The sequence below is a fragment of the Rhinolophus ferrumequinum genome, chromosome 10 (assembly GCF_004115265.2).
Source record: "Rhinolophus ferrumequinum isolate MPI-CBG mRhiFer1 chromosome 10, mRhiFer1_v1.p, whole genome shotgun sequence".
Lineage (NCBI taxonomy): Eukaryota > Metazoa > Chordata > Mammalia > Chiroptera > Rhinolophidae > Rhinolophus > Rhinolophus ferrumequinum.
Window position 1 is genome coordinate 91,850,640 of NC_046293.1, and position 576,716 is coordinate 92,427,355.

General features: G+C 41.6%; 9 protein-coding genes, 1 non-coding gene and 3 pseudogenes across 21 annotated transcripts; 9 read left to right on the forward strand and 4 right to left on the reverse strand.

The window, feature by feature from the left end:
* Nucleotides 1–22,653: 22,653 nt before the first annotated feature.
* On the forward strand, nucleotides 22,654–43,215 carry LOC117028878 (cryptic protein-like). Its single transcript, XM_033117704.1, has 7 exons — nucleotides 22,654–22,777; nucleotides 23,089–23,138; nucleotides 23,230–23,387; nucleotides 24,142–24,269; nucleotides 24,377–24,486; nucleotides 33,397–33,530; nucleotides 43,120–43,215. The coding sequence occupies exons 1-7, from the start codon at nucleotides 22,716–22,718 to the stop codon at nucleotides 43,213–43,215; spliced, it is 738 nt and encodes a 245-aa protein (XP_032973595.1). The 5' UTR covers nucleotides 22,654–22,715.
* Nucleotides 43,216–45,139: 1,924 nt separating this feature from the next.
* LOC117028122 (protein FAM162A-like) lies at nucleotides 45,140–45,830 on the reverse strand (annotated as a pseudogene).
* A 20,511-nt stretch (nucleotides 45,831–66,341) lies between these two features.
* GPR148 (G protein-coupled receptor 148) lies at nucleotides 66,342–67,468 on the forward strand. The gene is given in 9 exon segments (XM_033117705.1): nucleotides 66,342–66,480; nucleotides 66,483–66,673; nucleotides 66,675–66,720; nucleotides 66,723–66,761; nucleotides 66,764–66,880; nucleotides 66,883–67,029; nucleotides 67,032–67,100; nucleotides 67,103–67,268; nucleotides 67,270–67,468. Coding segments are annotated over 9 exon segments (1,113 nt in total).
* A 21,147-nt stretch (nucleotides 67,469–88,615) lies between these two features.
* AMER3 (APC membrane recruitment protein 3) lies at nucleotides 88,616–100,618 on the forward strand. 3 transcript variants are annotated; one of them, XM_033116052.1, is made up of 2 exons: nucleotides 88,616–88,858; nucleotides 94,736–100,618. In XM_033116052.1, exon 2 carries the CDS (start codon nucleotides 94,756–94,758, stop codon nucleotides 97,189–97,191), a length of 2,436 nt encoding a protein of 811 aa, XP_032971943.1. In that variant the 5' UTR covers nucleotides 88,616–88,858; nucleotides 94,736–94,755; the 3' UTR covers nucleotides 97,192–100,618. The 3 variants fall into 3 exon arrangements, with proteins under 3 accessions (XP_032971943.1, XP_032971942.1, XP_032971944.1); XM_033116051.1 differs by lacking the exon at nucleotides 88,616–88,858 and adding an exon at nucleotides 89,083–89,487; XM_033116053.1 differs by lacking the exon at nucleotides 88,616–88,858 and adding an exon at nucleotides 89,083–89,487 and having other exon boundaries at nucleotides 94,739–100,618.
* A 6,170-nt stretch (nucleotides 100,619–106,788) lies between these two features.
* Nucleotides 106,789–106,895, forward strand: LOC117029518 (U6 spliceosomal RNA). Its single transcript, XR_004424255.1, has one exon. It is a non-coding gene; the product is annotated as a U6 spliceosomal RNA (small nuclear RNA).
* An 80,531-nt stretch (nucleotides 106,896–187,426) lies between these two features.
* LOC117028880 (dirigent protein 10-like) lies at nucleotides 187,427–303,121 on the reverse strand. The gene is made up of 4 exons (XM_033117706.1): nucleotides 302,871–303,121; nucleotides 302,514–302,652; nucleotides 226,741–226,898; nucleotides 187,427–187,534 (listed from the first exon to the last, which is right to left on the reverse strand). Exons 1-4 carry the CDS (start codon nucleotides 303,119–303,121, stop codon nucleotides 187,468–187,470), a joined length of 615 nt encoding a protein of 204 aa, XP_032973597.1. The 3' UTR covers nucleotides 187,427–187,467.
* On the forward strand, nucleotides 303,060–415,338 carry ARHGEF4 (Rho guanine nucleotide exchange factor 4). Of its 3 annotated transcripts, none has more exons than XM_033118369.1 (11): nucleotides 303,060–303,327; nucleotides 395,442–395,581; nucleotides 406,698–406,877; nucleotides 407,917–408,084; nucleotides 408,157–408,336; nucleotides 409,668–409,900; nucleotides 410,155–410,284; nucleotides 411,629–411,760; nucleotides 412,511–412,732; nucleotides 413,482–413,559; nucleotides 414,105–414,241. In XM_033118369.1, exons 1-10 carry the CDS (start codon nucleotides 303,120–303,122, stop codon nucleotides 413,521–413,523), a joined length of 1,635 nt encoding a protein of 544 aa, XP_032974260.1. In that variant the 5' UTR covers nucleotides 303,060–303,119; the 3' UTR covers nucleotides 413,524–413,559; nucleotides 414,105–414,241. The 3 variants fall into 3 exon arrangements, with proteins under 3 accessions (XP_032974260.1, XP_032974259.1, XP_032974261.1); XM_033118368.1 differs by having other exon boundaries at nucleotides 303,062–303,327; nucleotides 412,511–412,754; nucleotides 414,105–415,338; XM_033118370.1 differs by lacking the exons at nucleotides 303,060–303,327; nucleotides 395,442–395,581 and adding an exon at nucleotides 402,461–402,640 and having other exon boundaries at nucleotides 412,511–412,754; nucleotides 414,105–415,332.
* LOC117029244 (zinc finger CCCH domain-containing protein 15-like) lies at nucleotides 379,887–381,883 on the forward strand. The gene has a single exon (XM_033118372.1). The coding sequence runs from the start codon at nucleotides 379,977–379,979 to the stop codon at nucleotides 381,255–381,257; it is 1,281 nt and encodes a 426-aa protein (XP_032974263.1). The 5' UTR covers nucleotides 379,887–379,976; the 3' UTR covers nucleotides 381,258–381,883.
* A 2,970-nt stretch (nucleotides 415,339–418,308) lies between the features above and the next one.
* FAM168B (family with sequence similarity 168 member B) lies at nucleotides 418,309–453,085 on the reverse strand. Of its 2 annotated transcripts, XM_033118373.1 has the most exons (7): nucleotides 452,860–453,082; nucleotides 447,451–447,531; nucleotides 440,297–440,380; nucleotides 423,103–423,245; nucleotides 422,802–422,979; nucleotides 420,903–421,027; nucleotides 418,309–420,475 (listed from the first exon to the last, which is right to left on the reverse strand). In XM_033118373.1, the coding sequence occupies exons 2-6, from the start codon at nucleotides 447,518–447,520 to the stop codon at nucleotides 420,915–420,917; spliced, it is 588 nt and encodes a 195-aa protein (XP_032974264.1). In that variant the 5' UTR covers nucleotides 447,521–447,531; nucleotides 452,860–453,082; the 3' UTR covers nucleotides 418,309–420,475; nucleotides 420,903–420,914. The 2 variants fall into 2 exon arrangements, with proteins under 2 accessions (XP_032974264.1, XP_032974265.1); XM_033118374.1 differs by lacking the exon at nucleotides 440,297–440,380 and having other exon boundaries at nucleotides 452,860–453,085.
* An 11,534-nt stretch (nucleotides 453,086–464,619) lies between these two features.
* Nucleotides 464,620–466,407, reverse strand: LOC117029471 (mortality factor 4-like protein 2). The gene is given in 2 exon segments (XM_033118768.1): nucleotides 464,620–465,967; nucleotides 465,969–466,407. Coding segments are annotated over 2 exon segments (867 nt in total). The 5' UTR covers nucleotides 466,146–466,407; the 3' UTR covers nucleotides 464,620–465,277.
* Nucleotides 466,408–495,166: 28,759 nt separating this feature from the next.
* Nucleotides 495,167–540,208, forward strand: PLEKHB2 (pleckstrin homology domain containing B2). 7 transcript variants are annotated; one of them, XM_033117342.1, is made up of 10 exons: nucleotides 495,177–495,282; nucleotides 502,252–502,347; nucleotides 505,474–505,518; nucleotides 508,410–508,548; nucleotides 508,660–508,812; nucleotides 509,860–509,962; nucleotides 514,688–514,727; nucleotides 515,977–516,066; nucleotides 533,384–533,492; nucleotides 537,520–540,208. In XM_033117342.1, the coding sequence occupies exons 4-10, from the start codon at nucleotides 508,521–508,523 to the stop codon at nucleotides 537,654–537,656; spliced, it is 660 nt and encodes a 219-aa protein (XP_032973233.1). In that variant the 5' UTR covers nucleotides 495,177–495,282; nucleotides 502,252–502,347; nucleotides 505,474–505,518; nucleotides 508,410–508,520; the 3' UTR covers nucleotides 537,657–540,208. The 7 variants fall into 7 exon arrangements, with proteins under 7 accessions (XP_032973228.1, XP_032973229.1, XP_032973233.1 ...); XM_033117340.1 differs by lacking the exon at nucleotides 508,410–508,548; XM_033117341.1 differs by lacking the exons at nucleotides 495,177–495,282; nucleotides 508,410–508,548 and adding an exon at nucleotides 495,723–495,742.
* Nucleotides 519,519–520,466, forward strand: LOC117028266 (60S ribosomal protein L6-like; annotated as a pseudogene).
* Nucleotides 540,209–544,903: 4,695 nt separating the features above from the next.
* On the forward strand, nucleotides 544,904–569,143 carry LOC117028881 (60S ribosomal protein L36-like; annotated as a pseudogene).
* The last annotated feature ends 7,573 nt before the right edge of the window (nucleotides 569,144–576,716 follow it).

The following is a 576,716-nucleotide window of genomic DNA, read 5'->3' on the forward strand; positions in this document are numbered from 1 at the left end:
ATTGTGAGAGCATGTAGGACCAGCATATTGTTGTAGTCACTTAGAAAATACTACCTGCTACTCAAACTTTTCAAGCCTTTCATTTAATCCTGAATTCTATCTACAACCATCATTAACTCTGCCTACCTACCACCGTAGCTTTTGACTGTGATCCAAGACAAAAGCTCTGGTTAACCTTGAGCAAGATTCATGTTTTCAAGGCTCAAGCTTGAGTTGTGTTGTGAGCTGTTGATGACAAGTTGGTGACTCTGGTCAGGTTGTTTTGCAATTTTGTTCTTGGTGCTAGTTTATAAACCAAAATAAACAAATGAGAGAAAATCATTTTAGCTCATTGTCACTATTTTTAGTACTTCAACAAAAGAAGAAATTTAAAGAAAAAAATATACAGGCATAAGAGGTTGGAATCATTTCCCATCTATGTTCTTTCAATGGCAGACCATTGAGGGCAGACCTGGTAAGTATTCTTTAATAACTGGTAAATGGGCTGTAGAAAAACAGAAGAGACCAAAAGTACCAATGGAATATGGATTTTTTAATGTGCAACAGGATAACACTGAAAAGCATGTAAAGCTTTGGTTTAACATTTTATGTGAGCAGTTGTCAAGGCAGTCCTGAATAGGTTACTATTAATGAATATTATTATTCAGTTCCATTTTCTTAAATTAAGTCACCAATATGGGGTGAATATGAAAATTCATTAAACTCTTCACAGAACCATTTCTACAGGTGTCTTGGTGGAGAGGCCCAGAGATAAAGGGGAAGCAAAAACAGACTTAAGTGCAGCCCTCCTGGGCACTCATTAATGAAGGGGCTGTTTGATCATCTTCCCCACAGTTACCTCTGCCCAAAAGTCAGGAGCACTGTGATTCATGGACAGGAAGCGAGGGTGCCTGTCTCTGCCCTGGCCCATGGTCATAAATCACAAGTATGACAATGATGCAGAAGTGTGCAATTTTCCCTGACTTCAGTTGGAGCTTTCGCATGACCTCAGATCCAAGAATGCTGTTCTTTATCTTTTTTATAAAATATGAAATAGTAAGTTTCACTTAAGTGGACAAAATTCTATATAATGCTTATAAAAACGGAGAAGCTCAGAAAATGACTCGTATTACAAACGAGTGCTTTAGGCTTTACAAAAAGATTAACCTTTGGTTCTTTCAAATGGTAAACAAGCTCTTCTAGAGTATTTCATTTTGCTTTATTTCATTTTTAACATTTACTACTATTTACTGACAAAATCCAGAATGCCTAAGTTATATGCTTGTTTCTTATCGTTTATTAAGGGGAAACCATAATTAATGTCCACTAGATAATAGGAATATCTGTGGAACCATCTCTGTCCCTAAAAATCTCTTTAGGCAAAAACATAAGTCTCCACATTCCTAAATGAGAGCCATCAGTTGATGCTACACCTTTCAAAATATACATCCTATGTGCCCCTACCTCCAATTCTTGGGTTTCTCAAGGCATTTCAGCAAAGCCTCTTTCTCTGAGTCTAGATACACTTTTCCTGGGTTGTAAGTGTTGTAAATAAAAGATCAAAGGTAAACCAGGGGAAAATATACCATCAGTTGGCATAGATGCAGGGACTTCAATGTGAATCTTTGAAGTTGTATATATTTTTATTTATGGCAGTATTTGTTTAACTTTGTGTCATTTAAAATCATAGAATTGCAGACTTAGAAAGAATAAACATCTTGAAACATTAAATTTGATTTTACATGAAACCTATTTATACCACACAGCCATTAACTTTGGTTGTTTTGTTTTTATACATACAGGCTTTTACATAAAATTTATTGGTACAAAACAACCTTTTATTATGCTCAAAGAATTTAGATAGAGCACAGCAGAGATGACTCCACAATGTCCAGGGTCTTGCTAGGGGATGGAATCATATGGAGGCATGTTCATTTATGTCTGGTGGAAGGTGCTGGCTGGAGGCTGGAGGCCTCAGCCCTTCTCTCTGTAGCGGCTTTTTTTAGACACAACAATAATTATCTAAAAATGAAAATCACAGCATATAATTGTGTTTTGGAAAATTGCTTCCATTGGGACAATTGATTTTGTGAGCAATTAACATAATTTTTTATATTATTGATTTAGGTCATTTACATTTAGAGTAATTATTGCTTTATTAGGGCCTGTCTTCCATTTTGGCCCGATGTCTGGCACTGGCACCAAATCTGAGTCTGCATTAAACTGGTGGACACCTGACACATTACCCTGATGATTCCCTGAAACCACCCCACCCAACACATGCACCGCCAGAGGCTCACTCTTTCAGCAGCAGGCAGCCAGCCTTGGCCTGCGTTGCATTCTTTCTTAAAAGATCTCAAAGGGCTGCAGGTCCCAGGCAAGCAGTGGCTAGCCTTGATGTTCCCTGTGCCTTTTGCTTAGTGGCCCCAAGCTCGACACTGGCACCAAATCTGAATCTACACTGACCTGATGAACAATACTCACCCAACTCTGGTGACTCCATGAGACCCAGACTCACCCAAACCATATGCTGCCCAAAGCTCTTTCAGTGACTGTTCCTTACGGGCAGCCAGCAGATGACAGCAGGCCTTGGGTTGTAGTGTGGCCTTTTCCACATGCCACCAGGTCTAACACAGGCAGCTACCTATCCTGGATTGTTTTGTAGGTCCTACAAGTAGCCCCAGGCTGGTCACAGGAAATTTCTGAACTTGATCTGCACCCGAGCCCCTCCTCAAAAGCCCCAGAACCAACTCACCTGGTAGCTGGTGTCAGACCACAATTAAGCACCATCTGAATAGCCCTACAAGGGTGGTGTGAGCAGGCACCAAAGCCCACTCGAGAAAATCTCACTCCATGGGATCAGCCCTGCCATTGCAGGTTGTACACTGTGGCCATGGCCATTCCTCACAGCTAGTAAGCCTGAAGGTCAATACCACCCACTGGTGTGAAAACAGCAATCAAGTCTCAACTACAACAGGAGAGCACACACAACCCACACAAGGGACATGTCTGGAGCACCTGGCTCAGGTGATCAGGGAGACTGCACCACTGCACCCCATAGGACACCTACTACATAAGACTACCCTGCAAAGACTGGGAGACATAGCAGATCGACCTAATACATGCAAACAAACACAGAGAAGCATAAAAAATGAGGAGACAAAGAAACATGTCCCAAATGAAATAGCAGGAGTAAGCTCCAGAAAAGGAACAAAATGAAATGGAGACAAAAAAAATCTACCAATTACAGAGTTCAAAACACTGGTTAGGATGTTCTGAAAAGGATGTTCAAAAAATTTACTGAGAGCTTCAAAAAAGAGACAGTATGCATAAAGAAGGACATAGAAACCATAAAAAAAGAACCAGTCAGAAATAAAGAATATAAAAACTGAAATGAAGAATATACTAGAAGGAATCAACTGCAGACTAAATAAACCAGAGGGTCGAATCAGATTTGGAAGACAAGGTAGCAGAAAACACCCAATCAGAATAGGAAAAAAGAATTGAAAAATGAGAATAGTTTAAGGAACCTTTGGGATAACATCAAACATAACATTCACATCATAGGGGTACCTGAAGAAGAGAGAGAAAAATATTGAGAGCCTATTTGAAGAAGTAGTGACTGAAAACTTTCCTAACATGGTGAATGAAATTGACATACAATTTCAGGAATGCAGAGAGTCCCAAACAAGATGAAACCAAAGAAACACACACCAAGATACATCATATTTAAGTGCCAAAGGATAAAGACAAAAAGTGAATCTTAAAAGCAGCAGAAAAAAAGCAGTTAGTTACCTGCAAGAGAGCTCCCATAAAACTGTCAGCTGTTTTATTAACAGAAATTTTGCAGGCCAGAAGACAGTGGTACAAAACATTCAAAGTGATGAAAAGCGAGAACCTACAACCAAGATTACTATACCCAGTAGGCTATTATTTAAAATTGCAGGAAAGAAAAACAGCTTCCAAGACAAGAAAAACCTAAAGGAGTTCATCAACATCAACCAGTATTACAAGAAATGTTAAAGGGACATTATTAAGAAGAAGGAGGAGGAAAGAAGAACATAAATATGAAAAATAAAATGGCCATAACTCTGTACCTATCAATAATCACTTTAATTGTAAAGAAATTTGGTGCTCCAATCAAAAGACATAGGACGGCTGAATGAATAAGAAAACAAGACCCATACATACAGTGCTTACAAGAGACCCACTTCAGATGGAAAGATACACTCAGACTGAAAGTACAGGGATGGAAAAAGATATTTCATGTGAATGGAAACAAACAAACAAAACTGGGGTAGCAATATTTATATCAAACAAAATGCACTTTAAAACAAAGGGAGAAAGAAAGATATAACATAATGATAAAGAAAAAAATCCAACAAGAAAATATAACCCTTGTAAACATTCATGCACCCAACATAGAAGGACCTAAATATATAAAACAAATATTGACAGATATAAAGGGAGAGATCAACAGTAATACAGTCATAGAAGGGGACTTTAAAACCCTATGACATCAATGGATAGATTTTCCAGACAAAAAAATCAACAAAGAAACAGCAATTTTAAATGGCATATTAGTCCCGGTGAATTTAATTGATATTTTTACAGCATTTCATCCCAAAGCAGCAGAATACATTCTTTTCAAGTGCACATGAAACATTTTCCAAGCTAGACCACATCTTAAGTCACAAAACAAGTCTTAATAAATTTAAGATTGAAAATATATCAAGCATTTTCTCTGACTACAATGGTATAACACTAGGGTCAATTTTAAAAAAAAACAAACCCACAAACACATGGAAGCTAAATAACATTGCTATTAAATAATGAATGGGTCAACAAGATCAATGAAGAAATCAACAGATACCTTGAGACAAATGAAAATGAAAACACAATGGATGAAAACCTATGGGACACAGTGAGAGCAGTTGTAAGAGGAAAATTCATAGCAATTGTAGGAAAGATGTTGAGAAAAATTTGTCTTCATTTGTTGATGTGAGCTTTTGTCTATTAGCTTTTGTCTGTTACTACATGTGAGGTGATGGCTAGCTTAGGGTTAAAAGATTTCTGTGCTGTGATTAGAGGTTGAGTAAATTCCCCCTTTGGTTTCATTCTCCCGAGCAGGGGAGATATGAGATGAGGTTGCTTTTCTGTCTGTGCTGTGATTAGGGGTTGAGTAAATTTTCCCTTTGGTTTCATTCTCTCAAGTAGGGGAGATACGAGATAATGTTGCTTTCTGTCTGTTTCGCCCACATCAGCAGATGAAGTGAAGAAGTAACTAAGTTATATCAGGATGACATGACAGGCATATTGCCAGGCTTTGGAAGACCTTGAGCCAGTGGCCCCAAGCAGGAACAGTAGATGTTACTTGTCTGGATGAATTAGCCCGTCAGCCGGATAAGCAATATTTTTATTATTGACTACTGGACCCTCCTGGAACTGGCCATTCTCAGAGGGGGAGCCAGGAACAAGACATCTGAGAAAATATATAAGACAGACCTCAGCTGGCAGTGCAATTTTGTCATTTGGTTATTTGTCATTGGTGATTCTTCACCATTCTAACATTTTGAAGACTTCCAACAAAATGCAGCTTACAACCCCAGGGGATGTCCTAACTTACAGCCGCGAACCTGGTGAGGCCTGGCTGGTTCCCAGCCTCTCCAGTGTTGTTCCCCACGGTTAGCCTTCTTGAGAAGTTATTAGCATCTTGAAAACTTGTATGCAGCTTGCAGCTTACAGCATCAGAAGACGTCCTAACTTCCAACAACAACAACGACAATGGCAACAGCGGCAGCATCTTGGGAACTTGTAAGCAGCGGTGTGGGAGACTCCTGAGTTTCTCTCAGCTACAAACCTGACAAGGTTTTGATTTATGACTTTTTCAGTGCTGTTCTCCCCCAGTTTGGTGAGCTTTTGACATCTACTGTTAATAGTTACTATCCTACAAAGCTTATTACTGCTTTTGGATACTCCTTACTGATGTTATTTGTGTATTTAGCCAAGTGATTTTTGATCAATAGTAAACATGTGTTGGGATCTCTTAAATTTATATGTATGTGTACTCCTTTGAGATGACATTGTTATCAATGTATGTAGTTTAGTCTTAACCACCTTTACTGTCTGTCATTAGCATATTCTTTTTTTGATGCCCTGGTTTTTCGTTGTTCTTTAATTTTTATTGGGGAATATTGGGGAACAGTGTGTTTCTCCAGGGCCCATCAGCTCCAAGTCATTGTCCTTCAATCTAGTTGTGGAGGGCACAGCTCAGCTCCAAGTCCACTTGCCGTTTTCAATCTTTAATTGCAGGGGGCCCAGCCCACTATTCCATGCGGGAATTGAACCGGCAACCTTGTTGTTGAGCACTCATGCTCTAACCAACGGAGCCATCCGGCCGCCCTAGTATATTCTTTTAAGTGCCTTTGTCTTTTGCTATTGCATATTACTAAATAAATTGATTAGATATTGCTAAATAAATTGATGAGATATAAATAAATTAACACCCCTCTTTAGTGTGCTCCTCTTTAGTGTGCTCCTCCTCCTCCTTCGCCCCTGCCCCTCCACCCCCTGCTCATCATCACAGCAATACAGGCCAACATCAAGAAATAAGAAAAATCTCAAATAAACAATCTAACCTTACACCTAATGGAACTAGAAAAAGAAGAATAAACAAAGCCCAAAGTGAGTAGAAGGAAGGAAATAATAAATGTCAGAGCAGAAATACAATAGAGTCTATAAAAACTACAAAAGGTTAATGAAACCAAGAGCTGGTTCCTTGAAAAGATAAACAAAACTGATAAACCTTTAATGAGACTCATTAAGAAAAAAAGAGAGAGGACCCAAATAAATAAAATCAGAAGTGAAAAAGTGACAACTGACACCACAGAAATACAAAGGATTATAAGAAAATACTATGAACATTATATGTCAACAAATTAGACAATCTGGAAAAAATGAATAAATTCCTAGAAACATACAATCTTCCAAGACTGAGTCAAGAAGAAACAGAAAATCTGAACTGAATGATACTTACTAACAAAATTGAATCAGTAATCAAAATGATTCCCCAAAAAACAAAGTCCTGGACTGGATGGTTTCACAGGTGAATTTTGCCAAACACTCAAACAATTAGCACCTATCCTTCTCAAACTATTCAAAAAAATTCAAGATGAAGAAAGGCTCCCAAGATCATTTTACAGGGTGAGCATTACCCTGATTTCAAAACCAAACACATTACAAAAAAAAAAAAAAAAAAAATTATAGGCCAGTATTCTGATGAACATAGATGCAAAAGTCCTCAACAAAATATTAGCAAGCCAAAATCATTACAACACAATCTAGTGGGATTAATTTCTGGGATGCAAGGTTGGTTCGATATCCCAAAATCAATTAACGTGATATATCATAGAAACAAAATAAAGGATTAAAAAAACATATGATTATATCAATAGATGCAGAAAAAAGCATTTATCTGAATCCAGCATTTATTTATCATAAAAACTCTTGGCAAAGTGGGAATATACCTCAACATAATAAAGGCCACATATGTCAAACCCACACCTAACATCATACTCAATGGGAAAAAACTAAAAGTATTTTCCTTAAGATCAGGAAGAAGACAAGGATGCCCACTTTCACCACTTTTATTCAACATAGTACAGGAAGTTCTAGCCATAGCAATCAGACAACAAAAAGAAATAAAAGGCATCCAAATTGGAAAGGAAGAAGTAAAACTGTCATTATTTGAAGATGACATGATACTATACATAGGGAACCCCAAATATTAGACCAAAAATTATTAGAACTGATAAATGAATTCAGTAAGGGAACAGGATATGAACTTAATAATCAGAAATTGGTTGCATTTTTATACACCAATAAATTATCCTAAAAGAAAATAAGAAATAAAACAAAACCAACAAAAGAACAAGACAAAAAAATGAGAAACAAAGACTCATAGACACAGACAATAGTTTAGTGGTCACCAGAGGGTAAGAGGGGTTGGGGGTGGGAGATGAGGGTAAGGGGGATCAAATATATGGTGATGGAAGGACAACTGACTCTGGGTGGTGAACACACAATGGGATTTATAGATGATGGAATACAGAATTGTACACCTGAAATCTATGTAATTTTACTAACAATTGTCACCTCAATGAATTTAAAAAAAGAAAAAAGAAAAGAAAAAAAATCCCATTTACAATTGCATTAAAAAAAAAATACCTAGGAATAAATTTAACCAAGGAGGTAAAAGACTTGTACTTGGAAAATTATAAGACATTGACAAACGAAGTCGAAGATACAAATAAATGGATGTATATAACATACTCATGGACAGGAAGAATTAACATCATTAAAATGTCCATACTACTCAAAGCAATCTATAGATTCAATGTAATCCCTATCAAAATACCAATCACATTTTTTACAGAACCAGAACAAATAATAAAATTTATATGGAACCACAAAAGACCCCGAATAGCCAAATCACACTACCTGATATCAAACTGTATTAGGAGGCCTAGTAATCAGAACAGCATGGTACTGGCATAAAAATAGACACAGAGATCAATGGAACACAATCAAGAGCCCAGAAATAAACCCATGCCCATATGGTCATTTAATCTATGACAAAGGAGGCAAGAACATACAATGGCGTAAAGACAGTCTCTTCAATAAATAGTGTTGGAAAAACTGGATACATGCAAAAAAATGAAACTACACCACTTTCTTACAACATATACAAGAATAAAGTCAAAATGGATTAAAGTCTTAAATGTAAGACCCAAAAACATAAAACTCCTAGAAGAAAACATAGGAAGTAACTCTCTGACATTTCTCTTAGTAATATTTTTGTGGATATATTTCCTCAAAAAACGGAAGGAAAAGAAAAAACTAAACAAATGAGACTACATCAAACTAAAAAGATTTTGCACAGAAAAAAAAAATCAACAAAACAAAAAGACAACCTATCGAATTGTAGAAGACATTTGCCAGTGATACATCAGATAACTTCCAAAAATTATAAAGAACTCAAACAGGTTAACAGAAAAAAACCCCAACAATCTGATTTAAAAATGGGCAGAGGACCTGAATAGATATTTCTCCAAAGAGGACATACAGATGACCAATACACATATGATAAGATTCTCAATGTCACTAATTATCAGAAAAACACAAATTAAAACCATGATGAGATATCACCTGATACCTGTCAAAATGGCTACCATCAATAAATCAAAACAAGAAGTATTGGCAGAGATATGGAGAAAAGGGAACCCTTGGGCACTATTGGTGGGATTGCACATTGGTTCGGCAATTGATGGAAACATTTTGAAGGTCCCTCAAAAAATTAAAAACAGAACTACCTTATGAACTAGTAAACCCCACTTCTGGATATTTAGCTGAAAAAATTCAAAACATTAATTAAAAAAGGTATATGCATGCCTATGTACATTACAACATTATTTACAATAGCAAAGATATAGAAACAAGCTCTGTCCAATGATAGAAGATTAGATAAAGAATATGGGCGCCAGATGGATCAGTTGGTTAGCGCGCAGGCCCTCAACAAACAAGGTTGCTTGTTCAATTCCCGCATGGGATGGTGGGCTGCGCCCCCTGCAACTAAAGATTGGAAACGGTGACTGGACTTGGAGCTGAGCTGCACCCTCCACAACTAGATTGAAGGACAACGACTTGGAGCTGATGGGCCTTGGAGAAACATACTGTACCCCAATATTCCCCAATTAAAAAAAATTATATCATTAAAAAAAAGAATAATGGTACATATATGCAACGGAATATTACGTGGCCATAACAAAGAATAAAATCTTACAATTTTCAACAACATGGATGGTCCTAGAGGGTATTATGCTAAGTGATATATATCAGACAGAAAAAACAGATACCATGTGATTTTACTTATACGTGGAATCTAAAAAAAAACAAAAACAAAATAAATGAACAAATAATTAATAATTGTATTAAAAAAAAAACAGAAACAGACTCATGAATACGGAGAACAAACTGATGGTTGCCAGATGGGAGGGCTGTTAGGAAGCTGGGTTAAAATGGTGAAAGTAGACCGGACATCATCAAAATGGCAGCATGAGGTGAGCCTCTGTAAATCTTCCCTGGAATTTACAACTAATCGAACAACAACAACTCCACAAAGGACTCCCTGCACAGCAGACAGGCAAGACGAAGAGGCCCACTACCGAATTCACCTAAAGGTGGGCGAATCGCGCGAGCAGGGGAGGAGGGAAGGGGGAAGTGCTGAGACGGAGCTGGGTGGGCGGGTGCAGGACGAACACCTAGCTCAGTGCTCCGAGCTCGCTGCATCCTGGAACTACTGCAGCTGCGGGAGAGGGAAGAACTCGGACTGCTAGGGTTCCGCTTATGGCTCACAGGGCTGAGGGGGCAGCATATAACACAGCTGAACCCAACGCTCACGGCAGAGACCTTGGAGAAAAGACTGAGGGAAGAAGGCTGAAAATGGTGGTTTAAGCCCTCACTGCCGAGCAGAGAACGGAAGCCTTAGTCACTGAGACTGGCCGCCCCCTCCCTACCCTCCCAGATCCTGCCCCACCCCCACCTGCCCGGTGCTAGAAGCAGAACAGTGGCAGTGTCAGATCAAAAGAACAGAATATTTGCTGTTCTGAGAACTGTGGACCGCAAACATAGATTCACAGCCCAACTAGTTCTGGCAAAGAGGAGGGTAGCCATGGAAGCAGGACGGGCTGTGGTGGTGGTTGCTGCCATTGCTCTGGGCCACCTCTCAAAACTCACCCTGCCCCTGGCCCCAGCTATCTGGGCGGATCCCTGCAGGAGTAAACAGAACTGCTGAAACATACGGGCTCTGAATCTGGTGCAGAAAGAGCTTTGGAACTTCAAAAGCTCTCCGCATACCCACATGGACACTGCATCCTGTGACCCAGGCGAACTATTAACAGAGGAGAAGCCCTTCTCCCAGGAAATACCCCCATTGTGTGAGAAGCTGGAATAGTGCAGAGAAAACATAGCACTACCGTGTGAGAGAGAAAAAAAAAGGCTGCAGTTGGAGAGAAAATAAAACATTCTACCAACAAGTACTGGAAAACAAAAGAAAGACCTCTTCCTATCAACATGTTGCAGAAGCCACTCCTGTAGATGTCTAGGAAAAGAAATAATAAATCATTAATTGCCATAAATAACCAAGACAACAAGACAGCTCAGAAGGAAAATGAAAAAGTCTCCAGAAAAGGAACTTAAAGATATGGAAATATATGACTTAAATGACAGAAAATTCAAGATTGCAGTTCTGAAAAAACTCAACGAGATGCAAGAAAACACAGAAAAGCAGTTTAATGAACTCAGAAACACAATCAAAGAACAACACGAACATTTTACCAAAGGGATTGAAATTTTAAAAAAGAACCAAATAGAATTTCTGGAGATGAAGAACTTAATAGAAGAAATCAAGAATGAAATAGCCAGCTTAGGTAGTAGAGTTGACCAGATGGAGGAAAGAATCAATGACATTGAAGATAGATACCTGGAAATCACAAGGATGGAAGAAAAAAGACTTGAGACTTAAAAAAGATGAAAGAACTCTTCAAGAACTTTCTGACTCCATCAGAAAGAGCAACATTAGAATAATGGGCATACCAGAAGGAGAAGAAAGAGAGAAAGGAACAGAGAATATATTCAAACAAATTGTTCATGAGAACTTCCCAAACTTGTGGACAGAACTGCATCCTCGAATCCAAGAAGCAAATAGAACACCTAATTACCTCAATCCCAACAGGCCTTCTCCAAGGCACATTGTATTGAAGCTGTCTAAAATCAATGACAAAGAAAGAATCCTCAAGGCAACCAGGGAAAAGAAGACGGTAACCTACAAAGGAAAGCCCATTAAATTATCATCAGATTTTTCAGCAGAAACTCTAAAAGCCAGGAGGGAGTGGAACCAAATATTCAAACTATTGAAAGAGAGAAATTATGAGCCAAGAATAATGTATCCAGCAAAGATATCCTTTAGATATGAAGGAGGAATAAAGACCTTTCCAGACATACAGAAGCTGAGGGAATTTTCTAATACACGACCTGCACTACAAGAAATACTAAAGGAGGATATTTGACCACCATCAACAGGGACAATTTGTGTCAACCAAAATATAAAGAGGGGGAGAGTAAAGGCCTGAACCGGAATATGAGAATGGAGAAAGTAGGCATGCTGAAGAAAATGGAATGCTCTAAATATCAAATTTTCTTTTACATAAACTTAAGGGTAACCACTCAAAAAAAAAATCCAGAACTGAAATATATACTGTAATAAAAGAAGAAATAGAGGGAAATAATCATAGAATACCACCACACAGAAATAACAGACAACAACAAAAAGGCAAAGAAACAATGGAGACACAGTATTACCAGAAAACTAAAGATAGAATGACAGGAAATCCTCACATATCAATAATCACCCTAAATGTAAATGGACTGAACTCACCAATAAAAAGGCACAGAGTAGCAGATTGGATCAAAAAACTAAACCCAACCATATGCTGTCTCCAAGAGACGCATCTCAGCTACAAGGACAAGCATAGACTCAAAGTGAAGGGTGGAAATTGACACTCCAACAGGTGGTATGCAGAAAAAATCAGGTGTATACTGATATCAGATGAAACAGACTTCAGGGTGAAAAAGGTAAGAAGAGACAAAGATGGACATTTCATAATGGTAAAGGGGACTATACAACAAGAAGACACAACAGTCGTCAATATTTATGCCCCCAACCAGGGAGCACTGAAATATACCAAGCGACTACTAACAGAACTAAAGGGAGAAATTGACCAAAACACAATTATACTAGGGACCTAAATATGTCATTGACAGCTATGGATAGATCATCCAAACAGAAAATAAATAATGAAATAGCAGCCCTAAATGACACATTGGATGAAATAGACATAATTGATGTTTATAGAACACTTCATCCTAAAACATCAGACTATACATTTTTTGCTGCTGTACATGGAACATTCTCAAGGATAGACCATATATGGGACATAAACTAACCTCAGCAAATTTAAGAAGATTGAAATCATAACAAACATATTCTCTTATCACAAGGCTTTGAAATTGGATATCAACTGCAAAAAGAAAGCAGGAAAAACTACAAATAAATGGAGGTTAAAAAAAATACTTTTAAAGAACGACCGGGTCAAAGAAGAAATTGGAGGAGAGATCAAAAGATACGTAGAAACAAATGACAATGAAAATACATCCTACCAAAATTATTTCGGATGTAGCGAAAGCAGTTTTAAGAGGGAAATTTATGTCATTACAGGCCTATCTCAAGAAACAAGAGAAATCCCAAATAAAAAAAACCTCACGTTACACCTTAAAGAACTAGAAAAAGAACAAATAAAACCCAAGGTCAGCAGAAGAAAGGAAATAATAAAAATCAGAGCAGAACTAAATGAAATAGAGTACAAAAAGACGATAGAAAAAAATTAATGTGACAAAGAGCTGGTTTTTTGAAAAGATTAACAAAATTGACAAACCCACGGCTAGGCTGACTAACATAAAAAGAGAGAGGACACTAATAAACAAAATCAGAAATGTAAAAGGGGAAGTTATCACGGGTGCCACAGAAATACAAAGGATCATCCAAGAATACTATGAAGGACTATATGCCACCAAATTCAATAACCTAGAAGAAATGGACAAGTCCTTAGAAACATAAAGCCTTCCTAGGCTGAACCCTGAAGATCTGGAAAATCTAAACAGACCGATCACCAGTAAGGAAATTGAATCAGTCATCCAAAACCTTCCCAAAAGCAAAAGTCCTGGACCAGATGGCTTCACTAGTGAATTCTACCGAACCTTCAAAGAGGATCTAATATACCAATCCTGCTCAAACTCTTCCAAAAAATTGAAGAAGAGACAGTACTCCCTAAGTCATTTTATGAGGCCAACATTGCCCTGGTACCAAAACCTGGTGAGGGCAACACAAAAAAAGAGAACTACAGACCAATATCTCTGATGAATACAGATGCAAAAATCCTAAACAAAATTCTAGCAAATCGAATGCAACAATGCATTAAAAAGATTATTCATCACGACCAAGTGGGGTTCATCCCAGGGGCACAAGGATGATTCAACATCTGCAAATCCATCAATGTGTTACATAAACACATAAACAAAATAAAGGCCAAAAATCATATGATTCTATCAATTGATGCAGAAAAAGCATTTGACAAAACACAACATCCATTTATGATTAAAACGCTTAATAAAATAGGTAGAGAAGGAAAATACCTTAACATAATAAAGGCCATATATATAACAAACCCTCAGCTAATCTCATAATTAATGGTGAAAAACTGAAGCCCTTTGATCTACGTTCAGGAACACGACAGGGCTGTCCCGTATCACCTCTGCTTTTCAACACAGTGTTGGAAGTCCTTGCCAGAGCAATCAGGCAAGAGAAAGAAATAAAAGTTATCCAAATTGGCAATGAAGAAGTTAAATTGTCCCTATTTGCAGATGACATGATTCTATATGTAGAAAACCCTAAAGACTCCATCAAAAGCTATTAGAAACAATCAACGAATACAGTAAAGTTGCCGGCTACAAAATCAACGTACAAAAGTTTATTGCATTCCTATATACTAACAATGAAATCTCAGGAAAAGAAGTGAAAAAAACAATTCCTTTTGCATTTGCAGAAAAAAGAATAAAATACCTAGGAATAAACTTAACCAAGGTGTGAAAGACCTGTATGTTGAAAACTACAAGACATTTTTAAAAGAAATTGAAGAAGACAAAGAAATGGAAAGACATTCCACGCTCATGGATTGGAAGAATCAACATAGTTAAAATGGCCATATTACCCAAAGCAATATACAGATTTAATGCAATCCCCATCAAAATCCTAATGGCATTTTTTAAAGAAATAGAACAAAAAATTATCAGATTTGTTTGGAACCACAAAAGACCCCGAATAGCTAAAGCAATCTTAAGAAAAAAGAACAATACTGGAGGTATCACACTCCCTGACTTTAGCTTGTATTACACGGGCAGGGCAACAATAATCCAAACAGCATGGTATTGGCAGAAAAACAGACATGTAGACCAATGGAATAGAATTGAGAACTCAGAAATAAAACCACATAAATATGGAGAGATAATTTTTGACCAAGAAACAAAAAACATACAATGGAGAAAAGACAGCCTCTTCAATAAATGGTGCTGGGAGAATTGGGAAGCCACATGCAAAAGAATGAAACTGGACTGCTATCTGTCACCATGTACCAAAATTAATTCAAAATGGATCAAAGACTTAAGCATAAGACTTGAAACAATAAACTGCATAGAAGAAAACATAGGTACTAAACTTATGGAGCTTGGGTTCAAAGAGCGTTTTATGAATTTGATTCCAAAGGCACGGGAAGTAAAAGCTAAAATAAATGAATGGGACTATATCAAACTTAAATCTTCTGCATAGGAAAAGACACGATCGACAAAATAAAAAGGCAACCAACTGAATGGGAGAAGATTTTTGCAAACAGTGCCTCTGATAAAGGGCAAATATCCAAAATATACAAGGAACTCACGCAACTCAACAACAACAACAAAAACAACCCAACTGAAAAATGGGCAGAGGACCTGAAGAGACATTTTTCCAAAGAGGACATACAAATGGCAAGTAGACATATGAAAAAATGCTCAACATCACTAATCAACAGAGAAATGCAAATAAAAACCACAAATAAATATCAACTCACCCCAGTTAGAATGGCTATCATCAAGACAAATAGTAAGAAGTGTTGGAGAGGCTGTGGAGAAAAAGGAACCTTTATACACTGTTGGTGGGGATGCAGACTGGTGCAGCCGCTATGGAAGACAGTGTGGAGGTTCCTCAAGAAATTACGAATAGAATTACCATATGACCCAGCAATCCCTCTCCTGGGCATCTACCCAAAAAATCTGAAAACACTTATCATAAAGACATGTGTGCCCCAATGTTCATTGCAGCTTTGTTTACGGTGGTCAAGACATGGAAACAACCAAAATGTCCTTCAATAGATAAATGGATAAAGAAGTTGTGTATATATACACAATGGAATACTATTTGGCAGTAATAAAAGATGAAATAGGAGCATTTGTGATAACATGGATGGATCTTGAGATTATAATGAGACAGGAAAAGCAGAGAACCATATGATTTCACTAATATGTGGTATATAAACCAAAAACAACAAAAGAACAAGACAAACAAATGAGAAACTAAAACTCATAGACACAGACAATAGTTTAGTGGTTACCAGAGGGTAAGGGGAGAGCGGGGTGGTAGATGAGGGTAAAGGGGATCAAATATATGGTGATGGAAGGAGAACTGACTCTGAGTGGTGAACACAAAATGGGATTGACAGATAATGTAATACAGAATTGCACACCTGAAATCTATGTAACTTTACTAACAATTTCCACCTCAATAAACTTTATTTAAAAAAATAAATACATAAAAATAAAAAAATAAAAATGCAAAAAGAAAACCACAAATAAAACCACCCCACCACAATGAGATTCTCACATGTGTTAGAATGGCTGTTATCAATAAAACAAGAAACAACAAGTGTTGGCAAGGCTGTGAGGAAAAGGAACCCTCATATACTGCTGGTGGGAATGTAAACTGGTACAGCCACTATGGAAAATAGTGTGGAGGTTCCTCAAAAAATTAAGAATAGAGCTGCCATATGACCCAGCAATTCTTCTAGGTATCTACCTGAAAATGTTGAAAACATTTATTCATCAAGATATAAATTCTCCTATGCTCATGGCAGCATTTTTCATGGTAGTCAATACATGGAAGCAACTCATGTGTCCATCTATGGATGGTGGCATAAAGAAGATGTGGTACATATATACAATAGGATACTACTTAGCCATAAGAAAAGATGAAATACTTCCATTTGCGACAACATGGATGGATATTGAGAGTATCATGTGGAGTGAAATAAATCAGATGGAAAAAGACAAGAATCATGATTTTACTCATATGTGGGATATAAAACAGAAAGCAACACATGAACAAAGAAAACAACAAAAAACTCATTGACACAGAACAAAACAGTATGGTAGGTTACCAGAGGGAAGAGGGTGGGGGGGGTGGGTTGAAAAGGGTAAAGTGGTCAAATATATGCGTATGGTGATGGAAGGAGACTAAACTTTGGGCGGTGAGCACACAAGGCAATATACTGGTGATGTGTTATAATATTGTACGCCTGAAACTTATATAATCTTATTTACCAATGTCACCCCAATTAATTTAATAGAAAATACAGAAATTAATATCTAAGTCATAAGGATGTTATAATAGAATAAAACAATCTGTGTAACTCGGTGAGTATAGTATGCCTAATCTTTTAAAGCAACCTGAATGAAACAGAGTTTAGATCAGGTGAACCTGGGTTCAAGTCTCCACACAACTATTGTTAGTCATTGTGGAGGTGCAGAATGAGTCACCCCCAAGATGTGCCTCTGTGGAATGCAGATTATTTTAAGTTTAAAGCAACATTAGCTGCAGCTCAAGAGAAACTTCTGCCCCTCTCTTAAACTACCCCGAAGAACTTGAATTAGGGGCCTTGCCCATAGTAAACCATTATCAGAGATAACTTCTTTGACCTATATGGCAGGACAAACTTCTATTATACTTACTAAGCATCTGCTCTTCTGTCGTGCAGGGGACCCTGCTCACTGCGCCATGTGTCATGCAAGGTGTCCAGCGGGGTCTCAGCTCCCATTCCCCACATAAGAACACAGGACATGGTGAGGCCAGAAAGGAACACCCACGGAGCCATAGGTAGGGGAGTCACACCACTATACTCTCACTGGCGGCTGGGTTGGAGACACAGGAAACAGGAGCCACACAATTCTCACCCCTCACTGCGCCGCTTGCAGGCTCAGCCACCATCTTCTTGCTAGCCCCCATTTTCTGCTAGCCTAGCCACAGCAGTTATATTAGTGCCCAATGGCTCACTGGTTATAGCTGACGGCCAACTAGCCACAGCTGATGGCCATTTGATCACAGTCGATGGCCATTTACTACCTGAGCCAGCACCTTTCTATGTGAGGCTGAGAGCCTGGAAACTGCTTTTTGGGGCTCTGTCCCCACACTGCGTACCGCAGCAGTGAGCTACTCCCTTAGAGAATGGGTGCCCTGGTTGTGGGCCAACCTATGGCAGTTCTGTAACCTTTGTCACAGGGATGGTTGCACTGTCACAAAGGCTAGCTTTTCCATCTCGCCTGGGGAGCAGAGAATGTTGTCTGCTCCCTCATCCCATAAACGTAGTAGCCAAGCCGAGACTGGCTCTCCAGGGCTCTGTCTGTACCGCCTCCCCAGCTCCTGCAACTCAGTGGGAGTGGAAGGGGTGTAGGTCGTGAACTCAGTCACAGCTGGGTTGCCGGCAGCAACGTCCCCGGGGCCCAAAGGTTGCTCACGTTTTACTCTTTGCTTCAAGATCGGCCGGGCTTGGGGGTTGGGAGCTACATTGTCTCCACTCGCTTCCTCCGCCTCTGCCTCAGAGTCTCCACTGTGGGGCCCCTCTTCTAACAGGCGGACCCGAGCTTCCAGCGCTTCCAACTGGGACACCTGGTCCGGCACCTGGGCCATTTCATTAAGTGCATTTTCCGTGTTGAGACTCAAGGCCGTGAGGAACATCCAGCTCAGGTGGCTGGCTGTGGCCTTCTCCTCCAGCAACCGCTCAGCCAGAGCCTGCAGGGCCCTCTCCACACTGGCCAGAGAGCCATCCATGTCCTCCCACCCCTCCTTGGGGGTCCAACTCCTGAGAATAGTGGCCACCGGACACCACACACTGTGTGGGGGACACACATCCTCCTGCTCAGAGTCAGACTCCATTCCTACCTGGTCGGAATCCTGCTCACCATGCCAGGTGTCTGAGTGGGTGGAGGCCTCCGTGTAAGATGTCCACAACCCTCGGAGCCGAAGGCCGCAGCAGATCACCAAAATGAAGGCAACGCCGTCCACCGCCAAGAAGGTGGTGTGCCAGCTGGAGGCTTGAGTCTCTCAGGCGGACCGCGCCTCCCGTTCCTGGTGTCGCTCCTCACGGGCCTCCCGAAGCTGGGCTCTCACACGCACAAACTGCTGCACCATGCTTTTGTAGGTGTTGGCCGGCACCACACCCTGCTTATGAAACTGAGCTTTTATACATGTAAACTGCTCCAGTACATTCCGGAGAGTTTCGGCCAACACCACACCCTGCTCGCTGTGCCATTTGTCGTGCAGGGGACCCTGCTCGCTGGGCCATTTGTCATGCGGGAGACCCTGCTCGCTGCGCCATGTGTCATGCAGGGTGGCATGAGGGGTCTCTGGTCCCACTCCCCACACAAGAATGCAGGATATGGCTAGGCCAAAAAGGAACACCCATGGAGCCATATGTAGGGGAGTCATACCACTATGGTCTCACTGGAGGCTGGGTTTCCACGACGTGCAACCTGCTGTCCTCTTTGCTGCCAACGGACCGACTCTCCTCGACTTCCCTCCGTAGCCGCAGCAGTTATATTAGTGGCCAATGGCTCAATGGTTACAGCTGACAGCCAACCAGCCACAGCTGATGGCCATCTACTACCCGAGCCAGCACCTTTCCACGTGAGGCTGAGAGCCTGGAAACTGCTCTCTGGGGCTCTGTCCCCACATCTTCTTATCATCCTGCAATGACCCTTCGAAGTCCTTAAGGCACCTTACCTCATCCCTAGCTCAGAATGTCTTGTATACCTTTGTTCCCTTTCTATCTCTGAACATGTGCATGTGGGGTCTCAGACTCTCTCATGTATCCGGGGTTCCCATACATATGTATGTATTAAGTTGGTTATTTTCTCATGTCTGTTGATTATTAGACCAGCCAGGAGAACCTTGAGGGTAGGGAAGTTTGTTCCTCCTTCATCATATATCCCCAAGCCAGTTTCCTCTTAGATCTCACTGTCCTCACTGAAAAGTGGGTGTAAGTATGACAATCCATTATTCTTCTTTTCATACAAACAACACTTTACTGTCTGGCACTACCATGCATCAGGCACTGTGCTGCGAGGTAGGCATGCAAAAGTATGAAAGGGGCGTGCCCATCCTCAGAAGCGTACAGCCAGGAAAACATGGCCGCAGAATCACAGTTTTGGCTGCACACCAGAGTCACCTGGGCTGGTAAAAAAAAAAAAAAAAAAAATTCCTGATGCTGTTCTCTGCCCTGCCCCGGAGTTTCTGAGGGAAGGACTGAGGTGTGGCCTAAGGGAGACCCCAGTGAGCAGCACACAGTGACTAACATTACTCAGAAAACTCCTTCACATCTAATTTGTTGTGGAGCATTTTCCTCAGTGATTGATGTACTGAGGACACAGGGGTAGTCTCCAATCCTGAGACAGGGTGTCCAATTCCCACACACTTTATGGCAGCTCAGAAGGAGTCAGAAGTTCCACTGGAGGTCTGATGCGTGAGTTGGCTCCAGTCTTATCAGTTTATAGCTGATAACAAGAAAAAGGACCTTTCCCAGAGCTGGGGGTCCACCTCCCCACCACTTGGCCTCCAGCTGCTCCCAAGCAACTCCTTCCAGCTGGGCCTTGTTAACCAAGTAAACCTGGGCTCCTCTGCAGTGAAATGCAAAACTCTTTTTATAAGACCTTTAAGTAAATGAGAGCAAGTGACAGGACGCTGAAAAATAGGTTACAGCAGCTTTATCACCCCTAGGCCATCAGCCCTTTCCCTCCTTAGAGCTGACTTTAGATCTTAAGCCAACAGCTAGAGGTGGGACATTCCATGGCTATTTCTAGCCTCTTGATCCTGTCTTTCTAGCAAGACATTTTTTCCTTTTTCTAGCATTTCCATTTATAAAATGCATACTTTCAAAACCTACTTGATGGGAAATATCCTGATGTGTGAGTTTTGCTTTAAAAACTTCAAGAAAAAAATATGGGGGGAAATACATGAGATAAGTTTGGCAAAGTTTGATATTTAATTGGTGAACCCAGGTTTATGAGATCATTGTTCTAGCTTTTGCGTATGTTTAAAAATGTCCACAATACAAATTTAATTTTTAAAAACGTTGGGGAAAAGTTAGATTTTTAGATACTACTTTTAAAAACTTTGATATTATCAGAAAGGTTTGGATTCAGTATCATCCTGTAAACTGAACAGTTTTAAACTTCTTATTCAATAGAAATATAATACTTTAGCTTATACATGGTTTCATTTTAGTGTATAACCCATCCGAGATCATATAGAAGTTTCTATTGATTTAAAGTCATAAAATGTAAAATGTTACTTTTACATGTAACTAAATTGTGGAATTAACAAGTAGTAGTCATTAAGTTTAAAAGTGTGTTTGTCCTGATTCCAGTTACATATGTTTCATGAAGGCAACAGTATCATCCTCCACATGTCTTGCCCACTCAGGTCTGCTGGTCCTCACCTAGTCCTGGCAGCTCACAGAACCAGTGGCTGGGAGGCCTCCTGGTAGCAAGGCTCACCAATTCCCTACTGGTTTATTTAACAACCTCTTTAATAAACCTCACATTTAAACGTTTAACAAATTAAATCAGTAACAAAGACAATTTCATCCTTAGAGGAAGCATGCTATCTTTAGAAAGCAGTTTTTTAATATTAAAATCACAGAACAATTTGCACCAGAGTTGCATGGTGTCCTCTTTAGTGATGATAAAAGGGCCCCACATCCCTATTTTGGCAATTAGAAAAATTGAGATTCAAAAAGTCCTAGAATAGGCCCCCAAATCACTCCCTTCTTGGATTGGGAGAAGGCTTATCATCAAACAGCAGTGGGCAGCAGTTACCCCTGCATCCCCACGCCTTTGGGAACTGAGCACTCTGCAGACTTCTTAGACTAGCGTGCATTTCATGTCTTTTCAAAGATCTAACTGCCACAAGGATTTAAATTCTAAGCCTTAGTTACTTCATATTTTACGTGGGGGATTAATAATACTGGCTCTCCAGAGGGGTACTATATGAAATGAGTAATGCATATAACATATTTACCACCATGCTGGGCACAGGGAAAAGGCTGCCAGCGGAACTATTGACTCATCCTTAGAAGCAGGTGCTGAAATGTTACCCTTTATATTCATGCTCCCCATTCAAGACTTTTGCAACCGAAGCCTGCTGGTTATGTCCCACACAGCATCTCCCTTTTCTAGCTGGGCTCCTCCCATCTCCGGGTATGAAGGGTTAGCAATGTAAAATCTCCATTTTCCTATGAAAACGTCTTTCTTCATGTTTAATTGTCTCACCCCCCCACACCCCCCCCACCCCCGCCGGCCGCCGCACTGAGAGAAAGGCTTGTTGCCTTGGTCACCAATGTTTTACATCAGGGATTGACCACTCCTGCTGTTGTCAGCACTGTAAACACTGTTGGGGAAAGAATTAGCCATGTCTCCACCCACTCCTCGCCCCCAGCTGCATCTCACTGAGGGGACAGTCCTTGAGGCTCTGTAGGGCCCTGCCTGTCACAACAGGCCATTGCCTAACGGGTTTCCACAGCAGACCTCAGAGATCTCATTGTTTCCTGTGGCCTACAGTAGGCGGAGGGTAGGAAATACCTGTGTCTTCCATACTCATCCATCTTGTATCCTCATGCAGTTACTCCAGGACCCGGAGTAAAGACACCTTCAAGTACAAACATCGTCAGACTCAGCTTCCTTGGAAATTGATCTTCAATGTATTGATGAGAGGAGACTCTCATACCAGACGTGTCAGTGGGAAAATGAGCTGGAGCCATCCTGTCAGGTAAGGACAGAGGCCATCCAGGTCTTAGAGCCCAGAGGGGCATTTAAAAGCCTCCAGAATAAACTGCAATGCATGCACGATTGTTCCTTCTCATTAAGAGGCATGTATACTTTCTTGGTCTCACAGTCTTTGAAAGCGATGACACATTAATCCAAATCTACAAGTTATAAAATGATTGCATAATATGTATTATACATTAAATACTGTATATACCTTTATACTCGTTATTGTATTACATTTTATACACATGTAAATTTCTGTTCATGCTTTTTTGTATGTTAAGCTTCAATACTTTTCTTTAAATATTCTAGGCTTCTGTTTATGATCAGTGTGACATTACAGATCATCCATTTGGGAAACAGTAAGAAGCATTTTATTTACAGTCTTTTAGTTTTTATTGTGTATTTGTTTCTCAATCATTATCAGTCTCATATTTTCAATGTTTTTAAAAGGCTATCAAAGAGAGAAACATAAAGCTGGTAGAGAAGAAATCAACACCACAGCTCAGAAGCTCCAGCAGGAAATATTCACCTGGACTTGGAATAATTTTAGGGAGGTGAATGGGAGCGTGGAGGGCTGGAGGTCGCAGGACTCCCTTCCCCACTTCCGGGTTCTCCAAGAGCGTAAGTCGCGACGCTGCCTTAGCGCTTTTTTGGTCATCTCAGGCACCAGATGCCGAGTTTAGGGTTTGATAAAAACTTGGGGTAAATTAAGGATAAAACGTGAAACCCAATAGAGAACATTTTATCATCTTCAATGATGATACAGTATAAAGTAAAAATATCTCCTAGTGAGGTGTTCTTTTACCCTGAAAACAACGTTTTACTATTTCATTGGTAAAAAGTTGCATTTGCTCTTAAGTGGGTATTTTTCTCCGGTCCAGAGAACTGATTTAAATGTATTTAAAACAAATATCCCAACCCAAGATAACAGCGGACTCTTGCTTGGCTTTTTGCAGACTTTCAGGCTCCAATCCCCAGGTCCACAGGGGGCCTTCTCGCAGAGGGTGTGTGTGTAGGGGTGGGGTGGCGTCATTGCGCCCGTGGGTGGTCACTGCCCGGGAGGCCTGTGTTTAATCACTGACACGGGAAGTCTCAGCCTGAATTTAACATATGAAAGGAAGGAAGAAAGAAAACCCGACTTGTTGGGGGCAGGATTTCACGTCTTGTCATCTGGCCCGTTTCTTACCCACTGGCACCCCAGGTAGTTTGTTTTACATCCTTCAATTAACAAGCAGGATTTACCTGAGCAAACACACTTAGCGGGGAGCTAATTTTATTGCCTCCCCAGAGCAATCTTGTCCTGGCCTTTCCCGGTGGGTCTAACGCAGAGGGCGGCTCGCTAAGCGCCGAGCTGAAGCCCAGGCGACCCCCACAGGTGCGACCCCGCGCCCGCGCTGCTGCAAGAACGGCGGTACCTGCGTGCTGGGCAGTTTCTGCGTGTGCCCCGCTCACTTCACTGGCCGCTACTGCGAACATGACCAGAGGCACAGGTGCGCGCAGGGAAGAGCAGGAGGGCGGGGCGGGAGTGGGCGCGCGGGGTGGGGCGCGGTAGCGCGCGCTGGTCGCACTAACTTCGGGTCTCGCTCGGCCTTCTCAGCGAGTGCGGCGCCCTGGTGCACGGAGCCTGGACCTTCCGCGCCTGCCGGCTCTGCAGGTGCGTCTTCGCGGCGCTCTACTGCCTCCCACGCCAGACACCCGGCCGCTGCGGTAAGGGGACCTGTGCTCACATCCCACACATGCATGCAGTTGCTCCTTCTTACACACCGATCCGTAGCGATCCACCTGTGCCAGTCGACACAGAAATGAGCACACTGGGTCAGTTCATCACTCAGAAAAGTCCAATTGTAGTGAGTCACATAGTGTATTATCATTTTTAAATTTATTCCTAAATTTCCCATTTCCTGATCGCTGGGTTTAAACGTGATTTCCAAGCAGTATCCTTAAATGTCCTTTACAGTGAGCGGAATTTTGGGAGCGCACAAGCTGGGAAGCAGAGCCGAGCCTGGCAGACATGTTACCTGACTAAATCTCTAGTGATTTCCCTGCACTGCGACCACACTGAGCGCACTGTCTCAGCTGTGCAACGAGGAGGGCACTGGAGTGGGACGTAACAGGCCTGGATGGCCAGATGCTGCCCTTCGGGGCCAACCAGTCAGTGCCCCCAGAAAGGAAGGTGTCTTGTAACCACAGGGCAGGCCTGCCACACATACCCTGTTTTTCCAAAAATAAGACCGGGTCTTATATTAAGTTATGCACCAAAAGACACGTTAGGGCTTATGTTCAGGGGATGTCATCCTGAAAAATCATGCTAGGGCTTATTTTCCGGTTAGGTTTTATTTTGGGGGAAACACGGTATTAAAAGCCAGCAAGGTGTGGAGAACACACAGGGGTGAACACTCATATACAAAGATTCTGAACAGTCACCAACTCAAAGCAAATGTTCCACTTGTAAAACCCAGTAAGGAACATGAATTCCCAGCTCAGAAAACAGATGTAACACTCTGCGCTGAATCACCACCTTGGGCAGGGCCCAGGAGCCCAGGAAATAAGGCCCAGCAGTTCAGTCTCACATCCTGTGCCCCTTCCCTCTTCAGCAGGCTCTGTCTGGATGGCGTGAGGAGCACAGTTGAGGAAGGGCTGCCCCCTGCTCTTCAGCCCTTTTTGTCAGCCCTGAGGGTGGGAACAGGGGCGCTTGGCTGTGCAGTGTGAAGTGAAAGCTCCTAAGCCCACTTTCCTGTTCGACCTCACCCCCCACCTCAGTCAACGCTGGGCAAATTCCACAGTTGAAGGGCATACTTCATGGTAGCACAGCCCTTTAACCCCACTCCTTTGTCCGCTGTCAGGACTGCCGGTGGTGGTGCAGCACGGGGGTTGGAGAGTGTGGGAGGTGTGCGGGGGTGGGGGGGGTGGGGGAGGTGGAGGTGGAGGGGTGGGGGGCGGTAGGGAGGCCACAGCCCTGCAAGCCTACTTCCTGCCTCTACCCTCTTTGTGGGGCCGGTAGTGGAAGAATACACTTAATGGATGCTCAGCTTTAAACCCATTTTCTTGGCTCTCCCTCCCTCCCTCTGCAACCTTGGGTAGCATTAGCAAACAAGGGTACACTCTTAATGAAGGTGCAGCGGTTCACTCTGTCTTCCCGCCCCTGGTTTCTCAGCCAGCTCTACAGGGTGCTAGCAGTCTGTGGCATTCTTCCCTCCCTCCCTCTAGCCGACCACATTTTTCAAAGCCCTCCCTCTCTTATGGGCTCTCCATTTGCTGGGCTTATGCCTGATTCACACTAGCTGTTCCCTCTATGCCCCAGGGAAAGGAGGACACAAATTAGGGAACAGGCATCAGAATCGCAGGTGGTGACTGAGTGTTCCTACAGGTGAAATCATTTCCCACCGGCCATCGGTGCACCAAGCAGTAATGTGGGGAAGGGGCTAGCTGTGATCATTTTCATTCTCCTACGCAAAGACAGCTGGAGTTGAGAAGCAGCAGGGTAGGAACTGGGTTCGGGGATATTTGCTGACTGTTTTACATACTTGGAAATATCCAAAGCTGGGACTGCCTCTGCCAAGGACAGTGACAGAATTGTGGCTGTAAAAATGTGGCTTCTTCTCGTCAAAGTTGAACAAAGTAGTTCAGAGTAATTTGAAATTTGAAGTAGTTTCAGAGTCATTTGCCAGGTGCAGAAAGGGCAGTAGTACCTTTGTACTCTGACTCACCGATCCTGCTTCAAGGCAGTGACAGTGGTGGTGGCTGTGCTGGCAGTGATTATGATGACATGATGAAGGCTGTGCCGATGAAGGTTTACGATGATGACATGAGGATGACAGTCATCCTGAGGATAACTGTCTGTCAGCTTTCAGCATATTTCATGTATTTAAACACTTTATCCCATTCGATTCTCATAATGTCAACCAATGGTCTTGGTGCCAATTCAATGCCAACAGGAATCCCCAGTTTGGGGTGCGGTGAAGAAGGAAACTTTACTCAGTGCAAACAGCTTAATTGTGATACAGCTCGGCTGTGAGAACAGCATGGCTGTGGAATAGCTCAGTAGTAGTACAGCTCAATTATGAAACAATACAACTGTGAGATGGCCCTGGGGCGAGGCGGCCTGCGGGTGAGTCCTCTAGGGCTAGACACCTTTGCTCTGCTCTGCTCTGCTCTATTCTGGTCCTGCAAGACATCTTTGGTGTCTTTCATCTTTGGTGTTTCCATTCTAACTGGAGAAATGCAGTCTTCTGTCTTGGGGAGACTGCACTTCCCAAGCCACAGTGGACCTGTCTTACATAGAGGGAAGGCCTGCTCCAGTCTGTTATTAGTCTATACTCATGCAAATGAGGGCTTTGATCCTCAAAGTTTGATTGGTCCAAAAGGCACTGTCCCAGTTGGTCATAATGGAGCCACTCCATTGGTCTGTGAAGAGTTTGATGGTGACAGAGCAGTGCAGCTCTGATTGGATGAGGAGAGTTTCAGTCCTATTGGTGGAAATACAATTACAGAAACTTCTGTATAAGTGTTGGCTCAGCTGGCAAGAACACAATGCAGGCAGGCAGTTCAGTGTGGGAGGCAGTTCAGTGCAGGCTTCATCCTGAAGTGAGGTTTGTGAGAGAAGCCCCTGTTTATAAACGGCTGCTAGGCTCTGCTTTTAAATTTGAGCCCATTTAGCCACAGGAGTCCTTGGTAGGTGTCTTCTTTCTCCATAATTACAAGCCTAGGAAATAGGTATTATTACACCTTTTATATTTCAGGAAACTGAGGCTTAGAGTGGTTATCTCCAACAGTCAGTAAAAAGTGTCTGATTTCTTTTTTTTCTTGAGAGAGCATTACAAGAGGCTAGCTAATTTAGAAACAAAATAATATTTTAAAATAACATTTAAGTTATTTAAAAATATTGTAAATTAACATACCATAGCATATTGATATAGACTGATAATTGATATGTAATGATAATTAATGTATAGTTAATATGAGTCTGTGAATAAAATTGCTACCATTCATGAAGTACGTAAGCACATCCCTGACCTATGTCACATTTTAAAAAATGAGATATAATTGCCATATAACGTTATATTAGTTTCAAGTGTACAGCATGATTCGATTTTATGAAATGATAGCACAATAAGTCTAGTTAACATCCGTTACCCCACATAGTTACAGATTTTTTTTTTCTTGCAATGAGAACTTTTAAGATCTACTCTCCTAGCAACTTTCAAATATATAATACAGTATTACATATTATAATGGCCATGCTGTACATTACATCCCCATGAATTATTTTATAACTGGGAGTTTGTACCTTTTGACCACCTTCACCCATTTCACTCCCCCCACCCCCAGCTTTGGCACCCACCAATCTGTTGTCTGTATCGATGACCTTGGTTTTTTTTTTTTAAGATTCTATATATAAGTGACATCATATGGTATTTGTCTTTCTCTGTCTGACTTAGTTCACTTGGCATAATGCCTTTAAGGTCCATCTGTGTTGTCAAAATTGGCAAGATTTCCCTTTTTAATGGCTGAATAAATAATATTCTACTGTATATATATCCATTCAGCCATCAGTGTACACTTGGGTGCTTCTATATCTTGGCTATTTGTAAATAATGTACAATGAACACAGGGGTGCATACATTTTATCAAGTTCATGCTTTTATTTCCTTTGGATAAATACCCAGAAGTGGGATTACTAGAGAATATGGTAGTTCTATTTTTAATTTTTTGAGGAGACTTCATCTGGTTTCTATAGTGGCTGTACCAATTTACATTCCAACAGTGTACAAGGATTCAGGGTCTGATTCTCAACCACTGTGCCACTTCTGTACGTTACCTATAAGAAAATTATCAATATAAAATAAAGAAGAATATTTTTTATAGTGGTATTTAGAATATTGAAAAATTGGCCATGTTCTAAATCCAACAACAGAGGTAAGTTAAATGTTTTAAATCTTTCAATAGGGTATTACGATTTTGAAGAGAATATGGAAGATACAATGGAAAACTCTGTTGACAATGTAATTATAATGATGTGAAAAGATACATATAGATGGGGGATCACAAATAGATAACAACATCCTCTGAAATCATGGTCCTCTCCCTCCTCCAGGGACCTGAAGGCTGAAGGATCTCCAAGGGCTCTACTTGTTCTGATGCTCTGTGGGTCCAATAATGACGACAAGCTTTCTTAATCTCAAATACAATACCTTTTCAAAGTCATGGTTTTCCATTCTGATACAGAAGGACATTATTACTCAATTTCCTCGTGTAAAATTAGGATAACCTACCCTCCACTCTCACACATACGTTGAAGGATAAAATTTATGCAAAATAATCTTGTTTGTTGGTATGAGCTATTTTGTAATTTTTTTGCTCATGACCTAAAATAATGCTTTGTGCATAGTAATTCTAAATAAATGTAGAATGGATAACCTTTGACCTCTTAGTTTCAAATGCAACTCCAAAGAAGAAACACCATATAAGCCATTACCTATTATTTTATTACAATTCAAAGAATCAATATTTAGTGTTCTAAAAACAGTATGTTTTAGATAGGTAACTGTCATTTTACCATTTTCTTCATTTACATTTAACTTTGCATTTAAAGAGACAATGTGGCATAGTAGAAAAAGCATAGGAAATCCCCCAAATACTTGTTTAAATCCCCCAAAATACCTGTTATAATGTTTATGATCTTTATGAAAGGTTAAATGACTTGTGCTTCAGACTCCACAACTGCAAAATTGGAGCTGAATATTTACCCATTGTTTGTCAAGATGAAAAGGCATTGTACCTGTTATATAAAAAGTTATTTTATTAACATCACCATCAAAATATTCAAATCAATACAGTGAGGTTAGAAAGAATTACTTCATAATTAGCATTTATATGCAAATTTACTGAAATACATTTTTTAGGTTGTAAACAATACTCACTAATTCTTGATGGGCATTAGTTAATTAGGGTTTAAAAATTAAAGAATGATAAGCTTCAAGCTAGCAGGGCCTTTGCTCAGTCTTTGAATCAGCCCAAGATCTAATTATGCTAAGAAGGTGGATCTTCCTGCACCTAGTCCCACCCAAAGAATAATTTCATTAGCATCAAAAAAAATTTAATGCTCTAAAAGTTAGAGACAAAATAATGACACAGTGAAATAGCAAACTCAAATGCCTTCAAACAGAAACAGGTAATATAAACGTCAGATTGAGGTCAGGTCTTCCTTCAAACTCACCTCTTGCTGCAAACTCAATTTTTAAAAATACATTTCTGGCACAACCAACCAACCAACCAAGAAACAAACATCTGTGGGCTATAGCCTGTGGACCTGGGGGCTATGGGCCTGTGGGGGTGTGGGGCTCTGGGCCTGAGGGCCTGCGGAGCTGTGGGTCTATGGGCCTATGTGGAGACACCCCACACAGGTCCTAGCCTCAGCTGTCTCTCAACCAAGGGCATGCTGTCTGAAAAAGAGCGAATCCTTTGTCAAGCCCTCCTGGGACGTTCTCCCATGATAGGTGTATTGCAGTGGGTAGCTTCTCTGGGTGTCACAGCAGGAGAGGAAGCCATTTGGCTCCCAGGGGCATCTCGGGGTATCTGCAAATTGGAGAGTTTCAGGAATGCTGTTTCTGGACCTCACATTGAAATATATTATTTTTACGCAGACTGGCCTCCTAATGTTTTTTTAGATCTCCCATTCCACCGGTAAAAATATCTGAGCATATTCCCTATTCAGTGGTGGTGACGACTGCCACAAACTTGATTTCACTTCTTTCTTTCTTTTTACATATGCACAAGACTAATACACATGATAAAAGTCTCTGATATGTGTAAGTTTAAAAAACGCTTTTTGTAAGTATATAATAAAAATCCCATATTTTAGAAAGTTATCCATCAGTAGCTGAGTTTTTTTTTTTTTTTTTTTTTGGTATGACATAAAATATGGTAGGCTGTAGAACCATTGATTTCATGATTCTAATATACACAGTAAGTAATAAAGCTTTTCATATAAATATATACTGGTGTTACAGGAAAAGAAGGTCGTTTGTTTCGTGCAGGAAATAATTCAATCATGAGCCAGTATAAAGTTTAAAGTGAAAATAAGTTCATTAGCAGAGTGAGAAAAGAAAGGAAAGGCCACCCCACAGACTAGAGTGGTGGTCTCTAATCGCTAGTGGAAGAGAGACCTCCTCCATCTGCCGGTTTAGGGTTTATATGTGTTTCTTATTTCCATGGAACACTTTTTCGAATGGGGAACTTTTGCAGGGTGCAAGAAGAATGCGGGTAGGTTTACCTTTAACTTTTGTAAGGTACAGGGGGAATGGACATAATGGAATCTCTTTGTTCAGTAGGCTTCAGATGGTCTGTTCTGTGATTAATGTCTGCCCGAGTGTGTATCTGGCAGTACACAGGCTGCAGGCTTGGAATCCAACCTCCTAGTTCCCTCTTCTGTAAAAACAATCCTTATGCCCATTTCCTGTATTACTGGAAGTTGTAATATTTTTCTCTCCCAGCTCAATAGGTGACCTTGGGCCCTCTGGGAGGGACACTGCATGGTGCTCACAGCCCCAGTCCCTGTCATGCTGGGACTCAGCTCCTGCTCCCTGCACAAGAACGCAGGATTTGGTGAGGCCAAACAGGAACACCATGAGAGCCATAGATAGGGAAGTCATACCACTATATTCTCGATGGCAGCTGGTCGAGACACAAAAGCAAACATCCTCCAGTACCCCAACAAGGGGTCTCCCTGCACCCGAGTCTCGCTAGTGGCTGGGCGAGACACAGGAAGTAGGATCCACACGATTCGCAATCTACCATCCGCTTCTCTGCCAACCAACCCACTTGCTAGCTGCAATTTGCCGTCTGCTTCTCTGCCAACCAACCAACCAACCCCCTAGTGTAACCACGGCAGTTATATTAGTGGCTAATGGCTAACCAGTAACAGCTGATGGCCACCCAGCCACAGTGGATGGCCATTTGATTACAGCTGATGGCCATTTAGTAACCGAGCCAGTATCTTTTCACGTGAGGCTGAGAGCCTGGAAACTACTCTCTGGGACTCTTTCCCCACAGGACCTCTGCTTGAAGGGCTGCCTGTCTAACCAAGTCCACAAAGCTGACTAGGGCAATGACTTTTGAGTTTACATACAAGGAAAGATTTTCAGCTTGTTCCTTCTCTCAGGGGAAAATCAACATGAAGCTCAGTACGTGCTCACCCCTTTCTCACCTGAATAGCGTCTAATGCTGTGAGCACCTGTCTTATCATCAGCTATTCTGGAGCCTCCTCTGGGCCCAGAGGTTAGGGTTCCTGTATTGTGGGTTCTAGGACCCTGGAACAACAGTCTCCTGAGGTGGGGAAGGTGCCCAAGTCGGACCTTGTTCCCATCCTGAGTCTAGCCTCCTAGACTTGCCCAACCTTAGCCCACCTGTAAGCAGGTGCAGAGTGAGTCCCTGCTGCTGCTGCTTGTCTTCATCATTACTTGTTCATTCTATTGTCTCATGCTCCCCACAGGCTCCCACATCCAGAGGGCATCTCCTGCAGGTATCCTAGAGGGCAGGGCTGGCTGGCCTGCCTGGGGGGTGGGGTGGGGCAGGCTGGCCTCTGCAGGACTGCCCCAGGGAGAAGTGCCAGTAGTAGGGCCCTGCCTCAGCTTGTGCTTCCCTGCCCAGACAACCCCACATCCAGCCCCAGATTTGCTTGTGAGAATGTTTTGGTGGAGCTGGCTGGCGTCCCTGTGGGGCTCGCCAGCTTCCCAAGGTAATCACTCGTCGCTAGGGACTTTAGCCAAGACCCCTGTTTGGCCCTAGTGTCCCAGACTAGTGAGTAGGTTGACAGTGATTCCTGCTCAGGCCGGGTCCCAGTGATACAGAAAACCCTGTACTCACAGGCCCTTGCTGTGGAGGAGCCACGTTTGGACACGTGGGGAAGTGAGCTCTGTGGGGTGTGGTGCCCGCCCCCGCAGTGCTGGGGAGCTGTTCCTGGCTGTGACTTCCCTATGGGACTGCTGGCATTGCTTTAGTGGTGGCGGCTTTCCTCCTGTTTAATAAAATGTTCCTAGTCAAAGAAATAGTGTTGGGACTAATGTGGGGGAAGTTGGGGCTTCCTTGACCAGATAGATGCAAGCTATTATTGGATTGTATTTTAAATTGGATCTCTTTGTCCCCATTGCTAAATGACTTGGTGTGGAATGCTGGAAGACCACCTTGGTCAGCTCATGCTAAATGAGAGAGGCTGCAGGGTAATTTCTTTGTTAGCCTTTAAAACAATCAACAAATATCCTTCAGCTTCAGGTTCCACAGAAATCCCATTGTTGCTGGCCGCAGGGAAAGGAATATGAGGTATGAAAGCCAAGGCAAGCACACCTTCCTTGGGCTGCGCCCCACAGCCCACACCCCGCGCCCCCGCCCCCCATGCCGACTTCCGCCAGTGCGGAGCCTTCTGTCACTGTGGGTGCCAGGTGAGCGGCCGTGGGCTCAGCTTCATGCCCATCTGCCCTGATGCAGAGCCTGCTGGGCAGAGCCTGCTGAGAAGGCCAAGGCAGAAAAGGACCTCAGCAGAGCAGTTGCAAACATCTCTGTTTCACTCCCTTGAAGCAAGTCTGCAGCAGAGTGTCTTACACACTCTTGCATTTTTTTCAGACCTCAAAGACTTTCTCGCCTCACACTCGAATGGACTAAGCTGTAAGTGTCTGCTGAGTTTTCTCACTCTCCTGCCCTGCTTCCTCCTGCAATGCCTCCTCAAGGAAGGGGAGACTGTTGATTGGCCTGCACGGGTAACCCTCAGTCCACACTCGCAGGACCTCGGGGTCCCTGGCTCCCAGGAAAGCCAGGAGTCTCTATGTAGTAATAGATTTGTTTAATTTCCTGTAAACTGAGCATGAGATGAATATTTTTATTAAACGTTTTCATGAAAGAGCCTTTCTTGCTTCCTTAAGCCTTATTTCAAGGTAACGACTGCATCCCTACATCATCTCTAGTGATTTCAGAGGGGAGAGCACGTGGGCACTGGATAAGAGCGCCTCTTCCAGCACTCCCAGCCCCGTGCACAGATGCCCCAGTGGTACCTTTTGTTTGTTCACTGTCAGTCTCCCCACTAGTTCTTAGGGGACAGCTACAGCACTGCATGTGTGTCCCCAAAACTGCTGTTCTCTGTGTCTAGCCAGGAGCAGCTGCCTAAAAACTGCTTCATAGAGAAAGGAAGGCAAGAAGGAGGAGGGGGCTAAGCCTTTTCTCGGTTCCTTCTACTAGCTGCTCCTTTGTGACACGCTTTCCAGGACAATTAGAGTTCTTTTACCACCACCGTAAAAGGGGAAGATTCTACACGGCAGAACCCATTGTAAAGGCAAAGCAGGGAGAGAATTCAGCCAAAGACGTCATACAGTCTGGGTCCCCAGGCCAGCCCTCCTCTCTAGGACTGTCATCACCTGACAGGCTCTCAGGAGGCAATAAACCAGGTTTACACACAGCAGGCCAGCCACCCAATCTGAACTCTAGTCTGAAACTAAATACCTCTAAAGAATTCTGGGAAAAACAAAGGGGACTAATGGGCCGGCCTTCCTGCCAATCACACAGTACTTGGGAGTTAGGCATTTCTAAGCTGGGTCTGTCAGGTGTAGTCGCTCTCCACTGATTAGTCATGGCCCTGGTTGGACTGAAACCATGACTAGAAACCAGAGGAATGAAGATAAGAATATTACAAATTATTCAGGTAAACAAATAAATAAGAGTAAAATACGAGAGAGAAAAGTCCTCTGAAATAGACACTGCAGTCTGAATCAATAAATCAATTCATCAAAATATTGAAATTTCATAAACCTTAAAGGATTTCATTTAAAATGTTCAAAGATGAATTCAATGGAAGCGCCATTACAGGATTTATTGCCTATGTGATATAAAGCTACATGTACTGGAGAGGTTTGTGGGCAGAAAAGTGTTTTTCAGTCAACATTGGAACCTGAGACAGTTGTCCCAGTGCTCAACTGTGGAAACACTGCCAAGGAGGGTGGCTTTGAGTCTGCATGGATGCTGGAGCACTACACATATAGGAGAAGAGAGTGCTGAGCACCGGAGGTGGGAAGACATGCTGAATTAAACGAGCTGCTTAGTGCTCTGCATAGTGTGTCCGCACACACATACATGTGTGCACAGGTGCACACGCGTACACATACACACACCAATTTAACGAATACATTTTGAGGCCCACTGTCAGCTGGGCTCGGTGGCACAGCCCTTCAAGCCGGGAATCAGAGAGGGAAGTGAAACAGTGTAAGAGTTGTCAGTGATTTGAAGTCCGTCAGCATGTGGTGGGGTGGCAGGCTACACACCACAGGTGTGAAGACAAAGACCCATGTGTGAAAAGCTGTGCTGTCCTGATGTCCACTTTGAGGGCACACAATTCAAATAGATGATATTCTCACTGAGTTTTTCAGCTTTCTAAATCCACTTTAGTTCATAAGCCTATGTAACACAATTATTTTAAAAATCTATATTGTAAAATAGCTCATTGGCATTTTAACCTTTTTAATCATTGACTATGAAAATATGAATTCAAGGTATTATTCAAATGAGTGTTAAAGAGAAAAGAAGGTAGGATTTAGTAAAGGGTTGACTTGGACTATGGTTCATGGAAAAAAATTATTCAAGTTTTGTGACAAATATCTCTAGGCAATAATGACTTTTGATAACGTCTTTAAATAGTTTCAAGTGCATTCTGAGCAGTACCTTCTATTGCAGCTTAATTATTTTAGAAACAAATAACTGATGGACTCTGTAAATTTATCCTAAGAACTTGATAAGTATGTTTATGCTCTCTATGTAGAATGTTTATAAAATGCATATTTTCTATACTTTTATACCAATATGAAGTATGTTGAAAAACAGAGGTGGACAAAAAGGTACATGATCTTGTTTTCAATAACTGCATTTAGGAAACTGAACTCAGAGGGCTGTTCCACATTTGAGAGGCTACAGTCGTCGTGAAAAGGGAAACGAAGACATGTTCGTTCATTTGTATGAATATCTAGGACATAAACATTCATTTACGTTTTAAGTAGAAAATTATGAACCAGGATTATAAATCCTCCTAATAGAATAATTCCTGATTATAAATAAGAAAAACAAATTAACCATTGCATCTATCTATCTATCTATCTATCTATCTATCTATCTATCTATCTACCTACCTACCTAGTAACTAAGAAACCTTTAGCTACCTAGTTCTGAAAAGAACATAAAATCTCATCCAAGAACTGTGAAAAGTATGCTGCCAGCTTTTTCCTGCAGTGCTTGGAGAATTTGAAGATAAAAGACATTTCCCTGTAAATGGCACCCCAGGTGTCTAGAGAGACCATTCAAAAGTAGAAACTTCCCAGGAGACAAAAGGGGTCCCTGGGCTCATGTTGACACCTTTGCATAAATGTGTCCCAAATCTTATCTGTCTCCTGCTGTTGAGGGCAGGTAGAGACCCTTGCTTGGCCACTATCTCAGAGTTGCCATGTCCCGGACCCTCCTTACTGCCCTGGTTTTGCTCACTCTGACAGAGAGTGAGGGAACTTCCCTTTGGAGAAAGTCATTACAAGCTCTCTCCATTCTGGATTGTTTATGGAAGCCACTCTTTCTTTGCTCGTTTTTGTTCTCACTCAGTCTACCCTAGAAAAGCAGGGTCTGTCACCACAAGTCCATGTGTGCTCTCGCTAAGGAAACCACACAGGGACACAGAGAAGGAGCAGGGACAGCCACAGGATTTATTCCAGACACATGGCTTCAACTCCTTGACTGTTCAGACCTTTCAACCCATTTATACGTTAGAGCTTCCTCCAGGGACAAAGCAAATGCCTGCTATGTGAGGAGCCCTCTTGAACCTTCCAACAGCATCACAATTTCCCCTTTTTAGCCTGGCCATCAACTTTTTTTGGCTGGCAGCATTCAAAAGCAACCTCTGAATGTATTTCCATTTTCTGCTGTCTGCAGAAGCCTCTCTGGCACATGTAGCTTTACATCGCACAGGCAATACTATCTTGATACTGAATTCAGCTTTGCATATTTAAAATTAGTTCCATAAACTTTACATGCATAGGCTTTTCACATTTAATCTGGATTGTCTGCTATTGGGAAAAGAAAACGAGGGGCTATGTCTTCCACTTAGCACTGCTCGGCACTTCGCTCATCTCCTGACCAGCAACTGGGCCCTTACAGGGCCCCAACTAGACATTGTGAAAGTTTGTAGCCACAGAGATGGCAGAATCTCCAGCAGTTGAACTAACAGGACAAGTGAGGGTGCTGTGCTTGGAAACGTCTGCAGCACTCCACTGGGGTCGAATCACTGGTGTGCAGGTAAATGTTTAATCACCAGCTCCCCAGCAAAATTATATACATAATAAATAAAGTATATACAGTTTATTATATATAAAGTATATATAAGCACAGAATTCACAAGTAAATGCAATTATAATACTCTATGTTGTAAATGCAATATAGTCAATAAGCTTTTGTTGATTTTTACCAAATTTTACATCCATACTCAACCTATGGTTGTATTTCAATCATAATTTGACAAATGGTGCTGCCTCCTAATTCACTGACTTTCTCCAATAAATTTATTGTCATTAAATCTGGTATGTGATCTGTGAAACTGTTTCTAATCTTTATACAAGTTACGTTATTTAACTGAAATCTCTTTGGCCTTTGGTACTACATACGCATATGTGAGACCTTCACTTGTTTGTCAACATGAGTGACTTTGCTGTTTTAAAATGTACCTGGGATTTGTCTTAGTAGGTCTGGTAAAACACGTAGACACAGAAATGACTGTCAAGAAGGAAGAAGTTTATACTCACAAAACCCTAGCATGGAACCCAAACAGGGCTACACAGGAAAGCAGCAGGGTCAGTCGGGAGACAGAGGAAGCAGGAGGAAAATGTAGGCAAAAGCCTTAACTGTGGTTTCCATGGGGAAGAATAGGCGAGGAGGGTAAGAAGGTTTAGAATTTGTTAGTTTGAATCATTTCAGCAAGCTCTTGGCATAAAGACTATCCTTATTTGCCTGGTACATTTTCCTCTCACTCTCTCTGCCTCAATCCACGCTGGTGCTTCTCCATGTGGCCCTGCATGACATGGTGTGCCCTGTCCTCTGGAGATGATTATAATAAACTGTCTTATGTGGCCTTACCATACCTAAATAATAATAAAACCTACATTTTAAAACAAATAGGCAAGAGCCGTTCATCCACTTAGAACTATGATGGACTAAAGAACCATGTCAGCAGTGGTGCTGGGCCATCCCTGCTAAAGCTCCTGCAAATGCGGGTGTGATAACGTCAGAGCTGGTGCTGACTGAGCTTCCCACAAAGGCTGGTCCCCCTAGGTGTGGCCCAGAGGTCTGCACAGGAGGAAGAATCATGAGCTTCCACTTGGACGGACTCCAAGCATTGTCTCGATAGCAGCTTGGTGTTGCTTGGGCCTCTGGCGTTTGTTGTGTGCCAAAGGATAACTCAGTACACCCCAGAGAAAAGCCCATCAGCCCTCAAGAAAATGTGTACAGTGTTATAAATGGACAAAATCATTTTTCAGAATTCGTGTAACTGAGGAAATGATAACTTCATCTAATCATAAACCTTGCATAAATGTAAGAGCGGGCTTTTACATTTCCCTTGTGGCAGTTCATTTATCACGATAAAAGAATGCCACCATAACTGTCTTTGTTCGACATCTGAGGAAACGTAGGTCTTGAGGAGGTGGACAGACTAAGCAGGTCATACAACCCACAAATGGGAAACTGCGCCGCAGTTGTGGTACCTCGATTCCAAAGCCCAGGCACTTTCTGTCAAATCTCTATTGCCTGGAAGAGACTGTACATTTCTATTATGAGTTTGGCATCAATTATGGTTTTAATCCTCGTTCCAGAGCCTCCCCTATGGGGCACTTGCCAGGCCTGAGACTGCAGTAATCTAACTCCTGCTCCCTCAGATAGTTGAGCATCAAATGGATATTTCCCCCACTGATGCTTAACTCCTGCCCCTTCTCTCAGTCCCAAACCCTTTTGACTACAGGCATCTTCAGAGTTACTCCTCCCATAATCTGAAAAGCTTGGAGTGTTGGGCAGGGCTCCTTCCTTTTGCAGGTGGCCCCTGGGAGAGCCACAATGCCACACCAGCTGTGGTAGGAATCTGAGGCAGGAGGACCCTCCAGGCAGAGTGGGGGGAATTCACTGCAAATTTCACCAATTGGGGTCTAATATTTCACTTCATACAATGTTCCAATAGTATGAAATGCCATTACCTTGTGGAAAATCTGTCTCCCTCACTTGTGCCCATCCTGGATTCTGTATGGTAAGCAAGAAACACTATAAAATAAAAAGAGAAGCAAGAGAAATTTTCTAGGGACCGAGCTTGAGGTTGGGCACTTGGGTTCCTTCCCAGAGGACAAAATACTAGGCCATGTATTGCAAGGAGGAGGAAGAAAAGTTGGGCACTGGGAGAGGAAAAGTGCCAATCATGTTACTGTTGAAATGACTTTAAAATAGCTCTGTTTTAAAAATTTATTGGGGTGACAATTGTTAGTAAAATTACATAGATTTCAGGTGTGCAATTCTGTATTACATCATCTATAAATCCCATTGTGTGTTCACCACCCAGAGTCAGTTCTCCTTCCATCACCATATATTTGATCCCGTTTACCCTCATCTCCCACCCCCCACCCCCCTTACCCTCTGGTAACCACTAAACTATTGTCTGTGTCTGTGAGTTTTTGTTTCTCATTTATTTGTCTTGTTCTTTTGTTGTTTTTGGTTCATATACCACAAATCAATGAAATCATATGGTTCTCTGCTTTTTCTGTCTGACTTATTTCGCTTAGCATTATAATCTCAAGATCCATCCATGTTGTCACAAATGTTCCTATTTCATCTTTTCTTACTGCCGAATAGTATTCCATTGTGTATATATACCACAACTTATTTATCCATTCGTTTATTGAAGGACATTTTGGTTGTTTCCATGTCTTGGCCACCGTAAATAAAGCTGCAATGAACATTGGAGCACACGTGTCTTTATGGATAAATGTTTTCAGATTTTTGGGTAGATACCCAGGAGAGGGATTACTGGGTCATACAGTAATTCTATTTGTAGTTTTTTTTGAGGAACCTCCACACTGCCTTCCATAGCGGCTGCACCAGTCTGCATTCCCACCAACAGTGTATGAGGGTCCCTTTTTCTCCACAGCCTCTCCAACACTTGTTACTATTTGTCTTGTTGATGATAGCCATTCTGACTGGGGCGAGGTGATATCACATTGTGGTTTTTATTTGCATTTCTCTGATGATTAGTGATGTTGAGCATTTTTTCATATGTCTATTTGCCATTTGTATGTCCTCTTTGGAGAAATGTCTCTTCAGGTCCTCTGCCCATTTTTTAATTGGATTGTTTATCTTTTTGTTGTTGAATTGCATGTGTTCCTTATGTATTTTGGATATTAGCCCCTATCAGGGGCATTATTTGTAAATATTGTCTCCCATCCGGTTGGATGCCTCTTGCAGAAACACATTTCAACTGAAGGGCAGTTGAAAGGGCCAGGACAGTTACTGCAACATGCTCGTTGCAGTGGGAGAGGGAGGGCATGGGCTTCAGTGCAGGGCGGGCTCATCAGGCAAATGGGAGGAGATCCCAGAGTTCAGGTGGTCCTTGCTGCTCCCTTTATGGCCTGCAGGACATCAGTTTCTGTTTCTCTGCAAGGATCCTGGAATTCTCAGGCCCGGACTCCCTGTCTAGGACCTCCCACTTGTGGGGACAGAAATCCTGGCCATGGGCAAACCCTGCAAAGGCAGCAACTGTGTTGTGCATGTGGTTCCTCCCCGCGGCGCTCAGCCCTGGGCAACATCTGATGAATACACCCCTGGACTGGGATCTCCTTCCGGTAAGGGAAGAATGCCTCCTCAGCTTGTTCAGGTCTGTTGGGCCCCAGACGAAGCAGCTGCCAGCTCAGGCTGTCATCTAGAGTCAGGGTGATAAGGCTTTGCCTCTGAAGACACTCAGGGGTTCTCCTCCCCTCTGCTCTTGCTGCTTTGATTGTATCTAGCACAGGCTTTGCCGGGCCATGCTCTTCACTCTGTTTTCCAGCGGGTCTCTGCTGGGAAGTCCTCTAGGACCTGGATGTTGGCCTGACTCTTTTGGTGTCCCCAGGGCCTCACAGAGCCCCTGACACTTGTGTATGTGCTCTGGCCAGTGAACGACTCTGCAAGGAAAACGAGAGGAGGAAGGGATGCCTTGCTCATCATTAGAGCTCTAGAGTATGGTACCCACTAGCTAGATGAACCTGCTTACATTTCAATGAATTAAACTTCGGTCCCTCAGTCACACTAGCCCCTTTCAAGTGCCCATCAACTCTAGTCCACCATGTTGGACAGGGCAGAGAGAGCTTTCCACCTTCACAGATGCTCTTCTGGGCAGCTGCTCTGAGCCCAGCACAGGGTCACTGCCCTGCAGTTCACATGATCTGAAGATTCAGAAACAGAGAGTAGCAGCCTGCATGTGAATTATTTCTTGTTTCGGTCTCTTTTTAATTCTCTCTCTTCTTCATGAGTTCCTCTTTGTAGCTCTCTACCATTCCCTCTTTTACGAGTCTCATCCTGAAAGAACAGGTCTCATTCAGGCAGTAGAGACCACTGGATCTTCAGTGCCTATAAACCCTCCCTCCTGCCCACCTCACCACTTCCTTAGCATTGCCTGGTTTCTGACAGCATGCAGAGCAGTCCTGATGCTGCGGGAGCTGGGTCCATCCTGCTGGAGGGGCCCCACTGGGTCCTGGTTCTGCCCTAAGCAAACTCCCCCAACCCCGAAACACAGTGAGATTCCTGCCTCGGGTGGCTTGGGACACACATGATTGTTTCCTTCCTTCCAGCTGTCAACTCTACTCCAGCAGGAGTCTGGTTCCAGAAATTCTCTTTTCACAGGATTGAGAGCAGGGATTGAGGAAGTCAAAGCAGATGACAAGGCCGAGGAAATGTGCATGTGGGCGGGAGGACGGAGAGGGGAAGACAGATAAGTTTGCATGTACTTTGTTGTTTTCCTGATGTTGTTTCAGGAAAACCAGCAAAATCAAGGGGGGCACTGGGCTGGCCACCATGGGTGACCATGCAGGGGAGACAGAGGAGGATGGTAAGAGTCAGTGCCCAAAGTGAAGCATGTCCTGAGCACAAGCTCCCAGGGGACAGATGTTCCATAGAAGACCTGAGGTTGCTTGGCCTAACCCTCTAATTAGGAGGAGAGGTTGTAGGTACGTTAGGGCCACCATCATTCATTTCATTCCCGTGAAGAGTGCTGCTATCCCTGCAGGACCAACCCACCCTCCTAATCCCATAAGGTCAACAAGGAAGGAGTATCCTCGGTTAAGCGCTGGGTCAGCCCTGACCTGGGAAAAGGGTGAGGAGCACACAGGCACCCCAGACTCCCTCCCATGTAAGCAGGGAAGCCCACCTGGTCCAGCTTTGTAGGATATAAAGCTTGGGCATGGCCCAGGCCCGGGAGTCACACAGCCTCTGTGGAGCCCTGTCCAGGCCCTGGGCTTACCATGTGACACCATTTCTTAAAATCCGAAGTTCTATAGATTTTTTTTTCGTAGGTATGTAAAAATCAAACAAAACATAAAAACCTGATGGAAAGTCAGTCAGTACAATGATAATTCCGGATATATTTAAAGGGTAGGAATACAAATTACTTACGTTCCTTTCATATATTTCCAATTTTGTAAATAAATAAAATAAATATAACAATATTTTACATTTTAAAAAGCAGCGTCTTCTGTAACATTTTCACATTGGAATATACTAAAGCCATAGCACTTATGTTTTTATCACCACAGCATAATCCTTTTTTCTTTTAATTGAAAGGCACAGGTAAGGTTTGGTAGTTGTGCTAGAAAGAAAACTGCTGATTTGGGGAAAGGGAAACAGTCCAGCAAGGTACCAAAGCGCAAATCTCATGGCAGGAGCATGGTAAGTGGAGGGATCGGGGAAGGAAAGGGTCACCTGTCCCACTCCTGTGCCCTGAGGCCTGAGCCACCTGCTCCTCACTCCTTAGGTGTGTGGGACTGAGAACTTCCATCCCTGAGACCTAGTGTCTTCTCTTCCTCTGTATTATTTCACCATCGGGGGCCAGGTGCCTGAAAGCTGCCCTGTCTGTCAGCCAGGTTGAACTGCTCTGTGTCCCGAGATCACAGCTTCAGCACAGAGCAGAAAACAGGCCTCAGTACCCTTTCATCTGACCCATGGGGATGCGCGGCCAAGGTCACCTCCTAGAGCCTGAGGAAACTCCTGGTCTCGCACGCTTACCCCGGGGAGCCTCTCTTCATCCATTGCTGTGCCTCCCTACAGATTCCAGCAGCTGTGTTTGTGGGACAGATTCTGAGGCTGCCATTTGTGAAGGTGACCAATGGCCTTGGCCTGGGCCACAGAGAGGCTGGAGCTTGAGTAGTGTGGGGGCGTCAGTCGGCCACGAGGTCACAGCAGGAGCCCCTCATGGCTTCTCTCTGAAGACCCTTTTCCCCAGGTCAGCTGATGAGATGCCAGTTAGTTATTGTATGGATTTAGAATTAGTTTGGGTGATATTCTTTACATTTAATGTTGGAACATTTTGCATTAAACAGTATTTATCACCAGCTGTTTTAAAAATATTTTTACATAAATATAAAAAGCGTCCAAAACAAATTATGAAGCAATTATACTAGTGACTGGCACAGAGGTCATACTCTGTCTCATACACTCTTAGTTGACCTAAGTCATTGAAGATTTAGTATTTACCATTTGTCCTTATGTCCTTTCTAGGTATTTCAGTGTCCTATGATCACTTCGATCATTTGTCTTTAAGGGATCATGGGAACAATATTCCCTGAGGTCTTACATGAGACTTGGATGTTTTAGACAAACTCAAATATATCACAACGTCATAAGTGTTGTTAAAAGTATACCAGTGACATTCTGTGGAGGTGACTAACTCTTCCTAGGGCAGCTGATGTGTGTAAGAGGTGACATTGAACTCTCCAAAAAAAGAAGAAAAGGAAGAACATTTGATGCATGTGCAAACTCTAAAGCTTATCATTTTATTTATTTCAGAGGGATTTGGTTTTTATTATGGCAATTTACTTTTAGTTTTTAAGTGATTGTTTAAAACGTCTAGTTCTTTAGATTCCTAGTCATGTCGGGTTAGAATCATGTGTAACGAGGCCGACAACTTTATCAGCAAATGGTGTTTGCTATTATCACACACAGATACCAGGCTCCCTCCTGGGAAAAAGAAAGCACTCTTAATTTTCTTTACTTTAAAAAAAAAAAAAAACAAACAATTTAAGTACACCTAAAAAACATGTCAGCCACATGATATCATGAATCTGATTACTGAGCATCTTGAAAATATTCACCTAAGCTAGAATCATGTGGCTCAAAACACAAAAATGTTGGTGTCCTCTAGGTGAATGGGTTCGTGTTCCTGGATGTTAGAAATGCAGTCACAGGCATGGCGTGCCCAGGGATCTGTGCCACTCACTGCTAGTGGACTCTGAGTGCTCGAGTTGTTGAGCCAGTGTCCCAGCTGCACTGAAACGCCTTTTCATGGCATCTCTCTTCACCAAAGACAAGAGTTACATCCCATGAGACCCTTCAAGATCTGATCCCCAGAGCACTGTCCCAGAATCTTCCAGTAAAGGTTGACTTAATTCATGAATCACAATGTGTGACACAGTAGATGAGCATTGGGCCAGGGTGATTATGTCCTATGGGCAACTGTGAGCATATTTTTCACCTCTCTGGGTCTGGACAGAGCTCACTGGTAAAACCTGTGGTCTGACGAGAAATTGTGTAATTAGGCCATGGGCTTCTCCGGCACTTGCTTTTCAAATGGTGGACAGAAGGCCTTGTTTGCCCAAGGGTAAGAAGAACCAGAGAACAGATCAAATTCTTGGCTTTTCTGTGGAGAGAGAGAACGTGGGAGAAGAGATAGGAGCAAGAGATTTGCCGCCAGTGAAGTGTGGGACCCAGGGCAGTGATGGTGGAGGTCCCACCCAGGCAGAGTCCTGAGCAGTGGCAAGAGAAGGACTGTGGCACATACTGCTGCCTTGTAATGTACCGTCCAGGAACCAGGACCAGGGGCTTTCCTTGTTATTGAAGAAGGCAGCAAGACGGGCAGTGGGCAGGCCCAGCTTCACAGGCATGTACGCAGTACTTATTTTCTTTAAGAAAATGTATTTGTACCTCTGGAGCAGAAGTAGGGAAATGCCATGTTTGTACAAAACATGCTTTTATGAAATGGATCGTCATACCACATTCTTTTTAATACAGGCTTGTTGCTGCAACATTATTCCCAGATTTTCAAAATCCATCCCAATGGATTCTCTGCTCCTCAGGCCTTCAGAGCTGCTTCCTCTCTCAGACAAGCTTTCTTTTCTAAGTTCAGGCTTGTTAAAAACTTATTTCTTTTTGGCAGCTTCCTTGCCCTCAATAACCATCAAGATGCATCCTGCCACTGTAAGGGCAATCAATCATTCCAGAGCTGATCTTGCCCGGAATCTTGTTCTTTGCAGCATGGAGCATCTCAGACGACACAGTCTGTGGAATCTCATATTCCTGTTCTTTCCTTTTCTTTTTTTTCTTTTCTTTTCTTTTTTTTTCTTTTCTTTTTCTCTTCTCTTTTCTTTCTCTTTCAGTGCCATTAAGTCTGTTTATTGAATGGATATGTTAAATGTAATTTAATAGGAAGGACATTTTTTCTCCCTCAACATAAATATTTTTAAAAATTGTATACTAATCACATTGCTCTTTAATTGTAATTGCATATTGTAAATCATCTTCCTTTTCCAAGCGACCTGACCGTGCCAGGACCTCCCTCCGCCAGTCTGTAGGCCTGTGTAGCAGCACTCTGTGGCTGTGTAAGTGGGGCATGGAGCTTTTGCACTTTCTGGTGGTTTGGTGCAAAATCCATATATTCTCTTCAGATGAGAGTTTCTGGTAAGCCTTAATGATGAGGAAGCATCTCTCTTACATAACCTAAACCAATTTCCCGCTGCCAGGCGCAGACCCTGGAGGTCCCTCATGGCTGCCTACTCCTAGACCAGCACAGTGCCTACAGGTGGCGGCAGGGCGGTGCCCTCAATGTCACCGAGTGCCACAGTGTGGCACAGTCGTTTTTATCTTTGAACTGTCTTTTGTAACAGAGCCTGTGCACAGGTGGGTACACAGTGTGCCATGGGGAATGTGCCCCGGAGCAGATGGCCTGATCGATCTGATTCAGGCTCCTTTGTAGGGATGGTGTTTGAAGTCAATGTTTGAGATTTGTTCTGATCCCAGAATGGCTCTTCTTAGTTGTTTCTTTCCCTGGTTCTCTTTGGTAAACAAGCTGGCAGTTTGACTTTTGTCTCTAATAATCTCCCAGTCTCCTCTTAACTGCTTTTACCACAAGCTCCATTATTTTTGAGGGAGCTCTTGGGCTGGAACTTACCATATTCTGTTTTAAATAAAGTCGGTTCCTTTGGGAAAAGCTTCAGTTCTCATGAGACTTATCATATGACCTGCTTCTGTCCCTGGGCAAAATCTGAGCCAGAGCTCTGGAGCCCACAGCGGGGACAGGCACACTTCTCTGTCACGCCCCTTTAGGAGCTGGATGCTCCCTGCTACGCAGGAGGGAGGGTGGTAGCCTCAGGTGCTCTTCGCCTGCCAATCCTACCACCGACACTGGTGGGACCAGAACAGCGGGGGCGCCAGTATTTTCAGTGCACCACACCCAAGGAAAAGGCTTCATCCAGAGCAGGGGCTGGTGGAAGAAAGAGCTCCAATCTCTTGTCCACATTTGCCCAGAACTTTGCTTCTGCAACAGGTAGCTGGGGGCAGAATGAGAAATGCTGACATCTGCCTCTCCCCAAAGGATGCTGTAAGCCTCTGGCTGTAACGCAGTGTCCTTGGTGCAGCCATCTGGAGTGGGCTTTCTGTTATGCTGAACTGGAAAGGGGAGGGAGGAAACAGTTTGTGGTTCAAGGGCCACAGACACTTGCTTTTCTTACTAAGTTTTCGTCGGTTTTCTTCACTTGCTATATGCCCACAGGACCATTTCTAGAGACTTTAATTTTTTGAAAATAATATTCACCAATTTTAGTGGGGAGTTGGTCAACAGAGCCATGCTGGAAGACTCGTAGCCAATAGTTTTGAGGTAATTTGTTATTCAGTGAATGGAACTCAGACATAAAGATATTTCTAACAATTTACTTACAAGTTCTTTCAGTGAAAGGAATTCATACACATTCTGTAATGCATGTAGTAAAGTCTTTGACAAGACTTGAAATACAATTTTTCTTATCAACTTCTTGCAAACTGCATCAGCACGGTGTTCTTTCAGGAATGGACCTTCTGACAGGAGGGGTCATACCATGCCAGTTTGGTTGGGAGACGGAAGCAGGAGTCAGGGGACACCATGGCTCAGAGCCGGTATTGTGGTTTCCATGGAAAAAGCAAGGCAGGGCAGGGGAAACAGCTAGGACTTGCTAGTTTGAATAATGTCACCAGGCTCTAGGCTATAGAGGTGGTCTCTGGTTGTCTGGTATCTAGCCCCGTGGTGATTTAGGGCAGGGGAATATTGGTTAGGTGTGTGAGATAAAGGAGGTGGTTTGGGGGTATAGTTCAGGGTAAAGCATTGGTTGGTTTGCATATGATAGGTATATTCACAGTTCATTATTATCTCTAGGAATGGGGCAACCTCTTCCTGGCTAGCAAGCATCCCCAAGATATAAATCATCATACCATATAGTAAATAAAAAATATGATTAATATGGACTTGAATTGCAACATTGGCTCTTCCTGGTCTCTAGCCTGCCAGCACACACTGCAGATTTTGGATTTATAGTCTCCATAATCACATGAGCCAATTCCTTAAAATAAACCTGTCTATATATCATCTATATCTATCTATCTATCTATCTATCTATCTATCTATCTATCTATCTAGCTATCATTTATCAATCAAGTTTTTTCTTTTCAATTACAGTTGACATTTAATGTTATATTAATTCCAGGTGTACAGCATAGTGGTTAGACGTGTATATAATTTATGCAGTGATTACCTCTGTAAGTCTAATACCCACCTGGCACCATACATAGTTATTACAACATTATTGACTATATTTCTTACGCTGTACTTTACATCCCCATGACTATTTTGTAACCGCCATTCTGCACTTCTTAACTCCTTCACCTCTTTCACCAAGCCCCCCAATCCCCCTCCCATCTGACAACCATCTATTTTTTCTATGTGGATATCCAACTAATTCTCTGTAGAACCCTGACGAATACAGCTTCTTTTGTATTGCTTCTATAGATGTCTGCCGAAGCCCAGTCATGAGCTATAAGAATACCCTCACAGCAGAAACAACTTTGGGTCTCAGATATTCTGATTATACTCAGAATTGACCTGACAGATCCCCACTCTCTTTCTACCTCTTCAATGGCTTTATGAAGATTTTTAAAAAAAATGAATTAATCATAACTTTTAGTTTATTTTTTTAAGCAGGAGAGTTGATCCAAATAATCAAGACCACCTGGAACAGTTACCTCCCATTTGTCCCCCCAGGGCACTCTCTGCCCCTTCCCAATCCTTCTGTGGTGTGGAAGTGGGAAGTGGGAAGGCATCAACAGGCTGCTATGTCCTCTGGCTGCAGTGGGGTTCAGCCAAAGAAGCCCCAGCTGAAGATGTGAGGAAATGAATAAAGTGGTCAGGGTATTTATTTCCATGAAATAAATGAAAACACTTTCTGTCGTTCTCCTCAGCTAGCCGTGTCCCTCAGCTGCAGGTACCTATTCCTTTCAAGGCAGCCTTCTCTCCATGGCTCACCCTCCTCTGTCTCTTAGGACCTAGGGGTGGTAAAAGCTCTGTGACTGCTGCTTGTGCCAGGCTCCTGCACTATGTCTTCCTTTTTCTTCCACCCCAACCATCGATCTGGACCCTGATAGGCTTTGGGTCCAGATCTGTGGAGAGATCAAACCTAGATGAAAATACTAAGCATTGGGGCTGGTTCCGGGTAATTGGGAAGTGGGCTGGAGTACCGCTGTGATTTGGCAGATCTGCAGGGTGGACAGGAAATGTATTTGCATCCACTGAGTTAGGGGGAGCCCAAGGAAATTTACGGAGCACAAGCAATCACATCACTCCAGGTTCCACATAGAAACATGGCTGTTGATGGACAAGCAGAAATCACCATGGGAGAGAAATCCGGCACAGCCAGTATGAGGGCTACCACAGGTTGAAGGAAACTGGCTGTTCTGGGGACAGTGGGTAGCTAATGCTCTAAATCTGAACTGATCCCCACCCCACACACACACACTCAGGAACCAGCACCCTGCTGTGGCGCCCCATAACTCTGGCCACTGTCAGGGAAGGAATGCTTTTCTTTTCACTTCTAGACACTGCTGAGCTGGGAAAGAAATCTTTGCAGGAGGGACAGCGGGCTTAGAGCCTAAAAGATTCTGGTGACCGTGTGCATGTGACTTTACTCATTCTCACCTAGTGGTGAGGGTCTGGACTATTTGGGTGACAACAGGATTGGAAATAATTTACAGAGAACACCTGATGGTAATTTGGATGCAGGGACTTGCAACGACTGGGACCGCTCCCAGATCATCAAGGGTTCAGGTTGGGGGCCTGCATTTGTAAGGCCCTTGTGAGAGTTCTATTAACTATTAAGATTCTGTGACCTAGACGTGTTCTCAGGGGACAGCTTGGGACATGGCTTAGGGGTTTTGTGCTGGCCTAGCAAGTACTGGGTCAGCTAAGCTTCAAGCACCGCAGGCTATGGCAAGTCCACAGCGGGTGGTGGGCCAGGCCCCTGGAGCCTGGGGAAGGACAAGGCTGTGGGTATTGGGGGATAGGCTGAGAGCTATTCCCTGGAGCAGAGCTCTGAGGATGGCTGGCCTAAGGCTTTGGACCTCAGCCTAGTGACCAGGGCCCTTCACAGTCTACTTCAAGTAAAGCCTTTCAAGCAGAGCCTCTGTGACCTGTGACCCTGGAAGATCCTTAATCCCAGCACAGGGCAAATTGTCCATCTCCAGGAGGACCCAGTCCCTATTACACTGACCATCAGTGCCCCTCAGGCCCTAGGGCATGCACTTCCTCCACATGGTGAGGCCCTGGTCCCTCAGCCTGCCAGCCCTTCTGGAAGATGCCCTGAGGACAGTGAATCATCTCCAAATGGCTAGCTAGCCTTTGGTGTTCCTGTCCTTCTCTACCCCAGCCCAGGGAGGAGGGAGACCTTCTTGTACTGAGGAACTTAGAGCCTGGTGTGTTGGAGTCGGGGGTGCCCTGACAGGTCAGAAATAGGAACAGGAAGCTTGTTCAATTATTTTTATTTTGTCAGGCTGGGAGCAGGCCTGAGATGGGCAGAACTCAGAGATGGACACATTTAAGGAGAATGCTGAACCCATTGGCACCAATGCAGTCAGGCTTGTGGGGTGAGGACCAGGAGGGGCACCATAGGGTCTGTCACAGAGCTCTGAGGGAAATCAGCAGCAGGAGGAAGCTCTGTGAAAACACCAAGGTTGTGCATGTCCTAGGCTTGTGGGCGGGGCCCAGAGAAATACAGTCACTCAAAGCCGGAGGTTTTCCCTGAGGAGGAGCAGAAGAAGGATCAGGACTGGGTGAGGCTCTCTGCTTCTCACTGATCCAGTTGGAGAAGTAGGTGAGTCTGGTGAAGATGCTGGGGCTTATGGGCTCACGGCACGCCAGGCTCCAGCTGGAGAGCCCCATGAGAAACCAGGTACTGTTCAGCTTGCAGACAAGGGGACCCCCAGAATCTCCCTGAGGAAAAAGATGGCATAAGTTATGGGAAGTAGGACAGAGGGGGACACAGTGTTTAGTCAGTGTGAAGAGGCTACCCCTGTCCTCTACCAGAGTGGAGTTTAGGAGGCCTCGTGTCAAGGTGGGGTTGTAAGTAAGTTGTTCTTATCAGGACCACCTGGGTGATTTGAAAAATTCAGACACGGGGAATAAGAAGGTCCAAGATGGCAGAATAGGTAAACGCTATGCCTGCTGCCTCTCAGTATCACATCGAAATCACAACTAAATTATAGAACAGTCAACTTCAAGAATCATCTGAAAAATAACTGAACAGAACCCCTATAACTAAGAATCTAAAGAAGAGGACACATTGACACTGGTAGAATGGGCAGAGATGTGAAATGGGTTGACTCCAAACCCACAGGGAGTAGTTAAGCACTGGAGGCACACCTCAGTGGTGGAGGTCCCACCTCAAGAAGGAGGGGTCCCAGCCCAACACAAGGCTCCCAGCCTAGGGGTCCTGAACTAGGAAGAGGAGTCCCAACAGTGAAAATCAGTGAAATCTGTCAGTGAAAATCAGTGAGGACTGTCCGTCAGTCCCAGTGAGGTGGAAGGAAGCTGGAAACCTAGACATCCTCTTAAAGGGCCCACACACATAGACTCACTCACTTGCAAACACTCATCTGGTCTCTGGTGGAGGAGTGGCAACTTGAGAGGCACCAGAGACATATAGGGAAAGACTGAGCTGTGTGGCTTTAGGGTGAGGGCTGCAAGGACAGCTACCATTGTCCCTGTGTGGTGACTGATTCATGTGTAGACTACAGGAAGGTGCCAACTTTTCTATGTTGAACCCTTCTCCCAAGGGCCAAATCTGAGACCGCACTGGTCCAGTAAAATCTATGCATGTGTACCACTTTGGTGAAGCCCTGGGTCTCTACCACACCCAGCTAGTGCTGCATCACTGGGGGCACTCTTGGCTCCTGGGAGGCCAACCCTGCCCCACAAGCTACAGAAGCCTTTTATAACAGCAAACATCCCACAGAGGTGTAGAGAACTTTTGGTGGTGAGCAGTCAGCCACAGGTTACAAAAGTACACTACTTTCTGCAGCCACTCTTGGTCGGCTCTCAGGTCCAGCACAGGCAGCAACCAACTGTATATAGCTTTGTAGCTACCACCAGGAAGCCTTGGGCTGGTCACAGGCAAGGCTGAAATTGACTTGCACAGGAGCCCCTACCAAGAGACACCAGAAACAACACACCCAGAGGCTGGCTTCAGACCACACCAGAGCACTACCTGATTAGTCCCACAAGTGGCACACCCAAAGGGTGGCCTCAAAAGGTACAAGAGCCCACTGGGGTGAATCTCCTCCTGAGGTATCATCCCACACACAGCAGTTCATACACTGTAGGCATAGCCAATCCTCACAACGAGTCAGCCTGAGAGTCAATCCCACCTACTAATGTGCAAACAGCAATCAAGGCTCAACTATAACAGGAGAAAACACAGTACACACAAGGGACACTCCTGGAACACATGCATAGGTGATCATGGAGACTGCACCACTGGACCACACAGGACACATAAGGCCACCTGGCAAAGACTGATAGACATAGGAGATCTACCTTATGCATGGGAGGAAACACAGAGAAGCAGCCAGAATGAGGAAACAAAGAAACAACAACAAAAGAATATGTCCAAAATTAAGAATGGGAGAAAACTCCAGAAATGGAACTAAATGAAATGGCAGCAACCAACCTACCAGAGAGTTTAAAACACTGGTTATAGGAATGCTTAAGGAACTTAGTGAGAACTTCAACAAAGAGATAGTAAGCATAAAGAAGGACATAGAAACCATAAAAAAGAACCATAAAAAAGAAATAAAGAATTCAATAAATGAGCTGAAGAGTACATTAGAAAAAAATCAACAATGGATTAGATGAAGCAGAGGATTGAATCAGTGATTTAAAAGACAAGGTAGCATAAAACTCCCAATGGGAACAACAACAACAACAAAAAACCAAAGTTATTTAAGAGACCTGTTGGACAACCTCAAGCATAACGACATCCACATCATAGGGGTACCAAAAGGAGAAGAGAGAAGTCAAGGGATTGAGAACCTATTTGAAGAAATAATGACTGAAAACTTCCATAACCTGGCAAAGGAGATAGACATACAAACCCAGGAAGTACAGAGAGTCCCAAACAGGATGAACCCAAACAGGCCCACACTACCACGTATCATAATTAAAATGGCAGAGGTTAAAGGCAAAGAGAATTGGAAAAGCAGCAAGAGAAAGGCAACTAGTTACTCACAGGGGAGCTCCCATAAGACTATCAACTTATTTCTCAACAGCAACTTTGCAAGTCAGAAGGGATTGGCAGGAAATATTCAAAGTGATGAAAAACAAGGGCCTACAACCAAGACTACACTACCCAGCAAGGGTATCATTTAAAATTGAAGGACAGATAAAGAGTTTCCCAGACAAGAAAAAGCTAAAGGAATTCATTACTACCAAGCCAGTATTACAAGAAAATTTAAAAGGACTTCTTTATGAAGAAGAAGGGGGGAAACAAACTAACAAGCAAAATAAAATAAAAAATTTTTCAATAATAAAATGGCTTTAACTATGTACCTATCAATAATCACTTTAAATGTAAATGAATTAAATGCTCCAATCAAAGAAAACAAGACCCATGCATATGCTATCTACAAGACACCCACCTCAGATTGAAAGACACACATAGACTGAAAGTAGAGGGATGGAAAAAGATATTTCATACAAATGGAAACAAGAAAAAAAAAACTGGTGTAGCAATACTTCTATTGGACAAAATAGATTTTAAAAAGAAAACTATAATAAGAGACAAAGAAGGACATTACATTATGATAAAGGGATCAATCCAGCAAGAGGACATCACCCTCGTAAACATTTATGCACCCAATATAGGGAGCACCTAAATATAGAAAACAAATGTTGGCCAACATAAAGGGAGAGATTGACAGTAACACAATCATAATAGGGGTATTTAACACCCCACTAACACCAATGGACAAATCTTCCAGACAGGAAATCAACACAGAAACAGTGGCTTTAAATGACACACTTGGATTTAATTTATATTTTTACAGCATTTCACCCCAAAGCAGCAGAATATACATTCTTTTCAAGTGCATATGGAACATTTTCCAGGATAGACCACATGTTAGGCCACAAAAAAAGTCTCAATAAATTTAAAGGGCTTGCAAACTGGGATTGCAAATTGGAAACAGTATGGAGGTTCCTCAAAAAATTAAAAATACAGCTACCTATGATCCAGTGATTCCACTTCTGGGTATTTATCCAAAGAAATCTAAACATTAATTTGAAAAGATTTATGCACCCCTATGTTCACTGCAGCACTATTTACAATAGCCAAGATATGTAAACAGCCAAAATGCCCATCAATAGACAATTGGATAAAGAAGGTGTACATTTATACAATAGAGTATTAAAAAAATTACTCTGTCATAAAAAAATAAATGAAATCTTACCTTTTGCAACAACATGGATGGACCTAGAGGATATTATGCTATGTGAAATAAGTCAGACTGAGAAAGTCAAATACCATATAATCTCACTTATATGTGGAATCTAAAGAACAAAATAAACGAACAAACAAAACAGAAATAGACTCATAGAGAACAAACGGATGGTTACTAGATGGGTGGGGTTTTTTGGGGGGGCTGGGTGAGAAAGGTGAGGGATTAAGAAGTTCAGATTTGTAGTTACAAAATAGTGACAGAGATGTAAAGTACAGTATGGGGAATATAACCAATAATATTGTAAAAACTATGTCTAGTGTCAAATGTGTACTAGAATTACCAGGAGGACCACTTCATAAATTATGTAAATGTCTAACCACTATACCTGTAACTAATATAGAATAATGTCACCTATAATTAAAAAAAAATACTTATGGGATATAAAATATAACAGAGGGAATGTAATAAATAATATTGCAATAATTATGTACAATGTCAGGTGGGTAATAGACTTACTGGGGTTATCACTTTATGATATATAAATGTCTAATCACTATGTTGATTTGTACATCTGAAGCTAATAATAATAAAAAAAAGAAAAATATAGACACAGTGTCCCACTGCAGACCTCCTGGGTCAAAATCTCAAGGGTCCTCGAACCCATTCCATAAAGCTTTAGAGGGGACCCTGAGCAGCCCTGTAACTGGCCATAGTGGACCTACAAGAATACACATGGGGACCCCAGGGGCTGGGTGACAGCCCTCTGCCCTCCTAACCTTATGTGGGAAAAGGTACCACCTGAGGTCCCACAGAGCAGTTTGTGGCAGGCCTCTGGCTAAATCCTCAGTCCAGTGCTGCATCCCACCTCGGTCTTTGTTTTTGATTTATGAAGGTCTCTAGTTTTACCTCAATTTTGGTTGAACTTCTTTAGAAAATGCCACACTGCTAGATATGCTCAGAATAAAAGAGGTGATGCCCATGCCCAGGCTGGTGCAGTGATTGGAATTGCAGGGCAGCTCAAGGGGTTCCCAGAAGAATGTTGGGGGCTTTGAGTGCAGGACACCAAGGCAGGTAGGCACCTCCCACCATGGGATGTAATCCTTCCATCTCATAGGCCAAAATGTGGTTACCAAAGAAGCACAGTATCCCACCAGCCTGCTGTTGAATAAACATGACTGAGCACCCTGTGTGTGCAAGACACACTGAGATGACATGCAACATAGACACAGACAGCATATCACACATATCTACAGATGCAAGATGTGGAACAGAAGTGCCCAAAAGGTGAGAAGTGATTGGGAAAGGCTGCTGTAACCGGGCCATCAGAGAGCTTCTCTGAGCCAAGATTGGAGGGATGAGCAAAGCCTGACTCTGGAAGGTGCAGGCAGAGGTGGCTAGCACGCTTGGCATGGGTGTGGCCAAAGGGTGGAAGAGTCAGCCCTCATCAGTGGTGTGTGTGTGTGTGTGTGTGTGTGTGTGTGTGTGTGTGTGTGTGTACCCTGACGGACACTCAGCAGGGAAGTGATGTTACCTGATACAGATTCTAAAAGGATGGTAGGATGGTTCTGGGGGTGGGTGGAGCACAGCCAGTAGCCCGTCCTGAATTGGCACAGGGAGACCAGTCAGGACACAACTGCAGCAGAAAGGGTTACAGAGACAGGCAAGAAATGGTGAGGCCCAGGATTTGCAATGTCTGACCTGGTCTGCCCATCTAAGGGGAAAATGGAGCAAGGCAAAAAAAGCAGAATGAGAGCTGCATGTGGGTCCTTGGTGTGTGGTCAGAAGGAGGAAGAGAGCCGGGCACAGGAAGGGCTGCCCTGGGGGTGTGATGGAGTCCCTGCAGGGGGTGCTGCTGAGGTAAGACAGCAGCCCTGGGAGAGGGGTCTCTGGTTATCTAGATAAGAGCGCTCTGGAGGAATGGCAGGCATAACAGCCTGATAGAGTGGGCTGAGGCAAGAAAGAGAAGTGAGGAAGCAAGAGAGGGCAAGTGCAGACAGCCCTGGGGTGACCCTTGCTGAGAAGGCGGGCTGAGAATCAATGTGGTAGGCAGGGGTTTGGGAAGGAGAGAAGATGCATGTAGGGTGTTTTAAGATGGGAGACAGGGCAGTATGTTTAGGAACTGTTTAGGGATGGCCAGGGAGAGAGAGAAAGAGCTAGAAAGAAGGTACAGGGGAAGAAGAGGAGGCTATAGGAGGAAGCCTGTGGTGGCCACAGCTCCGGGGAGGGCTTGGCTTCTCCAAGTTTGACTATGGACTCACTACCTCACTTTGGGCTATCCACTTCCCTCTCGGGACCTCCACAATAAAATAGAAGGAGTGGGAGGAGATAGTGGGAGGAGACATTCATAATACATACATCCATGTATTGGTACTCATAACCAATTCAATAGGAAAGACAGACAACCCCATAGAAATAATGGCAGAAACCTTGAATAGACACTTTACAAAAAAGTTAACACTCATGTAAAAAGTGTTTATCTTCATTATTCACCAGAGAAATGCAAATTAAAAATCCCATGCATGGTTAAAGTCAAAATGGTGGACAATATGAAGTGCTGGAGGCAACGTGGAGCAACCTGAACTTTCACCTGCTGCTATGGAGCTCTAGAGACACAAGCAGGTTGGAAAGCTGCCCTCTGGTATCTATGAGAGCAACATGTGCATCTACATGACATAGTAATTCTATTCCCAGGGTTAAACCCAATGCAAGTGCGAGCCCATGTGCACCAAAACAGTGCATGAGGACGGTCACATCAGTGCTATTTGCAGTGGTCTCAAGTGGAAACTACCCAAATGCTACCAACACTAGGATGGATAAAAACAGTGATAGCGGAATACTATTCAGCAATAAGATAAACAACATAAAGCACAAACGAGGTGGATAAATCTCATAAACACAATGTTGGCCGCAAGAGACCAGATGAAAGTGCATGCAGTATGATCCCATTTATAGAAGTGACGATACTAACCCACAGTGCTTTAGAAGACAGTCCAGGGCTACTCTGGAGGAGTTAATGATAGGAAGTGGGTATAACGAGGGTCCATTGGGAGCTGGTTACACCGGTGTGTCAATTTCTAAAATGCATCATGATGGCACATTTGTAAATGACGACCTTTCCTATGGACGCTATATTTCAACAAAGTTGTCAAAAGATGAAGAAAATGGAGTGGACTCTTTGGGGACTTCTGTCCTTTGACTCTGACACTTCAGGCTGGGGTGGGCTTAGGAAGAGGAAGTTAGAGGCTGAGGCAGGGTCCAGACAAGACACAGAGGGAGAGGGGTTCCCAATTGGAGACATGGAGTGGGCTCACTTACTCTGCAGATGGACTTTCCTGTTAGGAGGTCCCCAGCGCACAACATATCCTCATGTACAGAAAATTGACTGCTGTTGGAGTCCGGTGACTGGAAATACATGTTACAGATGTTGCTGTCTATGATGCCGACCTCTCCCTCCTGCAGCTGTAAGGGCGCAGCCAGGAACTCTGCAAGGGACGGTTGTGGGTCAGATGTGGGATGGAGAGGATCCAGCTCCCTCCCTAACTTGTCTGTTAAAGGAGATGCCACCAATTCTAGATGACAGGATTGAGCAAGGCTCTGAGAGGATGTGCAAAGATGAGGGGAAAAGACATTCAGGGCAGATGAGAGCAAAAGTAAGGGATACACAATGGGAAGGACCAAGAGACAGGTCGGTGTGGCTGCAAGGGGGTGGAAGTAGGGGGTGAAAAGATGAGGCAAAGTTATAGAAGGGCCCAGAGCAAGCAAGGGCCTCCTTACCAGGACGTGGAGTCTGAATTTCATTCTAAGAACACAGGGAAACACTGAAGGGTCTACTTATGTTTTAAGAACAATTAATCTGGCTGCTATGTGAAGACAGAAGTAGAGGCACAGAGGGGGAAGCTGGGAATCCTGGCCTGGCCAAGGTGTGGCAGTGATGTACCTAACAGATGCCAGGTGGGCTTAGGTGATGTGACAAATAAGACATGGCCTTGCCTCAAAGAGCATCTGGTGTGTGGACACATTCCATGTAGGTTCTATCTCCAGACACAGCTCACAGGTCTGTCCTGGTATCCTCACATGGTAGCACAGTGGACTGTGACAGTGCATTCCTGTAGAGTGCTTGCTGTATATGGCTCTCGTATGTCTTCAGGGGCAGCCTAGGTCCAACAACTGCAGCCAGGAGAGGGAGTGGAGGGAGAAGGACAGCTGCAGGCTGAATCTCTCTTTGGTGGCAGCTGCTCTCTGTCCTGGTGGCTTTTTTAGTCCATAACTTCCCTTCATGCCCCAACTCCTACTCTCTGATCCATCTTGGAGAATCCTCCTTGCTCTGACAGTGTTTCTTAGTGAGTGAAAGTGCATTCCAGGAGGGTGTCTTTGGAAATGTTGGAGAGTTGGCTGTTCTCAAGATTGGGCAGTGTGACTGACATTTGGTGGTCAGAAGCAGGGAGGGTGGCACTGGCCTTCATAGCAAAGAAAGTCCTGCCCCAAAGGCCTCCACCAAGATACTCTGCCAGATCATGGCACTACAAATCATGCCAAATTTACATTCTATGTTTTCACTCAATGTTATACTTTCATAAATCAAAAGCATTTTACCCTTGTGCAAAAATCTTTGCCCAACATTTCTCCTCTCTTAGTCTAAAAATACACAAGTCCAGCCAGCTGGCAGGATGGGCAAGTTTTACTTGAGTTAGGGACAAGAGAAGGGAGGTTCACAGGGTAAATGTCCGTAAGCCATAAACGCCTCATTTTCACCTCCCAGGCTGAGAGCAGGCCTGCTTCACTTCCTTACTGCTGCCCCACTCACCTTCCATGGCAATGGGAGCTCAAGGTGTTTGGAAGAGGGAGCTCTGAAGGGGCCTGACCCAGGCAGGACCTGGGAGTCAGGGGGAATCCTGAATGGCTCGGAGCCAAGGACCCCAAGTTCCTGATTCCAAAAGTTAGAGATGCTCAGATTATTTGAACTGGGAATGAAGGAAACTTGAAGCTTTAGAAGACACGCTGTCAGGGCTGGAAGGGCCCACAGTGGCCACTGCACCCCTCCCCTCGGCCTCCCCATCCTCATCTGCCCTGCCTGCGCACCTTGCTCAGTGACCATTCCCCAGCCAGTTATCCAGCAGGAAGTATGAGAGAGCAGCTCCACATTAGGTCCTGGGAGGCAGGCGGGAAGGACATGGGAAGTAAAGTTCACAGACAGATGCAGCTGCAACAACGCAATGTCGCTCCCCATGAAGTAGTGCTTGTTAAAGTCACTGTGGACAATGATTCGGTTCACGGTCATGCATAGGCTGTGCTCTGTGGGATGTTGTAGCTGATGGTACCCTAGCAGGATCTGGTAGTCAGATGGCTCATGGGACCTGTTGTGGGGAAGCTGCGTTATCACCCATCTCTCAAGTGTGGGCCAGGACCCTCACTCTGTCTGCCTATTCTCCCCACAACCCCCAGTGCCCCACCCAAGGTTAGCAACCAACCCCCACCCCGTCATTACAGGTTGCTCCCTTCTCCCATTCTAATGTTCTCTTGAGGTGGGTTTGACTGCTGTCCATAGCCTCAGCACATTTGTCCTTTGGAAATTTCTGACGGCTTTCCCAGCATGCCCCAGCATCCAGAGAGCAGAGAATCTCAGTGCTGGTAAGAAATGCTGGGGATGCAGTATACTGTACCCCCTCATTTTACAGGGGAGGAGACTTGGCTCATTCCCAGCTCTGACCAGATGGTCCCATGGCCTGGAGTGATTCTCAAAGACCCTATTTCCCAGCCCAGAATGATCCATCCCCATCCTTCCTTGTCCTCACACGCTAATTTCTCTAAAGGCTGGTCCCCCATCTGGTGATAGACACTTAACAATTCTCTGTGGAGAGAGGGGTGTATGGAACTGTTCCCTGTTTCTGGCACATGAGCAACTTTTCAGCCCACAGGTCCTGCTTGTGCTGTTCCTTACCCAGACTTCTCATGCCCACATCCTTCTCCAACAAGACCCCTCAGCACCTCTCCTGACACCGGCTCAGGGTCTATTCCTTGGACATTCTTGTCTCTCTGTCCTGCATCACAGCAAGTGGACTGTGTCTCACTTTCCAGATAGGATGAGAAGTTTCAAAGTGGGTCTTGCATCTCCACAGCCTCCACAATGGGCTTCTCATGGGACCTGGCACCCGTGGGTCTTGAGTAAATGAACAGAACCCAAATGGGGTCTCAAAGCCAGCTGACGCCAGCAGCTCTAGCCTCCTGGTGTGGAGCATGATGTTTTCCCCACTATCTCTGGACACACAGGAAGCCCAGGGCACACCCGAGGAGCAGCCCACTGTCCTGACTGTGCCCATCTACCAGGACAGAGGCCATCTGCCTCATGCCTCACTCTGGTCTGTGGGGACAGTGGTGACCAGAGCTCTTCCTAGGCACATAGTTCTACAGATGTGAAGGAAGAGCCGAGTACTGGTCAGAATATGAAGTCCCAGTGCACCTCCAGAGAGGAGTGTGCCGAGTGTGTAGGTGCTCAGGGAGCCTCTGGCAGTTGTGCTTGAGATGGCCTTCGGACAGCCTGGCCGTCCACAGTGGGCCTCGGCTGATGTTCTCCTCCCCCAACCTTAGGAAGTGGGAGCCCTGGGACTATCACTCTGACTTACAGCCTGAAGCCTGTGCCAGGCGTGTGGCAAGGGATACTACACACCCACTATTATTTGCACAAGAGGAAACTGCCCCACCGGGATCTTGTGGGACTGTCTAGAGCTGGGCCTCATGCAGAAAGGAACCAGAGTCTCCCCAAGTAGGAACATGGCTGAGATTCCTAAAGTTTAGGTAAAATACAGAGTGGACTGGAGGCAATTACTTTGGAACTAAAGTCTGTTTTCCAGTATTTACTGATAAACTACATTTCCATTTAGTTATTTAAAAGTAATGTACATGCAGCTGAGACACCACAGCATCTTGGTAAGTGCGACCACGGTGTGAGGAGCGGGGAGAGAACACCACTGGCCACCCCGCAGAGGACAGATGAGGTAGCTGCCTCTCCTGGCAGATGTGACTCAGACCGCTGGGAGATTGGAGTCAGGTGGTTAGCAGGCATGGCATTCCAGGTAGAGGGGACCGCTTCCTGGGCAGGGACAACAGCACACAGAGATACCTGGTGTTCTACAGATGTGAACAACAAACTACCCCGGAACAAACTACCCCGGAACAAAGCCTAGGAAAAAGGCTGCGACCCCCTTCACCCCTTTCGGTTCTGCCCGTCTTGTCTCCCTTTCCCATGCCCTCCACCCCCATTAGCTGGGCCCCTGTGGGAAGACGCACTTTTGGAAGCAGTGGGCAGCTGAGATCACCCAGAAGGCATCGATGAGGGTCGCTCCGCAGATGTGCCTGCCGAGGTATAGCAGGCTGGCCTGCCATGGCCACCGCTGGTCAGGTGAGTTCTTGCCTCCAAAGATTTTCCCAGTCACTGTGGGTCTCCCACACACTGTGGAGACAACCAGCCATGAGGCACCTGTGTGATGGGCACCAGTCTTGCTGCCTCCAAATGTCAGCATCAACAGGACCTGGGGCCACCAGGGCCCCTCCTCTCCTTCACAGCTGGGGAACCCAAGGCCCAGCGTGAGGTGACATGGAACAAAGGGCCACACTGGTTGTAGCAGTGCTAAGGAAGTACCTTGGGCATCGGGAGGACGGTGAGGTAAGCCAGGGAGCCGGGGTGCTACCCCAGGCCCTTCCCCACACCTATTTCTCTTAACTATGTAATGCACCACTGTCTGCAGCCCCAGAAACTGAGGGCTCTCAAAGGGGTGCTGTTTGCTCAGGGCCACTGAGGATGACATGGTCTCACTCCTCCCCCTTCAGCCCAAATTCTAGGGAGCCTGATAGCAAATGGAGCAACACACTTTGCTTGACAACTCCCTCCTTCATTCTTGAATGAAGCACTTCATTCTTTTTTTTTTGTCACTTTTTACATTTTTTTCTTTCATTACGCATTGTTTTTATAGTAAAAATAAACATACGTATGACAATTAAGTTCGCGAACTCATTCTAGAAAAAGTGCTACATACCTCATTGCTGAATATCACTATGGTCACCTTCAAAGTCCTCCCCTTGGGAAGCTATGCACTGATGCCAGTCTAGTCCACCCTTTAAAGCAATTTTGGAACTCTTTTTCTGGAACAGCCATCAGAGCTGTTGTCGTATTACCCTTGACGTTCTGAATGTCATCAAAATGTCTTCCTTTTAATATTTCCTTTATCTTCTGGTAAAGAAAGAGGTCATTGGGGGCCAGATCAAGTAGGGAGGATGTTCCAATACAGTTATTTGTTTACTGGCTGAAAACTCCCTCACAGACAGCACCATGTGAGCTGGTGCATTGTCATGATGCAAGAGCCATGAATTGTTGGCGAAAAGTTCAGGTTGTTTTCGTCTAACTTTTCCACACAGGCTTTTCAGCAATTCCAAATAGTAAATGTGGTTAACTGCTTGTCCAGTTGGTACAAATTCATAATGAATAATCCCTCTGATATCAAAAAAGGTTAGCAACATCGTTGCAACAAGTTCGCGAACTTAATTTTCAGACCTCGTATTCTAGAGACCACTTAATTATTTTTAAATTAATAAAATTAAAATTAATGCAATTAGTAAGACTCCTTTCTGGGTTCAGTGTTTACCAATACGGTTAACCTGAGTATTAGTCCTTCACATTTCTCTTCCCCACTTATTTCCCTCTCCATGTACATCCTGACATTCAAATGGCCCTAAGATCCTGCCTCTGGCACTCTTTGGTTGCTGTATCTCTCTCTTCAACTATGACCTGTGTGAGAAGCACCCACAAATCTTCATCTTTATGCCTAATCTCTTGTAAATGCCTGATAGACCTTTACATCTGGAGTATCTGATCGGACACTGTGTCACTAGGAGAGCTTTTCTCTCTAACCACCGATCCTTCCTGTCATTTGAAGTAACTTCTCATTCTTACCAATCCCTTTGCTAGTGATGGATTCTACATCCATCAAGTCTTTCCTCAGTGGCCCTGCTTTCTCGTCCCCTGGCCACCATCTACTAGTGGGGGAGGGGCAGTGCCGCACAAAGAGCCTGGGACATGGAATCAAAGGAAGTTTGGCTTTCTTTGACTCCAAGCCAAGCACTTCCCATTCTTGAGATGAGGAGGATGTGGGGCCTACAGAGTCCCTAATACAGGAACTTTGGCCCCTGGATTAGGAGGCTGATATCCAGTAGGAAAGAACGTAGGGAAGAGGGGGCACTCTGATTTCCCAGCCTCTGCCCTCCCTGGGCCCACCTCCTATGCCCCCAGCAACCCAGGGACCCTACAGCCTGACCCCGCCAGGTAGAGGTCCTCCTGGCATCTGTTGAGGGCGGGGTGAGGGAGGGATATGCTAGAAGTGGGCGACTTGGGCTCTCTAGTCCCGGCTGCTACTCACCGTCCATGGTGGCCCCGGTGGGCTCCACATGCAGCAGTAGCAGGCACAGCCAGAGCAAGGTCGCTGCCAGTGCACAGGATGCCCGCCAGCCTGGGCCTGGGCCCCCCACCCCAGCACTCGCCATAGAATGCAACGGACAGCACCGCGTGGCCCCGCGGAGGCAGGCGGGAAACCGCCTCTTGGGGGTCAGGGGAGTGCTGTGACCTGGACCCTTACTGCCCCACAGAAGCTGCAGAGGTGAATGCCAGGTCCATAGCGGGCAGTCAGTACTGGGAGCCCTCAGGCTGAGGTGGGAAGCCGAGGGCACATAGGGTCCCTCTGTATAGGGACCCCAGTTTGATGACAGAGACATCAGGGAAGTTACGGTATATGTCCAGGAATATACACTCCTGTTTATACAATATCACCAAATATTGTCAACTTGCTTTCAAGATTCGATGCACTTATCTATACCGCCTCCTGAGATAAGTCAGGCCTACCAAGGGTAATCTCTCTTAAACTCACACAGCACAGAGTGACATAATCAAGGAGTGGGTATCTCGTCATGCTCACAGGCGCTCCCCCGCCTCAGCGGGAGGAAATTATACCTGAATATGGGTAATGGAGGCGGGTTCTAACCTCTGTCCTTTAATGACTGCTGTCTTTCCGAAACACAGATTATTCATTACTTCCCAAATTTCTCGAGTGTCCTCCCTTTACGGGATCAACTCAAGATTCAAAGCCTCATCTGTTGGAGGAGGTCATTGATAGGACATCACTGCCAGTTGACCCCTGAGCTGGACCCCGGCAATTGGAGGTTCCTCACCCCTCTCCTCTCTTTGGAATGTAAACTGCCCAGTTCCCACAGTGGGAGCTGTTCCAAGGACACAGCATTAAGAGAGGAAGGTGTTGAGACCCTCTGGATGGTATACATGACTGAACCCAGGGAGGGGCTCTCTATGGATTCTGGCAAGATCTATTTGTTTTCTGGCCACCCAAGACAAACCTCATACGGCAGTTCCCTTGTTGATGAAACCTGCCGCCTACCTCTTTCTTCCATCTCTCCCTGCCCTCCACGTACAGGGACCAGTGTGTGAGCTCATGTCATCTTCTAAATCTAAATATCGTTATCTCATCATCTAACTGCTCTAAGCCAGGTGAGCACGAGGGTCCTAGCTGTAACCAATTGAATACAGCTCTTGAGCACAATTCTTCCCCATCTGTGAACCCATGAAACTACTCACCCAACGTTCCCCGCACACATGGTGACTGTTACAGACATTTCCACTCAAAAAGGGGAGGACGGCAGGGTGAAAAGGAGTTACTGGTTCATAGGTAGAGATGTAGATGTGAACAAAACCAACTCCAATTGTGTCTCAGATTTCATTTCATTTTTAAGTTTCCTGCTGTGCCCTTTAACCAACTTCACAGTCCTTAGCAAACATATCAAAGTCCATTAGTTGATGATTATTTGTGTTCCTTAAAATGTAACCATAAGTATTTTTGTTAGCAACAGCTGGAATGACATGAAAACCAAGATAAATATCAAACTGGTAAGAGTATCGATTAAAAACAATCATCCATCACAAGACCACCAGGAGGTGTGACCCCTGGTGCTTCTGCATTCTTTGTCCCTTTGTCTTGTCAATCATTAGTACGCAAGTTATATTATTAAAAAAAGTACTGTAACAGGGGTCTGGTAATGGGGAATAATTTGTGAAAAACTGCTGGGATGTCTGTGTGTAGGGAGAATGCAAGGGGACATGCTGGGGTGTGCAGGCGTGGCAGAGAGGACAGAGAGACAGGGTCAGCCTTCTGCATTTTGGTTTCTCCGGAGGAGACAGACGTATTTTCTCAGAACAGCCCAGAGAGTCTTTACCGCATGCTGGCATCAGGACATGGGCACTGTCGTCCTCCCGCATGTGCTGTAACTGACCCTCAAGGTGGGGCACGGTCCCTGGGATGGGGTTGGTGAGGGTGCTATCTGGGGAGCAGGATATTTGACTGGCTCTGAAGAAAAGAATGATGTTCATGCTCAAGAAAGGACCTCGTGGGTGAGAGGCATGAGTCTGGGTGCAGCCCCCTGGGTTACCATGACAGCTGTCCTAGCTCTACTCTGATGGCCTAGGGCTGCTCATACTCTCTGTGCCTTATCACTTCACCTGCACTCCAGACACATGAAGGTGGAAAGGCTTAGGCTATGGGCACACTTAGGAAAGAGGCTGCCTGAGTATGGCAGCTGTGTAACCGCTGCAGGCCCCCAGGACAGAGGTGCCATCATCACGCACCCCAGATGGAGCCGCGGCGGCTCAGAGAGGCAAAGTAATTCAACCAAGACCACACAGTTAACAACAAAAGGCAGAGTCAGGGCTCCTCTGAAGTCTTCAGACTATTTCAGACTATACACCACTGAGAGAGAGAAGGGAGGCGGCAGGCAGTGACCCGTGTGGTCAGAAAGCCGGTGGCTGAGGGACAGGCAGGTATGTCACTCCTGGTTCTGCTCTAGGCGGCATTCCTACCATGAGGCTGGGCCTCTCATGGCTCAGTGTCTGAAATTCCTGTCTCCCTGTGATCCTAGTAACTATGCCTGTGCTGAGGAAAGCACCAGCTCCACAGCTGCTCCCTTCCCAGGTGAGGCCTGGTGTCAGCAGGGCCTCGGGGGCTGGGCGGGGGCACAGCAGGCAGCATGGGGCAGGAGCTGTGCACGAATGCAAGAAGCTGTGTGCAAGGACAGTTTTGCATTGTGGTTTTTATTTTTGTTTCATAATCATTCTTAAGGCCTGCCCAAACCCAGCATATTGCAGATGGGTGGCATCATCAAAACCCCTGCAAGTGAGAACCAATCACCTGTGACAAAGCCTGCCACTCCTGCCAAGAAGCATGGGCGGTCAGTTGGCGCCCTGACTCCTGGGTACAGCAGCCTGGCCAGTTTCTGACAAGCTCATCAGCGAGCCCCCCTGCATGTCCCAGGCAGCCAGCAACACCTCTCTTAGCCTCAGGGCCTTCAGGGTTCCTGTCTCCTCCTGCGCTGGCTCTTCTTTCCCCGAGTCTCCTGGCTGTGGCCTCGCCTGCTCTGAGCTCCTGTGACTCTGACCATCCTGTGGAGCCAGAGGCTGTGGTAAGTGTTCCACCACCAGCAGTTGGCTAACATCCTGCTCTCAGATCTGTCCTACATTTTCTTCCACGTGCTCATCTCCTCTAGCGACGTGGGACAGCTGGGCCCTGGGCCATGTCACCTGCGGTGTTCTCACGGACTCCATCTCAGCACCGTCCTGTCCCTCATGGCTACTGTGCTGCATACTCCCTGGCAGTCACTCATCCTCTATACTACCTCTCCTTCATGTCCTGTGAGACTGCCCTGAAGGTGCTGGTCCTCATCTGGTTGCTGGCCTGCTTCTTCCTCACACTTCTCATTTGGCTCAGCAGGATGCCAGATTGGAGGAACAAGGGGCCTCAGGCATCCAGTAGCTGAGCCTGGGCACCAAGTCAGGCGGCTATTACCCCCTTGTCACTGTCACCCACAGCTGAATCTTGTACACTCTCTTTCTATGAACAGCTCTATTGCCTACTACTTCTGGAGGATCTATGCAGAGACCAGGATTTTAGGCATCTGGGTGCAGGGCTGTTCCTGGGATAGGGGCAGCTGCTTATCCACTCGGTGCTAATAACACTGTATGTTAACCCCATGGTGGTATTTCCCCTGGACAAGTACCACCACATTGGAGCCAGGACTTACATGTGGCTCACAGCAGCCAGCGAGGACCTCATGGTGCTTCCCTAGGCTGTGCTCCCATGACTGTACACTCTGCCACTGGGGGCTGTTGGGGATGGTCTGGGGCCACTTCTCATCCAGGAGGCACAGTGATATTGTCACCGTTTCTCAGATTACAGACTTCACCCTCTGGCAGGCTGAGGTTAAAGAGTATATAGTGGGTGCATCAGCATCTAGTTATGGCCAGCTCCTCAAAACTGTGAAATGCAATTGTGCAACAAGAACTTTAAGATGAACTCAGCTGAATGTTTTCAACATTTCAACGGTTTTTAAGTAGAGAAAGCTGTATTTTAATGACGCTGTAACCCTACTTGAAAATAGAAGCAAGCGAAGGTGACTCAGAAGAACTCTGGTCAAAGTGGGATAAGGCTCCAATCTGTATCCTTCTAGTGGCTTCTTCCACACCCTCCACTGATGAAGCATAGTTGCTGACAAACACACAGAAAGCAAAACATTACTGAAAGTTGGAACCTAGAAAGTAAGCATGTGGATCTGGTGAATCTGGGGCCATGTGCTCCCATTTTGGCAGCTGCTTAGGATGTGGGGGTGGGTGGAGGAAGAAAGCAAATCCAGGACACACTTACTGGGAGGAATGTCATGGAGACCTATGAAGTGGAAACCACAGGAGATTACAGTCTCAGAACCAGAACAAGTGACACTAAGGGAACAGCAGAGAACTGCCTGCTTGCTATTGGTGCCATGCAGAAGAGGAAGAAAATTCCTTGAAAATTCTTAAGTAGAAGCCACCCTTCAGACAAGATTAAAGCTAGTTTTCAAATTATTTTGGTGGTCAAGAAAACCTCACTCTGTTGTTGGTGTGGTTCGTCTGGAGTATCTGAGCTTCAACTCATGCCTCAGAGAACTTCTATAGTAAAAGAACCTCAAAGAAAATGAGTTGCACTTAGCACAAAACTGCATAGGGAAATAAAACACTATGAATGGAAGTGAGAAGAAACAGTAAGAGAGCAGCATTGTATTTCATCTCTTTGAATTATCAGACACTTAGTTAATATAAAAATGTTCAACATGTTTTAAGACATGAAAATATGAGGAACAACACATTTTTAAAATAACCAAGTAGATTAGGAAAAGAATTAGATAGAACTTCTAGAAATAAAATATAATAATTAGAATTACAAAATATGGGTTAGATTTAATATAGGTTAAACAGTATATTAGACACAACTGGAGATATATTTTGCAGACTGGATGGCAGGTTAAAATAAATATCTAAAATTGAGCTTGGGACAAAAAGATGAAAAATACAAAGGAGAGATTAAGCTACATTGAGGTTATAATAGATAAAACTAACTTACGCCTAATTTGGGAATATAATTAAGAAAATGTGGAAGGGGAAATATTTGAAGAGATAATAGATGATAATTTTTCAGAATTGTTGAATGATATGAAACCTCAGATCCAAAAACTTCAACCAGTTACACATAAGATAAATGACAAAAAAATCCACCTGAAGCACATCATGTGAAACTGCATGAGAGACTGTAGGTCACACATTTTATTAATTATTTTGTTTGGAACTCAGGATCCCCCTAGGCCTTTTGCCATCTGCCAGCTGCCTGTAAGTCTCAGCCATTGAAAGAGCCCCCTTAGGTGCGTGGAGTGGGCTGGTTGACCCAGTGTTGAGAGTGCCTTCAGTGATACAGCACTAGAGGGGCAGATTGCGGTTCCAGGAAGTTACGGAGTGTGGGCTTGGTTTTTACAAAGTTAATGCAGTTTTGGTTCTTGCATCAGTGCTGGGCCTGCAACCATTTTGCAAAAACATCTTGAGGACGCCATGGCTAACCACTGCTCGCCTCAGGCCTGTATGTCCCTGAGAGCGGTTTAAGAGAGCCTGCATTGCAAAGCGTAGCTTTCTGCTCACAACCAAAAGTTGTTCAAATCACTGCGGTCCATATGCTGCTGTAAAAGGCTTCCACAGTCGGTGGGGGTGGGACTGGCTGCTAGGTAGCCAAGGGTGCCCACAGCAATGCAGTACTAGCTGTGTGGGGGCAGGGACCCAGGACGTCAGCAAAGTCTTGCACATGCATGGATTTTACCAGACCAATCCTGTCTTAGATTTGGTCCTTTAAGGGTGGGTTCAACATAGAAAATATGCCACTTTCCTGTAGGCTACACATGAGACAGGCTCCACATAGGTACAATGGAAACTGGTCCCTCCAGCCCTTGTCCCAAAACCACACAACTAAGTCTTTCCCTGTATATCTCTGGTGCTTCTCGAGTTGCTGCCCCTTCATTAGAGATAAGGTGAGGGTCTGCAAGTGAATGAGTCTATGTGCAGTCTGTGTTTCCAGCCACCTTCCATCTCACCTGGATGGATAGAGTCCTCACTGATTCTCACTGCCAGATGTTGTGGGGACTCCTCTTCCCAGCACAGGACTCCTGGGCTGGGGAGCCTGGTGTAGGGCTGGGACCCCTCTTTATTTTCGGAGGGACCCCCAACAAGGAGGTGTCCCTCTTGGTGTTCAAATACTATCTGTAGGGTTGGGGTCAGCCTATCTCACATCTCTGAACCTCCTACCAGTCTTGATATGGCCTCTTCTTTAGATCCTTTATTATTGGGGTCTGTTCAGCTGATCTTCACCTGATTTTGAGGTTGATTGTTCTATGATTTATTTGTAATTTTGGTGTGATACTGGAAGGCAGTAGGCATGGCATTTACCTAAGCCATCATCTTAGACCTTCCTCTCAAAAGACAGAATTTTTAAGTCAGCAAAAAAAAAAAAAAAAAAAAAAAAAAAAAAAAAAAAAAAAAAAAAAAGAAAGAAAGAAAGAAAAACAAAACAGACAAACAAACAGAAACAACGAAATTCTTCACATATAAGGGAACCCACATAAGGCTGTCAGAAGATGTCTCACCAGAAACCTTGCAGAAAGTAGAATGATATATTTAAATTGCTGAAAGAAAAAAAAAACCCTGCCAACCAAGAATACTTTACCCAGCAAAGTTGTCTTTCCAAAATGAAAGAGATAAAGACTACCAAATAAACATAACCTAAGGGACTTCATTACAACAGACCTACCTTGCATAATGCTGAAAGGAGTTCTTCAGGTAGAAATGAAAAGATGTTCACTAGTAACCTGAAAAAATATGAAAACATGTAACACCCTGCTAATGGTAACTACATAGTCAAATTCAAAATACACTGATAATATAATATGGTGGTGTGTTAATCACTTAACTCTAGCAGAAAGCTTATAGGACAAAAGTTTAAAAAAATAATTGTAGCTACAATAATTTGTTACTGCTACAATATGTAAAAGATGTAATTTGTGACATCAAAAACATAAGATCTCTGTGTGTGTGTGTGTGTGTATAAAAGAGTAGAGTTTTCACATGAAATTCAAAGTAAGTTGTTATCAACATAAAATTACAACTTAACTTCAACGCTATATCTATAAGATGTCTTACGTAAACCCCATGGTAACCATGAAGCAAAAACCTACAAAACATAAAGAGAAGAAATTCAGTGCATACCATTATGGAAAAATCATCAGTTGTCTAAGAAAGGCAGCAAGAAAAGAAGCAAGAGAACTATAAAAAAGCCAGAAAACAATAATATGGTATTAGTAAGTACTTATGTATCAATAATTACTTTAAATAATAAATTGTTTAAATTCTCTAATCAAAAGGCATGGAGTGTCATGGTGGATTAAAAACCAACACTAAACTACATGCTGCCTACAAAAGACATTCTTCAGCTTTAAGGACACACATAGGCTCAAAGTGAAGGGATGAAAAAAGATATTCCATGCAAAGGAAAACCAAAAGACAACAGGAAATAGTTATACTTATATCAGACAAAATAGACTTTATGCCAAAAATGGTAACGAGACAAAGAAGGTCACTATATAATGATAAAAGGTCAGTTCATTGAGAAGATAAAACAGTCATAAATATATATATACCCAGCATCAGAGCACCTAAGAATATAAAGCAAATATTAACAGGAGAAACAGACAACAATAATAGTAGGGAGTTCAATACCCTACTTTCAACAATGGAAGGTCATCTTGAAAGAAAATAAAAAAGGAAACATTGAGCTTGAACTTTAGACCAAATAAACCTAACAGACATATTCAGAATATTCCATCCAACAGCAGCAGGATACATATTCTTCTCAAGCACACACAGAACATTCTCCCAGATAAGTCATGTGATAGGATATCTCCTGGATACGTCATGGAAAACTTAAGATTAAAATCATGCCAAGTATCTTTTCTGATGACAATGGTAAGAAACTAGAAATCAATAACTGAAGGAAAATTGGAAAATTCCCAAATGTGTATAAATTAACAAGGTGCTCAATAATCAACAGGTCAAAGAAGAAATCAAAAGGGAAATAAACATATTTTGAAAGAAATGAAAATAGAAACAACACATCAAAACCTATGTCATGATGCAAAAGCAGTTCTAAGAGGGAAGGTTATAGTGATAAATGCCTACATTAAGAAAAAAGAAAGATCTCAAATAAGTAACCTAACTCTACGACTAAAGGAACTACAGAAAGAACAAACTAAACCCAAAATTAGCAAAAAGGAAATGACAAACATCAGAGCAAAAATAAATAAAATAGAGACCAGCAAAAACACTAGAAAAGATTAATAAAACTATGAGCTGATTTTTGAAAAGATAAACAAAATTTGTAAGTCTTTAGTTAGACTAAACCAAAAACAAAAGTCTCAAATAAAATCAGATATGAAAGAGGAGAAATTACAACTGACACAACAGGAACACAAAGGATCATAACAGAGTACTATGTATAACTACATGCCAACAAATTGGATAACTTAGGAAAAAATGGATAAATTCCCAGGATCATACAATGTACCAAGACTGAATCATGAAGAAATACAAAGTCTGACCAGACCAGTAACAGGTAAGGGAATTTAATCAGTAATAAAAAACCTCTCAGCCAAGGAAAGCCTAAAACAAGATGATTTCACTATTGAATTCTACCATACATTTAAATAAGAACTAACAACATTTCTTCTCAAATCCTTTCCCCAAACTGAAGAGGAAACTCATTTTATAAGGGCAGCATTACTCTGATACCAAAGACAGATAATGGCACCACAAGAAAATAAAACTACAGACCAATCTCTCTGAGGAATATAGATACAGAAACTAACAAAATATTAGAAAATTGAATTCAATAGCACATTAAAGTGCATATACCATGATTAAGTGGGATTTATCTCTGGGATACAAAGATGATTCATAGGCAAATCAATAGATGTAATACACCACATTAATAGAGTAAAAGATAAGGTGATTATACAATCACCTCAATAAATGCGAAAAAAAAGCGCATTTGACCAAATTCAACATTTTTTCATTAAAAAAATCTCTCAACAAATTGGGTATAGAAGGAACATACCTCAACATAATAAACTCCATATATGACAAGCCCACAGCTAACATCATATTCAACAGGGAAAGCTTGAAAGCTTTTCCTCTAAGATCAGGAACAAGGCAAGGGTGATCACTCTCACCACTTTTATTCAATATAGTACTGGAAGTCTTGCCAGAGCAATCAGATATGAAAAAATAAAGAAATAAAAGTCACCTGAATCAGAAAGGAAGAAGTAAAATTGTCTTTACTTGCAGATGATATGATCTTTTTTAAATTTATAGATGTACATTGTTCATCCACTAGTTTATGAAATATCTTTTATTAAATTTATTAGGGGGGACATTGGTTAATAAAGTTATATGTTTCAAGTGTACAGTCTGTAATACATCATCTGTATATTGCATTGTGTGCTCACCATTCAAAGTCCAGTTCTCTTCCATCACCATATATTTGATCTCTTTACCCTCTCTAACCTGTTCCCACCCCCTTCTCTGGTAACCATCATACTGTTTTCTGTGTCTGTGAGTTTTTTTCTTTGTTTTGTTGGTTTGTGTGTTGTTTTCTATTTTATATCCCACATATGAGTGACATCATATGGTTCTTGTCCTTTTCCGTCAGACTTATTTTGCTTCGCATGATACTCTCAAGATCTATCCATGTTGTCACATATGCCAGTATTTCATTTTTGGTTGTTTGTTTGGCTGACTAGTATTCATATATAAAACATCTTCTTAATGCCATCATCCACTGAAGGACACTTAGGTTGTTTCCACATTTTGGCCACCATGAATAATGCTACAATGAACATAAGGGTCCATATATCTTTATGAATAAATATTTTCAAAAATTTCAGGGAGATACCCAGAAGAGGAATTGCTGGATCATATAGTAGTTCTATTCTTAATTTTTTGAGGATCCTCCATGCTATTTCCCATAGTGGATGTACAAATTTACATTCCCACCAGCAGGGTATGAAAGTTCCTGTTTCTCCACATCCTATCCAACACATGTTGTTTCTTGTCTTATTGAAAACAGCCATTCTAATAAGTGTGAGGTGGCATCTCATTGTGGTTTTTATTTGCATTTTTCTTAGAGCTAGTGAAGTTGAACATCTTTTCATATATCTGTTGGCCATTTGTATGCCTTCTTGGGAAAAGTACCTATTCAGGTTCTCTGCCCATTTTTCAATTAGATTATTTGTTTTGTTGTTGTTGAGTTGTATGAGTTCTTTATATAGTTAGATTGTTGTAACCCCTTATCAGAGGTATTGTTTACAAATATCTTCTCCCATTCAATTGGTTGCCTTTTTGTTTTGTTGATAGCTTCTTTTTGTTGTCCAGAAGCTTTTTAGTTTAATGTAATGCCATTTATTTATTTTTGCTTTTACTTCCCTTGCCTTTGGGATCAAATTCATAAAATCCTCTCTGAGATCAAGGTCCATAAGTTTAGTATTTATATTTTATCTACGTATTTAATTGTTTCAGTCCTTATATTTATGAGGTCTTTCATCCATTTGGAAGTAATTTTTGGGTATGGCTGCAAATATTACTCTAGTTTCATTCTTTTACATGTGGCTTTCCAATTTTCCCAGCACCATTTATTGAAGAGATTTGCTTTAAAATCCATGTTTTGGGCTCCTTTTGAAAATTAGTTGTCTTTATACATGTGGTTTTATTTCTGGGCTCTCAATTCTATTTCATTGGTTGGTATATCTGTTTTTTACCCAGTACCATACTGTTTTGATCATTGTAGCTTTATAATATAATTTGAAGTCAGGGAGCATAATACCTCCAGCTGTGTTATTTTTTTCTCAGGATTGCTTTGGCTATTTGAAGTATTTTGTGGTTCCATACAAATTTGATGATTTTTTTGTTCTATTCCTTTGAAAAATGCCATTGAAATTTTGATGAAGATTGCATTAAATCTGTACATTGTTTTAGGTAATATGGGCATTTTAATTATATTGATTCTTTCCAATTTCTTTGTGTCTTGTTCAATTTCTTTCAACAATGTCTTGTAGTTTTCAGTGTATGTATCCTTCACATCCTTTAAGTTTATTCCTAAGTCTTTTATTCTTTTTGTTGCAATTGAAAATGGGATTTATTTTATTTCTCTTTCTGAAATTTTATTGTTAATACATAGGAACACACAGATTTTTGTACATTGATTTTGTATCCTGCAACTTTATTTATTTATTATTTATAATAGTTTGTTTTTGGCAGAGTTTTAAGGGTTTTAGGGATGTAAAAAAATCATGTCATATGAGAGAAAGAGAAAGGCACATTAATTCTATCTTGTCAATGCTTACTATATATGTATGTTCATGGTGATATCACAGCAGCTTCACAGTTTCAAGGAATCCATAGACCAAACTTTTTAAGTGTTGATTTATTGTGTCCTAGCTCCCTAAAAGGTCTAATTTTCATTATTTCCTTTCTTTTACTGACTTTGGGCTTCATTCTTTCTTTTTTTCCCTAGTTCTTTAAGGTGCAGTGTTAGGTTGTTTATTTGAGATTTTTCTTGTTCCTTGAGGTAGACCTGTAATAATATAAACTTCCCTCTCATTACCACTTTTTTGCTGCATCTCCAAAATTTTGATATGTTTTATTGTCATTCTCATTTATATCTATGTATCTTTTGATCTTTTATTTCTTCTTGGACCCAGTCATTGCCCAGCAGCATGTTGTTTAATTTCCACATACTTGTGGTTTTTCCAGCTTTCTATAATATTTGCAGTTGATTTCCAATTTCAAAGCATTGTGGTCAGAGAATGTACTTGGTATGATTTCAGTCTTAAATTTGTTGAGGCTAGTTTTGTGTCCCAACGTATGTTCTATCCTTGAGAATATTCCATGTGCACAAGAGAAGAATGTATATTCTGGTGTTCTGCAATGAAAAGTTCTGTAGATGTTGATTATATACATTTGGTCTAATGTGTCATTTAAGGCAGATATTTCCTTACTGATTTTCCAGTTTGATTATCTATTCATTGCCATCAGTGTGATAGTTAGGTCCCCTACTATAATTGCGGGGTGGTTTTTTTTGTCAGTTTTTCTTTTTAGTTTTGTTAGTAGTTGCTTTATTTATTTTGGTGCTCTCAGGTTGGGTGCATATATGTAATGTGTTATGTCTTCTTGTTGTATTGTCCCCTTTACCATTATGAAACATCCATCTTTGTCTCTCGTTACCTTTTTGTTTTAAAATCTGGTTTGTCACATACAATTATGAATATATCTGCTTTTCTCTGGATGTCTTTTGCTTGGAGTATTGTTTTCCTCCTATAGACTTCACTTTGAGTCTATGTTTGTCCTTGCACTGAGATGTGTCTCCATATGGCAGCATATAGTTGGGTACTGTGTTTTGTTTTGTTTTGTTTTGTTTTGTTTTTATCAAACCTCTACTCTGTGCTTTTTTCATTGGTGGGTTCAGTCCATTTATTTTAAGGGTGATTATTGATATAAGAAGACTTCCTATAGACATTTCATCTTTTGTCTTCTGGTAGCTTTGTGTTCCCATTTCTTCATTTTCCCTGTGTTTCTGTCTGTTGTTTTAGTTTGGTACTATTTTATGATTTTTCCTGTTTCTTCTTTTATATATATATATATATATATATATATATATATATATATATATATATATATATATATTATGTGTCTCAGTTCTAGAGTTTTGTTTTGTGGTTTCCATTAGGTTTATTTAAAAGAAAGTTTCATATACACAGTAGTCCTTTTTCTCCTGATTGCATCTTATATCCATTCACCTGTTAAAGTTCAATCCTTTGCTCCCTCCCCTTTTATGTTTTTTTTTTGTCATAAATTATCCCTTTTTTTTTGTGCTGTGATTTTATTTCCAAATTGCAGCAGCTATTGTCTTATTCTTCTAAAAACATTGTTTCTACCTCCTTTAAACTTTATGTTATATTTACATGTTTAGTACCCTATTCTGTACAAGGGCTGCTATTTTCTGCTTCTATCTATCTGTTAGTCATCTTATTCATAGTTTTCTAATCTTTTCTCTTTTTGTTTCAGATACAAGTGCATCCTTCAGTATTCAGGTCTTGTGGTGGTAAATTGAGTCAGCTTCTGTATGTCTGGAAAAGCCTTTATATCTCCTTCAGATCTAAAGGATAACTTTGCTGGATATATTATTTTTGGCTGGTAATTTCTCTCTTTCAATAATTTGAATATTTGATTCCACTTTCTCCTAGCTTGTAGGGTTTCTGCTTAAAAATCTGATTATGTAATGGGGTTTCATTTATATGTTGCTGTCTTCTTTTCCCTGGATGCCTTGAGAATTCTTTCTTTGTTTTGTTAATTTTTGACAGTTTTAATGTAATGTGTCTTGAAGAAGGACTTTTTGGATTGAGATAATTAGGTGTTCTGTTAGTTCTTGGATTTGATTGTCCAGTTACTTCCACAGATTTGGGAAATTCTCTTTGATTATTTGTTTGGATAGGCTCTCTGTTCCCTTCTCTTGCTCTTCTCCTTCTGGTGCACGCATTATTTTTACATTGCTCTGCTAATGGAGTTAGATTGTTCTTTTAGAATTCCTTCTTTTTTATTTACTCTTGATTCTCTCTCTTCTTCCACCTGAGTCATTTCTATATTTTTGTCTTCTATGTGCATCACTCATTCTTGCCTCCATCTGGTCTGCTCTATTTCCTAAGTTCACTAGTTCATTCTTCATCTATTTTATCAAGTTCTTCAGCTCCAGAATTTATGTTTGGTTCCTTTTTATAGTTTCAATCTGTTTGGTAAAATACTCCCTTTGTTCATTGATTTTATTTTGGAGTTCATTGAGTTGCTTTTGTGAGTTTTCTCATATCATACTGATTTTTTTCAGAACTGAAATTTTGAATTATCTGTCATTTAAATAATATTCTTTCATGTCTTTATGATTATTTTGTGGAGTTTTTTCATTGTCTTTCTGAATTCACTTTTTACCTTGGTTATTCATTGTGCTTGATGGATTATTTCTCTCTCTGGGAATTTGTGGAAATGAAGTCTGCTTTTTAAAAGTATTTGACCCTTCCCTGTTTAGCAAGTTGATAAGTAGAGGTATTTCTTTTGTTTTCCAGTAGGTTTTGCTGAAGTGCAAGTTTTTATTTTCTTTTACCTGCACTGTTGGGGTTTCCAGGATCTCTGTGGGGCAGTGTCACCTTGACTGTGGAAAATGCCCTATGATTCCAAGAACAGGGACATGTCATTTGTGACCCAGTTGCTTCAGTCTTGGGTCACTACTTCTGTGAATTGCAAGTAGTGGGCCAGGCATCTCCTGGTCTGTATGTTCCTATTGCCCCCTCCTTGTAGCCAGAAGCTGCCAGAAGGGCTGCTCTGTCTGAGTTTACCTAGCTGACTATCAGGCTGTGCCTTGATGGGTGGTCAGGGGGAAGCATGGTCACAAGTCTGTTTTTCTGTTGTTCCTCATGGATTTAGCTACAATGAGTACAGATCATGTAAGCTGGAAAGCTTTTTTTTAAATAGCCCTTTCATGATTGGCTGAGTAAGGAATTTACAGCCCAGTAGGCCTTGGCTGAGTGGGTTCAGCAGGTTCCTGTATATTCAGAATCCTTAGTCTGGTGCTGGCAGGCTGTGGAATACTGAGACTGTTTGCACCACTTCTCTATCCCTCACCCCAGGACCAGACTCAATGTTTGTCAACCACCCAGGCCCAATTGCTGTCTTTGCATCTCTGCTTTACCCAGTGGGGGTTGTACCCCAGCCCTTCACTGTTATCTGCCACTTGGGCTGTGGCGACTGTGGGACACCACCCAGCCTCTGTCTTGTATATAGAAATTCTTAACAATCCACCAAAAACAACTTTTAGAACTACTCAATGAATTTGGTAAAGTTTCAGGATATAAAAATAAAAATACAAAAATCGGTTACATTTCTATACACTAACAATGAAACATCTGAAAAAGAAATAAAGAAAACAATTCCATTCACAATAGCATCAATCAACAAACTACTTAGACACAGACAATAGTTTAGTGGTTACCAGAGGGTAAGGGGGGGAGGGGGTGGTAGGTGAGGGTAAAGTGGATCAAATATATGGTGATGGAAGGAGAACTGACTCTCAGTGGGGAACACACAATGGGATTTACAGATGATGTAATACAGAATTGTACACCTGAAATCTATGTAACTTTACTAACAATTGTCACCCCAATAAACTTTAATTAAAAAAAGAGAAAGAAATTTAACCAAGGAAAGATTTGTACAACAAAAAATTTGAGACATTGATCCAAGAAATTGAAGAAGACACAAACAAATGGAAAGCTATCCCATGTTCATGGATGAGAAGAATTAAATTGTTAAACTGTCTGTGCTACCCAAAGCCATATACAGATTCAATGTAATCCCTATCAAAATCCCAATAGTTTTTCTCAAAGAAATAGAAAAAAAATCTTCAAATTTTATGGAACCACAAAAGATCCCAAATATCCAAAACAATCCTGAGAAAGAAGAACAAAACTGAAGGCATCACACATCCGGATTTCAAACTGTACTACAGAGCTATAGGAAGCAAAACAGTAGGCTACTGGCATAAAAATAGACATAGGCAAATGTATCAGAACTGAGAGCCCAGAAATAATCTGTTGCATATACAGTCAACTAATACTTGAAAAGGGAGCCAAAAACATCCAATGGGTAAAGGTTAATCTCTTCAACAAATGGTGCTGGGAAAACTGGATCAGCACATGCAAAAGAACAGACCCCATCTTATAACACTCATAAAAATTAAATGAATTAAAAACTTAAATGGAAGATCTGAAACCATAAAATTCCTAAGAAAAAAACATAGGGAAAAGGCTTCTGATACTGGTCTTGGCAATTATTGTTTTGGATATGACACCAAAATCACCAGCAACAAAAGCAAAAATTAATAAGTGGGACTATGTCATATTAAAAAGCTTCTGCACAGCAAAAGAAATAGTCAGCAAAATGCAAAGGAAACTTATGAAATGGGGAAAATAGTTAGAAATAATATATCTGATAAGGGGTTAATATCTAAAATATATAGATTCACACAGCTCAATAGCACAAAACAAAATAATCTAATTTTAAAATGGTCAAACAATTTGAGTGGAAATTTTTCCAAAGAAGACATCCAAATGGCCAACAGATACATGAAAAAGTGCTCAACATCACTAATCATCAGGGAAATGCAAATCAAAACCACAATATCACCTCATACTTGTTAGAACAGTTATCGTTAAAAAAGAAAAGTGATAACAAGTGTTGGTGAGGATGTGGAGAAAAGGGAACCCTTGTGCAATGTTGGTAGAAATGTAAATTGATACAGACACTATGGAAAACAGTATAGTTTCCTCAAAAAATGAAACTACCAGATGATCCAGTAATCAACTTCTGTGTATGTATCCAATGGAAGTGAAATAGGGTCTCCAAGGGATATCTGCACTCCATGCACCTTGCAGCATTATTACAATAGCCAAGATGCACATACAACCTAAGTGTTTGTCAATGGATGAGTGGATAAAGAGGTGTTGCATACTCACATATACAACAGAAAGTTATTCAGCCATGAGAAGGAAGGACATCCTACCATTTGTGACAACATGGATAAACCCTGAAGGTATTACACTAAGTGAAATGGGTCAGACATAGAAAGACAAATACTGTATGATTTCACTCATATGTGGACTCTAAAAAAGTCAAACTACTGAAAACAGAAAGTAAAATGGCGGTTACCTGGTATTTGGGGTTGGTGAAAATGGGGAGATGTTGGTGAAAGGTACAACATTCTAGCTATAAAATGAATACATTCTTGGGACCTAATGTGCAGCGCTATGATTAGAGTTAATAACACTATTATGTATTTCAAAATTGCTAAGAGATTGGATTTTAAATATTCTCACCATAACAAATAAATGGTAATTATGTAACGTGCTGGGGGTGTTAGCTAATAGCTATGGTGGTAGTCATTTTGCAATATATAAGTCTATCAAATCAACACACTGTACTCCTTAAAGTTATACAGTGTTATATGCCAATTGTACCTCAATAAAGCTGGAAAAAGAGAATTATTAGTAACAAATAAAAAAACAAGAAAGAAAGGAAGGAAGGAAGAAAGGAAGGAAGGGAGGGAGGAAGGAAGGAAAGAAGGAAGGAAGGAAAGAAGGAAGGAAGGAAGAATGAAAGGGAATAAAATGTAAATACCATTCTTAGCTTGTGGGCCACACAAGCTAAGATCGGTTTGTTAATCCAAGAGCTGTCTGAGTCCTTCTGCTTAAGGTTCTGACTTGGAGGTCCAGGTGAGGTGGAGGCATCTTGACTCCTAATCAGCTCCATGAGGATACCAGTGCAGCTGGCCCAAATCTGAGCATCCAAAGTCACTATGGCTGGGGAGAGACTCACTGAACATTTCTATTGAGGAGAGTGATCCTGTTGAGAATGTCTCCCAAGCTGAATTATGGAGGGTGGACTGAAGGAGGCTGAACCAGAGGCAGGGACAACACAAGAGGGTCCAGGGACAATACACGAGTCTTGAAGCACAGTGGTGCTGGAAAAACAGCAGAGGCGGGGGTGGGATAGGAGATAAGTGTTTCAGAGGAAGAATTGCTAGAACTTCTCTGGCTATAACAACTCGGACAGACAGGGAAGGTCTACAATGATTTGTGATTGGGGAGATGAAAACAGTAGAAAGAACAGGTCTGAAGTTAAGATGATGAGCTCAGATTAGGATGTGTGGAACTTGGAGGTGCCTGTGGGATAGCCTGTGATCAGAGGTTTTGAGAGCCATGAAGAAAAAGTTGAGGTTGACCTCAGTGGTAATAGGGAGCCATTGAAAGTTCTTGATCTAGGGGAGCAAATGGAGAACTTAGAGTTTAAAAAAGGTTATATGGTTGTGGAAATTGCTCAGTTGATGAGTACATAGGAGAGAGGTCAAACACTCAGCAGGTGATGGTGCTTGTCCAGGTGGGAAGTGGTGGGGACTCAAAATGGGGAATGGAAGGGTGCAGCTAAGAGCTACCTCTATGGGAGTTTTAACAAAATTTGTGTGCTCCTTTTGGTGAAAAAAAAATGCCCTTATTAATTCATCTGGATTGCAAATCTATTCATATACACTTGAAATATTCTTAAAGTGGGGATACTTTGTGTCTGGCCAGGTGTCATGCAGGGTGTCACGTGGGGTCTCAGCTCCTGCTCCCCACATAAGAATGCAGGATATGGTGAGGCCAAAAAGGAACACCCACGGAGCCATAGATAGGGAAGTCATACCACTATATTCTCCCTGGCGGCCAGGTGAGACACATGAAGTAGGATCCACATGATCCGCAATCCGCCATCCACTTTTCTGCCTGCCAACCAGCCAACCAACCAACACAGTCACAGCAGTTACATCAGCAGCCAATTGGCCAACCGGCTACAGCCAACCACCAACCACCACCCGAGCCAGTACCCCTCCACCCCCCACGTGAGGCCGAGAGCCTGGAAACTGCTCTCTGGGCCTCTGTCCACACACCAGGACAGGGCAGCCATGCAGGAAAATGTCTACTGGTTCCACCTTGTATCTCCTGGAAGTTGGTTAAGAGACGGTGCTTATCTCCTCATGAGTTCAATACTTCTTTGCTTTTTGCTCAACAGTTCCATTCTTAGCCTGGCTTCCTAGTTTGGCTTCCCTAGGAATGATGGCCACAGGAAACCAGAGCCTGACCCTATATCTATGGCTGGGCTGGCCCACAGTGCATGTAAGTTTTCATGCCTTTGGGTCACATCCATCCTTCTCCCATATGGCTGCCACATTAGGGAACAAGCTGGGTGACACATATCTGCTTATTGCAGGCTCCACATAATAGCCTAGTTTGAAGAAACCTCTTTCTGTTTGGTTAATGAGATAAATAAAACTAAAAAAATCAACATGGTATATAGGCTTTGAGTGAGGCTGAGTTAATGAAAACCATCTAAATTGTTTGGAACCAAGTCTGGTTTAACTAAGTCTTACTACTTAAGATACTAATCAAGCTGGGTAGAGCTGTTAAAATGCTGGAGGAATAGAAAATTATAAGCCCAAAATACTGTGATTCTTGGTGAAAATTATAGTGAAAGCCACAGGTCACAATAATATCTACAGAGAAAACCTAAGAGAGGGAAAGAATGATTGACAACTTGAGTGTTTTTAGGAATGCCAATTGTCTCAGTCTGCTCGGGCACCATAACAAAACACCATAGATTGGGTGGCTGAAAAAACAGAATTTTTTCCTCACACTTCTTGACACTAAAAGCCTAAAATCAAGATGCCAACAGGTTTGTTTTCTCCTGAGGCCTCTGTCCTCAGCTTGTGTGTGGCCATGTTCTTCCTGTGTCCTCATGTGGCCTTCTGTCTGTGCCACCCTGGTGTCTCTTCTTCTTCTGAGGACACCCTAATAACCTCATTTTACCTTAATTATCTCTCTAAAGACCCTATCTCCAACACAGTCATGACTGAACTTCAACATATGAATTTTGGGAGGACACAATTCAGTCCTTTGAAATAGAATAAGGTTGGGAAATATTTACTAGTTACTATTAAGGCACAAGGGATAAAAAGCTAATCCTTTAAATATTTTATTTTCTTATTCATCTTATTTAACAAACTCTTTTATAGTATTTATTATAAGTAAGGCACTGTTTCAACAAATTTACAAATATTAACTCATAGGCTGAAGGACCTATTAAGGTCAATTTTAATGTTTTGTCCATCTTGTCATCATAAAGTTGATATACAGGCTGGATGGTTTTCTGCAAAGGACAAAGGAGTCCCAGTATTAATAATGATTATTACATCTATATTCAGCTCCCATGACCTGTAACTTATATTCTTGGGACCCTGTATGATGTTATAGGAAAGTTAATTTCTCAGAATATTTGCTGTGGAAAGTTGCATCAGTGCACTCCAAGTTATAAACTATGTCTCAGGAAATTGAGTTTGCTCACTAACCTTAGTATAATTAAGCCACTGTTACCTCACTGTTCTTGTTATAATTTCCTTCCTCTTAGTATAAATTGTGCAAATACTAGTTTGTTAGAAAAAATACTTCTAGGCTTTTCTCCCCTGGCCCCTTTAAGTAACAATCAATTAGCTACTTTACAGATTTATTTTAAAAATGCAATGCTCCATCTCATTCTCTGTCATGCATAGAAACACAAATGCTAACAAAATGCAAACACGCATGTGAGCCTCCAACAGATGCCACTTTAGAAAAGAGCCTTATTCTGTCTCTTTGCTTCAGGGTCCGTAGAGCCTCCAGGCTCCTGGTTCTGCTCATCCTTTCCTGCCACCTGTGTCTCCTCTGCACTGTGGCACCGCATGTCCTCCCATGGCTCTGGCCTGGACCCGAGCCTCCACACGCCTGCTCATGTGGTTCTTCACCTTTGGCCTCCTTCTCCACCTTGAGCCTCATCTGGCTTTTTTTTCTTTTGCCCTCTCTTGCCTTATTGATTACCAGCTGGGGACCCCCAACCTTTTGCCTTGACCTGAGGGGTGCTAACCAGTACAAATCTGTGTGAGGCACAGCAGGGGTCCCACTCTTCATTCTGGTAGCCCCAGCTTCTTAATTTCCACATGTTTCTATTTTAAAAGTAGTCTGCCCTAAAATGCCTATGACAGAGAAATCAATAAAAAGACAGAACTAGGCAGGTCCAAGATGGTGGTGTAGGAGGACACAGAGCTCATCCCCTCCCCAAAACACATAAAATGTGCACATATTTAAAGCAATTCCTCCTAAGAGACAAATGAAAGCTGGCTGAACAGCTTCTGCACAAAAAATGAGAGAGAGAGAGAGAGAGAGAGAGAGAGAGAGAGAGAGAGAGCGCATAAAGAAAGTTGAGGACCGCAAGAGCTTTCTGGGAGGAGAGGAAATTATCCAGTTCTGGCAGAACTAGTGAGCACCATTGTTTACAGCTCCCATGCACTTGGAGAGTGGGCAGGAGCTCTACCCAGGTGCTCTGGCTGACCTGCAGGGCCAATGCAACATGTCCCCAGCCACCCCTCATGGCCACAGCATGTGTAAACAGGGCCTCTTATCTGGAGGTTGGTACAGCAGGTATGACAGGGAGCTGCTGTATGCACATACTGGGCTGCAGACATGCAGGGCACACCCACTCGGAGACAGTTCGGGAGGAGGAAAGTGTTGTGGTACCCACATGCAAAGCTGCCCTGTGTGGAGTTAGTGGGGCACTACAAAAACAGTGTGGAGATCACTCAAAAAACTAAAAATAGATCTACCCAGCAATTCCACTTCTGGGTATTTACCCAAAGAAAATGGAAACATTAATTCAAAAAGATATCTGCACCTCTATTGCAGCATTATTTACAATGGTCAAGATATGGAAGCAACCTAGGTGTCCATCGATAGATAAATGGATATGGAAGATACACACACACACACACACAGAGGGTGCCAAAAAATGTTTAAATGTATACACATTTTAAGAAAGGAAAGAAATTGTATTAAAATTGTAATAATGTATACTGATAACAAAAGATGAATACAAGACACGTTTGACTTCTGCAATTACAAGAGGTGCTCAAAATGGTTACCATCACCTTAATTTTAATTCAGTTTTTTCCTTTCCTAAAACGTGTATACATTTTTGTGGCATCCTCTGTGTGTGTGTGTGTGTGTGTGTGTGTGTGTGTTTGTGTATAAAATGGAATATTACCCAACAATAAAAAAGATTGAAATCTTGCCATTTCTGACAACATGGTTGGACCTAGAGGGTATTATGCTAAGTGAAATAAATCAGAGGAAAGGCAAATGCCATATGGTGTTACTTATATGTACAATCTACAAAACCAAAACAGATGAACAAACCAAAACAAAAACAGACTCATAGAAACAGAGATCAAAGGGATGGTTGCCAGAGGAGAGGGAGGTGGGGGGTGGGCCAAAAAGGTGAAGGGGAGTATAGTCAATAATACTGTGATAAGTTTGCACAGTAACAGATGATTACTAGAATTAGTGAGGTGATTAATCGTAAGGTATAAAAATGTCGCAACACTGTATTGTACACCTGAAACTAATGTCACTAATATAAAAATATATACCAAGTATACTTAAACAAAAAATAAAAGAAATAAAACATAATTTTAAAAGAACAAGAAACCATCCAGTCAGAGCAGTAGGCTAATGCACGGGATAGTGTCCCCTAATACTGATTTGTTTGCGATCAGAGTGGACATCCTTCCACAGGGGAGCCAGCCTGAGTCCTGGAGGGCCTCTGGCCATGCCCATCTTTGAAGCCATCGTCCTTCCTCCTTCCCAGCCATCTCCTCCAAATTGTGTCCACCCGAAGCCTGTGTTTGTCCAAGTTGACAGTCCCACTCCTGCCAGCCTTCCTCGAAGGTATGGGTCCCTGTTTCCTCACGTCCCAGTCCTCTCAGATGTGGGTCTCACAAGGAATTCGGTTCTCTGGCTGTAAACCTGGATTTTTGCAACCCCGCTGGGGTTGTACTCAGAGTCAAGTGCCCAGAGTCAAGTGAAATCCTTTGGGTCTGTCAGGAGAGCAAGGGCTGTGGCCAGAAGCTCTGAGACCCTCGTTATGAATCCAATGTTAATCAAATGACCAAGAGTAAGGTCAGAGACTCCTAAGGGCCTGTTCCAGGAAGGAAAAGGTAAAACAAAGTCAGAGTATTATAAAAAGAATATAATGTAAGTTTACATTAGGACAATATTAAAGAAAAATAATTTAGTAATATCTGAACTAGGTAATTTTGATGTGGAAGATCTTTCCAGAGGTTGTCTGTCGTCTTGGAAAGAATATATATATACATGTATATATATATATATATATATAATATATGCCAAAAAATGTATACAAGTAGACACAATGTATACAAGCGGATACTTTGGTCAACACTGCTCAAGCAATAGTTCGCCATAATCAGAAATGTCTGGACGCTGATGGTAACCACTTTGAGCACCTCTTGTAATTGCAGAAGTCAAACATGATGTATTCATCTTTTGTTATTGGTATATATTGAGTATTACAAGTTTAATATAGTTTTTTCCTTTCTTAAAATGTGTATACCTTTTTTGGCTCTCTTTCTCTCTCTCTCTCTCTCTCTCTCACTATACACACACACACACATATGTGTATGACGTGTGATTAAAACATATGGTGACTTTAAATAAAAAAAATGTATTACAGTAAAAGACACATTGCCATTAACCTCCCTCAAAATACTCCCCCTCACTTTGAATACACTTATCCCATCTTTCTTGCCACTTTCTAAAGCAGTTCTGGAACTCCTCTTTCGTGAGTGTCTTTAGTTGTGCTGTAATGGCTGCCTACATGTCCTGAATTGACTCAAAACATTTACCTTTCATGATGATTTTGACTTTGGGGAGGTGCCAGAAGTCGCATGGTACCAGATCTGGTGAATAAGGTGTATGAGGACACACCGTTATGTTTTTATTTTACAGAAATTGCCATGCCAGAAGCGATGTGTGACATGGAACCTTTCCGTTATGATCACAAAATACAGTGAATGCTGCTGCCGAGTGCCATCCAACGGAAGAGCAGGGATCTTCAATATGGGAAACGGCGCATCAAACCTTAGTAACAGTGTGCGACAAGTTTCAACTTGTTCCGTGCAGTCAGTCAGGTGTGAGCTACGGTTGAGAGAAAGTGTGTTTTAAAGTGTGCCGTAAATCATCTTCCATCATGACAACGCTCCGTGTCACACATTGTTTTTGGTATGGAGATATATATATATATATATATAAAATGTTTGTTCTGTTTTGTTTTTGTTTTTGTTACCCAAAAGTAGGGACGTTTTAAAATTCTCTGAAAGGACAAAATGACTGGCTCAGAATAGCTGTCATTTACCAAAGGTTGACAAGCTGAGCATGGAAAAGAGCAATTATCACTAACTAGAAGTTTGAGGATAGAGCCCATAACTATCCTCAAAAAGAGAAAAGTTGAAGAAATATGAAGAGTCCTAATCCGGAAGAGAGGAGAACATACTACTGTGTTTCCCCGAAAATAAAACCTAGCCGGACAATCGGCTCTAATGCGTCTTTTGGAGCAGAAATTGACATAAGACCCGGTCTTATGTTATGTTATGTTATATTATATTATGTTATACTGACCCGGTCTTATATTACTGGGTCTTATATTAATTTTTGCTCCAAATTACGCATTACAGCTGATTGTCCGACTAGGTCTTATTTTTGGGGAAACAGGGTAGGAAAGGCTAATGTTTATGAACTTTAATTAGAAAGGACTGTGGAATCTGTGTGCATCCTGTCCTTGATTTGGGGTATGTGGCAATGAGGCATAGGCCTGCTTTTGTTCTACGCAACAGGGGAAGAATTGATTCAGGGAACTCTGATGGCTGGAAACTGCCTAAAAGGTAAGGACTGCACCACCAACACGGGAGGAGGAAGGACAACTGAGGTCACGCTGAGTCAGTCACCAGGTAGAAAAATAGTTCAACTGCAAGACATGCAAGAAGGTGGGCTCATCTAAAGGTGGTGGGTGATGCTTGCCGGAGGAGGGGCCTGCAGTGGAGTGGCCTCAAGGTGGCTAATTATAAAGAAGGCACACAGATGGGTTATGACAAAGCCAATCCAAACCAAAGTGGATATCTTGTGTGTCCAGGTTTTTTGTTTGTTTGTTTGTTTGTTTTTTTGGAGATGGGCACAGGGAGCAAGCCCATGAGGCTCAAAGAAAGGCATGGCCTTTGTCATTTGCCGGAGACTGCACCTCCTTTAGGCCTCAGCTCAACAAGCCTGGACTGGGTGAACCCTTCTTCCTTTCTCCCACCCCTCACTGCCTGCATTCACCTCTGCTGTATGGGATCAGCCTGCTCACCTGCCACACGGCCCGCCCCCCTCTCACGGGGTCAGATGCCTCAGTAGCACCAGATGTGCACTCTTGCCCCTCCACCCACACCCCTCCCCCATGCTCCTGGCACTGCTCCCTGCGCAATCCTGGAGTTACTTAATCCGCACTTTATTCTTGCCTCCCAGTGTGCAGACCCTCTGTCCTCGGCTCAGCAGCCAGAGTCCCCACAACACTTCTGCTCCTCCCCCAAGACTGCTGCAGCGCACAGCACCATCAGACCTCACGCCGGGAGTACACATAAGGGAACAGCCTCCTTCGTGCCCATTAATAATAATAATAATAATGGTGTCCAAGAAAGGCACTCTGTAAAGAAGTTTCTGGAAGACTCTGCCCTGCATCTGGAGATTGGCCTGCCCCTTCTTTCAAGCCCGCCCCGAATCTTGGATAAGACAGGTAACTAGGCCGCGTGTGCCCTATCCCTTCCGAGAGGGTTGGGGTTAAACCTGCCCCTGCGCTAAGGGGTGCGAGAGTAAGGACACCCCCACCTGTGAGCTCTAAGGAGCTCGGACCTTGGCGCGGGAGTGCGGTGGGCGGCGAGAGGAGGCGACCCGGCGGCTGTGGGTCCCAGCAGCGCCAGCAGCTGGGCCTGAGGCATGCAGAACCGCAGCCCTGCGCGGAGGCAGAGACACACAGAGGCCGAGACCGGGAGAAACAAAGCTAGGCCGAGCGGGGTCCAGGCGGCGGCGGCGCACTGGGGCGGTAGCCTCCGGAGCAGCCTCCATCCTGGCCCCACGCGTGTCACCTCTCCCACCACTGCGCGGGGCGCCTCCAACCGCTTGGTTCCCGGCTGGGTCCAGCCCCGCCCCATCGCCCTCCCGCGACTTAACCCTCGCCTGCCCGCCTGCGGCTGCGACTGCCCAGCGGGGCCAGGGGCGGCGAGCCGACGCTGGTCCTGGTCTCGTCCCACTCGGCGGGGGCGCGCGACGCCAGGAGCTGGCCGTGGTGCTGAGCGCGCGCCTCGCATTGGGGCGCGGCTCCCTGCCCTGTTAAAGCCGCGTCTTGCGACACCCTGAGCTCCAGCGGTAAGTCGCCAAGGCCCCGAGGATGTAGGCTTGGGGGGAGGAGGTGATCTGGCATTTTTGTGCATTCTTTCGCGTGATGGAAGGGCTGAGTGATGGAATTAAGATCTGCCCTCTCTCCACCCCGTTGTACCTGGCACGGATGGTTGGGGTCTGGAGTCTGGGGGTGAGGACTCTTGCAGGTCCGGAATAGGGAAGGGAAGAAACCTTATGCCTGCGGTTGCGGGGCTTAGGAAAGATCGGATAAGACTGGAAACCCATCTTTTCTCGGTTGGGCAGACCAGGAATACCCAGGGCTGCCTTACAGGAGGTGGGCCAGAACCTTCGCTCCCCAAAGGACCCTTTGTCTCCCCCAACGTGGGGGTTGGGTGAATTGGTGATGCTTGCTGCAGATTCTATTTCTTGCTGCAGATGCTACTTACCCCACACCCACTCCAGAACACAGAGGCTTTCCCACTGCACAATGGCCTTCCTTTCATCCATCGGAGGGTTTTAGCTTAGACAAGGCAGCCTATGACAGAAACAAACTCTTGCCCTGTGCATAGCTTCCCACACCCACACCAATATCCAGGAAACTCCTGAGCAGGTCTCCCCTAAGAGGCCTCTGCTTTCTTATCACCACCATCCCCTTTGTATTTCACTGCTTGTGATTTTCCTGGGTGTTGGGGGCGGGGCAGGGGGCGGCACAGAAAATATCAAAACTATTAGTCAAAATTTTTATATCTCCAAACCATTTCTGTAGCATATCTGTATGTTGAGGTTTTTATTTTGTTCCATGAAACACCCAGTCACTTTCATATTAAAAAGGGAAAGAAAACCACAAAAATTACCTTACAAAGGGAGAAGAGAATCCTAGGCAGTTGAGATAAAGTCAGTCATCATGTAGAAAAGCAGCCAGTAAAATTACTTCATCTGCTTAATTTACGATAAGTCTATATGCACGTGCATACTCTGTGTAAGGCACTGAGAAGGAAGGTGTACACACGTGGAACGTCTCTGCCATCACTTTCTCTCCATTGGACCCTGCTCTGGCTCCTAACCTGAAATCTTGCCTCCACTCTTGTCCTTATTTTCCATTCTCATCTACAACTGGAGTAATCTGTTAAAATTGAACATCGGCCCGTGTCACTCACCTTTGATGGCTGGTTCCCCATGGCACATAGGATACAGGCCAAGACCTTCCCTGTGACCGTGGTCAGGTGTGATCTGCCCCACCCACCTCCCTGTGTAATGCTACTGGCTTGCTGCTCTGCCTACCTGGGCCTGCTTTTAGATCTTTAAATATTCTCCCTCCCTTGCTCCTGAAGGTCTTTTCACAGGATGTTCCCTATGCTTGGAATATGCTTCCCACATCTTTTATGCCTGCTTGTCTTCAGCTGTCTTTTAGGTCTTGATTTAAATGCCACATCCTTGAATCCGAGTTGATTAAATGAATACATGGTGTGGTCCCTGTTCTGACGGAATATGCAAGTTCATTTTAGAGATGAAAGACTCAGTCCAGGGTCCAGGCATCACTGGGACTCATTTTAGAAAATGATGTGCATGAACTGTGAATTAAGAAAATCCAGAGCAACATCCTGTTTAGGAAACTTAGATGTAAATATATGGCTAAGATTTCTCAAAGCATAGATATTTCATTTATATAAGTAGTAGCTCATGTCTGCTATAGTTGGAATCCTGAACCTTAGAGAAATTTTCAACCTCATTGGGGAGCAAGAAGACCAAGTAAGCACCAGAGTGAGCAGCTAGTGATCACTGAGTGCTACAGACAAGAAGGCACCACACCCAGGGAGGCACAGGTCTGCTTTGTCCTTGAGGGAGGGATGTGGCACATCATTTCATGCTGGGCTCCACTGAGGGAGTGTTTAGCCACAGGATTGCAGTGCAGATCGTACATTTTTGAAGCTGAGAACCTGGACATATTTGGTCTCTGCCCACAGGCAGTGACCGTGCCAGCAGCTGGCTGTCCAGATAAATCCCACTCTATGCCTAAAAGTATCATGGAAAGTCACTGCTCAGTCTGTCTCCATTTGGGCAATGGGCCCTCTGCCCCCTCAGGAAATTCCCACCCATGTTACATATGGGCCCACCTTTCCAAAGAGTCAGGCTCTGATAAAATATTTTAATGTGGAAACTGGACTGAATACACACTGGATTTCGTATGCTTCAGTATTTTGCAAGTCTCTCCTCTGGTTCATTTTTCTGGACCTTAGTGCTTATTGTCCCATTGTGCAAAGTATTAAGTGAACTTAGCAAACAGGGTTGACAATATTAGGGACACTGAATCCAGCCACTTATAGAAATGACAGCTATTTTGAAGGATCATTTTACAAATTCAGAGTGTGGTGAAATTTCCAACTGTTCATGATTTTAACTGTTCCATAAATTAAGAAACCAGTAGTTTTATTTACAAAGATCAATATCAAATAAACCATCTTTGTTCTTGTGGGCGCAATATTCTGTACCCAGTGAAATAATCCTTATCATGCCTGGTTGAAGTTATTTCCAAGAATATGGTAATAAAAACATTTTTCTGAAACAGAAAATACGATACAGATCTCATAATGAATCTCTCCAAAATTTCTTGCCATAGAAATTACATTGCCTTCAATTACAATTTTTCTAAATTAGTGTGAGCTAAATTTGCTTTTGTCTTTCATTTTCATTATGTTTTCCAAAATTCATCATGAAAACACATTTGTTGCTTGATTTTTAAATTTCCCATGAAGGGGAGTTTGAGATACTGCTTTATAGAATATCTAGCACGGTTAAGAGCATAGGCTCAGAATCAGACAGGCATGGGTTCTTATCCTATCTCTGTTATTTACCACCTGTGTGGCTTGAGTCAGTCCATTGACTTTTCTAGATCTTAATTTCTCTTTTATAAAATGGGGGTTTTAATAATATGCCTTTTATAAAGTTATGGGCCAAGCACTCAGCGTGATTATGTAGATGTAACCAAGACTCAAATCTGGGTCCTTTGACGCCAAAACCCATAGAGTAGCTGCTATTCTCTGTGCAGCAAAACCCACCAGGGCTGGGGGAGAACTTATCTAGGCCACAAAGGATTGTGGGGAGTGGAAATGGGGTCTGTAGATGCAGAGTGGGAAAGTTTGGGCCCATGCCACCTGGCAGGAAGCAGAGAGCAGCTTGAGGCACTGTCCTACTCTCCAGGATGCTGCCAGCAAGAGCTAAGCTGCAGACAGAGCCAAGGCTTGGTTCTGTGGGTTTCCCTGGCACAGTGCCTGCTCCTTTCCTTATCCTCCAGTTAAAAGTCCCAGGTGTCCCACTGCAGGGGCAGAAGCCCTGCTTATGGGTGGAGACTGGTCAGCTTACCCCTGTGAGCCTCTGCAATGCCAGCTTTGTCGCCTCTTCTCATACTGTTTGGCTTTAATGATGCCTCCTGCGTTGTAAGGCAGCCCCTCTGCTTGCCTCCGAGTCCTCATGTTGAAGCATTTTGCTGACTCTGGTCAGCTGGTGGTTGTCAAGCAGCTCTCTGGAGGTAGCTGTGAGGCTTCCTTGGTGTGAAAGACAAGACGTGTGAGCTGACAGAGCCTCAGGCTTTCACACCTGCTCCATTCCTCCCTCACAAGCTGTGGACTGAAGGGTAGTGATTTCAGGTGCTCCCTGTGGTGCAGTCCTCATGGAGAGTCAAAGAAACCAGCCCAAACTCTTCTCTAATCTCCTTGGCCAGACTGACAGAGGACCAACCTGTAGGTCACTCACTGCCAAGGAGAGGAAGACACTGGGATGGACTGAGCATGTGAGCTGGGTGCCTGTGAGGACACAGCAAGGGAGAGTCGGGCAGTTGTTCTCAGGCTGCCTTCTTTTGGTGCGGTTTTGTGGGCCTCCAAACTCACCCCCAAGGCAAAATGTTTAAAGCTTGACCCTTTCTTCTCTCCCTCAAAGCAACTTTTAGCACAGGCCCCTTGCTTGTCTTCTGTCAACTCTCCACTTTCTTGTCTTATCCCACTTCTCATTGTTCCCCTCTCCTGGCATGAATCCAGGCCTCAAGGTTTATGACTTGTGGCCTTCTGCAGATGCTTCTCTTTCTGTAGTCAGCTGCTGAATCCTGGTATTTCTTCCTTTGAAAGACCCTATAACTTGACACCTCTTTCACACTTATGACTGCAGCCTCCATCTAGACCTTATCTCTACACACACAGCCCAGCCCATTTTAGTTGCCTCTTTTGAGTCCTCTCTGCTCAGAGCTCTCTCCTGATTTATTCCATCCTCCACTCAGATGTCAGATGAATGGTCTTAGATGACCAACTTCTTTTTACCACTACTTCCACCCACCCGCTCACTCAGAAGACTTCCATAGCTCTTCATTAATCACTCAGGTAAGGCCAAACTTCTCAGCTGTGCAAGGATGATTCAGCTGTTAACTCTCCACCACCTTTTCAGTCCCACACCCAGGACAGACATCAATACGGATCTCAGAACACTTTTCATTGAACTCAGACTGGGCATCAGAAACCTTCTCTGGATGGCACTCTAGGCATGAATACCTTTCAGTTAGGTTGTGCACAAAAGGTGACAACTGCCTGCTCTTCCAGTCCATGATGCGCTGTGTCTGTCCAATCTGCCTAATCCTGGCCTCCTCTCTTGGGTCTCCTACCATAGTACTCTCTCTCGTCTCAGTGCTCAAGCTCTGCATGCTTGGCTGTGCCTTGACTGATGGCCTGTGTGTAATTGAGTTTTGCCTCCCTGAACGGATGCAACAGCCCTGGAGGGCAGTAGATATGTCTTCCCCTTCTACTGAGGACCAAATGTATCCAGCCCAGGAGGCAGGCTTGGGTTTTTCATTTAGCTTTGTCTCTTAGATGAAGGCAGCAACTTATTTATTGAATTCTTTGCTCTGTCCATTTAGAAGAGCCATGATACTTCCCCATAAGTATGTGTAGAGTGCCTAGGCAAAATGGGAGTCTGACTTGGCCAGACAAGCTCTGAGAGGATGCTTGGGTGAGTCAGGAGACCACAGATACAGGAGCACCACACCCCAGTCTGCTCTCATGTTGGCGCCTACTCCTGCCTTTAGTCATGTGACTTAACTTCTCTGGGCATCAGTTGTCTGTGCAAGCTGGAGGCGTGAGCATGGCTGAGGCTGTTCCCATCTTCTCCACGGTGAATCCCAGTTTAGATGTCAGAGCTCAGCTCCAGCACGACAGTGTGAGCAGGCGCTGCAACAGTCTTCGAGAACCATAGGCCTCTACCTTGGATACTAAGTGTCTCCTGCTTTTCTCCACAGCAGCTAAGGGCACTGGCAGCATGGAGTTGAAGAGAGGAAAGACTTTCATCAAATCCAGCCCGCACATTTCCCATGAGAAACCCCCAGGGCCAGCAGCCACTGCCTCAGCCAAGGAGGATGTAGCCCCCTGGTCAGTCTCGCTGGGAGGGCAGCAGCCGCCCCACAGTGAGAGGGGCCCCCAAGTCACTCCCAGCACCCAAGGATATAACAAATGCTCCAATAAGGGGGTGCAGCCAGAGCCTGAGGAGGGTGCCACAGCCCTCTGTGGGGCCACCTTCAAACTAGCACGAAAGAGTAAGACCCACAACAACATGCCCGGGACTGACAGGGTGGCTGCAGCTGCAGGAAAACTGGTGGGCAGCGTGAGCTTTCCAGGGCCCTCTGGCAGCCAGCACATGATCGATTACCGCCACTTTGTGCCCCAGATGCCCTTCGTGCCCGCCGTGGCCAAGAGCATCCCAAGGAAGAGGATTTCCCTGAAAAGACCAAAGAAGTGCTTTCGGAACCTATTCCACATTCGCAGAAACAAAGCTGAGAACTTGGCTTCGCTGGCGACCGATGGGAAGAGCCTGTCCTCCCCCAGGAGCCCCTCAGAGGCTGCAGGGCAGCTGGGCAAAGCCTTTTTCCCTTTGGGCGAGGGACCAGGGCTGGACGGCTTGTGCCAGGACCTATCTGATAGCGAGCTCCTTCCCGACTCTTCCTTTGACCTCTGCAGGGCCCTGTGTGAGGACGTGGCCTCGCTCAAGAGCTTTGACTCACTCACAGGCTGTGGGGAGATTTTTGCAGATGAGAGCTCAGTGCCATCCTTGGAGCTGAATGAGGGCGTGGAGAGCCCAGCCCGGGCATCGCAGGCCCTTGAGAGCAAGGTTCGCTCCTCCCAGGACAGCGCAGAGCAGCTGGTGTCTCCTGCCCAGAATGAAATGTCTGACTTTGCCAGGTTCTGGGACAGTGTGAATCAGTCTGTGAGGCAACAGCAGCGCGCCCTACTGGGCCCATGGGTGGGGGGTCCTCAGGGAACACACACAGCCCAGCCCAGGCTGGATTCAGCTGGGCTTGCTGAGCTCCCTCTGTGCCCCTGCAGGGACCCTCCCTGCGGCTCCAAAGCCAGCTCCATAGACACAGGCACCCCCAAGAGTGAGCAGCCGGAGTCTGTGTCCACGAGTGATGAGGGCTACTATGATGCCTTCTCACCTGGCCTTGAGGAGGACAGGAAGGAGGCCCTGAGCCCAGGCACCCCGGCAGCCTCCTTCCCTCGTGACAGCTATAGTGGAGATGCCCTCTATGAGCTTTTCTACGACCCTGGTGAGGGCCCTGTTGGCCCAGACCTGGATGATGATCTGTGCGTGTCTGAGAGTCTGTCAGGGCCAGCACTGGGGGCACCACTGTCCATGTGCAGTTTCCATGTGGGGGCAGAGGAGAACTTGGCTTCAGCACCAGGCCCTGACCTGCTCAGCCAGGGCTTCTTGCAGAGCTCCTGGAAAGGCAAGGACTGTTTGCTGAAGCTCTGTGACACGGAGCTTGCTGTCACCATGGGTGTTATCAACTGGCTCCGCCGAGGCCCTGAGCTCCGAGCCCCGCCCGCCCCAGTCCCTGGGGAGCCTACAACCTCACCCAGAGGACTGGTGGAGAAGCTGGGAGCTGGCTCTGAGCAGAAATGCCCTGGTCCAGGGAAGCTAGAGGGCAGGGGAGCCCAGACCTCAGATGCAGGTGGGATCACAGTGGGCTCAGCACCCAGCAGGCAGGAGTTGCGGGTGCGTTCAGGTACCAAGGGTCTGCTTGCTGGAGAGAGTGAGGTCCTAGCAGGGGCCAAGCAGGGGACCAGCTCTCTGCCCAAGGACCCATCTCTGAAGAGTATGCAGGTCTCTGGGGAAGAAGGGACACGAAACTGCCATGAAGGCTTGTTCTCCTTGGTGGGGTCTGCAGCCTCTGTGATGACAGACACTTTCAGCAAAAACAAGGCCCCAAACCCCTCTGCATGGCCTCACGCCCAGGAACCCAGGCCACCTGGAAACGTGGAGTGTCTCCAAGATCCCTGGAGACCAAGTCTTAGGGGGAGCGCCCTGGATGCAGAGTCCTCCCTGACTAGCTCTGTGGCCCAGGTTGCAGCCCTGCCAATCCACCCAGACGGCCAGCCCCACGCTGCACAGCCCTTCAGGCAGGACACAGGCAGCAGGCTCTGCAAGCAACCTCAGGCCAGGGGCCTTGATATTCTGCAGCAGAAACAGCCTAACAGCTTCTCTAGAGTGGCTGCCATCTGCGGCCTGCCCTCCTTGGCCAGGCCATTCCACAGCCCACAGGATCAGCGGTGCCCAGGCCTTGTCCTGGACCTGAGCCGGCTCAGGGTGGAGTCCACCAGGCTGGATGCCCAGGTCTGTGCCTCCGTAGAGAACCAGCCTCCGCAGCTCAGCTCAAGGGCCAGGGAGCAGGCGGCACTCAGGGATCAGCTGGACTTGTAGTACCCTTCAGCCCTGCTGCTCAGCTGATCCCCTGCGGCCACCTGCCAGGAATCGTGGGCCTCATTTCTAACAGCCAGTGTGAGGAGGTCCCCTCTGCAAGTGCCCCAGAAAGCTGCTGCAGGTTCCTGGTCCATGAGGGCTTCGTCTGCAACCAGCCAGAAGTGGGGTGGGGAGCTCCCAGGCCAACCAGGGCAGAGCCGCCCCACCTGTAGGATGGGCTTGCACTCCCCAAGAGCTGCTCTTTGTGGCGATGTTCAGGAGAAGCTAAGACCCACATCTCCGTGTGTGTCCCTGAGGTGAGGACTGTGTTGGGGTGGGCAGGGGGCAGCAGAACCCAGGCACGTGGGGCAGGGCGTTTCACTGCGGGGGCATCCACGCCTGAACCCATGAGCGCAGCCAGACCAGGTACCGATGGCCTAAGCCCAAGGACAACTGGGAAGCTCCAGTACTCTCAAAGAGTGCCTCACTGATTTCCCCACAAGGAAATCAAGAGTCTGGTCCCAGTGTTGGCTGTGAAGTGGCCACACCTGGGTGCTCCTCGTACAGCATGCCAGAGAGGAGCTCAACCTCGACACTGATGGGAAGGAAACAGTACATATTGTAAACAGGAAAGCGAGTGAGCCAATAAGTCTACATAGGGGTTGAGAATAACGAAAGTGTGAGTGTGGCGTCCAAGGCTCAGGGGTGAGACACTGAGAGTGGGTGACAGATTGGATGGGGAGCTGCAGGTGAGCTTAGAAGGGTTTGTTGGCCCCACCGCCACCTGTGCTCCACCCCCAGAACAAGCAGCAACGATGTACTGGGAGCCCCAAAGGGCTTCCCCACAGGAATAAGAAGCAGGACCAGCCCCATCTCAGCAAAAGCCTTGAATCAGCAGAGGCCATGTGTTACTGTGCAACCCGCTCCTGGCCGACAGATGTTGGTGAATTCTCTGTCATAAATCATCCCCTGCAAACAATAATTCCCCCAATTTACACTCTAACGGAGCCATGGACAGCAAAATGTTCTTTGGGAAGAACTGACTGATTCTGCTATTCGCACCCTCTATACTGTCAGCATCCCTGCCTCCCCCTTCAAGAAAACTTACCTTGAAGGGGCTGGTCTCATCCCTCCATAGCCACAACACATGCGCAGCACCAAACATTCAGAATTGTGATGGGAAAAAGTGGCCCATACCCTCAGGAAGGGCAAGCATCCATTCTGGCCAGTGTCGGGACAGGAGGTGGAGCAACAGACTGCCTGTCAAGGTCCTCTGTGATGACACACTACAGTGAGACGTGAAGGCTGGGATGCCACAGGCAGCCTATGAAACTCTCTCTACAGGAAAGGTCAGCAGCAAAGGGGTAGGTGAGGGGACGGGAAGGGGACTGCACACTGAGGGATGCCGCCTGACAGCTGGGCCCAGCCTGGTGTCTCTCCTGCCTGTCTCAGGCGCTGTTTCAGGTGAGAAAATGCTCCACAGCCCCGAGTTACAACTGCTTGCTGGGGTCGACTGTGTGCATGACACAGGTAGCCCCTGTAGGTGCAAAAGCTTGTGGCAAGGCCCCTGAGCAGGCCCGTCCAAACCTGGACACAGAAGAAAGTCAGGGCCAGCCTTCCTGGGAAGCTACACTTGATCCCTCCTCTCAGGCCCGCCACAGATGACTCCTGCAGTTTGCTGAGCACAGCTGGGGGCAGGTGGCACACAGCATTTCTCGCCTCATCCCTGCACCAGCCTGAGTGCAGCTGTCACCCTCATTGCTCAGATGTAGAGATTGAGGACAGTGCTGATGTGACTTGCCCCGGGATGCCCATGGTGAGTGAGGGGGGTCGATGGGGTTTGAGACCCACCCGTGACTCCACAGGCTCAGCACTGCACCAGGCTCTAGCATTTCTTTTGCTGACTTCCTGCAGTGAACACTTCCCCCAAAACCTTCATTGCCCCCTTCTTCAAGGGCACAGATGTCTGAGCACCCTCTGGGTGCCAACCTTGTTTCTACCTGAAAGCAGGCTTAAAACCCCCGGGGGTAAGGGGCACCCCTCACTTGATCACAGACCTGTAACTTTGTACTGCAACTGAGCAGAGCGGATATTCAGTAAATACTCGTTGAATGAATGAAATATCAAAAGGTTGTGCATGGTTTTCTGGCTTCTTATCGACGGTGAACCTTGTGTCTAGAGAATGTCAGAGTGAAGGTCTCCCCTTGGCAGAAGTTCCAATGGCGTTTTCTTGATGTGACACTGACTGGTGATGATGGGGAAGAATCCAGCCAGGGCAAGAGCACTGCGGAGGGCAGGAGCCAAGGTGGCCCAGGCACGATCTGGAGGGGCCTAGGGTCAGGAAGGCAGGACAAAAGGGGACCCAGGACCATGGCAAGGCACGGTCTGCAGTGACCCATAGCAGGTACCTACCTGGGAAGAACTGCTGGCCCAGAGGCTCGCAATCTGGGGAGCATCTTAGGCAATCCTGGCACCCTGGGGATTAACATTCTTAGCAGTTTGGGGGGGAGGTTCCAGCAATGGCCTGCTAGGCACCTTGTTGGGAGAATGGAGGAAGGCAGTGCGACCTTCCTCTTGTTTTTAGTGGGTCTGAGGCTCCTTCAGCCCATCTCTCTCTCCAAAACCCTCCCCTCAAGATATCCTCCTCTGCAAGAGGGGTCCAGGCAGTGCCAGTCTGACTGGGCTTTGCAGTCCTCAAGGACATCCTCAAAGGGAACTGTGGAGCCAGCTCCTGGGACAGGCTCTTAGCCCAGTGCTGGTAGTGGAGGAGGCCTGTCTAGGGCATTTTCATAACTCTGGTCATTTCTAACCCTCTCATTCACACATGGTAGAAGTTATAGGTTTTGTACTGTGTAAAGTGAATCCTGTGAAGTAGGTCGAGTTGTCCTCAGCTCACAGCTGTCCCACAGAGCCTAAGTGGGTACCACAGTGGTAAGTTGGGGGCTGTGGTTCACCCTGGAGCCTTTGTGTTACGTGCCTTCCAACCTTCCAGGGTTGTGCTGGGAACTAGGAGATGCTGGGTGGGAGCCGGGCAGCCCCCAGCCTGCTCTACATGGTGGGGCAGCCCTGGGCCCTAAAGCAGGGTGGCTGTGGGCGGGCCAGGAGCATGAGGAAGACAGCGTAAGGGAGGTACCGAAAAAGGGGTGAGGCCAGACATGCTGGGGAAGAGAGTATGAACCACATTGGGGGGTGCTGCTTACCTTACCTGGTTTCTTATTTTATTTATCTATTATATTTTTTAATGGACTAGAGATGCAAAACTCAAAAGGCACAGAAAGGAAAACAATGAAAACTGAGTCTCCTTTCCTCCTTCACCCCCTGTTGTTTTGATGATAAAATTAATATCCATTTTGTACCACCAATCCCAACACTGTGAGGGGCTCAGCTTTTCCTCCTTGTCCTTGAGTACTGGATGTGCCCTCCGACCCTTCCTATGTTTCTGACACAGACATACCCGAACTTGACCTATCTAACTGCACAGCATATTGCAGACATCTGCTTGGCAGGCGGCAGAGGGCAGTTTCTCTATTCTCTTGAACAGCTGCACAGCAGTCTCCTTCATAGCAATTAATTTAAACACTCTCCGGTTGATGGATATTCAAGTTATTAGCTTGTGCAAAAGTAATTGTGGTTTTAGTAATTATTTTTAACCTTTTAAACCGCAATTACTTTTGCGTCAACCTAGTATTTCCCATTTGGCTGTTATAAACAATACTGTTCTCATTCTTTTATTCTCTTAAATGTTCTGTTTTAAAGTCCTCTTCAAAAATATAAAATGACACTTACCTCAACAATGGAAAGATGCATTTTTTAAAATGCATCCTGAACAGTGTGTCCTGCTTCTATGTTCCTACCTTACTACCCCGCTGTCTTCAGGCCCTGCTGCTAATGTCCTGGGATCCAGGCTGATACAGATATAGCACACACCCAAATATTTGGGAGAGGAAAGGTGTCTTTTGTTGTTGCTGTTGTTATATGTAAGACCTTAGATGTTGTCATTTCCATCCTTACAATAAGAAAAGCTAGACAAACTGAAAATCTATGACTTTTCTTGACTCATCAGAGAACTGAGGCTGCAGGGCAAACAACTTCGCTGAAACATGGAGAGACAGCTGCATCCTGAGAAATACAACAATCAAGACCTGGGCCAGAAGTTGCAAGATGCCCAAAATTAGTAGGAACAGTTAAAGAGTAATTTTGACAAATTGTTTCAGGTTAAGTAAGAATCTGGGGGGCTGCATAGTAAGAGGGGGTCCTACACTTTTGTAGGCTTTTCCTCCAGGAGCCATACTATGTTTTCAGGGTGAGGATAGAAAAAGATCCCCTTGTGGGCCTGGCAGAGGGAGAGCAAGAACAACCATTGTGAAACCCTCCAGACCTTTCTTCCTAACGGATCTACCTCACAGGGGAGGGACTTCTCTAGAGGGCTATTCTAAAGCCAACTGAAGGAAGGGAACGCAACCCCACTCCAGTCCTCTCAAGCCTTCATGTCTCACGTAAGGTAATAAATAAATAAATAAATAAATATGCAAGAGATATAAGTCAATTAGGAGAGGACTTGAAGAAAACAAATTGGAAATGGTAGGCCAGAAGGGACTAGGGCTTCTGAAGGTTTAACCCTACCCCTCAGGCACAGGCTTACAAAACACTGAAACCTAATTAGAATCTTAGAAGATAAGGGGACAACCCTCTCCTCCTTAGCCCACCCACTCCCCTGTCACCACACTAATAAGCCTCTAGTAATAACAGTGGATTACAATGGAAAGAGAAAAAGAGTCTCTCTATGGATCAGAACAAAAGAAAGCCACAAGAAGGGAGGAAAAACTAAACCCACTACAGTAATATCAAGCCTCTGGTGCCTATATCGATGACAAATATTAAAACAGCCCAACTGTTAGCCAGATTAACATAAATCCTTACACTAAAAACCTATTTACCTCAGTATCTATTACCCTATATAACATTTCTGGATTTCAACTGAAAATTATAAAGCCTGCTAAAAGCAAGAAGAAACAAAGTCTGAAGGATAAAGCTATCATCACAACTAGACTCACAGATGTTGGAATTATCAGATAAAAATTATAAAATAAGTATGATTAATATGTTTAGAGCTTTATTTAAAAAATTAGATAACATGCAAGAAAAGGTGTTAATACAAGTTGACAGGAAGGATTCTAGGAAAGAAATCAAATGAAAATGCTAGAAATTAAAAATATTGTGACAGAAATGAAGAATTCTTTTCATGGGGTTATCAGTAGATTCAACATGGCTCAGTAACTAGAAAATACCTGGAGACAGATGAAAATGAAACTCAACATACAAAAACATATGGGATGTAAGAAGGAAATTTATATCTGTAATGCATACATTAAAAAAGAAGGAACACAGTTTCTTAATCCAGTCGTCCACCGATAAGCATTTCGGTTGTTTCGATGTCTTGGCTAGACATCGAAACAGTCTCAGAGACTTGGCTAAACAGTCTCAGAGACATAGAAGAAAAACTGAGGGTTGCTAGACAGGAGGGGGAGTGGGGATAAAGAGGAGGGCGAGGGGATTAGAAAGCACAATTGGTAACTAGAAGATTGCCACGGGGTACAGAAATCAGTTTGGGTACAGAAGTCAGTTTGGGGAATGTAAGCCAAGTCTCTGAGACTTGGCTTGTATATGTATATATACACATATACATATATATATATATATATATATATATATAGTTACAAGACGCGGAGTACAGCATTAGGAATAGAGGCAGTGGAAGTGTAATGGCTGTGTGCCATGTCAGAGGGATAGCGGATGGGGGCTGGGGGGGTGTCACTGTGTAAGGGACATAAATGATAATTGTTTAACTATTACATTGTTTTGTGCACCTGAAACTAATTTAAAAAAATAATAAATAAATAGATAGAAGGAACATGTCAAATTGATAACCTAATTTTATACCTTAAGGAACTAGAAAAAGAAGAGAAAACTAACCCAAAGCCAGAACAAGGAAGAAAAATAAATAAATAAAAGCTTAGTGTGGAAATAAATAAAATGGAAACTGGAAAAACAATATGAAAAAGTCAACAAAACCAAAAGTTGGTTCTTTGGAAAGATCAACTAAATTGAAAAATCTTTGACTATATTAACTGAGAACAAAAGAGACAAAACTCAAAGTACTAAAATCAGAAACAAAAATGGGGATATTGCTACCAATTTTACACACAAAAAAAAAGATTATAGAGAATGCTGTGAATATTTATATGTCAACAAATTGGATAACCTAGATGAAATGGGCACATTCCTAGAAACATATATTTACCAAACTGGGTCATGAAGAAACATAAAAGCTGACTAGAAGAACTAGTAAGGAGATTGAGTCAGTAATTTTGGATTACACAACAAAGATTAGCCCCAAACAAGATGACTTCATTGGTGAATGCAACCAAACATTTAAAGAAGATTTATTTGACCCTGTTTACCCTTATGTACCACCCTCCTCCCCCCTTGCCCTCTGGTAACTACTAAACTATTGTCTGTATCTATGAGTTTTTGTTTCTTTATTTGTTTGTCTTATTCCTTTGTTGCTTTCAGAACTGACTCCGGGTGGTGAGCACACAATGTGATATGTAGATAATGTATTATAGAATTGTACACTTGAAACCTATGTAATTTTCCTAATCATTTTCACCCCAATAAATTTTCATTTAAAAAAAAGATTTAACCCTAATTCTTTTCAAACTTTTCCCAAAAAATTGAAGAGGCAAGAAGCATTCCTAACTCATTCCATGAGGCCAGCACTGCCTTAATACCAAAGCCAAAAAAAAGGGTTACAAGAAAACTACACATGGGGCCAGCCCAGTGGCTCAGGTGGTTACAGCGCCAGGCTGCTGTGTGCTGCTGTGGGCTGCTGCGAGCGGCTGACCGATGACTGGCGACGACTGCTTCAGCCCGGGGGAGCACAAGGCTCATAATACCAGCACGGGCCAGGGAGCTGCATCCTACACAACTAGACTGAGAAACAACGGCTTGAACCAGGAGTGGGGGGCGGGGGAGGACGCAGAAGAAAAGGAGGAGAAAAAAAGGAAAAAGAAAACTACACACCAGTATTCTTTATAAATATATAGATACAAAAATTCTCAATAAAATACTAGCAAACTGAACTCAGCAGCATATTAAAAGAATTACATACAAAGACCAAGTGGGTTTTTCTTCTTGGTGATTTAACATACAAAAATCAAACAGTGTAATGCATCACATTAATACGATGAAGGGAATAAAAGCACATGATTATCTTAATCAATGCAGGAAAAACACTTGACAAAATCCAACATTCTTTCATGATAAAAAATACTCAGTAAACTAGAAGGAAAATTCCTTAACATGATAAAACGAATTTATTAAAAACTCATAGCTAACATCATTCTCAATGGTAAAAGACTGCCTATGAGCCTATGACCAGGCACAAGACAAAGATGCCCGTTTTCACCCCTTCCTTTCAATGTAGTATTAGAAGTTTTAGCCAGAGCAATTAGGTATAAAAAGAAAAATAGAATGTATCCAAATTGGAAAAAAGTTGAAATTATTTCTGTTCACGGATGACATGATTTTATACATAGGAAATTCTAAAGACCCAAAAGAAAACAGTTCAATCTAATAAATTAATTCAGCAAAGTTGCAGGATACAAAATCAGCACATGAATATCATTTCAATTTTTATACACTAACAATGAACAGTCCAAAAAAATAATAAAACAATTTCATTTGCAAAGCATATGATGATGGAAGGAGAACTGACTATGGGTGGTGAACATGTATAGATAATATAGCATTGTACACTTGAAACCTATGTAATTATGTTGACCATTGTCACCGCAATAAATTTTAATAAAAAATTACTTAGGAATAAGTTTAACCAAGGAGGCAAACAAATTGTACACTGAAAACTACAATACATTGATGAGAAAAAATTTAAAATAAGTAAAAATACAAATAAATAAATTAGTTTTTACAAACCTGTTTTTACAAATAAGTAAATAAGTTTTTACAAATTTGTTTTTACAAATAAGTAAAAACACATCCCATGTCCATGGATTGGAAGACTTAATATTGTTAACATGACAATGCTGCCTAAAGCAATCTGCAGATTCAATACAATCCTTATGAATATCTCAATAGCTTTTTTTTTGTTTTGGGAGAAATGAAAAAAAAAATCCTAAAATTTTATATGGTCTCAATGGACATAAATAGTCAAACAATCTTGAGAGAATAAAACTGGAGAATTCACACTTCTTGATTTAGAAACTTACTATTATACAATGCTACAGTAATCAAAACTGGGTGCTACTGGCTTAAGGACAGATGTATAGAACAACAGAGAGCCAAGAAATAAACCCTTACATATTTCGTTCTCCTTGACAAGGGTTCCAAAACCATTTAATGGAGAAAGGATTGTTTTTTTCAACTAATGATTTTGGGAAAATTAGATATTCACATACAAAAGTATAAAGTTGGATCCTTACCTTATCCCCAAAACAAACATTAACTCAAAATGGATCAAAGTTTTAAATATATGAACTAAAACTATAAATATATTAGAAAAAGACATAAGGGAAAGTCTTTATGACATTGGATTTGGCCATAATTGTGTATATGTGACACCAAAAAGCACAGGAAACAATAGAAAAAAATTGAGAATGTAGACTTCATTAAAATTATAAACTTTTGTGCATTGAAGAACACTACCAAGAAAGTGCAAAGACAACATGTAGGATGGGAGAAAATACTGTGAAATCATGTCCAGTAATGGATTAAAATTCATAATATATAAAGAACTGCAACTCAGCAAGGAAAAGATAAACAAATCAATTTTGAAATAAGGCAAATGACTCAGACATTTCTCCAAAGAAAATATACAAATGGCAAACACACAAAAAAGATTCCTGACATCACTAATCATTAGGGCAATGCAAATCAAAATCACACTGTGATATTACTTTACAACCATTAGGTGGCTAATACATACATATACATATATATATATATATATATATATATATATATATATATATATATATATATATATATATAAACCCCTTATAATACAATGTGGTATAAACATACAATGGAATACTATTCCACTTTAAAAAGAAATAATTCTAATATATATCACAATATGGATGAACTTTGAAAACATTATGCTAAGTGAAATAAGGCAGACACAAAATAACAAATATTGTACAGTTCCACTAACATGATGCAACTAGAGTAGGAAACTTCATAGAGACAGAAAGTAGAATAGAGGTAACCAGAGACTGATGATGGTGGGGAGGGAAGAATGGTGTGTTATTGTTTAATGGTACAGTCTCTATTTGGAATGATAAAAAAATATCCTGGAAATATATAGTGCAATGATTTAACAACATTGTGAATGTACTTGATGACACTCAAGTGTATGCTACAAATGGCTAAAATGGTAAATTTCATGTTATGTATATTTTACCACAATAAAAAAAGAAAGCAAAAGTAAAGAATCAGTGAGTTTGAAGATAAGTAATTGAAACTTCCCAATTTGAAACATAAAGAGAAAACGAACTGGAAAAAAACCCAGAATAGAACATTTAAGAACTGTGAGACATTGTGCTCGCTTCGGCAGCACATGTATTAAAATTGGAACGATACAGAGAATATTAGCATGGCCCCTGTGCAAGGATGACATGCAAATTCGTGAAGCGTTCCATATTTTTAAAAGAAGAAGAAGAACAACAAAAAGAACTGTGAGACATATAAAAAGGTATAATATACTTGTAATTGGAATACCAAAAAGAGCAGAAAGAGAATAGGGCATAAAAAGTATTGAAGAAATAATGGCTAAGAAGTTTCCAAAATTGACAGACACCAAACCCCATATCTGAGAAGTTCAGGGAATACAAAATAAGACAAATACCACACACACACACACACACACACACACACACACACACACACACCCCTGTACATATTATATTCAAATGGCTGAAACCAAAGACAAAAAGTTGAAGAAATCTGGGTGATAGAGGATGGACACCTTAACTACATAGGATTAAGAATAAGAATTTGAGTGAATTTCTCATGAGAAACCATAAAAAAAAACGTTAAAATAAGTTTTTTAGAAAGAAGGAAATTGATGTAGGTCAAACACTTTGATCTACATAAAGAAAGGAAGAGCATCAGAAAATAAATGAATAAGAAAAATAAATTATTTTATTTTTTGATTCTTACTTGATCTAAAAGATTCTGTTTAAAGCAATAATAGTAACAGTGTATTGGGTGTTTATGGCATATGAATAAATTCCATGAATAACAGCTATGTCACAAGGCACAGGAGGGAAGAATTGAGCAAAGTCTGTTACTAGATTGCTGCAATCCACATGAAGAGTGTAATGTAATTTAAATGTGGACTTAGGTATTTTAAAATGCATGTTGTAAACCCTAGGGCAACCACTAAAAAAGAGCTTAGAATGAGTGTAAATTATATGTTAAGATGGAGACAAAATGGAATAAAATGATACTTGAAACCTGAAAGGGCAGAAAAAGTGGGGGGAGACCTGCAAAGAACAAACGCAATGAATAGATACACTTACCAAAAGTAGTGGATTTTACTCCAATTCTATCAACAATCACTTTACATGTGAACACCAGATAAAAGAATGAGATCATGATATTGGATTTAAAGAAGGATCCACCTACATGTTTTCTACAAGAAACTCACTTTAGGTCTAATATTTTTGTTTTGTTTTGTTTTTTAAAGAGAGCTCAGCTCACAGTGGCCCATACGGGGATTGAACCAGTAACCTTGGTGCTATTAGCACCATGCTCTAACCAACTGAGCTAACCAGCCACCCCCAAGAAACTCACTTTAAATGTGACATACATAGGTCAGAAGTGAAACTATGGAGGAAGATAGACCATGCTAACACTAACCAAAAGAAAGTGGGAATAGCTTATTAATTTCAGATAAAACTGATTTTAGAACATAGGCAAAAGGACCATTATATAATTATAAAGGAGTTAACCCTGCAAGAAGATACAACAATTCTAATGTTGTATTATACACTAATGGTATACACTAAACAGGAGACCATCAAATTACATGAGGCAAAAACTGATTGAACTAAAAAGAGAAATAGACAACTCCACTATTATAGTTGGAGATTTCAACATTTCCTTGTCAGTAATTGGTAGATCAAACAGATAAAAAATCAGCAAGGATATAGATGACCTGAACAGCACTATCAAACAACTTGATCTAACTGATCCAACAACAGCAGAACACACATTTTCCTCGAGCATACGTGGAACAAAAATAGATGACACCTGGGCCATGAAACACACCTTAACAGATTAAAAAGAATAGTAATTATAAACAGTATGTTCTCATGGAGACACAAGTTAATAATTCAGAACCCACTGTACATGTATATAAGGATTGAACACATAAGTTAAGGAATGATAACTGGCAGATGGTGGAAGTTGGAGTTTACAGATAAGCAAGAAGAGAAGGCTGAAATGAAATATATCGTAATGGGTTAGAGTCAGAGACACCAGTATGAATTCATGTTTAGCTTAATATAGGTAATGATGTACAAATATAAAAGCAGTTATAGAAATATAGGGGTATATATGTGGGTCAGTATACATACATATATTTCCTTGTCTGTCTACTGACAGGGTCTAGATGTGATGACACCCTAGTAGCAAGGATCACACGCAGCCCCCAGATCTCAGTTTCTAATACTATTTTCTAATAAAGGAACCTTTTCTCTTTTGAGAAATGGCTAATACAAGGACTAGAGAGAGAATATACAAGATGAGTCTAGAGCATCAGAAAGTAAGCCAGTGTTTATATACACAACACACACACACACACGAGTGATAAGGGAACACAGGAAACAACTGGAAAAGCTTCCTATGACCAAAGCTGAAATGATTTGAGCAATAAAACAAATAATGTAGCATGGCACTATTAGCCAAAGAATGTATGGGCTGTGCTTAGTGACTTGTTTCTAGAGTACAGTATGAAAAGAGGATAAAAAGTATCTTTATAGTAGATAAACCTGGCAAATACTATCTTAGCCAGGTGATCAAAGGCAAATTATGTTCAGAGTATGTACCCTTGATATGATGTGGTGAGAATGGCACTTTGCCTCTGTAGTTTTTATTCCAAAAACCCATAACCCCAGTGTAACCACAAACAAACAGTGTAACAAAGCAAAACAAAACCAATTAAGGGACATTCTATAAAATGTTTGACTAGTATTTCTCGACTGTGTCAGATCATCAAAATAGGGGAAGTCTGAGAAACTGCCAAAGCCCAAAAGAGACTAAGGAGACATGAAAACAAAATGTAATATGGTACTGCCAAATATGAATGCTCCATTAACTTGGGTAATACGAGTCACCCTGCCCTGGTAATTCCCTAAGGAATTACCCCACCCAACTCACGAATAGCCAGAACCTCTTTCAGAGGTGGTTCCACAAAAACAATCAGCCTTGGCTCACACTTGGAGCTTTCCTAAAATCTCTCAAAGTTTCACAAATCCCAAACAAGGGGCATCTGGCCTCGAAAACCTGTGTTTCTTGCTATGCAGTGCCAGGCCCTGCACTACTGGCAGCTGGCCTTGTTTTGTGGCTTAGCCTCTTCCAGGCATCTAGAAACCCAGCACAGGCAGCAACCATCTGCAGATCATCACATTGAATATTTTGTGCCAATCCCTTCTGGCCTGCATAGTTTCTGTTGAGAAATTGGCTAACAATCTTATGGGAGTTCCCTTATAAGTTACTAGTTGCCTTTCTCTTGCTGCTTTTAGGATTCTCTCTTTGCATTTAACCTTTGTCATTTTAATTATGTGTCTAGGTGTGAGCCTGTTTGGGTTCATCTGGTTTGGACTCTGCGCTTCCTGGGCTTGTATGTCTATTTGCTTCTCCAGGCTAGGGATTTTCAGTGATTATTTCTTCAAATAAGCTCCCAATCTCTTGATTTCTCTCTTCTCCTTCTGGTACCCCTATGATGTGAATGTTGCTACACTGGATGTTGTCCCAGAAGTCCCTTAAACGATCCTCATTTTAAAATTCTTTTTTCTGTTCCAATTTTGTGTTTTCTGATAATCACTGATTGGAGCCTCTTCTTCATCTAATCTGCTGGTTATTCCTTTTAATGTATTCTTCTTATGTAGTAGGTGACCTGTGGGGCATAGTAGCAGTGTCCCCAGTCACTTGCTCCAGGTGCTCCAGGAATGTCCTCTGTGGCCCAGTTCAGCCACTGCCTGTGACCTGCCAGGGACTATCTGGTAAGAGGTACAAAGCAATCAGCAGTTGGTCGCCACCTATGCTCAACCTGAAGGTTCATGGAAGAGGCCACGCTTCAACTGGAGGATGGCTACCATCAATACTGGGCCTAGGATAGCTTTGCAAAAAGCCCAGGACACCCTGATGCATGCTGTCACCTTCTGGCTCCTGTAAGGCTCAGCCACTGATAAAGCATCATGGGGTGCGTGAGTTGGTTGAGGCAGGGTCTCAGAGTGTCACCAGGGTGGAACAAGTGATATTAACCAGGTTAAGGTAGATCTTGGTTTGGTGTCAGTGCTGAGCCTGGAACTACTCATTAAAAGTCTCAGAGCTCACTGAGGCCATCCACCCCCCACCTGGGGCACACAGACCCCCAAGAGTTGTTCAAAAAAGAGTGCAATGTGGGTAAGGCTGGTTGCTGGCTGAGAAAGTGCCTCTGTTCTTGGATGAGTTGGATGGGGCCAGGGAGGCACCGGAGTGGAGGGCGCAGAGCTCCGCAGGCCAATTCAGATTCAGATTTGGCCATGTGGGGGCGGGCTCAGCACAGGAAAGATGGTGATCACCTGCAGGCTGCACAAGAGAAGAACCCCACACAGGGAAAAATGGCTACTGTCCCTACAGTCCTTGACCCTAAGCCATACAACTCAGTCTCTCCCCAGACGGGCCCTTTTAGAGGACCCTTGGGTTTTCTGCAGCCTTCTGTTTCACCTGGATGGTTGGAATTCCCACTGTTTTTCACAACCAGTTGTTTTGGGTTCTCCTCTTCCTGGCACTGGTATTCTGGGCTGGAAAGCCCGGTGTGGGGCTGGGGTCCCTCGCTCCTCCCAGGAGGACCTCCATGACCAAGATATCCTTCCCGATTCTCAATCTCCACACAGAGGTTTGGAACTGGCCAGTTCCACGTTTCCACTCCTCCTATCAGTTGCGACATGGCTTCTTCTTTATATCTTTAGCTGCAAAATTTCTGTTCAGCTGGACTTCAGATGATCCTCCAGGTTGATTGTTATATAATTTATTTGTAATTTTAATATGGTCACATTATGGATGCTGGAAGTCTGAAATTAGTATGCAAGTATGGTTGGGTGAGGGCTCATTCTTCTCATTGTGTTCTCATGTGGAGGAAGCTGACTGGTTCTTATGTTTTTTATCTCTATTTTTATATTTCCAATCTCTTTTATGAAGTTCTCACTAAGTTCCTTCTTACCTTCTCTTGGCAGAGAGCTTGGGTCACCAACTGTCCTGGTTTGCCTGAGAATGGTAGTTTCCTGTGACAGGATTTTCAGTGCTGAAACTGAGTGTTCTGGGCAATGCTGTACAAGACAAATCCACAAGACTGGCTACAAAATCTGTGCAAAGCCTTGCAAAATGAGACCCATTGTGACTGCCCTGGTCGCACCCTATGAAGTCAGCCCTGCGTGACCTTGTTCTCTAGAAGCCTGCCTGTCCCCCAGTGGCAGATGGGCCATGTGAGCTTCACATTGGGATGAACTGGAGCAGAATCTCAGGAATGGCAGGTCCAGAGTATGTACTCCCCACAAAGAGGACCCATAGGCAATGCAGTCTCTCTATCACTTTCACTGGCTATTCACTCTCTTAATCCCAGTGTTACAGGTCACCCTTCTCTCCCAAATCCTTCTCACAGGGCCCAGGCCCATCTCTTCATTTTCTAGGTCAGTGGTTCTCACTTTAGTAAGTGTCAGAATCTGAAGGATACATGACAGAGGCTGTATGTAGCACCCAAAGCCTAAAGTATGTACTTTCTGGTCCTTTGCAGAAAGTTTGCTTGCCCTGGCCTGAGCAGTATTTCAACCTTGAATGCATCAGAATCAACTTCTGGGGTTGTTGTAACATCATTGTCAGCCCAGTTCCAGAGTCTGGGGAGAGCCAGAGGGCCTGAGTCCAATGCCTTAGGCTACTGTATGCTAACCTTGGCCGTTAGACCAGTCTCCTGGTAGCAGAGTCTCACCTGAGTCATGGGTTCTGCCTCATCAGTCACTGAGGATTGCATGGGGTCAGCATGGACAGCCTGGTGGCCACACACAGCGGGCTTTGCCCAAATACCCTCATTAGCCTGGTCCGTAGTGAGGCCAGTGTGGCTGGGTCACTCCCAGTGGGGCAGTTCCTGTGGGCTGGGCATCCTGTGGTTCTGGCATGGGGTTGGGACTGGCCTACTCCACTGTCAACATGATTTCCAGACTCTACATCTTCTACATGGAAAATATCTCAATGGGAGGAAAAGAGAGATCACGTTGATTCCTCAGGAACACTGAGGCCCTGAGTAGGTTGACATTCTTCTGTAACAGCAACACTATCAGTAATGTTATCAGTGATGCTTTAAACTCCAGTACAGTACACTGCTTATGTACTTGAAACCATCTCTCTTTCTTGTTTGGTATTTTCTCTCTGGAAATTGCAAGAAAGTGGTCTTAAAAGATAAATTAAACAAAAATAAGCAAAAACAAACACCGGTTTGGGGTCCAGGCAGAGTCTGCAGTGAACCATGTTAAACATCACCCCTGGAGGAGCCTCATTGTCTTAGGCATCGTTCATGGATGCACGTCAGTGAGCAGGCCTGGTGGAGGAGGGAGGGGAGTGATGGGGCCTCTGTAACTGAGCCTGAAAGCCCCACGGCCCAAGGAAGGAGGAGGCATGGCTGATGCATGAAAGGCAGCACTGCCCCAACGGCCATAGGGCCACCACCTCTGGGTCCCCAAGGACAGGCTTCTACCTGGCTCAGTCCTCAGACTGTGTGAGGGCAGTGGGCAATCACGCTCCATTTCTAGGCCTCCACTGTCTCCTGCCCTGTAACCAGCACCTTCAGGGTTCTAAAAGCCTGGAGCTGCAGCAGTGCCCTAGGTGCAATATACCTTCTGCTCGGGGACAGGGTCAGAAGCTGGGAAGCACTGACCATCAGGGTGCTTGCCTGGACCAGGGTGGCCTTGAAGGATAAAGTCCTACTCCCTGAAGCCCTCCCCCTCAACCCTGTGTATCGCACCTCTGAGCCCCATACCCCTGGGCTGGATGGAGGGAGGAGCCTTCGTGTGGGTGCCTAGTCCCATTAAACAGTGACCAGCTTCTGTTACAGCTCCCAGGGACACAGGGTGTTCAGATTCAGAGAGCACTCCCACTGCTCCCGTCCCTGGAGTCACCATTCATATGTGTGGAGTGAGACTGCTGGCCACGGGCAGCTGTCTTCCGGCAGGGGCAGCCTTCTACTGTCTCCCGTCACGTTGCCCACAGGAAACAATGGACCTACAGGGCCCACCCAGGCCACAGTGTGGTGGCTTCCTGCCCAGGTCATGGCTGCCTTGTGGAGTTGGAGACCCTTCTGCCTCCTCTGACCCAGGCCCTTGTTGTTGTGCCAGCCCCCTCCACCTCATCGTGTGAGGGAACTGGCCAGGGTGAGAGGTCAACCAGGCAACCCTAAGGCAGTGGGCATTGCAGCAGAGGGACCCAGGGCTGTGGCACAGAGCCTGGCCAGAGCAGGTACCACCCACACCTAGCCACCCCAGGAAACTGCAAGTGCCCCCACACCTGCGATTGTGGTTTAGATTTGATTGAAGTCTAAACCCCAGCTCAGTGACCCTCCTCCCTATGGTGGTGTCTCCTGGGGTAACTGTTCTCACATTTAGCTGGAGAGCTGCTGAAGACACAGATGACTGACTCAGCTGGTCTGAGGTGGGATGAAGCAGCTACATCTCTAACAGTTGCCCAGTCAGGAAGAGCCTCTGACTGACACATCCGAATGATGACACCAGAGCCACTAGCTCCCAGGCGCTGCTTTGCAGAGGCTTTCCTTATCCATTGCACTCTCAGGTTTGTAGACAGGAGGGAAAGGTGGTCTCTTTGAGAGCTTGCTGGAGCTCTCTGCCCAGCCCAGGCGCTGCTGGGCAGGGGGGTTGCCACAGAGCAAGAAGGAGGCAGAGGTCCACCTCTTCCAGACTTGGGCTGGGCCCTTTTCTCACATGAGTGCATTGCCTCCCCACAATTCCAGAAGGAAGGGATTCTGATCCCTGTTTTCTGAATAAGGAGATTGAAACTCCAAGGTCATGATGCTGATAATTGGCAGAGCAACGATTCAAACCTAGGTCTGCCTCATTACCCTCTGCCTTCCATAGCGGCCTCCTCCATCTGCCTTCCAGAGCTCTGTGTGCCCTGTACCCTCTGTTCAAGGGGAGTCACGCATGGTGAAGGACTGGCCCTGAGAGCAGTGCATTTTAATTTATTAACCTGTCTACTGCAGACACAGGATAACTCGATTTGCTACTCCGTGTCACAGACCTACTTCTTTCAAAGACTTTTTGTGGGGAAGGGGGACCAGTGAAACCCCTCACCACAGGTATGTAGAATTGTTCACAGAAGCCCAGATTTTCTGCTGAACCCACCATGTCCCTATAACTGGGGTGGATGATGTTGGATTGAATATGCGAAGGCCCAGACTTTGCAGGGTTAGAGATTCATGATGTGCTGCAGATGAACTCTGAACTCACGATCGGGTGAGGCCACAAGCCCAGGAGCTGCTGCCTCCCCTGCTCTGGGCAGAAAGGGGAGGATGTGTCTTTTCTTAATGTTAAGATTTTATTTACAAATCATTGTTGTACAGAAAAGGATGTGTCTTTTATCAGAAACATAAGTTGTTCTCTGAACATAAATGTCAAGATGCATGTGCTGACGGGTGCCCAGTGGGACCATGGGATAGATTTTTGTCATTTCTCATGACTAAATGTAATAAACTTCAGACTTTTGAAATTAGTTTCTAATAGTCCTTCCTTAATTAACAGCAGCCATATTTATTGAGCACATGTTCAATGAAGGGGCACTGTGTTTTTCTCCATTCTAAAGATGAGAAACCCAGTCAGGGAGAGATGACAGTCACTCAGAGCGAGGCCTGCACACTGCATCAGACTCCAAAGCCTGAACCTCTCCTGTGGCTAGTGTGGCCCCCAGCATCTGCCTGCCAGAGAAACACACGGGGCTTCTCTTGTGGGCTTTCTGATCTCATTGAGGACTGGAATCTACTTTCCAGCCAGGATGGGGAGAATGGGGCCGCAGGCCAGACACTCACACCTGTAGGCCTGAATCCTGCGGGATCCGATTCATTAAGCCCCACGGTGGGCCCGCGCAGTAATGCACTGTTAGCTGGTCCGTGGCCGCTGGTGGCCGGGACCTTTAGTCTGGCAGACAATAAGCACTAACTGCGAGTCCAGTTGTGCAGGACTCCCCGAATGTTCCACAGATCTGCCCTCTCAGGTTACTCCTGGAAGGAGCATCAGGGAAACAGCCGAGGCCACAAAAGACAACATGCATGCTATTCTTTTTGGAGCCCCCAGAGGGAGGTGTGGTCCAGTAGAAGTGAAAGGAGACCATTCACTTAGCATTAGACTGAGTAGGGAGGGTGCCAGGGTTTGGTGGAAGCCAGACGAGTATTATTGTTGCTGTCCCTGGTGATTTCACCTCCCCTTCCATTCTAGCCCTAGGAATGGGGGTGGCCTTACTGGATAGAACAGGAATTTACACTTTATGGAAGCTGTGTGGCTTGCAACTAACTCGTCTGGGAGTAAGTCAGCCAAGCTGATAGTCACAGCACCTAGAATCCAGCATTTCTGAAATCCAAGTGCAAGAACTTAAGACCTCCTGTCCCCCCCTGAACCCCGTGGACATGGTCATGAGATTGGGAAAGCTGGTGCAGGCACCAGGGGTCGTTTGATTGGGATGTCACTGAAGGTCGCATGGATCTACTTATTATAGATAGCCAGTGCTGGGTGCAGAGCAGGACAATGGCAGGGGTTAGTCAGACTTTTTGAAATGTCCCCACCAAGACAGCGACAGAATATAGGGAACGGGCACCTTGCTGTGGCTGAGGCTGCTGCCCTCACTCTGATCTAGCTGATAGTGCCGTGATTCTGAGTGTCCCAGGAAGGATGTGCCAGCTCCAGAACACTCTTTCTGGACATATTAAGACACACCTGCTTCTTCCTTCAAGTACCTTATTTGGGACAGAGACCCTGCCGCTGCCTTCCCACCCCCATTTCCTCATGAGGTGGCATGGGGAACCTCGAGGCCACTACCCTTTCTACACCTGCCAAAGACCACCTCTTCCACTTGACTTATTTGTTTATTTTTAAATTAAAGTTTATTGGGGTGACAATTGTTAGTAAAGTTACATAGATTTCAGGTGTACAATTCTGTAATACATTATCTATATCTCACATTGTGTGTTCACCATCCAGAGTCAGTTCCTTTTCCATCACCACATATTAGACCCTGTTTACCCTCTTCCAGAGTCCCCCTCCCAGAAAGGCAACCCAATTTAAAAATGGACAAAGGACTTGAATAGATATTTCTTCAAAGAAGGTACACAAATGATCAACAAGCGTATAAAAACATGCTCACATCATTAGTCCTTAGGGAAATGCAATTCAAAACCACAATGAGATATCACTTCATATCTTTTTAGGATGGCTATATTTAAAAAAAAAAAAAGAAAAGAAATATTGTTGAGGATCTGGAGAAATTGGAACCCTCATACACTGCTAGTGGGAATGCAAAATTGTGCAGCCACTGTGGAAAACAGTGTGATGGTTCCTCAGAAAAGTTAAACATAGAATTGCCATATGACCCAATGATTCCACTCTAAGTATATACCCCCAAAATTAAAAACAGGGACTCAAACAGATACTTGTATGTCACTGTTCATTACAGCAATATTCACCATAGTCAAAAAGTGGAAATAAGCCGACTATCCACTAAAGGAAGAAATAATAAACAAATGTGGTAGATACTTACAATGGAATATTATTCAGCCATAAAAATGAATGAAATTCTGAAACATGCTACAACATGGATGAACCTTCAATATGTTATGTGAAGTGAAATAAGCCAAATATATATGATAATCAGAAGGGAAGTAGTAGAAGAATTAGGAAAGATCACCGAAGAGCAAAGATGTGTCATCAGAGACCAAGGCCAACATCATCCACACCCTTGTATTTCCAATTACGATTTATGGATGTGAAAGCTGGACAGTCAGGAGGGCTGATAGGGGAAAAAAAAAATGATTCATTTGAAATATGGTATTGGAAGAGAGCCCTGTAGGTACTCGGGATGTCCAGAAAGATGAACAAGTGGGTCCCAGAGCAAATTAAACCTGAAACATCACTAAAGGTAAAAATAACAAAGCGGAACCTATCCTACTTTGGGCACATTTTGGGAAGGCCGAGTTCTTTGAAAAAGACAATAATGCTGGGAAAAACAGAAGGCAGCAGGAAAAGAGGTAGACCAAATAGGAGATAGATTAATTCCATAAAAGAAGGCATAAGCTGAGTCTATGGGGGCTGAGCAGGGCTGTTGAGGACAGTACATTGTAAACATCACTCATTCGTAGGGTCACCAGGAGTTGGAGCTGACTCAACAGCACATAACACACACAAAGGACAATTATTGTAGGATTCTGCTTACATGAAGTGTCTAGAATAGTCAAATCATATAGGCAGGAAGTAAATTAAAGGTTACTAGGGGCTTTGGGGAGGGGGATATGGGGACTTATTGCTTAAAGGATACAAAGTTTCTGTTCAGGGTAATGAAAAAGTTTTTGAAATAAATAGTGGTAATGGTTGCACAAAATTGTGAATGTAAGGACTGCCACTGAATTGTACACTTAAAAATGGCTGGAATGACAAACTTTATGTTGTATGTTTTACCACAACAAAAATATGAAAACCTAACATGGTGGTCCAAGTTTGAAGATGGGGAAGAATGATGACTGGAACTAGAAACTGTTAATAAACAAAATTTAACTGAGTAAATTTGAAGACCTAATTGGCTTTATTAAATGTTCATGAATCAGGAAGCTTCTCATGTAGCAGGCAGAGAAATGCTCTGAGGAGTTATTCAAGATGGAAGTTTTTTATAGAAGAGAGGATCATCTGAAAGTTCATTTGAGGAATATAAGAGTTCAGATGACGACAGTTTCTCATTGGCTGAGCTGTGGCATTTCCACGGGCTGGGCTTGTTGCTGGGCAAGAGAAAAATCTTCCTTCCTCCTACTGGGGTAGCAAAGTAGCTGCACTTCTTATTCAGAAGTGCAAGTTACCTCTGTTGGAGTCTGTAACCGACATCTTTTCTTATTTGAAGTAATTGATGTCTTTCTGTTAGGGGTTATTGAAGTTGAGTGGTAGGGTCTGAGAGCTCTCTGTATAAGCTTTTCTAACTCCAATTTTAGTTTACAAAACCCATGCAAAGTGAGAGCTCTTTATATCTGCTGTGCTGAAGGAGGAATTTGTGGGCATACCAGATCCACCTATTCTCACATAGGAATGTTCTTGCTGCAACACAGCAAAAAGGATATGGAATGGCTGGAAGGGGGGGGGGGTACAGGGAGGTATGTGCAGAGATGACAAGGCACATTTCTATCCTGATGCCTTCTCCTCCTTTCCACTGTGGAAACATTGTTCCCAGTTGTCTCCAGCATTATTTCCCACCTATGCTTGGGAAGTGCTGAGCTTGTATCTGGGAGCTGCCTCCAAGTTAAGTCACAGCTGAGTGCACTATGCAGATGTTGGCTTACGATATATTGATTTTATCTATCTGTCAATAATGTAAATCTCATTCCCCCTTCCTTCCCTACCAATTCCTCCCCAAGGGTCAAAACAATTTAGGTTTTGATATGTTTCAGAGAGACAGAGGAATGTTGGGGAGAGGGTTGAGGGACTCTCTAAATATAAGCCTAAGAAACTGTAGGTGTTTCAGTATGGTGACCATTAACGTATTTAGAATGGCATGAGCAAGGACAGAAGGGGAGAAGGCTGTGCCCCAAGGGGAGTCAGAGAGCAGCCAGTCCTGGCAGACTTGCAGCCCCCAGCATAGGGACTGGCGATGACAGGACTCCACATGTGGTGCTACACACAGCCTTTGTGGCACAGGCACAGAGCCCTGTGACTTAGGTAGCCTACAGGCAGTGCCAGGGCAAGCATGCTATAGAAGACTCATGCCTCTAGACGACCTGAACTCAAGGCCCCGCATGTGCCAGGAACTGTGTGGCACAACATACTTGCACAGTATGACCAAGGTAAGCCTCAGGGTGCTGGTATAGCCTAGGGAGAGCAAGGAGGCCAGAAAAATGATTCCCGTGAGTTAGTCACTACCTTGTGAGCAAGCACACACAATGCCGTTACTGTCCAGGCTTTCATGCACTGGCATTTCCCAAAGCAGCTCTCACTTATCACAATTGTGTAACCTGGGAATGAAACTCCTGGGGTAAGGAAATTTTGTTCTAGTTTGCCATTTTTAAAAAGCAAATTCATAATTCTTCAAATTCTTAGTCATACAAGTGGGAGCACCAAAAAGGACGTGTGCGCTGGACTCAACACCACCACTGCCACCATCATCCTCATGAACACCCAGGGTTTACACGGCACTGCTGGGAAGCAGCCCCTGACCTTTCACTTTACATGTTTACTCTCATTTAGCCCTCACAATAGTCCTGCACAGACAATTGTGTTAACTCCATTTCACAACTGAAGAGACTTAAGGTCACATACCTCACATACATACCTAAGATCAATGAAAAGTTGAGATTTTGAACTCAGATCTCTCTGACTCCAAAAAAGACCAGTGTATAAGTTTTAGGTTTAGACTACTTTGGGAAGTTATTTACTCTCCCTGAACCTAGTTTCTAAACTTGTGTCTTCTGATTTAGTAATTCCAACCCAAGGAATCCATGCAAAGGCAGTAATCCTTTGATAGATAAAGCTTTGAACAAAGAAATATAAGTACCAGGGCTATTCATGTGACAGGAAAAACAATTTGTTACTTAAAATTTCTGTTCTACACCAAAGAAGGCTGGATCTACAAAAAATCATTTGTTTTTTTGAGTTGGGAAATAGGTTGGCAGGCAAGCACAGAATCAGAAAGGGATAAATTGTTCTACATTAAGAGAGAAAGAGAGAGAGAGACAAAGAAAGAGAGAGAGGATGATTTCCAGAATGGTAATGTAAGGAGCGTGGGAAATCTCTCCCCCAAAAGACATTTATTAAGTTGGTTGAAATTAACCAGGACAACCATTCAAAATCTCTGGAGATTAATCAAAGAGCTTACAACAAATTGAGGAATGTTTTATTAAACAAAATATACAGAAACTACAATAACAACAGTAAGAGTGTGTGACATTTGAACTAGGGACTGCATCCCTCTCCCACAGCTCTGCCTTGTTTCAGCGAGTTTGACAGCCATTGGCAGTCTCCATCTTATCCTGAGGTGCAGGAGCCAACAGTTCTGAGAGGGAAGTTTATAGCAATAAAAGCATATACTAAGAGAACAGAAAGATCTCAAATTCATAACCTAACTTTACGCTCAAGGAACTGAAAAAAAAGAAGAAACTAAACCCAAAGATAGCAGAAGAAATGAGTTAATTATGATTAAAGCAGAAATAAATAAAATAGAGAAAAGAAAATAATAGAAAAAATCAACAAAGCTCACAGTTGATTTGTTATTTAATTTTTTCAATAAAATTGGCCAACCCTTAGCTAAATTAACCACTCAGAAAAGAGAGAAGACCCAAATAACTAAAATCAGAAATGGAAGTGGGGACATTACAGGTAATATCACAGAAATAAAAAGGATTATAAGAGACTACTATTGACAATTACATGCCAACAAATTGAATAACCTAGAAGAAATGAATATATTCCTAGAAATATACAACCTACCAAAACTGAATCATGAAGAAATAGAAAATCTGAACAGACCTATAACTACTGAGAAGACTGAATCAGTAATAAAAAAACCTCCCAACAACAACAACAACAACAAAAAGCGCACACCTGTCTGGCATCACTCGAGAATTCTACCAAACATTTAAAGAAAAATTAATACCAATCTTTCTCAAACTCTTCCAAAAAATTGAAGATGAGGCAAAACTTCCAAACTTATTTTATGAAGTCAATATTCCCTGATATCAATGATAGACAAAAATACTGTAAGAAAAGAAAACTGCAGCCCAATATCCCCACTGAACATAGATGCAAAAATCCTCAACAAAACAGCAAACTGAATTCAAGAGCATGTTAAAAGGATGATACACCATGACCAGTTTGCATTTATTCTTGGGTGCAAGGATGGTTCAACATATGAAAATCAGTGTAACACACCGATTAACATAATGAAAGACATCCTCCCCCGATATGATCATCTCAATAGATGCAGAAAAAAACATTTGGCAAATTTGAACATCCTTTCTCGATAGAAAGACTCAGAAAACTGGTTATAGAAAAAAAATGTACCTCAACATAATAAAGGCCATATTGCAAAGCTCACAACCAGCATCATACTGAATGGTGAAAAACTGAAAACTTTTCCTTTAAGATCAGGAATGAGACAGGATGCACACTTTATCACTTCTATTTACTGTAGTACTAGGAGTCCTAACTAGAGCAGTAGGACAAGGAAAACGGGAAAAAAAAAAAAAAGCATCTAGTTTGGAAGGAATATGTCAAAGTATCTCTGTTTGCAGATGACATGATCTTATATATAGAAAACTCTAAAGATCACATACACACACACACAAATGTTAGAATGAATAAAGAAATTTAGCAAACATGCAGGCAACAAAATCAATGCCCCCCAAATCAGTTGCATTTCTACGCAATAACAATGAATAATCTCCCCAAATTAAGAAAACAATCCTATTTACAGTAGCATCAAAAAGAATAAAATAGGAATGAAAACACGCGGGCCCGCGGCGGGGTCCCAGCCGGCGGTGGCGGCTGCGGCGGCGAAAACCGCAGTGGCACCTGCAGTTCCAGGCACGCTCGGGATCGCAGGGCGGAACGGAGAGCACAGAGACCAGGAGGGCCCAGCTTAAGAGGCACAAGATTCAACACATCCAGAGGCCAACTCCAGACCAAACCAGAGTACTACTGGGTTTGACCTACAAGTCACACACCCAGAAGGAATTCTCTACAGGCACAAGAGCCCATAGAGGCCACACCACATTTAAGTGGTCAACCCTCACGCAGCAGAACACCCTGTGATGGGCAGAGCCAAGTCTCACAACAAGTCAGCCTAGGAGTTAACCCCACCTACTCACAAGCAAAAAACAATTAAAGATCTTCTTGAACAGGACAATATACAGAACACAAGAGTCACCTTTGGAGCACACGCAGAGGAGAAGAACGAAGTGGTGCAAGTCAAATATAAAGGACACATACTACATAAGATAACCTAGCGAGAACTAAGAACTCTAGGGGATCTACCTAATACATCAAAGCAAACACTAGAGAGTCAGCCAGAATGGGGAAACAAAGATACACGTCCCAAATAAAAGAACAGAAGAAACCTCCACAACTGGAACCAAATGAAGCAGACGTAACCAACCTTTCAGAGACAGAGTTCAGAACACTGGTGATAAGAATGTTTAAGGAGCTTAGAGAAGACATAAAGAAGGATGTAGAAATCATAACGAACAACCAGTTAGAACTAAAGAACACAATTACCGAAATTAAGAACTCACTTGAAGTAATTACCAGCAGGTTAGATGAAGCAGAGGATCGAATCCATGACTTAGAAGACAAGTTAGCAGAGATCACCCAAACGGAACAACAGAAAGAAAAAAGAATAAAAAACAATGAGGATGGTTTAAGAGACCTCTGCGATAACATCAAGCGCAACAACATGCGCATCATAGGAATACCAGAAAGTGAAGAGAGGAAGCAAGGGATTGAGAACATATCTGAAGTAATAATGTCCGAAAACTTCCCAAACCTCATGAAGGAAACCACCATACAAGCTCAGGAAGTGCAGAGAGTTCCAACCAGGATAAACCCAAACAGGTCCACACCAAGACACATTATAGTTAAAATGGCAAAGCTTAAAGACAAAGAGAGAATCCTAAAAGCAGCAAGAGAAAGACAGAGGGTTACATACAAGGGAACTCCCATAAGACTATCAAATGACTTTTCTACAGAAACATTGAAGGCCAGGAGGGAGTGGCAGGAGATACTCAAAGTGATGGAAAACAAAGGCCTACAACCTAGATTGCTTTATCCAGCAAGGCTATCATTTAAAGTTGATGGAGAGATAAAGAGCTTTCCAGAAAAGAATAAGCTAAAGGAATTTATTACCACCAAGCCAGCATTGCAAGAAATACTAAAAGGACTTCTGTAAATAGAAGAAAGATCAAAACAACCTAACTACAAATTTAAAAATGGCAATAACTATGTACCTATCAATAATCACTTTAAATGTAAATGGATTAAATGCTCCAATCAAGAGACATAGGGTGGCTGACTGGATAAGAAAGCAAGACCCTTGTATATGCTGTATACAAGAGACTCACCTCAGAACAAAAGACACACACAGGTTGAAAGTGAAAGGTTGGAGTAAGTTATTTCATGCAAATGGAAACGAGAAAAAAGCTGGAGTTGCAATACTTATATCTGACAAAATAGACTTTAAAATGAAGAACATATTAAAAGATAAAGATGGGCACTATATAATAATAAAGGGATTGATCCCACAAGAGGACATAACCCTAGTAAACATTTATGCACCCAACATAGGAGCACCTAAATATATAAAACAAGTACTGACTGACATAAAGACAGAGATCAACAGTAACACTATCATAGTAGGGGACTTCAACACACCTCTGACAACAAGGGACAGGTCTTCCAGACAGAAAATCAATATGGAAACAACAGCCATAAATGATACATTGGACCACTTGGATTTAATCGATATTTTCAGAACATTTCACCCCAGTGCTGCAAAATACACATTTTTCTCAAGCGCACATGGAACATTTTCCAAGATAGAACATATGTTAGGCCACAAAACAAGTCTTGATAAATTTAAGAAAATTGAAATCATACCAATTGACTTATCTGATCACAATGCTATGAAATTAGAAATGAACTACAGGAAAAAAGCTGGAAGACACACCAATTCATGGAGGCTGAATAACTTAGTACTAAATAATGAATGGGCCAAGTAGGAGATCAAGGAAGAAATAAAAAGATATCTCGAGACAAACGAAAATAAAAACATGACGACCCAAAATCTATGGGATGCCGCGAAAGCAGTCCTAAGAGGGAAATTCATAGCATTGCAGGCCTACCTAAAGAAACAAGAAACATCACTAATCAACAGTTTGTCTTCACACTTAAGGGATCTGGAAAAAGAACAGCAAAATAAGCCCAAAGGGAGCACAAGGAAGGAGATAATAAAGATCAGAGCGGAAATAAATGAAATAGAAACCAGAAAAACAATTCAAAAGATCAATGAATCCAAGAGTTGGTTCTTAGAGAAGGTAAACAAAATCGACAAACATTTAGCCAGACTCATTAAAAAAAAAAGAGAGAGGACCCAAATTAGTAAAATCAGAAATGAAAGAGGAGAAGTGACAACGGACACTGCAGAAATACAAACAGTTTTAAGAAGTTACTATGAGCAACTATATGCCAACAAATTTGACAATTTGGAAGAAATGGACAATTTTCTAGAGGCGTACAACCTTCCAAGGCTAACTCAAGAAGAAACAGAAAACCTGAATAGTCTGATTACCACCAGGGAAATTGAATCAGTAATCAACAATCTCCCAACAAACAAAAGCCCTGGACCAGATGGCTTTACAGGTGAATTTTACAAAACGTTCAAAAAGAATTATCACCTATTCTCCTCAAGCTCTTCCAAAAATCCAGAAGGAGGGAAGACTCCCAAACACTTTTTACGAAGCCACTATCACCCTGATCCCAAAATCAGACAAAGACACCACAAAAAAAGAAAACTACAGGCCGATATCTCTAATGAACATAGATGCAAAAATCCTCAACAAAATATTAGCGAACAGAATTCAGCAATACATTAAAAAGATCATATACCATGATGAAGTGGGATTCATCCCTGGTATGCAAGGGTGGTTCAACATCCGCAAATCAATTAATGTGATACACCACATTAGCAAAATGAAAAATAAAAATCACATGATCATATCAATAGATGCAGAAAAAGCATTTGATAAAATCCAACAACCATTTATGATAAAAACCCTTAAGAAAGTGGGAATAGAGGGATCATATCTCAACATAATAAAGGCCATATATGACAAACCCACAGCTAACATCATACTCAATGGGGAAAAGCTAAAACCATTCCCCCTAAGATCAGGAACAAGGCAAGGCTGCCCACTATCTCTGCTTCTATTCACCATAGTGCTGGAAGTTCTAGCCACAGCAATCGGACAAGAAAAAGAAATAAATGGCATCCAAATTGGTAAGGAGGAAGTAAAATTATCATTATATGCAGATGATATGATACTATGTATAGAGAACCCTAAAGACTCCACCAAGAAGTTATTAGAGCTGATAGATGAATTTCGTAAAGTAGCAGGATACAAAATTAATATTCAGAAATCAGTTGCATTTGTATATACCAATAATAAAACATCAGAAGGAGAAATTAAAAAAAACAATCCCATTTACAATTGCTCCAAAGACTATAAAATACCTGGGAATAAATTTAACCAAAGAAGTAAAAGATCTGCACTCAGAAAATTATAAGACACTAAAGAAAGGAATGAAGGAAGATATAAATAGATGGAAACACATATCATGTTCATGGATGGGAAGAATTAATATAGTTAAAATGTCCGTACTGCCTAAGGCAATATACATATTCAACGCAATTCCTATCAAACTACCAATGACATTTTTCACTGAAATAGAACATATAATCCTAAAATTTATATGGGACCATAAAAGACCCCGTATAGTCTCAGCAATCTTGAGAAATAAGAACAAAGTGGGAGGTATAACAATCCCTGACTTCAAATTATACTACAAGGCTACAGTAATCAAAACAGCATGGTACTGGCATGAAAACAGACACATAGATCAATGGAACAGAATAGAGAGTCAAGAAATAAATCTATGCCTATATGGCCATTTAATCTATGACAATGGAAGCAAGAATGTACGATGGGGTAAAGACAGTCTGTTCAATAAATGGTGCCGGGAAACCTGGACAGACACATGCAAAAAAATGAAGCTGGACCACCTCCTTACACCATATACAAAAATAAATTCAAAATTGCTTAAAGACTTAAATGTAAGATCTGAAACCATAAAATACCTAGAAGAAAATATAGGAAGAAACTTCACAGACATTACCCGGAGTAAGATTTTTTACTGATATATCCCCTTGCGCGAGGGAAGTAAGAGAAAAAATAAACATGTGGGATTACATCAAACTAAAAAGTTTTTTCACAGCAAAGGAAACCATCAATAAAACAAAAAGGGATCCTACTGAATGGGAAAAGATATTTGCCAATGGTATATCTGATAAGGGATTAATATCACAAATCTATAAAAAACTCACTCAACTCAACTCCAAGAAAACAAACGACCCAATTAAAAAATTGGCAGAGGACTTGAAGAGACATTTTTCTAAAAAGGACATACAGATGGCAAACAGACATATGAAGAAATGCTCAACCTCACTAACCATCAGAGAAATGCAAATAAAAACCACAATGAGACACCACCTCACCCCAGTCAAAATGGCTATCATCAATAAATCAACAAACAACAAGTGCTGGCGCGGATGTGGAGAAAAGGGAACGCTTGTGCACTGTTGGTGGGATTGCAGATTGGTGCAGCCACTATGGAAAACAGTATGGAGGTATCTCAAAAATCTGAAAATGGAACTACCCTATGATCCAGTAATTCCACTCCTAGGTATCTATCCGGAGAAATCCAAAACTCCAATTCAAAAATCTTTATGCACTCCTATGTTTATTGCAGCACTATACACAATAGCCAAGACATGGAAACAACCAAAATGCCCATCGGTAGATGACTGGATTAAGAAACTGTGGTACATTTATACAATGGAGTATTACGCAGCCATAAAGAAGAAAGAAATCTTACCATTTGCAACAACATGGATGGATCTAGAGAACATTATGTTAAATGAAATAAGTCAGACAGAGAAAGACAAATACCATATGATCTCACTTATATGCGGAATCTAAAGAAAAGACTAAGTGAATGAACTAATCAGAAACAGTTTTGGAGACAAAGAGGAAAAACTGAGGGTTGCTAGATGGGCGGGGGGTGGGTGGGGATAAGGGGGAAGGTGAGGGGATTAGAAAACAATCAGTAACCACAAGATGGCCACGGGGTTTTGAAAATTAATCTGGGGAATGTAATCAATAATGTTGTAAAGATTTTGTAGGGTATCCGATAGACACGTGTCCCATTTGGGAGACCACCTCTGGGATGACGTAGATGCCTGATCACTGCACTGTACACCTGAAGCTGAACAATAATGAATGCCAACTATAATTTTATATATATATGTATATATATACTTACAAGAAGCGGAGAACAGCATTAGGAATAGAGACAGTGGAAATGTAATGGCTGTGTGTGATGTTAGAGGGATAGTGGATGGGTCAGGGGGTTCACACAGTGTGAGGGATATAAATGATAAACGTCTAAGTATTACTTTGTCTTGTGCACCTGAAACTAATTAAAAAAAAAAAAAGAAGAGTGGGGGAAAAAAAAAAGAAAGAAAACGCTCTCCCCTCCACCCCCACCTGGATGCAAACCTTCCTCAGCAGGAAAAGGACTGTGGCTTGGGGCGACTGCCTGCGGTGACAAGTTTGCCCCCAGAGCCATAAACAGTGCTTTCAGCCTGGAGCTTCAGCTAGTGTTTCCCCAAAGCTGAGGAGGCACTTACCTCCAGGTGTCAGACAAGGCACCGGTTCTCCAAGGGACAGTGGTTGGGAGGAGGCTCCTCCACATAGACTTTTTCAACCTGGGGCCAGTTACCAATCCCAGGCTCTTAGCGATTGCCTCTTGGGCAACGTGAGGGACCCTCTCTGATGGTGCAGTGCCCAGCATGACTAGGGACTTAGGAAAAGATTGTGGAATCAGATGAAATTAAATATTAGTGTAACTGACTTATATGGAACTTGTACTTTAAAAACATTGTCTATTTTCACAGACAATAGTTTAGTGGTTACCAGAGGGTCAGGGGGCAGGGGGGTGGGAGATGAGGGTAAAGGGGATCAAATATATGGTGATGGAAGAACTGACTCTGGGTGGTGAACACACACTGGGATTTATAAATGATGTGATACAGAATTGTACACCTGAAATCTATGTAATTTTACTAACAATTGTCACTCCAATAAACTTTAATTTAAAAACAAAAACAAAAACATACAACAACAAAAAAGCGTTGTCTATTTTAATCCTTACAACAGCCCTATAAGGGAGGTATTGCTATTATCGCTATTTCATAGATAGGGAAATTACACCACAGAAAGATTTAGCAACTTGCTCCAGGTCACACAGTAAATATGCGTCAGAGCTGGTATTCATCAGGCAGTCTAGCTCTAGCCCAAGCTCTTAATACAATCTAGTGAGATGAAATGAAATTAAGCAAATAAAGAGAAATAAAATGCCTGGCTCTTAAGGACCTCACACATGTACCAGTGAGGAAAGACTCCTGCAAGAAGAGTTGACTCTTGATTCAGCTTAAATTTGAATCTGAAGTTGGTTCCTGAGCATATCCCAGAACAGACTAAACATTCTGTGGATTTCAGAGTGTGGACCTCTCTGTGCTGGGATGGTCCAGAATATGAGACCTGACCCACAAGGTGAACTCTAGCAGGAAAAATGTGAGGTCCTAAATCTGGGCTTGAATGACCCTCTGCATGTGTGTTCTCTGTGGCTGGTGTGTGGTTGGTTTCTCTTTAAGGTGGGGAGTACCCTGAATCTCTGCACCATTTGTTCCCAAGGGTCTGGGCCCTGTTCTGCAGCCATGGGTTAAATAGCAAGGGGTCTGCAGGGGAACTGTAGATGGCTGAGGGGTCTGGGTGGGATGCGTGAAGAGGGCTGGCAGGGGAGGCCAGGTCTGGACTAGATACAGATACACTTGCACTGCTAAACCAGGGCAGGTCCTCCCAGGGGAGAGCATGTGACCAATAGCCTGAATCATTTCAGGGGCAGGACTGGCACCTCTCTGTACATTGGAATCTGTTGGGGCTTTGTGTGTATGTTGGGGGTGGGGGAGGATGCATGAGCTCACTGACAAGTGGACGTTACCCAAGTGCAGGAGCAGAACCACTGGGGTGACTCGTGATCAGAACTTTATTTCAGCCATTTGGTCTTGCATGGTTGTGCAACTGGGTGATTAGGCCTCGTCTTTGCCCCTGGGGTGGGGCTGAGTCAGCAGGGAAAGAGGAGTAGATGTGCAGGAGGCGTTGGAAGAGAAGAGACGCCAGGACCAGCTGGAATCCATGCCTCCACTCAGATGATGGGTGTCCTGCAGGTGAAGCTGGTGCCCTTTTCTAGGGCTGCCCCTGCTTCAGGCCCAAGCTGGGGGAGGGTCCAGATGGGGCTGGCAGAGCTGAGGCCAAGCTGCTGCACACAGCTGGGGAGAACTGGCACTTACGAGACCCTGGGCCAACCTCCTGAGTGTGAAAAGAATGTGGCTTTGCTTCTACATCCCAAATCTCATGCAAAATGTCTCTTGTGACAGTTAAACACAGGTGGTTCTTGTGGCCCCGCTGTACTATGCACTGGTCAGCACCCAACAGACAGTGGTGGGCGCATGGCATCCCCATGTCCTTATCTCTTCACCCCAACTAGGCTCCCTGTGCTCAGGTCTCCCATCTGCATTACCCATCTCCCTTGGCCAAAACTTGGGCCTCTCTCCGAGAAAAGTCAAGACATCCGCCACCCTGTCTTTCTCAGTGGTCTCCCCTCTCCCCTGGCACCACCACCTCCTCTGCCTTTAGCCACAGTGGAAGGCTTCTGTGCAGCTCAGCTCTCAGGTATCCTCACACCGAATCAGCCAGTTCCATGCCCCAGGTTGGGAGCCCCTTCTGCCTGCAGGGCCAGCCTCGGCACCCAGAAGGGTGGATTCCACCCACTCAATGGTGGGACATTCCTGGGGTGATGAGTCTGAGCCCATCAGCAGTGCCTGAGGACGGGATCAGACTCCTGAGCACCCTTGAGGGCACAGCCTTGGTGTCAGCAGGTCCCTCCCTGGCCTACAGCACAGCTGTGGCCTTGGGTCCGCTGCAGGAGGCAGAGAAGGGAGAGTCAGGAGGGCAAGCAGAAGGCCCCCCAGGCTCTGTACCACGCACATGTCTTCAGGGGCTATAGCAGCTTCGGAAAGGGCGTCACTCGTCCCAGTGTGTGGACATGAGCACAAGGGGAAGCAGTGAAGAGGCCTGTTCACAGGCAGTGAGGACGTCTGGAGGCCCAGCATGTCTCCTTTGCTCCCTCTCTCATGCAATGCTTATCTTGGGGGGAAAGGCGACCAGTCCCATGCTGTGCTGAGCTCAGATGGGGGCCAAGGCAACGCAGAAGAAGAAGCAGGCTCCTGGGCAACATACCTGGTGGGCAGTGGGAGTCTCACCTGTGGGCTGAAGGCCTATGGAGGAAACCACAGGCAGCATGAGGCCAAGGCTCTCTGTGTGGGGTGGGTGCCAAGCTGACAGAACAGGCACCAAGGCCAGGCTTTGTCCACCTCAGCCTCTTCCTCACTCTCACTGATGTGGCAAAAGGGACCTGACTACCTGCCTCACAAGCTGTGGGAGGAGCTACAGACAAGAATGAGCAGGAGCCACCAGCCTCATTCACATGGGAGAAGCCCAGTTTCCCTGATGCTTGCCCGTGGGGTGAAGATGAGGAAATGTGGCAGACACATGCAGGACATAAGGGTAAACACTATAAACAGGGGTGCCAAAAATGTATACAAGAGGACACTTTGGTCAAAGTAGCTCAAGCAGTAGGTCACCATAATCAGAAGGACACTGATGGTCACCACTGTGAGCACCTCTTGTAATTGCAGAAGTCAAACGTGAGTTGTAGTCATCTTTTGTTATTGGTATATACTGCGCATTATAATTTTAATTTATTTAATTTATTTTATTAGTTTCAGGTGCACAAAACCATGTAATAGTTAAACGTTTATCATTTATGTCCCTCACACACTGATAACCCTCCTCCCTGCACCTACTACCCCTCTGACATCGCACACAGCCATTACATTTCCACTGTCTCTATTCCTAATGCTGTACTCTGCTTCTGGTAACTATATATATATAAAATTGTAGTTGACATTCATTATTGTTCAGCTTCAGCTTCAGGTGTACAGTGCAGTGATCAGGCATCTACATCATCCCTGAGGTGGTCTCCCTAATGAGACAAGTGTCCATCAGTAATTCCACTCCTAGGTATCTATCCGAAGAAATCCAAAACTCCAATTCGAAAAAATTTATGCACCCCTATGTTTGTTGCAGCACTATACACAATAGCCAAGACATGGAAACAACCGAAATGCCCATCGGTAGACGACTGGATTAAGAAACTGTGGTACATTTATACAATGAAGTATTACACAGCCATAAAGAAGAAAGAAATCTTACCATTTGCAACAATATGGATGGACCTACATTATTACAATTTTAATACAATTTTTTTCTTTCTTAAAATGTGTATGCATTTTTTTGGCACCCTCTGTATGTTGGTCTCCACCCCTAGTTCCTGACACAGAGTCCTAAGACCTTTGTAAGTTTCCTGAGTGACAAGACTCTCTAAACACAGAGCTCCTAAAGCCTGTGGAATTTCCTGGGTGACGGGAGTCTTTGTTCTAATGAGGTAACTCTTGGTGGCTCCTGGGTGGGCCTTGGTCACCAAAAAGACCAAGCCATGATTAGAAGCTTGGAACTTTCAGCCCCACCGCCATCCTGTGGAGAAGGGAGAGGGGCTGGAAATAGAGTTAATAATCAGTTATGTCCACAAAAATCCCAAAAATACTGTGTTCAGAGAGCTTCCCAGTTGGTGGGGAACGTGGTGCCCCTGCAAAACGCATGGAAGCTCTGAGTCCTTCCCTAGACCTCACCCTGTGTACCATTTCATCTGGCTGCTCATTTCATCCTTTATAACAAACACAGTGCCTCCCTGAGTTTTGTGAGCAAATTATCTAATATCAAATTATCTAGGAAATTATCCATTCTCAAGGAGGGAACCGGATTTATCACCAATGGGTGAGGAGAAATAGGGACAACCTCGACATGTGATTGTCACATGAAGGGGGGAGCAGTTGTGTGGGACTGAGCCCTTGAATGGTGGGACCAGAATTTAGGTAGGTAGTGAAAGAATTTAATTAAATTATGGGATACACAGCTGGTATTGCAGAGAACTGCTTGATGTGTGGAAAATGCACACATCTGGTGTCAGAAGTGTTGTGAGTAAAGAAAAACAGGAGTGCTTTTCCTAGACAACACCCCCCCTGAGTAGGCCCAAAACACAGTGCTGAGTATGGAAATGGAGAAACACAACAACAGCAGCACACAAGTGTTTGTGCATTTTCAAAATATATTCACAAGGAAAACAAGACACCTCGTTCCAAGGACACATTCCCAAACCTGGGAGCGGTTGCCTGTAGTAAAGGAGGGATGGGAAGGAATGTAGGAGAGAAAGAGAGAGTAAAGGCAGGGAGGGAGGAGAAGGGGAGAGTAGGGGAGGAATTCGCTATTGCTGGAAAGCCAAATGTCACAGATCACTGTTGAGATTATTGATTAACTAAGAGTTGGGCGTGCTAAGTGCGGGTCTATAGTCAGTGGGCCACATGCCCTGTTTGCCCAGCACACGCCTGGTTGATACATTGGTCCCAGGGCTGCTTTGACTTTCCAAAGCACCTGGCCTTGGGTGCACATGCCCACCTGAGCTTCTCTTCACTTCATCCTGGGTTCAGCAGAAGAACATTTATCCCTGCCCAGCCCGTCAGTGATCTATGGCTCCCACCAGTGCACTCATGACTACAGCTGGAGAAAAGCAGTTTACAATAAGTGTACTAGCCAAGCTCCAAGGGTGACCCCACTGTCCACTCTGCCCCTGCTGACCACCTCCATCCAATGTCCACTCCTCCGAGGAGGGAGACAGGGCACCTCTAGGCCTATGTGTTTCAGCTGGGCCACCACCTTCCTACTTGCTGGCTGTCTCTTGTTTTTAAAGTCCAGCTCTAGTGTGGCTCCTGAGGGTTGCCACTGCCCATCCCATAGCAAGGCCAGGCCCTGTCCTTTCTGGGACAAAACAGCTGGTGCAGAACCTCCCAGGTTGTCCTCCTAGGCTGGATCAGCGTCCGTCCACAAGTGTCCCAGTCGCCCTGCCACCCCACCCCTGCCAGGGCCTTGTCAGCCTGTGGCATTGCTGGAAACTCAGGGTGGGTACACTGAGTTTGGGAGTGGGATTGTGGAAGGCATTTACTCTCTGGGGCAAGGGAGCAGGGCAAGGCCAGGAAGGGATGGCTGGGCAGCTCCTGCATCCAGCTGGTCCTGCTGGAACCTGCCTGGAAAGGCATGGAGACTGCTGCTTGGAGGATGCAGCTGCTGACCGGGGAGGAGGAGGGAGGGAAGAGCTAAGGGTGGCTTGAGGCTACCTGCTGGCACTTGACCAGGAATTTGTAGGCAACCAGCCTGGAGCTTTTGGGGTGCAGGCTGTTTGGGCCATCCTGCCTCAGGAAAAGTTGGGGTCTGGCTGCCAAGGGACTCAAGAAAAATCCTTTGTAGCCACCTCATTCTGAGCAGTCTCTGCAGCCTGCCTGTGCAGCCTGCCTGTGCCAGTACTCCTGCAGGATGGAGCCCCACGCTATCACCTTGTTTCCAGGTGACATCGTCTGTGGGTGGAGCCATTGAGGCTCCCCTTTACCTTGGGCCTGTGTCTGCTGCCTCTGCATAGAGTTGCCCCAGTTCTTGAGACAAGCCTCACTCCTCTCAGTCTCTGGCACCAAGTATGGCCTTTGGGGTCACACTGGCCTTGGCCACATGGCTGCTGCCGGCGATGTGGACTTCGACAGCTGGCCAGCCAGCCCCCCCGGACAACCACCCAGGGCATGGTTTTGGGGGCAGTGACTAAGCCGGGAAGCCCAGGGTGCCCTGTTTTATGTTCATTCCCTCTTGCATTCATTCAAACCTTCTGGCCACCAAGAGACCTTCTGAAGCCACATGGGAAACCTGTGACTTCCAGGTCCCAGGTGAGACACTTGATGGCCACAGAAGCTGGAACTTTCCCAAGGCCACAGGAGATTCAGGATTGAAAGCACACACTGGTCCCACCCTGCAGTGCCCCTGCTCTGTTTGACAGACTTTCCCATGGTGGCAGTTAAGGGGACCTGCCTTGGACCTTTCTTCTGGCAACTGCTCTTCCCCCTTCCCTCCCCCCCACACCCCAAAACTAAGGCCCTGCCAGGTACCTATGACTTGGCTGGGTCCCTAGTGACCTCATCATGGATCCAGTGGGTTTATTACATCTACCCTTCCCACTTCATGCAGTAGAAAGTCAGCCGGACCTGGGATTGAATCTTGACTCCAGTACTCCCACACTGGAGGGAATAACTTGGGGGAACCATGACTTCTGAGCCTCTGTTTCCCCACCTGTGAAATCGGCTATTGATGTAGGTGGAGTGCCTGCTCCGTGTGAGCCTGGGTACTGGGGACAGTGCCTGTTAGAGGGCTGATGGCAGTCCTGTCTCTGGGTGGCCTGGCACCAGGGTTGCCAGCTGGGGCCTGCACACACCCTGGACAGGAAGTCCTGTGCAACCACAGCATGACAACCTGGACCATTCCTTCATACGAAAACTAAAGGTTTTTATGAATACAGCCTAAACCGCTACTCAGCTGCTTTATTTTTTGAAAATTCTGATTTCTTTTCCTGTGTAAGATAATTGATTCACAGACACAACTGCACACTGTGCAGGAACTTCTAAATCTCAGTTTCCTTCTTTTCATGGGAGGATTAGTCACCAAGACTCTGATGGTGAATGAGGGTGGTGAACTCGCACTCATCCCTTTTGTTCTGCTTGATCTCCACTGTCTCATGTGTGAGCAGCAATCTCACACACACACACACACACACACACACACACACTGCCCCTCTGTAAAGGCATTTTACATGAGCACACAGTTGCAGTGGCCCGCCGCCAGGCATAGCCTGAATCATGGGCAGATGAGTCCCTATGTGCCCCACTGCGGACAGCTGCTTCAGCCTGGCTCCCAGGCGTAGGAATCCAACGTCTGTCCTGCTGCTGGCATGGGCCATGGGGACCAAGTGGGGCTGCAGTGAGCATAGTGAGGTACTGTGAGTGGGCAGTGTTGCAGCATCACCCTGGCTCTGGCACCTCCCCATGGCTCCCCAGGGCTGGCTTTCAGGGAAGAGCTAGGTGTTTGCATGGAAGTGCTTCTGGCCTAGCCTAAGAGAGAGGCTGGACTGGGGATGGCCACACAGTGCTGCAGAACACGAGCCCCTGAGTCGGATCTGAGTCAAATCCTAGAGGTGTGCAAGCTGCCCTCCTCCCCAGGCTCCCCAGACCCTCCTCTCAGAAAGCAGATCTGTGTGGGTGTGAGGCCCAGCGTGCTGCAATGCTCTGCAGCTGCAGGGTCCTCTTCAAAAGAGGACTGTCCACCAGCAGACGGGGCCTCACCCAGGCCTGGGTGGCCTCCCCTCACAGCACACGCAAGGTGAGGCCTGGGCCAGGCACGGAGGCAGGGCCACGCCCAGGAGTCACTTCACTCCCAGGCGACTGAAGCTCTCTGGGGACCTGGCCTGCTCCTGAGACCGGAGCCGGAATCCACAGCCTGGGCAGACCCACTGTGGGAGGTGATCCCACGGCTCGGAGATCATAGGCTTCTGGCTCTGATTTGTTCTTCCTCCGACTGAACCTGGGTTATCTTTTGGCCTCATGGAGAAGGGAGAATGAAGGCCCTGCCATGGGAACAACACTACTTGGCCAGCAGTTGTGTCTATAGTCCTGCTCCATCCAGACAGGCATGGGTGGAGCGTCCTTGACCCTGAATGGAGTGCTTTTCTCAGGCCTCAGAGCCCCTGGTCAGGCCCCTATTCACACTAGGCAGCCCTCTGGCTTTCTGGGCCTGGAATAACACCTACTGCTTGCTTCGCGAGGGAACTAGGTGGGCGTCTTTGTCACGTTTTATGGCTCCTTTCTTTCCTGCAGTCATCTCCTCCCTCCACCCCTTCTTCCCTGTCAGGCCTGGGAACACACATCCCCATCTGCTGCGCACAAAAGCCCATTCTGGCTGCTCTCTTTGAGACCAAGGAGCCAGCCTCACATCACCCCGGAGACTGGCACCTTCCAGCACCAGCTGCCCCTTCTGCCCAGTCTGGCCCCCGGCTGGCGCAGCTCGGCCCCGAGTAAGTCCCCGCAGCGGGGCTCAGCCTGCTGCCCCCGTTTCCGTTGCTCTGATTCCTCTCCTGTGAAGTGGGGAATAGGACATTGTCTCCAGGGGCCCGGCCAGCCCCGCACTCACACGCGGGTCTTCTTCCTTTGCTGCAATCGCCTCGCCCTACCCTGTGGCCCGGGCTGGCCCCTCACTCCAAGGCCCCCAGAGCCCAGCTCGGGCCCCTCCCCACAATGCCCCCATCCCCCTCGGGAGCTGCTCCAAATTGACATCTCCAACCAGGGTCTGCCTCAGGATTCTGAAGTCATTGGCTCCTGGTCACATACAGACCTTGGCTCAAACACAAGTTCCCAGAAACGCCTTCCAAGGATCCTCCTGCACACACACCCTTCACTTTGTTCAACCCAGCTGTAGTCCCCCCTGCTAAAGTCAGCTGTGTCCTTGAACTGAGAAAAGTGGTGCCTGGTGGGATCCGCACTGCAGCTGCACACACTGCTCCAGCTCCAGGACTTCAGCGGGGGCCAGTTCAGCAGATGGGAGTGTGTGTTCCCAGGCCTGGGGCATCTCAAACAAGGATAGAATTCATGGCAGCACGTGAGGGGTGGTGAAACGCAGGCCTGGAAGACAAGAAGGCCCAGGGGAAGGTGTGGGGAGGACGAGGGCTGTGAGTGGGGGCCGCTCATGCGCACGTCCCAGCAGACCCCCATAGTCCCACCTTCATTGGGGTGTGCCCTGAGGAGGCATATCACCCCCTTCATGTCCCAGCTCACCCTCTTTCCTCAGCCCAGTCCAGCCCTCTGGGCTTCTCCCTAATGAGGGCCTGGTCCCATTCTCTCATGGCCCCTCCCTTACAGTCCTGACCCACTTGGGTGATTTCCCTGGCGGTGCAGAAGATTGTAGCCAAAACCCTAAGCAGGAAGGAGGTCCCGGGGCTCCCCGAGACATGCCCAGTGTGCTTCCGGCTTGAGGGTTCCAAAATCAAAGACAGAAGAAAGGTTCCCAAATAAAGACTCCTGGTTCTTTCTTCCTTTCTTCCTCTTTTCTTTCACTCTATAATGAACCATCCATGGTGTTGGCCATACTCTGTGGGCACTTTTCTTTGCCCTGCACAGAACATGCTTCATGAGTCATGACCTCAGGGTCATGATGTAAGGTTTTTTTCAGGCTTGGGAGGAGAGCTAGGGAAGGATTATTTGTTAATGCACTGAGCTGGTCACATTATTGCTGAATGGTCCGCTGCTCCAGACTCAGAATGCCCCAGCAGGACCAGTGTTGAAGCCAGCCCTGTCCTGGTTCCCATCCCCCCCCTCCACCCCGCCCCGAAGGGGACCATATGCCCAGGTCACCTCCCCAGAGTTCCACATCTTGGCCCTATGGGAAGTGTGGCCCAGGTGTTTCTAGTGACATGTCTGTGTGGGATGTAACACCACTGATGGCCCTTCCTAAAATGCTCTCCTGTAGGAAGGACCCCAAGCCCGAAGTCCCAGCACTGGGCCGAATCGGGGACTAAGGATGTTCCTTCTGGGACGGAGGAAAGGCTTCCTCCCCAGAGAGGGAAGTACAGAAAGTCCCTCAGCAGAAGTGAGTTGGAAACACTGGCGCCTTCCTGCCACAGGGCCTGACTGCCTGCATGAGAGTGGCGAAGGCCCCAGAGGCAGGGATTCCAGGCTGCTTTTCCACCAGTGGTGCCTAGGGGCTTCTTTCAGATCGGAATAGGACTACTAGAGACCAGAAACTGCTGAATGTTCAGGCCCGGGGGCCTTGGGAAAGGGCTGTAGGCCCTGCTTGTATTCACACTGCTTGTGACTGAATCGCATGCGTGCAAGTCACCTCCTCCAGGAGGCTGGCCCACACCCCACCTGGTGCTTGCCTCCTCCAGCTACTGGGAGCTTCTGAGTACTGGTCACACTGCTCCTCCCCCAAGTCAGTCCTTAGGGATAGCCAGTCTCGGGCTTAGTGAAACACTGGTACACAGCGCCCTGAGCCGCTAACCACACGGTGGGCGGGGCCTCCAGAAATTTGCCTGCATTCCTGCGCAACTGCTCCAGAACTCAGTGCCCTGATCCATCCGTGGGACTGAGCGGCTTGTGCAATTATTTGTATACTTGCATGAAAGATGAATAAGCTCCCGTGTTTCTCCGACATGGCCCCTTCCTCCTCCTGGGAACCAGCCTCCGCTTTGCCCATGGAGGCACCTGCTCTGCCTAAACGGCGTTTCTGAGGACCTATGAGCACTGAGACCTCCTCAGGGGACGGGGTTAGGGCTCATTAAGGACAAGATTGCTAATTCTCAGAGCAAAGAATACAGCTCTGATGCCCCGAAAATAAGACCTAGCCAGACCATCAGCTTTAATGCGTCTTTTGGAGCAAAAATTAATATAAGACCCGGTCTTATTTTACTATAAGACCCGGTCTTAATATAATATAGTATAATATAAGACAGGGTCCTATATTAATTTTTGCTCCAAAAGACGCATTAAAGCTGATGGTCTGGCTAGGTCTTATTTTCGGGGAAACACGGTATCAGTGTTCACCTGCTGCCGCCTCAGAAAAGGCATTTCATATCCACTCACTGACCCCGGCAGTGGACATGGAGGCCTGTTCTGGGGACCTGGGGTTCAGTGTATTCACAACAACCCCACCCTGCACCCAGGCAACAGGCACCCTGTGAGAAGTCAGAAGTCAGCTCCAAAGGTGGCACCTGGGCTCAAAGCTGGGGACCAAGGCAGAGGGGCCCTACCTAGGGGTCTGCAAAGTTGTTTCTGAGAGATGGGGCTTGAACTGAGCCTGGACACTGAGAAAGGGCTTGCTGTGACACAGGGGAGCTAGGGAACTGGGCAGTGTGTGGCACAGGGACATTCCATGAGCAGACACGGCAAGATGCGAGACAGCTGGATGGGAATGAGCAACATGAGAAGGAGAGAGGCCAAAGGCCTTGGCATGTGTCTGGGGTCAGCCAAGGCAGGACCCCAAGGACCCTGGGGCTGAGGCTGTTGTCCCCTCTCTCTGCCCTGTGCTCAGGCCTGGATACAGGCACATGCTCACAGAACACTTCAGCTCAGGCCACCCAGCCTGATGATCCCTGATAGCACCACAGTCTGCTAGCTCCCCCTGACTGTGAGCTTGAGAGGGGAGGCACCCTTCTCTCATGCTCTCCGAATCCCTTGGGGCTGGACTCAGGGGCGCACCCCAAACTTCACCTGGTCAAAGCTGAACCCTTGTCCCCCACGCCCCCCCCCCAGCAGTACCTTCCCCAGGGTTCCTCCTGTCTCCCTGAATAGCACTATCATCTCTCCATTTAATCAGGAAAAAAAACAAACCAAAAAACCCCAGGTTCCTTCCTTTCTCAAAGCCCTACACCCAATTTACCAGCACCTCCAAAATGCCCCTCACGCCCCCCTCCCCAGCACCTTCACTTACTGGCCATCTCCCCAGAGGCCTCTGAAGTCCTCTCAAAGGCCCTCTTCCCTCTGTGTTCGACTCAGTGGTTTCCCACTGCCCTTAGCAGAATCCACACCCTCCTTCTGGCTTCCAGGGCACCTGTGCTCCGTCCCACACCTGGGTTCCCAGCTAAACTCCCCTCACTCTCCTCTCTGTTCCCAGGTACTGCTACTTGGGCTTCTTTCTGCCTTCCCCACCAAACTCATTGTGGGTCCAGAGCCTTTGCACTTATCCCTTCTTTAAGGACCCTCTTTCCTTGGACCTCCAGGTAACTGGCTTTTCTCAGCCACCAGGGCTGAGGGAGGACTTCCTGGCCACCCAAATCATTTTCCCCTCCCTTTCTTTGCACTTTTTACTTAGTGGCACTTAATCCAATCTGCATTTTTCTCTTTGTTGATTTGTTTCCAAGAGATCTCCAGGGCAGGCAAACCAGGCTGTTCCTGATGCCTGAATTGTGCATACATATATCAGGTACTCAGTAAATATTTCTTGAATAAATTCATTTTATTGAGTTGATCTGCAATAACTACAGACTATAGATGAGACAAGTAAAGGAGGCTTAATCCCGACCTTTGATGTGCTTGCCGTTCAACAGCCACACACAACGCCACATGGGGACTTGGGCAGGTTCTCCTGGAGAGGAAGCCAGGCCTTCGGCTCCCATATTCCCTTTTCTAAGGGGGGGAGCTCACATCCATGCCTTTGGTTATGTGCTAGACACACCTATGCCCCTTCCTGCCACCTTGGAAATGGTGGGTCATTCCCCCACAAGTGCCAATAATAATATCTGAGCTAAGGGGGATATTTGCATGATTGCATAAATCATGGCACTGAATGTCAAGTCTGTGAAGCCAACAGCCTTGAGAGCCGGTACTATTATCACCCCCATCTCACCGATGAGAACACCAAGGCACAAGAGGTTAGATGATTTGCTCAAGCACATGCAGGTGAAAGAGCCAGGCTTTTGGGCTCCCGGCCCTTCCACCTTCACTCCAGCCGGGATGCTCCATGGTCCTTACAAAGAGCAGCCCAATACTGTCTATGTACAGATATAGTGGAGGGACAGGAGAGCACAATAAGGCAGGGGTCCTGGCTTTAGAACATGACGCTGTGGAGTGGTCTTGTCAGGAGAGGACCCCAATGTCCAATGGTGTCGGCCTGGCTCCTTAGACTGGGCAGGAAGGAGGTCAACTGTTGCCAGACTAGGGTGGGGCCCACTTCCAGCCATCCCTCCAGGAAATCCGTCCAAGATAGAGACCTGGGAAGAGACCTGGGCTCTGGGCTCAAACCCTGCTTCTCTCTTCACTAGTTCTGTGACTTGCAGAGGAGACAGGGATGCCTGAATCTCAGCGGGGCTGATGGTTTCCAATTCCAACTCTGCTATCCCTATGTAGTTCTCTTGGCCCAGGCTCTATCTGGTCCTCAACCACTTTGACCCTGAGCCCCTTCCAGCCAGTGTGTCCTGAGTCGCTCTAAGCCCCAGTGATTGAAAACAGGGTAGAGAGATAACAGACTTTATAGGGGCCACTCCCTCAGAGACCCACACTATCAAGGGCGTCCTCACAGAATGTTCCCCCAGTTCTGCTGCCCTCAGGGCCCAGCCAGGCCAGGGCCCAGCAGAGAACTCTGAGGACACCCAGCCCCGCCCTGCACAGGAGCTTCTGGTTGAATCCCTAGCTCCTCTCTATGCTCCTTCTGTGCAGCTTCCCAGAAACCTTAGGCCTCAGGGCTCACCTCTGCTCTGCCAGGCCACCCAGGCCCTGGCTGCGCCCACACTGCACTCTGGGCTCATCTGACCCTGACCATGAGATTCCAGCTATGCTGGGTGCTTGTAGGGTTCAGGTCCCACCTGCGGCCTTCCCAGGGCCATCACACAAGGTGCTCTACCTCTTGGAATCTCAATTTCCTCAGGTGGTAAAATAGAAATCTCTTGCCTCCATGCCTTTCTGTCTATTCTGTGCCAAGAGTTTTCTGTGTATTGCTAAAGAGTGGGCCTATCTTCTGTTGGTTGCTTTTAATCCAACTCCCAGGTCTCTCCTCAGCCCTGGAGGGCCTGGATGCTGAATCACCCAAGATCAGCATCTTTACTGACCAGTCAGTGCGGCTCCATTCTGACCAATCAGAACAATGCCTTTTGGACCAATCAAACTGTGAGGATTTGGAGTCCTCATTTGCATGAGGACAGACCAGTCAGGGAATAGGGGTGGGGACTTCTTGCTATGTAAGTCAGCATTCTTCTAGCTCAAGGAGTACACTTTCTCTGTTGACACTGAAAAGGTGTGGGTGGGGCAGAGCTGTCTAGCCAAGGGCCTCCTCCCCCCAGGGCCACCTCACCACTAAGGCTACCTCACAGCAGTGCTGTTCCACAGCCACGCTGTCCAATAATTTAGCTGTAGCACTGTTGAGCTATTCTAAAGTCATTCTGTCCTCACAGACATGCTGTATCACTATAGAGCTCTTTGCACTGAATAAAGTTTCCTTCTTCACCACGCCCCAAATTGGGGATTCCTGTTGGTGTTGGTGCCAGTGACCATTGGTTGACAACATCAAGGTCTCTTCTGGCTCCCATCCTGGCTCTAAGCACTGAGTAGTGTGTGCCTGCTTCCTTTCTCCTGATGAAACTTGGAGGAAGCCAGAGTGGGTTCCTCTGGGCCTTCCCTATTTCCTTTCTGCCCTTTCCACACGCCACCACTTCAATCCTGAGTCAGTCTAGAAGATAAGCATTTCAGATTCTCCCAAGTCCCCATGAAAATCTCACTTGCAGAATTGGGTGCAAGAGAAGTATGGTCAGGGAAGCCCGTCTCCTGAGGCCTGGCCAAGAGGGGACACCAACATTGCCAAATCTGTCCATGGGTGGCTACCAGTGGCTGCACCTCCCTGGCTCTCTGAGCTGGCTCTCTGCAGACCTGCCCTACGTCAGGGACCATTTGGCCTCAGTTCAGCACTTGACATTCATTCCAGAGAATGGCCTATGGTGTCAGCCCAGCTTTCCAGCCTGAAGAGCTCTTTTAAATTCTATGTACAATGTGTTCCTGGCTTGTTCCCCATTGGTGACAGCAGTGCAGGCAGACATCTTCCTATCGAGGAGGCTACAGGCTCATCCCCCATCTTCAGCTCCTTGGAGCAGGCATACGATGGGAGAAGGCCAGTCCTCAACTTTACATCTTGGGAGGTGCTCTATGTCCAGGGACCCCACGGTCACTGGCTGAGGCCAGGCTAGGAACAAAGCGCAAGTATTTGGGGCTGCAAAGCATTTAGGGGGAGGCACCAGGAGTGGCCTCTCCAAAAGGGGAGTTTCTCTTGTAGAATCTTGGCTGTGGCTTCCTTAGCAAACTTGCCTGCTTTCTGCCAGTTCCCTAAGTCAGCAACACTCCACCCTCTAGGGATTTTGTGACCTACTCCATATTCTTCAAACCAACTCCACCACCATCACCCCTCCTGATAGATCAGCTGTAGGGGGCAGTTTCTGTCCTTTGTGACCCAGACCCCAGTAGGGGGCATAGGTCCATCCTAGGGACTCAGGATAGAAGTAAAGCGAGTGAGGGAAGGTCACCAGTGAGGCCAGCCCAGGGCCTTGTGAGCCCTTTTTGTCTGCAGGAGCCCACTCCCTTCCTTCCACTGCAGGGCTTCTTGACATCTGTCATTTTCTCTCTGACCACGCACCCCTGAGTGGCTGAACCTGCTTACTTGCAGTATGTGACAGACTTGAAATCAGGATCATAAAATTTAAACACAGTGAACTTAGCTGATTAGAAACCCTGTTGTGCATATCCTTCTACAAATCCAACAGGCCCTCCTTTTTCCTTTTTTTTTAAAAAAAAACAAAAAACACACTATTTTTAGAACAGTTTTAGGTTCACAGCAAAATTGAAAGGAAGGTACAGAGATTTCCCCTGTGCCCCCACCTCCACACAGGCCCAGCCTCCCCCATTATCAACATCCCCACCAGATGGCATATTTATTTTAACTGATAAACCTACATTGATACATCATTTTCACCTGAAGTCCACAGTTTTCATCATTAGGGTTCACTCTTGGTGTTGTACATGGATTTTGACTAATGCATAATGACATGTACCCACCATTACAGAATCATACAGAATATTTTCGCTGCCCTAGAGATCTTCTGGGCTGTGCCTTGCTTCTAACCCCGGCAACCACTGATTTTTTTCCCTTTTATCTTTTAATAATAAAAGAAAGAGCATACCTTTAACTCCACAATGCAGTCACAGTCTCCTAAAATTATGTTGTTTTGAAGGAAAACTCAGATAGAAGACTATGTCGACTTATTTCCCCTTGAGCATTCAATGTTGTCATTTCTCCCAAGACTGCTGAGAGATTAAATGGCACAAGCTTGGCAAGGCCCTTGTCCAGGGCTCGGACACATGAGGTGCTTGATAGATGGAGTCATTATAATTATTCTCTAACCTGGGGTCTGCCCCTCTGCTAAACTCTGAAGCTGGTCTGGGCCCCACAATCTAGACAAGGGTTCTCTGAATGTGGTCCTAGGACCACCAGCAGCAGTGTCACTTGGGAACTTGTTAAAATGCAAATAATCAGGCTCCACTATGGTGCTACTATCCAGAAACTCTAGAGTGGGCCTTGCAGCCTGTGCTCTCACATGCCCTCCAGGTGTTCTGATGCTCACATTGGAGAACCGTGATCCAGGGCCTCCTCCACTGGTCAGATGAAGATGTCCAGGCAACTGTGGATTCTGTGGCTAGAGCTTTGTGTATTTTCACTGGGCAGCCCTGGGGCTTTTGCTGAGCTCCAGTGAGGTTTGATTTCTCCTTTACTCTCCACAGCAACCCCATCAGGCAGGTCTTCCTCTCTCATGTTAAAGAAATGGGTTTAGAGGGAAGACCAAGGTTACACAAGTCATGTGCAGCACAGCCAGGTAACCAAATGCAAATCCCACACCTTTCTTGTCACCATCATAGGCCTCAGGGACATCCTTCCAGCAAGGGTAATGGAGAGTAAGGTTGGGGATGTAGGACTTTCAGATGGTCTCACGGCTGCCTCCTCTGCTCTGCTTTCAGACCACACAAACTCTAAGCATTTATTTCCCAGGCTTACTGCTCTGGCCTGGGGAGAAGCAAAGGGTGTGGTTGGGTGTGGCAGGGAAATACTGTATCAGGCAAAACTGGACATGTGCTGCTGACCAGGAATAGCATTCCAAAGGGCCAGGAATTGGGTCAGGGATGCAGGCGTGGGCAGGGGTGTGCAAAGCCAGTCTGGGCAGATGCTAAGTCCCCCAATCCAGAAAGGGTGGGCTTGGAGCAGGACTATAGTATGACACCCATGGGCCCAGGGCACTTTTCCTTCAGTGGACCCTTCCAGCATAAAAATGTATATATTTAAAATTATTTTTTTACAACTGTTATTTGTAAAAAGATGAGCACAATCCAGGCTGGATTATTTATTATTATTATTATTAATTATTATTGTTATACTACGGTTTTTTTAATCTTAAAAGAAATTAAAATTAAAATATTTTAGTTAGTCAATAAAAATACTGTGTTTGGCAAGCAGGAGTGTTTCCTGGGCAGGTCTCATCCATTTGTTTTACCCCACAAAGAAAACAGCTCAGACTACCCCCTGTTGACCCTAAGAAGAATATACCTGTCAAAAAGGACTCCTCGTAGTTAATTGGGCTCAAATTCTACATCAGAGTCTAGCAGCCCTTGTTTACAGAAGCTCCTCACACACTCGCACCCTGCATTTCAGGGAAAGGCCACAGACTGGGCTGCCAAGCCTCCTGCACTGAGCTCCTGCCATCCTACTCAACCCTCATAAGAGAGCTCTTAGGATCAAAATTTGTTCAATAGCACTGAGACTTTCCCTGCCCAATCAGAGCTGTACAGCCATATTCTTATTTGCATCTTTACTGACTAATCAGAGTGGCTCCACTCCAACTAATCGGGATAGTGCTATTTGGACCAATCAAACTGTGAAGATTTGGAGACCTTATTTGCATAGCAATAGATCAATTAGGGATTGGGAGCTGGCACCTTCTTTATATAAGCCAGCTTCACCTTTTCCTCAATGGAAACACACTTTCAGTTTCCATGGGATACCGTTGCTTCCCTGGCTGGGGCTACAAAACTGGAGCTCAAGCTGCTACAAGGGAACTGGAGCTGCAATACTGGAGTTGTAGCAGCTCCTGAACAGCTCAGCCAGATACTTTTCACTTGAGATGTCTTGCCCAAGCTGCTTTGACTGAGCTATCTCACACCTGAGCTGTTTTACAGCTCATCTGTTCCACAACGAACCTGTATTGAGCTGCTCTCACCAGATAAAGTATATCAGGAGATATACTTTCACTGCACCCCAAAATGGGAGTTTCTGGTGGCATTGGATTAGTTGCAATGAACTTCTGTTAACACCTCTTAGCAGAAAACAGCTCTTATCCACCGGAGGGACAATTCTCCTCCGACGTCCTTGCTGCAGGAACATACCAGGAATGGGATAGCGGTGGAGTGAGAGTGAGTTCTGGACAAATAACTAGGTCCCAGGGGTTCTAGTCCGCAATGGCCTACTGTGGGGACAGAGCCCCCAAAAGCAGTTTCCAGGCTCTCGGCCTCACATAGAAAGGTGCTGGCTCAGGTAGTAAATGGCCATCAACTGTGATTAAATGGCCATCAGCTGTGGCTAGTTGGCCGTCAGCTGTAACCATTGAGCCATTGGCCACTAATATAACTGCTGTGGCTACACTAGCAGAAAATGGGGGCTAGCAAGAAGATGGTGGCTGAGCCTACAAGCAGCACAGTGAGGGGTGAGATTGTGTGGCTCCTGTTTCCTGTTTCTTCAACACAGCCGCCAGCGAGACTATAGTGGCATGACTCCCCTACCTATGGCTCCGTGGGTGTTCCTTTTTGGCCTCACTATGTCCTGCCTTCTTATGTGGGGAGCGGGACCAGAGACCCCGCATGACACCCTGCATGACACATGGCGAAGTTGGCAGGATCCCCTGCACTACACCTACCACCAGCTTTGTAAGAGCAGACTTGTTGCCCTCTCCCAGCCTCAGTTTCCTCAACTGGTAAATAAGGGTGAAAAAGCAAAGCTCTCAGTCAGGAAGATAGGCTGCCCCTCCCTTGGAGAAAAGCAGAAAAGCAGAGTCGCCAGAGGAGGGTACAGGGCCTACGGGAACCCGGGCTGCATGGGGTGGCGATGAGCGCCTGTGTGTCATAGCTGTGCATATGTGCACGGAGCGAGTTCATCTGTTCTCTCTTAGAAAACACTTCTAGGCTCCCTGTCCGTCCAGAACTCCGCTGGGCGCCTAAGTGGCGGGAACTGGGGGCTCCCTAGGTCTTGTCCGTGGACGGCTCCGGTGTGTCTGTGTGTCTGGGGTTTCGCGGGTGACCCAAGCCCTGGCGCATGGGCGCGTCCCTGGAGGCCCGCACGTGCCCGGTGTGGCCGCGCGCGGGGAGGCGGGGCGTCTCGGCGACCAGGGCGGGCGCGGGGCGTCCCGGGCCGGTGCCCCAGGAGCTCTCGGTTCCCGCAGCTAAGCGCCGGGCTCCGCGCCCCGTAGGCCGCCATGCTCAACGTCATGCACTTCCTCCGGAGCTTCTTCCAGGTGACAGCCGGCGTCGCGCGCCGATATGCCCAGGCGACTGCTGGGCCCTAGGTGGGAAGGGACACCCCGGAAGCTCCCTGCAGCCCCCAGCTTCCCTACGAGCCGCCCGCTGGGAGCGCGGCCAACCCGAAGCCAGGAAGGAGGGTGTGGCGTCGGAGGCGGCTGGACAGCAGCCTGGGCCAGCTTGGGCGAGGGCGGCCGCCCCGCGCCGGGCCTCCCCAGCACCTGCTCGCCCTCGGCAGGCAGGTCGCTCGGCAGCTTTGGCCTTTCCCCTCAGGACGCCGGGTCCGGGAAGGACGGCTGGTGCCTGGCCCAGTAGGTGCCCAGGAAGTGCTTGATATTGTTACTACCCCGGCTGAGGGTACCTGAAGGTACCGAGGAAGAGTACCAAAGGGCTTGGGGCACAGTTTTGAGGAAGAGGTGTCTAAGGTGGAGAGGGGGAACAGGAACGGGGGTGGCCTGGGGAGTGTTAGACTTCTGTGAGAGGTGACCCCTCCCCTGACCCTAATTCCAGGACTGCTCAAAAGCAGCCATGGGGACCCACTCCTTTGGGACACCTCTACCTCCCCTGCCCCTGATGGGGCTCCCAAAGTGAGTAATAGCCTCCAGGGGACCGTCCGAGGGGTGACCAGCCACAGATTGCCAAGCTCCACTTGTCTGGGTAAGCCATGCAGAAGGGTGGGTGGGAGGCAGGGTGCACCAACCACATTCAAAGAGGCAGGGAAGTGCCTGGGGGTGGGCAGCTGTGAGGGGCCTGCCCATGCTGGGCTGAGCTGCTCTACTTGGCTGTGAAGCCACCTTCTGCTAGAGGTGCAGGTGAAGGGTGGCGGTAGAGTTCTCTGGCTCCAAGAGCCCTGGGGAAAGCAGCAAAACACCAGATGACCCAGGGCTGTGCCTGCAGGAGCCCTGCTTGAGCCTGTTCCTAGGAGGGTCTGGAGCAGCAGCTGTGAATCAGCTTACACCTCCAGGAAAATTATATTTGTACAAACAGCAGGAGGAGAGAGGGACTGAGCCTTTCTTATACCAGTGAGTACTGGAGGTGCTTTTGAGGAATACAGGCCTGGATGTTATCCGAAGCTGCAGTGCTGAGCACATGGACTCCCCCCTCTGAATTCTGATTGTGTTACTGACAAGCTGTGCAGTCTTGGAACAATCACTTAACCACTTTGGTCTTTGTTTTCCCATTTGAAAATGTGGCTGATAATTTCTACATCTTCCAGGGTGGGTGTGAGGTTCTTATTACAAAACATGTTTAGAAAGTGGTGAATGTGGGACCCTGGCTCTTCCCTATCCATGGCAGTGGTGGCAACAGGGCACCTGGGTGAGGGGAAGTCGGCTGGGCGGAGTCTGGGCCACCCAGCTGGCCTCAGGAGCTCACAGAGCAGGCAGGTGTGGCTGGGGAAGCAGTCACTGGGCCTCCCAGGACAGCCACCTCACCACCCACTAACTGGGAGCTTCCTTGGAAGGGGGCCTTTGGGAAAGTATTCCCACAAAACACGCTGTCCTCATATTCTGACCTGTCCTACCCCTCCTTGTCCCCAGACTTTGGTGCCTACCATTTGGGCCCTGGAGGTCCCGAGACACCTCAGGCCTGTCCTGCACACATGGGGATGATCAGACGTGCCTCTCAGAGAATCGTCCTTTCCGCCTTCCCTCAGAGCCATCCTTGGGAGGGTCCTGAACACCATGGCAGTGCCCTCTGCCTGTGCAGGTATATGTTGCAAAACCGCCTATAAACTCAGTTTGCCCTTGTTCTTCCGTAGTTACTTGTCGTAAGGAATGCCCCAGGAGGTCATAGGTGTGGGAGGTGAGGGGGAGCCACCTGCTTGATCCCTCCTCGGCCTGTCCCTGTACTGACCACTGAAGGTGGGTGCCTGACTTGGTTGCTTGGTGGGTCAAGAACACTGCTTTACCTAGGAAACCTAGATTGTTGGGGTCCCACAGATAGCAGAGGCAGTCTCCACCAAGGCTCAGGAGCAGGAGCAGTCCGTCAAACCCCAGCCCTCAGGCGAGACTTCTTTTGGGACATAGTGCACACTGTACATAGCATCCAGATCTGTTGTGGGCACTCTAGGTGCTGTGGGGTCCACGGGGTGTGACAGAGCTCCTCACAGTGTAGGTGGACCAGAGAGCTAGCACTTGCATGGGTCCCACACAAAGCTCACTGCCTTTGGATCACCCAGCAAAATGAGTTGGAGCAGTACACCCAAGGGAGAAACCCGTTGCTTCAAAAATCCAGAGGCCCACCCAGCACTGTGTATCTATCTTGGTGTTAGGGGGCCAAGGTCCAGCAACATGCTTTTTGTTTTCAAGAATTTGTCCCACGATGCTCCAGACAACTCACCCCTCTGTGCCTGCCTGGAGCCCTCACTGAACTGGAAGGTCTCTCTGTTTTCATGGAATTTATGTCCCACACATTTAGGGCAACTTGTCACTTGATGTTCTCCAAGTCCTATGAACCTGGCCCAGTAGACCAGCATGAGGTCCTTTGGGATAGAAAGGTCAAGGTCTCTGTTAACTAAATTGTGGCACAGAATCAATGATATGTAGAGCCTTGAGGAAGGGTGCTGACATTATGCTGCTGAACCTCTCATGGGGAAAGCAACCTACTTCTACAGACCCCTGAATGCTGAGGCAGGAAACACATATGCACACAAATACACACACAGGTACACATGCACATACCACGTAGGGGCATATACATACCACACAGTTTTCACCAAATCAGTTGCCAACCAAGGACCATATGTGTTTGTTCCAGTAAAGAGATCACATGTAGGACGGCACAGGAGAGTTCACACGACTAACCCTGAAATAGTCCCCTGGCATTCTTCGAGGCCCACATCTTCTACTCAGGCCAGGCTCAGAAGTTGAATAGGGGTGGCAGAGGGGTCTCCACTCCTAGGTTAGTGATCTCTTAGTCACCAGAGGTGAAGTATTGCTTATGATTCCCTATTTTGGAAGGGAGAGGGTGGAGAGGGTGTTCCAGAGGTTAGCCTTCCGTACCACAAAAGTCTCCACATCATGAAGGAAGCAGGATGGAATTTCTATCAGGAACTGAGTATGTCTTTGCCAGCTGAACACTCAGCAGCTGGGAGGTCACCACAGAAGAGATTCAGGATCCTAATGGGCTACCATGAGGTGGACGCATGGCAAGCAACCCATTTATGACCTGACATGACTGCCCTCCCACAGGCCCTCACTCCCTGTGGGCTGTGGTGACCTCCTGAGCCACTAGGAATTAGTGTGAGCTCAGAGCCAGTGTTCAGTAATTTCTGAAAGGTATTTCTCCATATAGAAGACTTGGAAGATTCACAGTATGTGATTAGGGTGATATTGCAGGTCATCAGGCTCCCCTTAATTTAAGGAGCTTTGGTCTACTGCCTTGAATCTGGGAATTAGGTAAGGGACAGTGCAGGTTAACCAGTGAATATTTATTGAACACCTACTGTCTGCTAGATACTGTTCTAGGCACTGATGGAACCCTTTGCCTAGTTAAAACAATTTTGTTACATTATCATCAATATGATACAAGTCCAATAAGACCCCCTTGGGTTGCCCATCCATGTCATTGCTGGCAGTCCCAATTGGCATCAGGACGTTCTGATACCACTTAAATCAGACTTCTGGCACTTAAATGCTGCTTCTCATTCTTTGTCATGCCAGCTCCTGTCATTCCTGTCTGTAGAATTCCCATGAAAGCTGGCCTGTCTCATCAGCATCTCCAGCTGATAGAGAACAGTATAGCAATTTTCCAAGATGGTGACATTCTCCTTGCCAAAGTACTTCTTGGTGCCTTGGGGGTGTACGTATTTTTGGCTCTCCAAGGGGCATAGTTAGGGGGTACTGGGAAAACTGCTCTTGATAAATCCACTCCAACACTCTATCCTTTCAGATATTTGGATTCCGTCAAGGAATTTCTGACTTTTCAGTTTCATTTTGTTGAGGTCAATACTAAGCTGACACTTAGTCAACCGATAGGTCACCTGCCGGAACACACCCTGGCTGCTGGAGCTGGCATGCTGACCCCAGAATGGGTGGACGCACCCATGTGGACACATCGTCCTGGCCCAGATGCTCTTCTGTCCTTAGTGAGATACTTAGGATTTATTTTCACCCATTTCCCCAGGTTTTTGTCACTATATATTGGCAAAGTCATAATTTTCTGAAACATGAGTCTTTTCTTCCATAGTTTGACTTTGCAATTTGTGCCCATGGCCATACTGAGATCTGACTCCAGTTTTGTTCTGAGGAAGGGAAGGGGCAAGGGTGAGCACGAGTAGAACTAGTTTCGGGTTACAGGGCACGGTGAGGGAGGAGCAAGGCTCAGTGGCGTGTGACTCCACTCCTAAGGCACGGGGCTCCACTCCTGAACGATGCTCTACCTTTCAGTCCGGGAGCAGGGAGGCAATCTATTTGGCTGCTTTTACAATTTACCACTCCATAGGTTGGTGAAATCAGACTGCTTTTGGTTCAGGGCTGTGGCTGCGGGAGAGAAGAGACAGTTTATGTGCAGTACAGTTATAGAGAGGCCCTAGGAGGTCAGGAATTTGAGTTGGTGACTCTCACTCTCTAACCTGGCCGGGGTGGTTGGAAGCAACAAGCTCACCCCACAGCACTAGAATACTTCATGCCTTTCACACAGGTTTTAGAGCAACAGCCACTTTTCCCCAAAACCCTCTAGTGCACACTTGGCCACTGCTGATTTACTTGGGGGTCATCATGCACGCAGTGGCATGCCAGACTTCCATAACTTAATTCCCAGTTCACTGCCTTTGGCATCAACCAACCCAGATATCTCCCACACCTTTCCTGAAGGGTCTGTTATCTATGAAAATCCTGGTACCAATTTCTTTACTGGTGAAGGCTGTTGATTGCAAAAGACAGAAATGGACTCCAGTTCAGTGAAAACAATAAGTGTCCTGGCAGGGGGTGGGAGTAGCTCATACGTAGGACCTAGTTCAGGCAGAGATCAAGAGAGGTGGAGAGAGTTGGTCCTGTGAAGGGCCAGTTGCTCAGGATGCCCTTGGGGTCGGGGGTGGCTTCTGGACCCCCAGCTCTGCGGTTCATCACTGAGAAAACTCTCCACCATCCTTTTGTAGACGTTGAGGTCTGCCCTCCAGCTCCACAGTCCTGGCTGGAGCTTCTCTGAGCTGCCCTCTGGGGGTGGGAAGATAGGACATCTGCCCCCTTTCTATTTCCAGCATGGATGGTGTCGTGCAGGGTGCCATGCAGGACGTCATGCGGGGTCTCAGCTCCCGCTCCCCACATAAGAATGCAGGATGTGGCGAGGCCAAAAAGGAACACCCACGGAGCCATAGACAGGGGAGTCACACCACTATAGTCTCGCTGGCAGCTGGGTTGGAGACACAGGAAGCAGGAGCCACACTATCTGCAACCTGCTGTCCACTTCTCTCTGCCAACCAACCTCACTTGCTAGCTGCAACCCGCCGTGCTAACTGCAATCCGCGCTGGCTAGCTCAGCCACCATCTTCTTGCTAGCCCCCATGTGCTGCCCCCATTTGCTGCTAGCATAGCCATGGCAGTTATGTTTGTGACCAATGGTTCACTGGTTACAGCTGACGCCCAACTAGCCACAGCTGATGGTCATCCAATCACAGTTGATGGCCATTTACTACCCGAGTGAGCACCTTTCCACGTGAGGCTGATAGCCTGGAAACTGCACTCCTGGCTCTGTCCCCACAGATGGGATCCAATTTCTCAGTTATCTTGGGATTCCCTCCTTCCCCCAATCAGGACTGCTCTTCAGATACTGGGCAGGAAAGCAGCAAATAGCCCTGCATGGGCGTGCACTTAAGAAAAAATCCCACCAGGACTCACTGGGCTGGGGGTGTATAAACCCCAGGCCCCTGGTGGTATTTACTAGGGGTCACGTACACATTTGAACTCTTTGGGGTAAAGGTGACAACAGGAACCTGAGGCTACTGAGTCCCTGCCCTGTGAGAGGCTGGTCCCCCTGCATGACAGAGAGAGGAGCGGGCAGAGTGGGCAGGACAGACCAGATATGAGTCAGCTGCCTACTAAGGGACGCTCGGGAGCCCCCGGGCTACTGTGTCCCTGCCACCCTGGACTTCACCATCCTTGGCCTGGGGTGTTGCTAAGAGGCCTGTGCTCCTTCCTCCCTGCCCTCGGGCCTTTTTTCCAGCACTAACCTTCAGAAGCCTCAGCTGTGGCCAGAGGGTAGTGGCCCCAGGACATGGTCCCCACCTGTGCTTTTGCTCCAGATCCTCACTCTTTCACCTGCGCTAACTCCTAGTCTTCGCTGACCTCCCTAGTTTGTCTCCATCCAGCTAGCTGTTCAACACATATTTCTTGAGAACCTCACAATCTGGGTCCTGTTTTCTCCCTCTAGACTGTGGGCTCTGAGGGGGCAAGGCTGAGGCTTGGAGCATAGTGTGTCCTGGGAAACATGCACCGAGCCGGTGAGTGAATTAATGGGCAGCAGCAAGACCTAGGCTGGGTCAGAGCCTGGGGGATGGTGGTGGTGCTGGTGGTGGGGGGCCTTAGTTCAGGGGATCTGAGCAGACTGGCCAGGGCTGATAGTTCTAGAGACATGGGCCTCTTCAGCCTTCTCTCCAGACTTGGGCCAAACTCAGCCCTGGGCTCGAGATGGGCCCAGCCAACCTCACCTCTGGGTGCCTGTCCTTCCCTAGCCGCCAGCCAGTGACAGTTGTCCCTACTGTTTGCTGAGACTCCAGGCACTATTTACAACCTTGGAATTTACTCTTAGGCCCATGAAGGGCTTGCTGACCCCACATATTTGGTTTGCTTCATCTGCTGGGGGGACTGGGTAGGGTCTCTGTGCTCTTGTTCCAGCTCACAAGAAGGGGTCTGTCCTTCAGGAGCTCTTTCATGGTTTCTTCATCTCTGAAATGGGCAGTCTCCCCCTCGCCAGCTGTAAGGCTGTGAGGTTTAAATGATATTGCCCGTTCCCGTCTCGTGCCTGGCTCCTAGACCTTCCTGGGATCTCCAGCTCTTTGGGAGTTAGGGGTGGCGCTGCCTGTGAGGCCCTGTGGCCCCTTGTCTGGTGAGTCATGGCTCATAGGTCCACGCTCACACCTGCTCTGCCCTGGGGTGCTCCTCACTGCACCAGCCTGTTGTAGGTTCCCTGCCCCATCTCTCTTTCAGGCTGCAGTGTCACTGCCTCCAGGAAGTCTTCTTTGATGCCCCCTTCCTTCCCCTTGGGGCCCTTTTTCTGTGTTGTCTTTGCAGCTCAGCTTCCTTCAGTCCTAGGAGCATAATGGCTTATGGTTGTCTCTCACTCCTCCACACACACATTCTTTTAAACGAGGGGCTACTTACTGCTATTTGTATTTCTTACTGTTCTTAGAAAATATCATGACTTCACATAATTTCCTTTTTCCTCAAATTCCCAACTTTTCCATCTTACTCCCTTACTGTGGCATTTATGACATGCCACAAATAATGGCGTAAAAACAAGCTATTTCATATCCCACATATATCATATGAAAATCCCACACCAGAGTGAAAACACAGCTTCTGTGGTACTTAATAATAATGAATGTACTCATTCAAAACTCAACCATACTTAATATTGGGAGACGGATTCACAGTTGTTCATTTTATTATTATTTCATAACTTATGTATAAATACATCTTTGCTTTTGTGTGCCATATATTACACAACTTAAAATCACCCATATAGTGAACCAATTAGCACAGACAGGAAATAGGATAAAAGAAACAATTAGAGAAACGCTTTACTTGTTCTCATGCTCTTGATCTCTGTGGCAGTGCTGGTGTGGGGTTGGGGAGGAGAGGACAGAGTGGCCGAGTGCTCATCATCCTTCAGGAGGCAGAAACCAGCATGGGGAGCTGTCATTTAACTTGCCTCCGGCCTGGCTAGGAGCCGGAGAGGGTCTTGTAGGTAGGAGGGTGTCTGACTCCTCTGACATGCGGACCTGGGTGGAGCAGTGCTCAGTGGCATCTGGTTAAGTGAAGGACAAGAGCATAACTATGAAGCCCATGCAACGGTTGACTGGATTGCTTCCTGCACAGCCCCAGGCTACGCAAGGCTGCAGGGCTCCTCAGCCGCAGCTGCATGTCAGAATCACCAACTAACCACACCGAGACCAACTGGGCCAGAATTTGGGGCTGGGCACTGGTTTCTCGGCCCCCAGGTGATTCCAGCTTGGAGATGAGCCGAGGAGCACTGTGCTGCAGACCATCAGAGCAGGGTCATTCTCCTGCCTTCTCTAAAGAGAGGCTGAGGTCAGAGCACATGTTGGCCTCCAACTGTCACACTGCCTTGTTGTACCCAAGGTGGGGCCCGTATTTCCTGTCCAGTGGATACCCTGTTGACTAGATGTGAATATGGGTGAGTCCCGCAGCATACCACTGCTGTCCCCAGACCACCCAGGCAAGTTTGAAAAGCCCTGGGCACCAGCCATGTTTGTACCAAATAGGTAGATTCGTCTCTATTCAACATCCTTTTGTCCACGAGGGAAAGATTTCCTGAGCTTGAGAAGTGATCTTAGAATAAGGCCTGGATCTGGAAGCTGCCCTGTGGTGGTGCTGTGCCTCTTCCCAGGCTCACTTTACACTGGGGATGGGCTCTGGGTGCCCCCGTGTGAACCAGCTCTCCCATGGAGCTCAGCACTCTCACACACCTTCATCTGAACCCCGCCACTGTCTGGGGTGTTGTGAAACTTAAATGGGATAAAAACTTGGAGAAGCATGTAAATCGCCTAGCACACAGTTAGACTCAACAACTATCAGTTATCTCCCTGTATGTTTCATCCCCTATGTCTTCCCCCAAACAAATATTTTTTCTTATATAATCAGTGGAGTTGAATGGAAACACATCTCCTGAGTCTGAGTCACATCAGGGTGTGCTTACACTGATGCTGTTGGCTACAGTTCCTCACATAGGTACAGACTGCATTTTCAACAGAGGAGCACTGTTAGAAACTTGCCTTAGAACCGTCGATGGAGCCAATGGGAGAAGCCAGAGTCTTGGGGTCAGTTTTTCTCCAGGTGAAGATTGAAGCTTGTGTGAAAAGTGGGAAACGACTAACTGGCGGTACATCCATGCCATGGAATACTTCTCAGCAATAGAGAGGAAGGAACTGCTGATATATCCACCAGCCTGGATGAATCTCCAGAGAATTAGGCTGAATGAAAAAGCCAGAATGCTGCATGATTGAATTGATCTAAAATTCTAGAGAAAACTAATGAATTTATAGTAACAGAAAGCTCATCAGTGGTTCTAGGGGACAGGGTGAGGAGCCGGTAGGAGCAGAAGAGTGGGATGACAAAGGGACATGAGATGCTGGAGACATTCACTGTCTTTACTGTGGTGATAGTTTCATGGTGTACACGTGTGTCAAAGCCGTCAAGTCGTACTTGCAGTGTGTGTGGTTCACCGCATGTCAATTATTTGTCAGTAGAGCCAGGATGTTTCTTGGTAAGTCTTTCGGCCAAAGCCTCTCAAAGTATGCCTCCCACTCTGAAAACAAGCCCTTTGCTCTCTCTACCCCCTTCCTGGGTCACGGCACAGAGACTAGAAAGGTCGCAGGACTGCAGACGGACAGCGAGATGGTGGCCCCATCTGCAATAGAGACAAGGGAACTCATGTTCTCCATGGAGCGCTCAGCACGAGGGTCCTTAGGACAGCATGTCTGTGCATCGTCTGTAGCGTGTCACTCCTGGCTGGTGGCGTGAGGAGTGGGGCCTAGGTCTGTCCTGTCCTGTGAGCTTGTCCCTCTGAGGCTTGTACACCTGAGTCAGCTCATGTCCGGTACAGGCTCCCAGGAGTGTCAGTGCCTCCTTGCCACTCTGTGAGATGGTGCTAGAAAAGACTTGCTGTAGGATTTGGGCCTGGTGAGGTGGGTTTGGGGAGATTTAAGGAAGCAGGCACAATTCTGTGATTGGGTGACTTAATAAATCTTACCCAGGAGGAGGGACGACTAGTCTGAGGCTGACTCTGGGATTGGTAGAGCAGCAGCCATCACTCAGAGTGGCCTGGATGACGGTCGTGTTCTGTCTGTGCCCAGCCATGGACACAGAGGGGGCTCATTCTTGTCTTGCTCCATCATGGTTCCAGAGTGGCCTTGCCTGACTAATGTTCTGTGACACTGCTCATGTCCCACAGGAGGCCACCAGGGCCCAGCTGTGATGCCAGGCCGGCTCTGCATGTCCTGGCTGCTGCTGTCTTTCTTGATCATTTGGAAATGAGTAGGGCACATATCCAAAGCCCTGAGAACTTTATCCACAAATACATGCCCAGGCCCCTCTGGCCCAAGTGACTCAGCTCTCCATAGGGGGCCCAGGCAGGTACTCTGGGGAAAGCCCTGGGGTATTTTGCTGTGTACCACTACTGAGAGTCCTGTGTATGGTCCTGACTGGCTGAGTCCAGGAGAGCTGGGACGCTGGCGCCCCCATCCCCAACCTCAGCCAGCTCCATCCTCCAGGAGTTGGCTCTCCCCTCCCCACCCAGGAATATGGCTTTGCCCAGCGCTGCAGGCCATCTGCACCCTGTCCAATGTCTGAGCCAGATCTGACCAGGGGTGCCTCTGTCTCAGCAACTGCTTTTACCTGGAGTATGAATGCCTGAACTCAGAGGACACTAGGAGACATGTGAGACTTCACTGACCGGGGGCTGGGGGGAGGTGTAGTACAGAGATTTCGCCACCATTGTAGACTTGGGGGCACCACAAGATTCTGTGATTCTGATGTGACTTAATCATCCAAATCCTTAGTCTCTGTGTCTGATGTGAGGTAACAGTGGGACCTCTGTGTGAGCCAGCTGTGGAAGTGCATTTACTCACATTTGTCAAACACCTGGTCCTCTCTCCCAAGAGGACACTCAGGCTCTGTTGCAGGTGTCCTGACATAGCTGGTCACACAGTAGAGCCCAGGGACAGACTGTGGGGATAGCAGAGCCTGTAGCAGGGGTGCAGTGGCAGCAGGTGGCAGGCAGGCAGGACTTCCTCAGGACAGGGCCTCATTTGTAGGTGTAGCAGCTAAATCTCTCTGGGGTATGTGCAGACTCGCACAGGCAGTGGTGGGACAAGATCCCCCCTTTTTTCTGCCATACTGGGCCACCTCTGGCTATCTAGGCTTTCCATTGAGACCCTTTTTATGACATTCTGGGCCCAGAATTCTGTCAGACGGGTGCTACTGTGGGGCACGGTCTGTGTCAGAGGGAGAAGACTGCTCCAGTGCGGGCCCCACCATGAGGCTTGCAGGGTGGCCTCAGACCCCTGGGTGTAAGCCCTGCCTGGGCCCCACCTGGGTTTGCCAGGCCTGCATGTCCACTGTGGGCAGTTCACCCAGTTCCTCTGCGTAGGCATATTCTGCTGCAAAGCTGGAGTAACCACCCTGCTGAGACCCCCATGCCACATGTGGAAAGGGTAGGTGGGATGTGAAGGTGTCACGCACAGTCATCTCATAAGAATGCAGGATGTGGCTAGGCCAAAAAGGCACACCAATGGAGCCATTGATAGGGGAGTCATACCACTATATTCTCACTGGCAGCTGGGTTGGAGACACAGAAGCAAACATCCGCCAGTACCCCAACAAGGGGTCTTCCTGCACCCATCTCGCTGGCAGCTGGGCGAGACACAGGAAGTAGGATCCACATGATCTGCAATCTGCCATCTGGTTCTCTGCTTGCCAACCAACCAACCAACCAGCCAACCAGTGCAGCCATGGCAGTTATATCAGTGGCTAATTGGCCAACTGACCACCACTGATGGCCAGCCACCACCTGAGCCAGCATCTTTCCACGTGAGACTGAGAACCTGGAAACTGCTCTCTGGGGCTCTGTCCCCACACTGAGGGTCTCCAGCTGTGTGCAGTGCCACCGGATGCCAAGAGTCCTGACCACTGCTGAGTTGTTTGCCCTGGAAAAGGACAGGTACCGAGTGAAACTACGATGGGACAGTTTCTCTGTGACCATAGATCAGCGTGCTCCTTTCCTCTAGCTGGTGTCCTTGGGTGGGGCAAACGCGTGACCTGGGAAATGCAGGGCAGAGAGGACGCGAATCAGAACATGTCTGTAGCTGATGGCAGTCAGTACCTGCCAGCCGCAGGTGGGTGGGCCCTGTAGCATCCAGCTCATTATTCCAGTAGCTGGGAAGAGGGCCCGTGCAGTTCCCTTGGCCAGCTCTGGTTTGCATTAGTAAATTGCTCAGTGCTGTTTCTCAGGCAGCTATGTCTTTTCAGAGAAAGGAAGGCCACGTTTTTTTCCCCATGAGATAGGCAGCTAGGACACGTGGGCAAGAATTTCCTCCTAGTCAGAACCTGGGAGCAGTTCCTTCAGCTTGGAGAAACCTCCTTTGCTGTGCCTAAGGAGGGCACCCCTCCCTCCTGCCCCCACTGACTCCACCGCCCATGCCAAGTGTCATGCAGGGTCTCTGCTCCCGCTCCCTGCACAAGAACGCAGGATGTGGTGAGGCCAAAAAGGAACACCCACGGAGCCATAGGTAGGGGAGTCATACCACTATATTCTCGCTGGTGGCTGGTTGAGACACAAAAGCAAACATCTGCCAGTACCCCAACAGGGGGTCTTCCTGCACCCCAGTCTCACTGGTGGCTGGATGAGACACAGGAAGTAGGATCCACATGATCCGCAACCCACCATCCACGCTTGCTAACACCACTTGCTAGCTGCAACCCGTCCTCTGCTTCTCTGCCAACCAACCAACCCACCCCACTTGCTAGCCATAATCTGCGCTTACTAGCCCACCCACAGCAGTTATATTAGTGGCTAATGGCTAACTAACTGGTTACAGCTGACGGCCAACTAGTCACAGCTGATGGCCATCTACTACCTGAGCCAGCGCCTTTCCACGTGTGGCCGAGAGCCTGGAAACTGCTCTCTGGGACTCTGTCCCCACAGCAGGAACAGGAGCTGCTGCCAGGGCTTGGAGTGGTGGCTACATGGTGTCTGAAGCAGCAGGTCAGTGCCCAGCTTTTGTGGGTTACACAAAGAAGCAGAGTGATGTCACCAACACAAGCACACGGCTACTGTAATCCTCCTGATTGCTGTTGTCATTGGCTCATGGGTGACCTCGAGCGAGTCGCTAACCTCCTCAGGGACTCTGTGAGCGTAGCCAGCAGGACATGTCGGGGTGTGAAGACTTGTTTGGCCAGTCTCCTGGGGTTTCTGAAAGGCTCAAATGAGACATCATGAACTAATGTTTGTACACCTGCAGATTGGGTCAGAAAGACCTGGTCCATAGTCAGGTGCGACCACTGAGCAGCTTGTGCAAGCAGCTGGGGCAAGTTGCTGTCCTGAGCTCCAGTAATATACCTCAAGTAACTCTTCCTACGTGAGATAGGTGGCGCCATTCTGCTCCTCATCCTCCTCCTCCTCATCATCTTTATTTTCCAGATGAAAAAATTCTGGGCCTTCGGTGTTAAGTGATCTGCCCACAACCATAGTGTCAAATCCCATTCTCACGACCACTTGCAATAATGTCACCTGTTGATCTCCTTTCTCTCAAGTCTACACAGAACACATCTAATTTTTCTTCCTTGTGATAGTTAAGAAAGCCAAAGATCTTTATTTTTTTCTACCTTACATTATCTTTCCCCCTTAGGGTTAAACAAGCTCAGCTGCTTAATCGTTCTTCATTTGGTATGATTTTGAGATTCTTTGCCCTCCTGATCACCATTCTGTGATTACTTCTGTCAGTTGTTGCCTGTGGACCTCAGAACCAAAATCAGGTCTAGTGTGGTCTGACCAGTCCAGGGGAGGGTGGGACTTGACCCCATTCTTCTTCTGTACAATGTATGTCACTTATGTGGCCTAACGTGGCATTAACTGTTTTGGCAGCTACATTTCTGCCAAGTTAGGTCAGTGACCTGAACAGGGGAGCATTTTTAGAGCTGAATAAAAACATTGGGTCTGCTGCAGGGTCTGGCTGATGAGGTGTGGGCCTACCAACAGCAGAAGGGCCTCACTCCATCTAAAACCAGCTTTATAAATAAAGTGAAAGGTGGCCACTGGTACAAAATAAATGGTACAAAATAAAGTAGGCGTGGTGCCTCCTAAAATCTCTCCTCCTACAGCCCCATTATTTTGATGTCTGATACTTTCATTTCAGAATACAAAATCTTGCATTTTCCAATTAGAGCTGCACCAGAAAATGCAATCCCCAGCTCTCCTCATCAGAGATGGGTCCTGCTGACTCGTGAACACTGAAGTGCAGTGACTAAGAGGGTGACTCTTTACTGAATAAATCAATGTTTTCATGGAGAAGGTGGGCAGGAGAGGAAGTAGGAGGGCAAGTGAAACCTAAGGATGCAGGGAAGGAGGCCACAAGTGGTGACAGGCTGAAGTTGTGAAACTACAGGTTTTTGTATGAACATAATTTTTCACTTCTCTGGGAAAAATCCCTGAATGTGGGATCATATGTTTCCTTTATAAGGAAGTCTGTGGCAGGCAGGATTTTTGGCTCCCATAACCATTGTTTCAGGGTGCTACTCCCATGATATGTTATATGGCAAAAGGAACTTTGCAGACAGAATTAAGGTTGCTAATTAGCTGGTTTTAAAATGGGGAAATTACCCTGGATTATCAAGGTGAATTCACTCTAATCACGAGGGTACTTATAAATAGAGGCCGAACAGTAGAGTTTGAAAAGGAGATGTGAGCACAGAACAAGGTCACCTTGATGCCATGTAAGAGACACGCCACCATTAGCACTGGCCTTGAAGATGGAGGAAGGGGCCAGAAGCCAAGGAATGCAGGAGGCCTCTAGAAGCTGGAAAAGGCAAGGAAACAGACTCTCCATGAAGCTTCCGGAAGGAATATAGCCCTGCTGATGTCTTGAAGTTAGTCCAACAAGACTTAGGTTAGACTTCTACAGAATTGTGAGATAGAAAATTTGTGTTGTTTTAAGCCACTAAGTTTGTTCTGCTTTGTTTCGGCAGCAATGCAAAATTATTTTAATCATTTTGATTGTGGTTTTTAACTTGGTCTGGGGACACAGTCCCAAAGAGCAGTTTCCAGGCTCTTGGCCTCACGTGGAAAGGTGCTGGCTCGGGCAGTAGATGGCCATCAGCTGTGACTAGTTGTTCGTCAGCTGTAACCAGTTAGTTAGCCATTAGCCACTGATACAACTGCTGTGGCTGAGCTAGCAAGTGGGGATTGCAGTTAGCAAGTGAGGTTGGTTGGCAGGCAGAAAAGTGGACGCAGATTGCAGACCATGTGGATCCTACGTCCTGCGTCTCAACCAGCCGCCAGACAGACTGCGGTGTAGGAAGACCCCTTGTTGGGGTACTGGTGAATATTTGCTTCCTGTGTCTCCAACCCAGCCGCCAGCCAGCAAGAATATAGTGGTATGACTCCCCTATCTATGGCTCTCTGGGTGTTCCTTTTTGGCTTCACCATGTCCTGCATTCTTATGCGGGGAGTGGGAGCTGAGACCCCACATGACACCCTGCGTGACACTTGTACTTCCTTAATGGCTAATGTTGTTGGATATCATTTCACGCACTTATTTTCCATCCATATATCTTCATTGGAGAAGTGTGTGTTTACATCTTTTGTCCATTTTTAATTGAGTTGCTTTTTTTCTTACTGCTCAGTTTTGATAGTTCTTAATATATCTTGGTGTGGGGACAGAGTCCCAGAGAGCAGTTTCCAGGCTCTCGGCCTCACGTGGAAAGGTGCTGGCTCAGGTAGTAGATGGCCGTCAGCTGTGGCTAGCTGGCCGTCAGCTGTAACCAGTTAGCCAATTAGCCCCTGATATAACTGCCATGGCTGTGCTGGTTGGAGATTCGGTTGGTTGGCAGGCAGAGAAGTGGGTAGCAGGTTGCAGGTCGTGTGACTCCAGCCTCCTGTGAGACTGTAGTGATATGACTCCGGTATTTATGGCTCTGTGAGTGTTCCTTTTTGGCCTCACCATATCCTGCGTTCTTATGTGGGGAGTGGGAGCTGAGACCCCGCAGGCCGCCTCGCAGGGCAAATGGTGGAGCAAGCAGGGTCTCCCACACGACACTTGGATACAAGTTAATTGCTGCATACGTGATTATAAATATTTTCTCCCAGTCTGTATTTTGTCTTTTTATCCTCTTAACAGTGTCTTTCACAAAGCAAAACTCTTACATTTTGAAGAAGTCCGATTTATCAGTATTTTCTTTTCTGGATAATGCTTTTGGTGTCATATCTAAGGACTCAGGTTACTAAGATTTTTTTCCTGTGCTTTCTTCTAACTATAGTTTTACAATTTACATTTAGATCTGTTATCCAGTTTGAATTTATTTTTGTTTCAGGTGTGGCGTTTAGGTCGAGATTTGTTATTTTGGTTTTCGGTTTTTGGGTTTGGGGGAGGGTTGCATGAGGAAGTCTAGTTGTTCCAACTCCATTTGTTGTAAACACTATCCTTTCTCCATTGATTTGCCTTTGCTACTTGGCCAAAACTTAAGCAGCCATATTTGTGAGGGTCTATCTCTGGACTCCCTGCACTGCTGCCATAGACTTGACCACTGTGGCTTTATAGTAAGTCTTTAAGTTAGGGATGTGATTCCTTCCTTCCTCGTTTTCTATATTGTTTTGGCTATTATAGTTCCTTTGCCTTTCCATACAAACATTTGAATCTGCTTGTCTCTTTCTACAAAATATCCTGCTGGGATATTGATTGTTATTGCATGAAATCTGTAGATCACTTTTGGGAGACTTGATATCTTTACTATGTTGAGTCTTCTTATCTATGAACATGTCATGTTTCTCCTTTGATTTTTTTCATCAGTGAGTTGTAATTTTCAGCATTAAGATCCTGTACATACTTAGGATTTATATCTAAGTATTTAATTTTTGGAGCTATTGAAAGTAGTATTTAAAAATAATGATTGTTTTCCAATTGTTCATTGCTAGTTGTTTATAATATTCCCTTATTATCATTTGTTGAAGAGTTTTGCATCTATATTCAGGAGAGATATTGGTCTGTAGTTTTTCTTTCTTGTAATATTTTTTCTGATTTGGTATTTGGGTAATGCTGGCCTAATAGGATGTTAGGAAGTATTCCTTTACAATTTGTCTTCTGGAAAAGATTGTGGAGAATTGGTATCATTCGTTCCTTAAATGCTTGGTAGAATTTATTAGTGGAACCAGCTGGCCTGGTACTTTCTGTTCTGGAAGGTTATTAATCATCGATTCAATCTTTGATAGATACAACGTTCATTCAGATCATCTGTTTCCTCTTTGTATGAATTTTTGTACAAGTTCTTGGAATTGGTCCATTTCACCTCAGGTATCAAATTTGTGGGCATGGAGTTGTTTATAATATTCCCTTATTATCATTTTAATGTCCATGAGATTAATAGTGATGACTACTTTAATAATTATTGCTGTATTTTTATTTTCATTCAGTTCAAAATATTTTCCAATTTCAGTGATGACTTCCCTTGGGGCATAAGAGAACGGAGAAAAGAAACATAAATAAATGAGATTTGCCCCACTCCTCTGAGTGTTGCAAGTCCCTTTCTTCTTTCTCGAGTCAGTTCTAAAGTCTTATCCTACATAGCGGTTTCTCTGTTTGTGCCCTGGTGCAGGTCAGGTGGGGATGAGAAACTCACTGCAATGATACTCTAAATTCTCTATCAGATTGCTGCTATTTACTTTAAAGAGTCCTCAGATGTCAGCTCCATGCATTCTATCTGGGCTGTATAGCTGCATTTCGTAGGAGAGGCAGGATAGAATGCGCTTTTGTTATCTCACTTGGAGCTAGAACTTCTTTTTCTTGATTGAGGAATTTCTTACAAGGTCATGGTAAAGATAAGCAGGGTAGTGTGGAAACATACCAGAGGGTCACTTAGCCCAGACTTGCGGGGTTAGCATTTGTGGCAGATAAGAGGAAACAGAGGAACTGAGACCAGCTGTCTCTTGGCTAGGTGTGGGAGGGGGGAGGCATTCTAGATAGTGGGACCAGCCGTGGTACGAGATGTGAAAGTGCCTGGTGTCTGTAGGGAACCAAAGCAAAGGGTTTTATACAGTTGGAGTCCTATGTACATCAGGACAGTAGAGGTAAAGGCAAGAGGGCAGAGGTCATATCAGACAGTATTACTTTCTATCATTCCAGACCAGCTGGATTCTATTGGAGATTTTATGGAGAGCATATTAGTTTATGTGGCTACTGTAACAAATTACGACAATTTAGTGGCTTAATTTACTCTCTTACAATTCTAGAAGACAGAAGCCCCTAATCAGCTTCATTGGGCTAAAGTCAAGGTGTCCTCTGGGCTGGTCCCTTCTGGAGGCTCTGAGGGGAGAATCCATCTCCTTGCCTGTTTTAGCTTTAGGCTGTTTGTGTTCCTTGGCTCATGGCCTGCGTCACCTGCACAGGCATGCTTTATCTCTGCCTCCGTTGTCACATGGACTCCTCCTCTGACTCTGGTTCCCCCTTCATACCCTCGATGAGGACCCTGCTGATGACATCAGGCCCACTTGAATTGTCTGGATAATCTCCCCATCTCAATATCCTGAACTTAATCACATCTGCAAAGTACCTTTCACCATAAAAGTTAATATCCACATGTCCTGGATATTAGGATATGAACATCATGGGGGTTATTGTTCAGCATACACAGAAGGTATTTCACAAATTTGGGTTGGAGGGGATGAGGTGATAGACTGTCTAATTTATAGTTTAGAAAGATCTGTCTGGCCACAGAGTAAGGAGAGTAAGGCTGGAGGCCTGCAGAGCGGTTTGCTGGCTGTGGAAATAATCTGTGCCTGTGATGAAAGGGTACAACTGGATCAGAGGCAGTGGGATAGGGGGTAGATTTCCCTAGAGCACTCAGGAGGTGTCATCCACAGGACTTGGAGTCAGCTAGGATGTGGGATGAATGGGAAGTTTAAGAGGACTTGCCAGTTGTGTCGGTGGTGGCATCACTGATGAACAGGGAGGACAGAGGGGCAGAGGGAGATTATTGGTTTTGTCTGGAACCTGACTGAGATGGTGTCTATGAGATACGCAGTGAGTTCTGGTAGGCAATTGAGGACGGAAAAATTGGTGGTAGCTAGGGTTTCCAGGTGGGAATTCCCGGCAGTTCTCCGGAATTTTTTTGCTTTCACATTCCCGCATGCTGAGAAAAGTTTGTCGGGAAATCGGGAAAATTGGCTTCTTGAACCCAGGTGGTTGGTAGTATCGACCGTCACTTTGTGGAAATGATTCATCGTGGAGAACAGAAAACAGTTTATATCTTGGGATTCGGGAATGGGAAAGCAAAAAAAATTCTAGGTGGGTAGGAATTCCCACCTAGAAACCCTACTGGTAGCTCTTTGGTGGTGCTCAGCACATAGGTAGTACTTAGAGCCACAGAAGACAAAATGACCCAGGACTGTGTCTAGAATTAGGAAGAGCATAGTAGCAGCCTGGAAAAACAATGACATTTGCAGCTAGGGAAAATTAAGGGTGTGGAAGGAAGCCAGAGAGGCAGGGGGCGCCAGGGCAGGGTGTTCTGTGTCTAATGGCCACAGGGGAGCAGGATTTGATTTATTTGTGTTCAGATGCAGTGCTTCCTCTCCTGGGGAATGGCCACTTCTTACTAGCCGGACCCTGCAGGGAAAAGAATAGAGAATGGGTTTGTGTTTTTGCTTGTTAATCTTGGGGTTAACAGGGTTGTCTCCTGGACATTATCTGCGTGCACATAGAGGGGCTCAGTGAAGCCCCTTTCTGGAACCAGTCCTGGCAAATGGGACCCATTTTGCTCTCCGGCTTGCCCTAGGAGCAGCTGAAAAGCTCTCTTATCTGCCTTTCTGGGCACATACTTTAAAAAGATTGAAGGTTTGGGTACAAGGCAAGAGGGCCCTCCACCCCCCGCCCCTGAAAACAATTTTCATCCTCTGCTGTCATTCCCACACACAGCCTTGTAGGAAGAAGCCTCTGCTGGAGATCGGAGGCCTGCAACAATGTTTCTTCTACATATATTGCTGCTTTTCCTGCTGTGCCTTCCTCCTCAGCCCTAGAAGAAGGAGGAGGCAAGAGTATGGGGCAGGTGAATGTTGGCTAAAGATGCAAGGACAAAGCCTAAGGGGAGAGTTGAGACTTGACTTGGCCCCTGGGAGTAGGGTAGGACTTTTGATAGAATTGAGTAGTCAGGAGGGCTGTGTTTCAGATGGAGGGATGGGCATATTGAAATGGAAAAGCAGAAATGGGCATGGAGTGTATGGGACAGTGCCCAGAGAGTGGGTGAGCCAGAGGGAGTGCGTCCAGGGCCTGCCAGGCTGCTGTCCTGGCCAGGAGACGGGGAAGAGGCTCTCTGCCCTTCTCCTTCCAATTGAATAGAGCATCACCTTTTGTTTGAATGGCCCTTAGTTTCCTGCATTCATTCACATGAATTGTGTACATTGATGTGAGTGAGTTCAGAGAACTAAGCAGCCTTCTAAAGTCACAGCAGTCAGGGCTAGAGCCAGGATGGAAGCTGAAGTCTTCCAGCTCCCAGGAGGGGAAGAGGACTCACGTCTTGGACGCTACTTAAGTGTCAAGCATCAAATACATGTCATTTAATCCTTAGCTCTTCTAGACCTAAGTGCTGTCAGCCTCATTTTGTAGACAAGGAGCAGTGGCTCTGAGCGGGAGGTGAGGAAGAGGTCCCTGGTCCTGGGTAACGCTGTAATGAACATTAGGGAGAGCATGAGGTGACCCCAGAGGCATGTTTGTAGACAAGGAAAGTCAGGGGTAGGGGAGCTTCCAGGAGATTACTGCAGGACAGTCATTGCAAGTTACCCATGAAAGACAATGGCTTATAAAGGGTTGTAACTGGCTGCAAGTTCCCGGCCAGCAGGTGGGAGACTGGGGTGCAGGTCAGCTGTCCCAACTCTGCACTGGTCTTGGACAAGGGACTCTTCTGAACCTCAGTTTCTTATACCTGGGGCTTTAAAATGCCCACTAATATGCAAATGTTTTGAGAAGTCTGTAGGAAAAAAGTCTAACTTTAGGTCATTTTCCAAAATTATCTGACTGACACTCTCATCATTTGTTGTGTCTTTTAAACCCTGTGGGCACTACTTCTTGGCAGCGATCTGGGAAACTCAGGTCCTCTCCCATGGATCCTGGAAGACCCTCCAATTCCTTGTTAATTAAAAACCAAGCACTTTGACTTCCCCCTTATGGTTGTGCAGCCCGTAGAGCAAGAAAAATGGAGAGATCTTGTGTGGATGTCAATTCTTCCTCTGGAAAGTCCACAAAACAGGGTGTGTGGAGGAGCTTGTGAAATGTGAGCACACACTGCACAGTGTACAGTGGAGCAGTGGTACCTCGCAAGACGGATGCCGTGCAGGTTGGAGTGATGAGGTGCCTTGCAGGGAACTCAATGGCTGAGTCTTTCCTCTGCAGGGAATAGGCTTAGCGTTCTCAACACGGTTTCAAGCCTATTTCAAGTTGTTCATCTTATTGGAACAGAGGCTTAGCTCTTCCACTGCTGGTTACCACAACACAGCACTCAAGCTTCAGGGAGAAACTGGAAAGGGTGTGCAGGGAGAGATAGCAGCCTGGCACCAGGCACGTCCCAGTATGCAAGCCCTGCTGCCAAAGACGTTTCTGATCTAGAACGTGCATCAGGGGATCACCATAGTTTTTGTGCTAAAACTAGTGTGTGATTGACAGCAGATGAAATTTTGAAATTGAGATTGTCTTGGAAAACCTAGCACTGTTGCCCACAGGCCTTTCAGTCCTATCCTAATGCAGACCTCTTGTCAGCTACCAGTACCCTAGGGCTGGGCTCCCCTATTTCCCAGCCTTCCTCTGAGCCTCCTGTTTTGAGCTGAATCACACTAGTTGTGTGTCCCTTCCCCGTGATCACTGGGTGCAATTGCAAATCTTAACTGTGGGCAGGTTCTTTTGTCTAATGTTTGCAAGGTTCTTAATGAGGTTTCTAGTGGACTCACTCAGAGACTGTCTTCCTACACACTCTGAGTTTTGAAAGGGAAGAATTTCTCTGTTATTTTGGGATTATGGTTGCAAGGGAATACAAAGGAGTAGTGGAGAAACGATGGGCCATATGTGTAAAGTGGAAGCCCCAGCACATTACAGGGCTGCTGTGTAGGTTGCGGGGATGGGGTCTTGCCTCCGTGGTACCAGCAGTGAGGAGTGGCCCTCAGCTGCTCAGCTGCCCAGGGCACCTCCCGGCCTGCAGTTGGCCCAGCACACCTTGCCTGCAGCACACCTGCATGCTCACCATGGGTACACGTGCACAGTCAGTGGTAGTTTGTAGAGCAAACTTTTCTTATTATGAGTTTCAGGTGTACAAAACAACATAGTGATTAGACATTTGTACCCCTCACAAAGTGATCACCCCCCTGAGTTTATTACTCTTCTGACACTGTACATAGTTATTACAGTACCATTGACTATATTCCCTGTGCCGTACTTTACGTCCTGAGACTACCATATTTTGCCGTGTATAATGCGCACTTTTTTGCCCAAATTTGTGAGGGAAAAATAAAGATGTACACATTATACTTGGGTAGTACTAATTCCATATCTATATAGATGTTTTCAAATCTTTTATTTATGCTTATGAATTAAAAGTGTAACTCTAGAAATCAATAATGATATCTGTATGCAAAATAATACCCTGGAATATGATAATTGGCTTTGTTGAACTTACGCCAAACTTGCAACCATGAAGAGTTCTTGGCCTTTTATGATGCATAAACATCATAAATTTGTTACCAGTACATAAAATTTCTTGTACCTTGTTTCTGTTCTTGTGTTTTGTAATTATTTGTTACATGAAATTTCTTGTACCATAATGTTAAGAAATAAATCCTAAAATTCCTTTATAATACAAAAAACAAGTAACTAAATGTAAACAAATAAAAATTTGAATTAAAAAATTAAAACAAAAGATTTTTTCCTCTAAAGTTTGGGCCAAAAACATGGGTACACATTATACATGGCAGAATACGGTATATATTTTTTAAATTGTAGTTGATGCTCAATATTATTTTACATTAGTTTCATGAGTACAGCATAGTGGTTGGGTATTTATATAATTTATGAAATGATCCCCCTGATAAGTCTAGTACCTATCTGACACTGTATGTAGTTTTTACAATATTATTGACTATATTCCCCATACTGTATTTCACATCCCCCTGACTATTTTGTGACTACTGATTTGTACTTTCTAATCCCTTCACTTTTCTCACCTATCCCCCCAACCCTCCCATCTAGCAGCCATCAATTTGTTCTCTGTATTTATGAATCTGTTTCTGTTTTGTTTGCTCATTTATTCTGTTCTTTAGATTCCACACATAAGTGAGATCATATGCTATTTGCCTTTCGCAGTCTGACTTCCTGCACTTAGCATGCTATCCTCTAGATCCATCCATCTTGTTGCAAATGGTAAAATTTCATTCTTTTTTATGGCCGAGTAATATTCCATTGTATAAATGTACCACAATTTCTTTATCCAATTGTCTATTGATGGGCATTTCGGTTGTTTCCTTATTTTGGCTACCGTGAATAGCACTACAGTAAACATAGGGGTGCATATATATTTTTTTGAATTAGTGTTTTGAATTTCTTTGGATGAATGCCCAGGAGTGGAATTGCTGGGTCATAAGGTAGCTCTATTTTTAATTTTTTGAAAAACCTCCATACTGTTTTCCATAGTGGCTGCACCAATTTGCAATCCCACCAACAGAGCACAAGGTTCCCTTTTCTCCACGTGCTTGCCAGCTCTTGTTGTCTGTTGATTTATCGATGATGGCCATTCTGACAGGAGTGCGGTGATATCCCATTGTGGTTTTTGTTTGTATTTCTCTGATGGTTAGTGACGTTGAGCATCTTTTCATATGTCTGTTGGCCATCTGTCCCCTTTGAAGAAATTTCTGTTCAGGCCCTCTGCCCATTTTTTAATTGGGTTGTTTGTTTTTTTGTGTGTTGAGTTGTGTTGAGTTTTTTTTATACATAAATTTTAGATATTAACTTTTTATCAGATGTATGATTGGCAAATATCTTCTCCAGGATGTCTTTTTGTTACGTTGATAATTTCCTTTGCTGTGCAAAAACTTGATAGTTTGATGTAATCCCATTTGTTTATTTTTCTTTAGTTTCCCTTGCTCGAGGAGATATATCAGTAAAAATATTACTAAGGATTATGTCTGAGAGTTTACTTCCTATATTTTCTCTTAGGAGTTTTATGGTTTTGGGTCTTACATTTAAGTCTTTAATCCATTTTGAGTTTATTCTTGTATAGAGGATAAGAAAGTGACCCAGTTTCTTTCTTTCTTTTTTTTTTTTTTTTTTGCATGTATCTGTCCAGTTTTTCCATCCCCATTTATTAAAGAGACTGTGCTTACACCAATGTAAATTCTTGCTTTTTTTAATCATTTAAATGACCTTGTAGGCGTGGGTTTATTTCTGAGCTCTCTGTTCTGTTCCATTGATCCATGTATCTGTTTTTATGCCAGTAACATGCTGTTTTGATTACCATACCTTGTAATATAGTTTGATATCAGGTAGTAACATGATACCTCCAGCTTTGTTCTTATTTCTCAGGAGTGCTGTGGCTATTCAGGGTCTCTTATGATTCCATATAAATTTTAGGATTATTTGTTCTAGTTATGTGAAAAATGCCATTGGGATTTTCATAGGGATTACATTGAATCTATAGATTGCTTTGGGTAGCATGGATATTTTAACTATATTAATTCTTCCTATCCATGAACATGAAATATGTTTCCATTTATTCGTATCTTCTTTAATTTCTCTCTACAATGTCTTACAATTTTCTGAGTACAGGTCTTTTACTTCTTTGGTTGAACTTATTCCTAAGTATTTTTTGATGAAATTGTAAATGGGATTGTTTTCTTAATTTCTTTTTCTGAGAGTTTGTTATTGGTGTATAAAACTGCAAAAAATTTCTGAATATTACCTTTGTATCCTCCTACTTTACCAAATTCATTTATCAGTTCTAATAGTTTTTTGGGTGGAATCTTTAGGGTTCTCTCTATATAGTATCATGTCATCTGCAAATAATGACAGCTTTACTTCCTCCTTTCCCATTTGGATGCTTTTTATTTCTTTTTCTTGTCTGATTGCTGTGGCTAGAACTTCCATAACTATGTTGTATAAAAGTGGTGATAGTGGGTGTCCTTATCTTGTTCCTGATCTTAACAGGAATGCTTTTAGCTTTTCCACACTGAGTATGATCTTAGCTGTGGTTTTGTCATAAATGCCTTTTATTATGTTGGGATATGTTTACTTTATTCGCATTTTGCTGAGAGTTTTCATGGATGCTGTATTTTGTCAAATGCTTTTTCTGTATCTATTGATATGATCATATGATTTTTATTTTTTATGTGGTGTAGCATGTTAATTGATTTACAGATATTAACCAACCTTGCATACCAGGAATTAATTTCACTTGATCATGGTGTATGAACTTTCTAATATATTGCTGAATTCAGTTTGATGATATTTGGCTGAGGATTTTTGAATCTATGTTCATTGGGGATATCGGCTTACAGTTTTCTTTTTTTGTAATGTCTGTCTGGTATTGGAATCAGGTTTATGTTGGCCTTGTAAAATGAGCTTGGGAGACTTTCTTCCTTTTGGATTTTTTGGAATACTTTGAGGAGAATAGGTGTTAATACTTTTTTGAATATTTGGTAAAATTCACCTGTGAAGCCATCTGGTTCAGGAGTTTTGTTTATTGGGAGCTTGTTGATTACTGATTTGATTTTGTTGGTAGTAATTGGTCTGTTCAGATTTTCTGTTTCTTTTTGATTCATCTTTGGAAGACTGTATCCTTCTAGGTATTTATCCATTTCTTCCCGATTGTCCTATTTTTTGGCCTAGAGTTGCTTGCAATATTTTCTTAAATTTTTTTTTGTATTTCTGTGGTGTCAGCTGTCACTTCTCCTCTTTCATTTGTGATTTTATTTATTTGTGTCCTCTCCCTTTTCTTGATGAATCTGGTTAAAGGTTTGTCAATTTTGTTTATCTTTTCAAAAATCAAGCTCTTGCTTTCATTGATCTTTTGTGTTGTTTTTTAGTATCTATTTCTGCTCTGATCTTATTTCTTTCCTTGTACTCATTTTAGGCTTTGTTTGCTGTGTTTTGTTTTATTTTAAATTTATTGGGGTGACAATTGTTAGTGAAATTACATAGATTTCAGGTGTACAATTCTGTATTACATCATCTATAAATCCCGTTGTGTGTTCACCACCCAGAGTCAGTTCTCCTTCCATCACCATATATTTGATCCCCCTTACCTTCATCTCCCACCCCCCAACCCCCTTACCCTCTGGAAACCACTAAACTATTGTCTGTGTCTATGAGTTTTTGTTTCTCATTTGTTTTCTTCTCTTTTTTGTTTTGGGTTTATATACCACATATCAGTGAAATCATATGGTTCTCTGCTTTTTCTGTCTGACTTATTTCGCTTAGCATCATACTCTCAAGATCCATCCATGTTGTCACAAATGTTCCTATATCATCTTTTCTTATCGCCAAATAGTATTCCATTGTGTATATATACCACAACTTCTTTATCCATACATCTAACGAAGGACATTTTGGTTGTTTCCATGTCTTGGCCACAGTAAACAAAGCTGCAATGAACATTGGAGCACACGTGTCTTTATGTATAAATGTTTTCAGATTTTTTGGGTAGATACCCAGGAGAGGGATTGCTGGGTCATATGGTAATTCTATTCGTAATTTTTTGAGGAACCTCCACACTGCCTTCCATAGCGGCTGCACCAGTCTGCATTCCCACCAACAGTGTATGAGGGTTCCTTTTTCTCCACAGCCTCTCCAACACTTGTTACCATTTCTCTTGTTGATGATAGCCATTCTGACTGGGATAAGGTGATATCTCATTATGGTTTTTATTTGCATTTCTCTGATGATTAGTGATGTTGAGCATTTTTTCATATGTCTATTTGCCATTTGTATGTCCTCTTTGGAGAAATGTCTCTTCAGGTCCTCTGCCCATTTTTCAATTGGGTTGTTGGTTTTTTTGTTGTTGAGTTTCATGAGTTCCTTGTGTATTTTGGATATTAGCCCTTTATCGGAGGCACTGTTTGCAAAAATCTTCTCCCATTCAGTTAGTTGCCTCTTTATTTTGTCGATGGATTCTTTTGCTGTGCAGAAGCTTCTAAGTTTCATATAGTCCATTCGTTTATTTTAGCTTTTACTTCTCTTGCCTTTTGAGTTAAATTCATAAAATGCTCTTTGAACCCAAGGTCCATAAGTTTAGTACCTATGTTTTCTTCTATGCAGGTTATTGTTTCAGGTCTTATGCTTAAGTCGTTGATCCATTTTTAATTAATTTTGGTACATGGTGACAGATAGCAGTCCAGTTTCATTCTTTTGCACGTGTCTATCCAATTCTCCAAACACCATTTATTGAAGAGGCTGTCTTTCTTCCATTGTGTGTTTTTAGCTTCTTTGTCAAAAATTATCTGTCCATATTTATGTAGTTTTATTTTTGGGTTCTCAATTCTATTCCATTGGTCTATGTGTCTGTTTTTCTGCCAATACCATGCTATTTTGATTATTGTTGCCCTGTAATACAAGCTAAAGTCAGGGAGTGTGATACCTCCAGCATTGTTCTTTTTTCTTAAGATTGCTTTGGCTATTTGGGGTCTTTTGTGGTTCTAAACAAATCTGATGATTTTTTGTTCTATTTCTTTAAAAAATGCCATTGGGATTTTGATGGGGATTGCATTAAATCTGTATATTGCTTTGGGTAATATGGCCATTTTAACTATGTTGATTCTTCCAATCCATGAGCACGGAATGTCTTTCCATTTCTTTGTGTCTTCTCCAATTTCATATAAAAATGTCTTATAGTTTTCAGCATATAGGTCCTTTACATCCTTGGTTAAGTTTATTCCTAGGTGTTTTATTCTTTTTGTTGCAATTGCAAAAGGAATTGTTTTCATAGTTTCTTTTTCTGAGATTTCATTGTTAATATATAGGAATGCAATGGACTATTGTACGTTGATTTTGTAGCTGGCAACTTGACTGTATTCGTTGATTGTTTCTAATAGCTTTTGGGTGGAGTCTTTAGGGTTTTCTATATACACAATCACATCATCTGCAGAGTGACAATTTAACTTCTTCATTCCCAATTTGGATGCCTTTTATTTCTTTCTCTTGCCTGATTGCTCTGGCAAGGACTTTCAACACTATGTTGAAAAGCAGAGGTGATAGGGGACAGGCCTGTCGTGTTCCTGAACGTAGAGCAAAGGGCTTCAGTTTTTCACCATTAATTATGATATTAGCTGAGGGCTTGTCATATGTAACCTTTATTATGTTAATGTATTTTCCTTCTATACCTATTTTATTAAGTGTTTTAATCATAAATGGATGTTGTATCTTGTCAAATGCTTTTTCTGCATCAATTGATATAATCATATGATTTTTGTCCTTTATTTTGTTTATGTGATGTATCACATTGATGGATTTGCGGATGTTGAACCATCCTTGTGCCCTGGGGATGAACCCCACTTGGTCATGATGAATGATCTTTTTAATGCATTGTTGTATTCGATTTGCTAGAATTTTGTTTAGGATTTTTGCATCTGTATTCAACAGAGATATTGGTCTGTAGTTTTCTTTTTTTTGAGTTTTCCTTACCAGGTTTTGGTATCAGGGTAATGTTGACCTCATAAAATGAGTTAGGGAGTACTGTCTCTTCTTCAATTTTTTGGAAGAGTTTGAGCAGGATTGGTATTAGATCCTCTTTGAAGGTTTGGTAGAATTCACTAGTGAAGCCATCTGGTCCCGGACTTTTGCTTTTGAATAAGTTTTGGATGACTGATTCAATTTCGTTACTGGTTATTGGTCTGCTTAGATTTTCCAGTTCTTCATGGTTCAGCCTTGGAAGGCTATATGTTTCTAGAACTTGTCCATTTCTCCTAGTTTATTGCATTTGGTGGCATATAGTCCTTCATAGTATTCTTGGATCATCCTTTGCATTTCTGTAGTGTCGTGAAAACTTCCCCTTTTTCATTTCTGATTTTGTTAATTAGTGTCTTCTCTCTTTTTATCTTAGTGAGTCTAGCCAAGGGTTTGTCAATTTTGTTAATCTTTTCAAAGAACCAGCTCTTTGTCACATTAATTTTTTTCTATTATCTTTTTGTTCTCCATTTAGTGCAGCTCTGTTTTTTGTTATTTCCTTTCTTCTGCTGACCTTGGGTTTCACTTGTTCTTCTTTTCCTAGTTCTTTAAGGTGTAACATGAGGTTATATATTTGGGATTTTTCTTGTTTCTTGAGACAGGCATGTAATGATATAAATTTTCCTCTTAAAACTGCTTTCGCTGTATCCCAAAAATTTTGGTAGGATGTATTTTCATTGTCATTTGTTTCTATGTATCTTTTGATCTCTCCTCCAATTTCTTCTTTGACCCAGTTGTTCTTTAAAAGTATGTTGTTTAATTTCCATGTACTTGTGTTTTTTCCTGCTTTCTTTTTGCAGTTGATATCCAATTTCAAAGCCTTGTGGTCAGAGAATATGCTTGGTATGATTTCAATCTTCTTAAGTTTGCTTAGGCTGATTTTATTTCCCAATATATGGTCTATCCTTGAGAATGTTCCATGTACACTAGAAAAGAATGTATAGTCTGATATTTTAGGATGAAGTGCTCTATATATGTCAATTATGTCCATTTCATCTAATGTGTCATTTAGAGCTGCTATTTCGTTATTTATTTTCTGTTTGGATGATCTATCCATAGCTGTCAATGATGTATTTAAGTCCCCTGGTATAATTGTGTTTTGGTCAATTTCTCCCTTTAGTTCTGTTAGTAGTTGCTTGGTATATTTCTGTGCTCCCTGATTGGGGGCATAACTATTGACGACTGTTATGTCTTCTTCTTGTATAGTCCCCTTTACCAATATGAAATGTCCATCTTTGTCTCTTGTTACTTTTTTCACCCTGAAGTTTGTTTCATCTGATACCATTATGGCTACACCTGATTTTCTCCAGATACCATTTGCTTGGAGTGTCAATTTCCACACTTTCACTTTGAGTCTATGCTTGTCCTTGTATCTGAGATGTGTCTCTTGGAGACAGCATATGGTTGGGTTTAGTTTTTTGATCCAATCTGCTACTCTGTGCCTTTTTATTGGTGAGTTCAGTCCATTTACATTTAGGGTGATTATTGATATGTGACAATTTCCTGTCATTCCATCTTTAGTTTTCTGGTAAGGCTGTGTCTCCATTGTTTCTTTGCCTTTTTGTCGTTGTCTATTATTTCTGTTTGGTGGTATTCTATGATGTTTCCCTCTGTTTCTTTTTTTATTACAGTATATATTTCAGTTCTGGATTTTTTTTGAGTGGTCACCCTTAAGTTTATGTAAAAGAAAGTTTGATATTTAGAGTATTCCATTTTCTTCAGCACGCTTACTTTCTACATTCCCATATTCCAGTTCAGGCCTTTACTCTCCCCCTTTTAATGTTTTGGTTGCCACAAATTGTCCCTGTTGATGGTGGTCGAATAGCCTCCTTTAGTATTTCTTGTAATGCAGGTCGTGTATTAGAAAATTCCCTCAGCTTCTGTATGTCTGGAAAGGTCTTTATTCCTCCTTCATATCTAAAGGATATCTTTGCTGGATATATTATTCTTGGCTTATAATTTCTCTCTTTCAATAGTTTGAATATTTGGTTTCACTCCCTCCTGGCTTGTAGAGTTTCTTCTGAGAAATCTGATGATAATCTAATGGGCTTTCCTTTGTAGGTTACCGTCTTCTTTTCCCTGGCTTCCTTGAGGAGTCTTTCTTTGTCGTTGATTTTAGACAGATTCAATACAATGTGCCTTGCAGAAGGCCTGTTGGGATTGAGGTAATTAGGTATTCTATTTGCTTCTTGGATTCGAGGATCCAGTTCTGTCCACAAGTTTGGGAAGTTCTCAAGAACAATTTCTTTGAATATATTCTCTGTTCCCTTCTCTCTTTCTTCTCCTTCTGGTATGCTCATTATTCTTATATTGCTCTTTCTGATGGAGTCAGAAAGTTCTTGTAGAGTTCTTTCATTTCTTTTAAGTCTCAAGTCTCTTTCTTCTTCCATCTGTGAAATTTCCAGGTTTCTATCTTCGATGTCACTGATTCTTTCCTCCATCTGGTCAACTCTATTACCTAAGCTGGTGATTTCATTCTTGATTTCTTCTACTGAGTTCTTAATCTCCAGAAATTCTATTTGGTTCTTTTTTAAAATTTCAATCTCTTTCGTAAAATGCTCATGTTGTTCTTTGGTTGTGTTTCTGAGTTCATTATACTGCCTTTCTGTGTTTTCTTGCTTCTCTTTGAGTTTTTTCAGAACTGCAATCTTGCATTCTCTGTCATTTAAGTCACATATTTCCATATATTTAAATTCGTTTTCTGGAGACTTTTCACCCTCTTTCTGAGCTGTCTTGTTGCTTTGGTTATTCATGGCAATTACTGATTTATTGTTTCTCTTCCTAGACATCTACAAGAGTGGCTTCTGCAACAGGTTGATAGGAAGAAGTCTTTCTTTTGTTTTCCAGTACTTGTTGGTAGAGTGTTTGATTTTCTCTCCGACTGCAGCCTTTTTTTCTCTCTCCTATGGTAGGGCTGTTTTCTCTGCACTATTCCAGCTTCTCACACAATGGGTGTATTCCCTGGGAGATGGGCTTCTCCTCTGTTAATAGTTCGCCTGGGTCACAGGGCGCAGTGTCCGTGTGGGTATGCGGAGAGCTTTTGAAGTTCTAAAGCACTTCCTGCACCAGATTCAGAGCCCGTGTGTTTCAGCAGTTCTGTTTACTCCTGCAGGGATCCGCCCAGATAGGTGGGGCCAGGGGCGGGGTGAGTTGTGAGAGGTAGCCCAGAGCAATGGCGGCGACCATCACCACAGCCGGTCCTGCTTCCACAGCTCCCTCCCCTTTGCCGAAACTAGTTGTGCTGTGAATCTTTGTCTGTGGTCCACAGTTCTCAGAACAGCAAGTATTCTGTTCTTTTGATCTGACACTGCTACTGTTCTGCTTCTAGCACCTGGCAGGTGGGGGCGGGGCGAGCTCTGGGAGGGTAGGGAGGGGGCAGCCAGTCTTAGTGACTAAGGCTTCCGTTCTCTTCTCGGCAGTGAGGGCTTAAACCACCGTTTTCAGCCTTCTTCCCTCAGTCTTTTCTTGGAGGTCTCTGCCGTGAGCGTTGGGTTCAGCCATGTTATATGCTACCTCCTCAGCCCTGTGGGCCATAAGTGGAGCCCTAGCCGTCCGAGTTCTTCCCTCTCCTGCAGCTGCAGTAGTTCCGGGATGCAGCGAGCTTGGAGCAGTGAGCTAGGTCTGCATCCTGAGCCCACGCGGCTCCGTCTCTGCACTTCTTCCCTCCCTCCTCCCCTGCTCCGCAATTCGCCCACCTCTAGGTGAATTCAGTAGTGGGCCTCTTCGTCTTGCCTATCTGCTGTGCAGGGAGTCCTTTGTGGAGTTACTGTTGTTCGATTAGTTGTAAATTCCAGGGGAGCTTTACAGAGGCTCACCTCACGCCGCCATTTTGATCGCTGTTTTTTTTTTTTTTTTTTTCCCCTAGGACCTTAGGTATATAGTTAGACTCTTTATTTGAGATTTTCCTTGTTTCTTGAGGTAGGCCTGCATTGCTATGAGTTTCCCTCTTAGGCCTGCTTTCTCTGTGTCCGATAGATTTTGAATTATGTTTTCATTTTCATTTATTTCAAGGTATATTTTGATTTCTTCCTTGATCTCATTTTTAACTCATTCATTATTTAGTAGAATGTTATTTAGCCTCTATGTGTTTGTGTGGTTTTCAGTGTTTTTCTCATAATTTTTTCTAGTTTCACACCATTGTGATCAGAGAAAATGATTTATATGATTTCAGTCTTCTTACATTTATTGAGATTTGCTTTGTGGCCTAACATGTGGTCTGTCTTGGAAAATGTTCTATGTGTACTTGAGAAGAATGTATATTCTGCTGCTTTGGGGAGAAATGCTCTAAAAATATCAATTAAATCCATCTGGCCTAGTGTGTCCTTGAAGGCCACTCTCTCTTTGTTGATTTTCTGTCTGGAAGATCTGCCCATTGTTGTCAGTAGGGTATTAGTGTGCCCTACTATGATTGTGTAACTGTGGATCTCTGCCTTTGTGTTGGTCAATGCTTGTTTTATATATTTAGATGCTCCTATGTTGGGTATATAAATGTTTACTAGGGTAACTTCCTTTTGTTGGATTGACACTATTATTATACAGTGTCTTTCATTGTCTCTTATTGTAGGCTTCCTTTTGAAGTCTATTTTGTCTGATATAAGTATGCTGCCTTAGCATTGTTCTCATTTCCATTTGCGTGAAATATCTTTTTCTATCCCTTTACTTTGAGTGTATGTGTGTCTTTGGATCTGATGTGGGTGTCCTGTAGGCAGCATATGCCTAGGTCTTATTTTTTTTATCCATTCAGCTATCCTATGTCTTTTAATTGGAGAATTTAATCCATTTACATTTAAAGTGATTATTGATAGGTACATAGTCATTGCCATTTTATTATTCATATTTTCGATCTTCCTTTGCTGTCTTCTGCTTATAGAAGTCCTTTTAACATTTCTTGTCGTACTGGCTTGGTGGTAATAAATTCCTTTAGCTTTTTCTTGTCTGGGAAGCTCTTTATCTGTCTTTCAGTTTTAATGATAGCCTTGCATAGTAGAGTAGTCTTTGTTTTAGGCCCTTGTTTTTCGTCACTTTGAATATTTCCTGCCACTCCCTTCTGGCCTGCAAAGTTTCTATTGAGAAACAAGTTGATAATCTTATGGGAAAACTCTTGTGAGTATGTAGTTGTCTTTCTCTTGCTGCTTTTAGGATTCTCTTTTTGTCTTTAATCTTTGCCATTTTAGTTATGAAATGTGTTGGTGTGGGACTGTTTGAGTTCATCTTTTTTGGGACTCTCCACCAGATTCTTCCTGGGTTTGTATATCTATATCCTGTGCCATGTTAGGGAAGTTTTCAGTCATTATTTCTTCAAATAGGTTCTCAATCCTTTGCTTCCTCTTTTCTCCTTCTGGTACCCCTATGATGTGCATGTTGTTATGCTTGGTGTTGTCCCATAGGTCCTTTAAACTATCTTCATTTCCTTTTTTATATTTTTTGTTGTTCTTATTGTGTATTTTATGCTACCTTGTCTTCTAAATTGCTGATTCAGTCCTCTGCTTCATCCAGTCTGCTGTTGATTTTTTCTAGTGTATGCTTCATTTCAGTTATTGTATGAGGTGTGATCAAAATATGTGGTAAATGTTTAAATTTTGAAAAATTTATTACAGTAAGAGACACATTGCCATTAATCCCCATCAAAATACTCCCCCTTCAAATACACTTTCAAATACACTTATTCCATCATTCTTGCCACTTTCTGAAGCTGTTTTGGAAGTCCTCTTCCCTGAGTGTCTGTATTTGTGCTGTCATGGCTGAATTGAGTAAAAATGTTTATCTTTCATGGTCATTTTGACTTTGGGGAAGAGCCAGAGTTGCATGGTGCCAGTTTCGGTGAATAAGGTGGATGAAGACACACTGTAATGTTTTTGTTTGACAGAAATTGCTGTACTAGAAGTGATGTGTGGCATGGAGCATTGTCATGATGGAGGATGATTTACAGCACACTTTAAAACACACCTTCTCTCAACTGTAGCTCACACCCAACTGACTGCACCAAACAAGTTGAGATTTGTCACATACCGTTCCTAAGGGTTGACATGCCTTTTCCTGTATTAAAGATCCTTGCCTTTCCATTGTATGGCACTCAGCAGCAGCATTCACCATATTTTCGATCATAATGGAAAGGCTCCATGTCACACATCACTTCTGGTACGGCCATTTCTGTCAAATAAAAGTATTATGGTTTGTCCTCATCCACCTTATTCAGAAGATCTGGCATCATGTGACCTCTGGCTCTTCTCCAAAGCCAAAATGACCATGAAAGGTAAACATTTTAAATCGATTCAGGACATCGAGGCAGCCACGACAGCGCAACTAAAGACACTCACAAGAGAGGACTTACAGAACTTCTTCAGAAAGTGGCAAGAACGATGGGATAAATATGTTCGAAGCGATGGGGGAGTATTTTGAGGGAGATTAATGTCAATGTGTCTTTTCCTGTCATACATTTTTTTCACTTAAACATTCACCGTATTGTTGGATCACACCTAACATGCTTTATTTCTGACAGGTTCTTTTCAGTGGTCTCTGTGTCCTTCTTTATGCTTACTGTCTCTTTGTTGTAATTCTCACTAAGCTCCTCAAGCATCTTATAACTATAGTAGGTTGGTTGCCTCCATTTCATTTAGTTCTATACCTGGAGGTTTCTCCTGTACTTATATTTGAGACATATGTCTTTGTTTCCTCATTCTGGCTGCCTCTCTGTTGCTCCTACGTGTTAGATAGTTCTCCTATGTCTCTCAATCTTTGTTTGGTGGCCTTATATAGTATGTGTCCTGTGGGGTCCAATGTTGCAGTCTCCCTGATCTGCTGTGCGTGTGTTCCAGGAGTATCGTTGAGTGTGTTGTGTGTTCTCCTGCTGTAGTTGCGCCTTGATTGCTTTGGGTGGGACTGACTTCCAGCCTGACTGACTGTGAGGACTGGCTATGTCTATAATGTATGAGCTGCTATGTGGGGGCTGATATCTCAGAGGGGGATTCGCCTTCATGGGCTCTTGTGCTTGTTGAGATCACCCATTGGGTGTGCCACTTGTGGGCTAACCAGGTAGTGCTCTGGTGTGGTCTGAAGCTGGCCTCTGAGTGTGTTGTTTCTGGTGTCTCTTGGGCAGGGCTCCTGTGCAGGGCAATTTCAGCCTTACTTGTGACTGGCTACCTGGTAGAAGTCACAAAGTTATATGTGATTGGCTGCTGCCAGTGCTGGAACTGAAAGCATCTGGGGGTGGCCTCGCTGTGAACCGAAGCTGGCTGCCACCAATAGTGAGCCTGAGGCAGCTTAGCAAAATGCCTAGGGGCCCCCTAGGCCTATTGCCACTCACTGGCTGCCTGTAGGGCTCAGCTGTTGAAAGAACCTCCTTAGGTGCGTGTGCTGGGCTGGTTGACCCAGTGTTGAGAGAGCCCTCAGTGATGCAGCACTAACTGGGCGGGCCAGGGTCCCAGGGAGTCACAAGATGTTGCTGGTGCTTTTTACAAGGTTAATGCAGATTAAGTTCTTGAGCCAGTGCCTGGCCTGTGACCACTTCACAAAATGCCTCCAGAACACCACAGCTGGCCACCTTAGAGCACACTTTTAAAGGCTCTAAAGGCTGCAAAGCTCCACATCAAACCACTGATGCAGGGGTTACTGTGGGCGCGACCATTCTGTTGTTGCCTTCCTTAGTCTTCTGAGGCAGGAGCACATACGGGCCTTGAGCTAAACTGCCTGAATTTAAATCTTGACGCATTCATTTTCTAGCTGATGTGACTGTGACCAAGTTACTTGATTTCTTGTGCCCATTTTCATTACCTGTAATGTAATGAAAATACATTTTCATTATGTACTTATTGAACCGTTACCTCATATGGTAGGGGTTCAAGAAATATCATTCTCATTACTCCCATTTTATGAAAGAAAAAATAAGACTCAGAAATCAACACTGGTCACTTTTAATTTAGCTACTAGTGGCAAAACTAACTAGGACCTGTGTCTAAGTTCAGTTTTAGTCCTCTTTTTAGTACACTATCTGCCTTTTATGATCAAAGAAATGAATTCCAAATGGTAGGTTGTTAGAAATCATGTAGAGTCACACCGGGGAGTGTGTGTGTTATGGGGGTGGAGTTTGATTCAGGTGACACACCTTGGATTTCCAGAAGATGCCCCCAAGTTCTGCTCAGGACAACCTGTCTTGCTTGATCAAGGCCTCTGCAGTGAAATTGACAGCTACTTTGGATTCTCTGGTGCCCCCTGGTGGTCATATGTTGTATGGAGCTTTCCTTGAGAGTCTTGAAAGTAGGAGGCTATTTTGAAGTTGACTCTCCAGACTAAAGAAGGGTATTGAATTTTTTGTTTGCCTCTGTTTTAGCCTTCCTGGCATCTCTGTCCCAGAAGTCAGTTCTAGGTTTTTTCCTTTTATGAATTAGCAAAGACCTTACTCATGGCCTGACCCCAGCAAGCTACCAGCCTCTTGGGTTTCTCTGCATCTATAAAACCAGTGAGTCAGTCCCGCTCGGGCACTCCATGCTCTGTTCCATTCTGTTCTTTCTTATTTTCTGCAGACAAACCATGAGGTGTCAGTACAAGAGTTTGTCCTCTTGTTTTCTTCCCAAAATGGTGGGGGAGTGAGTCAGAAGAATTGTGGGTACAGGTTGGCTCAGAGCAGAATGCTGGACTGAGAGTTAGTCTTCTGTCCTCAAGAGGCAAACAAAAAATTCTGATATGGCCAGACAGTATACTCAGGCCTGATGTTGTCCTCAGTGCAGTTTGCCTCTGCCTGTGTGTGCCTTTTCTTTCCTACATGGCAAATGGAGTCAAAATTTGCTGGAACTTCCTTAAAGGGTACTCGGAGAATTCAGATTAGCTAGTGGGTAGAAATATGATTATTTTTATCATTAAGCTAACCATTTTTTGAAATAATTATAGATTCACATACAGTTATAAGAAATCATACAGAGAGCTACCATGTACCTTTCCCCCTGTTTCCCCCAATGGTAGCATCTAGCACAATATATCACAAACAGGATGTTGACAATGATGTTGTCAAGATAAATATTTCCATCACCTCAAAGACCTCTCTAGCCACACCCACATCCCTCCATCTTAAAACCACTGATAACTACTAATCTGATCTTCACTTGTATAATTTTGTCATTTCAAGAATATTATACAAATGGATTCATACAGTATTTAACACTTGGGGTTTGGATTTTTTTCATTCAGCATAATTCTCTGGCGATTCATCAACGTTGTATGTATATCAATTGTGTGTTCCTTTTTGTGGCTGGTAGTTCATAGTGTGGATGTACCAGTTTGTTGAACCATTCACTTGTTGAAGGACATCTGGGCCATTTTCGGTTTTTATCTGGGTCATTTTCAGTTTTTATCTATTATGAATATTGAGCTATTTTGAATTTAAGCTATTATGAATAATGTTGTTAGGGGAATTCATGTACATGTCTTGTGTAAATCTAAGTTTTCATTTCTGGGCTTAAATGCCCAGAAGTGCATTTGCTGGGTTGTATGGTAGTTTGTATTTTTTGATGAATAGGTCCATTTCATCTGAGTTGTCAAATATATGTATATAGAGTTATTTGTAGTATTCTCTTATTATCCTTTTGATGCCTGTGGGGTCTGTAATAATGTTCTATTTCATCACTGATAACTGGTAATTTATGTCTTCTTTCCTTTCTTTTTGTTGGTCTTACTAGAGTTTTTCAATTTTATTGATCGTTTTAAAGAACCAGTTCTTATTTCATTGATTTTTCTCTATTGTTTTTGTTTTCTGCTTCATTTATTTCTGCTCTTTGTTATTTAGTTCTTTCTAGTTGTTTTAGATTTATTTTGATTTTCTTTAACTAGGTTCTTAAGATGAAACTTAGATTATAGATTGAGGCTTTGTTTTTCCTGATGTATGCATTTAGTGCTCTAAATTTCCCTCTCAGCATGGTTTTAGCTGTGTCCCACAATTTTCATATGTTGTATTTTTATTTGGTTAATTTTATTTTTCTACATTTCCCCTGAGACTTCCTTTTTGACAGAGGATTATTTAGACATGTGTTATTTAGTTTCTAAGTGTTTGGAAGTTTTCTTTTTATTTCTATTACTAGTTTCTAGTTTGATTCTATTATGGCCAGACAACATACTCTGTGTAATTTCAGTTATTTTAAATGTATTGAGGTTTGTTTTATGGCCGAGATGTAATCTATCTTGATGTATGTTTTGTGAACTCTTAAAAAGAATTGCTATTATTGGGTGGGGTTTTCTGTAAACTTCTATTAAATTCTATTGGTTTATAGTATTGTTGAGCTTTTCCATGTCTTTGTTGATTATTCATCTAGTTATTGAATTAATTGTTGATGGAAGGGTGTTGAACTCTTCAAATATATTGCAGTTTAGTTCATCAGTTTTTGCTTCACATGTTGTGCAGCTTTGTTTATTTATGCATATGCATTTAGAATTGTGTCTTCGTGGAGGACTGGCTCTTTAATCATTATGTAATGTTAGCAAAAATTCCCAAACAGATACAGAGAAAGGAGAAACTGTTCAGGTGAACAGTTTGCAAATCAGGGAAATGCAGCCTCCAGTAGACACTGAAAGTATGCTCCACTGAGACAAAGGGGAGGCTGCCTTGTATAAAGTTTCTACTCAGGTTCCTGATTGGTCCATTTTTATGCAAATGAGGTTTCCAAATTGTACAGTTTTGATGGGTCATAATCGTGTGTTCTGATTTGTTGTTATGGAGCAGTTCTGATTGGTTAGTTTAGATGCAAATGAATATATAATTGTATAGTTCTGATTGAACAGGGCAGGTCTCAGTCCATTGGTCAAAAGATGAAACCAGGAGCTCCCTAATAATAGTTGACTGAGATAAGAGGAGCATAGTACAGGAGGTTGAAACCAGTTTGTGGCTTTTACCTGAAATGCATTGTATTAGAGACCTCTGTCAGCAATGGACGCTAGTCTCTGGTTATGAATTTGGGCCCAGTTAACCCTGAGAAGTCCTTGTTGGCAGATATATTTCTTCTCAGGGTTACATTTCCCCCTTTTGATCAAAACTGTCGGCAGTACTGATGATCAATCAGGTCAGCTTGTCCCATGTCTGTGCTAGAGGGGTTTGCTTACCTGCTTCAGGTCTGTCTAGTCCCTCAGTGGAACTTCTGTGGTTAGACAGTACCCAATAGAGTAAGTAGGGCCATTTGCTTGCAAGAAGTCTCCCAGGCATCTATGAAACTTCAAAAAATTTTCTGAGGTTAATTTTACTTTGAGATACTGATTTAGCATGGTCTCAGTTAGACTTCTTTACAGTCTCGGTAAAACAGCTAAAACAATTTGAGAAAAATTAAAGAACAACAAAAGCACTGAATTCATAACATCAAGAAACCCAGCGTTATGGGCAAAAGGTATTTAGCATTGGCAGTAAGGGTTTTCACTGTTGTGAGTTATAAAAATGAAGGGACAGCAGTGGCTTGATGGAACATTTCTATCTTTCATGCAACCATTACTTGAGTTTTTATAGGCGTTTTTAAACACATGGTTATACAGAACATCAATAGCTTGACAATGAAGTATATTAAACAAATTAGAATGCTGAGTAGAACTATTTGTAATCCACACATCAAAATAACCCTGAGTCCAGTTGGCAGCCAGCTGAAAATATCAGAAAATTTCAACCCTAACCAGCTACTAGTGGACTTGAGGCAAAACAAGAATGTCCCTGAAGGGATTTTGCAAGTTTAAAGAGCTTGATTGTTTCTAATTCTATCTGGGGAGAGGTATTTATCCAGGTACAGCAGGGGGTATTAGCTATGTATGTCATAAATTAGCAGGAGGTATTAGCTATGTATGCCGTAAACTCCTCCTTGGGCTGCAGGCAAATAATCAAGGGCTAATCTGTCGTTGAGGACAACCTGAGCTAACGATATGTTTGCTAAACTCAGATGGCTCTAGCAGTCAAGCGAACCAATTTAGTTATGGTTTTGGTTAGATTTTGCATCATTATGTCTAACTGAGAGGTGCCAATGCCAGCCCATAAGCCTTCAGTCCTAAGGAAGTGATTTCTCCCATATTACTCTTAAACTTCTACCTGCCATCATCTTGGAATGATCAAGATTCAACTACATCTTAGAAGAATTAAGAGGAATGGGACTAAAGGAGCTATAACTAAAACCATAATCTTACTTGCTTTCTACTGATGGCATTTAAAAATTATGCAAAAGGATTTATTTGCTATATACACAAACTAGTGTTGAAGTTTTAGAAGTACCATTTACGCCCACAGAAGTGCTAGAATCATACTAAGATTTACAAAGGCACATGATAATCTGTTTACTTTGTAACTAGCTGTTTGTGAAATTGTAGCAGTTAATAGAACAAAATATTTATGAGCATAATACTAATGTGTAGCAAATTATGCCAATTAAGTAAGCAACTCAAATTCATAAGGGAAAGATTGAATATACTTGAATTTCTAAGCATTTGTCTCAGTGTTGACATGGTTTCACCTAAACATTACTCCATTAGGAGGGAGATTTTAAATGTTCCTTCCTTTTCTATACATCATCATACTTTCATAGGTGAAAAGAGAACAACTCAATTTTTCAATCAATTTTACCCATTCTCCCGAATCTATTAGTTTAATTTCAGTGTTTAGACTAAGGTTCTTGGAAGGATACAATGAATTGAAATTTTCTAGGTTCTAGACATTGCTGGTATTGTATAATAAGCTTGTCTTCCAGAAAACCATGTTTCTGGTTGAAATATATTTCTAGATCAATGATTGAAAAAACCAGAAGTCAGACTGTTCCCTAATTTTCAGAGAACAGTTTGATCTTCTCATTAAAGTTTCTTAGAGAATAAAACAAAGTCTCGTTCTTTTCCTTTATAGCACCTACTAAAGTGTTAGAAAAAGATATATGCTTAGGAGATAATGATGGGGGCAGGAACTGAATCAAGGGTGAATGTGGGCATGGTGAAGCCCTACTTCCCCCATCATTTAAAGGCAGTCACCAGAATGAACCTCTGATATCACTGAAGAATAGTTCCAATTGGGTATTTTCTGCTACTTTGTCTTCCAAATCACTGATTTGATCCTCTGCTTCATCTAGTCTGTTGGTGATTCCCTCTAATGCATTCTTCATTTCAGTTATTGTAGTCTTTGCTTTTAACTGGTTCTTTTTTATGGTTTCTATATACTTTTTCATGCTTGCTATCTCTTTGTTGAAGTTCTCACTAAGTTCCTTGAGCATCCTTATAACCATTGTTTTTAACTGTCTCTGGTAGGTTGCTTGCCTCCATTTCATTTAGTGCTTTTTTCTGGATATTTCTCCTGTTCTTTCATTTGGGACACAATTCTTTGTTTCCTCATTTTGGCTGCCTCTCTGTGTTTGTTTCTATGTATTAGGTAGATCTGCTATGTCTCCCAGTCTTGACCAGATGGCCTTATGTAGTAGGTGTCCTGTGAGGCCCAGTGGCACAGTCTTCCTGGTCACCTGCTCTGGGTGCTCCAGATGTGTCCCTTATATAGGCTGTGTGTGCTCTCCTGTTATAGTGGAGCCTTGATTGTTATTGGCACATCAGTGGGTGGGATTGACCCTCAGGCTGAAGGGCTGTGGGGTTTAGCCACATCCACAGCTTATGGGCTGCTATGTGGGAGGCTCACCACACTGAGTGGGATTCACCCCTGCAGGCTCTGGTGCCTGTTGAGACTGCCCTTTGTGTGTGCCACTTGTGGAGCTAATTGGGTGGTGCTCTGCTATGGTCTGAAGCCAACCTCCAAGTATGTTGGTTCTGGGGCTTCTTGGGAGGGCTCCGGTGCAGGCCCAGGTCAACCACTGCCTGTGACTGTCCAGGGGCAACCTGGTGGGAGTCACAAAGTGATCCACAGTTGTTCTCTGCCTGTGCTAAACCTGGAGGCATGTGGGAGAGGCCAAGCTGTGAACCGAGGATGGCTGCCACCAGGGCCTGGGGTAACTCCACAAAAAGCCAGGACACCTGGAGGCCTACTGCCACCTGCCACCTCCCTTAAGGTTCAGCCACGATAAAGCCTCGTGCAGTATGCGAGTTAAGTGAGACAGTGTCACAGGGAGTCACTAGAGTGGGAAGAGATGTGGTCACCAGGTTAATGTAGACTCTGGTTTGGTGCCAGTGCTGAGCCTGGCACGACTCAGCAAAAGTCTCAGCACACGGAGGCCAGTCACCACCTGCGTAGGGCCCATGGACTCTGATAGTTTTCCAAGAAAGAGTGCGATGCGGGACGGCTGGCTGCTTGTGGAGAAAGTGCCTCCAGCGGTGTGAGAATTGGGTGGGGCAGGGTCCCAGCTGAGTAAACAGGGCAGAGCAGTGGAGCTCACCAGGCCAATCAGATTCAGGTTTGGTCTGTGGAGGAGGGTTCAACATAGGAAAGATTGCTCCCACCTACTGGCTGCAAGGGAAGAGGACCCTTTATGGGAAAATGCTGACTGTCCTCCAGTCCTCCCCCTGAAGCCACACTCAGTCTGACCCACGTATGTCTCCGAGTCCCCATGAGTCACTGTCCCTCCACTGGAGCCCAAGGTGAGTGCCTCCGAGTGAGTGAGCCTGTGCGTGGGCTGTTTAAGAGGACGTCTGGGTTTCTTGCAGCCTTCCATCCCACCCAAATGGTTGGAATCCCCACTATTTTTCACAGCCAGATATTGTGGGGGCTCCTTTTCCCGGCATTAGTACTCCAGACTGGGGAGCCTGGTGTCAGCGGCTGGGGTCCCTCGCTCCTCAGGAGGGAATCTCTGCGGCTGATTCTCAGCCGCCACACAGAGGCTTGCAGCATGTTCTGTGTCTCTGCCCCTCCTACCAGCCTTGACATGGCTTCTTCTTTATCTTTTTAGCTATAGGACTTCTGTTCAGCTAGACTTCAGATAGTTCTCCAGGTTGATTGTTCTGTAATTTAGTTGTAATTTTAATGTGTCCATGGAAGGACGCAAACACAGTGTTTATCTACTCCATCATCTTGGATCTCCTAGCCATTGTCTTAAGTTATTCATGTTGACAAATTTTGTAACCGAGGTAACATGAGTTTATCTGACTAATAAACCCAGATGGAATGAAAATAGAATGAAAGTGGCAGTTGCATTATTTCACAGTGCTAATAACTCTAAAGACATGCTTTGTTTAATTGAGCCAACAACCTTAAGCTAGCCTTTATTTACTGAAGATTAATCCTAGATAATGTACACTTGAAAAGCATTTTGGATTAGTTTCTGTTATACTTTCTTTAATTCATATTAGTATTCATTTATTTTTAAGCCAGTTAAATTGGGCTCCTTTCCAAGCTGATTTTGAGTTTACAAATTAATTTTGGCCATACCATCCCACAGTAGAAATATAGCATATCTATAGCATATATACACAGACGTATATAAGCATACAAATAAACACAGAGATCTCATAGCTTATATTTTATAACTGTTAGCTTTTGTGTCTCAGGCACAAATATACAAAACTCAAAAGTAAAAATGGATTTGAATTATGTTTATGACAGATGGGCTAAATTAAGATTTTGCTCAGATGGATAAAAATTTTGTATGCTGTAAGAATTCTTTTAAAGCTTTTTTAAAAGTCAATTTGTGATCAGTCAAATAATGCATTCCATTCTCTCTGAGAGGTTAGAGATCCTCTCCATTGAATATCCCACTTAAGGTGGACTCATCAACAAATGCAAACAGAAGAAATAGAAAGCAAGTGTGGGGGGAGACCAGTTGGGAAGGTGTTGCAGGGCTGCAGGTTGTTAGGCACGGCTGGAGGAAAGAGTCGCGGGAGATCAAGGATATCAAAGCAGACTGCAATACCTGTGTGGAAATAGAGGACAGAAAGGACCTATAACCCATCAAAGAACTCTTTGCTCATCACACAGAACAGCTAAGAGACTCGTGGATTACTTGAAGCTAAGGATTACTTGAAGGTGCGCTAATTGAGCGAGCACGGGAAGGAAGGAAGGGAGCAGAGTGAAAACGCGCGGCCGGCGGAGGCGGGGAAATCCCAGCCCGCAGCAGAGTCTCACCCGGCGGCGAAAACCGTGGTGGCACCCGCAGTTCCAGGCACGCACGGGATCCCAGGGCAGAACGGAGAGCACAGAGACCAGGAGGTGGGCTCTTTCCCTGCGTCCCACAGCTGATTTCTCCCGCCGGGAGGGCGGCTAGTGGGCCCTGGGGCGGACAAAGAACACAGACTCCATACCTGGGCCCTTCCCCCCGCTCTTCCAATCCTACCCCGCCCTTCCAGAGACTTAAACTGGCCCCTGACCTGAGGAGTAGTGTCAGATTACAGAGGAGCCTTAGTGCTCAGGCTCTGGGAAGCCTGACAGGCAGCCCTGACCCAGGGAGACTGGGAAGTGTGTGATTTTGGCTGGGCTAGGAGAGAAGAGACTCCTCCACCCCCAGCCACCACCTTTTCTGGCCTGCGGGAAGAGGGTGACGCGCGGCTGGGCTGGGAGAGAGAAGACCCCTCCATCCCCAGCCCCCACCCTTTCTGGCCTGCCTAGGGCGGGGCAAGTGCAACTGCAGAGACACACCCAGAGATCAGCAGTAAGGCAGGCGCAGCTCTGGGCTTTCAGCAGATCAGAAATCTCCCGCCCACACCCCCCCATACACACACACACTGAAGAAGTGCCCTAAGACTCAGGAGTACTGGACACGGGGCTGGTGGTGCTACTCTCAGTGTGCATATGTGCAGGCAAGGGCAGAAACTGCACTGACTTTGTAAAAACTATCATCCAGACCCCTCAGGCCCACGCATTTAAGTCTGCAGTCCCAAAGTCACTCTGGGCACCAGGTGACCGGCTCTGCCTGCGCAATAAGCAGGGGGCTCTTTGGTACAGCAGAGGACAACCTGGACATTGCTTAGTGGGCTTAAGGCAAGACTGACACTGCTTTTTGTTTGGCTTTGTTTTGTTTTGTTTTGCTTTGTCTTTATATCTTTGATATCTTTGCCTGTGTCGAGTGGGGGTTATCGGGTGTTTTTGCATGTGAATGTATTTGATTTTTTTCTTTGTTGTTGTTGTTGCTGTTGTGCTTGGTGATTTGCTTTGTTCTGAAACTGCCCTGCCGGGGCCCAGCTTGAGAAGCACGGGATTCAGCATATCGAGGGGCCAACTCCAGACCAAACCGGAGTGCTGCCGGGTTTGACCTGCAGGTCACACACCCAGAGGGTGTTCTCTGCAGGCACTGGAGCCCATAGAGGCCAAACCACATTTGGGTGGTCAACCGTCACGCAGCAGAGTGCCCTGCGGGGGGCAGAGCCAAGTCTCACAACGGGTCAGCCCAGGAGTTAAACCCACCTACTCACAAGCAAAAAGCAATTAAAGATCTTCTTGAACAGGACAGTGTGCACAACACAAGAGTCACCTTTGGAGCACATGCAGAGGAGAAGGACGACATGGTGCGAGTCAAATATAAAGGACACATACTACATAAGATAACCTAGCAAGAACTAAGAACTCAGGGGATCTACCTAATATATCAAAATAAACACAGAGAGTCAGCCAGAATGGGGAAACAAAGATACACGTCCCAAATAAAAGAACAGAAGAAACCTCCACAACTGGAACCAAATGAAGCAGACGTAACCAACCTTTCAGAGACAGAGTTCAGAACACTGGTGATAAGAATGTTTAAGGAGCTTAGAGAAGACATAAAGAAGGATGTAGAAATCATAACGAACAACCAGTTAGAACTAAAGAACACAATTACCGAAATTAAGAACTCACTTGAAGGAATTACCAGCAGGTTAGATGAAGCAGAGGATCGAATCAGCGACTTAGAAGACAAGGTAGCAGAGATCACCCAAACGGAACAACAGAAAGAAAAAAGAATAAAAAACAATGAGGATGGCTTAAGAGACCTCTGGGATAACATCAAGCGCAACAACATGCGCATCATAGGAATACCAGAAGGTGAAGAGAGGAAGCAAGGGATTGAGAACATATTCGAAGTAATAATGTCTGAAAACTTCCCCAACCTGATGAAGGAAACCAACATACAAGCCCAGGAAGTGCAGAGACTTCCAACCAGGATAAACCCAAACAGGTCCACACCAAGACACATTATAGTTAAAATGGCAAAGCTTAAAGACAAAGAGAGAATCCTAAAAGCAGCAAGAGAAAGACAGAGGGTTACATACAAGGGAACTCCCATAAGACTATCAAATGATTTTTTTACAGAAACATTGAAGGCCAGGAGGGAGTGGCAGGAGATACTCAAAGTGATGGAAAACAAAGGCCTCCAACCTAGATCCAGCAAGGCTATCATTTAAAGTTGATGGAGAGATAAAGAGCTTTCCAGAAAAGAATAAGCTAAAGGAATTTATTACCACCAAGCCAGCATTGCAAGTAATACGAAAAGGACTTCTGTAAATAGAAGAAAGATCAAAACAACCTAACTACAAATTTAAAAATGACAATAACTGTGTACCTATCAATAATCACTTTAAATGTAGATGGATTAAATGCTCCAATCAAGAGACATAGGGTGGCTGACTGGATAAGAAAGCAAGACCCTTGTATATGCTGTATACAAGAGACTCACCTCAGAACAAAAGACACACACAGGCTGAAAGTGAAGGGTTGGAGTAAGATATTTCATGCAAATGGAAAAGAGAAAAAAGCTGGAGTTGCAATCCTTATATCTGACAAAATAGACTTTAAAATGAAGAATAAACTAAAAAATAAAGTTGGGCACTATATAATAATAAAGGGATCGATCCGACAAGAGGACATAACCCTAGTAAACATCTATGCACCCACAATAGGAGCACCTAAATATATAAAACAGGTACTGACTGACATAAAGACAGAGATCAACAGTAACACTATCATAGTAGGGGACTTCAACACACCTCTGACAACAAGGGACAGGTCTTCCAGACAGAAAATGAATATGGAAACAACAGCCTTAAATGACACATTGGACCACTTGGATTTAATCGATATTTTCAGAACATTTCACCCCAATACTGCAAAATACACGTTTTTCTCAAGCGCACATGGAACATTTTCCAAGATAGACCATATGTTAGGCCACAAAACAAGTCTTGATAAATTTAAGAAAATTGAAATCATACCAATTGTCTTCTCGGATCACAATGCTATGAAATTAGACATGAACTACAGGAAAAAAGCTGGAAGACACACCAATTCATGGAGGCTGAATAACTTATTACTAAATAATGAATGGGTGAAGCAGGAGATCAAGGAAGAAATCAAAAGATATCTCGAGACAAACGAAAATGAAAACACGACGACCCAAAATCTATGGGATGCTGTGAAAGCAGTCCTAAGAGGGAAATTCATAGCTTTGCAGGCCTACCTAAAGAAACAAGAAACATCACTAATCAACAGTTTATCTTCACACTTAAGGGATTTGGAAAAAGAACAGCAAAATAAGCCCAAAGGGAGCACAAGGAAGAAGATAATAAAGATCAGAGCAGAAATAAATGAAATAGAAACCAGAAAAACGATACAAAAGATCAATGAATCCAAGAGTTGGTTCTTAGAGAAGATAAACAAAATCGACAAACTTTTAGCCAGACTCATTAAAAAAAAGAGAGAGAGGACCCAAATTAGTAAAATCAGAAATGAAAGAGGAGAAGTGACAACGGACACTGCAGAAATACAAACAGTTTTAAGAAGTTACTATGAGCAACTATATGCCAACAAATTTGACAATTTGGAAGAAATGGACAATTTTCTAGAGGCGTACAACCTTCCAAGGCTAACTCAAGAAGAAACAGAAAACCTGAATAGTCTGATTACCACCAGGGAAATTGAATCAGTAATCAACAATCTCCCAACAAACAAAAGCCCTGGACCAGATGGCTTTACAGGTGAATTTTACAAAACGTTCAAAAAAGAATTATCACCTATTCTCCTCAAGCTCTTCCAAAAAATCCAGAAGGAAGGAAGACTCCCAGACACTTTTTACGAAGCCACTATCACCCTGATCCCAAAATCAGACAAAGACACCACAAAAAAAGAAAACTACAGGCCGATATCTCTAATGAACATAGATGCAAAAATCCTCAACAAAATATTAGCGAACAGAATTCAGCAATACATTAAAAAGATCATATACCATGATGAAGTGGGATTCATCCCTGGTATGCAAGGGTGGTTCAACATCCGCAAATCAATTAATGTGATACACCACATTAACAAAATGGAAAAATAAAAATCACATGATCATATCAATAGATGCAGAAAAAGCATTTGATAAAATCCAACAGCCATTTATGATAAAAACCCTTAAGAAAGTGGGAATAGAGGGATCATATCTCAACGTAATAAAGGCCATATATGACCAACCCACAGCTAACATCATACTCAATGGGGAAAAGCTAAAACCATTCCCCCTAAGATCAGGAACAAGGCAATGTTGCCCACTATCTCCGCTTCTATTCAACATAGTGCTGGAAGTTCTAGCCACAGCAATCAGACAAGAAAAAGAAATAAAAGGCATCCAAATTGGTAAGGAGGAAGTAAAATTATCATTGTATGCAGATGATATGATACTATATATAGAGAACCCTAAAGACTCCACCAAGAAGCTATTAGAGCTGATAGATGAATTTAGTAAAGTAGCAGGATACAAAATTAATATTCAGAAATCAGTTGCATTTGTATATACCAATAATAAAACATCAGAAGGAGAAATTAAAAAAAACAATCCCATTTACAATCGCTCCAAAGACTATAAAATACCTGGGAATAAATTTAACCAAAGAAGTAAAAGATCTCTACTCAGAAAATTATAAGACACTGAAGAAAGGAATGAAGGAAGATATAAATAGATGGAAACACATATCATGTTCATGGATAGGAAGAATTAATATAGTTAAAATGTCCATACTGCCTAAGGCAATATACATATTCAACGCAATTCCTATCAAACTACCAACGTCGTTTTTCACAGAAATAGAACATACAATTCTAAAATTTATATGGGACCATAAAAGACTCCGAATAGCAAAGGCAATCTTGAGAAATAAGAACAAAGTGGGAGGTATAACAATCCCTGACTTCAAATTATACTACAAGGCTACAGTAATCAAAACAGCATGGTACTGGCATAAAAACAGACACATAGATCAATGGAACAGAATAGAGAGTCCAGAAATAAATCCACGCCTATATGGCCATTTAATCTACGACAATGGAAGCAAGAATGTATGATGGAGTAAAGACAGTCTATTCAATAAATGGTGCCGGGAAACCTGGACAGACACATGCAAAAAAATGAAGCTGGACCACCTCCTTACACCATATACAAAAATAAATTCAAAATGGCTTAAAGACTTAAATGTAAGATCTGAAACCATAAAATACCTAGAAGAAAATATAGGAAGAAACTTCACAGACATTACCCGGAGTAAGATTTTTACTGATATATCCCCTCGCGTGAGGGAAGTAAGAGAAAAAATAAACATGTGGGATTATATCAAACTAAAAAGTTTTTTCACAGCAAAGGAAACCATCAACAAAACAAAAAGGGATCCTACTGAATGGGAAAAGATATTTGCCAATGATATATCTGATAAGGGATTAATATCACAAATCTATGAAAAACTCACTCAACTCAACTCCAAAAAAACAAACGACCCAATTAAAAAATGGGCAGAGGACTTGAAGAGACATTTTTCTAAAAAGGACATACAGATGGCAAACAGACATATGAAGAAATGCTCAACCTCACTAACCATCAGAGAAATGCAAATAAAAACCACAATGAGACACCACCTCACCCCAGTCAAAATGGCTATCATCAATAAATCAACAAACAACAAGTGCTGGCGCGGATGTGGAGAAAAGGGAACGCTTGTGCACTGTTGGTGGGATTGCAGATTGGTGCAGCCACTATGGAAAACAGTATGGAGGTATCTCAAAAATCTGAAAATGGAACTACCCTATGATCCAGTAATTCCACTCCTAGGTATCTATCCGGAGAAAGCCAAAACTCCAATTCAAAAATCTTTATGCACTCCTATGTTTATTGCAGCACTATACAGAATAGCTAAGACATGGAAACAACCAAAATGCCCATCGGTAGATGACTGGATTAAGAAACTGTGGTACATTTATACAATGGAGTATTACGCAGCCATAAAGAAGAAAGAAATCTTACCATTTGCAACAACATGGATGGACCTAGAGAACATTATGTTAAGTGAAATAAGTCAGACAGAGAAAGATAAGTACCATATGATCTCACTTATATGCGGAATCTAAAGAAAAGAATAAGTGAATGAACTAATCAGAAACAGTTTTGGAGACAAAGAGGAAAAACTGAGGGTTGCTAGATGGGCGGGAGGGGTGCGGGGTGGGGGGGAGGGGTGGGGATTGGAGGGCAGTCGGTGACCACAGGATGGCCACGGGTTTGAAAATTAATCGGGGAACGTAATTTGGTGGTTACCAGAGGGTAAGGGGGTTGGGGGGTGGGGGATGAGGGTGAGGTCGGATCAAATGTATGGTGATGGAAGGGGAGCTGACTCTGGGTGGTGAACACACAGTGTGATTTATGGATGATGTGATACAGAATTGCACACCTGAAATCTATGTAATTTTACTAACAATTGTCACCCCAATAAATTTAGAAAATAAAATTAAAAAAAAAAAAACTGAGGGTTGCTAGATGGGCGGGGGGAGTGGGGGTGGGGGGGAGGGTGAGGGGATTGGAGGGCAGTCGGTGACCACAGGATGGCCACGGGGTTTGAAAATTAATCTGGGGAACGTAATTCAGTGGTTACCAGAGGGTAAGGGGGTTGGGGGGTGGGAGATGAGGGTAAGGGGGATCAAATATATGGTGATGGAAGGAGAACTGACTCTGGGTGGTGAACACACAATGTAATTTATAGATGATGTGGTACAGAATTGCACACCTGAAATCTATGTAATTTTACTAACAATTGTCACCCCAATAAATTTAAAAAAAAAAAAGAAAAAAAAAGAAAAAAAAAAAGAAAGCAAGTGTGAACAGTAAAGTTGGAAAACTCTGAAAGTAAAGAGAGTGGCCTCAGAAAGCTTGAATTTGAACAGGGCAGACTTTGCTAGAGAGGAAGAGAAGAAGATGGAGCCGGAGGTGGAGCGGGAGCTCCACATATCTGGGGGTAGAGATGAAGAAGAGGCCTCAGAAACCATTTTTACTTCTTTGAATTGTTCACATCAGTTAATTTAGAGTCCTGAGTATGCATGGAAGCCACAAGGTACCATTTAAAATAGTTAAAGCATTCAGTTTATTTTATTTTAGAGCCATATTTTTCTAATTTAGTTTTGAGAAAAGCAAGTTTGGGGAGATGAAATGTTCTCTATAATGGTCGATTTAGCTATAAATCATCTTGGGTGAGTTTTGTCCAATGACTTAGCCAATTACAACATTCTGGATTGTTTATGTGAATGAAATTAGCTAGAAATTTGGAAGGCAGCTGATCATGATCAATAGAGGAATGCTTTGAACAAGGGGTACCCATTGCACTCACCCTACAATGGCCTCCTTTTGAGTGCCTTTAGTATGAGTGTCCTCACAAACTTTATGGACAGGGCCAAGTCTGAACCTGGATGAATGATTCCCTTCCTAAAGGATTCCCTTCTCTGGTACCAAATGTGAATTGTTTGGAGTGTCCTCTTGGTCCAAATGTATGAATCAAAGCTGACACTGAATGAGGGTTCCCTACCTAAAGTGAATTGTATGGAAGATCCCTCTTGGTTCAAACATGTGTGCTGAGATGATAACTGGATGAAGGTCCCCTACCTAAAGGGAATAAAGTCTCCAAGACCTTGGCCAAAATCATGGGAGATCTTGAATCTCAGAAGACATAGCTGAGAACTTCCGGTGTCTCCAGGAAAAGAACTGAGTTCAAAGAACTCATGCAAGTATTGATGCATTGGTTCAGGATGGCATAGGGAGGAGAGTTGGGTGTCACTTCAGATCCACCACTGCCATCAAAGTAATGTCAACAAAAATTATCAAAGAGCTGCAGAGAAAAGTGAAATTTTATTCAGGTGAACAGTTTGCAAACTGGGGAAACACAGCCTCTAGTGGAAATCAAAATTGTGCTCCACCAAAACAAATGGGAGGCCACCTTTTATAGAGAAAATTCTTACCCAGATTCCCAATTGGATCATTTTTATGCAAGTGAAATTTCCAAATCCTACAGTTCTGATTAGTCCTAATAATGCATTCTGATTGGTCATAATGGGACGATTTTGATTTTTTGGTTTAGATACAAATGATGATATGATTATGTAGTTCTGATTGGACGTGGCAGGTCTCAATCCATTGGTCAAAAGACAAAACCAGGTACTCCCTTATAATAGTTGACTCAGATGGCAGAAGCATAGTACAGGATGTTGAAAGCTCAGCCCAGGGCTTTTCCCCAAAATGCAGAGTGACAGTCCTCTGTCAGCAGCGCTAGTCTCTGGTTATGAATTTGGTTCCAGTTAATCACAAGAAGTCCTTTTTGGCATATGTGTTTCTTCTTGGAGTTCACAGTGATATCCTTTTCTGTCTCTAGTCATTTTCTTTGCTTTGAAAATTAATTTATCTGATTATAAAATAGGCCTTGCTTTTTTTTTTACTGTTTGCATTGACGTATCTTTTTCCATTTGTCCATTTTCAACCTACTTATATAGTTACATTTGATGAGAATTACTGCAGATGGCAGTAATTAGCAATTTCTATCTCATTGATATTCTCATTTTGTTTATATTTGGTTTTTCTGATTTTTTTTAGTTCTTTGTCTATGTTTTTCTCGATCTGTTGGAGCATATTTTAAATCATTGTTTTAATGACTTTCTCTGGTAAGATTGATGTTTGGATTTCCTCAGGGAAGGTTTCTTTCAATTTATTTTGTTCCTTTGAATGAGCCAAGTTTTTCAGTGTATGCCCTGTGATTTCTTTGTCGAAACTGAGCATTTGGTTATTATAATGTAGTAACTCTAGAAATCAGATTTCTGTCTTTCCTCTTGGTTTGCTTTATTATTTTTTTTTTTGGGGGGGGATGGGGTGTTAAGATCAGTGTAGTGCATTTTTAAAAGTTTAATTTTTAAATTATACCTAACATGCAATATTACTTTTATGTGTGCCACCTAGTGATTAGACATTTATATATCTTATGAAGTGATCACCACAATACGTCTAGTGCCCATCTCACACCATACATAGTTATTATAACATTAGTACTTTATTTCCCTATGACTATTTTTATAACTGGCAGCTTGTATTTCTTAATCCCCTTCACATTTTGTATCCATTCCCTGACCCTCTCACATCTGATAACCAACAATTTTTTCTCTGTATCTGTGAGTTTGTTTTGGGTTTGTTTGTTTTTATAGTCCAAATATAAGTGAAATTATGAGGCATTTGTCTTTTTTTGTCAGACTTATTTCACTTAGCATAATACCCTCTAAGTCCACCCATGTTGTTGCAAATGGCAAGATTTCATTCTTTTTTTTGGCCAACTAATATTCCATTATATATGTGTACTACATCTTCTTTATCCAATTATTTATTAATGGATAGCTAGGTTCTTTCCATATCTTGGCTATTGTAAATAATGCTGCAATGAACCCAGGAGTGCCTATATCTTTTCCAGTTAGTGTGTTCCATAGTGGCTGCACCAATTTACAATCCCACCAACAGTGCATGAGGGTTTCCTTTTCTTTACACCCTCACCGACAGACACTTATTCCTTGTTGTCTTTTTGATGATAACCATTTGGGCAGGGGTGAGGCGATATCTCACTGTGGATTGGATTTGCATTTCCTTGACGATTCATGATGTTAAGCATCTCTTCCTATGTCTCTTGGACATCTGTATGTCCTCTTTGGAGAAATATCTATTCAGGCCCTCTGCCCATTTTTAACTGGATTTTTTTTTAATGTTGAGCTATATGAGTTCTTTGTGTATTTTGGATATTAACCCCTTATCAGATATATCATTTGCAAATATCTTCTCCCATTTAGTAGGTCGCCTTTTTGTTTTATTGATGGATTCCCATGTAGTGCAAAAGCTTTTCAGTTTCATGTGGTCCCATATGTTTATTTTTGATTTTGTTGTTTTGCGCTAGGAGACATATCCAAAAAATATTGCTAAGAACAATGTCAAAGAGTTTATTATCTATGTTTTGTTCTAGGAATTTTATGATGTCAGGCCTCACATTTAAGTCTTTAATCCATTTTGCAGTCTTTGCAGACAGGCTCTATGCTGTTTCAGTCCTTCACCAATTGGTTAGACGTGTCTGAGCCTAGGGATTAGCTCAAGGTAGGCATTTAAGGTCTTCTCAGGTCTTTTCTGTGTGTGCATCTTGCCTGGACATGCATGGCTTTTTAAATTCCCCCGTATATGCAATTGCTTTGAATTTCCTCATTTCCCAAAGCACCTTACCCCAGCTTCTTCCCCAGGCCTTAGATGGTCTCTGTATGTCTCCACCTGTAATCTTTTGCCCCAGACATCTTTGAGTTTGTAGTCCACTGGTAACATTTAAGAGTAGTGCCTCGCACTTTTCCTGTACGTATTCTAAGTTATGCAAGACAGAGACAAGGAAGTCAATACTTTAGGTATTCCCTTCAGACAGGTTAGAACAGACAATAATTTGCAAATAAGATCTGTTCTGCTGCCTCCAGTTCAAGTGGAGGAACTGGGAACTGGACTGCCACTACTCAAGACCAAGAGTACTGCTACGGCAGGCTGGGAGTGGGGCAAAGACAAGTGAAAACACCACGAAAGTTTCCTACAGTTTGGAAGATGGCTTTTTCTTGATTGGGCATTTGCTTAATGTATGTAAACTCTTGATTGTTTTCTAAGTTCCTACAAAGTTGATTCAGACAGCTCTGGATGATGCACACACACACACACACACACACACACACACACACACGGTGCCAAAAAAATGTATACACATTTTAAGAAAGGAAAAACTGTATTGATTGTAATACTCAATATATACCGATAGCAAGAGATGAATACAAGTCACGTTTCACTTCTGCAATTACAAGAGGTGCTCAGAGTGGTTACCATCAGCGTCCAGACACTTCTGATTACGGCGAATTACTGCTTGAGCAAGCTGACCAAAGTATCCACTTGTATGCATTGGTGGGGAAACAAGAACATGGAGCTTTCTAGTTTGCTATTTTGGTGCCATCACTCATCTGAAATGTGACTTGAAAATTATAAAATGCTCTGACTTTCGTTGTTCCTAATTCTGTGTTTATGATATTTCCGTCATGGTCTCTGTTTCACCTTTTCATCTTTTATTTATAAATGTCTCTTAGGGCTCCTTCATCATCTCTCTTCTTCCTCCGCACACAAATCCTAGAATATCTCCTTTACGTAGCTTTATCTACATATTCATGGCTCCCAAATCAGTCTCCAGCCAAGATCTTACTCTTCTACATCTGTCTGCCTCCTGGATTTCTCTGCTAAAATATTCTACAAGCAGGTCAATCTCAAACTCATTTATATACCTCCCAACTCCCAAATCTAATTCTGGACAGCCTATTAACACATCTTCTTGTCTCCAGTCTTGCCCAACTCTAGCTGCATCTCCATACAGAAGCCAGAGGTTCTTTCCTTGTCTTTAGGATCAATCCAAGCCTTTTAGATCCAACTCAGTTCTCTCTTAGCACTCTTCCACTTCCCTGTAAGTCCCATTATTCAGCTTTTAGCAAAGTATATATTCTTCCAGCCTTTTTCATAATGTGTTACCTCTGTGTGGAATGTCTATTTTTTCTCTGAGTTAAGAACCTTACTTAGCAGTTGGGAAACCTTCCTGGATGTGTTCTTATCCCACTTGCGATCCCCTCTATTACATGTCACACTTTATCATCATTGCTTATTTACTTTGTTGTCTTACCTACTACCCTGTATTCTCCTTAATGGCAGACAGTCTTACTGATTAGAGAAGGCCCTTTACTTGACACTGTCTGGCAAGAAATAGGAGAGATAAGTGAATGCCGAATGAGTGTATAAAGGATTCACGTATTACCTGACAATTAAGATACCAGCTCTTATAGAACATTTACTGTGTGGCTGACTGTGTGCTTAGTGCTTTGCATCTATTATATACCAGGCATGCCAAAAAAATATATGCAAATGGACACTTTGGTCAACGTTGCTCAAACAGTAGTTCTCTGTAATCAGAAGTGTCTGGACGCTGATGGGAACCACTTTGAGCACCTCTTGTAATTGCAGAAGTCAAATGTGACTTGTACTCATCTTCTGTTATCGGTATATATTGAGTATTACAATTTTAATAGTTTTTTCCTTTTTTTTAATTGTGTATACATTTTTTTGGCACCCTCTATTTTTAAAAGAAACAGGTATTATTAGCTCCCCTCTATAAACATAGAAACTAAGTCTAAGTAAAAATAACTTGCCCAAGATCTGTTGCCCAGCTAACAAGGGATGAAGGGGGCACTTAGTCCAACCTCTGAATGATCTCAAAGCTACTGTCCTTTTAGAGTCATCCTTCTTTCTACCAAAGTAAACATACCATGCCTCTTTTGTATATATGCATTTTATTTGTCATTTTTAGATGTGTATGAATGCATCACTAGTGTGTGAGTAGGGAATTAGTGTATTTAGTAAAATAAAATAAATCAGAGTTTAAGTACAGTGATTTTAAATTGGGTGCTTTCATGCCAAAGTAAGATTATGAGGTTACACTCATTGGTGGGGCTAGAGTGCAAAACATCTGTGTGTTCCTATTTGCACAAATTTGTGCCCTTAGGCTTCCAGGGAACTGTGTAGAGGTGGAACTCTCTGGAGAGGATAGACGGGTGTGTCTTGGATGGGGTCCAGCTCAAATGGATACTTAGTTGAGAAACCATGAGCTAGAAAGTGGCGGTGAGATGCTTTTAATTTCACTTCCCTAGGGTGTATGTTTCTATGTTATTAGACATCCCAGGCACGTATTGACCTACTTAATCACGCCACTTTCTCAGAGAGGCCTTCCATGAATACCTTTCATAAAATAGTAGCCATCTCTTCCCACCCCATCCACCCAAATAACTTATCTCCTTTACTCTTCATTTTATCGGTAGTACTTACCACTACCTGACTATTTGTTATTGTCTATCTATGGGGTTAGGGATTTTGAATGTTCTGTTTACCTTTGTATCCCCAGTTACTGAAACAGTGCCACGCAGTATATATTTGTGAAAGGGGCACTTTGGTTTTGGTTGAGCCTTTGGTTGAGTCTGAGTATCAGCTCTGTACTTGGTGCTGTGAGGACCTCAGGAGAAAGAGGTAACATTCCTGCTCTCAGGAAAATAATTGAAGAGTTGAAACTGGTCAGAAACTCAGATTTAATTTTACTCCCCTTATAAGGTAATGTAGGAGTTGGCAAAAATTTCCTTTTAAGAGTGAGATCATAAATGTTTTATACCTTGTGGGAAATGCTAGGTTTCTGTCACATATTCTTAATCTTTTTTTACAACCCTTTAAAAATATGAAAACCATTCTTGAAGACTGTACAAGAACAGATCAGATGCTGGATTTGGCCCACAGGCCACAGTTTGCTGACCCTGAGATAATGTATTAGCCTATTACTGGTTCATGGACACCAGACATGACACTCCTGGGTCAGAGACAAAGGACTTTATTACTCATGGCCAAGCAAGCAGCAACAGCGTCAGGCTTGTGTCAGTTCTTCTTACCTCCCAACACAGAGGGCCCAAGAGGATATTATACAAGCAGTTGATTTTGTGGTACACTGAGTTTGGACGATCACTTCCTTTATAGCAAGCCTGCTCTTTCTCCTGGAAGGAGACATAACTTCATCCCTCAAGGGTGCTTGCTGCAAACACAACCCTGAAAAATGAGTAGAGGTGGAGTTGCATTCTTGGCTTACCAAGTAAATATGTGCAGGGGTGCCCAAGGCCCATGGTGGATTGACTCTCTTGGTAGTTTAATTCCTTTATGTGTTCAATTGAATTGAATAGAATTTAGTACATGCCAGGAAATATACATGGGACTAATGATACAAAGAAAAATAAAACATGATCCCTATCTACAGGGAACTCACAGGCTGCGGACCAGCATAACCTGTTAAATGTTCACAGCAGAGGCATGTTACAAATAGATGCATGGTAACCTTTGGGTCATCTTGGGAACACATAAGAGAGAAATTGGCTTTTGAATTTAGTATTGAAAGATGCCCAGGTGAAGCAGTGTAGGAGTGGAAGGAATATTCAGGTAGAGTCCAACTCACACAAAGGCACAGAGGAGTGCTGAGCAATGATGGATAGTTGGGTGTGACTGAAGAATAGTATAGCGGGTGAGGTCGATGGGGAATGAGGTACGCTATAAAGGAATGAAGGAGGAAACTAGCATTTTCCAAGAGTCTGTTATTTAATACATGAATTTACGTAATCCTTACAGCATGTCAGGTAAGTTATTGAGCACATACTGTGTGTACAACTTCTTAGGCTTTAAATCTCATTTACTCCTCATAACTACCTGTGTAACAGTTTGACAGATGAGAAAACTTAGACTTAACCAACTTGCTTAAGGTCACGGATGGTGGCACATCTGGGATATGAATCTGGGTTGACCTAATCTCACAGCCTGGACTCTTTAGTGCAACCCTCTGTTGCCTCAGAAACTAAGGCTCTGGAAGGTTATGTAATTTTCAAAGGTTATTGAGCAATGGTCAGACATTAATGGTGGAACTAGGATTTGCACCCATGTTCATCTGCTTGCAAAACTAGTCCTGCCTTCTCAGATTATAGAGGTCCTTTATGCCAACAAGTTTCAACATAACTGAAGGAGTAAGCTAATTACAGAAAGCAATACCTTGAATTGGAGCTATGAAATAAGACCAGGAACAGTGATAGAAGTGTAAAGAAAATACTAGCCCTCTATTCCATTTGTTAGCTGTTCTCAGCTCCTTCCAAGCAAAGGTAGATGTTTTTCTCATAGTAGGGAGGAAACACAGCAGAGCCATCAAGGACACAGGCTTTATAATGTAAGCGGCTTGGTTTGAATCCTAGCTTCACTAAGTAACTGCAGAATTAAGCAAATGTCTTACTTTGTCCAACTCTCCTGTTCTTTCTTTGAGAAATGAGTTGTGAAGATTAAATGAGATAATATTTGTAAAGCACTAAACACAGAGCTTACACAAAGGATTAGGATGATACTGAAATTGCCAAGAGTTAGGACAAGATTAAGGTGGGGGAAAGTTGACAGTGAGTCAGAAACCAAAATTTTAAAAAGAGATAAAGTGGTGTAATCCAAGAGTTATTGTGTGTCTGTAATAAGAGTGCTCATGGATGGCACAGTCCCAATATATGATATGCAAGGCCAAGTGGCTTAAGACATTGGGCTTCTGCCTTTGCTGGTGGGAGTTCATCAAACTAGGAGACTATAGCCGTACACAAAAAAGAGGGTGTTTGTTATAGTGACTGCTACAGAGGTTCTGAAGAGGGAGAGGTAAGTGTGGGCCAGAATCTTTAGACTTGGAGGGTGACCCTTGAGTGTGGGCAAGTTGAAGATAAGGAGCAGACTGTGATGTGGAGTGCAAGTGGTGAGGGTTCCACAGGCTGAGTGGATTTGATGGGGGAGAGTCTGGTTGGAGCATTTGTACTGTAAGGGAGCAACCTGGGCCAAAAGGGGTTGATTTGAGGCCAAGGCTGAGCTGACTGGCAAAAGAAAGCACGCACTTCTCTGGTCTGTTTGGGTAGTTGGTACACAAGCAGGATTCACAGGAAGCAAGAGCAGTGGGGTGCTAGAGTCAAAAAAGCCAGTGGGCGCTGGACATGGAGAAGGACCAGCGAGAAGGGGAGTTCATTACCCAGGACAGAGAGAAGAGAATTTCTTACAAAATGGGCTGAGGTAGCAAGTGGTTAGGCCAGGCCTCGGGAGTTATACCTTGAATAACTAGAAAAAGAACAAATGAAACCCAAGGTCAGAAGAAGAAAGGAAATAGTAAAAATCAGAGAAGAATTAAATGAAATAGAGAACAAAAAGACAATAGAAAAAATTAATGTGACAAAGAGTTGGTTCTTTGAAAAGATTAAAAAATTGACAATCCTTCGGCAGGGCTCATTAGTATAAAAAAAGAGAAGACACTAATTAACAAAATCAGAAATGAAAAAGGGGAAGTTATCACGGACACCACAGAACTACAAAGGATCATTCAAGAATACTATGAAGGACTATGTGCCACCAAATTCAATAACCTAGAAGAAATGGACAAGTTCTTAGAAACATAGAGCCTTCCTAGGCTGAACCATGAAGAACTGGAAAATCTAAACAGACCAATCACCAGTAAGGAAATTGAATCAGTCATCCAAAACCTTCCCAAAAGCAAAAGTCCGGGACCAGATGGCTTCACTAGTGAATTTTACCAAACCTTCAAAGAGGATCTAATACCAATCCTGCTCAAACTCTTCCAAAAAATTAAAGAAGAGACAGTACTCCCTAACTCATTTTATGAGGCCAACATTACCCTGATACCAAAACCTGGCAGGGACAACACAGAAAAAGAGAACTACAGACCAATATCTCTGACGAGTACAGATGCAAAAATCCTGAACAAAATTCTAGCAAATCGCATGCAACAATGCATTAAAAAGATTATTCATCATGACCAAGTGGGGTTCATGCCCGAGGCACAGGGATGATTCAACATCCGCAAATCCATCAATGTGATACATCACATAAACAAAATAAAGGACAAAAATCATATGATTATATCAATTGATGCAGAAAAAGCATTTGACAAAATACAACATCCATTTATGATTAAAACACTTAATAAAATAGGTATAGAAGGAAAATACATTAACATAATAGAGGCCATATATGACAAGCCCTCAGCTAATCTCATAATTAATGTTGAAAAACTGAAGCCCTTTGCTCTACGTTCAGGAACACAACAGGGCTGTCCCCTATCACCTCTGCTTTTCAACATAGTGTTGGAAGTCCTCGCCAGAGCAATCAGGCAAGAGAAAGAAATAAAAGGCATCCAAATTGGGAATGAAGAAGTTAAATTGTCACTCTTTGCAGATGATGTGATGGTGTATATAGAAAAACCCTAAAGACTCCACCCAAAAGCTATTAGAAACAATCAACGAATACAGTCAAGTTGCCGGCTACAAAATCAACGTACAAAAGTCCATTGCATTCCTATATACTAACAATGAAGTCTCAGAAAAAGAAATTATGAAAACAATTCCTTTTGTAATTGCAGCAAAAAAAAAACATACCTAGGAATAAACTTAACCAAGGATGTGAAAGACCTATGTGCTGAAAACTATAAGACATTTTTAAAAGAAATTGAGGAAGACACAAAGAAATGGAAAGACATTCCGTGCTCATGAATTGGAAGAATCAACATAGTTCAAATGCCCATATTACCCAATGCAATATACAGATTTAATGCAATCCCCATCAAAATCCCAATGGCATTTTTTTTTGTGCTTTCATTTTTTTTATTAGTTTTAAGTGCACAAGACAAAGTAATACTTAGACGTTTATCATGTATATCCCTCACACTGTGTGAACCCCCTTCCCCTCCATCCACTATCCCTCTGACTTCGCACCCCAATGGCATTTTTTAAAGAAATAGAACAAAAAATCATCAGATTTGTTTGGAACCACAAAAGACCCCGAAGCTAAAGCAATCTTAAGAAAAAAGAACAATACTGGAGGTATCACACTCCCTGACTTTAGCCTGTACTACAGGGCCACAATAATCAAAATAGCATGGTATTGGCAGAAAAACAGACATGTAGACCAATGGAATAGAATTGAGAACTCAGAAATAAAACCACATAAATATGGACAGATAATTTTTGACAAGGAAGCCAAAAACATACAATGGAGAAAAGACAGCCTCTTCAATAAATGGTGCTGGCAGAATTGGAAAGCCACGTGCAAAAGAATGAAACTGGACTGCTATCTGTCACCATGTACCAAAATTAATTTAAAACGGATCAAAGACTTAAGCATAAGACCTAAAACAATAAACTGCATAGAAGAAAACATACGTACTAAACTTATGGACCTTGGGTTCAAAGAGCATTTTATGAATTTGACTCAAAAGGCAAGAGAAGTAAAAGCTAAAATAAATGAATGGGACTATATCAAACTTAAAAGCTTCTGCACAGCAAAAGAAACCATTGACAAAATAAACAGACAACCAACTGAATGAAAGAAGATTTTTGCAAACAGTGCCTCTGTTAAGGGGCTAATATCCAAAATATACAAGGAACTCATGCAACTCAACAACAAAAAAACAAACAACCCAATTGAAAAATGGGCAGAGGACCTGAAGAGACATTTCTCCAAAGAGGACATACAAATGGCAAATTGACATGAAAAAATGCTCAACATCACTAATCATCAGAGAAATGCAAATAAAAACCACGATGAGATATCACCTCACCCCAGTCAGAATGGCTATCATCAACAAGACAAATAGTAACAAGTGTTGGAGAGGCTGTGGAGAAAAAGGAACCCTCATACACTGTTGGTGGGAATGCAGACTGGTGCAGCGTTATGGAAGGCAGTGTGGAGGTTCTTCAAAAAATTACGAATAGAATTACCGTATGACTCAGCAATCCCTCTCCTGAGTATCTACCCAAAAAATCTGAAAACATTTATCCATAAAGACACGTGTTCATTGCATGTTCAATTGCAATGCTCATGGCAGCTTTATTTACGGTGGCCAAGACATGGAAACAACCAAAATGTCCTTCGATAGATGAATGGATAAAGAAGTTGTGGTATATATAAACAATGGAATACTATTCGGCAGTAAGAAAAGATGAAATAGGACCATTTGTGACAACATGGATGGATCTTGAGAGCATAATGCTAAGCGAAATAAGTCAGACAGAAAAAGCAGAGAACAATATTATTTCACTGATATGTATATAAACCAAAAACAAGAAAAGAACAAGACAAACAAATAAGAAACAAAAACTCATAGACACAGACAATAGTTTAGTGGTTACCAGAGGGTAAGAGGGGACGGAGCTGGTAGATGAAGGTAAAGGGGATCAAATATATGGTGATGGAAGGAGAACTGACTCTGGGTGGTGAACACACAATGGGATTTATAGATGATGTAATACAGAATTGTACGGCTGTAATCTATGTAACTTTATTAACAACTGTCACTCCAATAAACTTTAATTTAAAAAAAAAAAGGAATTTTTGCTTATAGGATAAAATTGTGCCCTGTTGAATTCAGAAAATAAAGGAAAATAAATTTAAAAAAAAAGAAAGAAAAAATAAAAGCATAGTTATATTTACCTCTATATTTGCCTATGAGGTCAGCAAATTAAGTTCACAAACTCATCCTAGAAGAAGTACTACATACCTCATTGCTGAATATCATTAAGGTCAGCTTCGAAATACTCCCCCTGGGAAGCTATGCACCAACGCCAGCACCTAGTTCATCCTTCAAAGTAATTTTGGAACTCTTTTTATGGAATGGCCATCAGAGCTGTAGTCGTATTACCCTTGATGTCCTGAATGTCATCAAAATGTCTTCCTTTCAATATTTCCTTTATCTTCAGGTAGAGAAAGAAGTCATTGGGGGCCAGACCAGGTGAGTAGGGAGAGTGTTCCAATACAGTTATTTGTTTACTGGCTCCCGCACAGACAGTGCCATGTGAGCTGGTGCATTGTTGTGATGCAAGAGCCATGAATTATTGGTGAAAAGTTCAGGTCATTTTTGACTAACTTTTGCATGCAGCCTTTTCAGCACTTCTAAATAGTCCACTTGGTTAACTGTTTGTTCAGTTGGTACAAATTCATAATGAATAATCCCTCTGATATCAAAAAAGGTTAGCAACATTGTTGCAGTCAGTTTGTGAACTTTATTGTTGTTCCTTGTATTTTGTTCTTTCCTTTCTGAAGATCCAAGCCTTCTTTTTAATTATTTTCATTCTATTTGATTTTTCTTTAGCCATTCTTTAAGATCTGCTTGCAACAAATTTTCTTTTCTTTTTCTTTAAGTTTAATGGGATGACAATTGTTAGTAAAGTTACATAGATTTCAGGTGTACAATTCTGTATTACATCATCTATAAATCATATTGTGTGTTCATCACCCAGAGTCAGTTCTCCTTCCATCACCATATATTTGATCCCCCTTAACCCTCATCTACCACCCTCCTCCCCCCTTACCCTCTGGTAACCACTAAACTATTGTCTGTGTCTATGAGGTTTTCTTTTCTCATTTGTTTGTCTTGTTCTTTTATTGTTTTTGGTTTACTTACCACATATCAGTGAAATCATATGGTTCTCTGCTTTTTCAGTCTTTTCTTAATTTTCCTTCATCTGAGATTATCTTGATTTCTCCTTCATTGCTGAAGGTGTTTCAGTGGATGTTGAATTTGCAGTTAAATATTTTTTTAGCAGCACTTGAAAAATGACCACTTTCTTCTGGCCTCCATGTTTTCAGATTAGGAAAGTCTGTCATTCATATTGGTATTGCTCTATAAGTAATGCCTGTTTCTCTCTAGTTGCTTTTAAGAATTTTTTTGTGTTGTTAGTTTTAAGAAATTTAATTATGATCTATTTTTTCCATTGGATTTCCTTGGATTTTTCCTATTTGAGGTTTATTCAACTTCCTGAACCTACCATTCATGTCTTTTGATAAATTTGAGAACTATTTGGCTATTATTTGTTTAAAAGCTGTTTTAGTCCTTCCTCTTTTCTCTTCTCTTTCCAAGACTTCAGTGACACAAATGTCCCTGAGGTTATAATTTTTTTCAGTCAATTTTCTCTTATTCTGCATTCTATTGGTTTGTCCCCAAGTTCACTGATTCTCTGTTCCTTTCATTGTGCTGTTGAAAGCATCCACTCACTTTTATTTCAGGTATTATACTTTTCATTCTATGATTTATTTCCTTTGGTTCTTTTTTGTAACTGCTTGGTTTGAAGTTTTATATTTTTCCTTTGTTTCAAGTGTATTCATCATTTTTTATTAAAGCAATTTTATAGTGGCTGCTTCAAAATCTTTATCAGATTGTTCTGATATTTTTCAGTACTAGTGTCTACTGAAGTTTTTTTTTCCATTCAAGTTGTGATTTATTATTTAAGTTATTAAATACTTCTTGGTACGACAAGTGATTTTCTGTTGTATCTAGAGGTTCTATTTCAATCTTCTTTTTTAGTAATCATTGACCTTATTTAGATTTAGTATGTAGGCCTGGCCTACTTACTAGCTGCAATTCCAATGACAATTTAGTTTTCTGAGACTTTGCAATGCTATTCAGATTTGCTTCACTCTCCTGCTTGAGCTCTCTCTTGATCCCTGTTGGTGCAAAGTCAGAAATGGCTTCCCTGAGCTCCCGGCATTGTTAGAAAGATAAAGGAATCCCAGCCCACAGAAGAGAGGGCAATTCCCCTGGCCTGTTCTTCAACTATCCAGTGCTGGTGGCCTTCCTACTCTGTCTCTGCCATTGCCACTGGGGGAGAGAAGTGCCTACCTGGGCTCCCTTCTACCACTGGGAAGGACCAGTAGCCATGGGATCTAGGCTCCTGTTGGGTAGAATATTGGGAGATGCTAGTTCTGGGGTGTTTTCTGTTGCTGGATGGAGGGTTAGAAGACACCCGTACTGCTGACACCACTTGTGTAGGCAGAGGGTCCATCTGCTCCTGGAAGGTGCGTTGCAGGGGGTGGTTTGGCTTGCCCAGGTTCTGCTTTTGGCAGCTTAGCCTGCTCCTGCTGACAGTGGGGGGTGGGGTGGTGATTGGGGGCTTGATTTGGTCTACCCAGGATCTGTTGCTACTGTCACAGGAAGGTCAGGGCACTGCTGCCACTGGGGATGGGTCTTCCTGCTAAGTCCTTGCCTATAGGCTTTCCCTTTTCTGGAACTTTGGACAAAGAGAGTGTTCTGTGTTTTCTTAGATTCTGTATTTTTCTGTTTTTCATCCATTAATTATAGGGCCAAGCTAATGGCCAGTGTTTTTTACACCTCCCCGAGATCTAGAGCCCATAGTAGAACCATCTTTTTATCAAACTCACACACCAAGCCAATATTCCCCCTTCCCTAAATCAGCCCAGGGCTAGTCCCTAGACCCCAGAGCCCACTGTAATTATTCAGACTTCCCAGTCCTAAACTGTTTACCTTGTCCTGCCTTACCTTTCTCTCAGAAACCCCAATGAAGTCTGTAGCCTAGGCTTTCCCCTTGCTCTTTCTGCCTCCTTACCAACAATGGTGCTTCCATGTGAGACGTGGCATGCACCTTTCTCTTGAAAACTGTAAGGAATTAAATCTTCTTCCAATGACATTAGCCTTGCCACTTCATCACTCAGTTCTCTCCATAAATTAAAATTCTGTGAATACAAATGAAACAAAGAGCAAGCTTTTTTCCTTTCCTTCCTCTCTCCCTCTTACTCTTCCTCTCCCTCCTTCCCTTCTTTCCTTCATTTCTTTCTGTCTTTTGGTGGTTTCAGGTTGCAGTTCTCTCCAGATCCTGGTCTAGAATATTTGGGAGATAAAAAGAAAACCCAAGGAACAAACTATTTTGCAGTTGTTAGTATTCAAATCCTCCTTATTAATGTATTGCTGCTGACAGTTTACCAGTTTGAGTGGAATATAAAACTTTACTTCCCTTTTTATTTCTTTACTCTCCTTCATTTAACATTGTCCTAAATATTTCCTCTACATATATTGAGAGCCACATTTGCAGCATTAAAAGTTTTGCTTCAAGAGTCAAACACAACTTTACAAACTCAAGAGGGCAAGGAAAATCTATGTTTCCCAGATGTTATATCTTTTATTCCCTTAGGCTCCATTCATTTCTTTTTTCAGTCTGTTTTCTCTCTAGTGTTCAGATTTTGTAATTTCTATTGTTTCATCTTCAAATTCTCTGATTATTTCCTCTACGTTCTCCATAATGCTTTGGAACCCATCCATTGAGTTATTTCAGTTATTGTATATTTTAGTTCTAAATTTTTCCTTTGGCTCTTCTTTATATCTTTGTGTTTCTGAGTCTTTGGGGTTTTAAAAAATTTGTTTCAAACATGTTTTTAACTGTATTTTTATGATAGCTGCTTTAATATTCTTGTCAGATAATTCTAACATCTCTGTTATTTTGGTTTTGGCATCTGTGGGATTGTCTGTTCTCATGGAAATAGACATTTTCCTGTTCTTGATATGACAGATAATTTTCCATTTTATTCTGGATATTATATTATGGGACTCTGGACCTTATTTCAGTCTTGTGTCTTAAAGGCCTCCTTTGAGACTGCTCTGGCAGGTGATGGGGAGTACCACCTCATTACTTTCAGGTGGGGTTGGGAGTTCAGGTTCCGTATTGATGAAATAAAAGCTGTAACTTGAAGAGAAACAAGCACTACACTTTTTCCAATACAACAGCTATAACTATGAATGTTAGAAATCTATCAGTATGCAAATATTGATTGAAATCATTCTGCATATCAGGACTTACAACTAAGCATTATGGGAAATACAAAGAAGTAATTGATATGGCCTTTTTTTCCTGGAGCTGAAGGTCTATTTGAATTATTAACAAAATTATCTAAAATTAATATTTATATAAGGAATTAAAATATTTCCAAATATTTTTAGATTATGAAGTTAATTTAACCACTTTATGTGGCAAACAGAAAAGAGGAAATAATTTTGACTATAAGGAAAACGTTGTTTCTTTGGTATATTTTATTTCAGTTTTATTGTATTTTTAAATGGTTTTATGATCATAGAATACATAAAATTCTCTATTCCTATACATATATATATATATATACATTCCTATATATATATACGTATATGTATATGGGTATATATGTATACATATATACCTATATGTATATACGTATATATATATATATATATGTATGTATATATATATGTATATAGGTATATATGTATACATATATACCTATATGTATATACGTATATATATATAGGAATGTATATGTATGTGTATATATATATATAGGAATGTAGCATATATATATGCTGTGTTTCATCGAAAATAAGACCTAGCTGGACAATCAATTCTAATGCGTCTTTTGGAGCAAAAATTAATATAAGACCCCGTCTTATTTTACTATAAGACCGGCTCTTATATAACATAATATAATATAATATAATATAATATAATATAATATAATATAATATATAATATAATACTGGATCTTATATTAATTTTTGCTCCAAAAGACACATTAGAGCTGATTGTCAGGCTAGGTCTTATTGTAGGGGAAGCACAGTATATTTCTCGACTGTTAAGTAGCCTTTATAAATTAAATTTTTAATGGATGTCTAATTTTCCATTGAGTACACATCCTTCATTTGCTTAATCATGTTTCTATTGTTGGACACAAATGATTTCGCTCTCTTTGTTAAAAATTTTTCAAATAGTACTTCAGTGAACACGTCACATTGCAGAGTCTTTCCTTAAGTTAGAATCTCTCAAGTGAGATTACTCAGTCAGAGTAGGAGTCTTTTGATTACTCTTCATGCATAATTTTGGCATAGATTGTCCCTGAAGCAACTTTTACTGTGGGTGTTCTAATGATGATTTTCTGTTTTTCTCATTCCTTCCACATTTATTAATTGAAACTTTTCTATAAAGAAGAGTTTTCTCTCCACCCCCCATTTTTTTTTTTAAAGTGGTGAAAGAGTAGTTTATTAGAAGAGATAGTACACTACAAAGAAATCGGAGCGGACCTGAGCAGCAGAGAATAGCTCAAGGGCTCATTATTAAAAGAAAAAGTACACTCCAAAGGGTTTGGAGTGGGCTCCGAGCAAAGGCAAGGCTCAAGAGGCTCAAAAGGCTCCACCCCCCCATTTTTTATTTATTCAGTCACTTATTCATATCAGTATGAGCTCTTGGATAATTATTTTATTCTTTGGGTTATAATTCAATAATATGGTTATTTATTTTGGATAAATTATTTATAAATAAATGTATAATTTGATTAAAGAAATAGTGGAAGGATTGGATTCTTAGTGATATTAAGTAATAGTAATATTACTTACTATTAGGTAATTATATTAAGTAATGCTAAGTCTTTAAATCCATTAATACCCTATTTTCTTCATTTATTTAGGTCTTCTTTGCTTTTTTTTTTTCATTTGAGCTGATTAAAAAGCCATGCTGATGAAATACCAGCATATGGATCTAATGATTAGATCCATGTAGATCTATTTCATTACATTTATACTTATGGGTATAATTTTTTGCTACTATTGTGAGTGATATATTTTTATTTCAAATTCTAATTTCTCCTCATATACAGAAATGCAGTTCATTTTTTTGTTTCTTGACCTTGTGTCTTGAGACCTTATTGAACTCACCTATTAATTGAAGGGTTTTGTTTTGATTTTGGTTTCTTTGGGATTTTCTCTATAGAAAATCATATCTATTTAGTTTCTTCCATTTTAATCTGTATTCATTTTATTTCTTTTTATTGTCTTATTAAACTGGATAGGACTTGAAGCTTCAGTGTTGAATAAGAATGGTGAGAGAAAACATCCTGGCCTTGAGATCTTAGAAAGTGTTTAGTCTTTTTCCATGTTAGCTTTAGGTGATTTTTTATTTTTTATTTTTTTATAGTTTATCTTTATGAACATTCTCTTCTATTCACAGTTTGTATGCTTAATTTATTTGTGTAGATCCAAGTTTCAGTCTGCTATCATTTTCATACTGCCTGAAGAACTTTTAACATTTCTTATGCAGTGGGTCTGCTGGAAATTAATTCTCTCAGTTTTTGTTAGTCTAAGAAGTCTTTATTTCTCCTTCCTGTTTGAAAGACTGTTTTGCTGTATATATTTTTTCCTTAAGCTCTTTAAAGGTGTCACTCCCTTGTTTAGTGGTTTATGTGGTTTATGATAAGATTTTTGCTTTAATTCTTATTCTTGTAGTTCTCCATATATTGTTTCCTCTTACTCCAGCTGCTTTCAAAATTTTCCATTTGTTGTGTTTTCATCAGTTTGAGTATGCTATGCCTAGGCATGAGCTTTTTTTCTTTTGTATTTATCCTTGAAATTTATGTATCTGTATCTTAATTTCTGTCACTAGTTTGGGGAAATTCTTGGACTTATTGCTTCAAATATTTCTTCTGGCCCATTCTCTCTTCTGCTTCTAAGGATTTCAACTATGCCTGTGTTAGATCTTTTGATATTGGTCTTGGATGTTTGGGTTTCCTCTCTCCATGTAGATGCATTTCTCTCTTCATACTTTGGGCCAGTAGTTTGCTCTCTAACTTCATCTCTCTGATAGCTCAAAAAAAGTTGTGGATTTGAAGCTAATTTGGCTTTTTCATTGTAAGCATGGGAGTGATGTTTCTTTGAGCTCACTCATATACTAGGGCAGAAACTGCAGTCAAAATAGTTTTTAAAATGTTTATCTATTCGTATGGCTTCATTACAAGCGAGGACGCTAAGGTGTAGAAAGGGGAAGTATGTTTCCTAATTCTCCCAGGAGTTCAGGGGCAGTAGTTTGGCCCAACTTCACATTCTCATCACAATGAGAGTCATTAATTGTTACCTCTCAAGGCTGTCGTCAACTGCCCTGTTTCCCTTGTGAAGGGATTTCGGGCTAGTTTGTAAGATGATCTAATTCACAACTCAGAGTAGTTAGTGGGCAAATGGTTGTAGGGGACAATCTGAGAGTACACAGCCATATTATAGGATGCCATCAAAATTACAACTAAATTATAGAACAACCTTCCTTGAGAACCACCTAAAGACTAGCTGAACAGAACTCATATAACTAAGTATATAAAGAAGACACATTGGGACTGGTAGGAGGAGTGGAGACGTGAAACTGGATTGTCCCACACCCACGTGTGACTGTTAAGAATTGGGAGGAATATCTCAACTGTGGAGGTCCCCCTCTGAGGGATGAGGGATCCCAGCCCCACACTGGGCTCCCAAGCTCAGAGCACCAGTGCTAGGAAGAGTGGTCTCCACAACATCTGGCTATGAAAATCAGCAGAGACTCTGTCTGGGTGAGATGGAGGGCTTCTGTAGACCCATGTGTCCTTTTAAAAGGCTTAATGACAGACTCTCTCACAAACATTCACCCTAAGTTCCAATAAAAGGACAGCAGCTCGAAAAGCACCAGGGACATATGGGGAGGAATTTAATTATCTGGTTTTCGAGAAAGGGCTGGAGAGGCAGCTCTCTCTTGGACTGAAGTGCTGGCCGGTGCCATTGGTCCTTTGTTGAGACAGACCACCACACAACTGATGGGCACAGGTAGGCACCAAATCTGAGTCTTCATTAACCTGGCTAACACTGTTTGCCCACCCCAGCTATGCCCTGACACCCTCACCCCATCCAACTCACATGCCCAGACCAAACCTCTTTCACCAGCTGTTCCACACAAGTGACCAGTCTCAGCCCATGCTTCACACTTTCATAAAATCTCTGAACGGTCCACAAACCCCAAACAAACACCAGCTGGCCTTGGTATACCCTGTACCACTTGCTGAGCAACCCCAAGCCTAATACTAGTCACAGCCAGCCTCAGATCTCAGCATAGCCTCTCCTAGCCTCTCCAAGCTCAGCACAGACAGCTACCAATTATAGATCACATTGTAGCTCCTACCAGGAAGCCCCAGGCTAGGCAAAGGCAGCAGCTTTCCGGGGCTGGTACGAGGGCTCCTCCCAAGGGTTCCAGAACAAATACACCCAGTGTCCAAATTCAGACCACACCTGAGCACCACCCATGTAGCTCCACAAATGACACACCCAAAGGATGGAGATGACAGGCATCAGAGCCCCAGTACAGCAAATCCTGCTCACAGAGTCAGCCCCTGTACAACAGCTTATCAGCTGTACTCATGGCCAATCCTCAAAGCCATTCAACCTAAGGTTCAATCCCACCAACTGGCATCATAACAGCAATCAAGGCTCAACTATAACGGGGGCACACAGAACCCACACAAGGGACACCCCTGGAGCACCCAGCTCAAGTGACCAGGAAGACTGTGCCACTGGGCTCTATAAGACACCTACTACATAAGGCTACTCTACTAAGACCAGGAGACACAGCAACCCTACCTATTACATAGATACAGACACAGGGAGGCAGCCAAAATGAGGAGACAAAACATGTTCCAAGTGAAAAAATAGGGGAAACGCCAGAAAAGGAACTAAATGAAGTAGACAAGAACAGCAAAAAGAAAAAATAATTTAAAAAATGAGAATAGTTTAAGGGACTTCTGGGACAACATCTGTGTGTGTGTGTGTGTATGGGGGGGTTACCACATGGAGTGGGATCTGCCCCAGTGGACTCTGGTGCCTGTTGAGACCGCCCTTTCTGTATGCTGCTTTTGAGGCTAATTGGGTGATGCTCTGCTGTGGTCTGAAGCCGACCTGCAAATATTGGTTCTGGGGCCTTTTGGGAAGGAACTCCGGTGCAGGCCCAGATCACCCACTGCCTGTGACCAACTGGAGACTACCTAGTAGGAGCTACATAGTGATCCGCCATTACTTGCTGCCTGTGCTGGACCTAGAGTTGCCTGAGGATGTCTGCCACCAGTGCCAGGTCTGGGGTAGCTCTGCAGAAATCCAGGACACCCCAAGGCCTGCTGCCACCTGGTGACTCCCTTAAGGTTCAGCCACTGATGAAGCTTCGTGTGGTATGCAAGTTGGGTAAGGCAGTATCTCAGAGAGTCACTAGAGTGAGAACAGTTGTGGTCACCATATTAATGTAGATTCTGATTTGGTGCTGATGCTGAGCCTGGAGCGACTCTGCAAAAGCTACTCAGAGCACAGTGACTCCAGTCGTAGCCCACCTGGGGCCCACAGAACCCCATAGTTTTCCAAGAAAGGGTGCAATGCAGGCAGGGCTGGCTGCTCATGAGAAAGTGCCTCCAGTGTTCGGGGAGTTGGGTGGGGCATGGTACCAGCACAGGAAAGATGGAGCCCGCCTGCCATCTACACAAGAGGACCCCCACCCAGGGAAAATGGTGACGTTCTCCAGCTCTCGCCTGAAGCCACACACCTCAGTCTGCCTCACATGCACCCAATGCCCCCCAAGCCACCATCCCTCTGCCAGAGCCCAGGGTGAGTGCATGCAAGTGAATGAGTCTGTGCACAGGCCCTTTAAGAGGACCTCTGGGTTTCCCGCAGCCTCTGTCCCACCTGGATGGTTGGAATTCTCACTGTTTTTCACAGCCAGATCTTGTGGGGGCTCCTCTTCCCAGCACAAGTACCCAGGGCTAGGGAGCCTGGTGTGGGGCTGGGGTTCCACACTCCTCCTCCACGGGGGACCTCTGTGGCTGAGATATCCCTATTCACTCTCAACCACCAGATGAATGTTTGGGGCCAGCCCATTTCACGTCTCCACCCCTCCTACCAGTCTCAATGTGGCTTCTTCTTTATATCCTTAGGTATAAAATTTCTATTCAGCTAGCCTTCAGATAGTTCTCCAGGTTCATTGTTCTATAATTTAGTTGTAATTTTAATGTGTTCACTGAAAATAGCAGGCACAGTGTTTATGTATTCTGCCATCTTGGATCTCTTTCCCCCAATATTTTAAATGGGCAAAATACTGAACTGACACTTCTCCAAAGAAGATGTACAAATGGAAAAAAGCATATGAAAACATGCTCAACATCATATGTTATTAAGAAAATGCAAATTAAGACAACAATGAAATGCCATTTCACACCCACTGGGATGCTACAATTAACGCTAACCAGACCAGATGTGGGTGCGGGTGCGACGAAGCTGGACTCTCATATACCACCGGGGAGAGTGTAAAAGGGAGTGGAAAACAGTTTTCAGTTTCTAAAGAATTGAAACATCTACCCCTGCTATATGACCCAGTCATTCTATTCCTCAGTATTTACTCAAGTGAAATGAAAGCACACATCCATACAAAGACCTATACATGAATGTTCGTTGCAGCTTTATTTAAAAAGTCAAGTACTGGGAACATAAGTCAGACAGAAAAAGCAGAGAACCATATGATTTCACTGATATGTGGTATATAAAACTGAAAGCAACAAAAGAACAAGACAAACAAATGAGAAACAAAAACTCACAGACACAGACAATAGTTTAGTGGTTACCAGAGGGTAAGTGGGGAGGGGAGTGGTAGATGAGGGTAAAGGGGATCAAATATATGGTGATGGAAGGAGAACTGACTCTGGGTGGTGAACACACAATGGGATTTATAGATGATGTAATACAGAATTGTACACCTGAAATCTATGTAACTTTACTAACAATTGTCACCCCAATAAACTTTAATTAAAAGAAAAAGCCAAGTACTGGGAACAACTCTAATATCCATGAGCAGGTGAATGGATAAATAAAGTGTGTTATATCTATACAGTGGAATCTATATACTGGGCAATAAAAACAAATGAATTATTTGACTCATACAGCATAGATGAATCTCAAAATGACTGTGCTGAGTGAAAAAAATCAGACAAAAATACATACTGTATAATTCCATTTATATGGAATTCTAGGAAGTGCAAATTAATCTATAGTAGCAGAAAGCAGATAATTGCAGGGGCATGGGAGAGGGTAGGGAGGAGGGAGAACAGGGAGGGTTATAGGGAGGGATTACAAAGAAGCATGAAGTAACTTTCAGAAGCAATAGAAATGTTCATTATATTGATTGTGGTCATGGTTTCACAGATGCACGTAAAAACTTTAATTATATACTTGAAATATGTGTAGTTTATGTCAATTATACATCAAAATTGTAAAAAAAATTAAATAGTCAAAAAAAAAAAAAAAAAGAAAAAAGAAAGAAAGAAAAGAAAGTAAAACCAGAGCATTGGATTTGGCAATGCAGAGGTCATTAGGGCCCTCTGCCAGAGTGATTCTAGTGAGTCACGGGAGAGACAGAGATACAGATGCATTGTGGTGAGCAGAGTGATGGGAACTTCTGATTCTAGAATTATTTCACACTGTGTGTTTCCTAAAATGCTTGCTGCAACAAAACACATAGAAATAAAATACAACATTTCATTAAACATATGATCTTAAACAAACCATAGTTGAGTTCACAAAAATAGGGAAATTCCCAGGAAAAAAAGGGGGCAGTTCAAAAAGAATGAAGTATGGTGGTAGTTAGAAACCCAGGTATATTAGTGATCACAGTAAATGCTCACTGGTTAAACTCTCTAGTTAAAAGTGGTTGAATTTGAATTGGATTTTGAAAACTCAGCTACATGTTGCTTATGAGAAACATCGCTAAGAAACATAGAAAGAGTGAAAATAAAAGAATGGAAAAATATTAACTAGGCAAATACCCCAAAAAAGTTGGTGTAGGTATAGTAATATTAGAGAGGAATGCCTTTAAAGTAAAAAAGCTTTATTAGCGATAAAGAGCGTTACTAGTATGAACATAAAGAGCCTCCCACCAGGAAGATGTCACAATTTTAAACTTGCTTGTGTACCTACTGACATAACACTGAAATATGTAAATCAAAAGATGACAAAATTAAAAGAGGAAATTGACAAATGCACCACTACAGTGGTTAATTTCACCATGCTTCTCTTAATAGCAGATGAAAAACTAGTCAAGTTACCGAGGACCTTAAATATAATTAACAACCTCAATCTAATGAGCACTTCAAAAATCAGCATGAACCCTTAAAGAATACACATTTTTTTCAAACACGCATGCGGCATTTGTGAAATAAGACCTTGTACTATGCCATAAAGGCAGTGTTGACTAATTTCAAAGACTCAGTGTCATACAGATGACATACTCTGATTATAATGTAATTAAACAGAAACCAGAAACAAAAGGATAACTAAAACATACTTCTAATTAAATTATGGGTCAAATAGTAAATCATAATGGAAATTAGAAAAAAAAATAGAATTACAAAATAATGCAAATAGCACATATTGACCCTAATGGCATGTAATGAAGTTGTGTTTAGAAGGGATATTCTGTCCTTAGATACTACTACTTTTTAAAAGAGTAAGTAGGAGATGAGGAAGTGTGGAGATAAAATGTGAACTGTTATTGAGGAGTATGAGAAAGGAAGAAGGATGGGGTAGTTTATTGCCAGTGAAGGAATAAATGGAGGTCGGGAGGGATGGGGTCCGAAGCTGGAGCCTGCTTGTCAATACCATTCTCATCTCCCAAAGGACTATTTGTCACTCTGTGCAAAACACCCACTGAAGCTCTGCTTCTTACAGGAGAAAATCCAAATACCTTCCCTAGTGTTTGAAGCCTCAGATAGTTATAGAAATAAAACAATCCTATTAGGAGGTGCCAGCTCTATCACAAAATAAAGAAAGCTTTTCTGCTTAAAAACATTCAAATTTGATTTACCACTCACCTCCACAAAACACTCTGAGCTTCAGCATTAAAAGAATAGTTTTTCCTTTAGATTCGGCCCCCAGACCATCCCTCATGGATAACCCTGAAATTATCTGGATTTATGCTGAGAAATTATTTGAGGATTACTCTTGAATCAACTCAGGGAGAAAATGTTCTCTTTTTTTAAGATTTAGAATCATATTCATCCAAATCAAATGCTCTTTTAAAAAATGTACTCTTCATATTTCAGCATTTGTATACTTAAAGAATATTAAACCTTGCATAGACTACACCAATTTTGTAATCTGGGAGAGTTATTTTAGATATTTTTCCCCAAGGCCTTTATTTTCATTGAGACAGAGCAAGACCTCATGCCAAAATACCGGGAACTCAAAGAAAGCCTTGATTGTTAGCAAGATCCAGCAAGCGTGTCCAGTCCCTTGGCTGCACCCACTCCCCTCGCTGGCAGTATCTGGGATGGTGATGCTGGGCAGGGCTGGGGGACAGGAGTGGGACCTCTGGCATTTTGGCGTAGTCAGCGTCCAGATCATTAGTCATTTAGAACTTGGAGCTTTGGGATCCTCTGGGCCTGAAGCATGTGGATACTGATACCAATATGAGTCTATAAGGTGATGTCAAGCTATGACAACATGGAAAAGACTGCTCAAATGCTCTATAATCAGGAGGTCAGTTCTCAGTTTAATCACACAGTGGGTTGGCGGGATGAGGTGCTCCTGAAGGCAGGAGTTACTAAGCAGGCGCTCTTCCCCTATAAGGCCTGTAGCTGGCCTTCCCGTTCACTTGTTCATGACAACACCAACTTGCCACTGCACAGTCCTCTGTGCTTGCCAAGGCATGTTCACACCTGTGTCTTGCTTGTCCCCGCCATGGTGTGGGAGGTCTGTAGACCAAAGGCTGTTATGTCTGCTGTACAGTTGAGGTGTCTGGCAGAGTGGGGTGACTTGAGAAAGTTTCTGCAGTGGCCAAGGGAGACCCTGTCTTCCTTAGCTCCTCTGGCCTCTTGGACATCACATGACCACACAGACCTCTCTTCCTATTCCCAACTCCTTCCTGCTTTGCAACACATTTGAAACTATAGTATCATGTTATTCTTAATTTTCTGAATGTAGTACCTTAAAAGCCTCACAAGTCATAGCTTTGATGTTTGTGTGTTCTTCTCTCAGTTAAGGAGCATTACTTTGAGAAATCTCTTATGACAAGTCCTGATAAACCATGTTTGGGAAGGGCTGGTTGAGTAAATGACTTTTGTACAAAAATTTGTATGAAGGAGCATTAACTAGTTGGGACTGAGTGCTTGCCCCACCCCTAGCCTGGGGGATCTCCAGGGGCGTTTGATGATTGAATGTTGGGTACAGAATTATCACAAGCTTTAAGATGCTGTATACATGTTACGACCACGATACATGGATGAATCTCTAAAATGTTATGCTGAGAGAAAGAAGCCAGACCCCAGAGAGTACCTACTGCATGTTCTAGTCATCTGAAACTCTAGAAATGACAAATCTAGACTGTCTGACAGAAAGCAGGTTGTTGGGGAGGAGGAGGAGAGAGGTGAGGAATGACTGGGAAGGGGTGGGGACTTCTTTGGGAAATGGAAATACTCTAGATTTTTATCATGGTGGTAGTTACCTGGGTGTACACACCTGTCAAATGCACAGAGCTGCGTACTTTAAATGAATGCCTATAAATGTATATGCATATAAATTTTTTTGATTAAGAAACGAGAGAAGGAATATCTCCAATATTGCACAGTTCTCCATTTTTCTTCCTGTTCTTAAAGCTGTCTTGGACATTTATCACATCTCAACATGTGTTTACAATTCCAATAATTCTTGTATTTTGGGGGGGAGGGGCTCCAGGAAACCTAACTCAGAGAACACGTCAAAGTGTATGAGCCTCGACATTAATCCAGTCAGTTACATAAGAGCAAAGAGAACACAAAGCAAATATATGAGTTTGTTCTTTGTTGCTACAAACCTCAGGCAGAGCTAGGCTTTTTGCCATGACTAATACAACATATGTATGCTTACTCACACTGCATGTGCTCATGGAGCCCAGCCTGACTATCTAACTGTGTACACCATTTCCCTCTACTCTTGGGTTTAGCTTCATCGCTAGTTTTCTTGGTTAATAAAAAGTAGCTCTTCATACTTACCTGTCTTTTCTTAGGGGCACATGGGGACCTATGAAATGTTTCTGAATCTCCCTCCTTCCGACAAACACAGGCCTAGTGTAGACATGTGTGTAGATGTTCTCAGCCCTCGTCTGACTCCTGTCTTCTTGCCCTTCCAGACTCCATAGCCAGGTGCACACCTGCCAGGTGAAGATGAAGATAAGCAGCCCTCCCCTTCTCCTGCAGAACCAGAAGAACAGGGATGGAGCCTGGAAACAGACCACAATAATTTGGAGACACTGTTCCATCAGAGTGAAAGTCAATGGGACACAAAAACTGATCCCCTTAAAAGTATTTCTGACACAGAGTCCCTGCCGGGTGACCTCACAGGGGGAGTCTGCCCCCCTCCAAGTGGTACCTTGGTGGACAGAGTAGCATGCTGGGAATGCCCTGATGACCCAGCCACCACACCTCAGGGGCAACATTCGACTGGTGTCCCTGAGCATGACTCAAAGGGAGAACGAGATTTGTCCCTTGAATTCACGGAACAGTCTTACAAAAGTGGGTTTGGAGCCTTTGCTGACATCACTGTAGAAGAGAAGGCAGAATACATCCCGGGCTGTGTGGCCAGCCTGGGGCAAGAGTTGTTGCTGGTAGGGGATCCCTACCACACAGAGGGATGCTTGCAGGGTGTCACAGGCAGCTACAGCCTTCAACAAGCAAAGGTGGTGACTGCACAGGACCTCAAGGGGTTCTCTGTCATTTCTCTTCAGAAATCCAGGTCTGAAAGTTGTCTGTACATCCCAGGGGTCTGGCCCTTCCTTCTGTGGTGCTGTGAACTGGGCCGCAGCTGGCCACACATCCACAATAGGGCCAGAGGACCAGGGCTGCCTCTCAGAGGCTCCCTGGTCAGCACAGCCCCTCTGGGAGCCAGGGCAAAAATGGGAAGTATCCCAGGCCCTGCAGAGAGCACAGACTTGCCCTCCTCCCAGCCCTGCTCTGATGTCCCCTGCCAGCTTCCTCTAGGGACATCTTGCCTCCTACATACCAAGCTTTGCCATAGCACCCCAGAAAATATTGATGACAACGGCAGAGCATCCCCAGGGCACCACTATTCACACAGAACACTGACCAGGGCCCATTCCATCGCAGAGCTTCCCTTAAGATACCCTGAGGACCCCGGGGGGCAGAGCTCTGTGAGGTTTGGGACCCCTCTGTAGGACAGGACAGGCGTGGAACGAGATATAAGAACGCAACCCCCCCCCTCACCCTGCTCTCATCCAAGTGTCTCATGGGCTTCCTGCTCCCCAAAGGAGGGCTCCTTATTTGCAGGATAAGTACACATACAGTGTTCTCAGCTGCAGGAGGGCCTCCCAGGAGACGCCCACTGAATATCTCTGGCTGGAAAACCAGTTGGGACAGGATTCTGGGTCCTGCCCAGTCTCTTCGTGCCACCTCTCTGCGTTGGTGAGCCTCAGCGCAGGGGAAGTACCAGTGCCCGCAGACTGCAAGTCGGAACACAGCCTGGAAAGCAGCCCAGAGGGGCACCTGGGCCCTGGCCCTGCACCAGATGCTGCTGCTGTGATTGATGGACAGAAGCACCTGCAGGACACTTCTATTGAGGCAGGAAACCAAACCTGTCATGACACAGAAAGTGTACTCTCACAGAGAAAAGAAAGCCACCTGCTAGGGCCAAGTCCCCACATCATTCTAGCAATAGCGGGTCACAGCTGTGGAAGAGAGACAGGACAGGTTTCTCCAGAGTGAGTGATCATTCAGATGCCCCAGTGACCATCCCCCAATCAAGTGCAACAGAGACTTCAAAGGAAGCAGAAAATGTGGTAGTTCTAGACCCCAACTGCACGGAAAACGCCTTGCAGGGTTTTTCAGAAGTAACATCAGCCACCGTGTCTCACTGCAGCAGTGGGTACAAGGAAAGGGAGGGTTCTGGCGTGCTGCTTGCCGGGGCCCTGCCGCTGGGGCCCAGGGCACACTCATCTTGTAGTGGCAAATGCACGCTCATCATTATAGCTGTTGAGCAGAAAGGTCTGCAGGCCACCAGGAGAGTGGGTCCTTTTCTGGAAACACAGTCCTGTGAATTTCTGGAGGAAAGACAAGGCTCTCCCTGCAGTGCTGGAGTGCTGCCCTACAAGTCTCTCAGGGCTGGGAAACCACACACTTGTGGCAAGGAGTATGAGCTGCCAGCAGCCCCCAGACTGGGAGGTGATGATGGGGCCCTTTGGCAGGTGGCCTACCCTGCAGAACCTGGGACAGTTCTGGTTCCCCAAGCTGCTTCTGGCAGAGAAGAAACTTGTTCCCCGGAGCCCGCGGGGGGCATGCTGAGCATAGAGGAGACTGCCCGAAGAGAAACCGCCTGGGGAGAGCCAGAGCAACCAGACCAGACGGGCAGACAGGGAAGATGCTGCTCTGGCGCCAAGCCGTGGGCCTGAGGACCCACGCGGGGCACCTCCGGGCATGCCGGGTGGGGGGCCCTCGGAGGGCGGCCCTGCTCTGGCCTCTGCCCACACTCCACTGCTCCCTCCGCGAGGACGGCCCCAAAGGCTCCTCCTGGCTTCTCAGGAGTCTGGGAAGCGCCTGACGCTTCCCAAGGTAACCTCCTTCAGGAAAAGCCAGCTATCAGCTGCCCAGAGGTGGGCCACTGCGGCTAGCTGGCAGGGAGCGTCCGGCCAGGACCCGGCTCCTCCGCATGTGCAGTCAAGCGCTTCCCCTATGGTCGCCCTCCAAGGCACCGGTGAGGGAGCCAGACGCCTGATCCAAGTGGGGGATGTGGAAACACCAGGGAACCTCAAAAGCAGAAGGCTGTGCTCAGAAAGCTGCGACACCGAAAGATTCAAAGCTCCAGAGAAAAGGCTCAAGGCAAGGCTGGCTGTAGCTCATAAGACCTTTGCAAATTTTTTTGAGTCAAAAGTTTTAGACAAAGAGAACACCAATGAAAGTTCTGCAGCTTCTCTCAAGGGCCAGAAGATGAGCAGGCTGCTCCAGAGTTCCTGGTGTGCATTTCTGAAAAGCAAGGATGCAGAAGGCTCCAAAGGCCCTTGTTGAGTTCGGGTCCAGAACCGAAAATACTGAATTCTCTCAGACTGTCTGAACCAGGGACTAAGAGCCACTGTGAGGAGCAGGCAGAGGACAAGAGCTATGTTTTTAGAAATCACTGGGCACCCACACTGTCCCGCACACTTTTGTCACCCAGCAGTTTGGTCTCTCCAGATAACAGGAGACAAAGTGACCCAACCATCACAAGCCCCCAAGAAAGTGGTAGGTGCCTATGCCCAGGTATCTTCTCTGAAAAGTCCTGGCTGATATCACCCACCAGCCCTGGTTCGCAGCAGGCTGGGATCAGCCACACTCTCCCTTCCAGCTCTGCCTGTTGCTTGGCATATGGAAGCCAGGGTATGCCTTGCAAACCCTTGAGCCCCAAGCCCCAGAGCCCCAGGCCTGGTGCTCAGCAGGCAGATTTCCGCTACCCTGGCATGGGGAGTGCCATTTCCATCGTTTTTTTTGGAAGCTACAGCAACATGGATAGCAGCCCAGAGACCCCTGAAAGGCCCAAGACTTCCGAGGTCCGAACAAGCCTCCCACTTTCTCTACAGACACTGAACAAGGATGACCTGAAGGAGGAGGGCCTGAAAAGAAATCAGCATCACCGATGTCTGAGCACAGTACCCTCATTCAGAGACCTTCCTGGGAGTGAGGTGAGTTATCTGTGACTCCCACCAACCCCTTTGTTTACCTCTTAAGGCAAGAGCAGGAGGGAACCACAAGGGAAATCTTCCTAAGTGAGAGAGAGGTGAAGTAGGAAGGCTAATCTGCCCATTAGTCCCAGAGCAGCCCCCACCCCAATCAGCAGCAATGTGTGGCCAGCTTCTTGGAATTTGCCAACTAAAAGTAGGAATTGGCATTTCATCATAATCCTAATATCTAGGTGTCTGTCTGAGGCCCACCCCAACTGGTCCTAATATACGACACCATCTGAGCACAGGGACAAGTGGGACAGCTCTGTGGGCTATAACCAACAGATATGACCAACTATAACCAACTCACAGAGCACTCCAGGCCCCAGAGCGGCTGCTTAGGAGGGAGGGGAGCTGGGGAGAAGTTTTCATGGCAGTGTATTCCCACCACGCTGGAATTAGACCATTAAACATTTAAATGCCATCACTACCAGCCGAAAATATATCACTTTACTTACCACATTTCCTCATCTGTAAGGCGTTAAACATTAACTTTCAAGCTTTTTTCCTTTAGTGTACTTAATTTAAAAAATTATTACTAAAGAAAAAAAGTCCATGCAGATGTAGAAGGGAAAAGGTAACAATCTTCCTTTCAAACCCTTCAATCCCAATCCACCAAGGAAACAATGTCGGTAGTCTAATGTGGGTTCTCTTCATTGTGTTTACACATACATAGGATAATAAGGGGGAGTTTGGGGATCGTATGCAAATATTACTTTTTTTCTCTTGGTAATATACCATGTACAGTCCTCCAGCCGTTTTATGTACATTGTTCTCTATTTAAAAGTTGCATACTATGAGGTCTGACAATTAAGTTCGTGAACTCATCCTAGACAAAGTGCTACACACCTCATTGCTGAGTATCATTATGGTCACCTTTGAAGTACTCCCCTTGGGAAGCTACGCACCGATGCCAGCGCCTAGTCCACCCTTCAAAGCAATTTTGGAAATCTTTTTCTGAAATGGCCATCAGAGCTGTCATCTTATTATCCTTGATGTCCTGAATGTCATCAAAATGTCTTCTTTTCAATATTTCCTTTATCTTCGGGTAAAGAAAGAAGTCATTAGGGGCCAGATCAGGTGAAGAGGGAGGGTGTTCCAATACAGTTATTTGTTTACTGGCTAAGAACTCCCTCACAGACAGTGCTGTGTGAGCTGGTACATTGTCGTGATGCAAGAGCCATGAACTGTTGGTGAAAAGTTCAGGTCGTTTTTGTCTAACTTTTTCACGCAGCCTTTTCAGCACTTCCAAATTGTAAACTTTGTTAACTGTTTGTCCAGTTGGTACAAATCCTTAATGAATAATCCCTCTGATATCAAAAAAGATTAGTAACTTTGTATTGACTCTGGATTTGGACTGACAGAACTTTTTTGGTCGTGGAGAATTGGCTGACTTCCATTGTGCACTTTGACGCTTTGTTTCAGGGTCATATTGGTACACCCATATCTCATCACCAGTGATAACATGGCCCAAAACCTCGTCTTTCCTCTCCAAAAGGTCTTGGCAAACTTCAACTCTCCTTTGCTTTTGTTCATCAGTGAGCTCCTTCGGGACCATTTTTGCACAGATCTTTCTCACACTAAGATTTTCCTAACTGTTTCTCTATTGGTGTTTACTTGGTCTCCTATGCTTCTCACAGTCAGCCGATGATTTTGATAAACAATTCGATGAATTTTTGCAATGTTTTCATTAGTTCTGCTCATTACTGGCTGCCCTGACCTCTCTTCAGTAACGCGTCCTCTCACATCAGAAAAACGTTTAATCCATTTGTACACTGCTGTTTTCTTCATGGCGTTATTCCCATAAACTTGGACTAACATATCTCTGATTTCACTTCCACTCTTGCCAAGTTTAACAAGAAATTTAATGTTTGTTCATTGCTCTAATTCAAGCTCATACATTCTTGAGGTAGCACACAAAACTACACAACAATAATTAACATCACTCAGCAAGACACCACCACATGTTGACATGAACATAGCTGTAATACTCTGATATACCAAGGTTATGAAACCTTACCCAGCAGTTTGTACAGTGCTGCCAATGTAAGTGCACGGTGGCAAGTTTGCAAACTTAATTAACAGACCTTGTACTTCACAGTATGGCTATCCTGTATTTAGTTAACTATTCTATTGATTAATATTGAGATAATTTTTAGTTTGGGGCTGTTATAGTTATAAATAATGCTGCAACAGGATCCTTGAACACATGTCCTTAGGTATTGATGTTTTTATTTTTGTAGAATATAAATGAGGGATTACACAATCAAACAATATGAGCATTTTTAATTTTAATAGATTTCAGGTTACTTTTTAAAATGATGGTGGCAATTAACACTCTCGGTAGCAGTGTATGCGAGTGCCCATTTCTTGACATTCCTCTCACTTAGATGCTTATTGCTCCTTTTAATTTTTTACTATCGGAAATACCAAGAGAAATTGATTTAAAAATAAAGACATATAGTGTTAACTCAGTAAAATCAAGTAGTAATCAAAAAAAGATTATTAGTATCTAAATAATGTAATTAACATGACTGATTTAATAGTACTATAAATATATATGTATATGTGTATATAGGTACACACATGCGCATACACACACACATACACACACGCTGGAAAACACACATTCCCTGAGTTTGTGCCTGTGCTTAGGTGGGTGTTGTATATCAGAGGGGCAGGTGGGGTGGGCCCTGCAGCCTTCATGGTTTTCAACAAGCAGTAAGTGAGATGACTGTAAAGTGCTCAGCCAAGGGCCAGGCATGAAGTGGGTTCTCCATAGGTATCAGTTCCCATTTCTCTTTCTCTTTAAAATCCTACTGGAAGAGAGGGAAGGCCTAGTATTCTTTCACATCAGAATATGTACAAAGACAAGAGAGCAAATGCATGACTAGCAGATACCTGAACACAGGTTAAGGGAGTGGGAGAGAAGCTCCGAGAAGTTTGTCCTCTCTCTGAAGTCTTGCGCAACAATGGAACAGGAAACTCAACTTGGAGACATGAAGGCTCCATCTTGTGGTGGCCCCTGAGAAAGCAGGCTGTGATTGTCAGACTATTTGCCAGGAGTTCAGTCAACGTTCCATGTTCTTATTTCCACAATGCTTTTAAGGAGCCAGGGTTGTTTTATTGCAGTACTCCAAAACAACCATTCTTAATATTTTGTTAAATTTCCTTCCAGCTTTTTTTCTATCAGCAAGTTTTATATATTTAACATGGTTATGATCATGTCACTTATAGAGGCTTTAATTTTCTATGATTTGCATCCTACAGTTTGTTTCTTTTTCTTTTTTTTAATTAAAGTTTATTGGAGTGACAATTGTTAGTAAAGTTACATAGATTTCAGGTGTGCAACTCTGTATTACATCATCTATAAATCCCATTGTGTGTTCACCACCCAGAGTCAGTTCTCCTTCCATCACCATACATTTGATTCCCTTTACCCTCATCTACCACTTCCTTCCCCCGCTACACCCTGGTAACCACTAAACTATTGTCTGTGTCTATGAGTTTTTGTTTCTCATTTATTTGTCTTATTCTTTTGTTGTTTTTGGTTTATATACCACACAACAATGAAATCATATGGTTCTCTGCTTTTTGTGACTTATTTTGCTTAACATTTGTTGTGCGGGGTGTCATGTGGGGTCTCAGCTACCGCTCCCCACACAAGAACACAGGATATGGTGAGGCCAAAAAGGAACACCAATAGAGCCATAGGTAGGGGAGTCATACCACTATAGTCTCACTGGAGGCTGGATTCACATGACGTGCGACCTGCTGTCCGCTTTTCTGCCAACCGACCGACACAACTCTCCTCGACTCCACTCCCCAACGCAGCCGCGGCAGTTATACTAGTGGCCAATGGCTCAATGGTTACAGATGACGGCCATCTACTACCCGAGCCAGCACCTTTCCACATGAGGCCAAGAGCCTGGAAACTGCTCTCTGGGGCTCTTTCCCCACAACATTATAATCTCAAGATCCATCCATGTTGTCACAAACAGTCCTATTTCATCTTTTCTTACTGCCGAATAGTATTCCATTGTGTACATATACCACAACTTCTTTATCCATTCATTTATCGAATGACTTTTTGGTTGTTTCCATGTCTTGGCCACTGTAAACAAAGCTGCAATGAACATTGGAGCACATATGTCTTTATGGATAAATGTTTTCAGACTTTTTGGGTAGATACCCAGGAGAGGGATTGCTGGGTGATATGGTAATTCTATTCGTAATTTTTTGAGGAACCTCCACACTGCCTTCCATAATGGCTGCACCAGTCTGCAATCCCACCAACAGTGTATAAAGGTTCCTTTTTCTCCACAGGCTCTCCAACACTTGTTACTATTTGTCTTGTTGATGATAGCCATTCTAACTGGTGATATCTCATTGTAGCTTTTATTTGCATTTCTCTGATGATTAGTGATGTTGAGCATTTTTTCATATGTCTGCTTGCTATTTATTTGTCCTCTTTAGAGAAATGTCTCTTCAGGTCCTCTGCCCATTTTTCTTTTTTTCGTTGTTGAGTTGCATGAGTTCCTTGTATATTTTGGATATTAGCCCCTTATCGGAGGCACTGTTTGCAAATATCTTCTCCCATTCAGTTGGTTGCCTCTTTATTTTGTCGATGGTTTCTTTTGCTGTGCAGAAGCTTTTAAGTTTGTTGTAGTCCCATTCATTTATTTTAGCTTTGACTTCCCTTTCCTTTGGAGTCAAATTCATAAAATACTCTTTGAACCCAAGGTCCATAAGTTTAGTACCTATGTTTTCTTCTATGCAGTTTATTGTTTCAGGTCTTATGCTTAAGTCTTTGATTCATTTTGAATTAATTTTGGTACATGGTGACAGATAGCAGTCCAGTTTCATTCTTTTGCACGTGGCTTTCCAATTCTGCCAGCACCATTTATTGAAGAGGCTGTCTTTTATCCATTGTATGTTTTTGCTTCTTTGTGAAAAATTATCTGTCCATATTTATGTGGTTTTATTTCTGGATTCTCAATTCTATTCCATTGGTCTATGTGTCGGTTTTTCTGTCAATACCATACTGTTTTGATTATTGTTGCTCTGTAGTACAAGCTAAAGTCAGGGAATGTTATAACTCCAGCATTGTTCTTTTTACTTAGGATTGCTTTCACTATTCAGGGTCTTTTGTGGTTCCATACAACTCTGATGATTTTTTGTTCTATTTCTTTAAAAACTGCCATTGTGATTTTGATCGGGATTGCATTAAATCTGTATATTGCTTTGGGTAATACAGCCATTTTAACTATGTGGATTCTTCTGATCCATGAGCACGGAATGTCTTTCCATTTCTTTGTGTCTTCTTCAATTTCTTTTAAATTATCTTATAGTTTTCAACATATAAGTAAGTCTTTTACATCCTTGGTTAAGTTTATTCCTAGGTATTTTATTCTTTTTGTTGCAATAGCAAAAGGAATTGTTTTTTTATTTCTTTTTCTGAGATTTCATTGTTAGTATATAGGAATGCAATGGACTTTTGTACGTTGATTTTGTAGACGGCAGCTTTATTGTGTTCGTTTATTGTTTCTAAGAGCTTTGTGGTGGAGTCGTTAGGGTTTTCTACATATAGCATCATGTCATCTGCAAAGAGTGACAATTTTAACTTATTCATTCCCAATTTCGATGCCTTTTCTTTCTTTCTCTTGCCTGATTGCTCTGGCAAGGACTTCCAACACTATGCTGAAAAGCAGAGGTGATAGGGGACAGCCCTGTCATGTTCCTGAAAGTAGAGCAAAGAGCTTCAGTTTTCACCATTAATTATGAGATTAGCTGAGGGCTTGTCATATGTGGCCTTTATTATGTTAAGGTATTTTCCTTCTATACCTATTTTATTAAGTGTTTTAATCATAAATGGATGTTGTATCTTGTCAAATGCTTTTACTGCATCAATTGATATAATGATATGATTTTTGTCCTTTATTTTGTTTATGTGATGTATCACATTGATGGATTTGCGGATGCTGAACCATCCTTGTGCCCCCGGGATGAACCCCACTTGGTCGTGATGAATAATCTTTTTAATGCAATGTTGTATTCGATTTGCAAGAATTTTGTTTAGGGTTTTTGCATCTGTATTCATCAGAAATATTGGTCTGCAGTTCTTTTTTTGTGTTGTCCTTACCAGGTTTTGGTATCAGGGTAATGTTGGCCTCATAAAATGAGATAGGGAGTACTGTCTCTTCAATTTTTTGGAAGAGTTTGAGCAGGATTGGCATTAGATCCTCTTTGAAGGTTTGGTAGAATTCACTAGTGAAGCCATCTGGTCCCGGACTTTTGCGTTTGGGAAGGTTTTGGATGACTGATTCAATTTCGTTACTGGTGATTCGTCGGTTTAGATTTTCCAGTTCTTCATGGTTCAGCCTTGAAAGGCTCTATGTTTCTAAGAACTTGTCCATTTCTTCTAGGTTATTGCATTTGGTGGCATATAGTCCTTCATAGTATTCTTGAATGATCCTTTGTATTTCATTGGTGTCGTGATAACTTCCTCTTTTTCATTTCTGATTTTGTTAATTAGTGTCTTCTCTCTTTTTGTCTTACTGAGTCTAGCCAAGGGTTTGTCAATTTTGTTAATCTTTTCAAAGAACCAGCTCTTTGTCACATTAATTTTTTCTATTGTCTTTTTGTTCTCTATTTCATTTAGTGCTGCTCTGTTTTTTGTTATTTCATTTCTTCTGCTTACCTTGGGTTTCACTTATTCTTCTTTTTCTAGTTCTTTAAGGTGTAACATGAGGTTATGTATTTGGGATTTTTCTTGTTTCTTGAGATAGGCCTGTAATGATAGAAATTTCCCTCTTAAAACTGTTTTCGCTGCATCCCCAAAATTTTGGTAGGATGTATTTTCATTGTCATTTGTTTCTATGTATCTTTTGATCTCTCCTCCAATTTCTTCTTTGACCGAGTCATTCTTTAAAAGTATGTTGTTTAATCTCCATGTACTTGTGTTTTTTCCTGCTTTCTTTTTGCAGTTGATATCCAGTTTCCAAAGGCTTGTGATCAGAGAATATGCTTGGTATGATTTCAATCTTCTTAAATTTGCTGAGGCTGATTTTATGTCCCAATATATGGTCTATCTCGAGAATGTTCCATGTACACTAGAAAAGAATGTATAATCTGATGTTTTAGGATGAAGTGCTCTATATATGTCAATTATGTCCATTTCATCTAATGTGTCATTTAGTGCATTTAGTGCTGCTATTTCGTTATTTATTTTCTGTTTGGATGATCTATCCATAGCTGTCAATGATTCATTTAAGTCCCCTAGTATAATTGTGTTTTGGTCAATTTCTCCCTTTAGTACTGTTAGTAGTTGCTTGGTATATTTCGGTGCTCCCTGATTGGGGGCATAACTATTGATGACTGTTATGTCTTCTTGTTGTATAGTCCCCTTTACCATTATGAAACGTCCATCTTTGTCTCTTGTTATCTTTTTCACCCTGAAGTCTGTTTCATCTGATATCATTATGGCTACACCTGATTTTCTCTGGGTACCATTTGCTTGGAGTTGTCAATTTCCATCCTTTCACTTTGAGTCTATGCTTGTCCTTGTAGCTGAGATGTGTCTCTTGGAGGCAGCATATGGTTGGTTTTAGTTTTTTGATCCAATCTGCTACTCTGTGCCTTTTTATTGCAGAATTCAGTCCATTTAGATTTTGGATGATTATTGATATGTGAGGATTTCCTGTCATTCTATCTTTAGTTTTCTGGTAAGACTGTGTCTCCATTGTTTCTTTGCCTTTTGTTGTTTATTATTTCTGTGTGGTGATGTTCTCTGATTTTCCCTCTTTTTCTTCTCTAATTACATTATACATTTCAGTTCTGGATTATTTTTAGTGGTTACCATTAAGTTTATATGAAAGAAAGTTTGATGTTTAGAGTATACCATTTTCTTCAGCATGCTTACTTTCTCCATTCCCATATTCCGGTTCAGGCCTTTACTCTCTGCCCTTTTATGTTTTGGTTGCCACAAATTATCACGATTGATGCTGGTCAAATCACGTCCTTCAGTATTTCCTATACTGAACCTATAGTGGACCTATATTGCAGGTCGTGTGTTAGAAATTCCCTCAGCTTCTGTGTGTCTGGAAGGTCTTCATTCCTCCTTCATATCTAAAGGATATCTTTTCTGGATATATTATTCTGGGCTCATAATTTCTGTCTTTCAATAGTTTGAATATTTGGTTCCATTCTCTCCTGGTTTGTATACTTTCTGCTGAAAAATCTGATGATAATCTAATAGGCTTTCCTTTGTAGGTTACCATCTTCTTTTCCCTTGCAGCCTTGAGGATTCTTTCTTTGTCATTGATTTTTGACAGCTTCAATACAATATGCTTTGGAGAAGGCCTGTTCGCGTTGAGGTAATTAGGTGTTCTATTTGCTTCTTGGATTCGAGGATCCAGTTCTATCCCCAAGTTTGGGAAGTTCTTGTTGACTATTTGTTTGAATGTACTCTCTGTTCCCTTCCCTCTTACTTCTCCTTCTGGTATGCCCATTATTCTTACATTGCTCTTTCTGACAGAGTCAGAAAGTTCTTGTAGAGTTCTTACATTTCTTTTAAGTCTCAAGTCTCTTTCTTCTTCCATCCGTGTCAATTCCAGATTCCTTTCTTCGATGTCACTGATTCTTTCCTCCATTTGGTCAACTCTGCTACCTAATATGACTATTTCATTCTTCATTTCTTTTATTCAGTTCTTAATCTCCAGAAATTCTATTTGATTCTTTTTAAAATTTCAATCTCTTTGGTAGAATGTTCATTTTGTTCTTTATTGTGTTTCTGAGTTCATTAAACTGCCTTTCTGTGTTTTGTTGCATCTCGTTGAGTTTTTTCAGAACTGCAATCTTGAATTCTCTGTCATATAAGTCACATATTTCCATATCTCTAAGTTCATTTTCTGGAGACTTTTCATTTTCTTTCTGAGCTGTCTTATTGCCTTGGTTATTCATGGCAATTAATGATTTATTGTTTCTGTTCCTAGACATCTACAGGAGTGGGTTCTGCAACTGGTTCACAGAAAGAGGTCTCTCTTTTGTTTCTCAGTAGGTGTTGGTAGAATGTTTTATTTTCTCTCCAACTGTAGCCTTTTATTCTCTCCCACACTGTAGTGCTATGTTTTCTCTGCAGTATTCCAGCCTCTCACACAATGGGGGGATTGCCTGGAAGGCGGTCTTCTCCTCTGTAAACAGTTCGCCTCGGTCATATGGCACTGCCTCTGTGTGTGGAGAGCTTCTTAAGTTCCAAAGCTCTTCCTGCACCAGATTCAGCGCCTGTGTGTTTCAGCAGCTCTGTCTACTCCTGCAGGGACCCGCCCAGATAGGTGGGGACAGGGTTCGGGGTGAGTTGTGAGAGGTGGGCCAGAGCAATGGTGGCGACCACCACCACAGCCAGTCCTGCTTCCACAGCTCCCTCCCCTTTGCGGGAACTAGTTGGGCTGTGAATCTGTGTCTGCGGACCACAGTTCTCAGAACTGTAAATATTCTGTTCTTTTGATATGTCACTGCTACTGTTCTGTTTCTAGCACTGGGCATGTGTGGGCGGGGTGAGCCCTAGGAGGGTAGGGTTGGTGAGGCTAGTCTCAGTGCCTAAGGCTTCCATTCTCTGCTCGGCAGTGATGGTTTAAACCACCATTTTCAGGCTTCTGCCCTCAGTCTTTGCTCTGAGGTCTCTGCCGTGAGCGTTGGGTTTAGCAGTATTATATGCTCTTCCCTCAGCCCTGTGGGCCATAAGCAGAGCCCTCCCAGTCTGAGTTCTTCCCTCTCCTACAGCTGCGGTAATTCCTTGAGCTCGGAGCACCGAGTTGAGTTCTTCCCTCTCCTACAGCTGTGGAATGCATTGAGCTCGGAGCACCGAGCTAGGTCTACGTCCTGCGCCCGCGCGGCCCTGTCTCCATACTTCTCCTTTCCCTCCTCCCCCTCTCGTGCAATTTGCCCACCTTTAGGTGATTTCAGTAGTGTGCCTCTTAGTCTTGCCTGTCTGCTGTGCATGGAGTCCTTTGTGGAGTTATAGTTGTTCAATACGTTGTAAATTCCAGTTAAGATTTCAGGAGGCTCACCTCACGCCACCATTTTTATGACGTCAGTTTGTTTCTTTAAAGCTTTTAAGTTGAGAAATACAGAAGTCATACAGAAAACCATGATGCACAAATGTGTATATAATACAGTGATACCTGAGTTTTCGAATGTAATCCATTCTGGAAGACCGTTCAAGTTCTGAAACGTTGGAAAACAACTGAGAGCTAGGCTTCAGGATCTTGCACTCAGAGGAAGCCATGTGACATGTTCGACTTCTGAGTCGTGTTTGAAAACCAAAGCATTTACTTCCGGGTTTATAGCATTTGTAAACCGAAATGTTCATCAAGGGAGACATTCGAAAACTGAGGTACTACTGTATATTGTAAAACAAATATTCAGTAATCTCTACCTAACAGGAAACACCACACTAACCCCTGCCCTGTCCCTTTCCTGCTCAGAGCACCCTTCCTCCTCTCTGGCCCCAAACACTGTGCCAGTGTTTATGGTATTCACTTCCTTGCCTTTCATTATAATTTTAGTACTTAATTTTGCACCCACAATGTGGTATATTTTGGCCTGTTTTTGAGCTTTATGTAAATAAAACCTTACATGTTCCTTTGGATTTTATCCATTCTATTTTCTGCCTTCTTTTGCTCTGATTATGTTAAGACTCATCCTTGTGCTGTGTTTCTAAAGTTTTTTCATTTTCATTGTTATACAAGTTTACCTTAAATCAGCATAGCACAGTGTGTTTATCTGGCAGCTGTTTCTGGACTTAGGGCTTTCTCCAGTTTATGTCTGTTGTGCTAGAGCTGCTAGGAACATTTGTGCCCAGGTGCCTGCTGCACATGCATGGGCATTCTGCAAGGTGCGTTCCTGGGAGTAGGGTGGCTGGGTCCTTAGGGCATGCATATCTTCAGCATATGTTGCCAGATATTTTTCCAAAGTGATTGTGCCAGTTTACACTCCCTTCTTAAGAGTTTCCTTTGTCCCATATTCTCATTAACATTGGTTGATATTGTCAGGTTTTTTTAATTTTAGCCCTTCTGCTAGGTGGGTAGAGGTATCTCATTGTCATTTTAATTTGCATTTCTCCAACTTCTAAAGAAGCTGGGCACCCATTATGTGCTTAATGACAGTGTGAATATCCTCTCTGTGGACATGTCTGACTTAATCTCTTGTCTGTCTATGAGGTTGTCTTTTCTTACTGATTGTGTATATTCTGGATACAGTCACAGTTGGTTAATGTGCCACAAATACCATTTCCCATTCCATGGCTTGTTTTTTCCTTCTTTAATGGTACATTTTGATGAACACAAGTTCTTAATTTTAGTGTCAAATATATCCATCTTTTCTCTACTCCAAAGTCGTGAACAGAATCCCCTAAACTGCCTTTTCTGAAGCTTTCATGGTCTTGCTTTTCACATTTAGGTCTGTGAGACCTAAAACTGTTTTTTTCTCTTTTGATCCATCCTGTGTTGATTCAGTGTCTTCATCACTGTAGTTGTGTAGTAAGTGTTGCTGTCCAGTTGACCACATCCTCTCAGCTTATTCTTCAATTTGATGAATATTTATTGAGGGCCAACTATGGGCCAGACAGTATTATAGGTGCTGTGGATACAATATTGGATAATATATAAAGATCTCTGTCCTCAAAGCAGGAACAGGAGTGGCAGGATTAAATAAATAATTGAGCAAATAAGATTATTTCAGATATTAAAGACTAAAAAATATTGAAAATGTAATTAAGAAATTGGAAAGGTTAATGGGATAGAGAGTTAAGGGCTGTGAAACCGAGGCTCCTTTAGCTTGGAAGTTTGGAGTCTAACATTTGAACCAAGCCTTGAATGATGAGGAGCCTGTAAAGGTGGCCCTCTCAGGGCCAAGCCCAACATTTCAGTGACATGTTAGAATTCCCTCACCTACAGACTGCCATATACTTCCCATTCTCCGCAATGTCATCTCACACCTGGGAGACCATAGCATATTTGATGTGTTTGTAGGATGGAGGCAATCCTCACGTGTGAAAGGTGTTAATTTACATATAGACATTTCTTCCCTTTTCAATTTCAGGTTTAGGGGCAAAAAACTCACAATTCCAACGGAAGCAGGCTCCAGCATCTGCTGTACACACACACACTTGCACGCTGGCTAAGGGGGCTTAGGAAGGAGACCAAGATCAAGAGAATAAAATGAAAACTAATTGTATGGGTGAGAGGAATGGGTGCAAACTAGATGTTTAGAATGCTTGTGTATGTTTTATTCCCCACTGTGCTACTTACTGACCTTGAAACTTGGAATAAGACCATAACCCAGAGTCTGTTACCTTATCTATAAGGATTGGACTAGGTGGTCTTACTTAGGTCACTGCTAAGTATAAATCAACTTTGTGAATGAATAGTGGATAGTTTTCCTGACCATCACCCACAGTCTTCTCCAATTTTGATAGCAAGGATCCAAGGTACTCTTTCTACTTAGAGATTTTAAATGATGGAGGGGGACAATGCATTGTCAACATTTTCTAACCTTTAAAAACCTGTGGATATTCTAAAATTTATGTGAAGAGGCACAAGCCCTAGAATAGCTAAAATAATTTGGGAAAAAATAATAAAGTGGGAGGAATCCTCTACCTGACATTAAGGCTTGCTGTATAATCAAGACACATTGGTATTGGGGGAGGGATAGACACACAGAGATCACTGCAAATGAGTACAGAACCCCCAAACAGACCCACACAAACCTACTCAACTGATTTTTAGGTGCACAAGCAATTCAGTAGAGGAACAATAGTCTTTTCAACAAACAGTGCTAAAGCATTTGGAAATCCATAGGAAAAAAATGCTTGACCTAAACCTCACACTTTATTAAAAAATTAACTCAAAATTAATTGATCACTGACTTACATGTAAAACATAACAATATGAAATTCTTGGATGGAAACAAGGGAAGATCTTTGAGATCTAAACGGTAGTAAAGAGTTCTTAGTCATGACACCAAAAGTGCATCCATAATGGAAAAATTGATAAATTATATTTCATTAAAATAAAAATTGCTCTGCAAAGACTCTGGTAAGAAGATGAAAAGATAAGCTACACATTGGGAGAATTTATTTGCAAACCACATGTCCAACAACGGGCTAGTTCTATAATATATAAATTACTCTCAAATCTCAACATTAAAAATACAATCCAATTAAAAAACAGGCAAAAGATATTTCACCAAAGAGGATACACAGGTGGCAAATGAGCATGTAAAAAGATGCCTGATCACTGCACTGTACACCTGAAGCTGAAGCTGAACAATAATGAATGTCAACTACAATTATATATATATATATATATATATATATATATATATATATATATATATATATATATATATATATATATAATGTTTACAAGAAGCGGAGTACAGCATTAAGAATAGAGACAGTGGCAATGTAATGGCTGTGTGTGATGTCAGAGGGATAGTGGATGGGGGAGGGGGGTTGACACAGTGTGAGGGATATAAATGATAAATGTCTAACTATTACATTGTTTTGTGCACCTGAAACTAATAAAAAATATTACAAAAAATAAATAAATATAAAAGTGACCAAAAAAAGTTGTTTGACATCATTAAGCATTAGAGAAATGCAAATGAAAGACACAGTCAGAATAACATTTTAAAAATAATTACAACCCCAAATGCTGGCAAGGATGTGAAGAAACTGAATGTCTTGCACATTTCTGGTGGGGATATAAAACAATACAGCCACTCTGAAAAAGGTCTGACAGTTTCCAATGAAAACTAAACCTTAGTTTACCATATGACCAGCAGTTACACTCTTACTCATTTATGTCAGGAAAATAAAATGTACACATAAAGCTATACACAAATATTCACAGCAGCTTTATTCATAATAGACCCAAACTGGAAATGACCCAGATGTCCTCCTTTGGGTGAATAGTTAACAAACTGTAGTATATCCAAGACAATGGAATAGTATTATTCCTTGGTATGAAAACAAAATGAACTATTGATACACACAGCAACAACAATGGACCTCAAGGGAATTATACACAGTGAAAGAAAATCAATACTAAAAGGTCGTGTACTGTAGGAATCCATTTATATAACATTCATAAAATGAAAAAAGTATAGAGATAGAAAACAGATTAGTAACTGCCAGAGGTTGGGGGAAGAGAGATGAGTGAGGTTATAAAAGGGCAACAGAGAGACCCTAGGGTGATGACAGTGTTCTGTATCTTGGCTGTGGGTGTGGATGCATGAACCTACATATGCAATAAAACTGCACAGAATTAAATGCACACAAGTAACTGCACGGAAAACTGGGAACATTTTCCAATGTTCAAATGTGTGTTCTATCAAATGTGTTCTGTCCTTTCTCCTAGAGATCTTCCTTCCAGGATTTTTTGATCTCCTGTTGTAATTTGAAGTAGTTGTTCTCCAAGAACTCTGCATGACTTTCTTCTCTGCTTTCCTGTTTCTTGGATCCTATGTCTTCCTTCACTCCTTTATTGTGTTCAAGAAATTCCCCAGTAGTCTCCTAAGAAAAAGTATGTAGGAGGTACAGTTTTTGAGTTTTTTGCATGCCTGAAAAAAAAAAAAACTTTTTGCTTTTTTTTAAATTTTTTTTTTATTTATTTTTTTATTTTTTAAACTTGTTGGGGTGACAATTGTTAGTAAAATTACATAGATTTCAGGTGTGCAATTCTGTATCACATCATCTATAAATTACATTGTGTGTTTTTTAAACTTGCGTACTTGACGGATAGTTGAACAGTATGTACAATTCAGAATTGAAATTACCCTTCAGAAACTTGGAGGCATTGCTCCAATGTGTTCTAGTATAAAATGCTCTTGGTGAGAAGGGTGATGACAATGTTATTCCCAGCCATTTGTGTATGGCTTGGTTTTATTTTTTCTTTAGCTTTGAGGAGCCTCTTTTATCCCTGGTGTTTTGAAAACTTTTTTGTGGGTATAGGTTTAATATGATTTCAAATCCACGTGTTTGTGACTTAAGTAAAGTAGGGTTTTTAAAAAATTTTTTTCAATTACAATTGATGTTCAATATTGTATTCATTTCAAGTGTATAACACAATGGTTAGACATTCACATAACTTACAAAGTAATCCCGCCAATAGGCCTTGCACCCACCTGACACTTTATATAGTTATTACAATATTATTGACTATATTCCCTAACCTGTACTTTATATCCCCCTGACTATTTTGTAACTGACAATTAGTACTTCTGAAATTTCTTATTGATAATCCTGAAGTTTCTTTTTATTCACTGTGATAAACATTCAGTGTACCCTTTCAATCTGGAGACTCTTATTAACCTTCAGTACTGGGGGAAAATATGTATTTTTAATTTGATAATTTCCTTCCCTCTTTTTTCCTTGGAACTCCTGCTAGTCAGACCTTATACCTCCTTGACAACACTCTAATATTCTTACTATTTCTGTGTTCCATCTCTACATCTTTGTTGTATTTTTCTTGGAGTGATTGTCTCAAATTAATTTCTAACCCTCCTATTGCATTTTTCCATTGTTCATTGTTTCTTATTTTGTAAGGGAAAAAGTGGCTCTTTTCTGATTATATGAATAATACATACTCATTATAAAGAATTCCAACGGCACATAGAAATATAGAGAACATAAAAAATTTCTGTAATCCTCCCACTTTATGGTAATCCGCCTAACATTTTTGGTGACTGTTATTTTATTCCTTTTATACAAACACACTCAAAGTCACACATGCAATTTGATATAAACAGGCTATAAGAGGTGTGATTAAACAATACGGTGAATGTTTAAATTAAAAAAAAAATTAGGACAGTAAAAGACACATTGCCCTTAATCCTCCTCAAAATATTCCCCCTCACTTTGAACACACTTATCCCATCATTCTTACTACTTTCTGAAGCAGTTTTGGAAGTCCTCTTTCATGAGTTTCTTTAGTTGCACTGTCATGGCTACCTCGATATCCTGAATCTATTCGAAACGTTTACCTTTCATGGTCGTTTTGACTTTGCGGAAGAGCCAGAGGTCACACGGTGCCAGATCTGGTGAATGAGGTGGATGAGGACGCACTGTAATGTTTTTATTTGACAGAAATTGCCATATCAGAAGCTGTGTGTGACACAGAGCTTTTCCGTTGTGATCACAAAATATGGTGAATGCTGCTGCCGAGTGCCATCCAACGGAAAGGCAGGGACCTTCAATATTGGAAGCAGCATGTCAAACCTTAATAGGGACCTTCAATATTGGAAGCAGCATGTCAAACCTTAATAACAGTGTATGACAAGTTTCAACTTGTTCAATGCAGTCAGTCGGGTGTGAGCTACGGTTGAGAGAAGGTGTGTTTTAAAGTGTGCTGTAAATCATCCTCCATCATGACAATGCTCCATGTCACACATTGCTTCTGATATGGCAATTTCTGTCAAATAAGAACATTATGGTGTGCCCTCAGCCATCTTATTCAATGAATCTGGCACCGTGAGTCTTCTGGCTCCTCCCCAACATTAAAATCATTCAGGACATTGAGGCAGCCATGACAGTACAACTAAAAGACATGAAAGAGGACTTCCAGAACTGCTTCAGGAAGTGGCAGGAACAATGGGATAAGTGTGTTCAAAGCGAGAGGGGTGGTATTTTGAGGGAGATTAATGGCAATGTTTCTTTTACTGTAATAATTTTTTAAAATTTAAACATTCACTGTATTGTTTGATCACACCTCATATCCATGTTGTTTTTATGATAGACGACATCCTAGTCCCTCTTCCCCTCCTCAGCATCACCTAATTGTGGTCCCCCGTTAACCCCTGCCTACAGCCTATGGCATTCTATATTTCTCCTTACTCTTACAATCATGTATAGATACACATATATGTATACATGCATACACACGTATACTAACACCCTTTCCTATGTCTTACACTTATCACTTAACAATTTCATGGAAATATCTCCAAGGTACTTGTAATTCCAAGTATTGGCTAGATAATATTCCATGGTGTGAATGTATCAAAAGTCACTCCTCCTTTCACCTACTGATAGCTACATAGTTTGTTTCCAGTTGCTGGCAGCTGCAAATATTGATTTAATAATTTACTATGTAACTTTATAGATTAGTGCTTCTTAGTGGATAGTCTCAGGGGGTGAAATTGCCAAATATTATGAGAATTTTTATGCTTTAATAGATTCCAGATTGCCTTCCTAAAGGGCAGTGATATTTTTTTTCCAGTAGTATTTCATATTTCTCCACATCTCCATCAGTAATGAGCATTGTAATCTTACAATTATTGTTTTTGGTTTGATATTGTTGCTGCTTTTAAATTTTATTTTGTTTAATTTTGTCAGCACACATTTACTTGTTGCCTCTTGCTCTTTTTTAAACTTTTTATTTTAAAATAATAGAATAACAGAAAGGTGAAAAATAATACAGAGAAATCCAATGTACCCTTCACCCAGTTCCCCAAAGGTACCATTTTGCATGACTGTTAATAGAACAATATCAACTTTAGAAAACTGACATTGGTAGAATGCGTGGTATATTTCTATGCCATTTTACCACATACCTAGATTCATGTGACCACCACCACAAGCAGGATACAGACTATCCCATCACCCTCATGCTACACTCCTCCAACATACCATCCTTTCCCCTTCCCCAACCACTTTCAACCACTAATCTGATCTCCTTCTCTATGGTTTTGTCATTTAAAAAATGTTACCTTTTTAGATCGGCTTTTTTCACACAGCATAAATCCACTGGTTTCCATTGAGTTGTGTGTATTCATAGTTCATTCCTTTTTATTGCCAAGTACAATTCCATAATATGGCTTCACCATATTTTCCTTACCCAATTACCTGTTGAAGGACATTTGGGTTCTTCCAGTTTGGAGCTATTGCAAATAAAGCTCCTATAAACATTCACGAATAGTTTTTTTGGTTGACAAAAGTTTTCATTCCTGTGGGATAAATGCCCATCAATATGATTGCTGAGTTGTATGGTAAGTATATGTTTAGATTTTTAAAGACGGTGATGAATTTTTTCCAGAGTGGTTACGAGGACAATTAAGTTTGCAAACTCATCCTAGAAAAAGTGCTACGTATCTCATTGCTGAGTATCATTATGGTCACCTTTGAAGTACTCTCCTTGGGAAGCTATGCACTGACGCCAGCACCTAGTCCACCCTTCAAGGCAATTTTGGAACTCTTTTTCTGGAATGGCCATCAGAGCTGTCATCTTATTATCCTTGATGTACTGAATGTCATCAAAATGTCTTCCTTTCAATATTTCCTTTATCATCGGGTAAAGAAAGAAGTCATTAGGGGCCAGATCAGGTGAGTAGAGAGGGTGTTCCAATAGTTATTTGTTTACTGGCTAAAAACTCCCTCACAGGCAGCGCCATGGGAGTTGGTGCATTGTCGTGATGCAAGAGCCATGAATTGTTGGCAAAAAGTTCAGGTCGTCTAACTTTTCCATGCAGCCTTTTCAGCACTTCCAAATATTAAACTTGGCTAACTGTTTGTCCAGTTGGTACAAATTCATAATGAATAATCCCTCTGATATCAAAAAAGGCTAGCAATATCATTGCAACAAGTTCGCAAACTTAATTGTCAGACCTTGTATACTATTTACATTCCCACCATCAATTTTTTGTGAGATCCAGTTCTCTGCATCCTCCCCAACATTTGGAATTTTAGATGTTTTTCATTTTATGTGTACTAATAAGCATATAGTGATATCTCATTGTGATTATGATTTACATTTCCCTAAGGACTAATAATGTTGAACATTTTTCATAGGCTTATTTGCTGTGTTAGTCTGCTAAGGCTGCTACAACAAAATACCACAGAATGAGTAGCTTAAAAAACAGTAGAAATTCATTTCCCACAGTTTTGGAGGCTGGAAAATTCAAGATTAAGGTGCTGGCACTTTCGGTGTCTGGTGAGAACTCTCTTCCTAGATAGCCATCTGTTCACTGTAACTTCATATGGCAGGAAGGGTGAGAAAGTTCTCTGGGGCCTCTTTTATAAGGTACGTATCCCATTCAATAGGTCTCTGCCCTCATAGCCAGATCACCTCCAAAGGCCCCCATATCCTTCTGCCATCACTGTGGGGGTTAGGATTTCAACATATTAATTTGGGGGGACATAAATCTTCAGCCTACAGCATTTGCCATATATTATTTTTCAGTGAAATGTCTCTTCATGTCTTTTGCTCATTTTCTAATTGTATTGTTGGTTTTTGTAGTGGAGTTTTGAGAGTTTTTTAAATGAGATATACTTAACATATAACCTTGCATAAGGTTAAGGTGTACCGTGTGTTGATTTTATACAATTATATATTGTAATTTGATTACCACTGTTAGCTGACACCTCTATCACGTCACATAATTTTCATTAGTTTTTCTGGTGAGAACATTTAAGTTCTACTCTCAGCATCTTTGAAGTTTATAATACATTATTTTTTACTATAATAACTATGCTGTGCATTAGCTCCCCAGGACTTATGCATCTTCTGGTTGCAAATATGTACCCTTTAACAACATCACCCAATTCTCCTACTCCCCAACCCATGGTAATTATCTATTCTATTATCTAGTTCTATGAGTTTGGCTTTTTTAGATTCCATATATGAGAGATATCATGCAGTATTTGTCTTTCTCTAACTTATCTCACTTAGCATAATGCCCTCAAGATTCATTCGTGTTATCACAAATGGCAGGATGTCCTTCTTTCTCATGGCTGAATACTATTCCATTGCATGTATGTACCACATCTTTAGCTATTCATCCATTGATGGACACTTGGGTTGTTTCCATATCTTGGCTGTTGTGAATAATGCTGCAGTAAACATGGGGTGCAGATATCTCTTCCATATCCTGTTTTCATTTCTGTTGGACATATACCCAGAAGTATGATTCCTGGATCATATAGTAGTTCTACTTTTACTTTTTGAGGAACCTCCATACTATTTTCCACATTGGCTGAACCAATTTACATTCCTACCAACAGTGCACAAGGATTCCCTTTTCTCCACATTCTCACCAACACTTATCTCTTATCTTCTTGATGATAGCCATTTTAACAGGTAAATCTAAGCCACATCTCATTGTGGCTTAGATTTGCATTTCCCTGATTAGTGTGATGTTGAGCATCTTTTCATGTAACTATTGGCCATTTTGTTGGCCACTTTCAGAAAATGTCTGTTCAGTGCTTCTGCCCATTTTTTAACCAGGTTGTTTGCTTTTTTTTTTTTAATTGACTTGTATGTATTCTTTATATTTTTTGGATATTAATCTCTTATCCAATATGTGGTTTGTAAATATTTTCTTCCATTTTGTAGGTTGCCTTCTCATTTAGTGGATTGTTCCTTTTGCTGTGCAGAAGTTTTTTGGTTTAACATAGTCCCACTTACTGAATTTTCTTTTGTTACTTGTACTTTTGGTTTCATATCCCAAAAATGATTGCCAAGACCCATGTCAAGGATCTTCTTTCTTATGTTTTCTTCTATGGATTTCACTGTATCGGGTCTTATGTTTATGTGTTTAATGCATTTTAAGTTATTCTTTGTGAGTGCTGTAAGATGGGGTCCAATTTCATTTTTCTGCATGGGGTAGTCCAGTTTTCCCAACACAATTTGTTGAAGAGACTATCCTTTCCCCCATTGGATGTTGTTAGTTGACTTGTCAACTGTTTGTTGACTCTGCTTGTGGGGGTTTATTTCTGGGCTTTATATTCTGTTCCATTGGTCTATTTATGTATATTGATGCCAGTATCATACTATTTATATAACTATACCTTTGTAGTACAGTTTGAATTTAGAAAATGTGAATTTGTTTATTCTCATGATGGCTTTGGCTACTGGGGTGTCTTGTAGTTCCATCCAAATTTTAGGATTTTTTTTTTCTATTTCTGTGAAGAATGCCATTGGAATTTTTACAAAGGTTTCACTGAACCTATAGATGGTTTTGGGTAGTATAGACAGTTTAACAATGTTAATTCTTCCAATCCATGAACATGGGATGTCTTTCTATTTGTTTGTGTCTTCTTCAATTTCTTCCATCAGTGTCTTGAATTTTTTGCTGTACAAATCTTTCACTTCCTTGGTTAAATCATTGCTAGGTATTTTTTATGCTATTGTGAATGGGATAGTTTTATTTCTTCTTCAGATGTTTCATTATTGGTGTACAGAAATGCAACTGATTTCTGTATATTGATTTTATATCCTGCAACTTTACTGAAATTACTGATTAGTTCCAAGTTTTTTGGTTGAGTCTTTGGATTTTCTATACAAAATCATATCATCTTCAAATACTGATAATTTTGTTTCTTTCTTTATTTCTTTGTCTTGCCTAATTGTTTTAGGTAGGACTGCCAGTACTATATTGAATAAGAGTGGTGAGAGTGGGCATCCTTGACTTGCTTCTGATCTTGAAAAAGCTTTCAATTTTCCACCATTGAGATTTTTGTAGATCTGGGCTTTTTGTATATGATCTTTATGGTGTTTAGGTATGTTCCTTTTGTACCCTATCTGTTTAGGGTTTTAGCAGGAAAGGATGTTGTATTTTGTCAAATGCGTTTTCTGCATCTATTGAGATCATCATATGATTTTTATCTTTCATTCTATTAATGTGTTGTATCACACTTATTAATTTGTGTGTGTTGAACCATCCTTGAATCTCAGGGATAAATCCCTATTACTATATTGCTGTCTATTTCTACCTTCAGATATGTTACTATTTGCTTTATATATTTAGGTAACCCAATGTTGGTTGAATATCTATTTATGACTATTACATCTTTTTCATGAATTGACCCCTTTTTCATTATTTAATAACCTTGTCTCTTGCTACCATTTTTAGCTTAAAGTTTATTTTGTCTGATGTGAATATAGCTACCCATGCTCTCTTTTGATTTCCACCTATATGGACTATCTTCTCTTTGTGCCTATATGCATCCTTAAATCTGAAGTGAGTCTCTCACGTCAGTTTGAGTCTATTTGTGTCTTAGGTTGTTTTTTTTTTTAAATCCATATAGCCACTCTCTGCCTTTTGATTGGAGAATTTAACCATTTGCATTTAGAGTAGCTACTGATAGGAAGGGATTACTAATGCCATCTTTTTAATTGCTTTCTTGCTGTTTTGTATTTCCTATGTTCATTTCATGCTCTCTTGCTGCCTTCCTTGGTGAATGGATACTTTTCTATAATGGTATGGTTTGATTCCCATCTATTTTTCCTTTTATGAATCTATTGCAGGTTTTTGTTCTTGGGTTACCATAGGCTGACATAAAACATGTTATAGGTATATTTTATGCAAATAATTTCAATTGTAGACAAAAATTCTACCCTTTCATTCACCCCCCCTTTTGTTTTTGTTGTCAGTTGACCTCTTTTTATATTGTGTATTCATTAATAAATTATTGTGTAGTTATTTCTAATACTCTTGTCAATTAACCTTTATACGTGAGTTAAGTAGTCCATATACCACTATATTACAGTATTAGAGTATTCTGAATTTGACTATATCATTACCTTTACATTTTCATTTGTTTTCATGTTACTAATTAGCGTCATTTGTTTCAGCTTGAGGAATTTCATTCTACATTTTTTGTAAGGCATGCCTACTGGTGATGAATTCCCTTAGCTTTTGTTTGTCTGGGAAAGTATCATTTCTGAAGGATAACTTCCAAACAGACTATTCTCAATTGGCAGTTTTTTACTTTGAACACTTTGAATATATCATCCCACACTCTTTTGGCCTATAAAGTTACTGTTGAGGAATCCGCTAGCAACCTTATAACCGATCCCTTTTAGGTTACAAGCTTTTCTCTTGCAACTCTTAAGATTCTCTCTTTGTCTTTGATTTTTGACAGTTTTATTATTAAGTGTTTTAGAAGGGATCTATTTAAGTTGATTTTGTTTGGTGACTTAGAGCTTCATGAACTTGGCTATCCAAATCTCTCACCAGATTTGAGAAGTTCTCAGCCATTATAACTTTAAATAACCTTTGTGCCCCATTCTCTCTCTCTTCTTCTGGAACTTTAATAATTTCCAAATTGGTTCTTTTGATTGTCCATAGATCATATAGGCTCTATTCACTCTTTTCCATTCATTTTTGTTTATTTTCATTTAACTGGATAATTTCAAAGATCCTATCTTCTACTTCACAGATTCTTTCTGTGATCCATTCCATTGTTGATGTTTTCAATTGTATTTTTTTAATTTAATTCATTATATATTCCATTTGAGAATTTCTGTTTATTTTTATGATCTTTATCTCTGTTAAAGTTCCCATTTTGTGTATTGTTTTCTTGTAGCTCACTGAGTGTCCTTAAAACAGCTATTTTGAATCTTTATAAGTTGCAGATTTTCATGTCTTTGTGGTAGGGTCCTGGAATATCACTGGGATCTTTGGTAGTGTTATGTTTCCTTGATTTTTCACGTTCTTTGAATTTTTGCGTTGCTGTCTTTGAATTTGAAGTATCAGTCATGTCCTCTCATCTTTACAGGCTGTTTTGGGGAGAGAAATACCTTTTGTCCGCCCTTCTAGGGATTCTGAGGCTTTCTCAGATCCTCTAAGAATATACTTGCTCCCTGTTTCTTACTCCCTCTTCTGGCAGATTTTTTAAGTTTGTATGCCCTCTACATCCTGCAAAACACCAGCATGGATGTGACAGTCTCCCTTCTGTTTTCCAAAAGGTGGAGCTAAAACTCAAGTCTGTTATTTTTAAAAGAAATTGAAGAAGACACAAAGAAATGGAAAGACAGTCCATGCTCATAGAATGGCAGAATCAACATAGTTAAAATGGCCACATTACCCAAGGCAATATACAGATTTAATGCAATCCCCATCAAAATCACAATGGCATTTTTTTTTTAAAGATTTTATTGGGGAAGGGGAACAGGACTTTATTGGGGAACAGTATGTACTTCCAGGACTTTTTTCCAAGTCAAGTTGTTGTCCTTTCAATCTTAGTTGTGGAGGGTGCCGTTCAGCTTCAAGTTGTTGTCCTTTCAGTCTTAGTTGTGGAGGGCGCAGCTCAGCTCCAGGTCGAGTTGTCGTTGCTATTTGCAGGGGGCGCAGCCCACCATTCCTTGTGGGAGTCGAACCGGCAACCTTTGTGGTTGAGAAGACAAGCTCCAACCAACTGAGCCACCCGGGAGCTCAGCGGCAGCTTAGCTCAAGGTGCCGTGTTCAATCTTAGTTGCAGGGGGTGCTGCCCACCATCCCTTGTGGTACTCGAGGAATTGAACTGGCAATCTTCTGGTTGAGAGCCTGTGCTCCAACCAACAACTGAGACATCCGGGAGGCAGCTCAGCTCAAGGTGCCGTGTTCAATCTTAGTAGCAGGGGGCAGAGCCCACCATCCCTTGCAGGACTCGAGGAATTGAACTGGCAACCTTGTGATTGAGAGCCCACTGGCCCATGTGGGAATCGAACTGGCAGCCTTCGGAGTTAGGAGCACGGAGCTCTAACTGCCTGAGCCACCAGGCCGGCCCCACAATGGCATTTTTAAAAGAAATAGAACAAAAAATCATCAGATATGTTTGGAACCACAAAAGACCCCAAATAGCCAAAGCAATCTTAAGAAAAAAGAACAATGCTGGAGGTATCACACTCCCTGACTTTAGCTTGTACTACAGGGCAACAATAATCAAAACAGCATGGTACTAGCAGAAAAACAGACATGTAGACCAATGGAATAGAATTGAGAACTCAGAAATAAAACCACATAAATATGGACAGATAATTTTTGACAAAGAAGCAAAAACATACAATGGATAAAAGACAGCCTCTACAATAAATGTTGCTGGCAGAATTGGAAAGCCACATGCAAAAGAATGAAACTGGACTGCTATCTGTCACCATGTACCAAAATTAATTCAAAATGGATCAAAGACTTAAGCATAAGACCTGAAACAATAAACTGCATAGAAGAAAACATAGGTACTAAACTTATGGACCTTGGGTTCAAAGAGCATTTTATGAATTTGACTCCAAAGGAAAGGGAAGTCAAAACTAAAATAAATGAATGGGACTACAACAAACTTAAAAGCTTCTGCACAGCAAAAGAAACCATCGACAAAATAAAGAGGCAACCAACTGAATGAAAGAAGATTTTTGCAAACAGTTCCTCCAATAGGAGCTAATATCCAAAATATACAAGGAACTCATGCAACTCAACAACAACAACAAAAACAACCCAATTGAAAAATGGGCAGAGGACCTGAAGAGACATTTCTCCAAAGAGGACATACAAATGGCAAATAGACATATGAAAAAATGCTCAACATCACTAATCATCAGAGAAATGCAAATAAAAACCACAATGAGATATCAACTCACCCCAGTTAGAATGGCTATCATCAACAAGACAAATAGTAACAAGTGTTGGAGAGGCTGTGGAGAAAAAGGAACCCTCATACACTGTTGGTGGGAATGCAGACTGGTGCAGCTGCTATGGAAGGCAGTGTGGAGGTTCCTCAAAAAATTATGAATAGAATTACCGTATGACCCAGCAATCCCTCTCCTGAGTATCTACCCAAAAAATCTGAAAACACTTATCCATAAAGACACGTGTGCCCCAATGTTCATTGCAGCTTTGTTTACCATGGCCAAGACATGGAAACAACCAAAATGTCCTTCGATAGATGAATGGATAAAGAAGTTGTGGTATATATACACCATGGAATACTATTCAGCAGTAAGAAAAGATGAAATAGGACCATTTGTGACAACATGGATGGATTTTGAGATTATAATACTAAGCAAAATAAGTCAGACAGAAAAAGCAGAGAACCATAGGATTTCACTGACATGTGGTATGTAAACCAAAACAACAAAAGAACAAGACTAACAAATGAGAAACAAAAACTCATAGACACAGACAATAGTTTAGTGGTTACCAGAGGGTAAGGGGGGAGGGTAAAGGGGATCAAATATATGGTGGTGGAAGGAGAACTGACTCTGGGTGGTGAACACACAATGGGATTAATAGATGATGTCATACAGAATTGTACACCTGAAATCTATATAACTTTACTAACAACTGTCACGCCAATAAATTTTAATTAAAAACAAACAAACAAAAAACAACTCAAGTCTGTGTTTTCTCTCTGGCCCACAGAATCGGTTTTCTGCATGTGTTCACTAGCCACATTTACCTTTTTGTGCTACCTTACCTATATTTGAAATTGATTTCTTATAGTCAACATATAGATCATGGCGTTTTTCGGGTTTTTTTGTTTGTTTGTTTGCTTGTTTAATTAAAGTTTATTGTAGTGACAATGGTTAGTAAAGTCACATAGGTTTCAGGTATACAATTCTGTAATACATCATCTATATATCAAATTGTGTGTTCACTGTCCAGAGTCAGTTCTCCTTCCATCACCATAGATTTGATCACTTTTACTCTCATCTTCCACCCTTCTCCCTCCTTACCCTCTGGTAACCACTAAACTATAGTCTATATCTATGAGTTTTCGTTTTATTTGTTTATTGTTCCTTTGTTGCTTTCAGTTTAATATAACATGCGCCAGTGAAGTCATATCGTTCTCGACTTTTTCTGTCTGACTTATTTCGTTTATCATAACAATCTCAAGATCCATCCATGTTGTCACAAATGGCATTATTTCATCTTTTCTTATGGCAGAATACTATTCCATTGTGGATATAAACCACATCTTCTTTATCCAGTCATCTATCATAGGACACTTTGGTTGTTTCCATGTCTTGGCCACCATAAACAGAGTTGCAATGAACACAGGAGCACATATATCTTTACCGATAAATGTTTTCAGATTTTTTGGGTAGATACCCAGGAGAGGGATTGCTGGGTCATATGGTAATTCTATTCTTAGTTTTTTTGAGGAACCTCCACACTGCCTTCCATAGAGCTGCACCAAACTGCATTCCCAAAAACTGTGTAGGAGCGTTCCTTTTTCTCCATGGCCTCTCCAACACTTGTAATTATTTGTCTTGTTGATAATAGCCATTCTAACTGGTGTGAGGTGACATCTCATTGTGGTTTTTATTTGCATTTCTCTGATGATTAGTGATGTTGAGGATTTTTTCATAGGTCTATTGGTCATTTGTATGTCCGCTCTGGAGAAATGTCTCTTCAGGTTCTCTGCATATTTTTTAATTGGATTGTTCGTGTTTTTTTGTTGTTGAGTTTTATGAGTTCCTTATACATTTTGGATATTAGCCCCTTATTGGAAACGTTGTTTGCAAAAATCTTCTCCCTTTTGTTTGGCTGCCTCTTTATTTTGTCGATGGTTTCTTTTGCTGTGCAGAAGCTTTTTAATTTGATATAGTCCCATTCAGTTATTTTAGCTTTTACTTCCTTTGCCTTTGAAGTCAAATTCATAAAATCCTCTTTGAACGCAAGGTCCATAAGTTTAGTACCTATGTTTTCTTCTATGCAGTTTATTGTTTCAGGTCTTATGTTAGGTCTTTGACCCATTTTGAGTTACTTTTGGTACACAGTGACAGATAGCAATCCGGTTTCATTCTTTTGCACGTGGCTTTCCAATTCTGCCAGCACCATTTATTGAAGAGGCTGTCTTTTATCCATTGTATGTTTTTTGCTTCTTTATCAAAAATCATCTTTCCATATTTATGTGGTTTTATTTCTGGGTTCTCCATTCTATTCCATTGGTCTCTGTGTCTGCTTTTCTGCCAATACCATGCTGTTTTGATTCTTGTTGCCCTGTAGTACAAGCTGAAGTCAGGGAGTGTCATATCTCTTAGCACTGTTCTTTTTTCTTAGGATTGCTTTGTCTATTTGGGGTCTTTTGTGGTTCCATACAAATCTGATGATTTTTTGGTTCTATTCCTTTAAAAACTGCCATTGGGATTTTTATGGGGATTGCGTTAAATCTATATATTGCTTTGGGTAATATGGTCACTAACTATGTTGATTCTTCCAATCCATGGACACAGAATGTCTTTCTTTCTTTGTGTCTTCTTCCGTTTCTTTTCAAAATGTCTTATAGTTTTCATATAGGTCTTTCACATCCTTGGTTACGTTTATTCATAGGTATTTTATTCTTTTTGTTGCAGTTGCAAAAGGAATTGTTTTTCTTCTTTCTTTTTCTGAGATTTCATTGTTAGTATATAAGAATGCAGTGGGCTTTTGTATGTTGATTTTGTAGCCAGTAACTTTACTGTATTCATTTATTGTTTCTAATAGCTTTTTGGTGGATTCTTTAGGGTTTTCTGTATATACCATTATATCATCTGCAAAAAGTGACAATTTAACTTCTTCATTCCTAATTTGATTTGTTTTCTTTCTCTCGCTAATTGCTCTGACTAGACTTCCAATACTATGTTGAAAAGCAGAGGTAATAGGCGACAACCCTGTCGTGTTCCTGAACATAGAGCGAAGGGCTTTAGTTTTTCATTGTTAACTATGATATTAGCTGAGGGTTTGTCACATATGGCCTTTATTATATTAAAGTATTTTTCTTCTATACCATTTTGTTGTTTTAATCATAAATGGATGTTGTATCTTGTCAAACGCTTTTTCTGCATCTATTGATATAATCATATGATTTTTGTACATTATTTTGTTTATGTGGATTTGAGTATGGTATTGGTCAATTTGAGTAATGTTGAACCCTCCTTGTGCCCCTGGGATGAAGCCCACTAGGTTGTGAAACATAATCTTTCTAAAGCAATTGTTACATTCGATTTGCTAGAATTTTGTTTAGGATTTTTGCATCTGTATTCATCAGAGATATTGGTCTGTAATTTTCTTTTTTTGTTTTATCCTTACCAGGTTTTAGTATCAGGGTAATGTTGGCCTCATAAGATGAGTTAGGGAGTATTGTCTTTTTTTCAATTTTTTGGAAGAGTTTGAGTAGCACAGGTATTACATCTCTATGAATGTTTGCTAGATTTACCAGTGAAGCCATCTGGTCCCGGACTTTTGCTTTTGGGAAAGTTTCATATGACTGATTCAATTTCTTACTGTTGATTTGTCTGTTTAGATTTTTCAATTCTTTGTGATTCAGCCTAGGAAGGCTATATGTTTCTAAGAACTTGTCCATTTCTTCTAGGTTACTGAATTTGATGGCATATAGTTCTTCATAATATCCTTGGATGATCCTTTGTATTTCTCTGGCATCCGTGTTAACTTCCCCTTTCATTTCTGATTTTGTTTATTAGTGTCTTTTTCTCTTTTTATCTTAGTGAATCTAGCCAAGGGTTTGTCAATTTCATTAATCTTTTCAAAGAACCAGCTCTTTGTTACATTAATTTTTCCTATGGCCTTTTGTTCTCTATTTCATTTAGTTCTGCCTTGATTTTTATTATGTCCTTCCTTCTGCTGACTTTGGCTTTCATTTGTTCTTCTTTTTCTAGTTCTTAAAGGTGTAATGTGAGGTTGTTTGGGATTTTTCTTATTTCTTAAGATATTTCTTATTTCTTAAATTAATGATATAAATTTCCCTCTTAAAACTGCTTTCGCTGCATCCCAAAAATTTTGGTAGGATGTATTTTGATTCTCATTTGTTTCTATGTATCTTTTGATCTCTCCTCTTATTTCTTCTTTGAACCAGTCATTCTTTAAAAGTATGTTCTTAATCTCCATGTATTTGTGATTTTTTTCCTACTTTCTTTTTGCAGTTGATATCCAATTTCAAAACCTTGTGATCAGAGAGTATGCTTGAGATGATTTCAGTCTTCTTAAATTTCCTGAGGCTAGTTTTATCTCCCAGTATGTGGTCTATCCTTGAGACTGTTCTATGTACACTAGAAAAGAATACATAGTCTGATGTTTTAGGATGAAGTGCTCTATAAATGTCAATTATGTCCATTTCATCTACTGTGTCATTTAGGGCTGATATTTCTTTATTTTCTGTTTAGATGATCTATCCATAGCTGTCAATGACATATGTAGGTCCCCTACTATAATTGTGTTTTGGTCAATTTCTCTCTTTAGTTCTGTTAGTAATTGCTTTGTATATTTCGGTGCTCCCTGATTGGGGGCATAAATATTCATGACTGTTATGTCTTCTTGTTGTATAGTTCCCTTTGTCATTATGAAACATCCATCTTTATTCATCGTTACCTTTTTTATCCTGAAGTCTGTTTCACCTGTGTCAGTATGGTACACCAGCTTTTCTCTGAATATCATTTGCTTGGAAGGTCAATTTCCACCCTTTTGCTTTGAGTCTATATTTGTCCTTGTAGCAGAGATGTGTCTCTTGAAAGCAGCATATGATTGGGTTCAGTTTTTTGATCCAATCAAAAAGCTACTCTGTGCTTTTTTATTGGTGAGTTCAATCCATTTACATTTAAGGTGATTATTGATATATGAGGATTTCCTATCATCCTATCTATGGTTTTCTGGTGGACGGTGTCCCCGTTGTTTCTTTGCATTTTTGTTGTTGTCTGTTATTTCAGTGTGGTGGTATTCTATGATTTTTCCCTCTGTTTCTTCTTTTTCTATGTTATATATTTCTGTTTTGGGTTGTTTTTGAGTGGTTACTATTAAGTTTATGTAAAACAAAGTTTGATATTTAGAGTATTCCATTTTCTTCAGCATGCTTCCTTGCTCCATTCTCTTTTTCCAGTTCAGACCTTTACTCTCCCACCTTTTACGTTTTCATTGTCACAGATTATCCCTATATATGCTATGAGTTGATTTCTGAACTGCAGGAGCAAGTTGGCTTTTTCCTTTTTTTTTTAAGTGTTTTTTTCCTCTTCACCTCGTATGTTATATTTAAGTGTATAATGTCCTATTTGGTGTAGGGGTTGCCATTTCCTGCTTCTGTCTGTCTGCCTGTAATATTAAGTCTTGGTTTTGTATTCTTTTGGTTTTTTTGTGTCAGGTCGAAGAGCCTCGTTCAGTATCTTTTATAGTGTAGGATGTGTTAGAAAATTCCCTCAGCTTTTATATGTCTGGAAAGGTCTTTATTCCTCTTTCATATCTAAAAGATATCTTTGCTGAGTATATTATTCTTGGCTCATAATTTCTCTCTTTCAATAATTTGAATATTTGATTCCACTCCCTCCTAGCTTGCAGAGTTTCTGCTAAAAAATCTGATGATAATCTAATAGGCTTTCCTGTGTAGGTTACTATCTTTTCCCTGGCTCCCTTGAGGATTCTTTCTTTGTCATTATTTTTTTACAGCTCAATACAATATGTCTTGGAGAAGGCCATTTGGGATTGAGGTAATTAGGTGTTCTATTTTCTTCTTGGATTTGAGGATCCAGTTCTTTCCCCAAGTTTGGGAAGTTCTTTTTGACCATTTGTTTGAATATAGTCTCAGTTCCCTTCTCCCTTTTTCCTCCTTCTGATATGCCCGTTATTCTTATATTGCTCTTTCTAATGGAGTCAGAATGTTCTTGTAGAGTTTTTTAATTTATCTTAACTCTCAAGTCTCTCTCTTCTTCCATCTATGTTATTTTCAGATTTCTACCTTCAGTGTCACTGATTCTTTTTTCCATCTGGTCAGCTCTATTACCTAAGCTGGCTATTTCATTCTTCATTTCTTTTATTGAGTTCTTAATCTCCAGAAATTCTGTTTGGTTCTTTTTTAAAATGTTAATATCTTTGGTAAAATATTCATTTTGTTCTTTGATTGTTTCTGAGTTCATTAAGCTGCCTGTCTGTGTTTTCTTGCATCTCAATGAGTTTTTTTAAAAACTGCAAGCTTGAATTCTCTGTCATTTATGTCATATATTTCCATGTCTTTAAGTTCATTTTTTGGAGATTTTTCATTTTCATTCTGAGCTGCCTTGTTACCTTGGTTATTCATAGCAATTAATAAATTATTATTTCTCTTCCTAGGCATCTACAGGAGTGAGTTATGCAACAAGTTGATAAGAAGAGGTCTTTCTTTTGCTTTCCAGTGGGTGTTGGTGGAATGTTTTATTTTCTCTCCTGCTGCAGTCTTTTATTCTCTCTCACGCTGTAATGTTATATTTTCTCTGCACTGTTCCAGCTTCTCACACAATGGGGGGGGGGGGTTCCCTGGGAGGTGGTCTTCTCCTCTGTGAAGAGGTCGCCTGGGTCACAGAGCACCACCTCTGTGGGGGGATGTGGAGAGCTTCTGAAGTTCCAAAACTCATCCTGCACCAGTTTCAGAGCCTGTGTGTTTCAGTGGCTCTGTTTACCCCTGCAGGGATCTGCCCAGACAGGTGGGGGCAGGGGCTCAGAGCAATGGCGGGGACCACCAGCACAGCCAGTCCTGCAGCCAGGGCTCCCTCCCCTTCGCAGGAACTAGTTAGTCCTAGAGTCTGAGTCTGTGGCTGCGAGGCCAAAGTTCTCAGAAGTGCAAATATTCTGTTCTTTTGATGTGATACTGCTACCGTTCTGCTTCCAGTTGGGCAGGTGGAGGTGGGGCGAACTCTGGGAGCGTGGGGAGGGGGCGGCTAGGTTCAGTGCCAGAGGCTTCCATTCTCTGCTTGGCAATGAATGCTTAAACCTCCATTTTCACACTTCTTCCCTCAGGCTTTGCTCTGAGGTCTCTGCTGTGAGTGTTTTGTTCAGCCTTGTTATATGCTGATCCTTCAGGCGGGACTGTGGGCTGAATTCTTCCCTCGCCAGAGACTGCTGTAGCTCCAGAATGTAGGGAGCTCGAGCTCCAGTCTGCTCCTGAGCCCGTGTGGTCCCGGCTCCACACCTCCCCCTTCCCCTGTTCACCCAGTTAGACCATCTTTAGATGATTTCAGTTGTGTGTCTTGTTCACAATCTTAGTTGTGGAGGACACACTTCACTGGCCTGTGTGGGAATCAAACCAGCCAACCTCAGCGTTAAGAGCATGGCGCTCCAACCGTTAAGAGCACAGCACTCCAACCACCTGAGCCACTGGGCTGGCCCCTATAATTTTTGTTTCAAACATCAAACATAATTTAGAAATATCATGAGAAGGAATGTCGGTTGTATTTACCCTTATTTTTGTTCTTTATATTGTTCTTTTTTCTGATGTTTGTTACAAGATTCTTTTATCATCTATTTCAAAACCTCCTTTAGCCATTTTTAAAGGGTACATCTGATGGCAACAAATTCTGTTTTTCATCCTCTGAGAATGCCTTGATTTTTACTTCATTCCTGAAGACTATTTTCATGAATATAAGATTCAGCATTAACTATTCTTTTCTTGAACAATGACACTTGAAAAATGTTGTACCACTTTGTTCTGGCTTCCATGGCTTCTGATGAGGTCATTAAAATTACTTTTCCTTTAGAGAAAAGGTGTGTGTTCTATCTCACTGATTTCAAGATTTTTTTTCTTTGTCCTTAGATTTCAGAAGTTCGGTTATAACGTTTCTTCATGTGGATTTCTCTGGGTTTATCCGCTTTTGGATTTGATCAACTTCTTAAATTTGTAAATTCATGGTTTTTGTCAAATTATGGAAAATTTTAGTTATTATTTCTTTGAATACATTTTTCACCCCCACCCACTTTGTTTTCTTTTTTTTTTGGACTCCAATTACTCTAGTGTGTTTGATCTTTCTTTATAGTCTCAGGTCTTTGAGATTCTTCTTTTTCTTTTTTCTTTTCTCTTTTTCAGTTTGTTTTCTCTTTGTACTTCCGATTGTGGAGTATTTATTGTTCTATCTTCAAGTACAGTGATTTTTTGTTTTGTTTTGTTTTTGTCCTCTCCATTCTCCCATGAGTCCATCCATTGAATATTTTATTTTGGTTATTGTATTTTTCTGTTCAATTCCCATTTAGTTATTCTTGATATCCTCAATTTCCTTGCTAAAATGTACTACTTCTGAGATATTCTGTTATTTCATTTGTGTCAAGAGTATATGTATTGCATGTTGAAGCATTTTTATGAATGCTGCTTTATAATCTTTGTCAGATAATTCCAGCATCTGTGTCTTCTCAGTGTTGGTATCTGTTCACTGTTTTTTTCTTATTCGAGTTGAGATTTTCGCCATTCCTGGTATGATAAGTGAGTTTTAATTTTATTCTGAGCATTTTGGGTAGTATGTTTTGAGTCTCTGTATCTTACTTAAATCTTCTGTCTTTTAGACCATCTCTAACAACACTCTAGTGGGCGCAGTGGACACTGCCTCATTACTGGCATGTGCAGGCGAAATCCCAGGTTCCTTATTTGGCATCTGTTAACAACTTCGTGCAGGAATGTGTCTCATTACTGATGGGTGGTATGGGAGTTAAGGTTCTCTATTAGGCCTCCATTGACACCACCATGGTTCCCATGGGGTCAGGAGGCTTTGTTAATGCTGGGTGGTTGTGAAGCTACTGGCTCTTTACTGGGCCTTCTATATCACCCAGCAGGGCAGGGAAGGGTGGAAGATGGCATGGGTGAGAGCCTCATTACACTGGGAGGGGATCAGAATCTCAGCTTTCCACTAGGCCTTCTCAACACCATTTGACTGGGGAAGAACTGTGCCTCATATAGCCAGTTGAGGTTGTGAGTCCCTACTCATGCTTTGCTGAGGAAAGCAGGGAATTAAGAGATGCTGCATCGTTTTTACCATGCTAGAGTAGGGCAGTTACTGTCTAAAAGTATTCTGTCTTACTAGGCTGGTCCTCTGGGTAGAGAAAGCAGGCTTTTGTTGGGGCTTTTATGTGTGTGCCTAGTGGCAATTCCAGGTTGCAAGATTCTCTAGCACCCATATAATGAGACATATATAAGTGGAACATATAATGCAAAAGAAAACCCAGGGAACTGACTGGTGTGTTGTTCCTTCCTTTCTGGAATCCTAATTGGTGTGCCTTCTCGCTACCATTTAGAGTCTTCATTTTGTTTTATATATAATGTCTCAAGTTTTTAGCTATACTTAGATGAGTAGGGAGAAGTGTGTCTATGCCATCTTGTCCAGAACTGGAAGTCCCATTTTTATTTGTTTGGGTTTGGTTTTGGTTTTCATTTTTTCATAATATAATGCTCTCATTTCGTGGTTACATTGTCTTCTTTTTTTGAGGTTATTGTTAGCTCTTTTGAAATTTTCTTCTATCCCCCACATTTTCTATCTCATGCTTTTTTTTTTTTTTTCGTTTCCTATTTATTTTGGTCTTTAGTGTATTGAAAGCTTTTCCTAAATGTCTGGCAATCTTTGCATGCATCTTACACTTATTAAGAGTAAGGAATCAAATATATTTTTGGTTCTATAGGCATGTTTGGGGCTAATCAACTAGTGGGCTTCACTACAGGGTAATTAAGTGAGGAGCTGCTTACTTACAAGTCAGTATTTGGAGGTCTTTTCTCTGGGGTGGGTATCCAGAGAAGTATCCTCTAATCTCCTATCTAGGAGCTTATTCTGGAAATGAAGCAGGAAGTGACCCACAGTTCACTATACAGACTTTTTTGTTATTCCTGTTTTCATCCCAAACCTCTCCTCTGCTTTCACAAATAAGTCTGCTATCCTAGAATTTGGATCCTTTTGTTTAATTATTCAGAACCGTAAGTCTCTGGTATTTTAATTTGACTGGTAATTTAGGGAGAAAAGAGGGGAAATGAAAGGGGACTAGGCTGATTGGGTTAGGGGAGGTTGACTGAGGGCCACACCTCCACACACTCTAAACCAAAACCTCTGTATTCTTTCTTAGAACTTGCCCCTGTCCTGTATAGTCCCTGATAACTCCTTTCCTTTAGATAGCTTCCTGTGCTCAGCTAAATCATTCACCCTTCCTACATCCACTTATCCTTTTCCAGAATTTGTTGAAATTCCTCATCTGCCATTGTCTCATTTTTCTTAATTTTCCTCTGTTGGGATTACAAAGATGGACAGTAGTACTTTAATAGCTCCTCCATTCTTAGCTGCTTTGCCCATAAATCTGCTCTAGTGTTTAAATCAGCCGCTAAGAATAAAGAACTCTTGTTGGTTTAGTGTCTACTATTTGCCATCTACTTTTAATCTATATAAAGAAACCTCATGCATTTACACGTCTCACCCACCAATATATTTTGAGTGCCTGGCGAGCTGGGACTCTGTTTGTCCATGTTTGTGTTCCCGCTGCTTAATAAACTCCAGGGCAACAAACTCTGTTCTGTTTGCTGCAGATTCTCTAGCACTTGAAGTGCTGTCTGGAATATACTATGTGCTCAAGAAAGGTTTTGGAAAGTCAGGAAGTTGTCTATCTATTGGAACATTCCCTTATTTTGTAAAATTCTAGTTTCACAAAATAACGTATATGTACCTTGTACTCTGCAGTGATGGATTTTGATTTGCCTTGTGACATATAATGGGATGTCTGATATTAAACAGACATTAGGAGAGCACTTTGTCCATTTGTGGATAACAAGTTTACTGGGATGTAAACTGAATAAACTAAATCTGTACTGCCTAATACTACAAGGAGAATTAGAGATTTGTGTTAGAAATTTCCCCAAATAAAAATGAAAAACAGTCTCCACAAAATGAAAATAAAAAATTAGAGAATGAGTATAATAGCTAAGTAGCAGTTTTGTAGTGAAGTTCTCAGGTGGAACCTGAAAACAAATCATTCCATAGATAGAGGACTCTATCCCTACCACAGCCCTCTCAATACTGTCTACTTATTAACAAAAACAGTAATACTGACTATTGTATGTTGATGTAGGAGTGTGTGACAGCATTGTGCTGAGTGCTTTATGTGCACTGTCTCATTTAATTCTTAGAACATTTCTGAGAGGTATTAGTATTCCCATTTTACAAATGAGGAAACAAAGAGGGGTTTAAGGAAACGTTACCGAAGTCACACTGCCAGTAAGAGCCAGAGCCAGGATTCAAATTCAGCTTTTTTATCCAGTTCCAAAGTCTGCTTTCTGATCCTCCACCCTACAGCACAGGAGGAGCATCTGAGCAGCCTGCTTTGCCTGTCTCTCTAGCACAGTGACTCACAAACTGCCTTGCATCACAATCCCCTAGAGGGCATCTTAAACACAGATTGCTAACCCCTGCAGGAATTTCTAATTCAGCAAGTCTTGATGGAGTCTGAAAATCTGCATTTCTAACAAGTCCCCAGGAGTGCAAGTTATCTATTGTTGCATAACCAAGCTGATTTAGCAGGGTGGCTTAGCAGGGTTCAAGGTATTTGACGGTTATAAAAGAGTCTGAGGTGTGACCCTTACTTTGGTAAAGATGTGATTTCCACCTGTGAAGCACCAGGAACTGACACCATATAGAACAGTGAATGGACCTGGGACTTAGAATCACACTTGATGACACACAGAGCTGTGGAAACTCAATCTGGTCCCTTAAGCTCTCTGAGTTTCTATTACCCCCGTTGTAGGATATGGATAACATACCAGCTGTTTCTAACTCTTGTGGAGTTAGGGAGACAGAAATAAGTAAAAGTACTCTTTAAACTTAGAGCAATATTGGGAGCTAAAAAAAACCCATATCCATGGTTCTCACCCCTGACTGCATATTATAATCACCTGGAGAGTGATTATAAGTCCCAGTCCCCAGGCTGTACCCCAAAACCACTGTGCAACAATTATCCCTCTTCTTCCTCCTCATAGCCCCTCACCTCCTTCCCCTGCATATGCACAAGATGTGATCAGAAACTACAGTGAATGTTTAAATTAAAAAACAATTATTTCAGTAAAAGACACATTGCCATTAAACCCCTCAAAAGACTCCCCCTCGCTTCAAACGCACTTATCCCATGGTTGTTGCCACGTTCTGAAGCAGTTCTGGAAGTCCTCTTCCATGAGTGTCTTTAATTCCACTGTCGTGGCTGCCTCGATGTCCTGAATTGATTCAAAACATTAACCTTTTATAGTCATTTTGACTTTGGGAAAGAGCCAGAAGACGCATGGTGCCAGATCCGGTGAATAAGGTGGGTGAGGACACACCATAATGTTTTTATTTGACAGAAATTGCAGTATACCAGAAGCAATGTGTGGCATGGAGCCTTTCCTTTGTGATCACAAAATGCAGTGAATGCTGCTACCGAGTGCCACCCAATGGAAAGGCAGGGATCTTCAATATGGGAAGTGACGCATCGAACCTTAGTAACAGTGTGTGACAAGTTTCAACTTGTTCGGTGCAGTCAGTCAGGTGTGAGCTAGGGTTGAGAGAAAGTGTGTTTTAAAGTGTGCCGTAAATCATTCTCCATCATGACAACGCTCCGTGTCACACATTGCTTCTGGTATGGCAATTTCTGTCAAATAAAAACATTACAGTGTGTCCTCATCCACCTTATTCACTGAATATGGCACCATGCAACTTCTGGCTCTTCCCCAAAGTCAAAATGACCATGAAAGGTAAACGTTTTGAATCTATTCAGTACATTGAGGCAGCCACAACAGTGTAACTAAAGACACTCATGAAAAAGGACCTCCAGAACTGCTTCAGAAAGTGGCAAGAGTGATGAGATAGTATATTTGAAGTGAGGGGGAGTATTTTAAAGGGGATTAATGTAATGTGTCTTTTACTGTAATAAATTTTTGTATTTAAATATTCACCGTATCGATCACACTCATGTATGTATATGCAAATATATACGTATATGATGTATATGTATGTGTAAATGTATATCTATGTCTATATCATCTGTACAAATATATATGTATACATATACATTTTTTAAGGCAGACTCGAAATAGTTCAAAGAAATTTCTCCTTTGTTTCCACTAAACTACATACAAAGTGCTCGGGGAGGACATTCTGAAGAAGTTGTTGCTGTGAAGGTGTCCGATGGTCTAGGAGTGTGATTGCTACACTGCAGAACGCATGCAAAGAAAGGGGTTTCTTTTCCTAGTGGCCATAGGTTGATTCCAAAGAACAGAAAGGATGGTTGTGTCAACACAAAGCCAAAGTATTCTGTTAGTGTGGACAAATTTTATTTTGAAATTCAGTTAGGGTGCCCGAGTGGATAACTGCAACCTGAGAAAAAGTGATGGCAGCGTGGGTAAGGTGTAGCTGTGCACAAACTTAATGTCTATGCCAAGAAAGAAGTAATAAGTGCCTGTGTGTGTGTCTGTTCAAATGTTCTTCCTAGTGGATGTTATTTAAGCAAGAGCTTTGCTCCAACTACTGTGGACGAAAAGGGGGCCATAGGTGAAACCTGATAAGCTCAGGAGACTGGAAATAACAACAGGATGGAATGAACATAAAAATTCCTAAGGTCGGCCATGATGCGAAGTCACATCTTTAGCCTGAAGTTTCCTTGACAAAGGTCAATCTTTACCTTAAGTGAGTCTGTCTATTGTTGATTTTTTTTTGAGGATAAATCATTAATTATTTATTGACTTCTATCATGTGTGAAACACTAGCATAGAATGGTGACCAGCTCAACTGCTTGCCTTTTAAATATAAAACAAGGCAAACTATTCTTCTTTTGCAAAGAGAATTAATGTCTATCATCTATCTATATCTATCTATCTATCTATCTATCTATCTATCTATCTATCTATCTATCTATCTATCTATCTATCTTCTGAAACTAATCTGTTGTCTTTTTGCACCTAAGATAACGTCCTTGGATGTAAGTAATCCCTTATTTCAGACCAGAAGAGGAAACTACAGAATCCCTCATTATTATACTGGTCTCCTGATTACCATCTCTATATGCTATAAAAAGTGAACTATTTAACTATCTTGTACCCAACCTATGCATATGTAAAATAAGTACCTGTCTCTCCAATGTACTTTTATCCAATCCCAGAGATTTCCCCGCTTTGCCTTCTCCCACCTCCTTAATCTACAACCAGTGGGTTTTATGTAACCTTCCTCCTTTGCTTCTATGTATAAAATAAGCTGCAAACCGCCATTTTGTGGAGCATTTTCTCAATCTCTTGAGACTCTGCTTCCCGGCAACTGTCGTCAGTTTGGCTCAGATAAACTCATAAGTTTTCTCTTAGGCTGGATGTTTTCCAGTTGACGTTACTTGGCATAGTCGGCAGGATTCCAAAGAAGCCCACCCACAATCACGCTGAGGACCCAGATTTGGTGCCAGCAGAGGCCCATTGTGCCCCACCAGCTCCCTGCTTCGTATCAGGTGAACTTGGGTTTTTCTTAGAATTCTGGACCTCCCTGTTCTAAGGTAAGAGGCCATGACTTTATTTGAGCTGATTTTTTTTTTTTTTAAATCCTCATGATGGCATTAAAGGTTAAAGATTGAGATAACCCAGGTTAAGGACAAGAATTACGATAACTCTGGGACAGGAGAAAAAAAATGGGTGGCTGGTTTTAATGTGGCTTTTCAATTGGAATTACTGCTAGTCTGAACAAACTTTTGCTGGATAAATGAGTCTGAACTTGTTCAACTCTGAAGATAAGGGGCATTTATTCCCTCCAGGCCAAATTTTGGGTATTCTTAGGTGAGTAAGAATTTACGTGGAGTTGTCTGAGGGTATTCCTCAAAACGTGCATTGGCCCTATAGGGATTTCTAACACAACTGTAATGAAATATTTGACTAGTCTGGGGATGTGCACATAAAGGCTGGTTACCTAGCGCTCCGAGTCCTCACGGTTGTACTAGACAGTCAGGGAGAGAAACTGAGGCACTTATGAGGGTTGAAACGCCTCGGGAGGTGACAGCCCCTTGGAGTTCAACCCAGAAGCAGCACACTTCAACCCACTATACAACATCACTAGAAATTTGTTCAGACTCTGCAGATCTCAAAAGAAAACTAGAAATTAACATGGGAAATGGTGCCCCAACGCCAACAAACTCCCAGATTCCAACCCCATTACTACTGCAGATGTACAGTTCCTAGGGAGCCTTTACTTGCAAGTACTTACAGAAATGGAAAGATTTAACTAGAAGTGATATCAACTTAAGATGGCCAAAATGGAGCTCTTTGACATCTAAATTTTTTGTGGGCACAATTTTGAAAAACTCGGCCTAAAAATCAAACTGAATGAAATGACTTACCTCAATTTGCAAACAGAAGCCTCTGAAAAAGTACAGAGAAATGTTCTTCTCTCTAGGAAGTTAGTAAGTACATTTTAGAGACTGTCTCTGAACTAAAGAAGGTTTCTGAACCTGCTCAATGCCTACACCCCACTTTTCCCTCTTCGGCTGTCCCACTCTACACTTTACTTTGCCTGGACTTACTTTCCTTTCCTCCACTACTCTCTCTTCTCCACCTCTATTACAGCTCCCTTTAGAGAAAAGCTTGTCTCAGGTGGAGGGGAATCAGCAATTGTATACAAACAGAACTAAGGAATCTATTAAAGATGCCCCCAACCCTCTAGGACCCTGATAAGTTCGCAATGGAGTCTGAATTAACTGTAGAACATATGATCCTGTATTTTCTCATTTATTCCAATTAATGCATCTACTGGTTTCTGAGAGCAAAGCAACAGAATTACGAAAGAAGGTTTGCTAGGGAAACCCCTGTAGAGGAATCTGCTTCTATTGTAAAAAGTCAGGTCACCTTAAGTATTGTAGAAAACTAGGCATTTAGAAAAAGAAACAGAAGCAAGCATAGCGTTGCTCCAAGGACTATGAGGGCATTTCACCTTCTTACTAACACTGGGGCTACTTTATTAACACCACCCGATAAAGTTCCCCTCTCCCTTGGAGTAAAGCTTCTGTACAAATGGTAAGGACATCTAAAACCAATGTCTATTTAAGTCAGACCTATTCCCTTCCAGCTAGGAAATGTTAAGGGGCTACATATATTTTTACTAGTCAAATCTGCCCCGACTCACCTGATAGGGTGAGACTTTCTAACCAATCATGCTCACATATCCTCCTCCCAGAAGGGCGAAATGTATTTAGAACTTAATGAATCAGATTGGGAAAATAATGATTTTAAAAGAAACTATTATATATGAGAGGAAACTAGTCTTGAGACTGACTGAATTTTTTTTTTTTTAATAAAAGTTTATTTGGGTGACAATTGTTAGTAAAATTACATAGATCTGAGGTGTACAATTCTGTATTACATCATCTATAAATCCCATTGTGTGTTCACCACCCAGAGTCAGTTCTCCTTCCATCACCATACATTTCATTCCCCTTACTCTCATCTCCCACCCCCACACCCCTAGCCCTCTGGTAACCACTAAACTATTGTCTGTGTCTATGAGTTTTTGTTTCTCATTTGTTTGTCTTGTTCTTTTGTTGTTTTTGGTTTATATACCACATATCAGTGAAATCATATGGTTCTCTGCTTTTTCTGTATGACTTATTTCACTAAGCATTATAATCGCAGGATCCATCCATGTTGTCACAAATGTTGCTATTTCATCTTTTCTTACCGCCGAAAAAGATTCCATTGTGTATATATACCACAACTTCTTTATCCATTCATCTATCAAAGGACATTTTGTTTTTTTCCATGTCTTGGCCATTGTAAATAAAGCTGCAATGAACATTGGAGCACACGTGTCTTTATGTATAAATGTTTTCAGATTTTTTGGGTAGATACCCAGGAGAGGGATTCCTGGGTCATACAGCAATTCTATTTGTAATTTTTTGAGAAACCTCCTGTGGGGACAGAGCCCCAAAAAGCAGTTTCCAGGCTCTCAGCCTCACATAGAAAGGTGCTGGCTCAGGTAGTAAATGGCCATTGACTGCGATCAAATGGCCATCAGCTGTGGCTAGTTGGCCGTCAGCTGTAACCAGTGAGCCATTGGGCACTAATATAACTGCCGTGGCTAGGCTAGCAAAAAAAAGGGGGAGCTAGCAAGAAGATGGTGGCTGAGTCTGCAAGCGGCACAGTGAGGGTTGAGAATTGTGTTGCTCCTGGTTCCTGTGTCTCCAACCCAGCTGCCAGTGAGAGTATAGTGGTATGACTCCCCTACCTATGGCTCCGTGGGTGTTCCTTTTTGGCCTCACCATGTCCTGCGTTCTTATGTGGGGAGCAGGACCAGAAACCCCGCCTGACACCCCGCATGACACCTCCACACTGCCTTCCATAGTGGTTGCACCAATCTGCATTCCCACCAACAGTGTGTGAGGGTTCCTTTTTCTCCACATACGGTCCAACACCTGTTACTATTTGTCTTGTTGATGATAGCCATTCTGACTGGGGTGAGGTGATATCTCATTGTGGTTTTTATTTGCATTTCTCTGATGATTAGTGATGTTGAGCATTTTTTCATATGTCTATTTGCCATTTCAATGTCCTCTTTGGAGACATGTCTCTTCAGGTACTCTGCCCATTTTTCAATTGGGTTGTTTCTTTGTTGTTGAGATGCATGAGTTGTATATTTTGGATATAAGCCCCTTATTGGAGGCACTGTTTGCAAAAATCTTCTCCCATTCAGTTGACTGCCTCTTTATTTTGTCGATGGATTCTTTTGCTGTACAGAAGCTTTTAAGTTTGATATAGTACCATTCATTTATTTTAGCTTTTAATTCCCTTGCCTTTGGAGTCAAAATCATAAAATGTTCTTTGAACCCAAGGTCCGTAAGTTTAGTACGTATGTTTTCTTCTATGCAGGTTATTGTTTCAGGTCTTATGCTTAAGTTGTTGATCCATTTTTAATTAATTTTGGTACATGGTGACAGATAGCAGTACAGTTTCTTTCTTTTGCACGTGGCTTTCCAATTCTCCCAGCACCATTTATTGAAGAGGCTGTCTTTTCTCCATTGTATGTTTTTTGCTCCTTTGTCAAAAATTATCTCTCCATATTTATAGGGGTTTATTTCTGGGTTCTCGATTCTATTCCATTGGTCTACGTGTCTGTTTTTCTGCCAATACCATGCAGTTTTGATTATTGTTGCCTGTAGTACAAGCTAAAGTCAGGGAGTGTGATACCTCCAGCATTGTTCTTTTTTCTTAAGATTGCTTTGGCTATTCAGGGTCTTTTGTGGTTCTAAACAAATCTGATGATTTTTTGTTCTATTTCTTTAAAAAGTGCCATTGGATTTTGATGGGGATTGCATTAAATCTGTATATTGCTTTGGATAATATGGCAATTTTAACTATGTTGAATCTTCCAATCCATGAGCACGGAATGTCTTTCCATCTCTTTGTGTCTTCTTCAATTTCTTTTAAAAATGTCTTGTAATTTTCAGCATATGGGTCTTTCACATCCTTGGTTAAGTTTATTCCTAGGTATTTTATTCTTTTTGCTGCAATTGCAAAAGGAATTTTTTTTTTAAATTTCTTTTTCTGAGATTTCATTGTTAGTATATAGGAATGCAATGGACTTTTGTACGTTGATTTTGTAGCCGGCCATATTACTGTATTCATTGATTGTTTCTAATAGCTTTTTGGTGGAGTCTTTAGGGTTTTCTATATACAGCATCATGTCATCTGCAAAGAGTGACACTAACTTCTTCATTCCCAATTTGGATGTCTTTTATTTCTTTCTCTTGCCTGACTGCTCTGGAGAGGACTTCAACACTATGGTGAAAAGCAGAGGTGGTAGGGGACAGCCCTGTCGTGTTCCTGAACATAGAGCAAAGGGCTTCAGTTTTTCACCATTAATTATGAGATTAGCTGAGGGTTTGTCATATATGGCCTTCATTATGTTAAGGTATTTTCCTTCTATACCTATTTTATTAAGTGTTTTAATCATAAATGGATGTTGTATCTTGTCAAATGCTTTTTCTGCATCAATTGATAAAATCATATGATTTTTGTCCTTTATTTTGTTTATGTGATGTATCACATTGATGGATTTGCGGATGTTGAACCATCCTTGTGCCCCTGGGATGAATCCCACTTGGTCATGATGAATAATCTTTTTAATGCATTTTGCATGCGATTTGCTAGAATTTTGTTTAGGTTTTGCATTTGTATTCATCATAGATATTGGTCTGTAGTTCTCTTTTTTTGTGTTGTCCCTGCCAGGTTTTGGTATCAGGGTAATGTTGGCTTCATAAAATGAGTTAGGGAGTACTGTCTCTTCTTCAATTTTTTGGAAGAGTTTGAGCAGGATTGGTATTAGATCCTCTTTGAAGGTTTGGTAGAATTCACTAGTGAAGCCATCTGGTCCCGGACTTTTGCATTTGGGAAGGTTTTGGATGACTGATTCAATTTCCTTACTGGTGATCGGTCTGTTAGATTTTCCAGTTCTTCATTGTTCAGCCTAACAAGGTTATATGTTTCTAAGAACTTGTTCATTTCTTCTGGGTTATTGAATTTGGTGGCGTATAGTCCTTCATAGTATTCTTGGATGATCCTTTGTATTTCTGTGGCATCTGTGATAACTTCCCCTTTTTCATTTCTGATTTTATTAGTGTCTTCTCTCTTTTTATCTAAGTGAGCCTAGCCAAGGGTTTGTTAATTTTGTTAATCTTTTCAAAGAACCAACTCTTTGTCACATTAATTTTTTCTATTGTCTTTTTGTTCTCTATTTCATTTAGTTCTGCTCTGATTTTTATTATTTCCTTTCTTCTGCTGACCTTAGGTTTCATTTGTTCTTCTTTTTTTAGTTCATTAAGGTGTAATGTGAGGTCATTTTTTTGGGATTTTTCTTCTGTCTTGAGATAGGCCTGTAATGATATAAATTTTCCTCTTAAAACTACTTTTGCTGCATCCAAAAATTTTGGTAGGATGTATTTTCATTGTCATTTGTTTCTATGTATCTTTTAATCTCTCCTCTAATTTCTTCTTTAACCCAGTCATTCTTTAAAAGAATGTTGTTTAATTTTCATGTATTTGTGTTTTTTCCTGCTTTGTTTTTGCAAGAATATCTTTGGATATTCTTTTGATATCCAGTTTGAAAGCCTTGTGATCAGAGAATATGCTTGCTATGATTTCAGTCTTCTTAAGTTTGCTGAGGTTAGTTTTATGTCCTAATATATGGTCTGTCCTTGAGAATGTTCCATGTACACTACAAAAAAATGTACAGTCTGATGTTTTAGGATGAAGTGCTCTACAAATGTCAATTATGTCCATTTCATCTAATGTGTCATTTAGGGCTGCTATTTCGTTATTTATTTTCTGTTTGGATGATCTATCCATAGCTGTCAATTTAGGTCCCCTAGTATAATTGTGTTTTCGTCAATTTCTCCCTTTAGTTCTGTTAGTAGTTGTTTGGTATATTTCAGTGCTCCCTGATTTGGGGCATAAATATTGATGACTGTTATGTCTTCTTGTTGTATAGTCCCCTTTACCAATATGAATTGTCCATCTTTGTCTCTTGTTATCTTTTTCACCCTAAAGTGTTTCATCTGATATCATTATGGCTACACCTGATTTTCTCTGGATACCATTTGCTTGGAGTGTCAATTTCCACCCTTTCACTTTGAGTCTATGCTTGTCTTTGTAGCTGAGATGTGTCTCTTGGAGACAGCATATGGTTGGGTTTAGTTTTTTGATCCAATCTGCTACTCTGTGACGTTTTATTGGTGAGTTCAGTCCATTTACATTTAGGGTGATTATTGATATGTGAGGATTTCCTGTCATTCTATCTTTAGTTTTCTGGTTAGGCTGTGTCTCCATTGTTTCTTTGCCTTTTTGTTGTTGTCTATTATTTCTGTGTGGTGGTACTCTATGATGTTTCCCTCTGTTTCTTCTTTTATTAGAGTACATATTTCAGTTCTGGATTTTTTTTGATTAGTTACCCTTAAGTTCATGTAAAAGAAAGTTTGATATTTAGAGTATTCCTTTTTTCTTCAGCATACTTACTTTCTCCATTCCCATATTCCGGTTCAGGCCTTTACTCTTCCTCTTTTTATGTTATGGTTGCCACCAATTGTCCCTGTTGATGGTGGTCGAATATCCTCCTTTAGTATTTCTTGTAGTGCAGGTCATGTATTAGAAAATTCCCTCAGGTTCTGTATGTCTGGAAAGGTCTTTATTCCTCCTTTATATCTAACAGGTTATCTTTGCTGGATATATTATTCTTGGCTCATAATATCTCTCTTTTAATAGTTTGAATATTTGGTTCCACTCCCTCCTGTCTTATAGAGTTTCTGCTGAGAAATCTGAGGATAATTTAATGGGCTTTCCTTTGTAGGTTACCGTCTTCTTTTCCCTGGCTGTCTTGAGTATTCTTTCTTTGTTGTTGATTTTTTTTGCAGTTTCAATACAATGTGCCTTGGAGAAGGCCTTTTGGGGTTGAGGTAATTAGGTGCTCTATTTGCTTCTTGGATTCAAGCTTCCAGTTCTTTCCACAAGTTTGGGAAGTTCTCTTCGACTGTTTGAATATACTCTCTGTTCCCTTCTCTCTTTCTTCTCCTTCTGGTATGCCCATTATTTTTACATTGCTCTTTCTGATGGAGTCAGAAAGTTCTTGTAGAGTTCTTTCATTTCTTTTAAGTCTCAAGTCTCTTTTCTTCCATCCGTGTCATTTCCAGGTTTCTATCTTCAATGTCACTGATATTTTCCTCCATCTGGTCAACTCTGCTTCCTAAACTGGTTATTTCATTCTTAATTTCTTCTATTGTGTTCTTAATCTCCAGAAATTCTATTTGGTTCTTTTTTAAAATTTCAATCTGTTTGGTAAAATGCTCATGTTGTTCTTTGATTGTGTTTCTAAGTTCATTAAACTGCCTTTCTGTGTTTTGTTGCATCTCGTTGAGTTTTTTCAGAACTGCAATCTTGAATTCTCTGTCATATAAGTCACATATTTCCATATCTTTAAGTTCCTTTTCTGGAGACTTCACTTTCTTTCTGAGCTGCCTTGTTTCCTTGGTTATTCATGGCAATTACTGATTTATTATTTCTCTTCCTAGACATCTACAGGAGTGGGTCCTATAACAAGTTGATAGGAAGAGGTCTTTCTTTTGTTTTCCAGTACTTGTTGGTAGTAGTTTTATTTTCTCTCCGACTGTAGCCCTTTTCTCTCTCACACTGTAGTGTTATGTTTTCACTGCACTATTCCAGCTTCTCACACAATGGGGGGATTCTCTGGAAAGCGGGCTTCTTCTCTGTTAACAGTTTGCCTGGGTCATAGGGCGCCGCGTCCCTGTGGGGATGCGGAGAGCTTTTGACATTCCAAAGCTCTTCCTGCACCAGATTCAGAGCCCATATGTTTCAGCAGTTCTATTTACTCCTGTAGGGATCTGCCCAGATAGGTGGGGACAGGGGCTGGGTGAGTTGTGAGAGGTGGCCCAGAGCATGGTGGCGACCACCATCACAGCCAGTCCTGCTTCCACGGCTCCCTCCCCTTTGCTGGAACTAGTTGGGCTCGAATCTGTGTCTGCATACCACAGGTCTCAGAACTGCAAATATTCTGTTCTTTTGATCTGACACTGCTACTGCTCTGCTTCTAGCACTGGGCAGGTGGGGGCAGGGTGCGCTCTGGGAGGGTAGGGAGGGGCCTGCTAGTCTCAGTGCCTAAGGCTTCCGTTCTCTGCTTAGCAGTGAGGGCTTAAACCACCGTTTTCAGCCTTCTTCCCTCAGTCTTTTCTCCGAGGTCTCTGCCATGAGTGTTGGGTTCAGCTGTGTTATATGCTGTCCCCTCAGCCCTATGGGCCATAAGTGGAACCCTAGCAGTCAGAGGTCTTCCCTCTCCCTCAGCTGCAGTAGTTCTAGGATGCAGCGAGCTCAGAGCACTGAGCTAGGTCTGCACCCTGCACCTGCGCAGCTCCGTCTCTGCACTTCTCCCTGCCCTCCTCCCCTGCTCATGCGATTTGCCCACCTTTAGGTGAATTCAGAAGTGAGACTCTTCGTCTTGTCTGGCTGCTGTGCCGGGAGTCCTTTGTGGAGTTATAGTTTTCTGATTAGTTGTAAATTCCAGGAGAGGTTTCCAGAGGCTCACCTCACGCTGCCATTTTGATGACCCTACCATTCTTTTATACATAAGATTCATATCACCACTGGGGAGGAATTCATTCTGTGCATTTCAGTTTAAAGGAATTTTACAAACACTGAGTTCTCACTGACAGGCTACCTTCTTGTCTGAGGCTCAGAGGCAGAGTCAAGATCCTGCTGGCCCTAAAGAGTGTCTTTCCTTTAGCTGTGTCTTTCTGAGATGCTGGGAACTCAGAAAGAACTTCTCACTCTACAGTATTCTTTTTCCTGGTGACTCAGTTTAAGCTAAGAATGTTTTCCTCCATGCTATTCTAATAGACAACCTAGAAGTGATTTGCCATTAATTTGCTGAGGCATCTACAAACACAGTTCCTCATTACTCACAGATTCCATATTTGTGAATTGACCTATGCACTAAAATTTATTTATAACCCCAAAGTCAGTACTAGAGGCACTTCTGCAGTCATTCATGGACTTGTGCAGAGCAACAAAAATTCTGTGTCACCCAGTGCCAGGGTCCCAGCTAAGGCTGAGCAAGGCGATGCTCTGCCTTACTTAGGCTCTTAATAAACCAATGCCCTTCTCACAGTGCATTTAATGCCATATGTTTGGCATTTGTTTGATAGCCAGGATGGGTGGAATAAAAATTGCTATAATACTCGTTGAGCACTTTCTATGTGACAGGCAGCAAGTGATTCAAATGAAATAATACATATAATCCTTATGGAAGCCTTACATGCAGATATTAATATCATTCTCATTTTTTCTAGTGAGAAAAATCAAGACATAAAGAATATAAATAATTCACTAACGTCACATAACTAGTAGGCAGCAGTGGTGGGCAGTCAGGCCCCAGGGCCCACATTTTAATCACTATATGATACATCCTCCCTAGGAAAAGGATGGAGTTGCGTTTAAGAGAAAAAAATCTGTTAGATTGTGTTAGTATTGGATGTGGGAGGTGACAGAAAGGGAAGAGTCTAATATTCTCTTGGATTTCAGCTAAGCAACTAGGCAGATGAATCCTGGTAGCATTCCCTGAGACGGGACATGGGAGGGCCCAAGGCATGGAGGAAAGGGTAGGATAGTAAATTCAGTTTTTTACTTGTTGAGCAAGAGGTGCCTGTGGTTCACTGAAATGGATATATTCAGGAATTAATGTTAGAATTATGACTCTAAAGCTTAGGGAAAATGTCAGGGCTACAGAACCCTGGTAAATTCATATTCTAGCAGAAGAGGAGAAGGCAGAACCTAGAAACCAAGAAGAATCACTAAACAGGAAGGAACACCAGGAGAAAAGGCAGAGAGCAGGGCGGAAATGGTGAGTGGTCAGTAATGCCAGCCGTGCAGAAAGCACTGAGTGCCTGGCTGGGTCTCCCATTGTGAACTTAATTCCTGAGCTCACTAATAGCAGTGTGGGTGCAGATGTGGGAGTCAGTGCAGCTGAGTGAGGAGAGGAGGAACTGACACAGTAGAAACAGAAGTACAGTGTATTCTAACAAAAAGGTTGGCCCCCAAAGTAAGGTGATTTGGGGCAAGTCAGGTTACTTAACCCCTCTGAACCTTGGCTTCCTCATCTGTAAGATGGAGATGTTAGTATCTTTCTACCTGTTTGGATTGTTGTGGGGATTAAGTGAGAAACAATGAACAGACTGTACAGTTAACACCAGACACATAAAAAGTGCTTAATGAAAGCTAGGTCCCTTCCCTTCCTCTCTGAACAATGATCTTGACTCAGAGCCACATGGTACAGGTAAAAGATGAAGACAGTCTCTTTCCTCAAAAAGCTTACAGTCTAGCTAGAGAGACAACACAATAATAAAATGTATACTGTAATTCAACTTACATAGAACTGTACAGCAAGTATCCTGCAATACAGGTGCTGTCGTGATGTTAACAAAACACTTAACAGAGAAGAGGTATGGAGGGAGCATGGGGGAAGACTGCAGAAAGGGAAGATACTTCCCTGAAGAATGGATAAAACTTCACCAGGGAAGGGAGTTTCAAGTAGATGGAATAGCAAGGTCAAAGGCATGGTAGTATGGAATTCATGGAGTATCAAGGGTGCAGTGAATGGAAGGTGCTTGGTGTTAGGAAGGCAGATGACAGGAGTTGCTGCAGTGGTCAGAAGACAATCTGTGAAGAACTCAGCCCCGTGTCAGTAAATTTTGACGTTATCCTTTGAAGGCTTTTACAGGAATGACATAACAAATATGCTGTGAAACAAGGAGAGAAGATTTAGGAAAATGTTTTCATAATCCATGTGAAAGATGACTTGATAAACAGTTTTCTGAAAAGGATAGTCACCAGCTTACATGGCTGTTCTTAAAAATCAGACGTAATTTGGCCTGTGTGAACACACGCACACAATCCAGCTCCCCCTTAACCAGGATTAGAGTAGATTTCAAGAGAATTCCAAATCTAAGAACCTATGATTTTAAAAGGATTGGGTGTAAGAGAATTTTGACTATGGTATGAATAGGAAGTGGAAATTATATACTAGTTTTGTCAAATAATGGTCTGGTAGTTTCTACTAGTAAACACAATAAATTACAGATACAATTACCAAAAGAGTATGAAAAGAAGCAAATGATAATACACTGTAGCTTGAAAGAGTCAGAACAGCAGGAATAATAAAGCATATGTTCAAGGAATCAGAACACTAGATCACTGTTCTCAAAGTGTAATCATTGGACTACCATGGATTATTCCAAAGTGTGTTGCTTAATTTCAAAGGGGGTGGAGACTTCCCAGTTACCTTTTTTATTTCTGATTAATAGTTTTATTCCATTATAGTCAGAGAGGCATACTTTGTATGATTTCAATCCTTTTAAATGTGTTATTGTTATTATGTTTATCATTGCCATCAAGGATATGGTCTCTCTTGGTGAATATTCCTTGTGCACTTAAAAACAATGTGTATTCTGCTGTTGGGTGGACTATTCTATAATGTCAATTAATTGCAGCTGATTGATGGTGTTCACTTCATCTGTTCCCTTGCTATGTTTCTGTTTATTTGTTGTATTGGTGACTGAGACAGAAGTGTTGAAGTATCCAACCTAATTGTCAATTTTCCATTTCTCCTTTAAATTGTATCAGTTATTGCTTCATATACTTGTATTTTGAAGGTCCGTGGTTAGGTGCATACACATTTAGGATTGTTATGTCTTCTTGGTGAACTTACCCTATTGTTATTATGTTGGTGCAAAAGTATTTGTGGTTTAAAGGGTAAAATAATTGCAAAACCCTTAATTACTTTTGCACCAACCTAATATGTAATATCCTTTGGTAGGACGGTAATTTCCCTTACTCTGAAGTCTATTTTGTCTAATATTAATATAACTGTTCAATTGTTCTTTTTTCCTTTTTTTTCAATCTTTTTTCCCCTTGTTTTTCATTCAAGTTTTCTTTTGATTAGTATTTGTGTGCCATACATTTTTCCACCCTTTTACTTTTTACCTACTTTTACTATTATTTTGAAAGTGGGTTTCTTGTGACAGCGTATTGTGAGATTCATTTTTCTCATTAATCGATTTTGAAAATCTGTTAATTATGTGTTCTGAGTATTTAAATGTAATAATTGATGTGTTTGAATTTAGATCTACCATGTTCTCTGTTCTGTCCTCCAGTTTCATTGCTGTTTCCTTTTAATGTCTTTTTTTTCCTAAAAGGCAATTTTTTAAAAATTTTTTGTGGGTTTTTTTTTTAATTTATTGGGGTGACAACTGTTAGTAAAATTACATAGATTTCAGGTGTGCAATTCTGTATCACATCATCTATAAATTACATTGTGTGTTCACCACCCAGAGTCAGTTCTCCTTCCATCACCATGTATTTGATCGCCCTTACCCTCATCTCCTACACCCCAACCCCCTTACCCTCTGGTAACCACTAAATTACGTTCCCCAGATTAATTTCCAAACCCCGTGGCCATTTTGTGGTTACTGATTGTTTTCTAATCCCCTCATCTTCCCCCTTACCCCCATCCCCCCACCCATCTAGCAACCCTCAGTTTTTCCTCTTTGTCTCCAAAACTGTTTCTGATTAGTTCATTCACTTATTCTTTTCTTTAGATTCCGCATATAAGTGAGATCATATGGTACTTATCTTTCTCTGTCTGACTTATTTCACTTAACATAATGTTCTCTAGGTCCATCCATGTTGTTGCAAATGGTAAGATTTCTTTCTTCTTTATGGCTGCATAATACTCCATTGTATAAATGTACCACAGTTTCTTAATCCAGTCATCTACCGATGGGCATTTTGGTTGTTTCCATGTCTTAGCTATTGTGTATAGTGCTGCAATAAACATAGGAGTGCATAAAGATTTTTGAATTGGAGTTTTGGATTTCTCCAGATAGATACCTAGGAGTGGAATTACTGGATCATAGGGTGGTTCCATTTTCAGATTTTTGAGATACCTCCATACTGTTTTCCATAGTGGCTGCACCAATCTGCAATCCCACCAACAGTGCACAAGCGTTCCCTTTTCTCCACATCCGCGCCAGCACTTGTTGTTTGTTGATTTATTGATGATAGCCATTTTGACTGGGGTGAGGTGGTATCTCATTGTGGTTTTTATTTGCATTTCTATGATGGTTAGTGAGGTTGAGCATTTCTTCATATGTCTGTTTGCCATCTGTATGTCCTTTTTAGAAAAATGTCTCTTCAAGTCCTCTGCCCATTTTTTAATTGGGTCATTTGTTCTTTTGGAGTTGAGTTGAGTGAGTTTTTCATAGATTTGTAATATTAATCCCTTATCAGATATATCATTGGCAAATATTTTTTTCCCGTTCAGTAGGATCCCTTTTTGTTTTATTGATGATTTCCTTTGCTGTGAAAAAACTTTTTAGTTTGATATAATCCCACATGTTTATTTTTTCTCTTACTTCCCTCACGCAAGGGGATATATCAGTAAAAATCTTACTCCGGGTAATGTCTGTGAAGTTTCTTCCTATATTTTCTTCTAGGTATTTTATGGTTTCAGATCTTACATTTAAGTCTTTAAGCCATTTTGAATTTATTTTTGTATATGGTGTAAGGAGGTGGTCCAGCTTCATTTTTTTGCATGTGTCTGTCCAGGTTTCCCAGCACCATTTATTGAATAGACTGTCTTTACCCCACCGTACATTCTTGCTTCCATTGTCATAGATTAAAAGGCCATATAGGCATAGATTTATTTCTGGACTCTCTATTCTGTTCCATTGATCTATGTGTCTGTTTTTATGCCAGTACCATGCTGTTTTGATTACTGTAGCCTTCTATTATAATTTGAAGTCAGGTATTGTTATACCTCCCACTTTGTTCTTATTTCTCAAGATTGCTTTGGCTATTCGGGGTCTTTTATGGTCCCATATAAATTTTAGGATTATATGTTCTATTTCTGTGAAAAACGTCGTTGGTAGTTTGATAGGAATTGCGTTGAATATGTATATTGCCTTAGGCAGTATGGACATTTTAACTATATTAATTCTTCCTATCCATGAACATAATATGTGTTTCCATCTATTTATATCTTCCTTCATTCCTTTCTTCAGTGTCTTATAATTTTCTGAGTACAGATCTTTTACTTCTTTGGTTAAATTTATTCCCAGGTATTTTATAGTCTTTGGAGCAATTGTAAATGGGATTTTTTTTTAATTTCTCCTTCTGATGTTTCATTATTGGTATATACAAATGCAACTGATTTCTGAATATTAATTTTGTATCCTGCTACTTTACTAAATTCATCTATCAGCTCTAATAGCTTCTTGGTGGAGTCTTTAGGGTTCTCTATATATAGTATCATATCATCTGCATATAATGATAATTTTACTTCCTCCTTACCAATTTGGATGCCTTTTATTTCTTTTTCTTGTCTGATTGCTGTGGCTAGAACTTCCAGCACTATGTTGAATAGAAGTGGAGATAGTGGGCAACCTTGCCTTGTTCCTGGTATTAGGGGGAATGGTTTTAGCTTTTCCCCATTGAGTATGATGTTAGCTGTGGGTTGGTCATATATGGCCTTTATTACGTTGAGATATGATCCCTCTATTCCCACTTTCTTAAGGGTTTTTATCATAAATGGCTGTTGGATTTTATCAAATGCTTTTTCTGCATCTATTGATATGATCATGTGATTTTTATTTTTCATTTTGCTAATGTGGTGTATCACATTAATTGATTTGCGGATGTTGAACCACCCTTGCATACCAGGGATGAATCCCACTTGATCATGGTGTATGATCTTTTTAATGTATTGCTGAATTCTGTTCGCTAATATTTTGTTGAGGATTTTTGCATCTATGTTCATTAGAGATACCGGCCTGTAGTTTTTTTTGTGGTGTCTTTGTCTGATTTGGGGATCAGGGTGATAGTGGCTTTGTAAAAAGTTTTTGGGAGTCTTCCCTCCTTCTGGATTTTTTGGAAGAGCTTGAGGAGAATAGGTGATAATTCTTTTTTGAACGTTTTGTAAAATTCACCTGTAAAGCCATCTGGTCCAGGGCTTTTGTTTGTTGGGAGATTGTTGATTACTGATTCAATTTCCCTGGTGGTAATCAGTCTATTCAGGTTTTCTGTTTCTTCTTGAGTTAGCCTTGGAAGGTTGTACGCCTCTAGAAAATTGTCCATTTCTTCCAGATTGTCAAATTTGTTGGCATATAGTTGCTCATAGTAACTTCTTAAAACTTTTTGTATTTCTGCAGTGTCCGTTGTTACTTCTCCTCTTTCATTTCTGATTTTACTAACTTGGGTCCTCTCTCTCTTTTTTTTAATGAGTCTGGCTAAAAGTTTGTCGATTTTGTTTATCTTCTCTAAGAACCAACTCTTGGATTCATTGATCTTTTGTATCGTTTTTCTGGTTTCTATTTCATTTATTTCTGCTCTGATTGTTATTATCTCCTTCCTTGTGTTCCCTTTGGGCTTATTTTGCTGTTCTTTTTCGAAATCCCTTAAGTGTGAATATAAACTGTTGATTAGTGATGTTTCTTGTTTCTTTAGGTAGGCCTGCAAAGCTATGAATTTCCCTTAGGACTGCTTTCGCGGCATCCCATAGATTTTGGGTCGTCGTGTTTTCATTTTTGTTTGTCTCGAGATATCTTTTGATTTCTTCCTTGATCTCCTGTTTGACCCATTCATTATTTAGTAATAAGTTATTCAGCCTCCATGAATTGGTGTGTCTTCCAGTTTTTTTCCTGTAGTTCATGTCTAATTTCATAGCATTGTGATCCGAGAAGACAATTGGTATGATTTCAATTTTCTTAAATTTATCAAGACTTGTTTTGTGGCCTAACATATGGTCTATCTTGGAAAATGTTCCATGTGCGCTTGAGAAAAACGTGTATTTTGCAGCATGGGGTGAAATGTTCTGAAAATATCAATTAAATCCAAGTGGTCCAATGTATCATTTAAGGCTGTTGTTTCCATATTGATTTTCTGTCTGGAAGACCGGTCCCTTGTTGTCAGAGGTGTGTTGAAGTCCCCTACTATGATAGTGTTACTGTTGATCTCTGTCTTTATGTCAGTCAGTACCTGTTTTATATATTTAGGTGCTCCTATGTTGGGTGCATAGATGTTTACGAGGGTTATATCCTCTTGTTGGATCGATCCCTTGATTATTATATAGTGCCCATCTTTATCTTTTAATATGTTCTTCATTTTAAAGTCTATTTTGTCAGATATAAGGATTGCAACTCCAGCTTTTTTCTCGTTTCCATTTGCATGAAATATCTTACTCCAACCCTTCACTTTCAGCCTGTGTGTGTCTTTTGTTCTGAGGTGAGTCTCTTGTATACAGCATATACAAGGGTCTTGCTTTCTTATCCAGTCAACCACCCTATGTCTCTTGATTGGAGCATTTAATCCATTTACATTTAAAGTGATTATTGATAGGTACATAGTTATTGCCATTTTTAAATTTGTAGTTAGGTTGTTTTGATCTTTCTTGTATTTACAGAAGTCCTTTTAGTATTTCTTGCAATGCTGGCTTGGTGGTAATAAACTCCTTTAGCTTATTTTTTTCTGGAAAGCTCTTTATCTCTTCATCAACTTTAAATGATAGCCTTGCTGGATAAAGCAATCTAGGTTGTAGGCCTTTGTTTTCCATCACTTTGAGTATCTCCTTCCACTCCCTCCTGGCCTTCAATGTTTCTGTAGAAAAGTCATTTGATAGTCTTATGGGAGTTCCCTTGTATGTAACCCTCTATCTTTCTCTTGCTGCTTTTAGGATTCTCTCTTTGTCTTTAAGCTTTGCCATTTTAACTATAATGTGTCTTGGTGTGGACCTGTTTGGGTTTATCCTCGTTGGAACTCTCTGCACTTCCTGGGCTTGTATGTTGGTTTCCATCATCAGATTGGGGAAGTTTTCGGACATTATTACTTCAAATATGTTCTCAATCCCTTGCTTCCTCTCTTCACCTTCTGGTATTCCTATGATGCGCATGTTGTTGCGCTTGATGTTATCCCAGAGGTCTCTTAAGCCATCCTCATTGTTTTTTATTCTTTTTTCTTTCTGTTGTTCCATTTGGGTGATCTCTGCTACCTTGTCTTCTAAGTCACTGATTTGATCCTCTGCTTCATCTAACCTGCTGGTAATTCCTTCAAGTGAGTTCTTAATTTTGGTAATTGTGTTCTTTAGTTCTAACTGATTGTTCGTTATGATTTCTACATCCTTCTTTATGTCTTCTCTAAGCTCCTTAAACATTCTTATCACCAGTGTTCTGAACTCTGTCTCTGAAAGGTTGGTTACGTCTGCTTCATTTGGTTCCAGTTGTGGAGGTTTCTTCTGTTCTTTTATTTGGGACGTGTATCTTTGTTTCCCCATTCTGGCTGACTCTCTGTGTTTGTTTTGATGTATTAGGTAGATCCCCTAGAGTTCTTAGTTCTTGCTAGGTTATCTTATGTAGTATGTGTCCTTTATATTTGACTTGCACTACGTCGTTCTTCTCCTCTGCGTGTGCTCCAAAGGTGACTCTTGTGTTCTGTATATTGTCCTGTTCAAGAAGATCTTTAATTGCTTTTTGCTTGTGAGTAGGTGGGGTTAACTCCTGGGCTGACTCGTTGTGAGACTTGGCTCTGCCCCCCGCAGGGCGTTCTGCTGTGTGAGGGTTGACCACTTAAATGTGGTTTGGCCTCTATGGGCTCTAGTGCCTGCAGAGAATTCCCTCTGGGTGTATGACTTGTAGGTCAAACCCGGTAGTACTCTGGTTTGGTCTGGAGTTGGCCTCTGGATATGCTGAATCTTGTGCCTCTTAAGATGGGCCCTGGTAGGTCAGTTTCAGAACAAAGCAAATCACCAAGCACAACAGCAACAACAACAACAAAGAAAAAAATCAAATACATTCACATGTAAAAACACCCGATAACCCCCACTCGACACAGGCAAAGATATCAAAGATATAAAGACAAAGCAAAACAAAACAAAACAAAGCCAAACAAAAAGCAGTGTCAGTCTTGCCTTAAACCCACCAAGTAATGTCCAGGTTGTCCTCTGCTGTATCAAAGAGCCCACTGCTTATTGCGCAGGCAGAGCCGGTCACCTGGTGCCCAGAGTGACTTTGGGACTGTAGATTTAAATGCGTGGGCCTGAGGGGTCTGGATGATAGTTTTTACAAAGTCAGTGCAGTTTCTGCCCTTGCCTGCACATATGCACACTGAGAGTAGCACCACCAGCCCCGTGTCCAGTACTCCTGAGTCTTAGGGCACTTCTTCAGTGTGTGTGTATATGGGGGGGGGGGGTGCGGGCGGGAGATTTCTGAGCTGCTGAAAGCCCAGAGCTGCGTCTGCCTTACTGCTGATCCCTGGGAGTGTCTCTGCAGTTGCACTTGCCCCGCCCTAGGCAGGCCAGAAAGGGTGGGGGCTGGGGATGGAGGGGTCTTCTCTCTCCCAGCCCAGCTGCGAGTCACCCTCTTCCCGCAGGCCAGAAAAGGTGGTGGCTGGGGGTGGAGGAGTCTTTTCTCTCCTAGCCCAGCCAAAATCACACTCTTCCCGGCCTCTTTCCTGGGTCAGGGCTGCCTGTCAGTCTTCCCAGAGCCTGAGCACTACTACGGTTCCTCTGTAATCTGACACTATGCCTCAGTTCAGGGGCCAGTTTAAGTCTCTGGAAGGGTGGGGGTAGGATCGGAAGAGCGGGGCGGGGGAGGGGCCCAGGTATGGAGTCTGTGTTCTTTGTCCTTCCTAGGGCCCACTAGCTGCCCTCCCGGTGGGAGAAATCAGCCGTGGGACGCAGGGAAAGAGCCCACCTGCTGGTCTCTGTGCAAGCTGTTCCGCCCTGGGATCCCGTGCGTGGTCGGAACTGTGGGTGCCACCGCGGTTTTCGCCGCCACCGGCTGAGACTCTGCCACGGGCTGGGATTTCCCCGCCGCCGCTGCCACCCACAGCACATTTTCACTCCGCTCTCTTTCTTCCCCTGCTCGCCCAATTAGCGCACCTTCAAGTAATCCTTAGCTTCAAGTAATCCACGAGTCGCTTAGCTGTTCTGTGTGATGAGCAAAGAGTTCTTTGATGGGTTATAGGTCCCATTTGTAGTAAGATCCGGAGGAGAAGTCAGAAAGTGCGCCCTGCTGCCGCCATTCCTATGACGTCACTGCTAATGTCTTCTTTTGGATGATTTGGGGTTTTTGTTGGTTTTTTTTTTTTTAGTTTTGATTTTAACTTTTCTATTGAGTTTAAACTATATTTCTGTGTGTGTGTGTGTTTGTTTTTGTTAATAGTCCCTCTAGGAATTACTATACGTCCTTAACTTTTTACAGTCTACTTAGAATTAATATTTTGAGACTTCAAGTGGAATGTAGAAACATTTCCACCATATAGTCCCTTTAATGTCCCTCTTTATGCTGTAGTTGTTATATATCACCTACATATGTCAAAAACCTTGTCAGACAATACAATTTTTGCTTTTAACTGTCAAACATTTTTAAAAACTCAAGAGGAGAAAAATAATTTGTTATAGTTACCCACATATTTATACATCTGTTGCTCTTCTTTCAATTTCTGGAGTTTGAAGTTTCCCTCTGGTATCATTTCCCTTTTGTATGAAAAGCTTCCTTTAAAGTTTCTTCAGAGCAGATTTGCTGTTTGTGAATTCTCTGTTTTCTTCATGTGAGATTGTATTTATTTCACCTTCTTTCCTAAAGCATTTTTTGCTGGATATAGAATTTTGGGTTGACAATTGGTTCAGCATTTTAAAAATATTGTTCCCCTTCTTTCTGGCCTCCATGAAAAAAATCTGTACTCATCTGAATGATTGTTCCCTTATATATAATCTGTTGTTAATTTCTGGCTGCTTTCAAGAATTTTTCATTGTCTCTAGTTTTCAGTAGTTTCATTATGATGTCCTGGCACTGATTTCCATGGGTTTTCCTGTTTGAAGTTTGCTAAGCTTCTTATAAGTTAGCTTTTTTTTTTTTTTTTTTTTACCATATTAGGATCTTTTCGGAAACTATTTGTTAATATTATTCTGCACCACACTTATTTTTCTCCCTCTGGGACTCTGACAGCAGAATGTTAGAACCTTTGTTGTTCTCCCACAGGTCTCTGAGACTTTATTTTTTCCAATCACTTTTCTCTCCATTATTCAGATTGGATAATTTCTATTAAGCTGTTTAGAAGTTTACTGATTCTTTATCATCTCGTTTTGTAATTGAACTGTGTCAATGAATTATTTTTTTATTTTTATTGAAGTAAAACTGACATACAACATTATATTAGTTTCAAGTGTATGACATAATGATTTGATATTTGTATACATTATGAAACAATCACAGTATGTTTAGTTAACATCTGACACCACACAATTATAATTTTTTTTGTTATGAGAATTTTTTAAGATCTAGTCTCTCAGCAACTTTCAAATATGCAATACAGTATTAAATTATAATTGCCTTGCTGTACATTACATCCCCAGGACTTATTTTATTTTATTTTTTTATATAACTGGAAGTTTATACCTTTTGACTTACTTTACCTGTTTCACATCCTCCCACCCCCAACTTACGGCAACCACCAATCAATTCTCTATGAGCTTGGGTTTTTTTTTTTTTTTTTTTTGGTTTTTTTTTTAGATTTCAAGTATAAGTGAGATCTCACAGTATTTCTCTTTCTCTGTCTGACTTAATTCACTTAGCATAATGTCCTCAAGGTCCATCCATGTAAATTTTTAATTTTAGTTATTTTATTTTTCAGTTCAAATATTTCCATTTCATCCTTTTTTGCATGTATTTCCCTGTTGTTATTTTCCATTAATTTCAAGAGTGTTCACCCTTACATAAAGCATGGTTATATAAGTTGCTTTAAAATCTTTTATAATTCCAACAATTGTGTCATCTTGGTGCTGGGATCTATTATCTATTCCCTTACAAGTTATTGACATATTCACAGTTCTTTGTATATCAAGTAATTTTGGATTGTATTTTGGACATTTTGAATATTATATTATGAGACTCTGAGCCTTGTATAGTTCCTGTGGAGAATATGATTATGAAGTTTTTCAGGCAACTGACCTAGTTTAGACTACAAGTTCCTAATGGCCATCAGGAGCTATGTCTCTTATGTCATTCAGTTCTCAAAGTGTTTTCAGTGCTACTTGGATAATGTGATCATTCAGTGGCATGTCTGGGACCTATAAAACGTTCTACCCATAGTTAAGTTCTCAAAGACTTTAGTATTCTGTTTGGGTCAGATCCAACATGCACAATTTGGGGATAAATCCAGGAGTTCATAAAACAACTGTATGGGGTCATTTTCTTGAGCTCTCTCCTCTCTGCATTCTTCTAGACACTTTTGGCTTCCAGGAGTTCCCATTCCTGGTCTTTTTGCTATAAAGCTGGGCTTTCATTTTCCCACTCTGCCACATACTTCCTGCAACTGTCTACCTCTGTAGCCAAATAGCAGGAAGACAAAGTAAGGAAAACGAAATGGCAATTTTTGCCTCTGAGGACCACAGCTCCCTGGTCATAGAGGGTTCTCTTCCCTCAGAGTTTTAGGTTCCTGCCTGGCCATCACTGCCGTACTACAGTGGGATTTCCTGGGAGTCTGGGGTGGGAGGAAACAACCTATCCTTGTGGGACCCTTTTCCCTCTCTTCAGACCAGAGAGGGCTTCTTTTGGAGCCTTTTTGTCCACATCCAGTTTCAAGCTGCTGTTGAGTTCAGACCAGAGGATACCATGGGAACAACAAAACAGGAAACTCACAGGACTAATGTAACTTAAAATTCTGGTTTCCTTCCGCAATCCACCTGCTACCATCTACTTTCAGAGATCTATACATATGCCCAATTTTTAGTTGCATTGCAATGGAAGAGATGAGGTGGAGTGTTACTGCATCTTAATCCTCGCTTCTATATTTACATTTTCAGAAATCACTAAGGGAATTTTCTAAGCACTATTTGCTCAACTGTTTGAGGGATACAAAAGAAAAGGAAGGGGAACATTTATTTGAATACATACTACGATTTTTAAGTTAATACAATAATTTTATAAAGTAGACAAAACTGGGAGGGACCAAGTTTATCTCTGGACAATGTGATAATCAAGAAAAGGATAATATACCTTGTCTTCCCAAGACCCCATGCAACACTGGTCCTTACTGTCTGAAGGGACTGTCTGTCCCATAATTATGAGGTGTCAGGGACTTCATGTTGTTTAATTAAGTACCCATAAAAGAATGTGCCTGAGCTAAAACTCAGTTTTTCTTTTGGAGAAATGTCAGGCTGTGTGACTTATCAGCTGGGGTAGATTTAAGTGTTTAGAGACCTTCACAACAGTCCCCATTTCACATTGTCGAATGACAACCTATTTGCCACGGTTGCCACATATGGCCATACAGTCTGCAGACTGCCGACTTCAGGAGCAGCTTTTCTTTCTTCCCATGGATTTTAATGTGAATGGCACCTCCCAGAGCTGTGTGCATTCTGGCTATGTGCTCTGCTCACAACAAAGTCCTGGGCAATTAGAAAAATTAGAATGTAACTGTTGCGTCCAGCGCAACATGGGCAGTGAGGGAGTGAGAAGGGGTGGCGTTAGGTTAAGTTTTAAGAAAGAAAGAAACAGAGACTTAATGCAGTTAAATCTCAGAGGGCCAAGGGTCTCACAGTCATTTAAGGACTGGAGCGCAGAATCAGGCCCACTGGTGGCTTTCACTGATAATCATACAAGGAAGTAGCATTGTTTTTCACACGGTCTGTGAGACTCATCCATCATGTCACAAAAGTGAATCAAACCAATTATCCCTGTCCATTAGCAGCCAGAGCAAAAAGTCCCATGATGACTTAGGTGAGGTATGCACCTCCCCGGGGAAAAGTCTCTCATGTTGAAACTTCGTTGAGCTAAGCGGGGAGAGCTGATCTTTATAGCTCTCATGACTTCTTTCACAATCAGGTGAGAGAGGAAAGCCAGTTAGCAGTGGCTTTTCCCAGGCAGGGGGAAGGGGAGGCAAGGCCCCTTTCCAGATCTTTCAAGGCAGCTCATTGGGGGTCCCCACACGGTTCCGCCTGGCTTGAGTTGTTCGCATCCCCCCCCCCCCCCCGCCGTGGGGAATCTTACTCATCATTGGCTGCAAAACATCTTTTGGGGACCAGACAGAGAGACATGAGGTGTAAACATCATGATAAAACAAAATCCCAAAAAGGCATAATCTCACAGACTCTTCTTTCCTCAAGGAAAGACACGGGGGACAGTCGGCTAGACTGCTGTGTGACAACATGTAACAATGACATGTTATGTCTTTTCTTCATTTACTCTCTGCCTCTTCCTTCCTATCCTAGTGTTGGAGGAAGATGACTGTTACCTTTGCAGTGTCTTTGCACCAGCCTGAAAGCCATCCTTTCTCTCAGAGTGCCCCAACTAGACTGAACCACATGGGCTGGCCAGAGTACACACCTGCCACTGGTAAGTTACATATCTCTTTTTTGTTTCACACTCTGGTGTCTTGACAATAGAGTGTTGTTGAATGCTATGTTCACTTGTCTGGCAGAAGTAGCTTGAAGGTGAGAGAGATAAAACACTGTCTCTTATCCCTTCTATTAGGAAGAGGTCCCTACCACTCAGAGAAAGGGAATTCTTAGCTTAGGGAAGATTCCATTATTGTATCCCTAAACCTGGCTCCATTCATTTACTTAAAGCAGAGCTCTTGACCATCCACTGGATCTTGTTATAGGACATAACTTGCAGAAGAAGTAATCACAAAGAGTTGTATCTAATCTAGTCATGGAACTTGGGTGGGTGTTTTCCTGTCTGAGGAACCAGCCTCTCCCTTGGGTTTTATGGCAGCCTCTCAAGAGTCCCTTTCCCAAAACTATTGCAAACAGCATCACCTCACATATTTGTGCACAAAATAATTGGGTTTTGTGTCAGAAGGAAACTGGGCCCCAGTGAGAGCCCGGGTAGGGCTTCCTCATGCACAGCCACCACCTTTCCCAGACCTAACCTAAGAGGGGCTGGACATGCTGAAAATGCTGAAGGGATCCTGGTGCAAGGATAGATGTTGGGTGTTAGGTCTTGAACAGGTGCCAATTATGTTACATGGCAACCTTACAATCTAAAAGTACCTAGCTCGCTTGGAGCAGAGGCCAAATCTGGTGTTTAAGAAGGGCAGAAAGCCCTAGGCAGGGCTGAAAAATCAAAATAGCTACAGCTGTCGAACATGTACTAGTCATTTGGCTTTGCTCCCACTTCTTTTGTGCTACTATTGGCAGATATATTCCACATATATTACAGTTCTATGTTTAGGCCAAACAATAACAATACATTATATACATATTATTTTATACAACTGCTTTTTAAATCAGTTAATAGAAGCAGAAAAATGGGAATTTATGGTATCTTTTATAATTACATAATTACCTTTTCCAGTGCTGTGTTTTTGTTTGTGTGGATCTGAATTACCATCTGGGGTCACTTGCTTTCAGTCTGAAGAACTTAGTATTTCTTGTAAGTTGACCGGATTTTTCTTTTTTTTTCCTTTCAGCACTTTTAATATGTTATCCCACTACCTCTGGCCTCCACATTTTCTCCTGTTAGTCAGCTGTTAATCTTACTGAGGTTCCTTTGTAAGTTATGTGTCATTTTTCTCTTTCTGCTCTCAAGATTTTCTCCTTCTGTTTTGCTTTTAGTCTTTTTACTATGATGTGTCTCTTTGTGGGTCTCTTTCCATTTATCCTACTTGGAATTCACTGAGCTACCTGGATACATGGGTTGTTTTTAGATAAATTTTGGAAGTTTTCAGCCATTATTTCTTTGAATATTTTTTTCTTCTCCTTTCTGTGTTCTCTTTCTGGTCCTCCCATTATACATGTGTTGGTGCAGTTAATGGTGTCCTGTATTTCTCCAAGACTCTGCTCATTTTTCTTCATTTTTTTTTCTCTGTTCTTCAGCTTGTGTAATCTTTAGCAACCTCTCTTCAGTATGCTAGCTATTTTTTCTGCCAGTTCAAAGCCACTGTTGTGTGGACAAAAAAAAAAAGGAGGTTCTATGGGAACTAACCTCACGGGGTGATCTGATCATAAATTCCTCAGTGAGCAGGTCGTGGTGGGTAGTCACACCCCAGGCTTATAAATTCTTTAGTAAAATGTTTATCTTTGCCTTTAGCAAGCCCTGTCCATTGTTTCTGTGCATCTAGGTTAACACATCTTTGAAATAATCACCCTTAAAAGAGCACATAATCTTAACTATCTTGTAATCCAATCCTTGTCTTGTTTTTCCCCTCCTCCATGTAATATTCCTTAAGTTCCCTCCTTAATTTCACGTGCATAAAAGAAGCTGCAAAATGGTTATTTTCTGGAGCATTTGAGATCTTGCCACTCAGCATATGTCATCAGTTTGGCTCAAATAAACTCTTATTAAAAAAAAAAAATCTCTACGGGTTTGGATGTTTCTTACGTCAACAGTTAAGACCCTCTAGTAAATTTTTTTATTTCAGTTATTGTATTGTTTAACTCTAGAATTTCCATTTAAAAAAAATAATTTGTATCTATTTCTTGATGTTCTCTATTTGAGACAACATTATCATAACACCTTCCTTCAGTTTTTTAATGATGACTTCCTCTTGTTCTGTGACAATGTTTATAACGGCTACCTTGAATTCTTTTTCTGGTAAATCTGACATCTAATCACTCTCATAGTTTCTGTTGCCTGCTTTTTCCCCAGGATATTGGTCATACTTTCCTGTTTCATGTTTCATAATTTTTTGTTGGAAACTGAATGGTTTAAGTAACATGTTATAGCAATGCAGAGTACTATCCCCACCCTGGACTTATTTATTTGCTTATTAGTCTAGTAAATGGGTGAACTGTTTTAGTGAAGTCTATTTCCTCTCCCACAGTGTTAAACCTATGATGTTGCTCCTCAGGGAAGTGTAGCTTTGGGGTAAGCCTTATTGGCCACAGTCATCCTTGGATAAATGGCTTTGGTAGGGCTTTCTTCTTCTTTCCCTGACCACAACCATCTGTTAAACTCCACTGACTGTAGCTCATTACTATATGGGTTTCAACAATGTCCTGGGGCAGAAATTGCTCTACAAAGTAATCCAATCAAATTCTGGCTCTTCAGAGGTGTACACACTTCTGTTCCCAGAGGTATTCTGTTCCCAGAGGGGCTTCTCCCAACTCTCTTATTCCTAGTTTTTGACTGCAGATTAGGCTGTATCTTCATTAGATCTATGAATCTCTTCCCAAATGCCTTTCACCACAAACTCCACTGCTCCTGGGAGCACATTTAGGTTTAAATATCTTCATACAAAAGAGGTCAGTTCCTTTGGGAACAGGTTAGGAGTTACCTGTTTTACAGCCTGCGCAGTCAAAATTCTCCCTCCAGGCAAAATCTTTGAGCAAGGGCTCTGGAGCTGGGTGTGGGGACAATGGCAGGCTTCTGAGTGACAGTGAAGGGAGGGTGCAGTAACCTACAGTCCTCTCCTGGCTTGCCTCTCCTGGCTTGGAATCACAGCCTCACAAGCACGAAGAAGGACTATTGGAGCCCCAGTATTCTCAGCATGCCAAAGAAGGAAGCCACCCGCCCTCCTACACACACACTCAACCACTCTCACCCAGGACTTAGCTTAAGCAACAGGTAATGGAGGACAGAGTAAGAAACACTGTTCCACCAGAGAAGTAAGCTCTCCAGCTGGGAACTGGAAGAGAGAGAGCCCTGTGTCCTTGATGTCAGCCATCTGGAATGGAATCACTGCCTCAATGAGCTGGGAAGATGGTGAGGTGTGGTCTTAGTTCAAATACCACAGACTCTCACCTCTTACCAAATTTCCATTGATTTTCTTGAATAGATGTTTCTTTATTTGCTGGTTTCACTTAAGACCATTTCCAGAGGTTTTAAATGGTTATTTTAAAATAATTTTCACCAGTTTCACTGGGAAGCAGGTCAGTGGAGCTCATCACACTGCCCTTCCTGAAGTCGATCTCAATTTTCCGTTTTTATAACGCATTAATCATTTCAGTGAGAGTCTTAGAGGAGATAAGTTGGATGACTGTGCTCATGTCATACTTACTCAACATCAAGATCCATTGCTTAAATTTGCTTATGTCAAGGTAAGAAATGCCCAAGCCTGTAGAAAAGAGTTTCTTTAAACCAAACTGATGACGTAGCCAGGAAGAAGATCTCCAATGCTCCCCAGAGTCACAATTTTAATTTCTTTTATACATTTGGAATTAAGAAGGGAACATAAGGAAGATTACATGAAGATGGGAGAAAGCAAGGTACAGGATAGCTGACAAGATTATGTACTCCCTTGAGGGTGGATATGTTAGAAGAGCGGGCCCTTCTCGGCACAATGCCAAGCCTTGGTTCCCACATAAGGAGTCAAACCCGGCAGTGTCCAGACTTGGTTCCTACACTGGGGGTAGGAACCAGGAGGAAAACCAGGAATCCTAGCCGCTCTGGCTTGGTTCCCACACCTGGGGATGAACCCGGGCCTCCTGGAGGAAAACCAAGAATCCTGGCCACTACGTTGCCGGAGGGTGGGCCCTCCTCGGTATAGTGTCCAGGTTCTTAGCATCTCAAGCAAAGAATTGACTGAGATATAGAGGTAAAGTGGTGAAAGAGCAGTTTATTAGAAGAAAAAGTACACTCCAAAGAGATAGGAGCGGGCCAAGCAGAAGGCAGTGGCTCAAGGGCGCCAACTAATGAGGAGGCCTCGGTAGTTTTTATTTTCTATTTCTAGAATGGGCTGTTCCTCTCCAGGCCTGGGACCACTTGATTGACACCTGTGATTGACAAGGGGCTATTACCTCATCTTTTTAAACTGTGCATGTTCCTTCCCAGAATTCAGTCTGTTATAATGATATTAATGAACTTCTGGGCATATGCATGATATTATAATGATGACATAATGAGGCCCAGGTGAAATGAAGGTTGTTGTGGCCTTTACTGCACAGGTGTGAGTGACTGGTTTAATCTAGTTGGATATTTTGGACCCATTTGGTTCCTCATAGGGGTAGATAATTATAATGAAAAGAGGAAGTTTTGGGCAGCAAGGGGAGGTCTTTTGGGCAGTCACATTCTGTGGGTTGTGTTGGACGTGCAGGAATGCAAAGACCCAATGCCTGTTTCTAACTGCCTGCCTTGTTTTCCCCTTAAGAAATGTGCTCCCCACAAAATCTCTATGGGAAGTTGAGGGACAAGTGGTCTTTTCTCCTCTATCTGCTTCCTGCTGGGCAGGGGTGTAGAGCTGTCCCCACCTGTTGGGGATTCACGGAACTCACGCCCTATCTGATCTTAGATGAGAGGAAGGGGTCTCAAGATCTGCCTGAAAGACTGTGTTGGCTTCTTTGGTTGGGATTAGTAATCTTGTTGGTGTATCATCTGTATCCCCAAGGCCCCTGAATGAGGAAAAATAAGTTTTAACTAATAAATTTAAAAGTGTTGCCTTAAAGAGCAGAGCTCAAAGCTATTGATGCGGGGTAGCTATGTGATGGAAAATCCGTTAGCTCTACGGAGCCTGTGTCCATTCAACCGGTCATTCAGGTGGCATTAATTGTCCAGGAGCTGGGCCCAGAATGGGTTGGAAAGAACATTAGGCTTCAGTGATTACAATTAACAAGTATAAATCACAAATTTCAGGATAATTATCTAAAGCAGGGGGTAAAAACATTTCTTATGATTATAAAATAATTAAGCAGGGGTATAGGAGCTAAGAAACTGGGGCAAAGGATACTTAAGGAAAAGGAAATTTAAAATCCCTATAGGAAAGAAAATTTAAAGTTTTCCCGGGGGTAGGGGGCGGCTATTTGCTTGGCCTGTATTAGATATGCCTGCCTCTGAGGGGTCTGAAAAAAAAGGCATTTCAAGGGTGTGTTAACCTAGATGGACAGAGCTTGCTTAAGGTGATGATCAACATTTTATAGGCCTGGGGTGTGATGACCCACAGTGACCTCTACAGTTAGGAATTTATGATCGGATCACCCTGTAAAGTTACTTTTGGTCACTGAATTGTACATAACCCCTTTTTCATTTATACTCATTATATTCCCAATAGCTAGCATTATGCTCTGCATAAAGTAGGCTCACAGTGTCATTTGCCAATGATACTGATGATGTTCCAGCCAGAACTGTCTGGAGAATCCTCAAAATAGGGAGGAAGGTAATTAACAGTTACTTAGTGGTTCAAAGCATGGGTGGTATGCAGTGGAACCAATTCCACCACTTCCTAGGTGGAATTCTTCTGAGTTTGTTATTTTCAAATGAAAAAATGTACCTATCAGTTAAAGTTGTGGAAGTTAATACATGCAAAGTACTTAACACCTAATATATGCTTAACATTTAAATAGCAGCTAATGTTTCAGACACTGCTAGGCACTGTTGCATATCATTTCATTTAGTCCTCACAATAATCCTGCAAAAAGTTGTTAGTATTGTTATTTGATAGGTGAGGAGAGAAAGACTCAAGAAGATTAAGTAATTTGCCTAAGATCACCAGTAATAAGAGACAAAACCAGAATTTGAACCTTTATCTCTCTGGGTTTATGCTTTCCATTCAACACTATTGTAGAAACTGAATTACAAGGTTAGGAGAGTTACAGAAGCCAATTTCCAGACTTACACAAGTTTCAATCCCATTCTGTGTCTATTTCTATGTGTTGCAGCTTCTATTCTCATATCATTGAACTAGCCTCAAGAAACTCACCCTTCTGTGTTGACATTTCTAATAAGACACTGTCTCACTGTTAATTCACAGATAGATATAATTATTTATCATTATAAACCTACCATGTGATGGTAAGAGAATCAAAATCTCCTCTCTTTAATAGTATCAGAAATGGAGCCTAAACGTTTTATGGGAAAAGAATCTGCCTGTGGTGTGTGTGTGTGTGTAGGGAGAAAGGGGGACTAAGTCTCACAGCACCAACTGTTGTCCTCCAAGATTCCCTGAACCTTGGGTAAGCATTACTTTCAGCTGCCATTGTTACAGGAGTCTCGGTTCTTCTTGCCCAGGCAGTGAAGAATTAAAGGTCAGCAAGTTGATAAATATGCAAGGAGGGTTTACTAGTGTCTCAGGGAAGAGAATGGGTCTAAGCTGAGGTAGGAGAGAAGGGGAGAGAGAGAGAAAAATCTGGGCCCCCGGTATTAGTGATATGTTCTCAGAGAAAAGAATGGGCTTAGCTGAGGTGAGAGAGAAATCTCCAAGATAAGTGGAGATCTGTTGACTCAGATCCTCATCTTGCTCTGGACCACCTCTGGTCATCTGTTGTTGTAGAAACTGATATGTGGCTGGAGGCAGTTAATCAAAGCTAGTTAGGAGCTTTTTCTATAGGCACTATGGACCCCCTCCCACCCCTCCTCCTCCTACATTTTCTAACTTCTACCTAACACAATCATCACCACTGTGGTCTTAAGAAATATGGATCACTTTTTTATACCAGAACTCAAATAAGGACACTACTCTTCCCTGCACTACAGCTGAAACCAGGATACCTGGTTCACATAAGACTTTACCAAAGATGTGAAAGAGAAATGGCCTCAGAAAAGCATGGCTGACACAGTGGCTTACTTAAGCTAGATCCACCCAGGCTGCTGCCATTGGGAGGCATCACCTTGGCATTCTCCACTTGGGATCACATATCACCTTCTCAAAGTCTTGACCCCAAAGAGCAAGAATGCTCCCTTCCTGCCTAGCTGGTCTCCTACTCAGTTCCAGGCCTCCACTCGTTTCTCCACAGGTACTCACTGAGCACCTAACCTACGGCAGGCACTCTGCACACCCTGGGGACACAGTGGTGGGTAAAGAGCAGCTGCCTTCACAGTATGCACAATCTATAGGGGACAGACAACAGATAAACAACAAGCCCCTGACAGATGGCAATAAGTACTGAGAAGGAATAATGAAGTCTCTCTGAGAAGGTAACATTTACTGAGCTCTGAGGGTTGAGAAGGAGCCAGTAAATTGAAAAGCAAAGAGAACATTCCAGGTAAAAGGAACAGTAAGTGCAAAGGCCCTGAGACAGGAAGGAGAGACAGCAAGAAGGCCACAGTGGCTGCAGCAGAGAGCAAGGGACAGGGAGAATGGCAGGAGGTGGAGAAATAGGTCAAACTAGAACACACAAGGTCTTTCAGGTCTTGCTAACTGTGAAGAGAAGCTTCTGAAGGGTTTGGAGAAGGAGCATGTCATGGTATGACTTATATTTTAGAGCTCCCTCTGGCTGCTCTGTGGAACAGGTTAAGAGCCTGAAGCTGTCTTCCAAACACACTATGGTAGTGGTAGCAGTGAAGAAAGAGAGAAATGGACACCTTTGACACTTATTTTGGAGGTAGAACCCACAGACTTGCTGATGGATTGGGAGGGGTGTCTCTTGACCTGTGACTCATGCTGGTAATGGCCATCTCCTTCCCGAGCACTTCTTCCCATCCACAAGGGCTTAGCTCACAGGGCTCAACAGGACAACCACAGACAGTGACTCCCCCTTGCAGAAGACCCACTCAGGAACTGAGTGGAAGAGCTCAGTTCTTCCCAAGTACAAGAAAATGGAGGCATAGCTGGGGAGTGTGCATGCCAGGTATGGAGTGGTCAGGAAAGGTGCACAGATTCCTCAGATAAGTAAACTCAAGGAGGGGCCTTCAAGGTACAGATTCGGTGAGTCACCCCCCAGTGTCCATCAACTGAACATTCAACAACACTGATATTACCTTATGCTTGTACAGAGCTTAGTACTTTACATAAACATTTGCCTGCCATTGTCCCAGCCCTGAGTGGTTAGGACAGGTATTAATACTCATCTGACAGAGGAAATAACAGAGGACCCACAAGGAGCAGAGACAATATATATAGTACCTGTGAAGATACAGGGTCCCTTATGGTAAAGCTCCTGCCCACTGGTTGTCCCAGGGCGGCGGATACCCAGTGTTTGCCGCGCGTCCCCGGGGCCGGTGTGCCGAGCTGCCTACCTGGGTCACCGCCCTGGGCTGAGCGAGGCCTCCCGCCTGCCTTCCCGCCTCAGTGGGCTTGGGCGCGCCGCGGGCGTCTGAGCGGGATTCCTTCCGGAATCAAAGCCCGCGCCCTCCGGCTCTACTCACCACCGTGGCCGCGGGGTGTCTGGGCGTCCCCTCTGAAGATGACCCTGCTCTAATCCACGCGTGCGAATGCTGGCGGCCGGGTGCCGCCCTTCCCCGACCAAGGGCGCTCCGGGCCCCCGCGCCGTGACCGCCGCCGCCGCTCCGTGTCGGCGTACGCGCGTGCGTGAGCGCGTGCCGACCGGGCCCGCACGACCCGCCCTCGGGCGCCCCCGCCGCTCAGCGCGCGTCGCGCGGCCCGGAGCTGCCCGCCAGCCGATGCGCCGCGCCCTACCGGGTGGGTACCTGGCCTCACCCCCGAGCCGCGTGCGACCGGAGTCCGAGCCGGCGGTGGCTGGCCGGAAGCCTCCTTAGCGGAGCCCCATGATGTCAGCCGGCCCGGAGCCGCGGCCGCGAGGCGGCGAGGATGGGACCGAGGACGCCGCGCCGCCGCCCGTCCGCTCCTCGCCCTCCGACGGCGGTGCAGGTGCCGGCCCCGGCCCGGGCTCCGGTTCGCCCGCCCCGTCGTCCGGCAGCCCCGCGGCCGCCGCGTCCCCCGCGCCCTGGCCCGCGCCGCTGCCCGCGGCCCAGCCTCCCGCGAGTCTGTGGCTGGAGCTCGGACCCGCCTGCATGAGGACGCAGCAATGCCCCAGCAAGTCGAGCGGGCAGACGAGCGGCGACCTCGGCACTAGCAGCAGCAGCGGCGGCGGCAGCAGCGCGGGCTTGTCCCCGGGCTCCGACTCGGACAGCAGCGGCGTAGTGTGCGGCGGCCGCGGCGGCATGCGGGGCGCCCTGTCGCGCTCCTGGAGCCTGGAGAGCCTGCGCTCGGCCACCGCCGGTAAGGGCGCCGCGCCGCCCTCCGCGCCGCCCGCCCCCCTTCCACTCCTACGTCTGTCCTTTCGAGTTCATTCTGTCCTTTTCCTGCGAAACTGTCTTTCCTCCTTTCCTCACTCACTTTTTCTATTTCTCGTTTCCATCTTCTGGTTGCTTTGCCCTTCTGATTCCTTTTCTTTTTCCTGTTTTCTTCTGATCTCCCACCACCACCTCCCATCATTACCCCTCCCGTCCCTTCTTTCGTCGACTTCAGCCAGTGGGCTACTTGTTCCGGCCGGGACCCTGACGCCTCATCCTGCACCCCCCACCCAGAGTAGCAGGTCACTTGGTCAACTGGGAAAACTAGGTGTTTAAGGTGAGGATAGAATTTGGTCCCTGGAGGCACTATTTATTTCCCTTCCCCAGACTGTTCCTGACCAGTGGCACGCGTCTGTCTTAATGAGCTGCAGCTCCATAACCTCTATAAAACAGAGGAGACAGGAGAGGGCTCGCTGGCCTAGGGTGGGCGGGATGCATTGTGTCTGAGGCTCCTGGTCCAGAGGACGGTGGTCGTTCTGGCCCTCTGAAACAAGCATCGCAGTTTCCCTGAGATGGGATTGCTCTGGTGTCCCCTGGGACCATGCGCTCTCCTTAGTGCTCCCCTTTCTACTCTGAGGACGGAGTTCTGGGTACAGACTGAGAGAAAGACTTTGATCCTAAATGTTAATTATGCAAGAAAGCCCAGAGTGGTTTTATGAATGGTGACTCTTGATTAGTTTCTAAACTGAATTCTTGATATTTTACTTCTTGCAAACACTCAAGTTATTTTTGAGCTCTGTGGTGTAAGCTGTAGAGAAAGACAGGCGATGCCTGGAAATCAGGGAGATAATGCACCCATTATGCTCATGAGTGGGGTGGAGGGTGCGACCTGTGAAAGCCTCAGAGCCCTATGTAGGCAATAGAGGGGATACTCTGCAAGTGCCTGAGTCAGAGCAGCGACGCCAGAGGGTTGGAGAGGGCCATGCAGGCAGCGGGTTTGCAGCCCTGACCCCCAGGTGGAGCACAGGCTACACTGGCCTATCTATGTTGGGAAGAGTAGAGTGAAAGTTCTGCTCTGGGTTGTGAGAATGGTAGATACAGGGTTTGAACTCTGTCTAAAGTCAGTATGTTTGGGAAAAGAAAGTGAAGGGATGGCCAGACCTCTGCATTGAGCATTCCAGGACTGTCATCTACCCAGTCCCAAAACAAACACATGAAACTCAGAAAAGGTGAATGATTAAACTGTTGTGTCTCCTCCAACTAAAAATTTTTCAGAATTCTGCAGTTCTGACTCATCCCATCCCAATTCCCTTGAAAACTGTCCCTCCTCTCTGCGGTGCATGAATAGAACCCAATTTGAGAAAACCAAACTAGATAATACTGTAAGTGGCACTTAAGCAAACTGGCAAAGGACCCCTTCTTTCTCTTTACCCAAGTGGCTTTCCTTCGCCTTCCAGAGTTGGAAGGCTTACCTGCTCCACTCAGCAATAGCCCCTTCCAAAGGGGTTGTACACCTGTGGACCCCCTTGCCATTTTTTCCTTCTGCCCAAGGCAGGATAGGCAGATGGAGATGGTAATACCTGGGTGTTAGACAACCCTGAGATTCAGGGACACCCTAGACCAGGCCAGGGGTCCTGAGGCAGCCTGGATGAATTTCAGAGATAGCTATGTATGTATGTGCATGAAGGTCTCGGGTAGGTGAGGGTATGGGGGCAAGGTAGAAGTTAAGGCCTAGGAGTCTGCTCCTTGAGGGGCTCAGCTACTCCCACAATGGCAGCAGTGGTTTAAAGCATCATGATGTTGGAAGAGTTGATGTGAGACCCAGAAGCAAATGCCATGCCCCTCACTGGACAACTGAGGGTGGGTTCCAGGTATTGCTGGGCATGTGGGAAATCTTTTCCGGAAGACTTCATGATTTCAAATGTCAATCTTGGCATTTTCCATTGAAATATTACTTATCCTGGTATGGAGACGGCTTTCCTAAAAGACAGATTCTGAAAATAAAATGTAGTTGACAGGGTGAAATTTCCATGGCCTTTTTTCTGTCCCACTGTTCTTTTCCCCCGAAATTCCTGTAGCCTCCATAGCCCTCAGCTATGCTGTCACACTGCTGTTACTTGGCTAAGGCTTTTTAAATTTATATTCTGGATGTGTTTTCTGACAGGCTTAATTCTCAATTCAGGCTTTTGTGGTTGACATTTTTTACTTAACCTGTGCTTTTGCATGGTTAGCGTCATGATTTCTTCTTGGGAGAAAACCCATGCTACATTCATGTCCCTCTGCAAGCCCCAGAGACACTTCTTTTTCTTTTTTTTTATTCAGCTGGGAATCACTTATGAGAAGGCTGTGCCTCTCTTGCAGTCAGACACTTATTTAATACATCATGTTTCAGGCTCAGCACGAGGCTCTAGAAATGGTAGACAAGTCATACAAGGTTATTGACCTTAAAGAAATCACAGCACAGAGACAGGAAGTGACTATTCTCTAGGACTCACAGAGCTCAGAAAAGCTGTTACACTTGTGGTTCCCAGTTATTACAAAGAAAGGATTCAGATTAAAATCAACCAAAGCAAAGAGCATGGGGCAGAGTCCAGGGAAAATGGGCACGAGCTTCGAGGCACCCCCTCCCTTGGAATCTCATGGACCACGCTTAATTCTTCCAGCAACAGTGTGACAGTATGTAGGAAGTACTGCTAACCAGCGACATTCACCCAAGCCTTTAGGTCCAGGGCTTTTACTGAAGGTCAGTTACTTAGGCATGAGAGTCCACAAGACTGACCTTAGTGACTTAGTCTCCAGCCCCTGCAGAGGTCACACTAATGCAGTGTAACTCAAGGCCCCACCATAAATCACATTGTGAGCATGAACTACCTGCCCTGGCCCAAGGCCACAGGTAGACAGAGACACTCTTCTGGGGCAGCAAACTCCCAGGAGCCAGAGGAGGACCAGTCCTTTCTTTAGAATGTGCAAGGCTTGAGCATCCATGGGCCTTTACTGCACAGATAGGGAGCTCAGAAGAGAGGCATTAGACCTAACCTGTTTGGGGGGCAGGGACAGGGAGGAAGTGATTCAGAGGAAACCTTCTGGAAGAGGTTTCCTGCCTGCAAGTTAGCTGTGCTGAGGAATAGAAAGAGCTTTCAGAACAGACGGTTAATATGAAGAAATGCAGAAAAGTGTATGAAGGAATGGAGCCTGTATTTACTGAGCACCTGGGCCAGGTACTGTGTCACATGCTTTGAATATGAGGAATTGCAAATAGTGTGGAATGAGAAGCGTCACAAGAGATGAGGCACAGGAAGATCAGGCTGTGGCTAAGAAACGTGGACTAACAATTCTAGGAGCCGTGGAAAGGTTTTAAGCAGGAGTTTGATATAGTCAAATTGCTTACATACTTCCTTTCCTGCTTTCTTTATATTTATTTTAAAAGTTACACACAGTAAAAGTGACTCTCTTTGGTGTATAGTCCTAAAAGTTTTGACAGATTTATGCAGTCCTGTAAGCACTACCATAATTGAAATACACAAGAGTTTCATCACTCCAGAAAATGAATGCTGCTCCTTTGTAGTGAACCCCATCCTGCTGCACCAGTCCCTGACTCGTCCATTCTCCATCCCTATGGATTTGCCTATTCCAGAATGTCATATAAATTGAATCGTATCATAATGCCTTTTGTGTCTGGCTTCTTTCACTTACCATAATGCATTTGGGGTTCATCTGTTTTTGCATGTATCAGTAGTTATTTTTCCTTTTAATTGCTGAATAGTATCCCATTGAATGGATATACCAGTTTGTTTATTAGTTCACTAACTAAAGGATTTGGGTATTTCCCAGTTTTTGTCTATTACAAATAAAGTTTCTATGAACATTGTGAGTCCTTGTATGGACATAAGTTTTCATTTCTCTTGGGTAAAGACCTAAGAGTGAATTGTTGGATCATTTGGTATGTGTATGTTTAACTTTCTAAGAAACTACTAAACTCTTTTTCAAAGTAGATATACCATTTTGCATCCTCACCATCAAAGTATGACAGTTCCCATTGTTCTGTATACTTGTTGGCACTTAGTATTGCCAGTTTGTTTAACTCATTATATTAGTTGTGTAATGTTTCATTTGGTTTTAATGTACATTTCCCTAATGACTACTGTTGAACATTTTTCATATTCTTATTTGCCATATGTATGTATGTGAAGTACCCAACTTTTGCCCAGTTTTTCGACTTTTGCCCAGTTTTTCTTGGGTTGTTTTCTTATTATTGGGTTTTGAGATTTCTTTATATATTCTGAATATAAGTACTTTACCAGATGTATGATTTGCAATTTTTTTTTAGTCTGTGGCTTTTATTTTATTTTATTTATTTATTTATTTTTTTTTTTAAGATTTTATTGGGGAAGGGGAACAGGACTTTATTGGGGAACAGTGTGTACTTCCAGGCCTGTTTTCCAAGTCAAGTTGTTGTCCTTTCAATCTTAGTTGTGGAGGGTGCCGTTCAGCTTCAAGTTGTTGTCCTTTCAGTCTTAGTTGTGTCGGGCGCAGCTCAGCTCCAGGTCCAGTTGCCGTCGCTAGTTGCAGGGGGCACAGCCCACCATCCCTTGCGGGAGTTGAACCGGCAACCTTGTGGTTGAGAGGACGCACTGCAACCAACTGAGCCATTCGGGAGCTCAGCGGCAGCTCAGCTCAAGGTGCCATGTTCAATCTTAGTTGCAGGGGGTGGAGCCCACCATCCCTTGCGGGACTCGAGGAATTGAACTGGCAACCTTGTGGTTGAGAGCCCACTGGCTCATGTGGGAATCGAACCAGCAGCCTTTGGAGTTAGGAGCATGGAGCTCCAACTGCCTGAGCCACTGGGCCGGCCCTGTGGCTTGTATTTTAATTCTCTAATAGTGTCTTTTTTTTGCATGTATCAAAAGAGTAAAGAGTAAAGAGTTTCTAATTTCAGTGGAATCCAATTTGTAATTTTTCTTTTATGGATTACACTTTTAGTATTTTATCAAGGAACTCTTTACTGAACCTGAGGACACAAAGAGTTTCTCCTGTGTTTTCTTCTAGAAGGTCTTATAGTTTTACATTTTATACTTAGATCTTTGACCCATTTTGAGTTAATTTTTATATGATTTCAGATGAGGTCAAGGTCCATTTTTTTTTGCATATGCATATCCAGTTTTTGCAGCACTATTTGTTAAAAAGACCATCCTTTCTCCATTGACTTGCCTGTGTACCTTTGTCAAAAATCAACTTCCTATATTTGTGTGGCTCTATTTCTGTTCCACTGATCTAAGGATCTGTCCTTTTGCCTATACCACAATGTCTTGATTATAGTAGCTTTATAGTAGGTCTTGGAATCAGATATGTGAACCCTCTAATTTTGTTCTTTTTCAATATTGCTTTAGTTATTCTTTCTTTGTTTGCCTTTTCACATACATTTTAGAATCATTTGTTAATATCTACAAAGTACTCTCCTGCAGTTTTGTTATGCATTGTGCTGAATCTGTAGATCAATTTGGGGAGAACTGAAGTCTTGACAATATGGAATCTTTTAATTTACGAACATTGTACATCAGAGGCTAAGAAGCCAAGCCAAGAACTCCCCACCAGATCTGACCTGCAGTACCTATAGGTTTGGGCTAATTCCTACCCTCTAAAAGCTTCCAAAGTATCTTTAAGTTCCTGGTCCTGCCAGAAAGTGACCTTCCTCACAGACCTATAAGGCTAGGAACTGTATAAACCTGGGATCAGGCCAGTTTTTCCAAGAGGGCTTCGTAAGCATTGGTTCCATGAAGTCGACCGTAGCACCTTAAAAGTGTCATCATATTTGATTAAATTCGTATTATTCTCAAATATTACATTGCAGTCAATGCTTTGGTTGCAGAACCAAAGTTCCAAGTATTCCTGTTAACAAGGAAGACAGATTCTTATTGAATCTATGCAAATTATTATATTGCTATGAAAGTAAGAATACTCAGTAGGAGTTCCCAAATTCTGTAGGGGTCAGGAAGGGAGAAAAAGGTATTATTTACAAATGTTTTATTTCATTTTACAAAAGCATAGTCTACTCAATGACTATTTATGAATTAATGATAACTTAAAAGAAAAAAAAGGGTTTTCTTATATATCTAGGAAGTAGAACATCAAAATACCAACAATGTTCCAAATAAAACCAACAGTATTTCTTTATCAGTTCATTTGGTTTTATGTAATTAATGATCGCTCTGTTCTGTCTTGGGTTTGCAGTCTCCCAAACCCATCTGCTTCTCTAGTAGAGTTCTGAAAATCCTGACACAGTTCACTGTTTATATAATATCATCAGAACCCTGGACCCAGAAGTACCTGGCATGGTCTTTTCTGCGCTCTGAGAAGGTTCTTTGTTGAAGACAAAGCACTCAGGCCGGTAGGTAAAGTATCAGAATAAAACAAAAATTTATCTGTAAAAGACTTAAAGTGACTGTGGTTAAATTATTACTGATAATTTAAAAAGTGAAAGTTCTGATGAGAATTTGTAGCAAGAGTAGTGCAACAGACAAGGAAATGTAGTTGTTTCTGCAGTGTATAAAACAAGATAATAAAGTCAATAAAAAAATTTTAGACATAATTATAAACATAATGATTGATCTTATTTTTAGAAAAGGCATATTAATATTACATATAATTTATTAAAATAAATGAATATAATGTTTACAGAGAAAAAATCCAGGTGTAACAAATAATAATCTTGACAAAATTATATTATGAATATATCAATCTTACAGTTAGAATATGCCAAGAATATCTATAAAGAGATTCGGTAAGTGTAGAGCAGGTCCTAAACATCTGTATATTAATAAAACTGCATAAGTCAGTGATGTGAATCCCCAATTGAAAATCACTGGCGTATAAGATGCGAAACTCAAATTAAAGAAGTAAAGTTAACATTTAAAAAATAAATGGAATTATGACTAATAACACTTCTATTGTATGATATCAGGCACAGTAGTACCAGGACTCTGATAAATAGAAACACAACATGGACAGCACAGGCATTGGCAGTTCTCTAGGAACTTTCCGTATAGCCCACAATTTCTGAAATATTTATATTAGCATTTACCCACTCAGATTTAACCTAAGGAAGGCCAAGCATCTCTTATGACTTGACAGCTCTTCCCATTCAACTCATCAGTAGCAACCTATCAAATAAACCGAAATTTCTAGCACTTGTCTTTTTTATGAGATGAAAGAACAAATGTTTTATGATCTTCCACGGTCCTTCTGGAAAATTCCAAAGACAGTTTTAGGTGCAAAAGTTATCATTTAAGATTTAATTTAGGGGACGGCCGGGTGTCCCAGGCCGTCCCCTAAATTAAATCTTAAATGATAACTTCTGCACCTAAAGTTGGAGCAAGCGCCATACCCCTAACACTGAGATCACCAGTTCGATTCCCACATGGGCCAGTGAGCTGTGCCCTCTACAGCTAATATGGTGAACAACAGTTTGACCTAGAGGTGGGTAGCGGGTGAGCTGCCTTGAGTGGCCAACTGACAGCTGGTGACAGACAGACTGCCTCAGCCTGGTGGAGCGCAATGCCCATAATACCAACATGGGCCAGGGAGCTTTGTCCTCCACAACTAGGCTGAGAACAACAGCTTGAATCGGAGTTGGGCAGGGGGTGGGGGGATTAAAAAAAAGATTTAATTTAGGAAAAGGATCATGGGTTATTAAGAACCAGTGCTTGACTAGATATTTAACAAGCGTGACAATAAAATATTTCTAAAATAAACATGATTGTAAAGTATCTTAGCTCTTTCCTAACTAAGAAACTTCAGTGTTCAGAAATGATAAGGGGCATGACAAAATCAATCAGGGGCATGACAAAGTCAACAGAAAGCATAAGATACGATTTTGATAATACACAGAATCTCTGCTGTCCAGGCAGATTACACAGAAAGCAACAAATAACCCTTTGCAACCTCTTATTAAAAGCAGACCAATAATCCAAGACAATGTTGTCATTTTAACAGAAAGAAAACCAAATTATTTTTTTTAATGTTTGATACTAAAGCTCCCTTTGCAAATCTTATGAACTCCTAGCTTTGATCATGACAAGTAGAATTCCCCTACAACTTTCTATATATTTCTGTCTACATCCTTTACAGTACAACTTCAAAAGTGGAAAAAGCAAACACATTCATTAACAGATCCAACTATATAGAGTCTCTCTGTAGCACGTAAAAGTAAAAAAGAAGAGTACAAATACGACCATGTTTCCCCGAAAATAAGACCCAGCTGGGCAATCAGCTCTAATGCATCTTTTGGAGCAAAGATGAATATACGACCCGGTCTTATTTTACTAAAATATAAGACTGGGTCTTATATAATATAATATGATAATGTAATATAATATAGTACCCGGTCTTATATTAATTTTTGCTCCAAAAGGCACATTAGAGCTGATTATTCAGCTAAGTCTTATTTTCAGGGAAGCCGTATGTTTAGTAGTGAATGATTCCGTGTTCTATCTTATTGAAGTAATCTAAGTATCTATTGAATATCCATTAATTAACTCCAAGGTTAAGTTACCGAAAAATCTTGGAAATTATTTTCAAGCTGACATACTGTTGAAAGAAAGTTTGTCAGCATATTCATTTAATTTGGTGAAACACAAATGTATGTTTTTCATAATCTTAGATATTTAGTAGGAGCAATGCTAGCTTATACAATCAGTGAGCCTGTGTAAGTTTAGGAGGAACATACCGAAGTAGAATAAAAATCTACACATGTATTTTTTAACACTGATAATTATTTAACACAGAGAAGACATAACTCTATTTATTAAACCAAACGTTAAACTAGTCTTGTTTGTCAAAGAATTACCTAAATTATGTGAACTTGAAAACAAAGTGTTTCTGAGTTAGTTTCTATAAGAATACCTCTGTTTTTTCACATTGAAAGTATTTGGGGTTCAATTTACTTCTTGTAATTTTAGAAATATTCAGTTTAGATAAGTGCTTATTGATATTTAAGCCAATCAGAATACAGCTGCTTTAAGAGATGTTGTAATCTAATTTGATAATACTATCTGGAGTTAGGAAGATATTACACACAGAGTGAGAGGGAAAGGCCTTTCTTAATTGTAGACATGTAAACATACACACAGAAAGCTTATAGCTTCAATTATAAAATTTCAGCCATGTGTCAATCATAAACACCAATACAAAACTTACCAGTCTACTTATCTACTACCTGGAGGGCATGGCATTTTTTTTTTTTTTTTTTTTTTTTTTTTTTTAGTTTTTGCTGTACAAAGCAACATAATAGACATGTATACCCTTCTTACTTGATTCAAGCTTAAGATAGACAAATAGAGAAACAGAGAAGACCAACAAACCAGATTATCATCTTCTACTCAACAGAAGTAAGATCTTTATAAACCATTAATCTGTTTACAGAGATCACCAAATGGTCAGACCATGAAACTGAAAGAACCCCAAACCAGAAATTGAGTACTCAAAAGGAAAATAGAATCCTTACCGTGCTAATGACAGACTCAAGTCCAGAGCACAGGGGACCAGGAGTTGTCCCCATCACCAGTCAGGAAGGAGAGGCCCATCACACAGTGGGGTCAGCAGGGATCTGAAGGCGAGGTCTGTCTCCTTTCAAGACACGGCACCAAAATTGGCCAAAGACAAAATACTCTGGGCAATTGTGATGGTTTTACTCAGGCTATTGCAATAGAAGGAATGTTCATTAATGAGGTGAGTCTTGGAGAAGCGGGAGAAAACTTAGGGTTTTAAAACGAGGTGGTTGAAGAAGAGTGGAGGTGGTCTTATCAGGATATGGGCAAGCAGGGTGTCCTTGTCTCATAGCACACAAAAGGATCACAAAAGGAAGGGGATTTCTGTTTTCTGGGAGCACAGAGCTCAGCTAAAGTACAACATTGTCAGAAATGTCCCCTTTGTTTCTCTTGTCGAGAACGGATTGTATAGATTTGAGATTATTTTTCCTGAAGTGTTTGGAATTCAACAGTAAATCAAATCTGGGCTTGGAGGACTTATTTGTTGTTGTTGGAAGGTTTTTTGCTATGAATTAAGTTTCTTTAACAGATACAGAATTATTCAGGTTATGGACCTTCGATAGTTTGTGTCTTTCAAGGAATTGGTCCGTTTTAACTAAGTTGTTGAATGTATGGGTATAAAGTATTCACAGCATTCCTTTATTATGCTTTTAATGTATGAGAACTGACAATTAAGTTCGTGAACTTGTTGCAACGATGTTGCTAACCTTTTTTGATATCAGAGGGATTATTCATTTATGAATTTGTACCAACTGGACAAACAGTTAACCAAGTTTCCTATTTGGAAGTGCTGAAAAGGCTGCGTGAAAAAGTTAGATGACCTGAACTTTTCACCAACAATTCATGCCTCTTGCATCACGACAATGCACCAGCTCCCACGGCACTGTCTGTGAGGGAGTTTTTAGCCAGTAAACAAATAACTGTATTGGAACACCTTCCCTACTCACCTGATCTGGCCCCCGACAACTTCTTTCTTTACCCGAAGTTAAAGGAAATATTGAAAGGAAGACATTTTGATGACATTCAGGACATCAAGTGTAATACGATGACAGTTCTAATGGCCATTCGAGAAAAAGTTCCAAAATTGCTTTGAAGGGTGGAGTAGGCGCTGGCATCGGTGCATAGCTTCCCAGGCGAGTACTTCAAAGGTGATCATAGTGATATTCAGCAATGAGGTACGGAGCACTTTTTCTAGGATGAGTTTGCGAACTTAATTGTCTAATCTCATATTTAGAGTTTTCTTTTATTATTGTAATTGGTACTTTGTATCTTTTTTAGTTTTCATTCAATCTGACTAGACGTTTATCAATTTTATTGGCTTTTCAAAGAACCAACTTTGGTTTCATTGATTTTTCTCTATTATTTTTCTGTTTTTAAGTTCATTGATCTTTATTCCCTGTTTTCTGATTATTTTGGGTTTATTCTGCTGTTCTTTTTCTAGTTCTGTAAGGTGTAAGTGTAGATAATTGATTTGAAACTTTTCTTCTTTTCTAATAAAAACATGTAAGCCTATAAATCTTCCTATAAGTGCTGCTTTAGCTGGATCTCAGAAATTTTAATATTTTCAGTTCATAATTTTATTTTCATCCAATTAAAAATATTTTTTATTTTCCCTTGTGACTTCATTTTTTATCTGTAGATGATTTAGAATGTGTTTTTAATTTCCAAATTTTGGGGGATTTTCCCCCATATATTTTATTGATTTCTAGTTTAATTCAGTTAGAGAACATATTTTGTATGATTTAATTCCTTTAAACTTTTTTAAGCTTTACTTTATGGCTCAGAATATGGTCTATATTGCTTAAAGTTGGGTGCAAATTCCATTTTGAAAGGTTTTACTTTCCTGTAAGGAGGACAATGTGAGTCCCTCCCGAACAGAGCTGAGCTGGGAGGTGTTGCAGTGATCAATTCAGACGAGCCGGAATTGAAGTAGCAGTCAGCCTTTATCACTCACTGTGATAATATAAGCAAGAGGAGGAAGTGCTGGCTCCCCTAAAGCTCTATTTTCCCCCATGTGTCACTGCAGATGGGGAGAATGTCTCATTGCTGAGGGAGCCAAGAACAAGAGAGTCTTGCCTGCCATTGTGGATAGGCCAGGGCTGGAGGAGCAGGACAAGGATAGGAGTACTGGGTACTGAGTCAGTGGGGAAAAGCATCTTCAGGGTTTCCCTCCTAACCCCCTCTGCCTAAGGAGGCCTTGGCAGAAGCACTTAAGTAAGGCCTTCGCATAAGACCCCAGATAAAGAGGTCCCTGAACAGAGCCCCCTGGGCTGGGAATGCAAATACAGTAGGATCATGTCTGGCTGGGGCTTGAGTCCTTGACTCACCTCCCTTCAGAGGCTGCAGTGGATTGAGTGTGCACCAAGCCTCTGTGGAGAGAACAGCTTTCCCCCATAAAAGTCTTTGTAATTGCCTTTGGTCAGACCTGAAAGATTACACACACGTTTTTGGCCTTAGAGTCTTTCATGGTTATCTAAGCAAGATATAAAGTGGCCTTGAGCTAACACACTATGGTTGGGAGACTTGAAAGCAGACTTCAGAGGTGCTGAGCAGGAGGCATTGCTGGGACTGGGTCATAGATTGTGTCGTCGGCTGCATTTCCTGGGAAACGGACAGAATTTAGAGTACAAGATGTCTGTTCAATAGTGCTTTGGTGGGGGCTGGCCCAGTGGCTCAGGTGGTTGGAGTGCGGTGCTCTTAACACCGAGGCCACCAGTTCAATTCCCACATGGGTCAGTGAGCTGCGCCCTCTACAGCTAAGATTGTGAACAACAGCTTTCCCTGGAGCTGGGCTGCCATGAGCTACTGTGTGCCATCATGAGTGGCCAGCAGCCAGTGTGAGTGGCCAGCAGCCAGCGAGAGCTGCTGTGAGCTGTGTGAGCGGCCGACAGATGACTGGCGACCGACTGCCTCTGCCGGGGGTGGAGCACAAGGCTCATAATACCGACATGGGCCAGGGAGCTGTGTCCTACACAACTAGACTGAGAAACAATGGCGTGGGGTGGGGGGAGGCGGAAGAAGGGGGAAAGAAAAATAGTGCTTTGGGAGACAGTCTATGCAAGGATGCAAAGTCCAACTACAATGTAGATCCAGTAGCAGTTATGGCCAATCTCCCAGGGCATGCAGGAGCTAGAATGGCTCTTCAGAGTTGTCTCGATTTGAGCTAAGATGGCTAGGCCTTTGTCCTTCCATGTCAATTGATTGCGGGCCACCCCACAAAGGGGCAGGGCTATGGGTATGGTGACTCTCTGAAGCTGCAGCAGTTTCTGAAGGGACTGTCCCTGAAGGCTATCTGTCATCAGTTTCCAGCATTGAAGGGGGACCTGAATAGTGGCAAACAGCAAGAGAGCAGTCTGTAACTCCCAGGCGTTTGACATGGATGCCTGGGCAGATAGAGAAGCTCTTACTGAGACGAGTAGTCCAGACTTGGGAGAGGAAGATGCTGAGTTAAATTCTGGACAGGTTGACAACTTGGGAATCAGTAAACAGTGAAATTAAGGTCCCCTTCTTCCAAGAGTACGGGAGACTAATTTCATTCATCATATTTTTACTTTGTGAGTTACCTTTGACATCTTGGGACCTTGCTGACACTGGAGAGAATGCCCCTCTGAGGGCTAGCTGTGTCCTAAAAAGAAAACACTCATCTAAGACCATGCTATTCAAATGCAAAGCAACCAATCCAGAGTCCACACCCCAACCACCTCCTCAGTGGGGCTCTCACACTCTGTCACTGTGCCCCTGCCCTAATCACCCCAGGGTCAGGGACCAGACAACGGGAGACAGCCCTGATACCCCTAAACCTACTGAAATTGTTCAAACTAGCTAATCCCAAGCCTCTTTACCCCGCCTTGCCTTGTCTTTCCTGCTGAAACCACAGTAAAGCTCTCGCCCATGTTTCTCCCACTCCTCTGTCTCATGAGCAACCTTGGTGCTTCCCCATGTGGCCCTATGTGGCGATCCATGTTTTCTATTTCTAGGAAACCGTGAGTATAAACTTCTTCCTTCATGGCTATCATTTCTGTGTCTGCATGTCTTACCATACCTGATTAAAACAAATCCTGGGTACATTTTACGACACTGATAAGTTAGGTGATCTGGGCTTCCAGACCTGTCATTTAAGCTCTCTTTTCCCACCCTCTGCAGTGAGCAGTTGAAAGAACTGTGCTGAAAGGATGCAGATGAGGAAGAGAAAGACGAATGCCATTTTAATTAAGGATGGTTGTATTTAGTCCTCATAACAGTTCTATTTTATAAATAAGAAAAATGAGAGCTCACAGAGTTTAAATCACTGACTTATGGTGATTACATCACAGAGCTGATAGAGTAGCTTAGAGTTGACCTCCAATCTCTCAGATTTCCATGTTTCCAGTGTTTCCATTCTTGCTGCCTCTTATTGGAGATTCTTATTTGGTTTCTGTTGCACAGGTGAGGAAATTGACCCATGGGGAGATTGTCCAAGACAATTAGTATGAAAGTGAAACTAGAAACATCTGTCTCAGTGTGTGTGACCCACAGCCTAGTCTTGATCAGTGTTAAGTGGAAAAAGGAAGTCCAAAAATCAAATAAATTTGGAAAATGCAGGTTAAACATCTCAGAGCCCATAATTTTCTTATCTGTATTGTAGCACTTTCAAAATTCATTTGACTCCAGAATTGTGTGTGTGTGTGTGTGTGTGTGTGTGTGTGTGTACATCTGAGGAACACACTTGGGAAATGCTGAATTCACGCTTCCATTTCCTGCTTGTGCCTGCAAGTCTTTCTGGGGCTCTGAGTTCAGCGACGGGGATGGTTATACAGTCAGGTGAGAAGTTATAAAGGAATCTTCTGAATTATGCTCACTAAAGTCAGCTAATAATAGTGCCAGCAAATAATTTACTTTGAGGGGAGGAGGAAATATAAAGGCAGATGTGGAAAGTTTCAGAAAATAATGTAGACAATTCTAGGTGAATCCAAAGGTCTTAAGTGAAAATCTGATATGTGTAAGATACAGTGAAGAAAGAAAAAATGGAACCCCGTAGACTGGAGGCAAGTGATATAAAAAAAGGGATCCTAGTTTAAGCAAAAGAAGAGATATAATGTAAAAAGACCGAAATGCAGCCCACAGAGAGTCTGGGAATTTGGCAGTCAACCAGTAGTGTGTGTGTGTGTGTGTGTGTGTGTGTGTGTGTGTGTGTGTGTGTGTTGGGTGTGTCTCATGCCTACTTTTCTCTGCATCGGCTTCCTTCTTTTATCGGCTTTGGAAAGCAGTGTCTTCCCCAGGTTGCCTGGAGCAGCCCATTGTCCAAGGTCAAATGTTGTAGTCTGACATTTGACTCATGAGATGAGAGGCCAAGTCTCTCTCATTCCCAATTCTAGATCCTAATGGAGGATCCAGCCTCCCTTAACCTGTATAGTCATGTGAAGCCAGCACCATTGTGTTTGCCTGTGTGAGCCAGACAGGCAGTCCAAAAGGCATCAATACTGCAGGGAGTTTCCAGTCTCATTAAGAAGACACTATTTATGCACAAGAAGCTGTGAAGACACTGATTGCTAGGAAGCATAGCTCAGACATGCCTGGTAAAATGGTTGGAGGGAAAAAGTTCCAATGAAAGCTGGTGAGGTTGGATCTGAGGGAACTGGTTAAGTGTGGAAGTACAGCTATTCTGTGCTCATGAGGCACAAAAGGTCTGGCATGGGGCTATAGCACAAAGCTCAGGACCTTCCCCTACAGCCACAGGGGTACACTGGTTTGGGGCCCAGCAAGAAGAACTGAGTTCCCCATAGGAACACACTTCATTTCATCAGTGCCTCTACTTCATTTTCAGGTGGCAGCTATCTCCCCCAAGAAAACAGGGTTGTAAAAGGGCTAGGTGTGAGAGACAGGTGAAATTTTAGGAAAATAATTGGCAGTAGGTGCTTAACAATTGTTTGCAAGTACCTGCTCACCCAGTGCTTCCCTTTGTCAGGCTTGTGCCCCTTGCTCTTCCTTTCACAATTCAGCAGGCTTTGACACAGCCTTCTCTTCTTCCCTCCTCCATGCCATCTTGAAGGCTTTGAGTTACCCTGCCCCAGGTGGTCTGCACTGATGGGGGGAGGTGAAGTTGGAAAGAGCACTTTCCTGTCCCTGAAAAAGCAGCAAAGACAGTGAGACTCCTTCAGCATATTGTCACTCATGCAAACACACAGCACGTGGATACAAACTTTTCTGTACTTCCTACATTTCTTTCTTTTGGTGTATCTGCCATGGTACTCCAGCAGCCCCATGACCAGTGACAAGAGCATAGCTATTGTGCATGGCCGGACAGCGAAGGGGTGGGCTGCTACGGGGCACTGACTTCACCTCGCACTGCTGGGGCTGGCCCTCGTGCAGGGGCCGGTGCCACAGCCCAACGAGCCAAGAGCCCGTGGGCTATACTGGACCATCCTGGCCCCAGACATATCTCTGTGGGGTCACAAGGAGATGGTTCTGTGGAATCGGTAGGTAGCCCAGCCTTCCTTGGTTCTAGAAGACGCTCCTGAGAGGACCAAGATGACGGATTATGTTCCACTGTGGAATGACCTCTACATTTCAGTGCTTCATCTCACTGGGGTACTGGGCTAACTGCCTGCAGATCCTCAGCATTGGGCGTTAGGAGCTTTGTCAAGGCTACATTGGCAGTGGGGTTTTAATGGAGAAGCAGCTTGTGAACGTAGTGAACAATATGGATTAATATTCTAAGCATCAAATCTAACCTTTTAGTTTACTTTAAAAGAAATAGCCCATGGGAAGTACTGGAGCACTGAGAAGGACACTGGGCCTGGGAATCATACAGATAATGGGGTTGGGTCCAGCTGTGCCTGTAGCTGTGGCAAGCAGACAAGTGACCTAATTCTCTGCTCCCAGGTTTCTCATTTGTAAAATCAGAATCATAACATGAAAAACATCACCAATCTGACATTCTCTAGAGCAAGACTGCATGCTTTCTCTGTTAAAATAGAATTTGAGAGACATCATCAAAATGGCGGCGTGAGGTGAGCCTCTGTAACGCTCCCCTGTAATTTACAACTAATTGAACAACAATAACTCCACAAAGGACACCCTGCACAGCAGACAGGCAAGATGAAGAGGTCCACTACTAAATTCACCTAAAGGTGGATGAATCGCGCAAGCAGGGGAGGAGGGAACGGAGAAGTGCGGAGACGGAGCCACACGGGCGCAGGATGCACACCTAGCTCAGTGCTCCAAGCTCGCTGCATCCCAGAACTACCACAGCTGCGGGAGAGGGAAGAACTCGGACTGCTAGGGCTCCACTTATGGCCCACAAGGCTGGGGGGGTAGCATATAACATGGATGAACACAACGCTCATGGCAGAGACCTCCAAGAAAAGACTGAGGGAAGAAGGTTGAAAATGGTGGTTTAAGCCCTCACTGCCAAGCAGAGAACGGAAGCCTTGGGCACTGAGACTAGCCGCTCCCTCCCTACCTTCCCAGAGCTCACACCGCCCCACCTGCCTGGTGCTAGAAGCAGAACAGTAGCAGTGTCAGATTAAAAGAAGAGAATATTTCCTGTTCTGAGAACTGTGGACTGCAGACACAGATTCACAGCCCATCTAGTTCCGGCAAAGGGGAGGGAGCTGTGGAAGCAGGACCGGCTATGGTGGTGGTCGCCACCATTGCTCTGGGTCACCTCTCACAACTCACCCCGCTCCTGTCCCCACCTTTCTGGGCGGATCCCTGAAGGTGTAAACAGAACTGCTGAAACATATGGGCTCTGAATCTGGTGAAGGAAGTGCTTTGGAACTTCAAAAGCTCTCCGCATATCCACATGGACACTGCGCCCTGTGACCCAAGCGAACTATTAACAGAGGAGAAGGCCGTCTCCCAGGGAATCCCCCCATTGTGTGAGAAGCTGGAATAGTGCAGAGAAAACAGAGCACTACCGTGTGAGAGAAAAAAAAGGCTGCAGTCGGAGAGAAAATAAAATATTCTACCAACAAGTACTGGAAAACAAAAGAAAGACCTCTTCCTATCAACCTGTTGCAGAAGCCACTCCTGTAGATGTCTAGGAAGAGAAACAATAAGTCAGTAATTGTCATGAATAACCAAGGCAACAAGACAACTCAGAAAGAAAGTGAAAAGTCTCCAGAAAAGAAACTTAAAGATATGGAAATATGTGACTTAAACGACAGAGAATTCAAGATTACAGTTCTGAATAACTCAACAAGATGCAAGAAAACACAGAAAAGCAATTTAATGAACTCAGAAACACAATCGAAGAACAACATGAGCAGTTTACGAAAGACATTGATTTTTTAAAAAAGAACCAAATAGAATTCTGGAGATTAAGAACTCAATAGAAGAAATTAAGAATGAAATAACCAGCTTAGGTAGTGGAGTTGACCAGATGGAGGAAAGAATCAGTGACATCGAAGATAGAAACCTGGAAATTTCACAGATGGAAGAAGAAAGAGACTTGAGACTTAAAAGAAATGAAAGAACTCTACAAGAACTTTCTGACTCCATCAGAAAGAGCAATATAAGAATATGGGCATACCAGAAGGAGAAGAAAGAGAGAAGGTAACAGAGAATATATTCAAACAAATTGTTGATGAGAACTTCCCAAACTTGTGGACAGAACTGGATACTCGAATCCAAGAAGCAAATAGAACACCTAATTACCTCAACCCCAACAAGCCTTCTCCAAGGCACATTGTATTGAAGCTGTCTAAAATCAATGACGAAAAAGGAATCCTCAAGGCAGCCAGGGAAAAGAAGACGGTAACCTACAAAGGAAAGCCCATTAGATTATCATCAGATTTTTCAGCAGAAACTCTACAAGACAGGAGGGAGTGGAACCAAATATTCAAACTATTGAAAGAGAGAAATTATTAGCCAAGAATAATGTACCCAGCAAAGATATCCTTTAGATATGAAGGAGGAATAAAGACCTTTCCAGACATACAGAAGCTGAGGGAATTTTCTAATACACGACCTGCATTACAAGAAATACTAAAGGAGGCTATTCGACCACCATCAACAGGGACAATTTGTGGCAACCAAAACATAAAAAGGGGGAGAGTAAAGGCCTGAACTGGAATATGGGAATGGAGAAAGTAAGCGTGCTAAAGAAAATGGAATACTCTAAATATCAGACTTTCCTTTACTTACATTTAAGGGTAACCACTCAAGAAAGATCCAGAACTGAAATATGTACTGTAATAAAGAAGAAACAGAGGGAAACATCATAGAATACCACCATACAGAAATAATAGACAACAACAAAAAGGCAAAGAAACAATGGAGACACAGCCTTACCAGAAAACTAAGATAGAATGACAGGAAATCCTCACATATCAATAATCACCTTAAATGTAAATGGACTGAACTCACCAATAAAAAGGCACAGAGTAGCAGATTGGATCAAAAAACTAAACCCAACCATATGCTATCTCCAAGAGACACATCTCAACTACAAGGACAACCATAGACTCAAAGTGAAAGGGTGGAAATTGACACTCCAAGCAAATGGTGCCCAGAGAAAATCAGGTGTAGCCATAATGATATCAGATGAAACAGACTTCAGGGTGAAAAAGATAACGAGACAAAGATGGACATTTCATAATGGTAAAGGGGACTATACAACAAGAAGACATAACAGGCATTAATATTTATGCCCCCAATCAGGGAGCACCGAAATTTACCAAGCAACTACTAACAGAACTAAAGGGAGAAATTGACGAAAACACAATTATACTAGGGGACCTAAATACATCACTGACAGCTATGGATAGATCATCCAAACAGAAAATAAATAACCAAATAGCAGCCCTAAATGACACATTAGATGAAATGGACATAATTGACATATATAGAGCACTTCATCCTAAAACATCAGACTATACATTCTTTTCTAGTGTACATGGAACATTCTCAAGGATAGACCATATATTAGGACATAAAATCAGCCTCAGCAAATTTAAAATTGAAATCATACCAAGCATATTCTCTGATCACAAGGCTTTGAAATTGGATATCAACTGCAAAAAAAAAAAGCAGGAAAAACCACAAATACATGGAGATTAAACAACATACTTTTAAAGAATCACTCGGTCAAAGAAAAAATTAGAGGAGAGATCAAAAGATACATCCAAACAAACGACAATGAAAATACATCCTACCAAAATTTTTGGGATGAAGCGAAAGCAGTTTTAAGAGGGAAATTTATATCATTACAGGTCTATCTCAAGAAACAAGAAAAATCCCAAATAAATAACCTCATGTTACACCTTAAAGAACTAGAAAAAGAAGAACAAGTGAAACCCAAGGTCAGCAGAAGAAAGGAAATAACAAAAAAGCAGAATTAAATGAAATAGAGAACAAAAAGACAATAGAAAAAATTAATGTGACAAAGAGCTGGTTCTTTGAAAAGATTAACAAAATTGACAAACCCTTGGCTAGAGAGAAGACACTAATTAACAAAATCAGAATTGAAAAAGGGGAAGTTATCACGGACACCACAGAAATATAAAGGATCATCCAAGAATACTATGAAGGACTATATGCCACCAAATTCAATAACGTAGAAGAAATGGACAAGTTCTTAGAAACATACAGCCTTTTAAGGCTGAACCATGAAGAACTGGAAAATCTAAACAACCAGTAACGAAATTGAAACAGTCATCCAAAACCTTCCCAAAAGCAAAAGTTCGGGACCAGATGTCTTCACTAGTGAATTCTACCAAACCTTCAAAGAGGATCTAATACCAATCCTGCTCAAACTCTTCCAAAAAATTGAAGAAGAGACAGTACTCCCTAACTCATTTTATGAGGCCAACATTACCCTGATATCAAAACCTGGTAAGGACAACACAAAAAAAGAAAACTACAAACCAATATCTCTGATGAATACAGATGCAAAAATCCTAAACAAAATTCTAGCAAATCGAATACAACAATGCATTAAAAAGATCATTCATCACGACTAAGTGGGGTTCATCCTCGGGGCACAAGGATGGTTCGACATCCGCAAATCCATCAATGTGATACATCACATAAACAAAATAAAGGACAAAAATCATATGATTTTATCAATTGATGCAGAAAAAGCATTTGACAAGATACAACATCCATTTATGATTAAAACACTTAATAAAATAGGTATAGAAGGAAAATACCTTAACATAATAAAGGCCATATATGACAAGCCCTCAGCTAATCTCATAATTAATGGTGAAAAACTGAAGCCCCTTGCTCTACCTTCAGGAACACGACAGGGCTGTCCCCTATCACCTCTGCTTTTCACCATAGTGTTGGAAGTCCTCTCCAGAGCAGTCAGGCAAGAGAAAGAAATAAAAGACATCCAAATTGGGAATGAAGAAGTTAAATTATCACTCTTTGCAGATGACGTGATGCTATATATAGGAAACCCTAAAGACTCCACCAAAAAGCTATTAGAAACAATCAATGAATACAGTAATATGGCCGACCACAAAATCAACGTACAAAAGTCCATTGCATTCCTATATACTAACAATGAAATCTCAGAAAAAGAAATACAAGACACAATTCCTTTTGCAATTGCAGCAAAAAGAATAAAATACCTAGGAATAAATTTAACCAAGGATGTGAAGGACCTATATGCTGAAAACTATAAGACATTTTTGAAAGAAATTGAAGAAGACACAAAGAAATGGAAAGACATTCCGTGCTCATGAATTGGAAGATTCAACATAGTTAAAATGGCCATATTGCCCAAAGCAATATACAGATTTAATGCAATCCGCATGAATATCCCAATGTCATTTTTTAAAGAAATAGAACAAAAAATCATCAGATTTGTTTGGAGCCACAAAAGACCCCAAATAGCCAAAGCATTCTTAAGAAAAAAGAACAATGCTGGAGGTATCACACTCCCTGACTTTAGCTTGTGCTACAGGGCTACAATAATCAAAACAGCATGGTATTGGCAGAAAAACAGACACATAGACCAATGGAATAGAATTGAGAACCCAGAAATAAAACCACATAAATATGGACAGATAATTTTTGACAAAGAAGCTGAAAACATACAATGGAGGAAAGACAGCCTCTTCAATAAATGGTGCTGGGAGAATTGGAAAGCTACGTGCAAAAGAATGAAACTGAACTGCTATCTGTCACCATGTACCAAAATTAATTCAGAATGGATCAAAGACTTAAGCATAAGACCTTACACATAAACTGCATAGAAAAAAACAGGTACTAAACTTATGGACCTTGGGTTCAAAGAGCATTTTATGTATTTGACTCCAAACGCAATGAAAGTAAAAGCTAAAATAAACGAATGGGACTATATGAAACTTAAAAGCTTCTGCACAGCAAAAGAAACCATCGACAAAATAAAGAGGCAACCAACTGAATAGGAGAAGATTTTTGCAAACAGTGCCTCCGATAAGGGGCTAATATCCAGAATATACAGGGAACTCATGCAACTCAACAAAAAAAAAAACAAACAACCCAATTGAAAAATAGGCAGAGGACCTGAAGAGACATTTCTCCAAACAGGATATACAAATGGCAAATAGACATATGAAAAAATGCTCAACATCACTAATCATCAGAGAAATGCAAATAAAAACCACAGTGAGATATCACCTCACCCCAGTCAGAATGGCTGTCATCAGCAAGACAAATAGTAACAAGTGTTGGAGAGGCTGTGTAGAAAAAGGACCCTTCATACACTCTTGGTGGGATTGCAGACTGGTGCAGCCATTATGGAAAGCAGTGTGCAGGTTCCTCAAAAAATTACGAATAGAATTACCATATGACCCAGCAATCCCTCTCCTGGGTATCTACCAAAAAAATCTGAAAACATTTATTCATAAAGACACGTGTGCTCCAGTGTTCATTGCAGCTTTGTTTACGGTGACAAAGACATGGAAACAACCAAAATGTCCTTCGATAGATAAATGGATAAAGAAGTTGTGGTATATATACACAATGGAATACTATTCGGCGGTAAGAAAAGATGATATAGGAACATTTGTGACAACATGGATGGATCTTGAGAGAGAGTATAATGCTAAGCGAAATAAGTCAGACAGAAAAAGCAGAGAACCATATGATTTCACTGATTGCGGTATATAAACCAAAAACAACAAAAGAACAAGACAAACAAATGAGAAACAAAAACTCATAGACACAGACAATAGTTTAGTGGTTACCAGAGGGTAAGGGGGGTGGGGGTGGGAGATGAGAGTAAGGGGGATCAAATATATGGTGATGGAAGGAGAACTGACTCTGGGTGGTGAACACAGAATGGGATTTATAGATGATGTAATACAGAATTGTACACCTGAAATCTATGTAATTTCACTAACAATTGTCACCCCAATAAATTTAAATAAATAAATAAATAGAAATTGAATTTCTTACTAGCTTCTCGGTGAGTTTACAGCCTTCGGAGCTACAGTTCAGCCAGCATATTGTGTATTGATAAAGTCAAAATTACAACTTCCAGTTCTACAAGATGAGCTGAGAAAACTTGAAAAACTCGCCTGCTATAAACCCCTCAATACGCTGGATAAAATACAACAAAAATTACCTTAACTGCATGGCTAAACTCAGGAATGGAAGAGAACTCCCAAGTGCCAGCACTAGGAAACTCCGAAGATGAGTCAATATTTACATACTCTGACACTCTAGCTCAGGGGTGTCCAAACTTTTTTCAGCGTTTTTCACCAAAGGCCATATGCGGTAAAATACACAAACAGCTGGGCCACTCACTCGAGGTGAAGTACGTATTGCTTCACCTAGTTTATTTAAGTAAACTAAATATATTTTTGGAATTTGCTGCGGGCCAATAAAAAATGGATCGTGGGCCGCAGTTTGGACACCCTGCTCTAGCTGATGGGGAGGAGAAGGGTATTTAGCCTGAAAACATAGCAGCTCGAGTCGTTATTATCCACTTGGGAAGAGAAGATCAGGCCTTGGGCCTATGCAAGGCTAGGAGATGGAACTAAAACTCTTACTCAGAACTGAGACCCTCTAAGAGCTGTACTATCAGTGAAAGAGTGGATTTTTTAATTCTACTCTACTCTTGTTATCTCTCTTTGGGTTCCGGGTAAGGGAAAAAGAGTCTCTGAGAATTTGAAACCCTAAAGGGATATAGGCTTCAAATTTACTTCAACTCCGGCCGGTCCGGTGGCTCAGGCGGTTAGAGCTCCATGTTCCTAACTCAGAAGGCTGCCGGTTGGATTCCCACATGGGCCAATGGGCTCTCAACCACAAGGTTGCCGGTTCAACTCCTCGAGTCCCGCAGGGGATGGTGGGCAGTGCCCCCTGCAACTAACCCCCTGCAACTAAGATTGAACACGGCAACTTGAGCTGAGCTGCCGCTGAGCTCCCGGATGGCTCAGTTGGTTGGAGTGCGTCCTCTCAACCACAAGGTTGCCAGTTCAACTCCCGCAGGGGATGGTGGGATGTGCCCCCTGCAACTAGAAACGGCAACTGGACCTGGAGCTGAGCTGCATACTCCACAACTAAGATTGAAAGGACAACAACTTGACTTGGAAAAAAGGCCTGGAAGTACACACTGTTCCCCAATAAATTCCTGTTCCCCTTCCCAAATAAAATCTTTAAAAAAAAAAATTACTTCAAGTCATTCATTCTGAGAAACTAAATGAATTGGTTGAAAAGAAGAAAAAAAGATTAAATACCGATTAAATTGAGAAATCACGTAAAATTAATCCCTATTTAGTGATAACCCAGGGCATTTTAGAAACATCCATATATCTAAATGTGTTCAAAAAGAAGAAAGTAGAATAAGAGAACATATTGAAGGATGCATGGGCACAAATTTTCCAAAATGGATGAAATTTATGAATCTTTAATTCAGCAGTCACAACCTGCCCCTCATTACAGGGAAACTGCCGAGCACCAAAGAGAAGTAGGAGATATTAAAAGCAACCAAACAGAGAGAAGCCAGATTACCCACTATGGAATGATACTAAATTGAAAGACTACTTATTAGCAGTAATAGTAGAAGCCGGAAGAATAATAACTTCAAAGTACTTCGAAGTGCTAAGAATTCTTTATCCAAATAAAGTATCATTCAAGAGGGAGGTTAAAGACATGGAGGCTCATCTTCTTTTCTGGTACAAGCTTAAGGTAATATACTTTCCTCCAAACAAATTGTGTTCTAGATATTTTTATGTCATTTTGAATATCATTCAGTTCAAAATATTTTCTTCTAAATGATTTTCTTTGTCCCATGGGTTACATAGAAGTGTATTATTCATTTCTAACTATATGTGAATTTTCTAATTAGCATTTTGTCATTAAATTCAGACTTATTTGCATTATGACAGAAAATATCTGCATGATTTCAGCCTTTTTAAATTTGTTGAAACTTGGTTTATTTTCAGTGTTTCATCTATACTTGAAAATGATATGTATTCTGTCCTTGTAGAATGCAGGATATGTTATTTAAATCAAATCTTGCTGTATTTGTCTACCTGTTCTATCAGTTGCTGAGAAAAAGTATACCTAAATCTTCCACTAGAACTTTTAATTTTTATATTTGCTTTATATATTTAGAGGCTCTGTTATTAGGTGCATACAAAATTTGGTTTAGTTACATCGCTTTTTTTTTTTAATTAAAGTTTATTGGGGTGACAATTGTTAGTTAAATTACATAGATTTCAGGTGTACAATTCTGTATCACATCATCCATAAATCCCACTGTGTGTTCACCCCCGGAGTCAGTTCTCCTTCCATCACCATATATTTGATCCTCTTTACCTTCATCTCCCACCAACCTCCCCCCTCACCCTCTGGTAACCACTAAACTATTGTCTGTGTCTATGAGTTTTTGTTTCTCAATTGTTTGTCTTCTTTTCTTGTTTTTGGTTTATGTACCACATATCAGTGAAATCATATGGTTCTCTGCTTTTTCTGAATGACTTAGTTAACTTAGCATTATAATCTCAAGATCCATCCATGTTGTCACATATAGTCCTATTTCATCTTTTCTTACAGCTGAAAGATTCCATTGTGTATATATACCACAACTTCTTTCGAAGTTCATCCATGCATCTATCGAAGGACATTTTGGTTGTTTCCATATCTTGGCCAACGTAAATAAAGCAGCAATGAGCATTGGAGCACACGTGTCTTTATGTATAAATGTTTTGAGGATTTTTGGGTATATACCCAGGAAAGGGATTGCTGGGTCATACGGTAACTCTATTCGTAATTTTTTGAGGAACCTCCACACTGCCTTCCATAGTGGCTGCACCAGTCTGCATTCCCACCCACAGTGTATGAGGGGTCCTTTTTCTCCACAGCCTCTCCCAACACTTGTTACTATTTGTCTTGTTGATGATAGCCATTCTGACTGGGGTGAGGTGATATCTCATTGTGATTTTTATTTGCATTTCTCTATTGATTAGTGATGTTGAGCATTTTTTCATATGTCTATTTGCCATTTGTATGTCCTGTTTGGAGAAATGTCTCTTCAGGTCCTCTGCCCATTTTTCAATTGGGTTGTTTGTTTTTTTGTTGTTGAGTTGCATGAGTTCCCTGTATATTTTGGATATTAGCCCCTTATCGGAAGCACTGTTTGCAAAAATCGTCTCCCATTCAGTTGGTTGCCTCTTTATTTTGTCGATGGTTTCTTTTGCTGTGCAGAAGCTTTTAAGTTTCATATAGTCCCATTCGTTTATTTTAGCTTTTACTTCCATTGCCTTTGGAGTTAAATACATAAAATGCTCTTTGAACCCAAGGTCCATAAGTTTAGTACCTATGTTTTCTTCTATGCAGTTTATTGTGTCAAGTCCTATGCTTAAGTCTTTGATCCGTTTTGAATTAATTTTGGTACATGGTGACAGCAGTCCAGTTTCATTCTTTTGCACGTGGCTTTCCAATTCTCCCAGCACCGTTTATTGAAGAGGCTGTCTTTTCTCCATTGTATGTTTTTTGCTTTTTTGTCAAAAATTATCTGTCCATATTTGTGTGGTTTTATTTCTGAGTTCTCAATTGTATTCCATTGGTCTGCGTGTCTGTTTTTCTGCCAGTACCATGCTGTTTTGATTATTGTAGCCCTGAAGCACAAACTAAAGTCAGGGAGTGTGATACCTCCAGCATTGTTCTTTTTTCTTAAAATTGCTTTGGCTATTTGGGGGTGTTTTGTGGTTCCAAACAAATCTGATGATTTTTTGTTCTATTTCTTTAAAAAATGTCATTGGGATTTTGATGGGGATTGCTTTAAATCTGTATATTGCTTTGGGTAATATGGCCATTTTAACTATGTTGATTCTTCCAATCCATGAGCATGGAATCTCTTTCCGTTTTTTGTGTATTCTTCAATTTCTTTCAAAAATGTCTTATAGTTTTCAGCATATAGGTCTTTCACATCCTTGGTTAAGTTTATTCCTAGGTATTTTATTCTTTTTGCTGCAATTGCAAAAGGAATTGTTTTGTATTTCTTTTTCTGAGATTTCATTGTTAGTATATAGGAATGCAATGGATTTTTGTACGTTGATTTTGTAGCTGGCAACTTTACTGTATTCGTTGATTATTTCTAACAGTTTTTTGGTAGTGTCTTTAGGGTTTTCTATATATAGCATCATGTCATCTGCAAAGAGTGACAATATAACTTCTTCATTCCCAATGTGGATGCCTTTTATTTATTTCTTTTGCCTGATTGCTCTGGCGGGGACTTCCAGTACTATGTTGAAAAGCAGAGGTGAGCCCTGTCGTGTTCCTGAACGTAGAGCAAAGGGCTTCAGTTTTTCACCGTTAATTATGAGATTAGCTGAGGGTTTGTCATATATGGCCTTTATTGTGTTAAGGTATTTTCCTTCTATACCTATTTTATTAAGTGTTTTAATCATAAATGGATGTTGTATCTTGTCAAATGCTTTTCCTGCATCAATTGATATAATCATATGATTTTTGTCCTTTATTTTGTTTATGTGATGTATCACATTGATGGATTTGCGTATGCTGAACCATCCTTGTGGCCCTGGGATGAACCCCACTTGGTCGTGATGAATAATCTTTTTAATGTATTGTTGTATTCGATTTGCTAGAACTTTTTTTAGGATTTTTGCATCTGTATTCATCAGAGATATTGGTTCGTAATTTTCTTTTTTTGTGTTGTCCTTACCAGGTTTTGGTATCAGGGTAATGTTGGTCTCATACAATGAGTTAGGGAGTATTGTCTCTTCTTCAGTTTTTTGGAAGAGTTTGAGTAGGACAGGTATTAGATCCTCTCTGAAGGTTTGGAAGAATTCACTAGTGAAGCCATCTGGACCCGGACTTTTGCTTTTGGAAAGGTTTTGGATGACGGATTCAATTTCATTACTGGTGGTCGGTCTGTTTAGATTTTCCAGTTCTTCATGGTTCAGCCTAGGAAGGCTATATGTTTCTAAGAACTTGTCCATTTCTTCTGGGTTATTGAATTTGGTGGCATATAGTCCTTCATAGTATTCTTGGATGATCCTTTGTATTTCTGTGGCATCCGTGATAACTTCCCCTTTTTCATTTCTGATTTTGTTTATTAGTGTCTTCTCTCTTTTTATCTTAGTGAGCCTAGCCAAGGGTTTGTCAATTTTGTTGATTTTTTCAAAGAACCAGCTCTTGTCAGATTAATTTTTTCTATCGTCTTTTGTTCTCTGTTTCATTTAGTTCTGCTCTGATTTATATTATGTCCTTTCTTCTGCCTACCTTAAGTTTCATTTGTTCTTCTTTTTCTAGTTCTTTAAGGTGTAACATGAGGTTATTTATTTGGGATTTTTCTTTTTTCTTGAGAATGGCCTGTAATGATATAAATTTCCTCCTTAAAACTGCTTTTGTTGCATCCGCAAAATTTTGGTAGGATGTATTTTCATTTTCGTTTCTATGTGTCTCTTGATCTCTCTTCTAATTTCTTCTTTGATCCGGTCATTCTTTAAAAGTATGTTGTTTACCATAGACACAGACAATAGTTTAGTGGTCCCCAGAGGGTAAGGGGGTGGAGGGTGGGAGATGAGGTTAAGGGGGATCAAATATACAGTGATAAAAGGAGAACTGACTCTGGGTGGTGAACACACAGTGAGATTTATAGATGATGTAATACAGAATTGTACACCTGAAATCTATGTAATTTTACTAACAATTGTCACCCCAATAAATTTGAAAAAACTACAATTATGAAAACTTTATAAATAAAAAATTTTTAGACTGTGAAAGAAAAATATTATTCCGTGATCAGTTTTAAAACTGAAAGTATGTAAAAAGGATTCCTGTGCATGGACAAAAACAATAAAAACACAACAACAACAAATGAAAAAAAAAGTATGTTGTTTAATCTCCATGTATTTGTGGTTTGTCCTGCTTTCTTTTTGCAATTGATATCCAATTTCAAAGCCTTGTGATCAGAGAATATGCTTGGTATGATTTCAATCCTCTTAAATAAGCTAAGGTTAGTTTTAAGTCCCAATATATGGTCTAGCCTTAAAAATGTTCCATGTACACTAGAAAAAAATGTATAGTCTGATGTTTTAGGATGAAGTGCTATATAAATGTCAATTATGTCCATTTCATCTAATGTGTCAGGTAGGGCTGCTATTTCATTATTTATTTTCTGTTTGGGTGATATATCCATAGCTGTCAATCATGTATTTAGGTCCCCTAGTATAATTGTGTTTTCGTCAATTTCTCCCTTTAGTTCTATTAGTAGTTACTTGGTATATTTCCATGCTCCCTGATTGGGGGCATAAATATTGATGTCCATTATGTCTTCTTGTTGTATAGTCCCCTTTACCATTATGAAATGTCCATCTTTGTCTCTTGTTACCTTTTTCACACTGAAGTTTGTTTCATCTGCTGTCAGTATGGATACATCTGATTTTCTCTGGATACCATTTGCTTGGAGTGTCAATTTCCACCCTTTCACTTTGAGTCTATGCTTGTCCTTGTAGCTGAGATGTGTCTCATTTTTTGATCTAATCTGCTACTCTGTGCCTTTTTATTGGTGAGTTCAGTCCATTTACATTTAAGGTGATCATTGATATGTGAGGATTTCCTGTCATTCTATCTTAGTTTTCTGGTAAGACTGTGTCTCCATTGTTTCTTTGCCTTTTGTTGTTGTCTATTATTTCTGTGTGGTGGTATTCTATGATGTTTCCCTCTGTTTCGTCTTTTATTACAGTATATATTTCAGTTCTGGATTTCTTTTTGAGTGGTTACCATTAAGTTTATGTAAAAGAAAGTTTGGTATTATAGAGTATTCCATTTTTTTCAGCATGCCTCCTTTCACCATTCCCATATTCTGGTTCAGGCCTTTACTCTTCCCCTTTTTATGTTTTGGTTGCCACAAATTGTCCCTGTTGATGATGGTCGAATAGCCTCCTTTAGTATTTCTTGTAGTGCAGGTCATGTATTATAAATTTCCCTCAGCTTCTGTATGTCTGGAAAGGTCTTTATTCCTCTTTCATATCTAAAGGATATCTTTGCTGAGTATATTATTCTTGGCTCATAATTTCTCTCTTTCAATAGTTTGAATATTTGGTTCCACTCCCTCCTGGCTTGTATAGTTTCTGCTGAAAAATCTGATGATAATCTAATGGGCTTTCCTTTGTAGGTTACCGTCTTCTTTTCCCTGGCTGACTTGAGGATTCTTTCTTTGTCATTGATTTTAGACAGATTCAATACAATGTGCCTTGGAGAAGGCCTGTTGATGTTGAGGTAATTAGCTGTTCTATATGCTTTTTGGATTCGAGGATCCAGTTCTTTCCACAAGTTTGGGAAGTTCTTATTGACTATTTGTTTGAATATACTCTCTGTTTTCTTCTCTCTTTCTTCTCCTTCTGGTTTGCCCATTATTCTTATATTGCTCTTTCTGATGGAGTCAGAAAGTTCTTGTAGAGTTCTTTCATTTCTTTTAAGTCTCAAGTCTCTTTTCTTCCATCCATATGTCATTTCCAGATTTCTATCTCCGATGTCACTGATCCTTTCCTCCATCTGGTCAACTCTACTTCCTAAGCGGGCTATTTCATTCTTAATTTCTTCTATTGAGTTCTTAATCTCCAGAAATTCTATTTGGTTCTTTTTTAAAATTTCAATCTCTTTGGTAAAATGTTTGTGTTGTTCTTTGATTGTGTTTCTGAGTTCATTAAACTTCCTTTCTGTGTTTTCTTGCATCTCATTGAGTTTTGTCAGAACTGCAATCTTGAATTCTCTGTCATTTAAGTCACACATTTTCATATTTTTAAGTTCCTTTTCTGGAGACTTTTCACTTTCTTTCTGAGCTGTCTTGTTGCCTTGGTTATTCATGGCAATTACTGACTTACTATTTCTCTTCCTAGACATCTACAGGAGTGGCTTCTGCAACAGGTTGATAGGAAGAGGTCTTTTCTTTTGTTTTCCAGTACGTGTTGGTAGAATCCTTTATTTTTCTCTCCGACTGCAGTCTTTTTTTCTTTCTCACAATGTAGTGTTATGTTTCCTCTACACTATTCCAGCTTCTCACACAATGGGCTGATTTCCTGGCTGCGGGCTTCTCCTCTGTTAACAGTTCGCCTGGGCGCCACGTCCCTGTTGGGATGCAAAGAGCTTTTGAAGTTCCAAAGCTCTTCCTGCACCAGATTCAGAACCCGTGTGTTTCAGCAGTTCTGTTTATTCCTGCAGGATCCACCCAGATGTATGGGGACAGGGGCGGGCTGAGTTGTGAGAGGTGGCCCAGAGCAATGGCGGTGACCACCACCACAGCCAGTCCTGTTCCCTCCTCTTTGCAGGAACTAATTGGGATGTGAGTCTATGTCTGAGGACCACAGTTATCAGAACTGCAAATATTCTGTTGTTTTGATCTGACACTGCCTCTGTTCTGCTTCTAGCACTGGGCAGGTGGGACAGTGCTAGTTCTGGGAGGGTAGGGATGGGGAGGCTAGTCTCAGTGCCTGAGGCTTCTGTTCTCTGCTGGGCAGTGAGGGCTTAAACCATTGTTTTCAGCCTTCTTCCCTTAGTCTTCGCTCCAAGGTCTCTGCCATGAGCGTTGGGTTCAGCTGTGTTATATGCTGGCCCCTCAGCCCTGTAGGCCATAAGCGGAGCCCTAGCAATCCGAGTTCTTCTCTCTCCCACAGCTGCAGTAGTTCCAGGATGCAGGGAGCTCGGAGCACTGAGCTAGGTCAGTGTCCTGCGCCTGCGCGGCCCCGTCTCCCCACTTCTCTCTTCCCTCCCCTGCTCGCACAATTTGCCCACCTTTAGGTGAATTCAGTACTGAGACTCTTCGTCTTGGTTGTCTGCTGTGTATGGAGTCCTTTGTGGAGTTATAGCTGTTTAATTTATTGTAAATTCCAGGGGTGATTTCCAGAGGCTCACCTCACGCCATCATTTTGATGCTGTCTCTCCCGCATGCCTCGTTTTATTGTGCTTTGTTTTATTGTACTTCACAGATATGTACTGTGTTTTTAAAAAATTGAACATTTGTGGCAACCCTGTATTGAGCAAGTCTATCGGCACCATTTTTCCAACAGTATTTTCTCACTTTGTGTCTGTGCCACATTTTGGTAACTCTAGCAATATCTGAAACTTTTTCATTATTATTATATTTATTATGGTGATCATTGATCTTTGATGTTACTATTGTAATTGTTTGGGGGCTCCACAAACTGCACCCATTTAAGAAGGTCAACTTAATAAACACTGACTGCTCCAGCTACCAGCCGTTCCCCCATCTCTCTCCCTCTTCTTGGGCCTCCCTATTCCCTAAGACACAACAATATTGAAATCAGGCCAGTTAATAACCCTACAATGGCCTCTAAATGTGTAAGTGAAAGGAAGAGTTACAGGTCTCTCACTTTAAATCAAAAGCTAGAAATGATTAAGCTCAGTGAGGAAGGCAAGTCAAAAGCCAAGATAAGCTAAAAGCTAGGCCTCTTGTGCCAAACAGTTAACCAAGTTGTGAATGCAAAAGAAAAGTTCTTGAAGGAAAGTAAAAGTGCTATTCCTGTGAATACAACAGCTTTATTGCTGACACGGAGAACATTTTAGTGGTTTGGAGAGATCAAACTAGCCACAACATTCTCTTAAGCCAAAGCCTCATCCAGAGCAATTCTGTTTGGCTGAGAGAGATGAGGAAGCTGCAGAAGAAAAGTGTGAAGCTAGCAGAGGATAGTTCATGAGGTTTAAGGAAAGAAGCCGTCTCCATAACATCAACATGCAAGGTGAAGCAGCAAGTGCTGATGAGAAGCTGTAGCAACACTAAACAACAGATGTTCATTGTAGATAAACAGCCTTATATTGGAAGAAGATGCCATCTAGGACTTTCATGGTTAGAGAAAAGAAGTCAGTATCTGGCTTCAAAGCTTCAAAGGACAGGCTGACTTTCTTGTTAGGAGCTAATGCAGCTGGTAATTTTAAGTTGAAGCCAATGCTCATTTATCATTCCAAAAATCTTAGGGCCCTTAAGAATTATGCTAAATTTACTCTGCCTGTGCTATATAAATGGAACAACAAGGCCAGAATGATAGAATATCTGTTTACTACACAGTTTACTGAATATTTTAAGCCCACTCTTGAGACCCACTCCTCAGGAAAAAAAAAAAAAGATTCCTTTCAAAATATTACTGCTCATTGACAATGTACCTGGTCACCCAAGAGCTCTGATGGAGATGGGCAACAAGATCAATGTTGTTTTCATGCCTGCAGATGCAACATCCATTCTGCAGCCCATCAATCAAGGAGTAATGTCCACTTTCAAGTCTTGTTATTTAAGAAATACATTTCATAATGCTATACCTGCCGTAGGCAATGATTCCTCTGATGGGTCTGGACAAAGCAAATTGAAAACCTTCTGGAAATGATTCTCCATTGTAGATGCCATTAAGAACATTGCTGATTTATGGGAAGAGGTCAAAATATCAGCATTAATAGTAGTTGGAAGAAGTTGATTCCAACTCTCATGGATGATTTTGAGGGGTTCAAGACTTAAGGAGGAAGTCACTGCAGATGTGGTGGAAATAGCAAGAGAACTAGAATTAGATGTGGAGCCTGAAGATGTGACTCAGTTGCTGCAATCTCATGATAAAACTTTAATGGATGAGGAGTTATTTCTTATAGATGATTTCTTTAGATGGAATCTACTCCTGGTGAATGTGCTGTGAATATTATAGAAATTGCCACAAAGGATTTAGAATATTACATAAACTTAGTTGTCAAAACAGCAGCAGGTTTTGAGAGGATTGATGGCAATTTTGAAAGAAGTTTTACTCTGGGTAAAATGATAACATACTACAGAGAAATGGCTCATGAAAAGAACTGTCAATCAATGTGGCAAACTTCATTGTTGTCATAGTAAGAAACTACCACAGCCACCCCAACCTTCAGCAACCACCACCCTCATCAGTCAGCAGCTATCGATATTGAGGCAAGACTGCCCACCAGCAAAAAGATTATGACTTGCTGAAGGCTCAGATGATAACCTTTTTTTTAGCAATACAGTATTTTTTGACTAAGGTATATACATTGTTTTTTTAGCCACAATACTATTACACATTTAATAGATTACAATACAAGATCTGACAATTAAGTTTGCAAACACATCCTAGAAAAATTGCTACATACCTATGGTCACCTTTGAAGTACTCCCCTTGAGAAGCTATGCACCGATGCCGGTGCCTAGTCCACCCTTCAAAGCCATTTTGGAACATTTTTTCTGGAATTACCATCAGAGTTGTCGTCGTATTATCCTTGATATCCTGAATGTCATCAGAATGCCTTCCTTTCAGTATTTCCTTTATCTTTGGGTAAAGTCATGGGGGGCCAGAGCAGGTGAGTAGGGAGGGTGTTCCAATACAGTTATTTGTTTACTGGCTAAAAATTCCCTCACAGACAGTGCTGTGGGAGCTGGTGCATTGTCGCAATGAAAGAGCCATGAATTGTTGGCAAAAAGTTCAGGTTGTTTCCATCTAACTTTTTTGTGCAGCCTTTTCAGCACTTCCAAATGGTAAACTTGGTTAACTGTTTGCCCAATTGGTACAAATTCATAATGAATAATTCCTCTGATATCAAAAAAAAAAGGTTGGCAACATTGTTTTGACTCTTGATTTGGACTGACAGAACTTTTGTTGGTCATGGATAATTGGCTGACTTCCATTGTGCACTTTGACGATTTGTTTCAGAGTCGTATTGTACACCCATGTTTCATCACCAGTGATAACATGGCCCAAAACATCGTCTTTCCTCTCCAAAAGATTTCAGCAAACTTCCACTCTCATTTGCTTTTGTTCATCAGTGAGTCTCTTGGGGACCATTTTTGCACACACCGTTCTTATGCCAAAATGTTCAGTTAAGATTTTCCTGTTTCTCTATCAATGTTTCCCTGGTCTGCTTTGCTTCTCACAGTCAGCCGATGATTTTGACGAGCAATTCAACCAATTTTTGCAATGTTTTTACTGGCTGCCCTGACCTCTCTTTATCAGTGATGTGTTCTCTCCCCTCAGAAAAACATTTAATCCATTTGTACACTGCTGTTTTCTTCATGGCGTTATCCCCATAAACTTGGACTAACATGTCCCTGATTTCACTTCCACTCTTACCAAGTTTAACAAGAAATTTAATGTTTGTTCATTGCTCTAATTCAAGCTCAGACATTCTCACGACAGCACAGAAAAACACACAACAACAATAATGAACGCCACTCAGCAAGACATGGTCACATGTCGACACGAACACAGCTGTGAGACACTGATATACCAAGATTATGAAACCTTACTGAGCTGTTTGTACAGTGCTGCCAAAGTAAGAACACGGTGGCGAGTTCTCAAACTTAATTGGCAGACCTTGTATAGTGTAAACATAACTTTTATATGCACTGGGAAACCAAAAAACTCACTTTATTGTGATATTTGCTTTATTCAGGTGGTCTGGAACCAAACACAAAATATCTCCAAGGTGTGCCCATATCTTGTAAATGATAAAGGATTAATGTAAAGAATGTATAAAGACCTTTTTTAAATGGATAAGAGAAAAACAGACAACTCAATATAAAAATGGGCATATGGCATGAATAAGCAGTTCTTAGAACAAGCACTTGAATAATCAATAAATATATGAGCAAATGCTCAACTTCTTTGGTAATCAAGAAAGGCAACATGAGAAACCATTTCACACCCTTCAAATTCGCAGACATTTTAAGTGTTAATGCCCAGTACTGGTGGGATGTACAGGGTTAGGAATACTTATAAATTGTTAGTGTAAGTGTAAATTTATGCAGGCAATTCGAAGACAATTCAATATCTGGTAAATATCAATATCTAGTACAGTTGAAGATGATTATCTGTGTATCCTAGGTAAACGCTTCAATATGTACATGTGGGGACAGCTGTGTGATGGCGCTTCAAGGTTTGGTTGTATTCAGGAAATGTGGAAGAAGCAGGGTTCAGAAGGATACATGCAGTATGATAGTATTTATGTAAATTTGCAAAACACAAATAAAATCCATAACAGCATATCTTTGTATATATCAAATTGAGAGTCCGGATACAGATCCCATACATCTATGCTCAATTCCTTTATTCCATCATATACATCTATTACTGTGTCAAAAATAAACTCAAAAGTACCAGCATACTTCTTCCAATCTATGTGTCCCCACTCATGCACTTGGTAACCTCATTTTGAGTTCCTTCCCCATTCTTTTCTATCTCTCCAAATTGTAACCTACCCTTCCCTGCTCAGCGGAAATACCCCCTTCTGCCAAGAGTTCTTCTCTCACCACACCAGCTTATACCTCTATTTTAAAGCTCCTTTCTTCATTCCTTGTTTGCCCCCATGGTGAGCATAGATCATCAACCGTAACACTCCTTCGAAGCCTAGACACCTTCTCAGGCAGAGCGCTATGGTCAGTTATTGGCGTGTATCATGGATAGTGGCAAAAATGCATTACCCGCTGTTTCTCATTTCCAGCTTCATTCATGTTATTTGCATTGTTGCTTCATTGTTTTTCTCAGCTATTGGTTATTTCATTAGGCAGACTGTCCCATCTCCCACAGATCATAACAGGAGTGTTAGGCACACGGTTGTAGTTTAAGAATTCCTGTTACCTTACTGGTTTGACTGACTCTTTTGTCTGGAGATGCGATTATGTGACTCCAAAGCCCGTGTTGAAATCTACAGCCAAAAACATCAAAAGGGCTAATTCCACAAGGCTTTGGAGGCATTTGTACTTCTAGCTGCCTTCCCTGTCTTCATCTTTCCAAAGTTCTCTGAAGAAACCTTTCTTCTCCAGCGGGCCAGGGTCTTTCACAGTCTTCCTGACAGTCCGTAGCTATTCCCACTCCTGACCCTATCTGAATGCTATTCCTCTTCCTTTGCCTATCCAAAATCCCAATTGTATTTAAGATCCAGCTTCAGTGTCTCTTGTTCTTGAAAACATTCTCCAGCCCACATCTCTCTCTTACTTTCTTGTACATGGGAATGCCTGTAATTCCTTGCCATTTGGTTGTTTATTAAATTTTGCCTTTATCTTGGTTTCTCAGTGGAAAGTAGCTTGCTCTGGATGTAGATAGACTTCCCAACCACACCCTCCCTCTTACTCACTCTAAGACATCACCTCTACAAACCTCACAGTTCCTTACTTATTAAAAAAAAAGAAAGGAAGGAAGAAAAAGTGATTCCTGTTTCACACTGTCTCTGTATGAGGTGAGACAATATGTATGAAAATTTCTGTCAGTAGATGTTAATTTATTTTCTTCCTCCATGAGCATGAGAATCATCTCTTAATATTTCTTCAGTATTCTCTGCAACTTCTCTAAACAGAGCTCTGGTCAAAGAAGAGACACTCAGTAAACCCTGATTGATGGGACTGCATTGAGTCCCCCAGAAACACCACGATGAGTTGCCTGTGGGCAGGTGAGTAAACAAAATCTAAAAGACAGCCTTTCCATATTTGTTGGGTCAATGAGAAAGATGACAACCCAGCATCCTACTAGAGTCTGCCCTGTCTCAGAGACCCAAATGACACTGATGTTAAGATTGGATTAATTTTTTCTGAACTCTGATTTAGCCAGAAGTCAGCATTTCTTTGAATAGTGTGTGACAGCAGTTGCTAGAATGCTACTTAAATGCAGAAACATTGAGGAGAAAAATATCTGACAACCTAGCCTAGAAATTCAAACCTAAGCACAGTTATATGTCCATTAGCTGATGGCTTTCAGTTCAGTCTTCTTGGAAATAGGCTTTTGTGAAATTGATGGGCTTAATTACAAAGAATTTAATTAGGATAACTGGACAACTTGGAAAAATTTATGCAGAGGTTCTGCACAAGGAGGTTTTATTGACATAGGACTTTTAAAAACCCCAACAGTTTCAAAAGCCAAAGTAAAATCTCTGCTGGGGGGCCACCATTGGAGGGGAGCCTCACCCCACAGAGCCTCTCTGTAACTCCCCACCCCCAGACGTCAAGACCTGCCTCTGGGGAAGACTAGAAGGGAGGAGCCTGGCTGAGTGTAGTGCAATCTCTAGATACACCTTGGGAATCAAAATATGTGTTAGTTTTTAAAACATATTCTGAAATGTTTCCACTATGAGTGTCTTTTCTCCTCAAAATAAAAATTTTGAGGCTCAGGAAGAGAAGTGGGTTTGACAAACTGACTCAGTGGCCAAGCTAATCCCTCCTCAGAGCTGGTATCAAGTCCTTCGGGGCCGTGTCACAGACCCGGTCTTCCCGCATGTGTGTAGGGGCCACATGCACACACCACCCTCATCCTCCCACCCCACCGGTATGTGCAGTGGTCTCTGTCCCACCCATGTCCTTGCAGAGCCCAGGTGTAGGCCTCTGTGCTAATGCAAGAATGAAGGATGGTCTATACCCAGGGGCACACACATTTCAGCGGAGACCTTCTGGAGTCAGCATCTCCACTTCTTTATTTAGTCCAGTGTTAGCAAATAGCTTGCATATTGTTTTGTGGTTGCCCCCTGGGAGGCAGGATCGCACCCGACCCAGACACCACCCCCAAACCTGGTAAAGATATTGAGTCTGATGACACCACATGTATACCAAGAAGGCGTGACAAAGTTTATTGTTCACATAATGGAGCTCTGGGAGGACAGGGCCAGCTCCCAGCCTGCCTGGAATAGCTGGAGCAGAGTGGGTGGTGATTTGGGATGGTACTGTAGTTGGGGATGGGCTGAGCGGGCCTTCCCACCTCCACCGCCTCAGGTGGGGCTGCAGGTGGCAAGGAGAACCTTGAACAGAGTCAGGGCACATCAGCAAGCAAAGTAACCCCAACAATTTTGAGAGGCCTTTGACGTTCTAAAGAACGTAATCTAGTCCTGAGCTGTGCTGGATGCAATGTGAGTGGCTTGTACTATATGTAAGGTTCAGTTGGCGTTATTTTTGGTTTGAAGCATAGATTTTATATTCAAGTTAAAGTCAAGAATGTACATGCTTTGAGGCATGGATTTGGGGGCAGAATGTCAGGGTCTGAATCCCAGCTTCACCGTTTTTTGTCTGCATGACCTTGGGCAGGTTGACTTAAAATGCTTAGTGCCTCAGTTTCTTTAAACTGAGATAATAATGCCTGCTTATGAGTTTGTTTGGAATAAATGAGATTATAATAAAGCGCTTAACTGAGTTTCTAATACTAGAGAGGAATTAAAATGTTTTTATTATTCTGGAAGTACCAACACATGCAGTAAACTAAGAAAATAAATCAAGAAGCCTAAAATTGCGAGGGAGGAGGCAAAAGTATTATAATTTGAAGATTATTATTTATTCTTGAAAAACCAAAGAGAATTAACTATTTAGAAACACACAGATTCAGTAATGTAACTGGTCAAGAAATCAGTGGAAAAATTAAATTTCCAATATGTAAAGCAAAACAACTAATATTTAAAAATTAACAGTTTTTCTATATATAAGCCAGAATAATGCAAGAACATAAGTCACATATATCTCTAACCAAATTTAAAAGATACTTTTGTATCTTGAAATGTGAAGGAGCTATAAGAAGCTTTTAAAATATTACTGAAACAAAACTTGGAAGTTAGAAAACTTTTGAATAGCATAAAGTAAAATGTCATCTCTGTCCTAAATTAATTAAGCTAAACTTTCTATTTAGTTCATTCATTTATTCAATAAATAGTGAGCATTTTCTGTCAGTCACTGTGCTAGAGCTGAGGATAGAATGACAAACGACATCTGTGGCCTCTCCCTGTTGGACACTGACATCAAAATACTGTACCAAGGTACTTGGAGGTAGCCAGAATCTGGTGTTTTTGATAAATGGAATGAAGAAAAAAAATAGGATGTTTTGAGGCCAATTAACACAAAAGTAGATGTTGCAAACATGGTAGTCCTATTATTTTGAGTTTAGAAATGTAAAGCGATTTAACAATCAAATGCAGAGTGTAAACATTGTGGCCTTTTCCTGATGCCTGACACCACACCACAGCGTTAGGCTCATTCACCCATCACATTGTTCCTGAGGCATTGCCACTGGAGACAGAAGCCAGTTATAAAACCTTCTTGGTAGGAAAAGTGGGAACTTTAATGTGAGCTATAGACTAAAGGATATCATTGAAATAATGTTCATTTTCTTATGTTTGATCCTGGTGTTGAGCTCATGTAGGAGAATGTCTTTCCTAGGAGATGCATGCTGAAGTGCTGAGGGGTGAAGTGTCCTGATGGTGCCACAACTCACTTTAAAAATGATTCTGCATAAAACAAAGTGTGTGGCATATAGCACATATGTATGGGGAGAGAAAAACAACTAGAGAAATGATGTTGAAGGGTATATACTTGCAACTAGTAGATAAGTAAGTCCTGGAGATCTAATGTACGGCATAGTGATTATAGTCAACAATACTGTATAATACACTTCAAAGCCGCTAAGAGAGTAGATCCTAATTTTTTTCACCAAGAAAAATAAATGATAATTATGTGACTTGATATAGGTGTTAGCTAATGATAAGGGGTAGTAATAGTATTGCATTTATATAAAATTCTGGAAAATGCAAATTAACCTGTACTTACAGAAAGCATATTTGCTCTTTCCAGAGATAGGGATAGACGGAGGACAGGATTTCAGGGAAGCAGGAGGAAACTTTTGGGGATGATAGAAATCTAAGTAATTTTCAATGTGGTGATGGTTTCACAGATGTGTATATATGTCAACACTCACCCAATTCTACACTTCATACAGTTTATGGTATGTCAGTTTTACCTCAGAGTTATAAAACAAACTAATTAGTGTAACTGACCATATTGACAGAATAAAGGAGTGCTGACCTTTAACAAATAGACAGCCAGCTATTTCTCTAGCAAAATTTATTAGGGGTTATTTGGGAACAACAAAGTATTGCAATTCAGGACATGAAGTGTAATGGCAAACCAATTGTAAAGTCCACAGAAACAAAGGAGAGGAACTCTCTTTTATGGATGTGGGAGGGGCCGTTGTAAACAAAGAGTCCATTGGAGGAAACTGAAAGTGTGAAGTACAGTGACTTTTCACTGGCTGAGTTATGGCAGTCAGCGATGTAAGGTATGTTTCTTCCTATTGGGGTCAGTAGTGTGTGTTGAGTGACACATGCGTGAGAATGTTCTCTTCTGGCCTCTCAACTCCACTATAAATTAGGTTTCTATTTATTAATTTTCATAGGAGAAAAATGATAGGTGCAAAAAAAAGCATTTGATAAAATTCAACATTCATTTCTTTAATTTAAATTAAGAATAAAAAGTGGTAGCAATAACAACAAAAACCCTTCAGCAAACATCATACTTAATGGTCAGATACTGGAAGCTTTTTCTTAGAGATCAGGAATACCATGTGGATGCTGGTCCTGACCACTTCTATTTAACATTGTATTGGCTCTCTTAGCCAGAACAATAAGGCAAGAGAGAAGAGAGAACAACTGAAAACGAAGGAAAAAAACTGTCATTATTTGAGGATGACATGATTTTGTAATTAGAGAAATCTAAGAATCTTTCCAGTAGAAAGCAACCAAGACAGTGATATGTCTAAAAATGAAAGGACAAAATTATAATTAATAAGTGAATTTACAAGGACGCTGGATTCAAGGCCAATATGCAAAGTCAATTGTATTTCTACACAGAAAGCAATTAGAGATGAAAATTTTAAACAAAATAATAAATGAAATAGAAAATAAAAAGAAAGTTTTAAACAATACATTTACTATTGCATAGAAAATACTAAAATACCTAAGAAGAAAAGTTGCTCAAGACGTCTACACAGAACACTATAAAATATAATTGAAGGAAATTAGAAGACCTAAATAAATGGAGAGATACACCATGATAAGGGATTAGAAGATTGAGTATTGTAAAGATGTCAGTTCTCCCCTATTTTCCCTTTTATTAGCTTAATTACACTGTTTTATTATTCATTTAGTGGTTAGCCTAGATATTTCAATATCCTTGACTTATCAAAGTCTCATATAAGACTTATCAGAGTCTCCACTTCCTGGACAATGCAAGGACAATGCATTTTAACTCTATTTATTCTCCTCCCATCTTTTATATCATATTTTTTTGTATTTTACTTCTATATGTAGTTTAAACTACACAAGATATTGTTGTATACAGTTGATTTATTTATTGTTTATTCTTTCCAGGCTTATTGTTGTTCTGTTAGAGATAATGTCCTATTTGAGGGCAAGGGCTGCTTTTAATAATTTTCTCTTTGTCTTTGTCAACAGTTTTACTCTGATGAGCTAGGAGTGGTTTTCACTGTAGTTATCCTGATCAGGTTTTACTGTGTTTCTTAAATCTATGGCTTCATATCCTTCATGAGTAAGGAAGAATTCTCAGCTTTATCTGTTTCTTTTGCCCCTGTTCTCTCTCCTATCTGTCTTCATTCCAACTACACCTATGTTAGTCTTTTTCACTGTATATTTTGTGCCTCTTAACAGTCTTTACTTCTTTTTTCTTTGTGCTTCAGTCTCAATATTTTTTCCAAATTGTGTTTCAGTAAGCTAAATCTCTCTTTAGCTATATCTAACTTGATGTTAAATTTTCCTCTGTGTTCTTAATTGAAGTCATTCCCTTTTCCAGTTCTATAATTTCTGTTTTGTTCTTTTTATAATTTCCAGTTCCGTGATAAAATTCCCACTTTTTTCTTTTAATTATTGAACATATTAAGCATAGTTGTTTTAAAGCCTGTCTCATATCTCCATTTTCTGGATTCTTTGTGGATATATTTCTATTGTTTATTATTTCCCTTGGCTGTAGCCTCATGGTCATGTCTCCTCTTATGCCTGATTACTTTTTATTGGATGCTGGACATGGTACATGAACAATTGCAGAAATAATTTGTAGCTCTGGATTATGTGATCTCCCACCCAAGAGGATTTATGTTTGTTTCTTGTGGGCAGCCAGCTTGTGGCACTACCAATCCTAAATCACCTTATCCAAACGAGTTTTGAGATAACTCAAATTTGGGATTCAGTCCCTGTGTGAGGGCTGGTCTGTCTGTGGTTTATTGTTATATCTGGGCTCCCAACCCAAGCCTTGAGAATTTACTAGAGTCTGTCTGCCTTAGGATGTCCTGTCCCCCAGCCCCACATGTGTGTTCAAAATCTCTGCTCAGCTTCTCAATCCAAGTGTTTGGTATTGGCCCAGATGCTACATATACTCCTAAACTTCTCTCTTGTCCTCAATTTTAGCCCTGCAATTTCCTATTTCCTTAATATCTCTCTGGTACCTTCAAACAGATATTTTATATTTCATGCAGCTTTCTCTTTTAGCTGTTTCTTCTATTTTTTAAAACTAGCGTATTTTATCTGTTTATTAATTCTTCATAAGTATTTGTTTTAAAATGTAAACAGCTGAATTGTTACTAATTATGAAGATAATATATTCATCTTGGATATTCAAAATAACAGAAAATTATTAAAGTTAAGTTGACTTGAAATCCTGCCATCCCAACATTTTGGTAAACAATCTTTTGGTAAACAATCTTATATGTATGCCTTTTCATTATTTGTCTTTTCATTATTTTTTATAAATAAGATCACACTCTACTTATAGATTTATAACCTACTTTTTAATGCAATAATATGTTTTAGCAACTTTCTATTTTAATAAATATAGAACCAAATCATCCTTTTGAATTGTCATTTAATAATGTACATTTAGTTTGTCTTTAATTTTTTCTATTATAATCAATGCTGGGATCAATATACTTGTAAATACATATTTATGTACTTTCTAAGTACTTACTTTTGTGAGATAAAGTCCTAGAAGTACAATAGTTGGATCAATGTATTTTTTCTTTATAAAACTTTTCTCCAAGTGTAATACACACTCATCAAACTGCACCAATAATAACTATATGGTTTGATGAATTTTCACAAAGTGAACATTCCTGTGCAACCAGCACCCCGATCAAGGAATAGGACATTACCAGCACAGCAGTCTCTGTCTTTCAATTACAGATTTTAGTCCATTACATTTAATGTGACCATTAATATACAGTCACACACCACTTAATAACAGGGATGCATTCTGACAAATAGGTCCTTAGATGATTTCATCATTGTGTGGATCATCATAGAGTGCACTTAAACAAACCTAAATACATACTTAGATACATGCTTACTGCATACCTAGGCTATATTGTATGGCCTTTTGCTCCTAGGCTACAAACTTGTATAGCATGTTATTGTACAAAACAACAGAGATTAAGTCAAATGAGAGAAAATGAGAATCAAGAGACACAGTTAACACAAGATGTATGGGTCTGCTGCCAGCATAACAGAGCATACTGTTTTACAGCAGACTTGTTTTTTTTGTAAGTAGAAAGAGTCCTCTAAATTAAAAAGTATAGTATAGTATAGTAAATACATAAAACAGTAACATAGTCATTTATTATCACTATCAAGTATTATGTATGCATATAAAAGTACAACACATAATGATATGTGCTATACTTTTATATGACTGGCAGTCCAGTAGGTTTGTTTACACAATCATCACCACAAAAGGTGAGTAATGTGTTGTGCTATGATGTTACAACTATGATGTCACTGGGCGATAGGAAATTTTCAGCTCCATTATAATCTTCTGGGACCACCATCTTATATGTGGACTGTTGTTGACTGCATGTCATTATGACAATAGTTAGACTTACGTTTACCATTTTTCTTTTTTGTTTTGTCTCATTTTCTTTGTATTTCTCCTTTCTTGCCTTATTTTGGGTTGATTCCTTTCCTTAAATCCCATTATAATATATTATTGATTTATCACTAATTCTTTGTGTTATTTTGTAATGATTGCCCTAGAGATCATAATATATATTCTTAAATTTTCACAGTCTAAGAGTAATATTATACCACTTTATGTAAAATTAAAGAACCTTGCATTTATATAGCTTCATGTATCTCTTTCCCTTCTTTTGTGATAGGGCCATCGTATACATTCAGTTACATACACTATAAATCCCATAATATAATGTTATAAATTTTGCTTTAACAGGTTGTATGTATTTTTAAGAGGTTAATTTTTTAAATAGCGTAATTTTTAAAAATGGTGTTGCGTATACCCACATTTTTACCACATTTTGTGCATGTCATTTCTTCTTCAAGATAAGAGTTTTCATATGTTACCATTTCACTTCACCCTGAGGGATTTCACTTAGCATTTCTTGTAGTAAGATCTGCTGGACACTTAATTCTTTAAGTTTTCATATTTCATTTCTTTAATGTATTTTATTTTGTTATTATTTGTTTTAGTTTCAGGTGTACAAAACAATGTAATATTATAGTTAGATATTTATAATACATCCCTCACAAAGTGATAACCCCCACCAATCTACTACCCCTCTGACATCAAATATAGCTGTTACAATTCCATTGACTATTAATATATTCCCTATGTTGTACTTCATATCCCATGGGGGGGGGGGAAGAATATATATATATTATATTCAGCTTCAGGTGTATAGCACAGTGGTCAGGCATCTACCCAGTCTCTGAAGTGTTCTGCCTAATAAGTCTAGTACCCATCTGGCACCCTACATAATTTTTACAGGAATATAATTATTGATTCTATTCCCAAAACTGTATCTCATGTCCCTGTGGCTATATTGTGACTACTAATTTGCACTTTCTAATCCCTTTACCTTCTCCCCCATCCCCACTCCCTCACATCTAGCAACCATGAGTTTTTTTCCCCTATATCTCTCAGTCTATTTCTGTTTTGTTTGTCCATTTTTTCTGTTCTTTAGATTCCACATACACATAAGTGAAATCATATGGTATTTGTCTTTTTCTGTCTGACTTATTTCACTTAGCATAATATTCCCTACATGCATTCATGTCATTGCAAATGGTAAGATTTCATTCTTTATGTCCAAGTAATACTCCATTGTATAAATATACCACAGTTTCTTTATCCAATCATCTATCAATGGATATTTTGGTTGTTTCCATATCTAGGGTATTGTGAATAGCGATGCAATAAACAAAGGGGTGCATATATTTTTTTCAAATTAGTGTTTTGGATTTCTTTGAATAGATACCCAGGAGTGGAATTGCTGGATCATAATGTAGTTTCATTTTCAATTTTTTTCCATAGTGGGTGCACCAATCTGCAATCCCCACAAAGTGCATAAGGGTTCCCTTTTCCCGATATCCTCACCAGCACTTGTTGTTTTTTAATTTATTGATGATAGCCATTCTGACAGGAATAAAGTGGTATCTCATTGTGGATTTTATTTGCATTTCTCTAATGATTAATGACGTTGAGCATTTTTTCATATGTCTGTTGGCCATCTGTATGTCCTCTTTAGAGAAATGTCTGTTCATGTCCTCTGCCATTTTTAAATTTTTTAATTAGGTTGTTTGTTTTTTGGTGTTATATGAATTTTTTATGAATTTTGGATATTAACCCCTTATCAGATGTATCATTAGCAAATACCTTTTCCCATTCAGTAGGATACCTTTTTGTTTTATTGATGATTTCCTTTGCTGTGAAAATATTTTTAGTTTGATGTAGTCCCACATGTTTATTTTTTCTTTTGCTTCCCTTGCCTGAGAGGATATATCAGTAAAAATATTACTAAGGGTAATGTCTGCAAATTTACTTCCTATATTTCCTAAGAGGTTTATGGTTTTGGGTCTTACATTTAAGTCTTAAATCCATTTTGAATTTATTCATGTATATGGCATAAGAAGGTGGTCCAACGTCATTTTTTGCATGTGTCTGTCCAGTTTTCCCAGCATCATTTATTAAATAGACTGTCTTTACCCCAATGTAAATCCTTGCTTCCATTGTCATAGATTAAATGACCATATAGATATAGATTTATTTCTGGGTTTTCTGTTCTATTCCATTGATCTATATGTCTGTTTTTATGCCAATACCATGCTGTTTTGATTACTATTGCTTTGTAGTATGATTTGGTGTCAGGTAGTGTGATACCTCCCACTTTGTTATTATTTCTCAAGATTGCCGTGGCTATTCAGTCTTTTATGATTCCCTATAAATTTTAGGATTATATGTTCTAGTTCTATGAAAAATGTCATTGGTAATTTGATAGAATTGTATTGAATCTATATAGTGCCTTAGGTAGCATGGACATTTTAACTGTATTAATTCTTCCTATCCATGAGCATGGGATATGTTTCCATTTATTTGTTTCTTTTTTAGTTTCTCTCTTCAATGTCTTACAATTTTCTGAGTACAGTTCTTTTACTTCCTTGGTTAAATTGATTCCTAAGTATTTTATTGTTTTTGAAGCAATTGTAAATGGGATTGTTTTCTTAATTTGTCCTTCTGATAGTTTGTTATTGGTGTATACAAATGCAACTGATTTCTGAATATTAATTTTGTGTCCTGCTACTTTACTAAGTTCAGTTATCAGTTCATATAGTTTTTTGGTGAAATCTTTAGGATTCTCTCTATATAGTATCATGTCATTTGCGTATAATGACAATTTTACTTCCTCCTTTTCAATTTGGACGCCTTTTATTTCTTTGTCTTGTCTGATTGCTGTGCCTCCAGAACTAAGCTAAATAAAAGTGGTGAAAATTTGTTGGCGTATAGTTGCTCGTAGTATTTTCTTAACAATTTTTTGTATTTCTACGGTGTCTGTTGTCACTTCTCTTTCATTTCTGATTTTATTAATTTGGGTTCCCTCTCTTCTTCTTGATGAGTCTGGGTAAAGGTTTGTCAATTTTGTGTATCTTTTCAAAAAACCAGCTCTTGGTTTCATTGATCTTTGCGGGGTGGGGGGGGGGTTGTTTGTTTTTTTGTTTTGTTTTTGTTTTTATTTTTGTTTTGGTCTCTATTTCATTTATTTCCACTCTGGTCTTTACTGTTTCCTTCCTTGTATTCACTTTGGGCTTATTTTGCTGTTCTTTTTCCACTTCCCTTAGGTGTCAAGATAGACTGTTGATTTGAGATTTTTCTTCTTTCTTGAGGTAGGCTTGCATTGCTATGAATTACTCTCTTAGGACTGCTTTCATTGCCCATAGATTTTGAGTCATTGTATTTTAATTTTCGTTTGTCTTAAAATATCTTTTGATTTCTTCCTTGATCTCCTTGTCGATCCATTCATCATTTAGTAGCATGTTATTCAGTCTCCATGTGATTGTATGTTTTCCGGTTTTCTTCTTGTAATTGATTTCTAGTTTTATAGCACTGTGGTCAAAGAAGACACTTGATATGATTTCAATCTTCTTAAATGTATTGAGACATGTTTTGTGGCCTCACATGTGGTCTATCTTGGAAAATGTTCCATGTGCACTTGAGAAGAATGTATGTTCTGCTGCTTTGAGGTGAAATGCTCTAAAAATATCGATTAAATCCAACTGGTTTAATGTGTCTTTTAAGGCCACTGTTTCTGTATTGATTTTCTGCCTGGAGTATCTGTCCATTGGTGTCAGTGGGGTGGGGTGTTGAAGTCCCCTATAATGTTACTGCCGATCTCCATCTTTATGTTGGTGAATATCTGTTTTATATATTTAGGTGCTCCTATGTTGGGTGCATAGATATTTACTAGGGTTATGTCTTCTTGTTGAATCGATCCTTTTATTATTATGTAGTGCCCTTCTTTGTCTTTTATTATAGTCTTCATTTTATTTTTTATTTTATTTTTTATTAGTTTCAGGTGTACAAAACAATGTAATAGATACACATTTACACCCCTCACAAAGTGATAATGCCCCTCCCCCAATCTACTACCCCTCTGACATCGTAGATAGCTGTTACAATTCCACTGACTCTGTTCCCTATGCTGTGCTCTGCATTCTTTGACAATACATATATTAAATTATAGGTGACATTCAGTATTATTCATCTTCAGCTTCAGTGGTCAGGCATCTACACCGTCCATGAAGTAGTCTCCCTAATAAGACAAGTGTCCATTGGATACCCTACCAAATCTTTACATTATTGATTATATTCCCCAAACTGTCTTTCATATCCCTGTGTCAATCTTGTGGTTACCAATTTGTGCTTTCTAATCCCCTCACCTTTTCCCTCATCCCTACACCCCTCTCATCTAGCAACCCTCAGTTTTTTCTCTATATCTCTGAGATCTCTATATCTTCTGATTAGTTTGCTCATTTTTTTCTATTCTTTAGATTTAGCATACATGTGAGATCACATGATCTCACATTTGTCAGTCTTTCTCCATCTGACTTATTTCACTTAGCATAAATATAGTTTTCATTTTAAAGTCTAATTTGTCTGATATAAGTATTGCTACCCCGATATTTTCTCATTTCCATTTGCATGAAATGTCTTATTCCATCCCTTTACTTTCCATTTGTGTGTGTCTTTTGATCTGAGGTGGGTCTCTTGTAAACAGCACATGCATGGGTCTTGTTTTCTTATCCACTCAACTACCCTATGTCTTTTGATTGGAGCATTTAATCCATTTACATTTAAAGTGATTATTGATAGGTACATAGTTATTGCCATTTTATTATTCGTATTTCTGGTCTTCATTAGTTAGTTTGTTTTCACCTTTCTTCTGCTTAAACATTTTAACATTCTTTTAACATTTCCTGCAATACTGGCTTGGTGGTAATGAATTCTTTACCTCATTCTTTTCTTGGGAGCTCTTCATCTCCCCTTCAATTTTAAATGATAGTTTTGCTGTAGAGCAATCTTGGGTGTAGGACTTTGTTTTTCATCACTTTGAATATTTGCTGCCACTCCCTTCTGGCCTGAAAAGTTTCTGTAGAAAAGTCAGCTGTAGTCTTATGGGAGCTCTCTTGTAAACAATTAGCTGTCTTTCTCTTGCAGCTTTTAGGATTCTCTCTTTGTCTTTAATCTTTGCCACTTTAACTATGATGTGTCCTGGTGTCTGCCTGTTTGGATTCATCTTGTTTGGAACTCTCTGTGCTCCCTGGGCTTGTATGTCATTTTTTCTCACCAAGTTAGGAAAGTTTTCCGTCATTATTTCTTCAAATATGTTCTCAATTCCTTGCTCCTTCTCTTCTTCTGGTATTCTTATGATGTGAATATTGTTGCACTTGATGTTGTCCCACAGGTCTCTCAAACTATTTTCTTATTTGTTTAACCCTGTTGTTGTTGTTGTTGTTGTTGTTCCAATTGGGTGAATTCTACTACTTTGTCTTCAAAATTGCTGATTCAATTCTCTGCTTCATCTAATCTGCTGGTGATTCTTTCTAGTGTATTCTTCACTTCAGTTATTGTATTCTTTATTTCTGATGGTTATTTTTCATGGTTTCTACAGCCTTCTTTATGCTTGTATCTCTTTGTTGAAATTCTCACTAAGATCCTTAAGTATTCTTATCAGTATTTTAAATTCTTTATCTGGTAAGTTGATTGCCACCATTTCATTTAGTTGCATTTCTGGAGGTTTCTTCTGTTCTTTTATTTGGGACATGTTTCTTTGTTTCCTCATTCTGACTGTCACTCTGTGTTTGCTTCTATGTATTAGGTAGATCACCTATGTCTCTCAGTCTTTGCTGGGAGACCTTATGTAGTGTGTGTCCTTTGTAGTCGAATTGCTTAGTCTCCCTAATCTCCTGTGCATGTGTTCCAGAGGTGTCCCTTGTGTTGTGAGTGTTGTGTTGTAGTTGAGCATTGATTTTATTTTATTTTTTTATTTTTGACTTGTCAATGGGTGAGACTGAATAGCAATGGGGCTTGGCAATGCCCACAGTGCATGAGCTGCTGTGTGCAGGATGACCCTTCTGCAGAGGCTTCACCCCTGTGGGCTCTTGTGCCTGTTGAGAATTCCCTTTGGGTGTACCCTTGTAAGTCAAACTAAGTAGTGCTCTGGTTCGGTCTGAAGCTGGCCTCTGGTTGTATTGTCTCTGGTGTCACTTGGTCAGGGCTCTTATGCAGGTCAATTTCAGCCCTGCCTGTGACCGGCCCATGGCTACCTGGTAGATGCCTCAAAGCTGTATGAGGTTGGCTGCTGCCCATACTGGATGGACCTGGATGTATGTGGAGGTGGCTTCTCTATGAACGGAAGCTGGCTGCCACCAATGTTGGGCCTGAGGCAGCTTAGCAAAATGCCCAGGGCCCCTGTGCCTCTTGCCACCTGTTAGTTGCCCATAGAGCCCAATTCTTGAAAGAGACTCCTTAGGGGTGTGTGCCTGGCTGGTTGACCTTGTTGTTGAGAGTGCCCTCAGTGATGCAGCATTAGCTGGGTGGGGTAGAGTTCACGAAATGAGACTGGTGAGTCATGAAATGAGACTGGTGGTTTTTACAACATTAATGCAGATTCAGATCTTTCGCCTGTGGCCACCTTGCATTGCGCCCCTAGGACACTGCAACCAGCCTCCACCTCAGGCTCACAAATTGCCCAGAGCTGCTTCCGAGTAGTTGTGGTACAGTTTTTGGGTCACTGTTCACCACCAAAATCTCCCCAGGCTGTTGTGGATTGTTTGCTCCTGTAAAAAAAGCTCTTCTGTGATTTGTGAAGGTGGAACAGGTCACCCGGGAGCCCAGAGTGCCCCTGGCAAAGCAGCGGAGTTAGAGGAGACTACAGAGTATGATCAGTGGTTTCTACAAATTCAGTGTAGATCCTGGACCAGTGCTGGGCCCTCGACAATCCCACAAAACAAAACAAACTAACAACAACATAAAACAAATACACACACACTCAACACACAACAAACAATCAAAACAAACAAAAATATGAAAAACCAAAAACAACAGAACAAAACAAGAAATCGAAAACAAAGCAAACAAGCAAGCAAAAAAAAAAAAACAGAAGAAAATTAAAAAACAAGAAAAACAGAACAAAAGGAATAGAGAGAAAGAGAAAGAAGATGAGAAAGTAAAGAAAGAAAAGAAAAATAGAGGGCGAAATAAAATAAAAAAGAGAAAGAAAAAGAAAAAAAGAAGAAAGAAAAACAAATAAGTTCAGTCCTGTCACTGCCAGTCTACATTGCAGAGTAGGTTTTGGCTTAATGCCCTCTAGCAGTCTCCCCTGACTATTGCAGGTTGTCCTTTGCTGTAAAAAAACCTCCTCCATGCAGCTTGCAGAGGCGGGGCTGGCCATGAGGTACCCAGAGTGTTCCTGGCAATGCAACTCTAGGTGAGCAGAGCAGGCTTCCAGGATGCTGTGGGGGCGTGGTCAATTGTTTCTACAGTCAGTGCAGTTTCTGCCCCTGCCTATGAAAACATGCTGAGAACACCATGGCCAGAGCTTCTGAAATCCCAAAGCTTCCCCTGCAGCCCAATACTGAGCCTGTGTGTTTCCACTGCTGTGATTACCTGCAGGGATCCACCCGGAAAGGTAGGGGTGGGTTGTGGAAAGGTGGCTGGTGCTTGTGGCTCTGACCAGCCCAGGGCCGCCTCGTGACCCCCTGCCCCACCCCCAGCTCTTTCCCTGTTGCCAGAATGTACGGGACTGTTGATGCAGCTCTCAGGGTTGTAGATATTTTGTTCTTTAATCCAATACTGCTACCTGTTTCTTCTGGAGCCTACTTATAACAATGGGAGGGTGGGGGTGGGGCGAGCTCTGGGAGGGTGGGGGGGAGGCAGCTAGGCTCTGTGTCTTTGTTTTCTGATTTCTGCCTGATGTGTGGGCTTAAACCACCATTCTCACCTGTGGTCTGCCTCAAACGCTGGATTCAGCCATCTTGTATGCTTATCCCTCAGGCAGAACTGTGGGTCACAAGGGGTGTGTCTGGAGCCTGAATTTTTCCCTCTCCTGAGGCTGCAGCTAAGGTCTGCATCCTGGGGCCCCATGGCCTGTGTCCTTGCATTCCCCCATATCCTCCTCCCCCACTAGCCCAATTTGCCCACCTTCAGGTGATTCCCAGTGGGAGTCTCTGGTGTACTTGTGTGATGTGCAGGGAGTCCTTTTTTGAATTATAGCTGTTCAATTTATTGTAACTTCCAGAGGAGATTTCAAGGAGCACTCCTCATGCCACCTTTTTTGTGACATCATCCCTAGTTTTCATTTTTCTTAAGATGTCTTTCACTTTTATTCTTGAAAGATATTTTTTGCTGATATAGAATTCTGAGCTTTTTCCTCTCAGCAATTCAAAGATGATGTTACACTGTCACTGTCCTCTATTATTTATGATGAGAAGTCAACTATCATTTCACTGAGGTCTGTCTACTTATATTTCTCTGTATTTATCCTGCTTGGGGTTCACTGATATCCTTGAATCTGTAAATTTGTGTCTTTCATTAAGTTTGTGAAATTTTTGGCCATTATTTCTTCAGATTTGTTTCTGCCCCATTCTCTCTCTCCTCATGTATACTAGACCATTTGATATTGTCCCACAAGTCATTAAGGTGCTGGTCATTATTTTCCAACTTTTTAAAATCTCTTTTTCAGATTGGATCCTTTCTTTGGTCTATTTTCAAATTCACTGACTCTTCTGACATCTCCAATGTGCTGTTAAACACATTTATTAAATATTTTTATTGAAAATACTATACTTTCCAGTTCTAGAATGTCCACTTGATTATTCGTTGTAATGTTTTCTTTTTTTAAATGCTTTTTTATTTTTCAATTACAGTTGATATACAACATTATATTAGTTTCAAGTGTACAGCATAGTAGTTATACATTTATATAACTTATGAAGTGATCACTCCTATAAGTCTAGTACCCACCCGACACCTTACATAGTAATTAAAATATTATTGGCTATATTCCTTATACTACACTTTACATCCCCATGACCATGGTGTAATTATCAATTTGTACTCCTTAATCCCTTCCCCTTTCTCACTTATCCCCCAACCCCTCTCCCATATAGCAACCCTCAAAGTTTTTCTGTTTCTATGGATTTGTTTCTGTTTTGATTGTTTACTTATTTTGTTCTTTATATTTCACTAATAAGTGAAACCATACGACATTTTTCTTTCTCTGTCTGACTTACTCCACTCAGCACAATACCCTATAGATCCATTCATGTTGTTGCAGATGGTAAGATTTCATTCTTTTTTATGGCTAAGTAATATTCCATTGCCTACAAGAGACTCGCTTCAGATTGAAAGACAAACAGACTGAAAATAAATGATGGAAAAAGATATTTCATGAAAATGGGAACAAAAAAATAAAGCTGGGGTAGCAATACCTATACCAAACAAACTAGACTTTAAAACAAAAGCTATAACAAGAGACAAGGACTCAGTAATTCCACTTCTGAGTATTTATCCAAAGAAACCCAAAACACTACTTCGAAGGCACATGTGCGTCCATATATTCATTAAAGCATTATTTACAATAGCCAACATATGGAGACAACTTGGGTGTCCATTATTGGATGAATGGATTCTTTGTTATAATTTTTACTTCTTTGTCATTTCTTATCTCTTCATTCATTAGAAGGATGTTTTTCTGTTTGTTTTTGAGATTGTTACAATAATTTATCTGCTAATTCTGATGTCTGGATCATCTAAGTGTGAGTTTTCATTGGTATATTGACTTGAGTATCAGTCACATTTTTGTTTTCTTCCTATGTCTAATAAATTTGGATTGTATCTTGGTCATTGAATGATAATTATAGAGTCTTTGGATTCTGTTAGGTTTCTCAGAAGAATGTTGTATTTTTTTGGCTTTTAGCAAGAAATTGTTACTAAAGTAGAACTTCACATTCTTTGTTTAGTTTTTAGCTTTTGCTAGATTTCTTGGAGTCTTCCCCATACCTTCACAGTTCAGGAATCAGCCAGAGATTCTACCCAGAAATTATCTGTAGCTCTCCGCCTGCAGCTCTCTCCTTTCTGTGATTGTTCTCCTCATTCCAACTTCTATAATCTCCCTGAATTCTGTCTTCTGATTCTTCAACCAATGAGATTCTGACTGCAGGTTTCTGTCTGAATTTTAGCTAGCTCTTAGAGCCTTCTCTAAGGTAGAAAGCTATAAGATCAGGAAAATCACCCAGTAGTGTTCTTTTTCCAACTATCAACTCACCTCTAGTTTCTGCCTGCTTTGGGTCATTCTCCAGGGCCATCAGATAGTTGTTTTGTGTATGTTTTCCAATGGGTATAATTACCTGTGAGATAGTTTGCCTGATAGTAGCTATTCCAGTTAATGAGAAGCCATTGAGATGAAAGAAATATTTTATTTATTGAGTGGTTGAGGGAGATATTTTGACAGTCTCTGACGTGAGAAATTTTACTTGACTGTAAACACCTCTAAGTAGGATAATCAAGGATTGGTGAGTCAGAGTGAGTGTTACTGTGGTAGCTAAGATTAATTTATTTGCACAATTGGCATACAATGAATGGAAGTTAACATACTTACAGAGCCCTACGTGTTAGCATATTTGAGGGAACATTTCCACATTCGAAATCAAATTCATGTTTGTGTTTTAAAAGCAGGTCCAAAATGGACAGTGTTTTTAAGTTAATTTTGGATAGGTCTTCGGGGGAAAAAGGGATATAGGCAAATTGATAGAGAAGAGGTATGTTTGTTGGAAACGACACAGACTTGAATCCATAGGATTCAAGTCTGTGTCTCAACTCCACTGTCATTTTCTCTGTGATCTGATAAAGCCTCTCCAGGCTACAGCATTTCTCTCATGTAAAAAGAAAAATAACAGTTCACATGAGAGAGGAGTAAATGAAAATACTTGCTGAGTCTGAATCTGAAAGGTTTACACTGCATTTTCTTGGTCGTAAAGCAAAATAATCCAGTCATTTTAGCAAAATCGATATTTTCAGCCCTTTTTATCCCAAATTTAACCCTCTCCCTACCCTCAGGTTATTCCAAGTTTCACCAGTGCTTAAGCCCATGGCCAGGACTTTTGTGGGAAATAAATGAGAGAAAAGTCGCTTGAGCAAATTTGTTTTTTTGTCTGAAAGGATATTTTCATTTGAATAGACAGTGTCAAGGTTGATAGGAAAATGAATGGTAGCAGAAGAGAAGCAAAATGCAATTTCTGGCAAGTCTGAATGATTCCAGTAATATTTCAGGACTTGATCCCCCAATGTAAGGACCTTAAGCACATGCTCCTGTATTTACCACTTTGCCCACAATTGCATGCTTTTGGTGTCTACCCTAGTGGTTCCCAGTGGCTTCCATCAAATTAGTTACTTTTCAGATTGGTCAGGAGCCCAGGAGAGCTGGAGTGGAGTTGGGAAGGGACAGGGAGAGGAAACGAGCTTTGGGTGCCATGGTAGGGATTTTAACTCTTACTCTGACTTAAATGAGAATTGTTGCAGATTTTATGTAGAGGAGTGATGTGATCTGATAGTATTTTACCAAAGACCACTCTGGCTATTGTGTAGAGGAAGACTAGAGCTCAAACAGGAGACCAGCTAGGAGGCTGTTGTGTCACTCCATGGAGGAAGGGGCAGTGATGTGATCTACACCAGGGATTAGAAGTGGAGGAATGAGACGTGGTTGGATTTTGGATAATAAAATAGAAGCAGAGCTGATAGATTCGGATGTGAGCTATGAGAGAAAGAGAAGTGTCAAAGATAACTCGAAGATTTTTGTTCTGAGAAACTGAAAGAATGCAGTTGTCAGCTGTTAAGATGAGGATGTCTGTGAGATGAGCAGGTTTGGGTGGGTGGGCAGGAGTTCTGCTTGGACACATTAACTTTGAGATGCCTCTCAGTCCTCCACGCAGAAGAGCCAAGCAGGTGGTTGGATATGTGAGCCTTGAGTTGAAGAGAGAGCTCCAGTCTAGAGAACTAGAGTAAGTCTTTAACACCAGAAAGATTTGAAGCTATTGGGAGCAGTGCTAAGCCACCTGTGGGGATGAGGTGGAGGGAAGGGGCAGGGGCTAGTCATCATCACCTAGCGCTGCACTGGCAGAGCACGTCGTGGGCTTCAGAGCACACCTTACACCACCAGTGGGAAGCTAGTACAATAACTACAGTGCAAACATATCCAAATATCCAAATGTGAAACCAAGTGTAGCTATGATAGACAGAAGATAGTTCACACTGACACTTACAAAGCCACAGGCTTCACAGCAGAGTGGGAAATGATTTTCATTGTGAAATCACTTATTCATACAATAAGAATCATGACATAGTGTATACGAATATCTACAGTTGTTTCTGTGGACAGAACAATGGAAATGAAGTCTACACATACTTCATTTGTATGTAGAATACGAGAGAAACATACAAACCACATATTCAAGAACCCAGAAAAACTATTCTGATTCAAGAAACCATAATCACTGTGAAAGGCACCTAGCAATTGCCTAGAACTAATGACAAAAACAATCTCTTCAAATATTAAATGCTGAAATCGAAGAATCATCAGCCTCAGGAGAAGGAAACATAAGGACACCCATAGCATTTGTACAGAAACAATCCTCAAGATTAGTATAAAGCACAAGTTTCCCCAGATCTTTGCAATCTAGCAGTATATTTACTTATTTTAAAGGTGTAACTATATGTTAGAAAGGGTTGTCGTTTTTTTAAATATAATGGGCTGAAGAAAGGCTGCATGCATGTTTGATTTTTAACTGAAAAGAGGTACAGACCTTCCAAACCAAGAGGTCAACTAGAATGAGTGTTGAATTTAAAGACCAGCTAACACTGATGGTTCCACTCTGCATGTGAAGACATAACAATATTTAAAAAGTTACTTAAACATACAACTGGTATTGGCTCAACTTCCTAAGGTAAATGCATGATGGTCTCATCTCATTCAAGGACAACTTCACAATGAAGCAAAACCAACTTAAATTTCTTTTTAATTGTGGTGAGAACATTTAACATGAAACATATCCTCTTAACAAATTTGTAAGTATACAGTACATTGCCATTGACTACAGGTGCAGTGCTGTACGGGAAATCCCTAGAGTTTACTCATCATGCTTAATGCCCATTGATCAGTAGCTACTCGTTTCTCCCTCCTCTTGGCCACTGGCAACTACCATTCCAGTCTTTGATTCTATGTATTAGACTATGTTAGATACCTCATCTAAGCAGAATCATTCAGTATTTGTCTTTCTGTGACTGGTTTATTTCACTAAGCATAATGTCCTGAAGGCTTATTCATGTTGTTGCATTTTGCAAAATTTCATTCTTTTTAAGACTGAATAGTGTATCATTGTATGTATGTACCATATTTTCTTTATCCATTTTTCTCAGGTGAACATTTAAGTTGTTGCCACATCTTGGATATTGTGAACAGTGCTATAATTAACATAGAAATGCTAATATCTCTTTGAGATCCTGATTTCAGTTCTTTTGGATAAATACTCAGAAGTGGGATTGCTAGATCATATGATAGTTCTATTTTTATTTTTGAGGACCCTCTACGCTGTTTTCCATAACAGCTACAGCATTTTCATTCCCACAAACAGTGCACAAATGTTCCAACTTCTCCACATCCTCCTCGCCGATACTTATTGTTTTTTGTTTTTTTGAAAACATCTGTGCTGGCAGGTGTGAGGTGATATCTCATTCTGGTTTTGGTTTGCATTTCACTAATGATTAGAGACTCTGAACATTTTTTCATATATCAGTTGGCCATTTATATGTCTTTTTTGGAAAAATATCTATTCAAGTTATTAGACTATTTAAATTGGGTTATTAGTTTTTTGTTTTTTAAGATTTTTATTAAAATATGAGGTGTGATCAGAAAATATGATGAATGTTTAAATTTAAAAAAATTATTACAGTAAAAGACACATTCCCCTCAAAATACTCCCCCTCACTTCAAACACACTTAGCCCATCATTCTTGCCACTTTCTGAAGCAGTTCTGGAAGTCCTCTTTCATGAGTGTCTTTCATGAGTGTCGTGGCTGCCTCAATGTCCTGAATTGATTCAAAACTTTTACCTTTCATGGTCATTTTGACTTTGTGGAAGAGCCATAAGTCACACAGTGCTAGCCCAAGGTGAACAAGGTGGGTGAGGACACACCATAATGTTTTTATTTGATAGAAATTGCCATATACCAGAAGCGATGTGTGACACGGAGCCTTGTCATGATGGAGGATGAAACCCTTTGCCCATTTCATATTAATGCATTGTTCATGATCCATGATTTACGGCACACTTTAAAACACACCTTCTCTCAACTGTAGCTCACACCTGACTGACTTCCCCGAACAAGTTGAAACTTGTCTCACACTGTTACTGAGGTTCGACATGCCACTTCCCATATTGAAGATCCCTACCTTTCCATTGGATGGCACTTGGCAGCAGCATTCACCATATTTTGTGATCACACTTCATATAGCTAACATACAGTATTATATTTGAGTGTACACCATAGTTATTCAACATTAATATACCTAAAGAAGTGATCACCATGGTAAGTCCAGCAACAATCTGACACTGTCTGACACTATCACAATATTATTGACTATATTCCCCATGCTGTACATTACATTCCCATGATTTATTTTACACCTGGAAATTTGAACCTTATTCCCCTTCATCTTTCCCCCATTTTTAAAAACAATTGACATTCAATATTATTTTATATTAATTTCAGGTGTACAGTGTAGTAGTTAGACATTTATATAATTTAAAAAATGATCCCACTGAGTAGTCTAGTACCCACCTGGCACTGTACATAGTTATTACTATATTATTGACTTTATTCTCTACACTGTACTTTACATCCCCATGAATATTTTGTAACTACCAATTTGTACTTAATCCCTTCACCTTTTTCACCCTGCCCCCCAACCACCCTCCCATCTATCACCCTGATAAATCTAGGACCCATCTGACACCGTACATAAATATTACAATATTATCAACTGTATTCTTTATGTGTACCCTACATCCCCATGACTACTGTGTAATAACCAATTTGTACTTCTTAATCCCTTCCCCTTTTTCACCCACCTCCAACCCCCATCCCATCTAGCAATCATCAAAATGTTCTCTATCTATGAGTTCATTTCTGTTTCTGTTTCATTTGTTTCTTTATTTTGTTCTTTAGATTCTACTTATTAGTGAAATCATATGAAATTTGTCTTTCTCTGTCTGACTTACTCTACTCAACACAATATCCCCTAAGACCATCCATGTTGTTGCTGATGGCAAGATTTCATTCCATCCATTCAGAGATACCCAAGTTGCCTTCATATCTTGGCTATTGTTAACAATGCTGCAACGAACACATGGATGAGCACATCCCCTCAGAGTAGTGTTTTGAGTTTCTTCAGATAAATACCCAGAAGTAGGATTAGTAGGTTCTTCTTTGTCTCTTGTGATAGCCTATGTTTTAAAATCCATTTTGTCTGCTATAAATATTGCTATCCCAGATTTTGTTTTGTTTTCATTTCCATTTTCATGAAACATAGTTTTCCGTCCCTTTACTTTTAGTGTGTGTGTGTCTTTTGATGTGAAGTGAGTCTCTTGTGGGCAGCATATGGAAAGGTCTTGTTTTCTTATCCATTCAACCACACTGTCTTTTGATTGAAGCATTTAATCACTTTACATTGAAAGTATTTGTTGATAGATATTTAGTTATTGCCATTTAATTATTCATAATTTTGATCTTTTTATTTTCATCTTAAAGACGTCTCTCTAGCATTCCTTGTAATACTGGTTTGGTGGTGATGAACTCTTTTAGTTTTCTCTTGTCTGGGGAGCTTTTTATCTGTTTTTGAGTTCTAAATGATAGCTTTGCTAGGTAGAGTAATCTTGGTCATAGGTCCTTGCTTTTTCATCACTTTATATATTTCATGCCAGTCCTTTCTGGCCTGTCGAGTTTCTGTTGAGAAATCAGCCAACAGTCTATGGAAGGTCCCTTGTACATAACTAACTGCTTTTCTCTTGCTGCTTTTAAGAGTCTCTCTTTGTCTTTAAACTTTGACATTTAAATTATGATGTGTCTTTGTCTGGGCCTCTTTGGGTTTGTCTTATTTGGGACTCCGTGTGTCCTGGGCTTCACTATCCATTTCCTTCTCCAGATTAGGGAAGTTTTCCATCATTATTTCTTCAAATAGGTTTTCAGTTCCTTGCTCTCTCTCTTCTCCTTCTGGTACCCCAATGATGTGAATGTTGGAACACTTGATGATGTCCCAGAGCCCCCTTAAACTGTCCTCATTTTTTAAAATTCTTTTTGCTGTTCTGATTGGGTGCTTTCTGCTACCTTATGTTCTAAGTCACTGATTCAATCTTCTGCTTCATCTAATCTACTGTTGATTCCCTTTAGTGTATTCTTCATTTCAATTATTGTATTCTTATTTCTGACTATTTCTTTTTTATGTTTTCTATCTCCATTTTTTTTGTTTGTTTATTTCCTGTCTCTTTGTTGAAGGTCTCCCTGAGATCATTGAACATCCTTATAACCATTGTTTTGAACTCTGTATTAGTAGGTTGCTAGTCTCCATTTTGTTTAGTTCCTTTTCTTGAGCTTTGTTCTGTTCTTTTATTTGGGACACGTTTCTTTGTCTCCCCATTTTTGCTGCCTCCCCATGTTTGCTTTTATACTAGGTAGGGCTGCTATGTCTCCCAGTATGTATGTTTCCGTTATGTAGGGGGGCCTGTGGGGCCAGTGGCACAGTCTTCCTGGTTACCAGAGCTGGGTACTTCAGGTGTGTCCCTTGTGTGGGTTGTGTGTGCCCTCCTGTTGTAGTTGAGCCTTGGTTGCTATTTGCACATCAGTGGGAGAGATTGACCCTTGGGCTCATTAGTTGTAAAAACTCTCTATGACTATAGTGGAGGAGTTATAGTGCAGGGATGACCTTACAGAGCAAGATTCATTTTAACAGGGCTCTGGGGCCTACCCAGTCTGCCCTTTGGGTGTGTCACCCTTGGAGGCAGCTGAGTGATGCTCCAGCTGGGTCCAAAGTTGGCACTGGGCCTGACTGCCCTGAGACCTTCTGGGAGGGACCCACCATAGGCCAAGTTCAACGGCAGTCTGTTACCTGCCCAGGGCCACCTGATTGAGCTACAAAGCAATCCACAGATGGCCACTTGGAATCCACAGATGTACTTGGAGGTGCCTCAAGAGGCCAAGCTGCAAACCAAGGCCAGCTGTGGCTAGTACTGGGCTTAGGGCTGCTCAGCCAGAGATACAGGACATGCCAAAGCCAGATGATGCTTGTTTGGATTTTGTGAAACTTTGAGAGATTTTAGGAAAATGTGCAACATGAGCCAAGATAGGCAGTTTGTATGGAAAAGCCACTGGAAGTGGTTTGGGTGTGCCCGAAAGTTGGGTGGGGCGGGGTCTCAGAATCACCAAGGCATGGCAAATGAATGGTGTTAGCCAGGCTGATGGAGATTCTGATATGGTGGCCACCTGTGTCTGCATGCCAGTAGAAGGGAGAGCTCAATAAAGAAATAAAGGATTCTGCCAGTTTTTCCATTCAGGAGAAAGCTGCCCCTCCAACACTTACCCTGAAGCGAGACAACTCAGTTCCCATTTGTCCTGGTGCCTTTCGAGCTGCTGCCCCAGCACTGGAGCTCAGAGCGAACGAGTCCATCAGCAAGTAAGTCCATGCATGGGCCTTTTAAGGGACTACCGAGGACTGCAGCCACCCTTGTCTCACTCAGCCACAATCTCTGCTGTTTTTTACAGCCAGAAGTTATGGGGACTTTTCTCCCTGGCACTGCAATCCTGAGCTGAGGAGCCTGGTATGGGGCTGGGACTTCTCACTCCTCTGAGGGGGACCTCCATAGCCAAGATAATCCTCCTGGTTTCTAATGGTCACACGCGGGTGTGGGACCAGCCTGTTTTATGTCTCCTCTTCCTACCATTTTCGAAGTGGCTTCTCCTGTATGTCCTCAGTTGTAGGGCGTCAGTTCAGCTAGACTTCAGGTGATTTTCAGTGATGGTTGTTCTGTAGTTTAGTTGTAATTTTGATGTAGTTATGAGAGGAGATAACTACAAATGGTTTTCCTGCTCCACCTTCTTGACTGGAAATCACCAGGTTATTAGTTTTTTTTGCTATTGACTTGTGGGAGTTCTTTGTTAACTTCTTATCAGATATATGGTTAGCAAATATTTTCTCCTATTCCATAGGTTACCTTTTCACCTTCTTGATTGTTTCCTTTGCTAAGCAGAAACTTTTTAGTTTGATTTTATTATTTTTGTTTTTGTTGCTTGTTCTTTTGATGTCATACTCATAAAATGATTGCCAAGACAAATGTCATGAAGCTTTTCTACTGTTTTTTTCTAGAAGCTTAACAGTTTCAGGTCTTACATTTAAGTCTTTCATCCATTTTGAGTTGGTTTTTGTGTAAGACGTAAGATAATGGTCCAGTTTCATTCTTTTGTGACTATCCAGTTTTGCCAACACCATTTGCTGAAGAGACTCTCTTTTCCCCAGTGTGTATTCTTGATATCCTTATTGAAGATCAGTTGATTGTATATGTGTAGATTTACTTTTGGGTTCTCTATCCTGTTCCATTGGTCTGTATGTCTGCCTTTATGCCAGTACCATATTGGTTTTATAATATATTGTGTATAATGTATAATGTAACTTCATAATATATTTTAAATCAGGAAGTGTCATGCCTCCAGCTTTGCTCTTCTTTCTCTGGACTAAATTGGCTATTTGTGTCTTTTGTGCTTCCATATGAATTGTAAACTTGTTTTTTTCCATTTATGTAAAAAAAATACCTTTTGGATTTTGATAAAGATTACATTGAACCTGTAGTTCACTTTGGGTAGTATGGACATTCCGATAATATTAAGTTTTCTAGTTCATAATCACAGGATGTCTTTCCATTTGTTTGTGTCTTCTTTAGTTTATTTCTTTAATGTTTTGTCGTTTTCAGTAGACAAGTCTTTCATCTCCTTAGTTAAGTTTATTCCTAAGTATTTTATTATTTTTGATGCTGTGGTAAATTGGATTGTTCTTCTAACTTCTTTTTCAGATAATCTGCATTAATATACAGAAACACAACTGATTTTTGTACTTTGATTTTGTGTCCTGTAATTTTACTGAATTAATTTATTAGTTCTAACAGGTTTTTTTGTTTTGTTTTGTTTTGGGGAGGTTGGTTTTGGTTTTTTGTTTGTTTTGTTTTTTGGTATTTGTTTGTTTTTGCATCATAGGGTTTTATATAGATAAGATCACATCATCAGCAAACAGCACAATTTTACTTCCTTCCAGATTTGGATGCTTTCCCTCCCCGCCAATTGATCTAGCTAGAATTTCCAGTACTGTGTTGAGTAGAGGCAATTTGAGTGGACAACCTTGCCTTGTTCCTGATCTTAGAGGAAAAGCTTTCAGTTCACTATTGAGTATGATGTTTGCTGTGGGATTTTCATACATGGCCTTTATTGTGTTGAGGTACTTTTTTCTTCTTTTTCTAGTTTGTTGAGATTTGTTTATTATGAAAAATTTAAATTTTGTCAAATACTTTTTCTGCATTTATTGAGATGATCATGTGATTTTTAGCCTTTATTCTGGTAACGTGGTTATCACATTAGTTGATTATCATATATTGAACCATCTTTGCATCCCAGGGATAATAAGCCCTACTTGGTCATGGTGTATGATCTTTTTAATGTGTTGTTAGATTCAGTTTGCTAATATTTTGTTGAGGATTTTGCATCAGTGTGCATCAGGGATACTGGCCTATAATTTTCTTTTCACGTGGTCTTTGACTATCTTTGGTAATTATGGACTCATAAAATGAGTTTAGAAGTGTTCCCTCCTTTTCAAAAGAAACTGAAGAAGACCTTAATTATTTTTTAAATGTTTGGGTAGAGATACCTTTTCGATACATGAGATTATCCTGTTGCATTTGTAAGCTATTAGCAGCTTACACACTAAACAAAGGAAATTGTATCACTTGAAAAGCTTAATTTGTTTAAAATAACTGGCTAATTATAATCTATCCTGAAAAACCATTATGTCTTATTCGGTACTTATCTTTTTGCAGTGAAAGTTATTATTAAAGTAATGCATATGATTTTATTGCATTGCAGAGAATTGAAGTGAAAATGAAAATTTGTATGTGACATGATTTCATTATATTATAAACTATTGTATTAATTTACCAAAACTCAATTTGGTAAAAACATTGCCTTTTGGGGATTTGTACTCCAAAAGTCTACGATCTAGACTGTTATACTGTGGGCTGCTTATGTTAAATGAAAAATCAGTCATTACCTAAGTTTTATAGCAGTCTAAACTTGAAAGAACAGTTATCCTTAGCACTTCACATTTGCCTGACAAAATTTGCCACGTGTCAAAAATCATGCCTCACTTATTGCTAAAGCATGCCATTGTTGCTGGACAGAACCAGGTCTAATTACTCAGTAGCTGCAGCCAAAAGACAACTCTGGGATGATTTTATGAGACACAACTTTATTGTAAGCCAGTAAGCAAGGGCACACCAGGGACCACTCCCAAAGCCCTGCATCCCTGAACAAGGATCAGATTCATCTTTATTCAGGGAAATCATGCATAAACATCAAGGTGAACTTTGTCATCACATGTATAGGTGGGGACATTCCTGTGCATGGGCAGTGTAAAAAACATGGCTATACATACATTGCATGTTCAAAAATGGTGGGAAATCTCTACCCCTGGGAGGAGATTTTAGTATTATGATGAGAGTAAAATGAGAAAAGTTCATGAGGTGTTCACTAGAGGGCCCTCCAAGCTGCATCAGCCACCTCAGGTGGTTTCAGCTAGATCAACCCCCTAGTCCTACAAAACATCCTGGGCTTGTCCCTGAAAACCAGCTCTGGCAATCATCAACGTCAGGGGTGGCATAGATATAGACGACGTTTAACTAATTAAGCCTTTCTGTTAAACTCTTAGCAAATTACAGGATGTGGTTACACAAACCTTATAAAATCTAGGGTGATCTAAGTGGGTTTACAGGTTAATCTGCAAAGTTATGAATTCTAAATGAAACCTAGTCTCTGCTAGGCTACCTGCTAAGCTGTATTATGGTTAGATTATGATATGTCACATTTTTAATGTAATTGTTTTTTAAGTAATTGTGACCACAAAGCATCTTTTATACATGAAGATCTGTACTTTGACTTCCCTGGCACATAATTCTCTGACTAATAGGGAGCCATGGCACCAAACAGGCAGGTGCAGCAGGGTGGTTCATAGGAGAGAAGGCCAGGAGGAAATAAGGGTCTATGTGCTTATGATGGCAGGACAGCTAGGAGGCCCTCGAGAGGTGTGGGGAGTAAGGTGGGCATTTTGGCAAGTTTCAAACCTGCCTCTGATGCTGGCTATCTGTGAGACCTTAGCAAGTGTCTTAATCTCTCTGAGCCCCAAGTCTCTATCTGTGCAATGTAATATATCTAATACTACCTATTTTATACGTAGGCTTGAATCTGATGTGTAAAATAGAAAACACATTGTAAATTCTCAGAAAAAGTTATTTTCCTCCCAGCAGTACGAGAACAGTAAGACGAGGGAGGACAGAGAAATTCAGTCTTTCCCATGAGAAAACCCTGGAAATGGCCTTGAGGTGCAGAGGGGAGTCAGAGTTGGTGCTATATATGTCATAAAGCTGATTGCCAAATGAACAAAGCTCTTAAAAGCTTAAATAAGCAAGCTTTTGTGCAAACTTAATCAAAAATCTTGAGCTGAGGAGTCCACGAAATGTGACATGGATACTGGATGGAATCCTAGAATAGAAAAAGGATATTAAGTGAAAACTGAGGAAAGTATGGACTTTAGTTAATAATAATGTATCAGTATTGGCTCATTAATTGTAACTAATGTACCTTACTAATGTAAGATCTTAATAATAAGGGAAAATGGGTATGGGGTATATGGGAATTCCTGTACTGTCTACTTAGTTGTTCTGTAAATCCATAATTATTCTAAAGAATTTTCTACTAATAAAAAAATCAGAAACAGTTTGGGAGACAATGAGGAAAAACTGAGGGTTGCTAGATGGGCGGGAGGGGTGGGGGGTGGGGGGGAAGGTGAGGGGATTGGAGGGCAATCGGTGACCATAGGATGGCCACGGGCTTGAAAATTAATCTGGGGAACGTAATTTGGTGGTTACCAGAAGGTAAAGGGGTTGGGGGGTGGGGGATGAGGGTGAGGGGGATCAAATGTATGGTGATGGAAGGGGAGCTGACTCTGGGTGGTGAACACACAATGTGATTTATGGATGATGTGATACAGAATTGCACACCTGAAATCTATGTAATTTTACTAACAATTGTCACCCCAATAAATTAAAAATAAATTAAAAAAAAATTTTTTTTAACTAAAAGCTGGACAGGATTGATATAGAGCAGAAAGCAGATGCCAACCCATGAGCAAAGGCACCATGAGGAGAGGCTTGTCATGGCAGGAAGACAGATAGGCATCCGAGGTCTGGTGGGGGCTGACCCCAGCACAGGACGCCCGCTCCCTCTCCATCCTAGGGCCACGCTCCTGGCTTCCCAAACCAGCCTTTCAGAATGCAGGGCAGAAGTCTCAGCTGCACCTGGTTATAGCTGAGAAGTGGCACAGGGCAGCTGACAGGCTATTAATGGATGAGTGGACCCTGCCTGTGCCACTTGCTGCTCTAGCAGTGAACGTGGACCTTACAGACCCTTGTTTGACTCACCATCAGCAGGAACCCTCCATTAGAAGCAAAGAAATAAAATGTAAACAAAGTCAGTCTGGTGAAAACAGCCCAGGGCTCTGGTCAGTCTCCTAAGTTGGGTTCCTTGCTAGCTGGGTGACTTTTGGAAAGAACCTTTACCTCCCTGGGCCCCAGCTTCCTCATCTATAGAACAGGGCACATTATTTAACCTTCCTTGTTCATGTCACTAAGATGTAGTAAGAAGCCCATGAGGTGACACACCTGAGTATTTATTCTTGTTGGTTAGCACGGGGCTGCCTAGGACAGTGCTGCTTGTGCCAGCTGTCCTTCCCAGGAGGTGACTATCAAACCTCACCTCTTTCCTCTTTCCCCTTTCTCTATTCCTGGAACTCTCCCTTGTCCTTGGACTCTCCCACCCTATTGCTTCTGGGGCCTGGTGCTGTCAGTGTTGTCTGGACCACTCTACACGCCTTCATCACCCCCTCTAGTTCCCCACAGATCATTTCCACCGCAAGGTGTCCAGGACTTTCCAGGCTTGTCACATTCTCCTGTGCTTGCCATTTCATGGCTCTGCCGCTGTCATTATTTAACTCCCATTTCCTGCCAGACTCTGGTCTCCGCAAGAGCATGGAGTATGTATATCTTCTTCACACTACACCCTCAGAACCCAGTATGTGTCTGGTAGCACACACACAATAGGGACTGAATATTTCTGAGTGAATTCAGAAAAAAATAAACATAGAGATGTAACAAGTGGAGGCCCCTGTCCGGTGGGTGATAGGGAAGCAGCCATGGCTGCCTAGATGCAGTGCTCTAGGTGCCCCAGCATTCTAGCACTCCTGTTTCCATTGTGAGACTGTGTGCCAGGCTCTTTAGAGACTTCTACAAGGCCCCTGAGGCCACCCCAAAGACTGTGTTTCCTGTATCTGCTGGGACAGAATTGCCCTGAGAGTTAGGAAATCACTTGTTCAGGACTCTTGACTGAGCACTGCATCTCAGACTTTCAGCTCTGCATCAGGTTCACCTGGAGAGCTGTTCAAACAGCCTGTTGGGCCCCACATGAGAGTCTCTGACTCAGCAGGTCTGGGGACAGATCCCAAGAAACTGCATTTCTAATCAGTTCCCAAGTCATGCTGCTGGTCTGGGGACCACACATTTTTTTTTTTTTAATTAAAGTTTATTGGGATGACAATTGTTAGTAAAGTTACATAGATTTGTACAATTCTGCATTACATCATTTATGAATCCCATTGTGTGTTCACCACCAAGAGTCAGTTCTCCTTCCATCACCATATATTTGATCCCCCTTACCCTCATCTACCACCCTCCTCCACCCTTACCCTCTGGTAACCACTAAACTATTGTCTGTGTCTATGAGTTTTTGTTTCTCATTTGTTTGTCTTGTTTGTTGTTTTTGGTTTATAGACCACATATCAGTGAAATCATATGATTCTCTGCTTTTTCTGTCTGACTTATTTCGCTTAGCATTATACTCTCAAGATCCATCCATGTTGTCACAGATGGTCCTATTCCATCTTTTCTTACCGCTGAATAGTATTCCATTGTGTATATATACCACAACTTCTTTATCCATTCATCTATTGAAGGACATTTTGGTTGTTTCCCTGTCTTGGCCACCGTAAACAAAGCTGCAATGAACATTGGAGCACACGTGTCTTTATGGATAAATGTTTTCAGATTTTTTGGGTAAATACCCAGGAGAGGGATTGCTGGGTGATATGGTAATTCTATTCGTAATTTTTTGAGGAACCTCCACACTGCCTTCCATAGCGGCTGCACCAGTCTGCATTCCCACCAACAGTGTATGAGGGTTCCTTTTTCTCCACAGCCTCTCCAACACTTGTTACCATTTCTCTTGTTGATGATAGCCATTCTGACTGGGGTGAGGTGATATCTCATTGTGGTTTTTATTTGCATTTCTCTGATGATTAGTTTTGTTGAGCCTTTTTTGTTATGTCTATTGGCCATTTGTATGTCCTCTTTGGAGCAATGTCTCTTCAGGTGGGGGACCACAGTTTGAGAAGTACTAATTTCCAGAGCTCTAGGTCAGAATAGAAAGACTCCCCACATTGGCAGAACCACTGTCTTTCCTTAGAAGTAGAGACAATCGTTTGAGTGCTGTTTTCTCAGAGGTGCAGGGGCCTTGCTAACCTTTTGTGCAGAATCTGGAATTCTTAGCTGTGTTGCTCTCTAAATGATCTGAGTTGTTAGAATCTCAGAATGGATCAGACAGCTGACTTGTCTTCCTACATAAAAATTAAGTATCCCAAATTAACACTGACTTTGCACTGACTAGTCCATGTTGTGTTTATTTATTCATTCATTTATTGAAGATGCCTGGGGAGCACTGTGTGATCACACCCTTGAATGTTTTCATATAAGTGAACTACATGTGAACCTTCCATTGACCTTGCTTTGTAAGAAAAGCAAGTTATTTAGCCAGAGCTCAGACAGCCGCAAGTGATAAGCAGGCTCTGCCAGCCATTCGCACAGACCAGCACAGGGCCTGGGTTTCCTCCCACTAACTTTAGTGCTGGAATTATTCTCCCACTAAAGAAATTCTCCTCTTTCCTTCATATATGCAGATACCTCCTCTATCCCAGACCCTGTACCGGAATCCAGATATTAGATGATGAATTAAAATATTGGGAGACTTATGTTGAAACTTGCTTTACTTTTCTCTCAGGCTGCAGATCTGCTAGATGAGGATCATTTTGTGAGCTGTTGAGATCCCATCTGGGACTGGCAAAGAAAAAAGCCAAGAAATGTTGTGACTCTTACAAGGAATCTGTTTTATTCCCCCCAGAGACACCATTGATTTTTAAATTCCCCAGAGAAGAAGGTGAGAGAGAGAGAGAGAGAGAGAGAGAGAGAGAGAGAGAGAGAGAGAGAGAGAGAGACAGCATCTTTTAAGACATATAGTATTTACATATTACAATATAGGATGTCTGGCATTTGCTTTAAAGTAATGCAGTGCTGAAAGAAACCAAAGAAGATCTGAATTATGAAGATATTCTGTGTTCACAGATTGGAGGACTCAACAGAAAAAAAAGTATCAGTTGTCTCCGAATTGATACCGAGATTTAATGTAATTTCTATCAAAATCCAGCAAGACATTTTCATAACTATAGACAAGATTATTCTAAAATTTATATAGAAAGACAAAGGAACAAGAATAGCTAAATTCTGAAAAGGAGGAATAAAGTAGGAGGAACCACTCTACCAAATTTTAAGAATTATTAAAATTTACAGAATAGAAGACGGTGTGGTCTTACTTGACTATTGGAGAGGAGTAGACAAATAATGCAACAGAATAGAGAACCCAGAAATAGTGCCAAACAAGTATAGCCAACCAATTTTTTAAAGTTTTATTAAATATAAACCACATATCATACAACTTACCCACTTAGAATGTAAAATTCAGTGGTTTGGGTATATATTTTTTGTTGTTGTTGTTTTGTTTTGTTTTATTTTTTTACATTAAAATTATATTTATTGCAATACTTAGTAATTTTCACCCTCCCATTCCTCTTTGTATTCAAAAAAATTGATTATTGTTTTATTAGTTTCAGGTGCACAAAACAATGTAATAGTTAGACATTTATCATTTATGTCCCTTACACAGTGACACCCCCCAGCCCCCATCCGCTACCCCTCTGACATGGCACACAGCCATTACATTTCCACTGTCTCTATTCCTAATGCTGTACTCCGCTTCTTGTAACTATATGTGTGTGTGTGTGTGTGTGTGTGTGTGTGTGTGTGTATGTACATATATATATAATTGTAGTTGACGTTGATTATTGTTCAGCTTCAGGTGTACAGTGCAGTGATCAGGCATCTGTGGTACATTTATACAATGGAGTATTATGCAGCCATAAAGAAGAAGGAAATCTTACCATTTGCAACAATATGGAGGGACCTATATTGTTATTTTTAATTGTGATAAAATAGATGTTAAAACTTTTTCCATTTTAGGATAAAGAAGTTGTGGTATATATACACAATGGAATACTATTTGGCGGTAAGAAAAGATGAAATAGGACCATTTGTGACAACATGGATGGATCTTGAAAGTATAATGCTAAGCGAAATAAGTCAGACAGAAAAAGCAGAGAACCATATGATTTCACTGATATGTGGTATATAAACCAAAAACAACAAAAGAACAAGACAAACAAATGAGAAACAAGAACTCATAGACACAGACAATAGTTGAGTGGTTACCAGAGGGTAAGGGGGGTGGGGAGATGAGGGTTGGGGGGATCAAATATATGGTGATGGAAGGAGAACTGACTCTGGGTGGTGAACACACAATGGGATTTATAGATGAAGTAATACAGAATTGTACACCTGAAATCTATGTAATTTTACTAACAATTGTCACCCCAATAAATTTTTTAAAAATTGTAACACAATGAATGACGCTAGCATTCATTTGATTAACGCAATCTTTTGAGCAAATGTCATATTACACGTTGTTACTGTAATTCAATTCAACTTTGAAAACTAATATATAGATAACATCTCTTAAAATGTATACCATTTTTGTCCCCCCCCACCCCCGGTATATGAGAAATATGTTTTGGTCATCTGATATAAATCATAATATTGCAAGTACTTAAAAAATATAGAAAGAATTCCATTAAAGTATTAATACTTTTCTGGCAAAAAAAAAATTTCCATTTTAAGTGTATAATTCAATAGCATTAATTATTTTCACAATGTGTGCAGTCATCAGTGTTATATTTTGCTAAACTTTTTCATCACCCCAAACAGAAACTCTGTAATCATTAAACAATAACTCCCCATTCTCCTCTCCTTATAGCCCCCGGTAACTTCTAATCTATTTTCTGTCACTAAAATGTACCTATTCTAGCTACTTATATAAATGGAATCATACAAGATGTGTCTTTTTGTGCAAGGCTCATTTCACTTAGCATTGTTTTTTCAGGGTTCATCCATGTTGTAGGATATACTAGAATTTCATTTCTTTTTATGGCTGAATAATATTCCATTGTATGTACATACCACATTTTGTTTATTCATTTATCTGTTGATGAACATTTGGGTTGTTTCCTCCTTTTTTGGCTATTGTGAATAATGCTATTATGAACATTGGTGTACAGGTATCTGTTTGAGTTCCTGATTTCAATTCTTTTGGGTACATTCCCAGAAGTGGAATTCTAGATCATATGGTCATTCTATGTTTTACTTCTTGAAGACTTGTCAAACTGTTTTCCACAGCAGCTGCCCCATTTTATATTCCTGCCAGCAATACATTAGGGTTCCAGTTTCTCCACATCTTCCTCAACACTTGTTATCCTTAAAAAAAAAAAAGAAAGAAAGAAAGAAAAAAAAAAGCCATACTAAAGGGTGTGAGGTGGTATTTCACTGTGGTTTTAATCAGCATTTCCTTAATCATTAGTGACATTGGGCACCTTTTAATATGTTTATTGGCCATTTGTGTATCTTTAAAGACATGTCTATTCAAAACCTTTGCCCATTTGTAATCAGTTTGTTGTTGTTCTTGAATTGTAGGAGTTCTTTATAAATTTTGGATATTAATCCATTTTCAGGTATATGATTTGAAAATATTTTCTTCCATTCTGTGTGCTGTCTTTTTGCTGTCTTGAGACCATCCTTTCATGCACAATACTTTTAAATTTAGATGTAGTCCAGTTTATCTATTTTTTCTTTTGCTGCTATGCTTTCAGTGTCACATACAAGAAATCATTTCCATATCCAATGTTATAAAGCTTTCCCCCTCTTTTCTTCTAATAGTCTTATAGTTTTAACTCTTATGTTTTAGCTCTTTGATCCACTTTGAGTTAATTTTTGTATGTGACTTTAAGTAGATCCAGCTTTGTTTCTTTGCATGTGAATATACAGTTTCCCAATGCTATTTGTTAAAAAGATTATATTTCCCCCCGAGGTCTTGACACCTTTTTCAAACATCATTTGACCATGTATGTGAGGGTGTATTTTTTGGGTTCTCTATTTTATCCTATTGGTCTACATGCCTTTCCCTATGCCTGTACCACACTTTTTTTGATTACTGTGGCATTTTGAAATCAGTAAACGTTTGTCTTCCAACTTAGTATTCCCACCCCCACATAATTTTGCTATTTGGACTCCCTTGAGAGTCCATATGAATTTTAGAATGTGTTTTTCTAATTCTATAAAATGCCATTGGAATTTAGATTGGGATTGCACTGAGTCTGTAGATTACTTTGGGTGGTATTATCATTTTAGCAATATGAAGTCTACCAATCCATGAATGTGGGATATCTTCTATTTATTTAAGTTTCCTTTAATATATTTCACCAATACTTTGTAATTTTCATGTACAAATATTTTACCTCCTTGGTTAAACTTATCCCTAAGTATTTTATTAGTTTCATTGCTACTATAATGGAATTTAAATTTTTTCCTTTGCAAATTGTTCATTGCAAGTATACAGAAATAAAATGTGTGTGTGTGTGTGTGTGTGTGTGTGTGTATTCATATTCTGCAACTCTGCTGAATTAGAAGCTATAACAATTTATTGTGGATTATTTAGAGTTTTCTACATATAAGATATATAAGATTATGTCATATAAGATATATAAGATATACATATAAGATATATAAGATATATAAGATTATCTCTGTGAAACAGAGATAATTTTACTTTTTCCTTTCCAATTAGGATGCATTTTATTTCTGTTTCTTGCCTAATTGCTCTGGCTGGAACCTCCAATATTCTGTTGAATAGAAGTGGTGAAAGCGAGCATCCTTATCTTGTTCCTGATCTTAGAGGAAAAGCTTTCATTTTCTCACTGCTGAGTATGATGTTAGCTGTGGCTGGGTTTTTTTATATATGGCTCACACCATCTTGAGGACATTTTCTTTTTAATTAAAGTTATCAGGGTGACAATAGTTAGTAAGATTACGTAGGTTTCGAATGTACAATTCTATAATATAGAATTCTATATATCATCTATATATCTATATATCGCATTGCGTCACTCACAGTCAGTTCTCCTTCCATAACCATATATTTGACCCTCTTTAACCTCTTCTACCATCAATCTCCCTGCTTAACCTCTGGTAACCCTAAACTGTTGTCTGTATCTGTGAGTTTTTGTTTCTCCATTTGTTGTTTTGCTTCTTTGATGCTTTCAGTTTTATATCCCACACATGAGTGAAATCATATGGGTCTCAACTTTTTCTCTCTGACTTGTTTTGTTTAGCATAATAATCCCAACATCCATCCATGTTGTCACAAATGGCAGTATTTCATCTTTTCTTATGGCAGGGTAGTATTCCATTGTGTATATATACCACATCTTTTTTATCCAATCAGCTATCAAACTTTCTCTTACATAAACTTAATGGTAACCACTCAAAAAAAAAATCCAGAACTGAGATATATAACATAAAAAAAAGAAGAAACAGGGAAAAATCATAGAATACCACCACACTAAAATAACAGACAACAACAAAAAGGCAAAGGAACGATAGAGACACCAAGACCAGAAAACATGATAAAATCGATATAGGAAATCCTTATATATCAGTAATCACCCTAAATGTAAAAAGGCATAGAGTAACAGTTTGGATCAAAAAACAAAACCCAACTACATGCTGTTTCCAAGACATGCATCTCAGCTACAAGGACAAATATAGACTCAAAGTGAAAGGGAAGAAATCGATACTCCATGCAGATGGACTCCAGAGAAAATAGGGTGTAGCCATACATATCAGATGAAAACAGGATAAAAAAGGGAACAAAAGACAAAGATGGACATTTCATAATGATAAAGACGACAATACAACAAGAAAACATAACACTTACCAATATATATACCCCTAATCAGGGAGCACCAAAATATACAAAGCAACCACTAACAGAACTAAAGGGAGAAATTGAGCAAAGGACAATTATAGTGGAGGACCTAAATATGACATTGACAGCTCTGGATAGATCATCCAAACAGAAAATAAGTAAGGAATATCAGTCTTAAATGACACATTAGATGAAATGGACATAATTGACATTTATAGAGTCTTCATCCTAGAACACCAGACTATACATTCTTTTCTAGTGTACATGGAACACTCTGAAGGATAGACCATATGGTGGGACATAAAACTAGCCTCAGCAAATTTAAGAAGATTGAAATCATATTCTCTGATCACAAGGCTTTGGAATTGGATATCAACTGCAAAAAAAAAAAAAAAATAGAGGCAGGAAAAACCACAAATATGTGGAGATTAAACAACATGCTCTTAAAGAACGACTGGGTCAAAGAAGAAATTAGAGGAGAGATCAAAAGATACATAGAAACAAATGAGAATGAAAATCCATCCTATCAAAATTATTGGGATGCAGCGAAAGCAGTAATAAGTGGGAAATTTATATCATTACAGCCCTATCACTAGAAACAAGAAAAATCCCAGATAAACAACCTAGCATTACACCTTAAAGAACTAGGGAAAAAAAAGAACAAATGAAACCCAAAGTCAGCAGAAAACAGGAAATAATAAAAATCAGAGCAGAACTAAATGAAATAGAGAACAAAAAGACAATAGAAAAAAATTTATGCAACAAAGAACTGGTTTTTGAAAAGATTAATAAAATTGACAAATCCTTGGCTAGAATCACCAAGATAAAAAGAGAAAAGACACAAACAAAATCAGAAATGAAAGAGAAGTTACCACAGTTACCACAGAAATACAAAGGATCATACAAGAATACTATGAAGGACTAAATGCTACCAAATTCAGTAACCTAGAAGAAATGGAAAAGTTCTTAGAAACATATAGCCTTCCTAGACTGAATCATGAAGAACTGAAAATCTAAATAGACTGATCAACAGTAAGGAAATTGAGTCAGTCATCCAAAGCTTTCCCAAAAGCAAAAGTCCAGCACCAGATGACTTCAGAAACAAATTCTACCAAACATTCAAAGAGGATCTAACACCTGCCCTCCTCAAACTCTTCTAAAAAATTGAAGAAGAGGTAATACTTCCTAACTCATTTTATGAGGCCAACATTACCCTGATACTAAAACCTGGTAAAGATAACACACACAAAAAAGAAAATTACAGACAAATATCTCTGATGAATACAGATGCAAAAATCCTAAACAAAATTCTAGCAAATCGGATACAACAATGCATTAAAAAGATTATTGGGCAGCCCGCGTCTTCCTCCTTTTCCTGCCGCAGGGCCAGATACCCTGACGGTGTCCAGCTGCGCTTAAGTCTGGCCGGTGCCACCTGTCTCCGCGATGCCCCCCAAGAAACAGGCGCAGGCCGGGGGCAGCAAAAAGGCGGAGCAGAAAAAGAAGGAGAAGATTATCGAAGACAAAACTTTTGGTCTAAAGAATAAAAAAGGAGCAAAGCAACAGAAGTTTATCAAGGCTGTCACTCATCAAGTTAAATTTGGTCAACAAAATCCACGTCAGGTAGCACAAAGTGAAGCTGAAAAGAAATTGAAGAAAGATGATAAGAAGAAAGAATTGCAAGAGCTAAATGAACTGTTCAAACCTGTAGTTGCTGCTCATAAAATAAGTAAAGGTGCAGATCCCAAATCCGTGGTATGTGCATTCTTCAAGCAAGGACAGTGTACTAAAGGAGATAAGTGTAAGTTCTCTCATGACCTGACTCTGGAGAGAAAGTGTGAAAAGCGAAGTGTTTACATTGATGCAAGAGATGAAGAACTTGAAAAAGATACTATGGATAATTGGGACGAGAAAAAACTGGAAGAAGTAGTGAACAAGAAGCACGGTGAAGCGGAAAAGAAAAAACCAAAAACTCAAATAGTGTGCAAGCATTTCCTTGATGCTATTGAAAACAATAAATATGGCTGGTTTTGGGTGTGCCCTGGAGGAGGTGATATTTGCATGTATCGTCATGCACTTCCTCCTGGATTTGTGTTGAAAAAAGATAAAAAGAAAGAAGAGAAAGAAGATGAAATTTCATTAGAAGATCTCATTGAAAGAGAGCGTTCTGCCCTAGGTCCAAATGTTACCAAAATTACTCTAGAATCTTTTCTTGCCTGGAAGAAAAGGAAAAGACAAGAAAAGGTTGATAAACTTGAGCAAGATATGGAAAGAAGAAAAGCGGACTTCAAAGCAGGGAAAGCGTTAGTGATCAGTGGTCGTGAGGTGTTTGAATTCCGGCCTGAACTGGTTGATGATGATGACGAGGAAGCAGATGACACCCGTTATACCCAGGGGACAGGTGGTGATGAGGTTGATGATTCAGTGAGTGTAAATGACATAGACTTAAGCCTGTACATCCCTAGAGATGTAGATGAGACAGGTATTACTGTGGCCAGTCTTGAAAGATTCAGCACATATACTTCAGAAAAGGATGAAAACAAATTAAGTGAAGCTTCCGGAGGTAGGGCTGAAAATGGTGAAAGAAGTGATTTAGAAGAGGACAGCGAAGGGGAGGGACAAGAAAATGGAGCCATCGATGCTGTTCCTGTTGATGAAAATCTTCTTACTGGGGAAGATTTGGATGAACTAGAAGAAGAATCAAACACACTTGATTTAGAAGAATGACACCAAACAAGTCAATGAAAAAAATTAAGCTGGCTCAGCATGAGTTGAAATTGACTACATTAATTTTTTTCCACCTAGAATTCTTCAACAGGATGTTTATTTCCCATGCTGGTATTCTGGAGGGCTCACTCTCCTTCAACAAAGGAATATTCTCCCTACGTCTTGTCTTCTGACTTTGGCTACATCTCATAGTAAGTTCAGAGTAGTTCATGATAAATTGAAAATATAATGGTCATTGCAGAAAATGATTGATTGTGTAACTGTCCAGTCAAGTAGGAAGTGTAACTGCTTTTCCAGCTTTTGATTTTCATTGGGCATGTGTTGTTACAAGAAAAACATAAATTTAAATTAAAAATACCTTTTATTTAATTCAGTTTTTAATGAATGATTTTATTTCTTTTGCATTTATATGTTTAAAAGGCTGCCTAAAATATGAGTGCTGTACTTCATAAAGGAAACTGCATATGCAGATTCAGTATTGTATCTTTTTGAACAATTAGATGGACATTTAAAATGAAACTTCTTTAATCTGGCAGGATCAGCTGCAATGCCATGTTAAACTGTTTTAAACTTTTCCCTCTTTTTTGCCAGTAAAGTTGTAAATAAAGACCATCATACATTAAAATTCAAAAAAAAAAAAAAGATTATTCATCACGACCAAGTGGGGTTCATCCAAGAGGCACAAGGGTGGTTCAACATACACAAATCAATCAATGTGATAGACCACATAAAAAAAATAATAGATTAAAATCATATGATAATATTTATAGATGCAGACAAAGCATTTGACAAGATACTACATCCATTTATGATTAAAACACTTAGTAAATAGATTTAGAAGGAAAATACCTTAACATAATAAAGGCCATATATGACAAATTCTCAGCTAATATCATAATTAACGGTGAAAAACTGAAGTCTTTTGCTCTACGTTCAGGAACACGACAGGGCTGTTCCCTATTACCATTGTTATTCAACATAGTGTTGGAAGTCCTCGCCAGAGCAATCAGGCAAGAGAAAGAAATAAAAGGCACCCGATTTGGGAATGAAGAAGTTAAATTGTCACTTTTGGCAGATGACATGATTCTTTAGAAAACCCTAAAGACGCTCTTAGAAACAATAAACGAATACAGTAAAATTGCAGGGTACAAAATCAATGTACAAAAATCCATTGCATTCTTATATATTATAACAATGAAATTTCAGAAAATGAAATGAAAGAAAAAACTCATTTTGCAATTGCAACAAAAAGAATAAAATACCTAGGGATAAACTTAACAAAGTATGTGAAGGACCTATACACTGAAAACTATAAGACATTTTTAAATGTAACTGAAGAAGACCCAAAGAAATGGAAAGACATTCCGTGCTCATGGATTGGAAGAATCAACATAGTTAAAATGGCCATATTACCCAAAGCAATATACAGATTTAATGCAATCCCTATCAAAATCCTAATGGCATTTTTTAAAGAAATAGAACAAAAAATCATCAGATTTGTTTAGAACTGTAAAAGACCCCAAATAGCCAAAGCAATCCTAAGAAAAAAGAACAGTGCTGGAGGTATCACACTCCCTGACTTCAGCTTGTACTACATGGCAACAATAATCAAAACAGCATGGTATTGGCAGGAAAATAGATACACAGACCAATGGAATAGAACTGAAACCCCAGAAATAAACCCTCATAAATATGGAGAGATAATTTTTGGCAATGGAGCCAAAAACATACAATGGAAAAAAGACAGGCTCTTCAATAAATGGTGCTGGGAGAATTGGAAAGCCACGAACAAAAGAATGAAACTGGATTGCTATCTGTCACCATGTACCAAAATTAACTCAAAACAGATCAAAGACCTAATCATAAGACCTGACACAATAAACTGCATAGAAGAAAACATAGGTACTAAACTTATGGACCTTGGGTTCAAAGAGCATTTTATGAATTTGACTCCAAAGCCAAGGGAAGTCAAAGCTAAAATAAATGAATGGGACTATAACAAACTTAAAAGCTTCTGCACAGCAAAAGAAACCATTGACAAAATAAAGAGGCAACCAACTGAATGGGAGAAGATATTTGCAAACAATGCCTCCAATAAGGGGCTAATACCCAAAATATATAAGGAACTCATACAACTCAACAACAACAAAAAACAATCCAATTAAAAAATGGGAAGAGGACCTGAATAGACTTTTCTCCAAACAGGACGTACAAATGGCTGATAGATGTATGAAAAGATGCTCAACATCACTAATCATCAGAAAATGCAAATAAAAACCACTATGAGATATCACCTTACACCTGTTAGAACGGCTATCATCAACAAGACAAATAATAACAAGTGTTGGAGAGGCTGAGGAGAAAAAGGAACCCTCATATACTCTTGGTGGGAATGCAGACTGGTGCAGCCGCTATGGAAGGCAGTGTGGAGGTTCCTCAAAAAATTAAGAATAGAATTACCATATGACCCAGAAATCACTCTCTTTGGTATATACTCCAAAAATCTGAAAACATTTATCTGTAAAGATATTTGTGCTCTGATGTTCATTGCAACTTTATTTTTGGTGGCCAAGACATGGAAACAACCAAAGTGTTCTTCGATACATGATTAGATAAAGAAGATGTGGTATATATACACAATGGAATACTATTTTGCCATAAGAAAAGATGAAATAGTTAGTTCCATTTGCAAAAAAATGGATGGATCTTGAGATTATTACGCTAAGCAAAATAAGTCACACAGGAAAAGTCAAGAACCATATGATTTCACTGATATGTGGGATATAAAACTGAAAGAAACCAGAGGGTAAGGGGGGTGGAGGGTGGGAGATGAGGGTGAGGGGCATCAAATATACGGTGATGGAAGGAGAACTGTCTCTGGGTGGTGAACACACAATGTAATTTATAGATGATGTGATACAGAATTGTACTCCTGAAATCTATGTAATTTTACTAACAATTGTCACCCCAATAAATTTTAAAAAATAAACAAATAAAAATAAAACTGAAAGAAGCAAAGAAACAAAACAAAGGAACAAAAACTCATAGACACAGACAATAGTTTAGTGGTTACTAAAGGGTAAGATGGGAGAAGGGTGGGAGATGAGGGTAAGGGGGATCAAATATATGGTGATGGAAGGAGAACTGACTCTGGGTGGTGAACACACAATGGGATATATAGACGATGTGTTACAGAATTGTACACTTGAAACCTATGTAATTTTACTAACCATTGTCATCCCAATAAATTTTAATTAAAAGAAAAAGAAAATGAATCTTGACCTAAATCTTATGTATTATACAAAACTAACTAACTATCAAAATGGATCATAGGTTTAAATGTAAACAGTAAAACTATAAAGCTTTTAAAAGAAATATTAAGTGGAACTAGTGTTTGGTGAATAATTCTCATACATGACTCCAAAAGCATGATCCATAAAAGGAAATATTGATAAATCAAATCTCATCAAAATTTAATACACTTGCTCTATGAAAACCTGTGTTAAGAGGATGAAATGATAAGCTGCAGACTGAGAGAAAATACTCACAAGTGACATATCTGACAGAGAACTCATACCTAGATTATATGAATAATTCTCAAATTTCAACGTTAAAACGATAAACTGTAGAGTTAGAAAATAAGTCCTCCAAAATGAAGAAATAAGTCACCAATGAAGATACGTGGGCAAACAAGCACGTGAAAGGAAGCTCAACACCACCTGCCTTCTGGGAAATGCAAATTAAGACCATGATGATCACTATACACCTATCAGAATATGTAAAATATAAAATAGTAGCAATACCAAATGCTGGTAAGGATTCTGAGAAACTGTATCTTTCATACATTTCTTGTGGGAATGTAAAATGGTACAACTTCTCTGGAATATAGTTTGGCAGTTTCTTTAAAAACTAAACATTCAACTGCCATGTGGCCCTGCAATTGAACACTTGGGCAATTGCATTTATCCCAGAGAAATGAAAAGTTATGTCCACCCCCAAACCTGTACTCAAATGTTCGTAGCAGCTTTATTTGTAGCAGCCTAAATCTGGAACCATCTGGACGTCCTTCAATGGGTGGATAGTTAAACAAACTTGTATATGCACTGCATAGAATACTAGCAAACAATGAAAAGAAATGAAGTATAAATATAAGGAACAACTTGAATGGATCTCAGGGGTATTTGTCTGAGTGACAAAAGCCAACCTCAAAAGCTTACACACTGGTTGCTGTGACGGTTACACAAATTTACACAATTGATAAAATGATATGGTACCTTACATACACACTGTAACAAGGTCAGTTTCCTGGTTGATATTGTACTAGAGTTACAAAACCATTTGGGGAAACTGGGTGAATTGTACATAGGACCTCTCTGCACTAAAGTCACAACACTCTAGACTCTGGTGTGCTCGGGTTATTTCAAAATGAAAAGTATTTTTAATGCCCTAGAGGAAAATATGTGGCACTTAGACAACCTTTGGTTGACTACAGTTTATTTCAGATGTGTTATTGCGGTTATGATTTTTTTTAAAAGAGAGAGTCCTCATAGAAATATGTACTACAGTATTTACAAATGAAATTATGTCATGTCTTGGGATTAGTGGGGAGGAGATGTAGTAGATGATGAAACAAAATTGCCCACATGTTGAGAATTGTTGAAGCTGGATGATCGGTGTACAAGGTTTATTATACTAGTATCTCTCCTTTTGTACACATTTGAAACTTCCCATAATAAAACAGCTTTAAAAACATAAATGAAATAAAAATTATAAGGGCTTCTTGGAATTTTTGACTCTGTGAGTCAGGAGCAGGCTCTTACTCCCTGCATAGGGCACGGTATGGGGAAAGGGCACAAAGCTTTCATGCCCTCTCCAGGCTCCACTTTTCTCACACCTCCATGTGTTCACCAACCCAGAAGTTCTCTGAACCCCATCCTTTGGAGTTTTACAGAGGCTTCATCACATAGGCGTAATTGATTAGATCATTGGCCACTGGCAATTGATTCAACCTCTAGCTTCTTGCCCCTCCCTGAAGGTCAGGGTACTGAAAGTTCCAACCCTTTAATCACATGGTTGAGACTCTTGGCAACCAGCACACATCCCTAGATTACCTAAGGGCTTTCCAAAAGTCACCTCAATAACATAACTAAAGAAACTTTTATCACTCTTATCACACGAAATTTCAAGGGTTGGTTTTAGAAGCTCTATACCAGGAAAGGGTCAGAGACCAAATACATATTTCTCATTATAAATCACAATATCACAGATTCCAATCTCACACAGTACATAAAAATTATTCTCATGTACATTAACAGTTTAAATGTCAAAAGAAAAACTATAAAACAGTAAAGGATAACTTAGGAGAATATCTGTATAATTTTGAGGCAGGGAAGCATTTTCTAAACATAAAAATATAAACCATACAGGACAAGATTGATAAAGTTGTTTATATTAAAATTAAGAACTTCTGTTCATCAAAAGCACCTAACAGAGACAGCAAAAACCACAAAATGGGACATTATACTTGTGACACATATGAGTGACAAAGATTTATTATCCAGAATGGAGGGAAGAAAAGTGTATGTATATAGACATAGATAACATCATTTTTATATCAATTATTACATTAAAGATAAACAACTCAATAGATAAACATTTCACATTAAAAAAATACAGATGACTCATAAACATAGATAAGATGTTCAACTCATTAGTAACATGAGAAATGTAAGTTAAAACTACAGTAAAATACCATTTCATACCCATAAGCCTGTGAAAATTAAAATATCTGACAATGCCAATGTCATGAGTTGGCTAGGATGTAGAGTGATGGTGTTCACCTGTAGCAAATAGACAGCCAGATATGTCTCCAGCAAAATGGGTTTATTCAGGAACAACAAAGAATTGCATTTCAGGACATAAAGTTTAATGGTCAACCACACACAAGTCCAGAGAAACAAAGGAGAGGACCAGTTTTTTATGGACTTGAGAGGGACCCTTGTAAATGAGGAGTCTTTGGAGGAAACTGAAAGTCGAAGTATAGTGACTTTTCATTGGCTGAGTTATGGCAGTCTCCCATTGGTTGAGCTGTTACTGGGGAAGAAGAAATATTCCTCCTGCTGAGGTAGTAAAGTAGTATCACTTCCTGTTAGAGATGCAAGGCACACTCTTCCTGTTGGGGTCAGTAATGTGTATGGAGTGGCATGTGCATGAGAGTTCTCTCTTCTAGCCTTCTGACTCCATTTAAAATGATATTTCTGTTTATTAATTTTCACATTTCCTCCTTTTGATCAAGATCTTTCTCTGAAAGCATCGCTGATCAATAATCAGGTTTTCCAGGTTAAGTGGCCTTTTGTCCGTCGATGCCAGGAAGGACCTTTCTTTCTTAGGTGTCATTCCATGTAGGGAAAGTGCAGACATTGGAAACCTGTTGTGGTCACATTTGGGTACCACGGAGGGGTAGGAGGGAGAGCAGATCTCTCAGGCATTTCCCATCTAAAGTCTGTGTCTTAGAATAACGAATACCGCAAAGGTACACTTAGGACTCTTTTTATTTAATGTCTTTGTCTGGGTTGGGAATCAAGGTACTGGTGGCCTCGAAAAATTGTATTGTTATTTTACTCTCTATTTTTGTATTTGCATTCTGATCTTTAATATTTCCTTCCTTCTACTCACTTTGTGCTTTGTTTGTTATTCTTTTTCTATTTCCTTTAGGTTAGATTGTTTATTTGAGATTCTTTTCCTTGTTTTTTAAGGTAGGCCTGGATTGCTATGAATTTCCACCTTAGGGGTGACTTTTACTGTGTCCCATAAATTTGGGGTGATCGTGTTTTCATTTTCATTTGTCTCAAGGTGTCTTTTGATTTCTTCTTGACCTCATTGTTGACCCACTCATTTTTAGTAGCATGCTATTTAGCCTCCATGTGTTTGTGTGTTTTACAGGGTTTTTTTTTTCTTGTAATTGATTTCTACTTGCATACCATTGTGGTCAAAGAAGATGTTTTGTATGATTTCAATCTTCTTAAATATATTGAGAACTGCTTTGTGGCCTAACATGTGGTCTGTCTTGGAAAATCTGCCATGTGCACTTGGAAAGAATATATATTCTGCTACTTTGGGGTGAAATGCTCTAAAATATTAATTAAATCCATCTGGTCTTAGGTGTCATTTAAGGCTATTGTTTTCTTATTGATTTTCTTTCTGGAAGATCTATCCATTGATGTCAATGGGCTGTTAAAATCCCCTACTACAACTGTATTACAGTCAATCTCTCTGTTTATGTCCATCAATATTTGCTTTATATATTTAGGTGCTTCTACATTGGTTGTGTAAATGTTTATAAGAGTATGTCCTCTTGTTGTATTTATCCCTTTTTCATTACGTAATGTCCTTCTTTGTCTCTTGTAACAGTCTTTATTTTAAAGTCTATTTTGTCTGATATAAATATTGCTACTGCGGAATTTTTTCATTTCTACTTGCATGAAGTCTTTTTTTCCATTCGTTACTTTCAGTCTGTGTGTGTCTTTCAATCTGAAGTGGGTCTTTTATAGGCAGCATATGCATGGGTCTTGTTTTCTTAACCATTCAGCCACCCTGCTATCTTATGTTTGGAGCATTTAATCCATTTACATTTGTGATTATTGATAGGTACATAGTTATTGCCATTTTATTATTCATATTTTTTATCTTCTGCTCCTTCTTAAACATTTAACATTTCTTGTAATACTGGTTTGGCGGTGATAAACTCCTCTAGGTTTATCTTGTCTGGAAAGCTCCTTATCTGTCCCTCAATTCTAAATGATAGCCTTGCTGGGTAGAGCAATTTTGTTGTAGGTTCTTGCTTTTCACCACTTTGAGTGTTTCATGCAAATCCCTTTTGGCCTGCAAAGTTTCTGTTGAGAAACCAGCTGACAATCTTATGGGAGCTATCTTGTGGGTAAATAACTGTTTTTTTCTTGCTGCTTCTAAGATTCTTTCTTTATATTTAACCTTTGGCATTTTAATTATGATGAGTCTTGGTGTGGTCCTCTTTGGGTTCATCTTCTTTGTGACTCTGTGTGCTTCCTGGACTTGTATGCTTATTTTCTTCGCCAGGTTAGGGAAGTTTTCAGTCAGTTTTTCTTCAACTAGGTTTTCAATTCCTTGCTTTCTATCACATTCTGCGATGTGAATATTTTTACGCTAGATGTTGTCCCAGAGGTTTTTTAAACTGTCATCATTTTTTTAATTATTGTTTTTTTCTTTTTGCTGTTCCATTGGGTGTTTTCCACTACCTTGTCTTCCAAAGCACTGATTTGATCCTCTGCTTCGTCTAATCTGCTGTTAATTCCATCTAGTGTATTCTTTATTTCAGTTATTGTATTCTTCGTTTCTAACTGGTTCTTTTTTATTTCTTCCTCTTTGTGTAAGGTTTTACCGAGTTGATCTATTTTTCTCCTAAGTTAATTGAGCATACTTGTAACCAGTGTGTTAAACTCTTTATCTGGTAGATTGCTTGCCTCCATTGTGTTTAGTTCTTTTTCTGGAGTTTTGTCCTGTTCTTTCATTTGGGACAATCTTCTTTGTTTCCTCATTTTGGCTGCCTCCCTGTGTTTGTTTCTATGTATCAGGTTGATCTGCTATGCTTCCCATTCTTGACATAGTGGCCTTATGTAGTAGGTGTCCTGTGGGACCCAGGACTCAGTCTTCCTGGTTGCTTGAGACAGGTGCTCCAGGGGTGTCCCTTGTGTGGATTGTGTGCGCCATGTTGTAGTTGAGCCTTGACTGCTGTTGGCATTTCTGTGGGTGCAATTGACGCTCAGGCCAACTGGCTGGGAGGATTCACTGTGACCCCCACAGACAACCTGTTGTGTGGGGCCTGACCTGACATATTGGAATTTACTATAGCAAGGTTCTAGTGCCTACTGAGTCTACCCTTTGTGTGTGTCATTTGTGTAGATAATTGGGTGGTGCTCTGGTGTGATGATCTGAAGCCAGCGACCATGTGTTTTGTTCTGGGGCCTCTTGGGAGGGGCTCTAGTGAAGATACATATCAGCTGCTGCCTGCCTAGCCTGGAACCACCTAGTAGAAGCTACAAAGTGATCTTCGGTAGGTAGCTGCCTGTGCTGGGCTTGGAGGTTCCTGGGAGCGGCTAATCTGTGAACTGAATTGGCTGCCTCTAGTGCCAGGCTAGAGCCACGTATCAAGAGGTGCACAGGCACACTGAAGACAGCTGCTGCTTGTTCAGGGTTTGTGGCCCTCTCAGAGATTTTACAGAAGTCCACAGCATAGGTCAAGGCTTAAACCTTAGGATCTCAATAATAGTTAAAGCAGCAGGTAAAATATAGCATCCAATAGTTCCTGAAAATACTATTTTTAATTTTATTTCTGCTGGTAGTAAGGAAGCCACATTACTTCCACAACATTCCAGAATGATGAGCTACTCTGAAAGCATATTTACTATCAGTATAAATGTTGGCAGTTTTGCCCTTGGCTAGTGTGTAGGCATGTATAAATTCATATAATTTGACTTGTTGGGTCATAGTAGCCAAAGGCAAAGGTGCCATTTCAGTTACATCAAAATGTGTTGATATTGCATATCTAGCACAATATTTGCCATTATCACTTTTTAAATAAGAGACATCAGTGAGCCACAAGAAGTCAGTGTCATTCACAGGAGTTTCCTGCAGATCATTACCAGGGGTCAGGAGGTTAGCTATCAGTGGTAAGCAGTTGCGAGGGGATTTCTTGGTAACAAAGGATAGTAGAGTATTAGGGTTAAACTTACTACAACATGAAAGAGTTGTGCGAGGATCAGTTAACAAAAGGATTTCATAGGAGGTAAGGTAGCTGACTGAAAAATGTTGTGTATGATGAGAAATCAGGAAGGCTTCTACTACATGGAGGACAAAGTGGTTAAAGGGGATCCCACAATGATTTCCTCAGTGGCCTTAAATAAAAAGGGAGTGGCAGTAATAGCTCAAAGGCAAGGAGGATATCCTTATGCCACAGTGTCTAATTGCTGACATAATACCCTATGGGTCGATGGTGGTCCCCATGTTTTGGGGGTGAGGACCCAAGGGCATTCCCTTCATTTTCATATACAAAAAGGAAAAGGGAATCTGATGGTTGGGATGCCCAAGGACAGGTGGGTTCATTAAATCCTCCTTTAAGTCTTTAAAGAATATGTTGTCCTATCCTTCCCATAAAATTGGGTCAGGGTTGTTGTTCTTTAGTGAAACACACAGAAATTTGGCCATAAGAGAGAGATTTGGGTCAAATTTTGGCAATAACCAACTAGCCCAAGAAAAACCTCACAGTTAATACTTAGTTTTGGGTTTTGGAAAACATAGGACACCATGAAGCCTACCTATCTGGATCTAGGTGCAGCTCTTGTTCTGATATCAGATACCCTAAATATCTAACCTGTATTTGGGCAAACTGCAATTTTTCCTTGGCAACCTTATGTCCCTTAAAGCCTAAAAGCTTTAACAAGTGGATGCTCTCTTCCTGTGAGGAGACTTGGGAGGAAAATCAAAGAAGGTTTTGGTTTCATACAAGGGCATTCATTTGCTGGAGTTGAAAATTAAGAATATTAGTGTTTTTACTTTCAGATGACTCATCTAGGGTGTGAGCAAGCTGATTTGCCAAATTGACCAAATCTAGAGTGGATATGGCCTCCCATTCCACCTTTTAACTAAAAGAGAAAGGTCTCAGTTCAGACCATAAATAAACATAGAGTTCAAAACTCCCCAAGTGGAATCAACATCTGAAGGAAAACCAGAATTTTCTTTGAAAACAATCTGATGTCAATTATAATTGACATGAACAGGTTCATCAAACTTTTGTGAGTAAGGCTGAATTTTGTTCCAATCACCAGACTTTGGGAAAGCCCTAATTGCCTGATGAAGTTACTTAGTGATTACCCAAGGCTAATCATGTATCAAGTCAGTGGGTTGGTCTCCTGCTTGTAATCCTAGAGACCTTTCAGGATTTTCCCAATAAGCAGTTTTTATGCAATGCTGAACCTGGCCTTTACTGACGAACATATGAACTAGCTGATGTGAGTCAGAGAAACCAGGTTAAGTTGGAATGACTATACTAAAATCCTCAGCAAATCTGTGGGGATCCTCAGTTACTTTGCGAAGTTTTTTAACTATGGATCATAGTTCAGCTGTTGTCCAGGGGATATAAGAAATTGGTGATTTACCCTTTCAATCTGCAGAAGGTTTAATTTTAAAGGGACAGGTTCTGATAGGTTCAAAGGAGGAGGAAGATGCACCAAAGGCAGAATCTGAGACAAAGGAGATGGGGAGAGGCTTTTGGAGCCATTTGTCTTTCTTTACCCTTTGGTTTGCCTCAGTTAATCTTAAATTTTTATTTGGCAAAAAGGCAATTTTAGACTCTTGGTAATATTTGGAAGCCTCAAAATAACAATCAAAATAGGTGTTCCATTCAGTTTTGACAATTTCAGAAACAAGTTGTCCAATTCAATTTTAAGAAAAATAAGTTTGGGGAAGGCAAAAATTCCTCATAATGACAATTGTTATTCTAAATTACTTTTGGTCAACTTGTTCCATTTAATTAGAATTATGCATGAGGAAGAATGATGGTTTCTAAACATAAATCTCTAGAGGAAAAGACTAAACAGCCTGCAGGCCAAATATCAGTAGTTTTACTAGGAGCATGTTGGTTCCAAAAGGAATTGGACTGAAGGCTGAACAGCACAGTTCCAGTGGAACAGCCAGATATGAGAAGATTCAAGCCAAAGAACCAACTGAATACTCATGAACAAACAGGCCTTAACCAGAAAAGGATGAAGCCTTAAGTTAGATTGCCAAAGAGAGCCTGGAGAGCATCAAAGAGAGTGGAAGCTTGGATCCAGGAGATAGACTTATCCTCAAACTCCAGGGTCAGTGAGGAAGCAGTGAGCTCAGTGGGCTCTGTGGGTACCGCACCTGTTTGCTCAACGGCTCCCAGGGGTCTTTCTGGATCCCCAAATGAGCCACCAAATAGTGTTGACCTTAAACAAATAGGCAGACAAATATTTGCCAGCAAAATGGATTTATTCAGGAACAATAAAGAACTGCATTTGGGACATGTGATCTAATGGCAAACCACATGTAAGTCCAGAGAAACAAAGGAGAGGAATGCTCTTTTATGGGCTTGAGAGGGACTGTTGTAAACAAAGAGTCCATTGGAGGAAACGGAAAGTTTCAAGTATAGTGGCTTTTCATTGGCAGTCTCCCATTGGCTGAGCTGTTACTAGGGAAAAGGACTCTTTCCTTCCTCCTGCTGAGGTAGTAAAGTAGTATCACTTCCTGTCAGATACAAGGTGCGTCTCTTCTGTTGGGGTCAGTAGTGTGTTGAGTGACATGTGTGTAAGAGTTCTCTCTTTTAGCCTCCCAAATCCACTTTAAATGAGGTTTCTGTTTATTAATTTTCACAGTGGGAACATTCATACATACTGTCAGAAGTCTAAATTGGTAGACTAGCTTTGGGAAACAGTTTGGTGTCCCTGGGACCCCGGGATGGCACACCTAGGTGCCATACCCTACCGTGTGAATTCACACCAGGGATTTTGATTTCATGAAAGAGGACAAAAATCTTAAATATTACAATGATTTATGGCCCTCCAGGAGCCACGGAACATAAAAAATACACAGCATATTTGTGGTATTAAAATTTCATCAGGAGGATTAGGAAAACAATGTATAAGAGGCTCTTTAGGGGGGTAATAATGAAAAAGATGTTGCAAAACACTGTCTGCGAGCAGCTCTGAGGTCGGTGCCCAGGAGGTGTGTGGTCGGGTCTGGAGAATCACCATTCATACCAGCCATAAGACAAGAAACAGCCCGCTGTTCTCCAGCAGTACCATGGATATGGAAAATTTGAAATATTCATAAAATGCAAGACTGCGCATCACAGAGAATGAATCAGTCACAGCACATGAGAAGCTGAATTAAAAAAGCCAGTCAGAGAAGAAAATCTACTGGATGGTTCTATTTATATAGGTCAAACCATGAAAAACTCAACAGAAGTAAATGCTAAAACAAAGACAAGCACAGGTATGATTTATAAAAAGTTAAAAATTTTGTATGTTTCTCTAACGGAGATAGAAAGGAATAGGATTAGAGTGAGGTAAGCAGAAGGTTGAATTCTAAGGTTCTGGTATTTTTTTAAGCAGGATGATAAGTACCAGGGGTGTTTATTTTATTAATTTTCAAACTATATTTGCATGTACGAGGTCAGACAATTAAGTTCGCGAACTCATCCTAGAAAAAGTACTACACACCTCATTGCTGAATATCACTATGGTCACCTTCGAGGTCCTCCCCTTGGGAAGCTATGCACTGATGCCAGCATCTCGTCCACCCTTCAACGCCATTTTGGAACTCTTTTTCTGGAATGGCCATCAGAACTGTCCTCGTATTACCCTTGATGTCCTCAATGTCATCAAAATGTCTTCCTTTCAATATTTCCTTTCTCTTCGGGTAGAGAAAGAAGTCATTGGGGGCCAGATCAGGTGAGCAGGGGGTGTGTTCCAATACAGTTATTTGTTTACAGGCTAAAAACTCCCTCACAGACAGTGCTGTGTGAGCTGGTGCATTGTCGTGATGCAAGAGCCATGAATTGTTGGCGAAAAGTTCAGGTCGTCTAACTTTTTCACGCAGCCTTTTCAGCACTTCCAGTAAACTTGGTTAACTGTCCAGTTGGTTCAAATTCATAATGAATAATCCCTCTGATATCAAAAAAGGTTAGCAACATCATTGCATCAAGTTTGCGAACTTAATTATCTGACCTCATGTATACCGTATATTTCTTTGGATATACTGTATATATTTCATAATAAATTGTTAACATTTTTCTAAAGGGCCTTAAACTATACCTGGCACATTGGTAAATGGTTTTGAGTTGAATTCACCTGGCAGGGACTCGGAGAGTCCTGCTATGGCAGATATTTGTGTTTCCTGATTTACGAAGTTGGTGGGAACTGAACACTAAGTGATTAAAATGACTGGTGTGAAAGTCAACCAGTGTACTCTTTCAACCAGACCACGTTTTTACAGCAAGAATGTTTTGAGAAACTAGTTTCAGGTCTTCTCCGTCATCTCAAAGAAGGAGTGTTAATCCTGCAAAGGTTTCTGTCCTTTTCTGTGTGTCCCCCTTAGCTCCTCTTTACCAGCTGGTCTCTCTTCTTCCAGCCATCCCTAATGGAGCTCTGGACATGACCATCTGTGCTGATGAGACAGGGAGTGAGGAGGACCTGTATGAGGACGTGCACAGCTCCAGCCACCACTACAGCCACTCTGGAGGGGGCGGAGAGCAGCTGGCCATCAACGAGGTAGAGTCAGGGCTGTGTTGGTGAAGGGAGGGCCTGGCCATCAAGACGACTCCAGTACACTCATGCAGGCCAAGGTGTCCACAGTCTCTGTGTTCTTAGCAGGTGACAATGGCACTGGTGTGCACACAGCAGTTTAGCCTGTGGCACTCACTTTAGGATACAGTGTTTACCAAAAGAGCTTGTCCAAATACAGAACTCCCGTGTGCCTTCATGGGGCATTCAGGGGACCCAGAGTAACAGACACGACATCCAGGACCTATGATGTAAGAGTACTGGTCTGTTCTACCAAGTAGCTTCTGTAAAGCCATCCTGGATGGAAAAAGCTCTGCTTGGTAGAGGGAGGCCACCGACCCTCCAACAAGTTGTCTGAGCGGACTGGGGGCAAAGCAAGTGAAAACTGATTTCTTTCCTATTGAGTCCAACAGGTCAAAAGTACTGCTGTTGCTTTGACAACTGTGTGCAAGTTACATTTTTTTTTTTTCCTGTTCTTACCTACACAGAAGACATTAGAAATTAGTAAGAAACTTCATCTAGGCAGAACTGGTCCCCACACCAAGTTCTCCTTCTGTATTCTCCATGAAGAGAAAAATTTTGAGACCTTGATTCTCCTCCATTTTCTCAGTTGTGCTCCTGTTTCTCCCCTCACCTTTTGTACTTAATTTGGAAGTGGCTGTTGGGCATAACATGGTAGTTCATTGACACAAGCACACATCCATAACACCACGTTCCCCTCCTGGTCAGGGTATGCTGTGAATTTCTCCTTCATTAAAACCATAATCTGACCATCTAGGACCTTGCAGCACCCAGAAGACTTTTTTTTCCTCAGAAGGGCATCACCTTACAGTTAGCCTTTAACATTCCTGTGAATGAATGGGCCAGTAGGTCTCTCAGAAACCTTTAAGGAATGTGGTGTCCTCATTATCTACTCTACAGATGAGCACAGACTGTCAATGGCCCATGAACTCTTCTTACAGGCCCAGTTCTGAATAACGATTTTTAAAAGTCGTTAAGTAATACTCTCTTCAAAATCCATGATGCGTAAGGAATAAACATCCAACTAATTTGATTTTTCCAATAAAGCCTTTTTTATGTGCTTCTCATAAGCCATTTCAAATGTATTTTAAAAGTATTATAAAATTTTGTCATCTTAAGTACCATTCACAGATAAGGGTTTTGCTTTTCCTTGAAGACTCAGGCTACCCTCCCCAGTCTTGGGCCCCAGCCCTGGTGGGAGGCTGGGAGGCAGCAGGTGCAGGGGGAGACCCTGGGCTTTGGAACCCCCAGACCTGAAGGGGAGCTCCTTCCTGCCAGAGACCAGTGGGGATCTGTGAGCAAGTAACCCTCTGAATACTGAGACCTTGATTCTCCTCCATATTTTATATCCTATAAAATAGGATAACCCTGGGGTTTCACGAGGACTGACTGAAATAATGAATGTAAATAACCTGGCACATGATGGGCTCTCAATAAATCTCCAATCATGGAGTAATGACAAAAAATGGACACTAACATAAAGCTTTTGGGGACTCTGAAGAGGTGTGGGCTCATTTGATTGACCATCAGTTCTGCATTGTTAGAGTTCTTGTGTCTGCTTTGTATACTTGTGTCTCCTACTTGGTGGTGAAATTCTTCTGGTCTATCACCTCTTTCTGTTGGTTGCCTATGGGGCCCTGGACAAGTTGTTCATTCTAAGATGCTTTGCACAAGGAAAGCCAAGAGCAGGACTGCTCTAAAAGCACAAATGGACTCTGGCAGAGGGCACCTTTATGAAGGAAATGCAGGTAATTTAGATTATGAATTATATGGCACCATTTTGGCTTGCTTAGAGAATTTGTTTCCTGTTTGGTTCAAAAGTCTTTCTGGTATTGCCGTCACTGAGTAGACAGAGTGGTGACGCTGTGTTGTATGTTCAGAACGTTCAGTGCTTTCCAGGGTGTCTGTGTTCCCTGGACGCTTGGGTGCCTCTGGGGCAAGAACGTGTAAGATCGCAGAAAAGGACTGCCCAGTCAGGCTAAGGAGCCCCTCCAGGGAGACAGCGAGCTAACACATGTGGGCGCTGGGCTCTGCACTTGGCCGCACCCTCCAGGCTGCTCTCTCACATGAGACCCAGAGCACTTCTAGATACTCAAGAAAGCCCAAGAAATTCTGCCCTAAAGGGGGCAGCCCAGCATGAAAGATAGGGCCTGGGTTTGGAGGCTGACCTCCCTGGGTCTGACTGCATTCTGCCACTGGCTAATGGAGAACGTGTAGCAAGTCATTCCCTTCCCAGGGCCTCCGTTTTTTCACTGTGGGTGGATGTGGCACCTGAGCCCCACTGGCAGATGTAGGAAGGTCACTGTGCGTGGCTGTTTGGGGTACATTGGGTACTGTTACAATTCATAGTCAGCATTAAATAGAAACTCCAAAGAAACATAAAGGGTGATTCTCCATTGACAGGCCTTCCAAGAGCCGTGATGTCCCACTGTGCACTCCCTGACCCTCTGCCACTCACTGCTGTGTCACACGAATGGCAAGGTTTGCTAGGAGTCAATCTGAGTTTTATAGTTGGAGATTATAGAAACCACAGATGTCAGAGAACAGTGCATACTATATAATATTTGGCTTGCTCTACGATCATATATTCACTTGTAATTGTTTAAGAACATGGGAGTGTTGTGTTCTAAATTGTGGCACATTCTTATTGACCTCAGAAGGTTCGTATTGACCTCAGAAGGGGAGACCTCTTCTCAATTTCCTAAGCAGGAGGGAACCCAAAACATGTGGCCTGAAGAGCAGCAGACACGGAAGAAGAGCCAGGCAATTTTGTGGGTACCTGGGAGTTAGTGTATGTGTCCACACACGTGTGCACATGAAGGTTATGGGGTGTTGTGTGTACATGTATGTGATGGGTAGTATCCCAGGCCCTTGCACACAGCTGTGCGGAAGATCAGGGCTGTTGGGGACGTGGGGCGGGTAATGTGAGTCCATGTGGGCCCCTGTCCTTGGCTGTATATGCCCTGATGAAGGGGGGAAGGGGGCACAATACCTTGTTCATGCTCTACTCCCTGCACCTAATGTAGGCCTTGCATCTCGTGACTGTCCAATCCCTGCAGCATGAGTTAACTGCAGTGCCCAGAAGTGTCCCTCTCTTCTTTCAGCATTGTCTGAAAGCATTGCCTTTTCCAGACGCCCATGACCTGGGTCTGTCTGCCCAGTTCCTCACCCTCCTCCCACCTTTGCCCTGCCTCCAAGGCACCTGGTCTGGGCTGGGCCGCCATCCCTACGTCAGGCCTGAGGGCATCCTTAGCCCAAGGACGTGTCTTTGGAAGACATTGTTCCCGTTTCATTTCCACCCAGCACCCCATCCTAAGTTGTGAGATGGGACCAGAGGAGAGAAGGGTATGTTTCCTGGCCAGCAGGCCTGGGGTCTCCTGATACCCAGCTCACTGCCCTGCGACGGCAGCGTCTTCCCCACAGACCAGCACAGCTGTGTTAAAGGAGGGCCTGTGTGTGGAGCTGTCCACTCCTTGCGTGGCTCTGAAGGTCTTGCTGTGTCCAAGTCCCCTCCAAGTACCTGTGCATAGAGTTTTTTTGATGTCCCTGATCCAGGAGGGTAATGGGGGACTGGGAGCAGCTCCTGAATCATTCTGCCAAGAAGAGATGCAGCTAGAACTACAGGGCAGATAGACATGAAATTTGTCCTCTAAACTGGAGCTTAAAGCATAGAAGGAACTCTACCAATATCAGGCCATCATAGCAGGCGGGGAGCAGGGCTGCCCGGCCCATCAGGCCACAGGGCCACCTGCTCTCCTCAGGCTCCCAGCTTCTTCATGGAACACCTGGAGGACACAGGCCAAACACAGGCCTGCTCGTGACCGCCACTCTGTGCAGTCATCTGACCTTTGCTTTCAAGCTTTTTTGGCTTTGTTTTTGGTCATAAAATACACACTAAAAGGCTATTGCCACTGTCTTCCCTGTGATACCCCCCGCAGATCACCAGAACCTGAAGGCCAGGGACAGGGTGGAAGCCACCTCTCAGTCCTTAGTCCTGGCCCCGGTTCAGAAGTTCTTCTGCCATGTTAAACCTTCCCCAGGCTGTTCAGATGCACAGGGGACAGAGGACTGTCCCAGAACTGGGCCATGGCCAAAGCCCTAAAATATACCCCTGGAGCCAGCACAGCAGCAGGCAGGATGCAGCAGACCCACAGTGCTCAGCACTGCGCTAACCGGTAGGTCCCAGAACTGCCCTGCCGAGGGACCTGAGCATGCACAGGCCTCTATGCCCTCCTTCCTGGATGTCTGAGCTCTCTGGAACCACAGGGACACCAAGAAACATTAGACCCAAGTCCAGACCCCACTAAAGGGCTTGTCACACAGTCTTACAGAGAAGTGCTGGGATTTGGGGTGGCTGGGAACTGCCTTCTGTTCCTGCCGAAAGCTTAATGGGCCTACTGTCCAGAAGAACTGGACAGTAACAGAAGGAAGACTATTTCCGCTACCAGACAGAACTTTCAGGTCTGAGTGGGGAGACAGCCTTTCTGGACACATTCCCAGCCATCCTCTGCCACACACACAGGTATCCACACACACATACATCACACATCCACTTGGGGTCTTCAGCAGGACGGTGATACCCACAGGTGCACTCATCTGTACTCACTGCATGCAGTGCTGGCACACACACGGAAACGTGAACATACAGAGATAATGTCACCCAGTGTGAAGCCCCACCCTCTGCATACAATCCATGGCGCCTCCTGCCCCAGGAGACGCAGTGCTGAGCATGGAGCCTTGAAATCGTTTCCCACTTCTGATCCATCAGAGGGTCATGGTGACTGTGACAGAGCTCCCCATTGTGGATGGAATGAGAGACACCTGCACAGGACCTTTGAACCCTACAGGGCTAAGGTTGCAGGCTCTGTCAGCGAGGCAGTAGAAACCCTTTTCTAAAGCTGTTGAGCCATGCACAGAAGAATGAAATTCTGTCCTTATCATATAGGAAAAATCAACTCAAAATGAATTAAAAATTTAAGCATAAGACCTGAAACCATAAACTTACTGGAAGAAAATGGGAAAAGCTTCTTGACATTGGTCTAGGCACTGATTTTTTTTGGATATGATACAACAAGGACAGGCAACAAAAGCAAAAATAGACAAGTGGGATTGCATCAAACTAAAACACCTCTGCACAGCAAAGGAAACAAAAGAATGAAAAGGCAACCTATGGAATCGAAGAATGTATTTGCAAACCACATATGTAAAAAATGGTTATATCCAAAATATGTAAGTAACTCATACAACTCAATAGCAAAAAATCCAATCTAAAACTGGGCAAAAAGACCTAAATTGACATTTCTCAAAAGAAGACATACAAATGGCCAAAAAGTACATGAAAAGAGGCTCACCATCAGGAATCATCAGGGAAATGCAAATCAAAACCGTAATGAGGTCACCTCACACCTGTTAGAAGGACTGTCACCAACAAGACAACAGAGAAGGATGTGCAATGTTGGAATGTAAATTGGTGCAGCTGCTGTGGAAAACAGTATGGAGATTCCTCAAAAAATTAAAATCAGAACTACCAGGTGATCCCGCAATCCCACTGCTGGGTATTTATTTGCCCAAAGGAAGTGAAATCAGGATTTTAAAGAGCTGTCTGCACCCCCATGTTCATTACAGCATTAACAATAGCCAAGATACAGAAACAACATAGATGGATAAAGAAAAAGTGGTACATGTATACAATGGGATGTTATTCAGCCTTAAACAGAAAAGGAAAGATGGAACTCCTGCCCATTTACTGCAACATGGATGGAGCTGGAAGGCATTGTGCTAAGCAAAATAAGCCAGATTTATAAAGACCAATACTGTATGTCCTCACTTATATATGGAATCTAATAGTCAAACTCGGAAGCAGAGAGTAGAATGCTCGTTGCCGACTGGGGGAGGGGGAAACGGGAAGGTGTTGGTCAGAGGGTACACAGTTCCGCGCGATGAGTAAGTTCTGGAGATCTAATGTACAGACAGCACGGTGACTGAGGTTAACAGTACTGTATTGTACACTTGAAATTTTCTAGGAGGATAGATCTTAAGTGTTGTCACCACACAGCCAAAATGGTAAGTAGGTGAGGTGATGGATATGATAGTTAGCTTGATTATGAGTATTTCACAATGTATACATATATCAAAATATCAAGTTGTACACTTTAAATATATACAATTTTTATTTGTCAATTATACCTCAATAAAATTGGGGGTAGACAGTAGTTAACAGCTGAAGAAGCCAGCTGCTTTCCTACAGGAACAAAATCTGCTCTAATGTGCAAGGTCAGTAAGGAAAGATCCAGAATCAGGTTCTTCCTTGAGTGCCTCAGCGTGGATCAGCCTCAGTCTGTCCAGAGTTCAAATCCTGGCCCCACCATCCCGTATTCCTGTGTGATTTTATGACTGCACAGATTCCCTGGTCTTTCAGAGCTGCATTTACTCATCTGTGAAGCGGGGGCCCAGAGCAGTTCTTGGTGTTAGGAATCAGAACCCCTGGCCCATTCCCACGGCTCGGTATGCCAGGCTCCACGACACACCGAGAGCACCGGTGGTCATCTGTCCAGGGGCAAGCACCTGGAGTCGGCGGCGCGGAGGTTCCCGGAGCCCTTCCAGCAAGGCGCCAAGGGCAGAGCGCCTAGCTCGCTTGAACGCCGGGGAGCCGCCCCGCCCCGCCCGCCCCGCCCCGGTGCTGGGCTGCGAGCCTTGCTGCGCACGTGCGGGCCGCGCGGGAGAAGCCGGCCGGGAGAGCGGCGGCTCCGCCCCTCCGGGCGCTGCCCGCCCTGCTCGCGCCCTGAGCCGCGGGACCTCGGGGCGCGAAGCTGAGGCCGCGCGCTATGGCCAGGGTCCCGCCGGCCCGGCGCCGCCCCGCGGCCCCCGGGAGCGCCCTGCGCGCCGTGCTGCGCTGCAACCTGCCCCCCGGCGCCCAGCGCGTGGTGGTCTTCGTTGTGCTGGCGCTGCTCGTCCTCATCAACGTCGTGCTAGTCTTCCTGCTGGCCTTCCGCTGAGCGCCCGGCCTGGCGCTGCGAGCTCCTCCCGGTGAGTGGCGCACCCCTCCGCGCCGGGGGTCCTTCCTGCCAGCCCCGCCCAGCGGCGTCCGCCCGCACCCGAGGTGAAGCGGGGGCCCGGCCTGGCCCCGGGCGCCCCATACCGACACCGCCCTGGGGAGGCCTCCCCTTCCCGCCTGGGGGTGCGGTCGTGCGGAGACGCGGGGGCACGGTGACACGTGTGCCAGCAGATCCGTCCGTGTGTGTGTGTGTATCTGTGTGTCAGTGTGTGTGTGTGACTAAAATGGCGCATCTCTGTGGGTGACTGGAGATGCGGATGCAGCTGTGGCCTTGCCTCTGCGGTTGTCTGGAAACTGCTCATGTGATCGCGCTGTGAGCGGAACTGGACATGCATTTCTGTGTGGGTTTCAGAGATGTGTGTGGAAGATGAGCAAGCTCCTCAGCAAATTACCTGCCTTTCCCATTTTGTGTCTTAGGTGTCTCAGTTACAGACAGAGCCTGCCTTGCATGTGGCACTCTGAGCAGCCCCCAACCCTGGCTGCGCAAGGGCCTGGGGAGCCCAGTTCACAGACTGTCCATTGGAATTCTCCACCAGCTCTCCTGTGTGAGAGATGAGGTGGAGCAGGGTGGGAAGGGTGGTGGTGGTCATCAGGGGGCACTTGGAGGCAGAGCTGGTTTTCCCAGGCCTGTCAGGTTTTCAGGGGCACAGGAGGGGTTGCTGCACCCTGCCCCTGGTTTGTCTTGAACTTGCTCTTCCACTAGGACAGTCTCCCACCTGCCCCCACATAAACACCCCATACCTCAGAGCCAGTTTCTGCTCCCCATTGCCTGGCCAAGAGTGAACCATAACCCTCGCCCCTCGGCCTGTGGGGAGTGAGTCTTGGCTTCCCTGTGGCAGCACCTTGGACAGACTAGCCTTGAACTTGAACGACCCCTGCCCAGAAACCCACCCAAGCCGTTCACCCTGGCAGCATCTGGGCTGTTCTGAAGGTAGAATGTGTCAGTGGCCGTGGAGCTGCATTGTCCTGGTGATAATCACAATAAACAGTTAAAGTCATTGCTGTAACTTATCAGTGCCTCCCATCTGTGGATCTGTCCTAGAGCTTTGTGACCTAGCTGGAGCATTGTTACTGTGGGCATCAATGAGGACTGAGGCACAGGGACATCAGGAAAGTCGTTCACGGCTGTGTGTCTATCAAGTGCCTGTTGGCACTGGCAAGGTGCTGGGATAAGGAAGTGACAAAGGCAACCAACCCTGCCCCCCCCCAACGGCTTCCTGGTGACTGGGCAGGACAGCAATGGGAGGTCTGTCCATAAAGGTGTCAGGAACCTTAGTCTCTTGGAGAATCCCTGCCTCTGTCCCACACCTGTGCCCTTCCCCGCAGCTATGTAGGAAACCACCTGCAAGGGCTGGCAGAATAAAGCAGGGGGAGGAGGCACTGGTCCATACAAGAGGGGCTTTAGCTCAGGGCTCATTTGAGGGAAGTTGGGACAGGGGGAGATAGATGCCTGTCCTGGTTAATACCAGGTGGGAACAACCTGGGAAGGGAAACAGTGCACAGTGGGGCGGTGTGGGGTATGTCAGCATTCTTCCTCCTGCCTGGGCTCCAGCAATGAGGGCAGCCTCCATGCCATCCTAGAGACCTGTGTGTGCAGCTGGTGTGAACTGAGGGTGGACAGAATCCGCAACCTGTTCTCAGGAGATCAAAGTGTAGCATCCAGTAGAGGGCTGGAGGTTGCATGTCAGGGGCTGTTCCAGGATCAAAACTACAAAGCTTAAACATGAAGTTTTGTTCCCTTCTGGAGCCAAACCTCAGCTTACCCAAGAAGCTCCAAGAGTGAAAATTTCCATTGTCTCAGTAACTCATCACTCAAAACATACAAGTCATCCTGATGCATACACATACTCACCTGAGGTCACATGCGCCCTCTGTCCTGAGCCTCATGCTAACCCCGTGATCACATGTACCTCACGCTCACTTGTGGCCACACATGCCCTGTGTCCTGATGCTGAAGTCACCTGTGCTCATACACACCCTCTATGCTGAGGCTCACATGCACCGTGGTCACTGTCCCTCAATGCATTCTCATTGGCTCACCCAGGCCACCTTTGAGTCCTCTGCTTTTTTCTTGTCCTCAAATCAGACCCCCCACGGCGTGATGTGGTGGCCTGCTTGTGTGCAGTGTGCACTACTGAGCTGCCCCACTGGTGCCTGCTCCCTACATGCAGCAGCCCGGCTCCTCTCCTGTCACCTCGCTGAATCCTTTTGTGTTACCCTGTCTGTATTGCAGCCAGGAGCTCATGATCCTGGGGTCAGGCCTATCTGCAGAAGAGGACATGCCGATAGTAGGTCTTTTTAGCTGGGTGAGCACAGTGGCCCCTTGAGGAGACGTGCAGCCCTAGGAATAGAGCCCAGTGCTCTGTACCCAGGGTCTCTGGGTAGACATCAGGACTCGGCAGCTCCTGAGCTATGCTGCATGTGAGAATAGGTGTACATACCAGGCTGTGGATTGTCCTGAAAAGTGATCAGGGTTTGGAGCAGATTTTATCCCCAGAAAACATGAAGAACTGGTAGTTTCCGAACCGGCCTGCTGAGGCCCTGTCTGGGGGAAAGGCTCAGTGTGATAGGCTCCTGTGTCCAGGCGGCCCACCCACCCCTGACCCTCCCTATTCAAGGCACGGTGGACACCTGTTAGACAGTGACTGGAACTCACTCAGGTGGAGACCCAACCAGTCCCGCTCAGCCCTGCTTGTACCCAGTTTCGATGTGAGGGTGAGCATGCATACTGCCTGGGAGACCCAGGGAGGCCCCACTGGGCCTGAAGCCAAGTGGGGAGCAGACCAAGCAGCTCAGTGCAGAGGCCCTGTCAGGTGATGCCTGAGGCCCCGAGTGCTTAAAGAGCCAGCCTGTGGCTGTGACAATCAGAGCCACACGGTCCCAGCAGAGAGGGGCATGGACCTCACCTCCCATGCAGTCCTCAGCCCACCCCTCACCCCCATCTTGCCCTAAGTCCTCCCCAGAGTCATTCGTCATTCGAGGAGCAGAAACTGAGCCCACATTCCAGGAAAGCAGGTGTCAGCCCAGTGGTAAGTGGAGCTGGAAGCGTGAGGACTGCCTGGGAGGGTGCAGTCTCTCTGCCTCTCAGAGATGTAATGTGAGGTGCCTGTATGCCTTCTGGACCTTCTAATGTGAGGTCCACAGCCATGCAGGGCGATGGATCCATGCCAGTTATTTCAGCAGCGAGAAATTAAAGGCTGTCAGTCGGGTATAAAGTAGCCAAGTGCACAAGAGCAGCCCTGAAGTATCTATTACCAAAGTGGCAGCTGCGAGATGTACCTACCTCTCCTAGAGCTAGGGAATAAAGGAAGGGGGATTGGAATAATTAGAACTTAGAATGCTGTGGGGTTGGGACCTAGAACTCTGAGGAGGGGTGCTACCCAGCGGCTGATTCGGGGGAGGTGGGATGCTGTGAGACTGATTCTGCAAGTGTTCAAATAAACAGTGCAAACTGGATCCAGCTACTGCAGTGGCTGGGCACCTCTGCACCTGGGTGAAGCAGCATGGTTCCTTGTCAGGGGACCACAAAGGTACTACAAATCCACAAGAAGCCAGCAGGAAGGAAGGAGCAAGCCCCTTCTCTCCCAGCTTTGTGGTCCCCTCTAATGCCACATTAGGAGAATCTAACAGGGAGTCCCTGGCACAGTACAAAGGCAGCGTGCAGTGCCTTAGTCCCAGTGTGGCAGAGCAGAGCAGAGACGATGGGTGCAGCTGAGAGGCAATAGTTTTAATCACTGGCCCGATGGGGATGGGAGTGAGCAAGATGCTTGACCCTCAGATTCCGTGGTTCACCAAGATCCTAATGGTCCAGTTCACTTCAGGCTTCATCAGCCCTGCCAGTCAAGACATGACCAGGGCATAGCCCTGCCTCCAAAACACAGTTGCCTCAGAGGAAGACTCCGTCTGCTCCTCTGTAACATGAGTTAGGATCCCTTCTTCCCAGGGCTGCTGAGGGGTGGGGGACAGAGGCCGGGAGCCTGCCCCCGAGCCTTACTGCGTTGACCTGCCTGTCCACGGCTCTCTCCACAGCTCATCAGCGATGGCAGTGTGGTGTGTGCTGAAGCACTCTGGGACCATGTCACCATGGATGACCAGGAATTGGGCTTCAAAGCTGGGGATGTCATCGAAGTAATGGATGCCACCAACAGAGAGTGGTGGTGGGGCCGTGTCGCTGATGGCGAGGGCTGGTTTCCAGCCAGCTTCGTGCGGGTATGACACCGGCCTGAGGGTCTCCCAGGCCCCTAAAGAGCCAACTGGCTCTGCTCAGAAACAGGAGCCTGAGACTGCTCTGGGGCCCCAGGTGCTGGGCGTGGACCTCCCCCTCGCAGGCTGTTAGCTGGGTGGGTGGATGTCAGGAAGGCCAGCCCAGGGAGCGGTGACAGCTTTCCTCCTCCTGCAGAGCCACCAACTCCGACCCCTGCTCCCAGCGCTCCCTCCAGGGGGCCCTCAGTAGTCAGAGAGGAATGGGTCAGGAATGAAGGTGTGTGGATCTCCAGAGGGAACCTGTATGTCCGAACACCACTAACAACTTGCTTTACCAGGCGTTTATTAAGTGCCTTGTAGGGCGTTCACCTGCATCCTCTGAGTTACAACTTTCACAGCAGCCCTGGGAGCTGGGGACCTCACTTACACCTGAGGAAACTGAGGCGAGGACAAGTTAAGTCTTTATCCCAAGGGATCACAAGGAGGGGACCCAGCTCCTCCCTAAGGAGGCCTTTGGTCTCCAAGGAAGAGTTCAGGTTCAGACCACAAGGCCAGGCAGAGGGCAAGGCAGAGGGCAATGGGGGAGGGGGGTTTGGGAGGGGGACAGGCCCTGGGGTTTAGTTTGTTGCTTCTCCTGCGCAGACTCCCTAGATAATCTGCCCGCTCTGCATCCCAAGCCTTACCTAGTTATGGATCAGAGAGCTGGCAAAGCCACCACCCAGTTTCTTCAGGGCCCCTAGAGAGCCCAGGGGAGTGGGCGCGGGTTAAGAAACTAGAGTATCCGCTCCGTTCCCAGTACTGCACCCGGCACTAGCAGAGTGTAAGCAGAGGAGGAGGTGCCCGGCGTCCTCAGAGGACCGGGTTGTGGGCACAAATGAAACTGACAGCGGCAGCGGTCATCGAACCTGTTGTCCTCCTGTCCTGATGAGCATTGTTCGGGGGGAGGGCAGCCTCAGGGCCTGCCCAGGACCCTGTGCGCCTTTTGCCCCAGTTCCCTGGCGCTGCCGCAAGGATGCGGGGCGCTGACTCGCCACATCGCCTGCAGCTGCGGGTGAACCAGGATGAGCCCTCCAACAAGGAGGCCGGGGATGGCGGGGCAGAGGACGGCGGGGCGGAGGCACAGAGCAGCAGGGACCAGATGCGCACCAATGTCATCAACGAGATCCTCAGCACCGAAAGGGACTACATCAAGCACCTGCGCGACGTCTGCGAGGTGAGGCCGGCCGCGCGGTGGGGGTTGGGACGGGGTCCAGAGGGGATCTGACTGCCCCGCCCCCGTCCCCAGGGCTACATCAGGCAGTGTCACAAGCGCGCCGACATGTTCAGCGAGGAGCAGCTGCGCACCATCTTCGGGAACATCCAGGACATCTACCGGTGCCAGAAGGCCTTCGTGACGGCGCTGGAGCGGAAGTTCAACAGGGAGCGACCCCACCTGAGCGAGCTGGGCGCCTGCTTCCTGGAGCACGTGAGCCTGCCCACCGGGAACCTGCTCCTGGCCCTACCCGCCCACCTCCGCCCGCTGGGGGTTCCTCCGCCCCCACAACCGAACCACTGCCCACAGGCCCCAGCCCACAAGATGGCTAGGAAGTCGCCCTGCAGGCTACCGGCCAGGCAACCTGCTACTCTTTTCCTAGACACATCTAGGTCCTACCCCCTCACCATTCAACACTGTTGTGGAAGGGTGTCTGCTTCTGTGGCGACAAAGCAAGTCACAGAAGGCTCCTTGGAGCAGGGGGCCTGGGCTCAGCCCCAGAAGGATCTCCTTGGGCCAGAGTAGAGGGCAGATGTAGGCTGGGCTGCCGAAGTCCTTCGGGGCTGTTTGTTCATAGCTGATTCTGGGGTTCTTCACACAGCGAACAAGCTGAAAGTTATGTGTAATTGACAGTGTACTTCCAGTCCAGATGCGGGCTGACATTTAGGCAAGGTTCACGGGCCTGGTCTGGGTTAGAGGGACTCTGCCGGGCCTGGCAGGACAGGGAAGGCATCCTTCTCCTGTGGCAGTTGTGGGGTTAAGCAGGGGGCCACGCCTGCCCCTCAGAGAAAATGTGTGCTCCTTCCTGGCTGCTGCCAGTGAGGCTGGGAGCACTCTGCTACCTCTGTCCAGTGGCAGGAGAACTGGGAATGGAGGCCGTGGTCTGTCCACACACGAGTGTATGGTGGGCCTGGGCACTGAGTGAATGCGGGCTTGGAGTCCAGTTGTTCAGCAGGCAGAGCTGCGACTGAGGGAACAACGGGAACAGGCACTTTATGGACATCACCTAGTGTGACCATCACAGCAAGCCACCACCAGCCAGCAGCGGCTACCCGCCTTGCTCACCTAAGGTCACTAAATAGCAGACCTGGTAGACAAAGCTAAAAACAAAAAAAAAGGCCAGAACTTGGTGCAGAAGCAGGACACTGGGCCGAGGATGAAAATCCGGAAGCACAGCCGTGGCCTCTGGCATCACTCTCTCTCTTCTCTCTTCTCTTCCCTCCCCCTCCCATTTTTGGCCTTGATAGCCCTTCTTTATTAAAATTACTGATTTCATCCAAAAAATATGTTTTGACTGATACAGTTAAAATACTTGCCGAGGGCCCTGCTGAGGAAGCTGGTGGTGACGGGTTCCCATATTGCCAGTTTTCAGAGGTCTTTTACATCCCTGGGCGTGATTCCCATAGCTTTTGCCAGAGCAGTAGGTGGACGGCTGAGCCCAGCTGCAGACGGAAATGCAGAGGCTTCCACTCCCTCCCTCTGCACACAGGTAGGGTTGCCTGGGGGAGGAGACAGCCATCCTAACATCCAACTGTGCCCCCCAGCAAGCCAACTTCCAGATCTACTCGGAGTATTGCAACAACTACCCCAACGCCTGCGTGGAGCTCTCCAGGCTCAGCAAGCTCAGCAAGTACCTGTACTTCTTCGAGGCATGCCGGCTGCTGCAGAAGATGATAGACATCTCCCTAGACGGCTTCCTGCTGACTCCCGTGCAGAAGATCTGCAAGTACCCTCTGCAGCTGGCTGAGCTGCTCAAGTACACGCACCCCCAACATAGGTAGGAGGCATGGCAGGGCCGGGGTGCCGTGGCCTGAGGCTCCTCACGCCTGGAGTCTGCCCATTTGTTGAGTGCTCCTAGTGTAGTGTGGGGCTGAGGGCTATACATTCTGCTCTATGCAACCTTTATGGAGAAGATGGTGGTGTGCATTGAAAGGCCCAGGGCACAGCCCCAGAGCAAAGCCATTGGGGGCGGGGTTGGCGGCAGGGGCTCCAGGAGGCTCCCAGGCCTTCCACATCTCTGTTCTGCCCCAGGGATTTCAAGGATGTGGAAGCTGCCTTACATGCCATGAAGAATGTGGCCCGGCTCATCAACGAACGGAAACGGAGACTTGAGAACATTGACAAGATCGCTCAGTGGCAGAGCTCCATCGAGGACTGGGAGGTGAGACAGCCTGACACCCCCGCTTGACCAATTGCTTTAAAATTATACTTGCCCCTGAAAGTCCTAGGAGGGAGTTGGGGAAACATGAGTTGGTGTTAGAAAAGCGGGTTCCCTGCCCGGGGACCCACCTGAGCATGGAGCCCAGTCCCTTGGCGCGGCCTCCCAGAGCAGGCCTGGTGGCCTCTCTCATAGTGAAGAGTGGGGGCCGCGGGGCGCTGACCCTGTTACACAGCCACAGAGGCAAGTCCCTTGCTGTTCCCAGTGCAGCCAGCCAGCCCAGCAAGAGCTGTTCCTCTGCTCGCAAGAGACAGGCCACATCCCCGAAAGGATCACTACTGATCAGTCTCTTGGTCCCGTTTTCCTTGCTTGCACAGTCCCCTTGTACCCAGCAGTCTTGGCTTATCAGACAGCGTGGAGCCTGAACTGATGGTGACATTTGTGTGCTCCAGGGACATCCCTGTCCTGTTCTCTCCACTCCCACCCACCAGCCAGAAAATGTTATAAAAATACATATTCCTGGAAATATGGAATTAGACTCCCTGTGGGTTTTGGTTGTCTTTCTGGAGATTGGTTCTGAGGCCCAGCCCTGGCTAAGGACCCCTGTACACTAATTTGTCTCAAACTGAAAGGCTGCCAACAACTCCTGGCTGTGGTTTGCATTTTCCAGGAGGAACACCAAGAGGGCAGGTCTTAGCCTGAAAGTGTGAAGTCTGAGGATGGGACTTTAGGTACTAAACACATTTCGCTGGGAACAAGGTGGTCTTTTAAAGGAAACCCCTATAAGACCAGCCTCAGAGGTGACCTCCAGCCAGGTCTAATTATTGTCTTGGACAGCACCATCCAATTGAATTATCATGTGAGCCAAATGGGGAATTTTATATGTTAAAAAAGAAAAAATGAAACATATATTTAACTTATATCCAAAATATCATTTCAACATGTAATTAACATAAATATCATTAGTGAACTACTTCGCATTCTTTACTTCATAGTAAGGTTTTAGAATCGGTGTGTATTTTACTTACATGACGTCCCAGTAGGGATTAGCCACATTTCGCTTGCTCACGCCACTGGCTGCCATGGAGCCCCATTTTGCAGCACCAGCCAACTCACAGGTCAAACCATCTTTCTACTCCCCACCTCACTGCCCCCTCCACGTCCTTGGCCTTCATGAGAAGCCCCTCCCTCTGTGGTCTGCTGCTTGCCGCAAACCCTGGCCCAGCGGGACTGGAACCAGTCGCAAGCACCCACCCCCAACAATGCAGGCAGGGCGCAGAGCCCGAGGGGCTTCGTCTCAGCCCCAGGTGGGGCACTCAACTCACGGCTGTCCTTGGGGTCCCCCAGGGGGAAGATCTCCTGGTCAGGAGCTCAGAACTCATCTACTCGGGGGAGCTGACTCGTGTTACACAGCCACAAGCCAAGAGCCAGCAGAGGATGTTTTTTCTCTTTGACCACCAGCTCATCTACTGTAAGAAGGTACCAGAGTTACTCTTCCCTACTGGACGAACTGTTTAGAGCCGAATGCAGAGAGTGAAGCTGAGGGCTGGGAGCAGCTGCCCAGGGCAAATGTGCCACACACAGGCAGTTCCTCTCCCAGGAGCCCCGAGTACAGCAGGCCCTTCCTGGTCAGGCCCTGAGGGCCAGGATGAAGGTGGCTTTCTGCAGTGAGCCTAGTAGGCCAGGGACCAGGGGGCCAGACCAGGTCGTGCTGCTGAGCACACCCTCCTTCCCGACCTAGCCTACCTGCTTCTCCAGCCACCTCTCCTCTTCCTCCAAACCTCAGCTTCCGCTCCCCACACCTGGGGTCCTTTGCTCCAGCAGCCTCCCTGCTTCTTCTGTGCTGCCGAGTTTCTCCTCCTCTTCCCAAAATGGCCCAGTGGCCCTGTCCAGAAGCCCTCCTGACCACTGGCTCTGGGCCTGGCCCTGGTGTACTTGGGGCTCTTCTCTGCTGTGCGCTTAGTCCGGGCCCACCAACTGTTGCATGCAGGTGCCTTAAAGACCCCCAGGCCAGACCATGACTTAGCTGGAGGAGCAAGGCTTCTCATCCTAGGTCTGGCAGTTGGGGTCCACACCAGGCTCGCTCTGCCCTCGTGAGCTCATCATCTGCTGGGGAGGGGGGTGTAGCAGAGGGTAAGGCAGGGCCTTGGGTATGTCAGGAGGGTGGAGCAGAGGCCAGGGAGGGCCCTGCCAAGCAGGCTGGCCGGCAGCTCCCGGTGTCTGTGGCAGGACCTTCTCCGCCGGGATGTGCTGTACTACAAGGGCCGAGTAGACATGGACGGCCTGGAGGTACTGGACCTAGAGGACAGGAAGCACAGAGACCTCCCTGTGAGCATCAGGAATGCCTTCCTGCTGCAGTGTGGCACCACGGGGGAGAGCCACCTGCTGTGTGCCCGGAAGCCCGAGCAGAAGCAGCGCTGGCTCAAGGCCTTTGCCAGGGAGAAGGAGCAGGTGCGGCTGGACCAGGAGACAGGTGTGCGATCCCCCTAGCTCCGCTCCGCTGTGAGGGCCCACAAGGCCTGCTCGTCCCTGAACACAAGGGGGTCAGGAAAACCGGACTGGGACAGTGTGTCGCACTGCCCAGTGCCTCAGGTTTGGCAAGGCTCCAGGGCACCACTTGGGTTCAGGCTCCGGGCATGGGTCTGCTGGCCTGTTGGGGATTGCTTCCACCTCACACGCATGCACGCATGCACACTCCAGAGCGGTGGGCCCTCTGTTCAGCTGTAGAGACTTGGGAGAGCCCCTTTCCAGCACGAGTCCTGGGAGAACACTGGAGCAGGAGGTGGGACTGGCCTCCAGAAGCCTGTCCCGACCCCACATGAGCAGGGCACTCTCCACTGCATCCCCTCCTGTCCATTTATCCCTGGGCCTCACACTTAGTGACCAGGCTGGCTCCTGGCCTGGGAAAAAGCCTCCACCACAGTGGGGAGAGGGGACACTAGGCACTGGACATGTTGAGGATCAGATGAGAGATGGGGGAGGGCCTCCGAGATGGGCCAGAGCACGGCCTCTGCCTGGGGGCTGAGCTGGGCAGTCCCTACAGCAGGATGGGCCCCAAGCTCCGTGGGAGGTTCAGGGGACAGGGGCCAGTGCCAGCACTAGGAAGCACAGGACGAGAAGCCCATGGGCCAGGGACGAGGAGGAAAGGCATCCAAGTCATCCCAGGGAAGCCAGGGTCCCGTTTGTGCCCTTCCCTCCAGGCTTCTTCATTACTGAGCTGCAGAGGAAGCAGGCAATGCTGAATGCCAGCAGACGGCAGGCAGCTTGGAAGCCCAAAGGTAAGAGGTGGTGGTCCCACGTCCATCCATGGCAGCCCGGCCCGAGCCACCATCGAACTCTTCTCTGACCCACAAAGCCAAGTAGGCTAACACCTGGGGCCTCAGTTACCCACTGCCCTTTGCAGGAGTTTGTTCCCAAAGGTTGGTGATAAGGGGTCACCAGTGATGACACTTGTGTCAGTCCGCAGTTGAGATTCTCTTTCGATCCCCTCAGACCCCTCAGAGCAGCACCGTTAGTGAGTCTTACTTCCCCCAGCAGGCCTGCTTTCTGGCAGGCATCTCACAATCTACCTAGCAAACAGCTCAAACCCCATTCCTACAGAGACATGGCCAAGCCTTGCCTTGGAGAAATGTCAGGGCCCCACATCTTCCCAGGCCCCTGGGTGTGGGCAGCCCCACAGGAAGCAAGCTCCCTACCGTGGGGTCTGAGACAGGGGCATGGGAAAGGCCCCACACACGACGCCCCACAGCAGAGGACGCCACTGTGCCCTGTGCCACCAGCTCCCTGGGCACCTCTATAAGCCCTGCTCTTTTCTCTTAACCAGCCTTTGGCCGGCCGTACTACCTGACGCGCCAGAAGCACCCGGGACTGCCTGCCAGCCTGCCCCAGCAACAGGTCTTGGTGCTGGCAGAGCCCAAGCGGACGCCATCCGCCTTCTGGCACAGCATCAGCCGGCTGGCACCCTTCCGCAAATGAACCCACACCCCCAACAGCACATCTGGACCTGCCCTGCCAGTGCGCCTCCAGCTGCCCTCCCCAAGACGCACCCACAGCAACTGGCCCTTCTCTGCCTATCCTGCAAACTGGAAGTGAGCAGCGCTGAGCAAGGGAGGGGCTCGCTGGCAGCAGTATATGCCAGTTTCTGCAGCCCTGCATGTGGCTCTTCCCCACTACTGGTACACTGAAGACACCGAATGGACAGGTGGGAGCCCCACAGCACAGGGACCTTTCCACAACCCTCTCTGGACCTCCTGGGAGCCACAGCTCAGAAACACCAGCCAGATGCATGTGTGTGAGCAGACCGGCCACTTGAGACCGTCTTCTGTGGACATCATCCCTCCATCTCCTCCTCCTCCTCCTCTCTGGGCAGGAGGCTGACTGCTTTCCACCATTTGGAAAGCCGGGCTGTGTGCCCCTCTACACTCCAATTCTCCTTGCAGGCCAACTGATAGTGGCAGCTGGCATACCTAGAGGGTGGGAACCAGGAATTCTGTGTACAATATCTAGCCCCCGAGGCCCCCGTTTTACCTCCTAGTCCCTCTCTAGACACTCCTGGCTGCTGGACACCTTTACTTGTGATGTGTTTATAGTGGAAAGAAAGAACATAATCAGCTGCATACTTCCATCAGGGTTTGTGACCAGGCTACATGTAGCTGTGTTGACTCCAGAACCTGCTTCCAGTTTTTTGTTCGGATTTTGTTTTTCTAACAATGGAGAAAAATAATTGTTGGTGATACAGGAAGATTGCCTTACCCTAAATGGATGTGAGAAGCCATAAGGACTGAGTTCTGGCCCAGCACCCAGGACTGACCCAGAAGGCCACTAGGCATGTGGGCTGGAGGGAAGCCCACACCCTCCAGGAGGGGGCGCCTGTGAGTGCAGCCTGGGCCTGGCTTGTGGGTGTGGAACAGAGCAGGAATTCAGCAGCACGTAGTCACTTGTGCACTATTACCTTCTCTATGCCAGAAAACTACATTTAATTTCATAAAGAAACATGAAAAATAACCTGATTGCCAGCCCATTTTCTGTTGGTGTCTACATTTTCTTCTCTGTATGCCCACCCTTCCCTGTCTGCAGCAGGCCTTCACTTACCCAGGAGGACAGAGCCCAGCGCTGCCCAGAGATGGGGTGAGGGCTCACCTACTTGAGACCATGCCTCAGGGCTTTGGTAGACAGGCTGAGGCGGCCAGGCTAAGTGCCTCGAAGAGACAGCATGGGGCCTGGGATCTGTCCAGGTGTGGGCTACAACTGGCTCAGGCCCTCCCTCCCCCTAGGGCCCGGAAGCCGAAGCCCTCCCTGACTGCTCCGTCTGCTGAGCTGAAGTTAACAAATATGAGTTTGGGGGACAGACAATATGTAATCTTTCTGGGTCTCAGCATCTTCCTTAGTGAAAGGGTCTTTCTGGGAGTGCCTGGGCCACAGGACCAGGAGAAATGGAATGAGGGTGGCTCCCATCCCCTTCTCACCTGGAAAACAGTCCCCACAACCTGCTGCCTCCTTACACACTGCCAAGGTCAAGAGTGCCTGGCTTGAGGTGAGAAAGAGCTGAGCCCCACAAGGACCTCTGCCTGAAATCCCTGGAGTTCCCAACTTGAGGGAAATTCAACCACTTCCCAGCCAGGCAAACCACCTTGAGACCAAACAAAACCTACAGGGAAAAATGACAACCACAATATGCAACACAAGTCAATCTTTATTGAAAACTGCAGTATTAATACATAACTCTTGTTACAATAAACGTGCTTTTAAGAATTTTAAATCTGAGCTCATCTACTCATCAGATTGCATAAAAAATTAAAATAGTATGAATTTATATGTAATGGGCCTGGCTCAGGATGGATGTTCCATTCCTTTGTATTGATTGACATCTAAGTTCAATGCAGAGGAGAGGGATGCATTTAACACTGGAAGACAATGCCGACTTAAGTTTAAAAATGTAGCAAGAGAATGGTAAAAAAAAAACAGTATTCAAAAATCATAAAAAAATATTTTTCAAAGGAACCATTCCCTAGTAAGTCACAACCCATGTGGCTCCTTGGGGCCTCTCCTTCGAGTGACTGGCAGAGCAACCTTGCAGGGCCTCAGATCCAGCCCGATCATTCCCTCATCTGCACAGGGACCCTGGGAGACTCCAACAGGGCACAGGAGAGCGAGATGAGCCACCAGTTCTCTCCAACCTGGAACACAATCCTGGAGCACACCATCTCCTGCAGTTCATCCCGGTTCCCTGGACAGAGATGCCCGCTTCTCCTCTGTCCCTGTCCCGAGTGAGTTGACTTTAATTGTGGGTACTCATATAAAGTGACCCCACAGGTGTTCTGTTCTTTAAATGAATAGGGTGGAGAGAGAAATCCTCTGAAACATGTAAGATCAATTTTGCACCTTTCTACCTGAAAAGATTAGACCCTCCTTTGCAGCATGTTATCTGCAGTCTACTCAAGCCTGCTGCACCTTCAGAAAGCTCAGGATGAGTAATAAACAGCTCAGGGACACACACACACACAGGGAAACACACACACACACGGGAAACACACACACATAAGACATGCCAGAGAAGAGCTAAGCAGTCTGACCTTCTCCTAAGCCAACCACAATCCTCTTTACAGATAACCCACACACACACTTAGAAAGCACCAGAGAACCAGAAGTTGCCTCCCAGCTCAAGCCATGCACCCTCAAAACCTGCCCTTGCTTCTGCTGGAGGTTGTCAGACAAGGGTCCTGTCCTGTCTGGGCAATGCCCAGGGTTGGCAGTGACTGGGATGTCCAGCCATCAGCTGCCAGATGGAGAGAAGGTGGCCCAGCTGGTCAGAGTAATACCGTTGCCACATGTTTCCGAAGGACACGAGAAGTCTGCACTTCCGTCTTAAAGCAGGCCCCAATAATGATGTGGCTGGTGCTGAAGCATGCCATCCTCGCATTGCCACTGGCAAGCACCGTCACAGAAACCCATGGACAACACTGCCACATACGACCCTCTTCAAAGTACCTCAAGAACATATTTCCCCTCATAATGGAGGAGATGATGCCACCAGACAGAGCCGGGCACTTCCGCCCAGTTTGGGAAGGGCAGGTGCTGCAGGAGCAGGCGCCCAGCCCAGAGCCATCCTTACTCTCCTGTAGATACTCTATCTGCATTGCACTCAAGAAACAAGACTCACAGAATAGCAACTGGCAGGCCCAAGGCCCAATCACCACACCAAGAAGAACGTGCTGAAAAGATTCACACGAGAGACATAGAAGAGGTTCTGGAAGTGCCTCCAAGCTGTTACCACGGGTGGCCCCAGCCCTGATGGTGGCCTCCCTTCTCAGAGGCAGCAAGCTGAGGGGACCAATGCTCGCACAAGATTTCCAGAAGCAGAAAAACGGACCTCCTAATAAACCTGAGGGGAGAGGCTGAAAAACAAAAGAAATTAAAACATCCATGATTATGTCCATCTTTAAAGGAATTAGGTCCTTTGCTTGCCTGTCTGAACTTCTAAAAGAACTGTAATTCAGCTGAAAGAGTCTCAAATTAGGAAAGCTATATACAAAAAAACCAAAATTTCTTTAAATGTTCCAGTTGTGCTAGGTGTATCAAATTATGCAACTTTATAACAGGACTTCTATTCCTTAATTTTACTAGAAGGAATTTAAAATGTGCTAAAATGACAACCTACAATAGTTTTACTATTCCTTTGTCCAGATTCTTACATGCCAGCCAAGATCTACCTTTCACCGCCATTATCTGATAGCTGGTGCACCGGTAGTTTCAAAATTGAAAAGATGTATTCCACAACAAGGAAGTATCTGATAAAGTCTCCCAACTCTACCAGACAAAAAGGAAGAGACTTTCTAAAAATTATGGGGGGGTAGAAGGGGTGTTCAGGAAGCTGATATAATGGGGCAAATGCAACGCACTCTTCTTTTTGTTTTGAAACCACCAGTTAATTCAGTGCTCGTGAAAACACTCACGCTGTGTGTGCCAAGTCTTCAGCCTAAAACACAGCCTCTATACCTTCTCACAGCTTCTTCCTCTTGATCTCAAACGTCTCGACTGACCCCTGATAGTCGTGTGTGCGCGTGTTTTCCCATTTTGTTGTCTGAGGCTTTTATAAAGCATACACTAAAACCCTATTATCTCCTATCTACTACACTAAACTGGGGAAACTGACTTCTCTGTTACTTGCTCAGTTCAGGCCCTGGAGTCCTTAGAATCTTGATATTACAAACCATCCACTATCCATCCACTATCCAGATGGAATCGCCAACACAGAGTTTAAGAAGTGGACACAAACTGTGTGCCTGGGGTAGACGGCTGCTGCGCATGTGTGTGCACATATACACACACACACCCACACACACCCACCCACACCCACCCACACAGAGGTTAAGTGCTCATGAGGCAATTTAAAGTACTTATCAGTAAACACACAATGTTAACAGGTATTAGGGATAAGGAGTATTTTCTTTACAATGATCCATGCAAAAATATTCCTAAACTTCTTATAAAATAAAATGTGAAAAAAATTATAGAGTACTTACTATAAAAAATAGGGTTACCAAAGGCTCAGGGGTCAGGTGTCCCACTCACCAACCACAGTTGGATGCCAAACCAAAGCTTGAGCCCTGATCTAGCTTTCAGGGATGTAAGAAGAGCAGGGTCCACTCCCCAGTCAAAGCACACTGCACTTGAAATGATGGGGTGGGACAGGCACACATACCCCACCCTGCCTGACACACTGCTGAGAGGGGACACAGCCCCTCCTCCTATCCAACTCTCTGAGAACACTCACTCTCATCAATACAAGTTGGGCACATTTAGGGAAAAAAAATCCTGGGTTTCTTATGTACAACATTCATATTTTAAACACAAAATCCTTTAGAAAACAAATCCTCCTGGAAGGTGAATGCACTCTGATGCCGCCGGGCGCTTTGCTGTCCGTACCTGCTTTGTGCTGAGTGCCCTCAAGCTGCACGAAGGGATGGCACAAGAGGTCAGAGGCAACGGGCACCAGCCCTCCTGTGCACCTCCCATACTTGTCCCCAGACGGTCTCAGAGGGTGAGTCCTCCGGTGGACAGGCCCCACACAGCTGTGGCCCTACCTCTCTACAACAGTCAACGTCAAATACAGTTATGTTCCCTTTTAATAGTTCATAAATATACAACTTTCTTCAGAACAGAGCTGAAATGTTTGCCCTTCTTTGTGTGTGGGGGGGAAAACAGCAATGCCTACGTATGTTTTCAGCTGAATCACTCATTTCTCAGGAAAGTAAAAAAAAGGCATTATTTTCTAAGCTAAATCAAGGAGAGGCTCCTCCAAGTGTGGCTGTTTCTCTTTCACGTATTATCCATCCCAAGGAAATTTACTTCTACATAGGGCTTTCCCAATAAAGACAAAGAAAATAGCATCTCCAGTAAGAGATTTGTAATGAAAACTTAAGGCAGCAATCCAGAGGAAACTGCTTTGCTAACAAACTGCCTCTTGCTGCTAAATGTGCTGGCCACACAACTCTAATCTTCCATGATCATCTTTACCAATGTCCACATCGCAATGACCCAAAGCCTACATGGAAATGTGGGGTGCCCACTGACCTGGCAGCGCCCACAGCATCTGTGGCCCTCCATACACTCTCCCCGCCCCGCAACTCTCCCAGTACAATCAGTGCGAAAGGAACCGATGGCTAAAAACTCAGATTCTGTGTCTGCAACTGGCAACGCACATCAACCACAAAAGGCTGAAGAATCACCTAAGAGATTCGAACGCTCTATGAAGAAATTCACTTTAACACGTACAATTTTAAGACTGCACACATCACAACACTGTGTTAGTGGACAAGCTGTAAATACTTCCTTTGGGCTTTGCATATGGTGGTTTTGTATCAGTCACCGCAGGTAGTAGTTTGAGCAAGCTTTGTTTTTGTGGTTTTTTTAAACATGCATTCAACTAGATATAATTTCAGAATACATTAATACTCCCTCCTTATCATTACAGTTAGCTAAAAAATTACCAGGCAGCCCCAAAACAGGATTTGCTTTAAGACCAACCCACAGAGTTAGTTGGAGACTGATGGTGCAGGGACCTGCTGGGCTGGGCCCCAGTCGTGTTTAGCTAAGTGTCGAGAGCATTAAGAAGAAAGTCCTGGTTGGAGGCACGAGGCCCGCAGCACCAGCGGTGGAATATCCAGGATGTGACTGCACAGCTCCATCCTCAGCCTGGTGGGAAAAGACAGACACAGTCACACAGAGCTCCTCTGGCACTGCTGCTCTGAAAGGGAGGCATTCCACTTGAGGAGGAGGAAATCCACAAGAACCAGAAAGGGCAGCAGAAGGAAAGGCCACTGTTCCTGGTTCCCGCGGACCTCAGAGAGGCGCCCAGTTTTGACTGCAGTGCTATTTCCTGCAGGAGGTGGGTGCAAGAAATAAAGTGCACAGTGCACACAGTAAGTACTCAGTGGTTTCTTTCTTTCTTCTACTTTGTACAGTCCCAGTATGAACAAAAATTTAAACACCAAATTGCCCTAGGATCAACGGTCAGGCAGCACTTTTCTCATTCGTGCTTAAACTGTGGTAGACTTGCCATTCTCCACTGAAAAAAATGCACTTTAGTCAAGAGCTGACCCAGGTTTCTCCAGTCACTTACATTTGCATGTGATCACCACTGAGGGGGCACGTAGCTGTAGGTGGGAGTTCCTGGAGCCCGATAAGTGGGCACAGTGACTGCGTGGGGGGCAACAGGAGTTGGGGAGTGGGCGGTCAGCAGGGTACCTAGAAGAAAGAGCAGCATGTTTCAGTGGCCGCACAGCTCCATGCTGACTGGCGAGGAGGGAGGTATACAGAGAGAAGGGTGGGTCTCAACCGAGTGCTGCCAGAACGCTGAGTACAGAACAACTCAAAGCGGTATAGACACAGGAAGTTCATATTGAAAATATATTTGTACAAACCTTGAGCCTCCCCTTCATATAAGCATACTCAATTATTTTTGCAGAAGAGATGATAAATTAGATAAACAGATTACACAATAAATAAAAAATAATTTTTTAAAATTATTATTCATCCTTTAAGAAGGAGGAAATTTGTCATACGCTATACAACATGTACGAACATTGATGGCATTATGCTAGGTGAAGAAACGCCAGTTACAAAAAAGACAAATACTGTAGGATTCCACTTATATGAGGTCCCTAGAGGAGTCCAAATGATAGAAACGGAAAGCAGGTGGTGGTTGCTAGGGGATGGGGGATGGGGGAAAAGGGAAGTTGCTGTGTAATGCCTACACAGCACAGTGCTTCAGTTTTGCACGATGAAAAAGTTCTGAAGATCTGTTTTACAATAGTGTGAATAAACTTAACACTATTGAACTGCACACTTAAAAGTGGTTAATACGATAATAAATAAATGGAAGAAAGGGATGGAGAGAGATTCCAAACTACTTAAGCTTCGGAGTACATTAAGATAAAACATATTTTCCCCTATAATTAAAGAAGTCAGGGACTATTTGAGTCCATTTATAGACAAGCACTACCTCAAATAGAACACACACATCTTGCATTCCTTCATGCTCCTGTCTCCCTGCCCACACATACCCCAGGGCTTGTCGTCCCCTCCTTCCACATGCCCCAACCATGTAGTTTCTGTCTGTACCACAATCTCCTTTGCCTTCAAAGGTAAGTATGGGAAAACCAGATAGAGACTGAGCAGAAAGAAACGCACAGGGCATGCTGAAAAACCTTTCTCTCCTTACATTGCAGTAAAGTCTAGAAAAACAAAGAGAAAACAGTATTTTTCTTAAAAAGTCCCAGCCATGGGCAACCAAGTGCATTGTGTGTACCTGTTCCCCTGCCACAGACAACTTGCATGCCCCTAGGAGGGAACCTAATCCCTGACATGACATTGAGTCCCGAGAGACGCCAGGACTCTGTGGAGATGTGTCCATCCTAGCCAGGGCTCTCCTCTCTCAGTGGGTTCCTTTCCTGACCTAAGGGAAGCCTTGGGAAATAAAGTCGATAAGGCCAAAGGATTTCTACAAGCAGCTGTGATTGCTATTCACAGAGACCAGCTTTCCTAGATTCATGCAAACATCCCCATTCAGAAAAATTCTCCTGCAAAGGCAACCCATACTAAAGGGAAGAACCAAGAGGAAAGGGCCAAAATGGAGACCACGGTTCCCCATTCTGCTCAAGCTTTACGTGCTCACTGGGGGGATATGGTCACACCTTGTTTCTACTGCCAAACAGCTCAGCTCACCAACAAAGTGGCTCCATCAAATTCAGAAATTGCTATCCAGTCATGCTCTACAGGGAGGGTACTTGGTTTACGGTTTGTTACTCTAAACCCCACCCTCTCGCCTCCTCTCAACTGAAAGAAGGGGAGGAAAAGAAGGGGAAGAAAAAGATAATACGCTATTCCTTCCTCAAAGTATCACATGTCCTTCCACGTAACTCAAGACATGAAAAATCAAGGCCAAGGGTCAGAGTATTAGTCAGCTCTCCCTCCCCAGCTCTCAGGCCATCATAGAACAGGTAACCCAGCATCAACTCACCTGCTGACATGGCCATAGTGGTCCCAGCCACCATGCCCATGGTGACCCCATTGCCTCTCGGTGGAGGGATGGGAGCAGGATACACGGTTGCCGGCATGCCATTGGGCTGCACCACCGTGGTGTGGTGGATGACGTGAGGGGGTGCTGCGTACAAGGGCTGTGTATAGTACGTGCCTTGCTGTGGGAAGAAGAGAGACAACTGCAACAGGGTCCCACAGCCAGGTCAGCCCAGCTAGAGCCAACCCTCCCCACATACACCCAAGAGCACCAGTAAGAGCCCCCAGTGTGTCCCAGGGCCTACCTGTGCGTAAGGGCTCTGCTGGGGGTAGGCACTTCGCACGGGGTACACAGCAGTCTGGTAGGGGTTGGGAGAGGAGGAGTACGGAGGCACCGCCCCGCTGGTCGGAGAACAGGACACTTTGTATGGTGTGCCAGGAGTGTAACCTGAAACCAAGAAGCCCAATGGTCTTAGTACAAACCTGCACTTAGCCAGACACAGGGGAGGAACCAAATGTGCAATGAAGAGCCAAGCAGTTTTCCAGCCCCGAATGCAGTCCAGATCTGACACCACTGTGGCCCCATCCAGCCTCCACTAAGATGTGACTTCATTTCTTAGACTTGATGGGCAAGGATGTGTGTGTAGGGTGGGGGTCATTTGTGAACGAGGGAGGGGGGAAGCAAAGGAAAAGTTCTACTGAGAGTACACTCACACAGTAACAGGGAAAAAACACCCATGCTGTTGGAATTTAAGTTGGAATGGCCTTCCTGGAGCACACTTTGGCACTGAAAGTATGTATGTCTCTTAACCCCACAATTACACTTCTAGAAATTTGTTTTAAAGAAATAAGCCTGGCAGTGACATCTGCATCATGGCAGCATGAGACTCCCTTTCTCTCTCCTTCAACCTACAACAAATAAAACATCCATGACTTAATAAAGGCTCCTCACACAACACACCAGGACACTGAAGAGAACCACAGATCAGTACAGGTGAAGATGGGTGAACTGGAACACACAGAGGTGGAACTGGGTGAACAACAGAGGTGGGGCCTGTGACCCTGGTCCCGCCAGCCCCAGCAGCACCCATGACTCTGGCCACCCGTTGGAGGCAACGTACCTGACTTCAGCCACCCAGTCGCGATGTGCCCACAACCCCAGCCTCCTCCACTGTCCACTACCCCTGTCCCACCACAGCAGCAGTACCCAAGACCTAGGTGACCCTGGGTGTGCTGGACCCCAGGGACACCAGCAGCAGCAAAACACCAGTGATCCCGAAGTCACAAACAACAATGACAAAGGTACTAGTGACACCTCTGGTGAAGGGGGAAAAGTGCTGGTTCTCAAACATAGCTAGAGGCAGCCCAGGTAAGAGAAACCAAAAACATGTGCTATAGCACAACCTACTAGAAAACAAAGAAAGGCCTCTACTTATCGACCTGTTGAACTCTTAGAATCAAAGTAAACAGCAAAGCTGTATCAAAATAAGAAAGGTATTTGCTATTTCAAACTCACAGGCAGAGTAACAGCTCATCAAACCCTATGAAAAAACGTGGTAACACAAAACCCTCATCAATCCCTATGGAAAAACATGGTAGCACAAAAAGAAAATGGCAGTTCTCCAAAAACCACGCTTAAAGTCACAGGAGATTATGATCTAACTGACAGACAACTCAAAACAGCCATCACGAAGAAACTCAATGAGCTACAAGAAAACTGAGAAAGGAAGTTCAATGAGCTCAGGAAGGAGTACTTTAACCAAGAACCAAACAGAAATTCTGGAACTGAAGAACTCAATAAATGAGATGATGATGCACTGGAAACAGAGCAGCAGATATATGAGAAAATTCGTGAGCTCAAAGACAGAAATCTCGAAATGGTTTAGGCAGATGAGCAGAGAGAACTAAGATTTTTTTAAAAAATGAGGAAACTCAACAAGAACTATCCAACTCCATTAGAAAAAGCGACATAAGGATAATGGGTATTCTAAAAGGAGAAGAGAGGAAGAAGGGAGCAGAGAGCTTATTTAGAGAAATAACAGATGAGAACTTTCCAAACCTGGGTAGGAACTGGATATACAAGTCCACGAAACTAAAAGAAAACCTAATTATCTCAACACAAAAGACCTTCTTCAAGACATCTTAAAACTGTCACAAGTCAATGATAAAAAAAAAATTAAAGGCAGCCAGGGGATAAAAGCTGGTAACCTATTAAGGTACCCCATCACACTATCAGCTGATTTCTCCCCACAAACCCTATGGGCCAAAAGAATCAAATGACATGTTCAAAATACTAAAAGATAAAAACTGTTAGCCAGGAATATTCTATCCAGCACAGTTACACTTCAAATATGAAGGAGAAATAAAGGCTTTCCCAGACAAACAAAAAATGAGGGAATTCAACACCATTAGATCTGTCTTGCAAGAAATGCTGAAAGGGAAGAGCTCTCCTACCTGAAACAAAAAGGCAAAAGTACACAAAACTTTGAATAAGGTGACACACAGAATCAGAAATTTGCAATTCTAGATCAAAATAGGTTAGATAATTATATTATAAACGTTAAAGGGAAACAAAAAGAATTAAAAATAACTACAGCTATTTCAATTCGGTAACAAAGCTACAATATAAAAAAGGATAATTTGTGACAATAACATAAAAGGGGAGGAGGAAAAGGACAGAACCCAACAGAGGCAAATAAAGATAACATACTATCAACAGAAAAGGACTACTTTACCTACGAGACATATTATATAAACTGCATGATAACCACGAAACAAAAATCTAGAGCAAAGGCATGAAATAAAAAAAAAAAAAAAAAAAAACAGAAGAACATCATGGAAAACCACCAAACTAAAATGTTAGACATAAACACAAGGAAAAGCAATGGAGATATACTGCAACCAAAAAATAAAAGATAAAATAGCAATACTAAATCCTTATAAATCTATCATCACCCTAAATGTAAATGGATTGAACTCACCCATCAAAAGACAAAGAGTGGCTGGATGGATTTAAAAAACAAAACCTAACTACATGTTGCCTTCAGGACTCAAGTTAGATCTGAAAACAAACATACTCAAAGTGAAGGGGTATGTATGACAATACATACGCCAAGCAAATGATAGCCAGAGAAATCAGGTTTACGAGGTGTGATCAAACAATACAGTGAATGTTAAAAAAAAAAAAAAGGAAAAAGAAAAATTATTACAGTAAAAGACACATTGCCATTATTAATCCCCCTCAAAATGCATCCCTCGCTTCAAACACACTTATCCCATCATTCTTGCCACTTTCTGAAGCAAGTTCTGGAACTCCTCTTTCATGAGTGTCTTTAGTTGTGCTGTTGTGGCTGCCTTGATGTCCTGAATCGATTTAAAACATTTACTTTTCACAGTCATTTTGACTTTGGGGAAGTGCCAAAAGTTGCATGGTGCCAGATCTGGTGAATAAGGTGGGTGAAGACACACCGTAATGTTTTTATTTGACAGAAATTGCCGCACCAGAAGTGATGTGTGACATGGAGCCTTCCCATTGTGATCAACAAATACAGTGAATGCGGCTGTCGAGTGCCATGCAATGGAAAGGCAGGGATGGATCTTCAATACGGGAAGCGCAGCGTCAAACCTTAGTAACAGTGTGTGACAAGTTTCAACTCATTCAGTGCAGTCAGTTAGGTGTGAGCTACAGTTGAGAGGAGGTGTATTTTAAAGTGTGCCGTAAATCATCCTACATAATGACAATGCTCTGTGTCACACATCGCTTCCAGTATGTCCTCACCCAACTTATTCACCGGATCTGGCACTGTGCGACTTGCTCTTCCCCAAAGTCAAAATGATTCAGGACAGCCACAACAGCACAACTAAAGACAATCTCGAAAGAGGACTTTCCAGAACTGCTTCAGAAAGTGGCAAGAATGATGGAGTAAGTGTGCTCAAAGCGAGGGGCTTAATGGCAATGTGTCTTTTACTATAACTTTATTTATTTAAAATTCATCATATTTTTTATCATACCTCATAGTTATCAATGTTACAAAAGAAAGCAGGTGTAGCAATACTTGTATCAGACAAAATAGAACTGGAGTCCAAAAAGATAGGAAGAGACAAAGATGGACAATATAAAATGGTAAAAGGGACAATCCAACAAGATGCAACAATTACACACACACACACACACACACACACACACTCACTCACTCAACATAGGAGCACCAAAATATACAAAGTAACAGAACTGAAGGGAGAAATAGACAGCAACACAATAACTTTAGCATCCCATTCACATCAAAGGATAGACATCTAGACAAAGTCATCAATCTTAAATGACACATTAAGCCAGACTGATTTGATAGATATATATAGAACATTCCACCAGGAACAACAGAATACACATTCTTCTAAAGTGCACGTGGAACATTTTCAAAAACAGACCATAGGACAAAAACAAAAAACAAAAAAAACCAAATCTCAACAAATTTAGGAAGACTGAAATCATATCAACCATCTTTTCTGACAACCGTATGAAACTAGAAATCAACGACAAGTAGAAAGCTGGAAAAATCACAAATAAATGCATATTAAACAACATGCTACTGAAAAACTATTGAGCCAATGAAGAAATCAAAGGATATATCAAAAAATACACGAAGACAATTGAAAACAAAACGACACAATAAAGTCTGTAAGATACAGCAAAACCAGTATTAAGAGGGAAACTTACAGCAATTTAGGCCTATCTTAAGAAATGAGAAAAATTCCAAATAAGCAACCTAATCTTACACATAAAGGAACTACAAAAAGAACAAGTAAAGCTCAAATTCAGTAGAAGATAGGAAATAATAAAAATCAAGTAGAAGTAAATGAAATAAAGACTGAAAAGATCAATGAAACTAAGGTAAACAAAACTGACAAAGCCTTAGCTAGACAAGGAAAAAAGAAGGCTCAAATAAATAAAATCAGCAACAAATAAGTTACAACGGATACCATAAAAACAATCTTAAGAGACTACTATAAACAGCTATACACCAACAAATTGGATAACCTAGAAGAAATGGATAAATTCTTAGACTCACACCACCTTCCAAAACTGGATCATGAAGAAATGAAGAATCTGAATAGACTAATCACCAGTAATTAGAAACAGTAATCAAAAATCAAGAGCCCAGAACCAGATGGCCTCATTGGTGAATTCCACCAAACATTCAAAAAACATTAATACCTATCCTTCTCAAACTATTCCAAAAAATTCAAAAGGAGGGAAGGCTCTCAAGCTCATTTTATGAGGCCAACGATTACCAATACCAAAAACAAAATTACCAAAAAAGAAAATTACTCTGACAAACACAGATGCAAAAACCCACAACAAAATATTAGCAAACTGAATAAAACAATACAATAAAAAAATCACATACCCTGGTCAAGTGAGATTTATTCCAGGAATGCAAGGATGGTTTGTTTTCACAAATCAATGTGATATACCATATTAACAAAATGAAAGATAAAAGTCATCATCTCAATAGATGCAGAAAAAGCATTTCAAAAGATTCAACGTTCATTTATGATTTTTAAAAATTCCCAAAAGTGGGTATAGAAGGAAGGTACTTCAACATAATAAAGGCTATATTTGACAAATCCACACCTAGCATCATTCTCAACAATGAAAAACTGAAAGCTTTTCCTCTAAGATCAGGAACAAGAAACGATTTGTAACTTTTATTGGAAAACCTAGCCAGAGCAATTAGGCAAGAACAAGAAATAAAAGGTACCTAAATTGGAAAGGAAGAAGTAAAACTGTCACTATTTGCAGATGACATGATTTTATACATAGAAAAACCTAAAGAGTCTACCCCCCAAAAAACAAAAAAAAAACTATTAGAAATAATAAACAGATACAGCAAAGCTGCAGGGTACAACAAAATCAATATCCAAAAATTGTGGTGTTTCTATACACTAACTACAAACTATCACAAACAGAAATTAAGAAAACAATCCCATTTACAGCTGCCAATAAAAGAATAAACTACCTAAGAATAAATTTCACCTAAAAGGTAAAAGACCTGCACAAGGAAAACTAAACAAATAGGACTACATCAAACTAAAAACATTGTGCACAGCAAAGGACACTGTCAACAAAACAAGAAGGCAATCTACCAAATGGAAAAAGATACTTGCCAATCATACATCCGACATGGGGTTAATATCCAATATATATAAAGAACTCATACAACTCAACAAGAAAGAAAGAAAAAAAACAATTAAAAACTGGGCAGAGAATCTGAATACATTTTTTCCCCCAAACAAGACATACAGATGGCCAACCGGTATGTGTAACATCAACATTACCGTAAGGGAAACATTATTAGCTAACACTATTAGCACTGATTTCCAGGAGTTGATGGAGGGCTACGACCTCGAAGAGTGACTGAAGAGTCCTATCTGTTAAGCTGTAAGATGCCTTCCTGACCTCTCTCCCCCACCCCGCAGCTCAACAGAGAATAGGGGTTTACTCTCCTGGGAGGGTAACAGAGGGTATCTGAACTATCATAATGTTCCTAGCAGCTTTATTCATAATGACCAAATGTCCACCAGCAAACAGTGGTACATCCACATAAAGAAATACTACTCAGCAACCAAAAGGATAGAACTGCTAACACACATGGGATAATTCTCAATAAAATTATAATACGCAAAAGACACCAGACATAATAATACATACTGTCTGAGTCCACTGATCTGAAACTCTGGTAAAGACCAATCTAATCTACAGTGATAGAAAACCAATTAGTGGTGCCCAGGGGCAAGAAGGCAGGAGGGAACTTTTCAGGGGGAATGAAGTCACTTGATTGTAATGGTGGTACACATCTATATACATCTGTCTAAACACATTAAACTGTACAATTAAAGGATGACATTTAATATATGTAAATTATATCTCAATAAAACTCTTCCTGTGCCATCTCTCATTCACTGACATGAACGGCTGACATGGTAGAATGCTCACGCGCGATCCATGGGAAGGTCAGACAGTACAACTTCTCATAAAGCTACAGCTATACTTCTTATAGGACCCAGCAATTCACTCCTAAGTATTGCCCTAGAAAAATGAAAACATATGTCCACAGTAGAACTTGTAAAAATGTTATTCATATACCAATCTTATTCATAATGGCCAAAAAATGGGAAATAATTCAAATGTTCATCAACAGGAGAATGGATAAATTATGATACATACATATAAACACTACTCAGTATCAAAAGGAAAAAATCAGAAGGTGGAGAATGATCTGGAGAGGGCAGAAGGAAAGCTTCTGGGATGATGAAAATACTTGGTATTTTGTTTCAGGTGGTGATTACAGGAATATGTACAACTCTCAAAAATTCATCCAACTGTACACTATGTGGATGTCTATGCATAAACTGTATCCCACGTTTAAAACATGAGCTGAGTATAAAATAGTTAAAAATGTTAAATTACATTATTGAACTATGTTTAGCAGTGTACATATATGTTATTTTTAATTTAAAAGAGAGAGAATAAGTGACTCCCAGGATATATACCAGTTTTAAATGATCCTTTGAAAGAAATCCCCCTTCCCTCTAAGGGGCCAAGTCATTCCTGGAGGTCCTTCGCAGAACTGTCACGTACTTTGTGCACCTACATTTATTAAGACCTTAATGCAACAGAAACTCATTGACTCTCTAGAAGGCCTTTTACGGCGTAATGATGAAGACACTGATAAGAGTCTAACACCCAAAGGGCTCACCGTCCCTGGTAGCAGAGCAGGGACTCAAACTCAGATCTGGCTGTGTAGAGTCTTAACTCCTTTGCCCAAACCACCTAATTCCCAAATTCGCCTCGTTTCTGTTTGGAAAGAGAAAAAAAAGACCTCCCAAGTTGCCCTACATTATTTTGAAATTTATTAACTGCTATGCTAACTGTAAGTAGAACACTATGACAAAATTTGAATACACCAAATTTGAATACCAGTGCTTAGCTAAAACAGAGTTCTGCTTTCAGTCAGGATTTGCAAAAGTAACTTTAAAGACAAGAGCAGTTAAAATGTTCCTCTGTCTCGCTGCTCATCAGCTAGTCTTTAAGGAATTAACAAGGAAAGTGATGGTTTTGTGGGTATATGTTAAAACTCATGAAACCGAAGCTTTAAATACGTACACTTTTTTGTACGCCAATTATACCACAATACATTGTAAAACATTTTTTAATTATAAAGAGAAAGGTAATGTGAAAGCCATCAATTTCTAACCACACACTGACATTCCCAGGAGAAGCTCAGTGACAGCTCCTATTTTCACTTCCTCAAATAGCATCTCCCAATCTTCTCATTCTTCTTGTGAATCAGTTTCTCAGACAGAACCATGTAAATGACTGGCTAGCTCAGAGGTAATAAGATGCTGGTGCATGGTGGGCACACTTGTGACCGACCGGTCATGGTGATGGAAGCATGGCACCAGAGCAGAGTGGCTATTCACCACCATCATGTGTCATGCTTAGGGCCAGGCTTGACACAGCTGATTAGGGAAGGCCCAGCCTTCCTGCCAAGGTGCTGACTTCAGTGAAAAATCACAAGAGAATATACCACCAATAGAACAGCACTGACAGTCTTGGCCGGCAAAAGCAGGATTCAGGTTGTCTCAAGAAAAGGAAACTTGTGCATGAAGAAAGCTCTCTAGATAGCTCCCTCTCCCCTAAGCACCCCTCTCTTTCACTTCTCACGACCTTGCAGCAGTGACCCCATTCGGTCAAATCACAGGACACTACCAAATGTGGTTCCCACTCCTTGACTTAACCCATTTCTTTCCCATTATTCCCACTGGCCTGGATTAAGAGATCCTCCCAGTAGTCATTAAACTAACCCAAAGGTTACCAATTTTTTATAAAACGGTCACATAATCAAAATGTTCATAGAACTGCCCACTGTTATATAATATTTTGAGAACAAATGCTAGACTTAAAACTTGAGAATCACATTCAGAATATCTCGTGCTACCAAATTTCATATGGTTAAAAAGAACAAACAAGGACTCCTTTCTTCATCATTTAAAAAAAGTTTAATGTTTAATTTAAAAATTTATGACAGATGAAACTAGAAATATGAATAGTGATTATAATATTGATAGTATTAAATAATTTGGTTTTTTTAGGCATGACAATGACATATTTTAAAATTTGTCTTTTAAACCTAATACTGAAAAACTAATAACTACAATGACTGAGACTGACGTCAAAATAACCTGGGGAAATGTGGTTGGAGAACAGATGGAAAAGATCAGCTTGTACCTGCTAGAGCTAGTTGACTAATAGGCAAGTGGACACCATACTGCTGTATACTTATGTATTTGATATTTTTCATACTAAAAAGTCTTTCAAAGTCAAAGTATTTTTTTAAAAGGTTAGGTAAACTTATGGATTAAGAGAGATGAGACACAAGAAATTCAACTGTATAATCAAATGCAACACGTAAATGTTGAACAGATCCTGGTTCTGAAATTTATTTTAAAATTTTGGGACAACTGAGCAAATTTAAACATGAACTGTTAAATAAAATTAGGAAATTCGTGTTTTCTAAGTGTGATAATGGTATCAAGGTCATGCAGACGAATGTCCTCATTATTAGGGTGAGGAAGGCCACACTGAAGTAAGTCCATAGGGCAAGAGCCACAAAGACAACTCAGAATTGATTTAGCAGAAAAACAAAAACAAACAATAGAAAACACACACTAATCTTTATATAGTAGATAAAGCAAATATGGCAAAAATGGTTACTGACGAATCAAGGTGGTGGGTACCATGGGCATTCATTATACTGTTTTTCTCATTTTTTTCTGTGTATTTTTTAAAAATTTTATTAAATAAGGTGAAAAAAATTATAATGCCTCTAGATGGTGACATACAACTGAGAGATGATCTAAGCCAGCCAGAAAAATCTCCCATGAAAACAAGTCATGCGTGACCTGAAGTGACAAGACACGAAAGAGGCCTGACAAGCCCACCGACTAACACTAGAAGATGAACATAAAATCTTGCTGAACCTTAAAAAAAGCCACCAGCAGAAAGGCATGGCTCTTCAGCAATATGGTCTGAAAGATAAGCTGGCAGCTAGGTGTTGGCTGGAAGAACAAAGGTAAAAATACGCCGATGTTCAATATACACACAGCCAATGCTCTACAGAAAGTCACGGTTCTGCCTGAGAAAGTGATTCACAAGCAAAAGAACAGAAGCTATTTGAGGAAGTGAAAACACACAAGCAATAAATTCATGACCTGGAGGAACAACTGGAGAAAATAAAGCCTCTAAAAACCCATCAATATTCCTAATAGGAAAATCCATGACTATTTTGTCACTGTTCAAACTGCAGGAAGGGCTTGGAGCTTGCACTGAAGACAAGACAGAAACTGCCAACCTAAACAAGCTCCCAAGGAGATAGTGTAAAACCCAAGCGAGGCTCTGATTCAAAAGCATTCTTTTGGCCCACCACATCCACTGAAAAAACGGTGAAGTCCTTTACCCACAACCCACAGGCCAACCTGTGATGTCTTTCTCTTCTTCTAATGGAGGTCTGAGGCCCGCTGCTGAGGAAATCCCTCTACTGGCCCTAGGTCTTGCCATCATTTGAGGTGTTTTATATAACACCTGCCTCATACATATGCTTTTTTGAAGATAAAGGGATGACTCCAAGAAGCTATGATGTGTATGCATCTATCAGAATGTAATCAATGGTACACTTAAATTTGTTCCTCTCATATATGTAAATCTCAGCTAAAAACAAAACCAAGAAAGAACTGTAAACAAATACAATACATACACTGAAGTAAATAAGGTGACATGTACTGACATGCACAACTTACTTTGAAACACATCAAAAAATAAGACAGGCTGACGGATGGAGGAAGGGATATATACATGATACGAGTAAAATGTTAACTTTAAAAGTTGATTTTTAAAAGTTGAATTATAGAATTTTGGCAGTCCGTATGTAGTTGTTCACTCATTTTTTTCAGCTTCTCCATATATTTGGAAGTTTTCAAAGTACAATGTTGGAAAAATAGTCACTCACTATTTCTACTTATTATAGCAATTTTTAATATACAGAGGGTGCCAAAAAATGTATACACATTTTATGAGATGTTATCTTAAAATGTGTATTTTTTGGGGCACTTTTTTGGCTATCTTACCGTTTATTCTTAGAACTGTGACCTATGTCCTAATACTCACCAGAAAATTTATTTTGTTTTTTTTTTTGTATAGGCATGGATATTATATCACTCTCTATCCACTCAAAGAAAGAAAACATGTCTTCCAGTCAATTAAAAATCAAATGTATCACAGGAGAGAGCCTCAACAGGAACCTTCCCAATTTAAAACACACACACACACACACACAGCATCCAAAATAGACACTGTCTCTCTGAAATAATTTTTGGACTCGCCAACCATTCACAATACAAAAACAAATAAATTCACTGCTAGGTCTTTCAAAAACAGTAATGGCTTTCCAGGTTCTGCTTCCCAAGAAGGGCCACACATACCAGTGCCACACAGACAAGATGATTAGAACCTTTCTCCTTTTACTCTCACCAAACGTGCGAGTCACTGCTGGATGGCTTCCTCTCATGCAAGAACTGCTAATTGTGAGATGCCAGAGCTTCACATTTGAAATGGATCATGTTTTCCAAAGGTACTGCGTACCATACAGATTTTATATAATAGTTCCTGAGTCAAAGAAATTTATTTAGAAAATTTGGATAATTCTTAAGTCTAAACTGTGTGTGAGGGGAAGGAGCTGCACTAAAACACATCATCATGAACTTTCGGAACCCTGGAGACAAGAATGTTACGGAGCACCAAGGAGAAACCCAGTTCACAGTCCATCACGCCTCAGCAGGTACCCCAACTGTCAGCCACAGTGGAAGCTGGGAAACAATTAAGCAATGTTTTCAAAATGCCGGGGGCCTCGTATTCTATATCCACACAAACTGTCAATGAAATATGAGTGCAGAATAAACTGTTTCAGACATAAAAAAAATCTCAAAATTGTGGCCCTCTCATATTCTCTTGGGATATCCTCCACTAAAACTAAAGAGTAAACTGAGAAAGAAAGGAAAAGCAAAAGAAATCCCTGGGATGATGGAGAAGAATGACCTGACGGTAAGGCTCAAAGGACAAGCAGTCCAGATTGGAGCAGGAGGCAGGAGCCTCAAAAAGAGGTCACCGAGAAAATAAAAGACGGAAAATCTCAAGTGGCAAAAAGTACTGAGAAGAGATCCCCACACCTGCGGGAAAGTTAGAAGCTTAAATTTATGATATGGTTACAAAAATCTAATCAAGGACCCTAATTTCGGGGCAGAAAAAGTAGTTGAGGAACAGCCACACATTCATAGAGTGCAAGGTGCTCATGTGGTTACAGTAACAGAGGTGGGAAGGAGAGGGAGTCTTTGAACTATGTGCATGTAAACTTTTAATTAAAGAAAGAGACAGAAACAGACAGAGAGAGAGAGAGAGAGAGAGAGAGAGAGAGACAGAGAGACAGAGAGACAGAGAGAGAGACAGAGATCCCATGACCTCGCCACCTGTTCTAACGCTTTTCTCTGTGTGGCTGCCATATGTCAAGTTTAATTTTTAAATAAACCTGGGGCCTCACTTCATGAACACAATGGTGAGTTTAAAAAGGAAAAAAAAAAGCTGTACCATAAAGCATTTCACTTATTAAAGATCCTTCATAAACAAGTAGTAAGACCACTTAAAACACTGTGAAATAAACCAACAGTTTAATTAACCATTACTTTCTTGCTAGATGTATCTGCACTTGTACATAAATGTTTGCATATCTGATTATTCTTTTAGAAGACATTCCTAGAAGTGGATCAAAAGGCCTCATTTTTAAGCTTCTAATACGTTGCCAAATTGTCCTGCAAAACTTTCCCCAATTTATCTTCCATCCAGCCATACATGGTAGCAACCAAGGAAGCTACATATTTCATTGCTCTTAGCTACATCTTCACCCTTCTACAGTATGTGCCAATGTAATGTCTAAATCACCTCTTAAATAGAGTTTATGACAAAGAACTAAATGTTTTCTTGATGATTTCAGATGATCACTGCAAATATTACAGATATTTGTGACTATAAATGGGAGAATAGAAGTCTGAATGTGCAGTCTCAGTGCCACGGGAGACTGGTGGTGGGCTTGCTGCTGGAACACTCAAATATCACAGCTGAAGGGATGTACTGATTCAGTATACAAGTACCAGAAATGAAATACAGTAACTTTCCCAGGAGTGACACAGCCAGGATTTGAGCCACGTCTAGGTAACTCCAAGACCAAACCCTTTCCAATATACTGATCTGATTCCAAAACAGGACAGCCAAACCCGGCTACACGTGTACTCAGTCGATACATTTCTTCATGAGAGTGAAATGAATAATAACTCCATTTCCAGATTCTGAGTACTGGAATCTTTCAGCAAAAGACATCTCATCACAAGATTCTCTAAACCCTCTCCATGCCACGCTTAGAAGAGCTAAAGAGTAAGCACTAGGAGAATTGCAGAAGTGCTTTAAAAGTCAAACTACTATACACACGACCTATATACTACACCTCAGCTTTGCCCACAGGTCTGGTGGTAAAAGAACCAGAAGGCAAATTGAGAAAACAGCAGATAAGGAGAAAAATTTTTCTCTTTTAATTTTTTTTATAGGGACAACTTTGACTTGCTCATCAGATAAGAAAGGCACACTATAAGGGGAAATTTAAAAATTTAACACAAAAAAACACTGAAAGGATCACAGAAAAAGACGGGGACTACAGTGGTAGCCCAGACTCAGGTCAGGTGGCTGGAAGCACTTGTGGGACATTGATAGGACTTTCAAAGTGCCTTTTACTTTTTTATTCACAAATTTCACATGTATTCTTATTCACAGATTTTTATTTCCAGCTTATTTTTCATTCACAAATTTCACGTACATCTTATTCCCAGCTTCTCCTAAAAATCAGAGGATCTGGCAATGCTGAGCCAGCAGTCTGGCAGCCGACAACTGTGGAATCCATCAGTGGATGTCCCTTTAAACAAGGAAGAACTTCTCTGCAGCCACCATTCTCACCAATCCCATTACTCCCATCTGCCTGCTTCAACTTCTGGGTTAGAGGAACAACTTAACAGCAGTCTTAGAAAAGTGGCAAGAAAGTACCCATCTCCCTAAGAGAAAGGAGATACATGTGAAAAGATGAACGACACCTGTTCTACAGGCTGGCCCAGAAGCACCCCAAAGGAGGAAGCGGTTAGACAGCCGCACCAAACCTCTAAACACCAAGCTTCCTCTTTAGAGGAACACGGCACATTTTGGACAAGGAGACCAGCTTTGCCAGCCTCAAACAAACCTGACATTCTTTCTGTAAAAAAAATAAGAGTTCCAAGTTTTTAATACATCTTTACATTAACTTGTACTCCATGAAGAAAATGAGTACAAGTGAGCTACCCTGGAAAATTCTAGAACAGTGACGTTTTATGGTGGTCTACAGAATGACCACATATAGTAACAAACTAATATTTATGCAAAAAATGAACTTCAATACATTCCTACCACCATATACAAAACTTAACCCAAAATGAGTCATAGAGCGAAATGTTAAACCTAAAACTGTAAAACTTCTAGAACAAAATAGGAGAAAAATCTTTGTGATGTTGAGTTAGGCAAATATTTCTTAGAAATGATGTCAATGCATGATCCATAAAAGAACAAAATTTAAAAACTCTTACTCTTTTAAAGACACTATTAAAAGAATGTAAAGAGCCACAGACTAGGAGAAAATACTTGCAAATCATGTATCTGATAAAGAATTCTCAAAACTCAACAATAAAAACTCAAAAACTGACTAATAGTAAAAGATGTACACAAACACTTAACCAAAGAAAATGGCAAATAAGCACATGTTCAACGCTATTAGTCATTAGATAAGCTCAAATTAAAACTAGGAGATATTACTACAAACCCACTAGGATGGCTCAAATTAAAGAAATGATTATATGAAGCGTTAATAGGGATGGAAAGGAACTGGAACTGACTCAGGACACGTGGCGTAGGACACTGACAAGCCCCTCCCGGATACAATGTGAAGTGCCTCACTGGCTACACCAGTAACTCAGTGACTGTATCCAGGACCTGCAGCTGGAGAAAAACAAGAACCAGTTTCTTCCAGCTAGGCTGATCCCTAAGACGATGACCTGACCTAATTATAATTAGCTAATTATAATCTCATTTGCATTGCAGTTACTACAATGGGACATTGCCAAAGTCTGCCAGGAGGTATAAATGCCTCAGGACTTCCTAGAGAGCAACTCTTCTCTGAGTTCACCTGCACTTTCCTCTCAAGTATGTACTTTCATTTTCAACAAAGCACATTCGCTCTCCTGCATCTGTCTCGCTCTTGAATTCTTTCTTGTGAGGAGACAAGAACCCTGTCACCATAGCTCTGGGTGGAGTCCTCTCTTGGACTTTCCGTGAGCCTCCTGCGACAGAACTCACATACTGATGGTGGGAACATAAAAATGGTACAACCACTTTGGAAGACAGTCTGGCCCTTTCTTAGAAAGTTAAAACATACAACTGCCTTCAGAAGCAGCCACTCCACTCCTTGGTATTTACTCAAGAAAGTGAAAGACTTGTACATAAATATTAATAGTAGTTTCAGCCAAAAGCTGCAAACAATCCAAATGTTCATCAACTAGTGAATGATAAGCAAACTGGTATTTCCGTACAAGGGCTACCACCCGACAATAGAGAGGAATAACATACTGATACACACTACAACATGGATGTCAAAATAATTATGCTGAATGAAAGAAGCTACCCCCCCAAGAGTGCATTCCATATGATTCAAAGCCAGACCTCTCCAAAAAAAGTACATTCCTTATGATTCATTAATATAAAATTTCAGAAAATTCAAATGATCTATAATGAGAAAACAGATCAGTCATTTCCTGGAGCCTGGGCGGGATTACCATGGGCAGCAAAAACTTCTGCAGGTGAGAGATATGTTCACTCTCAATTGTGAAGGTGGTATACATTACATCAAAAATTATAAAACTTGATATAATGCAAAAGTTGTACCACTTAAAATATGTGCAGTTTACTGTACGTCATTTATACCTCAATAAAACTGTTTCTAAAAGGTGAAACAAGGTGAGATGGTTTACAAAAGGAGATGGGTGGTGCTGTTTAGCTGTTAAAAAATCCAGTGAGTAGTAACAATACTGTTGACCCCAGGGCAGGGATGTTCCAGACCCCAAAAGACAGATGCAAAGTAGCTGGTACTCCAGTCCAGGTAGGAGAGAAAGAGTGTGAATAAAAGCTAGACACAAACAAAAACCAAAAACTACTTGGGAAAGAAGAGGCCATGCCTGGGAGTGAGGTATAGGCTGAATAAAGATGATTGGAGTGGAAATGGATAAAATGAAGAATTTCATGATTAATAAGAAACGTTCAGGAGAAGGACACGACTGCTGTCTCTTTTGTACAAGTTAACTGCAGCTGGGGTTCCGAAGGACAAGAAAGCACGCCACCGACCAGTAAGGCCCCGCCTGAGGTCAGAGCTAGCCCCACCACGGCAGCAGGGTCACAAAGTCCAGTCTGAGTGAAAAAGCTCGAAATGAGCCAACACTCGAGTGCAGGCTCAAAGGAAAGTCCCACTAAATATTTAAAATCTTTACAAGGTTCAGAGCCAAACCAATTCCACTTTCAATTGTTTCACTAATTTTGAAAATCTGACAATATTCTCATGCACCTTACATAGAAAATACTTTCCTTTAAAACTACAATCAAAGTGCTAAAGTCATCTTAAAAGAAATCTCTACACTAGATGGGCGGGGGGAGTGGGGGGTGGGGGGGAGGGTGAGGGGATTGGAGGGCAGTCGGTGACCACAGGATGGCCACGGGGTTTGAAAATTAATCTGGGGAACGTAATTTGGTGGTTACCAGAGCGTAAGGGGGTTGGGGGGTGGGGGATGAGGGTGAGGGGGATCAAATGTACGGTGATGGAAGGGGAGCTGACTCTGGGTGGTGAACACACAGTGTGATTTATGGATGATGTGATTCAGAATTGCACAACTGAAATCTATGTAATTCTACTAACAATTGTCACCCCAATAAATTAAAAAAAAAAAAAAAAAAAAAAGAAATCTCTACAAATGTTAGAAACATGGAAATTCCATCTATTAACATGGCAAGATGATTTTTTTTTTAGTAACCAATACTATTTCATAAATACATGCTCTGGCACAACTATATATCTGTAACAAGCTATGATCAGAATGAAGAGATCTGCGTTGTGGAAGGACATCAAAAATACAAGATAAATCTTATGAACCAAGAAATCAATTCAACCCCAAATTCTAGTTCCATATCTACTCTTCTCAAAATCCACCCATCTTACACTCTCCCAGCTGCATGCACAAAGCTCCTTTGTCATTCAGCACATTTGGTCTGCATACCTGTTTGGAAGGTAGGATTCGCTCCAGGGTACATGTTGGGGGAATAGGCAGGAGCTGCTGCTGCATAGCCCATGGGGAAACCAGCTGGAGAAAAACACACAGAATAATCTGATGTCATGATCTGAAGGAGTAACATGATTTTATAACCAGGGCTCCCCCAGACCCAGTCGTTCTTACCTTCTTCATCAGAACTCTAGATTGACTTAAGGAGCCCAACAGCACTATGCTGGCTGAGCAGTTTCTGCTAGTTATCTCCTTTCCTCAGAATTGTGATGGGTCACAATCATAATCATGTCTTTTAAACCTATAAATAAAAGCTTACAACTTTCCACAACTGAAAAATCCGGCACAGACTGAGTTAGAATGCAAAAAAAAAAAACAAAAACCCAAGCTCAAGTCAGGAAACTCCCAATACTTCTATACTTCTGAAAGTTGTATTCAGGATTCTAACCCCATAATTTATTACTTAGCAAAAGTAACAAGAGTGCTGAAGGGGCTCTAACTGGGACCACAGACACCCGAAACTGGGAAAAGCCAATCTCACAACCCACTTCCAACTTCATCTTTATTAATACAAATGAGGAATCCCTGATAAAAACTAAACCACAATCAATAAAAATTCATGTGAATACAAAAGCGACATCAAATAAAACATTACGTGTTATAGTCAAAATCCTGGCCGCCAGCTGATGGAGAGCTATGCAGCAGCATTACGTCACATATAAAAAAAGAATAAGGCCAACCTCTGTGAGCTGGTCTGGGATGCTGCCTACTAGAATACATCACATTGGCAAAGCAACGTGAACACCGCCTGCATCTCTACGCCAGAAAAGCCGCCGCGGTTCAGCCGTGAGGAGTGCGTGGGCTCAGTCTTCAGGAGCAGCACCTTCCAGGGCCACTTCTGCCTAACGAGGGTCTCCTGTTACTGCCAGTCTGTGCCCCACAGCCCCCCGCCCAGCTGGCTGAGACTTCAGGAAACGTGCATCACAGTCCCGAGGCCCTCCCTGCCCAGTCTGCTTCCTCCCCACTGAGCCTTCACAAGTGTCATCCTCCCTGCAAACGTCTGCACTCCTCATTCCATCTCAGTGTTCGCCACCTCGTGTTATGCAGAAGAAATTAGAATGTATGGATGCAGCTGACCTGGGGGCATGCTATGGACTAAATGTTTATGTACCCTCCAACGTTATATATTAAAACTGTGATTTCCAATGTGATGGCATTCGGAGATACTCAGCTGTAATCATTTCACAACATACACATATATTAAAGCATCACATATATCTTTAAAAAGCCATGTTGTACCTAAATATATAAAATTTTTGTCAACCATTCCCCAACAGAGCTGGGGGGAAAAAAAAGATCAACATGCTGCCTGCCTAGCAAAAGAAGACATCTAATGGACCACTACGATTTTTAATACACTGTATTATATTGTATTAAAACAGTAAAAATACACTGTATTAAAACAGATGTAAAAACAGTAGGCATGCCAAGAGACAGGACCATATGCCTGAAAAAACAAAGATAAAGACAAATTGACAACAGAAACCCACCACAAGTGATCCAGAGACTGCAGTCAGCCAATAAGGTCTTTAAAATAACTGTGAGTAGTAATCTTGGAGAAAACAGAAGATGGAGTAGATGAAAAGACTCAATTCAACACATGGGTTTTACAGCAAACTAGAGCAGAATTAGCAAAATGGAAGCAGGAAAGTATAAAATATCTACATTAAAGCTCAGAGAAATGGAAATACAAAAAAGGGTGCAAGAGACATGAGACAGAATGAAATGATTTAAAATACTTATAGGAGGTCTGACAATTAAGTTCGCGAACTCATCCCAGAGAAAGTGCTACATACCTCATTGCTGAATATCACTACGGTCACCTTCAAAGTACTCCCCTTGGGAAGCTATGCACCAACACCAGTGCCTAGTCCACCCTTCAAAGCAATTTTGGAACTCTTTTTCTGGAATGGCCATTAGAGCTGTCGTCGTTATTACCCTTGATGTCCTGCATGTCATCAAAATATCTTCCTTTCAATACTTCCTTTATCTTCAGGTAAAGAAAGAAGTCACTGGGGGCCAGATCAGGTGAGTAAGGAGGGTGTTCCAATGCAGTTATTTGTTTACTGGCTAAAAGCTCCCTCACAGACAGTGCCATGTGAGTTGGTGCATTGTCGTGATGCAAGAGCCATGAATTGCTGGCGAAAAGTTCAGGTCGTTTTCATTTAACTTTTTCACGCAGCCTTTCAGCACTTCCAAATAGTAAACTGTTTGTCCAGTTGGTACAAATTCATAATGAATAATCCCTCTGATATCAAAAAAGGTTAGCAACATTGTTTTGACTCTTGATTTGGACTGACGGAACTTTTTTGGTCGTGGAGAATTGGCTGACTTCCATAGTGCACTTTGATGCTTTGTTTCAGGGTCGTATTGGTACACCCAGGTTTCATCACCAGTGATAACACGGCCCAAAACATCATCTTGCCTCTCCAAATGGTCTGGGCAAACTTCCACTCTGCTTTTGCTCATCAGTGAGCTTCTTCAGGACCATTTTTGCACAACATTTCTCATGCCAGGATTTTCAGTTAAGATTTTCCCATCTCCCAATCAATGTTTACTTGGTCTGCTATGCTTCTCACAGTCAGTTGACAATTCCGACACACAATTTGACGAATTTTTGCAATGTTTTCATCAGTTCTGCTCATTACCGGCTGCCCTGACCTCTTCATCAGTGACGCATTCTCTCCCCTCAGAAAAACATTTAATCCATTTGTACACTGCCGTTTTCCTCATGACATTATCCCCCATAAACTTGGACTAACATGTCCCTGATTTCACTTCCACTCTTGCCAAGTTTCACAAGAAATTTAATGTTTGTTTGTTGCTCTAATTCAAGCTCAGAGATTCTCACGACAGCACACAAAAAACACAACAATAATGAATACCACTCAGCAAGACACCACCACAAGTCAACACGAACACAGCTGTGAGACACTGATATACCAAGGTTATGAAACCTTACCGCACTGTTTGTACAGTGCTGCCAATGTAAGCGCAAGCTGGTAAGTTCGTGTACTTAACTGTCACACCTCATAAATGGAGTTCCAGGAAAGAGAGAAAGGGGCAGAAAAGTATCTGAAGCGCTACTGCTACTGCTGGAAAAAATTAAACTCCAAGAGTCAAGAAGCTCTGTGAGCACTAAGCAAGAGAAATACCAAAAAAAAAAAAAAAAAAATCACATCTAGTCACAGTATAGTAAAAACAAACAAAGATATTTTAAAAGCAGTGAGGAAGTTGGGGTGAGGGGATACAGGAAAGACATATTAACTTCAAAGAAACAAAAATAATTCTGACAGAAATGAGAAGGCAATACAATTATATCTTTAAAGTGCTGAGAGAAAGTAACTGCCAAATTAAATTGCATGGTAGGCAGTGTGGTAGGCAAAAACAAAACAAAACAAAAAAACACATACATACCAAAGAGCCCCTCCTCCCCTCACAAAGGTTACCACACATCAAATTCCTGGAACCTGTAACTATTACCTTATTCAGAAAAGGGTCTTCATGGATAAATGTTAAGGATCTTAAGATCATCCTGGATTACCCAGGGGAGATCCTAAATCCAATAACAAGTGTCCTTATAAGAAACACACAGAGGGGTAGGTGGTTAGCTCAGGTGGTTAGAAAGCGGTGCTCTTAACACCAAGGTTGCCAGTTCGATCCCCACATGGGCCACTGTGAGCTGCGCCCTCCACAACTAGACTGAAACAACTACTTGACTTGGAGCTGATGGGTCCTGGAAAAACACACTTAAAATAAATTAAAAAAAAGAAAAGAAACAAACACACAGAGGAGATGTGACCACAGAAGCAGAAATTGGACAGATGTGGCCATAAGTCTACATGTCAATAAATGCTGAAAGTCGCCAGAAACTACAGGAGACAAGAAAGAATTCTCCCCTCAAGACCCAGAGGGAGTGATGCCCTGCTGACACCTTCATTTTGCATTTCTGACCTCCACAACTGTGAGAGAATTTCTGTGGTTTTCAAGCCACCAACTTTGTGGTAATTTGTTATAGCAGCCACAGAAAACTAATACAATCAGCAAAAATATGCTCCAAAAACTAAAGTAAAATAAAGACATCTTCATAAACAAAAACAAAATTCAATGCTAGCAGACCTGCAACCAAAAAAACAAAAACACAAACGAACAAATAAACAAAAGTCTAAAGGGAGCTGTCCCAATTAAAGGAAAATGATTCAGACAGAAACATGTATTGACAGAAAGCAAGAAAGAGCACTGCAAATAATGTGTGCGTTAATATAAATGTTGACTGCACAAAGTAAAAACAGTGATGTCTTAATGCGTGGCAACAATAAACAAAAGGAGGAAGGGGGTAAAAATGTAATCTTTAGAGTCATCACTAGAATAGTGAAAGAATTTTTTTAAAAGTTAACAGACAGAAAAATTGCATAAAAAAGTATGATTAAATCTAGAGAAGAAAAAGAAAGTGAACAAAGGTGCTATGAATTAGAAAATAATATTAATAGTACATGTAAACCGATTATATCAGTAATTACATTACTACAATTAAAAGATGAAGTTGGGAAATGTTCCTTCTTTTCCATCAAATATAAATTTTAAAAAGTTATAGACAAGCCTCTCCATTTGCTGGTGAGGATATAAAATAGTATGAAAGCACTTTTCTGTAACATCTTGTCAGTTTTTGGTAATGAAGTTATGCTAGCCTCAAAACTCTGTAGGTACATTAATTCCCTATATTGACACCACCTACCTTACCCCTGTATAAAATACCCAGAATGGTTACTAGTTCCTGCATTGAATCCTTGTTGACACAGACTTTTATGAGGGTCAAGGAGACTAAAAATACCAAAACCAAAACCAAAAAAAAAAAAAAGGCAAGATAGATGTAAAGAAATAAAGAGAAACTGTACAAAATTTGAAATTGCTTTTACTTTACAGAAATTTTCTTTTCAACGTAATTTCAAGACAAAAAAAAACAAAACAAAAAAACCCTTAAAAAGTAATTTACTCCAATGCTCTTGCTCTTGACCAGAGGTCAGCAAATACAGGCCATAGGACAAATGCAGCCCACTATCTCCTTTCAGCTGCACTGAAACAGACACACTCAGTATTGTCGACTGCTGCTTTTGTGAAAGACAGAGCTAAGTAATTACCAGAGACAGGGTGACCCACAGATGCTAAAATATCTACCACCTAGACTTTTACACAAAGTTTGTCAGTCCCTGCTTTTGACCAACCAAAGAGGAACAACAAAATTTATGTACATATCTCAGTATCCTCACAGACTTGCCCAGATCCTTTTCCCCTTCAAACCGGTTTATGACAGGCAATCAATGTTTTATTATATGGACTATCAGGTAATCCCTATTTCCCTGGCTGTGGATCCACTCAGGATTTTCTTCAATAATTTAGCTTTCTGCTTAAACTAGCGTTAATATTTTAAAGTAGTAGGTTTTATCACTAAATTACCTTTATCAATTATGGGAAACTCTGTCACCCCTTTTCTGTAGTCTCTCTACTCAATCCTTCTGGCACTCTTAATTCTCCTCAAATCTTCTCACTCTAACATCTCTATTTCTTAACCGGTCTATTTCCCCCTTTCCTTACATTGGATTTTGATACCCTCTTCAGCAATGTTTTGCCTGCAATTTAACTTGAATTTTGTTCAAATGCCTTTTTCTTTTCATTTAAGTTTTAGTTAGTTCTTTTTGTTCACCCAGAGTCTTCGTTCCCCTCTCATGTTTTGATTCTTTCTTTTACATCTTCAGCTATTCTAAGCATGTTTGTGTGATGTAGTTTCTACTCGATGTTTTATTCCTGTAGTCTGTCATGCCTGATGACTCTTACTTGATGAATAATGTTATGTGTTCGATGAATAATTCTGCACTGTTCAAAGCAGTTTGTTGGCAACCCCAGAACCTAGACTGAGAACACGTGCCCTGCAACAGTTCCGCACTTGCCCTGTCAGGTGCTCAGGGAACACTGCAGGCTGAAGATTGTTTTTCGTTAGTTTCTCATTATGGGCCCCTGAGAAGTACAAATAATATAAAGTAGAGACTCAAACACCCCTAAATGGTTACATGTTCTTAGGAAAGATATCCCCCCTTCCCAGAGCCCAAGGAGAAACCAATTTCGTTCTGAGCCAGTGAATGGATTGTTTCCACCTACCTCTTCACTGCGATTATCACCTTCTGGAGGAACTAGACTGATGAGGGTTCCCAAGTCAACTCCCAGCCTCACACGGGCCTATGGCTTCACTTCCTGTCCCCACGTGGGTTGTTTAAAGCTACAAACAGCAAAATGCCCCCCAGGACAGGCACAACATCCGTTCAATGACCAAATGTGCTGGTTTTCACATCTCTTTCATATTTAACTGCAGATATTTCTTTCTTATAAGTTCAGTTACATATATTTTTAATGTTTTATTCAATTTTCTAGGGTTTTTTCCCAATCAACAGGATTTTATGGTTACCTATTGCACCATTTTATCAAAACCCCAAATGAAACTGTAACATTACAAATTACTCCTTGCTCAAAGTCACCAATTAGGACAAGCATTTGCTACTTTTGACCAGCCAGCTCCTATTCCCCAACATTTTGCTTCACCCCATCCCTCAAAGTACGTTTGACTAACTGACACTGATAAAGGTAAGAAATGTGCTCAGACCTAAATTTATCAGTGGACTCACCTCCCTGGACCAGGGATGGAAGCTGAGTCCAATCAGAACAAAGCACAGGACTGGTCTGTATAGAGAAAAAGGAGGCCCTTGGGGCTTTCCTGTAGAGCAGAGATAAAGAGGCTGGCAGCAAAGGGACTGATAGGAGGGGCTGAACATAGAGACCACAGGGGACAAGTGTGACCTGTGACCAACAGTGAGCCAATCCTGAGGAAGCAATGCTAAGTCCAGGAAGGACACAAACTAGATCCTAGTCCCAAACCACTGAAGCTACCAGAGCCCTTGATTTTTCAGTTCCATGAGCAACACATTTTCTTCCTTGTCCAAGCCACTTTGAGATAGGTTTGTCAACTGAAGGCATTCTTAGTGACCTGAAAATTTACCAAGTGTTCAAAGTTCAATAATGGAAACAAAATTGTGCTTGCTTACCTGGATAACCAATTCCTTTGGCATTTGCATAGGGAACTCCAGAAGAACCAGGGCTATAAACAGGATTCATGACTTCAAGAACTAAAAACGGGGAAAAAAAGTGATTTAGTCAAACATCTTTGTTCTCAGGTTTCTCTCCAGAACCAGTGTCTCAAAAGAGCAGGTAGCAAGTCCTTCCTCTCCTTTACATGAACAAGGCATCTTATGCTGCTGCCAACCAACAGACAACAGAAAAGCAGCAGCCCAGTCCTGACACCAACCAGGATGCTGTAATCTTTCTTTTACCACAGCTTCAGTCCATCAGAAGGTAAGTGAAAAGTGTTCTCTATGTCCCTGCTTAAAACAGTGAAAAGAAATCTGTAAATAACCGGAATGTCCTTGTAACAGAGAATACTTAAGTGTACCAGCTCTATCCAGAACATGAAATATGTCACGCAGTTGCTTTTCGAGTGTTTAAAAATAAAATATTTACACAAGTGAAAAAAGAAGCGTACAGTACTGCATTATGCAATACAATCCCAAATTTGCACGTACATGTGCACCACCAGCACAAATAGGAAAAAAACTGGGAGGACATAAAAATATGAAGAGTGATTGTCTCTAGATAGGGTGGGTTTAGTGTTCTCTTTGCACTTTTCTCTCTTTCTTAAATAACTTCTGCTAAATATACATATGTTTTCTTATAAAGACAAATTAGCTACAGTCCACCATTCAATAATCTATCTTTCATAATCTTTTTTTCCTGAAGAGTTCAAGAACTTGCACAGCTACAATAATGCTTTTACCTCTCCCTCAATAGTAATAATATTGTATTTATTATCTCCAGCAAGCTCCTCTGAATTTTATCACCCAGTGTATTCTTAACATGTGAGCTTAATTAAGACTATTCGGTATTTCTCATGTAGTAAGTCACTCACTAATTTATGTGGTAGTAAAGATTAGGGCAATCTTCACGTTAACAATGAAAACAGCATGGGGGAGGGGAGGCAACAGGTAGTACATGGGAACTCTACTTTCTGCTCAAATTTGCTCTAAAACACAAGCTCTATTTAAAAAATAAAAATAAGAACACATAAAATGCACCTGCATTTACTTGTTTAGCCTTACCTACCACATCCCCAACTAATATATCCCCATGCAAGCAGGGAACAGTGACTGGGTCCTGTTTATTGCAGTACCACCGGCACCAAAACCAATGGCACAAAACAGGTGCAACTAGTTGCTGACTTTCGAAAAACACATACACACCGCAAAGTTTCAAATTCCAATACAAAGACAAAACACAAAAACAAACCACTTCAAATTTTCAGCTCACCTGACTCATTTAGAATATTCACAACCAAGCAGTTCAGTTCACAAAAAAATATGCTTAGCCTTTGTAACATGTTCTACTCTACATCAGGAACAAACTGGGGACATCAGTGACTGGGACATTACTACCTGGATAGCTGTCTAATTTTTTTACACTTCTAAACCAAAACCACATGCCAGTGTGCGGTGACAGCTACAACTAGAGCTGAAAGAAAGTCTAGGTCCATGTTATCCAACAGGACTTCCAGCAACCAGGCAGATGTTCTTTGTGCCACTGAATGAGAAAACACAAAGTGCACTTCAGGAATACTGAGCAGGAACACATGTCTGGAGCTTAGGATACATGCAGGGAATCAGCAAAGATGATTATGGAGACACAGGTTAGGTTAGAACCATCATGTGGAAACCCTTAAACGTGGGGTTGAGCAGGAGATGTCACCTAGTGGGTAACGAATCTCATGAAGAGCTCAGCAGTTGGAAACAAGACTTAGCATCTGAGCTGGCAATTCCATTCCTAGGTGGAAGCTGCCCAAGAGAAGTGAAAATACACATCAACACAAAAACTTGTACATGAATGTCTATAAAAGCATTATTCATAATAGCCAAAAACTGTAAATAACTCAAAGCACTGAACACCACAATGACCTGACTTACAATCTAAACCAATAAAATTCTACTCTATATTTGCCACTAAAAAATTTGTAGAATTGCATTTGAATTCTAAACACCATTAGTTCCAAACTACTCAAGAGGTTATCTTTCCTGAAAACACTTTTACTTCCCCAGAGGCTAATAATAAATATTTCCTAAAGTGATTCAAAAAATTTAATGAATTAAAAATTATAGGTAAGAAAACATGGTAACAGGATTGATCAAAGAAAATGTTGCAGTTCCCTCTCCAGTTCAGCAAAAGGACTGGCACTGGGTAATACAAAGACAAGGTCTGTGAACTAATGTCAAAAAGCTCCTTAAGTTACTTGTTCGAGGGACGAGAGATTCCCCAAGACTGTGTGCCTCAAGGGCAGAGACCACACCTTTCAGCCCTGTCTACCTGCCTCTCACTGGTGCATGGCACAGAGGTGGCTCATACGTATCTTCTGAATGTTCTTAAAGAACTATCCAACAGAAAATATAGGCCTTTTCAAATATGTTGAGACATTTACTTATCTAACAGAAGTATTGAAATACCTGTTTATTGGTTAGTGAATATGAAAGCTGAACCCACTGATCAACATCACTAAGAGTCAAATTACTTAACATTATGTGCGTCTTCATGTGATGGAATTACTCTGCATTATCCAAGGTGTACAGCTCCAAAAACACTACAATCTGAATCTAATGGAGCCTACACATCTAACTTCTAGTTTACAGGAAAAGAGCAGTTGGAAGAATACACTGAAAATTACCATGAAGCAATCATGAACCCAAAAGGTGGGGCTTTCTAGGACAAATGACCCAGTTTCTTTAGTAAGCCAATGGTCTGAAAAAAGGTGGCGGGGTGGGGAGGACAGTTCTAGATTAAAACAAATTTAGACATAAAGGCCATAAGTGGATTTTGTTTGGATCCTGGTTTACATCGAAAAAAACTATAAAAAGGTATTTTAGAGATTTTTGGATAAACCGAATATGGAGTAGGTAGGTATCAAATGACATTAAACAACTGCTGTTAATTTTGGTAGGTGTGATAATAGTATTTTGGTTATGTAAAGATGTATCATTTTTTAGAAATACATACGAAAGCCTATAAGGATAAAAATGACATGTCTATAATTTAAAATATTTCTACCAAAAAAAAGGGAAACTACAGCAAAATGCTAATCATTGTTACATGGAGATGTTGGGTACATGGCTGTACATTGTATTGTTAAACTTTTTTAATTTTCATAATGAAAAAGTAAGGGGAAAAACCACCATCACTACTGTGCCTGGGCTTCTAATTCCACTGGCGACTCGAGAAACTCCCAATTTCTCAGTCTGATTTGGTATAGACCATGAATCCCAATTCCAAGGCTGGATCCAGAGGGTAAACTTTTTTGTTTGTTTCCCATTCGGAATGACTCAACTGTCAGAATTGCTATCAGTAGTTTGACACCTGCATCATAAATCTCAGATTTACCTTTAAAAAAGATGACAGCAAAAATTCTTCCATTTGAAAATCCAATAATAAGAGGGAAAGTAAGTATATTTAAGACCCATGACTGTACTATTTTCTCTAGTTTCAAAACATGCCATGACCTAAACAAAGTTCCCACACAAAATAGTATTTATAAAATTTTAAAGGCCTTATACATTAACACCTCATATCAACAAAATTAATCTCAAGGGACTTAAATTCTATCTCTGAGACACCAATATACAATACCCTTTAGTACAATCAATATTGGCAATTCTCAGTAATGTGTGATATCATCAACAAGAGTATATAATAGAAGAAAGCTCTTAACTCCCCCAAACTTGACGTCACTACCAAGGTTTGCAATCTATTGGGAGAAACTCATGTATTTCTACTCAGAACAACTGGAATGACTTCAAAGGTATAGAGTAGAACACAGACATGAGAAAAGGAACCATTACTCTATCATACTGGTGTACTGTTTTAAAATTTTTCTCAACAGATCCAGGAAAAGAAGCTATTTATGTAAGAAAAGTTTGGTAGATAAAAATTTTCCTTTAAACTACCTGCAAAAAGTTAAAGTAATATTTTTAAAATATACTTAAGATTTTTTTCCCAATTCTAATCCTCTGCTTCTTGCCATTATACTATTCATTATCCCCATATTTGAAAATTCAGATAGTTGTGGCTTTACAATTCTGTCTAACCTTAGAATGGAAATGAGTTGAAAGGCAGTTGTAGAGCAGAATAACCAAAAATCGTAACAAACATAACAGGGCCCGATGTGAGGGCAGGAGCAGCAACAACAGATGGTGCTTCCTCCTTCCTCTTGGGTTGCAGGCATTTGCTCAACACAGCCCAATCCTTCCATTATTCCGAAAGGCAGGAGGCAGAAAGGGGGGCGCTACCTCCTTGGCATTTCCAGTCACCACCAACACCCAGCAGAACGGCAGGACGAAGCTGTCTCCAACTTTCTTAAAGCCTTCGGGGACCTCTACCAGACCTGAGTTTCACAACACGACTAAACGTTTTTAAGTAACTTACGCGAACTGTATCTACAAGCCCGCTTAGGTTAAGAACAACACAAATCTCCAGTGAACAGCCTTGAATTGTGCAAGTCTTGGCTGTCAATGAAAAAATAATCCACTACTTCTTTATTTGCCAAAATTTAAAAATGTGTCCCTGTTATCACCAAAAACAAAAACTTTTAATCTAGCTTTTCACATACTGTTTGGGAAAATAATCTCAAATCATAAAAGGATGACTTAAAATTTTAAGGAGTCGGAACTAAACAAACTTTCTCATTTTTAATATTTTCTTGCATGCCAAACACTCCAAAATATTTTATGTATGACTTTAATGAAACGTTAACTCATACATTAAATGCACACATATACACTACAAAGAGAAAGACCCTATTTGTGGACGCGTCCTAAATGTCTCTTTTTCAAAGTTAACCCAAACAGGCCCAGGAAACGTCCTTTTTGAAGAAAACATTAAAAGCCTTTCAAGTCGGATGGCGAACACTAAGCTTCTGCCAAGCAAATGGAATAATTTTACTTTGTACGTAGTTTACACACTTGAATTAGAATCTTAACGTAAACGTGTTACAAAAATAACTCGTTGCTTCCCCATTTTTCATCCATTTTTCCTGATCTGATCTAACTCGGACCTTAAAAAGGCCCAGAGAGCATTCTTGTGCAATGACTCCACCTGGGCAGCAGCCCCCGCCGCCCACACCGCACCTGCCCACGCCCAGCTCCGCCTCCCAGTCTCCGCGTCCCAGGCCCCCCAACCCGGCCCGGCCCTGCGGGACAAAGCGCAGTGGGTCCCTTCCGGGGCGCGGAGCGACCCGAGCGGCGGGCTCGACCTTGGCGCCGCCCCAGGCCCGCCGCACAAAGCACCGCACTTCCGGCAGGCCAGCGAGGCTAGCCCCGGCCCGAGCTCGCTGCCCGCTCCGCCTGGGGGCTCCCTCCCACACTCACCGCGCCGCTACGGCGGCGGCCTGCGCCACGGGGACCAGCGCACGCCGGCCCGGGGCGGGCTTGGCGTTGGGTCTGTGCGAGGGGAGAGCGCCGCGGAGGCCTGCTCTGATGCAAGGACTGAGCCGCGATGTCCCGGTCTCTGCCGCTGCCTTGGCCTGGCCCGCCTCTCCGCAACCCGCGCTCCCCGCCGAAGCTGCGCAGCCACCGGCCGCCGACCTCACTTCCGCCTGGAGCGCGCCGTGGCGGGAGCGCACCGGCACGTGACTCAACTGCGCCTTCCGGGTTCGGATGGCGACGTGCGCGCTCCCGTCGGCGTCTGAAACGCGCGCGCATCTAGAGACCCGGAGGATCCACGTGACGTGAGGAGCGTAGAGAGCGCTTAGTCGGAGGCTGTTGTGCTGGTGCGGAAGGGTGTCTGTCTTGACCCTTCCCAATAAATGCTCGTATGAAATGTTTTTCTTCAAGCTATTTTTGCGCACCTAATGATGCATTGTGGAAGGAAGAACATGTTGGAACGTAATTATAGCGTTATATTAACGTCTTATGAAGAAAGTGTATTTGATTTCGTACTTTTAAAACAGCCGCTGCCCTGCAGAAACATTCCTTGAAACACAGCCTCAAGGGATCAATGCTGGCCGTGACCCACTCCTAGCTGTGATGCTCAATGATGACAGCAGAACACCAGGCTCCACTCCTGCAGCTATGGCTGATCTAGTGGGGGTGGGGTAAGTAGTACCCCACCAAGAGCACGCCTCACCAACAAATGCATGGGTACCGCACAGTGGCCACCAGCATGGGCACAGCGCTCACTTTGCCCGTCCCTGTTTTCAATGTTTTGCATTCATTAAGTCGTTTAATACTCAGAATAAATCATTTTACAAATGAAATTAAGGCACAAAGAGATTCACAAACTTCTTCAAAAACACACACTAACTTCCAGCTTCAGAGCTCTTGCTCTTAAAGGAGGATTTCTGGCTTTTAGCTTTCTCATGTTGACCCCAAGAAGGGGGGGGTCATATATCTGCCAAAATATATCTGCCAAAAAGGACTCCTTGTGGTTAACTGGGCACAAATTGAGTCAGAGTCTAGCAGTGTGGGGTCAGAGCCAGGAGTGCAGTTTCCAGGATCTCGGCCTCATGTGGAAAGGTGCTGGCTCAGGCAGTAAATGGCCATCAACTGTGATTGGGCGGCCATCAGCTGTAACCAGTGAGCCATTGGCCACTAGTATAACTGCTGTGGCTACGCTAGCAAAAAAATGGGGGCTAGCAAAAAGATAGTGGCTGAGCTAGCAAGAGCAGATAGTTGGGTGGATTGCAGCTAGCAAGTGGGGTTGATTGGTTGACAGAGAAACGGTCAGCAGGTTGCAGGTCATGTGGATCCAGCCTCCAGTGAGACTATACTGCCTCCAATGAGACTATAGTGGTATGACTCCCCTAGCTATGGCTCTGTGGGTGTTCCTTTTTGGCCTCACCATATCCTGTGTCCTTATGTGAAGAGCCAGAGCTCAGACCCCGCAGGCCGCCCCACGTGACTAGCAGCCATTGTTTACAGAGGCGTCTGAGGCATGCTGCGTATAAGGGAAAAGCCAGAAACTGTGCTGCCAAGCCTCCTGCATTGAGTTCCTGCCTGCTGAACCCAATCTTATAAAGGAGTTCCTGGGATCATATTATGACCGTTGGGCTGGGACCCCTGTGCAATCAGAGGTGTGCAGCTATATCCTCATTTGCATCTTCACGAACCAATCAGAGCCGCTCCATAGCAAACAATCAGGACTAGCAATTCTGACTAGTCAGGACAATGCAATTAGGACCAATCAAGCTGTGCAAATTTGGATTCCTCATTTACATAAAAATGAACCAGTCAGGGAAAAGGGCAGGCACTTTCTCTTTGTTTAGTGAGTTTTCTCTTTGGAGGAGGGGAGGACCCGCGCTTTCAGTTTTCCCTGGAGGCTGTATTTCTCCATTCACCTAAATGGAGTCTCTTCTTTTATTGTACCGCAGATTAGGGACTCCTGTTGGCATTGGATTGGTGGCAGTGACCTTTTGTTGACACTCAGAACTCCTCTCACTGTCTCTGCATCATTAATAGGACCCACAAGTTCCCTGCAGGAACTCAGAGTCTGCCTCGGAGGGAGGTGGAGGAGTCCTGTGATACAGGCTGGATTGGTTCATCCAGAGAGAGAGTAGAACAACGCTGTGGGTCTGCACGCAACAGAAAGAATCCAGGCAGTCTACCTTGCCCTCACCAAATAAAGAACAACCTGATCTTGAGAACACCCCTTACAGTTCTTAAAGACTCTACTTGGCATACTTGGCATCTATAAGATTTCATTGAAAGTTAAAATAGTTGCAAAGGATGTGAGTTCTGGCACACCTCTAAATGTAGGCAGTTTTAAATAAAACTGTATGTCACTCTTTAAAACATCTCTGTTAGAATATAGAAACCATGGTGATTTGATTTCACTATTTTCCATTCTAAAAATACATGAATGAGTTCTATAAAATATGAAATTTCATTGTTTCTTTTTATTCTTGAACTCCTGCTTCCATTTCACTGCCCATACAGAATTTTCCCTAATATATTTGTGTGTTAAGCATCTTTTTTAACAATCACTTGTATCTGTCAGGATAGCTAGGAAATGCTGCAGTAACAACAAGCCCAAAATCTCAGTGTCTTCACCCAACAGAAGTTTATTTCTCACTTAAGCATCAGGCCCAAAGCAGGTGGAATCATCTAAATAAGTACACCTGGTTGTACAACGCATCAGTAGTTTGACAGTGAAGTACATTAAACAAATTAGAACAATGAGTAGAACAATTTGCAACCCAGATGTTAAAATAGCCCTGAGTCCAGTTGGGCACCAGCTGAAGATATCAGAAAATTTAAATCCTAACCAGCTAGTGGTACCAGAGGCATAACTGGAATGCCTCTTAAGAGATTTGGCAAGTCTAAGACATTTCTTATTTCTAATTCTACTTGAGATGAAGTATTCATCCAGGTACAGAAGGAGGTATTAGCTATGACACAAACTCCCCCTTGGGCTGTGATCAAATAATTAAGGGCAACTCTATCATCGAGGACCACATGAGCTAGTGTCCAATGATATTTTGAGCTCAAGTATCTCTAGTGGCTGAGCTAGGGATTTGGTTGACAGTTCTGGTTAGGTTTTGCATCATTACGTCTAACTGAGGGGTGACAAGCTCAGCCCATGAACCCATAATTGCAAGAAAGATGTTGAGCCCATCTGAATGTCAAAATTCTACCTGCCATCACCTTGGCATGGTCAAGATTCAGCTACATCCGAGAAAAGTTAAAAGGAATAGGGCTGGTGGAAATCAAGAGCTATAACTAAAACCATAGTCTTATATGCTTTCTATTGATGACATTTGAAATTATACAATAGAGGATGACAACACAGAAATGGTGGTGTGAGGAGTGCTTCCTAAAATCTCCCCTAGAAGTTACAACAGATTGAACAGCTATAATTCAACAAAGGATTCCCTGCTCATCACACAGGAGTGCTTGAGAAACCTGCACATCAAATCACCTGAAGGTGATGAAATTGGGCTGTAGGGGAGGAGGGAAGGGGAAAGTGCAGAGATGCAGGCCCTAGGGCCCCCATGTTGCAAACTGAAGCACCCTGCAGCCTCAGGAGAGGGAAGAATCCAAGCTGCAGACACACTCCCTGTGGCCCACAGTCCTGCCTGAGAGATCAGCATATAAGATGGCTGAACCTAGCATTTAGGGCAGTGTCGTGCGGGAGACCCTGCTCGCTGCGCCATGTGTCATGCAGGGTGGCCTGCAGGGTCTCAGCTCCCGCTCTCCACATAACAACGCAGAATATGGTGAGGCCAAAAAGGAATACCCACGAAGCCATAGGTAGGGGAGTCATACTAATATATTCTCGCTGGCAGCACTATAGTCTCACTGGAGGCTGCATCCACACTGTCTGCAACCCACCTTCCTAACTGCAATCCACGCTTACCAGCTCAGCCACCATCTTCTTGCTAGCCCCCATTCTCTGCTAGAGTAGCCATGGCAGTTATATTCGTGGCCAATGGCTCACTGGTTACAGCTGACGGCCAACTAGCCACAGCTGATGGCCATTCAATCACAGTTGATGGCCATTTACTACCTGAGCCAGCACCTTTCTATGTGAGGCCGAGAGCCTGGAAACTGCTTTTTGGGGCTCTGTCCCCACACTCCACCCCTACAGGGTCTCACCTCACAATCTATGCAACAAGCATCTTCCGCGAGGGAACCTGTGCGAGGAGCCTGGAGGTGAATGCAATATTCTGGACACAGCCTGGCTCTCTGGGCACAGCCAGGGTTTCTCAGGGCACCACCAGTACTTCTGGGCACAGCCAGACTTCCTGGGCTTCTTAGGGTACCACTGCCACGCTCTCTGGACACAACCAGACTTCCTGGACTCAGCCAGGGCTTCTCAGGGCACTGCCACTCTCTCTGGACACAACCAGACTTCCTGGACTCAGCCAGGGCTTCTCAGGGCACTGCCACTCTCTCTGAACACAACCAGACTTCCTGGACTCAGCCAGGGCTTCTCAGGGCACTGCCACTCTCTCTGGACACAACCAGACTTCCTGGACTCAGCCATGGCTCTCAGGGCACTGCCACTCTCTCTGAGCCTCTCAGGGTACCGTGCTGGAACAACAGTGGCTCACAGTCAAGATGCTTACATATTCTCAATGGTGGCCGGTCAAGACACAAAAGCAAACATCTGCCAGTTCCACTACATGGTGGTATGTTCCCAAACAAACAGTCAAGCTGTCCATTAACTTAGGGATGGAAGGCAATTCCCCATAGTCCATAGTCATTTGCCAGGGCTGTCCTGGGGGTGAGGGATGACCTTGACCTCACCCTTATCTCCCAAGGAGGACTCAGCAAGCCTTTCCTTCTGAGACAAGTCCCACATCCAGGCTGCCTCAGCAAGCACTTCCCAGGCAACAAGGCTGCAAAGACCTTCGCTTTCTCCGGCCTCTGCTGGTTGGGGAAACATCCATGTCTTCCCACCCCTCCACGGGGTTCCAGCTCTCCTGCAGCTGCTCCTCCTGGTCTTCCTGAGACTGAGCTTTCATACGCACAAACTGCTCCACCGCCCTTCAGGGAGCTTTGGCCAGCACCGTACCCTGCTCGCTGCGCCATTTGTCATGCAGGGGACCCTGCTCGCTGCGCCATGTGTCGTGTGGGGTGGGCTGCAGGATCTCAGCTCCCGCTCCCCACATAACAACGCAGGATATGGTGAGGCCAAAAAGAAACACCCACGAAGCAATAGGTAGGGGAGTCATACTAGTATATTCTCGCTGGCGGCACTATAGTCTCACTGGAGGCTGCATCCACACTGTCTGCAACCCACCATCCTAACTGCAATCCGCGCTTGCCAGCTCAGCCACCATCTCCTTGCTAGCCCCCATTCTCTGCTAGAGTAGCCACGGAAGCTATATTAGTGACCAGTAGCTCACTGGTTACAGCTGACGGCCAACTAGCCACAGCTGATGGCCATTCAATCACAGTTGATGGCCATTTACTACCTGAGCCAGCACCTTTCTATGTGAGGCCAAGAGCCTGGAAACTGCTTTTTGGGGCTCTGTCCCCACAGGCAGAGACCTCAACTGACAACTGTGGCTTAAGCCCTCACTGCCAGGCAGAAAACAGAAAACAAAGACACAGAGCCTGGCCACCTCCCCCGACCACCACCACAAACCCTACAAGAGCTTGCCCCACACTTACCCTCTCAGTGTTAGAAGCAGGCCCCACAAGAAATGTAGCAGTATCAGATTATCAAGGCTGAATATCTACAGCCTTGAGAACTAGAGCGATGGTGCCTCAGACGCAGATGCACACTCTGGTGATAGGGAAAGAGCTGTGGGGGTGGGAAATCTCTGGGCTGGTCAAAGCCACAAATGCATGAGCTGCCTCTAACAGCCCATCCCACCCCACCTTTCTGGGCAGATCTCTTCAGGACACCTAGAGCCACAGAGACACACACAGGCTCAGCATCAGGCTGCAGGGGCAGCACTGAGATTTCAGAAGCTCAGAATTTATCACTCTCCACATCTCCCAATGAAAGTGGTGCCCTGGAACCAGATGACCTGCTCACAAAGGAGAATCCCACCTTCCAGAACAAAAAAAAAGAAAAAGAATGAAAATAGTTTAAGAGACCTGTGGGACAACAATATTCACATCATAGGAATACCAGGAGGAGAGGAGAGGGATCAAGGGATCAAGGACATATTTGAGAAATATTCACCAAAAACTTCCTAACCTGGTGCAGGAAATTGACATACAAGCCCAGGAAGCACAGAGTTCCAAATAAGATGAACCCAAACAGGCCCACACAAACACACATCATAGTTAAAATGGCAAAGGTTAAAATGACAAAGAGATAATGACAAAGAGATAACCCTAAAAGCAGCAAGAGTAAGACAGTTAATTACAAGGAGCTCCCATAAGACTATAGCTGACTTTACTACAGAAACATTGTAGGCCAGAAGGCGTGGCAGCAAATATTCAAAGTGATGGAAAACAAAGTCCTACACACAAGATTTCTCTACCCAGCAAAGCTATCATTTAAAATTGAAGGAGAAATAAAGAGCTTCCCACAAAAGAATGAGCTAAAGAAATTCATTTCCATCAAGTCAGTATCGCAGGAAATGTTAAAAGGGTTTCTTTTTTTAATTTTTTAATTTTTTATTTATTTATTGGGGTGACAATTGTTAGTAAAATTACATAGATTTCAGAAGTACAATTCTGTATTACACCATCTATAAATCCCATTGTGTGTTCACCACCCAGAGTCAGTTCTCCTTTCATCACCATATATTTGATCCCCCTTACCCTCATCTCCCAACCCCCACACCCCTTACCTTCTGGTAACCTCTAAACTATTGTCTGTGTCTACGACTTTTTGTTTCTCATTTGTTTGTCTTGTACTTTTGTTGTTTTTGGTTTATATATCACATATCAGTGAAATCATATGGTTCTCTGCTTTTTCTGTCTGACTTATTTCGCTTAGCATCATACTCTCAAGATCCATCCATGTGTCACAAATGTTCCTATATCATCTTTTCTAACCACTGAATAGTATTCCATTGTGTATATATACCACAACTTCTTTATCCATTCATCTATCGAAGGACATTTTGGTTGTTTCCTTGTCTTGGCCACCGTAAACAAAGCTGCAATGAACATTGGAGCACACCTGTCTTTATGTATAAATGTTTTCAGATTTTTTGGGTAGATACCCAGGAGAGGGATTGCTGGGTCATATGGTAATTCTATTCGTAATTTTTGACGAATCTCCACACTGCCTTCCATAACGGCTGCACCAGTCTGCATTCCCACCAACAGTGTATGAGGGTTCCTTTTTCTCCACAGCCTCTCCAACACTTGTTACTATTTGTCTTGTTGATGATAGCCATTCTGACTGGGGTGAGGTGAAATCTCATTGTGGTTTTTATTTGCATTTCCCTAATGATTAGTGATGCTGAGCATTTTTTTATATGTCTATTTGCCATTTGTATATCCTCTTTGGAGAAATGTCTCTTCAGGTCCTCTGCCCATTTTTCAATTGGGTTGTTTGTTTTTTTATTGTTGAGTTTCATGAGTTCCTTGTATATTTTGGATATTAGCCCCTTATCGGAGGCACTGTTTGCAAAAATCTTCTCCCATTCACTTGGTTGCCTCTTTATTTTGTCGATGGTTTCTTTTGCTGTGCAGAAGCTTTTAAGTTTCATATAGTCCCATTCGTTTATTTTAGCTTTTACTTCCATTGCCTTTGGGGTCAAATTCATAAAATGCTCTTTGAACCCAAGGTCCATAAGTTTAGCACCTATGTTTTCTTCTATGCAGTTTATTGTGTCAGGTCTTATGCTTAAGTCTTTGATCCATTTTGAATTAATTTTGATACATGGTGACAAATAGCACTACAGTTTCATTCTTTTGCACGTGGCTTTCCAATTCTCTCAGCACTATTTATTGAAGAGGCTGTCTTTTCTCTATTGTATGCTTTTTGCTTCTTTGTCAAAAATTATCTCTCCATATTTATGTGGTTTTATTTCTGGGTTCTCAAATCTATACCATTGGTCTATGTGTCTGTTTTTCTTCCAATACAATGCTGTTTTGATTATTATACAATAGTACAAGCTTAAGTCAGGGAGTGTGATACCTCCAGCATTGTTCTTTTTCTTAAGATAGCTTTGGCTATTCGGGGTCTTTTGTGGTTCCAAACAAATCTGATGATTTTTTTGTTCTATTTCTTTAAAAAATGCCATTGGGGTTTCAATGGGGATTGCATTAAATCTGTATATTGCTTTGGGTAATCTGGCCATTTTAACTATGTTGATTCTTCCAATCCATGAGCACGGAATGTCTTTCCATTTCTTTGTGTCTTCTTCAATTTCTTTCAAAAATTTCTTATAGTTTTCAGCATATAGATCCTTCACATCCTTGGTTAAGTTTATTCCTAGGTATTTTATTCTTTTTGCTGCAATTGCAAAAGAAATTTTTTTTTTATATTTCTTTTTCTGAGATTTCATCGTTAGTGTATAGGAATGCAATGGACTTTTGTACGTTGATTTTGTAGGTGGCCATATTACTGTATTCGTTGATTGTTTCCAATAGCTTTTTGGTGGAGTCTTTATGGTTTTCTATATATAGCATCATGTCATCTGCAAAGAGTGATAATTTAACTTCTTCATTCCCAATTTGGATGCCTTTTATTTCTTTCTCTTGCTATTGCTCTGGCAAGGACTTCCAACACTATGTTGAAAAGCAGAGGTGATAGTGGACAGCCCTGTCATGTTCCTGAACGTAGAGCAAAGGGCTTCAGTTTTTCACCATTAATTATGAGATTAGCTGAGGGCTTGCCATATATGGCCTTTATTATGTTAAGGTATTGTCCTTCTATACCTATTTTATTAAGTGTTTTAATCATAAATGGATGTTGTATCTTGTCAAATGCTTTTTCTGCGTCAATTGATATAATCATATGATTTTGTCCTTTATTTAGTTTATGTGATGTATCACATTGATGGATTTGCGGATGTTGAACCATCCTTCTGCCCCGGGGATGAACCCCACTTGGTCGTGACGAACAATCTTTTTAATGCATTGTTGCATTCTGTTTTCTAGAATTTTGTTTAGGATTTTCGAATCTGTATTCATCAGAGATATTGGTCTGTAGTTTTCTTTTTTTGTGTTGTCTTTACCAGGTTTTGGTATCAGGGTAATGTTGGCCTCATAAAATGAGTTAGAGAGTACTGTCTCTTCTTCAAGTCTTTGGAAGAGTTTGAGCAGGATTGGTATTAGATCCTCTTTGAAGGTTTGGCAGAATTCACTAGTGAAGCCATCTGGTCCCAGACTTTTGCTTTTGGGAAGGTTTTGGATGACTGATTCAATTTCATTACTGATGTTCGGTCTGTTTAGATTTTCCAGTTCTTCATGGTTCGGCCTTGGAAGAGTATATGTTTCTAAGGACTTGTCCATTTCTTCTAGGTTATTGAATTTGATGGCATATAGTCCTTCGTAGTATTCTTGGATGATCCTTTGTATTACTGTGGTGTCCGTGATAACGTCCCTTTTTTCATTTCTGATTTTGTTAATTAGTGTCTTCTCTCTTTTTATCTTAGTGAGTCTAGCCAAGGGCTTGTCAATTTTGTTCATCTTTTCCATGAACCAGCTCTTTGTCACATTAATTTTTTCTGTTGTCTTTTTATTCTCTCTTTCATTTAGTCTGCCCTGTTTTTATATTTCCTTACTTCTGCTGACTTTTGGTTTTATTTGTTCTTCTTTTTCTAGTACTTTAAGGTGTAACGTGAGGTTATTTATTTGGGATTTTTCTTGTTTCTTGAGATAGGCCTGTAATGATATAAATTTCCCTCTTAAAACTGCTTTCACTGCATCCCAAAAATTTTGGTAGCATGTATTTTCATTCTCATTTCTTTCTATTTCTCTTTTGATCTCTCCTCTAATTTCTTCTTTGACCCAGTCGTTCTTTAAAGTATGTTGTTTAATCTCCATGTATTTGTGTTCTTTCCTGCTTTCTTTTTGCAGTTGATATCCAATTTCAAAGCCTTGTAATCAGAGAATAGATTGGTATAATTTCAATCTTCTTAAATTTGCTGAGGCTGATTTTATGTCCCAATATATGTTCTATCCTTGAGAATGTTCCATGTGCACTACAAAAGAATGTATAGTCTGATGTTTTAGAATGAAGTGCTCTACATATGTCAATTATGTCCATTTCATCTAATGTGTCATTTAGGGCTGCTATTTCATTATTTATTTTCTGCTTGGATGATCTATCCATAGCTGTCAATGATACATATAGGTCCCCTAGTATAATTGTGTTTTGGTCAATTTCTCCCTTTAGTTCTGTTAGTAGTTGCTTGGAATATTTCGGTGCTCCCTGATTGGGGGCATAAATATTGATGATTGTTTTGTCTTCTTGTTATATAGTCCCCTTTATCATTATGAAATGTCCATCTTTGTCTCTTGTTACCTTTTTCATCCTGACGTCTGTTTCATCTGATATAATTATGGATACACCTGATTTTTCTATGGGTACCATTTGTTTGGAATGTCAATTTCCACCTTTTCACTTTGAGTCTATGCTTGTCTTTGTAGCTGAGACGTGTCTCTTGGAGACAACATATGGTTGGGTTTAGTGTTTTGATCCAATCTGCTATACTCTGTGCCTTTTTATTGGTGAGTTCAGTCCATTTACATTTAGGGTGATTATTGATATGTGAGGATTTCCTGTCATTCTATCTTAGTTTTCTGGTAAGGCTGTGTCTCCATTGTTTCTTTGCCTTTTTGTGGTTGTCTTTTATTTCTGTGTGGTGATATTCTATGAAGTTTCCCTCTGTTTCTTCTTTTATTACAGTATATATTTCAGTTCTGGATTTTTTTTCAGTGGTTACCCTTAAGTTTATGTAAAAGAAAGTTTGATATTTAGAGTATTCCATTTTCTTCAGCACGCTTACTTTCTCCATTCCCATATTTCGGTTCAGGCCTTACTCTCCCCCTTTTTCTGTTTCGGTTGCCACAAATTGTCCGTGTTGATGGTGGTCGAATAGCCTCCTTTAGTATTTCTTGTAGTACAGGTCGTGTATTAGAAAATTCCCTCAGCTTCTGTATGTCTGGAAAGATCTCTATTCCTCCTTCATATCTAAAGGATATCTTTCCTGGATATATTATTCTTGGCTCATAATTTCTCTCTTTCAATAGTTTGAATATTTGGTTCCACTCCCTCCTGGCTTGTATAGTTTCTGCTGAAAAATCTGATGATAATCTAATGGGCTTTCCTTTGCAGGTTACTGTCTTCTATTCCTTGGCTGCTTTGAGGATTCTTTTTTGTCGTTGATTTTAGACAGCTTCAATACAATGTGCCTTGGAGAAGACCTGTTGTGATTGAGGTAATTAGGTATTCTATTTGCTTCTTGCATTCGAGGATCCAGTTCTTTCCACAAATTTGGGAAGTTCTCATCAACAATTTTTTGGAATATATTCTCTGTTCCCTTCTCTCTTTCTTCTCTTTCTGGTATGCCCATTATTCTTATATTGCTCTTTCTGATGGAGTCAGAAAGTTCTTGTAGAGTTCTTTCATTTCTTTTAAGTCTCAAGTCTCTTTCTTCTTCCATCTGTGTAATTTCCAGGTTTCTATCTTCGATGTCACTGATTCTTTCCTCCAGCTGGTCAACTCTACTACCTAAGCTGGTTATTTCATTCATTTTTTTTTTTTTTTGAAATTTAGAAACAAATTTTATTTAAGATCTGAAATACAATTCCTAAAATAGCGACTTCTCCAGAAAACCATGGCTACACAATAATGCATTGCCTCTATCATGTTAGAACGTGCATTAGACTCAAATACAAAAACCATGAAACAAACCACCATCCTTCAACAATTTGAGCAAAGATAGAATAGAATGCCTAAGGAACAACATAGATGGACTTGCAGAGGATGGGCTGTTTTACTTCAAGCACGAGAAACAAGAGCACAAATGCATGGGTTTTCGGGTATATACATTAAGTTGAACCTTTGGCACTAGGAATCAGGGCATTTTGTCATGTAGCATTAACACAGAATTAGAAAATTGTGTAGTGTCAAAGGGATAGAACCACCAGCATTCAAGCAATGTTGTCAACTAGGCAAGAAAATGTTCTACTGAATGTTTCTTCTTTGTCTAATTACTGCATACACTGGTAGCAACTCTGAAATGAGAAAAGGAGCTCGCACTCCTTTCATTTTCTGTTTAGAACAAAACAGAAAACAACTGAAACATAAGCCCTGTTGTACATTAACAATTGGAAAGAACATCAATCATACAAGAAAAAGACTAAGAACAAAAAGAGTGTTTACTGATACCAGACATAACAGTGAGTGGTCAGTAGACCCTCACAGGGCTTTGCGGTGGTACTCGGCTGAGGCCACTTTATAATCACTGGCAGTAAACAGAGACGCAGCATTCTTTGCCAGATACTTTAGGAAATCATGCAAGTAGCCCAACAGTAATGCAAGGCTCTTCTCATCAAGGGGCGTGTACACCAACATCGCTCCGATTCTTACGAATAATCTCAGTAGGTGTGGTGCTCCGTAAACCTGGGACATGGGCGCATCCGGGTGAGCCAAGAGAATTTCAGCATACTGGGGCCTCTCAAACTTGTAGAGCAGCTGCGTGCCCAGCATCACGTTGAAGTATTCCTTTATGCCCGCCACCACTTCATTCACTGCGTATTCCTTGTTGTCAACATTACCTTGCGACTTCTTGCAATCGGCGTACTCCTCCAGAATGGCATCTACGTTTTTCTTCGCTGGCAGTTGGAATAGCTGCTTCTGCCTGGTAACTAAATCCCAGTCCTCAATAAGCCATGGCTTTAATTCTTCAGGAATCTTCACTTTAACTTCCATTCTATTCTTAAATGCCTCCTCGCTTTCAACAGTAGGGTCAGCCCGGGCCCTTTTCTTCTGAGGTGGCTGAGGGGCTTCGCTGGTGCTGCCACCATCTCCGTTTCCAGGAGTCTTCTGTTTGTTCTTTCTTGTCTTCCTCACAGATCCTGAAGCGGGGTTCTCGGCAGAGCGCCCCCCCCCATCTGCCTGGGAGGGCTGGATCCAGATTTTTCTGCTGTGGACCAGCCGTCTTCTTTCCCGAGGAGGCCCCTCTCATCTTGCTTCTCTGCATGTTGCTTCTAGTTGGTTTTTTGAAGTTGTCTTCTTCTGCAGATTGTTGTCCACGAGTTTGAGAACCCTGCTTTCTGGAACTCATTCAACCCTGCTTTTATTTCAACCAATAATCCTCTTCCTTCTTGCTCTTCCAAGAACTCCTAGTGTTTTCTCAGATGCAGTCTTATAGCTCTTCTGGGATGGTCTGGAAGGATGGGGGGAGTCACAACCTAAGATTCTGTAATCAGGATCAGATCTTCTGATCCTTATTATACAGCAAACTTAGCTTTTCTGATAATGGCCTGAAACGAGAATCCAGCTCTTTCCAGCAGCCGACGTGTGCTCACCGCCGTCCCTCGAACCGCCATAGTCTGGTTATTTCATTCTTGATTTCTTCTATTGAGTTCTTAATCTCCAGAAATTCTATTTGGTTCTTCTTTAAAATTTCAATCTCTTTCATAAAGTGCTCATGTTGTTCTTTGATTGTGTTTCTGAGTTCATTAAATTGCCTTTCTGTGTTTTCTTGCATCTCGTTGAGTTTTTTCAGAACTGCAATCTTGAATTCTCTGTCATTTAAGTCACATATTTCCATATCTTTAAGTTCCTTTTCTGGAGACTTCTCACTTTCTTTCTGAGCTGTCTTGTTGCCTTGGTTATTCATGGCAGTTACTGATTTATTATTTGTCTTCCTATACATCTACCGGAGTGGCTTCTGCAACAGGTTGATAGGAAGAGGTCTTTCTTTTGTTTTCCATTACTTGTTGGTAGGATGTTTTATTTTCTCTCTGACTGCAGCCTTTTATTTCTCTCACACTGTAGTGCTCTGTTTTCTCTGCACTATTCCAGCTTCTCACACAATGGGGGGATTCCCTGGGAGATGGGCTTCTCCTCTGTTAATACTTCGCCGGGGTCACAGGGCGCAGTGTCCATGTGGGTGTGTGGAGAGCTTTTGAAGTTCCAAAGCTCTTCCTGTACCAGATTCAGAGCCCATGTTTCAGCAGTTCTGTTTACTCCTGCAGGGATCTGCCCAGATAGGTGGGGACAAGGGAGGGATGAGTTGTGAGAGGTGGCCCAGAGCAATGGTGGTTACCACCACCACAGCCAGTCCTGCTTCCACAGCTCCCTCCCCTTTGGCTGAACTAGTTGGGCTGCGAATCTGCGTCTGCGGTCCTCAGTTCTCAGGACAGCAAATATTCTGTTCTTTTGATCTGACACTGCTACTGTTGTTTCTAGCACCGGGCAGGTGGGGGCAGGGTGAGCTCTGGGAGGGTAGGGAGGGGGCGGCTAGTCTCAGTGCGTAAGGCTTCAATTCTCTGCTCGGCAGTGAGGGCTTAAACCACTGTTTTCAGCCTTCTTCCCTCAGTCTTTTCTCCGAGGTCTCTGCCGTGAGTGTTGGGTTCAGCTGTGTCATATGCTGTCCCCTCAGCCCTGTGGGCCATAAGCGGAGCCCTAGCAGTCCAAGTTCTTCCCTCTCCCGCAGCTGCGGTAGTTCCGGGATGTAGCGAGCTCGGAGCACTGAGCTAGGTCTGCGTCCTGCGCCCGCACAGCTCCGTCTCCGCACTTCTCCCTTCCCGCCTCCCCCGCTCGCGCGATTCGCCCATCTTTAGGTGAATTCAATAGTGGGCCTATTCATCTTGCCTGTCTGCTGTGTAGGGAGTCCTTGGCGGAGTTATTGTTGTTCGATTAGTTGTAAATTCCAGGGGAGCTTTACAGAGGCTCACCTCATGCCGCCATTTTGATGACGTCTCCCAAAAGGGCTTCTTTAAGCAGAAGAAAGGTGAAAACAAACTAACTAACAAAGACCAGAAATATGAATAATAAAGTGGTAATAACTATGAACCTATCAATAATCACTTTAAATCTAAATGGATTAAATGCTCCAATCAAAAGACTTAAGGTATCTGAGTGGATAAGAAAACAAGACCCATTAATATGCTGTTTACCAGAGACCCATCTCAGGTCAAAGACACACCCAGCCTGAAAGTAAAGGGATGGAATAAGATATTTCACGCCAACAAAAATGAGTAAAAAGCTAGGATGTCATTACTTATATTGGACAAAATAGACTTTGAAACAAAGATTAGGAGTGACGTCACCAAAATGGCAGCATGAGGTGAGACTCTAGAAATGTCCCCTGGAATTTAGAACAAATTGAACAACTATAACTCCACAAAGAACTCCCTGCACAGCAGACAGGCAAGACGAAGAGGCTCACTACTGAATTCACCTAAAGGTGGGCAAATTGTGGGAGCAGGGGAGAGAAGGGAGAAGTGCAGAGACAGAGCCACATGGGCACAGGACACAGACCTAGCTCAGTGGTCTGAGCTCCCTGCATCCCAGAACTACCACAACTATGGGAAAGGAAAGAACTTGGACTGCTAGGGCTCCGCTTATGGCCCACAGGGCTGAGAGGACAGCATATAGCATGGCTGAACCCAATGCTAATGACAGAGACCTCAGAGCAAGACTGAGGGAAGAAGGCTGAAAACAGTGGTTTAAGCCCTCACTGCCGAGCAGAGAACAGAAGCCTTAAGCACTGAGACTATCCGCCCCTTCCGTACCCTCCCAGAGCTTGCCCTGCCCCCACCTGCCCAGTGCTAGAAGCGGAACAGTACCAGTGACATATCAAAAGAACAGAATATTTGCAGTTCTGAGAACTGTGATCAGCAGACACAGATTCGCAGCCCAACTAGCTCCAGCAAAGAGGAGGGAGCTGTGGAAGCAAGACTGGCTGTGGTGGTGGTCACCTCCATTGCTCTGGGCCACCTCTCACAACTCACCCCGCCCTTGTCCTCACCTATCTGGGTGGATCCCTGCAGGAGTAAACAGAACTGCTGAAACTCACTGGCTCTGAATCTGGTGCAGGAAGAGCTTTGGAACTTCAAAAGCTCTCCACATCCCCACAGGGACACGGTGCCCTATGACCAGGGGGACTGTTAACAGAAGAGAAGCTGCCTTCCAGGGAACCCCCCCATTGTGTGAGAAGCTGGAATAGTGCAAAGAAAACATAACACTACAGTCAGAGAGAGAATAAAAGGCTGCAGTTGGAGCGAAAATGAAAGATTCTACAAATAAGTACTGGAAAACAAAATAAAGACCTCTTCCTATCAACCTGTTGCAGAACTCACTCCTGTAGATGTCTAGGAAGACAAATAATAAATCATTAATTGCCATAAATAACCAAGGAAACAAGACAGCTGAGAAAGAAAGTGAAAAGTATCCAGAAAAGGAACTTAAAGATATGGAAATATGTGACAGAGAATTCAAGATTGCAGTTCTGAAAAAAATTCAAGGAGATGTAAGAAAACACGGGAAGGCAGTTTAATGAACTCAGAAACACAATCAAAGAACACCATGAACATTTTACCAAAGAGATTGAAACTAAAAAAAAAACACAAATAGAATTTCTGGAGATTAAGAACTCAATAGAAGAAATGAAGAATGAAATAGCCAGTTTAGGTAGTAGAGTTGACCAGATGGAGGAAAGAATCAGTGACATCGAAGATAGAAACCTAGAAATGACACGGATGGAAGAAAAAAGAGATTTGAGATTTAAAAGAAATGAAAGAACTCTACAAGTTCTACAAGAACTTTCTAATTCCATCAGAAAGAGCAATAAAAGAATAATGGGCATACCAGTGGGAGAAGAGAGAAAGAAGGGAACAGAGAGTGTATTCAAAGAAATAGTTGATGAGAACTTCACAAATTTGTGGAAAGAACTGGATCCTCGAATCCAAGAAGCAAATAGAACACCTAATCACCTCAACCGAAACAGGTCTTCTCCAAGGCACATTGTATTGAAGCTGTCTAAAATCAACGACAAAGAGAGAATTCTCAAGGCAGCCAGGGAAAAGAAGGGGTAACCTGCAAAGGAAAGTCCATCAGATTATCATCAGATTTTTCAGCAGAAACTCTATAAGCCAGGAGGGAGTAGAACCAAATATTCAAACTATTGAAAGAGAGAAATTATGAGCCAAGAATAATATACAAAGCAAAGATATCCTTTATATATGAAGGAGGAATAAAGACCTTTCCAGACATACAGAAGCTGAGGGAATTTTCTAATACACAACCTTTACTACAAGAAATACTAAAGGAGGCTATTCGAGCACCATCAACAGGGACAATTTGTGGCAACCAAAACACAAAGGGGGAGAGTAAAGGCCTGAACTGGAATATGGGAATGGAGAAAGTAGGCATGCTGAAGAAAATGGAATACTCTAAATATCAGACTTTCTTTTACATAAACTTAAGGGTAACCACTCAAAAACACCCTGAAATTTATCCTCTAATAAAAGAAGAAACAGAGGGAAACATCATAGAATACCACCACACAGAAATAATAGACAACAAAAAGGCAAAGAAACAACAGGCGACTCCGTCCTACCAGAAAACTAAAGATAGAATGATAGTGTTGTGCGGGGCAGCCTGCAGGGTCTCTGCTCCCGCTCCCCATATAAGAACGCAGGACATGGTGAGGCCAAACAGGAACACCCACGGAGCCATAGGTAGGGGAGTCACACCACTATACTCTCGCTGGTAGCTGGGTTGGAGACACAGGAAGCAGAAGCCACGCAATTCTCAACCCTCACTGCTCCACTTGCAGGCTCAGCCACCATATTCTTGCTAGCCCCCATTCTCTGCTAGTGTAGCCACAGCAGTTATATTAGTGGCCAATGGCTCACTGGTTACAGCTGACGGCCAACTAGCCACAGCTGATGGCCATTTGATCACAGTCGATGGCCATTTACTACCTGAGCCAGCACCTTTCTATGTGAGGCCGAGAGTCTGGAAACTGCTTTTTGGGGCTCTGTCCCCACACTCCACCCCTACAGGGTCTCACCTTACAATCTACCCGACAAGCATCTTCCACGAGGCGCCCTGTGCGAGGAGCCTGGAGGTGAATGCTGTTTCCTGGAGACAGCCAAGCTCTCTGGTCACAGCCAGGGTTTCTCAGGGCACCACCAGTACTTCTGGGCACAGCCAGACTTCCTGGGCTTCTTAGGGTACCACTAGTCTCCCCGGGCACAGCGAGCGCCTCTCAGGGCACTGCCACTCTCTCTGGACACAGCCAGACTTCCTGGACTCAGCCAGGGCTCTCAGGGCACTGCCACTCTCTCTGGGCTCAGCCAGACTTCCTGGACACAGCCAGGGTTTTCAGGGCACTGCCACTCTCTCTGGGCCTCTCAGGGTACCGTGCTGGAACAACAGCGGCTCACGGTCAAGGTGCTTACATATTCTCGATGGTGGCCAGTGAAGACACAAAAGCAAACATCCACCAGTTCCACTATATGGTGGTATGTTCCCAAACAGTCAAGTGGTCCATTAAATTAGGGCTGGAAGGCAATTCCCCATAGTCCATAGTCATTTGCCAGGGCTGTCCTGGGGGTGAGGGATGACCTTGACCTCACCCTCAGCTCCCACAGAGGACTCAGCAAGCCATTCCTCCTGGGACTACAAGTTCTGCATCCGGGCTGCCTCAGCAAGCACTTCCCAGCTCACAGGGCCGCAACAACCTTCGCTTTCTCCGGCCTCTGCTGGTTGGGGAACTGTCCACATCTTCCCACCCCGCCATGGGGGCCCATTTCTCAGGCAGCTCCACCGCCCTTCGGAGGGCTTTGGCCGACATCGTACCCTGCTCGCTGCGCCATTTGTCGTGCAGGGTGTCATGCGGGGTCTCTGGTCCCGCTCCCCACATAAGAATGCAGGACATGGTGAGGCCAAAAAGGAACACCCACGGAGCCATAGGTAAGGGAGTTATACCACTATACTCTCGCTGGTGGCTGGGTTGGAGAAACAGGAAACAGGAGCCACACAATTCTCAACCCTCACTGCACCGCTTGCAGGCTCAGCCACCATCTTCTTGCTAGCCCCCATTTTCTGCTAGCGTAGCCACAGCAGTTATATTAGTGGCCAATGGCTCACTGGTTATAGCTGACGGCCAACTAGTCATAGCTGATGGCCATTTGATCTCACTCGACGGCCATTTACTACCTGAGCCAGCACCTTTCTATGTGAGGCCGAAAGCCTGGAAACTGCTTTTTGGGGCTCTGTCCCCACAGATAGAAAATCCTCATGTATCAATAGTCACCCTAAATGTAAATGGACTGAACTCACCAATAAAAAGGCACAGAGTAGCAGATTGGATCAAAACACTAAACCCAACCATATGCTGTCTCCAAGAGACACGTCTCAGCTACAAGGACAAAGTGAAAGGGTGGAAATTGACACTCCAAGCAAATGGTATCCAGAGAAAAACAAGTGTAGCTATACTGATATCAGATGAAACAGACGTCAGGATGAAAAAGGTAACGAGAGACAAAGATGGACATTTCATAATGGTAAAGGGGACTATATAAAAAGAAGACCTAACAGTCATCAATATTTATGCCCCCAATCAGGGAGCACCGAAATATTCCAAGCAACTACTAACAGAACTAAAGGGAGAAACTGACCAAAACACAATTATACTAGGGGACCTAAATACATCATTGACAGCTATGGATAGATCATCCAAGCAGAAAATAAATAATGAAATAGCAGCCCTAAATGATAGATTAGATGAAATGGACATAATTGACATTTATAGAGCACTTCATCCTAAAACATCAGACAATACATTTTTGTCTAGTGCACATGGAACATTCTCAAGGATAGATCATATATTGGGACATAAAATCAGCCTCAGCAAATTTAAGAAGATAGAAATCATACCAAGCATATTCTCTGATCACAAGGCTTTGAAATGGGATATCAACTGCAAAAAGAAAGCAGGAAAAAACCACAAATACATGGAGATTAAACAAAATATTTTCAAGAACAATTGAGTCAAAGAAGAAATTAGAGGAGAGATCAAAAGAGAAATAGAAAGAAATGAGAATGAAAATACATCTTACCAAAATTTTTGGGATGCAGCAAAAGCAGTTTTAACAGGGAAATTTATATCATTACAGGCCTATCTCAAGAAACAAGAAAAATCCCAAATAAATAACCTCACGTTACACCTTAAAGTACTAGAAAAAGAAGAACAAATAAAACCAAATGTCAGCAGAAGTAAGGAAATATAAAAACAGAGCAGACTAAATGAAACAGAGAACAAAAAGACAATCGAAAAAATTAACGTGACAAAGAGCTGGTTCTTGGAAAAGATGAACAAAATTGACAAACCATTGGAAGACTCACTAAGATAAAAAGAGGAAAGACACAAATAAACAAAAACAGAAATGAAAGAGGAGAAGTGATCACGGATGCCACAGAAATACAAAGGATCATCCAAGAATACTATGAAGGACTATATGCCACCAAATTCAATAACCTAGAAGAAATGGACAAGTTTTTAGAAACACATAGCCTTCATAGGCTGAATCATGAAGAGTGGGAAAATCTAAATAGACCAATCACCAGTAAGGTAATTAAATCAGTCATCTAAAACCTTCCCAAAAGCAAAAGTTCGGGGCCAGATGGCTTCACTGGTGAATTCTACCAATCATTCTAAGAGGATATAATACCTGTAGTGCTCAAACTCTACCAAAAAATTGAAGAAGAGACAATACTCCCTAACTCATTTTATGAGGCCAACATTACCCTTATCCAAAACCTGGTAAGGATTACACAAAAAAGAAATTTATAGACCAATATCTCTGATGAATACAAATGAAAAAATCCTAAACAAAATTCTAGAAAATCAAATGCAACAATGCATTAAAAAGATTATTCATCACGACAAAGTGGGTTTCATCCCAGGGGCACAAGGATGGTTCAACATATGCAAATCCATCAATGTGATACATCATATAACAAAATAAAGGACAAAAAACATATGATTATATTAATTGATGCAGAAAAAGCATTTGACAAGATGCTACATCCATTTGTGATTAAAACACTTAATAAAATAGGCATAGAAGGAAAATACCTTAGCATTATAAAGACCATATATGACAAACCCTCATCTAATCTCATAATTAATGGTGAAAAACTAAAGCCCTTTGCTCTACCTTCAGGAACACGACAGGGCTGTCCCCTATCACCTCTGCTTCTCAACATAGTGTTGGAAGTCCTCGCCAGAGCAATAGGCAAGAGAAAGAAATAAAAGGCATCCAAATTGGGAATGAAGAAGTTAAATTGTCACTCTTTGCAGATGACATGATGCTGTATATAGAAAACCCTAAAGACTCTACCAGAAAGCTATTAGAAACAATCAACGAATACCGTAATATAGCCAGCTACAAAATCAACATACAAAAGACCATTGCATTCCTATATACTAACAATGAAATCTCAGAAAAAGAAATAGAAAAAAAAAATTCCTTTTGCAATTGCAGCAAAAAGAATAAAATACCTAGGAATAAACTTAACCAAGGATGTGAAAGGCCTACATGCTGAAAACTATTAGACATTTTTAAAAAAATTGAAGACACAAAGAAATGGAAAGGCATTCTGTGCTCATGGATTAGAAGAATCAACATAGTTAAAATGGCCATATTACCCAAAGCAATATACAGATTTAATGCAATCCCCATCAAAATCCCAATGGCATTTTTTAAAGAAATAGAACAAAAAATCATCAGATTTGTTTGGAACCACAAAAGACCCCGAATAACCAAAACAATTTTAAGAAAAAAGAACAATGCTGGAGGTATCACACTCCCTGACTTTAGCTTCTACTACAGGGCAACAACAATCAAAACAGTATGGTATTGGCAGAAAAACAGACACATAGACCAATGGAATAGAATTGAGAACCCAGAAATAAACCCTCATAAATATGGAGAGATAATTTTTGACAAAGAAGCAAAAAACATACAATGGAGAAAAGACAGCCTCTTCAATAAATGGTGCTGGGAGAATTGGATAGCCACATACAAAAGAATGAAACTGGACTGCTATCTGTCACCAGGTACCAAAATTAATTCAAAATGGATGAAAGACTTAAGCATAAGACTTGACACAATAAACTGCATAGAAGAAAACATAGGTACTAAACTTATGGACCTTGGGTTCAAAGAACATTTTATGAATTTGACTTCAAAGGCAAGGGAAATAAAAGCTAAAATAAATGAATGGGACTATATCAAACTTCAAATCTTCTGCACAGCAAAAGAAACCATCGACAAAATAAAGAGGCAACCAAGTAAATTGGAGAAGATTTTTGCAAACAGTGCCTCCGATGAGGGGCTAATATCAAAAATATGCATGGAGCTCATGCAACTCAACAACAAAAAAACAAACAACCCAATTGAAAAATGGGCAGACGACCTGAAGAGACATTTCTCCAAAGAGGACATACAAATGGCAAATAGACATATGAAAAATGCTCAACATCACTAATCATCAGAGAAATGCAAATAAAAACCACAATGAGGTATCACCTCACCCCAGTCAGAATGGCTATCATCAACGAGACAAATAGTAACAAGTGTTGGAGAGGCTGTGGAGAAAAAGGAACCCTCCTACACTGTTGGTGGGAATGCAGACTGGTGCAGCCATTATGGAAGGCAGTGTGGATGTTCCTCAAAAAATTACGAATACAATTACCATAGACCCAGCAATGCCTCTCCTGGGTATCTACCCAAAAAATCTGAAAACATCTACACATAAAGACACGTGTGCTCCAATGTTCATTGCAGCTTTATTTACGGTGGCCAAGACATGGAGAGAACCAAAATGTCCTTCGATAAATGACTGAATAAAGAAGTTGTGGTATATATACACAATGGAATACTATTCGGTGGTAAGAAAAGATGAAATAGGACCATTTGTGACAACATGGATGGATCTTGAGAATATAATGCTAAGTGAAATAAGTCAGACAGAAAAAGCATAGAATATCAGTGAACATGATTTCACTGATATGTGGTATATAAACCAAAAACAACAAAAAAAACAAGACAAACAAATGAGAAACAAAAACTCATAGACACAGACAATATTTTAGTGGTTACCAGATGGTCAGGGGGGAGGGGGTGATAGAAGAGGGTAAAGGGGATCAAGTATATGGTGATGGAAGGAGAATGGACTCTGGGTGGTGAACACGCAATGTGATTTATAGATGACGTAATACAGAATTGTACACCTGAAATCTATGTAACTTTACTAACAATTGTCACCCCAACAAAGTTTAATTAAAAAAAGAAAAGAAAAGACATATGTGCTCCAATACAGGTTTATTTATGGTGGACAAAACATGGAAACAACCAAAGTGTTCTTGGGTAGATGAATGGATAAAGAAGTTGTGGTATATATACCCAATGGAACACTATTCTACCAGAAGAAAAGATGAAATAGTACTATTTGCGACAACATGAATGGATCTTGAGATTATAATGCTAAGAGAAATAAGTCAGACAGAAAAAGTCAAGAACCATATGATTTCACTGATATGTGGTATATAAACCAAAAACAAGAAAAGAACAAGACAAATGAAGAAACAAAACCTCATAGACACAGTCAATATTTTAGTGGTTACCAGAGGGTAAGGGGGCAAGGGGGTGGTAGATGAGGGTAAAGGGGATCAAATATATGGTGATGGAAGGAGAACTGACTCTGGGTGGTGAACACACAATGTGATATATAGATGATGTATTACAGAATTGTAAACCTGACGTCTATGTAACTTTATTAACAATTGTCACCCTAATAAACTATAATTTTAAAAAAATAAGGAGGCAATTATTATTTACCAAAGATAGTAGGTTAGGCAATACCAAGGGAAGGGCTCTAGGCAGATGAATAAATTCAATAAGTTTCACCAGTTGAAGTTGACTACCTCATTGGTTTATTCTATGAAACCAGCAGACTGGGGGTGATTGGCACAATGCAAATGCTTCAATATCTGCCAAATTTTGCATACCTGGTAGAATTTGTCCTGTAAAGTGGGTCCCCCAATTGCTATGGAGCTCTATGGGGATTTTCAAGCAGGAAAAATCCTTTCTAGAAGTATTGTTGTAACTGCTGCTGCTGTAGCCCTTCATCATGGGAATGCTTCTACCCAATGAGAATACATACAAATCATCACTAGTATATTTTTATCCTTGAGGAGGAGGGATTGGATTAAAATCCACTTCCCAACCCTTAGAATTCTAGCATATCAAATAGGGCTAATTAGTTTAATTTCCCTGGCTTGTGAGGAGAGATTCCCTTACTTCAGTTATTTATTTAAGCATGGTAACAAAGACTTCACAAGCAGTTACAGAAAGTTAAACTGTTAGAAGCAAAATTTAGTTCTTTTAATATTAAGAAGAATTGGTATACCTAAGCAATCAAAGACCTGATAATGTGGAGCACAGGAAATAATTTTAATAAGACATAATGTCTTTACTTTCCCTTTATAATTTCTTATTAATAGCATACCAATAGTATAGGGAAATTTTCTTTTTTTGATAGAGAGAGAAACCCAAATTCTAATTCTGTATCAGCATACTTTTGATATTAAAAGAAATTAACTTAAATAAATCCATTCCAATCTTAGTTAGCTTGACCATACATAAGATTTCTTTTGTAAAATTCCTTTTCCGTAAACCTTCTGTAACTCCCAATACCCATTTGAAACTTGGAATAATTGTTTTACTTTAGGACAAAATTACTTTCTTTCCCTTCCATTAATAATGCATTTTCATTCCTTCTTTCATACCTTTCATACCTCCTTTCATACCTTCTTTTATCAAACACATATCTTATTTTCCATATGCAATCATTTTCAATCACCATAACATCCTAATCAGGCTTCATCACAAGTTTTTGGATCTTTATCTGAGGTAACTTGTGCCCTTCTAGTCTTGCAAAACAGCACATTAAGACCTCCAGACTTATTACCCTGCTTTTCCACCTGGTTCGTTAGCCCCAAAGCTAGCAAAGCAGCGGACAATTACACATCTTTTTAAATTAAATTAACAACCTTAAGCTAACTTTTATTCACTGAAAAGTAATCCTAGATCACATGCACTTAAAAGCAATTAGGTTAGTTTCTGTTATTTCTTTGATTCATATAAGTGCTCGTTTGTTTTAAGCCAATGAGTAAGTTTCTCTTGTGACCGAATTTGAGTTTACAAATTAATTTTGTCCATACCATCCAGCAGTATAAATATAGCGTATCTATAACATACGTACATAGACATACATAAACATACAAATAAACACAGAGTTCTCATAGCTTTCATTTTATAAACATTAGTTATGTCCCAGGCACAATACAAAATTAACAAGGAAAACTGGATCCGAAAGATGTTTCTGGCAGATAGACTAAGCTAAGGTTTTGCTTAGATGACCAAAGTTTTTGCATGCTGTAAGAATTCCTTTGAATCTGTCTTTAAAATCAATTTATAATCAATCACAGAGTACTTTCCATTGTATCTGAGTGTTAAGATACTCGCCTTTAAGGGTACTGTCATCAACAAATGCAAACAAAAGAAATGCGCACAATAAAGTTGGAAAACTCAGAAAGAGAGTAGCCCCAGAGGCTTCAATTTAAAGAGGGAAGATATTCCTAGAGGGCAAAAGGGGGAGATAGTTCAAGCGGTTGGCCTGCATATAAGATGGCTGCTGCTGTCCTCCCCACAGAGGTAGAGAAGATGGGAGAAGGGAAAAAGAAGCCTCAGAAACCTTTTAAATTAAGTATATAATTCAGTTTGTTTTATTTTAGAGCTCCCAGAGTACCAGTCAAAGTTTTCCCATTGTCTCTGGGAAATGCAGCATCTCCCTTGTTCCAATCAAAGGTGCAAATAAACAACCTTTGGAGTTCCAAAGGAGCCCCAACGCAGCCAACAAAGCCCAAGATAATCCCAAGTGATTTCTGTCCAGAGGCCTAGCCAATTACCACTGTCTGGACTGTAATTTTTGTATGTCTAATCATCCCACCAGGGGCAGCTGATTAGCATGAGAATTTTAGAGCATGCGTTACTCCTTGCACCCCCCTTTCATGAAGGTATCCCTTTCAAGTGCCTGGAGGAGTACCTGAAACGGAAGAGTCCCTCCCTGGAGGAGACTCTTCCTGATACCAAATGTGAATTGTATGGAGGGTCTCTCTTGGTTCAAATGTATGGACCAAGACTGAAACTGAATGGGCTTCCCTTACATAAAGTGAATAAAGTCTCCAAGACCTCAACAGAAAGCCTGGGAGATCTTGGATCTGAGAGGATTTACCCGCGATCTTTAGACACCTCCGGGAAAACAACGGTGCTTAAGGGGCTCATGTAGGTGCTGATGCGTTGGTTTAGGACTGAGTCAGGAAGAAAGTTGCGTATCACTTCAGATCTCACCACTTGCCACCATTTAACGTCAACAAAAGGTAGCAGCCACCAATCCAACCCCAACAGGAGTCCCCAGTCTGAGTGTGGTAAAAGAAGAAAGTTTATTCAAGTAAACAATTTGCAAACTGTGGAAACACGCTTCTGGAGGAAACCAAAAGCGCACTCCCCTGAGAAAAAGAGGAGGCCCTTTTACACAGAGAAAGTGGCCACCTTGGTCCCTGATTGGTCCATTTTCATGCTAATGAGGAATCCAAATTTGCATAGTTTGATTTGTGTAAATAATACTGTCCTGATTGGTCGGAATCACGAATTCTGAATTGGTTGTTATGGAGTCACTCTAATTGGTCAGTAAACATGCAAATAAGGATATAGATGTACACCTATTAGATGGGGCAGGTCTCAACTCAATGGTCAAAATACAATTCCAGGACCTCCTTTATAAGATTCAGTTAAGAAGGCAGTAACAGTGCAGGAGGCTTGGCAGCTCAGTCTGTGGCTTTTCCCTGACATGCAGTGTGCATGAAAAGCCTCTGTAAATAATGGCTGCTAGACTCTGACTATGAATCTGGGTCCAGTTAACCATGAGGAGTCCTTCTTGGCAGAAATATTCCTTATCAGGTCCACATTTCGGACTTAAAACTATGATGGAGAAAATATTACTAATACAGATTAAACTGAAAAGTAGATTAAACTGTAGATGTCACATTGTGGATAGCACAAAATATTTTAGGAAATCTTTTACTATTCAAAACTATTATCCTATTCAGCAGAGTAGTCACTCATGTCATTGACGATCAACTGAAATTCCAACTAGGTTATTTCATTTTATTCTTACTAGTTAGCGTAAAGGAAAATATCAACCCAGAGTACTGTGAGACATGATAATAACATATTGCTGTTTTAAGCCACTAAGTTTTGGGATTTAGTATGCAGCAATAGATAATCAGAGCAGCCCTCTCTTGAACAGCAAACTGACTACCAGTCCGAGGTCGTGAAATCAATCGTGCAATTCCTTATCTGCATTTTGAAAAATGAACTAGACTGAAAAATAAGAAAATGGAGTGCATAGCACAAGAGTATGGTTAAGTATTGTTTTGTAAAATGTTCTTTATGTATATTTTACATATATATTATGTATTAGATCATGAAGTAAATTTATTACTGTAGGTGAGAGTCAAAACGTTTTAAAAGGCAACTGTAAGGTATTTACCTAAAAGTGAAATTGTTTGGTCATAGGTTACCTGCATCTTAAAACTTACTGGATAATGTCCAGTTGCTCTCTAAAATGTTTATAACAAGATACACTATTCCCAGTAAGATATGAGCTCTGGAAGCATCACATGTTTGTCACGCTTACTATGAACTTAAAAATTTTTGCCAATCAGGTGGGTATGAAATTATTATATCATGATTTGTTTTAATTTCCATAACCGGATGTACATCTTTGTAAACACCTTTTGGGTAGAGTTTACTATGGGGTAGTTGACTCAAATAATATTGGTTTAAAGAGTATGAACTATCTTAAACCTCTTGAATCAAATTTTATTCCTGAAGGGTTGAACAAATTTACAGTTGCACAAGCAGTGTATGCTAGTGACCATCTCTTCAAATCTTTGTATTGAGTATTTCATTAAAAATCTTTTGAAACTTGATTACTAAAATACTTCATTTTATTTGTTTTAATTTACATTTATTAGCTTGCAGGCAGGATTCATTTAAAATGTTTATTGCATTTTCTCTTATGTGAATGATATATTCATACATTCTGCCTATTTTTGCATTTGGGTCTTAGTGTTTTTATTGTGAATCTATTTGAGTTCCTTCTATATATTAATTGAGGGTTTAATTGGAAAATAGCACTGTCAAACACCAGACACCACTGCATCTTAATTATGCATGAACTTTCTGGACTGTTGCCCACAACTAATCCAAAATCAGCAAACACTGCTTCCTTACGGACTATGCATCTATCCCAGAACTAGCAGCACTTCACTTTTCCCACCCCCCTTATCTATAACCAATGTAAATTCTTTCAAAACAATGTACATCTTTCTTCTCAAAATTCAGTGTATAAAAGAACCCCGTCAATCCCAGCATCTCAGATATGTTTGTCTTCTCCTTCTAGCTCTACTGCTGGTGATTTAGACTGCAAGCCCCAGAACCTGTTTTTGTTTTTTTTCTGGCTAGCATATGACTCTATAACTGCTTTCTTTAAAAATACTTTCAGCCGCGAAAGTTATTGTTTAATAGTGGAGAAAGGAAGGGTATTGCGAAACAGGCCTGTAAGCAGGGGCAGTAACTGCAGATTGCCTGTGTAACCTGAATAAAGTTTCTTTTTTTTCCTGCGCACCTCTTTGGTAATTTTTGTTGACATTACTTTGATGGCAACAGTGGGATCTGAAGAGACAGCCAACTTTCCTCACAATGCAATCTTGAACCAATGCGTTGGCGCCTGCACAAGCACCTTGAGCTAGGTTTTTTCCCCAGGGGTGCCTGATGGTCTCTGGTAAATACTCTCAAATACAAGATCTCCCACATTTTCAGTTGAGGTCTCAGAAAATTTTCTCACTTTAGGTATGGGACCCTCATCCAGTTTCAGCCTCAGTCCATATGTTTTTGGACTGAGAGGGACCCTCTCCATAGATTCATATTTAGTCCATAGTGTGGCAAACCAAGGAAAGGAATCCTTCATCTAGTTTCTCATTTAGTCTGTATGATGGCAGGACAAGAAAGGAAATCCTTCATCCTGGTTTTAACTCAGCCTGTCCATAAGGTTTGTGAGGACATTCATGCTAAAGGCACTCAAAGGCACACCTTCAAAGTGTGAGTGCAGTGGGTTACCCATGTTCTAAATTCTCTCTTGCTAAAAAATCACTTTCTGGGACTTTAGTTGATTATATGTACAAAAATCATGGTCCAGAGAATAGTAATTGGTAATTAATGCCTTTGGGGAAAAAACACCTGAGATCATCTTAAATTTTGTTCTCCCCAAACTTGCTTCCCCAAATTAATTTAGAAAACTGAGGCTGTGAAGTAAAACAAATGGAATGGCATACGTATTTTAAACGGTTTCTGAGTTCTCTTTCTACCCTCCCCAATCGTCTCTATTAGGGACAAGGAGCCATCTTGTGGTCAGGCTCCACCTCCAGCACCACCTTCCTTTCCTCCCCTCTAGAAAGTCTGCCCTGTTTAAATCCAAGCCTTCTGAGACCACTCTCTTTGTATTTATAGCTTTCCAGCTTAATGTAAATGCTTGCTTTCTATTTCTTTTTTATTGTGTTAGTCTTTAAGTCCACCCTAAGAGGTTCCCTTAACGGAGAGGCTCTCAAACCTCTCAGTTACAATGGAATGTATTCTGTGATTCATTATAAATAGATTTTAAAAACTGATTTAAAAATTGATTTCAAAAAGCTTTAAAGGAATTCTTACAGCATGCTAAAACTTTCCTTCTGAGCAAAATTTAACTTAGTCTGTCTGCCAGAAACATAATTTGGATCCAGTATTTCTTTTGAGTTCCTTTTTTCTGATTCATAGAAATTTTGTTATTTGTATCAAAATTGACCAGAACTAGCAATAGCACTGATTCTTAATTAACATTGTAAAACAATTTCTGGAGAGAAAATTAAGAAAAACAGAAACAAAAACAAAAAAAGAGGAACACAATAAAAGACATGCTGTTCTCACACACACACAAATTTATATCCTATAAATTCATTAATTTAGTCTGGTATCTAGACTGAGAATTTGTTTTGTTTTTTATTTCCAGAGTAAAAAGAGAGAATTAGAACACTTTAAACCATGTTTAGACCATAATATTATATTCTAAATTAATTTATTTTAGTTATAGGAGTTAAAATTTTGTTGCTTTATGATTATCAAACATATGAGCTGTAACATTTTAAGACATTATCCATTAATTTGTTTGCATATGCATTTTGTGTTCTTAACTTGATTATAAATTCCTTATGGTAAAGCATTCACATCTCTTATACTTTTATAATTCCAGTCCCCATCTCCCTGATTGAAGCATAAATGCCTCCTACCTATCCCCATTTGTAGTCATTTTTCCTCCATTTTATATTAAAGTAGTCTTCCTGAATTTGAGCTCTGATCCCATTACTTCTCTATTCTGAGTGAAGTAGAGAAGACCTAAGTGTCATAACCTAAAAGTATTGCATAAGGTCCATGACATTTACCCACAGACACACTCTGTAAGGAATCACTATAGGTGAAATCAGCCTAAATTCAAGTTAGATTCCTTGACAAGTCTGTCACCTGCTTGAAGTGACCAAGCAGAGAATTAGTCACACATAGGGAATTAATGCAGTAGGTACCTCAAGGAGCTATATAAGTAATTTTGGGTTATAAAGTCTTTAGAATCACTGTCAATTTGTTCTCTCATATTAGCCTCTACAATATCATATTAAGGCAAGCATGGGATTTTTCCACAGTTAGAAGATTCTTTTTCTCAAAGATTTTTATTAAAATATAGCTAATATACAATATTATATTAGTTTCAAGTGTACACCATAGTTATTCAACATTTATTTACCTAAAGAAGTGATCACTATAAGTCTAGCAACCACGTGACACTGTACTGTGCTATCACAATATTATTGACTATATTCCTTATGCTGTACATTACATCCCCATGATTTATTTGTGTTATACCTTGAAATTTGAACCTTTTTTTGCCCTTCACCTTTCCCCCCTTTTAATTTTTTTCAATTATAGTTGACATTCAATATTATTTTATATTAATTTCAGGTGTACAGTGTAGTGGTTAGACATTTATATAATTTAAGAAGTGATCCCTCTGACTAGTCTAGTATCCACCTGGCACTATACATAGTTATTACTATGTTATTGACTATATTCCTTATGCTTTATTTTACATCCCCATGACTATTTTGTAACTACCAATTTGTACTTCTTAATCCCTTTACCTTTTTCATCCACACCCTTTAACCCCCTCCCATCTGGCAACCATCAAAAATGTTTTCTGTATCGATGAGTTTGTTTCAGTTTTGTTTGTTTTTTTTTGTTCTTAGATTCCACATATAAGCGAAATCACATTGCACTTGTCTGACATGGTCCACTCAGCAAAATACCCTCCAGGTCCATCCATGCTGCTGCAAATGGCAAGAACCCATTCCCTTCCATGGCTGAGCAATATTTTATTTTATATATGTACCACCTCCTCTTTATTTATTCATCCATCGGGGACATATAGGCTTTCCCCACATCTTGGCCACTATAAACAGTGGTGCAATGAACATATGGATGCACACATCCTCTTAAAGTAGTATTTTGGGTTTCTTTGGATAAATACCCAGAAATGGGATTACTGGGTCCTTCTTTGACTCTTATTATAGCCTTTGTTTTAAAGTCCATTTTGTCTGGTATAAGTGTTGCTACCCCAGCCTTTTTTGTTTGTTTGTTTCCATTTTCATAAAATATTTTTTCTATTCTTCTTTTAGTCTGTGCGTGTCTTTCAGCCTGAAGTGAGTCTCTTGTAGACAGCATATGTAAAGGTCTTGTTTTCTTATCTATTCAGCCACCATGTGGAGACTGAGATATGGCAGTTATCTGCATCTGCACCCAGTAGATGGGAGGGCTCAACAAAGAAACAATGGCTTTTTCCAGCACTTTTGTCTGAAAGGAAGCTGCCTCTCCAGCCCTCACCCTGAAGCCAGACAACTCAGTTCCTCCCCATATGTCCCTGGTGCCTTTTGAGCAGCTGCCCCAGAGTGAGTGAGTAAGTCCATGTGCAGGCCCTTTAAGAGGAACGCCTAAGATCCAGGCCACCCTCTTTCTCACTCAGCCACAGACTCTGCTGGTTTCCACAGACAGAATTTTGGGGGACTTTTCTCCCTGGCACTGGAACCCTGGGCTGGGGACCCTGGTGTGGGGCTGGACCCATCACTCCTCTGGGTGGGACCTCTGCAGCCAAGACATCCCTCTTGGTTTGTAATGAACACATGTGGGTGTGGGGCCAGCCTGTTCTGTGTCTCTGCCCTTCCTATAGTCTAGAGGTGGCTTCTTCTGTGTGTTCTTAGCGTAGGACTTTGGTTCAGCTAGGCTTCAGGTGATTCACAGTGATGATTGTTCTGTAGTTTTGTTGTAATTTTGATGTAGTTTTGAGAGGAGGCAAGCACACCATTTACCTACTCCACCATCCTGACCAGATCTCTGAGTTTTGTGTTATTGTACCTGGGACACAAAAGCTAATGTTTTAAAATGAAAGCTATGAGATCTCTGTCTGTGTTTATCTCTATGTTTATGTATGTCTATGCATGTATCTATGCTATATTTCTACTGCTGGATGGTATGGCCAACATTAATTTGTAAACTGAAAATTAGATTGTAAATAAGCCGAATTCAATTGGCTGAAAAATAAATGAGTGATTATATGAATATAATATATATGAATATATAACAGAAACTAAACCAAATGCTTTTCATGTGTATGCAATCTAAGATTAATCTTCAGTGAATGAAAAGTAGGGTAATGTTGTTATTTAATTAAATAGGCAAGTCTTTAGAGTTATTAGTACTGTAAAATAATGCAACATACCACTTTGATTCTACCTGGGTTTATTAGTCAAATAAGCTCATATTACTTGTGTTACAAAATTGTTGGCAAGAAAAACAGGTTAAAATAATGGCTAATCACTTTAAAGTCTCATGAAATCTCCAGGAATAATCTAAAAATAATTATTTAAAAAGATGGTTGACCTGGAGATGAATGAGATAAGAGTTTCTAGATGTACTTTTCAGTAAATAGTTTTCCAAAATGCTTTGGCTACTTGAAACTTTGAAATTTGCTAAGTTAAATGATGAATTAAATTAAACTTTAAAGAGCTCAGGTTAGAAAAAGGGCATCTGGTTGCCCACTACTCTGTGAGCTTTCGTATTAGCAGACTAGGTGGAAAGCAAGGTAATGAGATCGGAGACCTAGGTGGGCCATTTTGCAAGGCTGGGCGGGCACAAGATGTCCAGATTAAGATCCAGGCATGGTGACAAAGCCTGAATAGGATGTTATGGTGATTGAAAATAATTGCATATGGAAAATAAGATGTGTATTTAGTAAAAGAAGGTTTGAGGAATGAAAATGCATTTTAATTGAGGGAAAAGGAAGTAATTTTGTCATCAAGTAAAATGATTTTTCCAGCATAAGAAAGGAAAAAGATAGGATAAAGCTGAAAGCTTTATGAATGTAGCAAAAGGTTTATGAAAGCTTCAGGTTTATGGAAAATAATTTTTGAGAAATAAATCTTATGTATGGTCAAATTAACTAAATTTTGACTGGATTTATTTGACTTTCTTTTAATATTGTCAAAAGTAACAAATGGAGCCACTTTAAAATGGAGCTGATGTTGCCATGCCAGAGGAACTGCCTTGAACATCTTATGCCTCAAACATTTAAAATGTTAAAACGGGGCAAAATTACCTTTGGATTGGGACTAATGAAACCTTGTGCCCCACTGAAGTGTTTGCAAGGATAACAAGAAAGCAGTTATTATGACTACTGGACTAATGACTACCAGACTGAAGATTTAAAACTTTGTTTGGAATTAGTGCCATTATTCTATATTATCTGCACCAATAGAAATGCCTTCCTTCAGGTGCGGCTGGTTAGTTCAGTTGGTTAGAGCCCGGTGCTCTTAATAACAATGTTGCTATTTAAATCCCCACATGGGCCACCGTGAGCTGTGCCCTCCACAACTAGATTGAAACAGCTACTTGACTTGGAGCTGATGAGTCCTGGAAAAACACACTTAAAATAAATAAAAGTTAAAAAAAAAATACCTTCATTCTGTGGATGCAATTGCTCCCTTCCCTTTCTCATAAATACCTCCTTACCTTGTTTCCTAATTAGAACATCATTTGGGCATCTGCCTGAATCAGTGTTTCCCAAAGAGCTATTCTTTTTTTTTTTTTAATCTCAAATAAATGCTTCTAGACACAAAGAAATGGAAAGACATTCCGTGCTCATGGATTGGAAGAATCAACAGTTAAAATGGCCATATTACCCAAAGCAATATACAGATTTAATGCAATCCCCATCAAAATCCCAATGGCATTTTTTAAAGAAATAGAACAAAAAAATCATCAGATTTGTTTGGAACCACAAAACATCCCAAATAGCCAAAGCAATCTTAAGAAAAAAGAACAATGCTGGAGGTATCACACTCCCTGACTTTAGCTTGTACTACAGGGCTACAATAATCAAAACAGCATGGTATTGGCAGAAAAACAGACACATAGACCCATGGAATAGAATTGAGAACCCAGAAATAAAACCACATAAATATGGAGAGATAATTTTTGACAAAGAAGCAAAAAACATACAATGGAGAAAAGACAGCCTCTTCAATAAATGGTGCTGGGAGAATTGGAAAGCCACGTGCAAAAGAATGAAACTGGACTGCTATCTGTCACCATGTACCAAAATTAATTCAAAATGGATGAAAGACTTAAGCATAAGACCTGACACAATAAACTGCATAGAAGAAAACATAGGTACTAAACTTATGGACCTTGGGTTCAAAGAGCATTTTATGAATTTGACTTCAAAGGCAAGGGAAGTAAAAGCTAAAATAAATGAATGGGACTATATCAAACTGAAAAGCTTCTGCACTGCAAAAGAAACCATCGACAAAATAAAGAAGCAACCAACTGAATGGGAGAAGATTTTTGCAAACAGTGCCTCCGATAAGGGGCTAATATCCAAAATATACAAGGAACACATGCAACTCAACAACAAAAAAACAAACGACCCAATTGAAAAATGGGCAGAGGACCTGAAGAGACATTTCTCCAAAGAGGACATACAAATGGCAAATAGACATATGATAAAATGCTCAACCTCACTAGTCATCAGAGAAATGCAAATAAAAACCACAATGAGATATCACCTCACCCCAGTCAGAATGGCTATCGTCAACAAGACAAATAGTAACAAGTGTTGGAGAGACTGTGGAGAAAAAGGAACCCTCATACACTGTTGGTGGGAATGCAGACTGGTGCAACCGCTATGGAAGGCAGTGTAGAAGTTCCTCAAAAAATTATGAATAGAATTACCATATGACCCAGCAATCCCTCTCCTGGGTATCTACCCAAAAAATCTGAAAACATTTATACATAAAGACAGGTGTGCTCCTATGTTCATTGCAGCTTTATTTACTCTGGCCAAGATATGGAAACAACCAAAATGTCCTTTGATAGATGAATGGATAAAGAAGTTGTGGTATATATACACAATGGAATACTATTCGGCGGTAAGAAAAGATGGAATAGGACCATCTGTGACAACATGGATGGATCTTGAGAGTATAATGCTAAGCGAAATAAGTCAGACAGAAAAAGCAGAGAACCATATGATTTCACTGATATGTGGTATATGAACCCAAAACAACAAAAGAACAAGACAAATGAGAAACAAAAACTCATAGACACAGACAATAGTTTAGTGGTTACCAGAGGGTAATGGGGGTGGGGGTTGGGAGATGAGGGTAAGGGGGATCAAATATATGGTGATTGAAGGAGAACTGACTCTGGGTGGTGAACACACAATGGGATTTATAGATGATGTAATACAGAATTGTACACCTGAAATCTAGGTAATTTTACTAACAATTGTCACCCCAATAATTTTTTTAAAAAAGTAAATAAATAAATAAATAAATAAATAAATAAATAAATAAATGTTTCTAGCCTCTCACTTTGAAAGGCCTTTTATTTTCAGGTTAACAATATCAAAAGTACACTAATACAGAGTTAGCATTTGATTTTATCTCTCTGGTAAAAGGACAAAGTTTTCCAGCATTATCGGTATGTTCTTAACAAGAAATTATAAATGGAAAAACAAAGATTTTATGTTTCATTAAAATTATTTCCTGCTTTGTATCATCAGGCCTCTGATTCCTTGGTAAAACAAATATTCTTAATATTAAAAGAGCCAAAATTTGCTTCTAAACATTTAATGTTCTGTAATTGCCTTTGATGATTAAATGGATATTTAAGCATTGTTTACAGGGTCCTATGATCCTATTTACCTAAGTATATTTTTAACAAACTTACCAAATTTCAAATTTTAAATGGAAGCTTGATCTTAACCTAAAGATAACTTTGGAATTTTTCATAGGATTCCTGAAGCATTTCAAAGGAAATCTCTCTTTTTACAAAGGGGGGAATTAAACTAATTAGGCCTATTTGATATGCTATAATTTTGAGGTTGGGGAAGTGGATTTTAACCCAATCTCTCCTTTTCAAAGCTAAAAATATACTAGTGATGATTGGTATGTATTCTCATTGGGTAAAAGCATTTCTGTGCCAGAATAACAGCCACAGCAGTTACTAAAATGCTTCTAGAAAGTATTTTTCCTGGTTGGAAAATCCCCACAGAGCTCCACAGTGACCAGGGAACCCACTTTACAAGAAAAATTCTACACCAGGTATGCAAAATCTGTGTGATATGCAGCCTTTACGTTGCGCTTATCATTCGCAGTCCTCTGGTTTTATTGAATAAACCAATGAGGTAGTAAAAATTCAATTGGCAAAACTTATTGAATCTTTTTAACTTGCTATGGTCTGAAGCTCTTCCCTTGGTATTGCTTAACATAAGATTTACTCCCTTTGGTAAATATCAATTGTCTTCTTTTAAAAGCATTACCGGGAGATCTATGAGACTAGATCAGAATGTACAAACCTGCCTTAATAAGGAGACCTTTTGACTTATCATAAAAGCCCTTGAAATTATTTCAAAGTTCATAGAGGAAGCTTTCCACAGCGCACTCCCGAGAGAAGAAGACATCAATCATGTCCTACAACCTGGAGATACGGTCTTTTGGAAAAGACATCTCTAGTCTTCCTGAAAGGTCATTCCAGGTGTTGTTAACTAATCCCTGTGCTGCAAAATTAAAAGGTATTGACTCACAGATCTGTGTTTATCATTTAGAAAGGCTCCCACACTTGCACCTCATTTGCCTGACTGCATGTCCTAGTCTATAGGAGACTTCAAGTTAGAGTTAATACACAGCAGATGCAACTTGAAGCAGATGGCCTTTCCTAAGATCTGGGACCTGACCAGCAAAGTCGACTCCTGCTATACATAATCCTTATGTTTATTTCATAGTTGCCATAATAATTATATTCCTGGATATATTGGTGATCTTAATTCTCTTGTGACAAGCTGGCCACCTTCCCTGTGTTCTAACTTGTATATTTTGATCACCCCATATTATTAGACTATTCTTGATTCTTGCTGTTTCAACCCTTATAAATGGGAAACCTTGGCATAAAAATATAATGATACAATACTCTCAAGTCTTAGCTGCCTAGGGAAACTGTCTGAATGCTGGATTGTCATCCAATACCTACCTCTACCTTTAGTAGAATCGATGATCCTAAGTCTTTCCTGTTAGTGATTACTTGACCATTCCTAACTTTACTGTTGATTTAACAAAATCTCCCCTCTAAAGCCACTATTTCAGGACACTAGTCAGCATGTCCTGCCTCTGTGCCATGGAAATTGATATTCCAGGGAAACAGTTATTAAAGAAAAATTGTAGCCTCACATTCAAATATAAGACATTTCTTTCAGATAAGGGTAATAACTTGACAGTAGTCCCCCTCAGTTTCACATGGGCTTAATAACATCTTAAAAGTCTACCAGTTTAAGGCTGTAACTGCTCTAATTGTGTTGAACAGAATTCAGTATTTTGAAGATTGTTTCCTTTTGTGAGCTCTTTATTTTCTACCTCATGCTAGTGTTGAAAAATAAAATGCATTTTAAGTGATAGCAGAGAGAATAAGCCTAACATTTTAAATATTTATTAGTATGGATAATACTTACTGTAATTTAAAAAGTTAATGGTTCTATAAATTGTATAACTTGAGTTAAAGTGTGCCAAATGATGAATTGGTGCTTCCTCTGCGGCAGAAAAGCTTTTTTCCGGATATCATCCATCAAGCAGTACTCATGCCCATGTATAATCTCTTAGGGACTAAGAGAAAGAAATAGAGAACCCCAAATGGTGTGTTCTCTTTTAGACAATGGTAGGAGACAAATGTCTGTTTTTCAGTAATAGAATCAGAGATTTACTCTGGTTAGTGCCTTTTGAGTGACGGAGGGAATAAGGCTTTCACCATGACCACATTCACCCTTGACTCAGTTCTAATTCCCATCACTTATTATTTCCTTGAACATATATCTTTGCTCAACACTTTGGTGGATGCTATACAGGATACATTAAAAAAAAATGAGACCTGGTCCTATTCACTAATGAACTGTAATTTAATAGAGAAGCTCAAACTTTTATTTGAGAATTACAGAACAGTCTAACTTCATTGGCAGCCAGTCTTAACTTCTCAGTCATTGGTCCAGGAATATATTTCAACCAGAGACATGGCTTTCTGACAAGCAGGCTTATTGCACAGCATCATCAATATTCTGGATTCTGGACATTCAATTTATTGGATCCTTCAGAGGATCATGATTTATGAAAATGGGTAAAATTGGTATAGAAATTGAATTGTTCTCTTTTCATCGTTGAGAGTATGGTGATGTATTGGAAAGGGAGGAGCATTTAAAACATCTCTTCTAATGGGGATAACCTTTAGCTAAAACCATGTTAATGCTAAGATGAACACTTAGAAATTCAGGGATATTGGGTATTCACCCTTATAAACTTGAGCTGCTTACTTAATTGGTATAATTTATTACACATTGGTATTATGTTTATTAGGATTTTGTTTTATTATCCATTACAATTTTCACAAACAGCTAGTTACATGGTAAACAGATTGTTGTTCCTCTTTGTAATTCCGAGTATGATTCTAGTCCTACAGATGTAAATGGAACTTTCTCTAAATTCCAACACTCACTTATGTATACAGTAAAGAAATCCAGTTGTACAATTTTTGAATGCCATCACTAGAAAACATGTAAAAGCATGTAAGACTATGGTTCTAGCTTAGCTCCTTTTAACCCTTCCTCGGTGTAGCTGAATCTTGGGCATCCTGAGAAGATGGCAAGGTAGAAATTTTGAGATTAATAAATTTTGACCTTTAGAATTATAGACTCATGGACTGGCCTCGACACTGCTCAACTAAATATAATGATGTGACACATCTATCACGTTTAGTCATTAGAGTCATCAGATCTCAACAAAGGTCTTTAGATTCCTTAGCTTGAGTAGTCCTTAACAACAGGAGGGCTTTAGATTATTTGCTTGCTGCCCAAGGATGAGTTTTTGTCATAGCAGATTCCTTTTGCTGTACCTCAATAAATACCTCCTTCCAGGTGGAATTAGAAACAACTAAGCTTCTTAAACTTGCAAAATTTCATTGCAAGTGCCACTAACTGGTTAGGATTTAAATGTTCTGATATTTTCATCTGGCTCACAACTGGACTTGACATTCTTTTAAGGTCTGGATTACATATTGTTCTATTCATTGTTGTTCTAATTTATTTAATTGTCACGCTATTTGATATTCTGTATAATCAGGTGACTAAAGCCCCCTATAAAGACTTGAGCAATGGTTGCACTAAGGATAGAAATAGATACATCAAGCCAGTGCATCCCCTTGGTATTTATAATCCAAAGCCTTTACCCCCAATCCAAATATCTTTCTTCAATTGCCCTTAATTTTCTTGAAGTTACAAATTGAGTACCTTTATTTGTTCTTTAACGTCTCTAGAATTGTTCTAGTTGTTCTATTAATTCTATTAAGACTATGCTAACTTAGCATAAACCAGACTTTAGAGAATTACTTTGAGTTTAACAGATACGTGGGAGACCTCTTGTAAACAAATGGCCCTAGTTATTCTATTGGCTACTGCCCAACCACAGGAGTACCACCAAGGGACTGGATGGACCTAGAGCAGGTTGCCAAACCACTCTGGCATCCACATGGGATAAGTTGTACTGATCAATCATCAATGCTGTCTACTGACAGGTTTTGACCAAAAGGGGGAAATGTGAACCCTTAATAGAAATATATCTGCCAAGAAGGACTTCTCATGGTTAACTGGGCCCAAATTCATAACCAGACTCTGCTGACAGAGGACTCTCACATACTCTGCATTTCAGAAAAAACCAAAAACTGAGCTTTCAACTTCCATTATTCAGCTCCTGCCATCTAAGTCAACCTTTATAAGGGAGTTCCTGGTTTTGTCTTTTGGTCAATGGACTAAGACCTGCCCTGTCCAACCAGAACTGCACAATTATATTCTCATTTGCATCTAAATCAACCAATCAGAACTACTCTATAATGAACAATCTGAACTGTACAAATTTGGAAACCTTATTTACATAAAATTGGACAAATTGGGATCCTGGGTGGGGACTTTCTCTATAAAATGTGGCCTTCCATTTGTCTTGATGGAGCATGCTTTTCTTTTGGTTTCCACCTGAAGCTACATTTCCAGGGTTTGCCATCTGTTCACCTGCATAAAAAATTTCTCCTTTTTCCACACCTCTTTGGGAATTTTTCGAATAAAAAAAATTACATATATATATATATATATATACACACATATATATATATAATTTTGAAGAGAGAGAGAGAAAGGGGGTGATAGAGATAATATACATACAGAAAAAAGAACACATCTTAAGTGTTCAGCTTGAAATGTTTATACATGTACCCACCATTCAGGAGTAGGTTTGACAGGAGTTTCCCTCACAGCATTTCCCAGGCAGTATCCTTACCCCAGTCCAGGAGTCCATCCCGCTGCTACCCCACCCCCTCAGTTCCACACGGGCTTAAATAACATCTTAAAAGTTTAGCAGTAATGATAATCAAATTTCCCCTTTTCCCTCCGTTAAAAAAAATAGTCTTTTAATTTTGGAATATTCTTAGATTTGAAGATAAGTTACAAAGATAGTACACGCTTCACTCAGTTTCCCCTAATGTTAACATATAACCAAGGTACAATTGTCAAAACTAAAAGTTACTCATCATTACTATTAACTAAAATAAAGACTTTTTGGAATTTAACAATTATTTCACTAACATCCTTGTTTTTTCGTTCCAGGATTCCACCGGGACACCATATTACATGTGACAGTTTCTCAGTCTTTTCTTGTTTTTCATTACTTTGATAGTTTTGAGCAGTACTGGTGAGGTATTTTGTGGAATGTCCCTTAAGTATTATTTGTCTGATGTTTTTCTCATAGATAGACTGGGGCTATCAACACGACTTAGCACTGTCGATGTTAACCTTGATCTCATGGTTGAGTAGTGTTTGTCAGGTTTCTCCTCTGTAAAGTTATTTTTCTCCCTTCCCATTATGTACTCTCTTGGAGGAAGTCACTATTCACAGCCCACACTCAGGGTTGGGTGGTTGGAGAATAATACCGTCTCGGGATGGAGTATGATTAAGATTCTTCTATAAGGAAGATGTATCTTTTCTTCCCATTAATGTATTTTAATCATTTATTACAGCAGAATGAACTCTAGTATACTTTATACTCTGTTATAGTCTGACACTACGTAATTTATTTTGTTGCTCCAATTGTTCTAAGTTTGGCCATTGGGAGCTTTTTCAGGGTGACTCCTGTGTCCTTTCACGTGCCTCCACGCTTTTATTTTTTGAGCATTCTTTACGTCTTGTGCTACAGGATGCCCCAGATTCAGCTTATACTTTTCCGTGCTCCAGTTACAGTCACTCATTTCTCTAAGGAGCCCTGGCTCCTTTTATTGGAGGATGGTGTTTAGAAGTAAGAACGGGGTGCAGACAATTCCTTTTTGGTTGAAAATTAACCCGGGACTTAGGCAGGGACGAGGACGCCCAAACCCAAACGCGCCCCGCCACCTGGGCTCGCCCGGCCGTACTGCAACCCCCGGCCTGCGTGCGCCGGCGGGGCGTGCGCATGCGCAGCGGGCAGGAACGCGGTCCGGCTGAGCCGAGGACCCAGCGGCGACCTTGCGCTCCCTTTATGCTTCGGTGCGCGGAGGCTGCCGCCGCCCGGGTATTCGCAGGTGAAGGCCCAGTCTGGTCGCGGTGACCCCAGACTCCCTGGGGCTGCCCGGCCCCCCTTTCCCCGCCTCCTTCCCTCGCTGGGCATCGGCTCCCGTGGAGCCTCCCCGAGAGCTTCCCACTCCCGCGCGCCCCTCGGCCTCTCCTCGCCCCTCCTCTCCCCGGCCCGTTCGGCCTCTCCTGGAGCCGGTGCCCCGCCGCCAACCCCCGCTCCTGGCCGGCCTGCGCCCCCCACCGCCGCCTCGCAGGTGCTCCCCGCGGGCCGCCGCTTCCCCAGGTCCGGGCCTCGGGCCGCAGGAGTCCGGCTCCTCTTGCGCTCTTCTCCCGCGGGCCTTGCGCCCTCCTCCGGGTGCCGCGGTGGCCGAGCGGCGGCGCTCACTGCCAGGCCCGCGCCGCGTCGTTCCCCTCCTCGTGGTTGTGCGGTGCCCGTAGCTCTGTGTGCGTGCTTGGACCGTATTTATAGTGAGGCTTTGTTTCACGTTTGATTCTCACCCGACTGGATTGGGAACTCCGGTGGACGTCAGGGATTTTTGTTTCGCGTCGGCCCAAGATTTTTTGTTTGTTTTTAAATCTGAAATGTAGCGTAATTGACATAGAAGAGGCTTCGTAAATGAACGAATAATAAAGTTCCGGTTTTTCGGGGTCGGTGGAGGAAATGAATGAGGTGGGAAGGTCACATTGTCAAAAAACCTAGGGGAACGTGGTGAATTCCCAACGCCTTGGACTCCTGGCCCCCGAGAACCTTTAGTTCCCAGACTGGGAGCCACACCGCCCGAGGGCGGAGCGCAGCCATCCAAAGGGAGGAAGGTTCCTGGGCCTCAAGGTATTGAGGAAACTAGTGCCAGTGCCGGAAGTGACTTGTGTAAAGTCACACGGGGAACTTATGGCCTTTAATATTTATTGAACAACGTAATGACCAAAAGACCCGTGTCTGTGTGTTGTGCAGTGGGAGTGCCTAAGGGCCAGACTGAGTGGGAATGCGCCTGCTACTGGTTCTCGGTGCGCTAGAGTGTTTCCTAGGTCCGCGAAGCTTCTCATCCTGGGCTGCTGGTTATTGATGGGACGTAGGAGACCCTCTGGCTGGGCAGGTGCTTGTCTGGGCTCCCCTTGGGCCTGGGGTTCGGTAGTGCTTTCTTTACTTGACTCCCCACTCCCTCATCCCCAATCTCAGGGCAGGAATGGAGCTTACGTTGCAGCATCATCCTTGGCACCTAACAGTGTCTGGTGCTTTGTAGGTGGTCAGTAAATGCTTACTGATGCTACCAAACCGGAAGAGGGCCCGGCCATTTAACTGCAGCAGGGCCAAACACTGAACACTAAGTTTTGCAGTAGAGAAGTTAGAACTGTTTATTGATAGGGCGACAAGCTAAGAGAACAGCAATCTATTGCTGACAACCCGAACTCCCCATGGTTTTTAATCATGGGTCTTTAAAAGCAGAAATTGAGCGGTGGAGGTCAGGAGCGAAACTGATGGGTTAGTTCTTCAGCAAGCTTTTAGCAGTTTTCCTGAGTCTCATTAATTCAGTTCCTGACATCATCTTGTCTGGAGTCTTCCTCACTCTGGTCAGGTGATATAACTGGGTTGAGAAACCAAGATTCTGGAAAATATCTCCTGATTGTGTCGGTGATGTTTATCTTTAAAACAAAAGGCAGAAACTAAACATCTTATGATCATTGTTACTGTTAAAGCTATCATTGCTGTATGCTTAACTGGCTACATTTTTCTATTATCTCAAGCTAAGTGTACTTGTAAACATTTTTCCTGGAACTTTACAGGCAGGCCTCCAGGACGAGACTGACATACTTTCTTAATCTTTGACTATAAGCTGCATAGCAACCAAAGCAATTGCAACATTTAGTTAAAGCCTGTAGAACATCCCTATACTCTATGAGCTAATACCTAAACATGTTTACTGTTAACTGTTGGTTTCACTGAAGGAAGCTGCAGAAAAACAACTCAGAACCTGACAACAGTTCTTTACTAGCATTGTATTTTTAATGGTGTGAACGCATTCTGTAAATTTCCTGATAATCTCAAGGACCGAATTTATGAAATGTGTACACCAGTGATATAGGAAGAACAGATACCATCCCTATAGTCATATTTATTATTCCTTGGCAAGATAGAGGTTTTTCTTCAGTCTCTCTAGCTGCTTTGCTACGCTTCCCAGCTTGCCATCCTACATTAATACTTTGTTTCTTTCTCCGTTTTTACTGGATATCTAAATAAATTAAAGAATTACTTTATTAGTGTAACTACCAGAAACTGCAGAATAACATAAACAATTAAAAATGTTACAAAAAGTGGGTTAGTTGAACCAGTCATGTCTTATTTATGGTTGTGTATTTTCTTCTGAATTTAATCATGGGGACAGAAATGGGAACTTTTTTGCCTCTTGGTCTTCTTTGTCTGCCTGCCCTTTGAAGAGTGTTTGTATTGGGCCTGTTATTAAGAAGTGGCTGCTACTTGGAAATGACCAGCGCCACACATGAATGATGACTTCTAAATGATGACGGGTTACCCAGCCCTCCTGGTCCCCTGTGTTTTGGAGTACACTTGGGACTTCTCGTTGCCTTTACATTACCATCCTCGAAGAAGCTTTTCTCCCTTTGATAGGGAAGTAACTTTTACAGCTAAAGTACAGAAAGCAGTATCTAGAGGAACCAGGATTTTGGGAATAAGTCAGTTGCAGACAGGTAACCCTCAATTGCAGTTCTAGAACAAAATAGTAATGTAATGATAGCAGTTCTCACTTTTGAAGCATCTTCTGTAGGCCTCTTTGGACATATTATCTCATTTAATTCTCACAATAATCCCATGTGGTAACTAGTTGTAGAAAAAGGGAAGTGGGCTTCAAGCTCAGAACCACCAGATTCTAAAGGCAGTATTCTGTTACATTGGTTCCTTTTGGATTCAATGCTTTTAAAATGATTTGAGTTCATGTTTAAGAGAATGTGAATTATTGAATATGGTCTATATTTTAAAACTTTTTATAGGTTTTGTTGGCATATGAGTAATGAGACTATTTTGTAACTAGCTTGCTAGCATTTTATTCTGTACAGACCAACAGCAGGACTTAGACTTTATCTCATGAGTTTTAGTTTGTGCGTTAGCTCCTGTTCGAGAATATAAATAGCGAGATGTTGAGATATGTTATGAAGAGGTGTGGAATTCAGTAAGGTAAGGCAAAGAGCCATTCCTGTGCTTTCAGAGACTAGTTTGGTTATGTATTCTGGGAGGGTTTTTTGGTTTGATGTTATTATTGCTGTTATTATTTTCTAGGGTATATATGTTCAAATTTTGAGTCTTTCCTTTTGGACTGTGTCTTTTTCCCAGAGCTAGAGTCTGGGAGGTAAGTAAAGGAAAAGGACAGGAAGTTTAAAAGTTAAGTAACTTGCCCAAGGTAATTTATAAGTGATAGAGCCAGAATTTGAACGTAGGCCATTTGACTCCAAAGCCTATACTCTGAAGCATAAGGATCTATGAATTTTTAAAAGCATATTATCAAAATTATACTTTATGATTTTGGTTGCTGAAGATATATACTAAATTCTCCTCCCAGTTTAAAACAAATGCAAAGAACTTGCTGGAAAGTTCAAGTAGCTGGACTTCATCTAGGGTTTTTGAAATGTTTTTTTAGGATAATTTAAATTACTGCTTACATGTTTATATTTATCAAAATAATGTATACACATAGATTGAAAAGCCAAATAGTACTTTAATCTCAGAGTAAAAAAATGTCAGTCTCTTGCCCACTCCCTTACCATTAACTAGAGTTATCCATTTTCACCTTTTTTTTTTTTATTAGTTTCAGGTGCACAAGACAAAGTAATACTTAGACATTTATCTTTTATATCCCTCACACTGTGTCAACCCCCCTCCCCCCATCCACTATCCCTCTGACATCGCACACAGCCATTACATTTCCACTGTCTCTATTCCTAATGCTGTACTCTCCTTCTTGTAAGTGTGTGTGTATATATATATATACATATATATATATGTATATACACACACACACACACACACACATATATATGTGTATGTATATATATATATATATATATATATATATATGTAAAATTATAGCTGGCATTCATTATTGTTCAGCTTCAGCTTCAGGTGTACAGTGCAGTGATCAGGCATCTACATCTTCCCTGAGGTGGTCTCCTTAATGAGACAAGTGTCCATCAGCTACCCTACAAAATCTTTACAACATTATTGATTACATTCCCCAAATTAATTTTCAAAACCCCGTGGCCATCTTGTGGTTACTGATTGTTTTCTTATCCCCTCACCTTCCCCCTTATCCCCACCCCACCCCCATCTAGCAACCCTCAGTTTTTCCTCTTTGTCTCCGAAACTGTGTCTGATTAGTTCATTCACTTATTCTTTTCTTTAGATTCCACATATAAGCGAGATCATATGGTACTTATCTTTCTCTGTCTGACTTATTTCACTTAACGTAATGTTCTCTAGGTCCATCCATGTTGTTGCAAATGGTAAGATTTCTTTCTTCTTTATGGCTGCATAATACTCCACTGTATAAATGTACCACAGTTTCTTAATCCAGTCATCTACCGATGGGCATTTCAGTTGTTTCCATGTCTTGGCTATCGTGTATAGTGCTGCAATAAACATAGGAGTGCATAAAGATTTTTGAATTGGAGTTTTGGATTTCTCCGGATAGATACCTAGGAGTGGAATTGCTGGATCATAAGGTAGTTCCATTTTCAGATTTTTGAGATGCCTCCATACTGTTTTCCATAGCGGCTGCACCAATCTGCAATCCCACCAACAGTGCACAAGCGTTCCCTTTTCTCCACATCCGCGCCAGCACTTGTTGTTTGTTGATTTATTGATGATAGCCATTTTGACTGGGCATTTTCACCTTTTTTTTTAAGCTGCCTTTTTGTAGTATTTTTATATTTCAAGGTATATTGCTGTTGATTTCGGTGTAATCTTTGACTTCCCACCATACGTGATTTTTGCCACCTTGTAAACACTATGAAATCCGATCTACCAGAACTCATAGATGCTCTCAGTTCCAGTCCCCCCAGGAGCCTCCGTCCAGCGTCAGTGTGGACTGGTTTCTTTTCCAGGCCTGTTGCACAGCAGTCTTCCTGGGGCCTTCCTTCACCTGCGTCCTGGGTATTTTCTTGCTCCCTATTGGATCCACTCGTTCCTCTTGGTTTATACTCTCATTTTGGCGCAACACGTTCTTCACTAGGTTCTGTAAACGATACATGGAACAGCAGTGTCTAAATGTTTTTATTTTATCTACTCAATAAATAATTTGGGTATGGAATTCTGGCTTGGAAATAAATATCTCTCAGCATTCTGAATATAGTGATCCATTAGCTTCCAGCCCTGTTGGTAAAGATGCCCAGTGCTTTGCTGATCCTTTATATGTGACCGCTTTTTTCCTCTGGGAAGTTTTTAGGTTCTATTCTTTGTCCCTAGAGTTCTGAAATTTCAGTCATAACTGAGGATCTTTTTAAATTATTCCTGCTGGACACTCATCAGAGCTTTTGTGTCTAGAAATGTGCTGTCCTATTCTGGGAAGTGTTTGTGTAATGTTTCTTCTCCACTATTTTCTCTGGTTTATTTATGAAATGCCTATAAGCAAAATATATTTTGATATAAATATCAAAATAGGCTCATCCCCTAATTTTTTTCATTTCTTAGACATTTTTTTTTTCTTTCAGAGAGATTTCCTCCATCTTGATCTTTTGAACTATTCTATTAAATTTTAAACTTTGATTATCATTTTTAACTGAGATCACTGAATGTTCCCAGTTTAGAACATTGTTTTTATTTTTTGGATACCATATTGTGTATCATTTCTCTGATAACAGTATTTCTTTTTTTTTAAGTTTTCTTTTGCTCTGTGTTGTCTCTGATTAATGTGTTTTTGTTTTTAGTTTTTTTTTAAATTATTTTCTTTAGTCTCTTTTATCTATAGGTTTTCCTCAAATGTCTGATGATACATATGTACTATCTGTTCCCATTTAAGAGAGTTACTAAAAAACTGAAAGTCTGTGTGTTTGTTTAAAGTTTGTCACTTGGGGAGTTTCCCTGTTTGGTGTCAGGCAAGACAGGATTTTTATTGAAGAAGCTCCCAGTTGTCATTATCAATGAGCTTTTCCTCTTGGGCTGTGCCTTTTGCCGAGAGCTAGCCTAGGAGGTAAGCAAAGGAAGAGGAAGGGAGTTTAAGACTCTCATTCATTCTGTCACTGCTCTGAGTGTGGCATGTCACTCCCACTCTGAGCTGTGCCTGAGTCTCTGTGTTACAGCTTCTCCAGAAAGGAAACCCTTAGGATTGGGGAGGGTAGTTGCCTGGATGTGTAGCGGGCCTAATGACTTCTTAAAGACTTTAAAAAAATTCTGATATTTTTCCCTACCTTCAGAATTATCTCGTACCTCCAGTTTCTGAGTCTTTATAGTGTTTTGTGGCTGGAGTTGGCTGGCTGTGTTCGGCTTCTTGTTAGCATCTGAAAAACAGATAAAGCTGAGTTTTATGTTAGTCACTACTTGTCCATTTACTTTAGAACTTTTACAATGGTGTTAGTATCTCATCTACTTTCGTTTCTAATGTCATTCTTTTTATCTCTGTGGATTTATGTTTTGTTTTCCTCTTAACTCTCATTTTAGTTGCATTTCTAGAGGGAAGATAATTAACTGTTTGTGCTCCTTAAAATCCACCATTAATATTGGAAATAGCAAAACAGTCACCAGTATGGTTGATCTTGACATTATCAGTGTGTTTTTGTCTTGGATCCTCTTATAATGTCATTGTTGTATCTTTTCTCTTTGAAAGTAACTCTCCTGTGAGTTGCATTGTTTAGTGACAAGAAGTATGGATTTTTCCAGAAATGTGTAATAGTTCTATGTAATATAGAGAGGGAAATGGAAAGATGGATGTTTAAAATCTGCGTTTTTTTGTTTTGTTTTTCCCCTCTGCACACAGGTCCTAGGTCACCTCAAGGCAGAGCAGGCTAGCAGGAGCCAGGAGCAGGGACTGGTCTAGGCTGCTGAGCAGGGTACGCATGTTAGGAAGTACCAGGTGAGTGCTCTCCACGGCTGAGGGAAGTGGGCTGAGGGACACCGTCAGAGTCCCCTGCTCCTCTGCTCTGTGCTCAGACATCAGGGAACAGACTAGATCGAGGCAAGGTTGCACTTTCTGCCAAGGCTGAGGCTGATGAAGCTGTGTGCTCCATGTGATGGCAACAGCAGTGTGCTGCCCGACAGAGGAGGCTAGTAGATAAAATACGCATCTCTTTCGTGGAGATAAAGAACTTCCTTTCCTGTACTCCGATTACTGCCCACCTTGCAGGCTCTCTTAGAGGGCAAAATGCCTTGGAATATTTGTTGAATGAAAATATGATGATGCTATTTCTCTGCCTCAATTCCTTTTGAAAGTCAGTGATTGTTTAAGGATGGTTTGCGCTGTAAGTTGACAAAACCAGTTCAACCCAGTTTAAATAATAAAGAAAACACATCAGTTTGCTTAACAGAAAGCCTTGGAGTGGAGTGGATTTCCCTGTCGTTTGAGTCACTGGCTAAGCAGAGTTAGCTCTGCCATCTCTACAGTTTGCTGCCCTCAGGCTGGTTCCCCCCTTATCAGAAAGCAGTGAACAGCTTGCACATCCACTGGAAGAAAGGGGAAAGACCGACTTTCCCCTAGTTCATCTGGGACTGTAGTTCCTCTGGGACTGTAGTTCATCTGGGACTGTACGTTTGCGCTCCTAAATGTATGGGAGAAAGAGGCGGAAGGATGAAAAACTTGTGTCTTTTCTTGGTGAGGATAGCTTGAATTGGCAAAAATTGCAAGGAAATTAAGAATCTTCAGAGTATGAGATTTTGGAGATGCTGGAATTTAGGATGACTAAAGCTTGTGGAGCACTTTTTCTAAAGGTTTGGGGAGAGGTGAGAATTCAGCCAGACTTAGACATGGGATAAATTAATTGAGGGAGACTCATTTATTCTTTTGAGGTGCCTGCTTGGGCTTTTGCTTCAGTCTGCTAACCTTCCAAACCTTAGTGCTTTAAGGATAATCCCTAAAAATGCTAAAGTAGAAAACAAAAGTGGCCCATGATCTCAACCTCCAATTAATATCTGTTGATTTAAAAAATATAAATAAAAGGCTGTAATATATGCAGATTGTTAAAAATATTTCAGTAGTACAGAAATGTGTAATGGGACTGAAGTCATCGTGTCTTCTGACACGTTATAGCATTACTTCATTTCTCTCCTCAGAGATGGTTAACAGTCTCTCTGATTCCTTTAGAAAACAGTTGTGCTTGTGTCAGCAGTATGTGTGTATCAGCACACACTGTTCTACCTCTTTCCTTCTGCATTTGCATAATGACCTGTCATGTGTGCATGTGCTCGTTAAACAGTCCTCTGTTGTGGGGCACATTGTTGTTTTGCAGTATAAGCCATGTGAATGTATATATATGTTGGTGAATCTCTGTACATACATCAATGAGGAATATTCCTAGTAACGGTGACATATCAGGGTCAAAGTATAGGACATTGAAATTTTTGATGGATGTTGTTAAATTCCCATTGCAAAAGGTTGCAGCAGTTTTCGTTCCTGCCGTCATGTCTTCTCCTTTCTGGATATCATAGTTTTTTCATTTGTGACCTTCTGATAGGTAACATTGTTAAGTTGTGTTTGGTATCTTGTCTGATGAGCTGAGCGAGAAATTGAGTATCTTATGAGGTTTTTTGCCCATTCATGTTTCTTTTTCTGTGAACTGCCAAATGACTGTTATTTCTGTTATATGTGAGCTTTGTAAATTAGCTCATTGCTGCCATATGGTTGTAAATGTTTTTTCTTAATCTTCCATTGGTCTTCTTGACTGTGTGTGTGTGTGTGCCACTCACAGTTTTATTTTTATGGAGTTAAATTTATCAAACTTTTTCTTCATGATTTCTGCTACTCTGCTCTGACCTGGCCACTCCACTTGCTGACACCAGTGTACACCAGATGGCGCTGTGTAAAGTCACCTGGGCACACCAGAGATAAAACTGAGCCCCTGGATACTGGGCAAGTTAGGAGAAGCCAGACATCCTTGACAGGGCTCAGTCTTAGTGTACCTGCAGCTGCTTTATGTTTGGTGAGTGGAGTTAGACTTAGTAAGGTAGGCAGGGTGTTGAGGCTAAAGCCTGCAGTACGGGGGTAGGATTGTATTGGCCCCACTGAAGAGATGCTATTTGGTAAATGCCAGGTGACCAGTGAGGTAAAATGGCTTTGGTCCCTTCCTCACGTGACACTGAAAGGGAAGCGGATGGAGAGTTAGACCAGAGGGCTGTGATTTTGTGATATAATAAGAAATATGTTAACTTCAAAAACTTGGAATTTCCTGAGACACAGAGGGACTAGAAATGTCTTGCTATTCATAATAAACCCCTTTCAGCCATGAGTTTATGCTAATGAGATGACTATTGGTGGGCCCCTAGATAACTTCAGGATGGGGCTGGTTACCAGAGGAACCAACCTTGTAATTAGAAGGTTAGAACTTTCAGCCCCATCTCTAGACCTCCAGGGAGGGGAGAGAGGCCGGAGACTGAGTTCATTCACCAGTGGCCAGTGATGTAGTGAGTCATGCCACCTAACGGAACTTGTCAACAACAGCTGAATGGCAGGGCTCCAGGAGCTTCTGGGTTCCAGGACCATGCAGAGTGCTGGGCAGGTGGAGCCCTGGGCAGAGCATGGCAACTCCACGTTCTTCCCCCACACCTTGCCCTGTACATCTCTTCCATTTGGCTGTTCCTGAGTGGTATCCTTTTTAATTAACAGGTAACAGTAAGTAAAGTGCTTTCCTGAGTTCTGTGATCCATTCTAGCAAATTACTGAATCTGAGGAGAGGGAGAGGGGATCGTGGGAACCCCCAACTTATAGGTCAGAATGACAGGCCGCCCTGACTTACGTTTGAAGCGGGAGCACTCTTGTGGGTCTGAGCCCTTAACCTGTGGGGTCTGATGCTAACTCCAAGGAGTTAGTGTCAGAATCGAATTGAATCAGTAGAAATCTAATTGGTGTCCTGAGAGTTGGGGATTTGGTTGTTGGTCTGGAAAATGCCCACTCATTTGGTGTCAGAAGTGTTGTGAGTTAGAAATAGCTCAAAAGGGCCATTCTCCTTTGCGGGTATAATTTTGAACCTGCCTGTTTCTTCTGCTATAGGTGAAAAGATGGCAGTCGTGAAGAGTGGATGGTTGCTGCGACAGAGTAAGTACTGGACGCGAGCCCCTTGGTCTGTTTACTGTTGCCTTAGGGCACATCTTTATTCTGTTGCTGAAACAGATCTGTTTAAAAACAAATAGCAAAGTCTTATTAATGTTGTTGCCCTGGATTTCCTCTTGGCAGTGTTGAGGCTCTGTGAGCTGTTTTTCTGCACATGGGGGGCTCCTTGTCAGTGGCTGCATTGACAGGAGCCAGGGAACAGTGGTTTCCCCTGCTTGTTTCTCTTTTCTCGCTTGCCTGAGGCTCTACTTGACTCTGTCCAAGCGGGGCTGATAAATTAGCCTGGAGGTACTTCTTTCTTTGTGAGAAGTACCTGGCTTACCTGGGGATTGAATAGTGACTAAGAGCCTGAAATACTGGAGTCTTTGATTATAAGGATAAAGATTTAACCTGAGGGTATATGTTTATCTAAGACTATACCTTTTGTACTGTAGTGGGGGACACGTTCCAAGACCCCCAGTTGCTGCCTGAAACCACCGATAGTACTGAACCTTACATATACTATGTTTTTTTCCTCTTGGGCATATCGAAATTGCCAGCTATTCTTGTGCTTTGGCGCCATTATTAAGTAAAATAAGAGCCATCTGAACACAAGCACTGTGATACCATGACAGTTAATCTGATAACCAAGACCTCTGCTAGGTCACTAGTGAGTGGGTGGGAGTGTCTGTCTGCAGTTTGGGTGCGCTGGCCAAAAAGGGAGGAGTCATGTTTCGGGGCGGTCGGGGCTGGATGGTGCAAGATTTTATTATTCTCCTCAGAACAGCATGTACTTTAAAACTTATGAATTGTTTTTCCTTTCTGGAATTTTTCATTTAATATTTTTAGACCACAGTTAACTGAAATCATGGGAAGCAAAACCACAGATAAGGAGGAACTTCTGTACTGTTTATTGTTCAGATGTGAATTCATATGTAGACTACCAGTGAAAAATGGATTTCATACCTTAGGTAGTTTGTGAAAACTATTGCTTGTGAAGCTTGTTTGTATTCCTGTTAAACAGATTTTACATATATTTAATTATCATAACAGCTCTGTGAGGTATTATCCCCATTTCCAGCTGAAGAAATTAAGGTTCAATGATATTAGGTAACTTGTCTAAGTGTTAACTATGGGGGACAAACCTACGCTCAAACTGAGGACTGTCGCATTTCAGCGCTGACCCCATTTCTCCCAGGAGACAAGCCTTCAGCCTAGCCTGTCTGTTCTGTTACTGGTTTCACATTCCCAGACCTAGAGCTCAGCCAAGTGTCCTTTCAAGGTCTATGACAGTCTTATGTTCTAAGAATAGATGGAGTTTTGGCTTTTACAACATTACAGAACATTACAGAAGAAAGTCCTGGTATATTGGAGTCTAGCCCCATGTTTGTGTAAGTTTCCTTGTCCTGGGTTTTATGATCCCAACCTACCCCAAATGGTCAGGGAACATGGAGCACCTTGCTTAGTCCTTGAGGGTGTTCCTTCCTATCCTGGCCCTTGGGATGTCCTCTGGGATCTTCCTTAGGCTTTGCTGTTCCTCTCTTTTATTCACCATAACTCAATTTAGTGCTGTCAACATGCAGTAAACAGTGACCCTTTTGACAACTTTGTGCTCCCCATCAGTGCCTTTTATGACAATACATACAAAATAGATGTCCTTTAAATGAATTATACATACTTTTCTAATGTCCTGGTCTACAGCTATCTCAAAAATGTGTATTCAGAAGACTTATTCCACTTCCCCATCTCCCGATTTCTGGGTTGATTTTCCTTCTTTGCTAAAAGCAAAAGTTTTAATTACAATAAAATAAAGTGAGGCAAAGTGTATTGTATTCACTGACTTGCAGAGCAGCAGGGATACACATGGGGTTACACGTATCCAAAACTGTCTCCAGGACTCCTTTTCCTGCCATTGCCACACAGACCCTTAGGACCCAGTATCTGGACTCTGGAAAAGAGCCTGATTTGGGAATTTGCAGTCGGGGCTTTGACAGCACCTGACATACTTGGTTAGAACTCCCCATATCTGTGATCCACCTATCTGTTTTCAGGTGGCTCTGTTTGGTAATTTTTGCACAGGGTGGGTGCTGCCAACCAATTGGATGCTGGGTATCACTTATTTATCAGTTTGGGCAAATACTGTGCATGTCTCTCAGCAAAGAGGGTGCCTGACAGTGGTAAAGAGGGTGCCTGACAGTGGTAAAGAGGGTGCCTGACAGTGGTAAAAGAAATTTGGAAGGCTGATATGGGGCATGTTTGGTTAACGCCACTAGGGGATGTGGGAGCGTAGGGAGAGGTGCATGGAGTGGGCTTTGTGTTTGTCGGTCACGAACGTGGGGGGAGCAGTGGGAACAAAGGATGCGGGAGGTCGTGTGTGGGTGTGAGAACGTGCAGGGATGACGTGAAGCTAAAACTGGCCTTTTAGTTTTCCCTGTTGGCTGGCAACCAAATTAGAGTTTATAAAGTTATGTGCCTAGTCCAAGATTACAAATGAAAGGATGAATTCTCTCAGACTGATGAGACATGTGAGGTAGTAGGACGGATGCCCTGGGCGGGGGTCTGTTTCCCCGGGCGTGGTGTGTCCACTGTCTGACCTGCCTCCTTGTCTGCAGCACACAGGGAGACCGTCCCATGCTGTTGGCTGTAAGTGAGGTGAATGTTAGAGAGGAGTATATGTGAAAGCCCTTCAAAAAACAGAGAAAAAAGTATTTTTCTAAGCGAGGAAGGTATTATTGTTATTTGTGTATAAAGACTTTACAGTCCAACATTTTCTGATCACTCGAGCAAAGTTAGATACTGCTGGGAAAGTTTAGGTACCTACTCAATGGAGGAAAATGTTAGACATGTTTCATTAACTCAAAACCAAGGTTTTATTGAACTTTTTTTTTTTTTTTTAGTTTTGGGACTGGAAAGTTGGCAGTGTTCTCAGTATCTGCAGTGCATGCTGTGTGCAGCTCTGGTACAGTGTGGGTGTTGTTGCCATTGGGTCTGCTTTCACTTCCGTTTTGATGGCGTGCTCTGGGCAGTTGTATCCAGGTATACTTATGGGGCCAGAGGAAACTTTCCTTTGTCTCTATTACGTGTGAATTAGAGGACAAAGTCCTCGCTCCTTCAGCTCAAAGCCAACCTTTCCCATTTTTTTTCCAGGTACTATTTTGAAGCGCTGGAAGAAGAATTGGTTTGACCTGTGGTCAGATGGTCACTTGATCTATTATGATGACCAAACTCGGCAGAGTGTCGAGGATAAGGTCCACATGCCAGTTGACTGCATCAACATCCGTACAGGGCACGAATGTCGGGGTAAGTGGGTCTGCCTCGGTCAGCTTCTGTCACTGCCCTTCCCCATTCTTGATGGGAGTTGAATCCTCTACCTCACCCATTCTGCTTTGATTAAGAGACCACAGAAGAGTTTCATCTGGGAAGAGGTAACCAAGTGAGGAAGTGGGGACCCAGACACTTAGAGCATGCACCATATGGTTAGAATAAATTATTAGGTTGGTGCAAAAGTAATTGTAGTTTAAAAGGTTAAAAATTACAAAAACTGCAATTACTTTTGCACCAACCTGATAACTTTCTCATCTGTATAGACACACAGGTCCACGTTCCTTCCTGTCTCATGGAGAAGGTGAGGGAGAACTGAGGAACCAGAGTGCTGGAAACCCCAAAAAAGATGGAGCCACCCTGGGCAGTACTGGCATCTTACTCATGACAACTCCAGTCAATTTCTGAAAATCTGTGATGTCTTGTTTCCTGGAGTTATCCCTCATACTCATTCTAAAGGAATAGATTTTTAACAAGCATAAACTTTTCTATTTCTAATTAATGACATATGTAGACTTCTCTGTTTGTTTTATTAGCTCTGTTGCTATTAGGAATAAAGAGTCTGGTCTAGTAAACATTGATATTTGTAACATCCTGCCCCTCCATACTAGTTTGTGAAATACAAGTCTCCATGGACCTACCTAAACTAGGCTCAAATATCATAGACCTTATTTTTTGGTACACAAAGATACTTTAAAAATAGTTTGGTGCTTCCTGTGAATAAAAGCAGTAAGTATTCTGTTACCTTCTGCTTTGTAACACTTTTTCATTGTGTGGGGCTTATTTTCCTGATGTCAAGGGCTACTCTGTACATCTCTGTATATGCATTGCCCTCTAGAAGAGGCCTACTTGTTCTTCCTGCAAGACGTTCAATTAGAATGGACTTGTGATTCATGTGTTTGGTTCTTCAGAGCAGAACAAAAATGTTTTGCTGGTACTGGCCCTTTGCTTAGCTGAGCTGTTAGGTAAGAAGAAATCCTCAAAAAAACTCTATGAATATTCCTTTATTCTATTTCATTTTAATAGATATTCAGCCTCCAGATGGGAAGCCAAAAGACTGTGTGCTTCAGATTGTTTGCCGAGATGGGAAAATTCTCAGTCTTTGTGCAGAAAGCATGGATGATTGTTTGTAAGTTTTGTTTTTTAAGTGTTAAATTTAAAAAGTATTTATTGCTTTAATTTCCGGTTATCAGGAGGGGAAGAGAATGGGAATGGAGTTTTCCTCAGGCAGCAGAATAGGTGACTCAGAGGATTTATGAAAGTAATATAATGGGGTCTTATTCATTTCTCCTAACCCTGATCAGAGTTTCTGCCTCTCCAGAGCTACCCAAGCAGGATCCCATTATAATAAGAATGGCACAAAGTGTTAGCATACAGTCACTTTGCACTCTTTTTTTTCATTACTTAGTGCACATTGGGTAATGGGCATAATTGACTGGGTTCTTAAATTTTGTTCTTTTTATGTAACTGTCTTTTATAAATCACTGACATCTGGATTATGCAACCACTTCCTTCCTTTGATGGTTTTTATTCCCATCTGCCATCTCTGAAGAAAGGATGCAAAACTGCAAGGAGCAAAACCCAACCTTATCAATTTTTAGCCTGTTAACATCGGTATTGATGTTGGATTAGAATCTTGAAAACACAAATTAAATGTCATTTGGGGAGAAGAATATTTTTTCTGTCCACTCTGTACCACTCCCATGGGTTAATTCTGGACATTATGAAAATTCACTAACAAATTATTGTAATATTCATATACATTAAAATATTCATATATATGTGGCATTTTCATAAAACCCAGCAGAGCAGTTTGTTAGAGTGCCTGCCCGTGCATTTCACATACATGTTCATCCTCAATATAAACATTTATTCTGTGCTAAACTCTATGGTTTTAAATATCAGATGTAGCTTCTTTCTTACATCTTCTGATTTATAGCACTGAATCTTAAGTGATACTTTCTGGAAGAGATGTGGCTTTTCTAAAGACTGATGGAGAAATGACCATATGTCAAACCAATTCACTATTTCTGTATAAACTGGAGCTATATTATTTCTATTTAATAATTTACTTTGTCAACAAGAAGGAAAACTGAATTTCTGAAAATATTAGATTTTTTTTATTTAGGGCCTTGCTGAGGTCTATGTAGCCCGAAAGCACAGCTTGAAGAAGCCTTGAAACAGTGCTCTAACTTTCAAAAAGTGAGGGGTGCTTCTTTAGGCAGAGGAGTAAGCAAAAAGTACATCTTGTGTGTCAGAAATTTCAATCAGAGAATATCGTTTCAATGATTAACAGTGTTACATCAAATGGACAGAATGTGTAGGAAGGATAAGGTTGGGTGGCTGCACCCCTGCATCAGGGAGTCTGGGGATGGGGTCTGGTAAGAATGAAACTGCTTTGAAACTCCTTAAGGTGAATTTTTATCAGGATGTAGGAAGAAAAGCCACTGTTTTCTGTAATCATTGATCTTTAGTATTGAAAACTGTAGAAGATACATGTGAGTGCTCCCATGGTTTGTGCCGTAGCAAGGAATTTTAGGGAGGCTCATTGTTATCTTTAGGTTACTGATGAAGTCAGAGAAGCTGAAGCACCCTTTCTTTTCTCATAGCTTATGTACCTTGAGTACTTAACTTTGCACTAGGCATTGTTTTTATTGTTTTACATGTGTTATTTAATCCTTACCATACCTTATAAGATGGGTACTGTACCTGTTATAAGAAAGTGAGGCTTCCTATATCAGTTTTTTGATGCTCCTGTACTAAATTACCATGGACTGAGTGGCTTCAAACAATGTAAACTTATGATAAGGTTTCCGGAGGTCGGAAGTTCGGTAGGGATCTCACTAGGTCTCAAAGCGTTGGCAGGGCTGTGTCCCTTCTGGAGACTCTAAGGGAGAGTCTAGTTTCTAGAGCTTGCCTGCGTTCCTTGGCTTCTAGCCTGTGCCTTTCTTATGCTATCATCTCTCTGACTCTCTGCAGCTGCAGAAGGTTATATGCTTTACAGGACTCATGAATAGTTTGGGCCAACCTGGATAATTCAGAAAAATCTCCCCATCTCAAGGTCCTTAACCTTAATTATAGCTGCAGAGCCCTTTGCCCTGTGTAACATACAGGTTTCGGGGATTAGGATGTGGACATCTTTGTGGAGAGGGGGATAATTATGCCTACCATACTTCCCAAGGTTTTAGAGCTACTAGACTAGCCTCAGGATTTAAGCCTTTGTATCCAAGCACTTTGTCCTTCACTGCTCTGTTGTGTATGTCAAGATGCCACATATACGGAACGTTCGTAAGTAATAGTAAAAAAAAATATCTGGAACTAAAATTTTAGAGATTTTAACAAAACTTGGGAGGTTTTGTCATAGAGAAGGTAGAAGAAATAAAATCCTGCTGAAGGACTTGCTTTGTTTGGCCTGGAGGAGTGGGGAGGTCGGAAGATGCTGACTTGGTCTTGACCTGCAGGGAAAATGGAGGTTTACATATGTGTCCAATTTTAAGTACAAGTTGGGGAGGATAGCAACAAAAGATAATACTTTTTAAACTAGAAGAATAAAAGGGAACAGAAAACATTCCTCATTTTTTAAAAAAAGGTAACATCAGAAAACTTAATGCAAGACAGGAAATGAACTAACAGTAATTAGACCAATGATATCTATGCTTGCAATAAATGTGAGTTGGTTAAATTCTCCTTAAAAGGAAAAAGACCTGTTCAGACTGCTGGTCTCCCCTTGCTGTGCTGGCACGAGAGCAGAGTGTGAACTGGGGCAGACAGAGTCATGGCAAGACACACATTTATAAAGTTTATTTGCTTTTTTGACCTAGTATTTAGGTGAAAGTAGTGCTGCCACAACTATCATCAAAGGAGGCATACTTCCAGAAAAATCTCAAGGAAGAGTATTGCAAGCAACAGTAGTAGCTGTTTGGATCAGGCTTTAACGGAAAGGGTGGAGAGATTCAACCAGTTAGTGTGAATCTCTCCAAAATATGGAGGTAAAGTCATTTTAGACAAGGATTGTTTCTTATTTGGAGATGGTGACATTTTTGGAAAGTATGTAGACGGAAATAAATCACTATTGAAATCTCATCACATAAAAAGTGTATATAATTTCCATGTTTCTCTCTCTCTCTCTCTCTTTTTTTTTTGTATATAATTTCAATGGTGTTTTCCACAGAAATAGAAAAAAAGATCCTAAAATTCGTGTGGAATCACAAAAGACCCCAAGTAGCCAAAGCAATCTTGAGAAGGAAGAACAAAGCTAGAGACATCACATTTCCTGATTTCAAACTTTATTATAAAACCATAGTAATCAAAGCAGCATGGCACTGGCATAAAAATGGACACATAGACCAATGAAACAGAATAAAGAGCCCTGAAATACACCCATGCATATATGGTCAACTAATATCTGACAAGTGAGCCAAGAATACTCAATGGGGAAAGGATAGTCTCTTCAATAAATGGTTTTGAGAAAACTGGGTTACCACATGCAAAAGAGTGAAATTGGACCTATATCTTAGACCACTTGCAAAAATTAACTTGAAATGGATTAAAGACTTAAATGTAAGACCCCAAACTGTAAAACTACTAGAAGAAAATGGGGGATAAGGTTTTGTTGGTCTTGGCAACTTTTTTGGATATAACACCAAAAATGCAAGCAACAAAAGCAAAAGTAAACAAGCTCATCAAGCTAAGAAGCTTCTGCACAGCAAAAGAAACCATCAGAGTAATGAAAAAATATCTGGAATGGGAGAAAATATTGGCAAACTATGTGATAAAGGAAAGGGTTAATATTCAAAATATATAAGGAACTTGTACAACTCCATAGTAAAAAAACAATCCAATTGAAAAATGGGCAAAGGACTTGAATAGGCATTTTTCAAAAGAGGACAAGAGGTACACGAAAAGGTGCTCAACATCATTAATCATCAGGGAAATGCAAATAGAACCACAATGAGATATCACCTCATACCTCTTAGAAGGGCTGTTATGAAAAAGACAAAAGTAAGTGTTGGTAAGAATGTAGAGAAAAGGGAACCCTGGTGCACTGTTGGTGGGAATGTAACTTGGTATAGTTACTATGGATACAGAGTATCCATAGACTAAAAATAGAGCTACCATATGATCCAGCAGTCCCACTTCTGGGTGTATATCCAAAAGAAATGGAATCATTATCTCAAAGAGATGTAAGTGCTCCCATTGCAGCATTATTCACAGTAGCCAAGATGTAGAAACAGCCTAAGTGTCTGTTGATGGATGAAGAGATAAAGAAAATATGGTGTGTATGTACACACACACACACACACATACATAATGGGATATTACTTCATTCCAACAATAAAAATGTACGTGTATCAGGTGATTGCGTTGTACAGCTTAAACTTACATATGTTGTATGTCAGTTTCTCAAGCTGGCAAAAAAAATACCAGCATTAGTTTTAAATGCAAAAAATTACTTACAATCTAAATCTCATATCATGGAAAACATTATGTAGCCATTAAAAAAATGAAGTAGATCTGTGTGTATGGCATGAACTGATAAAGCAAGTTGCCATAAAATTAAGTATGGCACACTTAACATTTATTAAAAAATAAAGCAAACAGCGTAGTATAGATTATGCTTTAAATATTTTATATAATGTAATATATGTATAGTATGTACTATAATATGTACGTATTATGCATTACTAGTGCATGTCTCAAATGAGCTGATTGAATGGGTCTCGGGGCAAGGGCTGAGCAGCTGTTCTTAAAACAAGCTTTTTCAGAAATTCTGACGCCAACACAGGTTTAAGAATTAATAAGATACGTGTTGATTGGCTCAAATAAAGTATCCCTTTCTTTCTCTTTTCTCCAGGGCCTGGAAATTTACACTCCAAGATTCCAGGACAAACACAGTGAGTTGATAATAGCAATTGCCAGTAATGTTTTCATGTAGTCTTGCTGTAACATATAGGAAAACAGGAGTTCAGGAAAGGGAAATGGGAAAGGTGGGTTTCTTGGCCATCCAGCCATGGATGAGCAAACGGGTGGGCAGGGTGCCTTTCACTGACAGTGAGCAAACTGGATTTTGCCAAACATTGTGGCAGGAGAAGCCCTCCTAACTGAGGCATGCTGGTTCCAGTGTTGTTTTCTAGAAATGTTTGTATCTCACAGAGATTTGCAACATTTTTATCTCTGCTGTGGTTTAGAGAGAAGGCTCAAAAAGGACCACAAAGCCCTTTTTATATACCCCATCTCAGCCTTGTGAAACATATTTAGGACTTGTACTTGTCTCTAGTTCTGCTTCTGACCTTAGGAGGTCACTGAAACAGTAAACCCCATTTGTAAAAACTAGTAATGCCAGCTTTGTGCAACTTCCTCTGCCATCAACATTTTCATTCTTCAGATAGGATTTTAGTTTTTCCTTTTTCTGTCCAGGAAGAAAAGAAAAAGGTAGATGGAGCTTATTAAAGAATTTGTACAGGTGGGAAAAGAAAGTAAAAAGACTTACTGTACAAATATTGTTTCTAACATTTGGTAGCCCAAGACAGTTCTCCCCTTAAGCTTACTCTAGAGCTCCTGTTACCTTTTCTTTCGTGAAGGTCCTCTTCTTGGATGAAATTCATACTAATGGTCCATATAGTTAGGGGCAAGATCCCAAGCTGATTCTTTATATGGATTTTTTTTTTAAATAATGCATATATTTTTCTTTTCCATTGGGGAGTAAAAGATTTTTTTAATGCATAAAACAGACACTGTATGTACAACGTATCTTTGACTGCTACATTTCAGATTGCAGGATTTCTTTTTTGTGAACAGAAGGGTTGTTGAGAGTGGTGGAACATCTTTTAAAAGGCCTGGGTAACTCCAAGTGGAGGCTCTGTGGCTTTCTTGGGCACAGAGATCTACTCCTGCCTCCTGCTGGTGGTTGAGGAGGGCCACCTCCTCCTGAATTAAAGGACACCAGAGTGCAGGTTGGTGAGAAGGGGAGGGAGATTCCTCCTGCCATTCACTGCTCTCAGAGAGCTATCATAGTTGCTGTTCAAAGATTAAACTTTTCGGTTTTAAAAAAAATGGTTAAAAAGGATATGCATATAACTTCCTAAAAGCCTATAGTGGCTTTGTGGCAACTCACTCTCTTTCATACTTTCTCTTCTCTTATAGGCTTATGTTGGCTCAGAAGTCATGTATGATGACACAGCTGTGGCTTCTTCCCCACCTCCTTACACTGCCTACGCTGCACCGAACCCTGAGGTAGGGAGCAAATCTTTATGTTAAAGAATATAAGTGATGGAAATTGGGGTCTCTCTGCTACTGTGCTTTTTAAAACAAACAAACAAACAAAAACAACTTGAGCCAGTATCAGAGAATTAGAAATGTACTCCAAACCCTTTTTTTCTTTATTAAACAGATTATTATCGCCTTTTACTTTCATAAAATAGAGCAACTGCTTTATAATCTTCATGTTCACAATTTGTTTTTAAGATAGACCTAAAAATGAGTCATGTCCATGATACTTGCTTTGGTAATGTGATTTTGATGATTCATAGTTTATACTTAATAAATTACTTGAATTCTCTTTATAATCAGAAAAAAAAGCTTTTTTTTTTTTTTTTAAACAAAAACAAAACCTTAAAAAAAAATCACATGCATGCCAAATATCAAATACCTTGGTGCCAAGTGTTCAGTGCTACATATAGAAGTCTCTGTTGTGGGAGGCACTCCTGCTTTGTCTTTTTTTTTTTTTTTTAAAGTTAATTTTGAAATAATTATAGATTCACAAGAAGTTGTAAAGATAATATGGAGAGATCTCGTGTACTCTACAACTAGTTCCCCAGTTGTTACAAGTTAGATAAAATCAAAAACAGGAATTTGAATTTGTCAATGTTTATGTCTGGATCTATGTTATTTTATCATATGTGTAGATTTATATAACCACCACCTCAATCAAAATAAAAAACTATTCATTAAAATCTTCCTCCTGCTGCATCCTTTTATAGTCATAACCTCCCTCCTCTTCCCTAACTTCTGTCAACCACTGATTTATTCTCTATCTATGTAATTTTGTCATTTCCACAATGTTACATAAATGGAATTATACAGCGTGTGATCTTTTGAGTTTGGTTTTTCACTTAGCACAATACTCTTGAAAGCCATCCAAATTGTTGCATGTGTCAGTAGTCTGTTTCTTTTTATTGTTGAGTGGTATTTCATGGCCTGGGTGTACTACATGATGTGTTGAAGGACATTTACCTATTGGAGGACATGTTGGTTCTGTGAAGACTCTGGCAGTGGTCACTCAAGTGCATGTCGTTGCACAGACACCGAGTCTCATTTCTCTGGTACAGATGCCCCCAAATGTGATTGCTAGGTGCAGTGGTAAGTATGATAAACATGAGGTCTGACAATTAAGTCCGTGAACTTGTGCCAGCGATGTTGCTAACCTTTTTTGATATAAGAGGAATTATTCATTATGAATTTGTACCAAGTGGACAAACAGTTCACCAAGTTGACTATTTGGAAGTGCTGAAAAGTCTACGTGAAAAAGTTAGACAAACTGAATGTTTTGCCAACAATTCACGGCTCTTGCATCACGACCATGCACCAGCTCACACGGCATTGTCTGTGAGGGAGTTTTTAGCCAGTAAACAAATAACTGTATTGGAACACCCTCCTTACTCACCTGATCTGGCCCCCAATGACTTCTTTCTTTACCCGAAGATAAAGGAAATATTGAAAGGAAGACATTTTGATAACATTCAGGACATCAAGGATAATACGATGACAGCTCTGATGGCCATTCCAGAAAAAGAGTTCCAAAATTGCTTTGAAGGGTGGACTAGGTGCTGGCGTCAGTGCATAGCTTCCCAAGGAGTGTACTTTGAAAGTGACTGTAGTGATATTCAGCAATGAGGTACGTAGCACTTTTTCTAGGATGAGTTTGCAAACTTAATTGTCAGATCTCATATATGGTTGGTTTTTTAAAAAAACTAACATTGCTTTCCAAAGTGACCATTTCACTTTCCCACCAGTTTCTCTTCATCCTCACCAGCATTTGGTGTTGTCAGTATTTTTTTTATTTAACTGTCCTAATATTTCATTCTAATATTTCATGTAGCAATTTTTCATTCCGATCTTCAGTTGCGTTTTCCTGATAGCTACTATAGTGATGTTGAATATTTTTCTATGTGCCTGTTTGCCATTCATATATCCTGTTCAGTAAAATGTCTCTTCATGTTTTTTGCTCCTTTTCTAATTGTATTATTTTTTTAATGTTGAGATTTGAGAGTTCTTATCTATATGCCTGAGATAGAAATCCTTTGTCAGATATGTGATCTATAGCATGTCTTTTCATCCTTTTACTGGTGCCTTTCACAGAGTTTTTAATTTTGATGCAGTCCAATTTACCAGTTTTTCTTTTTATGAATTGTGCTTTTTTTGGTCACGTTTAACACTTTACCTAGACCAAGTTTCCTAAGATTTTTCTCCTGTGTTTTTTTCTGAAAGTTTTATAGTCTTAGGGTTTACACTTGAGTCTTTTCCATTGTGAGTTAATTTTTTTATAAGGTGAGAGTGTTAGGTTGAGGTTCTCTTTTTTGCATATGGCTGTCCCATTGTTCCACCACTATTTATTGAAAAGACTTATTCCTTTCTGGAATTGTTTTTGCATCTCTGTCAAAATCAGTTAGATATATTTTTGTGTGTTTGTTTCTGGGTTCTCTGTTCTGTTCCATTGATCTATGTGTTTTTCTTCCTCTGATACTACACAGACTGTAGCTATATAAAAAGTCTTGAGATTAGAGAAACTGATACCCCTTTTTATTTTTCCTTTTCAGAATTCTTTTTTAACTATTCTTATTCCATTTTCTTTGCATATAAATTTGTCTAAATCTATAACAAAATCTTTCTGGGATTTTGATAGAAATTGTTTTAAATCCATGTATCAGGTTTTGTGTGGGAGAATTGATATCTTTATGATGTTGAGTTTCCCAATCCATGAACATGGACTGTCTCTATTTAGACCAGCATTTTGTACTTTTCAGTATAAAAATCCTCTGTGTGTGTTTTTATATTTACACTTAAGTACTTTTTTTTAGTATTTGTATATGGAATTGTATTTTAAATTTCAATTTCCCCATATTTATTGCTAGAGACACAAATGGTTTTTTTTATGTTGATCCTATAGCGTGTGAACTTACTAAACTCACTTATTAGTTTTGGAAGAATTTTTCTTGTAGATTTTTTGGGATATACTACATGGAAAATCATGTTAGCTACAAATAGGAAGAGTTATTTCTTCCTTTCTAGTCTATGTGCCTTCTATTTGTTTGCCTTGTCTTATTGCCCTGGTTAGAACCTTCAATATTACGTTGAATAGCAGTGCTGAGAGCTGGTCTCCTTGCCTTGTTTCTGATTTCAGGGGGAGTGCATTAAGTTTTTTTGCATTAAGTGTTAGCTTTAGGTTTTGTTTTGTTTTTTAATGTGTTTGTTAAGTTGAGGGAGTTCCTTTTCTAGTTATTTGAGAGTTTTTTTAAATCATGTATGATGTTGGATTTTGTCAAATACTCTTTCTGTATCAATTGATCTGGTCATTTTTTTTTAATCTACTTATACAGGAGATTACATTGATTGGTTTTCAGATAATTGAACCAGCCTTGTGTCCCTGGAATGAACTTCAGTTTTGTTTGGTTGTGGTGTATAATTCTTTTTATTTATACTGGATTCTAGGTTCACTAAGATTTGTTAAGAATTTTTGCTTCTAGCTCTTTCCCATCTTGCAAGATGGCGGGTGAAAAAGCTGAGAAGCTGGACACTAAGGAGAAGAAACCTGAAGCCAAGAAGGCTGACGCTGGTGCAAGGTTAAGAAGGGTAACCTCCAGGCCCAAACACCTATGAAGGGATAGTCCCACTGCATCCGAACCCTTGTCCTGGTCAGAGGAATCAGTGGATATTCCCAATAGGCTATGTGTTCCCAAAAGGCCATGTACAAGAGGAAGTATTCAGCAGCTAAAGCGAGGATTGAAAAGAAAAAGGAGAAGAGTCTTGCTACTGTCACAAAAACAGTTGGTGGCGACAAGAATGGTGGCACCCGAGTGGTTAAACTTTGCAAAATGCCTAGATATTATCCCACTGCAGATGTGCCTCGAAAGCTGCTGAGCCCTGGCAAGAAGCCCTTCAGTCAGCACCTGAGAAAACTTGGGGCCAGCCTGATCCTCACTGGGCGCCACAGAGGCCAGAGGGTGGTTTTCCTGAAGCAGCTGAGCAGTGACTTGCTACTTGTGACTGGACCTCTGTCCCTCCATCGAGTTACTCTGCGTAGAACACACCAGAAATTTGTCATCACCACCTCCACCAAAATTGATATCAGTGGTGTGAAAATCCCCAAGCATCTCACTGATGCTTACTTCAAGAAGAAGAAGCTGCGTAAGTCCAGACACCAGGAGAGGGAGATCCTCCACACAGAGAAAGAGAAATATGAGATTACGGAGCAGCGCAAGGTTGATCAGAAAGCCTGATCAGAAGACTCGCAAATTCTGCCAAAAACCAAAGCTGTTCCTCAGCTCCAGGGCTACCTCCGCTCTGTGTTTGCTCTCACAGATGGGGTATATTCTCACAAACTGGTGTCCCAAATTAATTACGAAGAACCTAATTAAATGCCTGAACTGTTAAAAAAAAAGAACCCATGTTCATAAGGGATATTGGTCTGTAGTTTTCTTTTTTGTACTCTCTTTGTCTTATTTCGGTTTCAGGTAATACTGGCTTTATAGAATGAATTTGGGAAGTATTCCCTGCTCTTTTGTTTTCTAGAAGTGATTTTGTAGAATTGGTATTAATTTTTCTTTAAACATTTGGTAGAAATCTTGGGTGAAGCTATCTGGGCCTGGAGATTTCTTTTTTGGGATAATTTTATTTACAAATTGTGTTTTATTTTTGTAGTTATAGGTACTTTATACTTTTTGAGGAATTGGTCCTTTGTACAAGTTGTCTATTTTATATGCAGTTCTGTCATTTGGTCCGTATACACTTATATTTTCTTGTTGGATTTTTCTTACCTATTATTATGTAATGCTTTTTTCTGTTTCTGGTAATATTCTTTAGTCTGATATCTACTTTGTCTGAGATTAATATAGCCATTTATGCGTACTTTTTATTAGTGTTTTTATGGTATCTCTTTTCCCATCTTTTTTCTTTCAGTCTACAAATCTCATTACATTTGAAGTGAGTTTCTCATAGACAGCATATATTTGCGTTATTTCCCCCACCTCAAACTCCTTTTCTGACAAATCTCTATCTTGTAATTGGTGTATTTAGACCATTTACATTTAATGTAATTTTTGATATGTCAAGTTTAGTTATGCCATTTTTTTGTTTGCTTTTGGTTCTGTTTTTTCATTTCTTTATTTCTTTCACTTAAGTTTTTTATGTGTTATTTGAACATGTTTTAGAATTACATTTTGATTTATAATGTTTTTGAGTATATCTTTTTGGATTGCATTTTTAGTGGTTGCTGTAGTTATTACATTATACATATACTCATATTTTTCAAAGTCAACTGTTCACATTTTACCAGGTCCATTGAAGTGCCAAACCATTACCTCTAAGTTCCTTTTTTCTCATTTTAAAATTTGATTTACTTAAATATTTCTTTTGTATACATTGATAACCACGTTAGATGGTGTTACAAATTTTGCTTCAGCTGTCTTTAGAAAAATCAAGACATGTATGAAAGTTTATTATATTTACGTGTATTTCTGCTCTGACCATGTTTTCTTACGTCCTGATGTTTCAGCATTCCTTCTTTTAACATTTACTTCCTTGATAGTGAACTTTCTTTTGCCATTCTCTTAGGATAGGTCTGTTGGTAACAAATTCTCAGCTTTCCTTCATCTGAGAATGTCTTGATTTCTTTAATTCTGAAGAATATTTTTGCTAGTATAGAACTCTGAGTTGACATTTCTTTTCTTTCAGCGTTTGGTCAGTTTTTGCTCCCTTTTTTTGGTCTCTGTAGTGTCGGATGAGAAATCTGCTATCATTCAATTTTTTTTTTCCCCTTCTAGGTTTCTGGTTTCTGGCTACTTTGTCTTTAGCTTTCAGAAGTTTCACTATGGTGTGAATTGGTGTTACTATGTTTTAAAATCTTGTTTGGTGTTCATTCAGTTTCTTGAGTATAGGTTTATGTTTCTTGCTAAATTTGGGAAATTTTAAGCTATTGTTTTTGGAATATTTTTCTCTTCTTCTGAAACTGATGACATGGGTGTTAGATGTCCCACATGTCTCAGATTCTATTAATTATTTTTCTTCAATCTATTTTCTCTCTGTTGTTCTGATTAATTTCTACTCTTTATGTTCATGTTCACTGATTCTTTTTCTGTCATGTCTGTTCTGTTGCTGAGCCCATTCATTGAATTATTTATATTATTTACATATTTTTTTAGTTCTGAAATTTTTATTTGGTTATTTTTTAAAATCTTGATATATACAAATATGTAATAGTCTTTTCTCAGATTTTCTGTTTTTGTGCAGACTTTCTGTTTTTTTTTATGTATTTCAAATGTGTTCATAATTGCTTGTTGAAATATTTTTTGATAGCTGCTTTTAAAATCCTTTATAGATGATTCCTGCAACATTTTAGTCATCTTGGTGTTGGTCTCTTCTGTTGTCTTTTCTCATTCAGTTTGAGATCTTCCTGATTCTTTGTATGACAAATAATTTTTTGATCAAAACCTGGACCTTTTAAGTGTTACAAGACTGAATCTTATTTAAATCTTGTATTTTGGCAGACTTCCTCCTGAGACTGCTCTGGTGGATTAAGAGGTGGGCTACTTCAATACTGCCTTGTAGGGGTAGAAGTCCAGATTCTCCACTGGGTCACAGTAGACCTGTGGAGGGTGGGTTCCTTGTCACTGCTGGGAGAGTTGGGAATTAAGGCCCCCCTCTAGGTCTCTGTTGATGCCAGCCTTTTTGGGAATTGGAGGGCCCCTCCGTACTGCTCCCCACTAGCGTCCACTGATACTGTGGTTACAGATGAGAGGTTGTGAAAGTATTCAGTCTCTATTGGGTCTTTGCTAATCCTACCTCAGTGGGATAGGGAGAGGCACTTTGTTTCTGCTAGGCAGAGGTCAGAATTCTGGCTCCCTACATGGGTCTTGTCTCTATTCAGCAGGATGAAATTCCAGGCTCCCCACTCAGCCTTCTGTGACACTACTGATGAGGAGAGTGTGGCAGTGTTTTGTTACAGTTCGCCAAGCATGATAGTTTGGACTTTTCATACTTGGCCTTTGCTGGTGAGAGCAGGGGTAGAGGTAGAGACACAACTATTTCTGTGGTGTTTGGCTGGCGTAGAACAGTTATTGTCTAAAAATAGTTTCTCTTGTCAGATTATCCCTTTCCTTCCTAGGTTCTTTGGGTAGAGAATGCAGGCTTTTCTTGGGGCCTTTCTTATCTGCATGTATTGGCATTTCTGGGTTGCTGGCTTCTCTTATTACCCAGTCTAAGGTGTACGAGACAAAAAATGAAACCCAGGGTACTCACCATGTGTCTGTCCTGAGGTTTCTGCATTCCCTAGCTCATCTGCCACCTTCTTTTTTACCTTTCAGAGTCCCCTTATGTTTACAAGATCAGACTTAATTAAGTGCACGAACTCATCCTAGAAAAAGTGGTACATACCTCATTGCTGAATATCCCTATGGTCACCTTCGAAGTCCTCCCCTTGGGAAGCTATGCACTGATGCCAGTGCCTAGTCCACCCTACAAAGCAATTTTGGAACTCTTTTTTTCTGGAATGGCCATCAGAGCTGTCTACGTATTACCTTTGATGTCCTGAATGTCATCAAAATGTCTTCCTTACAATATTTCCTTTATCTTTGGATAAAGAAAGAAGTCATTGGAGGCCAGATCAGGTAAATAGGGAGGGTGTTCCAATACAGTTATTTGTTTACTGGCTAAAAACTCCCTCACAGACAGTGCCATGTGAGCTGGTGCATTGTCGTGATGTAAGAGCCATGAATTGTTGGCGAAAAGTTCAGATCGTCTAACTTTTTCAGGCACCTTTTCAGCACTTCCAAATAGTAAACTTGGTTAACTGTTTGTCCAATTGGTGCAAATTCATAATGAATAATCCCTCTGATATCAAAAAAATGTTAGCAACATCATTGCAACAAGTTAATGAACTTAATTGTCATACCACTTTTATATATAATGTCCAGGGTTTTCAGTTGTACTTTGCAGGAAAAATAGGAAAAATAATATCTATGTCTACAGTAGTTCCCCCTTTATCTGTAGGGGAATACATTTCAAGACCCTTATGACTGCCTGAAACTGGTGGATAGGACCAAACCCTGTACATACTGTTTTTTCCTGTACATACATACATTTTACTACTTCTCTTTGTCATATCTAATTGCCAGCACCACTGCTCTTGTGCTTTGGGGTCATTATTATGTAAACAGTAAGGATTACTTGCATACAAGCACTGTGTGGGGCAGAGTAAGACAGCGTAAGATTTCATCATGTTACTCAATGGCGTGCAATTTAAAACTTATGAGTTGTTTGGGTCTTGAATTTTCCATTTAATATTTTCCGACCACACTTGACCGTGGATGTCTATCACCATGGAGAGCAAAACCAAAGATGGGGAGAGGATTGTAATCCATCTTCTGGAAGCAGAAGTCCTGTTTCCTGCTTTTATAAGATCACAGGTTTAGATCTACACATGTATTTGCCTGACCACAACTCCTTGTTCTGCCCTGTGTATTGCATTTGTCACATAATGACAGTATATGTATATAAACATGTCTGCTCCCTCCACCTGTGGGCTCATTAATTAGGTTGAGCCTTTTATGTCTGTATTTCCCAGTAAGTAGTAGTCATTCACTTGGGCAATGGAGGCAGGTTCCCTACCCATTTCTGGCAATGCTCTTATATAGACCTTAGCTGCTGGAAAACGGCTAGTCATTTGCCCAGGACTCAGACGTCAGGGCTGTCCTGCCTCCCAACATCCCCAGGCCCTCAGATTCCGTTGCTTGGAAACTGCTGGAAACCGGGCTGGGGAAGGTTGTGCTGCTAGGCTGGCTTCACCAAGAGAAGACTGGTTTTGCATGAATCTCATTGCCTGTCCAACCTGATAGTTTTATTTTTTTATTAAAATATAGCTAACATACAACATTATATCAGTTTCAGGTATACACCATAGTTGTTCAACATTTACCCATATATATCTAAAAAGTGATCACCACAAGTCCAGAAACATGTGACACTGTCCCACACTATCACAGTATTATTGACTATATGCTCTATGCTGTACAGTACATCTCATGACTTACTTGTTTTATACCTGAGATTTTGAGCCTCTTATTCCCCTTCACCTTTCCATCCCTTTTTAAATTTTTAAATTATAGTTGACATTCAGTATTTTATATTTATTTCAGGTGTACAGCCTAGAGATTAGATATTTGTATAATGTAAGAAGTGATACCCCTGACTAGTCTAGTACCCACCTGGCACTATACATAGTTATTACCATGTTATTGGCTATATTCCCTATGCTTTATTTTTCATCCCCATAACTATTGTGTAATTATCAATTTGTACTTCTTAATCCCTTCCGTTTTTCACCCTGCCCTCTTCACCCCTCCCATCTATCACCCCAACAAATCTAGTACCCATCTGACACCATACATACTTATTACAATATTATTGACTATATTCCTTATGCTATACCTGGCATCCTTATGACTACTTTGTAACAACCAATATGTACTTCTTAAGCCCTTCCCCTTTACCACCCATCCCAACCCCTCTCCCATCTGGCATCCATCAAAATGTTCTCTATAAGTTTCTTTCTGTTTATTTGCTTATTTGTGGTTTGTTTTTTTTTTTAGATTCCACATATAAGCGAAATCACATTGCATCTGTCTTTCTCAGTCTGACATCCTCCACTTAGCACAATACTGTTCAGGTCTATCCATGCCACCATGGATGGCAAGAACACATTCCCTCCCATGGCCGAGCAATATTCTATTGTATATATGAGGTCTGACAGTTAAGTTTGCAAACTTGCCACTGAGCGCTTACATTGGCAGCACTGTACAAACAACTCGGTAATGTTTCATAACCTTGGTATATCAGTGTCTCACAGTTGTGTTTGTGTCGACGTGTGGCATGTCTTGCTGAGTGGTATTCATTACTGTTGTTGCGTGCCGTCACGAGAATGTCTGAGCTTGAATTAGAGCAACGAACAAGCATTAAACTTCTTGTGAAACTTGGCAAGAGTGGAAGTGAAATCAGGGACTTGTTAGTCCAAGTTTATGGAGATAATGCCATGAAGAAAATGGCAGTGTACAAATGGATTAAACATTTTTCTGAGGGGAGAGAACATGTCACTGAGGAAGAGAGGCCAGGGCAGCCAGTAATGAGCAGAACTGACAAAACATTCCAAAAATTTGTGGAGTTGTGCATCAAAATCATCAGCTGACTGTGAGAAGCATAGCAGACCAAGTAAATATCGATAGAAAAATAGTTAGGAAAATCTTAATTGAAAATCTTGGCATGAGAAAGGTGTGTGCAAAAATGGTCTGGAAGGAGCTCACCGAGGAACAAAAGCAAAGGAGAGTGGAAGTTTGCCAAGATCTTTTGGAAAGGCAAGACGATGTTTTGGACCGTGTTATCACTGACGATGAAACATGGGTGTACCAATACAACTCTGAAACAAAGTGTCAAAGTGCACAATGGAAGTCGGCTCATTCTCCATGACCAAAAATGTTCTGTTAGTCCAAATCAAGAGTCAAAAAGATGTTGCTAACCTTTTTTGACATCACAAGGATTACTCATTATGAGTTTGTACCAACTGGACAGTTAACCAAATTTACTGTTTGGAAGTGCTCAAAAGGCTGTGTGAAAAAGTTAGATGACCTGAACTTTTCACCAAAATTCATGGCTTTTGCATCACAACAATGCACCAGCTCACACAGCACTGTATGTGAGGGAGTTTTTAGCCAGTAAACAAATAACTGTATTGGAACACCCTCCCTGCTCACCTGATCTGGTCCCCAATGACTTCTTTCTTTATGTGAGGATAAAGGAAATATTGAAAGGAAGACATTTTGATGACATTCAGGACATCAAGGGTTATATGAGGACAGCTCTGATGGCCATTCCAGAAAAAAAGAGTTCCAAAATTGCTTTGAAGGGTGGACTAGGCGCTGGCATTGGTGCATAGCTTCCCAAAGGGAGTCCTTCGAAGGTGACCGTAGTGATATTCAGCAATGAGGTATGTAGCACTTTTTCTAGGATGAGTTCACGAAGTTAATTGTCAGACCTCCTCTTAATTCATTCGTCCATCATTGGACACCCAGGCTGTCTCCACATCTTGGCCAATGTAAACAATGCTATCACAAACATACGGATGCACAAGTCCCTTCAAAGCAGCATTTTGGTTTCTTCAGATAAATACCCAGAAGTGGAAGTACTAGGTCCTTTTTTGTCTCTCGTTATAAACTTTGTTTTAAAGTCTTTTTTGTCTGGTATAAATGTTGCTACACCAGTTTTATTTTTTTCATTTCCATTTTTATAAAATACTTTTTCCATCCCTTTACTTTAAATCTGTGTGTGTCTTTCAATCTGAAGCAAGTCTCTTGTAGGCAGCATATGTAAAGCATAAGCATATTTTCTTATCCATTCAGCCCTCCTATGTCTTTTGATTGGAGCATTTAATCCATTTACATTGAAAGTAATTTTTGGTAGATATGTGGCTATTACCACTTTGTTAGTCATAATTTTGTCTTCTATTTTTTCCATCTTATAGAAGTCCGTTTAAGACTCCTTGTAATACTGGTTTGGTGGTGATGAACTCCTTTAGGTTTTTCTTGTCTGGGATGCTCTTTATCTGTCCTTCAATTTTAAAGGATAGCCTTGCTGGGTAGAGTAGTCTTATGGGTGTTTGCTTTTCACGATTTTGAATATTTGATGTCAATCCCTTCTGGCCAGCAAAGTTTCTGTTGAGAAATCAGCTGAGAGTCTTATGGGAGCTCCCTTATAAATTACTAATTGCCTTTTTCTTGATGCTTTTAGAATTCTCTCTTTGTCTTTAACCTTTGGCATTTTAATTATAATGCGTCTCGGTGTGGGCCTGTTTGGGTTCATCCTGTTTGGGACTCTGCGCTTCCTGGGTTTGTATGTCTGGTTCCTTCTCCAGGTAAGGGAAGTTTTCAGTTATTATTTCTTCAAATAGGTTCTCAGCTCCTTGCTCTCTCTTCTCCTTCTGGCATTACTATGATGCGAATGTTGTTATGCTTGATGTTGTCCCAGAGGCCCCTTATACTGTCCTCATTTTTTTTTTTTTGGATTCTTTTTTCTTCTTGCTGTTCTGATTGGTTGTTTTCTTCTACCTTGTCTTCCAAATCGATGATTCTCTTCTCTGCTTCATCTAGTCTGCTGGTGATTCCTTCTAGTGCATTCTTCATTTCAGTTATTGTAGTCTTAATTTATGACTGGTTCTGTTTTATGGTTTCTATATACCTTTTTTATGCTTGCTATCTCTTTTCTGAAGTTCTCACTAAGTCCTTTGAGCATCCTTATAACCATTGTGTGGAACTCTGTATCTGGTGGATTGCTTACATCCATTTCATATAATTCTTTTTTTGGAGTTTTCTCCTGTTCTTTCATTTGGGACACATTTCTTTGTTTTCTCATTTTGGCTGCCACTCTGTCTATTTCTATGTATTAGATAGATCTGCTATGTCTCCCTGTCTTGGCCGGGTGGCCTCATGTAGTAGGTGCCCTGTGGGGTCCTGGCACAGTCCCCCTGGTCACCTGCTCTGGGTGCTCCAGGGGTGTGCCTTGTGTGGGCTGTGTGTGCCCTCCTGTTACAGTTGAGCCTTGATTGCTGTTGGCACATCAGTGGGTGGGATTGGCCCTCAGGCTGACTGGTTGTGGGGTTTGGCCCTGTTTACAGCTTACAGGCTGCTCTGTAGGAGGCTTACCCCACTGAGTGTTACTCGCCCCAGCAGGCTCTGGTGCCTGTTGAGACCGTCCTTTGTGTGTGCCACTTGTGGGGCTAATTGGGTGGCTCTCTGCTGTGGTCTGAAGCCAGCCTCCAAGTATGTTGGTTTGGGGGCATATTGGGAGGGGCTCCAGTGTAGGCCCAGGTCACCAACTGCCTATGACTGGCTGGGGACTATGTGGTAGGAGTTTCAAAGTCATCCACAGTTGTTCACTGCCTGTGCTAAACCTGGAGCCATATGAGAGAAGCCACGCCATGAACCAAGGATGTCTACCACCAGTACCAGGCCTGCGGTAGCTCTGCAAAAAGCCAGCCCAAGGCCTGCTGCCACCTGCTGGCTCCCTTAAGTTTTAGCCACTGATGAAATCTCATGCAGTATGTGAGTTGAGTGAGGCAGGGTCTCAGGAAATCACTTGAGTGGGAAGAGTTGTGATCACCAGGTTAATGCAGATTCTGGTTTGGTGCCAGTGCTGAACCTGGAGCTACTCTGCAAAAGTCTCAGAGCACCGAGAGCAGTAACCGCCTACCTGGGGACTGATTGCTTTTCAAGAAATAGTGGCAATGCAGGCAGGGCTGGTTGCTCACTGAGAAAGTGCCTCCAGTGTTGGGAGAGTTGGGTGGGGTCTCAGCAGACCTCACGAGGCCAATTCAGATTCAGATTTGGCCATGGGCATGGGGGAAATGCTTAACACAGGAAATACGGCGCCCACCTACCAGCTGCATGGAAAGAGGACCCCATGCAGGAAAAATGCCGATTGTCCTCCAGCCCTTATCCTGAAGCCAGAAACTTCAGTGTTCCCCACACATACCCCCAACACCTCCCAAACCACCATTCCTCTGCTGGAGCCAAGGGTAAGTGCCTGTGAGTGAGTGAGTCTGTGCATGGGCCCTTTAAGAGGTCCTCTGGGTTTCCCACAGCTTTTTTTGTCCCACCAGATGGTCAGAATCGCCACTGTTTTTCACAGCCAGATATTGTGAGGGCTCTTGTTCCTGGCACCAGTATTGTGGGCTGGGGAGACTGGTTTGGGGCTAGGGTCCCTCGCTCCTCAGGGGGCAAACTTCTGCAGCTGCGATATCCCTCCTGATTCTCAACCACCAATATGGAGGTTTGGGTCCTGTTTCGCGTCTCTGCCCCTCCTACCAGTCTCAATGTGGCTGCTTCTTTATATCCTTAGTTATAAAACTTCTGTTCACATGTTTCTGCAGGTTGATTTTTCTATAATTGAGTTGTAATTTTAATGTGTTCACGGAAGGAAGCAGGCATAATGTTTATCTCCTCCACCATCTTGGATCTTTTGGCCCAAACTGATCATTTTAGAGACTAGCAAAACAAGGTCCAGAGGAGATAGATGACTTACTGAAAGTTAAGTTAATGGCAGAGCTCAACTGAAATCCAAATCTCTTGTAAGTTCAGTTCTCTTTTTTTGTTGTATTTTTCTGCCTTTTTTATTTTACAGCCTGAAGATAGATTCCAGTTTGGGTTTGTTTTTATAAAATCTTAAAACAAGTTTTTTAAAAAGGCATAATGACACTGTGTCTCTCTTTTTTTTTTTAACTGACTGTTAAATTGTATTGACTTAACTTGGAGAGTCAATTTTAATACCTTACCTGGGGTTTCAAAATTGTATTTTTTAAATTGAGGTATAATTGACATACCACATTATGTTAATTTCAAGTGTAGACATAATGATTTCATATTTGTATATATTGCAAAACAATTACCACAGTAAATCTAGTTAACATCCGTCACCATACATAGTTACAGAATTTTTTTGTTGTGATAAGAACTTTTAAGATTTACTTTCTTAGTAACTTTCAAATATGCAACACAGTATTATTAACTGTAGTCACCATGCTGTACATTAAATCCTGTGAGTTATTTTATAACTGGAAATGTGTATTTCTTGACTCCCTTCACTCAAGTCTTCCACCCCCCAACCCTTACCTCTGGCAACCACCAATCTGTTCTTTCCATCTGTGAGGTTGGGTTTTTTTGTTGTTTGTTTGTTTGTTTGTTTTAGATTCCACATATAAGTGAGATCATACAGTTTTTGTCTTTCTTTGTCTGACTTATTTCACTTAGTATAATGCCCACAAGGTCCATCCATGTTGTTGGCAGATGGCAAGATTTCATTCATTTTTATGACTGAATAATATTTCTTTGTACATATGTACTACATTTTCTTTATCCATTCATCTGTTGATGGACACATAAGTTGTTTCCATATCTTGGCTATTGTAAATAATGCAATAAACGTGGGGGTGTGTATATCTCTTTGAGTTAGTATTTTCATTAAAAAAAAATACCCAGAAGTGGAATTGCTGGATCGTATTTTTATTCTGTTTTTAATTTAAAAAATTTTGAGGAACCTCCATATTGTCTCCCATAGTGGCTGCACCAATTTACATTCTCATCAATAGTGGACAAGGGTTCTCTTTTCTCTACATCCTCGCCAACACTTCTTATCTTTTTGATAATGGCCATTCTTACAGGTGTGAGGTGATCTCATTATGATTTTGACTCATGTTTCCCCAATGATTAGTAATGCTGAGCACCATTTCATATACCTGTTGGCCAGTTTTATGTCTTCTTTGGAAAGATGTCTATTCAATCCTCTGCCCATTTTTAAATCAAATTGTTTTTTCTGTTACTGAGTTGTATGAGTTACATATTCAGAGGGTGCCAAAAAAATGTACACACATTTTAAGAAAGGAAAAAACTGTATTACAATTGTAATACTCAATATATGCCAATAGCAAAAGATGAATACAAGTCATGTGTATACGTTTTTTGACACCCCCAGTATTTTGGATATAAAACCCTTATTGGATGTATGATTTGCAAATATCTTCTCCCATCCGGTTGGTTGCCTTTTTATTTTGTGAATGGTTTCCTTTGCTGTGCAGAAGCTTCCTACTTGGATGTCGTCCTTCTTGTTTATTTTTGCTTTTGTTGCCTTTGCTTTTGGTGTCAAATCCAAAAAAAAATCATTGATAAGACCCATGTCAAGGATCTATCGCCTGTGTTTTCTTCTAGGAGTTTAATGGTTTTAGGTCTTACATTCATGTATTTAATCCATTTTGAGTTGATTTTTTGTGTATGTTGTAAGAATGTGGTCCAGTTTTATTCTTTTGCATGCAGCTGTCTGGTTTTCCCAACACCATTTATTGAAGAGATTGTCCTTTCCTCATTGTATATTTCTGGCTCCTTGGTGGTAAATTAATTGACCATATAGGCAAGGGTTTGTTTCTGGCTCTCTATTCTGTCCCATTGATCTGCATGTCTATTTTTATGCCAATACCATACTGTTTTGATAGCGATAGCATTGTAATATAGTTTGAAATCAGGTAGTGTGATGCCTCCAGCTTTGTTCTTTTTTCTCAAGATTTCTTTGGCTATTTTGGGTCTTTTGTGATTCCACATAAATTTTAGGATTATTTGTTCTCGTTCTGTGTAAAATGCTATTGGTATTTTGATAGGGATTGCACTAAATTTGTTTATTGCTTTGATAGTATGAACTTTTTAATAATATTCTTCCAATCCATGAGCATGGAATATCTTTCCATTTATTTGTGTCTCTTTCAATTTCTTTCATCAGTGTCCTATAGTTTTCAGTGTACAAATTTTTCACTTCCTTGGGTGAGTCTTTAGGGTTTTATACAATGTGTGACAATTAAGTTTGCAAACTTGTTGCAATAATGTTGCTAACCTTTTTTGATATCAGAGGGATTGTTCCTTATGAATTTGTACCAACTGGACAAACAATTAACCAAGTTTACTATTTGGAAGTGCTGAAAAGGCTGTGTGAAAAAGTTAAGACAACCTGATCTTTTTGCCAACAGTTCATGGCTCTTGCATCATGACAATGCACCAGCTCACACGGCACTGTCTGTGAGGGAGTTTTTAGCCAGTAAACAAATAACTGTATTGGAACACCCTCCCTACTCATTTGATCTGGCCCCCAGTGACTTCTTTCTTTACGCGAGGATAAAGGAAATATTGAAAGGAAGACATTTTGATGACATTCAGGACATCAAGGGTAATATGAGGACACTTTGATGGCCATTCCAGAAAAAGAGTTCCAAAATTGCTTTGAAGGGTGGACTAGGCACTGGCATCGGTGCATAGCTTCCCAAGGGGAGTACTTCGAAGGTGACCATGGTGATAATCAGCAGTGAGGTATGTAGCACTTTTTCTAGGATGAGTTTGTGAACTTAATTGTCAGACCTGTGTGTGTGTGTATAAAAATCTTGTCCTCTGCAAATAGTGAGTTTTACTTCTTTCCCATTTAAATGACTTTTGTTTCTTCTTACGTAAGTGCTCTGGCTAGGACATTTGATACTATGTTGAATAAAAGTGACAGGAGTGGACAACTTTGTCTTGTTTCTGTTCTTAGAGGAAAAGCTTTTAGCTTTTCACCATTTAGTATGATGTTAGCCATAGCTTCTCAAATGTGACCTTTATTATGTTGAGGTACGTTCTCTCTATAACCACTTGCTGAGATTTTTCTTTTTAAATATAAGTAGATGTTGAATTTCAAAATTGTATTTCTAATGGGTCTCTTTTTTCAGCAGGCATATGGCTATGGTCCATACAATGGTGCATACCCACCAGGAACTCAAGTTGTCTATGCTGCGAATGGGCAGGCTTATGCTGTACCCTACCGGTACCCATATGTAGGTAAGCCATGCCATCCTTCCATTCCTTGTTTCTCTTTGTTTACAGCACAGATCCATACAGCCTGGAGGATTTTTATTTCTCAGTTTAAGGATAAGTGAGCTATGCTTTCTGGTTATAGACTGCAGATTACTCTGCTACTATGCTTTTTTTTAAAGCATTATGTATTTTCACACTGCTTTACAAATCTAGAGTAGTAGGCTTGATTTTTAAAACTTCACTATTGTATCCAGATTTGTTCCCAAGAAGAGAGTTTGAACATACTGGAGTTTACTTACATTATGAAGCAGCCAAACTAACAGGCCCATTTTAAGGGATAAGAAGTATTCTTTCTCCTATTTTTTTCCTTCTGGTAACATCCTTCAAAAATTATCATTATTGAGGTGACATTTCAATTTACAAGTAAAGTCGAGGCCTGGAGGGGCTTATATTATTCAGGACTTTTGCTGTGCTTCTTTTGATTTTTCACCTCACTTGAAACAAATTGTAGGTTTGAGTGAATGGCCTATGTTGAGAGCATCAAGCTTCAGATGTCCCCTGGGCAGGGTGGAGATAGAGGCGAACGTTCGTCCTGGACTGGAGCCTTCAACTAGCATTGACTATGAAGAATTCTGCCTTGCTTGACTTTTTTTTCATGTCAAATTGAAAACCAGTAATATAATGATGTGAAAAAATGAATTATTTATCCATTGGCTGAGCCTAGCACAGGCATCTTTGTTTGAATTGCTTTTCCCATATAAAATAAATTTTTCATCTTTATAATCTTATATTTTTGGCATTTTTTTCTAATTTTATATATTTTATCCAGAGTGCTACATAATCTTCATAAGTATTTTTAATGATTTAATATTATATCGGGTGATACATGATTAGTTAAGTCTTCAAGTATTGGCTGCTTATTCTTTTCCTTTTTGGCTATTGTAGGTATTGCTTGGCCATCTCTAGTCATTTTCTTTTTCATTCCTGTTAAATATGTCATAGAATAAATTTCTTATTTCTGTATGTTAAATTAACATGTCAGTGGGGCATAGATATTTTTGTTTCTTTTTATACCATTACAAAATTGTAAAAGTTTCCAAACATACAGAAGTAGGGACAATAGTATAATGATTCTCATTTGCCCATCACCAGTGTCAACGATGACCAACCACGTCGTGGCTAACCTTCTTTCACCTCCTCTCTCCACCTCTGGATTATTCTGAGGGAAATCCAGACTTTATATCATTTCATAGGACAATGTTACAGCAAGTCTTGATATCATTTACCAAGTTGATTCCCAGAACAGTTTACCAATTTATGATGGTACTAGGAGTTAATAGTATACTGGTTTTTCTGTAGTCCCATAAAGATTGCCTGTTGTTATTATGCTTTAAAAGTTTTAATAACCCGATTAGGTCTAAAATGTAATCATCAAGTTGCTTTGGTTTATGTTTCTATGATGACTGGCAAAGATAAACATTGTATAATTGTTTACAAATTAGATTTTTCCCTTTATGAATTATTTTTCTTTGCCCATTTATTTTGGGGTTGGTGGTGGGTTTTTAAGCTCTAACCTAACCATGCCATGAGAGCTAGCCTCTTATTCAGCAACCAGGCCACAGACTAGGGTAACCCAGCTGTTACTTATCCTATAGAACAGCAGAAGTTCTGCAGTAAGTAGTTCTTGTAAAGGGAATTTCTATAAATTGGATTCCATCCTGCCCTTGACTTTCCTCATAAAAAAATAGCATTCTCACAGGGAACCTCGGAATGCTTGCTGCAGGGGAGTCAAGTTGGTAGGTATTTGTTATTCTCACTGTGACCAACCAGCAGGTGTACTTGTGGAAGGGCTGAGTTGGCTTGTGCTCTCCTCAGAGCAGCATTGTGCTTATAACCAGACAGGAGCTCTTTAGGCTGCCTTTCTTAGACACCCCAGTGCTCTGCCAGTTTCATGACAGATTGCCTTCCAGTATCTGCAGATCCTCATCATGCACAGAGCTGGCTAAAGGCCTTCTCTTTAATATGAGTGGGACTAGAGGCCAGTCAGCCAATTTGAAAAATAGAAAGAGTGCTGTATATGCACAGTAAGTATTGTTTTACTCACCCTCTTTAGTGGACATTTGTTTAGCTGTCTTTTGATGTGGGCTTGAGGGCTTTTGCTTTGAGTCAGCTCCCTTGGAGTCCTCATTTCTGTCTTGTAGAGATCGTACTCATGACACATTATTGCGCTGCAGTTTCCAGGGGCAAATCCAAGAGCAGACCTCTAGATTTTGTGCTTCTAAGCTCCCTTCCCCCATCTTTTATAATTTACTCACTTCCTTGGTCTGATAGTAATTTGTAAAAGTTACCTGCCTTTATTTAGTCTTTCCTAAAGTACCTCATTTAGTTGTCATACAAACAATATCTGTCTTTTTCACTTTCACATTTTGACCATTTATGTAAAGCTTAGTTAAGTTAGATAACTACAATAAGTATTATTAGAAACATCCCCACTAACTTAGCTACCTGGTAGGGGCAGAGGTAAGCAGTAGCTGCAGGAGAGTGATCTCCTGGTCATGTGAGGGGGTCCCTGGGTGTGACCTACAGAGGGAATGCAGATTTAGATTTTTGAGGGAATCTTTTAATTAGGTCAGTTCACCAGTTCCTACAGTATCATATTTAACTGGTTGGAGTTGCCAATTTGTAATTTTTAAATTTCAAAGCTGTGAAAGTGAATGCTACAATTCATCAGTTTTGAAATTTAAACATTGCATAAAAAATCATTTGCTTCTAATACTGTTTGTTACCTGTACTTGATCAGTCCTTAGAGGTTTATAATGGTCTGATTATCCTACTCTGTGGCTTTGATTTTTCTCGCCATCGTATTTGAGGCTTTAGTGGTTGTGAGTGTACAGTAGCCTGAGGGCCTGGGTTTGCTCTTTCTGCCCTTAACTCCCTGTGCTGCCCTTTTTGCTCATCTATAAGATGGAAGATGGGGGTAACAATAAACTCACCTCATAGGTTTGTTGTGAGGATTAAGTGAGTAACTGCATGTAAATGCTTTTGCCACTGTAAATGCTTAGACTGGGAAACAAGGTTAATTTTAGCCTTCATTATCATTGTTGGTTTCACTTCATTCTTCATCTGCCTGTACACGTTACCATTGGGCTAGTTTCTATCTCTCCTAGAGTTGAACTGTTGTTAAAGGAATAGCAGGTCAAGGAGGAAAGTTAACACTATTTATATTTGAGCAATTTAAAAGCTAGTTAGCTATTAGACAACACAGTCGTGACATATAGAAGAGAACAAACAATACATTTCCAGTTGTAAACTTTAACCATGCAAATTAAATGTTAACTTTGTTTAAAAGTTTGCTTTTTAGACGTTTGTCCTCTAACAAACATTTTTCCCATAAAAACTTATGATTAAAAATTAAGAACTGTACACCTGAAAAATCGATGTAACTTTACTAACAATTGTCACCCCAATAAAAAAAAAATTAAAAGCAAGTTATATTAGCACATTTAAAGTTTAATTTTAAAAATGGTTTGCATAAATACTGAGAAGCCAATTAGCTTTTAAATGGATTTCTCAATTTTTAGCTTTTGTCGAGGATTCTTAACTCGATTCTCCTATTGTCTGCATGCTCTGTATCTTTCCTACTCTCCCCTATCTTCCTGTCATGCTGATAAGCATGATGTAGAGAACTCAAGTGGAAATTGGAGACTGGAGTTTGCAGCTTCATTAGGATTCTGCTCTCTCAGTGTTTGGAACTTTGAACCTTCAAAAGCTGACATCTTGATTTTCTCTTAGTGCCATCTTAGAAATAGAGGTGTTTTCACTAGGCCAAGTCTGGTCACCCTAGCTGGTGGTGGAGGAGAACTGTGGAACACTCACTGTAGCCACCCCACCACTTCTCCAGAGGAAGACAAGGCCGTAGGAGGAGGAAGGCAAATACCAAGAAGCAATGACCTAGACTGCTCTCAGAAAGGGTCCTAGTCGAGTCAGCCATCTTTTTGAGTTGGATTTCACAAACTGCTCCTTAAAGGTACATTTTTTTTCTTTTTTTTAGGACTTTATGGACAGCAGCCTGCCAACCAAGTCATCATTCGTGAGCGGTATCAAGATAACGACAGTGATCTGGCCCTGGGCATGCTGGCAGGAGCAGCCACAGGCATGGCCTTGGGGTCTCTGTTCTGGGTCTTCTAGAGTCCTTGAAATCTGGAGGCACATGGCTTCTGATACCCCTGAGCAGTAATATTATTTGCTGGGCATTTTAGTTTGTGATAAATGTTTTCAATAGTTCTTTTGAAAGTAGTAACATGGTAGTTATAACTAATCCATATAAGTACCACAGAGAAGGCTTTGGACTGCTTTTTTAGCCAAAACATGGACTCTAGGGCACGATCTCATTTCAATAGTTTCCTTATGGAACTCTTGAAATACTTTATTTGAACATACCTGTTTTGAAAGACATTTTCTTTTTAGACTTAAGTGTAGTGCTTAAGGGATAATTTATTTAGTGTTAGGCTTGTAATATGGTGATGTATGAGTGAGTGAGTGCATGATTGTGGCAAGAAAAACAGCAGCTTCTTTTGGTTTAACATCAGACTTTCAAACCTCAGACCAGAACTAGCTGCATGTTACTTCAGTTTTGGGCTGATAAGCCAGCAGGGGACTTCTTCCCATGATAGTTCCAGGGCCTCGGGGGCTTTGCAGGACTCCAGCAAGTCTGACAGCTCAGGATGATGGGTGAGGGTGGGCCAATCTTCCTTTTAAAATGATGCTTCTTCTTTGGTCTTACTTATTTGGTTTTGGTAGCAATCCTTGGGAAAAACACCAAATTTGGAATTGACTTGAACCTCAAAGTTTTAGGGCTTTATCTTTTAAAACTTGAAGAAAGCAAAACACAAACAAGTATGTGGAGGTAGATTTGTTTTATTCAGAGTCATTGTGCTTTTAGTGTCAGCTTGGAGTATTTTTATTGCCGCCTCAGCCTACTTATAGCTTATTTTTCTGCTTCTGAAGAAAGTCATATTGAAGGAATGGTAAGGAAAATAGAATGGGAGTCATAGTTCGTGTTACTGCTGAGGCCTGGCAGGGACTGCATGCACAGAGGACTCTTTTTCCATCCCCTTGAAGCCTGTTAAAGAGCAGGTGCCCTGTCCTGCACAGCATTGGGACACTGTGGCTACCTTTCAAGTACTGGGGTGTGTGATGCCTCGGTGATAGCATGGTGGGGGCTCCTTGGACCATAACTGTCGGGGAGATTCTGAGGGTAGGTGGGGAATGAGGCCTAAAGACATGCATCACCTGCTCAAGATACCACCCAACTTGACCAGGGCACCAGCCTGATTTTCATTCCTAACTCAAATGCCCTAGAGAAGCTTAAACCATTTAATTTTGAGCCCCAATTATGTGTGAGCTCTGGAAAACCCACAGTCCCGCATTTTTGTTATTTCTTATTTCTTTAACTATGTGCATTTTTAAAGCTCCTAGTTATTCAAGCTTTCTGTCCCGCATACTTTAAAAAGGTACTTTCACAAATGCAGTGTAGCAAGATGAAGGTCCCTCCTCCTACACTCCAGGTAGCCCTATTTTCCATAAAATACACTCCTAGTAGCCCAAATTCTGTTTTTATTTTGTATGGCTGGCTGTATACATACTCTCTTGTTTTACTAGTCAACTGACTCCATCCCTGAGGCTTACTTAAACACATCTTCATGTGAAAACAGATGTCAAACAGAGTTTGTGGTGACAATTGATCTGTTTTCCTAGCCAATTCTAGTGGATTTTTTGATACTGGAGAGAATCTGTTTCCAGTTGAAAGGAAATGTACTTGACTTCTCGTTTTTGGGTGTTTGAAATGGCAGAAAATTGCCAAATGTGATGCATGACAACACTAGTTTTGATGGTTAAAAATATTGCTTTTGTGACTTTACATCCTGTGTAATAAGAAGGGCTTTTTCAGATGGTAATCATTTATTAAAGTTGTATGCTTTACTTATAGAAATTAAGCACAGTTTTTAATGTTGCATTGGGGTATTTATTTTGAGCTTGAAATTACTAGAATCACAGAGTATTGAGTTATGGCAGTGAAATGCCCTGGATGCAAACAGTCTCTCTGTGTTCCTTTGACTGCGCTCTGACTGAAGGGGCACATGTGGACTAAAGCTTGGGCACATGTGTATGCCCCCATACCCCTGTCTGCAGTGGGGTCAAGCCCCATGGGCAGCCATAGTTGAGCCTCAAAAATCACTGTCACTGCGGACTTGATCCTAATATGAAATGCATCCTGGGTATAAAGATGGGCTGAGACGTTTCATTACCCTGGTCCCATCTCCCATAGATGCCAACTGTTTGATCGCGTCACTTAGCTCATCCTAAATCAAGAAGTTATATGAGTTGGAAGCAACTTGTTCAGGTATGAGTATTTTGCTTCCATTTGTACTTTAAAATAATGTACCTGGAAGAAGTTGGTCCATGGCATTGTGCACATTCCAATCTAATTGTTTCTTAGCTCTTCTTTTAATTCATTGAGTTAACTTTAGGGACTATATAGTAAGGAGAAGGGAGACACACCAGTCGCTGTGTTTCAGATCATCATTCATGAAACAGGCCAGACCAGTACTCAAGATCTGGATCATATGGAGAAGTTCCTGCAATTGAGACAGAATGACCCAAGATTATTTTTTACATCAATTGTGATCGTGTGTAATCTTTTGTTCTCCTTCCCAAGTTTATGTAGACACAGGCATGGAATGCGGCTCAACTTTTTCCCCCTAGAGTTGATTTTTGTTTCTGATTGCTTCCCTGTCTAGTATTCTGTTGTGCCCACAGAACCTATTTTTCCCTGTATATGCAAATTGTATGTTTATAAGTAAAAATGATAATACATTAAATGATGCTAACCTTAAAGCATGTTTCATTGTGATTTCTTTTTTTTCATTAATTTATTTAAACTAAAAAAACAACAAAAATTTTTCACCCATTTCTCCTAGCTGCTCCCCCCACCCCACCCCACCCCCACACACACCTCTGGCAACTACCAACTTGTTTTTGTTACTGTTTTTTTTAACTACTTTGTGGTAACACACTGTCGTCTTTTCCTGCTGCGTTGCGGGCAACAAGAATCCCATTTTTAGAGCGTTCCTTAAGTGTTAGGGACTGTATTGTCACATTAGAAAACAAGAACATTCAATTCCTATAGTAACTCTGTAAGGCAGGTAAGCCAAGTTATATTGGATGAAACTGAAACTCAGAAGTTACATAGTTTTCTCAGGAGCACATAGGTAATAGGTGAAATGAATTTATAACATTCTGTTTCCCTGTGCCAGGTGCACATAGGAATGTAATTTCCCCAAGAACATGTAGGTGGCATATGTAATCATACTTTTAAGATGACTGTTAGAAAACTAACAGTATCAACTAAATAAATGAGCAAACTAAACAGAAATAGTCTCAGAGATATAGAGGAAAAACTGATGGTGGTTATAATAGTTGGGAGGGGATTGGGGATGAGGGAGAAGGTGAGGGGATTAAAAATCAAATTGGTATTCATAGTATTGCCACGGGGATATGAAAGACAGTTTGGGGAATATAATTAATAATGTTGTAAAGATTTTGTAGGGGATCAGAATGGCACTTGTCTTATCAGGGAGACCACTTCACAGACTGTAGATGTTTGATCACTGCCTGTACATCTGAAGCTGAAGCTGAATAATATTGAATGTCAACTATAATATATCCATAGTCATGGGATGTGGAGTAGAGCATAAGGAATAGAATCAGTAGAACTATAACAGCTATATACGATATTAGAGGGGTAGTAGATTGAGGGAGGGGGGTTGTCATTTTGTGAGGGGTGAAATGTCCATTACATTGTTTTGTATACCTGAAATTAAAAAAAAAAGAAAACATTATCTTCTTCAATCAGATCCACTTTGCAGTGTGGGTCCAATAACTACTGCAATATCTTTGGGTACCTAACTTCATGTTATTTGTTTTTTTTTTAATTATTTTAAATTAGTTCCTGAATTCAGTTTCCTCTGGGCTAGCTTTTCTGTTTATCTTACCTGTTGTAGACTTTGAATGATGATGCATGATTGCCTGCTATAGTTTAAGATGAGGAGTCTCATACTAGAAACTCTGGGTCTCTTTATTTCTTTAGAAAAGAATCCTCTAATATTTTGCCTGGAGACAGTTATTTCTGGACGTGGGGGAGGGCAGACACTCTACACATACTTTGTAGCCCCTCCCCTTTCAGCTCGACTTCATTCCTGTCTTTTGACATGCTGACCCCTATTACCGCTAGCTCTTTTTTTTTAACTTAATTTTTTAAAATAGGTTATACATAGTTCTAAGATAATAATACAAAAGATAGATTCAGCAAAGGGTCTTCCATCTGCCCATTTCCTGCCATCTTTGCTTAACCACTGGTACTAGTTTATTTATCCTTTCTGAGTTTCTTCATACATATATAAACTAATACAAAGATATATTCTTATTTTTCTCCCTTTTTTACACAAAAGGGTAGTATATACACCAGCGGTACTCAAATATTTTGGTCTCGGGATCCTTTTATGTTATTCCATTTTCTTTTTTTTAATTTTTCAATTACAGTTGACATTTAATATTATTTTATATTAATTTCAGGTGTACAGCATAGTGGTTAGACATTTGTGTGATTTACGAAGTGATTCCCCCATAAGTCTAGTACCCACCCAACACCATACATCGTTATTACAATATTATCGACTGTATTCCCTATGCTGTACTTTACATCCCCGTGACTATTTTGTAACTACCAATTTGTACTCCTTAATCCCTTCACCTTTTTCACACACCCCCAAACCCCCTCCTATCTGGCAACCATTAGTTTGTTCTCTGTATCTATGAATCTGTTTCTGTTTTGTTTGTTCGTTTATTTTGTTCTTTAGATTCCACATACAAGTGAGATCATATAGTATTTGTCTTTCTATGTTTACTTATTTCACTTAGCATAACACCCTCTAAGTCCATCCATGTTGTTGCAAATGGTAAGATTTCATTTTTTTATGGCTGATTAATATTCCATTGTATGTATGTACCACATCTTTATTCAGTTGTCCATTGATGGGCACTTAGGTTGCTTCCATGTCTTGGCTATTGTAAATAATGTTGCAGTGAACACAGAGGTGCATATATCTTTTCAAATTAGTGTTTTGGATTTCTTCGGATAAATACCAACAACTGGAATTGCTGGGTCATGACGGTAGTTCTATTTTTAATTTTTTGAGGCACCTCCAACGTGTTTTCCACTTTGGGCTTTATTTGCTGGTTTTTTTGTTTTTTTTTGTGTAGTTCCTTTAGGCATAAGGTTAGGTTGTTTATTTGATTTGTTTGCTTGTTGAGATAGGCCTGTATTGCTATGACTTTCCCTCTTAGGGCTGCTTTTGCTACGTCCCATAGATTTTGGGTCATTGTGTTTGCATTTTCAATTGTCTCAATATATCTTTTGATTTCTCCCTTGATCTCATTGTTCACCCACTCATTGTTTACTTGCATGTTATTTAGCCTCCATGTGTTTGTGTTTTTTAGTTTTTTCTTGTAATTCATTTCTAGTTTTATACCATTGTGATCAGAGAAGATGATATGATTTCAGTCTTCTTAAATATATTGAGACTTGTTTTGGCCTTGCAGGTGGTCTATCTTGGAAAATGTGCCACGTACACTTGGAAGGAATGTATATTCTGCTGCTTTGGGCGAAATGCTCTTAAAATGTCAATTATATCTATCTAGTCTAATGTGTCATTTAAGGCTGCTGTTTCCTTGTTGATTTTCTATCTGGAAGATCTGTCCATTGAAGTCAATGAGTGTTAAAGTCTTGTACTATGTCTGTATTATAGTCAGTCCCTTCCTTTATGTGAGTTAATGTTTGCTTTTTGTATTTAGCTGCTCCTATATTGGGTGCATAAATGTTTTCAGAGTTTATATCCTCTTGTTGGATTGATAGCTTTATCACTATGAAATATCCTTCTTTGTCTCTCATTATAGCCTTTATGTTAAAGTGTATTTTTTTCTGGTACAAGTATTGCTACCCAGGTTTTTTTGTTTGTTCATTTACATTTGCATGTAATATCTTTTTCCATCCCTTTACTTTCAGTCTGTGTGTGTGTTTCAATCTGAACTGGATTTCTGGTAGACAGCACATATATGGGTCTTGTTTTCTAATACATGGAGATACCCTATGTCTTTTGATTGGAGCATTTAATACATTTACATTTGAAGTGATTATTGCCATTTTATTATTCATAGTTATATTTTTTTTCCTCCTTCTTCTCCTTAAAGAAATACCTTTAACATTTCTTGTAATACTCGGTGGTGGTGATGCATTTCTTTAGCTTTTTCTTTTCTGAAAAGCTATTTATCTCTCTTTCAATTTCAAATGACAGCCTCACTGGGTAGAATACTCTTATTTGTAGGGCCTTGCTTTTCATCACTTGGAATATTTCATGTCTGGCCTTCATGTCATGTAATTCCTTCTGGCCTTCAAATCTTCTGTTGAGAAATCAGGTGACAGTCCTGTGGGAGCTCCTTTGTAGGTAACAAATTGCCTTTCTCTTGATGCTTTTAGGATTTTCTCTTTGTCTTTAACCTCTGGCATTTTAGTATGATTTGTGTTGGTGTGAGCCTCTTTGGGTTCATCTTGTTTGGGACTGGTTTTTCTGGACTTGTATGTCTATTTCCTTCGACATGTTTGGGAAGTATTCCATTATTATTATTTCTTTAAATAGCTTCTCAACCCCTTGTTCTCTCTCCTTTCCTTCTGGTACTACTATGATGTGAATGTTGTTTTGCTTGATGTTGCCTTATGTTGTCTCAGAGGCCCCTTAAACTATCCTCATTTAAATTTTTTTTTTCATTTTGCTGTTCTGATTGACTGTTTTCTGCTATCTTGTCTTCCAAATTACTGATTCAGTTCTTTGCTTCATCTAATCTGCTTCTAATTCCTTCTAGTGTCATTTCAGTTATTGTGTTCTTCATTTCTGACTGGTTCTTTTTTATGGTTTCTATGTCCTTTTTTATGTTTACTATCTCTCTTTGAAGTTCTGGCTAAGTTCTGTACGTATCGTTATAACTCTGTATCTGGTAGATTGCTTGCCTCTGTTTGGTTTAGTTCTTTTTCTGGAGTTTTCTCCTGATCTTTTATTTGGGATATGTCTGTGTTTCCTCATTTTGGCTGCATCTCTGTGTTTGTTTCTATGCGTTAGGTAGGGCTGCTATGTCTCCTGGTCTTGGCGGGGTAGCTTCAGGTAGTAGTTGTCCTGAGGGACCCAGTTGCACAGTTTCCCTGGTCTCCTGGTCCAAATGTTCCAGGAGTGTGCCTTGTGTGAGTTGTTTGTGCCCTCCCGTTAGAGTTGAACCTTAATTGCTTTTGGCATGACTCTCAATCTAAATGGCTGTGAGAATTGGTCATGACCACAGTGTACAAATTGCTGTGTGGAGGCTACCCCCATGGAGTGAGATTTGCCCCAGCAGTCTCTGTTGCCTGCCGAGAACACCCTTTTGGTATGCTGCTTGTGGGTCTAATTGGGTGATGCTCTGTTGTTGTCTGTAGGTGGCCACCAGATGTATTGGTTCTGGGCTTCTTTGATGGGGCTCCCTGCAGGCCAAGATCAGCTCCTGCCTGTGACTGGCCCTGGAACACCTGGTAGGAGCTACAGAGCGATCGTGGTTGGTCACTGCCTGTGCTGGCACGTGGGAAAAGCCACGCTGGGAATGGAGGCTGCCCACCACCATTGCCAGGCCTGTGGCAGCTCAGCACAAAACCCCAGGGCACCCTGAGGTCTTTTATTTTCTGTCTGAGCTATCTTGTTACCTTGGTTATTCATGGTATTTGATGGATTATTTCTCTGCTTAGGCATTTATAAGAATGAAATCTGCTTTTTACAAAAGTATTTGACACGTCACTATTTTAGGAGATTGATAAGTAGAGGTCTTTCTTTTGTTTCTCAGCAGGTGGTGCTGAAGCCCAGGTTTTTATTTTCTCTTACCTGCACTATTGGGGCTTCTAGGGTCTCTGTGGGGTGGTGTTTCCTAGGCCTGGGAAAATGCCCCGTATTCCCTGGGGAGGTGGGCATCCCCTGTGTGACCAGGTCACCTTGGTCTCAGGGCTCTAACCTCATGGTTAATGGTTAATGTGGTGTGCGATGGGGCTCTAGGTCCATGAGATCCCAGCACTGCCTTCTACAACCAGATGCTGCCAGCAGTGTTGCACTATCTGAGGTGTCCCAGTTGTGCTCCACTGCAATGGCTGGGGAAAGGCCGGTTCATGCGTTGTGGCCTTGTTTTCCTCCCAGTAATGATGGCTGTTCACATCTCAGCCACCACAGATCTGCCAAGATTGTGTGCTGTAACCTGACACTTTTGCTGCTACAACGCCTTCTGGGATCGCTTCTCTGGGAGGGTGAAGGGAGGCAGCTACCCATTTGGGGCTTTGTTTTTTGCCTTGCAATGGTGGTTGCTAGGCCACAGCTGCCACACCTTTGTGTTCTGTCTCTGTCCCTGTCACTGGGTTCAGCCACTGTATGTGCTGGTGACTCAGGCCGGAATGTTGATTTTAGCCCTCTGGTCCTTAGGGCTGCAGAGTGTGTGCACTGTTTCTTGACTCCTTCCCTGCTCCTGAGTCCTCTGGACCTGCCATGATCTCCAGACTGTATCCTTCCCCTTTCCTTCCTTTCCCTGTTTACTCAGATATGCCCACCTTCAGATGTGTCAATACAAGGATCTCCCAGGCGTGTTTGTTTGCTGAGCAGGGAGTCCTTTGTTGAACTACAGTTGTCCAGCTTACTGTAACTTCAAGGAGACAGGCTGCAAGGCCTCTCATGCTGCCATGCTGCTGACATCATCCAAACCATGAAATAAACCAAGTGAATAATCTTAAAAATATGTACTCATTTTTGCCATTAATGCTACTAAATATATAATAAAATTGTCGGTGCTAATGGCAAAGTCATTTTTTAATTTGATGTGTGTTAACTGCCAAGAAATTTTTGTATTAGATGTATAAATTCAGATTCACCTGATAGAAGTCTTTAGGGTTTATTTTCCAACAACCCTGGTCTCAAAGTGCTTGGGAGCCCGCGTCTTTGCCAGTGCCCCTAGTCTGCTGTGTCCAGCCAGAAGACTGTGTGGGACTGAGGGGAGAAGTGATGATATTAAGAGGGGAGTTAGACCCACCTCTTTATAGAAGTTATTTCTAGCTTCTAATTGCTTTTTGTACTTTCTTACTCTGGTTACTACTTTGACCTTGCACACAAACAACCAAGAGATACTTTGACATGTGAGTGTTTAAAAATGTTGGTACCTCCCTACCATGTAATACTTCTTAACAATATAAAGTAGTTATTGACATCTGCAATAATGTGGATGGGTCTCAAGAGAATTATACTGAGTGAAAAATGTCAAACCCAAAATGATACATACTTCATGATGCAAGTTATATACCACTTTTTTTAATAGTTTTTTTTTTTTTTACCTTTTTATTTTTTTTCAGTGTGTTTTTCCAGGACCCATCAGCTCCAAGTCAAGTAGTTGTGGAGGGCGCAGCTCACAGTGGCCCATGTGGGGATCGAACCGGCAACCTTGTTAAGAGCACCGGTTCTAACCAGCCGCCCCTATATACCACTTTTGAAATGATACATTTATAGAAAGGTAGGTCAGATAATAAATTAATGGTTGTTAATAATTAAAGTGTGGGTGGGAGCTTGAGGGAAGTGATTGTGGCTCTGAAAGGAAAATTTGAAGGGTGCTTCTGATGATGGGTATGTGTATCTCCAGCCAAAGTTCGCATTCTGGTCTGACTCCACCAGTTTGTTTCAGAGGAACCTGGGCAAGGGGCGCATGGCATAAAGAGAAAAATTCTGAGATGTTCTCAATTAAATGAGAATGACTGGAAAGTGAGAGAAAGAGGAACAATGAACCTGTTAATAGCTCTGGGCCAACTACAAAAGACTGCTCAGATTCCTAAGTGTATGTTGGAGCTTTGAATCAACTTCCAGGCATCTAATAGCTGACCATCAGATGCCACCACATGCCACTTAAGCATGAACTTTCAGGACTGTTGCCCAGCACCAATCAAAAGTAGTAAATGTTTCTTCCTTAAAGACTGTGCACCTATCCTAGAACTGTCCCCCACCTTCACCTTTTCCTGCCCCCTTATCTGTAGCCAATGTAAATTTTTTAAAAACAACTTACACCTTTATTCCCCAAAACATAATGTATAACAGAGCCTGTCAACTCCAGGACTGGCGGACAGGTTGCCTTCTCCACCTCGCCCTGCTGCTGGTGGTTTAGCCTGCATGGCCCAGGACCTGTCCTTTCCTGGCTAACATGTGACTCAATAAGCCCTTTCTTTCAGAAAAGCTTTTGTTTGTGGAAGTTTTTTGTTTAACATTTATTATAGCAACATTAAAATCTAAAGTTAATTTGAAATACAAAGTTTCATTAAATATTAAAACATTAATATTAATATTAAATACAAAATTTCATTAAATAAATATTAAATATTAAATAAATACTAAATATATATACACACATGTGTATATATAATTCAGTAATATAAAAAAGATAGGGTGCAGCTGCCGAGACACACCCGGAGATCAGCAGTGAGGCAGGCGCAGCTCTGGGCTTTCAGCAGATCAGAAATCTCCCGCCCGCACTCACACACACACACTGAAGAGGTGCCTTAAGACTCAAGAGTTTTGGTCACGTATCTGGTGGTGCCACTCTCAGTGTGCATTTGTGCAGGCAAGGGCAGAAACTGCACTGACATTGTAAAAACTATCACCCAGACCCCTCAGGCCCACGCTTTTAAGTCTGCAGTCCCAAAGTCTCTCTGGGTACCAGGTGACCGGCTCTGCCTGCGCAATAAGCAGGGGGCTCCTTGGTACAGCAGAGAACAACCTGGACATTGCTTGGTGGGCTTAGGCCGAGACTGTCGCTGCTTTTTGTATTGCTTTGTTTTGTCTTGTTTTGCTTTGTCTTTATATCTTTGATATCTTTGCCTTTGTCGAGTGGGGTTATCAGGTGGTTTTTCATGTGAACGTATTTGATATTTTTCTTTGTTGTTGTTGTTGTTGCTGTTGTGCTTGGTGATTTGCTTTGTTCTGAAACTGCCCTGCCGGGGCCCAGCTTGTGAGGCACGGTCAGCAGATCAGAAATCTCCCGCCCGCACCCATACACACACACTGAAGGAGTGCCCTAGGACTCTGGAGCTCTGGACAAAGGACGGGTGGTGCTCCTCTCGGTGTGCATACGTGCGGACAAGGGCAGAAGCTGCACTGACTTTGTGGAGACTATCATCCAGACCCCTCAGGCCCACGCTTTTAAGTCTGCAGTCCCAAAGTCTCTCTGAGCACCAGGTGACTGGCTCTGCCTGCGCAATAAGCAGGGGGCTCTTTGGTACAGCAGAGGACAACCTGGTCATTGCTTGGTGGGCTCAGGCCGAGACGGTCGCTGCTTTTTGTTTTGCTTTGTTTTGCTTTGCTTGGTTTTGTTTTGCTTTGTCTTGTATCTTTGATATCTTTGCCTGTGTCGAGCGGGGGTTATCGGCTGTTTTTTTTTTTTTTTTTTCTCTTTGCTGTTGTCGTTGCTGCTGTGCTTGGTGATTTGCCTTGTTCTGGGACTTCCCTGCCGGGGCCCAGCTTGGGTGGCACGGGACTCGGCATATCCGGGGGCCAACTCCAGACCAAATCGGAGTGCAGCCGGGTTTGACCTGCAGGTCACACACCTAGAGGGGGTTCTCGGCAGGCTCTGGAGCCCATAGAGGCCAAATCACATTGGGGTGGTCAACCCTCACGCAGCAGAGTGCCCTGCGGGGGGCAGAGCCAAGTCTCACGGCAGGTCAGCCCAGGAGTTGACCCCACCTGCTCATTAGCGGGAAGCAATTAAAGATCTTCTTGGACGGGACAGTGTACACAACACAAGACTCACCTTTGGAGCACACGCAGAGGAGGACGACGTGGTGCGAGTCAAATATAAAGGACACATACTACATAAGATAACCTAGCAAGAACTGAGAACTCTAGGGGATCTACCTAATATATCAAAATAAACACAGTCAGCCAGAATGGGGAAACAAAGATACACGTCCCAAATAAAAGAACAGAAGAAGCTTCCACAACTGAAACCAAATGAAGCAGACGTAACCAACCTCTCAGAGACAGAGTTCAAAACACTGGTGATAAGAATGTTTAAGGAGCTTAGAGAAGACATAAAGAAGGATGTAGAAATCATAACAAATGAGCTTAGAGAAAACATAAAGAAGGATGTAGAAATCATAACGAAAAACCAGTTGGAACTAAAGAACACAATTACCGAAATTAAGAACTCACTTGAAGGAATTACCAGCAGGCTAGATGAAGCAGAGGATCGAATCAGCGACTTAGAAGACAAGGTAGCAGAGATCACCCAAACGGAACAACAGAAAGAAAAAAGAATAAAAAACAATGAAGATGGCCTAAGAGACCTCTGGGATAACATCAAGCGCAACAACATGCGCATCATAGGAATACCAGAAGGTGAAGAGAGCAAGCAAGGGATTGAGAACATATTTGAAGTAATAATGTCTGAAAACTTCCCCAACCTGATGAAGGAAACCAACATACAAGTCCAGGAAGTGCAGAGAGTTCCAACCAGGATTAACCCAAACAGGTCCACACCAAGACACATTATAGTTAAAATGGCAAAGCTTAAAGACAAAGAGAGAATCCTAAAAGCAGCAAGAGAAAGACGGAGGGTTACATACAAGGGAACTCCCATAAGACTATCAAATGATTTTTCTACAGAAACATTGAAGGCCAGGAGGGAGTGGCAGGAGATACTTAAAGTGATGGAAAACAAAGGCCTACAACCTAGATTGCTTTATCCAGCAAGGCTATCATTTAAAGTTGATGGAGAGATAAAGAGCTTTCCAGAAAAAAATAAGCTAAAGGAATTTATTACCACCAAGCCAGCATTGCAAGAAATACTAAAAGGACTTCTGTAAATAGAAGAAAGATCAAAACAACCTAACTACAAATTTAAAAATGGCAATATCTATGTACCTATCAATAATCACTTTAAATGTAAATGGATTAAATGCTCCAATCAAAAGACATAGGGTGGCTGACTGGATAAGACAGCAAGACCCTTGTATATGCTGTATACAAGAGACTCACCTCAGAACAAAAGACACATACAGGCTGAAAGTGAAGGGTTGGAGTAAGATATTTCATGCAAATGGAAACGAGAAAAAAGCTGGAGTTGCAATACTTATTTCTGACAAAATAGACTTTAAAATGAAGAACATACTAAAAGATAAAGATGGGCACTATATAATAATAAAGGGATCGATCCGACAAGAGGACATAACCCTAGTAAACATCTATGCACCCAACATAGGAGCACCTAAATATATAAAACAGGTACTGACTGACATAAAGGCAGAGATCAACAGTAACACTATTATAGTCGGGGACTTCAACACACCTCTGACCACAAGGGACAGGTCTTCCAGACAGAAAATCAATATGGAAACAACAGCCTTAAATGATACATTGGACCACTTGGATTTAATCGATATTTTCAGAACATTTCACCCCAATGCTGCAAAATACACCTTCTTCTCAAGCGCACATGGAACATTTTCCAAGATAGACCATATGTTAGGCCACAAAACAAGTCTTGATAAATTTAAGAAAATTGAAATCATACCAATTGTCTTCTCTGATCACAATGCTATGAAATTAGAAATGAACTACAGGAAAAAAACTGGAAGACACACCAATTCATGGAGGCTGAATAACTTATTACTAAATAATGAATGGGTCAAGCAGGAGATCAAGGAAGAAATCAAAAGATATCTCGAGATAAATGAAAATGAAAACACGACGACCCAAAATCTATGGGATGCCGCAAAAGCAGTCCTAAGAGGGAAATTCATAGCTTTGCAGGCCTACCTAAAGAAACAAGAAACATCACTAATCGACAGTTTATCTTCACATTTAAGGGATTTGGAAAAAGAACAGCAAAATAAGCCCAAAGGGAACACAAGGAAGGAGATCATAAAGATCAGAGCAGAAATAAATGAAATAGAAACCAGAAAAACAATACAAAAGATCAATGAATCCAAGAGTTGGTTCTTAGAGAAGATAAACAAAATCGACAAACCTTTAGCCAGACTCATTAAAAAAAAAGAGAGAGAGGACCCAAATTAATAAAATCAGAAATGAAAGAGGAGAAGTGACAACGGACACTGCAGAAATACAAAGAGTTTTAAGAAGTTACTATGAGCAACTATATGCCAACAAATTTGACATTTTGGAAGAAATGGACAATTTTCTAGAGGCGTACAACCTTCCAAGGCTAACTCAAGAAGAAACAGAAAACCTGAATATACTGATTACCACCACGGAAATTGAATCAGTAATCAACAGTCTCCCAACAAACAAAAGCCCTGGACCAGATGGCTTTACAGGTGAATTTTACAAAGCGTTCAAAAAAGAATTATCACCAATTCTCCTCAAGCTCTTCCAAAAAATCCAGAAGGAGGGAAGACTCCCAAACACTTTTTACGAAGCCACTATCACCCTGATCCCAAAATCAGACAAAGACACCACAAAAAAAGAAAACTACAGGCCGATATCTTTAATGAACATAGATGCAAAAATCCTCAACAAAATATTAGCAAACAGAATTCAGCAATACATTAAAAAGATCATTCACCACGATCAAGTGGGATTCATCCCTGGTATGCAGGGGTGGTTCAACATCCGCAAATCTATTAATGTGATACACCACATTAACAAAATGAAAAATAAAAATCACATGATCATATCAATAGATGCAGAAAAAGCATTTGATAAAAATCCAACAGCCATTTATGATAAAAACCCTTAAGAAAGTGGGAATAGAGGGATCTTATCTCAACATAATAAAGGCCATATATGACAAACCCACAGCTAACATCATACTCAATGGGGAAAAGCTAAAACCATTCCCCCTAAGATCAGGAACAAGGCAAGGATGCCCACTATCTCCGCTTCTATTCAACATAGTTCTGGAAGTTCTTGCCACAGCAATCAGACAAGAAAAAGAAATAAAAGGCATCCAGATTGGTAAGGAGGAAGTAAAGTTATCATTGTATGCAGATGATATGATACTATATATAGAGAACCCTAAAGACTCCACCAAGAAGCTATTAGAGCTGATAGATGAATTTAGTAAAGTGGCAGGATACAAAATTAATATTCAGAAATCAGTTGCATTTGTATATACCAATAATAAAACATCAGAAGGAGAAATTAAAAAAACAATCCCATTTACAATCGCTCCAAAGACTATAAAATACCTGGGAATAAATTTAACCAAAGAAGTAAAAGATCTATACTCAGAAAATTATAAGACACTGATGAAAGGAATGAAGGAAGATATAAATAGATGGAAACACATATCATGTTCATGGATAGGAAGAATTAATATAGTTAAAATGTCCATACTGCCTAAGGCAATATACATATTCAATGCAATTCCTATCAAACTGCCAACGTCGTTTTTCACAGAAATAGAACATATAATCCTAAAATTTATATGGGACCATAAAAGACCCCGAATAGCCAAGGCAATCTTGAGAAATAAGAACAAAGTGGGAGGTATAACAATACCTGACTTCAAATTATACTACAAGGCTACAGTAATCAAAACAGCATGGTACTGGCATAAAAACAGACACATAGATCAATGGAACAGAATAGAGAGTCCAGAAATAAATCCACGCCTATATGGCCATTTAATCTACGACAATGGAAGCAAGAATGTACGATGGAGTAATGACAGTCTATTCAATAAATGGTGCTGGGAAACCTGGACAGACACATGCAAAAAAATGAAGTTGGACCACCTCCTTACACCATATACAAAAATAAATTCAAAATGGCTTAAAGACTTAAATGTAAGGTCTGAAACCATAAAATACCTAAAAGAAAATATAGGAAGAAACTTCTCAGACATTACCCGGAGTAAGATTTTTACTGATATACACCCTCGCTCGAGGGAACTAAGAGAAAAAATAAACATGTGGGATTATATCAAACTAAAAAGTTTTTTCACAGCAAAGGAAACCATCAATAAAACAAGAAGGGATCCTACTGAATGGGAAAAGATATTTGCCAACTGATAAGGGATTAATATCACAAATCTATGGAAAACTTACTCAACCCAACTCCAAAAAAACAAACGATCCAATTAAAAAATGGGCAGAAGACTTGAAGAGACATTTTTCTGAAAAGGACATACAGATGGCAAACAGACATATGAAGAAATGCTCAACCTCACTAACCATCAGAGAAATGCAAATAAAAACCACAATGAGATACCACCTCACCCCAGTCAGAATGGCTATCATCAATAAATCAACAAACAACAAGTGCTGGCGCGGATGTGGAGAAAAGGGAACGCTTGTGCACTGTTGGTGGGATTGCAGACTGGTGCAGCCGCTATGGAAAACAGTATGGAGGTATCTCAAAATTCTGAAAATGGAACTACCTTATGATCCAGTAATTCCACTCCTAGGTATCTATCCGGAGAAATCCAGAACTTCAATTCAGAAATCTTTATGCACTCCTATGTTTATTGCAGCACTATACACAATAGCTAAGACATGGAAACAACCAAAATGCCCATCGGTAGATGACTGGATTAAGAAACTGTGGTACATTTATACAATGGAGTATTATGCAGCCATAAAGAAGAAAGAAATCTTACCATTTGCAACAACATGGATGGACCTAGAGAACATTATGTTAAGTGAAATAAGTCAGACAGAGAAAGATAAGTACCATATGATCTCACTTATTTGCGGATTCTAAAGAAAAGAATAAGTGAATGAACTAATCAGAAACAGTTTGGGAGACAATGAGGAAAAACTGAGGGTTGCTAGATGGGCGGGAGGGGTGGGGGGTGGGGGGGAGGGGGAGGGGATTGGAGGGCAGTCGGTGACCACAGGATGGCCACGGGGTTTGAAAATTAATCTGGGGAACGTAATTTGGTGGTTACCAGAGCGTAAGGGGGTTGGGGGGTGGGGGATGAGGGTGAGGGGGATCAAATGTATGGTGATGGAAGGGGAGCTGACTCTGGGTGGTGAACACACAGTGTGATTTATGGATGATGTGATACAGAATTGTACACCTGAAATCTATGTAATTTTACTAACAATGGTCACCCCAATAAATTAAAAATAAATTAAAGAAAAAAGATAATACATCAATATCAAATAGAAAAATTATGTGAAAAGTAGAAGGCTGATTAAATATATTAAAATAATATAATTCACCGTTAGCAACAAACTTAAAAAAAATTGACTATTTCAAAAGATTCAGGAAAAGTATAGAACAAAATTCAACATCCTATCATCATGTGTACTTTCATTACAGCAGGAAGAGAAGGGAACTTCCATAATCTGATCAAGTGAATTTCAATAAAGCTTAAATCCAGCCTTAGCTCCCCTGAGATCTGGCACTTGACAATAGTGCTCTCATCACACCCAAGCAGGGGATGCTTTGATTGTGGCCCAGGAAAGTGAGGGGAGAAGGGGATCAATAAAAAGGACTCTTGGAGTGAGTGTGATCTCAGGAGTGGTCAAGGACGCCATCATTCATTGGAAAGGCAGGCATCCAGGCATACATACCCTGTGCACACGCATGACCTCCGAGTAGACTTGGCTAATCAACATCCTCATGGTGCTGTGCCTGTTGGGGACTGAGAACAGAGGCTGTGGGTGGCAGGTCTGGAGCTGCCCTGCTCTCCTGGGACCTGGATCCTCCTCTCAGCAGGGGCTACTGTCACCTCCCTGGTGGTTTTGCCTCCTGGGATCCTGCCCTCCGAGTTTCTGCAGAGATCCAGTCACCTAGAGCTTGCAGTTATCTACTTCAGGTGAGTTACTGTGTAATGGTTGTTTCTTGGCCTCTGTACCTTTCTTTCTCTTCATATTCTCTGCTCATGTTTTCTTGTGTCATTTGTAATTGTTTTGTAGTATTTTGAAAATTTTTTAAAATATAATTTATAAATTAATCCTTTATTATCCACTTTTTCTTGTAGATACTTATTTTCTAGTCCAGTCTTACTCTTGATTTTATTTTCTATTTTGTTCTTCCTGGTTCACAGTAATTATTTGATTTTATATATTGAAATTAATTTACTAATTGTAATCATTTGGACTATGGTGGATAGTCCATGTATATGAAAGTGTCATCAGCATATAATGATTTTATTATTTAAAAATTGATCTTTATGGCTTTTTATTTCTTTTTTTCCCTCTTTATTGTCCCAACTATACCTTCAGTATAGTATTGAATAGAAATATAGTTAGTAAAAGCTGGCAACATTGTGTTTTAGCTTCCAGGGAAACAGCTTTCAATAATTTTGGATTAATTATGTTTGTTACATGTTCATTTTAGGTAAATGACCAAATAAGGAAATTGCCTGCTTTTGTGATTTTGCCTAGAGTTGTTTTTATACCTAGGTGTTACATTTTATTAGATGCTTTAAAATTTTTTTTAACTCATTACATGATTTTCTCCTTTTTTTTTTTTTTTTTTTTTTTGCTAATAAAATGTGTTACATGATTTATTATTGAATTTTAACCATGGTTGCATATTCTAGTATATTTCACTTGATATTGATCTATTCTGTTTTCCTTTATGGCTTAATTCATATAATAATATTTTGCATAGAGTATCTATATCTTTGTTTATGAAAGATGTGACCTATACTCTGCTTGTTTTCTAATTTCATGGTATGATTATGGTGTCAAGGTAATGGTGGCCTCATTAAGGAAATGGAAAAATAAGCCCTGTTTTTCAACTACATTGGGCAAATTTGGGAAATTTAGGTGTTTTTATTATTTAATTGTTTGAAATGTTTCATAATTTCTAGCCTAGAGTATTGCTTGTGGAAAGGTTTTGTTGGTTAGTTGATTTGACTTTTTAACAATTGATTCAATTTATTTAGTAGATATGTAAGATTTTTTTCTTTTATGTTATTTTTGTGTGCCAGTTTTGGTATGTTGGTTTTTATAACATGGTGAATTTTGACCTTTGTTGTCTAAAAATTATCAGGCCTAAGTATTTCACAAAATCCTCTAAGAATCTTGTTAAGGTCTAAGGCCTGTGTAATACTTATTTGATTTCAGATACGAGTCATTTGTATTTCTTCTCTTGTTCTTTGCTTTAATCAGTTTTGTTAGCAAGTTATTAACTTTATTAGTATTTCAAAATCTTTTAGTCTGATTTGTTTCTGTTGTATGTTTTCCTATTTTATTGATCTTATATTTATTATTGCTTTCATCCTATATTTTTTAGCTGATTATCCTATTTAAATTTTTTAGATGGAAACTGATATTATTGATTTTCTGTCTTCCTTTCCTTTAATACATTCATTTAAAGCTATACACAGTTTCCCCATAATCACAGATTTAGCTGCCATCTCTTGTCTTCCCTGGAGCATTTTCAAACTCTGTGCCTGCAAGCCAAGTCTGCCACATAATGTGTCCAGCCCATTTGCATGCATCATGTCAGCCCTTATGTCTGTAAGCCCATATTTCTGTCCAGTAACACCATCTCATAACTGCATTCCATGTCTGCCCTTTTGTTTCGTCAAAGTTTTCTATCCCCTCCATGCTGGTTCTCAAAAGTCTCAATTCCGTGTTCCTGCAGCCCATGCCAACCCACATGAGTCTCCTTCTCCTATTGCTAAAACCCATGTCAAGTAACTAGTGTCACTCTCCTCTGTGTCTCCTTCACATATCTTTCCTTGAGTCCCTCTGTCTCTTATGCCTGTATTTGATACCAGACCTCAAATGTCTCACTCTGGGTGTCTGCCATCCTATTTCATCCCTCAAATGTCCTGTGTTTCAGCCTATACTAGCTCATGTTTTTCTACATTCTTTGTGCCTTCTGTCTTTGTAGACAACCAGTGTTTCCATTTACTGTTCCTCTAGCCCCTGTCTTAACTTACGGGTGTCCTTATCCTGTGCCTGTAGCCCATGTGTACCTAAAGTGTCTCCACCCACTGTAGCACCCACTGTACCACATTTGGTTGTCATTCACTTATTAAAGTTATCTTATTTCCTTCCAGGTATTGGCCACTGTGATTATGTCTGCTTTATATATGTTCTTAGTCATTTTTACATGGATGTATGTTTTCACACCAGTTGGGCAAATACACTGGGGCACAATTGGTACATCACATGGTGACACTATGCTTAGCTTCATAAAAATCTGGCAAGATAGTCTTCTCAAGAGATTGTACCATTTGTATTTCCATCACCCATGAATGAGATTTCCTGTTCTCCCACACCCTCACCAGCAATTGGTATTGTCTGTTTTTGGTTTTCAGCCCTTCCAATAAATGGGTAAGGTATCTCATTGTTTTAATTTGCTTTTCACTAATACACAATGAATTTCATTTTCCACTAATTCCCCAATGTTGAGCACTTCATATGTGCTTATTTCACATGTATTTATATTCTTTGGTAAGGTGTTTATTCAAATATTGGTCTATATATTTTAATTTGGGTAGTTTGTTTTCTTATTGTGAAGTTTTACAGTTCTTTGAATATTTTGAATGCTAGTCTTTTTCAGATACATGTTTTGCAAATATATTCTTATGCTCAGAGGCTTGTCTTTCCATTCTTTGAACAATTGTCTTTCACAGAATGGACATTTTACATTTAATAAAGTTCACGTTATATGAGGTGTGACAATTAAATTCGGGAACTTGTTGCAACGATGTTGCTAACCTTTCTTTGATATCAGAGGGATTATTCATTATGAATTTGTACCAGCTGGACAGTTAACCAAGTTTACTATTTGGAAGTGCTCAAAAGGCTGCATGAAAAAGTTAGACGACCTGAACTTTTCACCAACAATTCGTGGCTCTTGCATCCCGACAATGCACCAGCTCACATGGCACTGTGAGAGAATTTTTAGCCAGTAAACAAATAACTGTATTGAAACACCCTCCCTACTCACCTGATATGACCCCCAATGACTTCTTTCTTTACCTGAAGATAAAGGAGATATTGAAAGGCAGACATTTTGATGACATTCAGGACATCAAAGGTAATATGACGAAAGCTCTGATGGCCATTCCAGAAAAACTTTCAAAATAGCTTTGAAAGGTGGACTAGGTGCTGGCGTTGGTGCATAGCTTCCCAAGGGGAGTACTTCGAAGGTGACTGTAGTGATATTCAACAAATAGGTATGTAGCACTTTTTCTGAGATGAGTTCACGAACTTAGTTGTCTCACCTTCGTGAATTTGTTTCTTTTACAGATTGTCCTTTCTGTGCTGTATGTGAAACTTATGCCAGGTTTCACACTATACTTTTTATAGTTTTGGATTTTATATTTAAGTCAATGAATGATTTTGAGTCAATTTATGTCTAAGGCAACGATTCCTTTGGTCTCTGTTTCTGTGAGTCTGTTTTTGTTTTCTGTTGTTTGTTCATTTTTTTTTTTTTAATTTCACATGTAAGTAAAACCATGTGGTATTTGTTTTTATGTATCTGATTTATTTCACTTAGCATAATATCCTCTAGGTCCATCCGTGTTGTCACAAGTGGCAAGATTTTATTCTTTTTTTATTGTTGTGTAATACTCCATTTTGTGTGTGTGTATCATCTTTTTTTTTTTTTTTAACTTTTTTATTTATTTTAAATGAGTTTTTCCAGGACCCATTAACTCCAAGTCAAGTAGTTGTTTCAATCTACTAGTTGTGGAGGGTGCAGCGCACACTGGCCCATGCGGGGATGGAACCAGTAACCCTGATGTTAGGAGCTCATGCTCTAACCAACTGAGCTAACCGGCTGCCCCATATTGCATCTTCTTTATCCATTCATCTATCAATAGATACTTACATTGCTTCATATCTTGGCTCTTGTAAATATTGCTGCAGTGAACACAGGGGTGCATATATCTTTTTGCATTAGTGTTTTTGTTTCCTTGGGTAAATACCCAGAAATGGAATTGCTGGGTCCTAGTGTTTCCAGGTGGGAATTCCCACCTGTTCTCAGGATTTTTTTTCCCTTTGCCGTTTCTGAATCCTGAGAAAAGTTGGTCGGGAAATTGGGAAACTTGGCTCCTTGAACCCAGTAATACCCACAAAGGGAAATAAACGTACTACTCACAATGTATCTCTTAGACATTTTTCCTATTTATTGCTGGGGTTTCTGGGTGGGAATTCCCGCCCGTTCTTGAGAATTTTTTCGCTTTTCTGTTCCCGAATCCTGAGGAAAGTTGGTCGGAAAATCGGGAAAATCGGCTCCTTGAACCCAGGTGGTTGGTAGTATCGGCCATCACTTTGTGGAAACGATTCATCATGGAGAACAGAAAGCAGTTTATATCTCTGGATTCGAGAACGGGAAAGCGAAAAAAATTCCTGAGGATGGTGGGAATTCCCATCTGGAAACCCTACTGGGTCCTATGGTAGATCTATTTTTAGTTTTTTAAGAAATCTCCATACTGATCTTATTTTAGCATAATGTATTTTCTCCTTCAGTGTAGCTTCTCTTGAGACATTTTTGTTATCTAGTAGGTATAGAACATAAAACTTATGGATGGTTTCCATGTGTTTTATTCATTCATTTCTCTTATACTATTACAAGACTTATTACTTTACAATGGTATCTATGTGTTGAGGATTCTGATAAGTAATCATAGCATGCTATAGTATTTTTTACTGATTCAAAATTGTTTCTAGGAAGAAAACTTGATATAGATTCACAGAAAGGAGAAATAGATACATAGTTTGGGACCTTCCATTTGAATGATTTGTGGACGTAGCCAGTGTCTGACCATGGAAGACAGATGCTCTTTTATGTGTGCTTTTATTAATTCTCTAAAGGGTTAACTTTTAATGTCGTGATGTAATTGAAAATACATTGAAAAGTTGAAGAGTAGATGTATTATTTTCACAATGTAATATTTTCAGTTTACATATATTTTATTTATACTAAAGCCAGAAATGTTTTGATTAATTTACTATTTTTGTTTACTTTCAAATTCAGAAAGTATATCCATGTCTGGTTAAAGTTTTATGTTCATCTAACATAGTTTCAAATTTTCTTATCATATTATTAAAAAATGGAAAAATCATCTAATAACCATGTAGCTTTAAAAACTGTCAAGAGTTTTCAGGAGAGCCTTAAAATTGTCAGGTGAGACCCATAATTTATTTCTAATTTGTTTAAAATATCATCCCACACTGCTGATTTGCATACAATTTTATGATCTCTTTGCATTTAAATGCTATTGATTTCAGCATAGTGTACACATATTTCTTCATTTGATAATCTGTATATAATTATTTGATTAATGTTGTCAAATTGTGTAGAAGTACCTGGTAACTTTTAATCCTCTACCTAAGGCAGCACAAAGTGGGCAATCTCTGCATCACACAACCCCTTAGTACTTTTCCACTGGTTAATTCCATGCCAAGTTTCTGTTAATTCTTCCTGCCCCATAGATATTAATTTTCCCTAATAAAATCCTACTGGAACAGAGCCAGAGTGGCGATCCGTTATCTCTGTCCAAATATCTCTCTTTATGTCCCTCGAAACACAAGCAAGGACAAACTGAAAGCAGCACAGGCCAAGAAACAATTACAACTGAGATCTGAGTTTCCATCTTTCATATGCATCTTCGAGAGTAAAAGGGCACAGTAGTTCTGGAGGGCCATGTGACTCAATTTGAGGAGCAGCTATAAAAGGAAATGCCCTTCTCTTTAGCCTTACATCCTGTGGCATGGGTTAGTCAGTCTTCGGAATACCCAACAGAGGAAAGGCTTCATGTAGAAAAAATGGAATTTAAAAATCTCACAGTTTGCTAAAGTTCCCCAAATTGTTCATCAAACAAAAGATGCAGTGGCATGAAGGCAACATTCACATACTGCCTTCTGAATAATGTCCAGCCTTTTACAAGTTCATTAGTTTCACAACTTGGTTCAACTGGGTTTTGGATAGGGCTTTACTCTATAAAAAGTTTGAGGTTGGATCTGCTTACTGGAATAGTATCAACATGGTCATTTATGAGTATTTTCAAATAATTTTAAACTTAAAGAAAACTTGCAACATCTCTGCAGAGTACTGGTATTCCTTTATTCAGATATCCCAGTGGTTATTGCTGTCCCACATTTGCTCTTTCACAAAACACTCCAGCGTATTTTCAATTTTGGGCACACTTTACCAAAAAAATACTATAGGACTCATACATCAGGAAATCAACATCATTGATAACCTAATCCACAGATCCACTTCAGTTATTACCAATTGCAGCAATTTTGTGAAAAAATATGTCTGTGTACTCATCAGTATACCTTGGGTTCTGGGAGCAAGAGCCATATTTCCCCTTGGACCCAAGTTGTTCTGAGAAGGCATTTCATTCACTAGGACAGCCACCCAGGTCTGGACAGGAGAATGTCTACTGTGCTGTATAGAGCTCAGGCCGTCAGGGCTTTGCTCTGGCATGTTGCTGTGTACCTGCGAAATGTGGGCATCCTGTAGGCTGTGAAGATCAAGATTCAGGGAGCCTTTCTATCTGGTTGAATCCCACCAATCCCCTGCCTGTCTGAGATCTCTGTATGCCCTGGTAATTATGGAGTTGGGGTGCCCTTCTCCTTTAGTTGTCAGAGGCACTGGACAGTTGAGTGTGTCACAGTATGTGGTTTGTGTTGACGTAAAGGCAAGTATTGTTCAGAAGATGCCGTACTCAGGTCTGCAGGAAGAGGAGAAAGGAAAATTACTGTGAACAGGCCATGGAAAGCACTGAGTATTATCAAGTGGGCTCACATTCAGGTAGATTGCCAGCACGACACCCCTATTTTCTGATTTCAGAAAGGAATAGCATGTTTGGGTGGCTATGGCCTTAGACCTCGGCAGATTCTGGATTTGGGCCCCAGGATTCTTCATCACAACCCTGCTTTGTTCCCCTAATAGTTCCTTTAAAGAGTGAATTAAATAAACCAAATGTGATGAAGACATTCTTTGACTGAAATATCACTGAAATTCTATCACTTTCAGAAGCTCAGAAGCATCTTTTATATATGTGACTTTATATACAGTGTGTTCCACACATCATGGTTTGACTATCACTTTTTTTTTTTTTTTGAAGGAGGTCTTATAACCATCTGGAATGCCATAGATTTGTGGTCTGAGCATGCACAGTTCACTTCACTGTTCTGCCCTCCTTCAGTCTCATCCCAGCAGTCTTTGGGCTAAAACCCATCCCTCCCACTGCTTGGCTCAGCCCCTGGGGCAGAGCACTACTGCACTGTGACTCTCAGTGGGGTTCACCAATGAGAAAGGGAGTTTGCTCAATAGATGGCATGAGCCAACCCTTTAAGGAGCAGTCTGGGATGAAGGGCCTCCAGCACCTGGGACATCCAGAGGTTTCTCATCACAAGACATTCCCAATGTCCTGTCCCCCTTAGATCTCCTGAGATTGAGGTTTTTCTGGGGAGAGTGGTTATGACAGCAGCACCTGGGCCTGATTCTGCCATTCTCTGAGCCTCTCCTGACAATCAGCACTTCCCAGCCCCTCCTCTTCCTTCCCTTCCACCAGGACCCGCAGGTACAACCCCACACATTCAGTGCCACCTAGAACACTCTGCAGGCTCCATCTGTGGGTTCCTGTTTGGAGCATGGAAAGCACCGTGCAGGCCTCGGTCTGGGCGTCCAGATGTCTCCATCATGTTAAAAAGAGAACATTTCTTGATGGACAGGATTGACTGAAGGGCCCAGCTTCCCCATCGCTGGGTTCTGGCAGTTGGCCTGGGTGAGAGACAGCAATGTCCCAAGACTGTTATTTAGGGGAAAGACTCCGGGAGAAGGCAGCTATGGTTTCCTTGGAAGAATTCTAGATACCTCATACCTATTGGGAGAAATAACTGGCCATTAAGATGTGTGTGAATGCCTGGTTGGTTTTTGTTTTTGTATGTGTGTGAGAGAGGGTTTGTTTGCATTTGTGTGTGTGTTGGTTTGTGTTTGCATAATTTTTTAGCCCTAACATATGAAGTGCACTAATTTGACTAAGCCCTATGTCTTTCTGGAGAGGACTTTTGAGGATAAGGAGCTCAAGGTGACTTAGGACCAGCTGTATTATTGTACTCATTAGTATGCCTTACATTTTAGGAACAAGGGCTGTATTTTCCCTTGGATCCAATTTGTGCTGAAAAGGCCATCACATTCAGTGGAAAAGCTGATGAGGTCTAGTTATGACCTGCGGTGCTAGAGTTTGGAGCATCTGGCCTTTGTTTTGAAAGGATGATGCATACCTGGGAAATCTAGGCTCCCTTGGACTGTAGGGACAGATTCAGAACGACTTTTTCTTTTTACTGGATTTGTTTATTGACTTTTATGAGTTCTTGTATATTTTGTATTTTAACTCCCTTCCCATTAAATGATTTGCAAATATTTCTTCCATCCTGTAGGTTGCCTTTTCATTGTTTTAATGCTTTAGCTCTGTAGAGCTTTTTTGTTTGATGTAGTCCCATTTGTTGATTTTTATTTTGTTGCTTGTGCTTTTGTTGTCTTATCCAAAAAATTGTTACCACGACAAATGACTAAGATTTTTTTTTCCCTAGGAGTTTTACACTTCCAGGTCTTACATTTAAGTTGTAGTCCATTTTGAGTTAGTTCTTGTGAGTGATGTAAGACGGGACCAGTTACATATTTTTTATGTGGTTTTCCAGTTTTCCCAACACCACTTACTGATAAAACTATACTTTCCCCTTTGATTGTTCTTGGCTTCCTTGTCAAATAATAGTTGACTGCTTATGTGGGGGCTTATATCAGGACTCTCTATTCTGTTCCGTTGGTGTATGTGTCTATTATTATGCCAGTAAAATACTGTTTTAATTGTTATAGCTTTGTAGTAGTTTGAAATCAGGAAATGTGATGCCTCTGGCTTTCTTCTTTTTTCTTAGAATTGTTTTTTGACTGTTTGGGGTCTTTTGTGATTTCTATACATTTTAAGATTGTTTTCTATTTCTGTGAAGAATTCTATTGGAATTTTGATAGGGATTGTTTTGAATCTATAGATGGCTTTGAGTAGAATGGACATTTTTATTAGTTCTTCAGATTCATGAATATGGGATGTCTATCCATTTTTGTGTCTTCTTTGATTACTTTCAACAAAGTCTTGTAATTTTTATTGTACAGATCTTTCACTTCCTTGGTTAAATTTGTTCTCAGACATTTTATTGTTTTGATGCTATTTTCAATATCTCAGTTTCTTTATTTCCTTTTCGTATGTTATTAGTGTAAGAAATGCAAATAATTTATGTATGTTGATTTTATATCCTACAACTTTACTGAAATTTTTCAATAATTCCAACAGATTTTTGTTGAATCTTTGGAAATTTTTACCTACAAAATAGTATCATCTTTAAATAGTATTAATTTTACTTCTTTGCAATATGGGCATTTTTTTTTTGTCTTGCCTAATTGCTGTAGCTAGGACTTTCAGTATTATATTTCATAATAGTGGCGAGAGTGGGCCTTCTGTATTGTGCCTGATCTTAGAGGAGAAGCTTGCAGATCTTCTGTTGAGTATAATGTTAGCTGTAAGTTTGTTGTATAATATGGCCTTCATTTTATTGAGGTGTATTTCTTCTAAACACAATCTCTTGAGGGTGGTTATTGTGTGTGTGTGTGTGTGAGTGTGTGTGTGTGTGTGTGTGTGGTTTTTTTTTCATAAAAGATGTATTTTGTCAAATGTTTTTCTGCATCTATTGAGGTAATCATGTGATTTTTATTTTCCATTCTATTAATGTGGTGCATCATATTTATTGATTTGTGTATGTTAAACCATCCTTGCATTCCAGGAATAAATCCCACTTGGTTATGGTATATAATCCTATCATTGTGTCCTTGAATTTAGTTTGCTAATATTTTATTGAGAAATTTTGCATCTATATTCATCAGGGATATTGGTCTATAGTTTTCTTTTTTCTTGTAGTGTCCTTACTTGGCTTGATATCAAGATAATGCTGGCCTTCAGAATGAGTTTGGAAGTGTTCCCTCCCTCTGGTTTTTTTTGAAATTTTGAGAATGATTGACGTTAGTCCTTAAAAGTTTGGTAGAATTTTCCAACGAAGTCGTCTCATCCTGGGGTTTTCTGTACAATTAGAATTTTTATAAAGTTCCTTTATACTAGTGTGATAAGTGCAGCACAGAGTGTTGAATACATCTATTCACTGAAATAACATGTATACAGCCACCATTCTTAGAAACATCTTTGATACTAGTGTCTTTATAGAGCACATTAATTGCAACACCTGTGTGAACCTCTTCTTTTATTGAATAGTAGTATGTTGATGCCGTTATATTCTATCACTTTTAGAGAATCTTTTACACCTGTGACAGTATATAGTGCATTCCTGTATTCCATGCACCAGTGTGGTGAATGCACATACATAGATAATATAAATATAAATATAAACACATACTATATTTAACTAAATATACTGAATGTGCCAAAAAATGTATACACATGACTTGTATTCATCTTTTATTATCAGTATGTATTGAGTATTACAATTTTATACAGTTTTTTCCTTTCTTAAAATGCGTATACATTTTTTTTGGCACCCTCTGTATAACAGTCCTTACCAGAAACATAATTTATACACATACCTTTATAACAGGTATTAATGCATCACTCTGTAGTTATTCATACATACAAATACCACTTTTAGAAATATCTTGTTTACATGTTTCTTTATGTAATGTTTTAAATGTAGTGTAGTGAGTTGAATAGTATATCATCGAAATAGCCTACTCACAGGTAATGAAATTGTATCCTTCTTAGAAGCATCTTTTATGTATGTGACATCGTAGTGTTTTCCATGCATCACAATGTCTTGAAAACATGCTTTTAAGGAAATAATAATACTGCTTTTATTCACACAGCATTCTTGGAAACATATTTTATGCATGTGCCTTATGGAATGTTTGTAATGCATTATAGTGTCATGAACATACCCATTCACTGAAAAGACACTTTTCATATTCACACATACTTCTAAGATTATAAACATCTTTTATACATTAGCCTCTACAGGGTATATTAAATGCAGCTCATGTGGTAAACATATTCTTTTACTGAAAAAAATAAAATTACCCAGATATAAGAAAATTATATTACTCTTTGAAACATCTTTTACAAATGTGACTATACATATTTTATTACATGTAACACAGTGTGTGAATAACATTTTAATGCAATAACTCTGTACTTATTTACATATACAAGTAGCATTCTTAGAAACATTATACATGTGTCTTTAAAAACGACATGAATTGTAGTACGACAAGTATTATTTCACTAAAAACACTACCCAGCGACAATAAAATTCTATCACTCAAAAGCATCTGTTAAACATTTAACTTTGCATAGTGTCTTACATGGACCACAGTGTGGATATCACATTCTTTTAATTAAATAACTGTATTCATATATACAACTGACATTCTTATAAACATTTTCTATACTAGAGATTTTACAGAATATATGAAACTCAACATGAGGTGAACACGTTCTTTCACTGAGATAACACTACTGGATGTAACAAAATGTTATCACCACTCTTAGAAACTTTTTTTTTTTTAACCTTTCGACCCCTTTCACCCATTTCTCCCACTCCTCACTTCCACCTCTGGCAAACATCAATATGTTCTCGGTTTATGTATGCTGACATTTTTCACTATAGATACATATTTTATACATGTGACATAACATAGTGTATTCCATGCACCACAGAATGGTGAATGTATCTTTAATGAAGTAATATTGTATTTATTCACATATACAACTAGCAATTTTATAAACATCATCTATATTTGAGCATTTACACAGTATATCAAATCATCCCATGTTGTGAAGAAATTCTTTCACAGAAATAAAGCAATCTAATTGCAACAAAATGTAACTCTTAGAATATATATTTTTAATTTCTGTGATTTTACCTAGTGTACTCCATGCAACAGTGTTTTGAACATATTCTTTGTATTAAATAACATTATTTTTATTCATTTATACAACTGGCATACTTAGAATATGCTTTTTCCAGGCATATTGAATGCAACGCAATGTAGTGAACACATTCATTCACTGAAATAACATTTTGTCTATTTGTATATACAACTACCATTTTTAGAAAAAAAATGTTCATTTCTGTGCTTTATTGAGTAAATGCAGCACAGTAGGTTGAACATATTCATTTAAAGAAATAACATTATTATTTACATATAAAACTGGCTTTCTTAGAACAACTTTTATAATAGTGCCTTTAAAGAGTGAATTAAATAAAGCAAATGTGATGAAGACATTCTTTGACCGAAATATCACTGAAATTCTATCACTTTCAGAAGCATCTTTTTATATATGTGACTTTATATACAGTGTGTTCCAGACACCATGGTTTGGCTATCACTTTTTTTTTTTTTTTTTTTTAAGATTTTATTGGGGAAGGAGAACAGGACTTTATTGGGGAACAGTGTGTACTTCCAGGCCTTTTTTTTTTTTTCCAAGTCAAGTTGTTGTCCTTTCAGTCTTAGTTGTGGAGGGTGCCGTTCAGCTTCAAGTTGTTGTCCTTTCAGTCTTAGTTGTGGAGGGCGCAGCTCAGCTCTAGGTCCAGTTGCCATTTTCTAGTTGCAGGGGGCATAGCCCACCATGCCTTGTGGGAGTCGAGGAGTTGAACTGGCAACCTTGTGGTTGAGAGCCCACTGGCCCATGTGGGAATCCAACCGGCAGCCTTCGGAGTTAGGAGCACGGAGCTCTAACCGCCTGAGCCACCGGGCCGGCCCCTATCACTATCACTATTTTTTTTGAAGGAGGGCGCAGCTCGAAGTGGCTCATGCAGGGATGGAACCGACATCCTTGGTATTAGTAGCAATGCGTTCTAACCAACTGAACTAACCGGCTACCCAGCTATCAGTTTCTCTTAATAAAATAACACTACTTATTCATATATATAGCTGGCATTTTAAAAACATTTTATGCCTGTGCTTTTACAGAGTTTATTAAGTGCAGCATACTGTGGTGAACACATACCTTCACAAGTATGCAACCAAATTTCTATTAGAAATTTAATGCAACCAAATTCTACACATACAACTTTAAGTAAAGTTTTAATGCACTAGAGTGGTGAATATGTTCACTAACTATAGAAGTAGCATTCTTGGAAACATTTTTTATGGATGTGATTTACAATTTACTAGGTGAAACATTGTGTAATAAACACATCCATAAAGGAAAAAAGCTGGACTTATTCGAGCCACGGCAGCCATTGAGGAGCAGCAGCCACAGCTCTGCGCGACCGCATGGCCGTGGGCCTCAACAAGGGCCACAGGTGACCAAGAACGTCAGCAAGCCAAGGCACAGCGGCCGCCGGGGCGCCTCACCACACACACCAAGTTCGTGCAGGACATGAGCCGAGAGGTGTAAGGCGTTGCCCCCTGTGAGCAGCGTGTAGTGCAGCTGCTTAAGGTGTCTAAGGACAAGCGGGCCCTGAAGTTCATCAAGAAAAGGGTGGGCACACACATCCGAGCCAACAGGAAGAGAGAGAGGAGCTGAGCAATGTCCTTGCAGCCAAGAGGAAGGCAGCAACCGGGAAGGACTAAGCCCATCCCCTCTGTGTGTAATAAAAACTTTTCGGCAGGGTCAAAGGGACAAAAACCCTGTACCTGTATTTATTCATATATATCACTACCATTCTTAGAAATACAATTTCCATGTGTGTCTTTTTAAAGGGTTTATAAGTATCACAGTGTACTCAACACATTTTCTAAAATAACTACTAACATGTACAACTGACATACTTAGAAACATCTTTTTACATGAGTCTTTACAAAGTTTATTGGCTGCAGCAGTTTTATGAACATATTCATTCACTTAAACAGCATGCATACACTTTTATATATACAGCTACCATTTTTTAGAACCATCTTTTATAACTGAGCCTTTATTGAGTAAACAAATGGAGCACATGTGGTGAACACATTCCTTCACTGAAATAACATTCCAGGATGCAATGAAATTCTGTCAACTGAAGAAATATCTTTTAGTCATGTGACATTACATAGTGTGTTTCACGCAGCACAGTGTAATGTATACATTCTTTTAATAAAATAACACTGCTTATTCACAGATAAAACTAGCATTCTTAGACACTCCTTTTAAGACTTTATTTTTCTCGGAGAAATTTTGGCTTACAACATAATTAAGAGGAAGAGATTACCCACAGATCCTCTGCCCAGCCTCTCAGCCCGGCGCTCCACATGCATAGCCTTCTGCAATAAGAACACCCCACCTGAGGGGGACATCTCTTAACCACTGATGAACCTATACTGATACATCATCATCACCCGTAGTCCATAGTTTACCTTGGGATTTATTTGTGGTGTACATTCTATAGGTTAGGATAAATATGTACTGACATGTATCCATTTTTATAGTATCATATAGAATACTTTTACTTCCCTCACTGCCCCCAACCTCTGAAAACCACTGATGTTTTTACTGTTTTATAGTTTTGCCTTTTCCGCAATATATAGTTAAAACCATGCAATACGTAGCCTTTACATGTTGGTTTCCTTCACTTAGTATTATGAATTTAAGTTTCCGTGTCTTCTTGGATTCATAGCTCATTTCTTTTAAGCAATGAATAGTATTCCATTGTCTGGATGTACCACAGTTTATTCAACTGTCGCGTCCAGCGCAACACGGGCAGTGAGGGAACAAGAAGGGGTGACTTTGGGTTAAGTTTTAAGAAAGAACGAAGCAGAGACTTGATGCAGTTAAATCTCAGAAGGTAAGGGGGGGTGGTCTCACAGCCTGAACAAAGACTGGAGCCTCCAATTGGGCCAACTGGTAGCTTTTATTGATATTCGCATAAGGAATTAGCATTATCTATTCCACAGTCTGTGAATCTCATACATCTTTTCACAAAAGTGAATCAAACCAATTATCTTTGTCCCCAAGCAGCCAGGAGCAGAAAGTCTTGTGATGACTTAGGTGAGATATGCATCTCCCTGGGGGGGCAAGTCTCTCACACTGTGGAGAGAGCTGATCTTTATTGCTCTTATGACTTCTCTCACAATCAGGTGAGAGAGGAAAGCCAGAGTCAACAATGGCTTTTCCCAGGCAGGGGGGAAGGGGAGGCAAGGTTCCTTCCCGGATCTTCTAAGGCAGCTCATTGGGGGTCCCCACTCATTTCCGCCTGGCTTGAGTTGTTCCCCCCTCCCCCGTGGGGAATCTTACTCTTCATTGGCTGCAAACCATCTTTTGGGAACCAAACAGAGAGACATGAAGTGTAAAACATTGAGATAAGCAAAGTCCCAAAAGGGCACAGTCTCACAGACTTTTCTTTCCACAAGGAAAGACATGGGGGGTTCAGTCTGCTAGGCTGCTGTGTGACAACATTCAACTACTGAAGGCCATCTTGGTTGCTTCCAAGTTTTGGCAGTTATGAGTAAAGATTCTATAAATATCCATGTGTAACTTTTTCTGTGGACATATACTCAACTACTTTGGGTATGTACCAAGGAGTGCAATTGCTGGGTTGTACAGTAGAAATATATCTAATTTGTAAGACATCGCCAAAATGTCCTTTAAAGTAGCCGTACCATTTTGTATTTCCACCAATAATGAACGAGAGTTCCTGTTGCTCCACATTCTCAACAGATTTCAGTATTGTCTGTTTTACAGATTATGGTCATTCTAATAGTTTTGTAGTGGTATCTCATTATTTTAATTTGCGTTTCCCTGATTACATATGATACGGAGTATTACTTCATATGCTTTTCGTAATCTGTATATCTTCTTCTTTTTTTTTTTTTTTTTTTTGGTGTGGTTTCTCTTAGGTTCTTGGATCACTTTTTAAATTGGGTTATTTGTTTCCTTATTGTCGAATTCCAAACATTATTTGTATATTTTGGATAAAAATCCTTCATGAACATGTTGCTTTTGCAAATATTTCCTCCCAGTCTGTGGCTTGTCTTCTTATTCTCTTCTCTTTTGTAAAGCAATTTTTTTAGTTTTAGTAAATCTAGCTTATAAATTATTTCTTTCATAAATTATGCCTTTGGTATTGTCTAAACAGTCAATGTCATACCCATGGTCATTTAGTTTTTTTTCTATTACATTACAGTATTTTTATAGCTTTGCATTTTACAGTTAGATCTCTAATCTGTTTGGGGTTAGTCTTTGTGAAATCTGTAAGGCCTGTGTCTAGATTCATATTTTTGCGTTGTTCCAGCAACATTTGTTGGAAAGACTGTCTTTACTCCTTTTTAGTGTCTTTGATTGTTGGTCAAAAATCAGTTGACTATATTTATGTGGGTTTATTTTTGGTCTCTCTATTCTGTTATATTGATTTGTCCGTTTACTTACCAAGGCCATACTGCCTTGATTCTGTTTTTTTTTTTTTGAAGATTTTTATTAAAATATAGATCACATACAATATTATATAAGTTTCAGGTATACACCATAGTTATTCAACATTCATATGCCTAAAGAAGTGATCACCATGATAAGTTTACAACCATCTGACACCGTACAATGCTATCACAATATTATTGACTATATTCTCTGTGTTGTATATTACATCCCCATGACTTATTTGTTTTATACCTGGAAATCTGAACCTCTTATTCTCCTTCACCTTTCCCCCCCTTTTTAAAATTTTTAACTACAGTAGACATTCCATATTATTTTATATTAATTTCACATGTACAGTATACTGGTTAGACATTTATATAATTTAAGTGATCCCCCTAACTAGTCTAGTGCCCACCTAGCACTATTCATAGTTATTACCACACTATTGGCTATATTCCCTATACTTTACATCCCCATGACTATTTTGTAACTACCAGTTTGTACTTCTTGATCCCTTCATCTTTTCACCCTTCCCCTCAAACCCTGTATCACCCCAACAAAACTAGTACCCATATGACACTATATATAGTTATTACAATATTATTGACTATGCTCCTTATGCTATACCCTACATCCCCATGACTCCTGTGTAACAACCAATTTGTACTTCTTATTCCCTTCCTCTATTTCATCTACACCCCAGACCCAATCCCATATGGCAAACATCAAAATGTTCTCTTATCTATGAGTTTCAGTTTTGCTTCTTTGTTTGTTTTGTTCTTCAGGTTCCACATATGTGTGAAATCACATTGTATCTGATTTTCTCTGACATACTCCATTCAGCACAATACCTTTCCAGTCCATCCATGCAAGAACCCTTTCCTTCCATGGCTGAGCAATATCATTATATATATGTACCACATCCTCTTTATCCATTCATCCATTGATAGACACCCAGGCTGCCTCCACTTCTTGTCTATTGTAAACAATGCTGCAATAAACATATGGATGTACACATCCCTCGAAGTAGCATTTGGATTTCTTCAGATAAACACCCAGAAGTGGTATTACTGGGTCCTTCTTTGTCTCTTGTTATAATCTTGGTTTTAAAGTCTGTTTTTTCTGGTGTAAGTATTGCTACTCCAGCTTTGCTTGTTTGTTTCCATTTTCATGAAATATCTTTTTCCATGCCTTTACTTTCAGGCTGGGTGATTTTCAATCTGAAGTGAGTCTCCTGTAGGCAGCATATGTAATGGTCTTGTTTTCTTATCCATTCAGTCACCTTATCCTTTGATTGGAATATTTAATCCTTTTACATTTAAAGTAATTATTGATAGATATATAGTTATTGCCATTTTATTATTCACATTTTTTAGTTTAAATGTACCACTAACATTCCTTGTAATACTGATTTGGTGTTGATGAACTCCTTTAGCTTTTTGCTGTCTGGAAAGCTCTTTATTCTAAATGATAGCTTTGCTGGGCACAGCAATCTTGGTTTCAGGTTCTTGCTTTTTATCACTTTAACTATTTCCTGCCAATCCCTTTTGGTCTGCAAAGTTTCTGTTGAGAAATCAGCTGGTAGTTTTATGGAAGTTCTCTTGTAAGTAACTAACTGCTTTTCTCTTGATGCTTTTAAGATTCTTTCTTTGTCTTTAACCTTTGGCATTTTACTTATGATATGTCTTGGTGTGGGCCTCTTGAGTTCTCTTATTTGGGACTCTGTGCTTCCTGAGCTTACATGTCTGTTTCCTTCACCTGGTTATTTTTCTGTCATTTACTTCAAATACGTTTTCAATCCCTTGCTCTATGTCTTCTCCTTCTGGTACCCCTATGATACGAATGGTGGTAAGTTTGATGTTGTCCCAGAGGCCCCTTAAACTATCCTTATGTTTTTTTAAATTCTTTTTTCTTTTTGTTATTGGGTGTTTTCTGCTGCCTTATCTTCTAAATTGCTGATTCAGTCCTCTGCTTCATCTAATCTACTGTTGGTTTCATCTAATGTATTCTTCATTTCAGTTATTTTATTCTTTATTCCTGAATGTTTTTTGTTTTGTTTTGTTTTCTATTTCCATTTTTATATTTTCTGTATTTTTGTTGAAGTGATCCCTGAGATTATAGAGCACCCTTACAATCAGTGTTTTGAACTCTGCGTCTGATAGATTGCTTGTCTCCATTTTGCTAAGTATTTTTTTCTGGAGGTTTGTTCTGTTCTTTTATTTGGGACATGTTTCTTTGTCTCCCCATTTTGGCTACCTTCCTCTGTTTATTTCTATGTATTAGGTAGGGCTGCTTTGTCTCCCAGTCTTAGTAGAGGGTCTTATGTAGTAGGTGTACTGTGAGGCCCAGTGGCACAGTCTCCCTTGTCAACTGAATCTGTTACTCCAGGTGTGTCCCTTGTGTGAGTTGTGTGTTCCCTCCTGTTATTGTTGAGCCTTGGTGTCTGTTTGCACATCAGTAGTAGGGATTGACCCTTGGACTGATTGGTTGTGAGAACTGGCCATGACTTCAGTGAAGGAGCTGTTGTGCAGGGGCTGACCTTACATAGTAGGATTCACTTTAGCAGGGCTCTGATGCCTGCCTAGTCTGCCTTTTAGGTGTGTTGTCCTTGGAGGCAGCCTGGTGATACTCTGGCTGGATCCGAAGCTGGCCACAAGGCATGCCAGCCCTGAGGCCTCCTGGCATGAGCCACAAAGCAATTTGCATATGGCTGCCACCCACCCTATGCCTCAATAGGCCAAGCTGTGAACAGAGGTGGGCTGTCACTGGTGCTGGGCTTAGGGCTGCTCAGTCAGAGGTACAGGATTCACCAAAGCCAAATGCTGCCTTTTTAGGTTTTGTGAACCTTTGAAAGATTTTAGGAAAGTCCATAGCATGAACCAAGACAGGCCATTTGTACAGAAAAGTCACTGGAAGCGGCTTGGGTATGCCAAAAGTTGGGTGGAGCGGAGTCTCAGGTTTTACCAGGGTGGGACAAATAGTGTTAGCCAGGTTGATGAGACTCAGACATGGGGGCCACCTGCATTTGCATGCCAGGAGTGGGGAAGGCTCAACAAAGAAACAATGGCTTCTGCCAGTTCCTCCATCTAGGAGAAACTGCCCTTCCAGCCTTTACCTTGAAGCCAGGCAATTCAGTTCCTCCCTGTATGTCCCTAGCACCTTTTGAGTGGCTGCCCCAGTGTTGGAGCTCAGATCAAGTAAATCTATCAGTGAGTAAGACTATGTACAGGCCCTTTAAGAGGAGTGCCTGGGACTTCAGCTGCCCTGTCTCACTCAGCCACAATATCCACTGGTATCCACAGGCAGAAATTATGTGGACTTCTCTCCCCAGCTCTGGAACCCTGGCTGGGGTGCCTGGTGTGTGGCTGGGACTTCTCCCTCCTCCAGGTGGGACCTCTGCAGCTGAGATATCCCTCCCAATTTGTAACGGTCATACATGGGTTTGGGACCAGCCTGTTCTATGTCTCTGCTCTGCCTACTACTGTTGAGGTGGCTTCTTCCATATATCCTTAGTTGTAGGGCTTTGGTTCAGCTAGGCTTCAAGCGATTCTCAATGATGATTGTTCTGTAGTTTAGTTGTTAGTTTGATATGGTTAGGAGAGGAGGTAAGCACGTTTACTTACTCCACCATCTTGACTGGAAACGACACACTGCCTTGATTATTATAGCTTTATAGTGAGCCTTGAAGTTGGGTAGTTTTCAATCCTCCAACTTTGTTGTTTTTCTTTTTCAATATTGTGTTGGCTTTTTTGTTGTTTTTTTTGTTTTTTTGCCTCATAAACTTTAGAATCAGTTTGTCAAGAAAGGAAGGAAGGGAGGGAGGGAGGGAGGGAGGGAGGGAGGGAGGGAGGAAGGAAGGAAGAAAGAGAGAGAGAAAGAGAGAGAGAGGAAGGAAGGAAGAGAAAAGAAAACCTTCGTGTAATTTTGATTGGGATTGCACTAAATGTAGAGATTTAGTTGGTAAAAACTGACATTTTTACAATATTGAGCCTTCTTGTGCATGAATATGGAATATCTCTCCATTTATTACATTCTTTGCTTTTATTTATCAGAATTTTTAGTTTTTCTTATTTAGACTGTATACATATTTTATTACATTTATAACTAAGTACTTTATATTTTGGGGTGCTAATATAAATAACATTGGTTTTATTTCAAAATTCATTTGTTTATTGCTCATATGTAGAAAAGTGATTGACTTTTGTGTGCTAACTTTGTATCCTGTAATGTTATCATAATTGTTTATTAGTTCCAAGAATTTCTTGTCAATTCTTTTGGATTTTCTACATAGACAATTACAATAACTAAGAACAAAGAGTTTCCGTTCTTCTGAATTCTTTTTAAATGTGTTTTTCCAGACCCATCAGCTCCAAGTCAAGCAGTTATTTTAATCTAGTTGTGGAGGGCACAGCTCACAGTGGCCTATGGGCGGATGGAACCAGCAACCTTGGTGTTATGAAAACCGCACTCTAATCAACTGAGCTAACTGGCAGCCCAGTTCTTCTGAATTGTATACCTTTTATTTCCTTATCTCATTTGATTAGCTAGAACTTTTGATATAATGTTGTAAAGAAGAGGTGAGAGGGGACATCTTTGAGTTGTTACTAATCTTAGCAGGAAAACCCCAAGTTTCTCAACATTAGTATGATGTTAGCTGTAGGATTTTTTTAGGTATTATTTATCAAGTTTAGGAAGACCCCATCTTTTCCTAGTTTATTGAGAGTTCTTATCATGAATGAGTGTTGGATTGTATCAAATGGTTTTCTGTATCATCTATTGATACAATCTTTCAATTTTCCTTTTTAAAGCTTTTTG

What these genes read in the sequence shown, in the direction of transcription:
- AMER3 (XM_033116052.1), top strand. Translation starts at nt 94,756, where the DNA reads ATGGAGTTGAAGAGAGGAAAGACTTTCATCAAATCCAGCCCGCACATT.
- LOC117028878 (XM_033117704.1), top strand. Translation starts at nt 22,716, where the DNA reads ATGAGAGGAGACTCTCATACCAGACGTGTCAGTGGGAAAATGAGCTGG. An exon ending in GAACATGACCAGAGGCACAG is followed by an intron (nt 24,270 to 24,376) that starts GTGCGCGCAGGG and finishes CGGCCTTCTCAG; the next exon opens with CGAGTGCGGCGCCCTGGTGC. An exon ending in CCAGACACCCGGCCGCTGCG is followed by an intron (nt 24,487 to 33,396) that starts GTAAGGGGACCT and finishes CATTTTTTTCAG; the next exon opens with ACCTCAAAGACTTTCTCGCC.
- LOC117028880 (XM_033117706.1), bottom strand. Translation starts at nt 303,121, where the DNA reads ATGCAGGCGGGTCCGAGCTCCAGCCACAGACTCGCGGGAGGCTGGGCC. An exon ending in GGGCCGGCTGACATCATGGG is followed by an intron (nt 302,653 to 302,870) that starts GCTCCGCTAAGG and finishes GCCGACACGGAG; the next exon opens with CGGCGGCGGCGGTCACGGCG. An exon ending in GTGCCCCTAAGAAAAGACAG is followed by an intron (nt 187,535 to 226,740) that starts GTAAGTATGAAG and finishes AATTTTTTGAAG; the next exon opens with TTTCATAGATGCCTGGGAGA.
- ARHGEF4 (XM_033118368.1), top strand. Translation starts at nt 303,120, where the DNA reads ATGAGGACGCAGCAATGCCCCAGCAAGTCGAGCGGGCAGACGAGCGGC. An exon ending in ACCTGCGCGACGTCTGCGAG is followed by an intron (nt 408,085 to 408,156) that starts GTGAGGCCGGCC and finishes CCCCGTCCCCAG; the next exon opens with GGCTACATCAGGCAGTGTCA. An exon ending in GGCAGCTTGGAAGCCCAAAG is followed by an intron (nt 413,560 to 414,104) that starts GTAAGAGGTGGT and finishes TCTCTTAACCAG; the next exon opens with CCTTTGGCCGGCCGTACTAC.
- FAM168B (XM_033118373.1), bottom strand. Translation starts at nt 447,520, where the DNA reads ATGAATCCTGTTTATAGCCCTGGTTCTTCTGGAGTTCCCTATGCAAAT. An exon ending in CAAAGGAATTGGTTATCCAG is followed by an intron (nt 440,381 to 447,450) that starts GTAAGCAAGCAC and finishes GTTTTTCTCCAG; the next exon opens with CTGGTTTCCCCATGGGCTAT. An exon ending in CACTATGGCCATGTCAGCAG is followed by an intron (nt 421,028 to 422,801) that starts GTGAGTTGATGC and finishes TCTTTCTTCTAG; the next exon opens with GTACCCTGCTGACCGCCCAC.
- PLEKHB2 (XM_033117337.1), top strand. Translation starts at nt 495,174, where the DNA reads ATGCGCAGCGGGCAGGAACGCGGTCCGGCTGAGCCGAGGACCCAGCGG. An exon ending in TGGATGGTTGCTGCGACAGA is followed by an intron (nt 505,519 to 508,659) that starts GTAAGTACTGGA and finishes TTTTTTTTCCAG; the next exon opens with GTACTATTTTGAAGCGCTGG. An exon ending in GAAAGCATGGATGATTGTTT is followed by an intron (nt 509,963 to 514,687) that starts GTAAGTTTTGTT and finishes TCTTTTCTCCAG; the next exon opens with GGCCTGGAAATTTACACTCC.
- LOC117029244 (XM_033118372.1), top strand. Translation starts at nt 379,977, where the DNA reads ATGCCCCCCAAGAAACAGGCGCAGGCCGGGGGCAGCAAAAAGGCGGAG.